General features: G+C 44.5%; 1 long non-coding RNA gene across 4 annotated transcripts; it reads left to right on the top strand.

Annotated features, from left to right (window-relative positions):
• Positions 1-63,526: 63,526 nt before the first annotated feature.
• LOC146821136 (uncharacterized) lies at positions 63,527-286,260 on the top strand. Of its 4 annotated transcripts, XR_014963120.1 has the most exons (4): positions 63,527-63,976; positions 70,577-70,933; positions 144,306-144,664; positions 150,357-152,335. It is a non-coding gene; the product is annotated as an uncharacterized LOC146821136 (long non-coding RNA). The 4 variants fall into 4 exon arrangements; XR_014963119.1 differs by lacking the exons at positions 144,306-144,664; positions 150,357-152,335 and adding an exon at positions 285,363-286,260; XR_014963122.1 differs by lacking the exon at positions 144,306-144,664.
• The last annotated feature ends 290,456 nt before the right edge of the window (positions 286,261-576,716 follow it).

Consider the following 576,716-nt stretch of genomic DNA (forward strand, 5'->3'; position numbering starts at 1 on the left):
CTGCACCTAAAAAAATATAGGCTTCACATAGGTGTACACGATAACTAACAAGGTACATGGATAAGCAACGCAGTTCTCCAGCAATTGAAATGGCATTTCCGTAACACGTTCATTTATCTGCACTAGGAAAAAGATAGCACTGTGGACTTCCTCTTTAGGCTGTGGGAAGACTGGGGTATCAATCATGGAAAATGGAAGCAGTGTTTTGGTCAGATTAATATAACAAACGTATGTAAAAAAAAAAAAAACACGTTAGTGGGCTAAACGAGAAGAGTAAGAATTTTTTTTCCTCAGAGGGTATTACACTCCTCCTCCGCCCTTCTGGGGTGTGGCCAATTATTTCAGAATAAGACATTTCCGCCCGATGACAATCATTTCTCATTTGGACTGCCATTTCCCTAACAACCACCGGTTGCCACGGCCGGTGTCACAATATGCACTCTGTTGAGAAATTAAAACAAGCATACCGTGAACTAGATGTAGATTCGCGGTCATCGGAGAAGATGGCAGTCCTGTGTACTGCAAAGCAAATAAAGAAATGGGGATCCGTGCATTTTGTCTGCGGGAGGAGCGGCACATGACATTTCCTACTTCAATATGGGGTGGGGTCCAAATGCTCTGAGGGCTATCTACACTTCCGACCTCACTTTCATGGGCGGATAGGAAAGTATGTTAAGCCCGTACTTCTCAAGTCAATGAATGACCTGTGGAACTGACTGAATGGGTTACACTTCTTGTGTGATATACGGAATCAAAGCAGCATGTGCGCCTCAGCTCAAATTGGGTGCGGACCGCAGTTCTTGAGGGGCAGTTCCTGCTCATGTTAGCTCAAAGAGGAGGCCTGGGGACTAAAAGGGATTCGTCTCCACTACCCACTTCGGTGTACGTTCTGAAGGGGGTGCGAGGGACTGACTTCACGATTTATACAACTGGCTACCTATTATACATAAGAGGCGCAGTGTGCTCCGAATTTAGCCCAGGGTGATCAGGCCATGGACATCAGCTCATTGAGCAGGGTGCCAGTCTACGAGTCAGAGGAAGGGTTGTCAGTATTATCTAACTTTATTGCAGCGGAAAACTATGGTCACCTAACATATATTCAAGCGAGAGTGTTAAAAGGTATCGTTAAAACAGGGGGCCGTCTCACATTCCCATCGCTCCTCACAGAGTGGAAGCAGTTCGCGATCAGTCAGTTTCTTATTAAAAACAGGAAGGAGTACCCCGTGACTTCAATGTAGAGGCCTGGCGCGCTTCAGACAACTTACCTGAAGGGGGTGTAGATGTATCTTCGAGATATCCTGTCCGGGTCTGGTCTCGTTACCTGACAGCCAAGCGCAGACACCGCCGCTGACTAACTAGTGTCAGAGAGAAAGGCGCGCGCACTTGACGGAAAAAAAATAGACCAAGAGGCTGCGCACGCGCATCCCCCTCCCTCTCGGTTGAACTAGGCGATGGTGAGTAAGACTGACGCGCGCGCCCCTGGAATGTTTTTTACGCTCTAAGTAGCGTGTGTGCGTCGTCAGGGTGAGTCCATGGTACAGTCAGGCAAAACATGCCCACATTGAATAATTTGGTGACGTCATGTCTGAACACGTTGAGCCTGGCCGTAACCATTCTTTGGATGGGGGTTAAATAGAAGGTAGAGGATACATTCAATGAGTAATCAAGAGATACAAGTGGTCGCTTTAAAAGGAAGGAGCGAGACATTCATCCCAAAGTTTGTGATAACTGAATATTAGAGAAGGCATTCAAGAAGTGTTTTACAGTTTCAATCCCGATAGCAAAACAAGGAGATCAGGTGAGGGAGCAACGCCGGGACACCACCGCCTTTCTCCGAGGCAGAGAAGAACTGCCTCGGAGAAACGCAGCCTCGGTTTCGGATTCGGGGGCGTGTTTCTTTTTCTCTCCTCTTGCCATTGGCTGGAGGAGAGAAAAACACGCCCTGCGAAAAGCAACGAAAAAACACGCCCCCCGATCCGAAAAGGACGGGGCTTCAACGGAGTGACTGGACCTCTTCTCCAGTGGCTGGCCAGCATTTAAGAGGCCAGCCAATGGAGAACAGGAGAGAAGAGGGGCGGGTGCAAGCCCCTCTTCTCAAAGTCACTCAAAGTCATTAAATCTCGGAGCGAGACTGCGCAAGCGCAGCCTTCGCAGCCGAGACCTAAAAAGGAGCGACCACTCACGGGGGGAGCGCCAGGGCTTCCCCCGTGGGTGGGTGTCATGACGATCTGGACTCGTCATGGGTACATCGCGACTGGGCTCCATGACGAGTCCAGCTCGTCATGGGCACAGAACGGGTTAAAAGCTGCGGAGACCCTGTGGAGTCTTTGCAATTAAAAGGGTGTCATCAGCAAAGAGAAGAGCCGGAATTCTCTTGTTACCATTTTTTGGGGCGTCACAGCCATCCCTATCTAAACAATTAATAACATCATTGATAAAAAGAATAAAAAGGGTGGGGGCGGGAACACACCCCTGCCTTAGACCACACTGGACAGGGAAGGTGTCCGTAAGTTGATTATTCCCACCCCATCTAATCTGAGCTGTGTTAAAAGAGTAAAGCCTAATTAAGACATCTTGAAGATTCTGTGGCATGCCCTGTTTCTTAAGAACCCTCCAGAGATTGTCACGTGGGACTAAGTCAAATGCAGACCGTAGGTCTACAAAAGCCACGTATAGCTCACCTCCTTTTATGTGTACTTCCTTCCAATATATGCATAATAGACGGAAGGTCTGGTCCAGGGTACTTATTTTGGCTCGAAAACTAGCCTGGAGGTTGCTCAAAACACCTGCCTCTGTAATCCAGTCCAGCAGCCTAACTAAGATCTGCTTACAAAATATCTTTTGCAATGAATCAATGAGGCTAATTGGTCTGTAGCTGGACGGGTTCGCTCTGTCCCCTTTTTTGTAGATTGGGACAATATCTGCATTTTTCCACGAAGTGGGAATAGAATTACCTCTAAGAATCGAATTAGATAGTAGGTTTATATATGAGCCCCAGAATGTTGCATCCTCCTTATAGAGGTCATTCGGAATTCGATCAGGTAAATTAAAATTATCGCGGCTGTTTCACTGTTTCCCCTTAAACATTTGAATCAAGTGTGTATTCCAATGATTGCTATAGAACAATTGTATCACAGTATGGGTGTTAAGAACAAGTGCATTAGAACATTTTGTACAGATGCTATGGCGTCAGTAGAGGACAATAAGAAGGGATATTGTTTATCGACATTGCCCACATTGTTGAATTTAAAGTCCAAAAAGATGCGGAGAACAAATACTGCAGACAGTTCATGGGTGAAAAGTATAAACAAGGTATTTTGGAAAAATAAAGAGTTGTGTTATCGTGCACAAAAGCTGCATAATGGCTGCAGGGCTCATGCTAAATTAGTGAAGTTGATAATATTTTCAGCGGCTAGGTGGCACCATCCCCTTGGCGACCTCATGAGTACCCAAGCAAATGCAACACAAAGAAAAGCAGAGCCAAAGCGAATGTGTGAAGCGGTATTCGGTGAAAAAGTGAGTATCTGAAAGTTTGCAACCAACGAAAAAAGAAAAGAGTTAAAGGGGAAATGAAGTGTTCTGAAGTGTAGAAATAACAGGCTATAAATTCAGTTTTTCATGCACAGTTATGGAGATCCATTGAAAGCCAAGAATTCAGAAGCACCGCAGGATGCAATCTGCTCCAAAAGGTCATCTGCACCTCTCCAAGCAAAGAGATTCCCCCTAAATTCACTAAGTGAAAAGAACAGATATGGTCATTATAATCTTGTGCAAGCAGGGGGAGGTCAGGGCAACCTGCGTGAAATTCAAGGACACTGTGCTCCAGCAGGTGGAGCGCATCAGCACAATTATTCCTGCTTCCCCTTTTTGTATGATTAAACACATCCAGCAAGCTTGTGTTTGCGGAACAGTGGTGGTTATGAGCCAGCAACATAGCCACTGACATTTCACAATCCACACTAGCACGTGAAGTAGTGGGGAGGCAGACATCCTGCTCACAGTCAAACGGGCAGCTGACACAGTAGAAAACAGGCTGCTCACACGTGAAATAGAGTTAGTGGAAGGTGAGCCTAAAGCTCATGCTAAGGCTCGCCAATGGCAAGCATCCAAACATTTGCAGCATTTGTTCACAGTACAGCTCCAATTGGCATGGATGGGGCTCAAGATGAGGAGAGGCAGATATTTAGTAGCAGGAGCACAAGGACGAGCACTGCGCGAACCAGCAGGAGCACGAGGGCAACCCTGCCAAATGTGCTTCGAAAATTAGAATGAATAAAGTTAGGCATTACTCCAAAAACAGTCAGAAAAGACAAAACGAGGCCGGAGTTGACTAGTTTAAAAAAAATGTGGTTGGCCTTCAGTTTTACGCGCATTAAATAATTGTTGTGTTAATTCGGCAAAATGTAGTGGGAGATTGGTATTCAGCACTGAGTCAATGTCACTTGGTGGTTTAGCCACCTGCTATTTGAAGGTCTCACAAGCTGTTGTGAGTGTCTCTTCTTGTTGAAACAATAGTGTATTCAGTCAGTGTATGTTATTGAAGTCTGTTTTCAAAGTGGGAAAGGAAGGCCATAAGAAACTATTTGCAATCTCATGCGGAGGAGGAAAAAAGACATTGCTGCAACATGTAACAGGTTGAGAAAGGGTTCCAATATAAAGGATACCTTTTCATACGCCTCAGCAGTTGTGGTTGCTTTGGATAAGATAAGTCGCATTCGAAACAACAATGAACGTGTGAATACTAACAGGCAGTGGAATTTGTTTAAAAAAACACTAGAAATTATGGGATGACAGTTAAAAATCCCAATGAACTTTAATTTATTTATAAAGTAAAGAATGTTGTACGGAACAATCTCTGTCTTTCACTGTGGGGAAAAACGTATTTATCTTCACCATCACAGTGAAATGCAAAAGCAAAGAATAAAAATCATAAATAAAAGTATTTTCAAGAGACTTGAATGTAGCAATAGGCTAATGTTTCCTGCAATGGAGCCTGCAGCATCTGTACACACATTTAAACAATCGCACATTATAATACAATCATGGAAACAGCTAGGTAGTACTGTTACAGTCAATTATTCACTCATCCATTATCCATTCACTTATTCATTTTCTCAGCTACTACCCATGCACGTATACAATGATGAGCATTGACTTGTAAAGTTATCTTTTTACTGAGGCAGTACCGAGGAGTTTCATTGGACCGGGCCTCGCTGGTGTTGAGCACCCACAGATTTTAAAGGGGGCCTCCAAACAGGTTTATATCGGTCTCTGTTTTCAGCCCTGATAGGTTTGATGCGTTTCTTCTGGAGTGCAGTGACTGCAGGGACGTTGATGTGCACATACTCACACTACTCACTTCTGACTAGCAGAGAAGTTAAAGCATGTTATCATGCCAGGTGAGTGTTGTACAGGAAAAGTAACCCTTTAACCAGAGTCATTTACTGTCTGATTTCCCTTTTGTTTTTAAGACTGAGTACCACCAACATCTCCTGCTGTTACCAGGGCTTTAAGTAATAGTTTCCTTAATATAAATTGAAAAATACATTGGTTTCAGGGAGGTTATAGTTATGAATTAGCATTTGAAAAACCATAGAAATTAACTGAAAAAACCATAGGTTTCAGGGACGTTATAGTTAGAAATTAGCATTTAAAAAACCTTTGAAATTCACTGAAAAAAATCACAGGTTTCAGGGACGTTATATTTAGTTGGACATTCACTCATACAAAACCAGAGAAATTCGGCTGTCATAGTTAGTTGAGCTAATTATAACTCGCAGCCCCACAATGCACTGCACTGCTGATGACATCACATATTACATCACTCATGACCTGGTCAGTGACATCACTGATGACATCACTGATGACATCTCGAATTACATTACTGATGACACTCAACTAACTATAACAGATGAATTTTTCTGGTTTTCTACAAGTGAAATGTCCAACTAACTATAACATCCCAGAAACCTGTGGTTTTTTTCAGTGAATAAAAATATATATATTCATATCCACAACTCTACCAGATAGAACAGAGACGCACTCCAATTCCAGGCATGCTATATTACACAATTTTTTGGCCCAACACGTTTCCAACTTTACAGTCCTTGATGACAGGCCAAATGGCTGACAATCTTTGCAAACCGCGTTTTCAAACGTCTTATTAGCATAATTACAATTGCACTCATGTGAGTGTCATAGTGACTCCTCCATCACTGATGCAAGTTCGCTGCTTGAAATGTTCATTGATTATCCTGTAATAGGTCAGTATATTGCCACCAAACATGTTATGCCACATTACCTTTGGTAGAATCATAGAGGTAATTGACAGAAGTAGCGGGGGAATTCAGTCACGTGAAGTTAGCTTAATAAAAGGGAGAGTGAACACAGTTGATAATCCGGATTAACAAGCGAGAGAAGGAAGTGGCAGTGTGTTAACGGAGCACAGAACAAGGGCTCAGAGTACTGACGGTGACTGATCTTTGAAAGGTAAAAAGTGGAATAAGGGGAAGGAGGGGTGTTGAGGAGGAGAGTGAAAGGGGAGTAGAGCAGGGGAGGACTCAAAAGTGAATTTTTTTTTTTTTGATGAAATGGGAGGCACAATGTTTTCTACACTTTCAGCTTATGAAGGGCAATCACAGTTGTGGGTGACAGGAGAATCACAGGGTAACAATCAGCATCATTTGGATTCTGTTTATTTTGGTCATGAATGTGTTACACTTGCCGTATTTAGATGCTGTGTTTTACATCCAAACATCATTTATAAATGTACTTACACTGTTCATTGTATTTCCAGTAACCCCTGATGAAGAGCCAAGTAGGCTTGAAATGCATTGGGTATTTGTAAAGCGAGTTAACTTCTAAAAGTGTATTACGTGGACGTACCTCTGTAAAAAGCCTGGATTGGCGTACAATTGGTATTTGAAGACGTTAATAAAGACCACAGATTCACTTACACTGTCTCCGTTGTGATGAAAAGATAAGAGTATACGGATTAAATACTTGATAATGAAACAGTCAAAACGAGTTTACATTGCAGACGCATGCATTTACCTATAAGTTTTGAATTTTGGAGTATCTTAAAGGGAAGGAGTGCAAGCTCTACCCACATATTTATTGCTACATTACCCAGATTTCCATTACAATAATTAGATGAATGTTCCATTAAAAGGGCAGTTACATTAAGCCACATGGACCCGCTTAGATTTGGGTGGTGCGTCTCCCAGCTGGTTACCGTTATATTTAGATCCACAAGTCTACCACGGAGAACAGAGGCGCACTCCCATTCCAGACATCCTATATTAGCCAATTTATTGGAAACGCAGGTACGAAATATATATGCAAAGGCCCAGCGCATTTCAATTTTTACAGTCCTTGATCACGGGCCAAATGGTTGACAATCTTGCAAGCCACATTTTCAAACCTCTCATTAGCATAATTCCAAATGAGCTCATTTACCCAGATTGCCATTACAATATTACTTTAGCCGAATTTTCCATAAAAAGGAGAGTTACATCAAGCCACATGGACCCACTTTAATCCACTGTGGTGCATCTCCGGGCTGGTTACCATTACATTCAGATCCACAACTCTACAACAATTAACCAAAGAGCCACTCACTCACCCATACTGCCACTTACAAATCCAGTCACTCGCTCCACAGTCATTCAGACACCACCTCACTCACCCATAAAGTCACTTACAGACCCACTCACTTACCAATAATGTCACTCACACAGCCACTCACTCACCCACACAGCTACTCACACTCTTGCTAATTTAACCATACAGTCATTTGCACACCCATACCGGCACTCAGACACCCAATCACCCACAGTCATACAGCCACTCACAGAATATATGTTAGAAATAGTATCAGTCAGTAGTAGTACAGAAAGTATTCTATTTTAACTTTTATATGTTTAACACTCATATTCTTTTAGAAAAGAGTCACACTCTCTAGATGATGTCACCTGTGATGCCACTGTCCATGTCATGAGTGGTGTAATATGTGAGGTCATAAGCAATACATTGTGGGGGCATAAGTTATAGGTAGCTCAGGTAACCACAACTGGCAAATTACACTGGTTTTGTACGAGTAAAATCTGAGCCTATATCTATCTATCTATCTATCTATCTATCTATCTATCTATCTATCTATCTATCTATCTATCTATCTATCTATCTATCTATCTATCTATCTATCTATCTATCTATCTATCTATCTATCTATCTATCTATCTATCTATCTATCTATCTATCTATCTATCTATCTATCTATCTATCTATCTATCTATCTATCTATCTATACCTATCGAACTATATATATATATATATATATATTAAATACAACAGCAGTCTCCCACCTCCAACCTGCCAGGAAGAAGCACACGGACACCAACTCGTATTTAACAGGTTTTTAATGACAATCAGCGCCCACACAGCACGCCATTACGCGTTTCGGCCACCAGATGGCCTTGATCACATGAAGTAACTGCCGATTCATTTAGCTTTTATATCTTGAGAGCACTCTATAGTCTCGTGATGCTTGTGACAATAGACATAGAAAAAATAAAATAAATTGGTCTACATCATAAACAAAATGATTTTTTGGTGATGAAGAACATATAACAAATACACATACATTAGTAATTGTAACAGCATGGGTCTGAGACATTTCATAGTTATATCATTAGATATATCTGATTCTAACTACCTTTCCTTTTTCACGGAAAAATCCCGACCTTGTGAATACATGGTGGTTTTCAAAGGTTTAAGGTGCAATAGTAGATTTGTGCAAATACGCAAATTGTAGGTGCAAATCCTGATATATAAAGTGCAAATAGTGGCATCAAGGTGCAACAATATGCAAATGTGCAAAATACGCAATAATAGTGCAAAGTGCAAATAAATGCATATGTATACATATGGTAATTGTGTTACAAACCATAATTGATGTCCTTAAATAGTGCACAATCAGAATTCATTGCAACATTTCAACAGATGTTAAAATAGTATCTAACGATAAAACCTATATGTAAGACCCGACATTGCTGTTAAAACCAATAGCCTATGTAAAAGATACTAAAGCTAATCAAGAAGTGAGAAAAGTGCAAATAGTAAAATAATGATAAAATACAGCGGGGGTTAAGCGAGGAAGAGGATAGGAGGAACACTCTAAAATGTTAATCACCTGTAAGGGGTTCCATATTAACAAATACATAAAGACAACCAAACACCTGATCTTTGGCGAAAGTAGGTCCAAAATTTTACATATATATATTCTTCATCCAAAATTCCGGAAGTACGGAGCTTCCTCACGGCGGTCCTGGGCGGGCTCCGGCCGTCCCATAAATCAAGAAATTTTTACTTCCTCGCACTCAGCGAAAGAAATCCAGGACTCCCACAGGTGATGCTTTAAAGATTTATTTCAGGCAAAGAGCGCCTTACCAACGCGTTTCGCTAACAGCTTAGTCACGGTGATGACAAAAACTTTATCAACTAATTCAGTTCAAATTCATGAAAACAAAGGTAGGACCATTTCATTCTTACAATCTGTTTTTGTACATAAGCGCCATCTTTGAATGGTTAATAAGCCATCAATAGGTAAATTAACTGAATATTGTTTAAACTTTACACAATAAACAGACTTCTTAACATATAAACAGTTTCTTTGAAATATACCAGTTGATTCTGAGATTATTAAAGTCCAAGTGGACAAACACTCCAATTCATTAGGCAAAAGCGATAGTTCGCATTGTCAAATGTTATTATACCTGAATCATATGCCTCGATGTATTTGTACATCTATAGCAGACTATAGGATTGTAGATTGACATCCAATATTCAAAACAGAAACAAATCTCGCCCAAGTGGGCAATACCCTCAATCCACATCATTTTGGGAAATATCAAAACAAATAACAACTATCAATTGGGCGTCTTCTGTACATTATCCTGGAAGTCCTCTTTGGATCATTAAACTCAAACTAAGGCCGAACAAACTAAAAAAGCAAAAGAAAAAACATCATATAGAATGTATATTCATTTCAAAAAAGTCCATTAGTACAATCTGATTTTTAAAATGATCTAACATATTTATCCCTGAAATATGCAGGTTAGAAGTGATAGTTATAAAAGCACATCCATCTCCTCACTTGAATTTAATCCTACAGGTGTCCAGGAATCAAAATCAATTATAAATCTTGACTCCATGCACCTCAATTGGCGCTGTCTGTCACCTCCTCTTTCCTGATGTGCAATGGCATAAATCACTACAAAGGATAGCAATTTTTCATCCTGTTTATGCATCATATAGAAATGACGTGCCACTGGGTACTGTTTGTCATTCCGTTTAATGGCACGTAAATGTTCTAAAACACGTTTTTTAGCACGATGGATTGTACTGTATATATATATATATATATATATATATATATATATATATATCCCCCAACCAATCGTGCTTCACTCGTGACAAAGGAGTTGTACTCCGAAACGCGTCGAGTGACTGGCCAAACTTTGATTAAATAAACACGCTGTGATAAGGAGCAAGTGGCTGTGGCATCGTTTTTCTGGAACGAGTGAAGCACGATTGGTTGGGAGATATGGGGTTCGCGTCCCCGCCACAGCCCACCGCTGCAAGAGGCTTGGGTTTCTTCGCGAAAACTGTTTGTGGATATATATATATATATATATATTACCTACTGGCGGTCGCCAGTAGGTAGTTATAGTTAGGACCACGTTTCCATAGGAAAACCTCAACATTCTATTTTGAATAACTTTGGCGCCGGTCGACGAATCCTCGCGAATTTCTCAAAATAGGTGGGGCGCTACGCTCCGCTCCTACCCTGAAAGTCTCAGGGGGAACCGTCAAGCGGGGGCTGAGATAAAAGGGGGGTCCCAAAACGCGTTTTTCCCATGCATTTTTCCATAGGACCTTTAGAACGAGCTACAGCCCGAACGGCTGAACAGAATTACTCAAAATTTGGCAGAGAGGTAGTCCCTAGGTCAAGGAAGTGCCTTTTGTAGGTTTGGTGTAAATCTGTTCAGTAGATTCTGAGAAAATAGCCTTTAAATCAATATATATATCTGAGCCCGCTTACGGTACGCTTACCGTACGCTTACGGTAAGCGTACGGTGGCGTGCGCGAGCGCGATTCTGATTGGCTCTTAGATCTTAGTAAACATTCGAATCGGCCGAAACCAGGAAGCGGCGGCCGCCATTTTCTGTGTTTCACTCTGAAAAAAAAAGAGTGAAAACAAGAAAAGGGGGCAATGAGGAGAGTTACAGACCCCCTTACATTTGTGAGGGGGTCAAAGAAGGACTGTAAAGTACAAAACAAACATTTATTGATTTTTAAAAAAAATCACGGGGTACGCGTACGGTAAGCTTACGGTAAGCGTACGGAAGAAACATGGCGTGCGCGAAGGAGATTCTGATTGGCCCATAGATCTTAGTAAACATTCGAATCGGCCGAAACCAGGAAGCGGCGGCCGCCATTTTGTGTGTTTCACTCTGAAAAAAAAGAGTGAAAACAAGGAAAGGGGGCAATGAGGAGAGTTACAGACCCCCTAACATTTGTAAGGGGGTCAAAGAAGGACAGAAAAGTACAAAAAAAACATTTATTGATTTTAAAAAAAATCACGGGGTACGCGTACGGTAAGCTTACGGTAAGCGTACGGTAAAAAAAAATAAAAAAAATAAATGAAAAGCAGATTTAAGAGTTTAGAAATTAGGGAGCTCTAAAAAGAGCTGTTGTGTTTATGAAGTCATTTTTTTAGTGGTACCTACAAGTAAGTACCGATGCAGAGTCTAAGGTTCAAGAGGAAGACTCTGTTCCCTTCATCATTGAAGTGCACACCATCTTCTCTATAAATGTCTTGCATGTCATAACGCAAGTTGTTGTGGTAAATGGCACCCATACCATAGTCACGGAGGAAAGCAGAAACAGATTTGTTGACGTGCTTTCTTGCTTTGTCAATCTGCGGACAGAAATGATTGGACCAGTTCCATTTTTGCCTTTGGCATATGTTGGAAAACACAAAGGCAGTTTTAGGGAAAAGTGTAAACAGTTGTGCAAAGGTGTCCTTCATAAGCATTTCCAGACCTACCCCAGTCAAAGTGCCTAGGTCATTGCCACCACAGTGCACTATTATGAGGTCAGGGTGTTGGATTTGCATGAAGGATTTCACCAATGGCATCAATTGGTGCCACTTTAACCCTCTCTGACCAATCCATTTAATGTCTACATTTGGCAAAGCAAGGTCTCTCACCATACCTGTTTTCTCTGCAAACTTTTCACTCCAGAAGACATAGCTGTGCCCTACAATCCACACTGTGAACATCTTCAAAGGAGAACTGGATGCACTCAGGAGGTGTCTTTCAGTAGAATGGCAATATGAAAAGAAAGACAGTTTGGAAATGGAGGCATACATATTTTTTTCAAAACAAACAGAACTGATTGGCTGTTTCATACCATTCTAGAATAAAAACTAGGCTGTATGTGTAAATTAATAGAAGCATGTTTTGTATTGGTACAAAAAAATGTGTAACCAAAGAACAGTACTATGGATTTGCTGTAAGGTTTGAAAAGTCAAGCACTCTTGCTCTGTGGAATTGAAACATTGTGTGTCGAACTTCTGACCTAACTCTACACAGCAGTGTTCCATGAGCTGTTGCTATGGTAGCAGGCAGAAGTCAAGTTGGGGGAAGGGTACTAGGCAGAAGTCAAGTTGGGGGAAGGGTACTTTTGGAAAAGGGTTGGTTTTCAACCAATAGAAATGTGTGATTACATTTGAAAAAAGGGGGAAGCACTGAGATTTGAAACTTACATGTATATGTGTGGAAAAATAGAGGGAAAGTTTGCCATTATCTGGTTCTGCTGAGAGGAGAGAGGTGAACACAACAGAGATCCTGGCTCTGATAATCTGCTGTTTGAGTGTCACATTTCTTTCACAACTAACTAATTTTAAAGGTGAGTTTACAGTTTGAGAGGGGATGTATGTGGTAACTTAAGAAATGAATAATAGAAATGGGAATTGTTTTTGTTGTAGTTACACATGGTGGTTTCATAATGTGTCAGTCTGTAAAAGTGATTTACACTTGCCCCGAAAAAAAAAAGAGCAGTAAGTGTGCTTTCAAATTGGCAAAGAAATTTCGTTTTGGGACTAATGTGAAAACATGACTCTGTGTGCATAGAAGAATTATAGGCAGAGATTTATTGCGTCTTGCTCTGGTGATTTTATAGTTGCATTAGATGGAAAGGGGGAGCGAATTTTTGGGGGAAGAAGCAGAGTCTTAGCACACACCCATGTGCTTGCCATGTATAGTCATGCACAGTATTTAGAAGCGAGTGGGGTTTTCAGGTTTAAGTCTGTAATGCAAATACATTCAGCATCACTAAGGCTGGTTGCCCTTGCTGGAGTGTAGGCAGTCACAGAGAATACACATGGTGGTGGTCTGAAAAAACAGCTTGGACATGTGCATTTAAATAAATCAAAAAAAGTGGTTTTATAATGTGTCAGTCTGTAAAAGTGATTTCCAATTGTAAAAAGTGATTTTCACTTGGCCCGAAAAAAAAAGAGCAGTAAGTGTGCTTTCAAAATGGCAAAGAAATTTCGTTTTGGGACTAATGTGAAAAAATGACTCTGTGTACATAGAGGAATTATAGGCAGAGATTCATTGCGTCTTGCTCTGGTGATTTCTCAGTTGCATTAGATGGAAAGGGGGAGTGAATTTTTGGGGGAAGAAGCAGAGTCTTAGCACACACCCATGTGCTTGCAATGTATAGTCATGCACAGTATTTAGAAGCGAGTGGGGTTTTCAGGTTTAAGTCTGTAATGCAAATACATTCAGCATCACTAAGGCTGGTTGCCCTTGCTGGAGTGTAGGCAGTCACCGCGAATACACATGGTGGTGGTCTGAAAAAAACAGCTTGGACAAGTGCAATTAAATAAATTTAAAAAAAAGGTTTCATAATGTGTCAGTCTGTAAAAGTGATTTTCACTTGCCCCGAAAAAAAAAAGAGCAGTAAGTGTGCTTTAAAAATGGCAAAGAAATTTCGTTTTGGGACTAATGTGAAAACATGACTCTGTGTGCATAGAGGAATTATAGGCAGAGATTTATTGCGTCTTGCTCTGGTGATTTCACAGTTGCATTAGATGGAAAGGGGGAGCGAATTTTTTGGGGAAGAAGCAGAGTCTTAGCACACACTCATGTGCTTGCCATGTAAAGTCATGCACAGTATTTAGAAGCGAGTGGGGTTTTCAGGTTTAAGTCTGTAATGCAAATACATTCAGCATCACTAAGGCTGGTTGCCCTTGCTGGAGTGTAGGCAGTCACAGAGAATACACATGGTGGTGGTCTGAAAAAACAGCTTGGACATGTGCATCTAAATAAATCAAAAAAAGTGGTTTCATAATGTGTCAGTCTGTAAAAGTGATTTCCAATTGTAAAAAGTGATTTTCACTTGGCCCGAAAAAAAAAGAGCAGTAAGTGTGCTTTCAAAATGGCAAAGAAATTTCGTTTTGGGACTAATGTGAAAACATGACTCTGTGTGCATAGAGGAATTATAGGCAGAGATTTATTGCGTCTTGCTCTGGTGATTTCACAGTTGCATTAGATGGAAAGGGGGGCGAATTTTTGGGGGAAGAAGCAGAGTCTTAGCACACACCCATGTGCTTGCCATGTATAGTCATGCACAGTATTTAGAAGCGAGTGGGGTTTTCAGGTTTAAGTCTGTAATGCAAATACATTCAGCATCACTAAGGCTGGTTGCCCTTGCTGGAGTGTAGGCAGTCACAGAGAATACACATGGTGGTGGTCTGAAAAAACAGCTTGGACATGTGCATTTAAATAAATCAAAAAAAGTGGTTTCATAATGTGTCAGTCTGTAAAAGTGATTTCCAATTGTAAAAAGTGATTTTCACTTGGCCCGAAAATAAAAGAGAAGTAAGTGTGCTTTAAAAATGGCAAAGAAATTTCGTTTTGGGACTAATGTGAAAACATGACTCTGTGTGCATAGAGGAATTATAGGCAGAGATTTATTGCGTCTTGCTCTGGTGATTTCACAGTTGCATTAGATGGAAAGGGGGAGCGAATTTTTGGGGGAAGAAGCAGAGTCTTAGCACACACCCATGTGCTTGCCATGTATAGTCATGCACAGTATTTAGAAGCGAGTGGGGTTTTCAGGTTTAAGTCTGTAATGCAAATACATTCAGCATCACTAAGGCTGGTTGCCCTTGCTGGAGTGTAGGCAGTCACAGAGAATACACATGGTGGTGGTCTGAAAAAACAGCTTGGACATGTGCATTTAAATAAATCAAAAAAAGTGGTTTCATAATGTGTCAGTCTGTAAAAGTGATTTCCAATTGTAAAAAGTGATTTTCACTTGGCCCGAAAATAAAAGAGCAGTAAGTGTGCTTTCAAAATGGCAAAGAAATTTCGTTTTGGGACTAATGTGAAAACATGACTCTGTGTGCATAGAGGAATTATAGGCAGAGATTTATTGCGTCTTGCTCTGGTGATTTCACAGTTGCATTAGATGGAAAGGGGGAGCGAATTTTTGGGGGAAGAAGCAGAGTCTTAGCACACACCCATGTGCTTGCCATGTATAGTCATGCACAGTATTTAGAAGCGAGTGGGGTTTTCAGGTTTCAGTCTGTAATGCAAATACATTGAGCTTCACTAAGGCTGGTTGCCCTTGCTGGAGTGTAGCACTCTGGACATGGGCTTTTTAAAAAATCTGAAAAGTGGTTTCATAATGTGACAGTTTGTAAAAGAGATTTTCACTTGCCCAAAAAAAAGAGCAGTTTGTGTGCATTCAAATTGGCAAAGAAATTTTGTTTTGTGACTATTGTGAAAAGAAATGTAGTAATATATTTAAATACAATAAAGGATTTTTTTTTAGTTTTTTTCAGGTATTGCTGAAGAACAGTGAACAAAATTTAAGATGCCTACAAAATCTCGAGTTCAAAAAACGCTAAAAAAAAAACTATATTTGAAGACAACTGGAGGACCAAAGTTAGTAGAAGATGCTCATGTTGGGAAAAAGAAAAAATCTTCTGGTAAGCAGAAAAAACAATTTCTTAAAAAAATATTCAAAACAAAGAAAAATGTACAAAATGTCTGTCCTGGGAAGAATGTAACAAAACGAAGAGAACAGCAAAAAATTGAGAATTTAGTTAATGCAAATATACCTTCTGCAACTGAAAAGTTTTACATAAACAGAAAAACAGCGTTTAAAGAGATACGTAGAAAAATGTTTCAGAGAAGAGTTATGTCCAATTTGATAAAGGATGTGAAGAAATATAAGCAAAAGGCAAAATATTACAAGAGAAAAAAAGAAATTGAAGCCATTGCAGCAAAAGCATTAGAATTAAAAAGGAAACTATTCATATTAATTTTGAATAGGATGCGTACATTAGATAAAATGGTTAATGTACTGAAATCACAAAGCAAAAGCAAAAGAGTAGTGAACAGAACAAACTTTTGTAAAGTGTTTTTAGGAAAGTGGATGCATAGTTCAAGTAGTGAACCTTTTTTTAATGAAGAGAGCTATTTTCAAAGTAATAGTTTGCTGCATGCAGTTGACACCAGAGGTCGTTCATACGAAGTAAAAAATGGTTGCATAATGGAGAAGGAGATAATGGTTCCACGAGATGAGGTACAAGTGATGGCAGATGAGGCAATGGGGAGACGTCCTAAAGCCCCAGTGTACACTTGGAATTGTAGTAGTATTTGCACTGTGCGTCAGGAATCTATTGACAAATTTCGAGAGTTTCTAAGAGAATATAGTAAAAAAAGTGTAAAACAGAAGATTAAGGTGCTTCAAAGTCTGGATCCATGCAGAGTGAGAGAGAATACTGGTTTGCAGGGTCATTCTCTGGCTTGTCTATCTAGAAAAGTGTGCAATAGTGTTTTCCATCATTTTAGGATGCTGGCTGTTCATCATACTGAAATGAGAAAGTTTGTGAGACGGTTGTATTTTGCCAAAAGTCCAGCAATAAAGTTAAATGAATTGAATAGGGCTCTGTTCCGAGGAACGGTATCAGATGTAGAGAAGGTTGTTGATGAAATTCAGTTTTGTTACTTTGGTCCTGAACAAAACAGTGCAGAGAAGGACACAGTAAATGAGGAAGAAGTGGAAGAGAATGTAGAACCTTCTGTAAGTAAGACATTTAATGATCACATAACAAAATTTGCAATAGTCTCTAATGAAAGACCAAATGTTACTTGTATTTGTTGCCGCAGAACTCATTATAGAAAACAAACTAGGAATGTTGATCTCTACAGAAAGAGTGAAAATGAAGATAATTATAAGTGGATGGATTTTGCCACATATATATTTCTTGAAAATTGTTTTGAATTGGGTGAAGATCAGCGTATTTGTAAATACTGTTACAACAAGTTAGAGGAAAATAGAATGCCGACCAGAGCTGTACATAATAATTTAGAATTGGATGCTATTCCTGCTGAACTTTCTGAATTAAATACATATGAGTCTATACTCATTCAATGTGTTCATCCGTTCCAGACCATAGTACGTATGGAGCCCAAAACTGGTAAATTACCTCCTTCAGATTTACTGAGAGGTTTAAAAGGTAGAGTGGTGTATTTGCCCTTGGATTTGAAAAAAAATATGGAAACTATTGATGCGGATACTTTGGAAACTGAACCATTAATTATTCTGGTTAATGGTGTACCTACAAAGAATAAGAAGATTTGGCAGGAGCTGGTAGATGTGCGGAAAGTACAAAGAGCAAATTTGTATTTGAAAAAAAATAACAAATGGTATGAATCAATTTATATAGAAGAAGAAGAAGAAGACGAAGATTTTCAAGAAGACACAGAAACACCAACTGGACAAATTGAAAAAGTGGACAAGACAAAGGAAGAAGAAATTTATGAACATTTTAGCATACATCCTCTTCATTCGAAAGAAGTTATGGGAGACAATATTGATCTCTTTCAGATGAAGAAAGCAAAAGGAACTCCCGTGAGTGTATGGGAGGAGAGCTTGGAAGCTCGATGTTTTCCCCAGCTGTTTCCTACGGGAAAAGGAGGACGATACGATGAACGTCCAGAACAGATTCCAGCTTCAGAGTATCGGACTACAAGACTATATGCTGAAGATCCCAGATTTCGACAAAGTATTCCTTATTTGTTCCATCTTTTATTTGAAAGCGACTTGTCTGCACTGTCTTATGCAGTAAATCACATTTTAAAAAGTGGAGTACATTTACAAAATGTGTCTGCTAAGGATTTTATGGAGAAAGTGCAGCACCGAGATGATCATTTGGAAACACAACTGATCAATCTGATGGCTTGTCAGCGTGGGACAAATGAATATTGGTACCGACGCCATGGTGAACTAAAATGCATGTTACGCAATTTAGGAACACCAACATGGTTCCTTACCCTAAGCTGTGCCGAGTACGCTTGGGATGATTTACTGGATTTTCTACGAGAGGCCAATTCAAACATTAAAAACATCGAATACAAGACAGCAGGAGAACTGTGCTCATTGGATCCGGTTAATGTTTGCAGATATTTCAATCATAGATTTGAGGCTATGATGTCCTTCATCTGCAATAAAAAAAATCCACCCCTTGGAGAAGTAGTGGATTTCTTTTGGAGAAAAGAGTACCAGGCAAGAGGTGCTCCTCATATTCATATGCTGTTGTGGATCAAGGAAGCCCCAAAGTTTGGAACAGATACTGATGAAGCAGTGTTATCTTACATTGAAGAATATGCAACATGTGGTATACCAAAAAGCACAGAAGAGAACAAGTTAAAGGAGCAAGTTTTACGTTTCCAAAGTCATCGGTGTGGAAAATACTGTCGACGGAAATACAAGAGCAAAGAAAAATACTACACTAAATGTCGATTTGGATTTCCTAGACCTGTTCTTTCAAATGGAAGAGTAAACAGTTTTATGTCAGCTGTGAGACATACTATCACAAGAAAATCACCTAAGAATACCTACAACCTTAAAAGAAAAGAAGAATCAAAAAATATAAATGACTACAACCCAGTCATTTTATCCATGTGGAACGCTAACATGGATATACAGTATGTAGCTGTCAATTCTATTGCTGTTGCACGATATGTAACGTCTTACATTACGAAATCAGAAAAAACAGAATTGAAGGAAATGTGGGAAGAGATTTCTCACGAGAAGACTGTTAGTAAGAAGCTGTACAGTTTCAGTTTGAAGATGTTATCGCATCGAGAAATTGGATCCTACGAATGTTCAGATAGGTTATCTTCTGCAAGTCTCTACTCAAAGTCAAGAAGAATAATTTGGGCAAGTTTAGGCCTTGCAGCAATGAGAAATCGGGTACTGAAATCTGTTGGAGAAATTGAATATTTGGCCGAGAATGACCCAGAAAGTACAGATATATTGAAAACAAACATGTTGGACACATATTATCCCAAGAGAAGTCATCATCTGGAGAACATGTGTCTCTATGAAGTGTTGCAGAACTACATTTATTCACGGAAAGCTGCAGAAGACATTAATAATGGAAAATATAAAGTTGTTGGTGAAGAAGGATGTTTGGTGAAGCAAACCAAAGGAAGTTTGATAAATCACCGGAAGCTGAGTTGCGACACTACCGACAAGAAAGAATTTTACTACTTGGCTCTTTTACAGTTGTTTAAACCATGGCGTACAGAGGATGAACTACTGGGAGAATTTCAAAGCTATGAGGATTCATTTAATGCTTGCAAAGACAGCATACAATGCAATACATTCACAACTTATCTGCAAATGTTAAATGAAGAAATTGAACAGGAAACTACAATTGCAGCAGAAATAGCTAGAGACAGTTCTCAGGACAGCCAAAGTTCAGGAACACACAGTCAAGATCCCCTAGGACAACCAATCGTTGAAAATGAAGCATCAATAGCCATGAATGAAGTGGAAACAGCTATGAATCAAGCTCAAGAAGAATTTATAGACTTAGAAAATTTGGAAAGACAACTGAATCAAGAGCAGCAACAAATTTATGAAGAGATCAAAAACAAAATTGATCACGGATTTCTACATGTAAAAAAAGAGTGCTCATGCACATCATTTCATCCAATCAGGATGTATGTAAGCGGACAAGCTGGCACTGGAAAAAGTTTCCTAATTAAAGTCATCAGAAGCTACCTAAAGCAAAAAACGGATTCTACGTTGTCTTGTGTGGTTACTGCTCCAACTGGGTTAGCAGCATATAACATAAAAGGAATCACCTTACATCGTTTGCTAATGTTACCAGTGGAGCATGAGAACAAAATACAATTCAACAAGCTAACTGGAGAAGCATCCTTGGAAGTTTCACGAGTATTGAAGAAGATGCAAGTTCTCATTATTGATGAGGTGAGCATGGTATCAAACTTAATGCTTGCCTTTTGCATTTAAGAATGCAGCAAATTTTGAAGACAGACTATGACGTGTTATTTGGTGGAAAACACGTCATAGTTTTTGGAGATCTTTTGCAACTTACTCCAGTTAAAGGACAACCAGTGTTTAATACTGTGACACATGAAGACACGAAGAAGTCATTGGGAAGCATCGGTAATACAAATATTTGGTCCTTCTTTGAGTACAAGGAACTTACAACTAATATGAGGCAAGCAAACGATGAAGAATATGGAAGTATTCTGAAAGATATCAGGATTGGACTACTCACAGAAGCTGGCAAAAAAGCATTACAGACTCGGCTGCTACATAATTTATTTCCAAAGGAAGAAATAGTTGCAGAGAAGATATACAAGAACATTGCAGAAAACAAAAGTGTCATCTGCTTAATGCCTACTCTACGTGAATGCTCAATATTCAATGAGGAGCTTTTGAAATTGGAAAAGGAAGAGATCAGGAAATTGGAAGCAGTGGACAAAATTGAGGATGGAAGAATTACTGTCACAGTAACAGGCAAACTGAAAAATAAATTGGACTCACTAGAGAAGAACATCTCCAAAACAGCTGGATTAGAAAAAAATCTATATGTTTGCATGAACTGTAGAGTGTTTTTAAGGAGAAATTTGGATGTTGAGAAAGGTTTAGTTAATGGAGCGATGGGAAGAGTTGTGGGTTTTATTAATTATCAGAAAAAAGAAGGAATTGAATGTTTAAAAATAAAATTTGATCAGATAGATGAAGTTAAAGATATTTGTCGTTGTACAGTTCGTTTTATGCTTGTGAAAGACTTATATGTACGTAGGAAGCAGTTTCCGTTTTCTCTAGCATATGCTGTAACTATTCACAAGTCTCAAGGATTGACTGTAGATTGTGCATTTGTGAACATTGGTTCAACTGTGTTCAAAGAAGGTATGGCATATGTTGCTTTGTCACGAGTCAAAACATTATCAGGTTTATTCATGATAGACTTTGAAGAATCAAAAGTTAGTGCTGATACAAATTGTGTAAAGGAGTATAATAGATTAAGAAGAAGCTATGCTCCTCATTTAGGTCAGTATCCTGTGTTGGAGAAACGTGTAGTTTCTCGTAAAAGAAAAAATGAGAATATCTGTAGTGAAGATGTAGAGAAGAGGAAAAAAAAGAGGAGTGATGTAATTGCAAGCAAAAAGAAAAAGGAAAATGAAGAACAGGTTGTAGGATGTCATTTTGAAAATAGCTCTGGTGTCAACTGCTACGCAAATGTAGTGCTGAATGTTGCATTTTATCTGGAAAGTTTGCAAGAGCAGATAATAGTAAATCAGGGAAAAAGATTCTGTTCAGAGCTGAGTCTCCTTTTTCAAAAGTTGAGTAAAGATAAAACTCAAATAGAAAGTGCTACTGACATTAGAAAACTTTTAGATGTATGTTCAGGACGAACACAGTTTTCTCAAAATGAACAGCAAGATGCACATGAATTTTTGATGTATTTTCTTCAGGTAGTGGAAGAAGAAGGAGTTCCCATTGACATTTTTTTTGGTCTCTCTTATAAATGGGAACATAGTTGTGATAATTGTTATAATATATGTGGGTCTATTGTTGATAATGAAAGGTTTATTTATTTGACATTGCCAGAGAGTAAAACAGTCACTTTTGCAAAATTAGTTAAAGATGCTAATCATAGCATGAAATGTGGTGACTGTAATTCTGACATGTTTTCAACATTAATTTTAAAGGAATACGGACAGTATGTAATTTTAATGATGCAACGATGTCGAGCTGATGGTTCAAAATTGGATACTTTAATAAAGAAGTTTACAGGACAGCAATTATCAATTTCAGGAAAAACTTTTGTAACTGTTGCAATAATTTTCCATGATGGACCTACTGTTACTTCTGGACATTACACAGTTTATCTAAAATGTGAAAAAGGCTGGACACTGTGTAATGATTCCCAATTGATTTTCAAACAACGTTTGCCTTTTGATTTAGCAAATTCCTATCTAATCTTCCTGAAACCTAAATTTTAGAGAGACTTGGCAAGATCTGGACAAAATAATTTTACCATTTTACTGGATTACCATTGCAATTTTGTAAAAAAAAGATTTTTAAAATTATCATTTGGCCTAATGGAAAGATAACCAATTGTAATGTGGACTTTTTTAATTTTTAATGCAATTTTGAAAAACCAATAATTTAGAGATTATCGGTAACTTCTGCACATTTTAAATTTTGGAATGTTATTGGACTGCCATTGGAAATTTTTTCAAAAATGATTTAAAAAATTACTATTTGGCCATGTGGAAAAGTAACCAATTCTATTGTGGACTAAATAAATTATTCAAAAATTTTTCGTGAACTAAAATGTTACAGAGAATCGGTGAGATCTGGACAAATTAAACTTTAGAATTTTATTGGATTTCCGTTGGAAATTTATTCCAAAAAAAAAATTAAAATTACTATTTGGCCTAAAGGAAATGAAATCAGATGTATTTTGGAGTTATTTGAGATATAATATTGTGATTATAGTTCTGAAACAAACATATCAGACGGTATTTTAAAGAAATAAGTATTGGAATTAGATGATATTTTTTTACAATATTATGCATTTCTATAATGTTAAGTTTAATTAAAAAAAGAATCAGGGCTTTTTTAATACAATCTTTGTGATTGGTATTTTTTTTTGCCCGCTGTAAAATGATGAATGCAATTGCTTTCACAATTTATAGTGAAATGCAATATATTCTGAAAACAGCAAAAATAAGGCAAAAAGATTTTTTGGTAAAAAATGTAAATATGTGTACTGTATTATAAAATGTTTAAAAAATATTAATACTTTTTTCTTTTTTTCCAGATAGATAAAGAAAATTTTCGAAAACTACAAACATTTTTAAAACTATTTTTAAAAAAAAGAAATGAATAAATATTTTTTCAGTGACTATGGTAAGTCAATAATAATAATTGAATTCTAAACTGCAACAGACGCGACCCAGGCTACGCACCAAACACCTACCAGAGTAGCAGAGCGGCGGATCCTCGGCGGGGCACCCACGCTGTTTGTCTCCTCCGCTGCCCTGACGACATCGAGGGCCGCGGTGGGGGGAGACTACAGCTCCCGTGAGCCCACACTGCCACGCCCCAACCCAGGTGATTGCGCGCCCGGAGGCGCTTTAAAATCTGCGGCTCCCTCGGTGGAGCGGGGGAATTCTAAACTGCAACAGACGCGACCCAGGCTACGCACCAAACACCTACCAGAGTAGCAGAGCGGCGGATCCTCGGCGGGGCACCCACGCTGTTTGTCTCCTCCGCTGCCCTGACGACATCGAGGGCCGCGGTGGGGGGAGACTACAGCTCCCATGAGCCCACACTGCCACGCCCCAACCCAGGTGATTGCGCGCCCGGAGGCGCTTTAAAATCTGCGGCTCCCTCCGCGACGCGGGACGCGCGCGGGCGTTGCCGGGCTGAGCCCGGGCAGAGGGCGGGCCGTCTGTGGCCGTCCGGGGTCGCTGGAGGTCGGGCCGGGCAACTCCTCTTGGCCTACTTCAAGTTGGTGTCCAATTGGAAGTCATCGCTAAGTCGTGAGTAAAGTATACGCTGTGCCTGGAATTTAACTATCTATTGTTGCTTAGTACACTCAAAATATTTATCGGAAAATGGGGAAAAAAGCCCCACCTGTGCTTAAACCTAGTCGCAAGCAACTATCATCTCCATCAACTGTTATTGCTCCCACCCAGTTGCCTAGTTTGACCGCAATTGATAAAATGCTGCAGAGGACGATCGGCGTTGTGGCTTCTGCCATTCAAAGCACCGAAAGACGCCTCTCGCTCCCACCAAGCACGCAATTACCTTTGCTGCAGGACAATACATTGGATTCCCTGGTGGCCACATCGGACATAACTTCCTATGCGGGGCTACCAGGCACCAACTCAAATGCGAACTGTATAATCCTGGACAGTGTATCCCCTAATCATCGCATAATGGATAATAGACTATCACAAACACCGTCCATGTCACGATTAAGTGTTAATAGAATCACTGATACTTCCCTAATTAATGAGCAGGAAGGGATAGAACTATGCTTAGACACGGACGTATCAACCACAGATAAAGAAAAAAGTGATAGTACACCAGCACGAACTAGGGGTCAAAAAGCAAGGAAACAAAAAGCAAAGCGGAAACAGAAACACTTAGAGTCACTAGCAGATAAACGTAGAGAGAATGGTGGACGCCCTCAATTGAGTAGGCCTTTTTCTCCTGTAGCACCAAACCATACCCAAAGTGAGGTGCACTCGGGCAAAAATAACGAACAAAGCTCATTAAATAATGCAATGCCGGGTAATGAAGATTTTTGGGGGAGACTGGAGACCTTAATAACTACTCTATTAGGACCTTTTAGTCAACAAATCCTCAATATTGACAAGAGGTTGAAGGCATTAGATGACCATGTGTTGAAATTAGGCACAGGGTGTAACTCTATAATCTCATCACACCATGTTGCATCTAACACTAATATACAAAAACCGCAACACACTATGGCCAATAAGAAAAGCGTAGTGGAGAACAATGCCTCTCCCTCTACATCTAAATTGAGTAGAAATAAAGGCCAACCAAATACAGAATCCTTAGCCAGACAGGCACTAGACACCAAAACAGCTACAACAGTTAGTTTGGGAGGAAGGGAGAAACCTACTGACACAAATAACAGGCCAGTAACGAGGCAAGTGCAGGATGCTAACCAAGATCACCTAGCAGATAAGCCCGATATAATTGAAGTGATTAATAAGAGAAAGATTCCGGCCCGCATTAGTTTGCCCCCAGATTGCGGACCATATGTTTTGATTTTAGCCAATGTCCCAAAATTGGAGGAAACCAAAGAGGAAAATTACACAAGCCTAAGAAATAGAACTCTCCACTGGCTTTCTGCAAACTGTAATTTCCCAATGGAAGGAGTAGGAGAAATCATTCATACACAGAGAGTAGGGTGGGTGGGCCCATTGAGGAAAAATTTTGAAGGAGATTGCATCATTATAAATTTTAGATCTCCCCAATGGGTGCAATCTACACTCTCAAAAGCCCCACTGCCCTCACCCTGGGAATTTAACACTACTCTGCTTCCCCTCGGGTACTTTTATAGACACTTAATTGACCTTCATTCTAATCCTGGGATTAACTTTTTAACTGATCAACCGGGCATGAATCGTAACATTGTTAATGGCTATGAACACCCTTACCAAGAGTTTAATACTAATTTTAGGAACGGTCGTCCATTAGGCCATCGGATTATACCCCCACCATATCAATTCCCATATTTACCTCTCCCCACCCCCTCCTATCCCAATCCAAGGGAGAGACCTTATGTAAGGCCTAAACAAAACTTTAACATGCCCCAGAACGAGCCAAGGTATATATACAATATACCAACGCATAATCGTTTTGAACATGCTCTCTCCAATTTGGAATGTCAAGATTGACTGGGGAAAAGAAATAGGGGGAGCGAGGATACACAAATTATTGTTAAGGAAAATCCCTCAGATGTACAATGCAATGAGACTGTGACAATGGTACCACGCACTGTTTTGACTATGTCCCCAGTTACACTTGAGATCATAACTATTCCATCAATTCAACCTAAGCAGTCTAGTGGCTATAATACCTCTTGTGCCCTAAAACGCCCCAAATTGTCCATCCTTAGTTGGAACGTTGCTGGGTTGGAATCAAGATTGCTCGACCCTCAATGGATCAAGCTATTGGATAACAAAGATATTGTTATGTTCCAGGAGACATGGGCTGTCAGCAACCTATTCATTGAGGGTTACCATTGTTTTAGTATAACCTCAAAGAAGCCCATTTTTGGCCGTGCAGTAGGAGGATTATTTATGGGTGTTAGTACATTGGTGGGAGGCACCATTAAGGACTTATCAGAAGGAAATCCGAACATTCAGGTCCTTGAGCTGAAGCTTAAACTTAAACCCAGGATTTTTATAATCAATTTTTATAATAATGATTTTTACTCCACACCCAACACAAACTATATAGCCCTCTCTAAGACTCTAAGGAAATTAGAAACAAACTTGGAATCAGAGGGGGGGATAGGGATCTTAATTGGCGGAGATTTTAATGCTAAATTATCAAAGAAGTCTTGGACCGAGGACACCAACAATATCACGGACCAAGCTGAAAAAAGGGGGCTTGAGATAGCAAAATTATTGAATGAACACACCCTTGAGAATGCCATGGAAGTATCTCTAACATCTGACATGGACTATGTCCCCACGTTTAGGGGGCGCGATTGTTGCTCTACTATTGATTTTATCTTTATGTCCCCCGATCTGTTGGACCGTGTATTGGAATCCAAGGTGATAAAAACATCTTTTGGTGATCATAACCCCCTCACAGTTTCTTTGCACTTAGGCTCCCGCCCTGTATATTTGAAATCCATCGGTGCAAGAGACATTACGCCATCAGGCGACGGTCTGCGGCTGAAATGGAGGGGGATTGATAGCGGAGCTATTTTAGAAAATGTGCAGAATGATCATGTTGAATTAATTAATTCTTGTCTATTTTTAAATGGAGATAATAATAGAATAATCTCTGACTTTGGCAAATTGTGTTTAGTGATCAAAAAATTGTTGTTAGTCCCACTACCAAAAATAGCGAAAGAACCGAGATGGTTTGACTCGACTTGTTCTAAGGCAAACAGGGATTTACGTAAAGCATTGTCTTCTAATCCAAGGTGCATATTGGAGGTACAGATGGCCAGGAAAAACTACAAGCTAAAAATTACTGAAAGGAAGGCTGCGCTGCTGGCAGAACAGTGGGAAGCATTGGTCGCGAGTGCAAATTTGAAGAGCAGCGGCCCCTTCTGGTCAGCCGTTAGGAAGACGCGAGATATGGGGAAACAACTGTCCCCAATTAGCTGCAACATTACTAGTAGTAGTTGGGAGGCCCATTTTGCCAAAATATATGCCACCCCCTCTAAGGAAGTAACTATTCCTTTTTTGAGGGTGACATGCAATCTCAAGATTGACCTCCCCGAGATAGTCACAGCCATTAAAGAAAGCCTTGGTAACAAGGCTCCTGGCCCCGATGGGCTTCCTATAGATATTATTAAGTATAACACGGATTTATGGGCACCAATTCTCCTCAATGTTTTCAACAGTCTACCTATGGTGCCAATGCCTGATACTTGGGCGACCAGCACCATAGTTCCCATTTTTAAGAAGGGAGATAGGTCAGATCCAGCCAACTATCGTCCAATCTCGCTATTGGACAATACCCTAAAAATCCTTGGACGAGTGATCTACAATAGGATGATAGAGTGGACTGAAGACACTGACCTATTGGATCCGTGCCAGTTGGGATTCAGGAGTGGCGTAGGCACGGTGGAGCAGTGCCTAAATTTGAAATTGATTATCGATAAGTACAATGTTGCCCGCTCTAGTCCAATTTACCTTGCATTTATGGACCTTTCATCTGCATTCGACCTAGTTAACAGATCCAAATTATGGCTTATGCTCTCTAACTATGGTCTGGACGCAAGTCTTGTCAATTTTCTGGCCTACCTCCACACGGACCTTAAAGCACAAGTTAGGATCGGGTCTGGTGGTGATGTGTCCGGACCCATAAAAATAGGTAGGGGGGTAAGGCAGGGGTGCGTTTTGGCACCCCTGCTATTTATTATTTATATTAATGGTCTTGCCAAAGCCTTGAGACAAGTGACGAGAGACGTACCAATCATCCAGGGGAATCAACTGCCGGTTTTATTATACGCAGATGATGCGGTCATTATGGGCCGCACCCCTAATGCTCTTCGTTTGCTTATTAGAGCATTCGTCCAACATATGGAGGCACTCGATCTGCGTGTGAATTTTAAAAAATCTTTTATCATGTCTAGCGGACCCGGGAAAAGGAAGCTCAATACGATAAATGTAGGTTCGGATAAATTAGAATCCGTAACCTCCTTCCCATACCTAGGATTGGTTTTCGCTGCGAACGGCTCATGGAGTGGGCATTCTGCCCACGCCATGGGCAAGTTCTCGAAAGCCACCAATTCTATATTGAGCCTCCAACGCCCGAAGAAAATAGGTGCCACTAGGGCCATTTTAAAATTTTTTAAATTACAGTGCATTCCTGTGGCAACATATGGGGCTGAGGTCTGGGGCTCAGGGAGAAATTCAGGGATCCAACGGGAGGAAAATCGTTTCTGTAGGAAAATATTGGGTGCTCCCTTTTCAGCCTCTGAATTCATTTGTCACAAAGAACTAAATCTCCCCTATGTATGCGATTTTATTAGAGCCAGACCAGCCCTATTTTGGATTAGGATTTGGACAAATAACTTTGCGACCTTAACCAAAAGTATTATATTGGATTGCCTAAACTGTGACCACCATATGTCCATACCCTGGTTAGCTGAGGTTTCTAAAACATTATGTGCAGTGGATAAAGGCAATCTTTTCTTAGAACCCACAGGAATTGAGATGAATGATAAGGTCATAGTCAAACAAGCACTTTATGCACTTTTTAACTCAGAAAGACTGGGGAAGGAGCTATCTAAATCTTCTGTTGCTACATACATGGGGTACGACTTGTGTAGACACCCACTACCATCTTACTTAACTCTCCCCATGTCCAATTGGGAACGATCGCTGCTCTTTCGTCTAAGGGCAGGTTCTGTAAAAACTTTGTTGGCCTTCCCTTTGGGGTATTATCACGCAGCAGAATACAATCCTTGCCCATGTGATGGAATTAGCAAACAGAATGACATCCACTTCTTATTCTTCTGCAAATTTTATCTAAAATATATTAATTGGTTTTTAACTCCCTATTTTAGGAAATTAAGACCTCTTACATTGGGGGAATCATGTTCACTATTATTTTCCCTGGATACAGATGAATTAATTTTTCGCACCAGCACTTTTCTGAGATTAATTGTACACGCACGTAAAACGATGGAAAATCCCTGAAAATTATTTATGTTAGTTGTATATTTGCAAATGAATTACTGTGATTGTGGTGTTTTTATGGATCGTATTATTGTACAAATATGCTGTTTTTCTTTGTTGTACTTTTATGAATTTTATGAAATTCGAATAAAGGTCTTTTGAATTGAATTGAATTGAATTGTAGTCTCTCAAGGACAATGTAATGTGATAAATGATTTTTAGTGTTTTTTTTAAAAAATAAAAAAAAAGTACGCGCACCGTACGCGTACGGTAAAAAAAAATAAAAAAATGTTTTTAAAAACATATGTAAAAAAAAGATGAAAGATAAGGTTGGCTCTTAAAAGAACCGTTGTGTTCATGCAGGGACAGAGGAAAGGAAGCATGGGAAAATTATTCAAAGCGACAAATGTGCTGATCTATTTTGTTGTTCACTAGGGAAACACTGGTCTCCCTATGGCAAATTAGATCTTTACAAAATGTGCAATGAATATCAACCTTCCGAAATCGAGGGTTCATTTCCAGAGGGCAGCAAAAGGAGATTCTCCCCCCACAGATGAAGGGCTCACCTGACCTGCAGAAGAAGGAGTAAGCCCTGCAGGTGATGGTCCAGGCTGAGCTGCTGTGGATGTACTGGCTCGTCTTTCTGAAGAGTTACCTCCAAAAAGATGACCATGTGTCCTTCTGTGTACCTCCTGGAGGTGTCTCTTCATGGTGTGATTCCCAAAGGAATACTTCCTGTTAGGATTACCTCTAGAAAGTACACGCTGACACAGCTTGCAAGTAACTAAGGGTGCATTCACCTTTTGCTGGCCTTCTGGAAAAGTAAAATAATCCCAAACATAAGAAGGCTTTTGTTTCCTCGATCTCTGCCTCAAGACAGTGCTGCTAGTGCTAGCCTCACTCTCAGAAGAGCTCTGCTGTTCTGCCATCGTATCCCAAAGACAAACCAGCTCCTTCTCCCAAGGGATCACAAGCAGAAATGAGGGGAATGGGTGTGGTGTAGGAGAGTTCTAGAACTGAAAGTAGTTTCAACCAATCAAAAGTTGTGTTCCAAGATCACATGACCTACCGTACGCTTACGGTACGCTTACGGTACGCTTACGGCAAAAAGTACGCGTGCGCGTAAAAAAGACACGCGCTTGCGCGCATGCGCATAACAGTCACTCCCCGGCACTTCCGCGTAACGTGCGCGTGTGGCGTAAGCGCGCACGCGTCCCACGCGCAGTACGCGCGGCTACGCAAAGTGCGTAATTATACGCAAGCAGCGTAGATATATTACTGACGTTGCGTAAACCGTACGCTTACCGTGAGCTTACGGTACGCGTACTAAAAAAAAATAAAAAAAAAAAAAAAGAACTGGAAATAAATTTTACATGTTTATTTTAAAAAATATATTAAAAAAAAATATTTAAGGATTTTAAAAATTAAAGCATAGTCTTTATAAAAGGTAAGAAAATTAAATTAAAAATATGTTTGAAAAAATTGAAGAATAAAAAAAAAATTAGCATTTAAAAAACCTTGCAAATTCACTGAAAAAACCATGGGTTTCACACACGTTATAGTTAGGAATTAGCATTTAAAAAACCTTTGAAATTCAGTGAAAAAACCATAGGTTTCACACACGTTATAGTTAGGAATTAGCATTTAAAAAACCTTAGAAATTCAGTGAAAAAACCATAGGTTTCACACATGTTATAGTTAGCTGGACATTTTACTCGTAAAAAACCAATGAAATTGCCCCGTTATAGTTAGTTCAGCTAACTATAACTCGCGCGCCCGCAATGCACTGCTGATGACGTCACATATTACATCACTCATGACATGGTCAGTGACATCACTCATGACATCACTGATGACATCTCAAATGACATCACTGATGACATCACTGATGACATCATCCTTGTGATAGAGTGGCAGACCTCCTCTCACCCTAATATAACCTTTGATACACACATTCAAAAATAGAGACTAAAATTTTCAAAACAATGGACATACCAATACCAGTTACATCAACCTCTTCAGTAATTCTAAGATCCACATACACATCCACTCATTCACCAACAGTCCAATACAGTCACTCATACATGTACTCACTTATCATATGTACTCATACACCTATACATCCTGTTACACAATGCCACTCATCCATAGAGTTACTCACACACATAGTCACTCATGCTAATAAAGAATCAAACATACATTTACTTGCATATACAGTTATACACACACCACCACACTTACTTCTACGGAAACTTACACATACTTAGTCTTTTAAACAATCACTTATAGAAACACATACTTATTCATACAGGAACTCTTTCAATCTCTCACTCTCACATATACTCACATATATACACCAATAGTCACATATACTAGTTTAAAACGTATGTAGTTACTCATAAAGACACTATTGAGACAGTCATTCACTCACTAACACACCCATACACACACTGATCCACCCATACAGTCCTGCACACATACTGTGTTCAACACATACAAACAGTGAGTCACTCATTCATGCACCTATGCACTACGTAATACCCCCACCGAACCATGCAGACACTCAGACTGATACTCAAAAAACCAACTAATAACCTATATAGACACCCATGTAGCTACTCACCAACCCATGCAGCCACTTATACACAAAGTGAGAGACTGATACAGATATTTTCATATTTAAACATTACTCACTAAGCCATGTATTCACTATGATACACTTAATCAGTCAGTTACACAATCAATTTTTCAAAAACAAATCATCCATTTAGACACTTATATACCCATTTATTCTTCCATCGACCTTGAGATATACATATATAAAACATATTTAATTTTCAGAAAAACACACATTCACAAGGATGATGTCATCAGTGATGTCATCAGTGATGTCATTTGAGATGTCATCAGTGATGTCATGAGTGATGTCACTGACCATGTCATGAGTGATGTAATATGTGACGTCATCAGCAGTGCATTGCGGGCGCGCGAGTTATAGTTAGCTGAACTAACTATAACGGGGCAATTTCATTGGTTTTTTACGAGTAAAATGTCCAGCTAACTATAACATGTGTGAAACCTATGGTTTTTTCACTGAATTTCTAAGGTTTTTTAAATGCTAATTCCTAACTATAACGTGTGTGAAACCTATGGTTTTTTCACTGAATATATATATATATGTATCCTTATATAGTAATACTTGGAAAATGAGTTATAGTTCGAAAACCTAAATGAGCTGGCTTTCAATGAGTGTCTGTATTTATAGGAAAATCAACTATGTACTTGAAATGTATAGTTGTGTTTAACATTTTCTAAATGTTCGTGGCAAAAGCAGGCACATCTCCTGTGGTACTTCACAGTCCCATTTCAACATAAAGATGAAACTTTGAAAGCAACGGTACATACCTCAACCATCTGGGCCACATGGGCATTTTACAGGATATACTCCTATACTGCCTACATCAGTCATGCTTAGTATGTTTTAAGAAATGTCCAACAGTTTATTCTCATTCTGTTTTTTATTCATCATTATTATTTATTGGTTTTAATCAAGAACACATTAGTAGCGAGGATCAATCATAGATTGATAGCATAAACCATGTCCAATGTTCTAGCATATTTTAAGAGGCAACTAGGCTATTTTCTTCCCAATCTAAATAAGATTGGTCACCCCCCCCACATTGTGTGGTAACTTTCAAATCAAAATAATCCATCTTTCTCCAAACATTGTGAAGGAGCATGAGCCTGCACGTAACCATAGCTCTCCCCATTACTCCCCCATGATCCCCACACACTGGGTACCCAAAGAAAGCTCGCTCAACGAAAGGAAAACACTCTAAAAAGGGAGAGGATCCCAGAGGGTGCGGGGACTTAACCTTGGGTTTGGACGCGGGAGAGACACGGAGCCAGGGTGGGTAGGGGTGGTGTTTGGGTAGGCTGGGGCAGGGGTTTTTCTTCCGGGAGGGTATGGTTTTTATTTATTTTGGGTTCTGGTTTGGGGGGGGCGGGTTTTGTTGTGGAGCAGTTATGTTCGGTTCAAGGACTCTTCAGCTGTGCATACGTGGCCTGCGAGCATCAGGCAGCTGAGCGGGACGAGGGTTCATTGCAGGCTTTCGTGTATATGTGTCCGATACATGTTCCTTGGTTGAATAATCAATAAACATATTTAAACCTAAAAAGGGAGAGGACTATGCAAAAGTGGATCATTTGAAGTAGGCCCAGTACAACCAGAAGAGGTGTTTTCAACATAGCGTGCCAAGTTTCAGCTAAATATATCATCAGTCCTTAAGAAAAGGTCCCCGGCTGTCCGCAAAAGTTAGCATTTTATCAATAAGCTTGTATATCAGACATTCAAATGATACTATTTGATACAAAATTCTCCAACCAGGACTGGAATGTCGGGTGTGGTTGGTTTTCCAAGGACACAAAATGCCCAATTTGGCCATACCAAGTGCAGTGGTGAGCCATCTATTGTCGTGTTTAGGCAGGGTAGGTAGCCCTGAAGTGTCAAGCCGAAAAACCAAACGAGCATTTTAAATGAACTGACGCATGCAATTTATTTTAAGAAAAATCCCAAACCTGGCGGATAAAAGTTATACCGATGTGCATTCCCACACTGCATGTACTACATCACAATCGAGTTCCCTGCACCTCCAAAATACAAGAGTGCATGCTGAGGCATTTTATGTAACATTGCCGGTGACCATTGTTGTCAGTGAGGATTTTAAAAAAATACACTTCAAATGTGATTCTTCTACGCAACTCCAGCAATGCATGGGGAGGCCTATACTTATTGTACTGCATCACTCCTTATGACTGCTTCAAGCAGGCGTAAGGTTTTGACGCAGTGGCATCATAGAAGTGGCGCAGTGAGATCTTGAAGATTTCACTGCTTCACTTCTACAAGGCTTTCCTTCGCGGGAACACCCACCCTGCATACATTATACCTGACGCAGGTATAATGTGATGCAAGGCTTCACAACGTGACGCATCTCATTAGATGCGTCAGGTTGTAAATGGGCCGCAATGTAGCTCATTGTTTACGCTGCTGTTGCGTCACAAAAAGTTACTCAACGGTGGTGCAAAAGTGTCACAAGGGGCATGTAAATCAGCGCCATAGTGTATAATCCAGAAATTACAGCTCTAAAGTCTTTCCATGTATGGATGTAGTGAGGGATGGTTGAGTGGCTCAAGTGTATGTGCGGTCATTCCTAGTTTATTCGATAGGGCACAGTATCTCCACTTCTGTGAGATGTGAAATCCAAATTCCAAATTCTTGTTGAAGGTTTTGAAACAATTTCAACGTACTCGTTGTTCCCTTAGCCGCTTTTGGTATTTGTAGTTTTGTCATCTATGATTTCTCATCAGCACCAAAAAAAGAGTAGGGCAAAAAAAGAAATTCGGTAATAAACATCTCCTTTGAAATTGACTTTTATATTTTGCCTTGGAGCATGATATGCCTGTCTAAAGGTGAAATATAAATGCCATTTATCTGAAAAATGATCAATTAAGAGTTAAAGCAATGACAATGTTCAATTAATATGAGTAACAACACAGCAGCCGTCTGAGCAGCCATGGAAACACAATCTGTGGGCATCGAAACAAGGCCTGGCTAATCATATTATCGGGCATCAAGCTGTTCCTAGCTCACAACAATTATAAACCATCGAAGTGTTTTCTATACTGCAACCGATATTTGAACGCATCTTTCACCAACTTCCGGTAGATTTAAGAACGCAATAGGAGTATCATGCAAAGACAGAAAAGCTGCCTGCATTCAAGTCTTTGGGCATGTGTAAGTGGGCTATAGCAGGAGCCCTATGGTGACTTTGTGCATCAATGAATTGCCTGGCTCAGACAGGAAGTGACTTACCAAATGTGCGGTGTCACAGTACAGTTTTCACCAGGATGCAAGTCCTTATTTAGAGTTAGGCATACAAGATAGTCGGTCACAGTTGGGTGGATGTCCCGCCTTTTCTATTACAAGTGCTTTATAGCCTATGGTACTTGTAATATAGCAGATGGGATCTCTGTCATGCTTTGATGGAATATCCCAGCCGCCAAACTCTAAATAAAGACTTTGGCTGCATGCTCTAAGAGCATGTCCCCTCCCAGGGCCAGATAGGGCTTTTTATTCCACCAGGCATTTTCCCAGTGGGCTGGAACCTTTGGAGTCTGGTATGAAAGCCAAGGGCCACTCCCAGTGCCTCTGTCGCTTTCCCCACCTCCCCTATGTTAATTGCAATAGGCACAGGGGTGCTTCAAGTGGGAGACAGAAACGGGGCGAGGGAAGCTAGAGAGAAGGGGAAAGAGCAGGAGAAGAGAAAGAGGAAAGAAGGAGAAAGAGAGCAGATGGATAGATAATAAAGAAAGTTTGGTGAGGCGACAAAGGGAGAGGGGCTGATTTTAGCATTTTTGCCATATCTGCCTCTGGGTCCCACGTCCGGATCTGCTTCCTCCTCCTTTCACCTTTGTAAACCATGGCTCCCAAATAGGTATTTATACAGATGATGATTTGATCCGGATTAGATGCTGCATTCAAATTTCCCCTTTTTTGGACACATTACATGGTGGTGATCCAAAATATTCCTGTGCTAGGTACCGTGGGTTTATTTTGAGGCCAAAAAAGCCTTAAAAGCTGTCCTTTTACAATGTGGCATTTTCTTAGTAAAATAGTCGCAGTTCTGCATCAAATTATAATATTCATAGCGAAGTACTACTCTATCATAATCTAGCAAGGCGTCTAAAATGCAATTACAGAGGACACAATTTACAAAAGTATTTGCAAATTTTCACCCAAATGTTTTAATCCTTTCATGAGTGAAGAAGGTTTTTGGATTTCAGGAATTTATAGACCTTTCAAAGAGTGCTCCAGGATACCTCTTGTCCATGCGAACGAGGATCCACATGCAAAATAAAGCACATGGTAGTGCTGCACATGTGAAAATGTATTTTTCTTGAGTGAAATAGTTGCAGATGGAAGTAATGCTTTTTGACCAGCAATGCAATAGCTTTATTGTGGGTGAAAATGAGAATAGGTGCACCTATCCCTTAGGAAACCCTTGGGAAGTGTATTTGCTTGTCTGCAGGCATTTTTATTTTTTTATGCTTTTTTTTTCTCCATTGGAAAACCGAAATTCAGGATTGAGAAACTGTTGCCCTTCTACCCACCAGTTTTAGGAGGAGTCTCTTCATATTCCCATTCTGGAAATATTTTACTACTACCCTTGACAGAGTAAATCTTAAATGGCTTCCAGGTTGGGAATGGATGGGGTGGGCTTTAGAATTTGTAAAAACTCATGATTTTCTGTCTGTTTACAAAATTTCCAAGGCATCCAACCCAGGACCAGCCACTCCCCACCGCTGGTAAGAGATTCATACATGGCAATCATTACTAACAGTGATAATATTATGCATGTGTATATTGATTTTCCAGAGTAACTTCACCTTTTTTTGTCCTCATAACTTTTTAGACCATGCACTACCATCTTGTGTGCGTATTGCACCAATTCTGCCAATTAGAGTACCCATCCTGAGCTAAGACCATCTTCGACACTTCCCCTTTGAACCAAGTTGTCCACGTATGTCGGCTAGTGGGTAAAATCATCGGATTTTCACGTACTTCATTTCTAACTTGGCAGCGTTCTCATTTTACCACTATCTATCCACCCTTTGCCACATATCCATTCACTTGACTGACAGACATCTCTAATCAAATCTACTGGAGAGCAGTAGGGATCATGTCAGTTCTGTGTAACTTGCAGGGACCGGAAGACGCACTTTTTACATATGTCCATTTCTGTCCAGCACACCAGGTAAACTAGTAGAGAGTTCTGTTTCTTCACTAACTTAGAATTTAGCACACTCTCATTTGAGACACTATAAAACACCATAAATATGCTTATCTTAATTTCTTGGTCCTTGATCTCAGATAAAGCCTACCCACTTTCTGCCAAAAAGACTGCATGTCGGTGCACTGTGCAAACATGTGGACGTCAGTCGCCTTCTCAAGTCTGCATTTATGATACTTCTTTACAACATGATTCCACAATTGAAAAAGGCTTTGTGGAGTCTAATATGCTCTGTCAAAGTAAACAGATGATCATTCCTTTGGGGAATAGATTTAACCATTTCATACAAAGTACACATAGATAGTTACTACTTATTCTCTAGCTCCAACGTTTGCAAGTCTTTCCTCCACAGCTCCTTATGCAGTGTAAATCTCCACCTGCTGCCTCCATTATCGACCAGTGCTATAATGCAATCTCTTTCTTGTTGGGAGAAGTGTCTTGTAGCTGACCCTCCAAAGATGTGCAACTAACATTCACCTGCCCCAGTGCTTGTGCCTAGCTAGACAGCTGATGATACTTATATCGGAACAGCTTATAAGCTTTAACATTGAAATAGCTTTCCAGGGAAGTCAGATCTTGACCTGAAGTAGTGACCCCAACGATCTGTCCCTGCATTCCTCAGGGGGACCACTGGTTGATCCCTTAAACATTCTGGAGTCTCTGGCGAATTCCAGATTCACTCCAGTATGGTATCTTAGCAACTATTCTAATTTGCACCAATGTCTGTAAACTGCTTGGAGAGATTTTAATTTAACCTTCTTGAAGAATTTGACATTGCCAAACATTTACAGAAAGTTTAATTCTACCTGATGAATATTTTCTATCACAGCCTGTCACATAATGCCTGCCTGTGATTGATCCTTCTATTTTTCCATTGAAAAGCCCAACAGTATTATTGGCAGTCTGAATGTACTAGGCCCGCCTTTTACATTCTTCTAAATAACTCCTTCCAAGCTGTTGTAAAACCTTTGGAGGCCCAAACGAAGCTGCTTATTCTCCTGTGCAACATACTAAACCACTCCCTTTTAGATGACAGTGGAATGTTATTAAAAGAAATGCAAACTTGAGTATGATTGACATCTTCATTATATTAGATCTGCCAAATACTACTGGAGGAAGATTCATCCAAGATCTTAGCAATCTTCCCATTTCTGACATGACATTATTATAAAAACAAGTGATCTGCACCAACTTATCTAGATGTTGCTCCACATAAATCCCAAGATATCTTATCCCATTCTTAATAAAGGACTATCACAAAAAGGGTTTCAAGCCATGATCTCTGTCTTAAATACCTTTAAGAGATGTCACAAGTCCCTCCCCAAACTCATCAATTATCTGCTGTATAATGGAGTAAAAATTCCCCAGTTGAGATGTATAAACCTTCAAGTCATTTGCATATAATACAGCATTCCTTTCCTAACCATTACAAGAATAGTGCCTAATTCCGGGTTCTTCCCTCAATCTTCTTGCCAGCAGCTCAATGTATAAATTAAAAGAGAAGGTAAAAGCTGGCAACCCTGTCTTGTGTATCTTCTTAATTTAATTTGTTGTGTAAGCCCCCAATTGCGAGCAATTATTGCTGCTGGTTCTCTGCATATTAACTGGACTGCCCAGCAAAAAACTTTTCGCCCAAATCATTATGCCTGGGTATTGAATTCATGACCAACTAACTCTGTTGAATTCTTTGGCAGCATCAAACATTTTAAGGGCTAGTGGGAGTTTCCATGAAGTTGTGATAGCAATTGCCCTAATAAGCCATGCTTTAACTCATACAACTGTCCCTCCTAGAAAACATTTCTAGTCTTTGTGAACTAAATACCCAATCACATTATTAACCTCTTTGCTAAAAATTGTGTAAAAGCTCTGTGATCTAGGGGCATATGTATCAACCGATTTTGTATTCTCAAACGCTGCGAATCGCAAAAAAACAGCCTTTGCGAATATAAAATCACAAAAGGAGATGTATGAGGCATTTCAGCCCCGCAATCTTAAGGAATCGCTAAATTTGCGATTTCTTAAGTTTGCGTAAGCATTTAAGAAATCGCAAATTGCGATTTCTTAAATACACTGTAACACGCATGTAAGTTGTGCGATTTCTCCTTAAGAAATCGCAAATTACCACCAACTTCAAGTTGGTGGTAAATTGCGATTTCTTTGAAATCTGCACTTTTTTGCATATTTCAAAGTGCCATGTGGTGCACATACATGCCCTTAGGGCATGTATGTGCGCCATATGTGCACAGATGCTGATTTCAGGGGTGCATCAGGGTGTCATCATGACACCCTTGCACCTTTGAAATTATTCTCAATTTGCGATTAGCAAATAGCGAATTGCAAATTGAGAAGGACTTCCCATTCATTGCTATGGGCCTCCTGGCCCATAGGAATGAATGGGAAGGTATTCCTTAATTGCGATTTTGCAATTTACTAATCGCAATTAAGGAATTTTAAGAAATTGCAAAAGTTTTGCAATTTTTTAAATACATCCCGTTTTGCAATTCTCAAATAGCGATTCTCAAAAAATCGCTATTTGAGAATCGCAAATGGAGATGTTGATACATATGCCCCCTAATCTCCTCGTTTAATGAGCCCAATAAACTATCAATACTGTCCTGCTCTTTGTCAGGGCCAGGAATTCCATTGCCCATGTATTTGTCTTGGGCCCTCACATTGATCGTCCTCTATGTTTTCCTCTGGTAGCACCCAGATTCTGTTCCTCCTTCCGATATCTCCTGAAGTGTCATTTGCACCACATATACAAATATGCAGTCCTTTTACCATCATTACTCAGCTGCATGCTGGCTTCTGCCCTTGCCCTCACCTCTGACACCTCCTGCTCTCGCTGGGGTCCCCCCTTACCATGCCTCTTCACAGACCGAACTCCAAAATACAAGCTCAACGATAATATCATTTTAAGTCAGTTTGGTAGTTTCTTCTGCCTCTGCTGCTCCTTTACCACTGAAATTGAGATCTTAGAGTTCAACCTACCACTAATACCGGTGGGGGGAGGGAAACCACACAAACCAGCAGCAAGATTGGATTCTTTGTACTCTCCCACCCTGCAGTGCCACACTGGACTTCCCTGCCCCCTGTACTTCTTGGGGACTACTTTGTGCTCTTTCCTACCTTGTAGCCTGAACTGACCACCTCTCCTTTTTTAGGTCTCGCCTGACCCAGCGCATGCGCTGGTCTGGCGAGACTTATTGAGAGGGCTCCAAAAAGTGCTACCAGGCCAGCACAGAGCTACAGTGCATGTGCGCGGGCGCGCGCGACGCGTTTTACCGCAATTACTTTCACTTTCGCGGCCGCAAGGCCGCTTTGATGTTGATCACGATCGCAATCACGATCACTTTCACTTTCTCGGCCGCAAAGCCGCTTGGCATAGCCAATAGGTCTCGCTTTTGGGACCTCATAAGTATTTAGTTTCGCAACTGTTGCATGGCTAAACACTTATAAGGTCCCAAAGGCGAGACCTATTGGCTATGCCAATGCTTGTTTCCTTTCCTTTTGTTGATGCTGGAGGGGTTCTTTCAGAGCGACCTCCTATATGGCCCTCGGTAGCTGAGAGCTCCTGCACTGAACATGACGCTGTGGACACCACCAGTTTGAGCTGACGCTGCCTTCAATGACCCAAAGTGAAATCCAAGCAGATGCCCGGCAGTCCTCACTGCCACCTACATCCACATGGCAATGCTGTTGAACACCAATGCAGAGTCTTTCTGGAGGCCCCTAATGAGCATAACCAGGATGTACTCTCACGGCTAGAGCTGCCGACCTCGGAGCTGGGAAACCAAAGTTCAAGCCTCGGGTCGACTCCGCATCCTGTGATTCTGGGCAAATCACTTAGGGGCATATCAACAAGGGCTTTATCTCTGCTTTTTCGGCTTTAAAAGCCAAAAAAGCAGAGATAAAACTAGCACCCTATCAACAACAGGGTGCTAACATGCAAATTGGCATGTTAGCACCCTTTTACTCTACGCTTCCCCTTGCATCTCTAATGAGATGCAAAGGGTGCGTTCCAGAGTAAAATAATAGGAGAAATGTCGCCAAGCGACATTTCTCCTATTATCAAGAATATCGCTAACCCCGTTAGAGACATAAAAAGCAGCGCTAACCTCGGTTAACGCTGCTTTTTTACGTCTGGTATTTTTCGGATTTAGCCATGATATCCTATGGAAGGTGGATATCATGGCTAATTATCGCCGGTTGTTGTTGATATGCCCCTTGATCTCCCCGTGCCTACCCCCCCAAAAAAAAGAATGTGTCCTTGTGTAACATAACAGGTGCTCATGTAAAGCACTCCAATACATTCGGGTCGAGTTCACGCTAAATGAATCTGCAACAAAAAAAAAACATTCTTTTTGATTTGATTTCAAAAGAATTTATTATTTTAAGGGAGTAAAAACAAGCATAGAATACAATCAAGAATGATACAAATGATATCAGCTAAAAGACATTCAACCTGGTAAAATGAAAGTTTAAACCTGGAAAAAACCTTACAAAGTTCATTAATTTGGAAGTATCAGAGGAATGCATTGAATAAGGAAGAATCAATGGATAATCAGGAGTCGTATTTATCAAAAGTATCATCATCATATATTAACTTAGGGATGAAGGGAAAGAAAGGAAAGAAAGCAAAGATAGAAAAAGAAAGAAGAAAGCAGAAAGACAAGATGAGAAAAGAGAGAAGGATTTCCAAAGGATTCACCCAACAACAACACCATCATTAACCAGGCACATCAAACGGGTATTGAGCCACCAAACCCTCTGAGGCTCTTTGCATATACGTATCTAGAGTCAGCCACACATCATTAGATATAGACGGAGAAAGGTGAGCATGATCAACTGACGTATGAGCACTACGCAGAAAAGAAACCCATGCCCACCAAGTATGATAAGAGACTGAAGAAAAAGATTTCCACTCCATGAGAATTACCTTGACTGCTATAGATAGTAAAAGATCCAATAATTGTAATTCCATGGCATCTAAGGGCAACGGGACCGAGGCAGCCAACGGACCAAGAAGAATTAGTGGAAAAGAGAGTTGAAACTGAATATCAAAGATAAGCATGAGATGTTTGTGAACTAGACCCCAAAATGGTTGGAGAAGAGAGCAGTCAAAGAACATATGTTGGAAATCACCAGGTGCTAGCCCACAACTCCAACATCGATCATCGTCCTTGAGATTTAGCGCGTGTAAACGAGTGGGAGTCCAGTGAAGAAGATTAATAGAGAAAAACTTAGATTGCATTAGTGAGGGGGCGATTTTGTTACGAAGAGAAAGCTTACCAATATCTTGCCATGTGTCTGAAGAGATATGATCGGTAACACTATGATCAAAATGATGTAGCCATTTTTGCTGTGCAACAGTTTGGGTAGGAAGTGACGAGGACGACAAAAATTTATAAATCTTAGATGCAACATGACCAGACTTAATCCATAAGTGAAAAAGCATAATCATAGGGGAAGAAGGCTGAAGCTGTAATCTAGCAAGTGCTACTTTTATCTTAAGAAAAGTGTAAAAATCTATATTAGATAAAGAAAATTGCTGGGCCAGGGTAGAGAAAGGAAGAGGTTCATTTTTGGAATCATACAAATGTTTAACAAGCGAGATACCTTTCCCCGACCAATAAGACATCAATTCCGGATCAATATTAATCTTAATTTTGGAATTGCGCCAAATGGATGACCATCTAGTTTTATGCAACGGAATCGCCACTCTCATATCAATTTTACGAATTGCAGCAACAGTATCCAAAATAATAGATCTAGAAAATGGAATGAAAAGAGTATTTGTGGTTAAGAAAGAGGCAGTTGGAAGAGGAGAGGCCAATTCCTGTTCTATTAGCAACCAAGCTGGAACATGCATAAGGGGAGGGGAAAACCAGAGCGCACCTTGAGAGGCTAGAAAAGCAGATTGATATTTCCCCCAATCAGGAAGATTACATCCCCCCAACTCATAAGGTTTCCTCAAAAATTTATAGGCAATTCTAGCCCTTTTATTATTCCATAAGAATTTGGAAGTAATTAAATCAAGATCATGAAAGAAGGCATCAGAGAGCTTGACTGGAAGCATAGAAGAGACAAAATTAATAATAGGTGTTATCATCATTTTAAGAGTTTGGAGCCGACCCCACCAGGAGATATGCTTCGGAGACCAATTTTCTAAAAGATGCCGCACTTTAAGAATAGTTTGAGATTCATTATAAGTAACCGTCGCATAGAGGGTGGAACAAAAATAAATACCCAGATACTTTAGTTGCTTAGATTGCCACTTAAAACCCGCCGAACCCATATGAGAGGAGAAGCAGTAAGCATTTAAGGGGAACATTTCTGTCTTATCTCTGTTCAGTGTATAACCTGAAACCTTTGAGAAGGTGGAAATGATCTCAGAAATAGCCGGGATGGCACGCACAACATCATCTGAAAAAATGAGAACGTCATCGGCATAGGCAGCTACTTTTAACTGATGGGAACCAAAAGAAAATCCCATAATGTCTGGATGTACGTCAATCAGTCGGAGAAGAGGATCAATGGACAACAAAAATAAAAGAGGAGACAAAGGACACCCTTGTCTAGTACCCTGGCAAAGGTGAAAAAAAGACGAGGTAGCCCCATTCACTCTTATATTAGCCCTAGGTCGGGAGTAAAGAGACATAACCATACGGATAAAGGAATCACCAAGATTATGTGCACATAAAACAGCTCGTAAGAAAGGCCAGGAAACCTTATCAAAGGCCTTTTCAGCATCAAGGGCCAAGGCCGCCGCCGGAAGATTGGATCGCTTAGCAGCACCAAGAATATGACAAAAAGTACGGATATTATCACGCGCAAGACGACCCTTTACAAAACCTGTCTGGGAAGGATGAACCAATTGAGGGATAAAGGATTCTAATCGTCTAGCTAAGATTTTAGCAAAAATCTTAGCCTCCATGTTAAGCAGGGAAATGGGACGAAAATTCTTGGGGTCTGAATGATCCTTTCCTTCTTTGGGGATTACTACAATAGTAGCATCAGCAGCAGAGCCAGACACAGAACCATCTTTGACAAACGCATCAAAGACCGATTGAAGTTTCGGAACAATCACAGATAAGAAGGTCTTATAAAACAAAATAGGGTACCCATCAGGGCCCGGAGCCTTACCGGAACGAGTGGCTTTTATTGCGGAAGTAATTTCATCAGAGGTAATCGGGGCATTTAATGAATTATTATCATCCTCCGGTATAGCTTTCAACGGTACTGTCTTCAAAAACTCCTGGCACTGTTCAAAAGACGCCTGCATAGAGGGGGTATATAAATTATTATAGAAATCGCGAAAGACCTCAAGAATTTCTTCAGTCTGAAATTTTCTCTTACCAAGATGGTCAGTAATAGAAGAGATTTGGGAGGATTTATTAGAAGATTCCTGAAACTTTAATGTAGCTGCAAGAGTCTTGCCCGCACGATTTTTTAACAGCAGCCTCTTAGATTTCTGAGCCTGAAAACCAATATGCGCTCTCTTAGTGACAATAGTATTATACGCATATTTTAAGTTCTTAATAGATTGTAAGCATGACCTATCCTTAGACTGTCGAAAAAGATCTTCCTGGCATTTAATCTCATCCGCTAAATCCGTGAGTTCTTTTTTAATGGCAGCGTTTCTCCTGGACATACACTTAATGACCTGACCACGAAAAGTGCATTTAAAAGAGTCCCAGAGAACAACAGGAGAGCTTACTGAACCAACATTCTCACGGAAAAACGTCTCAATATCATTAGAAAACTCTCGAACTTGGGAAACATCATGTAAAATTTCCGTGTTTAGTCTCCAAGATCTAGACCTTACCCGAGGGGCAAAAGACATAAGTGTGAAAGTTACCGCGGCATGATCTGAAACTAAAATGGGGTGAATAAGCGGAGATGAGGAAGCTTGAACAAGAGAAGAGTGAACCAGAAGGTAGTCAATACGTGAGAAGGACGAATGAGGGGAGGAAAAAAAGGAGAAATCACTGCCAGTGGGATTGTGAAGACGCCAAACATCCTGAAGATGGGTCAGAGAACACATATTAATCAATTGTTTATGTGCTTGAGGGGGACGAAAGTTAAAGGCAGAATTCCTATCCAAAATAGGGTCCATTGGTAAATTAAAGTCACCACCAACAATAAGATTGCCAGAATGAGGTGTGTCATTTAGCTTTTTGGTGATCGTTTTCCAAAAAGCCGGATCATCCTTGTTAGGGGCATAGATGTTCATGACAAAGAGAACAGCATTACCATCGGACACCTTAGATAGTAACCAGCGTCCCTCTGTATCCTGTTCAGAGGAAACGATAGACAGACCAGAATGTTTAGAAACTAAAGTGATTACTCCATTCCTTTTACCACTAGCATCCGAACAAGCAACATCAGAAACCCACTCTTTCTTCAGAAATAACGCCTCCCTAACAGAAACCTTTGTCTCCTGAAAAAGGACGAGATCCGAAGAAAGAGATTTGCAATAATCTAGAATCTTCGACCTTTTAACTGGATGATTTAGCCCTTTGACATTAAGGGAGAGTACATTCAGTCCAGACATAGATCTAATAGCAGAAGAAAAAGATATTGCACAAATGATATATGAACTACAGCCTCCAAGAGACCTCGCCTCCAGACACTAGCCATCAACACAACACCGGGAGAATCCCAGGAGGAAATCCAAAGAGAGAAGGAAAAAAGAGAGAAAGAAGAAAGGAAGAGGATAGACAGAAAGAGGGAGAGAAGGGCCAACAAGGAAGGTCTGAAAAAGACCGAATTCATACAAGGGGGGACATGGGAATGAGCAAAGAGCCCAACATGAGGAATAGAAACTATCAGCATAAATAGCCCAAAAACAGAACAGAACAGATTATGCGTTATTATAAAAGAAGAACTGTCTAAAGGATATGAACAAGAATCAATTATCGTTCTGGAAACAGTACATCATATAAATCTATACAGGCGACATGATAATCAAATTTGAGAGAGAGGAAACACCTAAACAGGATCATAAAAAGTGTAAAAAGCAAAAAGAGAGAAAAAACAGATGTAAACAGTAATAGCTGATACAAAAAAAAGAAAGAGCAATAATAAATAAAGTACTAAATAATACAGTCAGAAGAAAGTAAGTGAAACACAGGGGAGAGCGGCATATAGTAACAGACTAATGTATCAAACAATAAAGTCTTATGATAGATACATAATATAAATGAGATTATCCATAAAAATGCAAAATCTATAAATAAGCTAACAGATAACTGTCCACAAAAACATATTTCTCGTTGCACTCCATATAACTGAGAGAGGTGAGAATATCTTAAATATAGGAACATGGAAGAGAAGAAACATAGGCCTATCAATTACAAAACAGCTAAAAAATTCCGACCTATTCGAGAAAGACACTTAATAATAATAACGATACAAACCAATAAATGCTATAATAGTGACATAGAGCTAAACACAAAACTCTAACTATAGCAATTAATAAGCAACAAATACTCATCCATGAATCAAATATGTAATCAATACATTAATAAACACTAACGTACTCCACAAATATGAGACAACCACAGACGATGAAAATCATGCACATAACCAAAACAATAGAAAATAAGAACTCATACACTAGGATAAGAAACGGACCGGGAGCTAATATGCGGAAAGACAATTTGGGAAGGAAGAGAGTAAAAAGGATGGCACCCGCGCAAAAGTGACGTTAAACCAACACGAAACAATACCACAAAATCTTGAAAGGGTCATACAATAGAACTAACAACAAAAAAAGACCAATGCACCATACCGATATGGAGGGACCACCAACAGCCGACAAGAGCACAACAAAAACAATGGACACTAAGACCACCGTGCAGGACTAAGAGAGACTAAGCTCAATAATTCTGGCAAAGAAAAAACACATAGCAGAATGCATAAGCGCCTCAGGTGCCAGCAGAACCAGGATCAAGCGAGGCCTCCATTTGAAGTTCCATCTGAAGCTCCATCTGATTATCCAAAAACGAGACCAAGTCAGCAGGTTCATCGAAGATTCTAGAGCGACCTTTGAAAGTAATGCGGAATTTTGAGGGGCCAGCAAAAGAAAAGGGGATATTCATCTCCGTTAGACGCTTCCGCAAATTAAGAAAACCCTTCCTTCTTATGACCGTGTCTCTGGCAAAGTCCTGAGAGATTGAGATGCGATGACCATTCCACGAAACAACTCTAACCTTCCGCATATGAGCTAGAATTTGTTCTGTATGCTGATGACGCAGTGGCTTAAAAATTATCGCCCTAGGTTGCGTAGCAGACTTAGAACGAAAAGTGGGAACGCGATGTGCACGTTCCAGCTCAAAATCTCTTTGGAAGGAAATTTGCAATGTAGAAGGAATCCATTGATAGAGGAAATCAATCATAGAAGACGCATCCTTCTCAACATCTTCAGGAAGCCCAAAAATGCGCAGGTTAGATCTGCGGTTACGATCTTCTTGCTCAGTGAGATCCTTCCGCAAAGCAACCATTGATCGCTCAAGTTGTGAGAGAGATCTGGACTGCTTTTGCATGGAATCCTCTGCGCCACTAATACGTGCTTCCGTGTCCGAAACACGAAGAGACAAGGCCTTGAAATCATTCCTGATAGCTAACACTTCCACTTGCAATAAATCTGTGTTGGTCTTGGTAGACTGCGCAATTTCATAGACCTCATTAAGGCGCGTCAGGATAGTCTCAAGAGTGGGACTAAGGTCTTTTTGCGGAGATTCAGGTGTAGGAGATAGCTGTTTGGCCCTTTTAAGAGACGCTTTAGATTCCTTTGCGTCTTTAGCATTTGAAGACGGGCCCATATTCGCGGCCATAGAGCACACCACCTCAGCAGGAGTACAGAACACCACTCCAGACAAATTACGAGAAGGTAATGCCAAGTGAGGAAGGAAAACCTCAATATGTCAAAAGGGAACGAGCAAAAATGGATAGCGCACTCTTAGCAAGAGAGCAGAGAAATACTAAAGGCAGATTCCAGGGACAGGGAAGGGAGCCACCTCACAAAAATATCTCACCTTGCAGGTATCAAAAGGGGTCCTACCAGTCAGGGATGACCCAAAGGCCGGAAAGCATTAGTCAAAGAAACCCCACCAAATGTCCTTGACGGAGTTCCTGACAGACGATATCTTAGCAAAAAACGCAAAGATGAAACAAAAATAGGCAGTAAGGCAGCAGGCAGAGAAGAAAAAGCAATATGAGTTGAGGAAGTAAAAAAAAGAAAAAAAAAAATCACCAGAATCTGTTTAACTGCATTCCTGGCCCTTCTGTGGCAATGTCAACATCGCGCTGAGGAGAAAGCTCTCACCGCACCTGAAGAGACAAAATGGCGGCCGCTCGCGAAACCACCGAGCGCCGTCAAACAGGAACCAAAGTGCGAGTTCCAGCAGCCTCAGAAAGCAGGAAACCCTCTCCCAGACATCCGTGACATGTTCTTATCCATGCGGCCGATATCCGCGATGACCGGGGCCGCCGAAAACAACCGCTATTCCTCCGTGGGCTCCAGCTCAGCACGGAGCTCAAACGCAAACCGCCATATCGTCGCGGCGCGCAAGCCACGCCCCCCCCCAAAAAAAAAAAAACATTCTAAAAACAGTTGTCATCCTGGCGAGTGTGAGTGAGTACCTGAGGATAGGGTTCCCGACAGGCTGATCTAGCTGGCTGCCATGTTCTCCATCTCCCCAATAACTTCACCTCATGTGAATTATTTTCACTTGCCAATTAAAACTTGTTTACACTTAAGCTGCATGCACCTGTGCAAATGTCTTTGTGAATCAGGGCTGTTGTGAACCGACAATTGAACATGTTTCCAATGCGAGCAACGAGCACTTAAGTAGCGGAGTCTCCTTGTATATATGAGAGCAGCTCTGGGCCTCAAGAAGGGAAGTTCAATAAACAGAAAAGTAATGGCATACTAGGCATTCAGTTCACTGTACATATGTGTGACATTTGTGATGCTCATAGATACAGTCTGAATATATGGCTCATTTAGGGGCATATTAACAAGCCAGGCGATAAAATTATCGCCGCTTTAGCTGCAGAAAACTGCCGCTAAAACGGCGATAATGGGCTTGATAATATGCTCTATGGAATTCCAATTGAAACCCATGTTAGATGTGAAGGACGTCTAACATGGGCTTCAATTGGAATTCCTTAGAGCATATTATCAAGCCCATTATCGCCGTTTTAGCGGCAGATGTCTGCTGCTAAAGCGGCGATAATTTTATCGCCTGGCTTGTTAATATGCCCCTTGGAACTTTTGGGAAGCATGTGTGAAGCAAGAGTACTTCTTGTAAACAAACGCTGTACACTGGGTTACAACACGCCTTATAGTTGAAATGCAGAAAATGGAATTTAAATTACACACACTCGGCTGTTCCAGAGCAGTCTTTTCACCATATGTTGTTTTTCCTATCTCTGAATCTAATTTACTTTTCACTCTTGAACTCCAAATATTGGTTATTCTGCTGTGATCAACTTCTGAAAATGTGTTACATTTTCATGTTTAACTTTGCCACTATATTTTTACAAGATCACAGGTTCACAGTTTCAATGCTCCGGGTTTTAATTCGACTGTTTTCTCTGTAATTCATTGCTATAAATTAAGGACATCTATCTTGGGTAATTCAGGAAAAATTACAAAACCAGACTTTGTAAGGCTTTCACCCGTTATGTCTCTGGTGTAGAAATTTCCTATTTACAAAATTATTATGGGGCATATCAACAACAACCGGCGATAATTATCTCTAAGCGCACTTAGCGCTAGGATAATTATTGCCGGCTAGCGTGAATTTTTATCGCTGAGATAGCGTGCTATTAGCAACGCTTATCTCATCAGCGATAAAAATCCTCACGCTAACAGGCTAACGTGAGATTATCGCTGGAAACCCAGCGATAATCTCACGTTACCTTGTTGATAGGGACAGGCAAACTTAGCCATGATATCCTCCTTCCATAGGATATCATGGCTAAGTCCGCGTTAACCGCGGTTAGCGCTGCTTTTTTTGTCTCTAACAGGGTTAGCGACATTCTTGATAATAGGAGAAATGTCGCTTAGCGACATTTCTCCTATTATTTTACTCTGGAACGCCCCCTTTGCATCTCATTAGAGAAGCAAGGGGAAGCGTAGAGTAAAAGGGTGCTAACATGCAAATTTGCATGTTAGCACCCTGTTGTTGATAGGGCTCTAGTTTTATCTCTCCTTTTTTGGCTTTTAAAGCCAAAAAAGCAGAGATAAAGCCCTTGTTGATATGCCCCCAAGTTTTGTTTATAAAGCAAAAACCAAGCCCAAGGCTCTAAGGGGCATATTAACAAGCCAGGCGATAAAATTATCGCCGCTTTAGCGGCAGAAAACTGCCGCTAAAATGGCGATAATGGGCTTGATAATATGCTCTATGGAATTCCAATTGAAGCCCATGTTAGATGTGAAGGACATCTAACATGGGCTTCAATTGGAATTCCTTAGAGCATATTATCAAGACCATTATCGCCATTTTAGCGGCAGTTTTCTGCTGCTAAAGCGGCGATAATTTTATCACCTGGCTTGTTAATATGCCCCTAAGACTTTTTAGTAGGAGTAGAGAATATATTTCGTACTAACAGACAGACCACAGCAAGCGCCTGTGATACCCTTATTATGCTGTCCATTTCTCTGACGTATTTCCTGTGTCAGCCCTATCGCTATGCACATCACTCGATTGATCTCTAGATTTAAAAAGTATTAATATCGACAATTAATTTTCCTCGTTTCCGAAACCAGGGTACCACATTTTGCAGAGACTGAGTGATTCAAGGTCGTTCCATGTCTGTGGCTATGAGCGTGTCTAGTGCTGTTAATTTCATCTGCAGTTTGATATTTTTTGAATTTATATTGACAGAGAACGACATGTACCGGAGTTCATTGAAAAAAACATGAAAGATTGAATAGATTACCTGCATGCCATAGATCAACTTGAGATCTCCTGTTTATAATCCAGCATTGACAATGCCACATCAGACACGCAGTACCTTACTGCTGAATGAGTGAGCAGGAGATACTCAGGAAGTACTGTAAAATCTCCGGTCCAGTTCTCCCAGATTGGGGATGTGGTAGGGACCTAGTTGTTGTGTTGCCGGGCTGCTACCGCGGCGCGGGAGCCTACAACACAGGGTGATATTAGCCACAGAGCAAGGCATTAAAATGTCACTCGGAGCCAGTGCTGATATTTAACTCTGGTTGCGTGGTCGTAGCCCAGACTGGCGTACGCACGCACGCTGCCAGCTTTTATTTAGTTCCACAGGTCACCTGACCCTTACGCTACGCTATGGCGCCTGTTGCGTCACAGCCGCAAACACTACATTCCTCCCCAACAACAATGAAGCACAACGTGGAGGCTGACTAGAACCTCACAATTAGACTTTAAGCCCCAAACTAGTTTCCAATATTCAAAAATAAAACAGTCTTACATTAGGTAATCTCTCAGCCGGCATGAAGGTTCAGGATTGCCCCTTAGGCTGTATTGCGACAGTCCACGACCTATGGACTCATCGCTCTGGCTTTCCAGCCGCTGGGTAGGGCTGGCCCCACCTGCCGCCAGTTCAGGTTCTCGTTGGCGCGGGACAGGTATTTGGGTCTCCGGCCCTCCAGCGTCTTCGGCCTCTTCAGGATCAGGCCCCATTTCGGAGCCATCCGGTCTCACCTCCACTGCGAGTCTCGCATTGGTACGGCTCTCCTCCTGGTTGGATTGCTGTCCGGAATTTTCAGGATAGTATTTTTTAAAATGCGACACATTGCGTGTTACCCTCTCTCCCTCTCGAGTGGCCACAACACGGGTCCCCTTGACAAGTTGACATAGACCACTGTTCAGGGTTCTTTTTCGAAAGTCAAACGAAACTTTCCACTAGTGACCCTATTTCTGAGTAGCACTCTGTCCCCTTGGCGTAATTTAGGCACCGTGGACCGTCGTCGCAGGCTGACCTGCGCGTGTGTTCTACGGCGCTGTGCATCTATGAGGTTGTCATTGGGGGCCTCTGGTCGCCATTCCGGATGATGCAGGATAGAGTCACTGATTACTCGCCTTATCAACAAATGAGCTGGGGCAACCCCGGTGGTAGTGTGTGGTGTTTGACGATAGCTCCTAAGGAACGTGAAAATAGCGAGTTCCACTGATTGGGCCTTGTCATGCGCAATCCGTATCACCTTGTTGAGCGTGCGCATGAATCTTTTGGCTTCTCCATTGGCCTGGGGCCAGCGAGGTGTGATCTTCCAGTGGTGAACGCCAAGGGACTGCAAGTATGATGCAAATTCTTGACTTTGAAACGGGGGCCCATTGTCCGTTCGTAGTTCTTGCGGGATGCCATGGGCCGCCATGATTTTTTCAATCTTCGGAATGATTTCCCTGGCGCTGAAGGACGATACTATTTCCACTTCCGGGTACTTTGAGTGGTCATCAATTGCTACCAGTGTGTGTCACCCATCCGGTAGGCTACCAAAGTCAAGGCTCACTCGAGACCACGAGGCACTTGGTTGGGGTTCTACAAGGATCAGGGCAGGTCTGGGCGTCTCCCCAGTTACTTGACACGCCGTGCAGGCCCAGACTGTGGCTTCCACCAGGTCATCCTTCAGCGGGAACCATACTTTGGTGCGAAGCCGCTACTTGGTTTTGACCATGCCCTGATGCCCAATGTGCACAAGGTCCACCACCCTTCGAGTCAGCGACGTCGGAATTACTAATCTATGTCCTCTCAGCAGGCACCCGTTGTATCTTCGGTGAGCTCGTCTCGGACATGGTGTAAACTGTCCATCACCTTTTGTGCCGTGGCTGTTAGGCTCTTCCACTCTTCCTTGGCTCAGTGCCAGTTACTGTTCCAGATGGCGTCCTTGGCGCGTCGAAGACATTCATCTTGACTCGTGGCCTCTTGGAGGCTCTCCATGGAGAGGGGTATGGGGCACGACCTAGCTGTGATGCACCTGACGTATTCTTCCGTGTCAGCTGCATTCTCCAATTCCTGCGCCGTGGCCTTCCGCGGGTGGCGAGACAGATAGTCAGCCGAGTTTTTAGCCCCAAGTTGGTACTCTACTTTACAGTTATAGTTCTGTAGTTGTCGCATCCATTTTTCAATTCGTGGCGGCGGTTTAGTTGATGTTCCTGAGAAGAGGGCCACCAACGGCTTGTGGTCTGTGGCTACAACGAACGGTTTGCCATACAAGTATAAGTAAAAATGGTCACATCCCCAGTGGATAGCGATGGCTTCCTTTTCTATTTGCGAATATCTTTGCTCAGTTTCGGTGAGTGATCTGCTGGCGAATGCTATGGGGATCCACTCTTCTTAGGTATTCCTTCTTTGCATGAGAACCACTCCTAATCCCACAGGGCCAGCATCCACTGCGACTAGTGTCAGCTTCGTGGGGTCAAAGAATGCCAGTGTGGTAGCCTCAGAGAGGGCCTCCTTGATTTTCTCGAAGGTCTGGACCTGCTCGGGGCCCCACTTCCAGGAGGTGGATTCCTTAGTCAGCTCCCTTAGGGGGGACGTCAGATTAGCCAAATCTGGGATGAATCTCCCGCAGTAATTGACCATTCCCAGGAAGCTGCGGACTTCCGTGACGTTGGTGGGGGCAGTGGCCTCTTTGATGTCCCGCACCTTCTCTGGATCGGAGTTGACCCCTTCTGTAGAAAATGTGTAGCCAAAGAACTGTATCTTTTGGCGTATGAACTTGCACTTTTCTCGGTGAAGGGTGAGGCCAGCGTCCCGCACCCGGCGTAAGACTTGGAGTAAACGTTCATTGTGTTCCTTGATGGTTTTCACGTGTATCATGACGTCATCGCTGACATTGATAACACCTGGAATGTCGGTGATCAGTTCTTGTATCACGTTTTAGAACACTTCCGTGGCACTGGATACTCCAAAACTTAACCTCGTGTACCTCCGTAGTCCCACATGCGTAGAAAACGTGGTGATGGTGCGGGAAGCCTCGTCCAGCACAAGTTGATGGTATCCGGACCTCAGATCGAGTTTGGAAAACCAGCAGGCTCCCGCCATTTCTCCAATGAGGTCGTCTATCGTGGGAGTGATGTGACGTTCCCGCTTGATCGCGACATTGGGAAGTCTCATGTCGACGCAGATTCTCACCGCGCCTGGTTGCTTGGGTTTCCATGTGATGACAATCGGGGACACCCATGGCGTGGGCCCTGCCACCTTCTCAATTATCCCTGCTGCCTCCAGCTTTTTGAGCTCTTCTTCCACCAGGGGCCGCAGATGAAAAGCTATTCGCCGGTGTCGTAGGGCGACAGGCTGGACCGTGGGGTCTATGTGGAGGTGGATTTCTTTCCCTATGAACCTCCCGATTCCCTGGAATACTGCTGCGAATTCCGCGAGTAGGTGTTGGAGGGACTCTTGGTGCACTCCGAAGGCGAACGTTACGACTCCCAGGTCCTCTGCTGCTCGGCACCCCAGGAGCATTTCCTGGCCATCTTTAGTGACGTAGACATTGGTCGTGATGGTCCGAGACCCGTGTGCTATGGTCGTCCGGAATCGCCCCCGTACTCTCAGTGGAGCGTCTTGACCATACGCGAACACCGTGATAGTTGAGGGGTGAAGCACGGGCTTTGGATCCATGGTGCTGTGCAGGGCGGCAGCCATGATGTTGATGGTGGCTCCTGTGTCTACCACGGCGTGACCTCCTGGGGACCTACCCGGATGCTGCATTGTGGTAAGCATCTTGAGTGACGGGTGGCCGTGCCAATTATGTGGATTTTGTGCACCACTCTCTCCTCCTCCTCATCATCGTCCATGTCACTGGGCTCAGGGTCTTCTTCTTTGAGGGTGTTCACTGCCTGTCGAGGTTTGCGATACCTCTTTGACCGACACACTTTTTCGAAGTGGTTGAATCGCCCACATCCTGAACACCGTTTGCCTTTCGCAGGGCACTCAGCTGCCGAGTGCGGTGGTCCTCCGCAGTATCCGCAGGACTTGGCTTGCCCCGGGGCATGTGTCCCTTGTCCTTTCCTGTTCCATTTCGGTGGGGGTTTGGTCGTCACTGCATTTACAGGTTCTGATTTTACTGGTGTTTGGAGCGCTGCTTCCATATGCGCTGCGCGCACTTTTGACAGTTCTTTGGTCCGCCCCATGGTCAGTATTTCCGCTAGGGACTTGCCTGACTCTTCTAGTATGCGCTCTCGCAGCTTGGCCGATGCACACCCCTGTATTATCTGTCCCCTGATTTCTTCGGTTTCATCGTGAAACCCACACGTGGACACTAAGTTTTTTAGTTGTGCATGGTACGTGTCTAATGACTCTTCCGGAAGCTGTCGCGCTTGCTGGAATATGAACCTTTCATAGTCCTGATTGGCCATCGGTTCGAAGTGTTCATTGAGGGCATTTATTAGCGTGTGGTGGGTCTTGGGGGTTGCTTCGATTAACATTTTTACAATATTGTGTATATCTTTGCCTCCCAAATGAATGAGCATTGCCCGCTTCTGGTCCTTATGAACCATGGTGGCCTCGAAAAAGATGCGCAGGCGGTCTGCCCAGTCCTTCCACCTGGCCGCTAATGACGATGGCGGCTCTTCCACAATGAATGGCTCAATAGGGGGGACGGTTGACATCTTCCTGTTGTGCCCTGTCCTCCAGGTCTCACTTGGCATCTACAACGTTGCTCTGGTGTTCTTTATTTTATTATTACCGTTTTCCTTTTTTTTTGTTGTTTCCGGTACGACCATGCAGGTCGGATACACGTGAGCTGGCCTTCTTGTGGTGGGACCCTTGTTCTATCTACTACACTTTGCCCCTTCTGCTGGTTGGCCTCTTTGTGGTGCTGGGTGCTGCTGCCCTGGGCAATGTGGGCCTGCTGTTCTTCCCTCACTTGTGGGTGAACCCGCTTCAGATGCCTCACTCCCCTCCACCATGCAACTGGGGGATGTACTCACGGGCAGTTCCAGGCCCCACGCGCCACCTGCCAAGATGCTGCCGGGCCCTCCACGTGTCCACGATCCACCGGGCCTGAAAGGAACAGCTGAGAAGACCGGCAGCGGGGCCCTGACCACGTGGGCACCAACGCGGCACTCCGCTTGTGTCCTGCCTCACGTCGGAATCGGCTTCCTCGCATGTGCTGACAGCACCGGGAGAGCAGCACCTCACCGATGGGGCCCATGAGACCACGCACGCACCAGGGCACGAGCGCCGCGAGCCGATGGCAGCGCTCGCGGCCGCTGATGGAGCGGGTAAAATATTTTCCTTTTATGTACCCAATCCATTTATGTATGTTTGTATTAAAACGATTAATGATTAATCATATTATTTAACAGTTTGTTGTATGGAAACTAATCAACCTTATTAACCGAGAGAATACACGTGGGATTGCTTTGCATGGCTAAAATAATATGTAAAATAAGTTTGTATGCATATTAATAGGATAAACGTTGCTTATGTGATGTTATCGTGAATTATGCTTAAATAAACGAGTATTAATGGCTTTGAACGTTGCATATGGCTAGATAAATGCACACATATATGGGTATTAGCAAGGGAAATAACACTGTTTAACCATTTCAATGTATTAATTACGTTTTTGTGTTTCTTTGCTTAAGTTGACCATTTGGGCCTGCTATAAAATGGCCGCCGACTGAATCAGACATTTACGAAGTAATATCAATGAAAGGAAAGGAGAAATGCGCCTGCGCAAACTTCAGCAGCTGCGACCTGCCGATGAACTGTCATCACAGTGCCCATCAAGGCTGCTCTGGGCGAAAGGCCAACCCTTCAACAGAAATTGTTGCAACCTGAACTATGAATTGCTAATATTCCCATACATTCGTTTTGGAACTTTTAATATGTGGGAACGACATTGAATGTTTCCTAATGCATTAGCATGTATTTCAATTAACCAATGAGAATCTCTGAAAATGTCAATTGCAACATTTGGAATGTAAAATTTAGTATAAATAATGGTAGACTAGAGAGGTATTAGCGCGCGCCACTTCTTGAACGTCATTTCCAGTATCCTGATGTTATGCTGACGGAGAGGACGGTGACTTTGCATGATAGAACAAGAACTTTGACGATTTGACTGAGGACCAGATTCTGACTTAGAAAACGACAAATAGCCAGAATAGGTAAATATGCCAAAACATGAAATTTATTAACTAGGATTTAAACTGCATTTGATTTAGATACAGAAATATTAATTGAATTCATGTGTCGGGTTGTTCTTTTATTGAAATGTATTATTGAATAATTTTAGAGATTTAAGGAGTCATTAAGCTAATCCCAACTAAATGATTCATTGACCTATTTCTTGATGGGAAGAGAAGCGAGGGTTTGATACAGAGGGAAAGTGATAAAGGTCCCATCAAGGAAGCAGTGTGGTTCGGAACCAATGTCTCCCTTCTGAGTAGGTGCGGATAGATTGATAGAATGAATGTTGGTGTTATGGGCCCCACCAGCGTATGATGTGCATGTGTGTGTGTGACTGCGAAATCACTCTGTCCGTGATAATAGGGGAAAATTGAAGAACCCGAACTGCACCACCGCCACACCAGTTCGCAGGACGAGCGGGCACGCCCACCCTCATCGTCACTTTGTTGTGTTGCCGGGCTGCTACCGCTGCGCGGGAGCCTACAACACGGGGTGATATTAGCCACAGAGCAAGGCCTTAAAATGACACTCGGAGCCAGTGCTGATATTTAACTCTGGCCGCGTGGTCGTAGCCCAGACTGGCGTACGCACGCACGCTGCCAGCTTTTATTTAGTTCCACAGTTCACCTGACCCTTACGCTATGCTATGGTGCCTGTTGCGTCATAGCCGCAAACACTACACTAGTAAAGGCCTTGTGTGCCACTGGCACCAATGCGCCTTTGCTGGATAGCAGTGTCAGTTTTCATATATATTTGTGTGAATTCCTCTCATAATTAGGAAAGAAGCCAATGTCTTTTTTTAATTACTGGAAATCTGTCCCTAACACTTCTTGGGAGGAATGGATGCGAGAGATGTTATAAAATGTGGTATGTTGAGATAAGAGGAACTTGTAACTTTAAAATATAACAGAGTCCATTTTAAATATACATACATATACATACCATGGCAGGAAAAATAAATCTGGCCCAATAACCTGTTACAACTGTACTAATAAACATACATTTACACATTTATTACTACAGTGCAAAGGTTTGAGTTCAGGTTTACCACAGTACAGCAAAACTGACTTAGCATGGTTTGCTGTCTCATTCATTGCATATGACAATTACTTTACACAGGGGAAACAACTCTCCTAATACTCATGAATTCTATTGTATGTGATTTTACCTAACTGCACAAGCTTGACCCATTGCAGCCTGGCTTTAAGTGAATACATTTTTAAAAACAAGCATTTGCAATGCAATCGGTCTCGCCTTTGGGACCTTATAAGAATTTAGCCTTGGAGAAGAAAGTATGCCAATTTGGAGTTTAAAATAGTTACAGTTTGTCACAGATGGAACTCATTTTAAAGGTTATTCAAAAATCCCACAACCTGCCTGCCCAAAGTAATGTTATGAAAGATGTTAATGGAGTGTGAAATATGATGTCATTGATGATGTAACTTATGTCATCATGTGTGAGGCAATGAGCAGTGCCTTAGGGTAAAAAATAGTTGTGCATTTGCTTATGCTTATCTATTGATAGTGAAAAATGTGTAACACAATTAAGCATTGTAGTTACAGTTTAAGGACCATTTAGAGAAAAGTAACAGAGTTGTGCCCGGAATTATGTAACCATGAACGAATTCGTAAATACAAATGCAATTATCAGCATTCATCAGATTCTTCAAAGAAATCAGCACATGGGCTCATATTTACAAGTTCACAGTCCCTCCAGTAAAAAAAGCCTGGGTACTAAAATGATATGATTTGAAAAAAAAGGATGTTAAAAACAAAGTGAAAACCTAAGAAAGGAGAGCTCTAGCAAGGGAAGCTTGTGTTGCCTAAGCGCAGATCAAACAATACCCTCAGTGTTCTAGTAAAATAAATACATTATCTAGCAACAAATTCTCACATACCTGCATTTCACAACTACTTGAATGTTTTTGCCTTTGTCATCTTTTTTTGGGTTGATGAACGAGCTTGCAATAGACATGTCGAAGATCATCAAAATATTAACACATCAGATTCGTTTTATTTTAACCAATTAGGACAGAGTGAGTAAAGTCAAGACAACCATCACATAATAGCCAAGTACTGAAACATGATTTTTTTTTTAATTCTTTATTAGAAATTTGGGCAACTAAACTTAAGGAACAGACAGCCTGGATGATAACTATAGACAGAAGACCTCTTCCATTTTACAGTGTGACCTGTGCGGAATAAATCGAGCGTATACATTACATGGCTCTGTGCTTCAAATAGAATATCTGAAAAAGTGTTAATATCTGCCTACACATTCCAGGGTTCTTATATGATGAAGCAGTATTAATTTGTCAACAATGCCTGCATCTGATTTGTTAGAGTGGGGAAAGGGGTACAAAAACTGCATACAGCAATCCATGAGCCTTCTGTTATCTTATAAGCCTAACACATCAGCCTTGCGGGGGGGCTTGTTGCTACATCCGATAGCATAGGGATTAAAACAAAACCTGTAATACGTTTTATCTGCTTATCTGTCAAAGGAGCATGGTGGTAATCTGCCTTAGGAGCGCCATACCTTGGTTTTCCAGCTTACTCCCTACAGACAGCACCGGGCAGTCCCTGTACTGGCACAACCAGCAGCATCGCCAACTCCCAGCTAAAGAAACACGGACGATATGCTATGAAAAGGCACTCCAGGACACACTGCTCTACCCTTATGTCTGGGGAGGGGAAAACCCCACATTAATACCGTAGATGGACATTTCAAGCACTGGAGCTTACACCCAAGTTTAGGAACCTCTTTCCATTGTTCACGGAGTACTGCCTAATATGGCTGATTAAAGAGGGAATATATCACACACAAGGAGGTCTAAAGAAGGACTATGCTACAATATAGAAGGTTCTAACCTATATCACTTCCGTAATCATAATACCCACACAATATATAGAGTAGCAATTGTTTAAGCAGAATTGTGAGAGACAAAGAAAATGAGAAAAAAGGAGAAAAATGAAGCAGGGGCACAACAGAGTTGTGGACGAAAACCCTCACTCACCTGAGGGTGACATGCTTCATCATAGGGTTCCTCCAACACATGGGGACTGCAAGGTACCCCATGTGGGCTACAACTTACCCAAGGGGGAAGGAGCAGGAGTGCAAAGCACGTGTTGGATCTACCAACTCAATAGGGCAAGGAGGGGAAGAGTGCAAATAATAAGTGAAAAGTGTATTAAGTTTAACACTACCTTCGTAGGGGCAACAACTTTATTCTTCCATCCTACGTGATAGTGGATAAAAAACAAGTGAAAGTAGGGTTATGGATGTATACCCTATCTAGTGGTCAACATGTTTCTGCCATAACGACAATCCAGTTCAGGGCATTCGTCAGGACCTATATCTAGACAGTCACTCTTCTCATTCAAATTCAAGTGCATAAATAATAATATAAACATGTTACTTAAGCCTCTATTCTTGACCATCACCATATGTCAATCAATTTGATTGGTCAGGAGGCTCTAATGGATAGTATGTATATTCCCACTCAACCATCTATAGAGTCTCTCACCATGTCGGTTCTTCTCAAATTCCTACACGGCGCTCCTTGTAGACTCTGGAGGGAGCTACCCTATATATTGTGTGGGTATTATGATTAAAGAGTGAGCCATTAGGTCAGCCAGTCAATAGCTTAGCCTGTTTCAATGAATCCTTGTGGGACATTAAAAAGTATTCAACTTACCTCAGCGATCACTCCAACACACACCGCATTGTAACCCACTGCCTATCAGAAAACCCATCTCACTGGTCATGAGAAACAAAGAGCAATAAACATAGAAAGACGAGAAAGGAAGCGGTGGCTGTACAGGCTGTCACGGCAGCTAGTTTTAGAAGCAGCCATCATGGAAAAGGCCTATGTCCGATTCTTCGAGCGTGATCTGAATAAGGCAATGTATACTTTCTCTGGAAGGAATGTGAAAAACGTCAAATATTCTTAACAATTTTGTGCAATAAAGAACCACTATGAAACATTGCTTTTGTCCATTAATAAAAATGCTTTTCCTTCCCCAGCCACCTGCATGAGGGGTGAGCGCACAGTAGGAACAGTGTTCTACACACTCCTGCAACCCAGAAAAAGTGTGCATTTTGAGTAAGAAACATTTAGTTGAGTATAAACAATTTTACCTTGAATGAAGACTGTTGACTTGCAGGATAGAGTAAGAAAATAAGAGGGGAGATTAATTTTCCATTGATAGGCGACCTAGGTGAAGGCATGCACCAGACGCACTGTAGTGACGTGAAACAGGTTTTCACACAGCCTCAGGTTTAGGAAGACTATTTAAAAAAATGATTCAGAAGGGAGGGAGGAGAGAGGAGAGGCCATCACACGCTGTTCTGTGTTATGGCCAACCAAAACAATCTCTTAGTGAAATCGCCTGCGAGGGAGCTAAGCCCAGAAGGAGGGACATTTAAGGAAATGCACCAATAACAAACCAGCATCTGTAAATGACCCAGATAACAGCCAATGGCAAGTGGTTGGTGTGCCAAGCCACACAGAAAAGATAATAGCAGGTCGATCAAGCTCGACCCAACAAGTACAGATGGACGGAAATGCCATGGAATAAATCATATATGCAGATGAGGCGAGTGTTGTATGCTATGTATTATCATTGCTGAGGAAGTAGAGGGGAATTATTATGCATCTCAGTCAAGGCTTCACCTCTCGTGAGTCCCATGCACAACATTGGTAATACATACCATATTACACTCTGCACATCTCCAGGTATTTATATAAATATATATATATATAAATATTTTAAATGTAGTTCTTGCAGGGACTGCAAGTTCGGTGTTAATACTGCTGAATATAGTGGTGCTTTCACTGAAAATGTAAACAAGATCAATGGTGTGTTCACATGCAAAACAGATCATGCTGTTTATGTGCTCCAATGTACTTGCCATCTTCGTTACATTGGGAGCACCAAGCTTCAAGTTTTTAATCGAATCTTACAACACCTTAGAGCTATTATTAATTCCGACTCCAGTTATCCTGTGGCGCGTCATTTTAAATTGGTCCATCAGAATAATCTTAAAGATCTTAGTTATTTTGTTATTGACGCAGTCCCATCCTCTAAAAGAGGAGGAAACAGAGAGAGAAGACTTAGACAGTTGGAAAGCCACTATATTTTGCTTCTGGACACGAAGATTCCTAATGGACTGAATACTGGGGAAGACCTTTATAATTTTTTATAGGGTCTACTGTACTGTTCTTTTCTCAGCAAATGTTTCTGCACTGAAGAGCCCTTTTACTAATGAATTGTTGTTGATCGCTGCTACTGTTTTTTACATTTATTGGATTTTAAATCCTTTTTCTACTAGCGTGCATTTTTATCCTAGTCTTTTTATGCCTTTTTCTTTATCGTTTTTTTAGCTGGTCTTACTGTCTGGTTTTACCGGTTTTTAATTTCAGTAGAGATGAGGTGTGGGGACTGGATGATTATTTACATGGTAGAGATCAGATTTAATATATGGTATCGGATTGCTGAATTCATCTGTTTAACAGGATTTGTTATTATTCTCTTGATCCTGCTGCTCTTTTTTGATAATATTTTTTGATAATTTTTGACCTTGTGTGTTGTCTAAATTGATTGCATCGGTCCTTGTTATTAGTGACAAGAATATGTTATTACATTCTTAACAAGTGAAAATCATTGCTAATGTATTGGAATTGATTCCATTGAATTGTTTGCACATTGCCCTGCACTTGATAATTTTGCACTTGTTTGTATATAGGTGTCCATTTTTAATCGATTATGAATTATTATTCGATTATCTGTTGCATTTTTGCACATTATTTATTTACAGTGTTTTGTCTTGCTGGCTTAAGATGCTTGACCTGCATTTATTTTTAGGTTAATAATTAATTTTCCTTTGCTATTAAACCAGCGGCAGTCTATGGGCACTTGCCCATTACAGTAGTAATTTATTAGTTTTTAAAAATTGTTTCAGAATTTGCGTGATGATTAGATATATAATTATATATTTATACGCTGACATTTTTATGTAGTTACATTTCAACAATATTCCATTCTGTTCCAATGTATTAGATTGCCTTCCTTGTGATATTAGGATGCTCATTGCAGGCTTTGGCTATTCGTGCTAGTATTTTCTCCATTTCCACTACCTAGTGGGTGGTGTTTGATGCTTAACTTCACTGTATTTAAACTCTATGGTCTTTGCTCATGTCATGTGATCAAGACCGGGTTCCCCGGTCGAAACGCGTCATGCTGCTGTCATTTGAGGAATAAAAGCACTTATTTTTCGTCACGGAGTGGTCTGTTCCTATTTTATGCGATCCTCGCATGTTTCTTGGACTGTGGAAATTATTTAATTTCGGCGGACTGACTGTTTCCGCCTTCTACGGATCCTCTCTTCTGAAGCGGCTGGTTATTTACAGTCGACATTGTTTTTCGATTTATCTGTGACCCGGAAGGAGTTTCTTACAACAGCCCCCCACAGCCAGGAAAAGAAGGTATTGGCAGTTGCACCTTGGCAGCATCGGATAGTCTTAACCAGAGGATTGCGCGGTTTCGGAGGACACCTGCGACCCTTCGGATTTTGATTGAGGCGAGCCGGGTTATGCTTCTGCTACCTTGTGGATACTGGCAGATGAAGAGATTGTGACTTCGAAGATCTTGGAGCTGTTGGTATGTACAAGCCAACTCTGTTACTATTATTTTAGTGCATAACTTTTTTCCTTTTGAAATCTGCCGACATGGCGACAGCAGCGGACGTGCTCAAAGACCGCGAGCTAGTGGCAGACGCCTTGTTTTTGAATTTACCTGATGTTAATACTGTCAACAAGGGCAGCAGTGATGTGATTGACAAAAACGATGTTAAATCCAAACTTAAAAAACTTGAGAAGTTGCTCTGAACGGAGCTAACAAAGTGGTGGGAAAAGTAATCCCTAGAGAAGTAAAAGGAAGCCGGGAGGGTGCCACGGGGGTTGAGGGTTCTCATTGCTCCATCTTTTGAGAACCCCAACCCCCTTATGCTGAAGGAATGGGCATCTAATAATCTGGAAACCTCAATGAATATGTTCTGCATCCTTATTAAATATGCGGAGATAGACAGGATTGACATTGTTCGTCAAATTGATGCCTTAAATGTTGATTTAGATGCCAGTGATCAGCAGGAGTTTATAGTCAAGACAAAAGAGGAAATCAAAAAACGCCTTGACAAACATGAACAAACAATTAAAACGCGCAAAGTTTTCCAATTTGCACACGATAAAGCTGATTACGAAAATGGACGAATTTTCACTTTTTCTAAAAAGTTTGAATCTGTAAAGCGTCAGGCTATGACGAACAAAGCACCAGTCATCCAACCTCAGCAAATCAACAATCCAGAAACATCTGATACTGACCTCAGTTCATTGATAAGCAGCAATGAATCTGATGATGATATTCAAAGGGTAGATCTTCAGTCGGCACTCTGTGGCTTTACACCATCTGAAGAATTGGGGTTTATAATAGAGGACAGACGGCACACATTAAGGCCGAGAGGACCACCTCAGACGAAAGACGGCGGGTACGTAACAAAAGTCGAAAACAGAGGAAGAGGCAGAGGCGGTGCAATGAGGAAAGAGAGAGGGAGAGGGAATCTTCAGTCAAATTAGATAAGACTGCAACTACTAATGTGGCAAACACTGTTATCAATCTCACCGATTTAGATTTGAATGCTGCAGAAACCCAACTTTTGGCCTTGGGCTTATCATTTTGTCCTAAAAATGGCTTTAAATACGTGCAGTCCCGTATAGATGTGTTCAAATTTTTACGGAAACTCAAGTTAATGAAATTTTTCAAATTAAATAAAGTTAACAGTGTTGCCACTAGTATTATTTCCAATTCTCAACCAAGTAAAAATATCTGCATTTCTGATGTTTCCACCCTTAAAACATTACATCATCTATCTGATGCCAGTGATAACATTTCTCCCAATACTCAGGAAGAATTGCATCAAATGGGTATACATAGTAGTAGTGCAGCAACTAGTCCGTTCTGTCCCCGCTCCGCGTTTGTTCCCATGATGCCTTGAGATGCTATCGATGTCTTTAGCGACCGCATGTTTGAAGATTAGAAGGGATTAAACCGCTCTATTTCCCTAAATCGTAAGCGGCGTAGCTACACAGAGAACCAATATTCAAAACTTATTCGTAAAATTAATGACCATGGTAACATCATTGTTAACAAGGCAGATAAAGGTGGTAATGTGGTCTTATGGCCGCGTGATGTTTACATCACAGAAGCCGAAAGACAGCTCAATAAATCCCAATGCTATAGAAAGGCCTCCTTTAATGAGCTTAATCGAGTTAAGGATCAGGTTCATGGACAGTTATCCGAATGGAAAGGACAAGGCTTAATTAGCAAAAAGGAGTATTCTTTCTTGAAAATTGACCACCCCATTATCCCGACCCTTTATCTTCTGCCTAATGTACGTAAGTGTGTGTCTCCTATACCTGGGCACCTATCATTTCCGCTCACAATGGGTTACTTGAACCTATATCTAAATATGTCGATTTTTTTCTTCACAACTACATGGAGGCCTTCCCTACGTATATTAAAGATACTGGTCATCTTCTTACTAAATTGAATAACGTCCTCTGGAACTCTGATTATCACTTCATTGTTATGGACATCTGTTCCGTTTACACTTTCATTAACCATCAAGATGGATTACGTGCTATTCAACATTTTTTATCGGATAGAAACATTAGATATAATGAGCATAGTAAGATGTTAGTAAAAATGATTGAGATATGCCTATGTAATAACTATTTCCTCTTTAACAATGAGGTTTTCCAGCAGATGCGGGGCGTGGCTATGGGGGCTTGCTTCTCCCCCAGCTACGCGTGTTTACACGTGGGCTGGTGAGATGACCGTGTCCTCGGTCGCGTCCTTGCGAAGGCTGATTACCAAGGTAATGGCATTGTTCATATGTGGCGTTTCATAGATGATGTGTTTCTAATATGACATGGGGCTAGAGAAACCGCCGAAAAATGTGTTTCTGACATCAATACTAATGAGCTCAATTTGGAATTCACTGCTACTATAAGTAAGGAAAGAGTTGAATTCCTTGATGTTGAAATCTATGTCGTTGATAACGAAATTCGGACCAGATTACACAGGAAGTGTATAGCAGGTAATTCGATTCTACATGCTTCTAGCACCTACCCCGACACCTCATCAAAAGCATCCCCTAGGGGGAGTTTTTAAGGATTTATAGAATTTGTAGCAACAAAACTGATCTTAAGAATTGTTTAGATGAATCTTTTCATAGATTTTTAGCTCGTGGCTATAAAAGGACTGATCTACAATGTGCTATGAACAAATTGAGTATGACTTCTAAAGAATTCTCACAGGCCCCCAACACTAAGGTTGCTATTCCAGTGGATGATAGATTATCTTGTAATGAAGATATGGCCATTAGATTGATTACTACTTATAGTTGTTATGAGAAGAAAGTCAGAAATATTTTAAAGTCTAATTGGCCTATTCTTAAAACTGATATTACTCTTGCACCCTTACTCACTGATATTCCTGCCATAACCTTTAGAAGGGCTCCTTCTATGAGGGATGCCTTGGTTAAAGTGAGTCCAGAAATAACCAAATCTACTAATTGGCTTTCCAACCTGTCATGTTTTTTTAAATGTAGTTCTTGCAGGTCCTGCAAGTTCGGTGTTAATACTGCTGAATATAGTGATGCTTTCACTGAAAATGTAAACAAGATCAATGGTTTGTTCACATGCAAAACAGATCATGCTGTTTATGTGCTCCAATGTACTTGCCATCTTCGTTACATTGGGAGCACCAAGCTTCAAGTTTTTAATCGAATCTTATAACACCTTAGAGCTTTTATTAACTCCGATTCCAGTTATCCTGTGGCGCGTCACTTTAAATTGGTCCATCAGAATAATATTAAAGATCTTAGTTTTTTTGTTATTGACGCAGTCCCATCCTCTAAAAGAGGAGGAGACAGAGAGAGAAGACTTAGACAGTTGGAAAGCCACTATATTTTGCTTCTGGACACGAAGATTCCTAATGCACTGAATACTGGGGAAGACCTTTATAATTTTTTATAGGGTCTACTGTACTGTTCTTTTCTCAGCAAATGTTTCTGCACTGAAGAGCCCTTTTACTAATGAATTATTGTTGATCGCTGCTACTGTGTTTTATATTTATTGGATTTTAAATCCTTTTTCTACAAGCGTGTATTTTTATCCTAGTCTTTTTATGCCTTTTTCTTTATCGTTTTTTTAGCTGGTCTTACTGTCTGGTTTTACCGGTTTTTAATTTCAGTAGAGATGAGGTGTGGGGACTGGATGATTATTTACATGGTAGAGATCAGATTTAATATATGGTATCGGATTGCAGAATTCATCTGTTTAACAGGATTTGTTATTATTCTCTTGATCCTGCTGCTCTTTTTTGATAATATTTTTTGATAATTTTTGACCTTGTGTGTTGTCTAAATTGATTGCATCGGTCCTTGTTATTAGTGACAAGAATATGTTATTACATTCTTAACATATGAAAATCATTGCTAATGTATTGGAATTGATTCCATTGAATTGTTTGCACATTGTCCTGCACTTGATAATTTTGCACTTATTTGTTTATAGGTTTCCATTTTTAATCGATTATGAATTAATATTCGATTATCTGTTGCATTTTTGCACATTATTTATTTACAGTGTTTTGTCTTGCTGGCGTAAGATGCTTGACCTGCATTTATTTTTAGGTTAATAATTAATTTTTCTTGACTATTAAACCGGCGGCAGTCTATGGGCACTTGCCCATTACTATAGTAATTTATTACTTTTTTAAAATTGTTTCAGAATTAGCGTGATGATTAGATATATATTTATATATTTATACGCTGACATTTTTATGTAGTTACATTTTAACAATATTCAATTCTGTTCCGATGTATTAGATTGCCATCCTTGTGATATTAGGATTCTCATTCGAGGCTTTGGCTATTCGTGCTAGTATTTTCTCCATTTCCACTACCTAGTGGGTGGTGTTTTGATTGTTAACTTCACTGTATTTAAACTCTATGGTCTTTGCTCATGTCATGTGATCAAGACCGGGTTCCCCGGTCGAAACGCGTCATGCTGCTGTCATTTGATGAATAAAAGCACGTATTTTGTGTCACGGAGTGGTCTGTTTTATGAGATCCTCGCACATTTCTAGGACTGTGGAAATTATATATATATATCTGTGTATGTGTGTTTGTATATGTGTGTGTCTGTGGGTTTAATTCTATAGTAGGTTTAATCCTACAAGAGAAGGTTCAATCTATCTCAGCTCAGTCCTGTTTGTCACCCGTGGCATTATAGATTGGTTGTGTTTATTTTTGGTGTAGGGAACAATAGTTTGTTGTCATGCTTGCCTGTTAATTCAAGTCTTAACTAACAATATACTCTGTACAACAAATGCCATATGTATATGATTTTTCAATATCTTTAACATTCTTTAAAAGCAATGCTGGCATCAGAAGCAGTTATAATATATAAAATGTGCAATTGTTTGGTAAGTGCTCATTTAATGAATCATGAACAGTACCACCCCAGTAATGTCCAGATGCTCAAAAATTAGTTCTGTGCTGAGCCCTGCAAACACCTCCTAAAATGAAATGGTGGCAAAAATACAATACTTTTAATAGTTTGGTCCACATTCTGGTCCTCATGCGCGTTGATTAGCATGATGCAGTTTTCTTTATAATAAACTCATTGTGTATTCAAAAGTGCAATGTATAAGGAATACATAATCTGCATTTGACTTGTTGCACAATTTTCTAAGTATTTATTTGCAATCTTACATACATAACAGTTTGAACAGGCTACATTCAGGCTACATTCAATGCACAATCGTAGGCCAAGGCGCTATGCATTTTGAGAGAGTCTGTTGTTTTTGAAATGAGCACAATGATGACTCTTAATGGGACACTTGTATAAACACTTGGGGGCACATTTATCCAAACAATTCACACAGCACAGAAAGCCCCCTGGCGCACAATCAGGCACATGCATGAAGCTAAATTGCGCTCGCAAATTTTGCGATTCGCATAAATAAAGAATTGCTAAATTTGCGAACACCGATTTAGCGATTCCTTATTTGCGAACGACCAAATAGCGAATACCAAATTGCAAATCGCAATTAAGGATTCGCAAACACATGTATGAAAAATCGCAAATAGCGATTTTACCGAAATTCACAATTTTGCAAGTGCAATTTAAACAGGATCACAATCAGGTGGTAACCATTAGTAATAAAGCCCAACAGGTGCTAATCCTTAGAAAACTATTTAACCTCTTCAGTGCCCATGACGAGATAGTCTCGTCATGGTGCACGGTCGCGCTGTGCCCATGACGAGAGTATCTCGTCATGAACCCCACCCACTAATGTAACGCCCGGCACAGGAGGGGGAAAGGGTGTGGCACAGAAGGGGTTAAACCGACCAGGAAACATCAGAATCTTTCACAATGGCAGTACTCTACGTGATGGCAAGGAGGATGAGGCTCCATGCAGCAGCCCAGTGAAGAAGAAGACTACAGGAGCGCATTTTCAGAGTGCGCATCACATTGTTGGGACAAACACATGATGAAATATACGAGAAGTACAGGCTGAATTGTGCCATGATCCTGATCTAATTGCAGAATTGGAACCCCTAATGCAGTGCCAGACTCGTAGGACCAATGCCATCCCCACTCATGTGCAGGTCCTATATTGCCTGCACCTATTTGCATCAGGCAGTTTCCAGGGGGTAGTAGCTGTAGCTGGAGGGGTGTCACAAAGCTCCCTTTCACGTTTCTTTAAATCTTTCCTGAATGCCATGATGACAAGGATCCACAACCACATTACCTTCGCCACAACCCCAATTGAATAAGACCAAACTGGACTTCTACCAGGTAGCCCGGTTTCATAGGTTGCATAGATTGTACGCATGTTGCCATTTGTCCACCAGCAGTGGAAGAATACATTTTTAGGAACCGTAATCCTATCATTCACTCAATATGCAAGTAGTCTGTAATGTTAACTATATCATAACAGACATTGTGGCTCATTACCCTGGAAGCACACATGACTCCTATATATTTCGACACAGTGGCATACACACACGTCTGCTCAGGAGTGATTTTAGTGAAGGACATCTGCTTGGTAAACATATATAATGATTCCTCTCACACAATAGCCAAATGGAAGTGCATAACTATCACTAACCCTTTGCTCACTACCCTGTAGGTGACAGCGCATATGCCGTGCAAAACTACATATTGACACCATACCTCAACCCAGTCACCTCAAATGAGCAGAGGTATAATGCCATCGAGTGCACATTTGGGCTGAAGACAAGTCACTTTCGCTGCCGCCACAAGACTGATGAAGCGTTGCAGTACCGGCCCGAGACCCGCTGCAGAATTGTGGCTGCATGTGCCATGTTGCACAATATTGCTACCAGGAGAGGCATACCCATTGAACTGAGCGACAGTGAGCCTGAGGAGGACAACCAGCAAGGGCCACAACTATGACCAGCACATGGGGAAAGCTCAGCAGAAGGTCGAAGGAGACGTGCAGAAATTATACAACATTATTTCTGAGGTGAGTAATGATGAGACACGACACAGCATGTTTGAACTGTACTGTATTTACTTACATTAAAACATATTGTTGTTGTCAGAATTGGGAATCTCTGGTTGGCATAGGTATGCACTTGTGACAAGCAGGGACTCTTACTTCTATGTCAGAGTAAGGGGATCATCCTTTCAAATAACCCCTGCTCACCCTTTAGGTAGTGTGGCGCAAGCAGTCAAGACTATTCTCAGGGCATCATAGGTTAAGCATTTGTGAACACATACAGTAATACAATGACACACCACAAATGGACACCAGTCAAGGTTGTAGCAAAAATAGTTTACTTTATATAAGGCTTAGCACAAGACCAGAATAACGATTAGAAATGACCACAGTATTATTTCAAAGTTCAATGTTCTTGTAGAAAGGTTTAAGATACAAAAATAGGCTTCTTTCAGGCAATTACGCTTCTTTTCAGGCTCTGTACGGTTCGTACCTGGATGTGCGACTCTTTGGCATTAAAAACAAGGAAAGTACGAGTCAAACAATCGTTGCGGACTCCGGGGTCCGTAGCGTGCACGCTGCGGTGCGAACAGAACAAAGTACCTTAAGTTCGTGGGGTCCGGGACGGAGAGTGCGGGACAAGTCAATGAGTCTGGGTCGTAGCTCGGCAGCGTATTCAGATGCTGGTCGGGTCGCGGCGTCGGGACGCGGTGTTGATACGGGACCTTCAGGGATACGTGCGGATGGCCCTGATCGGCTTGCAGAGTCCGTGGCGTTCGGCGTTCGAGCCATACCTTCGGTGCGGATAGGCGGCAACACTTCTCGGCGCCGTACAGTGTACGGGGAGGATCGGTGCGATGCAGCGTCTCGGCTCTGAGCACAGCACAGTGCAGTACGTTAGCAGCGTACGGACCGTACCTGCGGGACAGCGAAGCTTGTGTTCAGCGTACAGGGTTCGGCAGCCAGGGCTGTACGACTCGAATCGGCGGGGAAGGTTAGGTGATATGCGGCCGGGAGGGATACGGTGCGTACTAACGCTTTTGGATCAGCGTAGACGCACGGTGCCAGGCGGCAAAGACACGGCTTCACAGCGGATGGAGTATGAGTCGTACTGGGGCCAAATCCAGCGGGACACAAGCAAGAATTGTCCAGGCAACTCAGTTTTGGAAGGCAGATGAGTCCAATGGTCCTGGGACTCGGTTCAGGGAGCAAGCTCTTCTTCCAAGCCCTTGGAGATTGTTGAAACAAAGTGCAAAGTCTCTTTCAGTCTTTTCCTCTCCTTTCTCAGCAAGGCACCAACTGCAGGCCAATTCCCCAGGTCAGGGAAAGTTACTCCTCCTTCAGCTTCTTCCAGGTCCTTCTAGTCAGGCAGAGTTTCTTCGTGGTTCAATCAGGATCCAGGGGCTGGGCAGGGCCCAGGGAGGCAAGCCTTCCCCTGGGCCCCAGCAGCAGCATGCCCCTGGTTGTTTCAAGTTAAGCACAAGAACAAGAACATTTTCATGGGGTCACAGCCCCTCTTTTATACACAGAATCCTTTGTCTCCAAAGGTGCAGGGAAGGGGCGAACCAGATGCAACTGGTTCCCGAGCACTTTGTTTTGCCCAGCCCCTCTCCCTATTCACAGAGCAGGCCAGGGTCATCAGCCGCACCACAGGGGGCGGAGCCAGCATTGTGTGGGGAAAGCCCAGCCCTATTCAGGTCCTAGGTGTACTCCTCCCACCCATCAACCTGCAGAGCTCTCTACCCACCACTGGGACAGACCCACCCTGACTCCTGGAGCCAGGCACACCAGCCAATCACACGTCAGACAGTCACTGCACATTTATGCCAGTGTCTAGAAGTGGCGCTTCGATACTAGCTACAGTAACGCCGCACACATCATTGCGCAGCATTCACTCTCACGAGTTTGCACATATCAAACTCGACCCTGCACTCCCCACGCATCAGGAACTAGCACGGTCACTCAGATCCCCCATTCATTCCTATGGGAGGGCAGGTCAGTCTCATTCAACCACACAGAGCGCACGCGCTTTCCACTGGGACACAGTGTGAAAGCGCCTAGAGGCCTAAAACCACTAGTACAACACAGGAAAAAGGCTAGGATACTGCAAAAAGTTCTAGGGGTGAACTTGCCAGAAGGGCCAAGTCCAACACAACCCCCTTCCAGCCAAAACGCAGGGCAGACCAATCACCACCGTAAGGGTCTTCCCTGCTTGGGGCGATAGAACACGGACGCAGGCCCGCACTGCAGGGACACTCTCTCCAGTTCTAAGCCATTCGGAATCAACGTGGTTCCATCTGAGAAAAAAAAACAACCGAAAAAAAAGCTCAGGCCCAACTAGGCTACTCCACTGGTACTACCTAGTTGTCCACGGCCAGGACCAGGCCCTAGGCCACCCAGATACCACTAGTCCTTGCCAAACCCAGAGTGGGGGGTAGTAACCCCTGGCATACAAGCCATTCTCCACTCTCCCTCTCAGTATAGTTCCCAACTACCACTGATCCTTCAACCTAGGGTCCGCACCCTCAGGCTGACCAGAGGTCACGGGCAAGAATGCCCCACCCTACCTCTACTTCTGGGGTTCTGCACCCTCCCAGGGAAGCACCCACCAGAACACAACTCTCCCACCAGTTCAGGACCTCTCTCCACCAACTGGTCTACCACCTGGGATCCACGGGGGTCAGAGGCGAGGACTCCCTCCCTCTGCACCCCCTTCCACTGTAGAGCAGGGTCTCTTCTCCCAAGATGAGCCTCCCCTGCCCTCAGGACTACAGCTGCCCTTACGTCCAGATCCGGAAACACCGACTACTGACTCCCCAACCGAGGGACGTACCCTTTGGTCAGATGCCTGGCGAACCAGGACTTAACGAGGGTGACACATAACTAATGGGTCGTGTGACAGTCTGCCTGGCGCTGATCTCACTACCTCCTGTCCATCTGACAGTGCGTGCAGACCCCCCCGGACTGAAGTGGCGACACCACGGTCACTCAGTGGCGACTCAGCCTTCCCGGCTGGTCCCTGACCTACTGGTGCCCACTGGGGAATCCCTCCCCCTCTCACCCCTCCCTCTGGACTTCCACACCCTCCCAACTGGAGCGGTACCGCCAGACACCAGGACTACTGTAGCTCTGATTACAGACACTCCACGTCCTCTAGACACTGAGAGATCCTCCTCAAATGACCTATTGGTACAGCCTAGGCCCCGACCTGATGTTCCCTCAAGAAACCATCCAGGCCCTGAGACTGGGTTTCGGGCACCTGGAGACACGCAGTCCCACCCACTCCTTCTCCGCAGAGACAGGACGTGAGCCCCTACACCGAGACCTAGCTGGGCTACTCTGAACCTCTTCCACCACGCTGGGCTGGAAGACACCTCAGCCACTCCTTTTGGAATCACTCCCCAATGCAAGTTCCCTATCCCAGAGAACTCACACCCAATCAACTAGCAAGCTCCTTATTTCAGAGAACTCACACCAAAGTATTCAGCAAGCTTCTTATTTCAGAGAACTCACACCATTCATCCACACACACACACCCCAGACTAGTAAGACAGTTTCTACCGCCCCTGATTTCTCAACCTGACCACCACGTGACACAGGTACTATTACTCCGGGAACTGGGAATGGGATGTTCACATTCATCCAGCACATTACACATTCATCCCCACCCCTTCCAAGACTGGTAAGACAGTTTCTACCGCCCCTGATTTCTCAACCTGACCACCACGTGACACAGGTACCATTACCCCGGGAACTGGGAATGGGAATACATGCACTGGACACACATCTGCTGCCACCACTGGATCCCACCCTTACTGGTGAATCCAGAAACACATTTCCGCAGAAATGACACTTAAAAACAAACTTAGAACAATAATCCCTTTCCATTTGAAGCTTTGCCATCTCCACTTCATGTGCTCTTGCAGCAATCCTGTCGGCCATCTCCTCTGGCGACAGGCCTCTGCCAGGCTCAGAAGCACCTTCTGGGGGTATCACCTCCAGCACATTCTCTGGGAACTTGGATTCGTACCAGGCCCTCAGCGCCTTTGTGTACTGCTCCTTGTTTTTCAATCCAGTTTGGTTAATTCTGTACTTGGAGAGGTATCCTTTCAAGACTTCACTTGTGCACCTCAGCAGTGCCCTCTCCTCCCAATCTATGTCATCAACCCCAGAGAATATAGAGGCCGTCCTGCCTCCATTGACTGAGCTAGGCATGGTTTCTTAAAGTGGAGATTCTTCAGCAAAAACTAAAATCAATACTGTGTGGCTGCGTTATCGGTCCGAACTCACTACGTGGTGTTCACTCAATCACTGTACATGAATCACAAATGCAAATTCACATCCTCACCACTGACCACCAATGTTAGAATTGGGAATCTCTGGTTGTCACCGGTATGCACTTGTGACAAGCAGGGACTCTTACTTCTAAGTCAGAGTAAGGGGATCACCCTTTCAAATAACCCCTGCTCACCCTTTAGGTAGTGTGGCGCAAGCAGTCAAGACTATTCTCAGGGCGTCATAGGTTAAGCATTTGTGAACACATACAGTAATACAATGACACACCACAAATGGACACCAGTCAAGGTTGTAGCAAAAGTAGTTTTCTTTATATAAGGCTTAGCACAAGACCAGAATAACGATTAGAAATGACCACAGTATTATTTCAAAGTTCAATGTTCTTGTAGAAAGGCTTAAAATACAAAAATAGGCTTCTTTCAGGCAATTACGGTTCTTTTCAGGCTCTGTACGGTTCGTACCTGGATGTGCAACTCGTTGGCATTAAAAACAAGGAAAGTACGAGTCAAACAATCGATGCGGACTCCGGGGTCCGTAGCGTGCATGCTGCGGTGCGAACAGAACAAAGTACCTTAAGTTCGTGGGGTCCGCGACGGACAGTGCGGGACAAGTCGATGAGTCTGGGTCGTAGCTCGGCAGCGTATTCAGATGCTGGTCGGGTCGTGGCGTCGGGACGTGGCGTTGGTACGGGACCTTCAGGGATACGTGCGGATGGCCCGGATCGGCTTGCAGAGTCCGTGGCGTTCGGCGTTCGAGCCGTACCTTCGGTGCGGATAGGCGGCGACACTTCTCGGCGCCGTACAGCGTACGGGGAGGATCGGTGCGATGGGGCGTCTCGGCTCTGAGCACGGCACAGTGCAGTACGTTAGCAGCATACGGACCGTACCTGCGGGACAGCGAAGCTTGTGTTCAGCGTACAGGGTTCGGCAGCCAGGGCTGTACGACTCGAATCGGCGGGGAAGGTTAGGTGCGATGCTGCCGGGAGGGATACGGCACATACTAACGCTTTTGGATCAGCGTAGACGCACATTGCCGGGCGGCAAAGACACGGCTTCGCGGCGGATGGAGTACGAGTCGTACTGGGGCCAAATCCAGTGGGACACAAGCAAGAATTGTCCAGGCAACTCAGTTTTGGAAGGCAGATGAGTCCAATGGTCCTGGGACTCAGTTCAGGGGGCAAGCTCTTCTTCCAAGCCCTTGGAGATTGTTGAAACAAAGTGCAAAGTCTCTTTCAGTCTTTTCCTCTCCTTTCTCAGCAAGGCACCAACTGAAGGCCAATCCCCCAGGTCAGGGAAAGTTACTCATCCTTCAGCTTCTTCCAGGTCCTTCTAGTCAGGCAGAGTTTCTTCATGGTTCAATCAGGATCCAGGGGCTGGGCAGGGCCCAGGGAGGCAAGCCTTCCCCTGGGCCCCAGCAGCAGCATGCCCCTGGTTGTTTCAAGTTAAGCACAAGAACACAAACATTTTCATGGGATCACAGCCCCTCTTTTATACACAGAATCCTTTGTCTCCAAAGGTGCAGGGAAGGGGCGAACCAGATGCAACTGGTCCCCGAGCACTTTGTTTTGCCCAGCCCCTCTCCCTATTCACAGAGCAGGCCAGGGTCATCAGCCGCACCACAGGTGGCGGAGCCAGCATTGTGTGGGGAAAGCCCAGTCCTATTCTCCGAACAGGCCAGGGTCATCAGTCGCAATACAGGGGGCGGAGCCAGCATTGTGTGGGGAAAACCCAGACCTATTCAGGTCCTAGGTGTACTCCTCCCACCCATCAACCTGCAGAGCTCTCCACCCACCACTGGGGCAGACCCACCCTGACTCCTGGAGCCAGGCACACCAGCCAATCACACGTCAGACAGTCACTGCACATTTATGTCAGTGTCTAGAAGTGGCGCTTCTATACTAGCTACAGTAACGCCGCACACATCATTGCGCAGCATTCACTCTCACGAGTTTGCACATATCAAACTCGACCCTGCACTCCCCACGCATCAGGAACTAGCACGGTCACTCAGATCCCCCATGCATTCCTATGGGAGGGCAGGTCAGTCTCATTCAACCACACAGACCGCACGCGCTTTCCACTGGAACACAGTGTGAAAGCGCCTAGAGGCCTAAAACCACTAGTACAACACAGGAAAAAGGCTAGGATACTGCAAAAAGTTCTAGGGGTGAACTCGTATGGTATTGTCAATGATTACCTCACCATGGTTGATTTGTTCTGCCAAAGTCAGTTTATCTCTTCCTACCAAGCACTCCCAAACACCTTTTGCCGGCATCATCTGCATCCCTTATGGAGGCTCCGGAAGCTGTTGTGCTCCGAGTGGTACGCCTCCTGCAATTAGCAATGCCTTCTTCTCTGTGTCACCTGGCCCTCCTGCCTCACCCTGCTCAGCATTTTCAATGGACTGCCTGTTGCCTTCCACCACAGTTGTTGTGAGTTCTCTCAAACAATCGCTTGTGACTGCAGTGTTGGTTGCCATTTTGCTGAGTTGTGCCTGCATGACCTCATGTGTTTTGCTTGCAGGCGCTGCACCCTCAGCATCTGGCTCTCCAGCCGACCTCAGACATTTGGACTTTGGTCGTTCTGCGATGTAATGCATGCCCTTGACCTGCACCTCCGGCTTTGGATTGTTTTGCGCCGGACCTGTGACTGGGGTGTCGTTGTGGGGGATTCCTCGAGGCTGGCTTGTCTCTGGAGTGGGTTCACACTCCTCCTCAAGTTCCATGAGCTGCAGTGGTGGAACTGGGGCCCTGCGTATAGTGGGGGCAGGGGCTATGATTTGTGGGGCCACTGGTGTTTCCACTTCTGCCTCAGCCAGAGTCTCCTGTGTGTCTCTGCATTCACTGTCCTCAGACTCACCTTCTGCTGCATCTGTGATGTTGAACAGTACAATGTTAAGTTATTGTAAGGGTAATGTCGTGTCACATTCAGCATACTTTGGGTCTCATTAAATTACTGTCACATAGTGTTCACGTGTTTTACTTTCTTATAGTATTTTTGCCTAACCTGCCTGTTACTCCCGTAATGCATTTGGGTGGTGCAGGAAAATGTGGACTGGAGTTAGTATCTGTACACTAGAGCTGAACTGAGGTGATGTTAACATTTTGATATGTCTCTTGTAATGGACACTTGCATGCATCTTACCTTGTGAAGTACTGGCAGCTCCGGAAGTATCCAACTGGGTCACTCCCACCACAGCTTCAGGCTGGAGTGTGGACTCAACTAGGTCCTCCAGGGGAGTATTTCCAGTAAGTGTTGCTGGTCGCCCCCAGTCTTCTTAACCTCCTTCAGCCTGTCTGCAATCCTCTCCTTAGCAAGGCCGTGCAGGTCGTACCACTTTTTTTTCAGGTCGTCTATTGTGTGGTGGGTGACCCCCAGTGCATTCACTTTATTCTGGATCTTGAGCCTGATTTTCCTCTTCTCTGCCTCCGGTACCTTGAGAGACAGTTTCCAAAGAGCATATCGAGGCTCACAACCTCCTCTATGAATTTTTCAATTTCTTTCTCACTGAATTTCAGTTTGCGTTTTCTGGTTGATGCACTCTCCCCTGGTGTTGGCGAATCCATTAATTGGCACTGGAAAGGTCTGCAAGCCAAGAAGTTTGTTGTCCTGCTCTGCTCCTGCACTCAGCCTCCTCTTTTCACTGTCTCTGGGCACTGAATGAAGCATGGGCTGGATGACTTCCTGGTTGTGATGTCATTAGCATGCATCAAATGCAACAAGCTATTTGCGATTTCGCTAATAGCAAAATCACTATTAGCTTGCACGCAAATAGGTATTTCTGTATTTGCAATTTTGCCCGTCGCTATTGTTTAATCGCTATTTGTGATTGCGATTTTTAGCGATTCGAAAATTAATCGCAAAAACAGTCATCCATTGGATGTCTCTATGCCACATATTTGTATGCAGATCCATTCATGGCTACCAAAACACACTTTAGTTAGCCTCTTTATGGATGATGCCTCTTGTAGTCCTCCATGAAAACAAACAAACATTCTGTGGTAGTCACATTCTTGTGTAATAGAGTTCTCATATCTCATTTAATGATTATCATCAACATCAATTTAAAGTGAAATGTGTGCATGTGGCCTAATCTCACACAACAGCAATTTAACAGAGAAACACTCCTACTGCACATATCCTTTTAAAATGTAAACGTCCTGGCAGGCTCCTTATTTTCAAATTGAAACAATTATGTTAGTGATACATATTAATTTTTAATATCTTCCTTCTGAAGAAGTGTACTACCAGAAGTGCATCATATGGAAGCTTAGACAGGCAATCGGCCATAACATTCTTTTTGAAAGGAGCATATTTTATTTTCAAACAATATTCGTGCAATATTTAACTTAACCTAGTGATATTTCCTTTAGAATTATCTCCCACACTTTGAGAAGGGATCTCCACTAATAACGTATACTTTATCTTTAGCTCAAACAGTCAAATTGAGTGATTTGGGAGCTGTTGGGACAGATTTGCACAGGTCCATAAGCACTTGCAAAACAGAAAATAAATAGTTTTCTTTCACAGAATGGTCTTATGAATTAAATCAGTTTTTGTTGTTGTATTTTTGAGTCCATATCATGTGGCTTTCACAAAAGGAGTTCAAGAGGGATATAGCGCAGGTCGCCTTCCACTCACAATATATCTAAAAAAAACAGACCTGCTCTAAACAGGGACGTATACTGTGAGCATACCCCAAGCCCTGTCTTGGCTATAATAATCAGATACCAGCTATTCAAATGCTGTACACAATGGGTGCTCCAATCCCTTTAAAACATTTTTGTAAAAAGTGTCTATCCCCATAGATGGACAAATACATCACTCACACTCCAAATATTTGCACAAAACAAAAAATGTGTGAGGGTAATGAAGGCACCTCATGGAAACACCCCATGGGAGCTACTGACAGGTTCTCATCAGTGTGCTCCAATTTTCATCATTGGCAGCCTTCACACACAAAAAAATTTAATGTGAAAAAATGTGCCCAAATAAATTAAAGGTGTGAAAAGGTAAAAAACGCACACACCAATCGTGACCCCTGTAAATTAAAAAGGAGCTAAACAATCACTGGCACAATCCTCAAACTTTAATCACTGCCGTGTGTTTGCTCAGTTTAAAAACAAGACATACTGTCGCATTCCCTTAGTTCTTACGGAAAGCCAACATGTTTCATTGCCTTCTAACAATTTAGTCAATTTCTTCAGGACTAGGGGTCAGTCCATGCCACACTGTAAGGTCAGTAATGTACCTGGGGATAATAGACATTAACAAAGACAACATGTAACACACAGGCACAGCACACAATAAAAGTCACTCCACGCAGCTCGTGGTTTTATATGTGACTTACTGCCTACACACACGGAATATTTACCCAGTGGTTGCCCCCACTTAGCATACCGGCAGCCACCTATGTTGGGGATGTGTACGCGTCCACACCACCTGTAGGTATTTATTGAGGTTCAGGTTGAGTCAACCTGAAAAAAAAATCAAAGTATTATTTACAGTGTACTACGGGAGTCACTCTGCTCATATCCTGATGTGATGTAATGTAATGTAATATGCATTTGTAAAGCGCAGACTGTCGCTCCGCAAGGAGCCTCCTGGCGCTAAGGAATAGTAAAGGAGAGAGTCAGTGGTCAGTGGGAATTAAGCCTGAGATCTGATTAGATTAACGTGAAACAGTGGGCATCTGGGATATTATATATCCATGTTTTTAATGCCTTCCTAAAAAGGGATTCCGATTCCTGTAGTCTAAGGTTGGTCGGAAGTGCATTCCAAGCCCTAGACCCCAGGACGGCAACAGTTTTACCTCCCTTTGTGGATCATTTGAAGGCAGGTGGTCTCAGAAGGTTGGCTGTGGATGACCTGAGAGTCCTGACGGTGGTATTCTGGGAAAAATGTGCTGAGAGGTATGTAGGTCCTGCCTTGTGCATGGCTCTATGAGTGGTTAAAAGAATCTTAAAAATGATTCTCTTATGGATAGGAAGCCAATGCAGGGTTTTTAGTGCTGCAGAAGCGGATGCTCCATGGGGGAGCTTCAGCACAAGGCGCGCCACAGCATTTTGGACCACTTGTAGTCTTTTTATTGTGGCTTTACTGGCCCCAGCAAAGAGGCTGTTGCAGTAGTCCAAACGCGAGAGGATCAGTGCAACTGCCACTGATTTCTTTGCTGGAAATGGGATCAAATAAAAACAAAATGTTAACGATCTAATTAGGCTAAAGCAAGTGCCTGCTGTGGAGAACGCGTGAGGAAGAAAAGACCGTGCAGAATTGAACTGAACCCCTAGGTTTTTTGCAACTTTGGCCATATCTGGGGGAGGGGTGGTTCCTTCTGGCCACCACCTATCCGGGATGAAGGTAACATTTGTTCCAATAGGCAGGATTTCGGTTTTATCCGTGTTACATTGCAAGTGGTTGACCCTCATCCACTGGAGGACTTGTGATAGGCAGGTTTTGAAGTTTACTTCGGCCTCTGTGTTATCGTTGTCCAGGGACACGATCATTTGGGTATCATCCGCGTAGGATGTTGCTTCGATTCCGAAAGAACTTATAAGGGAGATGAGAGGGGCCATATAAATGTTGAATAACAGAGGGCTTAAGGAGGAGCCCTGAGGGACTCCTGTTGTTATAATTTTCTCTGTGGAGATAAAGGGGCCTAGGGATACAGTTTGTCTACGGTTGGTTAAGAATGATTTAATCCATTCTAAGGCAGTACCTGCGATGCCGCCAGGTCAAGTCAGATCAGGACTGCTTTCCTTCCCTTGTCTGCTATAGTTTTCAATGCCTCTGTGACTTCCAGGAGGGCAGATTCTGTTGAGTACCTAGGCCGAAAGCCTGATTGTTGGGGATGAAGAATATTAGGAGATTCAATGAATCCTGAGAGTTCTTTATGTACAAATTTTTCCGTGATTTTACCCAGTACCGGAAGCAATGAAATGGGCCAGAGGTTAATGAGGACTGAGGGGTCAATGTTCTGTTTCTTTTTGAGGGTTTGACCCGGGCGAGCTTCCATTCGTCTGGAACAAAACCCGTGCCAAGTGATGAGTTAACGATTTGATTTATAACTGGATTGACTATGTCAATGAGTTTGTGTAGGATAATGGGGGGACAGGCGTCCATTGGGGAGCCTGATTTGCAGGTCAAGATGATCTCCGCAGTTGATTCTAATGGTATTGGTTTGAAGGTTGTGATACAGTGGGCCGCGTGGGGGGATATGATTCTGCGGCCTTTATGTTAGTAGGAGTGGTAAGAAAATTCTTTTTTATCTTAAGGATCTTGGCTTCAAAGTAGTTTGAAATGTCGTTACACAGGGTTTGTGAGGGGGGTAGTTCTTTCTGTAAACCTTTGGGATTAGTGAAGGACTTTATAATTTTAAAAATTGACTTTTGGTCTAGGTTAGCCTCCATTATTTCCTTTGAGTAGTATTCCCTTTTTACTCTTTTAATGTGGTCATGATAGAGTTTCCTGCTTTTTTTGTAAGCTGCTCTATCTTCACAATTATATGACCTTCTCCATTTGAGTTCTTGTAGCTTACAAAAATGGTGCTTTGAGGCTAAATCGGGTGTAAACCAGGGCGCCTTTTGAGCTTTTGGTTTCATTTTTTTTTTGTCAGGTTTCTCTAGAGGGGCTAGGTCATTACATACGGTTGAAAGCCAGGAATGGAGACAATGCAAGTTCGGTATACGAGCCTGTGCATGGGTAATCAGCTTCGGGTCCTCTAATAGTTTGGCCCAATGGCGTCTGGGTTGGGAGCTGAGGGGAAGCCGGCCCGAACAACCTATGTGTGAAGTCCCAATAGTGAATGGTATCAGGAAATGGTCTGACCAGATCAATGGGAGAGGGGGTTTTACCGTGAGTGCAGCAAAGTTAGAACAGACCCCATCAAGAATATGGCCCGCCCGATGGGTTGGGAGCTCCACCAATTGTTTTAAGGTAAGGAGCTCTATAGTTTGAAGGAAGTTATCAACTCCCGGTGAGCATCTGGATTCCAAATGAAGATTGAAATCGCCAAGCACCGTGAAGTTGGCATATTTGAGGAGGAGCTGGCTTGAGGAGTCACTCAGCGAGTCATAAAGGTGGAGCTTTGCCCTGGAGGTCGATATATCAAGATCCCTGAGAATGACATTGAAGCATTGAGTGAGATACAGAAACCTAAGCATTCAGCATCCTCAATGGAATCGAGGTCCAAGGTGGAGCAAAGCAGTGAATCGCGTAGAATGATGGCCAGGCCACCACCTCTGCCAGATAATCTATCCTTCATATAAATTTTGTAATTCGGTGGGAGTGCAATGGCTATATCCGGATTGCACCACTCTTTCAACCACGATTCAGTGATAAATAGGAAGTCAAGTTGCTGATCAAGTATTATGTCCCTGACATCTTGACAATGTTTGCTAAGTGATCTAGCATTGACTAGGCCTCCTTGTAATGTGGTTTTGAGTGTCATATTAGGTGGGTTCATTTTATTTATTAGTGTAGTTGGGCCTAGTAACAAATCCTGTCTACACTTATGGCAGGAGCAGGCTCCCCATAAATTTTCTGGGGTAACCTGACATTTACAACATCCCTTGACGTTAAACATTTTTAGTGTCTCAGAACTATATACTCGCTTTGGCCGTGTTCGTGCAGGGTTCCTGGCCCTTGTCACGTCCTTGGCACGGACGGGCTCAGACGGGCTTGCCTTTGGCGCGCCTTCGGCACGCAGATTTTTTGATCCCAACTCCCAGACTTTGGAAACCTGTGGATATGTGCCTTTACGATCAGACACGACTGAGAAAAAACGTCCCTGCTTCCATGGAACGTACCTCATTCATACTTCAATCCCCCACTGAAAGTCTGTTACCATCCCAGCTTACCACTATATACGTAGCGTCTGGCTTCAAACTCCGCGCTCACCGATTCTGGTGTAGCCACCTCTATTTAAAGAGATTGGTCCGGTGCATATCACCGCCCACCCACTTCCGTTATTGCGTGGGCATGTACCCATTTTCCATGGGCGCCATCTTTCAAAGGAGTAAAAAGCTACAGAATCTTCTGTTTGTAAAACATTAGGTATTAAAAAGTGAAAAATGTAAGGAAAAATGTGCAATGTAAGTAAAAATTCTGTGACTATGATTTAAAAGCCTTTATAACAAGATGACCGCAGATATTCACACTCCTGTAGTTAAACGGGCTATCTCGGCATTACTCTCCCATAAGTGCCATCTTTAAATGGAGAGTAACGCCCAAATTTATGTGACTGAAGATATTCACTCTTGTAATAAAACAGACTTTCTCAGCATTGCTCTCCATGGGTACCATATTACACACGGGAGTAGAGCAAACATTTCTTTTATCTATCAAACGTCAGGCATTCAAAAAATGTACAGAATAGTAGAAGAATGCTCAGCTGTAAATAAAGATAGTAAAGTTTTAGTAGTAATGTAACTACCAACCTTCCTATTATAAAACGGGCCCTACCAGCATTTGCCAGTCTGATAGGTACCCATCAATTTGGCTCATCTCATCATATGATGGCACTCAAAGGTTGACTCCACCATTGTGTCCCTTTATGTGTAATGCTCATGTATGTTCAAGACACACATTTACTCCACTGTACCCCACTGGCATACGGTCTTCCTGGATGATGCAACTCCCACCTATACATAATGTGTTACATCTAGGTGTGCACCACCACCTTGTTCCATTCAATAACATCATTAAGGCCCTGTTGGTCCGCCCGCTCCTGGTAGATTCAACGTGCCTCCTTGGTTATAAGTCGGTTCTCCATATTACATGTGTCCCCCACCATTCTCTCGACGAAAACCCACTTAATATCTACGTAGTGGTGCTTCTGTTCTAAGTAATGGATCACTAAACGAGTGGTCAGTTTGCCGGCCTGTCAGCCTGTAGATAACATTAGGCGTGTTGCAATTTGAAAATCTGTTCAGATACCAAATTCTGCCATTTATCAATTGCTCACTTTTTTTAGCCCACGTAAGTTCACACACAGAACAACCCCCACATGGGTAGTGTCCAGATGGAAGCCCCGAGGTAATTGACTCATGCATTGGGCAAGTGTGCACCAATTGGTCACGCAGATTTTTTGATCTTTTAAAGGCAAATCTTGGCGGTGGCATTACAAAATTACTTGTACTCAGCAAAGGCCAATGTTTTTTAATGATCTGCCGTATCTTAGTAGACAGGGGATCAAACGTCGTGACTACCGGTAGGCAATCCCCTTGCTCCTTGATATTCCTCTCCAATAGGGATGCTCTAGGTGTATTGAGCGCCCTTTTCCTAGCTCTGTTTACAACTCTCTTTGGATAAGCCCTACTCTCCAGTTTGACTGCCAATTCAGCCGACTGTTCAGCGAATTTCTGAGTAGAGGTACAGTTCCTGCGATAGCGCAGGAACTGTCCCACGGGCAAATTATCCCGAAGGGCTCGAGGTTGGAATGTTCTATAATGCAGGAGGGAGTTTTTGTCTGTGGGTTTCTGATGCACATTAGTGCATAGTCAATTGCCTACTGCACAGATGTCCAAATCCAACTACGTGGCTGTCTTCCTACTGATGTTTCATGTAAATTTAAGGCATTCATCAAGCCCATTCAGCCACTCCAGAAACTCCTTAAGGCTCAGCTCTGTGCCTGACGAAACGCAAAGAACATCATCTATAAATCTCTTCCAGAGACAGATGTTATTCTGAAAGGGGTTAGATGAATGATTGATATAGTTGCTTTCAAACTGGCCCCCATAGATACAAGCCAAACTGGGGGCAAAAGTAGCCCAATCGAAGTGCCCGACACTTGTAGGTACAGTTGATATTTGTATGAGAAGAAGTTTCTTGTTAGGGCTATCGCAATACATTGAAGTACAAAGGATTGTGGAGTATCATAAAACCACTCGCATTCACCCAGTACTCGCGCTGCTGCAATCAGCGTGGCGTCCTGAGGTATGCCAGCGTACAATAACTCAATGTCAATGGTGACCAGAAACTGTTGGTCTGAGTCATAATCTAATGTCTCCAAGATATTCAAAGCATCCGTAGTATCTTGTAGATACGATGGTTGGGTGACAACACATTCCCTCATAAAAAAGTCTGAGAACTGTGACAGCGGCTCCAACATCGACTGGATACCTGAAACAATCAGGCGTCCCGGTGGGGGCCACCGAGCTTTATGTATCTTTGGCAATGTATAAAATGCCAGTGTTCTAGGTTTCAAATTTATTAAGAACTCAGCCTCTTCAAACGTAACCCACTTCCTTTCTTTGGCCTCAGTCACTAATTTAATTATTAGTTCCTGCAATTTCCTCGTAGGATCACGTGTTAGGGGTTTGTAATTTTGACGTTCACCTAGTAGCCTTAGTATTTCTGCTTTGTAGTCACTGGTTTTCATCACTACCACCGCCCCGCCTTTGTCGGCTGGCTTGATGGTCAGCAATGCATTATTCTGCAGAGATTTTACTGCTCACCAATCAGTCCTGCTTATATTGTTAAAAGCTTGTTGATGCTCGGTTTGTTCTAAATTACCGATGTCATGCAATACTTTTTGCTCAAAAACCTGAACTTCAGGTCCCATTGAACTATTGGGGGGACAAAATTGGTAAGGACGGTGTAAATCCATAGAAAACACTGAAGGGGGACCACGTTCCTTACCTGCAAAAATCTTCCTCAATTTAATCTTTTTCATCTGCTCAAAAACCTCACTCCTGCAAATAAAACCATCATGCACGGGTGTGGGCACAAACCCTAGTCCTTTGTTGTGGACCCTCAACTCATCATCCATTAGTATATAGTCATATAAGTTCACCACTATGTCATTCATCTGAGCTCTTGCTTCAATATTCACAACGGTGTCCTGCCCCGACTGCGTGTAATTCTCGGGGAGTACGTCTGCCATGTTTGGTTCAAATTTTGGCAGGCCCTGCCCCTCGCCCTTGGGCCTCCCCCTCCTCCTCTCTGGCCAGCCTGGTGCTGTCCTGAAAAAATTCAGAAGAGCGCCCCCAAATCCTCGTTTAATCTCTCCTGGGGGTTGAACCTGACACGACCCTGGTTTGAAGTAGTGGGTTGGGCACTGATATCATCCTCCTCACTACTGGTGTTATCAAAGGTCCAGTTCAGGGGTGTCCTCCTACCCTGGCGACGACCACCCCTCTGACCTTGAGGTTGATATACCTGTTCAGTGGTGGACTGGTAGTATTTGTCCTCTGTGTATGGAAAGGCCCACTCGTGCGTGTAACGTTCCAAGTTTTGTTTAAGCCCCTTAATTTTTTGATTCACCATATATGCCTTATACTCTCCCAGATCACTCTGGATTCTAGCAAGTTGTTCTCTTGAATCAACAATGGTAGTGTCAACCTTGATGGCCTCCTCTAATTCCAGTATTTCTTTGAGAAGTTCCTTACTAAGCCTCTTGGCAGTATTTATAATGAGGATGAGCCAGTCCCGGGTACACTTATTAGCAATGTAGCTCCAGTCGACCCGGAACCTTTTATCCTCAAGAACGATTTTGGGCTCAAGACCTACTAATAAACTAGCCAGTGCTGCCCCGCCCGTAAATATTCAGTCATAACGCGCCATGAAGGGCAACCCTGATCTGGCGCTTCTTAAGATTGCTCAACTTGTCCCACTCCTCTCTGGCTGTTGTAGTACCAATCAGAGGAGCATCAGGTAGTAGCGATGGTCCTGATAAAATAGAGGCTATCTGATCTTCTGAAAATGCCAGACAATTCCTGTCCATGCTATCAGTTCCGTGTAATGCGGGCAGAACTAATATGCTGTGCCAAAAACCGTGTGTCTTACCAGGGACATGCCATGGTTTTATAAAAACTCTGTATAAAGCTCTCACAGCTGATCCACTGTTCTCAATATCTTTCACAAAAGGAGCTCAAGAGGGATATAGCGCAGGTCGCCCTCCACTCACAATAATATCTCAAAAACACAGACCTGCTCTAAACCGGGACGTATATTGTGAGCATACGCCAAGCCATGTCTTGGCTATAAAAACCAGATACTAGCTATTCAAATGCTGTACACAATGGGTACTCCAATCCCTTTAAAACATTTTTTTTTGTAAAGTGTCTATCCCCATAGATGGACAAATACATCACTCAAACTCTTGATTTTTACACAAAACAAAAAATGTATGAGGGTAATGAAGGTGCCTCACAGAAACGCCCTTATGGGAGCTACAGATAGGTTCTGATCAGTGTCCTCCGATTTTCATCATTGGCAGCCTTCACACCCGAAAAAAATAATGTGAAAAAATATGGCCAAATAAATTAAAAGTATGAAAAGGTAAAACACGCACTTCAAAGGACATTAGCGTGCCAACCAATCGTGACCCCTTAGTATTGAGGCAAAAACCTTTTTTACCTCTGTAAATTAAAAACGATCTAAACAATCCCTGGCACAACCCTCAAACTTTAATCACTGCCCCAGAAGAAGTGTCAGGGGTTGTGTTTACAGAGCCATCCATACCTGAAGCAGAACACCACCAAAGATGCTGAATGGGGCTCAGAACAACTCCAGTGGTCTCCGAAGATCAGAAAGCTGAGAACAGTGATCAGAATTGTACAAGTTTGCTTTTCCAATGGAGACCAAGAAAGAGGTCACGTTTCCTGTAATTATCAAAGATGACCCAGAGGCAAGCATGTCGCAAGGCCTCAGAGATGGTTTGCATAAACAAGGTCACCAAGCAGCGTCAGAAAGAACATTACTCTCCACATCAGTAAGTTTCACCATTGGTTACAATGCCGCTGCTTCCTGTAACCACCACAACTATTCCATACTGCCAAAAAGCTGAATATTGGCAACAGATGGACTGCTTGGATAGAGACATTTGATGATTTAATTGATGCTCCTGAAGAAACAGATAACAAAACGATTATCAAATACCTTGAGAATCGTGCTAGTGAAGGTGTGAGAGAAGTTGTAAAGAAAATGCTGCAAGTTGACAAAATTAGATACTGTCAAAACAAAAAAGCCTTGAAACCCAAATTCAATCCAATGCTGAATGTGGATTATGAAAGGTACATTTTCAGTCTAGAATGACACAAAGATGGTGAAAGCATTGACTAATTTGTTGAGAGACTGGATACATTCATCAAGCGCTGTAAGTTCAATGAACTCGATGATGAGGAAGCTATACACCTCAGAGTTATTGACAGATGCCTGTCAGATTCATTCAGATGATGAATGCTGAGATAAACTCCTAGTCTGGAACAAGTTCTCATGGCTGTCAGAGCTGAAGAGCGTGCTGATCGACAAGCTGTAACATGGAAGCTGGAGGTACCGAGAGAGAGTCAGACATGAACGTAAAAAGTAAGCCGAAGCACAAGACAGAGACATACAGAGTGACGTCTCCACATGAGAAGAATTTGTGCTTCAGGTGTGGATTTTCATTTCCATTTGATGGTAAATGTTCCGTCATTGCGTAGGTGTGCAAAGGCTATGAGAAGGAGAACTATTTTGCAATGGTTTGTAAGGCAAAGAAAAAAAGAAGTACATCATGGCGCAAAGACTAAGGTGCCAATTCCGATCCGGTAAAAACCGGGTACGAACCGTCGGACGGAGCCTTTTCTCCGTCCGACTCGTACCCGGTGCGAAATCCATCCGAAAATGCAAGTACGATTCATACGGAAACACCATTTCCGTACGAATCGAACAAAACACCGACCGAACAGAAACTAAACACAATTCCGATCCTGAAAGGCGCCGACGTGACGTCGGTACGCATCCAGCCTACGTTTCAAGAACCAGGAAGTACGATTCGAACCGACGTCATCCCGCACGGTAAATATTTACCGGCTGCCAAAAACTGCCGGGAAATCAGGACGAGACATGCAAGGAGCAGCTGGACGCGACGAACAGACATGGACCCGAACCTACGTGCCATCCCTGCCCTCCTAGCAGTCCACCTGGCGTACAGGAACCGACGCAGACGCCGCAGAAGGTCAGCACAACAACCAGGGGCAAAGGGGGGGGCAGGGGCAGGACACACAACACCAACACATGGTACCAAATCACACATGGCCTGGACATACCTGACCATCAGGGCCTGGACACTGCCAGGGTGTGGGGGCGAGGCCAGCAACGCAAGCGTCCGCCACAACGGAAGTGGATGGTCACGCGAACCGGTACGTACCCTACCCAGGCCGCAAGAGCGTGGGTACGGAACGTACCACGTGTCCCCCTACGTCACTCCAACAATGGCGGTACGACCCGTACCCACGTCAGAAAGGCCTTGGTACAGCTCGTACCAGCATTGCTGGGGTCATGTAGGGGTATGCGTGGTATGACCCGTAGCCACGCCCCCAAGGCCTGTGTACGGTGCGGACCCCACGGCACCGCAACAATGGGGGGACGCACCGTACCCACCCACCAAAGGCATGGGTACGGCCCGTACCCAGGCACGCAGAGCGTGGGCAGGGGTATGTACGGACCGTACCCCCACCCGTAGAAGTACGGCCCGTACCCCCACCCGTGCATGTACGCCCCGAACCCCCACCCGTGTATGTACGCACCCAAGCACCACCCGTGTATATACGCCCCGAACCCCCACCCGTGTATGTACGCCCCGAACCCCCACCCGTGTATGTACGCCCCGAACCCCCACCCGTGTATGTAACACCGAACCCCCAGCCGTGTATGTACGCACCGAACCCCCACCCGTGTATGTACGCACCGAAACCTCACCCGTGTATGTACGCACCGAACCCCCACCCGTGTATGTACGCACCCAAGCGCCACCCGTGTATGTGCGCACCCAAGCGCCACCCATGTATGTACGCACCGAAACCTCACCCGTGTATGTACGCACCGAACCCCCACCCGTGTATGTACGCCCCGAACCCCCACCCGTGTATGTACGCACCGAAACCTCACCCGTGTATGTACGCACCGAACCCCCACCCGTGTATGTACGCACCCAAGCGCCACCCGTGTATGTGCGCACCCAAGCGCCACCCGTGTATGTACGCACCAAACCCCCAGCCGTGTATGTACGCACCGAACCCCCAGCCGTGTATGTATGCCCCAAACCCCCACCCGTGTATGTACGCACCGAAACCTCACCCGTGTATGTACGCACCAAACCCCCAGCCGTGTATGTACGCACCCAAGCGCCACCCGTGTATGTACGCACCGAAACCTCACCCGTGTATGTACGCCCCGAACCCCCACCCGTGTATGTACGCACCGAAACCTCACCTGTGTATGTACGCACCAAACCCCCACCCGTGTATGTACGCACCGAAACCTCACCCGTGTATGTACGCACCGAACCCCCACCCGTGTATGTACGCACCAAACCCCCAGCCGTGTATGTACGCACCGAAACCTCACCCGTGTATGTACGCACCCAAGCGCCACCCGTGTATGTACGCACCGAAACTTCACCCGTGTATGTACGCACCCAAGCGCCACCCGGCCACCCGTGTATGTACGCAACGAAACCTCACCCGTGTATGTACGCACCAAACCCCCAGCCGTGTATGTATGCACCGAACCCCCAGCCGTGTATGTACGCCCCGAACCCCCACCCGTGTATGTACGCACCGAAACCTCACCCGTGTATGTACGCACCAAACCCCCAGCCGTGTATGTACGCACCCAAGCGCCACCCGTGTATGTACGCACCGAAACCTCACCCGTGTATGTACGCCCCGAACCCCCACCCGTGTATGTACGCACCGAAACCTCACCCGTGTATGTACGCACCGAACCCCCACCCGTGTATGTACGCACCGAAACCTCACCCGTGTATGTACGCACCGAACCCCCACCCGTGTATGTACGCACCCAAGCGCCACCCGTGTATGTACGCACCGAAACTTCACCCGTGTATGTACGCACCCAAGCGCCACCCGGCCACCCGTGTATGTACGCAACGAAACCTCACCCGTGTATGTACGCACCGAACCCCCACCCGTGTATGTACGCACCAAACCCCCACCCGTGTATGTACGCACCGAACCTGCAATAAGAACACCCCCAGCAGTGCCCAGACACAGGAGGGGTGGGTGCAGGGTCCTCCCAGCAGTGCCCAGACACAGGAGGGGTGGGTGCAGGGTCCTCCCAGCAGTGCCCAGACACAGGAGGGGTGGGTGCAGAGTCCTCCCAGCAGTGCCCAGACACAGGAGGGGTGGGTGCAGAGTCCCCCAGCAGTGCCCAGACACAGGAGGGGTGGGTGCAGGGTCCTCCCAGCAGTGCCCAGACATAGGACAATATACCCCATCAACAAGTTCAGTGACCTACAAGGGTGATACCCCAGATGCAGGCGGAGCCATCGCTGAGCCAGCATGGCTATATTGAACGGCAACCCTCACACATCCAGGAAATGTAGACACAGCACAGCACAGCATTTGGGAGACACCCTGCAGGGAAAATGGCCTGCTCCACAGAGGATGGAACACACCTTGGGACAATGTCACCATACAGTGAGAGCAAACATGACCAAATACCATTGGCAGAGACCTTTGTGATGGCACGCAGATGGCAGGGTACACCCCATGAGCAGCACACTCCAACATTTCACAGACCCCTAACACATTATCACCACCCCAACGCAGGGAGCACCAGCACCAACAGCAAGTCCAGGAAAGCATCAGTGTGCAAAACCAAAATAAAAGGCTTTATTCAGCAGGAAAATATATCTGAGAAAATGTCCACTATGTACAAGGGCCATGGGCCAGCCCAGCAGCAAAGTCCGGGGGGGGTACACATCGGGACGTGTGTCCCCTAGCTTGCCTGCACAGTTCACAAGTCCATTTCATCCACAGAAGAGGGGGCATCAGGGGGGAGGGTGGAAACAGGCACCGCAGGGACAGGAGGGGAAAGGGTAGGTGTTGTGGGTGCAGGGAGGGATGATTCTGCCACAGGGGGGGTGCCAGCGCCAAAGGTGGAGGACAGAATGGCGCTGCACACGTCGGCAAGTTCCCCCAGCGACTCCCCCGCACCCAATCCAACCACAGGCCCCAAGGAGGGGGGGGGGCAAAGGGATGGGTCGCAGCGCCACTGGGGGAGGGTGTGGACAGGGTGGGGGACTCAACTCCCCTGGCCGGGTCCCGCCTCCACCGCTTGCGGGGTGGTGTCATCCTGGGGCTGGGGGGCACACTCGCAGTGGATGATGCTGTCACTGACTGTTGGCCAGGAGAGCTAAGGGGAGTGGATTTGGAGGGAGTGGGTTGTGTGGAATGCGGACTCCCACTGTGGCTGCGTGTTCTACGTTTCCCCCCCGACCCAGTGGGTGTGCCTTCCTCACCCTGTGTGTGCGTGACAGGAGGTGTGCGCTTCGACTTCCCTGGTGGTGTGGTGCCTGTGTCTGTTGGGGTGCGTGCACGCTGACGTCTGGATGTGCGTGGGACAGGCACGGGAGTGGGAATTGTGGATGGGGCAGGGGTAGGGGGTGTTACGCAGCGCTGCAGGAGATCCAGTGCTGCAGTCAGTGTGGAGTCTATGGACCTCAGCAACTGCCGTTGGTCAGACTGCGCAGCCGACATGCCCTCCATGTATGCCTCCATCTGGGTCAGCACCTGGGTGTGGGCATGGAGGACATTTAGCATCGCAGTCTGACCAACCTGCAACTGCCTCAGGATGTCCACAGACTCCGCACTCACCGCAGCAGTGGTGACAGGGGCAGGGGGTGCGGTGCCTGGCAGGAAGGAGACATGTGGGGACCGAGCACGGAGGGAAGGGCCACGAGCATGTGGGAGGCCAGTGATGGAACCTGAGGTGGCGGGGGGATGTGGAGGGCTGCCATCAGCTGGGGGGGCAGACTCCGCCACCTCTGGGAGCTCAGCCTCGGACCCGTCTGCATCATAGTCTGTGTTGGCAGTCAACAGGTCCTCTGCCTCACTCCCTTCGGCCTCCGTGCCACTCCATGTGCCAGACAGGACAGCACTGCTGGCACTGGTGCTCAATCCCTCCTCCCGGTCCATGCTAGTGTCTCCTTCCGTGTCCCCCGGCGATGCTGTGGGCAAGGTGAAGAGACAGGAGAAAATCAGACACCTGTACACATATGTCACATGAGTCAAATATACATAGGTCACATTGCATAGCCTGAAAAGCAACAGGAGTAACACCTACAAAACAATGTACACATGTAGGCCATGGAACACACAGTTTTTCTACCCACCATGCCACTGAGACACAATGGAGATCATGACACAACAGCAAATCACTGCACCTGAAGTTTTAGAGAGGAGCCAGCCTCTGGGGACAAATGTGCACAGCACCTGCACCACACTGCGTCGTCAAAAAGGGATGAGCATGAATCATATCCATTTACTCTTGCCGCATGCTGCAAAGGCAATACATGAAACCAGGCCACACATGACAGGGTCACTGCACCTTGAGCGTATGTCCAGTCAAACATCACACACAGGCTAAACCCAGCAAGGAGGATGAAGCTTCTGACATGTAGGCCTTGTACGCACAAACCACCCACACCTGAGACAATCTCATTGAGACGGAGAAAGTATGTACACCTCTTACTCTGGGATGGAAACACATGGCCTCCACTAATTCATGACTGTACACACACAGCCCCTGGTGGCCATGTCCACACATCATTGACAGGCAAACATCATCAGATTGTCTCAACAACACACACAGGTAATGCCCACTGTGAGTATGCACAAGCAAAATGGGTCCCCCTGTACAGTGGACACATGTAGCAACCTGTAGGTCCTAACAGTTGAGCCCAGGGTACAATGCCACCCTACCCAACCCATGGTGAAGACACAGTGAATGGCCATATTGTTGGATGACGCACATGATACCTAGGAAGAGGTGCCCCAGGGCACAGTAGTGCCCACACTCCTCCATGGTCCAGGATGGACATGACTGCAAATTAAGCAACCGTCCCTGCACTTAGCAGGCCTCCCACTCAGGCACATCATGTCAGAGGGCACACAATTGGACATGCATGCTGGAAGGCTGTACATTTTGGAGACACACCCCTATGTCGTGATTCACAATCAGTGCCAAGTGACATGGACACCACAATGACTGAAATTGGCCATGGCACACGCAAGGTCCCCATACCTGTGGCACATCACCCCCACATATGATGCTGATAGCATAGGGCACCTGCATGAACTGCCTGCCTAAATAACCTTGTGCAAGAGTGGCTACAGACAGACCAGGGAACACATTGCAAGGAGGGGAAGGGAGGGAGTGAGAACAGCACTGTGCTACTTTGTGGAGAAGTTGACGCACTGCACAATCAAACCCTGGCAGTGTATCCATGCAACTGCACACTTACATTGGCTGGGGACACACAACTGACACACATGTACCTACCCCCTTCCTGCTGCTGCCTCTCCTGTAGGCGCCTGTCCATATCGGGGAAGACCACCGCCAGCACACGCTTCTGGATGTGGGTCAGACGACGGCGCCCACGGTTCTTACGGCTCTCAGGTGAGTCCCCCAGCAGGAGCCGTGCAATCCTCCTCGTCCAGCACCGGATGTCCTGCCAGCGTTTCCTCACCTGAGACAGGCTCCGCCTCCGACCCTCTGTACCCCTCACGGCACTGACGGCTTCCCTCCAGATCTCCCCCTTGGCAATGGCGCCTACCTGTGAGGATGCAAAAGAGAGAATACATTAATCCACATGAGCAAAGACACAGAGACACACATATAGAACAATCCTCATTATGAACAGGCCATGGTATGCATGCAACTAATTGCACCTTTGTCATAGGGACATTATCCACTGTGGAAGGCCAAATGCACTACGTGCCAGTGAAAGCACACGGGTGGCATGAGGGGTACCACACACTCAATGACCAGGGATCACACTGTGCCTCACAGGCTACACCAGGATTATGTACAGCACCTCACAGCAGTCACCTGCCCCAGCACACTGATGCTACCTCAGCAGAGTACACAGACACACACAGGTACAGGACAATCACATGGCATTGCCAACTGCGGGTACACACCTCACTCTGCCCATGTGCCAGTAGACGGGGGTGTCACAGGTGTGGGGCTGGCTCAGCACGGCATGCACACAGCACTGCTCCCTGCTCACATCGGATGGCCAGGCCATATCCATCCCTCATGCTGCTTGTGTGCAACACTCCCCATATGCACTCACCCACATGACAGGGGACTAACACACACACCAATGTGCAGGGGACGAACACGGCCTTTGGACACTCACAGCACAGGTACACTGAACAAACACACATCCATGGGTACTGACACCTGTCACACTGGGGGGAACACAGGATCACATCAGGACTGTGGAAACAACATCCCCAGGAGGAGTATGCAGGCAGAATGTGGCATGCACCTTGCATTCATTGTCACAGTAGGCACTATGCAAGTGAGGAGTGCACACAGGAAACACAGCATGCTCTGCATGGGTGACATGAGGCCTTCCACACCCTGGGACCCACTCCAAACAACAGTGCATGTCTGTCACACATGGACACAATGCCAGAAGTCACTGTCACACAAAAGGGGCACAGTCTAAGCTAGTGGAGTCTGCACTCACCTGAACCCCTGGTCGACCATACAGGCTCTGGAACTGTGGGAGGATCACATCTATCAGGGCAAGGTTCTCCTCCTGGGTGAATGGCTGTGACCTCTCCACAGTCCTGGACATGGTGCCAGAGGAATCACTATCAGCAGCAGTGGTCATGGATGAATGGATGTGCAGGCAAGTGCTCTCTCATGGGACCTGGCTGCCTTATATATGCCTGGCTGGCCTGTTCATGTATAGGAGTACAGATTGATTGGTCAGTCACATTAGCATCCTACGTTTCATCCAATCCCTTCAAACCTACCCCAGTGTGTGGCTTTGCATGGTTTCAGTTTTGATAATGATGTCAAGTCAACATCCACATTGCAACAATGTAGATTCTTTCAAACTGACTTCTGCTGTGCACCTGGTGCTCAAATTCAAAAATTTAACTCAGTCTCCATGGCAACCATCATGCATTTAGGCCCTTATACTTGTCCCTCATGTGTCCCCTATGTGTTTTCATACATTTACACACAGGTACGGTGCGTTCCACGCCCTAGGGCACCCCACAAGCAGTGATACCGACCGTACAAGCGCTTGTACGGTCCGGATCACAATATGGGCGCTGGCGTATGCGTACGCCACAGTAGTACGGACTGTACAAGCGCTTGTACGGTCCGGATCACAATATGGGCGCTGGCGTATGCGTACGCCACAGTAGTACGGACTGTACAAGCGCTTGTACGGTCCGGATCACAATATGGGCGCTGGCGTATGCGTACGCCACAGTAGTACGGACTGTACAAGCGCTTGTACGGTCCGGATCACAATATGGGCGCTGGCGTATGCGTACGCCACAGTAGTACGGACCGTACAAGCGCGTGTACAGTCCGTACTACTGTGGCGTACGCATACGCCAGCGCCCATATTGTGATCCGGACCATACAAGCGCTTGTACGGTCCGTACTACTGTGGCGTACGCATACGCCAGCGCCCATATTGTGATCCGGACCGTACAAGCGCTTGTACGGTCCGTACTACTGTGGCGTACGCATACGCCAGCGGCAATATTGGCCCAGGGACCCTATACACGCACTCCGAGCGTATGTACGGTGCGTTTCACAACTGTCAGTGGTGACAGGCGGCACACAGACAGGAATGGAGCGGACAGGTATTGCCAAGGGTGGACACCAATGCATTGTCTGTGCAATACCACATGTGTGTGACACAGGTGTGTCAGGATGTGATGTGGCACTTTACCCCTGAGGTGTGGGCAAAGCACATGTACGATGAGCTGTGTACACATGTCGTGTGTGATGGTGCGCATAGTACAACACATCCCCTGCACTCCTTTGACATGTGTGCATGTCGTACACACTAGTGGAGCCATGAGTCACTTGCATGTCCCAGTCACGGACACCCGCACCTGTCCCCTGATGCCAGGTACACGGAATATTACACATGACATGTGTATGGCTGCGTTGCACGCTGCAACCATGTCATGTGTGTGGCATGTCTTTCCATGATTTTGCTGTAGGTGTGTGGTTCAATGCATCAGCAGTTGCTGCTGCCAACATGTGTCTGTGTGTCGATGGGCATGGCTCACTGTTCCGCACACCAGCCCACATATGTGATTTGCCATGAGGTGTGTATGTATGCAACTACACGGAGTATCAACACAAGTACATATCCACATGCTCCCTATGTATGTTCTGTCTCGACATGTACTCCTCAAAGGCAATGTGTGTGGCCTGTCCTATTCCTATGACATGTGACCAGTGCATATCGCATCCAACTACCTGTCTGTACCATACGCATACTACTTCTGCACATGTGTGGATGTCTGTGAATCCTGTGATGCGTGTGCATGTTCACTCACACTGGCCCACAGCTAGTCTCATGCCATGTCATCGTGATCTTGCCCCCCTCCGTTAGTGGCTGTCCCTTGGTAGGAGTGTCACCTGACTGGCGTACGTGTCCAGGAAATGTGGCACAGACCTGACTCACAACGTGGCATATGTGTATTGGCTGTGTAACATGTGCTCAGTGCATTGACGATGTCGTTGTACAGTGCTCACTCTTCGGTGTTCCTTCCATTTCACTGCAGGGCTCCGCCTCTCCCTCGACGTATGCCAGACATGGCTGCCCTGCATGAACGGGACTGTATACGCCGCTACAGATTCAGCCAACGGTTGATTGATGAGTTGACTGGCCGGCTGGAAGCACAACTCCTCCCGCGCCACAGGTATCCCAGTGCACTGACACCCAAGTTGAAGGTGATGGCAGCCCTACATTTCCTTGCCACGGGTACGTTCCAACATACCATTGCTGATGTCGGGGGCATGTCCCAGACGATGTTCAGCCGTGTTCTGCATGATTTCTTAGAGGCCATGTTGGATCACCTGGATGAGTACATTAAATTCCCAATTCGTGAGCAGTTGACAGATGTCAAGCGTGAGTTCTATGCCCTGGGAGGGATGCCCCATGTCATTGGGTCCATAGATGGGACACATGTTGCGTTGGTACCACCACAGGCACAGGAGGTGGTGTATAGGAATCGCAAACATTATCACTCCATTAATGCCCTTGTGGTGTGTCTGTCCAACATGGTGATTTCACATGTCTGTGTTCGCTTTCCAGGATCAGCACACGATGCCTTCATCATGAGGCGTAGCAGGCTGCCTGTAATGATGCTGCAGCTGCGGAACGAGCGAGCATGTATTGTTGGTGGGTAGACTCTGGCAGTTCAGTGTTTGGCGTCATCTTCCAATCTCACTGCCTGTGCTGACACACTTCTGTCCATGATGTTTCCTTGTAGGGGACGCTGGCTATCCCAACATGCCATGGCTGATGACGCCTGTCCGCAACCCCAGCACGGCTGCCGAGCACCGCTACAACAACGCACATGGGCGGACCAGGAGAGTCATTGAGAGGACGTTTGGCCTTCTGAAGAGCCGATTCCGGTGCCTCCACAAGACCGGCGGAGCACTCCCATATGCCCCGGTGAAGGTGTGCAAGATCATCATCGTCTGCTGCATGCTGCACAACATGGCAGTGGAGGAAGCTGTTCCACTCATACTGGATCAAGATGACCAGGACCATCCACCCGTGGAGGATGAAGGCCTTGGTGACGGGGCAAGTGATGTGGAGGAGGAGGAGGCTGTGGAGGACATGCGGAGTCGGCTCATACGCAACTTCTTTGCTTAGTGGTGAGTTCCAGTGTCTGAGTGTGCACGCATTGGGCCGTGTGTGGCATGTGTTGCAATGTGTGTGTCCATCTGCATGTCTGCCAAGTGAGTCAGTGGTGTGTATTGAAGTGTCACTCAAGTGATGGCGCAATGGAAGGATGTTGTCTGAGGGTCATCATTGTCACCTGTCATGTTGACAACATGATACGTGTTGAGTACATGCTTGCGGATGTGCTCCTTTGTGCTGACTCCTTGTGTGTCTCTCTTCCACAGGTCCATGTGCATGCTGTCTGCTGGTGGCATTGTTGTGCTCCTGCTACTCCTCATGAACACAGCAACATGTGCTGATTCAGCGTCACATGCACGGGCAAGTGTTGAAATCTCCTTAGGGTAAGGGATGCCTCACGTCGTTTTTGGTGTGTGAATTGTTTGTAGTCTGTGTGCACTTCTCCGGTTCATGTGTGTTCCATTTGCATACATGGTGATCCTACATGGGGAACATGACATGGGGCAGGCTTCACCTGGAGCCATGGTCAGACTTGGTGACTGTCATGTGGCAGGGGATTGGGGATTGTGATGAGGCCATCATTGTGTGTAACACTGGCCTCGGAAACATACAGGTTGCACCGGGTTGACATGGTGTGTGATTGCCCCATCAGGGCCTCAATGGTGTATAGCGGCCTCTCCGTGGCAGCAGGGGGTGTTTAGCTGTTATCCGTCACTTGTGTGCCAGGTCAATGGGATACCAGCATCTGTGTTGCAATGGGGGGTGCCAGTGTTGCTCCCACATGTTCATCCACATGACCTGTGTATGTGTTGACAGAGTATCATTGTCATTCCAACACACATGACTAATAAATTTGTCCCTCTGTCTCCAAGGTGCCTCTTCCCTGTCAATGGTGGCCTGTTGCCACTGTGCGTGCGGCATGTCTGGCATAGTTTTCATAGGTGGTGCATATGTGTCTATGTGTAGAGTGACAAGATGCTAGGGGTTTGTCAGGGAGTGGGAACTGTATTATGCACAAGATGCACAGTTCCATCCACCTCAAGGCAAGAGAGACCATCCCCCAGGGCAACTACAACATCCGTGTCGAATCCTACCCTGCAGTCTACGGACATGTGCCTTACGACTCCCATGGTACTTGTCCATATCCGGAGTGCATCTGCACAGCTCTGCTACTGCGTCGGGCAACCAGGCCACATCAACGTCCAAACGGGATGGGGGGAATGTTTCACAGCCAGCTGCAGGATGACCTTCTCGATCCACGCCCACACTCATGATGCAGCCCACAACCCCAACACAACCATGTGGCACTGTGATCCTAAACTGCATTCTGGCATCTCCATGCATCCAACCTTGGCCTAGCCACCATTCTCAACATCCGCCTGACGCAAGCATGCTGCACATTGTAGGGACACATGTCTAGACATACCTGGGAGCGGCAAGCCAGGTCACTCCACATGATCCCTGACCTCTGCGCATGACTGTTGCTCCCCTGAATGTGTCTGTAGCCACAGTTGTGTGGGAACCACTCAGCTGGTTGGGCCCAGCACAGGTGAGTATGGTACTCCATGTCTGTATCAGATGATACATTGGGACCCATGTGTGTCCTGGGCAAGACTGCGACCCCACGGTTTGGATGGTTGGAGTTAATTCTGAGATCAGGCATGCTTTGACTTCACGACACACACATGTATTGTAATAATGCAGAATCACGGCATCATCTTGTAAGTGTGATTAATTTATTTGTGGTGGGGTACGGGTTTGTGGGGATGACAAGAGGTGCACAGCGGGAGTGTAGAATCCAAAGTTCACTGGGGGAGTTGGTATCCTTGCCGTAGCAAAATGTCAGAGTCCATGCCACAGTCTTCGTCAACATAGGTCAGACAGTGACCAGCAAGTCCATGTGGCAGAGAATGTCATGTGCTGCTATTGGGCCAGAGGGCCAGGTGCCAGGCCAGGTGACCTGGGAGATGGTGATGTTCTGCTGACTCTCACAGTCTTTTTCGTGGACGACCCACCTTCCTGCGGGGACCCTCGGAAGCAGTCCGTGACGATGTCTGTGACGCTCCGTCGGATGAATCCTCCTCCTCCTGATCCCTCCCTGTGTCTGGTAATGGCCTTCGCCTGGTGCCACAGGGAGGGTTGCCCATGTTGTCGGCAATCCGACGGAGTACACCGGTCATTTGGGTTTGCACCGCCACGAGCTCAGCCTGTCTATCCTCCATCCTTCCTTGGTGTTGCAGTTGACAGGCATGTTGCTGGGACTGCAGGGTCTTCATCTCCTGGAGGGTCCCCTTGATGTCATTGAGGGTGGACGCAATCTGGTCCATGCCCCTGGTGTCACGCCGGTATGTATCCAGGATGTTGCTGACCTGGGACACTACCGGGTCCTGAGCTGCCTGGTCAGGTTCACGCCTCCGCCGTCCTCCACTCCCGCCACCCCTGCCCACGTGCACCTGGCCTGCCGTTGTGGGTGCATCGGGTCTCCGGGACCCCTGAGGGATGGCATCTGCGTTGCCGCCTGCCTCCTCCTGGGTGCCCGGAGGACCGTGTCCCTCCTGGGCAGACTGGCTGGGTGGTCGTGTGCGGGCAGGGCTCCTGGACGTTTCCTGGGATGTGGCAGGAATGGGGGTGGTGGTTGGCACAGTTGTACCTGACGCAGGTGCTGCAGGTGGTTGGACACCAGAGGGGCCAGGTTGGTCTGGGTCATCCACGGAGTGGTGAGAGTCATCACTGGCGGTGGGGTCCTCATCCCGCGGAGCCTGGTCCTGTGAGACTTCTCCCCCAGTGTTGGGGGGTGTTCGTCGACGTTGACCTGTGTGTGAGAGAGACAATGTTAACAGTGTCAGATGTGGCATCCATGTTGCATGCATTTCTGATTTGGCACTCTTCCTCTGGGTAGTTGGATCTGTCCTGCATTCCTCTCACAGTGCACTTGTGCATGGCTATGTCCCTTGGCCACAGCTGTCAGGGCTTTACGCATGTGTGAGACACAATCTTAGTTGATGCATCTATTTGGGTACACAGTCAGCAGTGTGGTGTGCGGGCGTAGCGAGCCATGCAGAGGTGCCTTACGTGTTGCACTGTACGTGGCCAAATGGTGTTTTGCCAAGGCAATTTGATGTTGCAGGTAGGGGACTGAAGCATTTGTGACAGGGTTCTTACCGACACAGTGGGTGGGTATACTGGGTGTGTGGTTAGGTCTGTGCCTGCAGCACGGATGGACTCGTGCACAGATTGACACATGGACCGGTCTTCATCTACGGAAGGGGGGGTTGAGGCACTGCCAGACCTGGTCTGCATGCACACAGTCCACCGGCTGACGAGTGGACATGGCCACACCACCCAAGGGTGATTTGGTCTCCCTGTGTCTCCCTTCCTCCCTCCCTCTGTCACCCTCCTCCCTCCCTCTGTCGGTCTCCCTCTGTCACCCTACTCCCTCCCTCTGTCTGTCTCCCTGTCTCCCCCTCCGTCTCCTTCCCTCTCATTCCCCCTCTCCCTCCCTCTCTTTGTCACTCTCTGTCACCTCAGGCCAGCTTCCTGGGCACACACAGTTAGCCGGTCTTTGAATGGCCATTGGCTTGTTCATGTGAGTTAGTCCCTGTTCTCCGGGCACCCATTGGGCAGTGTGTCTGAGTGTAGGCTGCTGCTGTGGCGGTGTGTGCTGAGACTCTATCAGAGCGATGCATCTTCATTGTCTGCTGTTATGTGCAAATTGTGCCTTCAGACCCATGTCATCCTGCATGGCAGCCACCATTTGCAGGCAAGACAGTACTGTGTGGGTACACACAGTTTGTATGGCTGTGCCCTGGGCCATATGGGCTGAGGGCATTGTTGTGTGCTTGTGAGTTGCTCAATGTTAGTTTTGATGCCCCCACTCCCAGCATCGACCACATCCTGTGTTGTGTTGGTGTTTTGTGTGGCCTGTGACTTGGCATGGCCCTGATTGATGCATGGGGCATGGAGGCGCTAGTGGCATGTGTGTGTTTGTGGAGTGTTGTTGTGTCCGGTGGTGACTGGGGGGGGTGGCATGCATGATTGATTGTGTATGGCATCCCCCCCATGTGCGGTGAGTTGTTTGTGTACTCACCAGGGTCTGGGAGTCCTGGCAGTCCGTGTAGTCCCTCCACCGCCAGCGTGGACATCACCTTCTCCTCCCAGGGATGGTATTGTACCGGTCTGGGGGGCGGCCCTCCTCCAGTGATGTTCCCCTGGTTGTGATTGTCAGTCATCTTCCTCTTGACCGTCCTCCGCAGATCGTACCACCTGGATTGGCACTCGTGCCTGGTCCTTCTGGTGGTCCCAACAGCATTCACAGAATCGACGATCCTCTGCCACATGGCCGTTTTTTCGGATATGCTGGTCTGTCTGACCAATGTCCCAAAGAGCTGTGGCTCGACTCTGAGGATTTCGTCGACAAGGATCTCCAGCTCCTCCTTTGTGAACTTTGGATTCTTGGTGGTGGACATGGCGTGGGGTGTGGGTGTGGATGGTTGTGGGGGTGTGGGTGTGGATGGTTGTGGGGGTGTGGGTGTGGATGGTTGTGGGTGTGTGGGTGTGGTAGTGGAGGTGTGTGTGTGAATGTGATGAGGGGGTGTTTGTGTAGGTGGTTGTGTGAAGGTATGCAAGTGTGAGGTTCAAGTATGGTGGTGTGGGTCGTCTGTGGGCTCTGGCAGCAGTGGGTCTGTTGCAAAGGCTCATGGTTTGTGTGTGTGGTCCATTTTTATTGGTCCATTTGTGGGTGTGGCTGTGTTTGAAATTTGTGTGGGTGTGTTATGAGGAGTGATTGAGTTTTGGGCCTCTGTTTGGCAGTTTGGCAGTTGCAGGTGAGTGTATGTGATGTTTGTGGGGTTGTTGGGCATGTTTGGTGGTGTGGGGAAACTCTACTTGACTCTCCTTGTGTAAGTATGGTTTGTCCTGGTTCAGTACGTGTTTTTTTGGCGTCAGTACGGTCCGTACATGCACTGGTGGGGGTGCGGTGCGTACATACACAGCTGGGGGGGGTTCGGTGCGTACATACACGGCTGGGGTGGGGGTTTGGTGCGTACATACACGGGTGGTGGTTCGGTGCGTACATACACGGCTGGGGGGGTTTGGTGCGTACATACACGGCTGGGGGGGGTTCGGGGGCGTTCGGGGGCGTACATACACGGGTGGTGGTTCGGTGCGTACATACACGGCTGGGGGGGTTTGGTGCGTACATACACGGCTGGGGGGGGTTTGGTGCGTACATACACGGGTGGGGGTTCGGGGGCGTACATACACGGGTGGTGGTTTGGTGCGTACATACACGGCTGGGGGGGGTTCGGGGGCGTACATACACGGGTGGGGGTTCGGTGCGTACATACACGGCTGGGGGGGTTCGGTGCGTACATACACGGCTGGGGGGGGTTCGGTCCGTTCATACACGGGTGGGGGTTTGGTGCGTACATACACGGGTGGGGGTTCGGGGGCGTACATGCACGGGTGGGGGTTTGGTGCGTACATACACGGCTGGGGGGGGTTCGGTGCGTACATACATGGCTGGGGTGGGGGTTTGGTGCGTACATACACGGTTGGTGGTTCGGTGCGTACATACACGGCTGGGGGGGTTTGGTGCGTACATACACGGCTGGGGGGGGTTCGGGGGCGTTCGGGGGCGTACATACACGGGTGGTGGTTCGGTGCGTACATACACGGCTGGGGGGGGTTCGGGGGCGTACATACACGGGTGGGGGTTCGGTGCGTACATGCACGGGTGGGGGTTTGGTGCGTACATACACGGCTGGGGGGGGTTTGGTGCGTACATACACGGGTGGGGGTTCGGGGGCGTACATACACGGGTGGTGGTTCGGTGCGTACATACACGGCTGGGGGGGGGTTCGGGGGCGTACATACACGGGTGGGGGTTCGGTGCGTACATACACGGCTGGGGGGGGTTCGGTGCGTACATACACGGCTGGGGGGGGTTCGGTCCGTTCATACACGGGTGGGGGTTTGGTGCGTACATACACGGGTGGGGGTTCGGGGGCGTACATGCACGGGTGGGGGTTTGGTGCGTACATACACGGCTGGGGGGGGGTTCGGTGCGTACATACACGGCTGGGGTGGGGGTTTGGTGCGTACATACACGGTTGGTGGTTCGGTGCGTACATACACGGCTGGGGGGGTTTGGTGCGTACATACACGGCTGGGGGGGGGTTCGGGGGCGTTCGGGGGCGTACATACACGGGTGGTGGTTCGGTGTGTACATACACGGCTGGGGGGGGTTCGGGGGCGTACATACACGGGTGGGGGTTCGGTGCGTACATACACGGCTGGGGGGGGTTCGGTGCGTACATACACGGCTGGGGGGGGTTTGGTGCGTACATACACGGCTGGGGGGGGGTTTGGTGCGTACATACACGGGTGGGGGTTCGGGGGCGTACATACACGGGTGGTGGTTCGGTGCGTACATACACGGCTGGGGGGGGGTTCGGGGGCGTACATACACGGGTGGGGGTTCGGTGCATACATACACGGCTGGGGGGGTTCGGTCCGTTCATACACGGGTGGGGGTTTGGTGCGTACATACACGGGTGGGGGTTCGGGGGCGTACATGCACGGGTGGGGGTTTGGTGCGTACATACACGGCTGGGGGGGGTTTGGTGCGTACATACACGGGTGGGGGTTCGGGGGCGTACATACACGGGTGGTGGTTCGGTGCATACATACACGGCTGGGGGGGGTTCGGGGGTGTACATACACGGGTGGGGGTTCGGTGCGTACATACACGGCTGGGGGGGGTTCGGTGCGTACATACACGGCTGGGGGGTTCGGTCCGTTCATACACGGGTGGGGGTTTGGTGCGTACATACACGGGTGGGGGTTCGGGGGCGTACATGCACGGGTGGGGGTTTGGTGCGTACATACACGGCTGGGGGGGGTTTGGTGCGTACATACACGGGTGGGGGTTCGGGGGCGTACATACACGGGTGGTGGTTCGGTGCGTACATACACGGCTGGGGGGGGGTTCGGGGGCGTACATACACGGGTGGGGGTTCGGTGCGTACATACACGGCTGGGGGGGTTTGGTGCGTACATACACGGGTGGGGGTTTGGGGGCGTACATACACGGGTGGTGGTTCGGTGCGTACATACACGGCTGGGGGGGGTTCGGGGGCGTACATACACAGGTGGGGGTTCGGTGCGTACATACACGGGTGGGGGTTCGGGGGCGTACATACACGGGTGGGGGTTCGGTGCGTACATACACGGGGGGGGGTGGTGGGGTGTTCGGCGCGTATGCGGGCACATGTCTCCATGGTTGCTATGGGAGTTCGGTTCGGACGGTGTTTTTTGCGTACGGTTGTGAAATGGGGAGGACGGGAGGGATCGTACTTGCGCAGTCGGACTTTATTTTTCCGCACGGTGGGTTTTTCGACCGGGGACGTGTCGGTGACTTTTCCCGACACGAGGACGTGTGGGGAAATCTTCCCAATGCGATTCGTATGGACTTTTTTCCGTTCGAATCGTACTTGGCAGTTTGTACGCTACTTTGACGATTCGGACGGAAAAAAATCCGGATACGAGTCGGACGGGGAATTTTTTTACCGGATCGGAATTGGCACCTAAATGGGTCCCCAAACGCTTCAGAAGCAATGCTTGACGCATGCCCAGAAGGCCCAGTGACCAAAAGGATTGAGGCAGCATGACACCAAACGAAGGCGATCGTCATCTAAATCATCGTCAAAGAGTTCCTCAGTATCTACATTGATTGAAAGTGAAGATGATGCTTGTGCAATTTTGTTTACCGCAGAAAAATGTGCACATGTTGGACTGGCCGCTTGTGAAGAAAAATACAGGTCAAAGAAAATGACATGAAAAAGCACCAAAGTCATTCAAACATTGTCCGAAAATTACACTTTTGGTAAATGGTTGGTCAATGCATTTTATTGTTGACAGTGGTGCATCAATAAATATAATGCCTGTGGAGAAGTACAAGGAACTATCTCTATTGCTATGACTTAAGCCATCAAAAACTAAAGTGTGTACATGGGCTGCATTGACGCCATTAAAAAGTCAAGGTTCATTTGAAGCAACTATGAAACACAAGAAAAAGAAAGTACAAGGGCCCATTCATGTACTTCAAGGTATGGAGTCAGGTGCCTGTTTGCTCAGTTTCAGCACAGCTGCTGATATGGGACTGAGATCAGTGAGCTGTAACATTAATGCGCATCACAAAATAGTAAGTCATTGTTTCATGGATTAGGAAAACTCAAGACTCTGAAAGTACACTTTCACATTAATGAAGACATCTGTCTTATTACTCAGACACAAACAGTCTCCATTTCATTTAGTGGAAGCGAGTAAAAAAGTACTTGAAGAATTGCTCTAACTTGGTATAATTGAACATTCCATTGGTCCAATGCTCTGGGTTTCTCCCATAGTGGTGGTACACAAAAGGACTGTGAAAGAGCTGCACCCCAACTGCATTGAAATGCGTCAAGTAAACAGGGCAATTGAACAAGAACAACACCCCGTTCCTCACATTGCTGACATGATAACTAGGCCTTGGCAGAAATATATACATATATATTGATGTTTTAATAACGGGATGTTGGGTTTTTAGGGGGTTATGTACATTTTAGTAGGAGGATATTGGATCTTTAGGGGTTAGGGGGGAGATTTTTGAATGTGAATATTTTAATTTTAATTTAATGTGCTACGATTAATAAGTAAAATGTTTATATTTATTCTGTTACACTTATGTTTCTGGTACAGAACACTTTATAATTATTTTGAATCTTAAAATAAATTATATTAAATGTGAAAATAATCTTGTAACTATTAAAATTATTTTTAAAATTATAGAAGTTTTGGTAAAATTTTAAGAAAATAAAAAAAGTAGAAAAAATGTAAAATATGTGCAAAGTATTGTTTTTAAAAATGCAATATTTAATATGTTTAATGTAATAACTTCAAGTCATTTGTGATGCAGATGGGACATAGTTTAAAGAAGTCTTTTAACTTCAAGGTTGGGTCTACTTCAGTCCCTCATACAAGTGCTTTTCCTTACCTGGGGGTAATGCTGGATCCCAAGTTAAATTGGGGCCCACTAAAAAGTAGAAAGCAGGGGGTATTTTTACAGGCAAATGCTGCCATTTTTAACTTTGCATCTCGTTTGGGCAAAAACCCGATAGGCGCACTTCTGCAGATTTATAGAGCCATGTGTATAGCATAGGTGGTGCATGGAAGTGAAATCTAGGGCTACACCTCTCATGACAAGCTTCAAAGAGTTGAAAACAGGTTCCTGAGATGGCTCTTAAGTGTACCTCAGGGAACCTCTACCTTCATTGTGCATGAAGAAGTGGGTATGCCCTACTTGTCAGACCTGATGACTTTTAGTCCCATTTCCCATTTGCTCAAAGTATGGTAAAGTAATGGGAGTGCCTTAAATAAAGAGATCCTAAGGGACTGCCTGGCCCTTGACAATGTTCATCACATTCCCTGGTTTAAATACAAATGGGAAGGTTTTAGGAGTCGAAGAAGAGCATATCTCTTTAGCAACCTGGATTCAATCAGAATTAAGGACCTGTTATGGGCCAAGTAGTCTTTTTTTAGACAGCGGGTGGTGAACAGGTTACAATATGAGCTAAGTAAGTCCAATGTATGCAGATTTATAATCTTGCAAATTGTACAATCTATGGAACCATATCTTCTAGGGCTCCCTAGCTCACATGACCGCTTTTTATTGACTAGATTTTGCGTTGATTTATTCCATCTTCACTTCGCCCATCACGAGAGAGTAACAAAGGTGAGACCCTGTTGCCCTATGGCTGCGACAGTAAGTCTTCACAAGATATGCTACACTTCTTAATGTTCTGCAGTAACCATGATCTGCCTAGAAAACTTATTTAATTATTTTTTATTAATGCTCTCAGTGACCACGGTATGGTATGTTCTTAGTTTTTTAAAGGCCACTGTCATGCTCAAATCGAGCAGGCTTGGACACAAACTTACTTTGATTCCTTTTATTCTGTATTATTTGTTCTTTTCTCATGTGTATTTTTTGTATGTGTATTGTAATGAAGAAGTGTAAATGATGGATGATGACGGATGGGTGTACCTTGAATCGTTGTAATTTTGACTTTTATGTTTTTTTTTACAAAAACTGAATAGAGTATTGTTGATGATGATGAATATGCTTAGTAATTCAGTTTTTCAAATTATAAGATTTTTTAAGAATTTGCTTCAGTATTGAAAATCATCATATAATTATAAAGATATTGATGAAACAATTTTGTATTTTGATATTTATATATATATTTCTTTTTTTAGAAATGGTGTCTAATTAAATTGTGAAAATAGAATACATATGTATTATTTATGATGTATACATTTATTTTTTACTGTATATTTATAGGTTATAGGTTCATTTATGCGAAATGTATTTTATAAAATGTATATAATGGAATGTTTAATAAGTTTATTATTAAAACACGTTCCTTTGTTTGGAATATATTTATTAAAATGTTTTAATTTTTAAATTAAAAAAATGTTTAATTATTTAATTTGAAGGTTAGTTTCATATTTGTTTATTAACTTTCATGATTTTGGTTTCTCTAGTATGAATTGTTTTTTACTTTGTGTTCCAAATTTTAGGCATATCAGTCAATATATCAATACAAATATATTATCTATTAATAGTGCTAAATAAATTTGTATTTTAATGTTTAATTATAAATATTTATGTTTTTATTTCAGGTTATTGTAGATTAAAAACATGTGTGAGTTAGGAGTATTGTTTGTGTTTATAAAATCTTTAGTCTCCAGAACCTTAGTGTCTAGCACCTTCCATAAATGTGTTTAGATTGGAGTGGGAATAGTAAATGTCACCCCTTTAGTGTCCAGCACTTTCCCCAAATTGGTTTGAATTGTAGTCAGAATAGTAACTATTTTAGTGTGAATATGTAGTAGATTATGTCATTTAATTAGTATTGTGAGGGGTGAATTATGATTTTGGCAGTCCAAAGCCAACCACTATTGCGGCGGTCGGGTGTACACCGCCTAGCAGGCGGTCTCCTGACCGCCATATTATGATTTTACAGCCGGGCAGGTAGTGTTGTGGCGGCGATGCCATGGCAGCAGCATGTTTCAGCTCACAGAGAGCCTGCAGCACATGTCCCCACTATCGCACCGCCACTTGCAAGGCTATGCACTGTGTGCTATGCACCGTGTTGTGCATGGCACACAGTGCATGCACAACAGTGAGAGAGAGCAGAGAGGGGCACAACATGTGCCCCCATGCACACACCCCCATGGGCTAAAACGCGCTGTGTCCTGTTTGGTGCCCCTTCCCTGCCTTTCTGCTGACCTGTTCATGGTGGGGTCCCCCATGTGATCTGCACAGCGGTGCCAGCATCGGCACCTGCAGACCGCTGCTTTCCACACTTCCACCCCACTGGGATCCTGGCAGTAGTGTCGGTCTTGTGGCAGGCTTGTGGCAATTCAACTGCCTACCTCGTAACCAGGTGGTAGGACCGACGAGGATGTGGCAGTTGAACCGCCACCTCTGGTACGACAGTGTTGGACCACTATACTTGTAATCTGGCCTTTCATTATTTTTTACACTTCTAAAGGTACATTCTTTGACCTTGACAACCCTCTTGGTGTCTTGCCCTCTGCTCCATCACATTTGGCACCAAATCGCACCTTATGTTTTCTAGGTGTTTTTGCCTTAAAACCTGGATTCATAGTTCCCCTCCTTCAATTTTGATGATCTTGGTTTTTTTTGCTCTACAAATTATTATCTATTTATCTAAGTTGAGATATGAATTTTATTGTGTTGTTGTTTTGGCTTTAAATATATTGGCAACTACTTGAACTCAACACACATTCTGTGGGGAATTTCCTGGAGCTTGTGCTATAGCAGAGGTTAGGCAGAGAGTCTCTAATTAATGTGTTATGGTCTAATTAGATTGTGTTTATGAAGTTAGAATGGGCTACTCCCTTTTAAATTAATAACCCAATGTCTGACCTGTTTTGTCCTCATTGGAATAGGACTTTTTCCAGCAGTTACACATCAGTTTTAAAGGTCAAGAAAAAATTATTATATTCCAGATTTAGATGCAACAATTTGCCTATTTAAGTCACAGTCTTGATTCTTTCCCCCTGACCGCCCTGTAATTTTGTGTGACATATGTGGATAGTGTAAGGTCACACTGCAGCCCACTTGTGATATGTAGACCCTGTTCATAGGTGACAGGGAAGACATCTGTTACTGGTCTTCAACCACTGGAAAACTGAGGTCTGGCCTATTATAACCCTTTCTATATTTGACTGTCAAGGTAGCGATAGTTGTATATTTACACTATACTATTTATACTAAATTACTTGAGTATTTCTGTATTTTCATACAATAAAGACTTGTGGTACATTTATAAATTTTTATTAACTTACATTTATATACAAACGTTTTTCTATTTAAGATAAAACATTTATATTTTGATAAATAAAAACATTTTTAAAACATTTTTATTATTAACTAAACATTGTAAATTATAGTTAAATGAAATAAAATGAAATGAAAAATGGGTTTTTGTAGAGCGCGTGTTTGCCGTGGCGTCTTAGCGCTTGCTGCCATAGAGTGCAACCGGAAAATCAACATGCCGATTAGGTGCAAGTAAATAACCAAGTTTTAAGTTCCTTCCTGAACTGTAGTAGGTTGTTTTGGGTTCTGAGGTACAGGGGCATGGAATTTCATAACCTTGGGGCTAAGTATCGGAAACTTCTGCCACCCCATTTCAGCGTTTTTACCCTTGGAACTACAAGCAGAGACGCCGATGCTGAATGGAGGCATCTCTGTGGGGAGTAGCTCTTAATGTATTGGCTGATCTGCACGGGTCCCACCCTGTGCAGAGTCTTGTGTAGGATACACATAGATTTAAACTCGATCCTAGCCGAAATGGGCAACCAGTGCAGTTGTTCTCGAATGATTTGACTAATGGGACTAATTTTGGGTAGCTTTAGTAGTAGCCGGGCGGCCGCATTTTGCAAAGTCTGTAGTTTATGTATCACACTCTTTTTGGCTCCAAGGTAGAGTGAGTTAAAGTAGCCAATTTTTGAGAAAATCAGAGCCGTAACGACCATTTTACTAAGGGGCATGGGGATGAAAGGGAGGATTTTCCTAAGGATTTTCAATGTGTAGAAGCAGGATGAGGTAATGCTGTTGACATGGTCTGATAGAGAAAGATGATCATCGATCAGAACTCCAAAGTTTTTTACCTTCGTTACGGGCTGGGGGCAAGACCCTGCTGTCCCGGGCCACCAGTCGGAGTTCCAGAGTGAAATGTCCCTTCCAAACATGACCACTTCCGTCTTCCCGGTGTTCAATTTTAAGCAGTTGTTCTGCATCCAGCTAATAATATGGCTCATGCAAAGATTAAAACATTCTGCCACAATCTCTGGTTTGGCGGCTAGTGAGACAACAATTTGTGTGACGTCAGCGTAACAAAAGGCCATGAAGCCAGAAGAACGAATACGTTAAGCCAGTGGGGTAACATATATGTTAAACAGGGTAGGTGAAAGTGCTGATCCCTGAGGTACCCCACATGGCATGACGAAAGGGGGAGATTTGTGCTCATCTAGCATCACAGATTGTTGTCTGTTAGTTAAGTATGACCGAAGAATGTCTGCGGCCTTATCAATAGTCCCTATTTCTGCCAACCACTGAAGAAGTATGCGGTGGTCCACCGTATCAAACGCAGCGGATAAAGCAAGCATTATTAGTATGGCCTTCCCACCCTGATCTAATTGCGCACGTAAACTTTCGGTAGCTGCAATCAATGCAGATTCGGTGCTGTGCCATGGCCTGACGGTAGTTAACGGCTTCCGAGGGATCAAGGGTTGGCTTTTTTAGGATAGGTTTTATCAGGGAATTTTTCCAGTCCACCGGAAACTGTCCCAGGTTAAGAATGTTATTCAGAAGAGGTGTCAGGTTATTAGCGATAGTATTAGGGACCATGTGAAGGACCATGGCCGGGCAGGGATCCAGAGGAGACCCTGATTTAATCGACAAGATAATTTCTTCAACTCTATCCTTGTAAGGGGACTGAACTCTTGTAAAAAAGCTTATGTGTTAGATTTGTCCATCTCAAATTCATCTTGTCTAGTTCCATTAGTAGCAGTAGAGAATTCATCGTATATTTTGACCACCTTGTCATGGAAAAATTTAGCAAGTTTGTCACAGAACTGTTTTGTTATGTTAAACGGTTTGGTATTACCAACATTTAGAGACTGTCTTAAATATTTCTCGGGTGTTTTTGGAGGCCATGATTTTCTCAGTAAAATAAGTAGATTTTGCCTCATTTATGGTTTCTTTGTATATTCCTAACGCCTCTCCATAGTGTTTTTTTCCAGACTCTGAATATTTCTTCCTTCAAAGTCGTTCTTTGGCTCTACAGATTTTCTTTAGATTTTTTAACTTAGTGTTATACCATGGGGCTGATGAAAATCTATTGTTTGTTCGTATACAAGTTTCAGGGGCTAGCCTTGAGACTGTCTGTTCAATCCAGCGGTTGAAATGTACCGCTGCTTGATAAGGATCAGTGTCCATAAAAGGGCTCTGTGACCGCAGTGCAGTTTCAAGATCAGGACTGCCTATTTGTTTCCAAGGGCGTCATACCCCTATTCTGTTTGTACCAAGGGTTCTATTTGGGAATCCGTTGGTGTGAACTTCAAAAAAGACAGCACTGTGGTCTGTCCAAGGCAAGTGTAGTGTTTTAGTAAATTTTGTCTGTGGGTGATTGGTAAAAATGCCATCCAAGGTATGTTTACCCGTGTGTGTATACCTAGTAACAATTTGCTTTAATCCTAAACTGAGAAGCCGATCTATTAACTTCTTGGTATCAGCATTATCGGTGGTTTCTAAATGAAAATTAAAATCACCCAGCACGGAGAAATTAGAGTGTACCATATAGGATTCCATAACAGTTGTAATGGATTCAGTAAAAGTGTTCCTGGGCCCAGGTGGTCTATAAACTAAAAGTCCATTAAGGACATCGCTACTGGTAACTTTGAAGCTAAACAAGATGGCCTCCTCCTTGAACTGGGGAATATTAGAAAAAGTGGCTTTGATGTTTCAACGGTGAGAAATGGCCACCCCTCCTCCTCTTTGACCTTTCCTATCAATCCTAAAAAAGTCATAACCCAAAGGTATGGCCACGTTTAGGTCAGGTTCAGAGGCACTGTGAGTCCATGTCTCTGTGAGGAATAGTATGTCAGGCATATGAAGCTCAAGGAAATCAGCAAGATCGTGCCTATGCTTGGGAAGAGATCTAGTGTTCAGTAAGACACCAGTTAAGGCACGCTTATTACCGAAACGTGTGTCTGACCGAGCAGTGTCGGCCTTATTTGGAAGATGGAAGACAGAGTGACCGTTTCCCAAGACAAGGTTTCAAGTAGGACAGTGCAGGTCCTGAGAATCATTTCTCTGGAAGATAGGCTGATATTTATTACCCTTACCTTTGTGCTGAAGGTTCATCAAGGTTGATTTGGCATAAATAATTGCATAGTTTTGACCAGGGGGAGTGGCGCATGGAGCAGTCCGGCCGCAGACGGGCGCAGACGGGCTTGCCTTTGGCATGCATTTGGCGTGCCGCAGGGCACCCGCTGCGCGGACGTGAGAGCATGCCCTCTTATGGGATAGCGTGGATGGAAAGTGCTCATGTACTAGAATGCTAACCCCGCCGAAAGGCGGCCCACCCAAGATTGCAGGACCGTCAGGAAAACAAAACGTGCGTCCAAGACGAGAGGGTCTTAGAACGCGAACCCCAGGTAAAATAAAAAATTTCAGTTCGATCACAGTAATTCAAACAATGTTAAAACAGAGATAAAAAATGCTCAATAAACAAAGGTACATTAAATCAGGTTAAAAATATTGTTCCGTTTTAAAATAAATGTAAATCTAGAAGATAACAATGCCCCCCGAGCTGTGTTCAATTCCCAGTTACTAGAAACTTTAGGCAGTATTTTATGTTGTACATTTTCAAGGTTTTTTCTATTGTTTACATTTTTTTAACATTTCTTAAATTGAATCATAATCATATATTTTATACTTATATTTAATTTATAGTTTACAGTTTGTAAACACTATTCCCAAGACCTTTTGCATGTTTAACATGTTAAATCATTTGTTAAAGTTTTAATACATCTTTTCACATTTTTAACTTATTTTCCCTTTCATTTCTATGGGGAGATAGTATTTTTTTCTGTAATGTGGAAATATGGATTTTTCTGATCAGTTATGTCCCCTATCTTGGACCCCAACGGTTTCATGTATGAATCACAAGTACATGTATGTTCCCTCCAGTTCCAGTTATGAAGACGCAAACACATGTGCGTCCACCGTCAACATGTCCTCTGTCAGATCCGCCATGAATAGGTCGGATATTTCATTCCTAAATATGAAAGGCCACCGGCTTTATATGATTCACTTATGCCATTTTACAGTCCAGACAAGTAGGCCCTGATTCTGTCATCAAACTCTTCTTGCCTTCTGCCTCTGAAAACTCCAGTCTGAGCCTGCATCTGTGACCATGAACGTTGTCTCATTCTCTGCGCGGCCCACGAAGCCTGACATCAGCCTATTCTCTGCCAAGAACTGTATTTCACCTTCGAGTTATCTGCTTCGTTCCTCAGCCGATGCATTCCTGTCTAGTAGTTTAAGTAAACATTCTTCCAGCTACCGAGCAAAGGCTCGGCTTCTCTGTCTTTATGCAAGTAATTCATAGCCCTGTTACCATGGAAGGTTTCTGCCCCTTGCATCTCATATAGACACTTAGACGCTTGTACACGCACGCACAGGCAGTATAGAATAGATTCTGTCCGAGAGTCCTTCTTTTGTGGATAACATAGTTCTCTAAACATAGGATGTTAGATATGATTTGGGATTAGGTTGACTTGACCCCCCAGACTTTTTGTCTCCACATGTAGAGCTAAATGTCAAGTCCCCTTCACCCCCTAGTTGCACGTCAATCACACGTCATGCTGCTGCGCGCGCATCTATGCCAAGTATTATCTTATAGATCCACCTATATATGACATCATAACCAATTATGTTCCTTTTTACTCCTTATTACACCCATTTTCGGTTACGCATGTGAATCGTCATTTTCCTTATCAATTGTTACGCCTACGGCATTCGCTTCATTGTAATGTATGTTCTATAAAAGTCATTTCTTGTCAATAAAGTATGTACTTCACTTCCTGAACCTTCGTGGTGACGGAACTTGGAGCAACCGATTATAATCGATCATTGGAATAAAGCCCATTCCGAACCTCTAATACCACGGATTCTGCCTCTTATTTACTGAGCTATTTTATTATGTTTCTGTATCAAATTAAGTCCCGGTAATTAAATTATTTACCACATGAATGGCGCCCGAATAGGGACACTTTCTCATCTCACGCGCCGGCGGTGAGTTGCAGGCCCGGTCTCCTGCCACAGCTGGACGGACAATAACGCGTACCAGCAGGATTTCCTGTATCTCCCTCCGGTCAAGCGGGGGCGACTGAGGCTGCGATCAACACCCAGACGAGGCGGTGAGAAGTGCGAAGTATCCCGACCAGAGCCTAGCTGAGAGAGCAAGATCCGAGGTATACAGAGGCCCACCAGTTCCCGAAGTCCGAAGTCGAGTCCAGTTTCAGACGAGTCGAGTCGAGTCCAGTCCGGTTCAAGTTCAGTTCAAGTTTCTGAGGCCTTCCGTTTCCGAAGCTACCCGGTGAGTACCATTACTGGGGAGGCATTTCTGACGTGCACATAGGTTGTGCCGGTCAAGACGGGTTTGGGTACACAAATCCGGTCTGCACTGTTTCAGCAGTGTATCTGTACTGTTTAGCAGTATATCTAGTATATCAAGTATATGAATTCAGAATAAATCAGTTAAAGTCGAGTATTATGTTTTTGTGTTTAAGTTTTCTTTAGACCGTCATCATTATTGACTGTTCAGGTAAATGTTAAATGTTAAATGTTTTAAGTACGTTCTGCATATTGTGGTATGAATGACTGTTCATTATCGTGTTTACTGTATTAAGTTTGTTCAAAATCAAGTATCAGATCAGTTCTCAATATGCCGCTCTTTTCGAAACTAAGACAGATCACTACAAGAAAAGGGGTACTCGAAGAAGCCGTTCCTATTCCTCCTAGGGACACTCCAGGGTACTTCATGTATCATAAACATGGCTTAGACGCTATATTATTTCTTGATTTATGGGTAGACTACACCAAGGAATTACCAGAAAGTCAGAGGTGGCCCACAGCGGGAACCTGGGATGCAGAGTGCATCATGAAAATAGAGGAAGAGTTATGGAAAAGGAAAGTCAGACAGTCACAGAAAGACGCCGTTGAGTTATGGCGTAAAGAATCTCATAGACGTACAGAAAAAGCACTCCGACAGGAAGAAAAGAATAAAGAGAGTTCAAATAAAGTTCGAGAAAATTTATTAATTGAAGAAGGTATCCGAGTGAAATCAGAACAAGTAGACAGACAAAGAAATGCCCTTATGAATGGTATGTATCCCCTTCTGGCCGAAGGATTACCTAAGGCTACTCCGGAAATACCGAAAGACTTGCCACCCCCATTATTCCCAATAAAGGTACATCCTAAGGGGCATCCTAGAACCGCAGAAGATGTTTTTCTTTCCTCATATTTAGATGACGCAGCTCCCGAATATGCTAATTCCGTCCCACATAGACCGCATACCAGGGAGGTTCAACGCCAAGATCCAGTACCCGTATCCCTACAGCAACAGATCGTGTCACAAGTTCCGGCAAGCACATCTGTTTCTGCATCTGTTCCTACAGCTACTTCTACAGCTGTGTCCACACCTATAGTTGCTGTGTCGCGTTCAACGAATCCTTTCACACCCGACACCCCAGACGGGGCTACGGGAGGTGCTACCAATATTTTTTCTACGCCACCCAGAATAAATAAACTTACCTTTCAAGAGTCAGCACATTCACGTACCCCCAAACTCATAAATGCTCGTACGCTTAAAGAACTTCTTGTAGATTGTAGATATGACCCTGTGCCCGGCAAAGAGGACGAAATGACCCTGGCATCATTGCGTATCAGACGAGCCGCAGTGTATTTAGGGAAGTTACCAGGAATGACTGCGCATCTAGATAAAATATATCATTTTGTCCAAACAGGGCGAGATTCAGAATGTATTAACAGAGCTATGGAATACCAGAAAGTGGAGATACAGGGGGAACTGTTACGTTTCCTCATAAATTGTGTGATCAGAAATCAAGACCGACCGGGGGTAGACCCGGAAGCAATGCAAATTCTTACCAGATGGAGCCAGAATATATCAGAAGGTAGACATGATAAGCAAAATTGTATAATAGCCATGTGCCGAAAGATCCGTAAAGAAATAGAACGCCTACACGAAGAAAGATTAGCGGTAGACCAGTTCGAACAAAGCGAGGAGGAAGGGTCAGGACTGCCCGCAGGACAGTCAGACACCATAGCCTATGTAGGTAGAGGAAGATCTTGTAATAGTAATAGATGTCTTATTGACCCGATACGTCCGATATGTCCAGATAATAACAGGAATTTCCAAATACCTATAATTAATATAAGGTCTAACGAGCATTCGTTCCAAGCCGCCGACAAACTACTCCGAGAACGAAGGGGTTATCATTTTCTCGAGTCTATGGATGAACGAGATTTAGCTAGGTCAGCTGTCCATTGGGTGGACAGTCCCGGAAAATATAGTGATGATACAGTAGCACGCACATTTTTGAATCTCACCCCAGATGAACAGCGGTTAGCTGGGATTTATATGATTCAACAACTCCTTATACTATATCAGAGTCAGCATTCGGACCCTGGTCCCTTACCTGACATATTGACTGAATTGCTCATGAATAGATGGAGAGGTTCAGGTACTAAATTAATTAAAGAAATTCTAGAATCAAGAAAGCAGTATATTCTTTTTGTATGTTCAGAACGTGTCTCATTGCCCATAAAGGAAAGAACCACGTATTACATGGATAGACAGAACCCCTTACGAGAAGTGCATCCAATAAAAGGCGAGGACAATGAGTTTAAACGCGTATTTGTATATACGCCCATATCGAAAATAGAATTGTTAGAAATGAAGAAAGTGGTACCCAGTCATGACAAAGATCCAGCGGGTTTTCACCGAGAAATTAAAGACATGTTACTCATGGGAGAGTATACCTATCCCGACATTATGACAATATTAAAGGTATTGATGCCTGCCGGCATTTATGAGAAACTCAGGGAAAAAGAGTGGGAGGTAGGAGACCAAAAGATAGAATGGTCAGTATTAGAAGCAGAAGAAAAGGCCCGAACTGCAGGAGCAGGACTTGGGGATACAACTAAAGCACTACCAGGTTTATTAGTACAGGTACTGCCACGTTTATTAACTACGAAAAAGGAAGATTGGGGTACAATTTCAGCCTGTAAGCAGAAGCAAGATGAAGACACTAGTGATTACTATGCCCGATTTGAAAAATGTTTTGGTATAAATAGTGGCATAAAAGCAAGTAGCGAATCATACCCGCATCTGTTTGTAACAAAATTAGTAGAAAATGCCCTGCCCCAAGTAAAGAATAGAGTATTAAAATTCGAGAGTACCTGGCAAGGTAACACTCCATCACAAATGTTACAAATGTTACAGTACCATCACAATAGAATTAGAGAGGAACAAGAACATGAACACAGACGCATGAAAGACACGAAAATGAAAATGCTAGTTTCTCAGACAGTTCCAGCTGAAGGACATAAAAAGGGTACGGCACATTCCAGTGATTCAGCAGGACCTGTAAAAGGGACATGCAATTATTGTAAAAAGCCAGGTCATTACGTACACGATTGTCCAGTTTTGAGACATAATATCGCCATAGGTAATACAAAAGAAAGACCACGGCCACCTAGACAGGATCAGAATGAACAAGGAGCCCCGCAGCATGCACAGTCCATGCCAGCTCCACCACAGTCTGTACAGTTCGTGCCAGCTGCACCAGCGCTGCCTGTTGCTGCCACACAAACCACGACACGACAACTGTACCAGACCGCACAATACGACTATCCTGATTACCAACGATACGCATGAACAAGCCTAGAGAGGGAAGTTGACTTACCCCTTATCGAGATCCCTGTAGATCAAGAAGGACCTTATGTACATAGTGAATTATTGGGCCAAGACAGAAAATTTTTACTCGATACAGGGGCAAGTCGAACAACAATAAAACGTAGTGAAGTTCCAGGGGCACCCCTCTCAGGCTCACAGAATATTTCCCTTGGTTTTTCGGGAAAACCTATTGTTAATGAAGTGTCACAGCCTCTTCCACTTACGATAGGACCTTTGACCCGAACTACAGATTTATTGCTTACTAAATCATGTCCAGAAAATCTGTTAGGAATAAAAACACTGAAAGCTCTAGGAGCTATAATATGTTGTTCTCCGGAAGGAGTAAGATTGTTTTTACGTGATTTTAAAGGTCACTATGTATCTAGAGACATGGATCCCCGACTGCAGACTTTACCCACACATCTATGGGCACGAGGCCCTACTGATGTTGGTTGCATGAATATTACACCGTATCGAGTCACATTAAAGGCAGGAGTGGTACTACCACGAATGCGACAATACAAGCTACCACCAGATGCTGTAGTGGCTTTGCTGCAAATCGTTGACGAGCTCATTGCCCAAGGAGTAGTTGTGGAAACAGACTCCAATATATGTAATTCACCAATAATTCCGATTCTTAAACGAACAGATCCAAAGGCCCCGCCAGTATATCGATTGGTTATTGATCTGCGCGAATTAAACAAATGCATTGTGCCACAATTTCCTGTGGTCCCAGATATCTCGTCATTACTGACAGCTATTGATTCCGAAGCAACATTCTTTACTGTAATTGATCTCAAGAATGCCTTTTTCAGCGTCCCAATAGATCCGGAAAGCCAATATTTGTTCGGATTTAGTTTAAATGGGCGTAGCTTTAAATTCTCACGCGCACCTCAAGGATTTACAGAAAGCCCCAGCATCTATAGCCAAGCACTGAAACGAGAACTCGACAGTATCCACATGCCAGTTAACACTGCTCTGCTTCAATATGTCGATGATCTGCTGATCACCGCGAGAAGCGAACCCGAATGTGAGAAAGCATCACTGACAGTTTTACAATTTCTAGCCGAAAAGGGGCACAAGGTGTCCCCTTCTAAGCTGCAATTCTGTGTCCCGCGAGTTGTTTATCTTGGACACTCGCTGTCCAAGGAGGGAAGGCAGCTTACACCCGACCGCATTCAGTTAATAGATAACATGCCAATACCCAAGACTCAAAAGGAGGTACGGGCTTTCATAGGCCTCACTTCATATTGTAGGCAGTGGATCCCGCAGTATGCATTTTTAGCAAAACTACTCATTCAGTTGACAACACAGGAGGCAGCCACATCGACTGTTCTCCCTTGGACTCAGGAACATACACAAGCTTTTGAAAGCCTAAAGAAAGCTTTATGTCAAGCACCTGTTTTAGCAACACCATGTTACAGAAAACAGTTTACACTCTTTGTTACAGAACGCGAAGGTACTGCCTTGTCAGTACTCACACAGGAACAAGCAGGAGCACACAAACCATGTGCTTATTTTTCTAGTACATTAGATCCCGTAGCTCAGGCTTTGCCTGCGTGCCTGAAATCAGTGGCAGCGACAGCTTTAGCAATCAGACAAAGCGATGCCATAGTGTTAGGACATCCATTGACAGTTCAAGTACCACATGCAGTAGAGGTTCTTGTAAATAGAACGCAAACACAACACTTGACTATAGCGCGACTTACAGGGTACGAACTTACATTGTTTCAGCCACATATAGAAATCAGACGCTGTAACACATTGAATCCTGCCACACTTTTGCCAGTAACCGGAACAGACCCACTAGCCCATGACTGTATTGAAGTTATTACTATAACGACGAAACCCAGACAAGACTTAACCGATGTCCCATTTTCAGATCCAGACCTGACATTGTATGTAGATGGTTCATGTATGAGAACAAGTACAGGAGAGTTAGTGGCTGCTTACGCAGTCACAACAGATACTGAAGTCATTGAAACAAATCGTATAAATACTTTGTCAGCTCAAGCCGCAGAGCTCATCGCTCTGACACAAGCCTGTATTCAAGCCACGAATAAAAAAGTCAACATATACACTGATTCACGTTATGCATTTGGAGTTGTACATGACTTCGGCGTGCTGTGGCGAGAGAGAGGTTATTTAACTTCCCACGGTGCCCACATTCAGCACGGAACCCTCATTCATGCCTTATTAGATGCAATACATCTACCCACTGCAATATCAATTATGAAATGTAAGGCCCATACGAAGGTTACTGATATCATTTCTCAAGGCAATGATCTAGCCGACAGAACAGCTAAACAGACTGCTCAAACTCAAACCTCCGACATGACAAAGACAATAGTCCCGATGCCGACACATTGTATGACAGTTAAAGATCCTACTCTTGACGTAATTGACATACAGACACATGCTACACCAGACGAAATAAAGAAATGGACTGAATTAGGAGGGATCCAAACGGACCACGGATGGATGATGAAGGAAAAGTCTGTGTGGTTCCTTCCTGATTCAATGGTCCAAGTTATAATTAACACTATACATAGTCCAGCACATCTAGGAGAAAAAGCTATGCTAGATAGCATTCAACACATTTGGTTCAATAAACATTTACGAGCAGCAGCCAAACAAAAGGTCCGTACCTGTATGATCTGTTGCCAGTTCAACCCAGGAAAAAGCGTTCCCGTAGAACAGGGTGGATTTCATCCTCCTGATCACCCTTTTGAAGTCCTCCAGATGGATTATATCCAGATGGAACGATGTCGAGGATTCAAATACGTTCTCGTAGTTGTTTGTGCTCTTTCCCGTTGGACGGAGGCATACCCGGTTTCAGATTACACTGCCCCGACTACTGCCAAGCAATTGGTTCGAGAATTCTTCCCACGATACGGTTTACCACGTGTTGTTCACTCAGATAACGGCCAGCCGTTCTCATCCGAACTAATGAAACATGTTTCACTTCTGTTTGGATATCAGTGGAAATTCCACTGTGTCCGACACCCCGAGGCAGCAGGTCTCGTAGAAAGACATAATCAGATACTGAAAATCAGATTGTCCAAAATATGCAGAGAGAAAGGTGTCGACTGGGTAGTAGCGTTACCAGTTGCACTCTTTTACATGAGAATGGTAGCACACTCTCGAACAGGGCTATCCCCGTATGAGGTGATCTTCGGCAGACCACCAAATATGTGGGGGACGCCTATACCACGCAAAATAACTGATATTGACTGTAATATGCTGACAGATTACTTGGCTTCCTTGATGTCTGCACTACAATCTTGTCGTTCACAGGTAGCTGCAGCCTTTCCCGACAACACTGAGGTGAAACCTCATGACCTAGTTCCGGGGGACCTCGTTCTTGTGAGGAACTTCGACCGAAAGACTCAGCTGGAGCCCAGGTGGAAGTCACCCAAGTTGGTCCTGCTGACCACAAGAACAGCCGTGAAGATCGAGGGCAGAAAAGGATGGATTCATTCAAGTCATATCAAGAAATTTCATGGACTTCCTTCAGATGTAAATAGCCCACCTCGTGTGTCTTCACCCATTGACTCAAAACTACCTTTGGCTGAGGCCAACAGTCAGGAACTCTATAGACTAAAACTCAGGCCTAGACCGTCGGACGATTCGATTGTTTAAGTCCTCTCCAAGGTGAAGCGGTTGAATCTGTCTCCGACATGTATCCCTTAGACCTGAATCATGGAGAATCGCGAAAAATGTCGAAACGACAGGCGTATTGTAAATCACTGCGTAGTCATTGCATAGTGACATTATTAATCTTGTTTTTCTCAAGTCTTTTAATAATTACTGCAAGTATATTGTTGCACATATATTACCCTATTGCTAGAAATGTTTACAATATTACTGCTGAACATTCTTTTAGTGACCTACCCCCGCATGAATTGTCCTATAGACTTGCGCTGCGCAATAACACTTTCATTAGTATGTTACATCATTCCCATCAGACTAGTAATGCTACTAATTGTTGGGTGTGTGGCCGACTCCCTCCCTATCAGAATTATGAAGGAGTCCAGCCTTTCTTTCCACATCCGTTTACACATAATGGCTCCTGTGGAGCATGGTTTAGTTTAATCAATTCCATAGACTCAGACACAGCAGTTTATCAAGACCATTGGGTATCGGGAAATCTGAACCTAGTTTTATTCAAAGTCTGTTACCCTGACAAGGAGGGTCGCCCCAAAGGGACAGGAACTGATCTAGAAAATGAAGTATATGGATTAGGTAATTTTACACCTAATCTCATGATTCTAAATGTCGAATCCGAAGTTGAACTAGTTTTACCCACCATGTCAGTATTCCCAGCGAAGGGTGAATTGTGTGTAAGAAAAGTTGGTTCCATACATATGGGCCATAGTAAATGCACTACTATAGTAGAATTCAGTGATCAAGGCAAATCTTCATTTAGAGCTTATCGCCACTCCTACTTTATATGTGGTCAGACTGCATACATGCGTCTACCTCTAGATTGGGATGGTACCTGCTACATTGCATTTCTTTTGCCACCTGTTTTCCTAGCTCCTCCTGATTATTATAGAAATATTCATTTAGTACACAACAGAAAGCGGAGAGATCTCCCAATTGTCGATTATACTGAGACGGCATGGGACAAGTATGTAGATTTTAATAAAGGCATCTTTCCCTATATAGGTACTGTTACTAATAGTAAGCTGATACGTAGATTAACTAGAACCCTTGAAGCAGTAGTGAATGAAACTATTTCCGCTTTAGGCAATTTAACAGAAGAGCAGTCTGCTATGCGGATTGTTGTGCTTCAAAATCGTCTTGTACTTGACGTCATTCTGGCTGATAGGGGCGGATCTTGTAGGGTCATCGGATCAAGCTGCTGCGTATTCATACCAGAAAATTCGCCATCTGTATATAAAGCCATAACTCGCCTTCATAAGATTGTAAGCCAGATACACCAGAACCCAGGCACTTGGACTTGGTCCAGTTGGTTTTGGAGTGTGATATCAGCCTGGGGATGGAGAGTTCTATCCTTCCTAGGTATTGGCCTTCTCCTACTATTCAGTTGCTGTCTATGTCTACAATGTGGACCAGCGATCTGTGGTCTGTGTGCCACATCGTGTATTCCACCACCAAGATTTCATTCGTCACGGAAGAAGAAAGAAGAACAAATGATGTTATATGAACAGATCAATGGATTGATGAAGATTGATATCTCTTAACGGGCAAGTAGGGGACAAGGAGGGAATGTGGAAATATGGATTTTTCTGATCAGTTATGTCCCCTATCTTGGACCCCAACGGTTTCATGTATGAATCACAAGTACATGTATGTTCCCTCCAGTTCCAGTTATGAAGACGCAAACACATGTGCGTCCACCGTCAACATGTCCTCTGTCAGATCCGCCATGAATAGGTCGGATATTTCATTCCTAAATATGAAAGGCCACCGGCTTTATATGATTCACTTATGCCATTTTACAGTCCAGACAAGTAGGCCCTGATTCTGTCATCAAACTCTTCTTGCCTTCTGCCTCTGAAAACTCCAGTCTGAGCCTGCATCTGTGACCATGAACGTTGTCTCATTCTCTGCGCGGCCCACGAAGCCTGACATCAGCCTATTCTCTGCCAAGAACTGTATTTCACCTTCGAGTTATCTGCTTCGTTCCTCAGCCGATGCATTCCTGTCTAGTAGTTTAAGTAAACATTCTTCCAGCTACCGAGCAAAGGCTCGGCTTCTCTGTCTTTATGCAAGTAATTCATAGCCCTGTTACCATGGAAGGTTTCTGCCCCTTGCATCTCATATAGACACTTAGACGCTTGTACACGCACGCACAGGCAGTATAGAATAGATTCTGTCCGAGAGTCCTTCTTTTGTGGATAACATAGTTCTCTAAACATAGGATGTTAGATATGATTTGGGATTAGGTTGACTTGACCCCCCAGACTTTTTGTCTCCACATGTAGAGCTAAATGTCAAGTCCCCTTCACCCCCTAGTTGCACGTCAATCACACGTCATGCTGCTGCGCGCGCATCTATGCCAAGTATTATCTTATAGATCCACCTATATATGACATCATAACCAATTATGTTCCTTTTTACTCCTTATTACACCCATTTTCGGTTACGCATGTGAATCGTCATTTTCCTTATCAATTGTTACGCCTACGGCATTCGCTTCATTGTAATGTATGTTCTATAAAAGTCATTTCTTGTCAATAAAGTATGTACTTCACTTCCTGAACCTTCGTGGTGACGGAACTTGGAGCAACCGATTATAATCGATCATTGGAATAAAGCCCATTCCGAACCTCTAATACCACGGATTCTGCCTCTTATTTACTGAGCTATTTTATTATGTTTCTGTATCAAATTAAGTCCCGGTAATTAAATTATTTACCACAGTACCAAGGGTTCTATTTGGGAATCCGTTGGTGTGAACTTCAAAAAAGACAGCACTGTGGTCTGTCCAAGGCAAGTGTAGTGTTTTAGTAAATTTTGTCTGTGGGTGATTGGTAAAAATGCCATGCAAGGTATGTTTACCCGTGTGTGTATACCTAGTAACAATTTGCTTTAATCCTAAACTGAGAAGCCGATCTATTAACTTCTTGGTATCAGCATTATCGGTGGTTTCTAAATGAAAATTAAAATCACCCAGCACGGAGAAATTAGAGTGTACCATATAGGATTCCATAACAGTTGTAATGGATTCAGTAAAAGTGTTCCTGGGCCCAGGTGGTCTATAAACTAAAAGTCCATTAAGGACATCGCTACTGGTAACTTTGAAGCTAAACAAGATGGCCTCCTCCTTGAACTGGGGAATATTAGAAAAAGTGGCTTTGATGTTTCAACGGTGAGAAATGGCCACCCCTCCTCCTCTTTGACCTTTCCTATCAATCCTAAAAAAGTCATAACCCAAAGGTATGGCCACGTTTAGGTCAGGTTCAGAGGCACTGTGAGTCCATGTCTCTGTGAGGAATAGTATGTCAGGCATATGAAGCTCAAGGAAATCAGCAAGATCGTGCCTATGCTTGGGAAGAGATCTAGTGTTCAGTAAGACACCAGTTAAGGCACGCTTATTACCGAAACGTGTGTCTGACCGAGCAGTGTCGGCCTTATTTGGAAGATGGAAGACAGAGTGACCGTTTCCCAAGACAAGGTTTCAAGTAGGACAGTGCAGGTCCTGAGAATCATTTCTCTGGAAGATAGGCTGATATTTATTACCCTTACCTTTGTGCTGAAGGTTCATCAAGGTTGATTTGGCATAAATAATTGCATAGTTTTGACCAGGGGGAGTGGCGCATGGAGCAGTCCGGCCGCAGACGGGCGCAGACGGGCTTGCCTTTGGCATGCATTTGGCGTGCCGCAGGGCACCCGCTGCGCGGACGTGAGAGCATGCCCTCTTATGGGATAGCGTGGATGGAAAGTGCTCAAGTACTAGAATGCTAACCCCGCCGAAAGGCGGCCCACCCAAGATTGCAGGACCGTCAGGAAAACAAAACGTGCGTCCAAGACGAGAGGGTCTTAGAACGCGAACCCCAGGTAAAATAAAAATTTTCAGTTCGATCACAGTAATTCAAACAATGTTAAAACAGAGATAAAAAATGCTCAATAAACAAAGGTACATTAAATCAGGTTAAAAATATTGTTCCGTTTTAAAATAAATGTAAATCTAGAAGATAACAATGCCCCCCGAGCTGTGTTCAATTCCCAGTTACTAGAAACTTTAGGCAGTATTTTATGTTGTACATTTTCAAGGTTTTTTCTATTGTTTACATTTTTTTAACATTTCTTAAATTGAATCATAATCATATATTTTATACTTATATTTAATTTATAGTTTACAGTTTGTAAACACTATTCCCAAGACCTTTTGCATGTTTAACATGTTAAATCATTTGTTAAAGTTTTAATACATCTTTTCACATTTTTAACTTATTTTCCCTTTCATTTCTATGGGGAGATAGTATTTTTTTCTGTAATTTGGAAATGTGTATTTTATCTGTTGAAATCCTTCCATGTACCAGATTAAGTTTGTTGTTTGAGCTTTTGGGTGAGGTTTACATTTTTTATAATAATACATTTTTTATAAAAATATATTTTTTATAAATAATTTTTTTATAAAAAAGCACAGGAACACTAGTGGGTGAAGGCACTTAGCCTAGTGGTTGCTAATGGATTTGAAAACTACTGCAGCCAAAGGGACACTGTTGAGCAAGAACAGTGCTGCAGTCTAGGGACAACTGATGGGCATAGGCACATATGGTGGGTAGGGGTTACTATTGACTTTGGACATGGGAGCATAGTGGTCTGCTATTGGATGAGTATGCAGCTGTGTCCACCATGCTGACACTCCAGAGGTTCTGTTGATGCAGCATAGGGGTGCACTGATGCACGAGGTCACTGCAGCAGCTAGAGCACTGATGCCCTAGGGGACATGTGCCAGGTGAGAACACTACTGTAGCCTAATTGCTACTGTTCAGTGAGGGCACAAATGCACTTTGGGCACTGGAAGATTAGCTGGAGTTTGGTGTATGTATCACGCAGCACCTGTTTCAAAGATCACCAGCTATCAGTGCCTGGTGATTTTCTGCTTGTTAGTTTTTTGTAAAAGTGGGTAACTCAAGGCTCCTAATGACAGTAAACTGGTCAACCGAAGTTAGGAGAAGATCTGTATCTTCCTCCCCACCCAGATAAGCACCCCAATAGACATTGATAATGTCTGTTATTGGTAGCAAGGAGTGGAAGTGGTATCAGTTACATATGAAAGAATATTTTAGGCAATGTAGGCATCTTGAAAGCTTGAAAGCCAGCAGCAGGCCCAGGAACATCAGGAAACTCTTTTGTAAGTGGAATAGGTGAATACGAAGTGGTATAACTAGGTGTATGTTTGGTGTTCAGCCATTGAGGAGTTTTTCTCTCCCCACATGACTTCAGGCCCCACACGATACCCCCGTTCCTCCATCGTTGTAATAATAGTGTCACTCTGCTTCTTCCCCATCCATCACCAAGACCACATTTGTTCTCCACAGGTTCAGCACTAACCGCATTGTTTCAGGGATGAAGTTTTATTTTCTCGTGGAAAGAGCACTGAGGATTGTAACTATCACCAAACAAGATTCACCTTAACTGCTTAACCAAGGCGCGAATTCCGCTGCGGTGTGGCGGTTTGAAAAAGCGGGCGGGCGCGTCGGCCAACGGACGTGCGCAGCACTAGCCAGGTAGTGCTTGCGACAGCCGTTGGCCGACGGGAGCACGGAAGGGGTTAAAGATCCAGCACTTACCAGCCACCTCTATCATCTCCTCTCACCAGCCTAACTTCTGAGTGATGAACCTGTGAGAAAGTATTGTTACTCTCCCTTGCTTAAAATATGAGTCTGGCCGTCCATGGACTGCCAGATTCGCAGTGACGCGGTGGTGACAGTCTCCCGACCAGCCCTATTATAATTAGGGTGGTTGGATCACCATTGCCCAACCACAGCTGCTAGGCAACCGCTGTTCCCTGTTGGTGGGGGGGCAGTGTAGCAGCAGTAATATGCTTGGAGGGACTCCCACGGTCCCGCTAAGCATATTACAAGTTTCCTCTCCGCCACGGTTTTCATGGCAGTTTCACTGCAAAGAAAAGTGTGGTAAAGAGGAAACAAAAGGGGCCCTACAGGGCCCCCTGGTGCTTCACACCATGTGGATGCACACAGGGGGTGCGTACAAACCAGTTCATGTACGCCATTGACTTTAGAGTTGAGATTACAACTTCCCTTTCACACAGCCTTTTCATGGTGGGAACCCGCCATCAAAAGGATCGCAGAAATTGAAGGGCCCTCAGGCGATTTCACCCAGGGGGTGGTGCATGGGGCACATGTTGCGGTCCCCTCTCCATGCACTGCATGGACCTGCTGAAAGCACTGCACCGCAGCAGCATCTGCTGCGACCCTTCTCAATAGCTGAGTCATGCCGTTGCTGTGGGACTGCTGACTATGCACTGCAGGCCCAGCGGTCCGCTCAGAATACGGCAGTTTGAACACCGCAGTGTTTGCAGTGTTCTCGCCAGACCACTGATGTCGTAATCAGGCCCTAATTGCCTGGAAAACTAACATATCCCCTTCTTGGTGAGTGAAGATCGAGCTCTAAAAGAGCCACAGATATACACTTCGTCTAAGAAACCGAGCGACGCTCGACTTCAACCCCTGATCCCGAGTAACTTTCTAGGAACTTCTTAAATTTATCTGAGTTCAGCATCTGTGTACACCCCCGTGCATATCTCCATACCTCCCACCATCTAGGCCTAAGCTCCCATAGGCTTTAATATCTACTGGTGTTAGTGACACCCACCCCCACGCACCCCCTGAAGTCATCTACAGCTGCCAAGACCTCTTATGCTGGTAGCCCTATTTTCCAATACCCAAAGACACTGAGGCACCCACTATTTGACAAAGGTTAGAAAAGTGTCTACTTTATGATGTTTCCAGAGACTTTCATTCTCTGATGAGTACACAAGACTGATGAGGCACAAAATGAAGGCCAACTACATATTTTTCACGAATTTCCCAGAGTCATGATATAATTATTCTTTCCAGAAATTACTCATCATAACACATTGGTCAGAAATCCGAGCTGCAACAGACTTAATGCAGCAGATAGCTCCAGCACCAACTGCAAAACACATCAATCAAATAGTAATGATACAGGCAATTATAAAAATCTGTCAGTAGTCAAACAAATCTTCTATTAATGAAAAGGGCCAAATAAAATTAAGCTACATTTAGTAAAGTAAGCAAATTTGCTGTGCACTGCTCAAAATATATCACAGCTTCCTTCCTCTGTTGTAATGTTGCCAAGGCAGGCAATGGTCAGAAACAAAAGAGCTTATTCAACATTAACACCACCTTGCAAAAAAATAATTTTGTTATCATAAGATTTTGGAGAGCATTCTGGGAATCACAGAACTCTTCCCACACATCATTTCTCATCTTTCATACAAATAAGTCCTGCGAGAAAGTGGATTATTAGTTGTGATGGTTGCTAGTTGACCACAAGTAATAATATCACCATTCTTCCAAGGCCCAGTAAAACTAACCATAATTTGAACGTGAGCGTACCCACTGGTAGCTATTGGACAAAGCACACAGGTTTAACTTAAGAAAAGGAGTAAAACATTTAGAAGTAGCAAAGCAGTTGAAAAGTCAAAAACACAAAACAATAAACAATAAAAATCCCACTCCAATTTAAAAAAATAGATATGAAATTGTAAAGTTTTAAATAAAAATATTACATAAAAGTGCTAAGCACAAAATGCGGCCAACTGGTTTCACTAGACTGGGAAAAAGTAAGTTGTAAGGTAGACTGCGATGGTTAAATTCAATGATCAGGTTGTAAGTGGAAGCAGGCCCAGCAGTTAGGGTTCTTTTTGCAGGCCACAACAGCAGGTGCAGTCCTTCTGTCTTCCACAGGTCCAGCAGTGAAGGTGCCCAGGGTTGCCACATTTATGCCTGGCACTAGCCTGTCAGTTGGATGACTCCTAGCCCCTCCCTGACCACTAGAGAAAAAGTTCCCAGGAGTAACCCTATCCACTTTTGCAACAGTTCCTCAGTCAGGGGATGGTCTCCTTCTCCCCACACTCAAGCCAAATGTCCCATCTCTGTGAGCCAATTATCACCTATTCAATTAGTTATTCAGCTCTTGGGTGACAGTGGGAAGCTCAGGAAAATGGGCTTCCAGAGGCTTTTGGCCGTTTAAATGTAACTTTTTAAAAGTAACTTTTGTGAAATATGTTAGAAATCCAACTTTACCAATGAGTTGGACTTGTACATATTTTAAAAAGTAAAAGAAGTAACTTTTCATGTGGTTCCTAGGTGGAGATAACTTTATTAACTTTAATAAAGTATTTCAATGCTGTCCAATAGAAGAGCTAATCATGTTACAGTGAAAATAGCCTTTGGGGCATTGCCACTTTAAGAACGTGTTTAACATTACATTTTAGCACATGCTATTTGTAATTGTCAAACACCCTGCCTTAGGGGCACTTAAGGCTCACTTACGGGTGACATATTAATATTCAAAAGAAGCATGTAGGTGGTCAAAAGAGGTTATTTTGACATGGCGAATTTTCAGTTTAAACAAGCAATGCAAGGCGGTAAACATCCATTGGTATGCGACTTTTACTCTGCATACCATTACAACGCAAGCGTAAGAACACATGTGCTGTAACAACGTGTAGCCTCTACTATGCATGTTATTACATCGCATGCGCTGTTACAACGCAAGCGTTGTAATGCGATCCACATCGTTGTCAGGAAACTGAGGCTCTTCCGTTTCCTCACAACGACGTGCACTGAGCACCACCCCATGATGATGCTGGAAGGAGAAGGGAGGAACCACGAGGAGAGAGAGGTAAGAGGGGCTGTGTAGTTATAAAGGTTTTAGGGTAGGGGTGGGTCGTGCAGGGGGTAGTCTTTTAGGATTAAGGGTAGTGTTGTTGTGTTTGAGGAGTAGTGTTTTTGGGTTTAGGGCAGTGTCGTGCAGGGTAGGGTTTGTGTGTAGGGAGAGGAGTGGGGGCGGGGAAGGGTTGTGCAGGGGGTATTGTTTTAGTGTTTAGGGTAGTGTTGTGGTGTTTGTGTAGTGTAGGGTAGTGTTTTAGGGTTTAGGGTAGTGTCAGGTGGGTCGTGCAGGGTAGTGTTTGAGTGTAGGGATAGGACTGGGGGGTGGGGGAAGGTCATGCAGGGGGTAGTGTTTTAGTGTTTAGGGTAGTGTAGTGGTGTTTGAGTAGTGTAGGGTAGTGATTTAGGGATTAGGGTAGTGTTGGGGGGTTTGTGCATGGTAGTATTTGAGTGTAGGGAAAGAACTGGGGGAGGGGGAGTGTCGTGGTGGGGGTAGTGTTTTAAGGATTTGGGTAGTGTTGTGGTGTTTGTGTAGTGTAGGGTAGTGTTTTAGGGTTTAGGGTAGTGACGGGGGTGTCGTGCAGATAGTGTTAGAGTGTAGAGACAGGACTGGGGGTTGGGGGAAAGTCATGCAGGGGGTAGTGTTTTAGTGTTTAGGGTAGTGAAGTGGTGTTTGAGTAGTGTAGGGTAGTGATTTAGGGTTTATGGTAGTGTTGGGGGTTTGTGCAGGGTAGTGTTTGCTTGTAGGGACAGGTCTGGGGGAAGGGGTAGTGTCATGGTGGGGGTAGTGTTGGAGTGTAGGGAGCGGACTGGGAAAATGGGGAGGTTCATGCAGGGGTAGTGTTTTAGGGTTTAGGGTTGTGTTGTGGTGTTTGTGTAGTGTAGGGTAGTGTTTTAGGGTTTAGGGTAGTGTCAGGAGGGTTGTGCAGGTAGTGTTAGAGTGTAGAGACAGGACTGGGGGGTGGGGGAAGTTCATGCAGGGGGTAGTGTTTTAGTGTTTAGGGTAGTGTAGTGGTGTTTGAGTAGTGTAGGGTAGTGATTTAGGGTTTATGGTAGTGTCGGGGGTTCATGCATGGTAGTGTTTGCTTGTAGGGACAGGTCTGGCGGAAGGGGTAGTGTCATGGTGGGGGTAGTGTTTGAGGGATTAGCGTAGTGTTGCTGAGTTTGTGTTGTGTAGGGTAGTGTATTTGGATGTAGAATTTAGCGTAGTGTAGGTGTGTTTTATAATACAAACAATGTGTGGAAAAAGTATGTGGGGTAAAGGGATCCATTGTGATGACATTTTCAAAGCATTTCCAGGAACTTACTATCTAATGGTATGCGTAGAAGAAAATTGCGTTGTAAATGGTACTTGCGAACTAATAACTTTGTGGTAAAAGTATGCGTTGTTTTGCATTGCGGTGTATCAACATATATTCATGCAAGGCTACTTGTAGCAGGCCTGCTGTCATGTTTTTCATTGTCACTTTAGTGGTGGCACAATGTGTGCTGCAGTACACTAGTGACATTTAACTTACAGGCCTTCGGTAAACTTTGCCCCATATACCGGGGACTAACAGGTAAATTAAATATGCCAATTAGAGGTTACTAATTCAACATGTGTCTAGAGATCAAAGCACATATCCTGGGCACTGAACAGCAGCATGCCAGTGTGCAATCTAAAAACAATTAACAAACATTTCCTACATGTCCAACAATATAAATCACTAGGATGACCACAGATGAAGCCAGAATACCATTCCTGTCTCCCTAGGGCAATGAACCTGCAAATAAAACATTGGCTTTCTCAATCACCCTAGGGCTTGAACCTGCAAGATTGGTATCCAAACAGTAATAAGATGCTGGAACGAGTTCTGGCTCCTTGAGTAGACGTCCCATGCCAGGAGCAATCTCAAAGGCATAATGACGGCCCACTTCTACAATGTACATTGCTAGCCTATTTCAGCAGCACCGATAACTTCTGAACAGAATGTTGGAATAGTTAAGGTGCACCCCTGGATACATGAGCAGCTTCCAATTATATTTAATAACACAATAAAATCTGAGAAAAACAAATATATATTTGAAGTAACTTGTCATCTGGAAGCAGCAAACCTAACAATATTAGCGTACATTTTTTTTTTGTTTTATGTTCTAGTATAGAAATATAGATTGACTATAAACTGGTACATGAACAGTTATGGCCATCTCATAGCGTGTCCCTTATTTAACTCAGGCCTTAGTTCACCTCCAATCAAATATTACTTTAGTACGGGCATATTATCAAGCACGGCGATAAAACTGCCGCTAAAGCAGTGATAATGGGCTTGATAATATGCCGCAGAGAATTCCAATAGAAGCCCATGTTGACACCAGAACATGGGCTTCTAAGGGAATTCTCAAGGGCATATTATCAAGCCCATTATCGTCGCTTTAGCAGCAGTTTCCTGCTGCTAAAGCGGCGATAATTTTAAAGCAGTTTCTTGATAATACGCCCCTTAGTTTTTTATTTCGATAATGTTCATCGGATGTGAGCTGCCTCCCCACCAGAACAAATATTTCCCTGCTCTGCGTCCAGTTTTTACCATAAGGCACACTGTTTTCCTGCAGACAGGCACATGATTTTGATGTAATTAAATAATATTGCGAGTGCGTACTCTTGAAGCCCCTAAGTATTGGAGTTCTAAATTGGTTCACGGAGAACTTCCTCTAAAATATGGATGGAGCAATATGGATGGACCAACCTTAGGGGCGCTTGACTCACATAATTACTGAAATAATTAATTATTAAGTGTAACCACTGAAGGCTGATTCAAGAAAGGTTCGAAACGAAATTAAAAATGACCAGTTCAACTTGCCGTTTGTTGAAATTGGCTCGTGCATTGTCAAATCATAGGCAAATATTTTTTCGAATCAGATTTGTCCAGATCGAGCCATAGACACCCCTTGTTTTGAATCACCGGAAGTAGGTTTGGGCAAGCTCAAAGCCCCATAATGAATGACGTGTTTGCTGTTTCCTTAGGCTTTACATTTTTATTTTATTTAACTTTGTCGGACTATATAGTAACAGATAACACAGAGAAGCTTAAATTGGACAGCTCGATTCATTATTTAGATGGTTTGAGGCCTTTTTGGCTACTGCTTCGATGATTTAAATAATTTGATCGGATTCTTACCTCAATTGCTTTGATATGTTTGGTTCAGATTAAAAAGCTGCCCATCCAAATTGTAAAATAAAGGATGTTAATCTAGTTTATTTTCAAGTCTTTTGGAAAATACAGCTCATCCCAATTGACTCAAGGCTTTTCTTGTATGAAACAACTATGCGCCCCCCACACACTTCTTTTCCACTTTCAAGACACTCTGCTGCATATTTACAAGCACCTTGTGCCACGGGAGCATCATATTTTATTTTACACTCTCGGGGCTCAGTGTGCTGGCCCATATTTACAAGGCCACGCAAAGCTACCCAGCGTGACTTTTCATGGCCTTGCATGCATGGCCCCCTTTCATGCCTTGCTCTGCGTTAAAGTGGCATTCCAAGGGTGTTGCTGTGGGTGTTTGTGGCATCTTGAGATGTCACTCATGTTGCTAAGCACTCTAGAATGTTATCTTCTGCATGAGCCTTATGATGTAATGAGTACAGGGCAGTTGCTGCCCAGCTTTCATCCCCACAAGACCTGTTTATATGGATGGGATCTTTCTATGAATAAACCATATACTACAAGCAACCTTCCTGGAGTCTTCATTACATTTGGCGACTGAGGATGGGATCACCTGAAGACTTTCATCTTTACTCCATGAAGGACAATTTTTTTTAATGGAAAGATCTCAACATTTCTTCATCTAAGCTGTGGAACTGCTTGTTACATTGATTTTTTTTAAACTTTGCGCTTGGCATGATTGTCTCTATCTGCGCTGAGAACTGGATCTCTCTTCCTGGTTTGCCTGGGGGACCTGTTGTCGCTTCGTGACTCGACCTTTATTCACGACGAGGCTCGACTTTGTGTGCTTTCCCCACTGTTGACAGGCGTGTGACTTCCCCACTGCTGACTCCTTGTGAACTGTGCAGCCATTTACGACAGTGCCCCAGCGCGTATTTCATTTCTATTTCAACGTTGCTAGTTCACAGCCTCAACGGGAGAGTGTATTTATTTTTAAAAAAAAAGAGACACGGCACGCACTTACCTCGCGGAGCAGCGTTCCAGATCAGCGGTGTTCGACGCTCCAGATCAGCGGTGTTCGACGCTCCATGAGTTCCGTTCTCTCCGTGCAGGGAACTTCATCAGCAACCTCAGCGACGCTCCGTCATCCCGGCATCTGCTTCCAGAACTCTTCTACGACAAGCGCGCAGAGACGCAACGTCAAGTGCGCAGAGACGCAACATCGTCTCTACGTCTCTACGTGAAGCGTTTGGTTGCTTAGCAACTCCACACAACTTCTCCTCGCGTTAATCGCGCCGGCACAGATGAATACAAAAGGAAAAAAATAAGAAGACAAGCGCTCAGCGCTCACGTCAAGGGTGGTAAAGTGAACTTTAACCATTTGCTTCCCAGAACAGCAAAAGATACGAACAGCTCGAGGTAAATTCTAATGTGGGTCATAGACAGAGATACACACACAGTTTTTTTTTTGTTCTTTCAAATTTCAAAGTGGACAACAGTGATACACACACTTTTGTGTGTCGCATATTTTTTTTAAAAAAAAAAAGGGGGAAAGAAAATTGTTTATTTTACTTACTTAATTATTGTTGTTTCAAAGCTAGTATATAAAAGGCGGGGAGGACTATGCAGAACGTAACGGCACCACCGTTCTTTCTGTCATCGCCAGGTGATCCCCCCATTAGATGGAAAAAATGGCGAAAGGTTTTTGAAAGATATGCAAGAGTGTGCGGCTCGTCCCTAAGTGCAGAGAGGAAAACCGCTCTACTCTTACATTGTCTGGGATCTGAAGGACAGGAAGTTTTTGATCACCTTCCTGAACATCATGATAGTTCCCTTAATGAATATGAAACTTGTATTGCTATGCTTGATAAACACTATTTACCCAAAGTCAGTACTATTTTAGAGAGATACCATTTTGGCAGGAGGACTCAATTAGAAGATGAGAGTATAGAGAATTACGTTACGTCTCTTAGAAAATTGGCTTCGTCATGTAAATTTGAGGGAACACTTGATGAGAGAATAAGAGATCAGTTCATGCTGGGTTGCAGCATTGAACGTGTTAGGGAAGAATTGTGGCAGAAAGACGAGCCAAATTTAGAAGATGTAATTGTAATTGCAAAAAGAATAGAACATTCGCTGAAATGTGTAGATGTCATAAAGAAAAATGGTGAATCCAAAGAGAAAAATTCTATTCAAGCTGTTAGTGTTAAACCTAGAGGGACAACAGGTAATGTGTGTAATGAGAAGATTAACAATTCAAAAGAAATAGGAAAGAAATTTGATTTCTCAACTGTTAAATGTTTCCGCTGTGGGAAAACAGGTCACTTTGCAAATGACAGACAATGCCCAGGGTGGAGGGCCACGTGCAGTAAATGCAAAAAGAAGGGTCATTTCTCTGCCATGTGCAAAGGAAAGAACTACAGAGGTAAGATAAGTGAAGTCTACTATGATGTGGATGGTAGCTATGAGTCTCAAGAGGAAGTAGACTGTGGCCAAATTCAGGTTCAAGCCGTGCAGGGCGGGGAAGGAGGAAAATCCCCAATAGATGAAATTTTAGTGGAAGGGAGACCCACTAAAGTACTTTTTGATTCAGGTGCAAAGATTAGCATTATTTCGAAAGATTTCTTTAATAAAGAAGTGTGTGGAAAAGTCAAAGTTTATCGCCCTGACATAAAACCGTTTGCATACGGAGGTGAACCCATAAAATTGTTTGGGTACTTCTGGGGTTTAATTGACTACAAAGACAGGTTAGTAAGTGCAAAGATTTACATTTCACAAAAAGGAGACAGCATATTGAGCTGGTTCCACCAGAGGGATCTAGGCGTTAAGTTGGACCCGAATTCCGATCCACCTATCATACTTAGAAAAGATTTCAAACCAAATCTAACTTCAGTTAGTCAGAATACTGTAGATGAAGGATTTGCTGAGAGTTTAAAAAAAAGATTCCCAAATGTGTTCTCAGACAAGCTAGGGTGCCTCAAAGGGTATCTTCATCACATTCGCATGGTTGAAAATGCTAAACCCATTTGTTGCAAGGTTAGGAATGTCCCATTTACAGTAAGAGAAATGGTCAAATTAGAACTCGAACGCTTGAAGTCTGAGGGAGTGATTGAAGATGTAGAAGCTACACAATGGGTCGCTCCGGTGGTCGCCGCAAAGAAGGGGGATGGATCTCTTCGTTTGTGTGTCGACCTTAGAGAATTGAACAGGAGTGTGGTAGTTGACCGTTATCCGCTGCCTAAGATTAACGACATGTTAATGCTGTTGAAGGGGGCAAAGGTGTTCAGCACCATTGACCTAAGGTCGGCCTATCATCAAATTAGATTAGATGAGGTTTCGAAGGACCTAACAGCATTTGTCACTCCATTTGGCACTTTTCGTTTTTCAAGACTCCCTTTTGGCCTTGTATCAGCAGCCTCAGTCTTCCAGAGAGCTCTGGAAAAAGTTTTGAAAGGCCTCACTGGTGTTAGAATTTACCAAGATGACATTTTGATCTTTGGAGGTGATACCAAGGAGCATGATGAAAGGCTATACATGGTTTTGAACAGGTTACAAGAATTCAATTTAACAGTAAAAATGCAGAAATGTAAATTCAGAAGAAACTCCATTGAGTACTTAGGACACACTATATCCGAGGGTGGTGTTTCGCCAAAGGAAAGTTTAATTACTGCTATACAGGATTTAGCCACCCCAAAGAATAAAGAGGAACTAATGAGTTTCCTCGGTATGGCTGAATATTATAGTAAATTTGTAAGCGGTTACACACTTCTTTTCCACTTTCAAGACACTCTGCTGCATATTTACAAGCACCTTGTGCCACGGGAGCATCATATTTTATTTTACACTCTCGGGGCTCAGTGTGCTGGCCCATATTTACAAGGCCACGCAAAGCTACCCAGCGTGACTTTTCATGGCCTTGCATGCATGGCCCCCTTTCATGCCTTGCTCTGCGTTAAAGTGGCATTCCAAGGGTGTTGCTGTGGGTGTTCCCTAACAATACTCATGGATTCTGATGCATTCCCAGATTTACAAGGTTTCGTAAACCTGGGAATGCGTCAGTTTCTAAAGCCTCCCCAGGGTAGCCGTTAAAAGTGGTGCATCGAGTAGAAACGGCTTTATTTCTGCTTGTTTTTTCCTCTTTCTATGTGTGCCGAGTTCTGCAGGACATATAGAAGGAGGAACACACCTTCAATGATTGTTTTTGTGCAGGAAGGTGTCCCTTTCAATGCAATGTAATGTCTAAGCTACCGAGTTGCCTCTAGAATGGAATATTAGGCCAGTAGATATGTGAGGAAATTTGGTAGAAACTACCATTGTCTGTGATAAGAAGGATTGCTCTAGAGAAGATGGTGGCGCTACCACAACCATGTATTGCAACAAAGGTATGCAGTTCCTAAGAAAATATAGAAGGGTAGAGTAGGGGACTGGTCAGTATAGACTATATTCCAAAAGGGGAGGTTGGTCTCTCCCACTTTAGGACCTGGGGCCCTCACCCACCCTGCTGGGTGTCATGCTTCTTCATAGGGCATGCCCCTTGTCAGGCTGGTGCTGCAATGCCTGATTGGTACCCTATGAGGGGCTCTTTGTCGGAGATCTTTTATTCAAAAGCCTTAAGGGGCCATGTGGTGTACATGAGTATCAGGGGTATAGGTGCAAGGTGAGGGGGATTAAAATAAGGCCCAGTGGTACTCAAAATCAATTTTAATCAGTGAGTCCACTTGTCAAAATTAAAAACAAAGATGGCTCACCACTGATATAATGTTCACCTGTGGCTATAGTCTAAAGGTCAAAATGTTTCTTGCTTGAGTAGTCACAGGATCAACTGTCAATTCTTCAGGACAAACAAAATAAAATAACTATGTACACAGTGGTTGGTTTCCTAATTAGTATCCAGGGTAAACCAAATACACAACCAACCTATCAGTGAGGTACCTTGTTTTTGAACGAACCTTGAAAAACATAATGGTATATATCATTAAAGAGTCCTCTGAAAAGACAGCATGCAAGAAAATGTATTCAAGCTATTAGTGAAAGTTCAAAGGTGATAGGAGCAGTGAAAAGGAAGAGATAAGCGGCAGACAGGTGACACATCTAAGGGCTGAGGCAGGCAGGGTGGCTTAAACAACCACCATGGTACATAGGAGACTTCACGTAACTCACCCAGTTGGGGTGGCTCACCAGCTGCATCGACTGCTGGTAGAGGGATCATTAGGGATTTCTTAACATCCGGGTTTGTAAATAAAGATGAAGTCATATGAACATGGTGATCAAAAGGTAAAAAATATAAGCAGTATCGTCACGGAGGAGGCAAAGACTAACCCCTTGTTGACAGCAGCGATGGGATGCTCACGGTTGATCTGCGGCTCAGATGCCGTAGGAGCTACTCTCGCTGCACAGGCTCGGCAGGGTGTGGAGGGTTCTATTGGGTGAGGTACATGAGGTTGGATCAAAGTTTGGCCCCCAATGAAGTTCACGGGTCTCGATGAACTTGAAACACCGTATAGGTGCCATATACAGGAAGGGTGTGCACTGACATATGTTAGAGTATCCTTGTGACAAAAATTAAATCAAGAGTGTTGAGGATCATGTGGCTGTGACTATGAGGTGTATAACAGTGCACCCAAAATGACCACGATGGGCAAGAAGGGTGTTAGCCACAGCAGGTGCAAAATATCAAGGTTATTACAAGCCACGGAGGCAAAGTAGTTGGTAGGTGTTAAACTCCAACAAAGTCATTGCATATCAGGCAGCATTTGTTGCAATTTAATGTGCTATCGAACACCATGAGAATAAAAGAATCAGGGATGTAGTGCATAAATGTCAGATCCATATGTCCTGTCTAGGGCCATTGCATTAAAGTAGTCATGTTGCCGACATGTGGCGCTAAGTAACCAGCAAAACAAGTTCTTGTATTTGTGGAGATAAGACGGCACAGTATCTATGCTATTCTGGGGTAATACCATGCAAATGTATGTAGGGCTATCTGTTCGGTTTGCTCCAAGGGATGTCCTCATTCAGACCTTGTTTGTCAGCGGGAGAGGCAGAAAATCACATTTGCTCTCTCTTAAATAGGGCTTTCTTGCTCGTCTGGGGATGTGCCTCAATTACTGCCCATCATAGGCTATCAGGTGTATCTCACTTCTGTACGAAGTGCGTGCACATCTTGGTGGTGAGTTTATGGAAGCGAATGTTGCTGTGCTGTTGCATAATCCGAGTTTTAACCATCCTGGTAGTCGTACCTCAGTATCGTAAATTGCAAGGGCTTGTGAGGGTGTATATGCAGTTACTGATACTACAGTTGGTGTGTGTTTGCTATACCCATTTGAACTTGTTAGAAACTTTTATAACTAAAGTGATCTCAATAAAAGCACACATTGTGCAGAATCCTCATGGGTAGTGTACTCTCACTGGGGGGAGATCCCACAAGGATCTTTGCTCACAGTGAATAGAAGGTTGCGGTGTGATATGGACAAGTATTTCCTTTATGTTCCCCATGCATTTGAAGGCAAACCGAGGTGCGTTGGGGTAATGTAATTTCACCAGTTTCTAGAGTGCCCCATGTATTGTTACTGATCTTGCAAATCTGATTGGAGTCTGGTGTATATGTGGTGACACATGTCAATGCATCTGTGGTTTGTGTCTGATTTTGTTCCAACAGTGCCTCTATTATTGTTCCTGGCCCTTTTCTTAGCCATTTTTATACTGTGTGCGGAGTATTCCAGAGAGTTCAAGGTGTGTGCAAGTTGGTCAGCCTTAGTTTTGTAGTCTGAAATGGTACTATAATTATATCGCAGCCTTAAAAATGGTACAAATGGGAGGTTATCTTTCAGAGCTTTGGGATTGTCTCTGCTGTATAGAAGAAGTATGTTACAGTCTGTGGGTTATCTGTAGACTGTGGTACTTAATTGACAATCAGCCAGTGTGATCATGAGATCTAGGAAGGGGATATTCATGTGGGATATGACGTTGGTGAAGAGGAGGTAAGGATTGATGGTGTTAATCCAGCTACAGAAATCCTCACATAATGCATTTTCTCCCTTCCATAATATCAAGATATCATCGATGTATCTTCGCCAGAGTAGTATTTTGCTGTTGTAGGGATTCGAGTGCTCAAAGATCATCCTTTTTTCAAATGCTGCCATATAAAGGCATGCCAAACTTGGGGCAAAAGTACTAGTCATGGAAGTCCCCTGAGTTTGATGATATAGTTGTTTCTTGAATTGAAAAAGGTTTTCAGTTAGAGTTAGTGTGGCACATTCCAAAAAGAAGTTGTCTGGGGTAGGTGAATCCCAGTCATCAGCTTGGAGAGCTGCCTCTATTGTCGTAAATTGGCTGCGATTGGATTAGCATTAGCGGAATCCATCTCGTATTTAGAGGCTATCTTGTCCATTTTGTGGAATCCATCTGTATTTCTGGCAGCCATTTTGCCTGCCATGTGTTCACCAAGAGCTGTTTCCTTCTTCACTGTTGTTTTCCCTTGTGCTCTGTTTAAAGGACTGGCTATACTTAGACTCTGCTACTCTGCACATGCGCAGAAGAGTCTAACTGTCCATGCATCTGTTTTTAGTCTGTAGCTGTCAGGTTGTTTCTACCAGAGTCAGCAACTGCTAGCTCCTCCTTTACTGTTGACTGTGCATTTCTGTATGACCATCTATGTGCATAACTCTTCTCATGTATACTTGTACCGCCTTTTTCAGCCCCTGTGTGGGTATAAAAGGACCATGCTCTTTCTGTTCAGTGTGCTACTTCACTCAATACCGAAGGGTGCTGTTTGAATGTAGTTCCACCTCATGAGGTTTATTAAACTTTGTATTTTCTATTCCAGTTTCTGTGCCAACTTCTTCCTATTGGTCTGAGGACTCTGTGCAGAGAAGGGCGAACCCCTTGCACTGGTAGGCCTAACTGAGGTCCACTTCTACAAATTACCGCCCAACCAGTGGGGCTCATCGGTGACTCGGATGCCCAAAGGATTGGTCGCGACGAAGGATTGGAATCTCGCTCTGGACGCGATCGCTGCCCGATGAGACCCGAGTCTTGGCAACCACGGCGTTTTTCCTTTCTTTCTGATCTGACCATCCAGGTGGTGCCGGTCCTCAACTGAGATCTCTTCTGTTGACCCGCCGTGCAGTGACCATTTGGTCGATTTTAGAACTTGGCAGTTGGAACCTGGACACCAAGTGATTGGTAAGTGTCCTTCTGCGGCGCTTGCTGTTGGTTTTGATGCCTGGGATTGGTAAGGTAGTTTAGTAACACTTACTGTGGCTTTTGGATTGCGCATTTTGTGTTGGCCAACTTGGTTTGTAATGATTTATATATATATAAGTTGCAACCTATATAGGCAGGTAATGAGGAGAATTTTCTCTATCTGAATTGATTTGAACGGCACATCGTACTAAAGGTACCTTAAGTGCTACTTTGATTATAATACTGCATATTCTGCACTATTTTTGGCATGCCTGATTTTAGCACACTTCGTAGGATGTGTTGCTGTTGTAGTGGTACCAATTTGAGACTCGATGAAGCACAACCGGCCACCCCGGAGGGGATGCCTAATAGGGATATGTATATTAAGCATGGTCTTTCTTCAATAATGTATAGCACATTATGGAATAAATACACTCGTAAGGATCCTGAGTTGCGTTGGCCTATGTTTGGGTCATTTGGTTTACGAAAGATTGAGAATGTGGAACAATGTCTGTGTAAGCGAAAGACTAGGTAAGATATGTTTGATTGTGTACGAATGTGGGAGAAAGAAGTGCGTGAACGAATGAAGCGTGAGCAAGCTTTGATTGAAAAAGAACAGCGAAAGAACATTTATGAAGAACAAAGAAACAAAAGAGTTAAAAGAGAGAGAAGATAGGGAGCTCAATTTACAGGTAACTGGCCAATACGCTGTTCGGCGGCCCCTTTATCCTATACTTAATAAACCACAAGATGATTCCTTATTATTAGATCGCCCTCCACCTCCGTATACTGTTCCGTCTGCCACTCATGAGTCAGATAAGGACTCTAGTTCTGAGGAAAATAAGGCACGAGAAACTCGTTCCATGTTGACTACTGCGCGTTCGTCCCAGCTCCGATCTGCTGCTCGTAAAGCAGTTCATAGCACTGCCCCCGCCTTTGAACTTCTAGATAGTATGAGAGGGTGGTATGAAAGGGAGCAGCTGTATTTTACTGAGGTGTTTGCCGCAGAGGTCCTTGAGCTGTTTAGGAAATATTCTGAGGAGTTACAGCCTGACGATATAGCAGATAATTATAAACAAATGCGTGATGGTCTTTTTGTTTTCTCCCAGGTGGCTGATACAATCAGGCGTTTGGTTAAACTGCGTGTTGATGCAGTCCGTTTGTGAGAGGAGAAAAGGCTGCAGACGTAGCTGCACAGACATCACAGACCGGCATGGCACAAGCTTTTACCTCCGGAACAGATAAGACTATGATAGTTCATGCCAAACCTATGCGGGAGGCCGCGCCTTTGTATGTTCCTCCTAAAGGACTGGGTACAAGTGATGATAAGGCCTCTATTGATGGGAAGGGTTATTTTATTTATAATTGGGTTTAAACTCCTTGGAATAGGACTGATGTTATGGCACTTAAAACTGCATTGCCTGATCCGCGAAAAAATCCAGCCGCTTTTTATGAGGAAGTTGAGGGTGCTATTAGCTCTTACACTATGACTTTGCCTGATATTGATTTATTTTTCGGATTGATATTACCACCTGATATGTGGAGAACTGTTCGTAAAATTGATGATTGTGCAGCTTTTGGGGCATTTTGGAGAGACTTAGAACAAATGGATGTAGAAAGGGAACCCGCACAGAAGCCATGTCAGTTATTTTTAGATCTTCCCGCAGCTATATTAGTTAAGCTAAAAACGATTATTCCCCCTAAAAAGATAGATTGGACTGTTTTAGCATCTTGTAAGCAAAAGGCAGATGAATCGGTCTCGGATTTCTTTACACGCTTTGAAGAAGCATTCCACGATTTTAGTGGCCAGTCATTGACAGATGACACAGGCAGACATCTGTTTGACGATAAATATGTCGCAAACCTGTTGCCAGGAATAGCTAGTCGCCTAAAGGCCAGTGAGAGTTCATGGACTACCTCTTCCCCGTTTTCTCTCTTGACTATGGCTCAGTATTATGAACACCAGGAATTAGAAGCAAAGGGTAATGAGGATAAGAAGACTAAAGAATTAAAAATGATGGTTATGTTGGCTCAGGCTTATGGTCCGCCTTTTAGAGGTAGTGATAGAGGTGGACGTGGATCTTATGGTTCGTCTCTCCCTTCTTATACTCGTTTGAATTTGTCTGCTGACCAGTGCGCGTACTGTAAGAAATTCGGGCACTGGGTTTCCGATTGTCCAGCACGGCGTGCTCAGCAGTGTACACGTGGTAGGGGACAAATGAGAAATCGTCCAGGATATTCAGGGCCTAGAGGAAGCACAGGTGATTGTGCTAGGTTTGATGCTAATATACGTAGGCAGGATGGGTTCAACACTTTTGATAGAAGGAACCAATATCAAATGTCTGACTATGTGCCATCTCATTCTCAAGATTCTACTTATGCATAGGATTGCCTAGCATGGGGTAAGGAATCATTTGAAGTTCCAGAAGATCAGAGGGGTCCCTATGTTACAGCAAATGTTTTGGGCTCCACTGATCAGTTTCTGGTTGATACAGGAGCTACTCGTAGCGCCTTGTCTAAACAATTGGTTCCAAGGGCTCCCCTGTCTGGCTTAACCATTACATCGATAGGCTTCGGTGGAACCCCTTCCCTTAGCCCATTGTCGCAACCACTTGCATTCGATGTGGATAAATTTACTGCTCCATGTCCATTTTTGCTTTCCCCAAATACACCAGACAATATTGTAGGTCTTGATATGCTTAAGTATTTCAGGGCTACGATACGATGTTCTCCAGAAGGTGTACGTGTTATCTTGAATGACAACCATCCTGTGATGGAGAGAGCTTGTCTTGTTAAAGAGGATATTGCATTAGCTTCACTCCCTAGTACTTTGTGGGCAACTTCAGACACTGATGTAGGGCGAATGGTTATTCAACCGGTACACATTAGTGTCAAGGAGGGCGCTGTGCTGCCACGTTTGCCTCAATACAAAATTTCACAGGAAGGTGAAGAAGCACTCGTACGTATTGTCCATGATCTCATTGAAGTGGGGGTTGTTGAGGAAGTTCCTTACAATGTTTGTAACAGTCCGATTCTTCCTATTCTGAAAAAAGATACTGACACTAGGGTTTACAGATTTATTATTGATTTGCGAAAAGTTAATAAGATTGTAGTACCACAATACCCCGTGGTTTCTGATATAACGACACTTCTTACTTTGGTTTCCCCGACAGTGACTACATTTTCTGTGATAGACTTGAAGAATGCTTTCTTTTAGATCCCTATTCATCCTGATAGCCGATATTTGTTCGGTTTCACTTTGAATATTCGATCGTATAGATTCTGTAGAGTTCCTCAAGGCTATACTGAGAGTCCTAGTATTTACAGTCAAGCATTAAAAAGACAACTTGATTCTTTCATTTTGCCTGAAGGAGTGGCTCTCATACAATATGTCGATGACATCTTGTTGGCAGCCGACACCCCTGAGCAGTGTGAAAAATGTACTTTGTCCTTGCTGTCTTTTCTTGCTTCCCATCATCACAAAGTATCACGAAAGAAATTGCAATATTGTAGACCGAAGGTGACCTACTTAGGTCACCTTCTGTCTAAGGAGGGCCGTGAACTCACACCAGATCGCATTCAAGCTATTTTAGACACACCAGTGCCCCGTACTCAGAAAGATGTCCGTGCATTCATTGGTCTTACTTCTTTTTGTAGGCAATGGATATTAGGATTTTCACACATTGTTAAACCCTTGCTAGCACTTTTGACCAAAGATACTCCAATGCCCCTCCCATGGACAGATGAATGTGAGACTGCTTTCCGACAGTTACAACAAGCTCTTTGTTCAGCACCAGTGTTAGGTACTCCAGATTATACGAAGCCTTTTACATTATATGTACACGAGAAATATGGATGCGCATTGTCAGTTTTAGTACAGACACACGGTGACAAACAGCGTCCCTGTGCATATTTTTCAGCAGTACTTGATCCTGTTGCTCTTGCGTTACCTGGATGCTTCCGTTCAGTTGCAGCAACAGCTGTGTCAATACGTCAGAGTGAAGGGATAGTTTTGTCACATAAGCTGTTGGTGCTAGTACCCCATGCGGTTGATGCCCTTTTAAATCAGACGAAGACGCAGCATTTAACTAGTGCTCGTCTGACAGGATACGAATTGACATTATTGGCCCCTCACATTACACTAAAGAGATGTGCAATACTAAACCCAGCCACTTTGTTGCCATACCCGGCGACTCAGTCTCAGTCACAGGAATCTCATGATTGTATATTCCTTACTGAGGAACAGACAAAGGGTCGTGTCGATTTGCATGACACGCCCCTTTCAAGTGTTGATGGGGAACTATGGGTTGATGGGTCCTGTTTGAAGTTACCAGATGGTACAACGTCAGCTGCATATGCAATTACAACACTTCAGACGGTAGTTGAGACAGCTCGTATTCCACAGAAGTCAGCTCAGGCAGCTGAGCTAATAGCGTTGACACGAGCATGTGAACTTAGTACTGACTTATCTGTGAACATTTATACAGACAGCCGCTATGCTTTCGGAGTGGCTCATGATTTTGGGCTACTCTGGAAGGAGAGGGGCTTTCTTACATCCCACGGGGTGCAAATAATGCATGGAGAATTAGTACATAATCTCTTGACTGCTTTAACATACCTGAAGAGGATAGCAATTGTTAAATGTAGCGCACATAAGAAGATAATTGATTAGATAGGACAAGGCAATGCTTTTGCAGACCAAACAGCCCGTGGAACTGCCATGCAGCGAGGCACCACGTCTATGTACGTAGTGAAGTCACAGGCCGAACGCTGGCATGATACCAGACAGGAAGTGCTAGATATGCAGAGATTGGCTTCTGCAGAAGAAATTGAGCAATGGTCTAAGGAGGGAACATTGGATGATGAGGGCTGTTGGAGGAATAAAGAGATGAGCAAGTGGAGATTGACGACAGCTTATTTACAACCTATGATTCATATGGCGCATGGGCCGGCACATGTTGGAGCCTCCTCGATAACGAAATTGCTCACGCAAGTTTGGGAGCATCCAGAAATTGCCGGTACAGCTAAAAAAATGGTGCAGTCTTGTCTGATTTGTCTTCAGCACAATCCTGGTAAAGGGGCACGAACTCCTACAGGAGGGTTTGCTACGCCAACCGCACCTTTTGAAGTTTTGCAAATGGATTACATCCAGCTTGAGCGCTGTAATAACTTAAAGTATGTTTTGGTAGTGGTATGTGCCTTTAGCAAATGGATAAAGGCATACCCTACGAAGGACAATACAGCTCTCACTACCGCAAAGGTGCTTTTGAAGGAATTTTTCCCTAGATTTGGTGTTTGTAAACTTTTATGGAGTTATAACGGACCCCATTTTATTGGGCAAGTTGTCGAATATGTCCTGAAGGGGTTAGGGATAAAGCAGAAGTTCCACGCTGCTTTCCATCCATAATCAGCACGGTAAGTGGAAAGGTATAACGCCACACTTAAATTAAAACTGGCGAAAATACTGGCTTCCACATCCTTGAATTGGCCAGACGCATTACCTTTGGCACTGTTGGCCATTAGATCAGTGCCACCTTCGTGATCTGGTCTTACACCATATGAGGTGGTGTTTGGAAGGCCTATGAACATTTGGGGAATTCCTAAACCACGCCCCATACATGATGTACCATGTGTGTTGATGAGTGACTACCTATCACAATTGACTGACAGTTTGGTTTCTATTCATCAACAGGTTCGAGAAGCTCTTCCTGATAGGTCTGCAGGTGAAGGCCATGGACTTCGACCTGGAGATCAGATGATGATCCGATCGTTCCAGAGGTCGAGCAGCTTGGAACCGAGGTGGCGTGGCCCGGAGCAGGTGCTCCTTTCAACGAGATCTGCGGTCCGAGTGACGAATAGGAGGAACTGGGTGCACTCCACCCACTGCAAGAAAGTGCCGTCTACCTTGGTGGATCCTGTTGCTTTGATCGACCATCGGGACATCCTGGATACAGAGAACGGCCAAGCCATATTACCTGACGAACCTGAGGAAGTCTTCCCGGACCACACAATTCCTGGAGTATCCTGATACCAACTGAGACAACGGAAAGAGCCTGCATTGCTGAAATAGACTGGTTGAGCAACCTCCCTGGGTTAGTGAAACGGAATGCCGATGTGGCAAGGGGGGAGGATCAGTTCTGCATAGTGTAGCAACACCCGTCTCGTGAAGAAATCAACGGCTGCCCAGGGATAAGAGCTCCAACGATTGTTTTCAACAATAAGCTGATCATGTCCACAATGAGATCAACTGTTGCTAAGAGAAAGATCATTTGTGCTATAGGGTTTGTTGTTGCTATGGTGGCTGTAGCGGTTCGTTGAGAAAGTGGCTCCTGCTCGAGAACTTTTGATCGCCACTACTCCAGTATCAGTCGAACACCCTTACTTTACGCTTCCCTACCATGAGCAGAAGCATCGACAATCCTATTTAAATAACACCTTTATCCAGATGTTGCATCATACTCATAATGCCACAAATACTACCAACTGTTGGGTGTGTGGGATGATACCTGCACATCAAAAGAAAGGAGGAACACCTTTTATTCCTCTTCCCTTTTCTCATAATGGTTCTTGTCAAGCTTGGTATGTGCTTTTGTTTGCATCTGGAAGACGCACAGTAGGCGGGCTTCTTTTTCGCCTCAATAAGGTATGCTATCAAGATAAAGATGGTTATCCTCAAGCCAAAGGGACTAAATGGGAATGGGAAGAGTATCAACCAGACAATATTTCAACGCCATATATCTTCACAAATATGAGAACTTTTACCAGTAATAAACAATTTGTGATTTCTGTTACCAGAGCTAAAGCAGATTTATGTGTAAGCAGTATTGGAAGAATTCCAGTGGGGAAAAGCGAATGTACTGTAATTTTGTCTATTGAAGGTATAAACAATAGCACTTTCATAGCCTCACACAATACTTATTTTATCTGTGGTAGCAACGGATATTATCAACTACCTGCTGGGTGGTCAGGCGTGTGCTATGTGTCCTTTCTATTGCCCCCTGTGTTTCTGGCACCTGCATCCTACCACCGGGACCTTAAATTATTCGACGATATCTCTAGGAATAGATACAAAAGGACAATAAGTGTTGACGAAGTAGACCAAACTGATACCACTCTGCAACAATATGTCGATTTTAATTTAGGTTTGTTCTCCTTTGTGGGTGCTGCATTAAACAGTAGGAAAGTAAGACGATTAACTAGAGTTGTGGAAGCTGTTACCAATCAGACAGCTATGGCACTCGGGAACATTACGGAGGAGCTGCAAATTGCAAGGATTGTAGCTCTCCAGAACCGAATGGTCCTAGATGTGGTTCTGGCTGATCGAGGTGGTGCATGTCGCATCATCGGTAGCAGCTGTTGCGTATTCATACCGGGATCACTCACCTTCAGTATATGACGCAATATCGAAGCTGCATAAGATTGCTGCAGAAATTCATCCAGAGACTGGTACTTGGACTCTGGCTGGATGGTTTTGGACTCTCGTTTCTGCTTGGGGCTGGAAGTTACTAACTATCCTGTGTAGAATTATTTCAATACTTTTTACATGCTGTGTATGTATCCAATGTGGTCCAATGCTTTGCTCTATTTGCATTTCTGTCTGTATACCTGTCAAAAGGAATATTGCAGAGACAAAGGCCCAACAAATGTTGAATAAAGAAGTGGCCGAAATAATGCTAATAGATGTATGGGATGCATATTTAGATTACCCCAGAGGAACAGATGTCTTCAGCTAATGCTAAAAGGGCCGTCTGTCGTAAATTGGCTGCGATTGGATTAGCATTAGCGGAATCCATCTCGTATTTAGAGGCTATCTTGTCCATTTTGTGGAATCCATCTGTATTTCTGGCAGCCATTTTGCCTGCCATGTGCTCACCAAGAGCTGTTTCCTTCTTCACTGTTGTTTTCCCTTGTGCTCTGTTTAAAGGACTGGCTATACTTAGACTCTGCTACTCTGCACATGCGCAGAAGAGTCTAACTGTCCATGCATCTGTTTGTAGTCTGTAGCTGTCAGGTTGTTTCATCCAGAGTCAGCAACTGCTAGCTCCTCCTTTACTATTGACTGTGCATTTCTGTATGACCATCTATGTGCATAACATTTCTCATGTATACTTGTACCGCCTTTTTCAGCCCCTGTGTGGGTATAAAAGGACCATGCTCTTTCTGTTCAGTGTGCTAATTCACTCAATACCGAAGCGTGCTGTTTGAATGTAGTTCCACCTCATGAGGTTTATTAAACTTTGTATTTTCTATTCCAGTTTCTGTGCCAACTTTTTCCTATTGGTCTGAGGACTCTGTGCAGAGAAGGGTGAACCCCTTGCACTGGTAGGCCTAGCTGAGGTCCACTTCTACACTATTACTTCTAGTGTTTGGGGAATGTTTGTGTAGAGTACCTCCACGTCCAACATAACTAATAAGTCAATCTCATTAGTAGTGCCGACGTTTGCAATGAGATGGAATACATCCCTATTATCCTGTATAACTGATGTATTTTTCTATACCACATGGTGTAGAAAGTGGTCACAGAAACGTGGCAAGAAGGGAGTCAATCCCTGATACAATGGGTCATCCTGGTGGGGGGGTGAGGCTCTTGTGAATTTTGGGAAGGATATGGAAATAGGGCGTTCTGGGTTCCCTATTGATCAGAAAAGCAGCTTCATTCTTACTGATCCAACCCTGAGTTTCAGCTGTGGAGACCATTGCAGTGATAAGTTTGGTAAGGCGGCCAGTAGGATCACCAGAGGTTGGGGTGTAATATTGACGGTTGGCCACTTGGCAATTACATTCATTGTCATAGTACAAAGTGGACATTATCACGGTAGCCCCTCCTTTGTCTGCTTGTTTGATAGTTATCTTGTGGTCATTGGCCAAAGAACTCACCTCTAGAAACTTCTATGAGGATTGCTTGTTTGAATGTGAGGATCTCATTTGGTACCATGCTAGCATTGGGGGTAAACTTAGAGGGATTGCTTAATCCTGTGTCCAATTGAGTTTGGTTGGGTTTATCCTGAAAGAACACTTTTAGATATACCTTCCGGAAGAAATTGTGGAGTTCACAGTTATCACAGACCTTGTCAATCCTCAGAGTTGGCACGAGTCCCAGGCCCTTCTTGAGGACTCTGAATTAAATCCCAGTAAGCACCCTGCTATAATAATTTACAATCAATTTTTCTTCTTTGATTGGCTCCAGGTTTGCACTGATTGTTTAGGCGGTACCTGCCACTGAACTCACTTTTGATTTCCTCATCTGCTACCTCTTCCTCTGCCCCAGCCTCTGTCTAAAAAAGAGGGGTTGCAAGTGTGGGAGAAGAATTGTTGTGTGCCCTGTGGGTATATAAAATATGAGGGTATATAAAATGCCCCCATTCCAAGGACCCACCAGTAGGCGGGTCCTTGGAATTGGGGTATTTTATATACAAAGTAAGGAGGCCGTGGGCCCCTTCTGGTTCCATTGCTGCCCCAACTATCATTGCTGGAGTTATTGTTGGAGAAATTTAGCCTGTGTGAGTTCTGGCTTTCATCTGATGAGCTCTCAGTTCCCATGGGCATGTAATCCTCTTTAAGATAACGATACAGCTTTTCTTTGTCAAATTTATAAATATCTTTTTGCAATTTAGTAATCTTTTGTTTAATTAAGTATTCTTTGTGTCCTGCAATTTCACTGTTGATTTCAGATAGTTTGGTTTGTAGGCCGTTATCAGGATGACTGCTTTCAATGATCCTTCTGCTATTTGGATTCTGATCAATAGTGCATCTGCCAGATGTTTTACAGTATTGATAATTAAGATGAGCTAGTCCCTTGGGCATCTCCATGCAATTAGAGATCATTCCCTTCTAAAAGTGGGATCTTCCAGGAAGAGACACAGAACGTTGTTAACGATCAGGCCATTAGGCGCTATGTTGGCTTTTAAATATTCTGTGATGATTGCACCTTGGCGGGTGATCTTGACCTATTCTCTTTTCATTGTTGGGAGTGAATGCCACTCGTCTTTTGGTTGCCTGATAAGGTGCTGTTTTCAGCCACTAGTAGTGGAGTTCTTAAAATCTCCACAACCACCTCATCTCCAAACCTTAGGCCCTGGTTTTCTTCCATCTGTCACTAGGGGTGTCTGACCCTTCATTAGAGAAAAGGGAAAAGAGAAAGCAGACTACGTGGCAGGAGTAGCACAGAGTAGGAGGAGTGTCAAGAGGCTACTCCTAATCAAGTAAGTCCCACAGCGGAACATTGTGCTCAAGATCCATCAACCATATGGGGAGACTGGGGGTTCTTGTAGGTCCAGCATAAATGCCCCTATGGTATAAGTATTGCAACAAAGGTATGCAGTTTCTAAGAAAATATAGAAGGGTAGAGTAGACCCCCTCCCCTTTTGGACTGTATTCTATACCGATCAGCCCTCTACTCTACCCTTCTTTATTTTTTTAGGAACTCCATACCTTAGTTGCAATACAAGGACGCGCTGAAGACTGGTGAACAAGCCGATTGAAATCTAATTTGGAGCGCCTGGCAAAGGGCTCCCTCGACCTCTATCTTGCGCTCTCACGTTACGAAGGAATCTCCATTGCCACAAGATATTGTTTTTAAAAATTGCACATTACTGTTTTTAAGATTGCTTTAAAAATCGTTTTACATTCACTTTGCTCGCGCACTTCCCCAGTCCACCGCTGATTTGTGTCAGACTGAGTGGAGGGAAGCTGGACGCACACACCGGAAGAGAATACTACTTTCCGGTTTGAAACTCCACGCAGGTGATCAGTCTAGCTGTTCTCCTCTCCCACACCTTAAAAGCCGCATGCTGGTCGCTACACGCAGCGGATGCGCTGAGGACTGGTGAACACGCCTATTGAAATATAATTCGGAGTGCTGGCAAAGGGCAAAGGGCTCCCTCGACCTCTATCTTGCTCTCTCACGTTACGAAGTAATCGCCATTGCCTCAAATTAAATTCTGACAAGACGGAGGTGATGATCTTCAGTAACCTCTTCCCCCACCTGGTCCCCTTCTTGGTGGCCAGCCAAGTTGGGGTCACCCCATCCCCCTTCTCAAAGATAAGAAATCTAGGTGTTATGTTCGATGACAAGCTGTCATTCATACACCACGCCAACGCAGTCGTCTCGGCATCCTTCTACATTATCAAGATTAAACTTTTACCTTTCCTCCCAACCAGTGCTGCTAGGACGCTCATCAGCACACTAGTCATGCCCAAGGTCGATTATTGTAACGGCCTATTTATCAATGCCCAAGAAAGAGTCCTAAACAAGCTAGAACTAGTGCAGAATGCAGCTGCCAGACTTCTGACAGCCACCCCCAAATTCAAACCTATATCCAACGTGGTACGACAGCTCCACTGGCTGCCCATCAGGAGCAGATCCAAGTTCAAGGTGCTATGTATTGCCTACAAGGCACTCCACGACATCGGACCGGAGTTTCTAAGGAAAACTCATTTCCCCTACAACCCCACCAGACCTTTACGCTCATCAGCAGCAAACCTACTGATTGTTCCCCGAACCAAAAAAGCCTCCTGGGGTGACAGAACTTTTACGGTCGCCACCACCAAGCTATGGAACAAGCTCCCTCTCCACATGAAGACTAGTGCCATGCTGGTCACTTTTCGAAAACAACTAAAGACCTGGCTCTTTAATCAATAGCCATCTGTGCCAGCCTTCCTCTGACCGGTCTGCAGCGCTGAGACACCCAAGGGTATTTGCACGCTTTATAAGTTGCATAAATAAATAAATATACCCTAGGGGCATGAATCCTGGACCTTTAAGTGCCCCCAGTCCCCGACTCCATCTTTTTTCTACCTTACAATTCAAAGTACCTGAGAAAGTGTTCCAAGAGAATGATTTAATATTGCTAGACATAATATGTGGAACAGCAATTCAATATTGCTAAACATAATATGTGGAACAGCCAGGAGCAGAGTAGCATTGTCTAAGATGAGGCTGCCTATCTTGGCAGGAGGGATAGAAGATCCGTACCACATGCAGATACCCTATACTCCGGAACATCCACTAATGAGGGTTCTAACTCTCCCTAATCAGGAAAAATGGATAGGAATCTATAGTTGGCTAGAAAATGGAATAGAAAATATCTGGGGCCTCTTTGCGATTGGCGCGTATGTGACCTTTGAGGAGCTGCAAGATGTTTATGACATTCCTACGGGGCATTTTCTTATCTTTGAATCCATATAGAGGGTCTGCGCAAACTCTGGAGGTTGGTCCAAGCTAATCATCAGATGCAACAGGGGTTAAAAATTCTATGCACAATCCATAGTAAACAGGAAACCATTATACTGGTAGATCGAGCATTTGGAGAGCACACACGGTGTACATTGGTTGGAACCTCTTAGGGACAAATGAATAACTGACATAGACAAACATATTAGCAAGGAATGGGTGAGAATGTTGAGAAATGCTCACAAAATGCAGGGTTTAAAGTAATCCATTTTTATTAAATACACCAGGTGTATGCTATCCCAACAATTATTAATAAGATTTGTCCAGATATGTAAGTGAAGTGTCCTCGATGTGGGAAAATTGGTTCTGATTTCATACTGTCGGTGTAGGGATGAACGGACTTACACTCTTATTCACAGCAAGTGGCGGGCACTAGTACCACTGCCACAGATAGGATTCAAAGAGATCCTGAAACATGCTCAATAGGCTATACACAAGACTGAAAGCTACTAAAACCACAATTAGGTTTACTGACCTGGCTTCAGTCCTTGCTAAGTGTCACATTGCTCTGTGCTGGACGGCTAACAATGGTCCTTAAATTTGGAAATTGCATACGGAATTACTAAAGTTAGCAGACAGTGAGAGAAATTCTCTTCATGGAAAAGAAAATAGGGAGCTAGGACAAGAGGGCATAGCCAGTGATTAACGATACTATTACTGAAGTGATTCCCAATGTAGAGGGAGATCAGGGTCAACCCCAAGTGTAACTGCACTCTGATGCCTCTTCTTTAAAGTCAATTCACACCCCCAACTCATATTTGGTTGTGGTTACCAACACCCCTTCTGAACCTTTTCATTTGCTTACCCAACTTTCTATTCTCATAATGTTCCTGGCATACAAACTGTGACTCCTTTTTCTCTTTTCTTCTTGGATATAGTATTCAAATGGACCACTAGTTAAACATGCTGATTTATTTTAATACTTAGGGATGCATTTCTATTTTCTCAATTACATTGACTGCCCAGTGGATACATCCCTGGATCTTGCATGTATGATTTAGTATGGAAGACATGCACAGTCGTCTTCTATGTAAGTAATAAAAATACGAAATGGTTGTGATTATGCCACTTGGTTAGTCGTTTTAATAGAACAATACAATACGTTTTTAAAAAATCGGATTAGTCCTTCTTTATAAGAGCTCCTATGGAGCATTTCAAATGTTGAGGATTTGTATGAGCATTTGCAACGTGGTGTAGAGCATGGGTGCTTTAAGATTCTTAAAAGTTGGTCCCGGAGGTGCTGTCGCTGTCTCCAATGGCATCTATTCATGGGAGTCCAGAAAGTCTTCCAGTACACCTGGAGCTGAATATTGCAATATTTTGCCTCTGATCATGATAAGCATAACTGCACTGCAGTAAGAGGGCATTAGGGTTAATCTCAGTACAGGTTCTGAACCCATATGGGGAACATATATGCTGTCAATATAGTTATGAGGTTTCCTTTGACTCTTGCTTATGCATACACTGTGCTGTGTTGACTTCCTAAAACACAGGCATGTTTGTTACCTCTGCACGCTTTCAGGAAGTGCTGCAGGTACAGTAGTCCATGCAGGTCCTTCCATGGTTCTGTCATGCATTTAATAGAGAACCCACCAATGCCCCTTCCCGTTATGCAGTGTTTGTACACACAGCGGGTGCTCTCTTGCCACATCATCTATCATGAACTCAGACAGCCCCGACAGGTTGATAAGCAGCCATAGTGGGTGCCAGGTAAGGGTCTAGCAAGGAGCAGCCATTTTTGTCCGTGGGTAGGCTCTGCCTCACTTGCCCCAGTCCTTGCTACACGAGTGTATCAACACTGTGGAGACAGACATTGCTGCCTGCCTAAAAGGAAAACAAAATAAACTCCTTCCTGCTTAGTGTTCCTATAGAAGATCTTCTCTATCCCAAAAACCTTTAACATACTCTTTCAAAGCAGCCCAGTAGAATGCAATCAAAGCTGTGTATACATCAGAGATGGGCCAAGGGCCTAAAAGACAGGGATGAGGAACTAAAATCAGAGTAGAATCAGAGTGATGGGATTGCGGTTTGAAATTGAAATAATATTTCCGCACGACTTCCTCTTCCCAGTTCTTAAGTCATTAGGATTTATGAAAGTAAGCAGAAACAGCATTGCTTGACCACCAAGGTAGTCCGTCAGAAAGAGCAAAGTCCAGACACATGGACCAAATATTGCAGATCAACAAAGCCCCAAGTCTCAATGTTAAAGGAATCTGACAATAACTGGAAACCCAAAATGGGCACAGGTTGTCCTCCCAGATGATCAGTGCCCAAAATTAGGGTACACCCACAATAGTGGCCCACAAGAGGCAATCAAAAAGGCAAATAATCAAAAATCTGTGATGTACAAACAAATCTGAAGGTTCCAACATTTCCCAGCTCAAGTCCAAACAAAAGACAGACACAAATGAATGTCACCAGACTAAACCACTGCGGTGGGGGGGAGGCAGGAAATGTAATGTCAAATGAGAATGCCCAGATCTGTTACAGGAGACAGATTTCCAAAGCAATACCAACCCCAAACACCTTTTAATTTACAATGGAAATGCCACAAAGAGGTACTATGCCACAACCAGAACATGGCAAAAAAAGGTCAGTCTAAGCAAGTTGCCAAAGGGAAGCAAAAGAGAATGCAAGAAGCCGAGCCAACAGTCACCAACAAGGCAGCAGGTCAGTGTCAAGCAAACAGAATGGTAAGTACCAGCCCAAAAGATCAGGCACATTGATATTAAAAAAACAAGAAGGAAACAGGGAGCAAAATGTGTGACCAGACCCCACTCCCAAAAAGGGAGAGAGTGTCTTAGGCCCCAACAAAAAAGCACACACCAGCAGGCCTCAAAAAGATCACCCTCCCACCCCAAAATAGAGCTTAAAAAATGAACCACCATAATCTGGCACAAGCCAAGAGCAATAAAAAAGGACACAACAAACAAATTAAGCACTTCCAAGGCATTCCATGCACTAATCTCAAAGGTGTAACAGTCAGCCATGCCACATAATTCCCGAAGAATAATAGAGGCCCAAAAAAGGGCCCATCTGATTGAGTGTAGTGAATCAGCAAAGGAAGAGACCCCTTTCCGAAAAGACCAAGCAACAACTGTACAACTGTAGGGATAGAACTATCAAAGAAGGGGCAAAATATCACAAGCTCAGGGTCCTGAAGGAACAGGGGTCCGCCCACAAAGGCCACAAGCCCCAGTTGAAGAACAAGCCAAACCCACACATCCATTTTGAAAGACTCCCCAGCACACGAGGAGTGAGGGCGCTGAATTAACAAGAAGTAAAAGGCTGAGACAAGGCAAGCTACATTCTCCTATGAAGCCAGATATAGGCAGAAGCAATAGAAAGAGAAAGTCCTACAGGGACTCCCAAAAAGACAAAGACCCAAACTTCAGGACCAGCATTGTATCCTACAAACAAAGGATACATGTGATTAATCACAGGAACACAGACACCAGATCACATCCCAGTAAGGAGAAACACCAGACACAAACCACACAGCCGAGACCTAGATAGTGTCATATAAGAAAGTTATGGCCACAGAAGAAGGCCCCAACAGCCCATGGGGGCCCTTAACGCCAGAGAAAAAAACCTGCCAAAGGGAACACAAGGTCAGCTTGCCCACGAGAGTGAAGGGAGATCACCCAAATAAGACAAAAGCATCCACCACAGAAAAGGTCAACAAGACCACAAAACCACTGGTAAAGAAACAGAGAAAATCACCCTTCAAACTCAACCAAAAGCACACCTTTCACCACTCTCACCCACTGCAAATTACACTTAGGCACATTATACACAGCAGTGGCTAGATAAAAGAGTATACCTAGGTTAAAACTACATTGAACATTCTGATACGGGTCCCTACAAATATACAATATGAAGCTTTATCACGATGCTCAAAAAATACAGAAAATTTCAGTTACCACACTTTTGCAACTTCTTTCTGTGGAACACCACCCATGGGTGGATGTTCACTACTGATTACAAGATCTTAATACTGGGGGAGTTTGCTGAAAGACACACCAATTTCACCCCAAAAGTTGCATACCACATTCAGTGAAAACAGTTCTGTATTGAATTGAAACATATCAAAAGATATCAAAACACACCAGCATCGACCCAAAGAGTACCCTTGCACGTCTAATACAAATGCTTCATAACCCTAAGTAGATGTGTGAGCTGTACAAGAGTAGTGTCGGGGGAAGGTGGCACTGCACCTTGCCATCATTCAATCACAGAAAAAGTGCAAAAGTCCTGTATTTCATAGCATATTGAAATAGCACACAGAAGACAGAATGGAATAGAAGCTGTGTAATGTATGGACAGGTGTATGCTCACAGACTCTCAGCCCTTGCTAAAACACAATACTACTATTCCTTGAATCTCAAGAACTCTTTGGAACCTTTCAATGTTTCCCTTCCTGAACCCTAAAAACCCTGTGCAATATATTATTAGTAGTACCTTCCAAAGCCAACACTACCACCAATACCACCACCACCAACATCACCAACACCACCACCACCAAAACCAACAATACCACCAATACCACTACAACCAATACCACACTACCACCAATACCGCCAATGCAACCAATACCACAACCACCACTATCACCAACACCACCACCACCAATACCACCACCAACACCACCACCACCAACACCATCACCAATACCACCAATGCCATTACCACCAATACTACCATAACTACCAGTAATACCACCAACACCAATACCACCACCACCAACAATACCAACACCACCATTAATACCATCACCAATACGCCCACCAATACCACCACCACCACCAATACCACCACCACCAATACCACCACCACCACCAATCCAATGCCACCACCACCAATACCAATGCCGCAGCCAATATCAATACCATCACCAATACCACTACCACCAATACCACCACCAGCAATACCAATACAACCACCACCAATACTACCAATAATACCACCACCAATACCACCACCACCAATACCACCACCACCATAAATACCTCCACGATCACCAATACCACCACCACCAATACCACCACAAATTCCACAACCACCACCAATACCAACACCAATACAACTAGTACCTCTAATACCACCACCAATACCACCACTAATACCACCACCAATACAATCACCAACACCAATACCATTACCACCAATATCACCACCACCAATACATCACCACACCAATATCACCATCACAAATACCACCACCACCAATACAACCACCACCACCACCAATACCACCACTACCACCAATACCACTACAACCAATACCAAATAAAGCTACTCTGACTAACAACAAACGCAGAATTAAATGGGCGAAACTAGCTAGCAAACAAAGAGAACTCTCCCAAGTCTATCTGAAGGCTGGAAACGCACTGCTGGATGTAATAGACCTCATGGATCATTCCTCTTCCCTTGAATATTCTGGAAAATTGGCTTTGGTCAATAAAGAATTATTTTCCTCTCTAGCTGATATTTTCAATCCACCAGCCCGCTGTACTAAAAGGATCAGTAGACAGTTCCAATGGTACAACAGGGCGTGTAGATCAGCTAAAAGTGAGTTGCTGGACGCAATAAAAAAGAAAGCCAATAGGGAGGAAATACAACACAAGAGATGCACCTATAAGATTCTAATTCACCACGCTAAACTCGAGTGGGCATCAGAAAACTGGGATAAATTAGTATCTGCCCTACAGTGCAGAGATTCGCGGAGATTTTGGATGATTGTTTCCACCGGTTCAACAGAACCTGTCGTAGCAGTGAATCCAAACATTGCCCCTGAAGTTTGGGAGGAACATTTCAGTGCCCTATATAGGGGACTTCAATCTTTATCACCATCAATTCCCTATGTTCCGGCACATGTCTACTTTACCCTGAGCGAGGTCCAACTTGCCATATCGATGCTCCCTGCGGGCAAAGCTCCAGGATTGGATGGGGTCCCTGGTGATTTGTATAAACACGAACCAAGAGTGTGGGCACCATATCTTACTGCACTATTTAACGCAATTCTTGGGGGTATGCCAGTTCCTCCTACCTGTTTGGGTGCGGAAGTTGTCCCTATCTTCAAAAAGGGGTCCCCGTTGCTCCCTGTAAATTATAGGCCCATCAGTTTGATAGATGTGGCTCAGAAACTCTTCTCAAGGCTGATTTTAAACCACCTCTTGGATTGGATGGAAGAGTTTGAGATTCTGAGCCCCTATCAGGCTGGATTCAGAAAGAGCGTCTCAACAACTGACCAGATCTTTAGATTATGCATGCTCTTCTGGAAGACAGTCATGGTGGAGGGGGGCTCCCTATATACTATCTTTGTTGATCTACATGCGGCTTTTGATTTAGTCCCACGTACGAAACTCTGGTCCGTGCTGAGGGATTTGGGCCTTCCACTACCTCTTTTGCAGATTATAGTGCGCCTCCACACTAATAACTTTGCAAGGGTCAGATGTGGGAGAGAGGGAGGCTTATCAGCTAGCTTCCCAGTGGAAAGAGAGGTAAGGCAGGGCTGTGTCTTGGCACCAACCCTGTTTTGCCTCTATGTAAATGGTCTCATTTCTCATCTGAATGAAGTTCCAAATAGAGACGCCCCACGACTCGATGGTATAGGTGTCTCAGCTATTATGTTTGCTGATGACACCTTGCTACTTGCTAAGACCCCAATGGGTGCCCAGCGAGTCCTGGATGGCTTTGTCTCTTTCTGTGCTGACCGGGGGTTGGAGATCAATACTGATAAAACAAAATTCATGATCTTCAACCCTCCTAGGTCATCTCGCCCAAACCCTGTCATTCATGGTATCACCCTAGAAAGAGTTCATACGTTTGAGTACCTGGGACTAACCTTGAATGAGAAGATGACTTGGACTCATCATCAAATAAAATCAAACCTAAAGCTGACTCAAAAGGCGGGGGGTATTTTGAAATTATGGAAAGAATCTATGATACACCCTATTGGCCCGCCACTAGAAATTTATAAAATGCAGGCACGGGGGGCAGTAACATATGGCGGTGAACTGTGGGGCAACAATTGTTCCCCTGATCTTGTCAAAACGGAAAACAAGTTCCTTCGGAACTTGGCCGCTCTTCCACCGGACACACCACTTCTCCCACTCAGGCTTGATATGGGATTAAGATCAATAAAGGAAGAATTAGGTGTGAAGCCTCTAATTTTTTGGAGACGACTCTGGACAACCCCTGAACTCTCAAGCTATCGCTGTGAATTTAGGGAGATACATCAACACCCAGCTCTACGTAATATCCCTTGGCTTAAGTATATTAAGGAGGAGCTTTCGGTGATGGGTCTACTCCCTCTTTGGACAAATCCTCAAGAGGCATGTAGTACTATATCCCGAAAAACTTTGGTTGCCTTGTACTACGACCGTAATATGACTCTTTTATCAACAATGACCACTTTGGGGCCCCTGTCTATCTCCTTCCTAATAGTGAAGGATTATTATATGTTGGAGACAGTTTTGGACGATATTAACCCCATTGGTCTTAGGAAACTATTCCTGCAATGGCGACACAATGCATTACCTATTAGAGCCCTTACTAGACGCTGGCACCCACCCACTTCTAAAAATTGTCCAGCTTGTTTAAATGAGCTGGAAAATGATATTCATTTAATGTGTTTTTGTCCATTTTTTATGAAACCCAGGAAAAAGTGGATTATTCCTAATTGTAAAAATTGGGGTTTTAGGAATCATTTGGATGCTTATCGCTTGCTGAAATCTGACCTATCCCCTCCCACTGTTTTTGCTGTTACCAAGTATTTAGCCGCTGTATGGAACATTAGAAGAACTCTTTTGACATTATGAAATATAATTGTATCTATGAAGTCTATGTTCCTGACCTATTATATTATTTGCAGTCGATGTAACTTTTCCTTTACCCTGGGTGCTTGTTTTCTGCTATTATTTGACTGTATATTTTTCTTTTGTTCTTTTATGACTCTATGGAGTCGAAATAAAGATTAAAGTAAGTAAGTAATACCACACTACCACCAATACTGCCACTACAATCAATACCACCACCACGACTACTACCAATGCCACTAACACCAATACTACTACCAATACCACAACTACAATCAATACCACCACCTCCACCACCAACACCACCACCAACACCACCATCAATACCACCACCAATACTACCACCAATACCACCACCACCACCACCAATACCACATGCATTGAGAGGTTGGAGTGGATCTGGGAGGTTAGTTACTTTACTGCTATTTAAGCACAGTACCAGCCCAGTGTCTTTTAAAAATAAAAATTTTGTGTAAATTTTCGGTTGGTAAGTTGACTTAGGCAAGTTAAGGTCACTGCTTAAGCTGCTTACCATGCCACTTGACAAGGGTTCAGGGCTGGTAAGGAGCGGGGAAATTAAGTTGTGGGCTTTGTCTTTTGACCTCACGTGTGCTTCGGCGCTACTCTTGTTTGTTGACTTCTTGTTTGCTCTCCTGGTTCTTTTGGCAGGGTTTACAAGTTCCTGTTGCCTTATCTTTCCAGATCGCATTATTACGTGCAGGATGCTATAGGCTGGTTTAGGTTGAAGTTACTGCCTCGGCTGTCTACTGAGGCCACGATTTTTCCTAGTATCGCATCTTTCAGGATTGATATCTGGTTCCTGCACTCAGATGGAGGGGGGGGAAAGCGTATCCGGAATGTGGTGGAATCTGGCTGTTCAGATAGCGGTGACAGAAAAAGAACAGGAGGTAAGGAGGTGGGCAGAGCTCGAGATCCGAGGTTATAGGCTTGTAAGCTTGCACAACAAACCAGCGGATCAATAATCACTAATTCAGTAAAGTCAGTAAGGCAGTAAGTCAAGATGCCTCACCATACAGCCCGCTGTGTCTTGTGCACTGTCCTCCGTTCTCTTCTTCCACCGACGCCTCCTTTGTTGACCTCTGTGGTCCTCAGGTCCCAAGTATCCAAGTCCCCGGGGGCCGCCACAGTCTCTCAGCCTCTTGCCACTCCCCTCGCAGATGCCCTCGCGCCCTTTCCACTGCTCCAGTCCTCCACATCCTCCACATCTGTTTGTGGCGGTATGCCGTATGGTGTGCAGATCGCGGTTTCTCGCCGCATCAAACGCCTCCGCTCCGCTCACAAGTTCTCAGCGGCGGATGTAGGTATGCAGGTTGCAGGTTGCGGTTGCGGACTGTAGAACTCCTGCCCTCCTGCAAACCGCCACGCCGCCTCTGCCTCTGCTGCTCTGCTCTCTCACGCCTGGTCACCGTTTGTCTACCGCTCCCGATGCCTGCTACTGCCTCCACTGCTGGTTAGTGTCACTGTCTGCGCACCGCAGCTGACGTGTAGGTGTGCTCCTGCCGGGGGGCTCTTCACAGGGCTCAGCACAGGGCCACTCTCCACTCTCCCTGAGCCCCTTAGACCCACCGCTCCCCACCAGTGGGAGTGCCACGGGAGCCGCTCTGAGCCGCTCCGCTCCGGACCGTTGATCAGCACGGCTGGAAGGGGGCTGATGGGTGGACGGGAGCGAGCGAGTGAGCAAAAGCGATAGCCACAGCAGTGATTAATCCTGCTCAAACTCAAGCTCCGGTCAGGTCCCCCGATTTCCGTGCGTTGTGCCCCAGGCTCCAGCTCCCTGAGCTCCGTAAATGGACTCCTCCTCTTTCCAGCGACTTCCGGCTCTGTCACCAGGTCAGGCAACCTCTCCACACGCTACTGGTTCCACAAATTCAATGTCACCACCACCAATACCAATACCGCAGCCAAAATCAATACCACCACGAATACCACTACCACCTATACCCCCACCAATACCGCCACCACCAACAATACCACCAATACCACCAACACCACCAACACCACCACCACCAATACCACCACTAATAACACCACCACCAGAAATACCACCACCACCAATTCAACCACCAATACCACCACCATCAACACCACCACCACCACCAATACCAAAACCATCAAAACCACCTCCTTCACAAATGCCACCAGTACCACCACTACTGAAAATATCACCACCACCGCCAATACCACCACCACCGATACCACCACCAGCAATAACACCACCTATACTACCACCACCACCAATACCACCACCACCAATACCACCACTACAAATACCACCACCACCAATATCACTACCACCACCAAAAATAACACCACCACCAATATCACTACCACCAATACCACCACCAATACCACCACCACTGCCATCACTAATACTGCCACCACCACCAATACCACCAACACCACCAATTCCACCACCACCACAATCAATAACAACAACCCCACCACCACCACACCACCACCAATACTGCCACCAATACCAACCCCACCACCAATGCCACCACCACCATCAACACCAATAATACCACCACCAATAACACTAACTCCAACATCACCACTAATACCACCACCACCACCAGTACCACCACCACCAGTATCACCACTACCACCAATACAACCACCACCAACACCACTACCACCAATACCAACACCAATATCACTAATACCACCACTAATACCTCCACAAATACCTCCACCACCATCATCAATACAACTACTTCTACCAACAACAATACCACTACTACCGATACCACCACCACCACCACCCATAGCACCATCACCAACATCAATACCACCACCACCAATACCACCACCACCATCAATACCTATACCGCCAATACCACCACCATCAATATCAATACCACCACTAAAACCACCTACACCACCACCACCACCACCAATACAACCACCAATTCCACAACCACCACCAATACAACTAATACCACTAATACCACCATCAATACCACCACTAATATCACCACCAATAAAACCACCAGCACCAATACCATCACCAATACCATCACCACCAATATCACCACCACCAATACCACCATCACACCAATATCACCATCACGAATACCACCACCACCAATACAACCAACACCACCACCAATACCACCAACACTACCACCACCGAAACCAACAATACCACCAATACAACCACCACCAATACAACTACAACCAATACCACACTACCACCAATGCCGCCACTGCAACCAATACCACCACCACCACCACCAAAACCACCACCACCAATACCACCACCAAAACCACGACCACCAACACCATCACCAATACCACCAATGCCATTACCACCTATACTACCACCAATACTACCAGTAATACCACCAACACCACCACCAATACCACCACCACCAACAAAAGCACAACCAATACCACCATCAATACCACCTCCAATACTACCACCAATACAACCACCAATACCACCACCACCAATACCACCGCCACCAATCCAATACCACCACCACCACCAATCCAATGCCACCTCTACCAGTACCAATGCTGCAGCCAATATCAATACCACCACCAATACCGCTACCACCAATACCACCAGCAGCAATACCAATACAACCACCAGCAATACCACCAAAACTACCACCAATACCACCACCACCAATACCACCACCACCGTCAATACCTCCACGATCACCAATACCACCACCACCAATACCACCACAAATTCCACAACCACTACTAATACCACTAATACCACCACCAATACCACCACTAATACAACCACCAATACAATCATCAACACCAATACCATCACCAATACCATTACTACCAATATCACCACCACTAATACCATCACCACACCAATATCACCATCATGAATACCTCCACCATCAATACCACCACCTCCACCACCAACAATACCACCACCACCAGTAATACCACCAACACCACCACCAATACCACCACCAACAATAGTACCATCAACACCAACATCATTACCACCTCCAATACTACCATCATCAATACCACCACCACCAATTACATACCACCACCACCATTCCAATGCCACCACCACCAATACCAATACCGCAGCCAATATCAATACCACCTCCAATACCACCAATACCACCACCAGCAATACCAATGCAACCACCACCAATACCCCCAATACTACCACCAATACCACCGACCACCAATACCACCACCACTGATACCACTACCAACATCAATACCTCCATGATCACTGTTAGACCTGGCACCATTGGCGTGGGTCACCCTTCCATTTTTGTCTGTGCCTCAATGTGTTTTTGTGTTGATGTTAGCTGCTCAGGGCACTGTGCCACTGCCATCCAGTGCCACAGTGCAAGTGCTCTCTATGGTAAAATGTATTATGTGAATTGACTTCCACGTTTGGTTTATTTGGTTTACTATCAGTCCCTAGTAGAGTGCACCAGGGGTGCCAAGGGCTTGTATATCCAAATGCTGCTAGTGGGCTTGCAGCACTGGTTGTGCCACCCACCGAAGCAGCGGGGTAAAATGTGTCTAGGGTCTGCCACTGCAGACCCTGCGCGCGGTCTGGTACCGTCGCGCTGACTGAGCAAGTGTCCCCACTTACCAGTCCCTAAACCTTCCCTTAACTACATGTTAGTCACCCCTCTGGTAGGCCTGAGCGCAGGGTGCATTGTAGGTATAAGGTAGGACATGCCCTGATGGTGTGGCATGTCTTAATAGTGAATTACAGCCATTGTCGTTTTTCACTATTGAAGGCTACCTGCTCTCCATAGGCCAGAATGGGCTGCTGGGATCGCTACACGCTGTGACCCCAGTGGACTCAGAGAGCATGGTAGAAAGTCATGTTTAGTATGCCTGAACTCAGGATAATAAAATACGTCTTTTAGTAAAGGTTATTTTAATATCCTGGGTTTGCAAATGCTACTTTTAGAAAGTTAGCCTTTGCGTGCCTAACCATCTCAGTCTGCCTCTGCTGTGTGTGTGTGTTCTGCCTAGCAACGGTACAGGAGCAGGGCTGGGGGATTCCAGGAGACAGGTTGGCTGCCAGGTGGTGGGTAGGGAGATTACCCCAGGATGGGTGGGAGGAGTGCACCCTGACTCTTGAATAGACCTGTGCTCTGCCACCACAAAGCCGGCGCCGCCCCCTGTGGAGCGGCTGATGTCTCTGCCCTGCTGCTGAAAGGAACAAGCCAAGTCACCACAACAGAGTGCTCCAAAACTGGACTGAGCCAGGCCCAGGCCCCCTGGCGCTAAAGAACAAAAGAATCCCTGTATAAAAGTAGGAGCCTGGCTCCTAAGAAATCAGATCCAGATTGAACCACGAAGGAACTCTGCCCGACTAGAAGGACCTGGAAGAAGCTGAAGGAGGAGTAACTTTCCCTGACCTGAGGGACTGGCCTGCAGTAGGTGCCTTGCTAAGGGAGGAGAGGAAAAAGACTGAAAGAGACTTTTGCACTTTGTTCTTCAACTATCTCCAAGGGCTTGGAAGAAGAGCTTGCCCCCTGAACTGAACCCCAGGACCAGTGGGTTCACCGTGTCTCCGCTCGTCTGAGAATTCGAGCCGTGTGCTTTCTCCCGCCGGAGTGCCCTGCGCACCTTCGCATCCCTCCTAGGGCCGTGACACCCAGAAGCCTGGCCGCCTCCACTCGCCGAGAGCCCCGCTCTACCTGAGTCGCTCTGGACCCACGAGTCTGGCCGTCCCGCTTCCCTGTCACCTGCCTGCTACTGGAGCGCGCTTGGTGCCCTTTCGCCCTCCCGCCGGATTTCTAGTGGGGAAGTGAAATCCAGCCTCGGACGGCCGCCCGTACGTCGTAACGTATCCGGCCGCCCCGCTTCACCTCCCAGCCTGAGTCTGACCGTGCCGCCCTCCGCAGTGACCTCCCGCACAGTCCGTGTCGGAGGCCCTGGGCCGCACCTGTCTACCGAAAGCCGCCCGCTGAATTCTTGATCCGGAAGACCCACGAGGTGCAGAACCTGCATCTCTCCTGAAGACTCGTCCAAGCACATCGCACGTTCCCAGGTACAGTGAACTCTCTATCGGACTCGGGGTCCGCAACGTTCTGATTTCCCCGTATCACTGTACCCTGGGTGCCCTGCGCATCATCGTGACTGGACCGACTCAACCGAGCCCTGTGAAGCGCTCGTGATCGAATAAGTTACCAAAGACAAGAACAGTGCCTAATTATCATCTTGTGGCTTCCATTTCGTAACCGTTATTGATGGTCTTGTACATGCCTGCGTAACAAAGAATCTTTTATATAAAGCATCCGTATTTTTGATACAACTTACGCCTGGTGTCCGTTTGTGGGGGATCATTGTGGTTTACTGTGTGTGATCATAAATGCTTAACTGACTAGCGCCCTGAAGTTTAGCCCTGACTGCTCGCGCCACACTACCTATAGGGTGAGCAGGGGTTGTTCTGAAGGGGTAATTCCCTCGCCCTGAATAGAAGAAGGGACCGCTGCTTGTCACAAGTACCTACCTGTGCCAACCAGAGGTTCCCCATTCTAACATTGGTGGCAGCGGTGGGATTTCGAATTTGCATTTATGATTTACATACAGTGAATTATTGATCACCACGTAGAGCAGACCTATAACGCAGCCACAGATTGAGTGACAGTGGTTGCTAAAGAAAAATCTCCACCTTAAGAAACCATGCCTAGCTCAGTCAACGGAGGCGGAGCGCCCTCTGTATTCTCTGGAGTAGATGACATCGATTGGGAGCCCGAGGCACTGAGGAAGTGCACAAATGATGTCCTGAAGGGATATCTCTCCAAGTACAGAATCAAGCAAAGTGGACTAAGCAACAAGGATCAGTACGTGACAGCACTGAGAGCCTGGCACGAATCAAAGTTCCCAGAGAATGCCCGGGAGGTGATACCCCCCGAAGGTGTGTTTGAGCCTAGCAGAGGCCTGTCGCCAGAGGAGTTGGCCGACAGGAGTGCCGCCCGAGCACACGAGGTGGAGATGGCAAAACTGCAAATGGAGAGAGAAAGGCAGAAACTGGCCATGGAGCATGAGGTAAAAATGAGGGAGTTGGATCTCAAGGCCAGGAGTTTAGACAACTCACCCTCTGGTGGCAGCAATTCAACCGAGTCAAGGGTGCACATTCCTAAAGATGTAGTCAAAGAATATTATAAGCAGGATGATATTGGGCAGTGGTTTAGGGCCTATGAAGTAGCCATGTCCTCCCACCGGGTCCCTGAGAAGGATTGGGGAGCGGGGTTGTGGGGAAGGTTCCTGAGTGAGGGGCGGGACACACTGCTAGACCTCCCCTCTGATGTCCACACATCCTATCCACACATGAAGGAGGCTCTTATGACAAGGTATGGGTTGACTCCTGAATTGTACAGACAGAGATTTAGGGATTGCACCAAGAAACCTGGTACCACTTATGTAGAATATGTGACCTTTTTTTGCAGAGCGCTGGATGGTTGGGTGAAGGGTAGCAAGGTGGGTGATTACCAAGGGCTGTTTGATTTAATCGCATGGGAGCACTTGTCGGATAATTGTTTTCCTGAGCTACGCCAACACCTGATCGATAGCAAGCTGTCCAACCCGAGGAAGCTTGCTGAGGAGGCGGACCGCTGGATCAGCACCAGGGTCCACAAGGGTCCCGTGGGAGGCCCCGCCAAGGGTGTTCAGGGTCCCCAGCAGAAGAGTGGGGGGGACAAGGGTAAACAGAGGGAGTTCTACCAAGGGCCCCAACGTAATTCCCAAGGGAACCAAGGGAAAGGTTCTCAGCCACCCCCACCCCCGAAGCAGACCGGGGCCCCGACAGGTAACCCTGTTCAAAGAGGGCCCCTCAGATGTTACAAGTGTAACAACCTGGGGCACATTTCCGTGGATCCCAAGTGCCCCCTGTATGGTAAACCAGCACCCTCTGGTGCTCCACCCCCCAAGCAGGTGAATAGTGTAGCCTTGGGGAGGGAGATAGACGTCCAAGGGGCGGGGGATCCCGTACAGATGACCCTAGTCTCATTAGGAGACCGTGAGATGGTCGCTGAGGCCCAGCTGCCCCCCAATACTCAAAAGTATGGGCAGTGGGTGACCATAAATGGCAAGAGGGTGGGGGCTCTTAGAGATACTGGAGCCAGTGTGACTGCTGTCAAGCAACACCTGGTGTCTCAAGAGCAGGTTGTCCCGCACGCATTCTGCCGTGTTGTCAACGCTGACAACACAGAGAGTCAGTGTCCAATGGCTCAGGTTCCCTTTGAGTGGGGGGGGGTCTCTGGTACTCTGCAAGTGGCTGTGAGAGAGGCCATGCCTGTTGATTGTCTCCTAGGTAACGATTTGGAGAGCTCCCCTTGGGAAAAGGTGGAGAAGACGACTCACCTGCGGATGGTGGGCTTGCCTGATTGGGCGTGTGTGACCACCCGGTCGATGGCAGCCGGTAGGGGTGTTGAAGGAACCCTGGAGCCTGAGGGAGAGGCCCAGGAACCGGCCTTAGAGAGAGGGCAAGGGAGGCACGGGAATCCGGCTCCTGACGTTCCCACGGCCCAGGAGGAAGCAGACCTTGAGGGGGATGCCCTGGAGCCTACCGGGGAACAGATAGCCGAACTGGGGGACCTGCCTGAGCTGACCCATTGGCAGCAAGAAGGAGGCCCCACCAGGGAGGAATTCTGCAGGGAGCAGAAAGAGTGCCCCTCTCTAGAGGGTATGCGGCAGCAGGCTGCAGCCCAGGCCAATGGTGATCAGTCCGGAACTCACTTGATCTACTGGGAGAACGACCTCCTATACTCCGAGCCTAAGGTTGCTGAACCTGGGTCAGCCCGTGCGCTGGTGGTACCCCAGAGGTTCAGAGCCTTCCTACTGGGGCTGGCTCACGACGTACCGTTAGCAGGACATTTGGGGCAGGACAAGACCTTTGAAAGGCTTGTCACCCACTTTTATTGGCCCCAAATGCGCAGGAGTTCTGACACTCACTGCAGGACATGCCAGACTTGCCAGGCAAGTGGCAAGAGTGGAAGGAAGCTGAGAGCTCCACTCCAACCTTTCCCTGTGGTCAGTACCCCATTCCAGCGGGTGGGGATTGACATTGTGGGGCCACTGGACCCCAAGACAGCCATGGGCAACAGGTTTATCCTGGTCTTGGTGGACCATGCCACCCGGTACCCTGAAGCCATCCCTCTGAGGACAGTGACGGCCCCCGTGGTGGGACGGGCACTGATGGGAATTTTCTCACGAGTAGGATTCCCTCTAGAGGTGGTGTCTGACAGGGGGACCAACTTCATATCGAAATATATGAAGTCCCTTTGGCAAGAGTGTGGTGTAACCTACAAGTTCACCACACCTTACCATCCCCAAGGAAACGGGTTGGTTGAGCGCTTCAACCGAACCCTGAAGGGCATGATTATGGGTCTCGAGGAACCCATGAGGCGTAAGTGGGACGTCCTCTTACCATGCCTTCTCTTTGCGTACCGCGAGGTGCCACAAAAGTCTCTAGGGTTCAGTCCCTTTGAGCTTTTGTATGGCCACCCAGTACGAGGACCTCTTAGTCTGGTCAAGGAAGGCTGGGAGCAATCTCCCAGGAAACCTCCCCAGAATGTATACAGCTACATGCTGGCTTTCCGGAACCAGACTAGGCGTTTCAGGCAACTTGCTGAGGCAAACCTGGAAGCCAGCCAGGAGGAAATGAAGCGGTGGTACGACCAGAATGCCACTCTGGTTGAGCTTCAACCTGGCCAAAAAGTGTGGGTCCTGGCCCCTGTGGAGCCTTGTGCACTCCAGGACAAGTGGACAGGACCCTTTGAGATTGTGGAGCGCAAGAGTTCTGTCACCTACTTGGTGGACTTGCGGTCTCCGAGGAACCCCTTAAGGGTCCTACATGTCAATCGACTGAAGCCCCACTTGGAGAGGTCCGAAGTGGGCATGCTCTTGGCCACCGATGATGGGATGGAAGAGGAGTCCGAGCCTCTTCCTGACCTCTTGGTAGCCTCAGAGCGAGACGGGTCAGTGGATGGAGTTAACCTCTCACCCACCCTGACCCCTGAGCAACAGGGTGACTGCCGCCAGCTGCTGGGGCAGTTTCCCGACCTGTTCTCCCTGGTTCCCGGTATCACAAATTGGTGCGTCCATGACGTGGATACGGGAGACAGCTTACCTGTGAAGCACAAGGCCTACCGGGTAACTGACAGGGTCAGGGCCTGCATCAAAGAGGAGGTCTCGAAGATGCTTGCCCTAGGGGTGGTTGAGTCCTCCAGCAGTCCTTGGGCCAGCCCAGTGGTCTTGGTCCCAAAGGCTGCAGCGCCGGGTGCCACGCCCGAACTCCGGTTCTGTGTGGACTACCGAGGACTCAACTCAGTCACGAGGACTGACGCGCACCCCATCCCCAGAGCTGATGAGCTCATCGATCGGTTAGGGGCTGCACGGTACCTCAGCACGTTTGACTTAACGTCTGGGTACTGGCAGATCGCCTTGACTGATGGGGCCAAAGAGAGGTCCGCATTCTCTACGCCAGATGGGCATTACCAGTTCCGGGTGATGCCCTTTGGGATGAAGAATGCCCCTGCCACCTTCCAGAGGTTGGTCAACCAGGTGTTGGCTGGGCTGACCGAGTTCAGCGCCGCCTACCTGGACGACATCGCAGTGTTCAGCGGCACATGGGAAGAACACCTGCAACATCTCTGGGAAGTGTTGATGGCGCTGCGCAAAGCAGGCCTCACGATCAAGGCAAGCAAGTGTCAGATCGGGCAGGGGTCAGTGGTGTACTTGGGACACCAAGTGGGGAGCGGCCAGGTGGCGCCCCTCCAACCCAAAGTTGAAACCATCCTGGCTTGGGAGCCCCCAAAGACCCAGACGGAGGTGAGGGCCTTTTTAGGACTCACCGGGTACTACAGGAGGTTTGTCAAGGGGTATGGCAGCATCGTTGCCCCCTTGACAGAGCTGACTTCGAAGAAGCAGCCCAGAAAAGTGATATGGACTGACACCTGTCAGAAAGCCTTCGACACCCTGAAAACTGCCATGTGCACGGCGCCCGTGCTCTTGGCTCCTGACTTCTCCAAAGAGTTCCTGGTGCAGACGGATGCATCAGAGCATGGTGTAGGGGCTGTTCTCTCACAGATCACGGAGGAGGGCTTTGACCAACCCGTAGCCTTTATTAGCAGGAGGCTACTTCCCCGGGAACAAAGGTGGAGTGCGATAGAACGAGAAGCATTTGCTGTGGTCTGGGCGCTGAAGAAGCTAAGACCCTACTTGTTTGGGTCTCACTTCCGGGTTCAGACCGACCACAGGCCCCTCAGATGGTTGATGCAAATGAGGGGTGAGAACCCAAAACTGTTGAGGTGGTCCATCTCCCTACAGGGTATGGACTTTACGGTGGAGCATCGCCCTGGCACAGATCACGCCAATGCTGACGGTCTGTCCAGGTTTTTCCGCCTTAGTGATGCAGAACTCCCTGGGGTAGGGTAGTTCTCCCCACTTTTCAGCTGGAGGGGACACGTGTTAGACCTGGCACCATTGGCGTGGGTCACCCTTCCATTTTTGTCTGTGCCTCAATGTGTTTTTGTGTTGATGTTAGCTGCTCAGGGCACTGTGCCACTGCCATCCAGTGCCACAGTGCAAGTGCTCTCTATGGTAAAATGTATTATGTGAATTGACTTCCACGTTTGGTTTATTTGGTTTACTATCAGTCCCTAGTAGAGTGCACCAGGGGTGCCAAGGGCTTGTATATCCAAATGCTGCTAGTGGGCTTGCAGCACTGGTTGTGCCACCCACCGAAGCAGCGGGGTAAAATGTGTCTAGGGTCTGCCACTGCAGACCCTGCGCGCGGTCTGGTACCGTCGCGCTGACTGAGCAAGTGTCCCCACTTACCAGTCCCTAAACCTTCCCTTAACTACATGTTAGTCACCCCTCTGGTAGGCCTGAGCGCAGGGTGCATTGTAGGTATAAGGTAGGACATGCCCTGATGGTGTGGCATGTCTTAATAGTGAATTACAGCCATTGTCGTTTTTCACTATTGAAGGCTACCTGCTCTCCATAGGCCAGAATGGGCTGCTGGGATCGCTACACGCTGTGACCCCAGTGGACTCAGAGAGCATGGTAGAAAGTCATGTTTAGTATGCCTGAACTCAGGATAATAAAATACGTCTTTTAGTAAAGGTTATTTTAATATCCTGGGTTTGCAAATGCTACTTTTAGAAAGTTAGCCTTTGCGTGCCTAACCATCTCAGTCTGCCTCTGCTGTGTGTGTGTGTTCTGCCTAGCAACGGTACAGGAGCAGGGCTGGGGGATTCCAGGAGACAGGTTGGCTGCCAGGTGGTGGGTAGGGAGATTACCCCAGGATGGGTGGGAGGAGTGCACCCTGACTCTTGAATAGACCTGTGCTCTGCCACCACAAAGCCGGCGCCGCCCCCTGTGGAGCGGCTGATGTCTCTGCCCTGCTGCTGAAAGGAACAAGCCAAGTCACCACAACAGAGTGCTCCAAAACTGGACTGAGCCAGGCCCAGGCCCCCTGGCGCTAAAGAACAAAAGAATCCCTGTATAAAAGTAGGAGCCTGGCTCCTAAGAAATCAGATCCAGATTGAACCACGAAGGAACTCTGCCCGACTAGAAGGACCTGGAAGAAGCTGAAGGAGGAGTAACTTTCCCTGACCTGAGGGACTGGCCTGCAGTAGGTGCCTTGCTAAGGGAGGAGAGGAAAAAGACTGAAAGAGACTTTTGCACTTTGTTCTTCAACTATCTCCAAGGGCTTGGAAGAAGAGCTTGCCCCCTGAACTGAACCCCAGGACCAGTGGGTTCACCGTGTCTCCGCTCGTCTGAGAATTCGAGCCGTGTGCTTTCTCCCGCCGGAGTGCCCTGCGCACCTTCGCATCCCTCCTAGGGCCGTGACACCCAGAAGCCTGGCCGCCTCCACTCGCCGAGAGCCCCGCTCTACCTGAGTCGCTCTGGACCCACGAGTCTGGCCGTCCCGCTTCCATGTCACCTGCCTGCTACTGGAGCGCGCTTGGTGCCCTTTCGCCCTCCCGCCGGATTTCTAGTGGGGAAGTGAAATCCAGCCTCGGACGGCCGCCCGTACGTCGTAACGTATCCGGCCGCCCCGCTTCACCTCCCAGCCTGAGTCTGACCGTGCCGCCCTCCGCAGTGACCTCCCGCACAGTCCGTGTCGGAGGCCCTGGGCCGCACCTGTCTACCGAAAGCCGCCCGCTGAATTCTTGATCCGGAAGACCCACGAGGTGCAGAACCTGCATCTCTCCTGAAGACTCGTCCAAGCACATCGCACGTTCCCAGGTACAGTGAACTCTCTATCGGACTCGGGGTCCGCAACGTTCTGATTTCCCCGTATCACTGTACCCTGGGTGCCCTGCGCATCATCGTGACTGGACCGACTCAACCGAGCCCTGTGAAGCGCTCGTGATCGAATAAGTTACCAAAGACAAGAACAGTGCCTAATTATCATCTTGTGGCTTCCATTTCGTAACCGTTATTGATGGTCTTGTACATGCCTGCGTAACAAAGAATCTTTTATATAAAGCATCCGTATTTTTGATACAACTTACGCCTGGTGTCCGTTTGTGGGGGATCATTGTGGTTTACTGTGTGTGATCATAAATGCTTAACTGACTAGCGCCCTGAAGTTTAGCCCTGACTGCTCGCGCCACACTACCTATAGGGTGAGCAGGGGTTGTTCTGAAGGGGTAATTCCCTCGCCCTGAATAGAAGAAGGGACCGCTGCTTGTCACAAGTACCTACCTGTGCCAACCAGAGGTTCCCCATTCTAACAATCACCAATACCACCACCACCAATACCATGGTCAATAACACCACCACTACCATCACCAATACCACCACCACCACCACCACCACCAATACCACTACCGCCACCAATATGAACACCTCCAATACCACTACCAATACCACTACAACCACCAACACCACAACCAACAATACCACCACCAATACCACCACCACCATCAATAACAATACCACCAGCTCAATACCACCTCCACCCCACCACAAATGCCACCACCACCAACACTACTGCCACCAATACCACCAAAAATAGCACCAATACCACCACCACCACCATCAATACCACCACCTCCACCAACACCAATACCACCACCACAGATACCACCAATACCACCACCACTAATACAATCATCTCCAAAACCACCACCATCAATACCACTACCACCAATACCCCCACCACCAAATCCACAACACCACCCGTACCTCCACCACCACCAATAGTAATACCACAGCCCACATCAATACCATCACCAATACCACCACCACCAATACCACCAATACTACTACCACTACCAAAACCACCACCACCAATACCACCAGCACAACCAATACTACCAATACCACCAATACCACCACCTATACCACCATCACCACTACCACCACCAATACCACCAACTCCACCACCACCAATGCCACCGCCACTAATACCACCACCACCACCAATACCTCAAACACCAATACCACTACCAACACCAATACCACCACCACCAATATCACTACCACCAATACCACCACTACCACCAATATCACCACCACCACTACCACCAATACCACCACCAATAACACCAATACTTCCACCACCAATACCACCACCACCACCAATACTTCCAACACCACTAATACCACCAATACCAATACCATCACCAGCAATACCACCACCATCAATACCAATACCACTACCAATACCACCACCAATACCACCACCACCAATACCACTAATACCACCACCACAATACCAATACCACCACCAATACCAATACCACCACCAATTCCACCTCCACCAATACCATCACCACACTATTATCACCATCACAAATACCACCACCATCAATACAACCACCACCACCGCCAATACCACCACTACCACCAATACCACCACCACCAATACCACCAACACCACCACCACCAAAACCAACAATTCCACCAATACCACTACAATCAATACCACAATACCACCAATACTGCCAATGCAACCAATACCACCATCACCACTACCACCAATACCACCACCACCAATACCACCACCAATACCACCCCCACCGATACCATCACCAATACCACCAATGCCATTACCACCAATACTACCACAACCATCAATACCACCACCTCCACCACCAACAACACCACCACCATTACCACCAGTAATATCACCACCACCAACAATACCACTACCAACACCACCATTAATACCACCACCAATACTTCCACCAATACCACCACCACCAATAATACCACCACCACCAACACCACCACCACCACCAATCCATTGCCACCACCACCAATACCAATGCCGCAGCCAATATCAATACCACCAGCAATACCACAACCACCAATACCAACACCGGCGATACCAATTCAACCACCACCAATAGCACCAATACTACCACCACCAATACCACCACCACCAATACCACCACCACCACCATCAATACCTCCACGATCACCAATACCACCACCACCAATACCACCACAAATTCCACAACCACCACCAATACCACCACAAATACAACTAATACCACTAATACCACCACCAGTACCACCACTAATACCACCACCAATACAATCACCAACACCAATACCATTACCACCAATATCACCACCACCAATATCACCACCACCCCAATATCAGCATCACAAATACCACCACCACCAGTACAACCACCACCACCAATTGCACCACTACAACCAGTACCACACTACCACCATGACCGCCACTACAATCAATACCTCCACCACGACTACCACCAATGCCACTAACACCAATACTACTATCAATACTACCACCACCATCAATACCAACAACTCCACCAGCAACAATACCACCAATATTACCACCAGTAATACCACCTACACCACCACAAATACCACCACCAACAATACCACCACCAACACCACCATCAATACCACCACCAATACTACCACCAATAACACCACCACCACCACCACCACCTATACCACCACCACCAATACCACCACCACCAATCCAATACCACCACCACCAATTCAATGCCAAAATCACCAATACCAATACCGCAGCCAATATCAATACCACCACCAATACCACTGCCACCAATACCACCAGCAATACCAATACAACCACCACCAATACCACCAATACTACCACCAATACCACCACCACCAATACCACCACCACCGATACCACTACCACCATCAATACCTCAACGATCACCAATACCACCACCACCAATAACTCCACCACCACAAATACCACCACCAACAATACCACCACCAACAATACCACCACCAACAAAACCATCAATACCACCACCAATACTACCACCAATACCACCACCACCACCACCACCTATACCACAACCACCAATCCAATACCACCACCACCACAAATTCAATGCCACCACCACCAATACCAATACCGCAGCCAATATCAATACCACCACCAATACCACTGCCACCAATACCACCACCAGCAATACCAATACAACCACCACCAATACCACCAATACTACTACCACCACCAATACCCCCACCACCGATACCACTACCACCATCAATACCTCCACGATCACCAATACCACCACCACCAATACCTCCACCACCAATAACATGGCCAATATCACCACCACTACCACCACCAATACCACCACCACCACTACCATAGATACCTCCACCACCAATACCACCACCACCACCAATAGGAGCACCACCATCAACACCACCAATACCACTACCAATACCCCTACAACCACCAGCATCACAACCAGCAATACCACCACCAATACCACCACCACCAATAACAATACCACCGCCCCAATACCACCACCACCCCACCACAAATGCCTCCACCACCAATACTACTACCACCAATTCCACCACAAATACCACCAATACCACCACCACCACCACCAATACCACCACCATCAATACCACCACCTCCACCAACACCAATACCACCACCACCGATACCACCTCCACTAATACCACCACCACCTCCAATACCACCACCTCTAATACCACCACCATCAATACCACCACCACCAATACCACCACCATCAAATCCACCACACCACCTATACCACCACCACCACCACCACCAATACTAATACCACAGCCAATATCAATACCACCACCAATACCACCAATACCACCACCACCAATACCACCACCACCAGCACCAATACCACCACCACCACCACCAATACCACCAGCACAACCAATACTACCAATACCACCACCACCACCAATACCACCAACAATACCACCAACAATACCACCAACACCACCACCACTACCACCTCCAATACCACCACCACCAATACTACCACCACCACCAATAGGAGCACCACCATTAACACCACCAATACCACTACCAATACCACTACAACCACCAGCACCACAACCAGCAATACCACCACCACCAATAACAATACCACCACCACAAATGCCTCCACCACCAATACTACAACCACCAATTCCACCACAAATACCACCAATACCACCTCCACCACCACCAATACCACCACCATCAATACCACCACCTCAATCAACACCAATACCACCACCACCAATACCTCAACCACCAATTCCACTACCAACACCAATAACACCACCACCAATACCACTACCACCAATACCACCACTACAACCAATACCACCACCAACAATACCACCACCACCAATACCACCACCTCCAATACTTCCACCAATACCACCAATGCTACTACCACCAATACCACCAGCACCACCAATAACACCACCAATTCCACCAAGAATACCACCACCAGTACCACCAAGAATTCCAGTCAGTCAAGTAATCTTTATTTCGGTCAAAAACCATCAAAGATACAAAATTACAGACGAGTAAATGACCAATACACAAGGATAAAAAACTAAATTTTAAAAATTTCAGTTATGCAAATTATTTACAGTTAAAAAGAAGAAAGAAAAAAAAATTAAAACAAGAGGAGAAGTATGAATTTTCCTAAATTGTCAATATAAAAAAGGGGATCTCTTTATAAGAAGAATTTTCTCCTGCGCCACATGGCATTGGGGACAAGCCCGCGATATCGCATTAGCCTGTACCCAGTACAGAAAAAAAAACATGGGTGACAGACTCTTCTTTTCCCTGGCAAGCCGGACAAACCGAAGATTTGTCGTTTGACCATTTGCATGTGAAAGCTCTTAGTGGGAGTGTGCAGTATCTGAATTGGAGATACAGTTTCATCGCAGAGAGCGGCACTACCTCATCGAGAAATGGCTCTACTCTATAAACAGTTTTTTGATTGAGATAGTCAAGTGTAAGTGAACCCAGCCCGGGATTGCAGAGAATAGTCGAGATGTAGTGGGTGCCATGTAGATCGATCAGGTCGGCACGAGAAATCTCAGCACAAAATGAGGCTGGGTTCGACCATAAACCTGGGATGCCCAGTTTCACACTTGCGTTCTTTATGAACGCAAACCAGGTCAATTTGTGGGTTCCCGCAAGTGACAGCAGCTTTTGGGTTTCGAGTCTGAAGGACAACAATTCTGGGGTAACCCAAAGTCTACGCCAGTATAATAAAGGGCGTAGAGTAACTACTTCTTCAATGGATCTGATGCCCAGATCCATTCTGATGGGAATGAGAGGGGTACTAGAAGGAAGAGCCAACAATGATCTAAAAAATGTGATTTCCGCCCTGGAGATGTTAAGAATCAAAGAATGGCCCCAAAGTTAAGCGCCATACAAAATGGCGCCACTTGCTTGACTTCTATATATTTCCACGACAGGAGCGACTGGCTTGATGGAAGACTCTCTATGGAGCCTTAGTATACCCCCTGTGGTTTGTGCCAATCTTAATTTGGCTTTGGCCAGTTGGGGACCCCACTCCATTCTGTCAGTCAGAGTGATGCCCAGATATTCAAACACGGTGACCCTGTCGAGTACTATGCCATTCAAAGAGGGATTGGGACATCTGGTCTTTGGTGGATTACAGACCATAAATTTGGTTTCTTGCGTATTGATCTCCAAACCCCTTATGTGGCAGAAGTTGGCAAAACTGTCCAGGGCACGCTGAATGCCCATAGGCGATTTAGAAAGCAGAAGGGTGTCGTCTGCAAACATTAATGCAACCACCTGGTCATTAAGTAGTTTTGGGGCATCAATGTCTTTAACCTCTTGAAGGTGGGTGATGAGTGAGTTCACAAAAAGACAGAATAGAGTGGGGGCCAAGACACAGCCCTGTCGTACTCCTCTCGATACTGGAAACCTAGGTGTTAGAGCACCCTGTTTGCCACTTCTAACTTGGGCGAAGTTGTCCAGGTGGAGCCTCCTGATGATGTTAAGGAGATTAACGGGAACCCCCATATCCTCCAGCACTGCCCATAGAATGTGGTGTGGAACCAGGTCAAAAGCAGATTTGAGATCTACAAAAATTAGGTAGAGAGTACCCTCCTCTACTTTGACAGTTTTCCAGTATAAGAGTATAAGCCTGTGTAACTGGTCTACCGTGGATATCTTATCCCTGAAGCCTGCTTGGTAGCAGCTGAGAATCGAATGGTCAGCCATCCAGACCTGGAGCCGATCGAGTAGTATACGTGAGAAGAGTTTCTGACTAACATCGATCAGGCTGATCAGGCGGTAGTTGACCGGGAGTAAGGGAGAACCCTTTTTAAAGATTGGAATGATCTCGGCTCCTAACCAGGTATCCGGAAGTTTGGCACCCATAATTATGGCATTACATAGATAGCAGAGGTAAGGAACCCAGATCGCCGCTTGATCCTTATGGAGGTCACCGGGGATGTTATCGAGCTCGGGGGCCTTGCGGGCAGGAAGCCTCTTTATGGCGGATTCAACCTCTGCTAGAGTGACTCTAAAATAGGAGGCTTCAGTAGGTAAGGGAGTAGGGCTAGGTAGGGAACATACTAATATATTCTCCACATTCTGGGACGGAGACTGAGAGAAAGAATTGGTAGTTGGAAGGGAAACAATTAGGGGAGAATACAGAAGTTGGTAGTGTCCAATGCCACAACCACCAATACCACCACCACAAATGACACCACCACTTATACCACTACCACCACCAATACCACAAACCATCACTACCACCAATACCACCACCAGCAATACCACTACCTCCAATACTACCACCAATACCACCACCACGAATCCAATACCACCACCACCAATCCAGTGCCACCAATTCCACATCCAATACCATAAGCCCTGCCAATACCATCACCACCAATACCACCACCACCAATACTTCCACTGCCAATACCACAACCAATACCACCACCACCAATACTACCCCCACTAATACCACCACTAAAACCAACACCACCTACATCCCCACCTCAACCAATACCACCACCAATACCAACACCAATACCACACTGATGCCACCACCACCAATACCAACGACAATACCAACACCACCAATACACCACCATCACCAATACCACAACTACCAACACCAACATCACTATCAACAATACCACCACCAATACCCCCATCACCACCAATAGCACAACCAATACCACCAGTAATACCACCACCAATACCACCACCACTAATACCACTACTACCACCAGCAATGCCTCCACCACCACCACCAATAACACCACCACTAATACCACCACCACCACCAATACCACCACCACCAATACCACCATCACCAATACCACCAATACCACCACCATCATTACCAATACCACCACCAATACCAATACCACCACCAATACATCCAATACCACTAATACCACTACCACCAATACCAATACCACCACCAATACCAACAATACCACCACCAATACCACGACCACCAATACCACCAAAACCACCACCACCAATACCACATATACTACCACCACCAATTCCAATACCACCACAAATACCATTACAACCACCAACAATACCAATACCACCAATAAAATACCACCACCATCAATACCACGATCACCACTAGTTGCACCACCACCAAAACCAATGCCACCACCAATACCAATACCACCACCAATATCAATACCAATACCACCATCCATCTACCACCAATTCCACCAATGCCTCCAATACCACCACCAGCAATACCACCACCAATACCACCACCACCACCACCAATACCACTAATACTACCACCACCAATACCACTACCACCAATAACACAACCACCAATACCCCACCACCAAAACCACCACCACCAACACCACCAATACCACTAATACCACCACCACCAATACCAATACCAACACCAATACCACCACCACCTATACCACTACCACCACCACCATTACCAATACCTCCAATACAATACCACCACCACCAATACCACCACCACCATCAATACTACCAATACCACCAATACCACCAATACCACCACCACTAATACCACCAATACTAATACCACCACCACCAATACCATGACCATCAATACCACCAATACCACTAATACCACCACTAACAATACCACCACCAATACCAATCCCACCACCAATACCAATACCGCCACCAATACCACCTCCACCACCAATACCACCACCACCAATACCACCACCACCACTACCCCACCACCAAAACCACCATGACCAATACCACCAATTACACTAATACCACCACCACCAATACCAATACCACCACCAATACCACCACAACCAATAACATTACCACCACCACCAATACTACCAATACAATACCACCAATAACACCACCACCACCACAAATACCAATACCACCACCAATACTACTACCACCAATTGCACCACAAATACCACCAATACAATCACCACTAATACCACCACCATCAATACCACCACCTCCACCAACACCAACACCACCACCAGCAATACCTCAACCACAAATACCACTACCAACACCAATACCACCACCACCAATACCACTACCACCAATAGCACCACTATAACCAATACCACCACCACCACTACCACCAATACCACCACCACCAATACCACCATCACCAATACCACCACTTCCAATACTTCCACCAATATCACCAATGCTACTACCAAAGATACCACCACCACCAGCAATGCCACCACCAATTCCACCAAAACCACCACCACCACCACCAATACCACCAGCACAACCAATACTACCAATACCACCACCACCACCAATACCACTACCACCAATACCACCAACACTAATAACACCAATACCAATACCACCACCACCAATATCACCAACATCAATACCAATACCACCACCAATACCACCACCAATACTACCACCACTACCAATACCACTAATACCACCAACACTAATACCAATACCACCACCGATACCACCACCACCAATAGCACCACCACCGCCAATACCACCACCACCAATACCACTAAAACCACCTCCCCAATACCACTTATACCATCACCACTAGTTCCACCACCACCAATACCAATACCTCCAGCAATACCAATACCACCACCAATACCAATACTAAAACCACCATCCACCACCAATACCACCAATATCTCCAATACCACCACCGCCAATACCACTACAAATACCAGCACAATACCACCACCACCAATACCACCACCACCACCAATACCACCACCACCACCAATACCACTACCACCAATACCACCACCTCCAATACCCCACCACCACAAATACCTCCAATACCACTAATACCACCACCACCAATAGCAATACCACCACCAATACCACCACCACCAATACCATTACCACCACCACCATTACCAATACCACCAAACAATGCCACCAATACCACCACCAGTTCCACCACCAGCAATATCACGATGACCACCAATACCACCACTACCAACACCACTAATACCAATTCCACCACTTCCAATACCACTTCCACCAATACCGCCACCACCAATATCGTTACCATCAATACCACCACCACCAATACCAATACCACCACCACCAATACCACCACTCCAATATTATGACCACAAATAACAATACTACCACCACCAATACCACCACTACCAATACCACCACCAATACCACCATCATCACCAATAGCACAACTAATACCACCAGTAATACCACCACCAATACCACCACCACCACCAATAGCACAGCCAATACCAACAGTAATACCACCACCAATACCACCATAACCACCAATACCACCACCACCACCAATACCACCACCACCAATACCACCACCACTAATACCACTACTACCACAACCAATGTCTCCACCACTACCACCAATACCACCACCACCAATACTGCCACCACCACCAATACCACCACCACCAATACCACCACCACCACCAATACCACCACCACTAATACCACCAATACCAATACCACCACCACCAATACCACCAATACCACCAATACCACTAATACCACCACCACTAATACCAATACCACCACCGATACCACCACCACCAATATCACCATCAACACCAATACCACCAATACCACCACCAATACAACCAACACCACCACCAATACCACCAATACCACAAACACCAATACCACCAACACCAAAACCAACAATACCACCAATAACAGCACCACCAATACCACTAACACCAATACTACTACCAATACTACCACCACCATCAATACCACCAACTCCACCAGTAACAATACCACCACCATTACCACCAGTAATACCACCAACACCACCAAAAATACCACCACCAACAATACCACCACCAACAATACAACCACCAACAAAACCATCAATACCACCACCAATATTACCACCAATACCACCACCACCACCTATACCACCACCACCAATACCACAACCACCAATCCAATACCACCACCACCACCACAAATTCAATGCCACCACCACCAATACCAATATTGCAGCCAATATCAATACCACCACCAACACCACTGCCACCAATACCACCACCAGCAATACCAATACACCCACCACCAATACCACCAATACTACCACCACCACCAATACCCCCACCACCGATACCACTACCACCATCAATACCTCCACGATCACCAATACCACCACCACCAATACCTCCACCACCAATAACATGGCCAATATCACCACCACTACCACCGCCTATACCACCACCACCACTACCATAGATACCACCACCACCAATACCACCACCACCACCAATAGGAGCACCACCATCAACACCACCAATACCACTACAACCACCAGCACCACAACGAATAATATCACCACCAATACCACCACAACCATTAACAATACCAACACCCCAATACCACCACCACCCCACCACAAATGCCTCCACCACCAATACTACTACCACAAATACCACCAATACCACCACCACCATCACCAATACCACCACCATCAATACCACCACCTCCACCAACACCAATACCACCACCACCGATACCACCACCAATAATACCACCACCACCTCCAATACCACCTCAATCAATACCACCACCACCAATACCACCACCACCGAATCCATCACACCACCTATACCACCACCACCAATACTAATACCACAGCCAATATCAATACCACCACCAATACCACCACCACCAATACCAAAACCACCACCACCAATACCACCAGCACAACCACCACCAAATCCATCACACCACCTATACCACCACCACCACCAATACTAATACCACAGCCAATATCAATACCACCACCAATGCCACCACCACCAATACCACCACCACCACCACCAATACCACCACCACCACCACCAATACCACCACCAATACCACCAACAATAACACCAACAATACCACCAACACCACCACCAATAACACTACCACCACCAATAGGAGCACCATCATCAACACCACCAATACCACTACCAATACCACTATGACCACCAACACCACAACCAGCAATACCACCACCAATACCACCACCACCAATAACAACACCACCACCCCAATACCACCACCACCCCACCACAAATGCCTCCACCACCAATACTACTACCACCAATTCCACCACAAATACCACCAATACAACCCCCACCACCACCAATACCACCACCATCAATACCACCACCTCCACCAACACCAATACCACCACCACCAATACCTCAATCACAAATACCACTACCAACACCAATACCACCCCCACCAATACCACTACGCCCAATAGCACCACTACAACCAATACCACCACCACCACTACCACCAATACAACCACCACCAATACCACCACCACCAATACCACCTCTTTCAATACTTCCACCAATACCACCAATGGTACTACCACCAATACCACCACCACCAGCAATACCACCACCAATTCCACCAAGAATACCACCACCAATACAACCAAGAATACCACCACCAATGCCACAACCACCAATGCCACAACCACCAATACCACCACCACCAATACCACCACCATTAATACCACCAATACCAATACCACCACCGCCAATACCACCAATACCACTAATACCACCACCACTAATACCAATTCCAATTCCAATTCCAAAAATTCTTTATTTCGGTCATATAGACCATAAAAGACACAATAAAAACATTACAGACAATAAAACATTATTAAAATACATTTGAATAAAAACGAGTCTCCCAGCGAGAAATGAGTTAAAATTACATTTAGAAGATTCTTTTAAAAAAAAATCAAGGAGCTTCAAACGATTTTTTTCCTTCTAATCAACCAAATGGCCATAAGAAATTTGGAAACAGCAAACACAATGTGGCCCAGGGTACTAGTTTTCAAAATCCTGTATGCTTGTGCATACTCTCTGAATCCCAGGTTCTTACAGATTGGCGCTATCCAATATTTTCTGGGCCTTTGGTATGCAGGGCACACGAACAAAATATGGGGGTCATCTTCCACATGGTTGTTACAGCAGGGACATATTTTGTCGCCCCCATTTGACCACTTCGAAGTGTATGAATTAATAGGTAGTGTGCTATACCTCCACTGAACATACAATTTCCTTGCCAGGATGGGAAAGATAAAATCCATAAAAGGTTCGAAAACGTAAGAATTTTTGGATTCTAAAAATTGCAAGGTTAAGGTGCCACTATTTTGAGCAGCCGTCAAATGTGCAAGGGACCTGGCTTTATAGATTTGTGCCAGAACCTTGCGCGAGATTGCACGGCAGCCTCGTGCAGGGTCCTCCCACAGGACACGGAGATTAATGGCAGACAGTTCGTTTTCCACAAAGGTGAGCCAGGGGATTTTACCGCTAGAGTTTAAGCTCATGACATGGGTAAGATCCTCCCTATAATGATGGAGTTCGTCCGTAGACCAGAGCCTGTGCCAGAACTTCACTGGCTTTGACACAAGCTCCTCTGCGATAGGGGGGAGACCCATGTCCATTCTCAAAGGCTGGAGTGGCGTGGCACTTGGAAGGGCTAGAAGGCGCCTTAGAAAGCTATTTTCCACTATTGATAGGCCCTTCACCGTTTTATGTCCCCATAGCTCACTGCCATACATGGCCGCTGCCTTGGCCTGGGTCTTATAGGTTTCAAGGGCCGGGCTTATGGGCTTGAAGGAAGAAGTGTTAGCCACTTTCAGGATTGCACCCGAGAGTTGGGATAGTTTAGCCTTGGATCGTACTATCTGTCGGTCCCATGCCAAGTTTTCCTGCAATGTAACCCCCAGATATATGAAGGTGGACACCCTCTCAAGGCTAGCGGTCCCCAGGGTAGGATTAGGCCTAGTTTTAGTTGGTGGGTTAAAGATCATAAACTTGGTCTTTTCTGTATTCACCTCCAACCCATGCTGATGGCAGAAGAGACCAAAACCATCCAGGATCCTCTGGATCCCCATTGGCGATTTTGAAAGGAGGAGGGTATCATCGGCAAACATGATTGCCGGTACCCTCCTACCTGCCAAACAGGGGGCGTCGTTGTCCTTGACGTTTTCCAGATGTGAGATGACATTATTGATGAATAAACAAAACAGGGTCGGTGCCAAGACACAACCCTGCCTCACACCTCGGCACACAGGAAACCTGGATGAGAGTCTACCATCCTTCCCACACCTAACTTGCGCATAGTTGTTCTCATGCAGCCTGACCAAGATGTTAAGTAGCTGGGGGGGAATACCTAACTTTTCCAATACCTCCCAGAGTTTCCTGCGCGGGACTAGGTCAAAGGCTGACCTCAGATCCACGAAGACCATGTACAATCTCCCGCCCTCGATCCTCACCGTCTTCCAGTAGAGGAGAACTAGGCGGAAGATCTGGTCCATGGTCGATGTGTTTCTCCTGAAGCCAGCCTGCAAGGGACTCAAGATGTCATTTTCCTCGACCCAGTCTAATAGGTGGTTCAGAATGAGGCGCGCAAAAAGCTTTTGGGGCACATCTATCAGGCTGATAGGCCTGTAATTTGCAGGACTCAAGGGGGACCCTTTCTTATAAATCGGAACTATTTCAGCCCCTAACCAGGAGAAAGGGATCGCCATACCTCCCAAAATGGCATTGAAAAGGACTAGAAAGTACGGGGCCCAAATGTCAGGGTGATATCTGAACAAATCACCGGGTAACTTGTCCAGCCCTGGTGCCTTCCCCAGCGCTAAGCCCTCCAGTGCCAGCTTCACCTCCCCCAAAGAAAATTCCAAGGGCACATCTGGCAGGCAGGGGGACTCTACCATCATCCCTTCCGGCCAGAGAGTGGATTCTTGATATAGAGACCCAAAATGAGCCTCCCAAACAGAGGGGGCAATATTGGGTTCTACTGCAGACAACAAATCCCCTGTTCCATTGTTTACAAGAGCCCAAAATTTTCTAAAATCTTTAGATTTGAGGGCTCCAGACAGGTCATGCCAGTGATTCCAATCCCACTCTGCCCTTGCGTTGGCCAGTGCTACCTTGTACTCCCTCCTAAGGGCAGCAATCTTCACCTTATCACTACCATCTTTAATTGCAGAAAGAAGCTCAGACTTAGTTTTCCTACAAATGGAGGTATACCAAGTCGGAGCACGAGTCTTTTTCCTTCTAATAGGCAGGGCCGGGTTGAAGACATCTGCGAGGTCCCTTACTAGGGCCTGGTGAATGCCAGATAGTCTCTCATTATAATCTGCGGGTCTAGGTTGGTTGATGAGGGCGTCCACCTCCTGGAACCTAGGGAGTGCTATACCATAGAGGTTTGTTAAAGCATCTTCTTTCTCAACTAGCTTCCCCCATTTCACTCGACGCCTGCTTGTGGTGAGTAATATGTCTCCCTGATCGGTTACAAGATCGGTAGTTGGCGTCCCTAAGGCAGGGGCTGGGTGCTGGATCTCCAAGGAAAGGGCATTATGGTCACTGTCTATCCTCGGGATCACTCTAAAATCTAGAACTTTAGGCCACAGGGAAATATCTATGAAAATGTAGTCCAGCCTTGATTCATGGCCCTTTTTGTTGAAGGTGCACACCGAAGGAGTGTCAGAAGGGGTGCGCCCATTACACGCCCTTAGTGCAAAATTCAGGGTGAGAGAAGTAAGTTGTACTGCCAACGGGGACCAAGCTTTGGGGTGAGGTGATGAAGAAGGAGGGACTCCCCAATGGTCATCCTCGGCAGTAAAAGCACCCTCCATTAGGCCCTCCAGGGGTTCAAAGTGGCAATTGAAATCTCCTCCCATCACTATTTTCAGGTTGCCTGTCAATTGCCCTAGAAAAGATGAGAGTTCAGCCAGAGTGGGAGATTCTTTGCCCACAGCGACAGGTCGAGAGTAGACATTAACAATAGCCCACGTGCTTTTGTCAGGCCAACTGAGGAGCACACACTGAATGTCCGGTGAAAGTGTATCCATACCAACCACCTGACACCCAATGTGGCTCGCCACCCAGATTGCCAAACCTCCCGAGGGTCTCCCTCTCCCATTCGATCTTGCCGGGATTTCATAAATGTCATATCCCCTCCTAACCTGAGGCGCCCTGGCCCATGTCTCTTGAAAGAGGAGTATGTCACCTTTGCTAACCAAATTTTCCCACTCTGGGGTATTCACCTTACTAGAGATGCCAGCTACATTCCAGGACAGGATGGTCAAACCTGGGCCTTGAAATTGTGGACCGACTTCACTAAGTGCAGACGGGATGTCAAATGCAGAATTACCCAAGTCACCCAAGCCAATGGTAATGGGCGGCCGAATGGGTAATTCAACAGGCTCCTCCAATTGCGTTGCAGCAGCAGATAATGTATTTGGTGGATCCTCATCTAACACTTGAGTGCTTCCCAATGTGGTCCCTCCATCTTTTGCAGGGGCCAGGGACCTTTTTTTATTTACGGGAACGGATGTACCTTCCCCCCTGAATGAAGACCCATAGGCAGAAATTATCGGGTGTTGCGGAATGACCCCCCTTATTGGTCAATCTACTAGGTCCAGACAGGAGAATCTATTCTGAAGGACAAGATTACCATGGACAGGCAGTGAATTATACTTGGGTCTGTACCGTGAACCGTCTACGGCAAAGCCCACTCTAGTCCAGCTCTGTTCCCTCCCCACTCCTAAATTGGAAACATTTGGATAGAAATGCGAGAGAGACACTACGTCTATGTTGGATTTATCCGGCCTTACCAGCCAGTTGCAAATGTAAGGAGCAACTAGTGGGCTTTTAAAGCTAATTATGATACAGTCTCCTGCCCTATTTTTGGGGGTAGTTCCAATCCATGGGATCCTTCTGACCATCAGCACATCACCTTTGATATTAGAAGGGAGGGGCCTGTTAATATTCAGCCAGCTAATTACTTTATTACGAAGTGAGTCCTGTGGCTCTCTGATATCACCAGTGAGCTCAGGAACTCCCACCATAATCGCTGTGTAAGGCACAGCCTCGGGGGGCAAATTAACCGCCCTACGTCTACTATTAGGACTCATGGGGCGATCAGTATAATCATTATTGGCTCGCCCCCCACTCGTTGGGAGGGATGGTGTTGGTTGTTTAGATCTTCTAGGTGCCGGAACAGGGGGCCTAGACAGTTGTAAAGGGAGCAATGGGGGAGCATGGCTACCTGTAACACTATCTTGTGCCCCAACCGGGACCTGTATGCTTGTTCCAGCAGTAGACGGTCCAAACCCTGCAGAATCCAGGGGAGCCGTCTGTGCACCTGGACCCAACCCCCTGCTAGGACTGATCCTATTATGTGCATCTTCTAAAGCCTTAAGTCTATCGACTATGGAATCCAATTTTGCAGACAGAGGCTCCAACATGCTCCTAAGGATATCCCTAAAAGAGCCAATCAGAGCCTCCGCTGCATTTGGAGGATTTCCTCCAAATACAAACGGGCCAGAACACCCAGGTACCACTTTGGCTAATGGCGGATCTGAATGATCACAGCCAATTCCTGGGGAGATAACCACGGGAGAAGCCGGAATGGCAGAGCTAGCATCTAATATTGGGTTGATTTTATCTACTTTGGCCCTTTTTGCCCCTCTTAGTTTCCTTAACCTTTTCCTTTTCGAAGGGTGGTAGACTCTCCTGCCTACGGGATCAGTTGGCGCTGCAACCTGCCCTTCATCCTGCACTTTAGACATTTCCGCACAATTAATATACGGAGTGAACTCCACCACCCCCGAGGGACACAGAGACTCACTATCCCTCAATAGATTAGAAGGGGTCCTAAGTTGTTGGAGGACTGTCTCGATTGTCTGGTCAATACTATCCATGAGAGATAGATGAGTGGCATCAAATGGTGTTGGAGTACTAATATCAATGGATGAAGAGTCCGAGGGGACCATTGAGACTGACACATTTTCCACACTTGCCTCAGGGAGAGTGACTGGTGGTGTGCGGCCTTTACTAGCCGCAGCACTAGTCTTAGGAAAGAATTTGTCCAATGTGGTAGAGCACTGTTGGGCAGCCTTACTCCTGGATACTCTAGTGGCCATGGCGGGCGGGACAGTTAAAGCCACAGGCTAATGGAGTATAAAAATGAGGGGCTGCCGGAAGAGGACCAGGTGAGCTGGATGAACGGAGCGCAATGCTCCCAGGTCCTCGCAGTCCCGGTGAGTTAGGCAGTTCAAGGGCAGTTCAAGGGCCCCACAAGCAGCGTAGCGTCCTGGGCACAGAGAGCAAAAGGAAGACCCAACCTTCAGCGCGCCAGCCGAGCCTTTAAGTAGTGGTGGTGGTGAAGCCTGCGAGCGGCACCCGCGCAGCGGGGGCCGCGAGGCGTGGCGTCGGACTGATCAGCGGGAAGAGGAACAGGTGAGCTGGATGAACGGAGCGCAATGCTCCCAGGTCCTCGCAGTCCCGGTGAGTTAGGCAGTTCAAGGGCCCCACAAGCAGCGTAGCGTCCCTTGAATATATGTTTATCGTCAGATCACAAAAGGGGAGTGAGCAAGATGGCGGCCGCGCGGCCGTGTGAGTGAGCAGCTCCGTGCTTTTGCAGAGGAGAACGCCAGGGCTACAGTGTTTGAAGGACGAGCTGTCGCCGCCTGGAGGGGAACGGTGCCGCCTGCCTTTCTGGTGCCTTTTTGGTGTATTCGGAGAATCTTTCTTGACCATACCGGCCGCAACCCCGAAGAATGGTGAAAGGCGGGAGAAGGCAGTAACCGAAGCGGTAGACGGAGGCAACGGACTCGGACAACGGACTCGGTCCTGAGAGGGAGGCAGAGGCGCATGCGGGAGAAGACTTAGAGAAGACTTAGTCTAGCACCGGATCACAGGCACCTGGCGAGCTGAAGTTGGAGCAGTGGCGAAAACCAAGCGGATGAGCCGTTTACTTCGGAGGCAGAGAAAAACGAACGTGAAATTAGCATAAACAAATGCGTACGGAGTAACGGGAAACTGCAACTGTTGCAACAGAGGCCCTATCCCATTGGACTGTGAGGTTCTTCTGAGCTATAGTGTTACAGAGGTACAGCGCTACATGTTTGCAGCGAGACTCCTGTTGACAAGTTCTAATCTGGGTTTAAGAGGCTGGAGACGTGAGAACGAGTACGAGAGCCTGAGGGGGAGATAGAAAAGCGCCTGGAGCCCCAGAACCTCCAGAAAAATCTAATACCAATACCACCACCGAAACCACCACCACCAATACCACCATCACCACCAATACCATCAATACCACCACCACCAATACAACCAACACCACCACCAATACCACCACTACCACCAATACCACAAACACCAATACCACCAACACCAAAACCAACAATACCACCAATAACACCACCACCAATACCACTATAACCAATACCACACTACCACCAATACTGCCACTACAATCAATACCTCCACCACGACTACCACCAATGCCACTAACACCAATACTACTACCATCAATACCACCAACTCCACCAGTAACAATACCACCACCATTACCACCAGTAATACCACCAACACCACCACAAATACCACCACCAACAATACCACCACCAACAAAACCATCAATACCACCACCAATACTACCACCAATACCACCACCACCACCACCACCTATACCACCACCACCAATACCACAACCACCAATCCAATACCACCACCACCAAAAATTCAATGCCACCACCACCAATACCAATACCGCAGCCAATATCAATACCACCACCAATACCACTGCCACCAATACCACCACCAGCAATACCAATACAACCACCACCAATACCACCAATACTACTACCACCACCAATACCCCCACCACCGATACCACTACCACCATCAATACCTCCATGATCACCAATACCACCACCACCAATACCTCCACCACCAATAACATGGCCAATATCACCACCACTACCACCACCAATACCACCACCACCACTACCATAGATACCACCACCACCAATACCACCACCACCACCAATTGGAGCACCACCATCAACACCACCAATACCACCACCAATACCACCACAACCAATAACAATACCAACACCCCAATACCACCACCACCCCACCACAAATGCCTCCACCACCAATACTACTACCACAAATACCACCAATACCACCACCACCATCACCAATACCACCACCATCAATACCACCACCTCCACCAACACCAATACCACCACCACCGATAGCACCACCACTAATACCACCACCACCTCCAATACCACCTCAATCAATACCACCACCACCAATACCACCACCACCGAATCCATCACACCACCTATACCACCACCACCAATACTAATACCACAGCCAATATCAATACCACCACCAATACCACCAAGAATACCACCACCACCAATACCACAACCACCACCACCAATACCACCAGCACAACCACCACGAAATCCATCACACCACCTATACCACATCACCACCAATACTAATACCACAGCCAATATTAATACCACCACCAATACCACCACCACCAATACCACCACCACCACCAATACCACCACCACCAATACCACCAGCACAACCAATACTACCAATACCACCAACACCAATACCACCAACAATACCACCAACAATACCACCAACACCACCACCAATACCACCACCACCACCAATATGAGCACCATCATCAACACCACCAATACCACTACCAATACCACTACAACCACCAGCACCACAACCAGCAATACCACCACCAATACCACCACCACCAATAACAATACCACCACCACCCCACCACAAATGCCTCCACCACCAATACTACTACCACCATTTCCACCACAAATACCACCAATACAACTCCCACCACCACCAATACCACCACCATCAATACCACCACCACCACCAATACCACCACCACCAATAACTCAACCACAAATACCACTACCAACACCAATACCACCACCACCAATACCACTACCACCAATAGCACCACTACAACCAATACCACCACCACCACTACCACCAATACCACCACCACCAATACCACCACCACCAATACCACCACTTCCAATACTTCCACCAATACCACCAATGCTTCTACCACCAATACCACCACCACCAGCAATACCACCACCAATTCCACCAAGAATACCACCACCAATACAACCAAGAATACCACCACCAATGCCACAACCACCAATGCCACAACCACCAATACCACCACCACCAATACCACCACCACTAATACCACCAATACCATTACCACCACCACCAATACCACCAATGCCACTAAAACCACCACCACTAATACCAATACCACCACCGATACCACCACCACCAATACCACCATCACCACCAATACCACCAATACCACCACCACCAATACAACCAACACCACCACCAATACCACCACTACCACCAATACCACAAACACCAATACCACCAACACCAAAACCAACAATACCACCAATAACACCACCACCAATACCACTATAACCAATACCACACTACCATCAATCCTGCCACTACAATCAATACCTCCACCACGACTACCACCAATGCCACTAACACCAATACTACTACCAATACTACCGCCACCATCAATATCACCAACTCCACCAGTAACAATACCACCACCATTACCACCAGTAATACCACCAACACCACCACAAATACCACCACCAACAATACCACCACCAACAAAACCATCAATACCACCACCAATACGACCACCAATACCACCACCACCACCACCACCTATACCACCACCACCAATACCACAACCACCAATCCAATGCCACCACCACCACCACAAATTCAATGCCACCACCACCAATACCAATACCACAGCCAATATCAATACCACCACCAATACCACTGCCACCAATACCACCACCAGCAATACCAATACAACCACCACCAATACCACCAATACTACCACCAATACCACCACCACCAATACCACCACCACCGATACCACTACCACCATCAATACCTCCACGATCACCAATACCACCACCACCAATGCCTCCACCACCAATACCATGGCCAATAACACCACCACCACCACCATTACTACCATAGATACCACCACCACCAATACCACCACCACCACCAATGGGAGCACCACCATCAACACCACCAATACCACTACTGTTAGAATGGGGAACCCCTGGTTGGCACAGGTAGGTACTTGTGACAAGCAGCGGTCCCTTCTTCTATTCAGGGTAAGAGAATTACCCCTTCAGAACAACCCTTGCTCACCCTATAGGTAGTGTGGCGCGAGCAGTCAGGGCTAAACTTCAGGGCGTTAAGCATTTATGACGACACACAGTAAATCACAACGATCCCCCACAAATGGACGCCAGGCATGAGTTGTATCAAAAATACGTATACTTTATATAAAAGTTTCTCTACTATGCAGGCTTAGTACAAGACCATAAATAACGGTTGCGAACTGGGAGCCACAAGATGGTAATTAGGCACTTGGTCTTTTCTTTGATCGCTTTGTGGTGGTCTTTCGAGTTTGTCCGGTCACGGTGATGCGCAGGGCACCCTAGGCACAGTGAGGCGGGGAAATCAGAACGTTGTGGACCCCGAGTCCGAGAGAGTGTTCACCGTACCTGGGAGCGTGCGATGTGTGGGACGAGTCTTCGGTGGTGGGGTGCAGGTTCTGCACCTCGAGGGTCTCCGGATCGAGAAGCAGCGGGCGGCTTTTCGTAGACAGGCGCGGCCCCGGGCTTCCAACACAGGCTGTGCGGGAGGTCACTACAGGGGGGCGGCGCGGTCAGAATCTTCCTGGGAGGCGAAGCGGGGCGGCCGGGTACACTACGACGTATGGGCGGCCGTCCGAGGCTTGAACTCGCGTCCTGAGTAGAAATCCGGCTGGAGGGCGAGGGGGCACCAAGCGCGCTCCAGTACCAGGCAGGTGACAGGGAAGCGGGGCGGCCAGACCCGATGGACCAAGAGCGACTCAGGTAGAGCGGGGCTCTCGACGAGTGGAGGCGGCCAAGCTTCTGGGTGTCACGGCCCTTGGAGGGAGCGAAGGTGCGCAGAGCACTCCGGTGGGAGAAAGCACACGGCTCGGTTCTCAGACGAGCGGAGACACGGTGAACCCACTGGTCCTGGGGTTCAGTTCAGGGGGCAAGCTCGATCAAGCCCTTGGAGATTGCTGTGAACACAAGTCTTTGAGTCAATAAATAAAGCAAGTCTTTTGCAGGTTTCTTCTCTCCGTTGGCAGCAAGGCAACCACTGCAGGCTAGTCCTCCAGACTTAGGAACAGCGTTTCCTCCTTCAGCTTCAGGTTCCTCCTCCTCAGGCAGAGCGTTCTTCTTGGTCACAAGCAGGATCTGATTTCTTAGGAGCAGGGCTCCTACATTTATACTCAGTTTCTTTTGTCTTTACAGGCCAGGGGGGCCTTTGCATAATCCTAGTCCAGTTCTTTTCAGTGAGGAGCACTTTGTTATTGAGACTCTGGCTTCTTCTTTCAGCAGGCAGGGCAGAGACATCAGACGCTCCCCAGGGGGTGGAGCCAGCATTGTGGAGGCAGAGCACTGTCCCATTCAGAGTCAAGGTGCACTCCTCCCACCCATCCTGGTGTAATCTTCCTATTCACCACCTGGCAGCCCCAGCCTGTCTCCTGGAACTTCCCAGCCCTGTCACTCAAGCTACACACAAAGAAGATAGCCCTCCCCTCCAGAGGCGGACTGAAATGGTTAAGCAAGCAAATGCTAACTTTCTAAAAGTAGCATTTGCAAACACAGGATATTAAAATAAACTTTACTAAAAGATGTATTTTATTATTCCGAGTTCAGGCATACTAAACACGAATTTCTACCACGCTTCCTGAGCCTGCAAGGATTATAGAGTGTTATGATCTAGCAGCCCATTCTGGCCTATGGAGAGCAGGTAGCCTTACAATAGTGAAAAATGAAAATGGCTGTAATTCACTATTAGGACATGCCACACACCTCAGGGCATGTCCTACCTTATCCTTACAATGCACCCTGCCCTAGGGCCTACCATAGGGGTGACTAACATGAAGGTAAGGGAAGGTTTAGGGACTGGCGAGTGGGGACACTTGCCCAGTCAGCATGACAGTACCAGACTGCATGCAGGTTCTGCAATGGCAGACCTTAGACATATTTTACCCTGCTGCTTCTGTGGGGGGCACAACCAGTGCTGCAAGCCCACTAGCAGCATTTGGATATACAAGCCCTTGGCACCACTGATGCACTCTACTAGGGACTGATAGTAAACCAAATAAGCCAAACAGGGAAGTCAATTCACATAATACATTTTACCATAGGGAACACTTACCCCGTGGCACTGGATGGCAGTGTCACAGGGCCCTGAGCAGCTAACACCAGCACAAAAATACATTGAGGCACAAACAAAAATGGAAGGGCGACCCCCGCCAATGGTGCCAGGTCTAACAACTACCAATACCACTACAACCACCAGCACCACAACAAGCAATACCACCACCAATACCACCACAACCAATAACAATACCATCACTCCACCATAAATGCACCCACCACCTATACTACTACCACAAATACCACCAATACCACCACCACCATCACCAATACCACAATCCATCAATACCACCACCTCCACCAACACCAATACCACCACCACCGATACCACCACCAATAATACAACCACCACCTCCAATACCACCTCAATCAATACCACCACCACAAATACCACCACCACCGAATCCATCACACCACCTATACCACCACCACCAATACTAATACCACAGCCAATATCAATACCACCACCAATACCACCACCACCAATACCACCACCACCACGACCAATACCACAACCACCACCACCAATACCACCAGCACAACCAATACTACCAATACCACCACCACCACCAATACCACCAACAATACCACCAACAATACCACCAACACCACCACCACTACCACCACCAATGCCACCACCACCAATAACACCACCACCACCAATAGGAGCACCACGATCAACACCACCAATACCACTACCAATACCACTACAACCACCAGCACCACAACCAGCAATACCACCACCAATACCACCACCACCAATAACAATACCACCACCCCAATACCACCACCACCACCCCACCACAAATGCCTCCACCACCAATACTACTACCACCAATTCCACCACAAATACCACCAAACCAATACAACCGCCACCACCACCAATACCACCACCATCAATACCACCACCTCCACCAACACCAATACCACCACCACCAATACCTCAACCACAAATACCACTACCAACACCAATACCACCACCACCAATACCACTACCACCAATACCACCACCACCAATACCACCCCTTCCAATACTTCCACCAATACCACCAATGCTACTACCACCAATACCACCACCACCAGCAATACCACCACCAATTCCACCAAAAATACCACCACCAATACCACCAAGAATACCACCACCAATGCCACAACCGCAAATACCACTACCAACACCAATACCACCACCACCAATACCAATACCACCAATAGCACCACTACAACCAATACCACCACCACCACTACCACCAATACCACCACCACCAAAACCAACACTTCCAATACTTCCACCAATACCACCAATGCTACTACCACCAATACCACCACCACCAGCAATACCACCACCAATTCCACCAAGAATACCACCACCAATACCACCAAGAATACCACCACCAATGCCACAACCACCAATACCACCACCACAAATAACACCACCGCTTATACCACTACCACCACCAATACCACAAACCATCACTACCACCAATACCACCAAAACCAATACCACCACCTCCAATACTACCACCAATACCACCAATGCCACTACCATCAATACCACCACCACCATGAATACCACCAAGAATACGACCACCAATGCCACCGCCACCAACACCAGCACCAATACCACCACCACCAATACCACCACCAACACCACCACCACCACCAATTCAATACCACCACCAATACCACCACCACAAATCCAATACCACCACCACCAATCCAGTGCCACCAATACCACATCCAATACCATAAGCCCCACCAATACCATCACCACCAATACCACCACCACCAATACCTCCACCGCCAATGCCACCACCAATACCACCACCACCAATACTACCACCAATAATACCACCACTAAAACCAACACCACCTACATCCCCACCGCCCCAATACCACCACCAATACCACCCTAATGCCACCACCACCAATACTAACAACAATACCAACACCACCATCACCAATACCACCACTACCAACACCAACACCATCATCACCTATACCACCACCAATAGCCCCATCACCACTAATAGCACAACCAATACCACCAGTAATACCACAACCAATACCACCACCACCAATACCACTACTACCACCAACAATGCCTCCACCACCACCATCAATAACACCACCACTAATACCACCACCACCACCAATACCACCACCACCAATAACAATACCACCACCCCAATACCACCACCACCCCACTACAAATGCCTCCACCACCAATACTACTACCACCAATTCCACCACAAATACCACCAATACCACCACCACCAACAACAATACAACCACCAATCCAATACTACCACCACCACCACAAATTCAATGCCACCACCACCAATACCAATACCGCAGCCAATATCAATACCACCACCAATACCACTGCCACCAATACCACCACCAGCAATACCAATACAACCACCACCAATACCACCAATACTACCACCAATACCGCCACCACCAATACCACCACCACCGATACCACTATCACCCTCAATACCCCCACGATCACCAATACCACCACCACCAATACCTCCACCACCAATACCATGGCCAATAACACCACCACCACCACCACTACCATAGATACCACCACCACCAATACCACCACCACCACCAATAGGAGCACCACCATCAACAGCACCAATACCACTACCAATACCACTACAACCACCAGCACCACAAAAAGCAATACCACCACAACCAATAACAATACCACCACCCCAATACCACCACCACTCCACCACAAATGCCTCCACCACCAATACTACTACCACAAATACCACCAATACCACCACCACCATCACCAATACCACCACCATCAATACCACCACCTCCACCAACACCAATACCACCACCACCGATACCACCACCACTAATACAACTACCACCTCCAATACCACCTCAATCAATACCACCACCACAAATACCACCACCAACGAATCCATCACACCACCTATACCACCAACACCAATACTAATACCACAGGCAATATCAATACCATCACCAATACCACCAGCACCAATACCACCACCACCACCACCACCACCAATACCACCACCACCACCACCACCAATACCACCAGCACAACCAATACTAACAATACCACCACCACCACCAATACCACCAACAATACCACCAACACCACCACCACTACCACCACCAATACCACCACCACCACCAATAGGAGCACCACCATCAACACCACCAATACCACTACCAATACCACTACAACCATCAGCACCACAACCAGCAATACCACTACCAATACCACCACTACCAATAACAATACCACCACCCCAATACCACCACCACCCCACCACACATGCCTCCACCACCAATACTACTACCACCAATTCCACCACAAATACCACCAATACAACCACCACCAATACCACCACCATCAATACCACCACCTCCACCAACACTAATACCACCACCACCAATACCTCAACCACAAATACCACTACCAACACCAATACCACCCCCACCAATACCACTACCACCAATAGCACCACTACAACCAATACCACCAACACCACTACCACCAATACCACCACCACCAATACCACCACCACCAATACCACCCCTTCCAATACTTCCACCAATACCACCAATGCTACTACCACCAATACCACCACCACCAGCAATACCACCACCAATTCCACCAAGAATACCACCACTAATACCACCAAGAATACCACTACCAATGTCACAACCACAAATACCACTACCAACACCAATACCACCACCACCAATACCACTACCACCAATAGCACCACTACAACCAATACCACCACTACCACCAATACCACCACCACCAATACCACCACTTCCAATACTTCCACCAATACCACCAATGCTACTACCACCAATACCACCACCACCAGCAATACCCCCACCAATTCCACCAAGAATACCACCACCAATACCACCAAGAATACCACCACCAATGCCAAAACCACCAATACCACCACCACAAATAACACCACCGCTTATACCACTACCACCACCAATACCACAAACCATCACTGCCACCAATACCACCAAAACCAATGCCACCACCTCCAATACTACCACCAATACCATCAATGCCACTACCATCAATACCACCACCACCACGAATACCACCAAGAATATGACCACCAATGCCACCGCCACCAACAACAGCACCAATACCACCACCACCAATACCACCACCAATACCACCACCACCACCAATCCAATACCACCACCACCAATCCAGTGCCACCAATACCACATCCAATACCATAAGCCCCAACAATACCATCACCACCAATACCACCACCACCAATACCTCCACCGCCAATGCCACCACCAATACCACCACCACCAATACTACCACCAATAATACCACCACTAAAACCAACACCACCTATATCCCCACCGCCACCAATACCACCACCAATACCACCCTAATGGCACCACCACCAATACTAAAAACAATACCAACACCACCAATACACCACCATCACCAATACCACCACTACCAACACCAACACCACCATCACCAATACCACCACCAATAGCCCCATCACCACTAATAGCACAACCAATACCACCAGTATTACCACCACCAATACCACCACCACCAATACCACTACTACCACCACCAATGCCTCCACCACCACCATCAATAACACCACCACTAATACCACCACCACCACCAATACCACCACTGCCAATACCACTACCACCAATACCACCACCCCAATACCACCACCACCCCACTACAAATGCCTCCACCACCAATACTACTACCACCAATTCCACCACAAATACCACCAATACCACCGCCAATACAACCACCAATCCAATACCACCACCACCACCACAAATTCAATGCCACCACCACCAATACCAATACCGCAGCCAATATCAAGACCACCACCAATACCACTGCCACCAATACCACCACCAGCAATACCAATACAACCACCACCAATACCACCAATACTACCATCAATACTACCACCAATACCACCACCACCAATACCACCACCACCGATACCACTACCACCATCAATATCTCCACGATCACCAATACCACCACCACCAATACCTCCACCACCATTACCATGGCCAATAACACCACCACCACCACTACCATAGATACCACCACCACCAATACCACCACCACCACCAATAGGAGCACCACCATCAACACCACCAATACCACTACCAATACCACTACAACCACCAGCACCACAACAAGCGTTACCACCACCAATACCACCACAACCAATAACAATACCACCACTCCAATACCACCACCACTCCACCACAAATGCCTCCACAACCAATACTACTACCACAAATACCACCAATACCACCACCACCATCACCAATACCACCACCATCAATACCACCACCTCCACCAATACCACCACCACCACCGATACCACCACCACTAATACAACCACCACCTCCAATACCACCTCAATCAATACCACCACCACAAATACCACCACCACCGAATCCATCACACCACCTATACCACCACCACCAATACTAATACCACAGCCAATATCAATACCACCACCAATACCACCACCACCAATACCACCACCACCAATACCACCACCACCACCACCAATACCACCAGCACAACCAATACTACCAATACCACCACCACCAATACCACCAACAATACCACCAACAATACCACCAACACCACCACCACTACCACCACCAATACCACCACCACCAATAACACCACCACCACCAATAGGAGCACCACCATCAACACCACCAATACCACTACCAATACCACTACAACCACCAGCACCACAACCAACGATACCAACATCAATACCACCACCACCAATAACAATACCACCACCCCAATACCACCACCACCCCACCACAAATGCCTCCACCACCAATAGTACTACCACCAATTCCACCACAAATACCACCAATACAACCACCATCACCACCAATACCACCACCATCAATACCACCACCTCCACCAACACCAATAGCACCACCACCAATACCTCAACCACAAATACCACTACCAACACCAATACCACCACCACCAATACCACTACCACCAATAGTACCACTACAACCAATACCACCAACACCACTACCACCAATACCACCACCAATACCACCATCACCAATACCACCCCTTCCAATACTTCCACCAATACCACCAATGCTACTACCACCAATACCACCACCACCAGCAATACCACCACCAATTCCACCAAGAATACCACCACCAATACCACCAAAAATACCACCACCAATGCCACAACCACAAATACCACTACCAACACCAATACCACCACCACCAATACCACTATCACCAATAGCACCACTACAACCAATACCACCACCACCACTACCACCAATACCACCACCACCAATACCACCACCACCAATACCACCGCTTCCAATACTTCCACCAATACCACCAATGCTACTACCAACAATACCACCACCACCAGCAATACCACCACCAATTCCACCAAGAATACCACCACCAATACCACAAAGAATACCACCACCAATGCCACAACCACCAATACCACCACCACAAATAACACCACTGCTTATACCAGTACCACCACCAATACCACAAACCATCACTACCACCAATACCACCAAAACCAATACCACCACCTCTAATACTACCACCAATACCATCAATGCCACTACCATCAATACCACCACCACCACGAATACCACCAAAAATACGACCACCAATGCCACCGCCACCAACACCAGCACCAATACCACCACCACCAATACCACAACCAATGCCACCACCACCACCAATTCAATACAACCACCACCACCAATACCACCACCACAAATCCAATACCACCACCACCAATCCAGTGCCACCAATACCACATCCAATACCATAAGCCCCACCAATACCATCACAACCAATACCACCACCACCAATACCTCCACCGCCAATGCCACCACCAATACCACCACCACCAATACTACCACCAATAATACCACCACTAAAACCAACACCACCTATATCCCCACCGCCACCAATACCACCAACAATACCACCCTAATGCCACCACCACCAATACTAACAACAATACCAACACCACCAATACACCACCATCACCAATACCACCACTATCAACACCAACACCACCATCACCAATACCACCACCAATACCACCACCACCGATACCACTACTACCGCCACCAATGCCTCCACCACCACCATCAATAACACCACCACTAATACCACCATCACCACCAATACCACCACCACCAATACCACCACCACCAATAACAATGCCACCATCCCAATATCCTCACCACCCCACTACAAATGCCTCCACCACCAATACTACTACCACCAATTCCACCACAAATACCACCAATACCACCACCACCACCAATACCACCACCATCAATACCAACACCTCCACCAATACCACCACCACCAATACCTCAACCACCAATACCACTACCAACACCAATACCACCACCACCAATACCACTACCACCAATACAACCACTACAACCAGTACCACCACCACCACTGCTCCAATACCACCACCACCAATACCACCACTTCCAATACTTCCTCCAATACCACCAATGCTACTACCACCAATACCACCACCACCACCAATACCACCACCAATTCCACCAGCAATACCACCACCAATTCCACCAAGAATACCACCACCAATACCACAAAGAATACCACCACCAATGCCACAACCACCAATACCACCACCACAAATAACACCACAGCTTATACCACTACCACCACCAATACCACAAACCATCACTACCACCAATACCACCACCACCAATACCACCACCTCCAATACTACCACCAATACCATCAATGCCACTACCATCAATACCACCAACACCAAGAATACGACCACCAATGCCACCACCACCAACGCCAGCACCAATACCACCACCACCAATACCACCACCACCAATTCAATACCACCACCACCACCAATACCACCACCACAAATCCAATACCACCACCACAAATCCAGTGCCACCAATACCACATCCAATACCATAAGCCCCACCAATACCATCACCACCAATACCACCACCACCAATACCTCCACCGCCAATACCACCACCAATACCACCACCACCAATACTACCACCACTAATACCACCACTAAAACCAACACCACCTACATCCCACCACCACCAATACCACCACCACTAATACCACCACTAAAACCAACACCACCTACATCCCACCACCACCAATACCACCACCAATACCAACACCACCAATACACCACCATCACCAATACCACCACTACCAACACCAACACCACCATCACCAATACCACCACCAATACCCCCATCACCACCAATAGTACAACCAATACCACCAGTAATACCACCACCAATACCACCACTACCAATACCACTACAACCACCACCAACGCCTCCTCCACCACCACCAATAACACCACCACTAATACCACCACCACCACCAATACCACCACCACCAATACCACCATCACCAATACCACCAATACCAATACCACTAACACCAATACCACCACCATCAATACCAATACCACCACCAATACCACCACCAATACATCCAATACCACTAATACCACTACCACCAATACCAATACCTCCACCAATACCACCACCAATACCACCACCACCAATACCACCAAACCCACCACCACCAATACCACATATACTACCACCACCAATTCCAATACCACCACCAATACCATTACCACCACCAACAATACCAATTCCACCAATTCAATACTACCACCATCAATACCACAATCACCACTAGTTGCAACACCACCAATACCAATACCACCACCAATACCACCAATACCAATACCACCATCCATCCACCACCAATACCACCAATGCCTCCAATACCACCACCAGCAATACCACCACCAATATCACCACCACCAATACCACCAAAAATACCACCAATACTACCACCACCAATACCACTACCACCAATAACACCACCACCAATATCCCACCACCAAAACCACCACCACCAATACCACCAATACCACTAATACCACCACCACCAATACCAATACCACCACCCCCTATACCATTACCACCACCACCATTACCACCACCATCATTACCAATACCTCCAATACAATACCACCACCATCAATACCACTATCACCATCAATACTACCAATACCACCAATACCACCACCACCAATACCACCACTAATACCACCAATACCAATACCTCCACCACCAATACCATGACCATCAATACCAGCAATACCACTAATACCACCAATAACAATACCACCACCAATACCAATTCCACTACCCATACCAATACCGCCACCAATACCACCACCAATACCACCACCACTATCCCACCACCAAAACAACCATGACCAATACCACCAATTCCACTAATACCACCACCACCAATACCAATACCTCCACCAATACCACCACCAATACCACCACCACCAATACCACCAAACCCACCACCACCAATACCACATATACTACCACCACCAATTCCAATACCACCACCAATACCATTACCACAACCAACAATACCAATTCCACCAATTCAATACTACCACCATCAATACCACGATCACCACTAGTTGCAACACCACCAATACCAATACCACCATCAATACCAATACCACCAATACCAATACCACCATCCATCCACCACCAATACCACCAATGCCTCCAATACCACCACCAGCAATACCACCACCAATACCACCACCAATACCACCAACAATACCACCAATACTACCACCACCAATACCACTACCACCAATAACACCACCACCAATATCCCACCACCAAAACCACCACCACCAATACCACCAATACCACTAATACCACCACCACCAATACCAATACCACCACCACCTATACCATTACCACCACCACCATTACCACCACCATCATTACCAATACCTCCAATACAATACCACCACCACCAATACCACTATCACCATCAATACTACCAATACCACCAATACCACCACCACCAATACCACCACTAATACCACCAATACCAATACCTCCACCACTAATACCATGACCATCAATACCACCAATACCACTAATACCACCAATAACAATACCACCACCAATTCCAATTCCACTACCCATACCAATACCACCACCAATACCACCACCACCACTATCCCACCACCAAAACAACCATGACCAATACCACCAATTCCACTAATACCACCACCACCAATACCAATACCACCACCAATACAACCACTACCAATAACATTACCACCACCACCAATACCAATACCACCAACACAATACCACCAATAACACCACCACCACCACCAATACCAATACCACCACCAATACTACCACCACCAATACCACCACCACCACCAATACCACCACTACCAATACCACCAACAATACCACCCCACCACCAATAGCACAACCAATACCACCAGTAATACCACCACCAATACCACCACAACCACCATTACCACTACCACCACCAATACCACCACCACCAATACAACCTTCACCAATACCACTACGACCACGACCAATGCCTCCACCACCACCACCAATACCACCACGACCATCAATACCACCACCAATACCACCATCACCACCAATAGCACAATCAATACCACCCCCAATATAACCAGTAATACCACCTCCAGTACCACCAATACCACCACCAATACCACCACCACCAATACCACTACTACCATCACCACCACCAATACCACCACCAATACCACCACCACCACAAATACCACCACCACCAATCCCACCACCACCACTACCCCACCACCAATACCACCACCACCAATACCACCACCACTAATAGCACCAATACCACACCACAAATACCACCACCATCAATACCACCAATACCACTTATACCACCACCACCAATAACAATACCACCACCAATACCATTACCACCACCAATACCAATACTGCCACCAATATCACCACCACCAATACTACCACCACCACCACTACCCCACCACCACAACCACCACAACCAATACCACCAATTCCACTAATACCACCACCACCAACACCAATACCACCACCACCAATACCATTACCAACACCACCAATACCAACAATACAATACCTCCAGTACCACCACCACCACCACCAATACCAATACCACCACCAATACTATCACAACCAATACCACCACCACCACCAATACCACCACTACCAATACCACCACCAATATCACCACCAATAGCACAACTAATACCACCAGTAATACCACCACCAGTACCACCACCACCACCAATAGCACAACCAATACCACCAGTAATACCACCACCAATACCACCACAACCACCAATACCACCTTCACCACCACCAATACCACCATCACCAGTAATACCACCATCACCAATACCACCACCACCAATACCACCACCACCACCAATACCACCAATACCACCACCAACACTACTACCACCACCACCACTAATAACACCAATACCAATACCACCACCACCAATACCACCAACATCAATACCAATACCACCACCAATACTATCACCACCACCAATACCACTAATACCAATACCACTAATACCAATACCACCACCGAAAACACCACCACCAATACCACCACCACCACCAATACCACCACCACCAATACCACCAAAACCACAACCACCAATACCACTTATACCACCACCACCAATTCCAATACCACCACCAATACCGTTACCACCCTCATCAATACCAATACCACCAATAGTATACCACCACCAGTTCCACCACCAGCAATATCACGAGGACCACCAATACCACCACTACCAACACCACCAATACCAATACCAATTCCACCACTACCAATACCACTTCCACCAATACCACCACCACAATATCGTTACCATCAATACCACCACCATCAATACCAATACCACCACCACCAATACCACCACTTCAATATTGCGACCACAAATAACAATACTACCACCACCAATACCACCACCACTACCAATACCACCACCACCAATACCACCATCACCAACAATAGCACAACCAATACCACCAGTAATACCACCACCAATACCACCACCACCACCAATAGCACAACCAATACCACCAGTAAAAGCACCACCAATACCACAACAACCACCAATACCACCACCACCAATACCACCACCACCAATACCACCACCACCAATACCACTACTACCATGACCAATGTCTCCACCCTCACCACCAACACCATCAATACTACCACCACCACCACCAATACCACCACCACCACCTATACCACCACCACTAATACCACCAATACCAATACCACCACCACCAATACCACCAACATCAATACCAATACCACCACCAACACCACCACCAATACTACCACCACCACCACCACCACCAAGACCACTAATACCACCGACCATTAATACCAATACCACCACCAATACCACCACCACCAATACCACCACCACCACCAATACCACCACCACCAATACCACCTAAACCACCACCACCAATACCATTTATACCACCACCACCAATTCCAATACCACCACCAATACCATTACCACCAATACAATACCAACACTCTCAATACCACCATCACCACTATTTCCACCACCACCAATACAAACACCACCACCAATACCAATACCAATACCACCATCCACCACCAATACCACCAATATCTCCAATACCACCACCACCAATACCAGCAACAATACAAATGCCACCACCAATACCACCAATACTACCACCACCAATACCACTACCACCAATACCACCACCACCAATACCCCACCACCACCAATACCTCCAATGCCAATAATACCACCACCACCAATAGCAATACCACCACCAATACCACCACCACCAATACCATTACCACCACCACCATTACAATACCACCAATACAATACCACCACCACCAATACCACCACCAGCTCTACCACCATCAATATCACCATGACCACCAATACCACCACTACCAACACCACCATTACCAATACCAATTCCACCACTTACAATACCAACACCACTTCCACCAATACCACCACCACCAATATCGTTACCACCAATACCACCACCACCAATACCAATACCACCACCACCAATACCACCACTACAATATTATGACCACAAAAACCAATACCACCATTACTACCACCACCAATACTAACACCAATACCACCACTAATACCAATACCACCATCACCACCAATAGCACAACCAATACCACCCCCAATACAACCAGCAATGCCACCTCCAGTACCACCAATACTACCACCACCACCAATTCCACCACAACCAATATCACCACCACCAATACCACCTCCACCAATACCACCACCACCAATACCACTACTACCACCACCAATGCCACCACCACCACCACCAATACCACCATCAACAATACCACCACCAATACTACCACCAATACCACCACCACCAATACCACCACCAATACTACCACCACCAATACCACTGCCACCAATAACACCACCACCAATATCCCACCACCAAAACCACCACCACCAACACCACCAATACCACTAATACCACCACCACCAATACCAATACCACCAATACCAATACCACCACCACCAATACCATTACCACCACCACCATTACCACCACCATCATTACCAATACCTCCAATACAATACCACCACCACCACCAATACCACTATCACCATCAATACTACCAATACCACCAATACCACCACCACCAATACCACCACCACTAATACCACCAATACCAATACCTCCACCACCAATACCATGACCATCAATAACACCAATACCACTAATACCACCAATAACAATACCACCACCAATAACAATTCCACTACCCATACCAATACCACCACCAATACCACCACCACCACTACCCCACCACCAAAACAACCATGACCAATACCACCAATTCCACTAATACCACCACCACCAATACCAATACCACCACCAATACAACCACTACCAATAACATTACCACCACCACCAATACCAATACCACCAACACAATACCGCCAATAACACCAACACCACCACCAATACCAATACCACCACCAATACTACCACCACCAATACCACCACCACCACCAATACCACCACTACCAATACCACCAACAATACCACCCCCACCACCAATAGCACAACCAATACTACCAGTAATACCACCACCAATACCACCACCACCACCAATAGCACAACCAATACCACCAGTAATACCACCACCAATACCACCACAACCACCATTACCACTACCACCACCAATACCACCACCACCAATACCACCTCCACCAATACCACTACGACCACGACCAATGCCTCCACCACCACCACCAATACCACCACGACCATCAATACCACCACCAATACCACCATCACCACCAATAGCACAATCAATACCACCCCCAATACAACCAGTAATACCACCTCCAGTACCACCAATACCACCACCAATACCACCACCACCAATACCACTACTACCACCACCACCACCACCAATACCACCACCAATACCACCACCACCAATACCACCACCACCAATCCCACCACCACCACTACCCCACCACCAATACCACCACCACCAATACCACCACCACTAATAGCACCAATACCAATACCACACCACAAATACCACCACTATCAATACCACCAATACCACTAATACCACCACCACCAATAACAATACTACCACCAATACCATTACCACCACCAATACCAATACTGCCACCAATATCACCACCACCAATACTACTACCACCACCACCACCACTACCCCACCACCAAAACCACCACAACCAATACCACCATTTCCACTAATACCACCACCACCAACACCAATACCACCACCACTAATACCATTACCAACACCACCAATACCAATGCCAACAATACAATACCTCCAATACCACCACCACCACCACCGATACCAATACCACCACCAATACTACCACCACCAATACCACCACCACCACCACCAATACCACCACTACCAATACCACCACCAATATCACCTCCACCACCAATAGCACAACTAATACCACCAGTAATACCACCACCAGTACCACCACCACCACCAATAGCACAACCAATACCACCAGTAATACCACCACCAATACCACCACAACCACCATTACCACTACCACCACCAATACCACCACCACCAATACCACCTCCACCAATACCACTACGACCACGACCAATGCCTCCACCACCACCACCAATACCACCACGACCATCAATACCACCACCAATACCACCATCACCACCAATAGCACAATCAATACCACCCACAATACAACCAGTAATACCACCTCCAGTACCACCAATACCACCACCAATACCACCACCACCAATACCACTACTACCACCACCACCACCACCAATACCACCACCAATACCACCACCACCACCAATACCACCACCACCAATCCCACCACCACCACTACCCCACCACCAATACCACCACCACCAATACCACCACCACTAATAGCACCAATACCAATACCACACCACAAATACCACCACTATCAATACCACCAATACCACTAATACCACCACCACCAATAACAATACTACCACCAATACCATTACCACCACCAATACCAATACTGCCACCAATATCACCACCACCAATACTACTACCACCACCACCACCACTACCCCACCACCAAAACCACCACAACCAATACCACCATTTCCACTAATACCACCACCACCAACACCAATACCACCACCACCAATACCATTACCAACACCACCAATACCAATACCAACAATACAATACCTCCAATACCACCACCACCACCACCGATACCAATACCACCACCAATACTACCACCACCAATACCACCACCACCACCAATACCACCACTACCAATACCACCACCAATATCACCTCCACTACCAATAGCACAACTAATACCACCAGTAATACCACCACCAGTACCACCACCACCACCAATAGCACAACCAATACCACCAGTAATACCACCACCAATACCACCACAACCACCAATACCACCACCACCAATACCACCATCACCAGTAATACCACCATCACCAATACCACCACCACCAATACCACCACCACCACCACCAATACCACCAATACCACCACCAACACTACCACCACCACCACCACTAATAACACCAATACCAATACCACCACCACCAATACCACCAACATCAATACCAATACCACCACCAATACCACCACCAATACTACCACCACCACCAATACCACTAATACCAATACCACTAATACCAATACCACCACCGAAAATACCACCACCAATACCACCACCACCACCAATACCACCACCACCAATACCACCAAAACCACCACCACCAATACCACTTATACCACCACCACAAATTCCAATACCACCACCAATACCGTTACCACCACCATCAATACCAATACCACCAATAGAATACCACCACCAGTTCCACCACCAGCAATATCACGACGACAACCAATACCACTACTACCAACACCACCAATACCAATACCAATTCCACCACTATCAATACCACTTCCACCAATACCGCCACCACCAATATCGTTACCATCAATACCACCACCACCAATACCAATACAACCACCACCAATACCACCACTCCAATATTACAACCACAAATAACAATACTACCACCACCAATACCACCACCACCACCAATACCACCACTACCAATACCACCACCAATACCACCATCGCCATCAATAGCAAAACCAATACAACCAGTAATACCACCACCAATACCACCACAACCACCATTACCACTACCACCACCAATACCACCACCACCAATACCACCTTCACCAATACCACTACGACCACGACCAATGCCTCCACCACCACCACCAATACCACCACGACCATCAATACCACCACCAATACCACCATCACCACCAATAGCACAATCAATACCACCCCCAATACAACCAGTAATACCACCTCCAGTACCACCAATACCACCACCAATACCACCACCACCAATACCACTACTACCACCACCACCACCAATACCACCACCAATACCACCACCACCACAAATACCACCACCACCAATCCCACCAATACCACTACCCCACCACCAATACCACCACCACCAATACCACTACCACTAATAGCACCAATACCAATACCACACCACAAATACCACCACCATCAATACCACCAATACCACTTATACCACCACCACCAATAACAATACCACCACCAATACCATTACTACCACCAATACCAATACTGCCACCAATATCACCACCACCAATACTACCACCACCACCACTACCCCACCACCACAACCACCACAACCAATACCACCAATTCCACTAATACCACCACCACCAACACCAATACCACCACCACCAATACCATTACCAACACCACCAATACCAACAATACAATACCTCCAGTACCACCACCACCACCACCAATACCAATACCACCACCAATACTACCACAACCAATACCACCACCACCACCAATACCACCACTACCAATACCACCACCAATTTCACCACCTATAGCACAACTAATACCACCAGTAATACCACCACCAGTACCACCACCACCACCAATAGCACAACCAATACCACCAGTAATACCACCACCAATACCACCACAACCACCAATACCACCACCACCACCACCAATACCACCATCACCAGTAATACCACCATCACCAATACCACCACCACCACCAATACCACCAATACCACCACCAACACTACCACCACCACCACCACTAATAACACGAATACCAATACCACCACCACCAATACCACCAACATCAATACCAATACCACCACCAATACTATCACCACCACCAATACCACTAATACCAATACCACTAATACCAATACCACCACCGAAAACACCACCACCAATACCACCACCACCACCAATACCACCACCACCAATACCACCAAAACCACAACCATCAATACCACTTATACCACCACCACCAATTCCAATACCACCACCAATACCGTTACCACCCCCATCAATACCAATACCACCAATAGTATACCACCACCAGTTCTACCACCAGAAATATCACGACGACCACCAATACCACCACTACCAACACCACCAATACCAATACCAATTCCACCACTACCAATACCACTTCCACCAATACCACCACCACAATATCGTTACCATCAATACCACCACCATCAATACCAATACCACCACCACCAATACCACCACTTCAATATTGCGACCACAAATAACAATACTACCACCACCAATACCACCACCACTAGCAATACCACCACCACCAATACCACCATCACCAACAATAGCACAACCAATACCACCAGTAATACCACCACCAATACCACCACCACCACCAATAGCACAACCAATACAACCAGTAAAAGCACCACCAATACCACAACAACCACCAATACCACCACCACCAATACCACCACCACCAATACCACCACCACCAATACCACTACTACCATGACCAATGTCTCCACCCTCACCACCAACACCATCAATACTACCACCACCACCACCAATACCACCACCACCACCTATACCACCACCACTAATACCACCAATACCAATACCACCACCACCAATACCACCAACATCAATACCAATACCACCACCAACACCACCACCAATCCTACCACCACCACCACCACCACCAATACCACTAATACCACCGACCACTAATACCAATACCACCACCAATACCACCACCACCAATACCACCACCACCACCAATACCACCAATACCACCACCACCAATACCACCTATACCACCACCACCAATACCATTTATACCACCACCACTTATTCCAATACCACCACCAATACCATTACCACCAATACAATACCAACACTCTCAATACCACCATCACCACTAGTTCCACCACCACCAATACCAACACCACCACCAATACCAATACCAATACCACCATCCACCACCAATACCACCAATATCTCCAATACCACCACCACCAATACCAGCAACAATACAAATGCCACCACCAATACCACCACCAATACCACTACCACCAATACTACCACCACCAATACCACTACCACCAATACCACCACCACCAATACCCCACCACCACCAATACCTCCAATGCCAATAATACCACCACCACCAATAGCAATACCACCACCAACACCACCACCACCAATACCGTTACCACCACCACCATTACAATACCACCAATACAATACCACCACCACCAATACCACCACCAGCTCTACCACCATCAATATCACCATGACCACCAATACCACCACTACCAACACCACCATTACCAATACCAATTCCACCACTTTCAATACCAACACCACTTCCACCAATACCGCCACCACCAATATCATTACCACCAATACCACCACCACCAATACCAATACCACCACCACCAATACCACCACTCCAATATTATGACCACAAAAACCAATACCACCATTACTACCACCACCAATACTAACACCAATACCACCACTAATACCAATACCACCATCACCACCAATAGCACAACCAATACCACCCCCAATACAACCAGCAATGCCACCTCCAGTACCACCAATACTACCACCACCACCAATTCCACCACAACCAATATCACCACCACCAATACCACCTCCACCAATACCACCACCACCAATACCACTACTACCACCACCAATGCCACCACCACCACCACCAATACCACCATCACCAATACCACCACCATCAATGCCACTAATACTACAAATACCACCAATACCACCACTAATACCACCAATACCACCACCAGCAATACCACCACCAATACTACCACCAATACCACCACCACCAATACTACCACCACCAATACCACTACCACCAATAACACCACCACCAATATCCCACCACCAAAACCACCACCACCAACACCACCAATACCACTAATACCACCACCACCAATACCAATACCACCACCACCAATACCAATACCACCACCACCTATACCATTACCACCACCACCATTACCACCACCATCATTACCAATACCTCCAATACAATACCACCACCACCAATACCACAATCACCATCAATACTACCAATACCACCAATACCACCACCACCAATACCACCACCACTAATACCACCAATACCAATACCTCCACCACCAATACCATGACCATCAATAACACCAATACCACTAATACCACCAATAACAATACCACCACCAATAACAATTCCACTACCCATACCAATACCACCACCAATACCACCACCACCACTACCCCACCACCAAAACAACCATGACCAATACCACCAATTCCACTAATACCACCACCACCAATACCAATACCACCACCAGTACAACCACTACCAATAACATTACCACCACCACCAATACCAATACCACCAACACAATACCACCAATAACACCAACACCACCACCAATACCAATACCACCATCAATACTACCACCACCAATACCACCACCACCACCAATACCACCACTACCAATACCACCAACAATACCACCCCCACCACCAATAGCACAACCAATACTACCAGTAATACCACCACCAATACCACCACCACCACCAATAGCACAACCAATACCACCAGTAATACCACCACCAATACCACCACAACCACCATTACCACTACCACCACCAATACCACCACCACCAATACCACCTCCACCAATACCACTACGACCACGACCAATGCCTCCACCACCACCACCAATACCACCACGACCATCAATACCACCACCAATACCACCATCACCACCAATAGCACAATCAATACCACCCCCAATACAACCAGTAATACCACCTCCAGTACCACCAATACCACCACCAATACCACCACCACCAATACCACTACTACCACCACCACCACCACCACCAATACCACCACCAATACCACCACCACCAATACCACCACCACCAATCCCACCACCACCACTGCCCCACCACCAATACCACCACCACCAATACCACCACCACTAATAGCACCAATACCAATACCACACCACAAATACCACACTATCAATACCACCAATACCACTAATACCACCACCACCAATAACAATACTACCACCAATACCATTACCACCACCAATACCAATACTGCCACCAATATCACCACCACCAATACTACTACCACCACCACCACCACTACCCCACCACCAAAACCACCACAACCAATACCACCATTTCCACTAATACCACCACCACCAACACCAATACCACCACCACTAATACCATTACCAACACCACCAATACCAATACCAACAATACAATACCTCCAATACCACCACCACCGATACCAATACCACCACCAATACTACAACCACCAATACCACCACCACCACCACCAATACCACCACTACCAATACCACCACCAATATCACCTCCACCACCAATAGCACAACTAATACCACCAGTAATACCACCACCAGTACCACCACCACCACCAATAGCACAACCAATACCACCAGTAATACCACCACCAATACCACCACAACCACCAATACCACCACCACCACCACCAATACCACCATCACCAGTAATACCACCATCACTAATACCACCACCACCAATACCACCACCACCACCACCAATACCACCAATACCACCACCAACACAACCACCACCACCACCACTAATAACACCAATACCAATACCACCACCACCAATACCACCAACATCAATACCAATACCACCACCAATACCACCACCAATACTACCACCACCACCAATACCACTAATACCAATACCACTAATACCAATACCACCACCGAAAATACCACCACCAATACCACCACCACCACCAATACCACCACCACCAATACCACCAAAACCACCACCACCAATACCACTTATACCACCACCACCACCAATTCCAATACCACCACCAATACCGTTACCACCACCATCAATACCAATACCACCAATAGAATACCACCACCAGTTCCACCACCAGCAATATCACGACGACAACCAATACCACTACTACCAACACCACCAATACCAATACCAATTCCACCACTATCAATACCACTTCCACCAATACCGCCACCACCAATATTGTTACCATCAATACCACCACCACCAATACCAATACAACCACCACCAATACCACCACTCCAATATTACAACCACAAATAACAATACTACCACCACCAATACCACCACCACCACCAATACCACCACTACCAATACCACCACCAATACCACCATCACCATCAATAGCAAAACCAATACCACCAGTAATACCACCACCAATACCACCACCACCACCAATAGCACAACCAATACCACCAGTAATACCACCACCAATACCACCACAACCACCAATACCACCACCACAACCAATACCACCAATACCACCACCACCACCAATACCACCAATACCACCACCACCAATACCACCTAAACCACCACCACCAATACCATTTATACCACCACCACCAATTCCAATACCACCACCAATACCATTACCACCAATACAATACCAACACTCTCAATACCACCATCACCACTAGTTCCACCACCACCAATACCAACACCACCACCAATACCAATACCAATACCACCATCCACCACCAATACCACCAATATCTCCAATACCACCACCACCAATACCAGCAACAATACAAATGCCACCACCAATACCACCACCAATACCACTACCACCAATACTACCACCACCAATACCACTACCACCAATACCACCACCACCAATACCCCACCACCACCAATACCTCCAATGCCAATAATAACACCACCACCAATAGCAATACCACCACCAATACCACCACCACCAATACCATTACCACCACCACCATTACAATACCACCAATACAATACCACCACCACCAATACCACCACCAGCTCTACCACCATCAATATCACCATGACCACCAATACCACCACTACCAACACCACCATTACCAATACCAATTCCACCACTTCCAATACCAACACCACTTCCACCAATACCGCCACCACCAATATCGTTACCACCAATACCACCACCACCAATACCAATACCACCACCACCAATACCACCACTCCAATATTATGACCACAAAAACCAATACCACCATTACTACCACCACCAATACTAACACCAATACCACCACTAATACCAATACCACCATCACCACCAATAGCACAACCAATACCACCCCCAATACAACCAGCAATGCCACCTCCAGTACCACCAATACTACCACCACCACCAATTCCACCACAACCAATATCACCACCACCAATACCACCTCCACCAATACCACCACCACCAATACCACTACTACCACCACCACCACCACCAATACCACCATCACCAATACCACCACCATCAATGCCACTAATACTACCAATACCACCAATACCACCACCACCACCACTAATACCACCAATACCACCACCAGCAATACCACCACCAATACTACCACCAATACCACCACCACCAATACCACCACCAATACCACTAATACTACCACCACCAATACCACTACCACCAATAACACCACCACCAATATCCCACCACCAAAACCACCACCACCTACACCACCAATACCACTAATACCACCACCACCAATACCAATACCACCACCACCAATACCAATACCACCACCACCTATACCATTACCACCACCACCATTACCACCACCATCATTACCAATACCTCCAATACAATACCACCACCACCAATACCACTATCACCATCAATACTACCAATACCACCAATACCACCACCACCAATACCACCACCACTAATACCACCAATACCAATACCTCCACCACCAATACCATGACCATCAATAACACCAATACCACTAATACCACCAATAACAATACCACCACCAATAACAATTCCACTACCCATACCAATACCACCACCAATACCACCACCACCACTACCCCACCACCAAAACAACCATGACCAATACCACCAATTCCACTAATACCACCACCACCAATACCAATACCACCACCAGTACAACCACTACCAATAACATTACCACCACCACCAATACCAATACCACCAACACAATACCACCAATAACACCAACACCACCACCAATACCAATACCACCACCAATACTACCACCACCAATACCACCACCACCACCAATACCACCACTACCAAAACCACCAACAATACCACCCCCACCACCAATAGCACAACCAATACTACCAGTAATACCACCACCAATACCACCACCACCACCAATAGCACAACCAATACCACCAGTAATACCACCACCAATACCACCACAACCACCATTACCACTACCACCAACAATACCACCACCACCAATACCACCTCCACCAATACCACTACGACCACGACCAATGCCTCCACCACCACCACCAATACCACCACGACCATCAATACCACCACCAATACCACCATCACCACCAATAGCACAATCAATACCACCCCCAATACAACCAGTAATACCACCTCCAGTACCACCAATACCACCACCAATACCACCACCACCAATACCACTACTACCACCACCACCACCACCAATACCACCACCAATACCACCACCACCAATACCACCACCACCAATCCCACCACCACCACTACCCCACCACCAATACCACCACCACCAATACCACCACCACTAATAGCACCAATACCAATACCACACCACAAATACCACCACTATCAATACCACCAATACCACTAATACCACCACCACCAATAACAATACTACCACCAATACCATTACCACCACCAATACCAATACTGCCACCAATATCACCACCACCAATACTACTACCACCACCACCACCACTACCCCACCACCAAAACCACCACAACCAATACCACCATTTCCACTAATACCACCACCACCAACACCAATACCACCACCACTAATACCATTACCAACACCACCAATACCAATACCAACAATACAATACCTCCAATACCACCACCACCACCACCGATACCAATACCACCACCAACACTACCACCACCAATACCACCACCACCACCAATACCACCACTACCAATACCACCACCAATATCACCTCCACCACCAATAGCACAACTAATACCACCAGTAATACCACCACCAGTACCACCACCACCACCAATAGCACAACCAATACCACCAGTAATACCACCACCAATACCACCACAACCACCAATACCACCACCACCACCACCAATACCACCATCACCAGTAATACCACCATCACCAATACCACCACCACCAATACCACCACCACCACCACCAATACCACCAATACCACCACCAACACGACCACCACCACCACCACTAATAACACCAATACCAATACCACCACCACCAATACCACCAACATCAATACCAATACCACCACCAATACCACCACCAATACTACCACCACCACCAATACCACTAATACCAATACCACTAATACCAATACCACCACCGAAAATACCACCACCAATACCACCACCACCACCAATACCACCACCACCAATACCACCAAAACCACCACCACCAATACCACTTATACCACCACCACCAATTCCAATACCACCACCAATACCGTTACCACCACCATCAATACCAATACCACCAATAGAATACCACCACCAGTTCCACCACCAGCAATATCACGACGACAACCAATACCACTACTACCAACACCACCAATACCAATACCAATTCCACCACTATCAATACCACTTCCACCAATACCGCCACCACCAATATTGTTACCATCAATACCACCACCACCAATACCAATACAACCACCACCAATACCACCACTCCAATATTACAACCACAAATAACAATACTACCACCACCAATACCACCACCACCACCAATACCACCACTACCAATACCACCACCAATACCACCATCACCATCAATAGCAAAACCAATACCACCAGTAATACCACCACCAATACCACCACCACCACCAATAGCACAACCAATACCACCAGTAATACCACCACCAATACCACCACAACCACCAATACCACCACCACAACCAATACCACCAATACCACCACCACCAATACCACTACTACATTGACCAATGTCTCCACCACCACCACCAATACCATCAATACTACCACCACCAATACCACCACCACCACCAATACCACCACTACCAATACCACCACCAATACCACCATCACCACCAATAGCACAACCAATACCACCAGTAATACCACCACCACCACCAATAGCACAACCAATACCACCAGTAATACCACCACCAATACCACCACAACCACCAATACCACCACCACCACCAATACCACCACCACCAATACCACCACCACCAATACCACTACTACCATGACCAATGTCTCCACCACCACCACCAATACCATCAATACTACCACCACCACCAATACCACCACCACCACCACCACTAATACCACCAATACCAATACCACCAATACCACCAACATCAATACCAATACCACCACCAATACCACCACCAATACTACCACCACCACCACCATCAATACCACCAATACCACTAATACAACCAACACTAATACCAATACCACCACCGATACCACCATCACCAATACCACCACCTATACCACCACCACCAATACCACCTAAACCACCACCACCAATACCACTTATACCACCACCACCAATTACAATACCACCACCAGTACTATTACCACCAGTACAATACCACCACTCTCAATACCACCATCACGACTATTTCCACCACCACTAATACCAATACCACCACCAATACCACCACCAATACCAATACCAATACCACCATCCACCACCAATACCACCAATATCTCCAATACCACCACCACCAATACAAATACCACCACCAATACCACCACCACCAATACCACCACCACCACCAATACCACCAATCAGCTGTGGCCCGTGAAGGGAGTTCCGTGGGGCAGTAAGGCGGGTGGGGGAGTGGCAGGGTGGGGGGTTCTTAAAACCGGAATATGGATAATTGCAGGTAAATAAACAAATAAATAAATAAAACGAATTTCGTAGCGCACGCTACATTGCAAAATTCGATGCAGCGCGCACTACGAAATTCGTTTCACTTATGAAGTAAGATCCTTTATTCGATAAAAGTTCATCATAAAAGGAGACAAATACAATACAATACAATGTTTAAGCAAAAGCACATCATAACAAAGATAAAAAAGAGGATATCAACGCAAAAAACATCCTATCCAAAGCCCTATTGCTGTTATGTGGCAATAGAGAGAGCCTTGACACGCCTCATGCGTAACCGCCAAGCACTACCGAGGAATTTAGCAACTCCGCAGACCATAGCAATGGAAGACGTATCAGTACAGAGTATCCGCAGAGCCATTTTGTGGCATCTAAGGCCCAGCCCCTTACATAGCGGTTTTAACCAAATCCTCCTGGGAACCCTATATGCTGGGCAGGCAAAGAAAAGATGTGCCACAGACTCAGTGGGTGCTGCGCAACCAGGGCATGGGTTCAGTAGGCCGACCTGCTTTTTCCACCCCGAAGTGAAATCATGAACTGGGAGGATCCCGAACCTAACCTTAAGGTACAGTGCTCTATCCAAGGGGATCTCAATATAATCCAAAAATGGTTCTAAGCACCTAATCCATTTGAACGACAAAAATCGCTCAGTTAGGGATCCCCCTGAACATCTGGTGATGGTCTCCGTCTGAACTAGGTCCCAGTACAGCTGTTTGATCACTATCTTGGACGGTGGGGTTTGGCTTTCCCAAGAGTCATCCAGACCCAAATGAACAACCATCTGTCTCAGGTTGCACAACCACTTGATTCTATTATTAGAGTTGAGCAAAATTAGTTCGTCCAAGGCAGCGGCGTACTTTTGGAGCTCCCTGGTTCTTCGCAAGCGAGCCCAAAACAGCACCGGGTGCAGGCGCACTAAATCCATGAGCGGGCGCCTGCCCAAATCAGCCCTTAAGGGGATTAGCGGGGTAGAGGCAGAAAGGGCAACCATGTCTCTCAAAAACTTATTTTCGCACCTAACTAGCTCAGAAGTGTTTTCGAACCCCCAAAGTTCAGAGCCATAAAGAGCAGACGGGAGGACTTGGCCCTCGTAGATAGCTAGAAGTGGTGCTACAGGCTTACTCCTGGACTCCCGGTGTTCTCTCATAACCGCCCCTGAAACTCTTTTATAGTTTAGCAACATCTTGGCTAAGTGATCCTTCCAGCTCATCCGATTGTTGACCCTAATACCAAGGTAATCGAAGGAATCCACCAATTCCAAAGGCTCACCATAGTGTTAATAGTAAGGCCTCTATCAATACAAAATGTGCTAAACCGATTAAGGAGCTTTTGGAGGCCTGACGGGTCTTGGAGATCAGGATGGTGTCATCCGCGAAGAGGAGTGTGGTATTTTTTCCCCAGCCAGGGATGGATCATCAGCCGGATCCTCTCTCAGATGGTCCACCACACCATTCACATAGAGAGAGAACAGCGTTGGTGCCATTATACATCCCTGGCGTACACCCCTCCTCACGGGAATCCTATTGGTCAGTTGGCCTTGAGTACCCCATCTGATCATCGCATAGTTCCCCTCATGAAGCCGCACAATAAGGCCCAAGAGGTAACCCGGGAAGCCCATCGTCTCTAAAACGTCCCACAGCCTTTCACGAGGGACCAGGTCGAACGCCATCCTGAGATCTATGAAAGCTAGGTATAAACTACCTTTGTTGATGGTAACTGACTTCCAATAGATCGCAAAGAAGCGGAAGACCTGGTCCATCGTGCCCACCTTGTGACGAAACCCTGCTTGTAGATGGGACAACACTTGCCTTTCCTCCATCCAAGTGCCAGTCCTCATGAGGATGACCCTGCCAACCACCTTCTGTAACACATCGATCAAACTAATCGGTCTGTAGTTGGCAGGATCATCTCTGGCCCCCTTCTTGAAGACGGTTATTACCTCCGCACCCTTCCATGATTCAGGGACAGGGAACCCCTTTGAAATCATGTTCATTATTTGGGCGATAAATTTAGCCCAGGTTTCCGGGTCTTCCAATAGGAGGTCTCCTTGAATCCCATCTTGGCCAGCGGCTTTCTTCGGGGACAAATGCTTGATGGCCATCATCACCTCGGAGGCCAAAAAGGGATCCTCGACCGGCTGTAAAGGGGGGACCCTGGCAACAGGAACATGGGAGGGGAGATCCACCTCCGTCCCACTATACAACGCAGAAAAGTGAGAATGCCATTGCTGGCTAGTTATATGGTTGACTAGTGTGGGAGAACTACTTGACCTATTTTTATTGATCAGGTCCCAAAACAGGAGTGGGTTCTTCCTTTTAGAAGCTGCTTTGAGATCCTGCCAATGTTGTTCCTCCCACTCATGCTTGGCCTGCTCCAAAGCCTTTGCGTATTCTTTCCTTGCTAAACTAACTAATGGTTGGCTCTTTTTACGCAGGGCTACACTGATCTCTTTTCTTTTTGGCTTGCAATGGGCCGAGTACCAAGGGTTACTTGGTTTTGTCATGATGTTTTTATTGAATTCCCCTCTGCCCTTTTTGTTATGGATTAAGAAAAAATTCCCAACTTCCTCTACTGTGTTCTCATACGCCTTTGCAAGGGACATACTTTGGGTGAACCCCAAACCCTGGTCATGGGCCTCCAATTCTACAGTCAGATCTATTACTAACGCCCTAATCCTATCCAAAATCTCGACCTGTGTTTTAACCTTATCCCATTTGAACCTGCGGTTACCCTGGAATGGGACCACCTCATTGGTGGACCGCTGGTGGGATAACCTCCTAACGTCAGTTTGCGTTCCCCATTTTAATATCATACATAACGGATTGTTATCACTGTCCTGTGAGGGAGTCACCACCATATCTATTAAATCAACCCACAGTGTCACATCTATTAGAATATAATCAATTCTCGACGGGCTGCTGAGCCTATTAAAGGTCATCTCACCGTCGGGGTCTGAGGGGGTTCTGCCGTTAAGAGCTCTAAGGTTGTGTTCCACGGTTAAGGCGTTGATCTGTATTGCCTTTGAAGACCATTTTTTTATTGGGGATAGGGACAAAGCCGGAATGGACCATCTAGAATCTACCTCCTCAATACCCAAGGGATCGTCACCACCAAGGGGCTCAAAGGTGCAATTAAAATCCCCCCCACGATAATTTTGGAGGAGGGTAAGCAATTGGCTAAAGCCTGGTCTAGAATAGAAACTGTGCTTGAAGTGTTGTCTCCCGTGGTCCCTCTTGCATAGATATTAAATAGATCTATCCTGTTACCCTTGGATGGTCCCTCGAATTAAATATGTTGGATGTCCCAGCTCTCCGAGACATAATTAGTCACAACCCAATTCAAAGAAGTTTTTATCCAGATATGTAGACCCCCGGCTGGTCTACCCCTGCCACAACTTTGAGCAGGTGAAAAAAAAAGTGGTATATCCAGATTTATGAATTGGGACTATGCTCCAGGTCTCCTGGAACATACAAACATCGAACTGCTCGATAAGAGAGTTCCACTCAGGGAGAGCCAACTTTCTTTGCAACCCCGCCACATTCCATGACATTATGTGAATAACCTTGTTATCTACTACGTGCAGACCAGAAGCGACCCCCACGATCTCATCTAAACTGTGTAGAGTAGGGGTTTTTATGCAATCTGATAGGTGTATTGGGCTTTGCGGAGAGAGATCTACAGTACTGAAGCACCAAGAGATGGATGTGGTGGGGGGCGCGTTCCTACCAGAATCCTGGCCAGTAGGTAGAGTTAAGCCCATAGAACCGGGGTCCCACCCTGGGCTCTCAATAAGCGACTCGCGAGTACTGGTCTCAGGGTTAGCCATGTCAGCTCGTCCCATCAAACCCTGAGAGACCTGTAGTCTTCAGTCGCAGTCTTCCAAGCTGTTCAAGACCTCAAACCGATTCCCTACCTCCAGAGGAGTGAATGGCCTCGGGTAAGCCCAGTTCCTCATATGGTTCCTGTTGAGTCTGGGGGGAACAAGGTTCCACCTTGAGGAGTCGGCTACCATTGTTGTATAAGGGTCTTGTGTCGAATGGCTAGATGTAAAAGCTCCCATAATATTGGGGTAAGATAGAGCCTGCTTAGTTGAGGAGGAAGAGGGGAACACCAAGGATCTCGGATAGAAATATGTTAAAGCACGTGGAATAATGCTGTTATTCTCATTTCCTGGGTACCAATCCAGGATGTGATTAACCGCTCGTGGGTCTCTAAAGTTTACTAAAACAATATAGCCTTCAATGTTTTTGGTTCTGCCACCCAACCAAGGAAGGCGCCTAACGTGCAATATCTCCCCATTGATGTTCTCCTCAATTGGTCTATGGGTACTGAGCCAATGCGTTGTTTTATTTTACAACTGACTATACCCTTCACTTTTGTTGTTAGCCAAAGGTGGCACCCCCGTCAGTACAACCACCAGTGGCGCTGCTTCAGGGGGCAAGTCGACTTGCGGCGTTATTTTTGGTAGGGGCCTATTAATATATGATCTTTCCCTCTCTTCCCACGTGAGTCCTATAGGTGTAGTTTCATGTCCCTCCCCTAAAACGCTGGGAACAGACTCAGCCGGGATACTTACGGACGTAGGAAGAAGTACCCTACGTTGGTTAGAAGCTAGCTGATTAGTGGGCTGGACTATAACCTTAGTAGGAGGGGGATTGGGGTTAGGTACCACCGGGATGGGTATTGGAGCACTGGAAAGGGTCATGTTCATATGGCCTGTAGTCGAGTCTGTTATTCTACTTATGGCAGTATCTATGGCCGCGAGTCTTTTCTCAACTCTTAGTAAACTTTCAATTATGGGTGAGATGAGAGACTTTATCAAGTGACCCAATACGTCAGTTTGAACAGCAAGGGGAGCAGTTGCCAGTGCAGGTTCAGCAGGGGAAGCAGCAAGGGAAGGAGGTAACACCATAGGGAGCGCCTGAGAGTCTAGGGTAGCGGTAGAAGGGCGGACGGACGTGTTACGCATGGAGGGCGCTACCGCTCCTTCCCCAGGATCAGGTCTAGCAACCTTCAGAGCTTGTATGCCGAAATCCGAGTGGCTAAACTTGTGTTGAGGTGGTTCTCTCCCTTTCCTACGTCTTCTTTTACTTGGTGGAGGACCTTGCGGCTTAGCCGCTTTAGTGAGTTTTGGACACTTCTTAGCCTGCTTGCCATGTGAGGAAATGGGATTGTTTAAGGTATGGGGAGTACTCGGGGGACAGTAAGGGAAGTTTTCACGACTATCCTGTGACGTAGGGGCACTGGAAGTAGGGGCGCACTCCCCTGGCGGGAAAAAATCGCTCTCCAGAGGGGAAGGATCATTCTGACTATTGGGACTAGCGCTGATACAGTGGGAATCCAAACAGGTGGAGCCTTCAGGAGCCCTCAGCTTTAGATTTTCAATGGAGCGTCGACGCTCTGACCTTCGTTTGGCTAACATATTGTCCTTTTCCTCAACATGAAGTACCCTTTTAAAATAAGAGTCCAGTGGACCAACTGAAATACCCCCCGGCATGTCATTAACAGAATCAATAGAACATTGGGACATGATGACAATATTGGCCTCAACGTGATGTGCTAATGTCGATAAATAGAGATAACGCGTTAGTAACCTGGCCCAGCCCGGCCTCACTCGGCCTCTGAGGGCCTAAGAGGGCCCACCCTTTGCCCAGGCTTAGCCCCGGCCTGCGCCCCGCTCGCGTCCCGCTCGCGCTGGGAGGGGGCGTGGTTTAAATAGGTGGGGGGGTGGACAGGAAGAGGTCTCCAGCTGCGGGCAATCACGATGGAGCAGTGCGCCCTGGGCCTCGCAGTCCTGGCCAATATCCCCGAAGTCCGTAGTCCGTGGCTGCAAGAACACCTCAGCAGGGCAGAACAGAGCAGAACACACGCGAAGATGCAGGAACCAACAATGCTGAAGCCTACGAGCGGCCCCCGCGAAGCGGGGGCCGCGAGGCAAGAAATAATCTCAAGGGGAGGGGTCAGGAAGAGGTCTCCAGCTGCGGGCGATCACGATGGAGCAGTGCGCCCTGGGCCTCGCAGTCCTGGCCAATATCCCCGAAGTCCGTAGTCCGTGGCTGCAAGAACACCTCAGCAGGGCAGAACAGGGCAGAACACACGCGTAGATGCAGGAACCAACAATGCTGAAGCCTACATCACTTATTTAATTGTTTACTTACCTGTAATTATCCATATTCCGGTTTTTAGAACCCCCCACCCTGCCCCTCCCCTGCCCCGCCTTACCACTCCACAGAACTCCCTCCACGGGCCGCGGCTGCCACCAATACTACCACCACCAATACCACTACCACCGATACCACCACCACCAATACCCCACCACCACCAATACCTCCAATACCACTAATACCACCACCCCCAATAACAATACCACCACCAATACCACCACCACCAATACCATTACTACCACCACCATTACCAATACCACCAATACAATACCACCACCACCAATACCACCACCAGTTCCACCACCAGCAATATCACCATGATCACCAATACCACCACTACCAACACCACCAATACCAATACCAATTCCACCACTTCCAATACCAACACCACTTCCACCAATACCGCCACCACCAATATCGCTACCACCAATACCACCATCACCAATACCAATACCACCACCACCAATACCACCACTCCAATATTACGACCACAAATAACAATACCACCATTACCACCACCACTAATACCACCACCACCAATACTACCACCACCAACACTACCACCAATACCACCACTAATACCAACACCACCAATATCACCACCACCACCAATACCACCACCAATACCACCACCACCACCAATACCACCATCACCACCAATACCACCCCCAATACAACCAGTAATACCCCCTCCAGTACCACCAATACTACCATCACCACCAATTCCACCACCACCAATATCACCACCACCAATACCACCACCACCAATACCACTACTACCACCACCAATGCCACCACCACCACCACCAATACCACCATCACCAATACCACCATTACCACCACCATCAATGCCACTATTACTACAAATACCACCAATACCACCACCACCACCACTAATACCACCAATACCACCACCACCAATACCACCACCATCAATACCACCAATACCAATAATACCACCACCACCAATAACAATACCACCACTAATCCCAATACCACCACCAATACCACCACCACCACCACCAATACCTGCACCAATACCACCACCACCAATACCACCACCACCAATACCCCACCACCAAAACCACCTCCACCAATACCACCACCAATACCACCACCACCAATACCACTACCACCACCAATACCACCCCCACCAATACCATTACCACCACCACCAATACCAACACCACCAATAAAATACCACCAATACCACCACCACCACCACCACCACCAATACCAATACCACCACCACCACCACCAATGCCAATACCACCACCATTACCAATACCACCACCAATACCACCAATACCCCTAATACCACCAACACCAATACCAATACCACCACCAATACCAATACCACCACCAATGCTAATGCCACCACCAATACCAGCAATGCCACTGCCACCACCAATACCACCAATAATACCACCACCAATACCACCACCACCACCAATACCCCACCACCACTAATACCACTAATACCACCACCACCAATACGAATACCACCGCCAATACCATTACCACCACCAATACCATTACCACCACCACCAATACCACCAATACAATACTACCACCACCACCGGTTCCATCACCACCATCACCAATACCACCACCAATACCTTTAATACCACCACTACCAACACCACTAATACCAATAACACCACCACCACCACCAATACAAATACCACCTCCGCCAATACTGCCACCACCAATACCATTACCACCTCCACCAATACTACCACTACCACTACCGCCACCACCAATACCACCACTCCAATGTTACGTCACAAATAACAATATCACCACCACCAATACCACCACCACCAATACCACCACCTCCACCAATAACACCACCACCAAAGCCACGACCACCACCAATACCACCAATGCCAGCACCACTAAAACCACCTCCACCAATACCAATACCACCTCCTCAGCGCCTCTCGCTCACTAGTTCTAGCAGGGGCACTGTACAAGGCCATAGATGAAGCCCAAACCATCCCTTCCTCCATGCCTGCCATAAAGCACAGCCCGCCCTGCACCAGGAGGTGAAGTCAGGGCCCTCTTACAGCTGAAGTCTTTTTTATAAGGCCAAAGATAGCAATGACATTACGCAATGCCACACTGCACACTCATATCACGGAGAGGGCAGGAAATTGCCCCCTCGCTCTTCCTCCTGAGCCACGGCAGTGTAATCACAGAGCAAAAGGTGTTAAAGCACTTTCTTAGTGTTTATAGCTCGGATTATATGTAATTCTCACTTCACACTTTGTGTCTGTGTAATTTACTAAAATGAACCATTTAAAAAACAAGAAAAACATTAACCCTGGGCGTAGTTCGCGTAGTCGCGCTTCGCGAAGCTTCGCGAAGCTTCGCGAAGATGTCATTGCACTACGCGACCTTCGCGAAGCTTCGCGAGCTTGCGTAGTTGCTTGTGGCAACCTGTTCGCGATGGCTTTTTCTTGTTCGCGAGCGCGGTAAGCATGTTCGGGGAACTGTTTGCATGCTCAGGGGATATATCTCGCGATCTTACCCATGCGGTCGCCAATGGGCGCGGCCATCTTGTTTTTCTATAGTCCCGCCCGCTCGCGATGCCTTATTTCCTGTTCCGGGTCGCGGATAGCGTGTTCGCGATGTGCATTGACGTGTTCGGGAGCGCATTTTACTTGTTCGCGATAAATAGTACATGTTCGCGAGAAATATCGCGCGAACTTACCCACGCGGTCGCGAATGGGCGCGGCCATCTTGTTTTTCACTCTATGCCATGTTTCTGGGCCTACTTTTGTATCCTCCCTTTATCATAGCAATCCTTTGTCTTTAAAGCCTTTTTCCTGACTTTTTTTAGTTATTATCTATCTCTCTGTTTGCCTCAGTTTATATTTTGCATTTTATTTCTACTTTTACTGTGTTTTTGTTACTTTTATAAAGTTCTTTCTATCTTCTTCCCCCTAACTTTTTTTCCCCTTCGGACTTTTCTTTTCCGCCTCCCACCCACCCCAGAACCATGGCCAAGGGCACACCAAGTCCCAAGGGCAAGGGACCTGCAGGCGCAGATAAGCGCCGCCTGCCTTGCGGCAGAATGCGTCCTGCAGGGGTGCAGGCCCGGCAACTGTTTGGGGAGGAGGAGGTGGCGGCTCTTGTTTTCTTCATCCAGCACCTCCTCCCCTTGACCTTGGCAGCAGGCGGCAGGCCCGGCTCCGGGTACGCTACCCAGGAGCGGCACAGTCGGTGGGCGAAGGTGCGCCGGGCCGTGTTCCGGTGCACTGGGATCCGGCGCACCCACAACCAGCTAGCTCACCGGTGGTCCGACATCCTGGACCGGGAGCAGGACCTGTTGGACCTGCTAGGTGTCGAGGTCATCGGGCTTGGTGAGTAACTGATTGTGTATATTAAATTAGATGAACAACAAGATTACTGCTGCGTGCCAAGCGTTGCTGGTAAATTACGTTCCAAAAAGCAAAATGTTCTTTGATTTAAGGACCCAGGTGCACGGTGGTACTCTTACTTGTTTGCAACGTAGTTTGCGCTAGCTTGTGCTGATGCTGATTATGTAAGAGTTTACTTTACAGAACTGAAGTTAGGTAATGCGATTTGCTAGAGAGACTCTAGTCCTTCCATTGTCCTACTGTGAAATAGTGGTGGATGGATATTGGATACTAGGTTAAGTTTGTTAGTAGTAGTTACTAATTGTTTTATGCGGTCTGCGTGACGCATCCTCTGTCACTGAGTGCTGCTTACCCCAGTCCTCCGTCGAACCTTTTGTACTTTGTTTAGTGAGTGGTAGGCTTAGCATGGTCAGTCAGTAGCAGAACTAGATCAGCATTATGCAACCAACCCACAATTTGTTGTATGTATGCACTAATGTATGCAACTATGCATGTGTCTTCCATCTCATCTATGCATTTGATGGCTGAAAAAAATTGAAGTGCAGACTTAGTGAACAATTGGCCCATCTGGAATAGGTGGTGTAGGTCAGGTGGTACTTACTAGGCTTTGTTAGTATTTGGAATCAGAATGATCAAGGAACACTGGAGTGTTCATAAATAAGTAGATGATCCGTAAATGCACTAGGAAGCAGCCAGTAGTCGATCCATCTGATTAGATAGGTCAATTTTATTGCACTTGTTGTTTCCTAAAATGTTCTTTGACTTATTGTTTTTCCAAATGATTTATTATTTTTCTCACAGCACTCCTTAATGTTGGTCTCTTTCTTTATTATATTTTACATGATCATCAGCACCACCCAGGGGCAAGAAGACGGGGTCGGAGTCGGCGGGGGAACCCCAGGACCTCTCCTCTACTGAGGCTCCTGCAGCTGGCCCCAGTACGTCCTCCATTGGTTAGATTGACATTTATATTTCCCTAAATGTTATGTTACTGCATCTTTTTTTTCCCAAACTCTAAATTATGGTTCCACTTTCTGAATCTCTTTTTTACAAAAGCTTACTTCTTTGACCTTGACTCTCTGTTTACTAATTCTGTTTATCCCTGCCTCGAAGTTGCTTCTAACTCCCTCTGCTATGACTCTCTGTGCTACTAATACTACTACTTATCCTATTACTATTATTACTCTGTGTGTAGCGAAGCTTGCACAGTTGCCCACTCTTTAATAGAAGGTTTTCTTTGCAACAATAAAACTCTGATTGACCAATAGCTCTAGCCACTGGGTCCTGTCCTTTGGGTTGTCCTCTTCAAGTCTTCTCAATGTTGAGGCTTTGACAATTACCACAAACAAAATGCCCAACCAGATATTTGACTAGTATTTTTGATCGGATAGTACATGATACTACTATTGTCTAGGATTCTGCAGAGCCACATACAGAACTATGCACAACAAAATAGGATGTTGCTGATGGGAGGTTGGATCTTACTGATCACACCTCAGTCCGAAGAACCCAGGATCCCCTAACCGACTAGCTATAGTGTCTCACATTAGGGTCCCACTCCCGACCCCCCCACGAAGACGATACACAATGTTGATGATGACTGAGACAGAGACAACCCAGAACATAATAACAAACACCATTTTGCTCACACACTTGTGTAAGTCCACTCCACCACACCAAATACCACAGAGTCTATGTGTAAGTTCAAAAGGTTTATTTGAAACAAGTATCAAACTCTGTACATCGTTAATATGAAATTTAATTTACGACAGCCATAGTCAATAAGCCAGCAAAAAGCCTAACATTAAAACAGTAAACATTTACAAGTGCATGATTGACAACAAGAACAAGAGCCAAGATCTTTTTAATTCTGGAAGATCCCTCACCGTAGAACGTAGAAATACTGGTTACATCATCTTGCATCCAATATGCTCTGTAAATCTCTGGTTTGTAGAAGGGAATCTTCCGCCTATGATATATGAGAAAAACGCTGCGAGTTAGCCGTTAGATAGTATACTGGTGAATGCTAGCATTTTGCAGTCATGCCAAAAAGTGTAACATGTATGTGTGATGGCTAAGCAATATAAACTAAACAAAGTCAATAAGTTGGTTTTTTTTCGACCTCTTCACTTGTACGCAACAGTCAAGCGGCCTTAAAGGCATCTACTGCACATGTCAATAAGCTGGCAGGTATAATATGCACCAAAAGAGTAGTAGTCGACATGATGAATCTAAAAGGGTTACTCATGGCTCAGGCTAACTTTCAAAAGAGTAGAGTAGGACTAGATGACCCTAGGAAGTGGAACCATATCCTACTAGTGTCTGTCTACTGACTGTACTTACTGTCTAGTGCTGATGTATGTTGCATCGCATTAACTTTTTTTTCAATGTTCCAAGTGAACACTTAAAATAGGGGGAGGTTTACAGGCATCTAAAAAATTAGTGATGCTTTTCTCTAGGCACACTACCATCCACCAGTGCCGTCGGGGCCAGCGATGCGGCCATTCCGGAGGGGGCAGGCGAACTGGCGGCACCTGCAGGAGACACAGGGCCCAGGGGGGATCCAGCAGCAGTGGCCGGCGGCGGTAAGTTATATTCATTACTTCTTGACATTACAGCTAGATGGAACTGTGTTCACTATTTCACTGTACTGTGCGACTTATTATACAACGGTTGAAGAAGACACCCTTTATGTAGCATTACCAGCGTGAGTAGAGTAACCAATGGCCTCTTCTATTTGACTCCAAAATCAGCTGTGAATGTTTTATGGAGAAGACAAACTCAGATCAGATGACCTTCATGGATGTGTTGAACATAGAGGGAAAGCACTAAGGGTGGAAGGACGGGCGAGATAAACAATATGACTGACCGGCAGAGAAGGATATGTTGTTGGAAGCATGCATAGGTGGCTGATAGTAATAAGATCAGATGCATGGGTTGTTGAAGGATGGGTGGAAGGTGAAAGAATGCCTGCCTGGGTGGGCGACACAGTATGGGTGGATAGTACTAGATAGCAAGAATCAGCGGTGTTTTTTGGTTCAAACTCAAAGCCAAGGCAAGGAAGGAAGGAGCAGAAGCATGGGTGTTTGTTGGTGAAACCAACTAAGGTTTGTTAAGAGATATATACAAAAGGATGGACGTTTACTTTAATGGATGTATGCCTGGATGTACTATCACCAAGAGACAGTATAGGTGGAAAGTGTCACTGGAGATTCTTACTTTGAAGAAAATGTAAAAGAAACTGCGCGACAGTAGCAAAGATTAGAGGAATTAAGGTAGTATTATGAGCATACAGTACACTTGCAGTAGTTTGCAAGCACGTCATATATTATCAAGCGGAAACCCCTTCCTCCCACTCTGGGGACCACTCCCTACCTATTATTATTAATGTATTTTCGATTGGGGCAGCCAGCCTGCAAAGGGTGGCCTATCTGTTGTTTAATGTTTATGTATATTGGTTACACAATCAATGAAAGCAAAGTACCCTCTGCAGTAGCGGTTGGTGGTGGGATTGTTGGCGGGCGGTGACATGGGGAGGGGACGGGTGGGTGGCACTGGCGAGTAAACTGTGTATTACTGTTACGGCCAAATACAGGTAATCAACATAAAAATAAATAAAACTATTTTCAAGGTGCGCACTGCACCGCCGAATGCGATGCAGTGTGTGCTACTGTGTGCAGCAATGTTTTTTTTTTTATGTATTCTTTAATTACCTGTGAATGTCCTTAATCCATCGTTTACTATCCCCACCCTGCACCTTCCCACGTCACCGACCGGCAGCACTCCCACCACCGACCGCTACCGACCTGATGTCGTATATCGTATTAGCACTAGCAGCATCTATAATATGGATATAAGCAATGATCGTTGGATCCGATAAATAATCAGCCTTTTTGTAGTACCCATTGCAGGGTGTAAGTGAAATTGTGCATGCCATTTGCCCTCATGTAACAGAGTATGACCAGTGCCAACGGCCGTAAGGCGTCAGACAAAAAGATGAGCTTCCCCACCTGCAGACAGTAGTAGTAAATAAAACTAACGTGAGTCTGCATCATGTGGCTCATATCTGTTTCTCTTGGGTGCAAGCTTAGCTGATGGACCTGGCATGCCGCCTACAACAAGGTTATGTAATTGGGCTAAACTACAGATAAGAACAGCACGACTGGTGTACCGGAGTACATACATAGTACGATTATATTTATAAATAATGTCTGAAACGGTCACAAATGTTAGAGTCCAAGGAAGTAGGATTAGAGATACTTACCCCAGCACCAAATCCCAAATGTTATGAACTGTGCTTGCTAGTGATACTGTGACACTATGTGTTGAATGATTTTAGTGTTCCTGTTTTGCTAAGAGTATTGGCTCCAACATGTTCTTTTTCTTTCTTGATATAGATGATACTCCTTCCACTAAACCATCAAGGAAGGAGTTGGCCGCTAGGGCCCGGCGCCGGAAACTGGAGGCCATCTGGGAGCATTATCGCCAGCTGGTGGCTCAGGAGGAGGAGGAGGAGGAGGCGGCTGCAGCTGCAGCCTCCTCCAATGCCCCGGGCCCCAGTCAGGCCCGGCCTCCACTTTCACGGCGCCATGGTCTGGCATCCGCCCGCCGCCGCGCCTCTATTTCCAGCACTGCTGCCCCCCACCCTGGATGTAACTGTAGGGCATTTCGCCGCCAGCTGCTCCGCCGGATGGCCGGCTTGGAGGAGAACATGGAGGAGCGGGTAAAGATCCTGGTGGACAAACACCTTAAGGCCCGCCGACAATAGAGGACCTCGTCGTTTGCCCCTTTTTTAATTCCTTTTGTTGGTGGGTGGGTTTGTGGGCGTTGGGGATTTCTACGGACATTGGGACTTTGGACTTTCGTTTCGTTTCGTTGGGGTTAGGGAGGGGGGTGGGTTAGGTCAGAGCGGGATAGTTTATTTTTGTTAGGGGACATTAAAAATATACTTACTATTTATTTATACGATGTTAATGTTTTTTGTGGTGGGTTACAGTTTTCCGAATTCAATGTAAGTTACATGGTTGTTTACTTTGTTTCCGTGCTGCTGCATGCCCACAGCCAGTGTTTGATTTAAAAGATCTGACGATTTTGTAACACACAAACCGATAGATGCAGTACCCCTCACTGAGTTATTTTTAATTGTCATAATAGTACTGTCAGTCTCTCCTCCTAGTCCATACCTCCCACCAAACTTATCTTACCTGTGATTGATGATGAAGTTCGGCACACTGATGGCTGCATGGTTGGTTTCCCAAATTGACGGAGTAGATGCCATTTTTGTGGTGGTAGTAGTAGACACTGGCAATAGCGTTTGAAAAAAGAAAGAGAAAGTCACTTGACTGAGACTCTGGGAGGAGGAGTGGAACAGAACACAAAGTAAACTACAGCATGGGTGGTCAAGCAGAAGAAGATCCTTGGCCTTCCTTAGTTGAAATTCAATTAGTGTTGCTTTCACCACATCTGCCCCAGCAAGCGAGTGATCAATTGGTGTACATAGTCATCACATCACACCTCAATATAAATCACACAGCCCGGGGGAAGAGGGTTAGGGATTGATGATTGGATGGGAAGTGGGGTTTTGGGAAAGGTTTGAGAAAGAAAAACAGACAGTATGCATGGACACAACAAAAGTAAAACACAATCTTGTAAGACGACCATGATCCATTATCAAAGAAATCAAAGTATGAAGTGAGAGAAAGCAAATGGATGCATGCTGAGGAGGATAACTTGATGGTTAATGATAATGAGTTGTACTATAACTACTATGACCCAATGAGACAGTACAGTCAGGGACGAAATTGAAATTTGCCTTGCCTGTCTGACGCCCTCAGAGCTCAGACCGAACCCAATTACATGCTGTACCGGGCTTACTTTTATTTTTCAAGCTAGCTAAGGAAAGTAAAAAAAAGTTGGATCAATTAACAAACAAACCACAACACACAGTCGTAATGATTAAAGAGATAAAAGCAAGCAAATAAATGTAAAGACGAATGATGATACTAAAGTTACTGTATTATCCTGGTCCAAATGTGGAGTTGCATCATTCTCGTCATTCTTCTTGGTCCTCCCTTCCATGGACACTCCGCACATCAATCTTGGGTACCACTGCCTGCCTGATGCGGATTGGTAAGGTACGTGTGAGTCGTTTCTCCCACTGTAGCACAGGGTAAAGGCCAGCCTGTAAGTCTAGATGGAAAAACAAACGGGGTATTGAAAAATTACAGCCTTTACAACAATAAACTCAACTACAGTGGAGTGCAAGACAACACTCTGGAGAGAACACTTTCAGACTGAGGCAGCTTGGATAGGCTACATAGTGTGTCTACTCTACAGCATTAAGGTACAACAACAACGGGACAGGATTCAGGAGCCAGCACAGCCACAGAACAGGAGAACCGCGGCACAGGCCAGACACCCTACCCCTTACTTACATTTTGACCGATCCAGAGAAATGTCATATGCACTGCAGCAACCTAGAATTTTCCCAATTAAGTGACTAAATCAATGTGCCACTGTCCGTCATACCACTACACTCTACTCCAGTCCACACCACTACACGGACATCTAGCCCTTTTTACCTTTTATGTCAGCCCATGAAATGCCTGATGCGGATTGGTAAGGTACGTGTGAGTCGTTTCTCCCACTATAGCACAGGGTAAAGGCCGGCCTGTAAGTGTGGATTGGAAAAACAAACGGGGTATTGAAAAATTACAGCATTTACAACAATAAACTCAATTACAGTGGAGTGCAAGACAACACTCTGGAGAGAACACTTTCAGACTGAGGCAGCTTGGATAGGCTACATAGTGTGTCTACTCTACAGCATTAAGGTACAAAAACAACGGGACAGGATTCAGGAGCCAGCACAGCCACAGAACAGGAGAACCGCGGCACAGGCCAGGCACCCTACCCCTTACTTACATTTTGACCGAGCCAGAGAAATGTCATATGCACTGCAGCAACCTAGAATTTTCCCAATGAAGTGACTAAATCAATGTGCCACTGTCCGTCATACCACTACACTCTACTCCAGTCCACACCACTACACGGACATCTAGCCCTTTTTACCTTTTATGTCAGCCCATGAAACGCCTGATGCGGATTGGTAAGGTACGTGTGAGTCGTTTCTCCCACTGTAGCACAGGGTAAAGGCCGGCCTGTAAGTGTAGATGGAAAAACAAATGGGGTATTGAAAAATTACAGCATTTACAACAATAAACTCAATTACAGTGGAGTGCAAGACAACACTCTGGAGTGAACACTTTCAGACTGAGGCAGCTTGGATAGGCTACATAGTGTGTCTACTCTACAGCATTAAGGTACAACAACAACGGGACAGGATTCAGGAGCCAGCACAGCCACAGAACAGGAGAACCGCGGCACAGGCCAGCCACCCTACCCCTTACTTACATTTTGACCGAGCCAGAGAAATGTCATATGCACTGCAGCAACCTAGAATTTTCCCAATGAAGTGACTAAATCAATGTGCCACTGTCCGTCATACCACTACACTCTACTCCAGTCCACACCACTACACGGACATCTAGCCCTTTTTACCTTTTATGTCAGCCCATGAAACGCCTGATGCGGATTGGTAAGGTACGTGTGAGTCGTTTCTCCCACTGTAGCACAGGGTAAAGGCCGGCCTGTAAGTGTAGATGGAAAAACAAATGGGGTATTGAAAAATTACAGCATTTACAACAATAAACTCAATTACAGTGGAGTGCAAGACAACACTCTGGAGAGAACACTTTCAGACTGAGGCAGCTTGGATAGGCTACATAGTGTGTCTACTCTACAGCATTAAGGTACAACAACAACGGGACAGGATTCAGGAGCCAGCACAGCCACAGAACAGGAGAACCGCGGCACAGGCCAGGCACCCTACCCCTTACTTACATTTTGACCGAGCCAGAGAAATGTCATATGCACTGCAGCAACCTAGAATTTTCCCAATGAAGTGACTAAATCAATGCGCCACTGTCCGTCATACCACTACACTCTACTCCAGTCCACACCACTACACGGACATCTAGCCTAGGTCTGCTGTGGTTCTTGTTCAAACTTTTTACCTTTTAAGTCAGCCCATGAAACACAGTTATTCCATCAATTTTCTCCAATCCAACTGACTGTGTGCAAAGATAGTATGCTCAGCATCCTCAATGATGGTGACCGTGTGGTACGTATTCTCCAACACCAACTCAGTCTGTAGTGACTGATTAAGTTTATAATATATTCCATATTACCAAATTGCAACGGATATTGGCCGGCACCTGCAGTGGTAGGAGTACAATGTGGTCATTATTAAACAACAAGGAAACATTAACTGTCACCACACCTGAGTCACTTTTACTTTGTCGATAAACTAGTATAGTTCTACTTCATGGCATGCACAATTCTTCGTAGTCAGCCAGCATCCAATGCAATGCATGCCACCATCATTCACAATAATCACTCATTACCTGTCTTGGTGTTCTCTTTGGCTGTCTGATCTGATGCCTGCCTAGCCTTCTGCCAGTCAGTGATGAGTTTCTTTCGGATTGGAAACAAAATGGAATATAGGTGGAGTCACGTTTCACTTCTTATGGAGGGACTGTTAGAGGCAACCTGTATTGTACTATTCTTCATCTCCATCCAATGTCTGACTTGCTTGAAATGTACTTAGGGAGAGTAAGGAACATGGAGCAGGACCCTGAGGAGTGGAGTGGACAGTTATGCACAGACGTGCAACTCCAATAGGGAAATAAAAAGAGGAGACTGTTGATGGCTTTGTTGTGAATGTAGATTTTGAACCAGAAAAACAGATACACACAGTCACACACAAATAAAGGAAGGGAGAACAATTTGAAAGCCTAGTTGTCAGGGAAGAGGAGCTCGTCCTCAAACTCTGGTGGTTCGGACAGCAGTACGTCTAACAATCCACTACTTAGGTCATCAAAGTCGCTCTCCTCTTCCTCCTGTGATTCACGTATTTTGAACTCTGGTGGTATAAAGTGTTGATTCATTTTGATCATGGTTAACCTCTCAACACTTTTGGGCGAGAGACTGGTCCTTTTGACAGTAACAATGGCACCAGCAGCACTGAAAACACGCTCTGAAGAGACACTTGCAACAGGGCAAGCCACATACTTTATCGCCAGCCTGCTGAGCACTGGCCATTGGCTTCTTTTCCCATACCAATACACCAATGGGCTTTGCTCCATGTAGACCTCTGTTGTGTCATCTAGATAGGCCTGAACCATCCGCTCAATGTTCAGGGGTGCTCCGATTTCCTGGGCCTCTTTTGCCTTTGCATCAGTCATGGATGTGCAATACCCTTTCCGTAGAAACCAATCACCTGCCGTTTTTGTAAATGTGCCTGATGATCCTGTTGGTGCTGTTGATGTTATTGCTGCTGGCAGTGTTGACTGCTGGGAGGCAAACGCACTGCTCTTGGCTTCTGAAGTAGAACTTCGTTCTGGGTGCCCTGCAGTACTTTTTCTGCCCTGGAGGGGCGGGCCTTTAATGAAGATCCTTTCATTTTCAAACTCAGTGGCTTCCTCAGCTATCAAAGTTTTGTACTGGGCAACATTCACTTCTGAAAAAGGAATGACTTTATTACTGCGCAGCAATAATTTGTAACGTGGATCCAAAATTGAGGCAGTAATGTAATGTGGATCTGACAGAATGTTATTTTGAATCCTTGTATTGTGAGATAAGCGAGCGGATAAGGTGTCTGCCAAAGAATGTGCGTCTACTTTGTCATCCACACCTGCGTACATTTCTGCCACCTCCTTCAGCTCTTGCTCTAGCATGTACAACAATGGGATAGCTTGGCCCATAGTACAGTCCTCCCGGCTCACTTCACGGGTGAAGACCTCAAAAGGAAGTAGCATCTCTGTCAGGCTTTTGACAAGGTCCCATTGGGCCATCTCAACTCTCATGCCTTTCACTGTAGGATCCCCTGACCTTTTCATGACATAAGCATTAAGTGGTATGTACTGCTCAAACAGACGCTCAAGCATGTAATACGTTGAGTTCCAACGTGTTGGCACCTCTTGGATGAGTGTTTTGACTGGCATTTTATGCTCACGTTGAATCACCCTCAGCTCCTTCCGGGCTTTAAAAGAATGGTTGAAATGTGTGCATATTCTTCTGCAGGTGGTCAGTAAGCTGCTGACTTTGCTTTCATTTTTCAGAAAGTCTTGCACAACAATGTTTATGCAGTGTGCCAAACATGGCACCCTGAAATAGCCACCATCTTTCATGGCCCGAACTACATTACTGCCATTGTCCGTGGCAACAAAACCAATGGTAAGACCTCTTGGTCGCAGCCACTCAAACACCTTGCTGTTAAACTCATCCAAAATGTTAGCAGCAGTATGAGATTTCTCCATTGCAAACATGGCTACAGTTGCATGTTTGCGAGTTTCTTTAAAAATCTCAGCGGTGTCAACAACGCCGTCAGATATCTTATCTTTAACACCCGAAAAAGAGACCCAGTGTGCAGTGATGCACATGTAATCAGTGGCTTGGCAACTGGTCCACATGTCTGTTGTCAGGTGTATACTCTGAACAGCACTCTTTTTTAAGGCTTTTCCAAGCAATTCCAGCACGTCGTGATGTAGTGCTGGAACAGCAACTCTTGCAAAATAGTAGCGGCTGGGAACTTTCCATTTTGGGCAGATGGTGGTCACAAACTCAAGAAAACCCACCCCTTCAACAAAAGAAAAAGGGAGAAGGTCCAGTGCTAACATTTTTGCCAGCTTAGCATTGTACAAACGTGCTATTGGGTGATTGCGTTCGTACTGCCCCTCCGGCCTACTAAACATGCTAAGAATGGTAGGCTGCATGGTATTCCTTCCTGTGGTCGACATCGCACTTTTTGGGCCAGCAGTACTCCTTGGTGTCTCAGGCTGGCTCTTACTCTTGTGCCAATGAGATGTGGCTGAGGATGTGGGCGTTACCACTGCAGTGCTGGGGACAGGGCTACTTTGTGTACCACTAGCACAGAGAATGTCTCCCTCTTCTTCCTGTTCCACCGTGAGCGGACTTTCTACTCGTTTAAGCCCAACAGCAATGGTTCCAGTTTTGATGAGCCTAAGGTGCTCCTCCCACTGGATTGCGTGGTGTTTTTTCAGATGGGTCATTTGGCCTCCGGTACCATAGTTTGTACCAAGCTTTCCACGGCTAACACAGGAACGACAAACGGAGCATACAGCAATGTTCTCCTCCTTTCGGCTAACCGTAAAGAAGTCCCACACTGGGGAGCTTAACTTTTGTCTCCTGCTGGAGGTGCCACTCCCACTTCCAATGCCGGATGAACTGGAGGGTGTGTGTTGAATTTGACTCTGTGCAGGACCACTACCTACTTCTGCTGAGGTGGTGCTTGTTGTGCTGGATGTAGGACGCTGCCGGCCCTTTGCTGATGTAAATATGGAAGCTGGAGGCCGTGTTGGTGTTACCTGTGTTGGAGGTATGCGTGCTACATCCCTCGCATCCATTTTGGATAATGTAAAAATGTTGCTCTCCATCTCCTAAGGCCCGGGAGTGATGTTTGTGATGACTGGCTCATCATCATCATCATCATCAACCTGCTCTTCTACATCAACATCCATAAGTGTAAGGCTTTCTGGAACCTTCCTTTTCCCATGCCTGCTCTTGTGATGTGTTTCCCTCTCAGACTCAGTTTGTGGCTTTCAAGTGACATCTAGATCATCAGAAGGGGGGCTTGGTGAAGAACTTGATGTACTAACCCTCCTTTTCCTTGCTGGGGATTTAAAAGCCAATGCAACTTCTAAAGGAGTGGCTTTCTCTTCTTCCTCTGCATGAGGCTCAATTTCCTGAACTGCCCCTACTTCGGGAGGAACAACAGCTACTATTGCGGGCGGTGGCTGCGGCTGTTGACCACTTATCTGCTGTGTTGATGATGTTCCCTCCTGCGTTGATTGTGTACTACTTTGAGATAGCGATAAGTTTAGTTCAGGCTCAGCATCACTGCTTTCAACCATAAGACTGGCTACCTCTTCCACACTCATCTGCTTGGGCATGGGTTGGTGGGTTGGGCCCACTGATGTGGAGGTGCTGCCCCCAGCTTGCCCCCCCGACACCGCTGCTGCAGGCCTCATTTTTGGTGAACCAAAAAAGGTTTTGGGAGGCACACCAGACTTAAGTGACACTTCCTTCTTCTTCTGTTCCTTCTTCTCCATGGCAACTTTCTTGGTACCGGAGGACCTGCTACCTGCTTTCTTTGGGGGCATCTTCAACAGATGTCAAAACAGCACTCAGTTGCACAATTTGCAGAGATGCCTGGTCAGGTCACTGACACATCACGTTGTGTACCCTACAGCAGCAGGACGTCGGTCTGGCACCACAACAGTGGATGATGATGACACACCTCTGTCTTTTGTGCACCTAAAAGCAAAAAAGCCAGAAGAACATCAGTCAAAAGATCCATAATATAATATATAACTTATTAGTGTCTCGTGGGTGGTCATCACAATTATTAAATTTCATGAAGTCAGTGAACAACATCAACAGTATAGCCAGCCATTAAGAGACTGACAAGGCCAGGGATCCTGTTGTATTTGTTCTGTGTACACTTAGGAAGAAGAATAGCAAGGAACAAAAACCCGCCGTGATGATTGCTGAGTTGTACCCCTGGGCCTACTGTACGACTAGGCCACAAGTTTGGACGCCTATGGCAAAGGCACAATGCATGCCTTCCTAAAATGGCCGCCACACACATGCTCAGCCCACCCACCACAATAACAAACAAAAAGTGATTGCAAAGGACAGGAAGAGGAAGTTGTAGTGTCTGTGGAACTTAATCCCTCTCATAAAAATGTTTTCCAGACAAATAACAGCTTCTCCCTGCTCCAAACCTACAGCTCAATGACAGCCTGAGGAGTTTTTTGTGCAGAAATGCACAAAAAAGCGTTTTCGAGAAGGGTCTATGTTGCTCGCGAGATATTGTTTGCCAGATTGCAAAAGCTGCGTGTTCGGGATCGCGAACTGTGCAAAAAGGCTTTCTCGCGTTCGCGAACACGCATATTGCGAGCGCAAAAATGACGAAAACTGTAAGTCCGCGTTGTCGCGCTGTGCAGAGTTACCGAAAGTTCGCGAGCTGAATCCCTTGCCATCCATGCTGGCCAAAAAAGCCCCATTTGTTTGGCACACACCCAAAAAATGCTATTCCACCCCAAACACACCTTTTACAATAAAATCCAAAGCCATCCATGGAGTAAAGAGAAATCACCAGACAACACCAACTGTACATTTAAGTCACGCACCACAGATTGGAGGCTGACTACCTCTGGGCCTACTGGAAGACTACTAGGCCACAAGCTTGGAACCGGATGGCAAAAGCAAGCACACTGCTTGGATGGATCCACAAAATGGCCGCCACACACCCACAACAACCACAAGAAATGGGAGACAGTCAATGTACGCCTATGGCAAAGGCACAATGCATGCCTTCCTAAAATGGCCGCCACACACATGCTCAGCCCACCCACCACAATAACAAACAAAAAGTGAATGCAAAGGACAGGAAGAGGAAGTTGTAGTGTCTGTGGAACTTAATACCTCTCATAAAAATGTTTTCCAGACAAATAACAGCTTCTCCCTGCTCCAAACCTACAGCTCAATGACAGCCTGAGGAGTTTTTTGTGCAGAAATGCACAAAAAAGCGTTTTCGAGAAGGGTCTATGTTGCTCGCGAGATATTGTTTGCCAGATTGCAAAAGCTGCGTGTTCGGGATCGCGAACTGTACAAAAAGGCTTTCTCGCGTTCGCAAACACGCATATTGCGAGCGCAAAAATGACGAAAACTGTAAGTCCGCGTTGTCGCGCTGTGCAGAGTTACCGAAAGGTCGCGAGCTGAATCCCTTGCCTTCCATGCTGGCCAAAAAAGCCCCATTTGTTTGGCACACACCCAAAAAATGCTATTCCACCCCAAACACACCTTTTGCAATAAAATCCAAAGCCATCCATGGAGTAAAGGGAAATCACCAGACAACACCAGCTGTACATTTAAGTCACTCACCACAGATTGGAGGCTGACTACCTCTGGGCCTACTGGAAGACTACTAGGCCACAAGCACTAGCACACACATCCAACAAAGGTAAATCACACACACACACACCAACAGTGAAATACACCACAGCCACGTTTAGCATTTCAATCCTATGCCATCCATGCCCTACATGATGTAGAAATTCTACAGACACCACAAAACATGGACCCATGGGTACCCTACTGGCTGAAATTGCAGAGAAAAACAACTAGGCCCCTATTGAAAGTAGTACAGGCCACCCACCAAAACAATAATTTTTAAAAACAATAAAAATCCCAGAAAAATGTAGGTACAAACGATCCCCAATGAAACAAACACACCAATTCTCCAACTTACTTGTAGTAAATTAAATCTCAAATTAAAAATTCCTCAAATAAATCCAATCCAATGGTATGATGCAGCAGACAGACAGAAAAAGTGATCCTTCCAGCTCCAAATCCAAATGAAAGCGAACAACACATGCACAAAGCACGTGGGAGGAGCCTGCTGGACAGGAACAGGAAGTTGTAGACTCAGGGGCACTTCCTTCCTCTTGAAAAAAAAGAGTTAAAAAAATTAAAGGACTCTTTCTTACACAAAAGACTACAGCAAGATCACAATCTGAGGAGTTTTCTGAGCAAAATGATCATTTTAGAGAAGGTTTTATGAAGCTCGCGAGATATTCTTTGCCAGATTGCAGTTTTTCCATATTCGGGATCGCGATCTTACCAAAACAGCCGCCGGAAGTCAGCTCGCGCGCACCAATGACGTGTTCGGGGTCGCACACTCTCGCGGGCTTGGGCAGCCATAGTACAAATCTCGTGGCGCTCGCGAACAGACAGAAAAGCAATTTGGCGATCACAGAATCAAGGTAAGACGTTACCGCGCGCGCGAGAATGAATATTGAGCGCGCGAGGAAGCAAATTTACTACGCTACGCGCTAGATTGCGTAGCAATCTGCAACTTCGCGCTCTACGTGAATCGAGAAGTTACCTAAACTTTGCAAGCTCCGCGAACGGAGCGTAGTTCAACGCCCAGGCTTAAAAAACATACAACGAGATAGAAATTACATATACCTGTTCATTTTACAGAAACGTGAAATGCAGGATCATAACGACATCGCTTAGTCACATAGAGTAAAGTAAATTTTTTTACTGATGAATTTCGAAAATAGAAAATAAAATAGGGTTAAAATGAGATTTAAATTTAGAGTCTTGTGCAAAGTACCTTTTACATACTATGCATTTGTAGTAACAGAGAACATGGCAACACTGGTACAGCAGAAATGGCTTTGTTATTTTTTTAACATAATTACAGTAAATTAAGCCAAATATTGTTAAAATCATTTTTTTTTAGTTTTTTGAAGCTTTACTGTAATTGGATGCAGAGACGTCACCCAGAACATTGATGTAAGATTTGCATAACCCTTGTATCTGAGTACAACTCTGACAGGCGAGTAGGTGTATGAGTTCAATTTTCTTACTGTTAGTGCTGCACTGAGATCTCATTAGATTTTTCTAGGTAACATAATTCTTCATTAACCTTATTTCCTCCTACACCTTCAAAGGTAAGAATAAGTATCTTGAAAGCAAAGGTTGTAGTCTGGTATGAAGAGATAATTAAAAGTGTTATTCTAATACATTATCAAAGGAAATGTATTTTAAAAGTGTGTCTTGAAGTTAAAACACCATTTTTAGCTATTTACTATTGAAAGTGGGTTTTATAGAAGCTCTGTTTTTTTAATGATTGACTTCTGTAAAAATATATGTATTGTGCATCATTACATTACTAACAAGGTATTCAGTATACTGAAGAAATGAAATTCCATTTTGTATTTTTGATTAAGATTGCTGTTGGGGGATAGTAGTTACTTTAATTTTCACTACAGCAACATTAATTAACCTGGCACTGTACGTCTGAAGTCATGAAAGTCGCAGTGTTCTATTATTACTATGTATTATGACAGGAGGTCAAGTTGGAGGGCATGACTAAGATGCCAGTCGGGATGGATGTGTGATGCTCAGCTTCGTCCCTGGACCTGCCAAAATCCTGCACAATATGGTTCACCAGAGCCAGAAACACAAAAATTGGCTGTGGAGAGACTCCCCCTCTTTCTTGGGCTCCTGGTCGACGTTGCGGTTAAGAGTGCAGAGTGCGGTGAGGCCTGATGACTTGAGGTGGGCTGTGACTGCCTTGGAGGTGCATGTGAGGGAAAATTAGCTGCACACTTGGATGGTGAGGGGGCCACAGCAAAGGAGCAAAGGTGGTGGCAGGCCCTTCACGGGTCCAAGCGAGACAAGAGAGACCTGTTACCCCCAAACAGAAGGAGAGATTGGAACATCGTTATTACACAATGCTCGGCGAGGTGAGGTGAAGCGAAGAGGACATGGCAGCACTCCTTGGAGATCAGAGGAGCGGTGCCCAAGGCTTGTGCCATGATTTGATCGAGGAGATGGTGGGGTTCCACGTGGAGACAGCAGATGCCGATAAAGTGGCCTGGCGGTGCAGCTAGAATGTAAGTGTGGACGGGGCCTACAGCCTGGCCTGCTGTACGTGAGGTTGAAGCTCTGCAGCATCTGAGGGGAGGAAGGGAGGCCCAGTGATGGATTATGTGCATGAACCTTCCCACCTGAGCGGAGTTCCAGTGATGACTTGGTAGACGATGACTTGGAGGTTGGAGCCACAGGTGCACCTGAAAACCCCCCTGAGAAACATCCACACAGATCCTCGAAACTGGTGCTACTCCATCCAGCAACCACATGGAGTCCTGACTCAAGCTGAACTTTGGTGTTCAGCACACCCCCAGGCACCCGGTGTTCTGAGTTTGTGGAGAGGGTCCTCCGCTGTGCCCTTGTGTGAAAAAAGGCAGCGGCTGCATGGCTGATTCTTGAGGATCTAGCCCTTGGTGGAGTCCTGGCCTTGGAGTGTCACTGAATTTGCTTCTGCAAACGTCCTCAAATGAGGTCATGCTGGTGGATGGAGCACTGAAACTTTTCAGACACTCACCCCCAGTCACAGTTCTGGGTTGAATCCATCATCGTTAGTTCCCTCACTTTGCCACCTCAGTTCAGACCCAGCCAAATGCAAATCAACCTTGACCCTGTTCCTTATTGGGACAGTCCAGCCCGAACTGCCAAGCTAGGTCTTCCCTGGATCAGAAACCAGCATCCTGGGAGCGTTTTCTGTGTAACACCACTCATCAGCCAGGCTAGCTTGAATCCAGTGGCAAAGTGACCAAGGAACCCGTGTCTGGCCATACCCTGCCAACTTAGGGAATACAAAGAAAACACAAGGAGATAATGAACAGAGTGCTGAAACTTTCCAAACACTCACCACTAGTCACAGATCTGGGTTGAATCCATCATCGTTCTTTAGCTCACTTCGTTACCCCAGTTCAGACCCAGCCGTATGCAAATCAGTCTTGACCCTGTGCCTCATGGGAACAGTCCAGCCCAAACTGCCAAGCCAGGTCTTACCTTGATCATAAACAAGCATCCTGGGACTGGTTTCAGGGTAACATGCCTCATCAGCCAGGCTAGCTTAAATCCAGTGGGATAGCGAGTAAGGGCCCTATTCATGGCATACCCTGTGTTGGACTTGGCCCTTTTTGCAGGGTCATCCCTAAACTTTTTGCCTTCCTCCTGTATTTTTTCTGAGCTGGTGTTGGCTGTTTTATGACTCTGGGCACCTTACCACTGCTGACCAGTGCTAAGGTGCATATGCTCTCCCTTATGAAAAATGTATTATGTGAATGGACTTCCATGTTTGGCTTATTTGGTTTACTATCAGTCCCTAGTAGAGTGCACCAGGGGTGCCAAGGGCTTGTATATCCAAATGCTGCTAGTGGGCTTGCAGCACTGGTTGTGCCACCCACAGAAGCAGCCTGGTATAATGTGTCTAAGGTCTGCCATTGCAGAACCTGCATGCAGTCTGGTACTGTCATGCTGACTGGGCAAGTGCCCCCACTTGCCAGTCCCTAAACCTTCCCTTACCTTCATATTAGTCACCCCTAGGGTAGGCCCTAGGGCAGGGTGCATTGTAAGGATAAGGTAGGACATGCCCTGAGGTGTGTGGCATGTCCTAATAGTGAATTACAGCCAATTTTGTTTTTCACTATTGTAAGGCTACCTGCTCTCCATAGGCCAGAATGGGCTGCTAGATTATAACACTCTATAATCCTAGCAGGCTCAGGAAGTATGGTAGAAATTCGTGTTTAGTATGCCTGAACTCAGAATAATAAAATACATCTTTTAGCAAAGGTTATTTTAATATCCTGGGTTTGCAAATGCTACTTTTAGAAAGTTAGCCTTTGCACGCCTAACCATCTCAGTCCGCCTCTGGAGGGGAGGGCTATCTTCTTTGTGTGTAGCTTGAGTGACAGGGCTGGGAAGTTCCAGGAGACAGGCTGGGGCTGCCAGGTGTTGAATAGAAATATTACACCAGGATGGGTGGGAGGAGTGCACCTTGACTCTGAATAGGGCAGTGCTCTGCCACCACAATGCTGTCTCCACCCCCTGGGGAGCGTCTGATGTCTCTGCCCTGCCTGCTGAAAGAAGAAGCCAGAGTCCCAACAACAAAGTGCTCCTCACTGAAAAGAACTGGACTGGGATTATGCAAAGGCCCCCCTGGCCTGTAAAGACAAAAGAAACTTGGTATAAATGTAGGAGCCCTGCTCCTAAGAAATCAGATCCTGATTGAACCACGAAGGAACTCTGCCTGACCAGAAGGACCTGGAAGAAGCTGAAGGAGGAGTAACTTTCCCTGACCTGGGGGATTGGCCTGCAGTTGGTGCCTTGCTGAGAAAGGAGAGGAAAAGACTGAAAGAGACTTTGTACTTTGTTTTTCAACTATCTCCAAGGGCTTGGAAGAAGAGCTTGCCTCCTGAACTGAGTCCCAGGACCATTGGACTCATCTGCCTTCTACAAATTGAGTTGCCTGGACGATCTGTGCTTGTTTCCCGCTGGATTTGGCCCCAGTACGCCTCGTACTACATCCGCCGCGAACCCGTGTCTTAGCCGCCCGGCACCGTACATCTACGCTGATCCAAAAGCATCAGTACGCACCATGTCCCTCCCGGCTGCATTGCACCTAACCTTCCCCGCCGATTCGAGACGTACACCCCTGGCTGCTGAACCCTGTTCGCCGGACCCAAGCTCCATCGTCCCGCAGGTACGGTCTGTACGCTGCTAACGTACTGCACCGTGCCGTACTCAGAGCCGAGAAGCCGCAGTACGCTGATCCTCCCCGTACGCTGTACGGCGCCGAGAAGTGTCGCTGCCTATCCGCACCGAAGGTACCGCTCGAACACCGACGCCACGGACTCTGCAAGCTGATCCGGGCCATCCGCACGTACCCCTGAAGGTCCCGTACCAACGCCGCGTCCCGACGCCACGACCGGACCAGCATCTGAATACGCTGCTGAACTACGACCCGGACCCATCAACTTGTCCCGCACTGTCCGTCGCGGACCCCACGAACTTAAGGTACTTTGTTCTGTTCGCACCGCAGTGTGCACGTCCCGGACCCTGGAGTCCGCACCGATTGTTTGACTCGTACTTTCTTTGTTTTTAATGCGGACGAGTCGTACACCCAGGTATGAACCGTACAAAGCCTGAAAAGAAGCAGAATTGAGTAAAAGAAGACTATTTTTGCATTTTAAGCCTTTTTACAAGAACATTGAACTTTAAAATAATACTGTGGTCATTTTAATCGTTATTCTGGTCTTGTGCTAAGCCTTATATAAAGAGAACTATTTTTGATATAACCTTGACTGGTGTCCATTTGTGGTGTGTCATTGTATTACTGTATGTGTTCACAAATGCTTAACCTATGACGCCCTGAGAATAGTCTTGACTGCTTGCGCCACACTACCTAAAGGGTGAGCAGGGGTTATTTAAAAGGGTGATCCCCTTATGCTGACTTAGAATTGAGAGTCCCTGCTTGTCGCAAGTGCATACCTGTGCCAACTAGAGATTCCCATTTCTAACACCCTGCCAACTTAGGATGAACAAAGCAAACACAAGTAGATAATGGATGGAGTGTTGAAGCTTTTCAGACACTCACCCCAGTCACAGATCTGGGTTGAATCCATCATCGTTCTTTAGCTCACTTTGCCACCCCAGTTCAGACCCTGCCATATGCAAATCAGTCAACCCTGTGCCTCATGAGAACAGTCCAGCTTGAACTGCCAAACGAGATCTTCCCTGGACTGGAAACAAGCATCCTGGGACTGCTTTTGGGATAACACCCTTCATCAGCCAGACTAGCTTGAATCCAGTGGCAAAGTGAGCAAGGGACCTACGTCTGGGCATACCCTGTCAACTTAGGGTGAACAAAGCCAACACAAGGAGATGATGGATGGAGCCGAGATACATTTCATACACTCACCCCCAGTCACAGATCTGGATGGAATCCATCATCTTTATTTAGCTCAGTCATTTCGCCACGCCAGTTCAGACTCAGCCATATGAAAATCAGTCTTGACCCTGTTCCTTATGGGAACAGGCCAGCCCGAACCGCCACGCCAGGTCTTCCCTGGACAGCATCATTGGACAGGTTTCAGGGTCACACCCCTCATCAGCCAGGCTAGCCTGAATTCAGTGGCAAAGTGAGAAAGGCACTCCGCGCTCTGTGGTAAATGCAGAGATAGAGAAAAGTATGCCACCGTGGCGGAGCGGAGTTACCCTCTCCCTCCCTACTTGAAAATACTTTAAAAATAATAAAAAGAAGGCACTTACCTGGACGCAATGTGGCAAGGAGCAGGAAGGAGAGCACAGAGGTGGACTTAATTGAGGGAAACCTGGCCCAGCACTTCTGTCAATTAAACAATCCATGAGTATTTGGAGGTCCCTACCATTGTCTCCAGTAGTCAGCGTTGCAATAGCCAAAATACTAATTTTGCCCCATCTACTGTATTTTTTTCCATTCTGCTGGTGCTCCTCCCTTCCTCGTTCTTTGGGGCTCCTAATGGAGCACTCTCGGAGTTGATATCGGGTCGTGACAAAAGACTGGTTGCCCCTTGAGAGAGGGGGAAATGGGCACTTATGATTATGAGCAGTACTGTGCAGCTGCACAGCTTCAGTGGCCAGTGGGGTAGCTGGGAGCAGGTCCATGCATAGAGAGAAATGATGTATAGGCAGTCATTAGTGACAGATCAGTCCCTGCCTGGCTTCTGTGCCCGACCATGCGAAAGGACACCAACACCGCATGTATGTCCACTGCTAAGCAATGTTGGACTAAATATATAAATAAGCATGGATCCCCACTGCCATATGCATGGGAGGTGGAGATATGGACCTTCCCTGTGCTGCAAGAGCCTCAACAGGTACACAAGTTGAGACCCTTGGAGGAAGCAGGAATCACACTGGTTGGAGAGTTGTACGAGGAACAAACATATCAGGAGCTGCAAGAAACACACAAATTGAATGCAGGCCACTTTCTTACATATTTCACTGTCAGAACCCCGATCAGAGGGCCAAAGGGCATGCAGGAGTAAAGTGGCACAACGAGGTGGTTGTGGCCTTTAAATCCTGATGTCTCAGGTCCACCATACTATAGATCCCACTCAACTGGGTCAAGCATCTCCTTCTGCACCTGACTCTCAGTTGGTAGTGTAGCATGAGCAGTCAAGGCTCCCTCGGAGGGGAGTGTAGATACAGACTAGTGAACACGACTCATAACACAAATTGCATGCAGCACACACAATAAATCAATGTCCAGTCAAATATTTTTTTGTATAAAAGTAATTCTAAACCTGCAAAGGTAAACAACATTCAATAAGCAATAACACAGTCCTCCTTCAGGTAGGCACTGAGTAATTGTCAGGCCACCCCTCGGGCTACTAAGTTTCCATGTAATGGGTTTGCTGTTATTCCCCACTCACATGGGACAGCATCCAGGAAATGTAAACTAATAGGTCATGTTCACAGGGTTTCCCCCTCTTAGACACAGTCAATAAGGTGTAGTACATCAGAGACAAGTAGGTTTGCAAAAACCAAAGGATATATATACCCCGGGGACTAGTAGGCCCAGTTCTCAGCTTACCCGCTTCAACAGTATGAACCCTGGCAGTGGTGTATGGCGGTCCTGACCCGCATCAGCAGGTCGGGCTTCACTCACTTACATGAGCAGATCCTGACAGGCACCAGCTCTCTCTCCTGAGCCGCGCTTACCAGTGTCTTGACCTCTGAACTTGCTTCAGCTCTAATCACACACAAATATTCTTATCCTTCCTTGCTCAGCGATGGGGGCAGTCTCCTCGTGGAGAGGTGTGGTGCAGCGGCCAGGGCGGCTGAATTCCGAGCACAGGGTTCACTGTTCGATCCCCGGCTCCGGCGGCAGCTCAGCTCAGCACCATGTGACTCTGGGCAATAGCTCACCTATTTCCCACAACGCCCCCCAGCGCCTTGAGACCCATAAGGGTGAGCAGTTCACGCTTTACAAATACGGATTTATTTATTTATTTCCGGTGGGACTCCGACAGCGTCTCCTCTGTCATCAGACCTCCTTGGATAAAAAGCCTACCTAGTCTCGGTTTTAGCAGCAATTTGGGTCACGGGCAACGACCCGGAGCCTGTAGCCACAGCTCTTCTAGTGATATGGGGTCACTCTAACGAACCTCACTGTCTCGTCATGCTGGCCTCAGGTTGCCTGTTTTTGCGTCCCCTCCTGGCATACGGGGTCGCAACAACTTCCCACACATGGGGGAGAGCCTGATCAATGCAACACTGTTTTTTGTCAAACGGCAGCCCCTCCAGGCAAAAGGGGTTGCTAAGTTCCACAACGCTACACACAGGCAACGGTCTGATTAATGCGCACTGTCCTTGGTGCACGGCGGCCCCTCCTGGCATACATGACTGCCAAACTTCACAATGCTGCACAAGGGCGATGACCCGATTGGTGCGGCACAGCTCCTCACGCCTTGCTAAAGAGCCCCTCACATCTGGCCTCCTCTCTGGATCTTGCTCCCTCCAACACACTCCTCTCCCTCACAAGCAAATCGGTCTTGATGAACAGGGAGGTACTGGTACTTCAAACTCCAGGGCAGGTGATCTTGGTTTCCCTGGCTGATGTTCCCTCACCCAGCAGGAAGACTAGCAGGCTAGGCCCCTAGTCTGGGTCACAAGCAAACGTCTTGCAGAGCCTCCCCTCCTCATGCAGTCCGGCTGGCTGCTCTGAAGATGACAATGTACGAAGTCTCAGACTCTCATACTTATAGTTTATTTCCAGACACAAAATGTGATTTAGCGTCTGGACCTTTGAAGTTTTGTGTTGGGTTTCTGCTTCTCTGAAATGGACATCTCTCCCCCTTCGTCTTCCTCCTGAAGGATGTCTGTTCCAGCAGGTAGTGCTCACAGAACAAGATTCAGTGGAGTGACCAAACTTCATACCTGGATGTCAGCCACAGTGATTTGTACATTAAAGGGTAATCCTGGGCACTTAGCCTTACCCTCCCTTTATGATTCGCTTATCAGCCCCATCGCTCTGAGTTGTGTTCAGGCCCATTCCTTGTGATCTGTCAATGAATTAAGGAGCCTGGCTCCCCATCACACAGTGCTTGTCCCACCCAGCTTACAAGAATGCAGCAATATACAATTCTGTCTGAGGGAGATTCTTCTGCTCCTCATGTCTTCACCAGACAGGCCTGGGCATCCCAAAATGGCACCCAAGGTCCTCCTTGTAATGTACCAGCACAGGCTCTTTTGCACGAAAGAATACACTCACAGGACACTTCATTGTCTAGTAATGTTGTGCCCATGTATCCTGCTACCACCAGCATTTCTACATGCAGCACATGCACTCAGTCTGTGCACACTGTTCAAACCTACAGACTCTCTGTACTGCACCAGAGTGTGTCACTTTGAAAACCCTCCGCCAGTGCTCACGTGTTTGTCACGTGCACACTGTTCCACACTGCACCCTATGTGTAGTGTATGTCATGCATGCTCACATGTGTTCAGCACATTTTCACCAAGCATGCACTTTGACATCAACCTGATATAGGCCAAGGGTGAGTTAAACACACAGTAGCAAGAAATTTAAAAAAGTGAGTGAACCTGTAGGCCTTACCCCAATGACCAGGGATGGATTCTCCATTTGGGCTGTGGGACTGCACCCCCCTGAAATTTAGTCCCTCATATTCCTGTGGAAAAAGTAAATAGATTGATTTATTTAAGTCCGGGCTGTGTGCCCTAGGCTGCCTGCTCCACCTTGCGCTGAATCAGGAGACGGAAGCCAGGCAGTAAATCAACTTTCTGGGCTAGGACGCACGACACAGGGCTTACTGTTCTAAAGACCTTAATTATGAATCATTGCTGTTAGACCTGGCACCTTGGCGTGAGTCTCCCTCCCACTTTTTGTCGCTGTGCCTCATGTGTTTTTATGGTGTTGGCCGCTCAGCGCACTGTGCCACTGCCAACCAGTGCCACAGTGCAAGTGCTCCCTATGTAAAATGTATATGTTGGTTGGATTCCATGATTGGCTTATTTGGTTTACTGTCAGACCCCAGTAAAGTGCACCAGGAGTGCCAGGGCGTGTAAATACAAATACCGCTGGTGGGCTTGCAGCACTGGTTGTGCCACCCACAGAAGCGGCCTGGTAAAATGTGTCTAGGGTCTGCCATTGCCGAACCTGCGTGCAGTCTGGTACTGACATGCTGACTTTCAAGTGCACACACTTGCCAGTCCCTAAACCTTCCCTTAACTTCATGTTAGTCACCCCTATGGTAGGCCCAAGGGCAGGGTGCGTTGTAAGCATAAGGTAGGACAAGCCCTGATGTGTGGCATGTCCTAATGGTGAATTACGTTGTTCACTATTGCAAGGCTACCCTGTTCTCATAGGCCAGAATGGGCGGTTAAGATTGTTACATCCTATGATCCTAACCGACCTAGGGAACATGGTAGAAGATCGAGTTTAGTATGCCTGAATTCGGAATAATAAGGTACATCTTTTCGTAAGGTTTATTTTAATATTCTGCGTTTGCAAATGCCACTTTTAGAAAGTTGGCCTTTGCTTGCCTAACCATTTCAGCCCGCCTCTGCATGATGTGTATCTGCTGTCTGGCTTGCATGAGTGACAGGGCTGGGGAAACCCAGATGGGCAGGGCTAGGTAGCCTGGTGGTGAATAGAAAGATTGACAGGTAGATGGGTGGGAGGAGTACACCTGGACTCTGAATAGGACTGTGCTCTGCCACCACAATGCCGGCTCTGCCCCCTGTGGAGCGTCTGATGGCTCTGCCCTGCACTCTGAAAGAAGAAGCCTGCATCGCGTCAACAAAGTGCCCCAGAACTGGACTGAACTAGGCAAGGGCCCCCCTGGCCTGGGAGAACAAAAGAAATGCAGTATAAATGTAGGAGCCCTGCTCCTAAGAAATAGATCCGCTTTTGACCCAAGAAGAATCTCTGCCTGAGGAGGAGGCACCGGGAAAGCTGTAAGGAGGTAGACTGTCCCTATCCGGGGGACTGGCCTGCAGTGGTGACCTTGCTGCCAAAGGAGAGAAGAGGAACCTTTTGCTAGAGACTTTGCTTTATATTTATTTTCAAGAAACTTGTGCTTTTCAAAACGATCTCCAAGGGCTTGGAACCGAGATTGCCCCCTGAACTGAGCCCCAGGACCATAGGGCTCAACCTGACCTTCACTCGCCCACTGCTGGACTGTGGTGTTCCTTCCCTCGCCGGAGTCGTGACTCTTGTGCCCCAAGCCCCTACTTGAGCCGTGACCGGACTGCTTAGCCGCCCCTTCCTTGGGAAGAGCCTCGATCGATCTGAGCCACACTCCCTACGCCGTGCTGGGCTGCCCCTGTCACCTCGCTCGCCGGAGGCTCGTGTCAAGAACAAGCGAAAGAAGGTACCACGCACCTGAAATTCCCTTCCACCACGGGAACAGCTGGACTGAAGATCTGGACTCAATTGAGGATAATTTCCCAGCTCCCCTGCCTCGCTACAGCGAATAACATTCACTTCCAGCAAGAAGGGGGAAAGGGGAATGGGATAATAGAGAGACTCCACTGTGATGCCTGCTTCTCCTGGACTAGTGTGGTTACTCTGGCATCTGTAAATGAAGTTAACAGAGGATTAGTGGAAGTCCCCTTATAGGCCCTCACTACCCACTCCCTACGCCCTGACTTTTACCTGATTTCTACTGTGGATTAGCCTCTCTCTTTTCAGTTGCTTTTTCTATGCTCCGCGCTAAGCAAGCGCAACTATGCTTGATGGCTGCTGCTGCGCTTGATGGTACTGCTGCGCTTGATAGTTCTGCTGCGCTTGACGGTTGCTGCTGCACTTGATGATTACTGCTGCGCTTGATAGTTCTGCTGCGCTTGACGGTTGCTGCTGCACTTGATGATTACTGCTGCGCCTGATGGTTATGCTGCGGCAATTGGTGGTAAGCAATATATATATATATATATTTAACATACAACGAGAAGAAGTAGATTCTTTTCTGGTTATCAGCACTGCAGAAGAAAGTTCCTCAGGGAAACTAGAAGCCTGTAGCCTGAACTGTTCTCTCTTGAGATTTCTGTCAGTCACCCCAAACAATGATTAAGGAAGTCTATGGGGACTGCTTCTTGTTCAACAACTCGGAACGTTGTAAGGGAATATTAGCAGCTTGACAGTCTTAAGTTGATTAACGCTTCAAAACGCTACACTGCTCATATACCAGCGCGTTATACAATTGGCCACTCACCGAGGAATGACTGTTGACCTTTTCTCTGAGATAGTTCCTGCCTTGAAAGTCCTTCCACAAGACACCACTGGTAGAGACTCTGGAGAATTTCCACTCACTGGAAATAACAGGAAAGTTCTAGTGACAAGAGATGAGATAGAGGACTACTATCTCCACCTCCGGAATCTGTTAGGCAGCAAAGAATAACTTTCTCAACCCCCAACGAATACTTTCAGGAAGTTCTGTGAGAGACTCGAACGGCACAGCCTCCTCACAAATTTCTACAGTTGAAGTGCGCCGCGGTCAGGGAACGCGCGCACGTTCAAACCAACTGCCTGTCCAACACTAGACCGCTAACCCACAGACCGCCCTGAGAACGGGCGCCCTGTTGGTAATGGTCTTTAACAGACTAGTCTTCTTTTGGGAACGTCTGAAGGAAGGGAAGTGAAACAGCCGACTCCAAGGGTAATTGAAAAGTTTTCTTTTGCGATCAGAACCAGGGGAAACCGTGCAGGAACACGTCTTGCCGTTCTTGACAGTACCCCCCACCAAGAACTCCCCTCCGCTCTCCTTTGGTTTATTGGGATATGTCCTATGAAATTCACGAACCAATCTAGGGGCATGGATATTTGAACTGGGCTCCCAGGAACGATCCTCCGGACCAAACCCTTTCCAGTCAACTAAATAGAAAACTTCTCCTTTCTTCAGTTTTGAGTCTAGAATCCTCTTGACTTCAAATTCTTCTCCAGCCTGTCTGTGAACTGGAGCTGGAGGCAAACCCATTCTCATACCCACGGGGTTTTTCTTTACTAACGATACATGGAACACTGGGTGAATCTTTAGACTAATGGGAAGCTTGAGTTTCACTGTAACTGAGTTCATCATCCTTTCTACCTCATATGGACCTACAAATCTAGGCTGGAATTTCCGATTCCCCTTGAGGCGCATGTATCGAGTAGATAGCCAAACCTCGTCCCCTGGCTCAAAAACGGGATTCTTCCTTCTTTTCTTGTCTGCCTGCACCTTCTGTGTTGCCTTTGCCTTAATCAAGTTCCGAGTTGCTACCTTATAAGTCTCTTGTAATTTACGCACCTTCTCTTCTACAGCTGGTACAAGACTTTCAGACCTATTCACTAAGGTATTGGGGTGTCGACCTGAATTCAAAAAGAACGGGGAAAATCCGGTAGAAGAGTGAACTGCGTTATTATATGCAAATTCAGCTGCCCAAATTAACTCTGGCCAATCTCCCTCCTGATCCATCAAGTACAAGCGCAAATATTGCTCCAGCTCTTGATTTACTCTCTCCGTTTGCCCATCAGTCTGTGGGTGAAAACTGGTGGACAAACGAGAATCCACCCCTAATTTGTCTAGGAAGGCTCTCCAGAATCGTGAAATGAATTGAGGACCCCTATCGGATATGACCACCTTTGGAATCCCATGTGCCTTGACTATGTGTTGAGTAAACAGAGTGGAAAGCTGAGTTGAAGTTGGGAGGGATTTCAATGGAACAAAATGAGCCATCTTGGTGAAATGATCTACCACCACCCATATAACGGACAACCCCTGACTAGAAGGAAGATCCACAATAAAATCCATTGAGATGGTGTGCCAAGGAGCTGGTGCTATGGGCAAAGGTTGAAGTAACCCTTGTGGGGCTTGTCTTACGGCCTTCCCCTTGACACAACTAGCACAAGATGCCACATACTGTCTCACCTGAGCTTCCAGACCGGGCCACCAAAAGTCTCGTTTGATCAATTCAATGGTCTTCGTGACCCCTTTGTGGCCGGCCAAAGGATCATCATGACAATGCTGTATGACTCTTCCTTGTAGATCAGCCTGTGGAACGAACAATACTCAGTGATGATAGGGTTTCCCATCTCTGCTTTCTCTCTCTGGGTCCTCTTTCAACCATTTTGCCAGATCTTCTTGCGACATTGAATCTCTGATCTTCTCTTCCAATTCTGAATAAAGTATTGCCCCAATTATCTTTTCCTCAGGAATTATGGGAACTTCTCGGGAAGTTTCTCTTTGCTCACTTGAATTTAGCCGGGACAAGGCATCTGCCTTTCCATTGTCTGCTCCTGGTTTGTATGTCAAAACGAAGTTGTAATCTGCGAAAAACAATGACCATCGCAATTGTCGTGGCGAGAGTGTTCGCGCAGACTTCAGGAACTGCAGATTTCTATGGTCTGTAGAGACTGTTACTTCATGCTTGGCCCCTAATAAGTAATGCCGCCAGTCCTGAAAAGCATCTTTCACTGCCAATAGTTCCTTGTCTGCAATGGAATAATTGACTTCAGCCGCTGTTAACTTCCGTGACCTGTAAGCAACTGGATGAAGTTGGCCAGTCTCTCGATGTCTCTGCGACAGAATTCCTCCAATCGCCTGATCAGAAGCATCCGCCTCCACATAGAATGGTTCCTCTATGTTTGGATGCTGCAGAATTGGAGCGGAAGTGAAGGCCCTTTTTAAAGACTGAAAGGCTTCCTCCGTCACTGGTCCCCACACAAAAGGTTCTTTTTTCCTCAAAAGGAGAGTGATTGGACGAACTTTCTCCGAAAAATTTGAAATGAATCGCCTGTAGAAATTAGCAAATCCAACGAATCTTTGTATTTCCTTGACATTTTGTGGAGGGGGCCAGTCTCTTATTGCTTTTACCTTGGAATCGTCCATGGCCACTCCTTCAGGAGACAAAATGAATCCCAGAAATTCAACCTCTGTGGCGTGAAAAACGCATTTTTCCAACTTGACAAAAAGCTGATGATCTAGCAACTTCTTCAAAATGGCGCGCACATGTTGTACATGTTCTTCCATATTAGCAGAGAAAACAAGGATGTCATCAATATATACCACTGCAAAGCGGTCAAGGAATTCTCGAAGGATATCATTTACAAAATGCTGAAAGGCAGCTGGGGCATTGCACAGGCCGAATGGCATTACCTGGTACTCAAAAAGGCCGAACCGCGTCCGGAAAGCTGTCTTCCACTCATGCCCCTCAGCCATTCTAACCAAATGGTAGGCTCCGCGAAGGTCCAACTTAGTATAGATGCAAGCATCCTTCACCTGATCTAAAAGTTCCGAAATCAGTGGTAGCGGGTATCGGTTCTTCTTTGTCACCTGGTTCAAGGCACGATAATCTATGCATGTGCGAAGCTTCCCATCCTTCTTAGGAATGAAAAATAAAGGAGAAGATGCCGGAGACTGAGAGGGCCGGATGAATCCATTAGCTAGATATCGATCCAGATACTCCTTCAGATGTACATTCTCAGCTTCAGAGAGGGCATAGATTCTACTGCACGGCAAGAGTGCCCCTGGTTCCAATTCTATGGTACAATCATACTCCCTATGTGGGGGCAATTTATTGGCCTCCTGTTCATCAAATACATCTCTCAAATCCAGATATTCGCTTGGAATTGCTGGAACCTCCAAAGCACAGACCACCAAGGACGGCTCCGCCAATAACGTTGCTTGGGAGGGCTGGAGATGGGTTTCCTCTCCTTGAAAGCAATGTTCCTTGCAATAATCCGAGCTCATTTCCACCGATCTTCTTGCCCAGTCAATCCTTGGGTTGTGTTCCGTGAGCCAGGGCAACCCCAAAATCAGCTGAAACTGAGGGGCATCAATCAAAGCAAACTTTAAAATGCTTCTATGGCTCCCTGGACCTTCCAAGATGATTTCTTCAGTATCCCAAGTGATGGGGCCAGAAGAGAGATTTGTGCCGTCGACAGCCCGCACCGGTTCTGGCTTGATTTTGCGGACAAACTGGATTCCTAGGGATTTGGCAAATTTTATGTCGCAGAAATTCCCCGTTGCCCCAGAATCAATCATAACAGAGATGTTCTCCATAGCTTTTATTCCAAATTTTATCCAACAGGGGATAATCAAATGAGGGGCCGCGGACTGAAGGGTATTAGCAAGCATTTGCGGATCTGGAGTTGACTTCTCTTCTGCGCCCACCAGAGCAACTCCTCCTACTGGTGGGGCTTGTCTTTTGGCACTGTGTTGATCTTTGGCTTTCGTGGACATTCCTTGACAAAATGCCCGGCAGTTCCACAATACATACACAACTTTCCATTACGTCGCCTCTCCCTTTCCTCCTTAGTTAATGGGCCCCTAACTGACCCAATTTGCATTGGTTCTTCCCCCGAAGTTGTCTCAGATGACTTACCCGGATCAGACCTGGCTCTGTCGAAACGCGGAAGGAAAGGCCGTACCTCCTTGCGACGCTCACTCCGCCTCTCATTTTGCCTCGAGTCAATCTGAAGTACAAGGTCCATTAATTCTGACACGTCTGTGGGCCTCCTAGGGATTTGTGCCAACCCATCTTTTATTTCATCTTTCAGTCCTCGATAAAAAATGGCCGCCCTCTTTTCCTTTGGCCACTTGGTTTCCACTATTAGTTTATTAAACTGGGCAATATAGGCTACTAACTCCCGACTCCCTTGTCTGAGATCCAAAAGTTCATTGTCTGTCGTTTGTGACACTGTGCGACGATCAAAAATGCGAAGAAATTCTTCCTTGAATTCCTCAAAGTTATACAGGATTGAGTCATTGCAACTCACAAGCGGCATAGACCAGGCTGCCGCATCTCCGCTCAGGTAAGACAGTACAAAGGCCACCTTGGATTGGTCCTCTTTAAAAACTATTGGCTTGCAAAGGAAATGCAAAGAGCATTGGGTGAGGAAAATTTGCGCCTTATGAGGGTCACCTGTAAATCTTTCTGGGGCTGCCAAAGGTATAGTGGGAGACATGGCATGGATAACCTGAGTGGTCAGTTCAGACGTAGATGACGTGGGCGAGAAATGGAAAGATTTTGGGGCCTTAAACTCAGCACTATCTCCGGAAACCAATTCTTCCACCCTCTGTCTAAGGAAATTCGCTTCCTGACTAGACTTCCTGACCTCTTCACTGAGAGTCTTATTTGCCTCCATGGTGACATTTAACTGTTCCTGAATTCTTTCTAGCACTGCTGCCAATGTCTTAACATCCAGACCCTCAGCCATACTGCTCAGGTGGGATTTAGTTGAATGGCACTTCAATCTGTCAAGAACAAGCGAAAGAAGGTACCACGCACCTGAAATTCCCTTCCACCACGGGAACAGCTGGACTGAAGATCTGGACTCAATTGAGGATAATTTCCCAGCTCCCCTGCCTCGCTACAGCGAATAACATTCACTTCCAGCAAGAAGGGGGAAAGGGGAATGGGATAATAGAGAGACTCCACTGTGATGCCTGCTTCTCCTGGACTAGTGTGGTTACTCTGGCATCTGTAAATGAAGTTAACAGAGGATTAGTGGAAGACCCTTATAGGCCCTCACTACCCACTCCCTACGCCCTGACTTTTACCTGATTTCTACTGTGGATTAGCCTCTCTCTTTTCAGTTGCTTTTTCTATGCTCCGCGCTAAGCAAGCGCAACTATGCTTGATGGCTGCTGCTGCGCTTGATGGTACTGCTGCGCTTGATAGTTCTGCTGCGCTTGACGGTTGCTGCTGCACTTGATGATTACTGCTGCGCTTGATAGTTCTGCTGCGCTTGACGGTTGCTGCTGCACTTGATGATTACTGCTGCGCCTGATGGTTATGCTGCGGCAATTGGTGGTAAGCAATATATATATATATATATTTAACATACAACGAGAAGAAGTAGATTCTTTTCTGGTTATCAGCACTGCAGAAGAAAGTTCCTCAGGGAAACTAGAAGCCTGTAGCCTGAACTGTTCTCTCTTGAGATTTCTGTCAGTCACCCCAAACAATGATTAAGGAAGTCTATGGGGACTGCTTCTTGTTCAACAACTCGGAACGTTGTAAGGGAATATTAGCAGCTTGACAGTCTTAAGTTGATTAACGCTTCAAAACGCTACACTGCTCATATACCAGCGCGTTATACAATTGGCCACTCACCGAGGAATGACTGTTGACCTTTTCTCTGAGATAGTTCCTGCCTTGAAAGTCCTTCCACAAGACACCACTGGTAGAGACTCTGGAGAATTTCCACTCACTGGAAATAACAGGAAAGTTCTAGTGACAAGAGATGAGATAGAGGACTACTATCTCCACCTCCGGAATCTGTTAGGCAGCAAAGAATAACTTTCTCAACCCCCAACGAATACTTTCAGGAAGTTCTGTGAGAGGCTCGAACGGCACAGCCTCCTCACAAATTTCTACAGTTGAAGTGCGCCGCGGTCAGGGAACGCGCGCACGTTCAAACCAACTGCCTGTCAAACACTAGACCGCTAACCCACAGACCGCCCTGAGAACGGGCGCCCTGTTGGTAATGGTCTTTAACAGACTAGTCTTCTTTTGGGAACGTCTGAAGGAAGGGAAGTGAAACAGCCGACTCCAAGGGTAATTGAAAAGTTTTCTTTTGCGATCAGAACCAGGGGAAACCGTGCAGGAACACGTCTTGCCGTTCTTGACAGCTCGCTGCGCACCTTCACCCCTCCCGCCGTAATCGGTGTTGTGAGCATCTTCAAGCCTCGGACGACCCGGACATAAACAGCGTGCCTGGCTGCCCCGCTTTGTTCACTTGCCACCTGTAACACCCCGCTCTTGCTGTGAGCCTGAAGGACCAGATCCCCCTCATGAAGTGTGGGAGCCCCGGACGCCGCCTTGCCCTTCTAAAGAAAGCCGCTGAAGTCACCCGCCTTCACGAAAAGAGACAAGGTACTGTACTAACGAACTCGACCGCGAGCTCGCATCGGATCCAGGGTCCGCAACGTTCTGTTTCCCCAGTCGTCTGGCGCGTGCCTCCCAGTTGCCGCTTCAGCACGAAGTGCGCTGAGGCCCGCAATTCACCTTGTTGCCCGCATAAGAATTTTCCGTATAAAGAGAACTTTCCGTATTCATAGAGATTGTGGCCCCACCACCGTTTTCACCGTTACTGGGCCTTGTACTAATTCTGCTGAAAATATATAAAAGCCTTATTTTTGTATACAACCTGATTGGTGTCCGTTTGTCGTGCATGCAAGGGGTCTACTGTGTGTGTAATTGCAAGTGCTTAACCGTGTACGCCCTGAAGATTAGCCTGGACTGCTCGCGCCACGCACCTAGAGGGTGAGCAGGGGTTATTCTAAGGAGTTATCCTTCGCCCTTACTAGAAGTAAATCAATCAATCAATCAATCAATCAAGAAATTTGTAGAGCGCGCTACTCACCCGGAGGGTCTCAAGGCGCTAGGGGGAGGGAGGACCGCTACTGCTTGAACAGTCAGGTCTTGAGTTGCTTCCTGAAGGAGAGGTGGTCTTGGGTCAGACAGAGGTGGATGGGGAGGGAGTTCCAAGTCTTGGCTGCCAGGTAGGAGAAGGATCTTCCTCCCATGGTGGCTCTTCGAATGCGTGGAACGGCGGTGAGGGCGTGGCTGGTCGATCGTAGCTGGCGGGTGGGAGTGTAGAAGGTCAGGTGGTTGTTGAGGTACCTGGGGCCCAGGTCGTGGAGCGCCTTGTGTGCGTGGTTGAGGAGTCGGAACGTGATTCTCTTGCTGACAGGGAGCCAGTGCAGGTCTCTCAGGTGTCCGGAGATGTGGCTGTGTCGGGGGATGTCAAGGATGAGTCGTGCGGAGGCGTTCTGGGTGCGTTGGAGTTTTTTCTGTAGTTTGGCTGTGGTTCCGGTGTAGAGGGTGTTTCCGTAGTCCAGTCGGCTGGTGACGAGTGCCTGGGTGACCGTCTTCCTGGTTTCGGTGGGGATCCATCGGAAGATCTTTCGGAGCATGCGTAGGATGTTGAAGCATGATGATGAGACGGCTTTGACTTGTCTGGTCATCGAGAGGGAGGAGTCTGGGATGAAGCCCAGGTTGCGTGCGTGGTCCGTTGGTTTGGGTGCGCTGCCCAGGGCAGGGGGCCACCAGGAGTCGTCCCAGGCAGAGGGTGATGATCCAAGGATGAGGACTTCCATCTTGTCTGAGTTCAGTTTCAGGCAGCTGTTCATCATCCACTCGGCTACATCTTTCATTCCTTCGTGTAGGTTGGTTCTGGCGGTGGCTGGGTTGTTGGTGAGGGAGAGGATCAGCTGGGTGTTGTCAGCGTAGGAGATGATGTTCAGGTTGTGTTGGCGTGCGATGGCTGCGAGGGGGCTCATGTAGATGTTGAAAAGGGTGAGGCTGAGTGATGATCCTTGTGGTACGCCGCAGATGACTTCGGTGGTCTCGGATCTGAACGGGGGGAGGCGGACTCTCTGTGTTCTTCCGGCGAGGAACGAGATGATCCACTCTAGTGCCTTCTCTTGGATTCCGATGTTGCTGAGGCGCTGCACTAGGGTGCGGTGGCAGACAGTATCGAACGCTGCGGAGAGGTCCAGGAGGATGAGGGCCGCTGTTTTTCCCCCCGTTGTCGAGCAGGGCTCGGATGTCATCAGTGGCTGCGATGAGGGCGGTCTCGGTGCTGTGGTTGGCTCGGAAGCCGGACTGCGAGTGGACGAGGGATCCGTTCGTCTCGAGGAAGGTGGCTAGCTGTCTGTTGACGGTCTTCTCGATGACTTTGGCAGGAAATGGGAGGAGCGAGATGAGGCGGTAGTGTCTAGTCGTTCTTTGAATGCTGTCTTCTTGGTGGTGTGGATCAGCTGGTGGTGTTTGCGGGAGGCGTGCTTGAGGGCGGTCATGTTGTCTGTAGTCGGGTTTTTTCGCCAGGCTTTCTCGAGGGTGTGGCAGTTCTTCTTGGAGTTCTTGAGGTCGTTGTTGAACCAGGAGGCTTTCTTGCTGTTGGGCCTGATGGGATGGTATTTCAGAGGTGCAAGGTCATCAGCACAGTTGGTGATCCACTGTGTGAGGTTGTTGGCTGCTTGGTTGGGGTCCACTGAGCTGGCGGGAGGGTTCTGGCTCAGTGATGTGGAGAGCTGGTCGGTGGTGATCTTGTTCCAGCTCCTGCGGGGAGCCTGTTGCGGGTGGTGGTGAGTCGTGGTTCTTCTGAAGCTGAAGTGGACGCAGCTGTGGTCTGTCCAGTGGAGTCCGGTGGATTGGCTGAAGGAGATGTACTTGCTGGAGGAGAAGACTGGATCAAGCGTGTGTCCGGCGTTGTGGGTGGGGGTGTTCACCAGTTGCTTGAGTCCGAGGTTGGCGAGGTTGTCCAGCAGGGTGGTGGTGTTGTTGTCGTTGTTGTTCTCCAGGTGGAAGTTGAGGTCCCCTAGGAGGATGTAGTCAGCGGAGGGGAGGGCGTGTGGGCTGATGAAGTCTGCGATGTCTTCGCTGAATTGTGTGCGGGGTCCTGGGGGTCTGTAGATGAGGGTGCCTCTGAGTGTGGTCTTGGGCTCGGTGTGTATCTGGAAGTGAAGATGTTCGGCGGCTGTGAGGGTGTCGTCGGAGTTGGTCGTGATCCAGATGGTGTTCTTGTGGACGATGGCGATGCCTCTTCCTGTCTGGTTGACTCGGTCCCTCCGGGTGATCTTGTATCCGTCCAGGATGGCGATGTCGATGTCGGGCGCTGAGGAGGCGTTCATCCAGGTTTCTGTGAGGAAGGCGACATCTGGAGATGTGGTGTCGAGCAGGTTTCAGAGTTCCACGGCGTGTCTGTGGACGGAGCGGATGTTGAGCAGGATGCACTTCAGGTGGTTGCTGCTGGTGCTTGGCTTGGCGGGTGCGGTACGGGTCCGGATGCAGGAGAACGTGCAGGATTGGCAGGAGAAGGGTCTGTGGGTGCGTATTGGGGAGGCTCAGCAGCAACCGGGGATCCGGCTGGTGTTGAGTGCGAGGAGGGTAGCGGCGTCGTAGGTCCGGCGGGTGGGCTGGCAACTGCGGGGGCCAGGGGGTCTGGCGCTTGGCGCGGTCCAGACGCGGACAGCAGGCACAGGCAGTCAGCGAGAAGCGGTCACACTGGGGGCTGCGTGGCGGTGAGGGGAGCGACCTGCCTGGGAACCAGGGTCAGAGGTCGCTCTCTCTACCGCTGTGCCGCCCCCATATGAGGGGAAGAGGGAGGGAGGAGCAGCTGGGAGGTGGGAGCGGGGTGGCCAATGTGGTGCAAGGGGGCGGAGCTACCGGGACGCGGCAGCGGAAAAACGGGCGGCGAGGGGGTGACGCGGCGAGACGAGGGAAACAAAAAGTAAAAGGGAGCACAATCAGGGCAACAAAAGTAAAGGGAGCACAAATCAGGGCAACAATACCAAGGACACAGGCACTCGGGCACAGAATGAAAAAGCGGACACAGGCACTCGGGGCACAAAATCAGAGAAGAAGACACTGGCACTCGGTCACAGAAGGCAGGCACAGGCAGTCAGGGCACGGCAGCGAGAAGCGGTCACACTGGGGGCTGCGTGGCGGTGAGGGGAGCGACCTGCCTGGGTCCCTGCTTGTTGTTGGTACTTGCCTGCGCCAACCAGAGTCCCCTCATTTCTAACATTGGAGGCAACGGTGAGGATTTTCGGATTTGCACTTGTAGTTGTATGCAGTGAATCATTGATCGCCACATAGAGAGTGCAGACCAGTAACGCAGCCACAATACTATTGACTTTTTGCTTTGCCAAGAATCTCCATTGTTTGAGAAACCATGCCTGGTTCACTCCCTGCAGGAAGGGCAGCCTCTATAGTCTCTGGAATGGACGATGTAGATTGGGGAGAAGGTGCACTTGAGAGCTACACAAATGAGGATTTGAAAGGTTTTTGCTCCAAGTTCAGAATTTCCCAAACTGGATTGAAAAACAAGGCCCAACTTGTAAAGGCGCTGAGGGCCTGGTATGAGTCAAGGGCACCAGAGAATATGGTGGAAGTGGTTCCACCAGAAAGCGTCCATGAGTTTTCCAGAGGCCTGTCGCCAGAAGAGTTGGCAGACAGGGCAGCAACCAGGGCACATGAAGTGGAGATGGCAAAGCTTAATGGGCAGATGGATATGGACAAACAAAGATTAGCCATGGAAGAAAGAAAAATCCAAATGGAATATGAGATGAAGCTGAGGGAGCTGGAGCTGAAAGCGAAAAGTTTGAAGCTTAATCCCTCTGGTGGCAGCACACCGCCAGTGCCGACGGAATCAAGGATATATATTCCTAAACATGTGGTTAAGGAGTTTTTTAAGAATGATGACATAGGGCAGTGGTTCAAAGCCTACAAAGTAGCCATGTTCTCCCACCGGGTCCCTGAGAAGGATTGGGGAGAGGGATTGTGGGGGTGGTTCTTGAGTGAAGGGCTGGACACACTGCTAGATTTGCCCTTAGATGTGTATAACTCTTACCCCCATATCAAGGATGCTTTAATGGCTAGGTATGGGTTAACTCCTGAAATGTATAGACAGAGGTTCAGGGGTTGCACTAAGATTCCCAATAGTACATATGTGGAGTTTGTGACTTTTTTTTGCAGAGCACTGGATGGTTGGGTAAAGGGTAGCAAGGTTGATGATTTAATGGCATGGGAGCACTTGTCCAGTAATTGTTTTCCTGAGCTACGCCAGCACCTGATTGATAGTAGGCTGACTAACCCTAGAAATCTTGCTGAGGAGTCGGACCGCTGGGTCAGTACCAGGGTCCACAAGGGTCACATGGGAGATTCCGCCAAAGGTGGGCAGGGTCCCCAGCAGAAGAGTGGGGGGGACAGGGGTAACCAGAGGGAGTTCCCAAAAAGGCCCCAAAGTAATCCCCAAGGGAACCAAGGGAAAGGTTCTCAGCCTCCCCCACCCCTGAGACCGACCGGGCCCCGACAGGTCCTCCTGTTCAGAAGGGGCCCCTAAAATGTTACAGGTGTGGTAACATGGGGCATTTTGCCTCTGATGTAAAGTGTCTGCTGTATGGTAAACCAGCACCCACTGGTGCTCCACCCCGGCAGGTGACTAGTGTAGCCTTGGGGGCGGAGATGGGTGTCCAAGGTGGGTGGGGTCCCACAGAGATGTCCCTTGTCTCATTAGGAGACTGTGAAGTGGTCCCCCAAACCCAGCTGCCTGATAACACTAAGAAGTACAGGCAGTGGGTGACCATAAATGGCCGTAGAGTGGAAGCTCTGAGAGATACAGGAGCCAGTGTGACAGCTGTCAAGTGTCACCTGGTATCTCAAGAGCAGGTGGTCCCAGGAGCATTCTTTCCAGTTGTTGCCGCTGACAACACAGAGAGTCACTGCAAGGTGGCTCAGGTTCCCTTTGAGTGGGGGGGGGTCTCTGGTACTCTTCAGGTTGCTGTGAGGCCCGCCATGCCTGTAGACTTTTTGTTAGGGAACGATTTGGAGAGCTCACCTTGGGCTAAGGTGGAGCGGAGTGCTCACCTGGAGATGTTGGGTATGCCGGATTGGGCGTGTGTCACCAAACAGTCCATGGCAGCAAGTAGAGGTACTCAAGAGGTCCTGGAGCCTGGGAGGGAGGCCCAGGAACCGGCCTTAGAGAGAAGGAGCAGGGGGCGCGGGAAACCAGCCCCTGAAGTTCCCACGGTCCAGGAGGAAGCAGACCTTGAGGGGGATGCCCTGGAGCTTACAGGGGAACAGATAGCTGAACTGGGGGACCTGTCGGAGCTGACCCATTGGCAGCAGGAAGGAGGCCCCACCAGGGAGGACTTTTGTAAGGCGCAACAAGACTGCCCTTCTCTCATGGGGATGCAGCAGCAGGCTGCAGACCAGGCTGCAGGTGATCAGTCTGGGTCACATTTCATTTACTGGGAGAACGACCTCCTATATACAGAGCCTAAGGTTGCTGAGCCTGGGTCAGCCCGTGTGCTGGTGGTACCCCAGGACTTCAGAGCCTTCCTACTGGGGCTGGCTCACGATGTGCCATTGGCAGGGCATTTGGGGCAGGACAAGACCTTTGAAAGGATTGTCACCCACTTTTATTGGCCTCAAATGCGCAGGAGTTCAGACACTCACTGCAGGACATGCCAGACTTGCCAGGCAAGTGGAAAGAGTGGAAGGAAGCAGAAGGCTCCACTCCAGCCATTCCTGGTGGTCGGTACCCCATTCCAGCGAGTGGGGATTGACATTGTAGGGCCACTGGACCCCAGGACAGCGATGGGCAATAGATTCATCCTGCACCCGGAACCCGAAAGCCATCCCTCTAAGGACAGTGACGGCCCCCGTGGTGGGACGTGCACTGATGGGAATTTTCTCCCGAGTGGGATTCCCTCTAGAGGTGGTGTCTGACCGGGGTACCAATTTCATGTCCAAATACATGAAATCCCTTTGGCAAGAGTGTGGTGCTACCTACAAGATCACCACACCTTACCACCCCCAAGGAAATGGGTTGGTTGAGAGATTCAACCGTACCCTCAAAGGCATGATAATTGGCCTGGAAGGAGCCATGAGGCGTAAGTGGGACGTCCTCTTACCATGCCTTCTCTTTGCTTACCGTGAGGTGCCACAGAAGTCTCTAGGGTTCAGCCCCTTTGAGCTCCTGTACGGCCACCCAGTGCGAGGACCTCTAAGTCTGGTCATGGAAGGCTGGGAGCAATCTCCCAGGAAACCTCCGCAGAATGTATATAGTTACATGCTGGCCTTCAGGAATCAGACTAGGCGATTCAGGCAACTTGCTGAGGCAAATCTGGAAGCCAGCCAGGAGGAGATGAAGCGGTGGTACGACCAGAATGACACTCTGGTAGAGCTTCAGCCTGGACAAAAGGTATGGGTCTTGTCCCCAGTGGAGCCCTGTGCGCTCCAGGATAAGTGGACCGGTCCCTTTGAGGTGGTGGAGCGCAAGAGTCCTGTTCCCTATTTGGTGGACTTGCGGTCTCCAAGGAACCCCTTAAGGGTCCTTCATGTCAACCGCCTCAAGCCCCACTTGGAGAGGTCCCAAGTGGGCATGCTCTTGGCAACAGATGCTGGGATGGAAGAGGACACCGAGCCTCTTCCAGACCACATGTCAGCCCAGGAGCAAGATGGGTCAGTGGATGGTGTCATCCTCTCTTCCGCCCTGACCCCTGAGCAACAGAATGATTGTCGCCAATTGTTGGGGCAATTTTCTGATCTGTTTTCCCTGGTCCCCGGTGTCACTGATTGGTGCGTCCATGTTGTGGACACTGGGGATAGTCCACCCGTGAGGCACAAGGCCTACAGGGTGACTGACAGGGTGAGGGCATGCATCAAGGAGGAGGTCTCCAAGATGTTTGCACTCAGGGTAATTGAACCCTCCAACAGTCCTTGGGCCAGCCCAGTGGTCTTGGTCCCAAAGGCTGCAGCTCCGGGAGCCACACCAGAACTCCGGTTCTGTGTGGACTACAGAGGACTCAATTCGGTCACCAGGACTGACGCACACCCCATCCCCAGAGCTGATGAGCTCATAGATCGGCTAGGGGCTGCCAACTACCTCAGCACGTTTGATTTAACGTCTGGGTACTGGCAGATCGCCTTGACCGATGGGGCCAAAGAGAGGTCAGCATTTTCCACCCCAGATGGGCACTACGAGTTCCGGGTTATGCCCTTTGGGATGAAGAATGCCCCTGCCACCTTCCAGAGGTTGGTCAACCAGGTGTTGGCTGGACTGGATTCGTTCAGTGCTGCCTACCTGGATGACATTGCGGTGTTCAGCTCCACTTGGGAAGAACACCTGCGCCACCTCTGGGAAGTGTTGATGGCGCTGCGGAGGACAGGCCTCATGATCAAGGCGAGTAAGTGCCAGATCGGGCAGGGTTCCGTGGTGTACTTGGGGGACCAGGTTGGGAGCGGCGAGGTGGCGCCCCTTCAACCCAATATAGAAACCATCCTGAATTGGGAGTCGCCCAAAACCCAGACAGAGGTGAGAGCCTTCCTAGGTCTCACCGGGTACTACAGGATGTTTGTCAAAGGGTATGGCAACATTGTTGCCCCCTTGACAGCGCTGACTTCCAGGAAGCAGCCCAGGAAAGTGATTTAGACTGACACCTGTCAGAAAGCTTTTGAGGTCCTGAAAGCTGCTATGTGCACGGCGCTTGTGCTCTTGGCTCCCAACTTCTCCAAAGAGTTTATTGTTCAGACAGACGCTTCAGAGCATGGTGTGGGGGCTGTTCTTTCACAGATTAATGAAGAGGGCCTAGATCAACCTGTAGCCTTCCTTAGCAGGAGGTTACTTCCACGGGAACAGAGGTGGAGTGCATTTGAGCGTGAGGCATTTGCTGTGGTCTGGGCGCTGAAGAAGCTAAGACACTACCTGTTTGGGTCTCACTTCCGGGTTCAAACAGACCACAGGCCCCTCAGATGTTTAATGCATATGAGGGGTGATAATCCAAAGCTGTTGAGGTGGTCCATTTCCCTACAGGGTATGGATTTCACGGTGGAACATCGCCCTGGTACAGATCACGCCAATGCTGACGGTCTGTCCAGATTTTTCCGCCCTAGTTATGAGGAACTCCCTGGGGTAGGGTAGTTCTCCCCACTTTTCAGCTGGAGGGGACACGTGTTAGACCTGGCACCTTGGCGTGAGTCTCCCTCCCACTTTTTGTCACTGTGCCTCATGTGTATTTATGGTGTTGGCCGCTCAGCGCACTGTGCCACTGCCAACCAGTGCCACAGTGCAAGTGCTCCCTATGTAAAATGTATATGTTGGTTGGATTCCATGATTGGCTTATTTGGTTTACTGTCAGACCCCAGTAAAGTGCACCAGGAGTGCCAGGGCGTGTAAATACAAATACCGCTGGTGGGCTTGCAGCACTGGTTGTGCCACCCACAGAAGCGGCCTGGTAAAATGTGTCTAGGGTCTGCCATTGCCGAACCTGCATGCAGTCTGGTACTGACATGCTGACTGGCAAGTGCACACACTTGCCAGTCCCTAAATCTTCCCTTAACTTCATGTTAGTCACCCCTATGGTAGGCCCAAGGGCAGGGTGCGTTGTAAGCATAAGGTAGGGCAAGCCCTGATGTGTGGCATGTCCTAATAGTGAATTACCGCCATTTTCGTTGTTCACTATTGCAAGGCTACCCTGTTCTCATAGGCCAGAATGGGCGGTTAAGATTGTTACATCCTATGATCCTTTACCGACCCAGGGAACATGGTAGAAGATCGAGTTTAGTATGCCTGAACTCGGAATAATAAGTAGGCCTGGGCGGTAAATTCCGTTCCGCTCGCGGAATTTGCGTAATTTGCGTAATTTCGCGTTCCGCGGAGAACGCGAAATTGCTAAAAAGTCTGCTTTCCGCGATTTCGCGAAATTTTTGCTTGTTCGCGATCTCAAAATGCGTGTTCGCGAGATATTTCTCCCCGAGCACGCAAACAGCAATTGTGAACAGGAAAAAAGCATCGCGAACAAGCAATTCCGCGTGTTCGCGGAATTTCTGCGTGTTCGCGGAGATTTTTTACCGTTTCGCGGAGATTTGCGTAACGCAATTCCGCAAATTCCGCCCACCCCTAATAATAAGGTACATCTTTTCGTAAGGTTTATTTTAATATTCTGTGTTTGCAAATGCCACTTTTAGAAAGTTGGCCTTTGCTTGCCTAACCATTTCAGCCCGCCTCTGCGTGATGTGTATCTGCTGTCTGGCTTGCGTGTGTGACAGGGCGGGGGAAACCCAGATGGGCAGGGTTAGGTAGCCTGGTGGTGAATAGAAAGATTGACAGGTAGATGGGTGGGAGGAGTACACCTGGACTCTGAATAGGACTGTGCTCTACCACCACAATGCCGGCTCCACCCCCTGTGGAGTGTCTGATGACTCTGCCCTGCACTCTGAAAGAAGAAGCCTGCATCACGTCAACAAAGTGCTCCAGAACTGGACTGAACTAGGCAAGGGCCCCCTTGGCCTGGGAGAACAAAATAAATGCAGCATAAATGTAGGAGCCCTGCTCCTAAGAAATCAGATCTGCTTTTGACCCAAGAAGAATCTCTGCCTGAGGAGGAGGCACCGGGAAAGCTGTAAGGAGGAAGACTGTCCCTCTCCTGGGGGACTGGCCTGCAGTGGTGACCTTGCTGCCAAAGGAGAGAAGAGGAACCTTTTGCTAGAGACTTTGATTTATTTTTATTGTCAAGAAACTTGCTCGATCTGAGCCGCTCTCCCTACGCTGTGCTGGGCTGCCCCCGTCACCTCGCTCGCCGGAGGCTTGCTGCGCACCTTCACCCCTCCCGCCGGAATCGGTGTTGTGAGCATCTTCAAGCCTCGGACGACCCAGACGTAAACTGCGTGCCCGGCTGCCCCGCTTTGTTCACTTGCCACCTGTAACAACCCGCTCTTGCTGTGAGCCTGAAGGACCAGATCCCCCTCGTGAAGTGTGGGAGCCCCGGACGCCGCCTTGCCCTTCTAAAGAGAACCGCTGAAGTCTCGCACCCGCCTTCACGAAAAGAGACAAGGTACTGTACTTACGAACTCGACCGCAAGCTCGCATCGGATCCAGGGTCCGCAACGTTCTGTTTTCCCTGTCGTCTGACGCGTGCCTCCCGGTTGCCGCTTCAGCACGAAGTGCGCCGAGGCCCGCATTTCACCTTGTTACCCTCATAAGAATTTTTGGTATAAAGAGAACTTTCCGTATTCATAGAGATTGTGGCCCCACCGTTTTCACCGTTACTGGGCCTTGTACTAATTCTGCTGAAAATATATAAAAGCCTTATTTTTGTATACAACCTGATTGGTGTCCGTTTGTGGTGCATGCAAGGGGTTAACTGTGTGTTTAATTGCAAGTGCTTAACCGTGTACGCCCTGAAGTTTAGCCTGGACTGCTCGCACCACGCACCTAGAGGGTGAGCAAGGGTTATTCTAAGGAGTCATCCTTCGCCCTGACTAGAAGTAAAGGGTCCCTGCTTGTCACTGGTACTTGCCTGCACCAACCAGTGTCCCCTCATTTCTAACAATTGCCATTGTAGTCTATGGCATTATTATTTTCTATTGGCCAATGTGGTTTGGGGCCTTGGAGTCTGCCTCCCTGCATGAGAGTAGCCTTTCCCATTCATCACACGTAGGAGTGGATGCAAGCACCGCTGCATGTGTGTTTTTGTGCCCTGTCCTCTCTATTAGTAAGTGTTTAAATGTAATCTTCTATTATGTATTTTGTTCTGAGGCCCCTTGCCACCCTAACCTCCCCCACTGTGACACCCCAGGCCATGGCTGCATGTCACTTCCTACATTAGAATTGGAGCTGCAGCATTTGTTCCTCCACGAAAATGATGCAAAAGACAAGCAGGTCAGTGTTCTTTCCCTTGTGAAGTTGATGCAAATAACCAATTCAAGGGTAAAGGGGAGATATGTGCTTACAATAGACAGTTATCTGCTGTATGATATTAAAACTGGCTTGATCTTCAAGTCCTCAACAATACTAATGCCAAAAACATCCATTGATTAATGAACAATAAGTGTTAAAAACGTTAGGGCAATGCAAGCCAGCGATTTAGTTCCTCTCTTATTTCAAGTTTTACTTAATTTTGTCTCCCTCTTGTGTTTCTTTCTGTATGTTTTCCTTTGCATACTTTGAGCTATGTAGTTGTTTATGAGGAGCTGTGTTTGAGAACTCTGACGCTGACCCTAAAGACAAAGCAAAGTGTCTGTCAGTGGGTTGGCCTCTCTCCAGAGCACACAGTATATGCCAGTTGTAAATGCAATTTTGTGAAAATGTGTGTGAAGGGGGTGCACATATAGCAAAATATTTACAGAGCAAAAGTAAAATACATTTCTTAAATGTGAGTGAGTACAGTGTATGTTTTGACGTGGTGAAGTGAGGGAGATGCAAGGAAGTGCATTTGGGGAGGACTGAAAAGAGGGTGCTGAAGAGGAAAGAGAGGCGGTTGAAGAAGTGCAAATCTTTTTTTCAATGTTTTCTTCTAGGGGAGGATGCTGCCTGGACTCCATGTTTATCTATTAAGCTTACCCACGTCACTCACTACATAAAAGTCATAACAAACATTTACGCCACACCACTTTCAAATATCACCATCTGCCACTACCAATGACATGGTACAAAGGGCCTGTCACTAGTACTGATCATCACATGGTATGCTGCCATCACTGCGTTTGTGCTGTTTAACTCCTGGTGAAGGCAGTAGCCTTTCACCACTACAAGGGTAGCACTTTGGGTGTCCCTCTCGATCCAACAAGACTGCAATTCATGAGACAAGCTTATGTCATTGCACACCCACATGATCCATATTCGCCGATGACAAGAACAATCAGCATTAGGGACCCAGACAATGATACAGTTGGGCACTTAGGGCAGGGGTACACGTCTTTACCCTGCAGGGGAATTTTCTTTCCCAACAAATGCCATAGTGTATGCAATTGACACCTGGTGGGGCCAGAAGAGAAAGCAGTGTGCTCTTACACACAGCACAGCCCGTAGGGCTGTAACAGCCTTTTATAACCTCTTTATGGCTCAGGTATCCTTGGATCACCCACTGTTAAGGACTTCAGGGGAAGAGGACCCAGGACAGATCATCACAGATGACCAAAGGCAAAAGATTAGAAAGCAGGTCAAGCGTGTGTCGAGAAATTTGATATTTCAATACATACAATGTATTACCTCTATAGAAATGTGTCTTACCCCGATCACTTGCATCACATGTTTAGGGGAACCTCTTCAGCCTTCCCAAGATGCCGTCCATCAGAGGCAGGCTTTAATCATATGGTGTGGGGATGCCCAGTGCTGCATCTGACATGGGAGGGGGTTATGTGGATGCTATTAAACATAGTCGGATAGATAATACTGAACACTCCTGATGTATGTCTGCTGGGAATGATGCCACAACTGCCTAAAGGTAAATAAGTTCATAGGATTGTTGACTTAGCCATGCTGTTATTTAGGAGACAGGTAGTGATGGCATGGGATGCTAGCCAGCCCCCTGCAATGCAGGACTATCTGCGGGACCTCAATAAATGGGTCACGGCAGAGGCAGACACCATGATTCAGAACTGGCAGGGGGGAAGAAGTCCAGATTACGCAATGGGGTGATTACCTTGTCAAAGCGGAAGCAAAAAATGAAACAGGCCACCTTGAGTGGGTATGGAGTGAAGAACTGATAGCTGTGGGAGAACACATGAAGGTTATAAGATGTAGAAGCAATACACCCAAATGGGAGTTTTTGATCCAGAGAGCATAACCTCCCCCGATTTGCGACTACAAACTATACTGTAGTACTCCACAGGACTGTGCCAGTGGTGTGTCTGCCCTGTAGACCACCCCCCACGTTAACTGGGAGTACTACAGGTGGCACTTCCTCATACGCAAACAAGAAAACAAAAATGAGACATATGCTGAATATCGAGGACTGGCGAGCCAGTAATGCTGAATAACAATTTATATGTGATGTATCATGAAAATATTTTGTTTTTGATGTAAATATTATGGAGCTATAAAGGCTCCAAGCCATTGCACTCTAATATATTATTACTGAAAATATTTTTTTTTTTTTTTTTTAAATGATAGGAGGGCAATTATGAGGTAGGCGCTTCTCACTACTGGTACAGGACATGGGTGGGAAAAAAATGGTGTGTTTAATGAAAATAGTTGTTTTCATGACATTTTGAGCCAGGGCTATAACCCCAAACTTTATTATGGTGCCATGGCACAAGTAACAGTTACAATGGAAATGTGCTATTTGAATCGTGTGCATTTATTACTCTGTACTTTATTTAGTTACAATATTAATTGTAATATGAAATGTTTCTGAATAGCTTACCATGTCTTGTATTGTTATCTAATGAGTGACTTATGTATTTTCCGATTTATAGATGGCGACACTTGCTGTATTAGACACTAATGGGTAGTCTGAAAGACACTTCCAGCCCGATCTAAGTGTTGAGGCATACTGCGGCATGTCTCGCCACATTGCACTTAGGTCCCAACAGCGAGTCCACACATTCCTGTTATTTGGACCCCTGACGAAGGGCATCTGTCTGCCCGAAATGCATCAGGATGGATTCTATCATACTTTGAATGACCTTAAATAGGACATTGGTGGATGCCTGTTTCATATGAATGGAATATCAAAAGACATGAATAAATGTGGTATTGCTTTATCCAAAAGAAGATTGAACTAAACTGGAGTATGATTAACTGTTTAAATACCCGCTCCACGGGTCTTTCATGCTGTGCTCAGGGGGATGCTTCCTAATCAGGAGACGCAACTTATTGTTAGTCTGAAAGATATGAAATTAGGAATGGTGTAATATGTGTCTAAAACATTGTAAAGTATGAATTCTTGTAGTAATACACATATACTCTTAATATATCTAGGAACATGACTATAAAGGGTGTACAGTGTATGTTCACAGTATTGCTAATCATGATTATTAAACATATGCAAAATAGTACAGTCATCAGTATGCACACTAAAATGCTGTCAAAAATATACTAAGGCAGAAGGTGTCCAATGTAGATCCAGGTTTATTCTCAAGACACTCCTAGACATGTTATTGCTTATTACACTTTACAACTACTCATTGAAATTCAATAACCCTTTATTATCTTTTAATCATGCCCTTTCATGAAACAAAACCACCCTATACTTAATAAACTCACTTGACCTTTGCTTTGCTTCCCTTCCCTTTCCCTTTAACTTCCTTCTTCTCTATTTCCTTCCCTTCCCTTCCCTTGCCTTCACTTCCCTTCCCTTCCCTTCCATTCCCTGACCCAAAACCACCCTATACTTGCTAAATTGACTTTTCCTTTGCATTGCATCCCTTCCCTTCCCATCCCTTCCCTTCCATGCCATTCCATTCCCTTCCCTTTCCTTCCCTTCCCTTACCTCCCCTTATCTTCCCTTCACTTCCCCTCCCTTTCTATCAATCAATCAATCAATCAATCAATAAATAAAACAAGACTTGTAAAGTGCAGCTAATCCCCTGTGAGGGTATCCAGGTGCTAAGAAGGCTCTATCAACAGCCAGGTCTTGAGTCCTTTACTGAATTTCAGCAGCAAGGGTGAGGTCCGGAGGTGGAGAGAGAGGTGGTTTCAAGCCCTGGCTGTGAGGTACAAGGAGTGCTGATGCTGAAGTGAGGGCACAGGAGGGGTTACAAACTGGTGCAGGGGGATGCAGGTCTTCTCAGCTACCAGGAGACATCAGAGACGATAGAGAGAGGGCCCTTGTCACTGGTGCTATGGACTACTGTCTCTCTATTTCAGTGAAGCTAGCCAACACCTTCATCCACTGCTTTGCCAAGGTTTTGTTGCAGAAGCTTACATATTTTACCAGGAGAAGAGCAGTTCCTTTCGCCAGCACCCACCTTTCAATGTCTGACTTCTATGCACTGTCTAATGGGCTATCTGAAGCATTACAGTGCAATGCACTGTGTCTGCAAGCCACAGTTCTATATTAAGGAATATATTACCAGCTTTCCTCTAGGCTCATCTTCTATAGAGGCCAAACAAGCAAATCTCAACTGTGTAGAGCATTTGCCTATTCAGAGTTCGATCAACTTCTGATGTGACCTGGAGCCAAAAGCGTGTTCACACTGTGCAACTCTACACCGTATGGGTACAGCCTGCATTGACAAGAACACATCAGGGGCGGCTCAAGTCATCAACGTGTAGCATAGCGTTTAACCACTTAACTGCTGAGGCTTTTTCACCCCAGTGCTGAGCCTATTTTGAATATTTGGGGTACTTTGAGCTTAGGCCTCCATAAAAAACTTTCAACATAAGGTATCTATGCTAAATTTGCGCCTTTTTTTACCAACATCATCAGGAATCTAAAGGTACCCTGGGTTTGTTGGCTCCTCTGGAGGGGACAGAAGAAATAGGAAACGTATAGGTACATTTTGAGTATTTGGGAAAAAAGGAAATAAGTGCTCTGCAAAATGCTGTCTGCTTTTTCTCTAAAAATGGCTCAATGAAAGGTTTGCTGTGCTGTATTCATCATCTTCCCAGCTTTCAGGAACATGCAGAGCTGAATAAAAAACATTTTTACCACAATTGTGTCATTTGTCTAACAGTTAACTTATTTCTCCCAATGTTTGTAATTTCCACCTACTTCTAGTTTGTGGTAGAAATTGATGGTCCAGGGACAGTATAGATTTCTGAAAAATAGACAGCTTTCCGAATTCAGCAAGGGTCAGTTGTGTAGTTTCCTTAAGGTGTTTCCAAATAAACTAAGTGTTGAAATAAAATATATATAAAAAATGAGTAGGGTGAGAGATATGGAAGAGTTGTCAAGCAACTCAGATCTACAGCTGGAAAGAACAAGGAGAAGAATGACTGCCCAACTGGAACCCTGATCCCCACCCAAAGAAATACACTCAGAAGGACTGCACCTGTTGCATAATCTGGTACTACAGCCCTAAGGACTATGCCTGAATCACAAGGATTAAGGTTAACAGAGTCCACTTGTATCATCTCCAAAAAGAAGTCCCCCTCCTGGAGAATTTCCAGAGGACGTTTAAGGAATTGGTCAGGTGCATTGTGGGAGTTGTAGCCCCAGCATCCCAGGGACTATATCAGAGCCGCTAGATCCTTGGATTGGTGTTTTTAATATTTTTAACACATAAAAGGAACTTCAGGAAGAAATTCCAGAAGCTTGGAGAAGTTTGGAGCAACTTTTGGAAAAGACTCTAAAAGGTGACCGACCTGAAGTTGAGAGTCAAGCCGACTACGTCAATCTGTGACCTAGCCTGAATTTTAGGTTTGTTCAACTGAAATTTCTGGTGAAAACCTCCGGAAGTTGACTGAGGGTTCACGCGGCACTAAGCTGATGACGTTGATGCAAATCCGGCCTGAAAAGGAGCCTCACTATACATTGAAAGAAAATCCTCCAGAAAAGGTTCTAAGTGCACAGTTAACATATTGACCGAGGCCTCCTGATGAGTGTATCTGACAAAGGCTTCCTCGTGGCCGGGCTAATATCTTGACTTTGTCCCGGTCAAGAGTAACCAGATGTCCCAAGTTGGCTCTAGTGTTTTTTAAGCACTAGGAAGTGCTCATTCCTAAAGAAATCATATCTCTGGTTCCCTACATTGGATTTTTGCCATTTTAGTGTCTATTTGTAAACACCAATATAACCTCTTTTTATAAATTGGTGCTGGATTTTATTGTGTATTGTGTGTTACTTATGTAATGTATTGGTGTTTTTAAATGATTTACACACCTGTCTCCTAAGTTAAGTCTGCCTGCTTATTGCCAGCTACCAAGGGTTGAGCAAGGGAATCATTTATTGAGACCTTGACTGAAACTTTCATTGTGTTTGTGGCTTATTATAAGTGGTAGATCCCTACTTATAACTACTAATGAATCACTTAATATAAAACTAAGCAATAACCTATTACGTCCACCAGACACCTTTGTTTGCTGTGATATATAGTGTGTAGGTTGTTGAAGAACCAGAGGCATCCAGAGCTAACAACTGAGCTGCAGCTTACAATGGTTTTTTATGGTGTACCAAGCAATTCATATGGTAAAGTATGTAGTGTGAAAATGGGCATCAAGGAAATCTCTGAGTTTGTGCGGACCTATACTTCAATTTGATTCAGAGGGCATTTTTCAAAATGCCTTCTTTCTTACACATTTGCTTACATTTGGAAAGCACAAAAGCTGAGAAATGTAATGGGTAATTACAAATGTTCTACTATTCTGTGTTCCCACTGTTCTCCTTTTAAGCACAACATGGATACATCACATTTTTCCTCTAAGAAATTGGCCCTTATTTTGCACTATGGGTAGTTGTGGATTTTGGGCATTAGCTCAGCTGCCACCTAGGGAAACCTAGAAAACCTACACACTTTATCATTCCAGGATGGAGTGACTTGCACGGCTTTCATCAGGTCTTCCTACCCAGAAGCCCTTGCAAACCTCAAACTTTGACAAAAAACACACATTTTTCCCACAGTTTTATGAGGAAATTACTTAAATCAGTGGTTAGACAGACATTTTCTACCACCTAGAATTCCTCCATGCCTCCCAATACAAATTGCACTTCACTTGTGTTTGTAGACTTAGTGCTCATGACAGGAAAGGGCCTAAAACACAACAGGGACACATCAATTTTTTCCACTGAAAACGTACAATTTTTTGTAATGTAGGTAACTGTGGATATTGGGGCATAGCTAAGCTAGCCCCTGGAGAAACCTAGCAAACCTGCACCATTGTTAAAACTAGACCCAAGAGGGAATTCAGGGTGGGTTAACTTGTGTGGCTCTCACCAGGTTTTCTTACCCGGAAGTTCTTGCAAGCCTCGAAATATACCTAAAAACACACATTTAACTCACATGTCTGTGCTAGAAAGAACAAGAATCTATGGAAATCCCAAAATTTTGTACCAATCAGAGATTCCACATGTCTACCGCTAAAGGTATACCACTTTTGTGTATGTCACAAGAGATGGCAAAACAAAAGGCCCTTAAGCTCAACATGGAGATGTCAGCAATAGGATTAGTTGTTGTATTTGGGGCTGTTCTAGTCCACCACCATTGAAAACCTACAAACCACAGGCATTATTAAAAAGGGTGGTGTACCAAGTGTGGATGTCACAAGTTTTCTGTGATGAAAAATTCTGAAATTCACAGGAATCCACTAAACTCCTACCACCCAGCTATACCCCACTTGTCCCAATAAAAATGGTGCCCACATGTGTGGCTGGGCCTTGTGGCTGAAACCAAGGTTAATAGGAGTCTATTGCTAAGTCTACTATTGATGCTGGGTGGATCCATTCTTGTTGCGGGCACTAGGCCCACCCAAATAATTATGGCAGCTTTTTTATTCGGACAAGTGTGGAAATGCGGGTGCTAGGAGTATTATGGTTCTCCATGTAACAGAAATGCAAGGAAAACATGTGATTTTAGACAGGGTTTGAGGTTTGCAGAGCATTGTGGGTACAGAAATGTTGTGAGGTCCACATGAATCACTCCACCCTGCATCCCACCAGGTGTCTAGTTTTCATAAATGTCTGTTTCTTGTAGGTTTCCCCAGGTGGCGGCCTACCCAATCCCAAAAAGTGTAGCGATTCACAATGGCAAGTGGGACTCTATTGGGATTCATCCCCTCTCTCCTGGCCCAAAGGTCAAAACAGCATCCAAAATATACAAATATCCTCTCCCTTGCCATTGGATGGGATGTTTTACTCCTTAGGAGAGTAGAAACAGTGACCAGGCTTTAGGGGTGTAGGTGGGGCCTTATTATCAGGATGGGACAGGCCCGCCACAGTATTTTCTATAAAAAATATTCCTGCTAAACAGTGGGCTTTCTGCCCCTCATACGCAAACTGGGGGCAAGCCACCTGTCTGCCATCGAGAGGAACAAAAAGACTTGTTTGTCTTTTTTGGGGCAAGGTTATGGGCAGTGCTAGAATACAATGCTGGGGCTCCTTTCTTTTGCCCCAAATGCAAAATCCCTGCTGTCTATTGTGCTTCACCCCAAGGGTAGATTTGGGGCATCCTCCCTAATTGGGTCAAACCTCCTATGAGCCCGCCGACCGAAAGAAAGACACTACTGCACCTTCTGGGGTGGAGGTATGTCACAATGCAAGGGATAGGCTGCCTCCTCATTATATTTGAGTGGCACCATTTTGAATTCCCTGGTGTTTAGTTGGCTTTCTGCCCACCCAAGGGCAAATTTGGGGCAAACACCCTTTCGCTCCTAGGGGCAGAATGCTGATTTGTCCTTTTTGTAGGTGTGGCCCGTGCCAGAGTGCAATGCCTGCACCTCTTTCTTTTGCAACAAATGCAAAATCCATTGTTTCTTTTGGGCTTTTGACCCCCCGGACTGATTTTGGACAATATCTCCTAAGGGGAGAAACCTCTTATCTGCCGCCAGGGGAGCAGAAAGATACTATTTCCCCTTTTGGGACAGGGATCTGGCTCCATGACAGGGTAGGTCACCCCCTCCTTTTGTTTGATTTAACATCATTAGGAATTCCCTAGAGTTCACCCCTGCTGAACATCTCCTGGTATTCCTTTGCTCCTAATGGGCAGGTCACCCCCTCCTGCCACCTGCATGGCTTGAAATCTCTGTGTCCTCAGTTGCTCTTTCCAGCAGCTAGCAGGCACCATTTTGTCTGGCCACAATTCCCAGAAGCAGCTCCTCCATTCTAGTCGGGCCACATACCCCAACAAACCCCTGTTGCGAAGTACACTGCTTACCACAGACAGGCTCGGGTCCACGCAGCTAATTTCTTCTAGTAGCTACAGTCTAGCCTATGAACAGAAAATGGAGAAATTGTTGGCAGGCTCAAAAAAGCACTGCATCTTGTCAGTCAGTCAAAGCATAAAGGTATTCAGACCATGGTCTTTTAAACATTTGTGCAGTAACGCTCTTTATATCAATTTTTCATACATTGCAAAAATCATTTCAAACTAAAATCAAACAGAATTCATGATGAGTAAAATCCAGTATATACAAGAAAATTCTCAAATATTCACTAAAATATTGTTCGCAGATAATAAAAATCACCCTAAAAGTCTACATCAAATATTGCATATTAAAAAATAAGTTAAGAGCTTGCTCCCTTTCCTCAGTACCATAATTTTTTTGTAAAATTAGCTTCAGTGACATCTTCCATTGGATTAAGAACCACAGACAGTCTACTAGAAAATGTACTAAACCCACTTTTCCATTAAGACCCTATTTACAAATTCTATCCTTCTCTAAAAGTGAGTGTTGTGTTTGAGAGGATTTAAAACCTGATTATTACCCCCACTAATTTTCAAAAGACATCTTCTTAAACATATGTTTGGTATGTTTTCAAGGTAGGGCAATATTTTTCCCTCAAGCCAAACGCTCATCAAACGGGATACAGATTTTTTTATTTCTGAGATATGCCAGGTTATCTCAGGTCATTTTCCCTGGCTATCTGTTTTGTCACCATATGGTACTCGGCTTTGCAAACGTTTGCTAGATTTGTCATTCTGCCTTGTAATACTAATTTCTTACTTAGGTCATGGATGTTTTCACTGCCAGATCTAGCCCTGTGTAATTCACTATTTATAATTTCCTTTTACACAGAGTGTATATTTTGACACAGTTATTGCTCAATTCTTGTCTAGAATTTCAAAGTCTCCACAAAAGCTAAATAGCTCCATGCATTCAGTCCAGTGTCTGTCCTAATAGCCTGTACCATGATGGTGGAGAGAATAATCTTTTTAAGCACCTACCCTGTATTGCATTTGCCATTTTACACGTTACACGTGCTAAACTGCATATTGACCTCGATTCCATGTGATGCTCTGGTCTTCCATTTTGTTGTATTGCATTTCCATTTTATGCTGCTTTGACCTGTAGTTACACTTCAGCAGTAACTTTCACGTAAACCAGTACGAGCTGGTGCAAGACATACCTCGTGAGGTTATTTTGTGCCTCGAGCTTGTTTTTGTGCATTCTATGCTTATCTCTAGGACATAGGGAGGATGCGCTGTGCAAGGCTCTCCAAGGCCGGAGATAGGGAAAGGAATGTCTTTTGCCTCGGCGTACCCAAGCAGAATCTGGCCACGTCTGTATGGGTGGGTCTGATGCAGAGATGCGGCCAGCACCTATGATGGATAGATGGGCAAAAACGCCTGCTAGAGGGTTCTCGAACGTGTTGATTTAACTATAAAAAGCGGTGCCCATGAGGTGGAGCTCAGGAACTCAGTCTTGGAGTTGACGCACTCGCGGGACGACTTTGGTGCCCGGAGAGATTACTTCCTGTGCCCCAGTCTCTACAGGGTTCCCGACTTGGTGTTTTCGGTGCTTGGCCAGGGATGTTGAAGACTCCGGTGCAGACGCATCTGGTGAGGTGCTTTGTACATTAACTTTTTATATATCTACATTCCAGATCTCATATTTGTGTATATATATAGTGTGGTGTATTCATCTTTTCACTTGGTGCCTAAGAACTTACTAGCTTCAGTGACTTATTGCCTTTGTCTACAATACTAATAAAGCTCATTTTACCTCCAGAGGAGTGTTGGAGTTTCTGTGTAAGTAAGTGGTGTGCATAAATTTAGATTACGCAAGTGGGCAAGGCAATACATTTTGGCGTATTCGTCAGCAGGATTTGTAAATTACGCGGTTAGGAACATGTTTAAAAAGACGAAAGGTGGTTTTGGTTCCTTGGCACCAAGTGAAATTCCTTTTGCCCCCATGCAAATTCCTTGATGGGAGGCGACGCCGTACTCCGCGCTGGCACGTGAGTATTCTAAAAGCACAGGATTAAGTGAGAGCTGGTTTGACTGTTTGGGCGAAGCAACGCCAGAAGATGTTTTAAATTGTTTACAGAAGGTTCCCGTGTAAAAAGGTAAAGAATTATATACAGTGAGCCGCCGAGGTTGGGCTCTGTTGCATGCCTACCGTCAAGTTTTTGACAAATACTTATCTCTGCAGCAGGAACATTTAAGCTTAGAAAAACAACTTGTTGAAGCTAAGAATATGTCTACGATGCTTTCCTGTCAGAATAAGCTATTACAAGACAAATTAGAAACATATCAGACTATAGCAGAACGGGCTGCAGTCCGTGTCGCTGAATACAGATACAAGAAAAGGAGGGGTAGAGTGAGTAAGCGAAAAGACCATTTAGCGATTGCCAAAGCAGGCTTAGATTTTGATCCATCCACCTGGGACTCTAACATCTGGGAATCATCAGAGTTCCCCTCGGAAGGAGAGCAGCCTTTACAAAGAGAAAAGGAGGAGGAGGTAAATAATAGTAAGAGAGTGGAAGTGCAGCTCATCCTAAAACGGAAACTTCAATCCGGTCCACATAACCCGCAGGGAATTATGGTAAATAGTCTGGAGGATTTTACTCAGCAGGAGATCAGTGATGTTTTAGAGAGATTTAGACAGAAGCCTGGCAAGGCACTATTAAATTGGATGGTGCACCTCTATGATCAAGGCGCTTCTGGGATCATGTTAGACAGTGGAGATGCTGCCAAATGTTGCACTCTCAGTACTGATCCTACTGTGCAGGGACATTTTCGGAATTACAATAGTGATGACCAAATTACCCTGTTGCAGCTAGCCGCACAGGGATGTAGTCATAAGTACCCCACAGATTCAGATTGGCCTGGGAATGAAAAGCCATGGTTTACCCTATGAGATGCCTCACAGAGAATTAAGGAGGAGGGAATGAAGCTGGCAATCCTTATAGATGAGGCGCATGATTTGATGGGCCAGAGAATGACTGTGTCCGTGCGGAACAAAATCATTTGTTTGGCACCCCCTGCATACAAAGCGGTAATAATGACTCTGTTAATCAATCAAACTGGTAATACTGTAGGAGAAGTGGTTGAGGCAGTCCATGAGCTGGGAGAGCTTGGGGAATGGAACAAGCCAGACAGGGCTTTGCGCTCAGAGCCCCGCACTGATAATAACCGAGTAACCCGACGTGATATGTTTTTGGCGCTGTTAAAGGATGGGGTGTCGAGGAGTGAAATTGATGGTATCGAGACCAAAAGCATGTGGGAAATGTACCGTAAGTGAGGACTGGATAAAAAGGAGGGGAGAAGGCATGTGAATAGAAAAGATAACAAGAAAGTAAGTCACAGGGAAGCAGAGCTTGAGGAAAAGCATGACAAGGCAGGTGTGGAGAGAGAGAGGGAATCTCATGTGAGGGTGACAAAAGAGAAAGATTGGGACCGAGATTGCACAGATTCAGATGGGGACCGGGAAGAGGAGGAGTTGTTCCCTAAGGATTACCCGACATTGTATTCAGATCTGCGCCATGACCTGCGCCGGGCAGATGCAGAGCTGCGCAGGCGAAAGTTAGATTAGAAAATGGGCCAAGCTCCGGTGCAGGGATGGGCTCGCAAAGATATTAGACCACATGTGAGGGTTGAGATCTATTGGAAAAATAGAAACGTTCAGGAGGTGCGAGCTTTAGTAGACACCGGAGCGGAGGTCACCTTGATACATGGCACTCCACGAAAATTTAAAGGACAGTATTTTACTATCACGGGTTTGGGTGGACAGGAGACACCAGCAGTGCAAACGGTAATTCAGATAAAAATAGGCAGACTTCCCAAGAGAGCATACACTGTCTTGATCGTGCCCATTCCAGAGTACATTATTGGTATTGACATTTTGAAAGGTATGACCCTACTTTTAGATGACGGATGTTATCAGTTTGGGTCAAATCAGTACCTCTCTGTGGCTGGTGTGAGGGTGGGGCGCTTGAACATTCCCCCAGTGAAGGTGCCCCAAGCAACGAAAGGGGTTCACATGAAGCAGTACAGGATCCCAGGGGGACATGATGAGATTACCGCAACCATACGGGACTTTGTGGAGGCGGGGGTGGTGAGACCGGTTACCACGGCGTGGAATAACCCTGTGTGGCCCGTGCGCAAACCTGACGGAAGCTGGCGTATGACTGTTGATTACCGTGAGCTGAATAAGCATACGCCCCCATTGACAGCCGCGGTCCCCGACACCATCACTTTGATTGAGAAAATTCAGAAACACAATGGGACATGGTATGCGGCACTTGATATTGCCAATGCTTTTTTCACGATTCCAATTGCCCCCGAGTCCCAGGAGCAATTCTCCTTCTCGTGGAGTGGTAGACAATTTACATTTCAATCTTTGCCCCAAGGGTACTTACATAGCCCTACAATCTGTCACCGGTTGGTGGCAGAGCATTTGGATGAGGTGTCAGTTATTCCTGAAATACAGCTTTGTCATTATATTGATGACGTGTTGATTCAAGGAGAGTCCCAAGAACAGGTGCAGGCTCAGCTAGACAGAATTGTAGAGCATTTGCAGAGCAAAGGGTGGGTGATTAACCCAGAGAAGGTGCAGGGACCCTCCCAGAGTGTGAAGTTTTTGGGTATTCAGTGGCATAAGGGGCATAGAGAGGTGCTGCCACAAGTAAGGCAAAAGATCGAGGAGTTTGCAGTGCCGCGAAACAGGAAGGAGGCGCAGCGCTTCATTGGATTGTTTGGTTTTTGGAGACAGCACATTCCCCATTTGAGTCAAAGCTTGGCCCCTCTGTACAAGGTTACATGGAAGAAGCATGAGTTTGAGTGGGGGGAGGCCCAGAAACAGGCATTTGAGTCAGCGAAGTAGGCTATACAGCGTGCCCTGGATCTATGGCCCATACGAGAGGGAAGCATTGATTTGAATGTAACAGTCCAGGATCAGTATGTGACCTGGAGCCTGTGGCAAAAACAGGGGAGACAGAAGGTGCCCCTAGGGTTTTGGACAAAGAAACTACCTGATGCTGGAGAGCGGTACACTCCTTTCGAAAAGCAGTTGTTGGCATGTTATTGGGCTCTAGTGGATACCGAGCAATTAACCCTGGGGCACAATGTATTTTTGAGACCTGAAATTCCTATCATGCAATGGGTGATGAGCTCACCCAAGACACACAGGATTGGGCATGCACAGGAGGCTAGCGTCATAAAGTGGAAATGGTACATACAAGACAGGGCACGAGTGGGTCCTAAAGGTACCGCAGTGCTGCATGAGCAAGTGGCGCAAACTCTAGTAGCAGATGTAGAAATGTTGCAAGATGTACCCAAAGTGCGAGAGTCCCCAGTGAAATGGGGCGGGCCATTCTCAGAGTTGTCCACGGAGGACAAAAAGCATGTGTGGTTTACAGATGGCTCAGCCAGATATGTGGGGACCAAGAGACATTGGAAGGCGGTGTCATACAATCCTGTGACCAAAAAGTTGCTGTCGACTACTGGAGAGGGAAGAAGTAGTCAGTTTGCAGAATTGTACGCAGTTTACCAGGCTTTAAAGCAAGAGCTCCCTGGTACATGTCACATTTATACTGATTCATGGTCTACGGCCAATGGGTTAGCCACTTGGCTTCCCACATGACATGCTCATAATTGGATGATTCACAATAGGGAGGTTTGGGGAAAGGAGTTGTGGCAGGAGATTTGGGAATTGTTATCCCAGAGTACAGTCACAGTTTATCATGTTGATGCTCATTGCCCGACTGACTCACTAGAGCGTTGGTGCAATTCCTTTGCAGACCAAGAAGCGAAGATTCGTGAAGCTGAGGTGGCGACGCAGGATTCTGACTTGGTGGGCATGGCTAAATGGGCGCATCAGAAAAGCGGACATTTGGGCGAGCGAGCACTAGCAGGTGGGCAGAAAGTAGAGGGATGCATATTCCCCTAGATTTGATTAAAACTGCGATCATTCACTGTCCCGTTTGTCAGCATACCCAACACAGACCGGTTCTACAGGTAGTGAGAGGCCAGCTAGGCAGAGGGAAGTTGCCAGGGCAAATATGGCAAATTGATTTCATCGGGCCAATGCCAATGAGTCGAGGATGTCAGTATGCCTGCACGGTGGTGGATACCTATTCTGGCTATCTCATCGCCTTTCCATGCAAGAGAGCAACCCAGTCTAACACTCTGAAAACTTTGAATTTGTTGATTTTGTATCACGGAATTCCTTTGCAGGTCCAGAGTGACAATGGGTCACACTTTAAAGGAAAGATGGTGCAAGATTTTTGTGTGCAGCATAACATTGAGTGGATCTATCACATACCCTACTACCCACAGGCAGCGGGTTTGATTGAGAGAATGAATGGTTTGTTGAAAGAGCAGTTAAAAAAGTTGTCTGATGGGTAATTGAAGAGGTGGAGGGATCACTTGTCTGATGCATTGCAAATTTTGAACAACCGACCCCTTGCTAATGCAGAAACTCCTTTGATGCGCATGTTGACCCCAGCTTTGCAGATCAAGCCCCATTTGGCCACAAACACGATTCTGTACTGGGAGACAGCTCCCGGAGCTTTAGCTCCATATCGTGCCACACCAGAGGCTGCTGGTCTTGATTTACATTTCCTGAAATTCTATCGACTGCAACCACGAGACATTACCTTGATTGAGACAGGAGTTGGAGTTCAAATTCCCCCAGAGCATTTGGGACTGATCGCTCCTCGATCTGGGCTTGCCCTTAAAGGCATCCAGGTTTTGGGAGGGGTGGTCGATGCCGATTACCAGGGGGAGATCAAAGTTATTCTATTGAACAGTGGAGACAATGATCTGATTGTGCAACCCAGTGACCGAGTTTCCCAAATGGCCATCATGCCGGTTTATGGAGGAAATGTCATGAAGGGGACGCCCCCAGCCCTTCTAACTGTGCGAGGAAATGGCGGGTTCGGATCTACTGACAAGAACCCAGGGGCGAAAGTATGGGTAGACTCCCCAAACAAACCTCCTGAACCTGCAGAATTAATCGCTAAAGGAAAGGATAATATCCTTGTCATCATGAGACCCGGACAGGAAAAGTGGGAAAATGTACCTGCTGAAAAATGTTATTTACAAGAGTGATTATACCAGTTTGTTTTCTGTTTCTAGATCACAGTATGGCTTGCCGCTGCGATGCTTGCGCTGTGTGGTCTGTGTTTGGGCGTGTCCGGAGGGGTCCGGGAGGGCCCGGGGATGCCGAAGGGGATCAACCGCCCGAGTCAGATGACAGCATTGTTGCAGCAACCAGATAACATCTGGACCTACTTGGCCGAGAATGTGCTGAACACTTCTCACTTCTGTATGAGAAATCTTCAGAGTACAGCTGATATGATATCCACTTGTCTTGTTGCCGTACCTACCCCTGCATGTGTGCTTCTGCACATCTTCAACCAAACTAACTTTGATGGGGTAGTGGAGGAAACTGATGTTCAAACACATCTGAGTCTTTAGGAGTACTGTCGTTTTTGCCCGGAGGTTACAGATAATCTCTGGAGGAACATGACAAGTATTGTTACCTACAACATTACTACTGGAGACGTTTGCTATCAACTAACTTGTGACCCTGCCAAAATTGCCAAGTGTGGCCAATTGAAACTAGAGAAAAGCACACAATTGACCACTGATCAACAAACATTATGTCAGTCACGACATGACAGCTTTTGAAGTAATGTTACCAATCATATGGTTTGTAATCATACAGTATTAACCGCTGTGATAAGTTGGCCTGATGTATGATGTCACTAGTTCTAGTGTACACCTTATATCAGTCCAAACAACCCTTATGGTGATTGGTTGTAAAGTCAACCTTATAGACCAGCTATCCTAGTGGTAGCATGGACAAGAGTAGTCTTAGGCTAAACTCTGAATGGCATGTGAAGCCAGCTGTTATACCATATGTAATCCCTTGAATACCAAATGAAAGGACACCACAACAGATATATATATAAAATAACGTGTATTTATTCTAGTCAAACCCTCAGCACTCTTTATGAGATTCGAGGTAAGTACAACACAGTCTTATTTAAGCATACATTAAGTCACACAGGTAAGTAATACAGTTAGGCCCTAGGGGCCACGCAAACCATATACTAAAGAAGTGGTATAAGGACCACTGTCACGGAAATAGAATAGGCCTAGGCCTAGGGAATCGCTGGGGCTACACTATACTACCAACAGTTAGGAAGTGGGAGGCCCACAGGATTCAGGTGCAGAGTGGAAACACTCACGCGTAATGCGTAAAAGTCGATAGAATCACTAGCAGTTAGAAATAAGCAGTTTTAGGACACTTCTGGTATAGCTAGAAAGTCGAGACTCGGAAACTAGACCCTAGGATAGTCACTACCCTTGTGAGCACCGGAGTACCCAAGTTACCTAGCCCACGGGCTGCGGGTGCATAGGTGTGAACTTGCGTGGGGTTTCGTCGTGGACTTCTATGGATGCCTGAAGGAAAGTTGCTGACAGGCAGTCAGTGAAGAGTGTCCGGTGGATCCCAAGGCTGGGATCAAGAAGGAAGGAGACCTGCAAGCAGAAGGGACAGAGTCTGGGTCACTAGCCAGTGACCACGTGGAACCAGGAAGGAACCAGGCGATGTCGTGAAGATGCAGGTGAAGAGGTGAAGCTTGTTGCAGCAGCCACGGGTACCAGGAGATGTCGAGGACGACCAGGACCAGGAGGCGAGCTGTCCCACAAAGGCTCTTGCTGTCGGCGGCGTCGAAGTCGAACTAGGACTCACCAAGCCTTGGCAAGCGGAACCCACGAAGAATGGAGGACTTGCTTCTGGTGCAGACCAGGAAGGTCTGTGGTGCTTTTCTTTTGCAGAGGAGCAGGATCCAGTCTGGAGGAGCCAAACCAGCAGTGGAAATTCAAAGGTGTGTCGTCGCAAAGGCCGCTAGCCAACGGGCAAGCAACCGGACAGACGCGGCAAGCAGGAAAATGCAGAAGGGCCCCACGCAGGACTCGTGGAGTGTGGGGGGCTGATCTTTGGTGCAGATGGTGCTTGGGGTTGGGGCTTCTCAGTCCCCGGTGCACAACTTCGAGGGTACCTCAGAAGCTGCGCTGGAAGATACTTGCCACTTTTCCCAGGTAGCCGGTCCCACGTCTCTCGTCGCCTCCACGGATCTCAGCTCGGCTGTGGATGTGGATCAGGGTCGGAGAAGTCTGGAAGTCAAGGCTCTGGTCGAGCTCTGCAGTCGGTCCCTCGTAGAACTTCAGCAAAGCAAAGGGTAAGTCTCTTGATGGTGCCTGTTTGCACAGGGTAGCCACTCCTTGGCCACAAGGGAGATTCTTCAGTCTTCTTCTTTCGTCGAATGTCGAAGGTCCAGAGTTTCAGTTCAAGTTGCAGGTTTAGGATAATCTAATCTCCTGGGGCCCAGCTACCACACTTATACTAATCTGGGGGGCTGGGGTGCCTGCTAGGTCACGCCTTATGGGTGGGACCTGGGAGGGGGGTGGTTACACCCTCTTCCCTTTGTCCAGTTTCGCGCCAGGACTGGGGCTGGAGTGCCCCAGCACCGGTTTGAACTGGACTATGCATGGGACACCTTGTGTGCCCCAGGCAGTGTCTGGTTTCTCTCATCCCTCCCTGCCCCAATACACTAAGGCCTGTCTGGGGTGGTGCTCGCACCTCCCAAGGCAGGAAACCTATTGTCCAAGCCTCCCGTGCCGGGATCACTCCCAGCAGCAGGAGGTCAGACTTGTGTCGTGGCAGCAGCATCCATTTTGGGATGCTGGGGCTCTGGTTAACTTTAACCGGGTAAGTAGGTTTCAACATGTCTTCTCCCTCTAGAAGGGAGGGATAATATCCTCATCACCAGAAATGGGATGGGGGTATTATTCCAAAGTGTTAGACACCTTACACGACATGTTTTGATAAAGCCAAACCATAGTTACCATAACCGTTTAAGATTATAAGGCACTTTAAGAGTATATGGTAGGCTATATCATAGAACAGCTATAAGGACATGGTTCCGAAAGCTGCAGACAGGCTCAGCTCATGCTAGAGCACCATCTCACATGTTACCAAGCAATCTGCCTCCAGGATTGTTAAGGCCTGCATTAGGAGTGGCTGATAGGTACACATGTGTCTATATATAAGGTAGGTATAGGAATACTACACCTAAGCAAGGGGTGATTACACGACCTTGCCCCAGCTGAATGATCAGCCAGTTGTGTCATAATGGAAGGCCAGGCCAGGGGTGGCATAATACATGCTGCAGCCCCTGGTAGGCCTAGGGTACACCTATGCCCTGGGTACCTAAGGAACACTGTACAGGGGCCAATAAAGTGATCCTATCCAATTGGGTTATGCACCTAAAGTACATAGTATTAATTTAGAGAGAGAACAGCAGGGCTATGGGTCTGATTAGCAGGCCCACAGCCACATCTAAGTCGAAAACCAGTAAAGCAAAAGCAAAAAGTGGGGGTGAACATAGAAAGCAGACTCTACTCTCCTACACAACCCCCCCCCCAAACTTAGGGACATTAAACTAACCTTGACCAGTTGAGTCTTCATGTTCTAAGTGGAAATATCTGGAGAGTCCATCTGCATTGGCATGGTCAGTCCCAGGTTTATGTTCCACTGTGAAGTCCATCCCCTGTAGGGAAATGGATGACCTAAGAAGTTTGGGATTTTCACCCTTCATCTGATTTAGCCACAAGAGGGGCTTATGGTCTGTCTGAATCTTGAAGTGAGTGCCAAACAAGTACGGCCTCAGCTTCTTCAGGGCCCAAACCACAGCAAAGGCCTCCCGCACAATAGCTGACCAACGTTTCTCTCTAGGGGTCAGCCTTCTACTTATAAAAGCAATGGGCTGGTCTTGACCATCTATATTAAGTTGTGAAAGAACAGCTCCCACACCCAACTCAGAAGCATCTGTCTGGACAATAAACTGTTTGGAGTAGTCTGGACTTTTCAGAATAGGTGCACTGCACATGGCCTGCTTCAGGTCATCAAATGCTTTTTGACAGCTCACTGTCCACTGAACTTTCTTGGGCATTTTCTTAGAGGTCAAGTCATTAAGTGGTGTCACAATGGACCCATAGTTCTTAACAAACTTTCTGTAGTACCCAGTCAGGCCCAAGAAAGCTCTGACCTGAGTCTGGGTAGTTGGAGAAGTCCAGTCCTTTATGGTCTGGATCTTGCTCTCCAGTGGTTGAACCTGACCCCCACCAACTAGGCGGCCCAGGTACACAACCTTGCTCTGCCCTATCTGGCACTTAGTGGCCTTGATAGTGAGGCCTGCCTTTTGCAGGGCCTCTAAAACATTCCTCAGGTGGACCAGGTGATCTTCCCAGGTGGAGCTAAAGACAGCAATATCATCAAGATAAGCTGCACAGTAGTCATGCAACCCAGTAAGGACTTGATTCACCAACCTTTGGAAAGTGGCAGGTGCATTCTTCAAACCAAATGGCATTACCACAAATTGATAATGTCCTCCTGGGGTTGAGAAAGCAGTTTTGACCTTTGCATTCTCAGCTAGTCTGATTTGCCAGTAGCTTGCTGTCAGGTCAAATGTGCTCAAAAACTTAGCAGCTGCTAGTCTGTCAATGAGCTCATCTGCCCTAGGTATTGGGTGGGCATCTGTCCTAGTGACAGCATTGAGACCTCTGTAATCCACGCAAAACCTCATCTCTCTCTTACAATCTTGGGTGTGAGGTTTTGGCACAAGGACTACCGGACTAGCCCAAGGGCTCTCTCAAGGTTCAATGACTCCCAGCTCCAACATCTTTTGTACCTCAACTTTTATGCAGTCCCTGACATGGTCAGGTTGCCTGTAGATTTTACTCTTCACAGGCAGACTGTCACCAGTGTCCACCTCATGGGTGCACCAGTTTGTCTGACTTGGGGTCAGAGAGAACATATGTCTGTAGGATTGCAGAACTTGCCTGCAGTCCTGTTGCTGATGGACAGTGAGGCTGTCAGAAAAGCCCACACCATCAACTGAGCCATCATCAGGGTTCTGAGTCAACAGGTCTGGGAGAGGGTCATTCTCTTCCTCCTGCCCCTCATCTGTAGCCATGAGTAAGCCCTTGTCTGCCCTGTCAACATATGCCTTCAATCTGTTGACATGAAGCACCCTGTGGGGGCTTCTGGAAGTCCCAAGGTCCACCAAGTAGGTGACTTCTCCCTTTTTCTCAACAATAGTGTGGGGTCCAGACCATTTGTCTTGGAGTGCTGCTGGGGCCACTGGCTCCAACACCCACATGTTCTGCCCTGGCTGGTAAACAGTCAGCACAGCCTTTTGGTCATGCCAAGCTTTTTGGAGTTCTTGGCTTGCCTCAAGGTTTTTAGAAGCCTTCTTCATATACTCTGCCATCCTGGAGCAGAGACCAAGTACATAATCCACTATATCAAGTTTGGGTTGTCTGAGAGGTCTCTCCCATCCTTCCCTTACTAAACATAGGGGTCCTCTTACAGGATGCCCAAACAAAAGCTCAAAAGGGCTGTAGCCAACCCCCTTTTGTGGGACCTCTCGGTAAGCAAACAGAAGGCAGGGTAAAAGGATGTCCCATCTTCACCTAAGCTTGTCTGGTAAACCTTTTATCATTCCCTTTAGGGTCTTGTTGAATCTCTCAACAAGCCCATTGCACTGTGGGTAATAGGGTGTGGTGAACTTGTAGTTCACACCACACTCCTTCCACATTGCAGTCAAATATCCTGACATGAAGTTGGCACCTCTGTCAGAAATGACCTCCTTTGGAAAGCCCACTCTGAAGAATACTCCAAGTAGGGCCCTTGGCACAACAGGAGCTGTTGTGGTCCTCAGGGGAATAGCTTCTGGATACCTGGTGGCATGGTCCACTATCACCAGTATGAATCTGTGCCCAGATGCTGTTTGTGGGTCCATTGGTCCTACAATATCTATGCCCACTCTTTCAAAGGGAACCCCCACCACAGGTAGTGGTATGAGGGGGGCCTTTGTGGTGCCACCTGATTTGCCACTGGCTTGGCAGGTGACACAGGAGCGACAAAACTCCTTGGTATCTTCTGACATATGGGGCCAGTGAAAGTGACGGACAAGCCTGTCCCAAGTCTTGTTCTGGCCTAAGTGTCCTGCATGGGGAATATCATGGGCCAAGGTAAGAAGGAAGCCTCTGACCAACCTCCTGGATGCACCAGGCTTGGGGTTTCTAGCCTCTGAATATAGCAGCCCTTCATCCCAATACACTCTATGGGTACCTTGAGCATTCCCTGCAGCCTCAGCAGCAGCCTGCTGTCTGAGGGGTTCAAGAGAGGGGCAGTCTAATTGTGCCTGCCTCAGATCTGTCCTTGAACGTCCCCCTGTCCCAAGAAACTCAACCTGATCAGGTTCCAGTTCTTCTAGGACAGTTCCTTCAGGGATCTCAGAATCATCCTCCTGTGAGGGCTGATCCAGTACCTGAGGCAGGGGGGAAGGCACAGCCTTTACCCTACTGCTCTTTCTCTTGGGTTGTGACTGGTCCATGGTTCCAGGATCCAGCACTTGTTCAGTGGTGCACTTTTTGGCCTGTGACCTGGTCACAGCAAGGACAGGTGCATCTATCGCCAGCATTTCTGCATGGGTCCTATACTCCACTTCAGACCAAACTGAAGTTCCAAGATCATTGCCCAGTAAACACTCCACAGGAAGGTCTGAACTAACAACAACTTTCTTGAGGCCAGTTACCCCTCCCCAGGAGAAGTTAACAATTGCCACACTATGGGAGGTAGTGGCATTGCTAGCGTTGGTCACTAGGTAGTTCTCACCTAGTATGATCTGTCCAGGGTCCACAAAGGCAGGTGTCACCATTGTGACACTAGCCCCAGTGTCCCTGTAAGCCTGAGCCATCCTATCATTGATAAAAGGAGTCTGTCTGTACTTGCCCAGGTTACTGGGGCCTATAGTAGAGGACAAAGCTATGTCCCCATCACAGATCAGAACAGCCTGAGTAGGTATCCTGACTAGGCCAGAATCCTCCTCAGTTCCCAGGGTTAACCCTACTACACCCTTTTGCTGGGAACCACCACTTACAGCTGAACTAGGGGGTACAGTTGCCTTAGGGGCAATGGTGGCTGGGGGCTTATCCTTTTTGGTGCACTCACTAAACCAATGTGAGTTGGACTTACAATAGTTGCACCATGCTTTCTTTTGGCCATCTTTCTTTTTATCCTTTTTGGGACCACCCTCCCCCTGAACCTTTTGGGGGCCTGGTGAAGACTTCTGGTCTTTTTGTTTTTGATCATTACCCTTCTGGTCTGCCTTTTTCTGATCACCGCCCTGGTTCTGGTTTTTCTGCTTAACTCTAGTCCTGACCCATCTATCTGCCTTCTCTCCCAATTCTTGAGGAGAAGTCAGATCAGAATCAATCAGGTGTTGATGCAGTAGCTGGTTTTGACAGTTGTTAAGGATTTGTTCTCTCATGATCAAATTATACAATCCTGTATAGTCCTTAACCTTACTTCCCACTAGCCAGCCTTAGTGACACAATCTACAAAGTCAGTCCAGTCCTGAGTCTGTGTCTTCTGGGTATCCCTGAACAACAACCTGTATTGTTCAGTGGTTAGGCCAAACCCATCAATTAGAGCACTCTTCAGGACAGTGTAATTGTCAGCATCCTCATCACTAACTGTGAGGAGCTTGTCTCTACCTTTCTCAGAGAAGGAGAGCCACAAGATAGCTGCCCACTGACTTTGGGGTACCTGCTGTACGTTGCAAGCTCTCTCCAAAGCAGTTATCCATTTGTGGATGTCATCCCCACACTTGTAGGGAGGGACAATCTTGCTCAGGTTTCTATTATCATAGGTCCTGTCTCTATCCTTAGGGATATTGCTGCCACCAGTGGGTTCTAACCCACTTAACTTTTGCTCTCTAGCCAGAGCAAGCTTCTCCTTGGCAAGGGCAAGTTCTTCCCTCTCAATCCTTAGATTAGCTTCCCTCATTCTGGCTTCATGCTCTTTTCTCTGGGGGGAAGTCATTCCCCTGTGAGAAGAGGCATTAGAGATGCTAGAGACATGGGGGTGGATGGATTCCCTTGAAGGGGATCTGTCTCTCCTGCTTCTCTGGTTAAGTCCACTTGGGGGTCTGAATGGGGGAAGCCCATGCAGACTCCCATGTAAGCTTAAGTTTGCCTGGCTAAGTCTTCCTACTTGGCCCTGGCTGTCTACCTCCTCATCTGAAGTCCCATCTGACTCATCTGTAGTGGGTAGACCCTCCCCTGTACCTAGGGTACCAGCCTGGGAGGCCCTAAGAGCATCATATTCCTCTAGGATCTCTACTAGCTGAAGGAGGGTAGGGTTTGCACCCTGTTTTAACTTTCTGGAGGTACACAATTGTCTCATCTCCTGAAAAGTTAGGGTATCATATCTAGAGGGGATCTTTCTCAGACCTACCCCTCCTGAGAGAGAATCTACTTGATCTCCTCCCAGAGACATGATCTAGTGAGGGTCTGGTGTGTGCACCTACCTACACTAGTTGTATCTACTAAACCTCTCTAGTAGTTGTAGTCAGGGTGTGTTAGGCCCTTCAACCTACAACAACTAAGTCCAGTAGGACTTAAGTATTATAATCTATGTTATATGTACCTAAACAATATCTGTGTGATCTTTCAATTTAGTATCTCAAGATTACAATGGTATTACAACAGCAAGCTCAGATCCCACCGCTGCCACCAATGTGAGAAGTTGGCCTGATGTATGATGTCACTAGTTCTAGTGAACACCTTATATCAGTCCAAACAATCCTTATGGTGATTGGTTGTAAAGTCAACCTTATAGACCAGCTATCCTAGTGGTAGCATGGACAAGAGCAGTCTTAGGCTAAACTCTGAATGGCATGTGAAGCCAGCTGTGATACCATATGTAATCCCTTGAATACCAAATGAAAGGACACCACAACAGATGTATATATAAAATAAAGTGTATTTATTCTAGTCAAACCCTCAGCACTCTTTATGAGATTCGAGGTAAGTACAACCCAGTCTTATTTAAGCATACATTAAGTCACACAGGTAAGTAATACAGTTAGGCCCTAGGGGCCACGCAAACCATATACTAAAGAAGTGGTATAAGGACCACTGTCACGGAAATAGAATAGGCCTAGGCCTAGGGAATCGCTGGGGCTACACTATACTACCAACAGTTAGGAAGTGGGAGGCCCACGGGATTCAGGTGCAGAGTGGAAACACTCACGCGTAATGCGTAAAAGTCGATAGAATCACTAGCAGTTAGAAATAAGCAGTTTTAGGGCACTTCTGGTATAGCTAGAAAGTCGAGACTCGGAAACTAGACCCTAGGATAGTCACTACCCTTGTGAGCACCGGAGTACCCAAGTTACCTAGCCCACGGGCTGCGGGTGCATAGGTGTGAACTTGCGTCGGGTTTCGTCGTGGACTTCTATGGATGCCTGAAGGAAAGTTGCTGACAGGCAGTCAGTGAAGAGTGTCCGGTGGATCCCAAGGCTGGGATCAAGAAGGAAGAAGACCTGCAAGCAGAAGGGACAGAGTCTGGGTCACTAGCCAGTGACCACGTGGAACCAGGAAGGAACCAGGCGATGTCGTGAAGATGCAGGTGAAGAGGTTAAGCTTGTCGCAGCAGCCACGGGTACCAGGAGACGTCGAGGATGACCAGGACCAGGAGGCGAGCTGTCCCACAAAGGCTCTTGCTGTCGGCGGCGTCGAAGTCGAACTAGGACTCACCAAGCCTTGGCAAGCGGAACCCACGAAGAATGGAGGACTTGCTTCTGGTGCAGACCCGGAAGGTCTGCGGTGCTTCTCTTTTGCAGAGGAGCAGGATCCAGTCTGGAGGAGCCAAACCAGCAGTGGAAATTCAAAGGTGTGTCATCGCAAAGGCCGCTAGCCAACGGCAAGCAACCGGACAGACGCGGCAAGCAGGAAAATGCAGAAGGGCCCCACGCAGGACTCATGGAGTGTGGGGGGCTGATCTTCAGTGCGGATGGTGCTTGGGGTTGGGGCTTCTCAATCCCCGGTGCACAACTTCGAGGGTACCTCAGAAGCTGCGCTGGAAGATACTCGCCACTTTCCCCAGGTAGCCGGTCCCACGTCTCTCGTCCACTCCACGGATCTCAACTCGGCTGTGGATGTGGATCAGGGTAGGAGAAGTCTGGAAGTCAAGGCTCTGGTCGGGCTCTGCAGTCGGTCTCTCGTAGAACTTCAGCAAAGCAGAGGGTAAGTCTCTTGATGGTGCCTGTTTGCACAGGGTAGCCACTCCTTGGCCACAAGGGAGATTCTTCAGTCTTCTTCTTTCGTCGAATGTCGAAGGTCCAGCGTTTCTGTTCAAGTTGCAGGTTCAGGATAATCTAATCTCCTGGGGCCCAGCTACCACACTTATACTAATCTGGGGGGCTGGGTTGCCTGCTAGGTCACGCCTTATGGGTGGGACCTGGGAGGGGGGTGGTTACACCCCCTTCCCTTTGTCCAGTTTCGCGCCAGGACTGGGGCTGGAGTGCCCCAGCACCGGTTTGAACTGGACTATGCATGGGACACCTTGTGTGCCCCAGGCAGTGTCTAGTTTCTTTCATCCCTCCCTGCCCCAATACTCTAATGCCTGTCTGTGGTGGTGCTCGCACCTCCCAAGGCAGGAAACCTATTGTCCAAGCCTCCCGTGCCGGGATCACTCCCAGCAGCAGGTGGTCAGACTTGTGTCGTGGCAGCAGCATCCATTTTGTGATGCTGGGGCTCTGGTTAACTTTAACCGGGTAAGTAGGTTTCAACATGTCTTCTCCCTCTAGCAGGGAGGGATAATATCCTCATCACCAGAAATGGGATGGGGGTATTATTCCAAAGTGTTAGACACCTTACACGACATGCTTTGATAAAGCCAAACCATAGTTACCATAACCGTTTAAGATTATAAGGCACTTTAAGAGTATATGGTAGGCTATATCATAGAACAGCTATAAGGACATGGTTCCGAAAGCTGCAGACAGGCTCAGCTCATGCTAGAGCACCATCTCACATGTTACCAAGCACTCTGCCTCCAGGATTGTTAAGGCCTGCCATAGGAGTGGCTGATAGGTACACATGTGTCTATATATAAGGTAGGTATAGGAATACTACACCTAAGCAAGTTGTGATTACACGACCTTGCCCCAGCTGAATGATCAGCCAGTTGTGTCATAATGGAAGGCCAGGCCAGGGGTGGCATAATACATTCTGCAGCCCCTGGTAGGCCTAGGGTACACCTATGCCCTGGGTACCTAAGGTACACTGTACAGGGGCCAATAAGGTGATCCTATCCAATTGGGTTATGCACCTAAAGTACATAGTATTAATTTAGAGAGAGAACAGCAGGGCTGTGGGTCTGATTAGCAGGCCCACAGCCACATCTAAGTCGAAAACCAGTAAAGCAAAAGCAAAAAGTGGGGGTGAACATAGAAAGCAGACCCTACTCTCCTACAACCGCTAGCCATGTTAACCATGTGAAATTATCTAAGGGATGGCTGTTTTCGTGCGGCAATATTTCATACACTTACATACCAGCTAATATAACTGGAGGACCTTGTGCCTTATCACGTTTAAGTCTTATGCTTTTTCCCAAGCAGTCTATCACACATATTCGCTCCCCTAGAGCTGCTGTTCAATTACATGAGGATTGTGATTCCAATATTTACTTGCTTTCTAGGGCAGAGTATACTAGTTTGGCTATTTCCATTGTAGGAGTGCCAGGACTGTCCGTTTATAATGCAAGAACTATTTTAAGCTTGCCTGTTTAATTGCGAAGAATCTCAATCATACTTCTGCCGCTTTAGCTGATTTGCTATTAGATGTTCAAGGAACGAGAAAAGCTATTTTGCAAAATAGGGCAGCTGTGGATTATTTGTTGTTGAAACACAACCACGGTTGTGAGGACTTTGATGGACTCTGTTGTTTCAATTTATCTGATCATTCTACATCTATCCATGCACACATTAATGCTTTAAAAGGTGTAGTGAAAGGGGTTACCCAAAATGTTGATCAAGGATGGTGGGATTGGTTGTTTGTGTGGCTACCTAATTTTGGACAGCTTTGTTATATCCTAGGTGTTATCGTAGTAATTATTTGTGTTTCTATTTCATTATGTTGTGGTATTCAATGTATTCCTAATCTTCTCTCCCTTCTTCGTCCCAGATCCATAGTATTTAGGCCAATGGGATATGATGGGTGAATCGAGGGTCAAGGGGTGGAATGTATTGCATTTGCCATTTTACACGTTACACAAGCTAAACTGCATATTGACCTCGATTCCATGTGATGCTCTTGTCTTCCATTTTGTTGTATTGCATTTCCATTTTGTGCTGCTTTGACCTGTAGTTACACTTCAGCAGTAACTTTCACGTAAACCAGTACGGGCTGGTGCAAGACATACCTCGTGAGGTTATTTTGTGCCTTGAGCTTGTTTTTGTGCATTCTATGCTTATCTCTAGGACATAGGGAGGATGCACTGTGCAAGGCTCTCCAAGGCCGGAGATAGGGAAAGGAATGTCTTTTGCCTCGTCGCACCCAAGCAGAATCTGGCCAGGTCTGTATGGGTGGGTCTGACGCAGAGATGCGGCCAGCACCTATGATGGATAGATGGGCGAGAACGCCTGCTAGAGGGTTCTTGAACGTGTTGATTTAATTATAAAAAGCAGTGTCCGTGAGGTGGAGCTCAGGAACTCAGTCTTGGAGTGGACGCACTCGCGGGACGACTTTGGTGCCCGGAGAGATTACTTCCTGTGCCCCAGTCTCTACAGGGTTCCCGACTTGGTGTTTTCGGTGCTTGGCCAGGGATGTTGAAGACTCCGGTGCAGACGCATCTGGTGAGGTGCTTTGTACATTAACTGTTTATATATCTACATTCCAGATCTCAAATTTGTGTATATATATAGTGTGGTGTATTCATTATTTCACTTGGTGCCTAAGAACTTACTAGCTTCAGTGACTTATTGCCTTTGTCTACGATACTAATAAAGCTCATTTTACCTGCAGAGGAGTGTTGGAGTTTCTGTGTAAGTAAGTGGTGTGCGTAAGTTTAGATTACGCAAGTGGGCAAGGCAATACATACCCTCTTCAAGATCCCATCATGTTTTACCACTATACTAAGCACCTCCACACCATTTGGATATTTGGATATTTGGATATTTGGAGGTGTATTTATAGAGCGCAACGTTCACTCCGGAAGGAGCATCATGGCGCTACAAGACCTTGATACCAGATCACAGAGTGGTGTGGGGGGGGCTAGATTGAAGCTTTGGTCCAGTCATCAGGAAGATTAAAAATCCAAGTTTTGAGGAGTTTCCTAAAAGGTTTCTCGAGCGTCTGAAGTCTGAGATGTCTTGGCATGCTGTTCCAGGCTCTAATAGCCAAGGCACTGAGAGTTTTACCGCCTTTAGATTTCAGGTTGAATTTGGTAGAGGTCATGAAGTTTTCTTGTGAGGATCGGAGGGAACGACTAGGGTTGTAGTGAGGAAAGCGTCTGGTAAGGTAAGAGGGACCTGATTTGTTAAATGCTCGGAATGCGACAGTGAGAATCTTGAAAAGTATTCTCTTGTGCAGGGGGAGCCAATGTAGGGTTTTCAGGGCTGCGGAAATAGAAGATTTACGTGGAAGTTTTAGAACAAGGCGGGCAGCGGTGTGTAAGACACTTTGGAGTTTTGACAGAGTAGATTTCTTGGTCCCTGCCAGAAGGCCATTACAATAGTCTACTCGTGAGAGGATGAGGGCCACTGTGACTGTCTTTCTGGAGTCAAGGGGGAGAAAGTCAAAGAATTTTCGCAAGGATTTGATTATGCCGAAGCATTTACCTGCTACGCAAGTGGCGTGGAGATCGAATGAGAGGTCAGAATCAAATAGGACTCCGAGGTTTCTGGCCGAGGTAACCGTCTGAGGAGGAGCTACAGAGTTGTCAGGCCACCACAAGGCAGGGCAAAAAGAGACATTTTTTCCAATGGGGAGGATCTCGGTTTTATTTGAGTTACAGCGGAGGTGGTTGGCGTCCATCCATTGGAAAACTGCCGTTAGGCAGTGTTTGAGATTGAGCTCTGCCTTGTTGGAGTTGTCATCAAGGGGGATGATAAGTTGGGTATCATCGGCATAGGAAGTTACGGTTATGCCGAAAGATTCTATCAGGGTGAGAAGAGGGATAAGATAAATGTTGAAGAGGAGGGGGCTTAAAATAGACCCCTGGGGGAATCCAGAGGATACCTTTTTCTCGCTTGATTGGAAGGAACCAAGGGTGATGGTTTGGGACCTATCGCTGAGAAAAGATTTAATCCATGATAGGACTGAGTTGGAGATACCGATATCAATAAGTCTGTTGATCAGGATGAAGTGGGAAATGGTATCGAAAGCTGCCGTGAGGTCAAGAAGGATCAAGATCGCCTTCTTCCTTTGATCTTGTACGGTTTTAATGGAGTCGGTCAGCTCGATTAGGGCGGTTTCCTTAGAATGTTTGGACCGGAAACCAGATTGCTGGGGATGGAGTAAGTTGTGGGTTTCCAGAAAGGTCTTCAGCTCTTTGTGGACTAGCTGTTCTGTTATTTTACCCAAAGCGGGTAGCAGGGTGATAGGGCGGAGGTTGGTCAAGTCCGTTGGGGATTTGTTCGCCTTTTTCATAATAGGCTTAACCACGCCTTTCTTCCATGAGAGAGGAACAGAGCCGGTACTAAGGGATAAGTTAATTATTTCGTTGACAATAGGGTTGACTTCGTTGATGATAAGGTGGAGAATCTTTGGGGGACAGGGGTCAGCGGGGGAGCCCGATTTGCAGGAAAGGATCGCTTCTCTGGTCTGCGCCAGGGTCACTGGAGTGAAATTTTTTAGGCTGTTAGCGGCCAGGCATGGTTGGTCTGGTTCGAGGGTGTTGTGTATTGGAGGGGGAGGGGGAAAGTTTTTTTGAATGGAGGTAATTTTATCGTCAAAATAATCCGAGATCTTGTCACATAGCTCTTGTGATGGGGGGATTTCTGGTTGAAGAGCTTTGGGATTGGTGAAGGTTCTTACTATTGAAAACAAAGTTTTTTGTTTTTGGCTGGCCTCTTTAATGGCATTTACGTAATAGGTTCTTTTGGCCGATTTGATGGTGGAGAGGTAGCTTTTCCTCTGCAGTATATAGGAGCATCGGTCGCTATTATCGTAGGTTCTTCGCCATTTCCGTTCTGCTTTCCTGCAGAGCAGATGTGCGGAGGCTAAGTCGGGGGTGTACCAGGGAGCTTTGATTTTAGTTTTCTTCAAAGTACTGACCTGGTGATTGGATGGGCATCGTTTGGCAATTTCTAGTGCGAGCCAGTTGTCAAGGCGGACTGCATCTCTGTCGATGTTGCCGGATAGAGATGGTGCACTGGTTGGGGAAAAGGGATGGAGGGTTAGATTTTTCTGGACCGTTTTCCAATTGGTAGAGTGAGAATGGGGAAGAGTGCGTTTATGATTGGTAGAAGGGAGGCAGCTGGAGATATGGAAGGGGATCAGGCAATGATCAGTCCAGATCTGGGGTAGGGGGGATAGGGTAGTGATGGAGGGGAAATTGGAACATACACCGTCCCAGGTGTGACCAAGGGAGTGAGTAGGTAGCTGGACGCTTTGTTGTAAGTTGAAAATTTCAAGAGTCTGCAGGAAATTGCTAGTTTGGGAGTCGGCGTCAGTCTCGAGGTGCAGGTTGAAATCTCCCAGTAGGGTAAAGTGGGGGTAGCGAAGTAGGAAGTGTCCTAAAGCGTCGTTAAGAGAGTCTAGAAACTTAGCTGCATTACCTGGTGGGCGGTAGATCAGGCCACCGGAGAGGGAGAGGGATTGGCTGAGTTTGATGGAAAAACCTAGTCCCTCTGCATCCATGAGAGGGTCCAGGCAGAAGGTGTGGCAGTTAAAGGTGTTCTTCAGAATAATTGCTACGCCTCCTCCTCTGCCTTTCTGTCTGTCCTGTCTATGGAAGGAGTAACCCTGAGGGAGGGCTACGGCTATATCGGGGTTACTGTCATCAGTGAGCCAGGTTTCAGTGATCATGAGGCAATCAAGATCATGGTCAATGATAAGGTCGTGGATGTCCTGACTGTGCTTGCACATCGACCGTGCGTTTATCAGGCCACCTTTGAAGGGGGGTCGTTGGTTTTTTGTGGGGGTAAGCAGGTTGGAGTCGAAGTTGAGTGACCAGCGACATTTAGTGCAGCTGGTGGAGCCGACTACTTTTGACAGATCGAACTTACAGGAACAATCGAACCTGCCTCGGAGACTACGGAGGTCGTTGGAAGCGTACCTGATATTGTGGGGGGATTGGGCAGAGGTTCCTGCGCCTGGCGCGGTCTTGGCGCGGACGGGCGCAGACGGGCTTGCCTTAAGCGCGCCTTCGGCGCGCAAACGGCGCTCCCGCTGCACTCGTCCGCTGCGCGTCCTATGTAAGCACATTTGTAGAAAAAGGAAGGGGGCGTGGCCTCTAAGTGGGCGGAGTCAGCGCGCACGCCGCAGGTGATGGCGGCTGCAGGCAAGGAGATAGGAACAGCGAGCAGCTTTTAGGATCAGCTGAGCGCTTTAAGGTGAGAGCGAGCGAGCGCTGAAATTTATGCAACATTTTCTTTAAAACACAGATACAATGGTGACACCACACATGAAACAGAGTGCAGTGGGAAGTACAAAGTGATTTAAAACAATGGAGTACCTCCAGCCCCGGCTTCCGCCTCAAGACTGGGTCAAGGTTTGCTAACAACCGCTAGTAATCAGCGGGTTAAGTAGGGCGAGCAGGGGGCGTGGCCTCTAAGTGGGCGGAGTCAGCGCGCACGCCGCAGGTGATGGCGGCTGCAGGCAAGGAGATAGGAACAGCGAGCAGCTTTTAGGATCAGCTGAGCGCTTTAAGGTGAGAGCGAGCGAGCGCTGAAATTTATGCAACGTTTTCTTTAAAACACAGATACAATGGTGACACCACACATGAAACAGAGTGCAGTGGGAAGTACAAAGTGATTTAAAACAATGGAGTACCTCCAGCCCCGGCTTCCGCCTCAAGACTGGGTCAAGGTTTGCTAACAACCGCTAGTAATCAGCGGGTTAAGTAGGGCGAGCAGGGGGCGTGGCCTCTAAGTGGGCGGAGTCAGCGCGCACGCCGCAGGTGATGGCGGCTGCAGGCAAGGAGATAGGAACAGCGAGCAGCTTTTAGGATCAGCTGAGCGCTTTAAGGTGAGAGCGAGCGAGCGCTGAAATTTATGCAACGTTTTCTTTAAAACACAGATACAATGGTGACACCACACATGAAACAGAGTGCAGTGGGAAGTACAAAGTGATTTAAAACAATGGAGTACCTCCAGCCCCGGCTTCCGCCTCAAGACTGGGTCAAGGTTTGCTAACAACCGCTAGTAATCAGCGGGTTAAGTAGGGCGAGCAGGGGGCGTGGCCTCTAAGTGGGCGGAGTCAGCGCGCACGCCGCAGGTGATGGCGGCTGCAGGCAAGGAGATAGGAACAGCGAGCAGCTTTTAGAATCAGCTGAGCGCTTTAAGGTGAGAGCGAGCGAGCGCTGAAATTTATCGGACACCACGGGTCCGATTGCAATGTTGTTTGGAAACTCTTCGGACCAAATCGGTTTCGAAATCGTTTCCGACCGACTCAGATTCTGCAAGTGTGACCGACCAAATGTGATGCCTCCGAACATTGTTTGGTCGAACTCGCATTGACTTCTATGGGGGCCTGTGTTCTGAACGAGTACACAGGCTCCCATTGAAAAAAGGGGTGGTTGGGGAAAACCATGTACCCTGTGACAGGCACTCCATGGTGCCTGCCACACTGTGCATGGTTTAACAGGGGGGTCCATTGGGTACCCCCACAGACCCCAACCTGAGACCTCAGGGTGAAGGGGGGCTTGCTACGGGCCCTCAAAGTCAGATTCCAACAGCCGATCCTAGTCAGAACAACCGATTTGGAGAGGCTGTCTGAATCTGACATCGTAATCGCTCGGTCCTAAACCGTGTCTATAGAGCTGTACGAGTCGGCTCTCAACAGTTCAGGCTGTCCGAATGCCATTTGGAAATGATTCGGACAGCCCGAATGGTTTCCTTGCATCGTAATTGGTCGTCTGGAAAGGTGTCTGATTCCATTGTAAACATGGGTTCCGAATCAGATTCGTCAAATACGATTCTTGTTCGGAGCCTTTCTGGATGGCTTCGTTATCGGCCCCTACATTGGAATTGAGGCCATATCATTCACTGATATGCTGCCAAAACCGGTCTTGAGGAAAGACCTCCATACATTCTGTCAAATTTTTCAGCCCCACTATTAAAGAAATGGCTTTGCCTGAAGTGATTCAAGGTGCTCTTTCCATGTCAGGTTCTTCACACACCACAGCCTCAAATATTTATAGCTGTATTTCGGATCAAGTTGAACTTTATCTTCTTATTCCCAAGTATTAGCACTTTAAGTTTTTTCATATTTATCATCAGTTTTTCTTATTGCAATAACATCTGACTTCCCCTACTGGCCAATTTCTATCTGATCCATGATCACTAGGCCATCTGCATAAAACAGACATCTTACATTACGCCATTCATTTTAGGGCTAAAGCTATTGGGTAAGTCTAATATGTTTGGTAGGTCCGCCAACAACATGGAAAACAGAATGGGCATCAAAACAAAAACTGTTCTATGGCCATATTTAATGTCTATTCTCCTTGAAAAAGACCTGTCAACATCTAATTGCACTTGAGACCAATTGTTTCTGTTTAATTCTTGTAGGAGTGAAAGCAAGCCATTTGAGATATCATAACTTTTTAAAGCTTCCCATTGCAATGCCTGATCAACAGTTACAATTGCAGAGCAGAAATCGACAAAGCAGCAGTATAACCCTTTGTGTTGCTCTATCGAATTTTAAGATATAGCACATACACTAAAGCAGTGATCTGCCATCGAGTGTCCCACTTAAAACCACCTTGCTCAATAGGGATTATATCATTTGTTTCTGTCCATTCATTTAATACATTTAATATCCCCAAGAGTATTTTGGAGAACACTTTCCACTAACATCCAACAAGATTATTTGCCTGTAGATACTGGTAGAAGCAGTATCACCTTTTGTATATATAGGTTTGCTCACAGCTCCTTTCCAGCTATCTTGGAAGCTCCCTGTTGACAGAAGAGTTAGGAGCAATGGATGAAAGAGACTGGACTACAGATTTATATTTGTTTTTATTATTATTGCCAGATTATCAGAGCCAGCTGCTCTTGTAAGCTTTGGTTACTCAATTGTTTTCTTGATTATCCTCATGAAAAACTGCCATTTTATTTCCTCTAATAAAGAGAAAAATTGAAAAGGAGTGTGAAATGTATCATAGATATTGCTCAGTTAGGGTATTGTGCAAAAGTTCCATAAGTTGCAATGTCCATGTTTATCCAAAAGTATGGTTAAAATAAATGCAATTCCTCTGGAGGCTTGTTCGTCCACTTTTTTATTGAATTTTTTGTAGCAAAACCAAAATTGCAGTCAGGCCAGACTGAGTGTTCTGTCCCTTAGGACTTCATCAGGGCGGAAAATCAAAAAATCACTTATAACCATGTTGTATGCCTTGTTGTCACATGCCAAGTGTCCTCATAAAGTCAGATCAATTATGTTGGGTGGTATAGTAGCCCCATTTTCATCTTTTTCCAGGTATTTGACCCATGCTTCTTCTCCTACCAACAAGCATTTCAACATCCCTTCATTCTCCCCTAGGCTATGTTGTACCAGTTCAGTGAATTTTTTCATGTAATTCATTTCTATGGTTTCTAGCATGATCTTCCAGTTATTTTCATAGTGAGCCCGGTTCTTACTTACTAATAATCTTTTAAGCACCTTTAGTCAAAATCTAACGGTTTTTGCCCTCATTATTCCGTGAGTGCCTGAGTATCTTTCTAGTTTTCGAGATCTGCATTCACTATAAAACCAGATGCTCCTTTTTTTATTTTTTCCTAACATATTCATGCCTAATTTCTTATTGAATGCCTTTACCTCAACCATTAAACATACTACTGCTTGATTGATTTTCTCCTCGTACCAATGCAAAAAATTACTGGGGGTATATCTTCTGCTCCAATCTCCATATAATTATATTGAAGGATCTTTAGCTGATTTTGATATTTCTCTGAGATCCTTGTGCGTAAACGTCTCGTGTGGCAAATTTTCAGTGGGAGCACTGACTTCCTCTTGAAAGTGGTACCTAGTTTTACTGTTGTGCTTGTCAATCAACAATATCAGTATCAATAAATACTTTATTTTGGTTCATTTACAAACCATAAAAGTACATATACATTATAAAATACATTTCACACAAGAAACACAAATAAACACATTTCAGGTAAAGTGCCGAAAATAAATAACTATAAATTCTTCCCCAAAATAAAGACATTACTGAAAATGAAGACATAAATAGTGCAAAATACGCAGTGAATCGTTATAGGTCCAGACAATTTCTCAATTTAACAGTTAATTTTAAAAATTCCTTCATTTGGAGGATACTGTCACTATGCAAAAGTTGTAAGTACAATAGTGCCGGTCTGATTTATTTAAAATCAAGTTTTTTTAAAAGAGTTACCAGATAGCGCTTACGTGGGAATTCATAAAACTTGCATAAAAATATAAAATGCCGCAAATCCTGCTGAGACTTTCCGTCGCAGCCGCAGGGTGCTGCCAATTTGTTAAAAATATCTGTTTTTGGTCTGATCAACAGGTGATGGAAAAGATTTAACCTAAACCTCGTTAATAAGAATTTTTCATGGGAGGTCAATGAACCAGTCAGGTACGGTTCTATAGTTTCACAAGTTTTCAGCATGGCAAATTTCCTCACGCTTTGTTTCTGGAGCTCCACACCTTCCCTCTGGGTCCTCCTGTCCATAAGGAAGGCCCGTTTAATGAGCTCCAAATCCACTTTTACAATTTTACTCGGGTATTCAAACAGTTCTGGACGGCCCAACCTAGCAAAGTTGGATTTCAGATATTTTATCCAGGGAGAACACGTTACCTTGTCCTGACCCAGAAAATCCCTCACAATCAAATGCGTTAGTGGTATATCCTGATTTAGCCATAATTTGATCCAGCAGGTCAAGGGACGTAAAGAGAACATGTCACTTAAATATTGCATCCCTAACTCTTCGTGTACGACAAGATTTGACGTGCCTACAGGGACACATAAAAGATTGCTCACCACCAACATACCCCCAAATTTCGCTACCATAAATTGCAGATGCCACAGACTTTGCGTTATACAGTTTTAACATGGCACAAATGGGTTTTTTCCCAAATTTGGCAGCAAAATTATAGATGGAAGCATTAACCCTCACGAGTTCTCCTTTCTTTTTAGCGAGATGAGGGGCCCAGGTAAGTTTGGTGTCGAAGAGAACTCCAAGATAGGAGAACGTTTTTGTTAAGGGGATTATAGCTTCATCGATTTTAAATGTGAAAGACCTCCTTTGTTGCTGACCTACTTGCATGACAAATGATTTGGAATTATTAACCAAAAGATCTCTATCTGTCATGAACAATTTAAAAGCATCAAAGAGAGATTGAAGTCCCTTCTCAGTTCTCGAGATTAAGACCGCATCATCTGCGTACAGAAGTATAGGAATTCCCCGCCTACCGACTCTTGGACAGTCAGACGGAACATTCTGTAGCACGCTATCTAGTTCATTGATATAAAAATTAAAAAGAAAGGGGGCCAGGATACATCCCTGGCGAACCCCCTTTCTAATACTAAAATTATTCGTTACACTCAGATCTTGAGAGTATCTCACGTTAGCTCTTGTGTTGTTATGTAAACCAGCCATAAAATCAACCACACCACCATCTACCCCCTTCTACCTCATGGACTGCCACAGCTTTCCCCTGTTTACACAGTCGAAAGCTGAAGACAGATCCATGAAGGCGAGATGGATGGTGCCCCTTTGTTCAACGGTATACTTGCTTAATATTAAAAAGAGGTTAAGGCACTGAGTTATTGTAGAGCGACCTCTGCAAAATCCATACTGAGAGATAGACATGATGTTTTTTTCCTCTGCCCAGTCAGAGAGTCGCTGCAATAGAATTCTTCCTACAATTTTAACCATAGAGTCTATTAGTGAAATGGGTCTGTAACAGTGTGGACTACCTTTGTCCCCCTTCTTAAAAACCGGGACAATTGTAGAGACAACTCATGATTGCGGGCACCCATCTTTCACAGCAGCATTAAAAACAGATTCTAATATGGGTGCCCAGAAGTTAGGCTCGGATTTGTACAAGTCCGGAGGGATCCCATCAGGCCCTGGTGCTTTACCAGCTGTTAGACCCACAATGCCCTCGATAACTTCACCTCTATTGAAACTAATTGTTTCACCACTAACAGAAAGCGCAGAGCTAGGAGACTCATCCACCGAGCAACAAAACAATTTCTTATAGTGTGCTTCCCAGTCCTCCTTAGATATATAGCACTCTAAGCCGTCACCCGGCTCCTGGACCAAAAAAGGTTTCCTTAACACTGCCCAGAATCTAGTGCTGCACTGCAGAGTAGAGGGATCAAGAATCTCACTCCATGCCTCTTCCCTAAGGAATTCCTTGTGTCGGGCAATAGAAGTTTTATATGTCTTACGACATAACTGAACTTCTGCCTTTATCCATGGTTTGGCTGCCAGTACTATTCTTAAGTTTCTAGCGGCTTTTGAGCATTCATGATTAAACCATTTAGGTCCCTTAATCTCCAGCTTCTTTGCTGGAGCTGACAGAATCTTGGAAACCTTACCCGCTAAACTTTGAAAAGCGTTAAGTACATTATGTGGCTGTGCACCATCTTGCATACAAACCATAATCTTATCTGCACACGCAATTTTAATCTCTTTATATAACAAATCTGGGGTGATCTTGGACCATCTTAAATGACGTCTCCCATCTGTCGTACTTGCCCTACCTGAGGAGGAGTTCATTCCTTATTTAACTAACCACGGACCCCTCATGTGTACAGTGAGTGGATTGTGATCACTGAACTCGCTGGCTTCAATAGTAAAGGAACCCACAAACAGCTGCATTGATGATGTCAGTAACACATAATCAATGAAGGTTCCCCTCCCGTGACCCTTAAAGGTCGGTATCTCAAAACACATAGTGGGGCAGTCAATGCCATTGTCGCCGTTAAGTCCTGATCATTAAGCATATCATTTAAGTATTCCCCCTCCGATGTATGTTCAAAATGAAAATCTGCGGATCGTGGACAGTTCAGATCTATAGTACTTTTAAAAAGAAGATTCCCGCAGGGATGGACATTAAAGTCCCCCATGATCAGAAGATTAAGGGCACAGTCCCTCAAGGAACTACTAATGAAATCATTCAATGCTACTATCTGACTGGGAGCTGAACTGAGATTAATAGCATTATAAAAATTAATCACACCGGCCATACAGTTTTCCCCCGTTAAAACTACACCAATAATTCCAGTACAGATTGTTAAGACTCTGCGTACTTTACAAGTTAATGCGACCGAGATAAATGTAACCATTCCCCCTTTGGGCCTGACCCTAATAGTAGCTATTGCAGGGACATAATAAGCCTTGTACCCTTCGAGGAAGTGGTTACAGTCAATGGACCAAGTCTCCTGCAGGCAGATGATTTGATACTGCTTAATGTACCTGATCCAGTTACAATCCTCCATCTTGGTGCCCAAACCCGCAATATTCCATGAAATCACATTATTCTGACTCGTTTTTGCCCAGAATAACTTGTCGCATCCCACTTCCTCCAAACTCCCATTTTCCTGTCCCACAAGTTCCTCACGTCAATCGCATGACTCCAGACCTGAGAGGATATCAAATCTATTCTGCGTTACAATGTTGAACCCTTTCCCACACTGATTACCAACATTGTACAAGTATGCTCCGTTAGGGGTCAGTGGCTGAATAGGAGTAGGTGGTCGAAGTGACCTAGAGTTCGGTGGGACTTTAATCAAGTGGGAATAGAAGTAACCAAGAGGGCGTACACATATACTGTTCACATTATAGACTAAAGATGCCGCTCTTAATAAAACTGTGGCAACATGTTGGGGATGCTTAAAATTAACAATAATACAGTCTCCATTTGTTGATTTCCTGGATGTTCCAATCCAGCTCACCCTCCTTGTTGACAATATTTGGTCAGCAAATGTGACTGGAAACCCACAGTTTTTATTCAGCCATGATACTGTTCTATTTTTTAGTGAGTCATGTGATTCCTCATAAGCCTGATGAGGATGACGCTCAATGGGGGGAACATTTATAAGAACAACCACATAAGGAGCGCACTCAGGAGGGAGGTTAAAATGGCGATTATTCTTTACATACGTAAGAGCTGGCGTTCCTTCAGGGGCTACTGTGGCCTTTTTATTCTGAGTGATTGGAGGGATAGGCTCAAGTGGGGCTGGCACAAATACGGATGGTGGTTGGATAGTTTGCTGTGAATTTACTCTACCAGTTCCCTGCCCCTCAGCAACTGATCTCTTATCCACCACCATAGATCTTCCTGCCGCTGCTGATGCCAGGTGTGTTGCCAGCAGCCCACCCAATCTCTCGACTTCTAGGAGCCACTGTATCTATTTTGGATATCAGGGGTTTCAACAGCTCAGTAATTTTTGCCTCTATCTTTGCTTCAAAAGAGTGAATTAAAAGGGCAAGTTGGTCCATATTTGTGTCTAAGTTTGTACCAACCACATTTATATCATCGTTACAACCAGTTATAGACACAGCGTTATTCAAGACAGAATGGCTTTTTTCTGCTTTTTTTTGCTGGTCTTCCCCCCATGTTTAATTTGTGCCTTTCTACATAGTCTCACTGGCCTAGGGGAAGGTAATAGCTCTTCTTCAGCTATTTCATTAATTGTTACAGGTAGGACTTCATTCAAAACGGCATGAACCTGTGCTTCAGCCGTGATAATTCCCCTATTACCCCCCTCCAGAATATCAGTTACAGCCTGGACCAGCGGTTGGTAAAGCACCTCTTCATGTGCAGCAGGGTTATCTCCTCGACCTAATGAGGCCCTACACTCATTATTAATTTGGTTCACCTTTTCAACCAAGTAGTTGTCCATGGCTCCTAGCCCGGATACAACTTTATCGGTCTTAAACTTAGACATGTTCCAACTTGCCTATATGTCACAAATCACTACAAATAACAAATATAAATAAGCACAGGCACTTTACTCTGATGACAACTATGCGAAACTAACATTGATTTTACAGTCTTTAAGACGGAGCCAAGGTCCGTGGCCCAGCCCAGCCTCCTCTGGCCTCTGAGGGCCACAGGGGGCCCGCCCTTTGCCCGGGCTTAGCCCGGCGCTGCGCGTGCGCGTCCCGCGTCGCGGAGACAGCCGTTCGTATTTGGCGCCTCCGGGTGCGGAAGTGGGAGTGTGAGGGGGCGGTGTCACAGGCGGTAGTTCTGGGAACCGTAGTCCTTCCCTCCGCTCGGCAACCGCAGCAACCACCAACAGCAGCGGCAGCGGGAGGGAAGGCGTCCAGGACACAGGACCGATCAGCAGCAGCCCGGCCCCTCAAGCAAATGCCCCCAGGTAGGCACGCTCCGTGATTCTGGCCACAAGAAAGTCTCCCGCTCCACCGAGGGAGCCGTTCGTATTTGGCGCCTCCAGGCGCGGAAGTGGGAGTGTGAGGGGGCGGTGTCACAGGCGGTAGTTCTGGGAACTGTAGTCCTTCCCTCCGCTCGGCAACCGCAGCAACCACCAACAGCAGCGGCAGCGGGAGGGAAGGCGTCCAGGACACATTACCGATCAGCAGCAGCCCGGCCCCTCAAGCAAATGCCCCCAGGTAGGCACGCTCCGTGATTCTGGCCACAAGAAAGTCTCCCCTGTTGTGCTTGTCAGTTGGTGGTCACTCCCTATAACCTGCAATACCTCAAACTTCTCAATGTTGCTAAAGGTCCATGCTAGAACAAACAGATAGAACCTGATGTAGATTTCGGCGAAATGATTAGTCAATCACAACGGGGATGGATACCCCGTCCGCCGAAATATAAATCCCATAGGGTATAAAGGGATTTATATTTCAACGGATGGGATATCCGTTACTGTTGTGAAAGAGTAACCCATCCGCCGAAATCTAAATCAGACCCATAGTTAATTGGATAGCTCTGGTTACCATAGAGGAAAGTTGTTTTCTGTGCCAGAGTATCTGCAGGTACATGGCCATTAACACTAACAAAGCTGTTTGATGCATTAAAGTATAGTAAAGATATATCTCTCGGTGTTACAACATTTTCCGGGAAGCTAGAAAAGTTTATGTTAAGTACAGACAACAATTCATCATATCATTGATCAATAGTGCACATGATTAATTTGTGATTAAAATCATCCATCAATACAATCAAATATTGTGGATACATTGAACATATCTCAACCACGCCATTCCTGAACAACTCCATATCCCCATCGTAGGCAGATTGGTTCTTTACTTGCTGGCAGATATTAAGAATGACAATGCAATCTAACCCTGACTCAACATTGGGGAGCTGTATTCCACAAGCTAGGACTCAGTTACTTCTAGTGTTGAGTTCCCACACCTTCAAGGCACTTTTTGTGGATATTAGTGTTAACATACTGCCTCAGCGGGCCCCAAGGGATTATTTAGGGCACCCTGTACGACTTGCAGCAAGCCATCTATCTGTGGGGGCTCCATGCACAGACATTTTTCCTGGAAACACAAAATCTCATTCTGAACAGTTATTTGTTTAAAAATGTGTTGCCTCAGTACAATTGTAAGCCCATGCATTTTCCAGGTAAACAATGTAATGCTGCGCATAACCCCAGACCCTAGTCTATATCACTCAAGTCACTGCAGACATCCTTATCATCCTCTTCCCATTTTAGGCTGGCATAGTAAGGGGCCTATTAGGATGGCGGGCGGACCTTATTCTGCCTGCCACCCTTGTGGTGTTGGGACCGGCCGCCACGTATGTGTCGGTCCCGCACTACAAATTAGGATGCGACCGCCACCATGGCGGTCGCATTCCGCATTTTAACATTGCGGCAGGTGGTGCTTACAGCAGCACCCGCAGCGATGTCAAAATTGCATGCCTGGCATTTCCCTGTACCACGTGGCAGACACCACGCGGTGCCTGCCACATGGTGCAGGGAACTGCAGAGGGGGGTACCATGGGTACCCCCCAATGGCAGCCCCCCCACCCACCTGGGGTCCGCAACGGTCCCCCAAAGCCAAACACCGCCACCCTTTCCATGGTGGCATCGCCACCATGGAAAGGCCTTACACCACACACATTCTAATATGACTGGCGGTGCCTGCTAAGCACTGCCATCATATTAGTGGCCCACATCTGCCCGGACGGCAATCAGAACGATTGCCGACCGGTGGAAAAGCGGCGGACGGATGTTGCGTCCGCCGTGATACCCCCCGCCATTGTAATATAGCGGGGTATTTCACGTTACGATGGCGTAACGGTCACCACCGCCGGCTCGGCGGTGGATATCACTACGCCATTGTAATGGGCCCCTTATTTCAGCCTAATTGATGCGGACTCTCCATACTGCCCTCCTCCTGAGGCAAGGTAATTTTCAGGCCACATTCTAAATCTTTTAATAGATGCCTCAATCTATTCTATGCACCCTAAGTGTCCAGTCTAACTTTATTTCATTTTAGTCCACCTTGGCATTGTAGTAAGCCCAACCTGGGGCTTTCAATAGATTCCAGCTCCATATCTGATTTAAATTTTACTCCTTGATTCTCTTATTATTTTTCTGCATTCAGCAAGACATCTCTAACCAACACAGAGAATAGTAGGATTTTTTTCATGTCTTTGCAAATTTTGTTCTTCAAGAATCCTACTGCTTCAAATCATTGGATGATATTAAGCAAAGACTAGAGCAGTTTGAAATTATCTGGAGCAGTCTAGACCTGTTTAGGGGGTTTAGCTTGCTGTGTCTTTTACTATTTTTGTTTCAAGAGTCAGATTCCATAAATATGCATACATTATTTTCAGCCTTTCCTTGAGCCTCTATATTCCTTTTGAGTGCTGTATTTCCCATAGCCTAATTTCGAACAATCTTACTGCACCCACCCATATTGATAATATTGCGGTTGCCTAATGATTTTTGGATGCCTGGGCCAAATTCATTTTCCCTGATGCCATCCCTTCTTGGCCCCATGTCATTGCTATTTCTGACTTTCAGCTGTATACCTCTTTGCCTGCCATGCACCTTTCTTGACACTGCCCACAAGCTGTAACAGGAAAACCTTCTGGTCATTAAAATCGTGTCTATCCCAGTATATACATGTACACCCAAGTAATAATGGACTTTCCTTCTGTCTTTGCTGATTTTCTAACTTCCCTCTCATCTTGACCCTCAGTCATCCTAGTCTGATTTGTGTGCTTCTTGGCGACTTCTTAGTTTTCCCAGTGCTTTTATTCAACGCCAATTTCTCTTTCTTTATTCCGTGATTCCATCTTAAACACCTTAAGGTGGAGGGGAACTGTATGTGGTAGTCTCCCCATTTTTTTAATTATCATTAGGTGTTTAAATATATAGAAAGAGGGTAATACCTCAAAAGAAACTATTGGATCTGATGTCGTCGCTACTTCTGTTACACCACCCTTTCCCCATATTGAATCGTTGCCTCTGCACATTTCACAGGTATTAACAAACTCTCAATCCAGCTATATATTTGCTTTAGTTCTGTAGCCATGGTGTGTAAAAGAGACTTGTGGGATTTCAAGGTATCTGTGTTTGTGGCTTTGGCCTCGAAGATCCCCTGCAATGCTTACTGCATCAGCACCATTATATCCAGCATGGAGGAGGATGAGCTCGCTCCTAAGTCCAGATCAATAGTCGACTTGGGAGGGAGGTCATGCTGGAAGGTGTTCGTGGACTTAGTGGAGACCCATTGGATTCAGCTCCTTGATTTGTAGTAGTAGCACTTTGGGCCTTTAATAATGATCCAGAGTCACCAATTGGCCTGTACAGTCTCTGCTGCCTTCTCCCTACTACTCTGTAGCTCTTAGTGTTACCCATCTTGCTTCGTTAAATCCTGCATCCCGACCATATCTAATGAGGGTAAGAATGTATAAATGAGCTTTTGGAAGGAAGAATATAGATTCACTACCTCCTTATTGATCTGATCTTAAAATGTTTTCCCATAAAGTATTTTATGGAGTTTACCAGGGAAATTCTCCGATTTTAGGGTTGTGGGATTGCTTGGGCCTTCTATGACAGTTCTTTCTAGCTCATCCCCTGAGGAGTCTTTGAGCTGAGATGGACCAGTATTTCTCTGCTGAACTCTAGATTTATTTGCTTTCTGGGCTATAGTAGCTCTGCCTTTTTTACTCAATGGCATTGTCCCACCATTACAGTACGCATGCCAAGGTGCATAAAGCTCTCATCCATGCACACACACAGATACTAGATCACTTTCTTCTTGTAGTATCTATCAGTCAAATAATTAGTCTGCTCAAGGTTGGGCTGTCATTAGTCTTGTAGTCTTTGTCCAAACCACTGACATCATGGTTTGTGGCTAGCCACACTCTAATGTCAGCAATTTGTATTCACAACGCTGTTGCTTTCCATACGGGTAGAGTGCAGTTCACTTCAAACTCAAAAGAGCATGCTTAAAATCTGGTATGGTTCTAATAAAATTATTATGAAAAATAAATATTCAGATTGATGATTACTTTGGAATCAGCCACAAGTAGGAACATAAATGTGTGAGTTGTCACAGTTGTTGCACTATTTCTTCAGAGTGATTTATATATTTAATTACATCTGTAGGTGGGAGTATGAGAAAATGTCATTAATATCGACATTTTTGAAGTTCTGAAGACCTACAGTTAATTACAAGGTGTAATAAAATGCACATAGTTGAATGCCCATTATTCAGAACAAAAATAATCTTTATTAATGTATTTGTTACTGTAATTTGATATTGTTTCATTAACCAACATAAATCGTGTTTTTAATAGTACTTGATATTTTTCAGAAATGTCGCATGTGAAATAAATTCTATTACATCTGAAGATACTAATATATTTAACAGAATTGTGCATTTTGTGTAAATACGAGTAAATGAGCATAAATCTGTCGTAGTTTGCCAAGATTAAGTTAAAGCAAATAAATAGGCCTGGGTGGTGAACTCCGCTCCGTTTGCGGAGTTTGCAGAGTTTTCTGCACTCCGTGGAGCTCGTGGAGAGCAGAAAACTTCACTTTGCGTAGTGGAGTTTTCTTCCCACTCGTGAACTGTAAGTTCGCGAGCTGCCACTTGAAAAGAATTTCTACCCGAGTGGCAGGAAGACCAGCATAAACAGCAGTTCGCCCTGCACTCCGCCACTTGCGGAACTTCGCAGATTTGTTTTGTCACTTTGCGGAGTTCCGGGAAGCAAAACTCCACAAACTACGCCCAGGCCTGCAAATAATGCAAGTTTCACTCACTACAATATATATTTATGAGCATTGAAAAGCAGGCACCAAAACTAGGCTTTTGAAATTATTTATTTCTCTAACCTTTTATTTTAAAAACAGTAAAATTAAACAGACAACCAGATATGAGAACAAGATCTGTGAGATGACTACTCTGTGTTTACTATCAGGTGGTCTATAATTAATGGAAGAAAATAAGTCAGTAACCTGTGAAATACAGTAAAGAATGCTTATTAGTTCTCAGAGGTCGAGTGGTTGGTAGTGTGCTGTTGAAATATGCAAGCTACATTGTTTTCCTCATTCGAGCAATCTGTCTCATTTTTTCTAAGCAGTAACACCAATAGGCAAATATATATCATACAAAAATTATGTTAACTAGTGATTAAGGACTTAATTGGAAATGTTTGTTAAAGACTAGTGGAGACCTGCCTGCAATTCACATTTTGAGAAGACCATCAATTTGTAACAAGTGTAGGGATGCCTGTGAATGTTTTCTTTCCTTACAAACAAGGATCAAAAGGGCTTCTTTATAAGCACCTTGATCCGCCGCTGTGTCCCTTTTTGCGACGCTCTGGTGGCGCAGGAGCCTGCTCCATATCTACCAGGCAGCACAAGATTAATTTCAGTGCCGTATGAAGGTAATCCAATAGAGTATTTATTACGCGGCAGCCCTTACAGCTGTTCAACGATCCCACATATTCTAGAACATTCCACCTGTCATGGAATGCAGGGGATCACCAAGAGGGGAAGAAAAATAGGAGAAAAAGGACAAGGGAAGGAGCGGGGTAAACCATTGTAAACATAGCATAATATGGACAACATTAAGTTCAAAAATACATCCTAAAATACAGCACAGCAGCTTCTCAGCCACTTGTTTTCGCTTAATGCTGCCTTGTAAATATCGTTCCCTTTAACGCAGTTTTCCGCGTTAAAGGGGTGTGCCATGGCTGTTGCTGGGGGCGTTTCCACCAACATCCATGGCTTTTTGACACTGCCTCAGATTCAAGAGAAATCGTAAGTCTGAGGTAGTGCCAAAAGGTTACGCCTCCCCAGGGGAGGTGTAAGGGGGGCAAAGCGAGGAGATATATCTCTATTTCTCCTTGTTTTGTTGTTTTCTGTGTGCTTCATTCCACAGTGCACATAGAAGGAGGAAAAAGCCTCTTGTGATTGTTTTTGTGTGGGAAGGTTTCCCTTCCTGCACAACAATAATCATTCCCGCAACTCAGGCACCCTTGCACCATGGTGCAAAGGTGCCTGTGTTGGCGCACGACAGCCCATTATTCAGATCTGACAGATAAGGGGCATTCCTGACCTCTTCTTTTGCCATAGGGCAGTGCAGCAGGTGGGCCTGCGATGCTGCTCTATGGTAATATCTTATAAATGAGGCCCAAAAGGTGTGGAAACCCTATACACAATATCAATAGTATCTAATATTGTCATTATATAATGTGTAATTTAAACAAAAGAAAGTCCCTCTCATATTCAATGTTTTAATAATCAATTAGGGAATTGTTAGCGTGCTACTCACCTGTGAGGGTCTCAAGGCACTGAGGGTGGGTCCGCGGATCTGTTTAGCTGAAGAGCCAGGTCTTGAGGGTCTTCCTGAAGGAGTTCAGGGTGGGGGCGCGTCTGATGTCTGCTGGTAGCTCATTCCAGGTCTTGACTGCAATTTGAGAGAAGGATCTAACGCCTGCTCTGGCTCTGTGAATGCGCGGGGTTTCGGCCAGTGCGAGGTTGGAAGATCGAAGGTTTCTTTTGGGTATGTGGAAGTTGATTCTGTCATTAAGGTATTTGGGTCCATTGTTGTGTAGGCATTTGTAGGTGTGAGTGAGTCTTTTGAAGGTGACTTTTTTCTCCATGGGGAGCCAGTAGAGACTTTGTAGGTGTTGGCTGATGTGTTTGTGTTGGGGGATGCCGAGGATGAGTCTGGCAGTGGTGTTCTCTATTGTCCGGAGTTTGCGGAGTAGGGACTTGTTGATGCCAGCGTATAGAGAGTTTCCATAGTCCAGTCTGCTGGTGATGAGTGCGTGGGTGACTGTCTTCCTTGACTCAGGGGGGATCCACTTGAAGGTCTTGTGGAGGATACGTAGGGCGTTGAAGCAGCTGGAGATGACGGCGTTGGTGGTGAGTGATGAGTCGAGTCTGATGCCGAGGTTCTTGGAGTGGTCTGAGGGGGTAAGTGGGCTTCCAAGGGCGGTCAGCCACCAGGTGCTGACCCATGCAGAAGGGGTGGTACCGAGGACAAATAATGTAATTAACACTCTTATGAGCATACTTCATTCACTCCAATATCCACACACTGAACTTTATCATATGAAAAATGTCTCATTTATTATAATTTGAAAAGTGTATTCATTATAATAATATACTAAAATACCATATATATAGCTTTTTACTTTTTAAAAACAAAATTATTTCATGTAAAGCTCTACGCTATATTCCATCAGCATTAGCAACACAGTTGATACAATTTCATATGTCATATCACTAATAAAAACACAAAATGTCACATTCAATATGTACAATTAGCTACATTATTTCACCATCATAGTACACAGAGAAATTACAAGAAAATTCTATAGTTGCCGGCGCAGCATTTCGGTGGATGAGGCTTGATAGACACCACCTTCTTCAGGACAAGGACTTTTTTTTACAACTGAAATCTCTCTGCAATCCGTTGTTCACTGATCACTTCCTATTATTTACACTGGTTGGAGAGGATTTCAGGATGTGATGCGTTCTTCTATTTATACCCTTGTTACACCCTTCAGGAAAATTTCATTTATTAAATTCACTTCATCTCTTGCACTTGTATGATAAATGACTCTATATATTGTTCTTACTTGTGTATCTCAGATGTTCCAAAGGAATATTTCTTTCTGATGGTTCAACTGAGCTGCCTTTTGCACAGCCTTTTCTTCTGCATTTGGAATGGAGAAAAACATGCACACAATGGACTCAGGAATAGATCTGATGTGTTCCTTCTCATCCTGATGCTTTTGAGCTTGTGTCTGGTTTCCATATGATGCTATGTTCAGATACATTTTGTGAGAAATCCCCTAAAAGACCCAAAAATGTTCAAAAGTAGTGTACACTGCTAAAAATGTTTACAAAGTAAAATGTGGATCCTTAATGAAAGTTATAAGGCAGGAACTACTTAAAAGTGTACTAAAAGAGAGATAGGAACCAGTGATGTGTGATTTCAGTGGAAGGCATCGGTATCAAAGTACTTTTTTTTAGCACAGAGGTACAACCAAAACTTTAAAACACACAAATGTTAATATCCGGCATAGAAGGTCCTAGTTTTCAGTTGCTGTTAGAAAATCCATAAGTGCATACTTTAAAAAGAAGGTTTCTCTGGGTCCAACAGTTCTTGTTATTATACTGTGGGACAAGGAAAAGGAGGTAAATGTCTCACAATTGTCCAGTAACAGTCTATCATTGACTCTGTGGTTTCTGTGAATGTATAACACTTCCAATAGGTCATCAAAAGCAGGAGAAGTGTGTGAATGACAAACTGCACTGGAAAGGAATAGGAGTGTTTTTTTCAAGAGCCATGAAAAATAATCTGGAAGAAAGACATATGGATGTATCACCCCTCATCAGCCTGGATAGCTTTACCCCTCATCAGCCTGGATAGCTTGACTTCGGTGCCATACTGATCACAGGACCCAGATCTCTGTACTGGGTGTGAGTGTTTGACATTGTTCAGTATTCTGTCCATCATTTGTTCTTTTTGCAATTGTCACTCTAATTGGGATGGGCATGCCCAGGTGTAGGTCCTGTACTCACCATGCCACCAGAGTCAAGCTATCCTGGCTGATGAGGAGTGATACCCAGAAACCAGTCCTAGGATGTTTTTCCCGGTCCAGGGGGACCTGGCCTGGCATTTCAGGCTGGACTGTTCCCATGGGAAGCAGTTTCAAGATAGATTTGCATATGGCTAGGTCCAAACTGTTATGGTGTGGTGAGCAAAAATAAGATGGATTTAGGCCCAGATCTTTGTGCTGGTGGTGAGTGTTTGACATTGTCCAGCATTACGTCTATCATTTGTTCTTTTTGTTTTTTCGAAGTAGGCACTAAAAAAATGTTACAATAGGATGTGAAACAGGAGTGACAGATACTAATAAATATCAGAGTTGGACAACTCTTTGTAAAATATAAATAAAAATCAAACAAAACGTACATGGGATGACCACTGAATGGATACAAATATTTACGTGACTTGGATCAAATAATTTTCCTTCTAGCAATTTACTGAAGATGACTGATGATGTATGAGGTAATACAATGACCGCACCTTTGCCACTATAAAACTTCTCTTTCACAATATGCAGAAGAGGGACAACGAGCTGTACCTGCAGACTCAATGCCCGGCTCTGGTGGGCTATATAGATAGGCAACTAAAGATGAGGTTTACAGAAGAGAATATGGCCTCTGCTGTTGAGCCCCGCCCCCCCCCCCCAGGTTCTAGAATCCACCACTTTAACAGGCAATGAAAACGTATTGAGTATCACTTCATTCACAGTTATTTGGAGGCAGTTGACTCTCTTTGACTCCTGTGAAAAGTGAAAGAAGGCTCTATGGTGTCAAAGCTGCCTCCCTAATGAGAAATAATCTACATGGGTATGATGCAAACCATGAAGTCAAGCCAGGCTGGCCATAATCCCAACCACTAGGCACTACATGGCCACCGGATTGCCCCACCATTGAACATTTTTAATCAAGGGTAAACTTCAGCAGAGCTTCACCAATGATCAGGACCAATGTAAAGAGTTGCACAGAAATCTGGCCACACCTGGGAAGTAGTGCAGGAGCCCCGTTCAGTCAGACTCACACAAACCTTTGCCACTCCAGCTACTAGGCATTACACAATGTGGAACAAATGCCATGCACACTGTGGCCACTGGGAACAGCCCCATCATCACCACAAAACTGCAGCCAAGGAGAGAAGTACAAATGCATACCCTGCAAACTAGAGAATCCCTTCAAACCCACAATACCGGCACCCAGGAACCGGATGCACCAATAAGACATTAAGGCATCTAAACCCTTGGCAGGCGTCAGAGAAGACAGCCAGCTAGACCCTGGAGTACAGAACAATAATGTAGGAATCATGTTCACCACCAAATCCTCCCAACACGAAGCCTCTTCATAAAGCAAATATATTGAAAGCAGAAAAATAGGCCTCGGGACGTTGGCATATCAACTATAGTAAAGAAATCAAAGCAACTATAGAAAGCTGGCAGATTATTTCTGAAACTCGAATAGTTGCAATATATTCAAGTTCAAATGATGTCATTTGACAGAGACGCTGAAGGGCCTTTTTGTTAAGGTCATTTTGGATATACATTTAGGAAAGGTACAAAAAAGCACCCAGAATTGGCACATTGGCTCTCTGAGCTGACGTCCTGTAGTAAGGCTGTTTGCACAACATATCCACAGTCAGAATTCAGACGCATAACGCAGTTTGTGTGTCACCAGGTTTTAGATAGTACACCAAACGTTTTTCATGGCAACTAGCCCAGAGCAACTCAGTATGAAATATGCAATAGATAAAAAATAAATACTTCCTTTATATAATGAATGGGCTGCACACAGGGAGTAAGGTAGATGGTGACTCTTTTTATCTGTGAAGATTCTTATGAGGGTAATAAGGACCACAGTTAGATATTTAAAATGGAGCTAAGTTATTGTACCACCCATTTGGCTAGAAATATGAGAGATACACGAATGTCACTTGTAATTGTGTACATTTACGGCTTTGGAGGGATCCTAAACTGGTCTGTTTTTCGAGATATCTCAAATTTAAATTCATGATTTTAGTTTATATTCAAGCTTCTATTCAATATTCATGTTGGATAACCTTCTGACCGTCTGGAAAGTTTTAGCCCGCAAGGACCAAAATAAATCAAGTTGCCGTCTGTTAAAGCTTGCAAACTTTTATATTGTTCTAGCAACGCTCAATTTTCTGTTGAATGACTAATGCGCAGGGCAGGTTTTAACTTTCTTTTCATGACTTTATTCCCAAACCCGATGAACGCATGAAAGTACAAAATCAACAATACAATCGAAATATGAATCCAATTATAATAGTTTAACAGAGCTAATTAACAAAACTTTAAAATCAACAGCACATCATTTTCAAAAATACAAAACTGAACTAAAATTCAATACCAATCAACAGATCATAGGTCAAAAAGTATACTATTACATCAAGTTAAAATAAATTGACACAGCGGGCTACAAATCGCAATGAATAATCTATTAGGACATTGCACAGGGAATGTATAACTATATATAAAATATCAGACGGTAAATAAAAAGGTTCAATTTAACACAGTTTTTATCCTCGAATAGGAAAAGGAACCAATTCTGTAGAAAACATCCTCATCGCTCAGCTAATGTAAAACCCGGTAGGCCAACCTGCATTGGTCCCACCTATACACCTTAAATACATGTATAAGGAACTTTTTTGTAAAGATCACATGAATAAAAAAAATTAAAAAAAGGGAAGCGGGGATTGCTCAGAAAATTTGTCACTAGTGCAGGGTCCTAATTAGGGGTGGGTGGGATTTGCGAAATCCACTTCCACAAATTATCGCGAAAATGTTAAAAATTATCGCAAACACGCGGAAATATCGCGAAGATGCGGAAGTTTTTTTCCCGCATGTTCGCGAGATTATCTGCATGGTTGCGGCTCGCCAACTTACCCATGTGGTTGCTCGCGGGCGCGGCCATCTTGTTTTCAGTTGTCTCGCGGTGCATGATCGCGAGAAGAAAGACGTGATCGCGCGATGCATGACGTCACTGCGGGCGCGAACTGTCGCGAGACAGCGCAAATGGCTAAAAACAATAAAACATCTCATAGAGAACGCGACCGGATCAAGAAAACTTGTCGGCGAACGCAGGGATTCAGGTAAGGCGATCGCGCGCGCGCGAGAATGTATTATTTTACAGTGCGAGCAAGAACCAAATTATCGCCAAGCTGCGGAATGCGGAAATTTTGACATTTTCGCACTTTCCGCGGAATGCGAAAATGACAAATTATCGCAATTTCCGCGAACGGAAAGAAATTTTAGCCCAGGCCTAGTCCTAATGTGGTAATATTACCAAAGTCCACAAATAATGTACCATTCCCGCCCGAAAGCGGGAGAGTAAAGACCTTTCCCACCTCCATATGGTCCATGTCAGATTGGGCTCCTTTCCAGCGGATTCCTAAATCCTAAAATAGAGTTTCACTGGGTTTTATGGTACTCTCATCGCACTCCATTTTGGCGCGCTGTTTCTCAGTAAAAGGGCTTTTGGTGGCTGTTTATCATCTTTACTGAAGAAGGAAAGGTCCGAAAAAGCTCGGGCTGCCCCAAATCCTTTAAGGAGGCAGCAACATAAGCAATCCAAGGGACGGTATATCCGTTGTCTTGAGAGACATCCTCTATGACAGCCCGATTCAAAGCGATCTACCGGTTGCTCCATAGAGATATCCATAATAAGACTGGGACTAGTTTTATAGCATCTTCCAAACAGGGAAGTCCCAGATCTTTGTAGTAGACATAATGTGAACTAGAGAGAGGGAATTGCAACAGATACCTACAATAATGTTTTCCTCCATTTGCAGAGCATGACTGTTCGAATGACCCCAGACACCTTCTCTGTAGCTTGCTACGGAAGCACTTTGGGACTGATAGTCAAAACGGAAGTCATTGACCAAGGCAGATTAAAAAGCGTACCGATAGCCTTAAACATTTTAAGTGATGCAAACGAAATTTGGAAGCCCCATGTACCTGCCAAGTTAACCATGAATCCCAGGTAAGTAAAATTATGCACACCTATCAGGCGCTCACACCTAAAGGCTAAAAAATTATGCTTGCTCCTAATTGGGCCGTAAACCATAATCCTTGACTTACTGAAATGTGTCTTTAAGTCCATGTTTGCCACAAATTCGGCAAAAGAATCTACTAACTTGTGCAGGGCAAATGGCATTCGTGGAATTAGAACTACATCATCTGCGTATAATAATGCAGGAGTAGGCAAGCATTTGATGTGAGGGGGAAGTACTTACTAGATGTAAGTAAATATCGACTTAACTTATTAATATAAAGAATGAAAAGCATGGTGGCAGTGCACAACCTTGCTGCATCCCTCTAGCAAGGACTAAAGGTTCAGTCATCTCTCCCTTCAAACCAAAACGACCCCTGGCCAATAGAATTTCATGCAGAATAAAGACAATGGGCCAACGGTTCATCCAAACCCATGGCTAACAACAGTCTCCAGAGTTCTCCATGATTTGCGCAGTCAAAATCAGTGGATAGGTCCATGAAGGCCAGGTACTGCGGGCCAATTAACACTATAAGATGCAAATTTGTGTATTGTTCTACCGTACCTGGAGCGACGGCCGATTGCAGGTAAGATACGAAAAAAATAAAGAAAACAAATTTTGTTGCGCGCGCTGCCACGCAACGAAATTCGGGTTTTTTTCGTAACTTACCTGCAATCGGCCGTATGCCGCATTTTGCAACCCCCCACCCTGCCCCTCCTCTGCCCCACGTCACCGCCCCGGTAACACGCCCTATACGGGCCGTCGCTGCGTACCTGGTCGCCCATATTGCCTCAGGTGGAAATGCTATTGACCCATTCACACATCCTATTAACAATGAATCTTCTGATGATCTTGACTGATGTGTTGATCAGGGAAATCGGGTGATATTGCTGGAGCGGGTTCTGCAAAATTTCGTATACCCACCCCATTTTGCATGTTGTTTTATTAATTAGATTAATTAATTAATTATAATCGAACTAATGGATTGAAGTGATGTGGAAAATATTTACCAACCTTACTAATGTACGAATTACACGTGGGATTTGCATCTGCATGGCTTAAACAATATGTGAACTAAATTTTGTACGCATACTAATTATAGACAATTAGAATATTGCATGATATATGTCGCTTTTGTGAGGTAATTGTGATTCGTGCTTTATATAGTAAGTATAAACCGCATTGAGTGCTGCTTTTGGCTAGATAAATACACAGACATATGGGTATTAGCAAGGGAATAACATTTGATTAGTCATTTTTATGTATTAATTATATGTATTAATTACGTTTTTGTGTTTCTTTGCTTAAGTTGACCATTTTGGCCTATCGAAAGATGGCTGCCTTTGGTGCCTAACCCGACTGCCAACGCTGAACAAGGCTTGAGTGAAGTGCGCCTGCGCTAAGATGAGCAACAATGGCCTCGTGCTGACCCCAGGCAAGCTGTACTTATCAAGGTCGCACTGGGAATAGTGCCAACAGTACAGACAAAAGACTTTCTTTAAAAACTGGAACCAGCAAGTATGCTGACACCATGGACTAAACCTTATGATAACTTTGTAGGACCACCCCTGACCAGCCAATCAGAACAGTTTAAAACTCATTTTTGTTACATTTTGTTATTGAAATTATTATAAAAACCCATAGAATAGAGAGGTTGTGGGTCGCTCTTTCGATTTCCTGATGTTATGCTGACGGAGAGGACGGTGACACTGCAGGACAGCTGTTTGCCTGAATCTTTGATGGACTGAATTAATGCCCAAACTCCTGATGAACTGAACCTACTAAAATTGATGGGCATAAATTTGCGAGACTGTCAGATTTGACATAGAGGACGACTTTAGCCAGAATAGGTAAATATGAATGGCAACTTGATCAAATGAATGATTTAATTTGCAATATTAATATAAATTTGAATTTGAATATCTACAGAAATGAGTCGAGTTGTTTATTCATTGAAATGTGTTAATGAAAATGTTAATTAGAGAATTAGAAAGTCACTTAAACCTACAACTAACTGATCCGTCCCGTTTATGAGAGGAATACCAAAGGTGAAATTACGGGCCTAATGAGTATTAGAAGGTTGTGTAGATTTGTTGCTCATTAGGGTAGAAGTGGTATTTTTTCCCCCTCATTTCCAGCGCTTGAAAGGATAATCGCCTCTCGCACGGACTGATGGTGAATGAATGTTGGTGTTATGGGCCCCACCAGCGAATATATGGATAGTGTGTGTATGTGAGATCTTTTGGTCCGTGACGGTAGGGAGGGATTTTGCACTCCGCACTGGATCAGTTTTTCTGGTAGCAAGATGATGGTTGTTATTGTTTTGGTTTAGTGATTATTGTTTGTACATTGCTTATTGATTTTGGTCATTTATTGGTATTGATTTATGTACTAATACTCTATGTTGAGTTACGTTGAGTTATACGTTGTATGCACGGCTTCTGGGATGTAGGAAGTCGGAAGTTTGTAACAGTTCCGTTGTAGAGCAGAGGTAAGCGCTGCTCTCGGGAAATACGGAATTGTTGTTGCCCTGTAGGTACACAGGGGAATCGTGTGACAATTGAAGTTGCATGGCGCATTGTTTGGGTTCGATCCGGTAGCATCGTCGTGTGTTGCCATTAGAGACATTTTCTGTGTGAGAGAAGTGTGTATGATAGCGAAGGTTACCTGTGAAGTTCTGGTCTTAGGTATCAGGGATCCAACTGACATTCCGATAACGCTTATCACTGGAAAGGTTATAGGTACTCTCTGAGTCCTTTGTCGAGACACCTACACGCGGATTGGCATTTTTGCTTTACTCCCGTTGCCTTGGTGGCATTTTACTATATTTGCACTTAGGAATCCCAACAACAAATACGCTGGAAGCCGTATTTTGGTGCTACGTATACGATTTGTTTTGCTCAGGGGATAGGTGGCACTTTATTATATTTGCACCTAGAAACTTGGAAATTATCTGGAAGTCTAATTTTGGCGCCACATTTATGATGTGTGTGTTGATGTGAGAGTGCTATATCTGCTACTCAGGACCCATTTTTCCAGTGGATTCACTTAGCCTCATAAATTTTAATGGGCAAAGGTCACTAGTACCGTTGGATATTTACTCGCATATGTTAATGGCCTTGAGAAAGTCTTTGGACAAGACGAAAACACGTGTTGGCAATATTGTGCTGAGAATATTTTATGAAAAATAATGAATAATCTTCATGGACGAGAACAAAAGAAAGAATAAAGATTTACAGTTCCATATTGAATTGGATGGTGTCAAATCAATGTTCTGAATCTTTGTCATTAGATTATGTTGAGTAGGAAAAAAAAGATGAGGGAAAATTGTACCCCATATTGCTCATAAACTTGATCTTTACATGTGTAAGATCTATTTAATATATGTAGGTGAGCCATAAGAACCCTAATATTGCTATTATAAATTGTTGCTCGGAAATTTCCTTTTTTTTCGTGCTATCAGAGCCGTTTGGTGGTAGGCTCTCTTAGGGTTGGGCACCCGTTGTTGCAAAATTTTTCACGCTTTAAATGAATAATTATTGAATTTCACACTGAAGGTGCGGATATTTCCCTTGTGGAACGCCACTACCTGTGCTTTATCTTTTACTCTATGTTGAGTTACGTTGAGTTATAAGTTGTATGCACGGCATCTGGGATGTAGGAAGTCGGAAGTTTGTAACAGTTCCGTAGTAGAGCAGAGGTAAGCACTGCTCTCGGGAAAGACGGAATTGTTGTTGCCCTGTAGGTACACAGGGGAAACGTGTGACAATTGAAGCTGCATGGCGCATTGTTTGGGTTCGATCCGGTAGCATCGTCGTGTGTTGCCATTAGAGACATTTTCTGTGTGAGAGAAGTGTGTATGATAGCGAAGGTTACCTGTGAAGTTCTGGTCTTAGGTATCAGGGATCCAACTGGCATTCCGATAACGCTTATCACTGGAAAGGTAATAGGTACTCTCTGAGCTTGTTAGAAGGACAAAGGAGAGGTAAGCGCTGCTTTGTTAACTCGGGAAAGACAGGATTCTGTGTGAATGTACTACATTTTTCTTGTGTGAACGAGTGTGCATGCAAAGGCATTTAGGTTGATTGCGAAACTCTAGGTTTATTTCTCAGGAGTATTGGGTCTCCAACTACGTGTCTTAAATGCTAGAGAAACAATTAGCTAATGCTTGTTAGAAGGGTGAAGTAGAGGGATGTGCTACTTTATCAACGGAAGTAATGATTCCGTAGTAGGGCAGAGGTAAGCGCTGTTCTTGGGAAAGACGGAATTCTCGTGAGAAAGGTCTTTTTGCTGTTCTTTGGTTAGCGAAGCGGACAATGGAGATGTTTCTATGTTGTTACTAACAGAAGTGTAGAAATTGAAACAAAAACTTACTGAGCGGATTTGAAAAAGAGGGGTAGACAGCAGCAGGAGCAGGAGCTGCCACAGCGGCTGCTGACGTCAGAACGACCGCGCTGGGATTGGACAGTCGATAAGAACTGTGAAACGCCCCGGATTGGTGCGTTAGTGAACGCCGCGCTAGGAGTGGAGCAAAAACAGGGTGACGTAGACGCTCCTTATTGGTGCGTTAGTGTGAGTCGCGCTAGGATTTGAGGACTGTGACAGTGACGTGGAAGCTCTGGATTGGTGCGTTAGTGTGAAGTCGCGCTGTGATTGGATAGATTAGCGGTATAGTTGTCAAGAAGGACTAGCATTGCGCGAAAGGCAAGAAAATTTATTACGACCTACCAGAAAAGGAGAAGAAAACTTGGTTAGGGAGAATCAAGAAGTGGTTTAAGAAGGATAAACCAGTTAATACTAGGGAAGGACAGTTACTTCCTCCACCGAAAACCCCTGCATCCTTTATGATTGTGAAATATGGGTATCACACTTGTATTTGGTTAGATAACTGGGTGAGATACACCAAGGACGATGGAGTGTTAGCTTTTCCAGAGCATGGTTCATTTAATTTGGCAGTTTTAAGAAATTTGAGCGAAAGGATGATGAATTTGGAACCAAGACCTAGACCGACACAGTTTGAGGCTTTGACGGAATGGGAAGACGAAATGCATGAACGAGAGAGACAAAGGAGTGGTAGAGGATATGGGTACTGGTTTGGAAGGCCATATGGACATGAAACGCATAGCGACCGAATGAAAAGATGGCGAGATACGAGTATGACTGAGGGTGTGTTCCCTGTAAGAACTGTGGGAGAGAATGAAGGACGAAAGTGTGTAGAAAAGAGGCATAATTTGGAGTCGAGAGGGTATGGAGCGAATGAGTCTGAGGATGATGTTCATGATGATATGTTCTATAAAAATCCACCACCGTACCGATCAGAACCAGAAATGTTAACTCCAAGTGCTCCAATGAGAGAAACGATGCGAATTAAAAAATCGGAATCAGAATCCCTAAGTTTGAGTAAAAACAGTGGTACCAGGGAAGTAGAAAAGAGATCAGAAGGAAGAACAGATGGAGAAATTCTGTAGGATTAGCGAAAACAACTCTGGAATTAACTGAGAAAATAAGGGAATTAACTAAGAATCTAGATGCAGTAACCGTTCCAGTAACAATAGGTCCAGTAATGCCTATTTTTGAAAAACAGAAGGACAGTGAGCATTGTTTGACAGTCCCTTACAGAAGTGATAAACCTGTAGAACAACCAAAAGTGAGTCAGAATGAGAATCCATGGAGGCAGACTATTAGTGTAATGGAAACAATTTTACAAATAATCCATTTGTAGATCAGAATTGTGCAGAGAGACGTATGACAATGATAGAAACAGTGTCAGAAACGCAAAAAGATTTTGGACACAGAAGTATAGAAAAACCAATAGGACCATCAACAGACGAGTTAAGTGAATGGTTGAGAAGCTTGCAGAGGAAAGATAAAGAATCCCAATCAATTGATGTGGCCAAGTTACGAATGGTATTGGAAGAATTGATCGTAGGGACTATCCCGACAGAAAAATTGAAAACCTATCAGGATGAAGCACTCTTATTCTTGTGCAAAAGTGTGACCTGGAGAGTGAAAAACTTGCATGAGACGTTAGAAGTAGCAAATGAAATGGGTATTGATATTGAAAAGGTAAAAGCCTCACAGAAACCATATTGAGTAGAATTTACTGAAAAGGACATTGAGAATATGAACACCACAGGACGAATAGGTGAAATTAAGGACATAATCATTTTGTTGAGAAAATGGGGAGACGTGGATAAATGGAGAAGCAGGTGGTATAAAAAATGCGATGATGCCTCACATAAGACATTTTCAGCCTTTCCTGTAAGAGAAAAGGAGAAGGTAGTGACAGAGTGCCCTATGAGAGAGATTCCAGGAGGAGGACATGTACATGTCCCATGGACGGGACAGGATATTTTGTCTTTTACAAATGATTTCCCTCGACTACGCGAAAAGCCTGTCGAGTGGTACAGACAGGTAGACAGATTTGTGAAATTGTCTAAAGTACTATGGAGTGATTTAAATAGTCTATTTGACATAATAGTACCAGCAGATCTATGGTCAGAATGTAAGCTAATGATAAATTGGCCAGCCAAGGAATATCCTAGGGATCCTAAAACAGGAGCACCAGACCCCGAGGTAATGAAGAAATATGAGCAGGTTATGGTATTTCTGAAAAATAAAGTGCCCCCTAAAGAAACAGACTGGCTAAAAATTGATCGAACACACCAGGAAAGTAAAGAGTCAGTACATGCATATTACGAAAGGCTAATACAAGCTTTTAAGCAGTTTAGCGGAGATGAGAATCTGAGTGAAAAGGATTTGAGCCATTTTGTATACAGATTTGTATATGGTCTATGACCAGAAATTGGTGAGATGATTAAACAGCATACGGTAGATTGGCAAAACAAGAAGATAGATGAAGTATTGAGGCATGCTAAATAATTCAGCGATGAAATTGAAGCAAAACAGCGGAAGTTAAAGGAAAAGGCAAAGTGGGCACAGGTAAAGGTAGCTGAGAGACAGGAAGCACAATTGGTGGGACAAGCAGGGACCAAGCCAAAATTTAATAATGGGAAGTACAAAGGGAACATTGAAGAAGCTAAAAAGAAATTTCCGTATCATCATTTCGGTAGGATAGGGCATTGGAAATCCGAGTGTAAGTTTCCCCGAGTTCTAACAATGAATATCAATCATTGAACCCACAGGTGCAGCATGAGGTGAGTGGTCAACTGCAGCAACAACAGCAAGTTGTTCCCCCACAGAATCAGGTGCCAAAACCGCCATTTCCACAGAGCAGAAACACACAGAAATATAGTAGTGAATCGGGATCCTACAATGAAGAACAGGTAAATAAGCTGCCACGCGCTAGCGCTGTCTCGCAGTATTGGCTGCAACCCGTTGAGAGTGACGCAGAAGAGAGCTATTGACGGTGCCGAAGGGAGGAAGAAGAGTGCGTACTTGGCGCAACTCTAGAAGTAGACCAGACAGGACCTTTTGTAGATGGGAGGGTTAATGATGAAAATATTACTTTCCTAGTGGATACTGGTGCTACTCGATCAACTGTTAGATCAGCTGATGTTAAGAATCTTCCTCTCTCGGATGAAACAATCCAAGTAGTTGGTGTATCCAACAGACAGATTAAGACATACCTTACAGGACCAGTGAAAGTTAGCATAGGGAAATTTTCAGAAATGCACCGTTTTGTGGTGTGTGACTCCAGTCCTGTGAATTTATTAGGTAGGGACCTGTTGTGCAAAATGAATTGCACTATATTCTGTACTCCGGATGGAATAGCTTTTGAAACACCAGATGATGATGTATTGTACAAGATGACCATAGCTAATAGAGAAAGTGAAGTTACTGAAACATATGCTGTATTCAACCCTGATGAATTACCAAAAGAACTGAGAAAATCTGTAAAGGCAGAAGTTTGGGATTTCACTAGAGAAGATGTAGGACTAATGAGAAATGTAGATCCAGTTAAAATAACTGTAAAAGAAGGACTAATATATCCAAATGTTCCACAGTATAGATTGAAACCTGAAATAATTGAAGGTGTAACTCCTGTGATAGAGAAAATGATCAGGCAAGGAATTCTGAGAGAAATAATGAGTAGTCCATGTAATTCACCGATAATGGGACTGAAAAAGCCTAATGGGAAATTCAGGATAGTGCAAGATCTGATCTGAGAAAGGTGAACAAAATTGTGGTATCATGTTGTCCCATTGTACCAAATCCATCAGTGATTTTATATCAGATTCCCCATGATGCAGAATGGTACACAGTAATTGATCAGTGTCATGCTTTCTTTTCCATTCCATTGCACCATGACAGTCAGCAAATTTTTGCATTTCGGTTTGGTGAGTGTATTTTGGCATGGTGCCGAATCCCGCAGGGGTATACAGAAAGCCCCTCAATATTCAATCAGTTATTAAAGAAGTCTTTGGAGAGTCTAGAAATGCCCGAAAGCTCTGTATTGGTCCAGTATATTGATGACCTTTTGGTAGCGTCAAAAACACGTGAAGCGTGTGAGGTAGATACAATAGCCTTGCTGAATCATTTTTGCAAAAAGGAAGTACAGTATGTGGGACACAACATTGAAAAAGGACTAAGGAAAATAACAATAGACAGAATTACAATAATAAAAGGAATGAGAGCTCCCATGACTCAAAGAGAAGTGAGAATGTTTTTGGGAATGGTTGGGTAGTGTCGTCAGTGGATAGGTAACTTTTCCTTGATCGCAAAGCCTTTGGTGCGATTAACGAGAAGTGATGTAAAAGATCCCCTTGAATTAATCAAAGAAGAATTGGCAGCATTTAGACAATTTAGAGATGGTTTGTGTGAAGCACCTGCATTAGGGAAGCCTGACTATGAAAAAGAATTTGAATTGTATTGAAGTGAGATAAATGGATGTGCACTTTCTGTGTTGACCCAGAAACATGGAAAAATGAGAAGACCAATTGCATATTTTTCACCAATGCTAGATCCAGTAGCTGTAGGTTTACCTGGATGTTTGAAAGCGGTGGCTGCAACATGTCGAAGTTTGGAGCAGAGTGAAGGAATTGTGATGGGATATCCATTGAAAGTGTTTGTACCCCATGATGTAGCAATTCTGTTGACAAGGAGTCGTACACAGTATATGACACATAGTCGGCTGACTGAGTGTGAACAGGTCATATTGGGTGCCACTAACGTGAGTCTTGCGAGATGTGTGAATGTGAATCCTGCAACTTTGTTGCCGAGATTGTGGAAGTAAGAGATGAAGTGGATCATGATTGTCTGGATGTACTTGATTTTTGTACAAAACCACGACCAGACATAAAAGATGTACCTTTGCCAGAAAGTGATTTTGTGATGTTCGTTGATGGGTCATGTTTGAGAACAGATGAAGGAGTGCTGAGTGCAGCATATGCAGTATGCACAGTCGCAGCAGTAATAGAAGCATCATATCTGAAAGGAGTGAAATCAGCCCAAGTAGCAGAACTTGTGGCTTTGACTAGAGCCTGCAAGATTGGGAAGAGTGTGAGAGTGACTGTGATAACTGACAGCCAGTATGGCTTTGGAGTCGTACACAACTTCGGCCAACTATGGCTACAAAGAGGTTTCCTGACCTCAAGTGGAACTCCCATTAAGAATGCAGAAGTGGTTGGAAAGTTGCTTGAGGCGATTCAGCTGCCTAAATAATTGGCTGTTGTAAAATGTGCTGCACATAGTCAGGGTGGTGATTATATTGCCACCGGGAACAGGTACGCCAATGACATGGCACAGTATTGTGCACGAAATCAGAATTCAGTCAATCGGGCTAAGGAAAGAGAAATGTCTTCTTGCTCATTGATGTTCACTAACATTGTGGGAACCTGGGAAGAGGTAAGACAATTGCAGGATGAGGCAGGAGATGAGGAAATGAGACAGTGGGTAAAAGCAGGATGTGCCCCAAGGGAAAAGGGTCATGTGTGGGTCTATCGAGATGGAAGACCAGTTATGCCTGATAGCATGATGTCTACCATGGCACGGATGTATCATGGCCAGGGACATATTGGGAGACATGCCATGATCAGGTCATTTAAGCAGACCTGGTACAATGCAAAATTCAGACTTGTAGCAGAAAGTCTTTGTCAAAGGTGCCTAATATGTCAGCAGTACAATCCTGGAAGGAAGACAGTAGTGAGTCTGGGAACAATAGGTCGAGAAGGAGGGCCTTTCACCAGAATGCAAGTAGATTTCATTGAAATGCCTCCCTGTAACAGACTGAGGTATGTTTTGGTTGTGGTCTGCCTATTCTCCAGGTGGGTGGAAGCATTTCCAACAAGAAGAAATGATGGGTTGACAGTAGCTAAGCTACTGCTGAGAGAGTTCATCCCCAGGTTCGGGTTCCCAGTAACAATTGAGTCAGACCGAGGAGGACATTTTCATAATGAGATTGTAGGATTAATTTGTGAAGCATTGAATGTACAACAAAAACTACATTGTGCCTACCGACCAGAGGCTTCTGGTGTGGTTGAACAGATGAATGGTACTATCAAAAATAGAACAGGGAAAATGTGTTTGGACACAGGTATGAAATGGCCTGATGTCTTGCCTCTAGTACTCATGACGATGAGGTCAATTCCAGACAGAACTGCAGGATTGAGTCCTCATGAAATAATCATGGGACGTGCTATGAGACATGTGTTTATACCAGTCAACAAGCTGATGACAATAACTGATGACATGGTGTTGGAATACTGTAAAGGCCTGGCTGACGCAGTTCATTCTGTGTTTCATCAGGTTGGACCAGATGCCACCACACTTGAAAAGAAGCCAGCCCATGATCTGAGCCCAGGTGATTGGGTAAGGATAAAGGTCCACAGAAGAAGAAATTGTTTGGTTCCAAGGTGGGGAAAACCACAACAAGTAATTTTGATCACGACCACAGCTGTGAAGTGTGCTGGACTGAAGAACTGGATCCATGCCAGTCATACATTGAGAATTCCAAATCCAGTGGACAGCACAGGAAAAGAATACTTTGATGAATCAGAATCAAGTACTGAGTCAGATGACGAAGGGTCAAAGACACTAGAAAACTCTGAAAGGGGAGAAACAGAACAAAGTTCAGCTTTGGTTCTCAGAAGTAGCTCTCTGAGAAGAAGATTGCGGATTTCTGGATCCAGCGATTCTGGAAATGAGCAAGAACCGCAGGGTTCTAAAAGAGAACACAGAAAGAAAAGAGGGAAGAGTACTGAAGACACAATAAGAGAAATTTGTGAAAAGGAAGTACCAGATGAGAGACTGAGAGAAATTCCACCTGAAGTAACAAATTTAAGTGAACAAGGGACAGGTACAGAGAGAGAGGGACAGATTTCTGCGGAAGACCCCCGAGGAGGTGTAGGGAACTGCAACATCCAGTTGGGTGAAGGGACAAGTAGCCAGCAGGAAGATTGCGTGTCGGAGATCCGAGGTGAGACAGAAGTAGGGAAAACAAAACAAGCGGTGGAAAAAGAAGTAGCTGAAAAGACAAAGCAAGTTGAGACAAAGTCTGAAGAGAGTGAAAATTAAATACCTGAAGGTCGAGTTCTAAGAAAGAGAGCTTGGAGGAATGAAAAGAATGACAAAGGGAGCAAAGTAAAAAGAATTGCAAGAGATGATGTTTGGCCCAATAAAATAAGGAAACTGAGATATCGATTGACAAGACTTACGTTTTTAATTCACGTTTATTTGGACCGTAGATCCATAAACCAAACACACAATATATAAAATTACATCTTAAAAAGTTCATTTCTTTTAAAACATTAAAATACATCTTAAAAACTCATTTAAACACCTTTATAACCTAAGTTGCACGTGATCTATTTGCTACAGCTCAATAAAAGTATTCAAAAATACTTTCACTTTTTGCAAAAACTTCCCCATAGCAACAGCAATATCTAAATTAGTCATTTCGGTTAACAGTGCGACAGCCTGTATCCTTGTTTTGATCTCATATAACTTAAATAATGGTTTTAAAAACATGCATCGTAATTCTAAAAGCCTGTGGCAATCTAATAATATATGTAACAAATCGCACTGTGTGTTCAAAGTGCAAGTAGATCTTCCCATCTTGTCGACCATGGCGCTTTTTACCATGTGGTTTGTATAACATGGGTTTACCCCAATTCTTACCCTAAGGACCTCCCTCCTTAACCCACAATCTGGTAGCCTATCAATATAAGGGAAGCATTGATTATCTTCCCAAGCAATATTCATGAAATGTACTGATGGTTTGTTCCCAAGATACTTTAGATCCTCTACAATAGATATTTCCTTCCCCAACGATTTGAGGATCTTTTTATCAATATTTGCCACAGAATCGTTAGGGCCCAGGGTAACCTCCATCCTACGGTATAACTTCTTCATGGTGGCCCTGATCTCTTTTGCCCATCTTAACTCACTTTTCTCTACTTCATTTTTACACCATTGGGATACTTTTATATTTCCATCAGCCCCTAATCGTTGCCAAAAGCGAAACAGGGCCATACCAGCTAACATACCCCATGAAGTCAGTCCTAGCTCCAATCTTACGGCCTGAACCATTGATGATTGAGGCAGCATAAATACGTTTTTTTAATTTTTGCCTTCCTCAATTGAATTCACCGAGAGCTGAACAGGTGAATGAGGTGACAAGTCAAGAAAAATCAAAAGAAGACGAATTAACTGAAGACAAAGAGAGTAGAAGAACAAGGAAACCTAACCAGAAGTATAAGTCACCAGAATGAAAGTACATGGCTCTGCCTGAAGAGGGAGAAGAGGCAGATAGTCAAGGAGATCCAGAGGAGACTGTACTGATAGTGGTTAAGGATGAAATAGAATCAGAATCCTGAGATTTCTCTTGTCTGACATTGGAGAAGAAGAAACGGAAGTTCAGGAAAACCATATTTGGATGACGAGAGGAGAGTGAAGAACGATGAGATGCCAAACTGAATAAGTTAAGAAAAATATTGATGAAGAAAACAAGATATTGAATCAAGAGATAGAGACTGGTAGAACCAAACAGGTGTTAGAACCTTAGGTTAGAAAAACTAGTTGTGAAGTAAAAGACAAGGTCCATTTTAACAAAGATGGCTAACATAGAAAGTAGTAAAGGTAGATGTACCATCATGAAAAGATGGTGTAAAATGTGTTGTTGTTGTACAGATTTTTTAATGCTTTTATGGAGCATCCTTGCTCTTGTCATTTCCTTTAAGGCCACTATAGATGCATTAGAAGGACATAATGAGAACAAAACTAATATAGGGAAAATTTCAAAGGTAGTTCCAACTAGAATAGATAATAATTATTTGCATAAAGACAAGTCAATAACAGATTTTTCTAATAATGTGTTTTCAAAATTATTGTATGAATATGTAAAGACAATGGACATACGGGACTGCTACGTATGTATGCAGTTACCTGCATCTGTTTCTGAGGGACATATGGAATAACATGTAGTGTAATAGCTAGTTTATTTTATGAGACAGGGAAATTAGAATATTATTTTTCAGATGTAGATAACATTTTTGCGCAAGTGCATTCTTATAATAAATTAAACAAAGTAAAACCTGCTAAGGTATTAGGTGAATTCTTCTTAGAAACTAAGGAACTAACATTAGAGTATATTTTTAGAAATAATCTAACATGCAGTTTGGAGAAGGAGGAAAAGACATTCTTAGACATGGTTGAAGAAAGGAGATTGAAAATGCAAAGAAAGGCAGCAGAAGGAAAAGTGGAGAGAACAGTCTGGGATATAGAGAAAGAAAAACATTTGAAAGGAGAAGCTAGTCCAACTATAGCTTTAGATTGGCCTCAGAAAGGGAAATTTTGCATTCAAAGGAATACAACTGTGTATGATAATTATTTTCTAGGTAATAGTGAGTGCCATGATACATATCGAATCATGGGTGGATGGGGATTCAAAGGTGGAAGAGATCCAGTCTTTCCTGGATTATATTTTATTTGTGGGAACAGGGCATATTATCGTTTGCCAGACCATTGGTACGGCACATGTTACGTAGGCCTGGTCTTTCCAAAAATCTTTCATATGGATAGAGGAGAAGATGGTGTACATAGCTTAAGTAATCATTTAGCCAGGACTAAGAGAGAATCGTGGGCAGAAAATGTAGGTGACATTTTTCAGGCATTGATTCCAGCAGTGGGAATAACTCTGAATGCAAACAAAATTAGAAAATTGTCAACAGTAGTGGATCGCTTGTCAACAAGCACCGCTGGAGGATTTTTATTGGTTAACACTGACCAACATGGTGGAAATTTTATTGGGAGCAATGCTTAGTAAAAGCTCTAAGTCCTATGATTTTTTTTAAATAACATCATCTTTTTCATCCAAATAGTAAACTAAGATTCATAATGGAACATCACCATCCCCTAGGCAATAACGGATAGTGGCCTGTGGTGTTTCAAGAGTTGCAGGTCTTTTGCTTTGGTAATTCCATCCAGAAGGATCTACACCCTCTTCCGTCCCAAGATATGAAGTGCAAAGTGCAATTCTTCCATCACATTATAGTTCTCATAATCAGTATTTTCCTTTAGGTTCTATTATATGTTTCACTTTTGGAGCAAGGACATGTAAAATATAGAGTGAATCACCCAACCAGAATATAGCTTCCATAATCAATAATTCCTTTAGGCTTCCTTTCCATACTTCACACTTGATGCAAGGCGGCACAGAAACATTTTGTATTGCACTATTTGAACCAATTTGAGCCATGTTATACCTCTAACCAAGACCATAAGCAATGAAATATAATCACAGCCAATAGTCTTGTGGACCATTCACAAAGGGGAATATTTGTACACCTTCTTTGAGCTTTTGGTAAATTTTCAATGTTTTATGATTAGATTGTAGTCACTAAATATTATTTCTTGAGATACCGAATTAGCATTTGTAAGGGATGCCTACAACACACCCTTTCGAGATACGAATCTCATTTCAGCCAAGACTCAGAGCATTTGTGACCATTAAAATGTTTAATACATGTGATCCAAACGTTTTACCTGCAATTTTTTGCTCAGAAGGCAGATCCACCCCAAAAATATACCATTGTGTCTATTAGACATTTCCGGTCGTAGACCTGTATAGTGTTTCTAGTGTGTTATGATAGAAAGAGTGAGAAATCAAGCTGTTGATTATATGTTTTTTCACTGTGTGCTGATCGGAAATCACTTTGATAATTAAAACTTTCATGAATACAAATCCAGGGGCTGATACAAATGATGTATTTTATTAAATGGCCCCAGAAATCTGAGTGTAGAAATTGGGCATCGTTTGAACTACTCCTAACTCTGGATTACTAATAGTGCTGGGTAATTCTCATGAACGTTTTTGAAAAATTGCTTTTGTGGACATCGACTTACAAAACAAATACACAAATACAAATAAATTCAATATAGAACAGCAAATCCCTTACGACCTGTATACACATGCCTTCCGATTACAATGGTAAAAGTGTGGGTTGGCCTATCATTAAAGAAAAGAAAGGGACAATAACACAACCATGGAAGAGTCATGGAAGAAGCTTAAAATTAGGATGAATTTTGGGGTGTAGGTTTTGCAATACCTCAGCCTAGGTTTGGAAGGAACCTAAGGAAACCTACGATCCCAAGACATTTCTCAGAATCTACACATCCATGTCAGTCCACGGTGTTGTGGTTGCCTGAATGCCACCACACAATATCAAACTTTGGTTGAAAAACACATAATTCCCTCACATTTCTGTGACAGAAGCTTTTGTAATTTGTGAAGAACAGAAAAATTCTATTCACCCAATAGCATGCTGGTCCTAGATATTTGTGCCCTGCTACTGACCCACAAGATCGAAATACAAGTTTCATGAGAAATAATGAAGTCTCATAGGTGGCTGCATTTTAAGGCTTCCTAAATAAAATAGAGATGGACCCAAGCTAAATGTCTGACTGAGACATCTACGAGTGCTGTGGTTCTTCAAAGTTTCTTGCAGAGCTTTTAGATGTTTCATTGTATGTGTAGATCGCCTCAGCATGTGTGGGCTTCCGCAGCAGTTTTAAATGTATGTTTTTGCAGATCCAAATGTACTGATGAATTTTAATATTTTTAGAGTGCACATAATTTTAGAATTGATGCCCACATAACTTAGATAATCATACACTGACATGGGATTAGTTAGCTAGTTTGCTGGAGATAGGGCATGGAATGTTGTTTTTGATGGTTCTCTAGTGTGATATACTTTGGTATATGTGTAGGCTTCAGATCCTTCCCTACATTACATGTAATGACTCTTTACTATTGATTCTCTACTAGCTATGGTCCTTTAAAAACTAGCTTACAAAAGTAACACAGGATTCAAGCTTACCAAGGGGGTCCTCCAAAATGTAGTCAGGATTCCATTCTGCTTCTCATTGAGTCATTTTAAGAGATGTTAGTTGTCTCCAGAATTATTCTGGGAGAAACTTACAGGGGTAATAAAAGGTAGGAAAAACACTTTGAATGTGCCTATTTTAATAATAATCTCACTGATGAGGTCTTTCGGATTGATATCTGCTTTTTCCTTTGCAATGTTTTATTATTCTCATTTTTACCCTTGTCCTGCCACCATTGTATATTTGTGGCAATTCCTCTGTCTGTGTTAAATGTCTGTGTACTTCTGTAACAGATCCTAGACCACAATAGTGACTTTGAAGGCCATAGTTTCAGATCTCTTTCCCCAAAGTGGTATCCCTAATAACACATCTAATCATTTGACCAATACAAACTTATGCCCCTGTAACAATGCAGGGTTGATGCCTACATAATTGGGCATCTAGGAGCATGTTGTTCCCAAGGAATATGGGGACATATCAACAACAACCGGCGATAACTATCTTTAAGCGCACTTAGCGCTAGGATAATTATCGCCGGCTAGCGTGAATTTTTATCGCTGAGATAGCGTGCTATTAGCAACGCTTATCTCAATAGCGATACAAATCCTCACGCTAACAGGCTAACGTGAGATTATCGCTGGAAACCCAGCGATAATCTCACGTTACCTTGTTGATAGGGACAGGCAAACTTAGCCATGATATCCTCCTTCCACAGGATATCATGGCTAAGTCAGAAAAATACCAGATGTAAAAAAGCAGCGTTAACCGCTGTTAGCGCTGCTTTTTTTGTCGCTAACAGGGTTAGCGACATTCTTGATAATAGGAGAAATGTCGCTTTTATTAATTAATTTATTTATTTATTAATGTCCTATTATTTTACTCTGGACCGCCCCCTTTCCATCTCATTAGAGATGCAAGGGGAAGCGTAGAGTAAAAGGGTGCTAACATGCAAATTTGCATGTTAGCACCCTGTTGTTGATAGGGCGCTAGTTTTATCTCTGCTTTTTTGGCTTTTAAAGCCAAAAAAGCAGAGATAAAGCCCTTGTTGATATGCCCCATGGTGTCTGACAGACTATTAAGGAAACAAGTGAATTCCCTATCGAGGGACACTTTCCAAATAGTGACAATATAGGGTTTGTGCATAATGATGGGAAGCTTGCAACAAGATCATGCAATTTAAGAAGCAGAAACTAGGGTTTTACATGACGGCATATCTCAGTTGCAATCCCTACTCCTGTCGTGCAGTTCCTATATATCCCATACAGGATCTGCATGTTCGGATAACATAAACTGCTGGTTTGGTAACAGACTGGCTCCGAGCACCCCCACCGGATATATTAACCTATTTGCATTAGCTAGCTCAAAGTGCCACCAGACTATCCTCTTATCGGGGAGAGAATAGTTTTTGGTAACCTCAGAACATGACAACCCTGATCCCCCAGGAGAGTGGAAACAATATTCTACTTTTTGCTCAGTCACTCGTGCGCACTTAGTTTGTCTCAGAGATACACAGAATAAACAGTCTGGGCGTTTCAATAAGGATTTATTGAACATTGTTATTATTGTGTAAAATAGATGGGCTGTAGCAACCATCAGACAGTAGCAGATATATATGGTTAGCAGTACTATGAAAGTAAAGTACAGATCTACCATTTTGTTCTAATCATGAATATATACAAGTACATAAAACACATGATAAGAAAGTGTGTACTCCTATGATGTCTCCCTAACTAGTTGTACCTAAATATACCTAGCATCGGTGTAGGTGTTATGCTAAGAATCCCACTAAGGTCTAGTCAACCCTCTTACCTAAGTAAGTAGAGAATATGGGACCCTGTCCTGGTCTCCAGTTGGACACCCCACGAGGGATGTTAGACCACTGCTAGCTGGAGAAACTGCATGCAGGAACCTCAGCGTCTCTGGTCAGTGTGTCAGCCGGGAAGTCACGGTCTCCTCTGTCTGTCTAAGCAAAACATGATGAATATATACCCACAGGTCTCCCCAGCGGTCCTACCTGGCTGTGTTACTGTGTCGGCCTAAAGTATGACGTCAGGCTTGAACTTTAACATAACGTCAGGTTTGAACTTTAACATAGATAGTATACAGGAGATGTTCATCCTGCTGTGAGTCCTGCTGTGCTTCCAAGAAGCCTCATGGATAATGTAATGAACCAGGGAAAAACCCACTTTCTGAATGCCGTGTTGTATCTAGGTAAAAGATCAGTCCCTATGCACTGTTATGTATGTAATGTAGGGAAGGATATAGGTGAAAGGTTGCAGCGTTACCTGTGCCTATATAGGGTACCTATATGGAATATAACATCCAGTCCTCTTCCCACTGGACGACATATGTAACCTATAAGTGCACTACCATTCTAACTAAACATTGGTACACACTAAAGTAAAAACATTTCTTCGGTAAAAAATGTTAGAAAACGTAAAAAAAATTCTAAAAAGACAAAAACATTTAAAAAGAAAATAAATTGCAGGCCCTAGCTCTTAAAGGTGTTCGTTGATATTGTTCGAACAACTATAAGTATTAGAAAGCCATTTATGCCCAATAAATGAAAAGGAATGTCAATTTAGTCACTGAGGGCCATATGTAGGAAGCCTAATTGCGATCGCAAATGCTGAAATTCGCAGAATTTCAGCGTTTGCGATCGCATTTTGGGCAGTGTGCTATGTAGCACACAAAAGCCCACACGCAAAATAAGGAATAGCAAAATTTGCGATTCCTTATTTTGCGAATGCATTTAAGGAATCCCAAATTGCGATTCCTTAAATGCAATGTAGGAAGCACCCAAGTTGTGCGATTTTGGCTTAAGGAATCGCAAATTACCACCAACTTCAGGTTGGTGGTAATTTGCGATCTCTTTGAAAAATGCACTTTTTTGCATTTTTCAAAGTGCCATGTGGCGCACATACATGCCCTTAGCGCATGTATGTGCGCCACATGTGCACACATGTTTATTTCAGGGGTGCAAAAGGGTGTCCTATTGACACCCTTGCAACCTTGAAATTGCATTCTCAATTTGCGATTCTCTAATTGAGAATCGCAAATTGAGAATGTCTTTCTATTCATTCCTATGGGCCTTCTAGCCCATAGGAATGAATGGCAAGGTATTCCTTATTTGCGAATCTCAATTTGCGATTCGCAAATAAGGAATAGGTGGGATTCGCAAAATATTTTGCTAATCCTACCTACATTGCATTTTGCGATTCTCTAATTGCGATTCCCTAAAAATCGCAATTTGAGAATCGCAAAACACGTTTTACCTACATATGGCCCTGAGTTCTGAATTGAGCTTGTCATTGAAAAAGCTGAAAATTAGTCAATTGTTTATGTGTCCTGGCTGGTAGACGCAACATTTTTGTTGCTTCTTCCGCAGTAGAGTGCCCCTGTAACACCTCTCATAGTACGTCGATTGAGCACAGATGATCTTCCACGCTGTCCTCAGCCGGTGCCGGGGCAGCCTGTGCACCATGCAAAGTCTGGGTGTCAGTGGAGGACAGGTGTAGTCACAACCTGAGGTGGCTCAAGGAATGCCACCAACAACATTTGAATGCGCTGAGGACACTGCAGAACATGGGCTGTTATTAGGTCCAGTAGAGCATTCATGTCTAGTTGCGTACATGATGGGAGTGTCATACAAAGGTCTAACACGCATTCTTCTCCACAAAACAAGCATCGGAGGACAGGTAAGATGTGGTCCATCCAGACTGGTCAAAATGACAGGAACCAAGATGCACGTAGTTCTCTCAGGCGAGACGTGCCTAGGTATTGTACCATTCAGTCAAGGTGGTTCTGGTCCAGGAGTGCTCTTTCCATCTCCTTGGTGACTGGGAGGGCCATTGCATAGCAGATAGAAGACAATCAGAATACCTGCTATTAGAAACAGGATCAGCGGAACACCTACAAAGATGCTTCCAAATAGGGAGAGTATGAAGTTTGGTATAACTCAAAGTACCGTCTGAAAGGTGCTTAGAAGTCCAGAACCTATAGTCTTAAATAGTTGGACAATGCCAGTCGTATCAGACATGTTAAAGATACGATTTACCATGTCTATGAAATGGAAAGGGCAGTTTGTATTAATAAGCACCTGTATCTCAGCTGAAGACCTTGCGATCTCGAGTTCAAAAGTCTCTTGAGCGGAGGATAAGGGCACAGACTTCTGTAAAAGCATGGCTTTCATTCTGCCTAGAGCATCAAACCGTATTAAAGAAACATTCAGTGAAGGCCATAACAGCGCCTTCCTGACTGTGTGTGTCGGTGGAAAAAATACTTGCATACAACAAGTAACCCTGGAGCTCACGGTTACCAGATATGCAATGCCCAGGAGCATTCCACAGCAGCCTTGACTGTTCAGCATCAAGTAACTCCCATTCGAAAGTATCCCGAACGCAGGAGTAATTAAAGCAGCTGGGGCACCCCTCATATGACAGGACAGGCTTGCCACAGAACCATTACAAGCCCGTGCGGTAGAATGTCCTGACATATGAGCGATCCATTTAAAGCGCTCTCACAGTTTGTACCACTGAGAATCACTTCTCGATCCCCACTCCGCCATTGAAATCCGTATGGTAATTCCCAAGATTCCTTAATGTATTCCTTACCCACTTTTTCATATTTGCCTGCCTGCGTTTGTTCAAGGCAATATTGAAACTGAAAAGTAGGGACCAGTAGAGTTATATGGGCATGGATTAGCCATTCTGTGTGCGGTGATTCTGCCAGTGTGAATGGTAATCTATCCAGTTTTTCAATACACAACATTGTATATTTTGCTCCCCGTTGTGCCATTTCTATCTGTTTATCTGTCAGATTGTATTCAGAAAACAGAGACCTACTGTTGATTAAACGACAAGGCACGTAGCCTGCACACAAAGATTGCAGCGTCAAGCATAACATTATAATAGAACGTAATTGAGATTGGCCGTGTTGTAATATGGCTGAATCTTGTTCCAGAATGTCTATTGCAGAAGATACAATGTTGCCTAAGGAATATATCCTGGAGGTCAGTGTTGTTAACCCAATGTTCCCACTGATGGTATGTGAACACATTTCTAGGATTAGCAGATTTATGCAAAAAATGATGACCATCATGTAGATAATAATACATTGATTAATATTCTGCTGAGCTTTCCAATGTTTCACTAGTAGAAAATGCAGCAGATTTTTCTAAATCAAACAACATATTATTTACAGTTTCAAAATCCCACTCATCGGAAAATGTACTTGAGGTAATGATATCATTCAATAATATTTGGAATAAATGTGGAATTTTTAACATTTCTGTCAGGCAAAATATATTGAAATCAACCTTGACCCAAACTATACAATCCGGTACAGGAACTGCTGTAATGTTCACTGATGACAAGTCACTTTGCTCTCGATGAGATGATTGGTGTGGTTTTAAAATTATATTCACCTTTTGGGCTGCAGAGATTTGTCGAATGTATTGTCCACTAATAGGCATGTTAAAAACTATCACTAAACCTAACCAGAAAAGAAAAAAAGCACCCCGGAAGTTACCCATGGTGTTACCAGGTACGTTTTCCTGAGAAAGTTCAGAAAGTCTTTAACTTGTTGCTTGCGTGATTTTTGGGCTGGCGTCGGTTCAGGTTCACTTGGATCATATCTGAGTTTATGAAGTAGCCAGGAGGAGTTCAAGCAACTGTTGGAATTACATCAGGATTTGTTGAAATCGTTCTTTCCTCTTGTCGAGGCATGTTGACGTAGACGTCTGTATTTGGTCGATGAGCAACTTGTGCATTATTTTGAGTTCCATTTTGAAGATGAATTTCAGGTTCAAGGTGAACGAGTTCCAAAGCATTTTTGCATAGTTCTTCATTCCGGGTAGGTGACTCTTCGAACGATATGAGTCTTTCAGTTTGAACTTCTTGAATTGTAGCGAGAGGAGGGCGTCTGCTAATTTGGAGTCCACGTGGCCTACTGCTTAGTATCGGCCACATAGTGTGATTTGATTAGGTCAATTGAGACACATTTTTTCTCGTTTTTTCCGGCAAGAGGCGGTAGAAGTACAGTTCTTCTTCCTTCAATGGTTAGGACCAGTGCAGGTTTTCAGTAGGGTGGCCAAAATTCTTTTTTGTCCTCTATTTTATCTCTGACCAGATCCCCGACTATTGGGATCCAGACAGGTCTTGCCGTGACTGATTTGACTTCCCCATTGGCGGTCTGCTTCAGGTGAACGTTACTTTGTTTTGTCCTAATTCATTTAGATCGTGTAAAACAGCCAAACGATCATGGATGTCAAAAGGTTTTTCATCCGCCACTGCCCCTTCACAATCAAGATCAGGTACCCACATTCTGGTCCCAAATAGGACCTCATATGGAGTGACCCCCCTAGAGTACTTCTTGGCATATTGTTAAGGATCCCCTGGACTCCATAAAGATGTTTTACCCAACTTTCACCCGTGCCTAATACTCTAGCTCTTAAAGATTGCTTTAAGTCTGGGTTTTGTCTCTCCACTACTGAATTTCCCTCGGGATGGTACAGAGATGAGTACCGCAATGCTAAGCCCAAACTTGCCATGGCCTCTGTGTAAGCCGCCCTAGAGCTAAACGCAGGGCCCTGGTCAGAATGTAATATGCCCATTGCGTATGTCCCTATGAAGACCGCAGATCTTTTCTAACAGTTCGAGCATCAGCCGAGAGCTGGGACCACACCCATAGGAACCTCGAGCAGGAATCCACTGCTACCCTTAGTTTGTAAGGGGCCGCAGTGGTTCAGTTAAATGCAGGTGAATGGACAGTCTGATGCTGTCTAACAATGGGATCTGCGCTGGAGGTATTACAATGGACCCTCTTTTCTGTTGACAGATATCGCACTTTAAGACAAAGTCTTTGGTCTGCTTTGTTAACCGTGGCCACCAATAGCATTGTTTCAATAAAGAAACAGTTGCCAAAACTCCAGCATGTGCAGAACCTATCCCTTCATGTGCTGCTAGGATTAAACCTAACCTATGATCCATGTTTGGAATTATCTATCCCCCACTCCAGGAATCTGAGCAAATGGAATGTTATTTGCATCTAACTTGTAGGTGTACTTGAGTGGAAATCTTTTTGGTACTGCACCATTGTTTATGCGTGAAGCGATAACAGCCACCATAATGTCACCGTCTATTTTCATTTTAGAACGAGTGATTGCAGCTGCGGAAGCGGTATGTACAGCCCCCTTTGCAGCTTCATCAGCAATTGAATTCCCTTCAATTGAACGCCATCACGCTGATGACTCAGTGTGTGTATCACGTGAGTCCTTGGTAGTTCGGATTTCAACTTCACAACCTGTTCCCATAGCATTTTATGCTTAATTGTGCCACCTTTTGCGTCTTTGAACTCATTTTGAACCCAGTATTGCAAGTATTTATTATAAGACTGTACACAGTAAAGTGAATCGCACACAGTTAGTGTGGGGAATTCTCAATCTGTGTTTACCAGTGCCAGTATCAGTGCTTTTAACTCTGCAAACTGAGCCGTGCAGTCTCCTAGAGATTCCGTTTTGGTGAAACTTGGATGGAACTTTCCATCCCGCATGCGACCTTTAACAATTGCACACGCTGTGCTATATTGTTGCTTTGTCCCTATGGCCGGTTGAGCAGATCCCTCAGTGTAAACAATATATTCATATTGATCTAGAGGTATTGTTTCATTGGGTACAGGAGATTCTTGTTCGTATTGCAGGAATGCTTGTGTCTTTAAATGTGTGTTGAACCTGTATTCTACGTCTGTTGCAGTGAGAGAATTAGCCCATTGTATCCATCTCGGTTGTAATGCTTTAGCGTTAAGAACGCTTGCCTTTGTCGCAGCCTTTAAGGCTGGCACCGGAGTCACTACTATTATTCGTTTTCCCTGAGCCAGTGCTATTTCTCTCACTACAGCAGTCTCTACCACTGTTAGAATCTCTTCTGTAGATGCAAAGCGCTTCTCAGCATTAGTATACAAATATGACTCGTATGCAATTGGTACTGTTTCACCTTCATTATATGTCAGATAGGTGTACCCTGATTGACCTGCAATTATACAGATCACCAGGTTGCGTACGTTTACGCGTATCTGTAAGTGTCTTGCAGCTATCATATCAGCTTGTAAGGAACATAGGGGCACATGCATCAACAATGCCATTTGCGATTCCTTATTAGCGAAAAATAAGGAATCGCTAATAAGGAATAGCAAAAGGCTATGCATGTAGGAATCGCTATTCAAATAGTGATTCCTTAACTTTCCTTAATTGCTACTAGCAAATTGCGAGTAGCAATTAAGGAATGCCATCCCAATCATTCCTATGGGCCTCCAGGCCCATAGGAATGAATTGGAGATTGCATGAGCAAATAGCGAGTACCAGTAGGTTCTCGCAAATTGCTCATGCAATTTCAAGAGTGCAAGGGTGTCAAAATGACACCCTATTGCACCCCTGAAATTGATATGTGCACATATGTTGCACACACACATGCTCTAAGGGCATGTGTGTGTGCAACATGAAACTTTGAAAAATGCATAAAAGTGCATTTTTCAAACTTTTAGCAAATTACCATGCAGTTCATCTTCATGGTAATTTGCTCCCCGTATTAGCGAATTCGCTAATTTTTTAACTTTCTTGCATTGCATTTAAGGAATCCCAAATTGAGATTCCTTAAATTAAGGAATCTCAATTTGGGATTCCTTAAATGCTATCGCTATTTAAGGAATCACTATTTAAGGATTCCTTAAATAGCGATTTTTGCTTTTGGGCTGATGCATTGGGATTGGGTATTTTTAACTCAATACCGGGAGCTATTAGCGAATCGGTATTTTACCGACTGGATTTTGGCTTGATGCATGATGCTGATAGTGTATCTGTGTGTCCTGTGTCCAATTTCTGGATGAGAAATCAGGTTTAATTAAGTTGTAGAAAGGTTTTACTCTTTCTGCATAATCCAAAATGTATGTTCTACCAAAATTTAGGAATCCCGGTATTGATTGTAGATTTGTAAATGATTTTAGAGGTTGAAGCAGCACGCATTTTTCAAAAAAATTGACTGCAGGGCTTTTTCCTTTACTTGAAAGCTCATATTCTAAAAAGAGGACACTACTTTGGCCGATTTTAGATTTTTGAACTTGAATTTGTAGCCCTCAGACGCAAATCCCCAAATTATTCTATTCACTCTGTTCAAGTGTTCCTCTAAGTCATCGTCCATCAGATAAATATCAAACACATAGGACAATGTCTCTCATCCAATTTGTGTAGTAACTCTGTTACTCTGGCCGAAAACAACCCTGGGCTGTTCTTATACCATTAGGGAAGTTGACAAAATTGCCGCTGGGACCCTAGCGCTGAGAATGCTGGTAGATACCTGCTTTCAGGCGCTATATTTTGGCAAAAAAATCAATTTGAGATATCAAGTGTTTTTTTCAGCACAATGTTATTCATGAATGCAGCACTGTGTGCATTCTGAACTGCAAATGTTTCAGTGCAAGTGTTTAAATGTCTGTAATCTAAAACTAGATGATATGTATTGTCAGGTTTCATGACAGGAAACAAAGGATTGTTCATTTGAGAGTTGTAAGTTTCAATCACCCCTTGGTATTCAAGTTGATCTAAGATCTTCCTGACCTGTCTTTTAGCTTCTTGCTTTATTGGATACTGCCTCTGTGCAGTTGGAGTTTTTTATTAAAGGAATTATTTGGTGGGTTGAATCCTCATCCCATCCAACATGGTTCTTGTATAATACTGGAGCCTGGGCTACCGCCCAATCCTGCACATTTGTGTGTTGCAAATGCCAGGGAATGTGTTCTGGGAAGGCTGGTGGAATTACTGTTTCTCCTTTAGGGCAATCCATGACGAATGCTGGCGGCCAATCTTGTTCAGCTAACAAAATGTCATAGCCAAACGTTAGGTTCTCCCGAAAGAGACCTCCTACTTTCCTCCACTCATCCACCTCCATTTGGAGCATTATATCATATACTTTATGTGGGACACTCACTCTAGTATTAGGTGTTTCGACCGTGATATAATCATTCAAGTCCGCTGTCACCAGAAATTTCATCAGGTTATGGAGAGCTATTGTTACTTCTGCCGCACTGTCTAGCATCGTCAGAGCCCATTCCACATTCAGTAGTTGAGTCTTTAGACCTGCAACCTTCTTCTTTTCGAACTGTGGCTTTGCTTTGGCTTCTCTTCTTTTTTTGAAAGTGTAATCTTGAGCGTGCTGCTTGTCTCTGGACTTCTTGTCTTTCTGACCGTCCTTCCCACTCAGAGTTTTTCGATAAACCCTATAAGGAATGAGAGGAACGTTTATCAGTATCCTGATACATGTCAGGATTCCTAATATTATCCCTATTCATGAGATTATACCTCTTTTCGGAGGGCTTCTGTGGAAGAGATCCACCTCGGGACTGAGATCTGTTTCCTCTAATATTTTTTTGTTTTTTATTGTCCCGCTTCTTATTAGAAGCAGGTGTCTGCTTGAAAGTGTCCTTTTCAGGACTGCCCATCAGTTGTGGTTTCAATGCTTTCCCACCCAAACGGTCTCTGCCTAATTCTAAAAATTCTGTTTCTATTATTTAGGGTAGTTCTTGTTGTTGATCTAAAGGACTGAACTTCCTTAGGTGCTGCCAGATTGCCACTGAAGCTGCTTTCCCTTTTAGCTAGTATTATTGCTGATACCTGGTCATAGTTATCTAGTAACTTCATCCCTAAGTTTAGAGCAGGCTCTGCTCCGTACTCGTTTTGTATTTGTCTTAATACATCTGGTACCACCGCTAATGAAGGAATATCATGTGTTCTGGTATAAATAGCAGCAAAGACTGTACCCCAAGTGATACAATCTTCTACTTGTGGTGTTATCCCCATGGGCAAGCATATTGTTGGCATTTTGTGTTTTTCATACGGGGTAGTATTCGGGAATACTGCCTCTAACTGAGTTATTTTCTGAGCTACCCAGAACTGCATATTTTTAAATTTTGTGGACATTTTACCCATTACTGCATGTAATGTTTGTGGTGTGATTTTAGTTGCTATACCCTGAGATTGAGTTCCATTTGTTGCAATTGTCTCTGGTTGGACTGTGAAAGTCCTTAAAATGAATTGTGTCATGTTCCTATAGATTTTAATGAATTCTTGGTGTTGTATGAGTAAGTCTCCTAGTGGCATTGTGCCAATGTCAGGATGTGGTGTGTAGGCAGCTAATATCGTCCATGTTGCCCCTTCTCCTCTGAGTGGGCCTAATCATACTCTTCTTCTTATGTGGGGTAGGGCATCTTTAAACCAGTATATGTGTTCCTTGTATGTGATTGGAATCTCTATGTCCTCAAATGGACCATATTCCACTGGTGCATCTCCTTCTGTGTAAGAGTGAAATGCCTGTGTTCTCGCATCTGCTGCTGGGAATGTAACCCATGAATAAAATACCTCTGGTTTGTTTGATTCGTGTGCCTCGATCACGAAAACTGCTAAGCCATCCCTGGCTGATAAACCATTTTCTAACAGTTTCAGGGTGACAGTATGTCTGAATTTTAGTGCAATCTTTATTGCGTTTGCATCTTCATCCTCGTCTGTGAGGGGAAGTGCTTGCTGTAGTGGGTCAATCAATCAATCAATCCACTTTATTCGATTAATTAAAATCATAAAAGTACAAAACAACAACTACAGTCACAAACAGATACAGCAATAAGAAACAATATTAAAATCAGTCAAAAATATATCATTTAAAAAAGATTATTTCATAACCAAAAGGCCAAAGATACCTAGAAATGCAGGATTACTATTATGTCTCAGCAAATCATATACTAACATATTTTTAAAAAAATACTATTCTAGGAAATCAATTATACCAGTAAAATTATCTAATTTATAAGGGTACATAAGGTAAAAAAAAAGGACATTTATTATATCTAGTATGAATGTTAAATATTATATTTCTATAATTTTCCCCCTAATCCTGACGGCGGCAACTAAGAAGGACGCAATGTTACAAATATCCCATGTGTCAGTTAACATTTGCAAATAAAGTAAAGCAGGTTTGGCCTGTTTGAAACCCTTCCTAAGCAGTAAAGGAACCAAAAACTTCTTCCGGATATCAGTATAATATTTGCAGAATAATAGAAAATGTAAAGTGTCTTGGATAGAATAATTATCACAAGTACACAATCCTGCTTCCTCAGGTTTAGACCACCCCACATAGTCCCCAAGGTCAGATGGATCAAATTAAAATGGAATCTGGTGTAGTGGGTCTAAGACAGGGCTAGTCATTGTGTATAGGACACATAATAATTTTCCAAGTAAAGTATGATAAGGTGTTTTGCACAATTTAGGAACATTGTATCCTTCAAGCTTGATTTAACCAACAGCCAATAAATAGGATTTTTCGCCTACTCAAGCTGTGGTGAAGTTTTGTGCCCACCCACTCCAGACGTCTCTGGTATTATGTGAGTAGGGGTCTCTAAGAATAGCACAACTGAACTACTCAGATTCTACTGTTAAGTCAGTACCCAACCAACGTTGGCAGCGCCATGTCGTGTAGTTCCTAAATATCCCATACAGGATCTGCTTGTTCTGATAACATAAACTGTGGGTTTGGTGGCATACTGGTTCGGAGCACCCCCACCGGATATGTTAACCTATTTGCATTAGCTAGCTCACAGTGCCACTAGAATCTCCTCTTATCAGGGAGAGAATAGTTTCTGGCAACCTCAGAACTTGACAGCCCTGATCCCCCAGGAGCGTGGAAACAATATAGTACTTTTCGCTCAGTCACTCGTGCTCACTTAGGGGCTGATTTGCATGGTAGGTGGACTTTGTCCTCCCGCCATAGCCCCGGGAAATGGGACCGCCCGCTATGCATGAGGCGGGCCCGCATGTGAAATTAGGATGCACACTGGCAGGCGCATCCCGCATTTTTAACATTGCGGCGGGCAGCGCTTTCAGCAGCACCCGCTGCAATGTCAAAAATGCATGTTGTGCATTTGCATGCACAACATGGCAGGCACCGCGCAGTGCCTGCCATTTGTGCATGCAAAGGCAGGGGGGTACCATAGGTACCCCCCATGTGCCCCACCCCCAACATCCTGGGGGCCTGCAACGGGCCCCCAACTTTGAACTCCGCATGCATTTCCATGGCGGCAAAAGGCTGCTTACCGCCTGCATATTAATATGGATGGCAGTGTCTAGCAGACACTGCCACCATTTTCAACCCATTTACGCCCGGTCGACGGAAAATTGGTGGACGGTCTTCCTGTCCACCACGGTACCCTCGCCATACTGATATGTCGGGGGGTAATTTATATGCGGGTGGTGTTTTATGGTGGGTGGATTGCCACCGCCATTTGGGCGGTGGCGATCTGCCTACCATACTAATGGACCCCTAGGTTTGTCTCAGAGATACACAGAATAAACAGTCTGGGCGGTTCAATAAAGATTTATTAAACAGTTGTTATTCTCATGTAAAATAGATGTGCTGTAGCTACCATCAGACAGTAGCAGAGCTATATGGTTAGCAGTACTTCGAAAGTAAAGGGATGGTAGAGTTCTACCATTTTCTACCAATCATGAATGTATACAAGTACATAAAACACATGACAAGAAAGTGCGTACTCCTATGATGTCTCCCTAACTAGTTGTACCTAGATGTACCTAGCATCAGTGTAGGTATTATGCCAAGATTCCCTCTAAGGTCTAGTCAACCCCATTACCTGAGTAAGGAGAAAATATGGGACCCCGTCCTGGTCTCGAGTTGGACACCCCGCAAGGGATGTTAGACCACTGCTAGCTGGAGCGCCTACATGCAGGAACCTCAGCGTTTCTGGTCAGTGTGTCAGCCGGAAAATCACAGTCTCCTCTGTCTAAGCAAGATATTATGTATATATACCCACAGGTCTCCCCAGGGGTCCTTCCTTGCTGTGTAACTGTGTCGGCCTAAAGGATGACGTTGGGCTTGAACTCTAACATAGATATTATACATGAGATGTTCATCCCTCTGTGAGTCCTGCTGTGCTTCCAAGAAGCCTCATGCATAATTGAACAAGGGAAAAACCCACATTCTGAATGCAGTGTCATATCTAGGTAAAAGGTCTGTCATTATGAACCGTTATGTATGTAATATAGGCAGGAATATAAGGGATAGGTTGCAGCGTTACCTGTGCCTATATAAGTACCTATATGGAATATAACACTCCCAACAGTCCTTCACATGCCTTTGAGGACCCAATTCACTGCTTCTTCTGGATCATTTCTAATTTGAGTTTCGAGTTTTGCTCTCTGCAGTCGTGCTTCCCCCGTCTACGAGGGGCTGGTTTCTCCGCTGCATTCTGATGGGCTGTTTGAGGCATCGTGATTTCTCCGGCGATCGGGAAGTAATTCAGCACAGCGGTCTTTCTCTATTCGCTTCCTCCGCCACTATTGCAGAAGGATATTTCTGGCGGATCCCGAAACTCCACAGCAGACGGAAAATGGGCTATCTTTGCCCATTATAATATGGTGGATGCGAGGACTGCCGATGGAGTGCAGAAAAAGACATTTTCTGCCACCGCCAGCACCGCGGATTTGCCTATGACCGCCATCCTAATGATCCCCATATTTTGGTTACGGTTAACTCCTTATTTGAATAAGGTTGCAAAGTGAAAAAGCCCTTCGTAATAGCTCTGAAAACTTTGAACCTCCATGAAGTGTTTTCTCTCTGCCGTCTTTTTTCAATCACTATGTTTATCTCCTAGATATTTCAAACATTTAAGTTATTTTATATTATCATGCAATGTTAATAGTCCTTCAGTTGTCCCCTTTACAATTTATTTTATTTCTCTTCCTATCCTCTTGGCGCACTGCTGTTGGGGCGCTGAGGTCCTCTTGTGTCCTGAGGACCTTAGGACACACGTGGACTTCATCCTCTGAGCAGAAGAATGCCAGGAGCCGTATTTGCAGAGTGATGAAAAAGGGGCATGGCCTCGGACCACCTCTCTGCAATCCAGCTGTGTGGTGCTTACTGTAGGTACCTGGTGGGCTAGTTGGACCCCATGGACCCTCAGTATTCAAGGGGAATTAATTCCCAAACTTAAAACGCACAATGGGGCGCATTTTACAGAGTGGTGCAGGGAGGGGGTGGGGCCTGCTATGAGAAGTTAGGAATCCTGCTGTGTGGGACTTACTTGAGGTAATAGGAGGGGTAGTTGTCCCCCAAGGTTGAGGCTAACTACAACTCCTGTTACCTCCAGTTAATCCCACACAGTGGGATTGCTAAGATGTGTTCAAAGGCCACGCTCACCTTTCTCCACCACTGTGCAAACTCGACTGCTATGTTATAGTTAGAAATTAGCATTTAAAAAACATTAGAAATTCACTGAAAAATCATAGATTTCAGGGATGTTATAGTTAGAAATTGGCATTTAAAAAACCTTAGAAATTCACTGAAAAAAACATAGGTTTCAGGAGCGTTATGGTTCATTAGACATTTCACTCACAAAACCAGAGAAATTTGGCCGTTATGGTTAGTAGAGCTAACTATAACTCATGCCCCTGCAATGCACTGCTGATGACGTCACATATTACATCACTCATGACATGCTCAGTGACATCACTGATGACATCTCAAATGACATCATATATGACATCACTGATGACATCATCCACATGATCATCTCATGCACCTCCTCACACCCAAAAAAAAACTTTCATACACCCACTCTAAAATGCAGACTACCAATATCAAAACCATAGACAGACCAATAGCAGTTAGTACATACCTGCTGCGTGATTCATACATATACACACACATCCACCCACTAACCCATACAGTCACTTATACAAGCAGTCATTCATCAATACAGCCACTGATATATCCACTCAAACACCCATATAGACACTTACACACTACCACTCACCCATAGAAATACTCAAAAACCTAGTCAGTCACACAAAGAATTCTTTACACTGCCTCTTTCTCACCTATACAGTTATACACACAAATCAGAAGTTTTATTGCATGACAAAAAGCCGTGTTTCGACCACGTCCGTGGTCTTGGTCATATACATATACCAATAACATAAAATCTATTTTAAAAAAAGCATTATAATATAAATTAAAACTTTAAACTATTTAAAAATATTTCAACTTAAATTTCCCATCCAGTCAATGCAACAGTAGGGAAAAGAATTACTATTCCCACTCCAGTGATTGCAAAAGTAGGGAAAGTGTTGGATAGCAGAGGGTTAAAACATACTACTCCCACTCCAGTCAGTGCAACAGTAGGAAAAGTGTTGGATAGCAGATGGGTAAAAATTACTATTCCCACTCCAATTAGTGCAACAGTAGGGAAAGTGTTGGATATCGGAGGGGTAAAAATTACTATTCCCACTCCAGTGAGTACAACAGTAGGGAAAGTGTTGGATAGCGAAGGGGTAAAGATTACTATTCCCACTCCAGTGAGTGCAGCAGTAGGAAAAGTGTTGGATAGCGCAGGGGTAAAAATTACTATCCCCACTACAATGAGTGTAACAGTTGGGAAAGTGTTGCATAGTGGAGGGGTAAAAATTACGATTCCCACTCCAATGAGTGCAACAGTAGGAAAAGTGTTGGATAGCGAAGGGGTAAAAATTAATATGGCCACTCCAGTCAGTTCTCAATTAAAAACAAATTATCAACAACAACAAAAATATTTAAAAAACAAAATAAATAAAAATAAAAATATAAACATTTTAAAAATAAAAATACAAATATATTTATTATTAAACATTAAAAAAGTAAAAACATATTATAATCTTAAATCCATATGAAAAATACATACAAATATTATATTAAATAAAATAAATATTTTTCAAACAAATAAATATTTTTAATTAGAACTTATTTAAAAACAAAACATTACATACATTTCGTTTTTTTATTTCCTACCCTATAACACCACACCACACAATTCACAACCCACATCTAAATTAAAAGAAAAATGTACTTCCATAGTTAATATAATTAATTAAAATTTACAAAAATATTCTTAATTAAAAAACAAATTAAAATACATAAACAATATTTAAAATCCCAACCTTTGCCCTATAATCCCCACAACCCCCATCTAAAATTAAACTTTCAATTAAAAAAATAATAGTATTTAGCAACTAATTATAAAGAAAACTAAATGAATTACCCCTTAAATTCTTTTTCTCTATAAAACCAAAACCCACACAAAATAAATAAACAATTACCCTAATTGATTAACAATTAATTAATTAATTAATATAACGAATCAACTAATTATTAATTAATGAAACATAAATTACTTCCCACCCTTCACCCACTATAAACTCCACAAACCACACCTAAAATTACTTACAAAATGTCCATATTTAATTTTCAATTAATTAATATTAATTAATGAGTAATTATTAATTAACAAAAAATAAATTACTTCCCACCCTTTACCCCTATAAATACCACAACCAGCACCTTAAGAAATTACAAAGTTACCATATTTCATCACCAAAAAATGTATTAATTAATTCATGTTAATTAACAACCATTTAATAATTAATTAATAATACATTACTTCCCACAATTAACAGCATACAATCTCAATCAAAGATAAATATTAATAAATAAAAGATGATCATTAATTTATTATATTTAATTACTTCCCACCCTATTCCCCTATAACCAACCCACAACCCGCTAAGGAACAAAAAAACTCAAATCTTAATTGAAATAATATTGATAACTACTAAAAATGGAACACATATATTAAAAAACATAAACAGTACATCACATGCATTTAAAATATACACTCAAATACATAAAAGTAATAAAAAGTCAATATTTTAAACAACTATATTTTTGCAAATGACAATAATGACTTTTATATTTAAAAAAAATGATATTTCTTACTTTAAAGTCGATATTCTTGACCAAAAAATTCTTGCTGTCAATATTTCTGAGTCACGATATTTGTGTAAGTCGACATTTCTAACTCGATATTTTGTCTAAATACCATACAAAACAAGCGTAATAACACAAAGCAACATAACAAAACAACTAAAACTTAAACACACAGCACAGAAAAACGGTTAAAATAGAACAAAAATCCTCAGTACAAAAAAACACCACAATAAAATAATTAGGCACAAAACCACAACACCACATAAACATAAAATCACCAAAAACAACAAAAAGCAATACAACAAATAAGTATAAATGTACTTATTACATATTGGCAGCTCTAGAATGTGTTTTAATAAAACAGTTATAAAAGGTATTTGCACCAATCACTGTCTTACTGACCACGAAGGAAATGGAAACATGAAAAGCTATTCTATTCCTTTTATAATGAACTAAAGCCTGGAAAAAATAACATATTGTCATTAAAATCCACTTCCTGCTTTTCAATTTTCATCTTGAAAAACAGAGCAGAAGAAGGAAAAGTCGAGTTTCCTTCTCGATTTTGAAGTGCAGCTTAACTGTGACCTACCTTTGCACTCGGCTGCTGGCAGTCAGCATTGTGACGTCAGAACTCAATTGATACAAATAGTTACAGTTGGACAGTTACTCATTTATTTAATGAATGCTGCTATGTGTGCTACATGTCGCCGTCATAAGGAAATTAGAGACATGCTTTTACTCAGGGATTGCGGACCCCCCGTGTATTATATTTAAGGCTCCTGGTTTTCCATTTTTACCGATTTTAACCCCTTCTGTGCCACGCCCTTTCCCCCTCCTGTGCCGGGCGTTACATTAGTGGGTGGGGTTCATGACGAGATAGTCTCGTCATGGGCACAGCGCGACCGTGCTCCATGACGAGACTATCTCGTCATGGGCACAGAAGAGGTTAACAGATAAATGCAGACAGAAAATAATGTGGTTTCTGTCTGCATTTATTTTTAAAAGTGGATAAATACCAAAATTGGGCTTCTTTTAAGTGACTCTGCTGTCTTTTATGAATTATAGGCAAACAGCTAAGCAGATCGACAGCATGGTAAAATAAAAAACACAGGATGGAATTTCATTAAATATTGCCATGTGTCAACATACATTTGTGGTATAATGCTAATATTTACTTGGGGATGTTTTGTTATATAATATTTGGCAGCTGAAATAGCTAAAGCAGACAGACACCAAAGTATGAATGCATAACTGTCAGTTAGATAAAAATGTAAATGTACAATTTTACAACTTCATTTATCCGAAAAACACAAAATAAATATGGATAAATACAGATGGAAATGCTAAAAAAATAAATACCATAGAACCAGGAGCCCTAATTATATTCAATATATCACTGCTCACATAATTGCTGGAAATACATACAGGTGCCAATTACGATCCGGCAAAAACCGGGTACGAACCGTCGGACGGAGGCTTTCTTCCGTCCGACTCGTACCCGGTCGTAAAACTTTACAAACATGCAAGTACGATTCGCACGGAAACACCATTTCCGTACGAGTCGTACAAAACACCGACCGACGAAATGGGATCCGGGGAAAGAGCCGACGTGACGTCGGGACGCTCTCAGGCCGCGTTTCACGACCCAGGAATTACGATTCGAACCGACAGCAGTCCGGACGGCAATATTTTTACGGCACCCAAAAAGTGCCGGAAAAGCGAAGTACGGCGCGAAACGACCAGAGTAGGTGGCCCGGTAAGCGCCGTACCCCCCCCAGCCCCCGCATGTACGCGCCGTACCCCCCCATGTATGTACACCCGAGTAAGTGTCGAACTGTATGTGTCGAACCCCCCGTGTATGTACACCCGAGTACGTGTCGAACTGTACGTGTCGAACCCCCCGTGTATGTACACCCGTGTACGTTCGAGTCGTACCCCCACCCGTGTATGTACAGTGCGTACCCCCAGTACACCGTACATACACGGGTGGGGGTACGACTCGAACGTACGCGGGTGTACATACACGGGGGGGTTCGACACGTACAGTTCGACACGTACTTGGGTGTACATACACGGGGGGGTTCGACACGTACTCGGGTGTACATACACGGGGGGTTCGACACGTACAGTTCGACATGTACTCGGGTGTACATACACGGGGGTACGGCGCGTACATGCGGGGGCTGGGGGGGTACGGCGCGTACATGCAGGGGTGGGGGGGGTACGGCGCGTACCAGGCATCTGTTTGGACGTCTCCATGGTTGCTATTGGAGTTCGGTGCGGACGGTCTTTTAACCATACGGTTGTACAATCAGACGCCCGGGACGGATCGTGATTCCCCGGTCGGACTTCGCTTTTCACGTTTGTACGGTAAATCGTCCGAGGACGTGTCGGACACTTTTTCCGACCCGAGGACGTGTGGGGAATTATTCCCAATGCGACTCGTATGGGCTTTTTACCATGCGAATCGTGATTGCCAGTTTGTACGGCACTTGTACGATTCGTACGGTAAAAAGACCGGATACGAGTCGTACGGGCATTTTTTTTACCGGATCGTAATTGGCACCACAATGTGGGAAACAGAGCTTGGGTGTCTCTCTCTTACACTATCTGCCAAGGAATCACTACTGAGTCAATTTGAACAGAGGCATTCACACTACAGGAAATACACTTTTTTCATGAACTTAAAAGATTAGGATCGCAGGTATTTGCAAGAGGACTGCTGTCCAGGTTTAAGCTCTCACCTCACCCCATTCAAACGAGTTTATGGCTGCATAGTACATGACATAGCAACCAAAGTGAGGGCTGCCCCAGCAACATGGGCCCCTCCCACCTGTGGGGACAGAAATGTTTTTGGAAACCTTTATTCCTGGCAATGGCTGGAAGGAGCAGGGTCTGGTGGCTCAGTGGACTAATGCATACTCTGCAGGGGCTTATGTTCGACCTCATGGTCACAGGTTCAAATCCCAGCAGATCCACTCAGTCTTTCATCCATCTCAGGTTGATAAAATGAGTACTGTTGGGTAACAGGAAACACCTGTTTTTCAGTGCCAAGATACCCTGTTTGGTGTGAACGTGTGATTTTTACAAATACACATGGTATGTTATGACGGCTTACCAGGGAGTATGGATGCCCTACTATCTGGTGGAGTATAGGTGCCTTTGTTTTGGGCACCTTCTTTTCATGTACTGACCAGAGCAAGGGCTACCCAGGCAACAAGCATGCTCTTATGATCTGCGTGGAGAAGACACTTCATAACAAATAATGTGTTGACAATGTTTTAGAGTGTGGAGTGAAAACAAACACCAATTTTTGTATGGGAAATGGATTGAGAAATGTCATATTTATTGCCCTTAAATTTGTTGGCATGCTTTAACTCTAACCCCGTTAAAATATCTTGCAGACTGGAACAAATCAGATTTGGCAAATACTCAATTCACCCTTGCTACATGTATGCACTACAACAAAAATACACTTTATCCATCGGTCAGTTTAGATTTCTCAGTAGCTGACTACTACAGGTTTTTAGGTCTAGGTTTTATCAGTACAGAACTATTGCTAGCAGCATACTTAGAGAGGGCTGTCGGTCCACCCCTTACAACCACTGTCTTTCTTCAACCAATCTCTTTCAGCCATTGGTTTGAAACTTTGTTATTCACGTCTTGGCTCAGCCCAATAGAGTATTCATCTTTAACCAAATGCTACTGGTTGTTTAGTTATAGCCTTCTGCCTCCACTCATGTGCTTTTGTTGAATTGTGTGTTGGACTACTTTACAATTGTAGCCCTCTCTGTCTGCTCACGGTTGCTTTCTCCTGAGTGTCTCCCACTAATATGCTAGTGATACTTATTTTAGCTCTTTAAACACAAACCTATTGTTTTTGCCACTCTTTGATTAATCAGATGCATGCAAAGTTGAGAATTTCCAAGTCTTCTCTGAGGTCAATCTGCAACCACTGGGCAAAACACATCAATTACATTGGTGTTACATATTTTGCACAAGGTCTGACAATTTTACCCTCCATCTTGGCAATTTTGCTCTAGTGCTTGGCAGTTTTGTTGTGCCATTTTCACAATTTAGCCAATCCAAAATCAATATTTTACACTAACTAGTGCACAGGTCAGTTCATGTCCAGTTTAAAATTGCCTGGTACTGGAGTAGTATTATGTGAACTGAACCCTATTTCTGTGAGATAAAGATTTTGAATCCAAGTCAGTGACAAGAAGTACGAAAGCAAATACTCTGTGAGCTCTAAAAGAGCCACTATAAAGTCCCATAGTTTAGGCACTAAGCCGAGAAAGGCTAAATAAACTGTTGCTAAAACTTTTGACGTTTAGTGAATAGGAAGGAATTGGGATTCAAGTAGTGTTTCGATTGTGTTATGCTTTGGTGGATTTTTAAATTTTTATAACTTTCTCTGGAATTATCAATGCAAAAGCGGATATGCAGACTAGATGGTTTGTTGTGAAATTTTGTCCTTGACTGGCTGAGGTTTTAACCTGATTTTCAGTTGATCCAAGTAAATATTTAAGGGTATTTTGACGATTAAATTGTAATGAATTCTAATTTTCCAAGAAATTATTGATAACATGTTCTCTTGTGCTGTACCTGACTGTTAAATTGGAGCGGGGTTTATCTGGCTCAGTGCCCTCTAAAAAATATTTTTTTTCGCATTTAAGTGCCACTTTGATCCATAAAGATGCCCAAAAATACATTTCTATTACAATAGCAAGGGTCTAAAATGAGAGAGAGTGTATTTAATGATCAGTATAGCACAGAGTAGAAGGGCTATACTGCTATTAGAATAGTCCACTTGTTTAGGACAGAATATTTAATTAAAATGAGAAGACAAGGAAAGAGAACATTCTAGAGTATCAGGGTAAAAAGCCTCTTCCAGCCACTTTCCAGCATCTGCTACATTATTGTCTATGGATTTCCTTGAGGTTTGACAGTGGAAAAATGTATGACCCCGCCACAACATAAGTATTCTGGACTAACTACAACCACTTTGCTGCACATAAAGAATTTGGGTGTGATCTTGGGGAGCAACCTCTTACTTTACCAAATTCAAGAATGTGGTTTTAAAACCACAAGAATATTATGAAATACTTTTCCTTACTTTATATTCCAACGCAAGATCCAGGAACCTAATCCTGTGCCGGACCTTGATACTGCTTTGGTTTAAAAATTACACACATAAATTACTTTACCATCAAACTTTAACAAATTCAGAATGCTGCAGCTCATCAAATACTAAGTCTAAACCGATGTAAATCCCCATTAAATGCACTGCACTATTTTCCATTAGTAAAAATAAGCTCTTTTTGAGCGCTTTATATTGCCCATCAGGACTTCATGGTTTAGGTTCTAATTTTCTACAGTCCTAACTCTGACTCTACATCCTAAGAAGGAACCTTAGAACTATATAACCTCTGATGTGGGCTATTCCTTATTCTAGAAAAGCCCAGATAGGTGGAAGATCCTTTTATGTCCAGATATGTAACCAACGAGACATCCTGATGAGGAAAATAAGGAAAATATGCAAAGATCTAAAATTCAACTAATTTAAAGAGCTACCTATTTTCTAAAATGAGATTTCTCCTGTCTTCCATCTTTTAAGAAGTATTGGTTTGTATGTGCATGCTCTAATCATGTATCTCACACCCTTTGCTCCTCCTCTCTTGCAAAAAAGTACGGCAACGTGTGTTTGAACATCTTTGAAGCACATTGTTGCCTGTTGTGGAGTTGGACTCCATATAATACGCACCAACTGATTAGTACTCCCTGTAGCAGTTTGAACCGTCTCAGTCCTGGAAGGACTTCATCAATTATATATCCAGGAAGAACCCATTGATGCAAATTATGATGCAGTCCACTCCTGAAAGTGCTGTGTATCTGCGTCCTTGAGTGTCTCAAAACTCACAGTCTCTTCAACACTCCATGCTTATGAATTGAAATGTTCACTGCATCCCTCCTTATATTACATCTTCACAACTCATACACCTTATCCAACATTTCCTATATAGGCCATGGTACAACATACACAATTTTTGAGATGCACTCAAAAGGAGACTCACAATTCTCATGCATATTGGAGCGCTCCCCAATCTTGACAGGGGAAGTGCTAAAAATGAAAAAACTGTAATACCTACTTACCTAACCACCCTGAAAATGCTTTGGGCCTCATAAGGGACATGAAAGTGCTCTACAAATATGTGGTATTCCTTACAGTGGATTTCTTGGCAATCACAGCTGGGCCCTGTTCTGGCACCTGATGTGATTGCCACTATGATGTCATGTGCTGTGGGGTTACCATGGGAATGGAATGTTGACTTGAATGTATTGAGTCAGTTGGGAGCTGCCCTGCTGATGGATGGCTGGGATCTTCTGTGAATAAAGAAACGTTATCTTCATCACATCTCTGGCTCCTTTACTTCATTTGCCTGTGAGGAAGACGACACCTTCAATTATTACACTGGCGTAGTCGACAGCCTCAGAGGATCCCAACACCAGGAATCCTTCATGGGTGAGACTGCTTCAATCTAAATACAAATTAACACACTGCAATACTCTGCTGTATCTGGCATTGCAATGTTCCTCTACAACGTATATATGCTTATAGCCTGTAAAAATGCTATCTAAATCTATGCACATTGGTTCCCCAGTAGGGCATACTTTATGCTAGAGCATGTCTCATCCAGGGCAGGAGGAACTATGACCACTGGCTTCCATTGCTAGTCCACACCAAAACTAGGCATATCATTTACATCCTGACCCGCACCACCACATATCCGTTTGAAAACTCACCATCTCCAGTTGTGCTTGGCCCACCCACAAGCAGGAACCCATCAGACTGGAAGCATAAAAAGTACAAAATAGAAAGAAAACAAGCCAATAGACCTTTGCCATCTATGCACCCGGGATACTAGATATTTATGTATCCATCAGAACTGCAAAAACACTGCTTTGACTCAGAGAAGTGCAAAAAGAACAATTTAGGGACAGAATGCTGAAACAATGTCAAACATTCACCCCCAGTACAGAGATCTGGGCCTAAGTCCATTTTCTTGTTTGCACACCATGCTATTCTAGTTTAGACTCAGCCATACGCAAATCTGTCTTGACCCCAGCATACTGGGTCCAGTTTCAGGGTATCACCCCAAATCAGCCACGCTAGCTGTTGTTTTTGCATTTGTCACCCCGAGTGGGACGGGTATGCCCAGACATGGGTCCCGTGCTCTCCATGCCACTGCAATCAAGCTATCCTGGCTGAAGAGGGGTGAAACCCCAAAACCGGTCCTAGGATGCTTGTTTCCAGTCCAGGGAGGACCTGGCTTGGCAGTTCAGGCTGGACTGTTCCCATGAGGCACAAGCTCAAGACTGATTTGCATATGGCTGGGTTCAAACTGGAATGCAGACGCACTTTGGCGGCCATGGAGAATAGAGCCGGAGTGAGGGATTGTCGGCTGATTTATTGAGCTGATATACTAACCGTTTAAATCAGGATTTATGTGTTTGTAGAAACACATGAGGATGGAGATTCATTAAAGGGATACACGGAGTGGGTGTCCCACCCTATTGATAGGGAGGTACTGTACCCGGGGTGCTGTAATATATTTAGCACGGTAGATCCCTCTATCCCGGCCTTTAGGATCATTATTGTATAACCCCTGTCCTGAAGAGGCCTAAGAAGAAAAGGTTGAAACGTGGTCACGTCAACACTTTTAAGGAGGAGTCATTGGAATTATAGTGATCTTTGGAATTGTGTCGTGTTACACTAGAGCTAGGCCAACTAGTATACAAGCCTTAAAGTGTTTCACTTCGACTACCTCTCAGAGGTACGCCCAGAAGTATAGGGGGGACAGTAGTGTGAATAATTTCTTTAGGGTTATTGTTATATGTTTTTTGTTTGCTTTTCATTTTGATGTACAATATATTGTGATATATGCCATTTGTTTGTCTTTCTCTTTGAATAGGCGCCATTGCTTGTGTGTGTTGCAAACAGATTTTGATATATTTGTTGTGAATAATAATAATTTTGGAGAGGGTTATTAAATGTGCTCTACTCAAAAATTGCTTAGTATTGATTCCTTTATACCATTTTCCATTGTATAGGACTGTTCCCATGAGGCACAGGGTCAAGACTGATTTGCATATGGCTGGGTTCAAACTGGAATGGCATGGTGAGCAAAATAACGATGGATTTAGGCCCAGATCTCTGTACTGGGGTGAATGTACGACATTGTTCTGCATTCTGTCCATCAACTGTTGTATTTGCATTTGTCACCCCGAGTGGGACGGGTATGCCCACACGTAGGTCCCGTGCTCTCCATACCACTGGAATCAAGCTATCCTGGCTGAAGAGGGGTGAAACCCTTAAACCGGTCCTAGGATGCTTGTTTCCAGTCCAGGGAGGACCTGGCTTGACAGTTCAGGCTGGACTGTTCCCATGAGGCACAGGGTTAAGACTGATTTGCATATGGCTAGGTTCAAACTTGAATGGCATGGTGAGCAAAAAAACGATGGATTTAGGCCCAGATCTCTGTACTGGGGCGAATGTATGGCATTGTTCTGCATTCTGTCCATCAACTGTTGTTTTTGCATTTGTCACCCCGAGTGGGACGGGTATGCCCAAACGTGGGTCCCGTGCTCTCCATGCCACTGGAATCAAGCTATTCTGGCTGAAGAGGGGTGAAACCGTAACCGGTCCTATGATGCTTGTTTCCAGTCCAGGGAGGACCTGGCTTGGCAGTTCAGGCTGGACTGTTCCATGAGGCACAGGGTCAAGACTGATTTGCATATGGCTGGGTTCAAACTGGAATGGCATGGTGAGCAAAAAAACGATGGATTTAGGACCAGATCTCTGAACAGGGGTGAATGTATGACATTGTTCTGCATTCTGTCCATCAACTGTTGTTTTTGCATTTGTCCCCCCGAGTGGGACGGGTATGTCCAGACGTGGGTCCCGTGCTCTCCATGCCACTGGAATCAAGCTATCCTGGCTGAAGAGGGGTGAAACCCCGAAACCGGTCCTAGGATGCTTGTTTCCAGTCCAGGGAGGACCTGGCTTGGCAGTTCAGGCTGGACTGTTCCCATGAGGCATAGGGTGAAGACTGATTTGCATATGGTTGGGTTCAAACTGGAATGGCATGGTGAGCAACAAAATGATGGATTTGGGCCCAGATCACTGTACTGGGGTGAATGTATGACATTGTTCTGCATTCTGTCCATCAACTGTTGTTTTTGCATTTGTCACCCCAAGTGGGACGGGTATGCCCAGACGTGGGCACCGTGCTCTCCATGCCACTGGAATCAAGCTATTCTGGCTGAAGAGGGGTGAAACCGTAACCGGTCCTATGATGCTTGTTTCCACTCCAGGGAGGACCTGGCTTGGCAGTTCAGGCTGGACTATTCCCATGAGGCACAGGGTCATGACTGATTTGTATATGGCTGGGTTCAAACTGGAGTGGCATGGTGAGCAAAAAAACGATGGATTTAGGCCCAGATCTCTGTACTGGGATGAATGTATGACATTGTTCTGCATTCTGTCCATGAACTGTTGTTTTTGCAGCTTGACTCTAGTGGCATGGTGAGCACGGGATCCATGTCTGGACATACCCTTACCACTTAGGGCAACAAATGCAAAAACTACAATTGATGGACGGAATGCTGAAACAATGTCAAACATTCACCCCCACTACAGTGATCTGGGCCTGGTTTCTGGGCTCACTGTGCCACTGGATTCAAGCTTGCATGGCTGATGAGGGGTGATACCCCGAAACCAGTCCCAGGATGCTTGTTTCTGGTCCAGGGAGGACCTGCCTTGGCACTTCGGGGTGGACTGTTCCAATGAGGCGCAGGGTCAAGACTGATTTGCATATGGTTGGGTATGAACTTGGGTGGTGAAGTGAGCTAAAGAATGATGATGGATTCAACCCAGACCTGTGAGTGTCTGAAAAGTTTCAGCACTCCTTCCATCACCTCTTGTGCTTGCTTAGCACTTCAACACAGCACCGACCATCAAGTCAGCATCCTACCCGCTAAGCCTATACCAGTTCATACTTAAGTCCTGTCTGAGGTACAGCTGAAATCCTAGACCAGTCCTACATGGAGCCCAGCCCAGTCAAACGTAGAGCTTCAGTTGTCAGAGCTGTCCAGTCTAGAACCCAATATGGCTCGGCTCATTTGATGTGAGTCCTTGCCCAGCAGAACAACCAAAGCCCAGCCCAATACTGACCCTAAAAAAATAACTCTGTCTCCCAGCTTCAAAGTTCCTAAATCTGCCACCAAAATTGGGAGACCTATACTATATACAGAATATGACATATGAGGTGCGTAGCTCTCAAAGATGCAGCAAGTGCAGTGACACTGAGGTCCTTTCATGTGAGGGGTTTGAACCTCAAATATCACTGTCTTTTATTACCAGACCAAGGGCTAGAGGGTATTTTACTTTTTTGGTACTAGGTTCCATAAACTCTTGCTTTGCCACTGGCCAATAAAGAGCATCATAAGAAGAACTAGGGGCCTGATGTATGAAAATTCCACTCTCAAAAAGTGGTCACAGATTTTGCGAGAGGAAATGTTATGAACCAACAGATGTGCTAAATGGTTGCTTCACAATATTCTGAATCATAGTGGATTGCAATCAGACCAACTCATCACTACTAATGAGGTAGTTGGCAAATTGTGACCCACTACGTTTGCAACCCATCACCAGGATGGTGGTTTGCTGGTGTCAATAGACCACCTTGTCTGTGATCACATATCAAATAAAGTCTACATTTAAATGAAATGGGGCTGGATTTTTAAAAAAAGTGTTTTTTAATTTTTTTGAGGGTTGGCAGTAGTCCCACGAACTACTGCCTTCTCTCAACAAACATTCACAAAGGGGCAGATGTCACCTTAGGATCACTTCACCTTTGCGCAAAAAGGAACCACCTCCTTTGAGGTTCCAGTAAATTGTCAATGTTTTTTCGCCTGGATTTCAGTAGCACAGCATTGAGACACACCTTAACAAATCATTAATTGGAAGGGACTCTCTAAAAATGCCCCATCCAAACAGCGATCCGTTCTAGTTTTCTAAACCCATTTTTCAATTCAGTAACCTGTTATCAAATTATAAAATGAGTTTAGTACATAGCAAAAAGACATTTTGCTGCTGCAAACTCTGTTTTGTGAATCAAGGCACATGCACCCATAACATTGCTTTGTATATCAGAATGTGAGTATTTTCTTTGACATCCTTGCCTTTGTTTCTAATGTTGTTTAAACCATTTTGATGCTGGCAGTGAGTAATAATGAAGATGCTGAATGCCATAATTATATATAACCCCAGTGAGATTAGAACATGAAAGTCTTGCCCAAACACTGCTTGGCATGCCTGTAAGCTAAGAAATTAGGGTGTTTATGCTTCATTACATATAGTTTGCTAGATTTATGCAGCGGTTTTTCTTATTTGGAGATAGTTTCAAAGTGCAACACTTTTCAAAATGTGACCTTAGACGTTCCTCCAGGTACCCTACGTGGAGTTCACCAGAGAGCGAATTTAACACATTTCCTCCTCCAAGCAATGTTTAAATATTGTCATGCAGGACATTTTGAGGTAGTTTAATGTATTGCATTTTTTAAGTTTCACACTTTCCTACACAATATCTTTGTTTTAAAAATAGTATGAGCAGAAGCTTGGGATAGGCAATCCCGGAGCTGAAGTGTTAAAACTGATGCAGATCACAAACCGAAACATACTTTGAAAGATTGAAAAGTGGAAATGTATGAAATGTTAAGTGTAAGACAGCCAACAGTAATAATGGCTTCACATGGAATCCGTAACTGCAACACTTTGGACAATATCCCGTCTTACATGTTGAGTCCAATGGCTCAGTGAACTAATGCATCCACTATAGAGACCTGTGTTTCACCTCATGGCCACAGACTCAGATCCAGGTGGGTTTACTGTGTCTTTCATCCTACTGAGCTTGATAAAATGAAAGTCATTGGGTTGCAAAAAATACCTGTTATTCAAAGCTAAGTTTCCCAAAGGGTTGAATGTGTATTTTACAAACACTCATGTTCTATTACAAGATAACAGTATACTGGCTCATGAGTTATTATATATAGGTAATATAATCTTTGTTTAGCACGCTGTTCATAAAGTTCTGTCACAAAGCTATGGGTCTCCAGCGGCGCCTCCCCATTAGGGCAGAAGACTGTCGACTCCCTTGTTGCCAGTGCAGCAAAAATTAAAAATGTAAAGGTGATAAAATGAATTACTGTTTTACTTTTCACAGCACCCAGCCTGAGCAGTGTTTGGGGGCGGGACTGGAGCTGACTGACAACAGGAGAGTGGTGTTCACTCCACCAGTTTACACTGCGCAAGTCACTTTGGCAGGCGTCCTGCGATGGCCAGCCTGACTTGCTCAGTGTAAACCTTTTCTACCTAGCTACAGCTGGGTGGAGAGCAGGCAGAGGCCTCCTGTGCCTGCTGGAGCGTGGAGGCAGCCTCTCTAACCAATCCTGGCTCTGCTGTCATGCTACTCATCTGCAACATGAGAGCAGCATCGGGATTTTCAGAAGGGGGTGACCTGAGGCTCCGTGAGGTGCCTTCAAGTAAACTCCAGACGAAAGAAGAAAATACAGAGCAAAACGAAGGTAAGTACATTTGCTTTAAAATTATCTCTTTGCCCCTCGGATTTCTCTGTCGCCTCCCCCTGATGTCCCTCCTGTGTTGAGGGTCACAGCCCACCACTGATAGGGGGGGAACAACCTTTACAACGCAACTTTTACAACGCACTACCATTACAACGAAACTGTTACAACGCGAGTGCATTGACAACGCAGGACATTACAACGCAAGTCTTTACATCGACTTGCACTAGATGGCGTGCTAACATTAAAAATAGTGTAGTTTACTATCCCAACACCTTCCCTACTGTTACGTGGACTGGAGTTGGAATAGTAAATTACACTTTTTTAATGTTAGCACGCCATCTAGTGCAAGTCGATGTAATGTCCTGCGTTGTCAATGCACTCGCGTTGTAAAACTTTCGTTGTAACAGCATGCGTTGTAACAGCATGCGTTGTAACGTCATACATCCCTGATAGGGACACTTTTGCAGTGGTTGATCAACATTCCATCTTACGTCGCTTTAAATTATATTATTACATTCCTGCTTGCTCATACCCCCACCGCCATTCCATCCGTTGGTGTAGTCGCCCGTCTGTGGGGCTATTTCTCATTTTAGCACCGCGCTGGTATTTATCAATTTTCAGTTATGATCATACACAGAAGCATCCATTCAGACATTCCATGAACCAGTACTAAGGTGTATGAGATGAAAAAAAATGCATGACTCTAAGGTAACGTTAAAATAACTACCTGCAGAAATGCTCAGTACCAGAGAGGTTGAGGGATAAATGTGAATCAGTAATAAGCAATGAGGCATGGCCTATTAGAAGAGCGGTGGCATCCCAACTGTAGATAAACTGTCTCTAAAGCCTGGGGTCATTTGCATAAACACTTCCTTATTTATTGCTGTTGTATTCCTGATTTATGTTGTCTAAGCAATAAACTTCAACCAATAAGGATGTGAACATAGGGCAGTCCTCTCATAAGATATCTGTTTTATTAATTAGGCACAAGGGAACTTTTTACACAAATGTTTTGCTTCAGCTTTTAACATAGTTTCCTGGCAAGTGATTTATGGAGATACATTTCCTGAAGACATATTGGACTAAGTCACCAAGCAAACAAAACTAATTTGTTAGTCAAAGCCTTTAGGAATATCAGACAAGGCTGTCCTTTTTGAAAATGTGCACTGCCAGAGAAAATGTTTTGACTATTTATTTTTCTCAGTCGAAAACTAAACCCCAGAGTATCCAACAAAGCACACGGTATAATATCCATTTAAGATTTGAAGCAGATGGAATAAATTATGATTACATGGGTTGTTTTAAATTCCAGTTGTATATGGTTGGTAGTTTAGCTGAATATTTCTCGACCAATTGAATACACGTTTGAGGCTTTTTTTTTTTACAATTCAATGTTCCTCATACCATTTGGGGCTGTTTCACAATTATTTGTCCCATAAGCAGGACATTTTGGAATTTCTTGTGTATATTTTGTACTTCATTCAGTGACTAACTAGTCAGCAAGGAAGCGTAATCAAACGAAATACAAACGCTACAAAGTCATAATTAGTATGCTTTTTGTCTACACTATCTATGTATGTGTCGACTAGAAAATCAGACTGACTAAAAGGCAGATTAGAAACAATGAGCTTCATTGAATTACTGGGAAAATTGCGATAAGCAATCAGTAATATTTTTTCAATTGAATTTTCATAATGATTAGTGGGATTCATGTTCGAAAGTTAAGGTTTGGTTATTCTTTGATATGCCTATTTTTAGTGGTACATCAAGTATAATGGGGGGACCCAGGGGCTTTTCAGTCTCAGCGCTGCCCGACCAAGCTTTTGATTAATGAGCTAACTGTCCTCTCATGTGATCCATTTACATCACCCTTAAGAATTCAAGCCTTGGTGGATTATACCTTGAAGATTTCTACTGGTACCATCCTTAATGGCTGTCCCCCTGTATCCTGCTGAAGACCCGTCATGACTCCATCTCCAATCACGCCTTCTCTGGGTCGAAACTTCAATGTGCCTGTACAATCCACACTCTACCCTCTCCAGTCAACGTGAAAGGCAGATTAAGCCCTAGACGGACTGGAGATTCATGTGCTTAGGGATGGATGTCCACTGAATTGAGTATTTTTTAGATACCTCTTGTACAGCACTGTATATATTTCACTCACTTACAGTACCTTGTCACTTCTAGATCACCAAATCACCTATAAGTTATCGCTTGAGTCGTTTTTCAATAATTTCTGTTTGCTTGGGACAGCCACACTTTGCTATAACCACAAAAACTGAAAAATGAAAAAAGAAAAAGTCATTAAGCTGGTAATATATTGACTTTTGATTAATTCAAAACAGGTGTGTTCTCCTTACTTTAAGTACAATTATTGATGAAATGTTAAAACAATTACTGTACCCGACAGAACCAACATTTCTCACACGCTCTATTTTTAGTGGTACCTCAACATTGCATAAAATCTAAGAACCAATAGAACACAAATGTGTGCTTAAACCCACTTTTAGAAATGCATTTCGAGAATCCATGAACACATGCTTTTCAGTGGCGGCTCCTTCACTGTGGTGGAGTAAAATTGCCCCTCCCCCCTCCAGCACCCTCCCGAAAACCTGAAAAATAAACATAATAAAACAGGTTTTAAACCTGTTTTATTATTGTTTTATTTTTCTTCAGGGTACCAAGTCTTGGGGGCCGGGCCTAGGGGGATGATGGGCACTGAGGGGGAGTACTAGGTGCACTACCTTCAGTGCGCATGACTGTTTGGCTGGCCGTCTTAACCCGAGCTGAGTTGCCGAGTTGGAGACAGCAGGTACTGGCTTCCAATCTTCCTGGGACCACAAATTATTGGTGCTCAAGCCAATCCTGTAAGAGCAGCGTCAGGATTGGCCACAGGGTATTCTGGGAGCCTATCTTCAGAGGACCAGGAGAGCATGATGCAACTGGCTGAAAGTAAGGAAAGTTCTTATTTTTTATTCCTTTTTTTGTGTAGTCCATTGTCATTGTGCTTTCCCCGCCTCCCCGCCACTCTGCCCTGATGCTAGCTGCTGGTGATGCTTCTAACTCTTGCTACAGATAGTTTCAACTGTCTGTTGGCAAGACATTAGGTTTGTGTTCCAAAACGCACACATAAAGTGGGCTTTCGGAAACTGACACAAGACCGCATGAGCCCTTCCCTCAAAAATCCGCCAGCCATTAATTAAGATAATCACTATGGAAGGGGAAGCTCCACAGGTCCATGCTGTTGGCTTCTACCCCTCCACAGCTTAACCACCCTGTATAGAGCCCTCTCCCTCCTCCTGCAGACATATGGAGGTCTCTCAACCTGTCTAATATCCTGACATCACCATTAGTGCATGATGGTGCCTGCATCCCACCCATAGAGTAACTACAAGGACTGCCGCTATCCATGGGTCAGTAACATCACAGTGCAATTACAGATGTGCCCCTCTGCACACTTGAGTCCTGGCCAGGCACCCACTGCAAATAGGGGAGGGGGCCCCAATAGTCGGGTCAAGGGCAGGAGCCTCTCTGAGGAGTTGCTTATCGGTGTTGCGGAAGAAGGGTGTGATGTCATGCGAGAGCATTTAAGGTGATGGGAGGAGAGGGATCAGCCTCTTTACTCCCCATCGTACACCAGCACACCAGAGGGCTAAACAGGGTTCAGAGTCAGCCGGAGGATTCAGCGAGTCCCAGAGTCTTCCGGCACATGTCACGATGCTTCCTTGGTCCAAATTTACAAAAAGTGTGTCTGGTAGTTGGGTGTGGCGGGGTGACTGCAATCGACGTAGCTGTGGATGCTCTGCAACTATTGGAGTGGTTGCTTGGATTCCTAGCGAGGGGTTAGGTGCACCGTGGGTCGGGGATTGTTTAACCCTGGGGCAGATGCTGGCACCCAGTTATGAGAGTTTCATGGATTGGAAATGTGGTTGGTTTAGTCAATTCTAGGGTACTAGGGGATTTTGTGGAATGCCCCCCAAAATGTTTCAGCAGTGGTTGATCCAGGGCGTAGTCATGTTCCGAGGTTGTCGATTATGGCCGTAGCTCCTGAGTTAAAACAAGGAAACCAGGCATGAGTCAACGCATCGGCTGAGCTTCCTCTAGTCCAGGTAAATCACTGATTATCCCCGTGCATAAGTATGCACATTATAAAGGTTCATGACCTAGCGGGTCAGGGTGCTATCCTAACAGGGCACTGTAATTCAAAGGTTTGAATGTTTGCCGCAGGGATCTTCTTTTTTCACACGTATCATGTGCGGCATCTGAGCAACCCTCACAAGCATACAGGGCAAGTTGTGCCGCATACGGCTAACAGAGGGAGCTGGGAGATGAGACACCAGCTGGCCATTACGATAATGAACACGAACCTTGGCGTAGATTGTGGCATGATTGTTTGCAGCGCACTTAGGCGTAGATTGTTGCACGATTGTTTTGCTGAGCTGCATTAATAATATGCTTTATGTAGTACATGCTGCCCTTAGTGAATGTTTAGAATTTCACCAGGTGAGGACTGTATGTTATTTGAGTTTGAGTGTGAATCCAAGGTGGTTGGTGCCTTCAGGACATTTGTCTTCCCCAAGCCCTTTATGACAGTGGTATGTCCACTGTTCGGCACCATCACATATGAGAGTCCCTTCAATCATGGTTGCTCACAATTCCAGGTTCTTAAACCTATGTGGGTGGAGGTTAGGTGAGCAAGAGGGTCTGTGAGGGAGAGGAAGCAGTGCGTGGGTCAAGTACATCAGTTGAGGGAAGCAATGTGCTTGCTTGTGCACCATGTTGACTCTAATCATATTTTACTTTGTCTTTTCTATACCTAGTGTCACTAATTGAGTTACTATTACTGGTGACGGCACCCTAGGTTTTCATAAGATTTTAGCAGTACCTTCCCTTGCCTGACACCTAAAAGAGTGCCTCCAGCTGTAGATGGTCCAGCCACTCAGGATGAACTATGATCATTCAGCAAGATATGGAAAGCGCCATTAACCCATGTCATTGACTAGGCCCTAAGGTTGGTATTGAAAGGCCCGGTTAAAGACCAGCAGCCACCAGCCCCACTGCTCAAGCAGCAGAGGAATGTGCCAGCATGCTATGAAGATGCTGTCCCAACTTGGAGAACTGGTCGTGGGCCAGGCCCATTTCAGAGGGTGAGTCTACTGGGCAGGCACTGATGTCCCGCCCAAGTGGTCAGGTATCCGCAGGGCCAATTTATAACACTAAAACAGGGGTAGTTGGGCCAAAGAAGTGTTATGATATTTCCAACCCCCAAGGGGAAAGTAACCCATAAGCAGGTCCATCCCCCTCCCCTGCGCAGGCAGCAGTGGTATCTCTCATTTCAGGACACTGACTCGACTACAATATCTGCAGCGTGAACACCTATGGAGATATCAGTACCAATAGTGGGTGCAAGCTCAGCACCTGAAGAAGGTGAGTTAGTGGTGGGTGGGGGGCTTAGCAGCTTGGCCACACAAGTTTGGGCTCCGCCAGCGGCACCTCCTCCTACCATTAGTGGTGCCATGGGGCAAACTGCACTCACCTTCAGTCCCATACTTTTCAGGCCAGCCTTATCAACTCTTGCCCCATCAGAAATAGCATGGTACATACCGGCTGAGACAGAGAAAAAGATTCACAAAGGAGAGTTTCATCACGTGTTGGAACTTATAAATGTGGGTGTGGTCCACGGGAAAAGTAATGCAGGAAAAGAGGGCAAGCAAAAACCAAAGAAAGTCTGGGTGGAGTGGTCTTTGAAGAACTGGGTAACAGGGTTCTCCATATATTTAGTAATCCTGAGAGAAAAGTTCCCTGCTTAGCACCCCAGTTATTTGAGTATATGTCATTGTACACAATGCTGTCTCTGAGTTACAAGGAACACCTTGGCAACAGCACAACACAACACAAAATTTAAGCAGATAAAAGTGATCAGCCTTATGTAGCAAGGGAAAAGTAATATTTGGCACTCCAAATTCAACAAGCCCCCCCCCCCCCGGAAGATAAAACCAGTCCTTTCCGGCAGAGAAGGGGTCAGCAGATAGAAAGTCTGCATGCTGGCCTTACAATAAGAAGGAATATCTTAGAGGCTCTGCATGTAAGTTCAAGCTCCTGTTCTCATTAGCGGGAACCCAAGACCTCCCGGAAAACTAGTGCTTCTAAAAGCATGAAAGCCCCAAAGAGCAGCCCGCCCCATGGGTCAGTAATACTTTCCCGCCCTTAACCAGGTCCCCTTCTCCTGTCCTCTTGCATGTTCTGGAAAACCTGCTTGGAAAGTACAAACATATTCATGACTCACAACTACTGTACTACGGTTTTAGGGATGGTTTCCACATCCCATAAAATGCCTTATCAGCCCAAGCCCCACCTAGGAATCAACGGTCAGTGGCATGGCAACATGAGATTCTAAGGGAAAAGAGTTTAGCAGGTCCTTTTGATACTCTGCTTTGTCAAGCCTTGGTCTGCTCCCCATTAGGTCTGGTACAGAAGAAGCAGCTGGGCGAGATCTGCCTCATTTTTGATCTGGGTTATCTGTTAATGATGGATTGAGCAAGAATGGTGTACTGTGAGGTACACTAAATTCGACAAAGCTATTGGCAAGCTGCAGAAGCTGGGATAGGGTACTTTGATAGCCAAACCTGACACTGAGGTTGCCATTCGCCTTTTACCGGTACACCCAGAGGACACCCATTTCCTTTGATTCACTTTTAGAGGAAAATACTATGTAGATTTGTGTATGCACATGGGGTTCTTGATAGCATGTTCCCTAAATGGGTCCCTGGAGTAAGTGATGAGGGATTTGATGTCATCATATAACATTGTGCACTATTTGGATGATTGTGTGCATGTGGGCCCTGGGCTCCCGAGCTTGCAGGAGAGCCCTGCCAGACTTCCACAAGCTAATACAAGCCTTAGGGGTCCCATTAGTGGAGGACAAGATGGAATGTCTAACAACCACTGTCTCCTTCCTGGGGATAGAGATCGACTCAGTGCTGGGGAGTTTAGTCTACCTCAGGGCAACTCATTTGCTTTTCAGGCATCAATCAATGTATGCTTGACTGCCCAAAACGTTATGCTGCACCGGTTGCAGGTCATGGTGGGACAGCTGAATTTCGTACTCAGGGTCATTCCTATCGGGAAGGCTTTCCCTAAAAATATATCAAGAGCCATGTCCAGCCTCTGGGCCAAACATCACCATACCATGCTATCCCCTGAGGTCAGGGAGGAGTTGTCCATCTGGAGAGAATCCCTAGTGAACTTTAACGGAATACTCTTGTACCACTAGCCAGCTCAATCCAAAACAGACCTGGCTCTCTAAACAGTCGCAACAGGGAGGCTCAGCTTTAGAACAGTTTTCAGCCACAAATGTTTCATGCAGTACTGGCTGGCAGACTAGGTAGCATCTGGGCTTACCAGAAATAGCACTTTCGCCAAGATGTTCCCAATAGTAGTTGCTCTGTTTGGGGGCTCTTTGGCCAACATAAGGATCATCTTCTGGTCTAATACCAGGTAAGCGGGCATTTACAATCAGACTGCAAAATATCCCATTGTCTTGAGGTTACTTAAGGTCTGTATCTGTAGTTAATGTGTATTTCTCTGCCAAGAACATCCTTGGAGTGCAAAATATAGTAGCTGATGCCATTTCCCATTTTAAGTTGGTGGAATTCAGGGACAGGTGGCCGCAAGAGGAAGAGGTAATGGCGGACTCCCCGAAGGCATCGTGGAAGCTTGGTGCCCCATTTTTCCTGGAGCTAATTTCAGCATCCCTAGCTCCCAGGATGAAGCATGCATACGAGGCAGCCTGAAGTGTTTATGATTTATCTTTTGCTTCACATAATGACAATGATCGATTCACCCCTGAGAGGGTCTTGCAGTTCTTAGCAAAGCACAGGGGTCGGGGCAGATCCGTGACCCTTGCCAGGAGGCAACTTTCAGCAATCACCTTCTTTGTTGGCCTGAGGGGAGTAGGGGATCACAGTAAGGACATTAGGGTTAGGAGGGCGATCAAGGGGTGGGAGTGTCTCACCCTTTTAACTCAGGATGGCATGAGAACTATTTATGTAGCCAAGTTGTAGTGTATCATTGGTGTGCTGCCTGGCATCTGGTGATCCTATTATGAATTACAGAAATTTTCCCTGGCTTATTCCCTTGCATTCTTTGGGGCACTCAGTACCTCTGAGCAGGTGGCGGCCTCCAAGGAGAGTCAGAGTGCAGGGATTGGTATCTCTGACGTATTGTTGTCCAGTGGCTCTATCTCTGAGGATAAAGAGGTCAAAAACCATTGTATTGGGAAAGGAAGTGTGGGTGCATTGATCCATGGCCCGGGGCAGCGCTTACTGTCCGGTAGCCCTAAAGCAGAAAAATCTCCATTGCCGCCCCCAAAGCAGGCACCCTAAGCTGTTGGTACATGTGGATGGTGCCCTTATTATGTGATTCTAGTTTACTCAGATATGCAAATGCACACTGGCCCTTTTTGGAGAAGATACAGCCCACTTCAGTTCTTAATAATTCAGTATTGGTGCAGCTACTACAGCAGCAGCATTTGGTTTCCCTCCTGAGGCAATGAAAGGTAGATTTGAGTGGTAAATCAGGCAGCATTTGGCCTAAAGGAGGGTCCGTGCATATCAAAAAAATTACAAAGATTGCACCAGTGACAGTTGTCTCATGTTGAGGGCTAGTGAATGTTTGCTGGTGTGGTCACTCCTTTATCTGCAGCGCAGGTGAGCAGCTTTGCGGTTCGGGGCTGGAGGGTGTTAAGCTAGCGGCAGGAATCATGATTCCCTGGGTGGGTATTTGGGTTTTCAAGTTGGAGAATGTTCTTGGGCACCTGCCAGGGGCACTCAAAAAGGGTGGTGTTCCCTCCCCCAACATCTTGGTCATCCTTGTTAGGTGCAATGACATCGTGCCCTTGGGGAGGAAGGGCATACAGGAAGCTTTGCCCTTGGCCCTGTTCAAGGTGAGGTATGAGCTCCCAGAAAACATGATTCTGTGGTCAGATGTTATACCTAGGGTGGTTTAGCCTGGGGGCGGGCACCCTCAGGGGCAATGAATGTCTCTGTGAAGAAACTCAACCACTCGGTACAGAAGATCCTGGCAGGCTTCTCTATGGACACAATTTGTTACAACTTAATTCAACTCTCCAAGGCAGACCTGTTGCATAGGGATGGGGTGTATTTGTCACCCAGGGGCCACAAGTTGTTCATTCACACTATGTTGGGGGCCATTACTGAAGCCCTTGAGCGGTGGCAGGGGGGAGGTTGAGATTACCAATGACCTCTTCACCCTGTGGTGGAATTGTTATCAGCAGAAAAAGGGGGCTACCCCAAGATTTGAACTAAGTTACTGGACTGACCCCTAGATGTGTGTGGGCACTGGGCTGGCAGAAAAGGGGACTGACCTACTGGTGCTCCTGGATCTTTCTGCCCTAACACCTGATGCCTGGAGTTAAACATTGTGGGGGCTTCGCCTGGTGAAATGAGCCCTAGCAGGGGTGGAGCACTAGACGGTGCCCTGGAGTATGTGTGAGTTAGCAACTGAGGATATTGCCTGAACCCTCTGTGAGATGTGGGGGAAGCTATCACCATCTATGCTTACCAATAACCTCTCCGATGCCCTTGGTGGAGGGCATGGGTGATGTGTTTGGAAAGGGGCCTACTGGCACAATTCACTCACTCAGGAGATTTTATGCTGCAATGTAAAATAGAGATAATTTTTTTTGTACCATCCGTTAACTGTTTACTGATCTGGTGCCCTGCTTTGTCATAACCAATGACTACTAAACTATGATTCTATTTCTCACTGATACAGTATGAATAAAAGGCTACACTAGGCTTCTCCAACAAGTATCTCATGAGCTACTGGTAGCTTGCCAGCTATCTGTAATTAGCTTCCCTGTGTGCAGACCAGCCTGCTAAAATAGAAGCTTTTGCTTCGTTGGAATAAAATATGTATAGCAAAATTGGAAAATGTGCCTCCAAGATACAAATTTATGCATTTATTACAGTACTCATATGCTCATTTTTGGAGCAAATTGTTGAGTTTCCAAACTACATTTCAAGCTGAGATTTGAGTGATAAATGATGTGGCATGTAGGGAAACATTAATAACATTATTAATAGTATTACCTTGGTGCCAGGTACAGTGCAGCTTTGGCTATTATGTATTACTCGTACAGATGCATTCCACATTGACAAAGCCTTTTTTACAATACTGTAAGCAACCCTTCAAAATGCACTGATGTGTTCACTGCTGGTAATCTTGACTTGGGTGGCCACCTATAAAACTTTGGTTGATGTGGTCATTATTATGGGAAGCAGTGTTTACAACGCTGCCATTACATTGTGTTCCTTTACAAAGCGGTTGTTAAAACAACCGCGTTGTTAGAATGCGATACCTTTACAACGCAAGTCATTAGATCGACTTGCTGTAGGGGATGCTCTGACATCAGGAATAGTGTAATATACTATTCCAACACCTTCCCTACTGTTGCGCAGGCTTGAGTTGGAATAGTAAATAATATTATTCCTAAGTCCAGCACGCCCCCTACAGCAAGTCAACCTAATGACATGCGTTATAAAGGTATTGCATTCTAACAACACAGTCGTTGTAACGACCGCGTTGTAAAGGAACGCGATGTAATCGCATGTGATGCAACACGCTATATGCCACTACTACAGCAGTAATACAAGTGGCTCAGGAATATTTAACTTGAAAATAAGTAGCTCTTACTTAGAAGGAGAGGGCTGGTCTACAACTGGGTTGATCCACTAGAATTGAAGTTGTCTTTCTCTGTGGGAGGTTTCCTGTGGAGATGGCAGTGAATTGCATGTTGTGAGCTCTCTCTGCCCAGGTGTCCCCTGCAAAAAGGGGAAGGGGCGCCATTAGTAACACAATAGGCAAGACCCTCCCTGAGAAGTCCATTGTCAGTGTTGCTTAAGAAGGTCATGATGTCATCAGGTGGGGCCCGACGTGCAGGAGCATTTAAGGTGACAGGGGGAGGGATCGACCTCTTTTCTTCCCATCATGCACCAGCACATCAAACGCCTAATCACCCACCCACTCATGGAGAAATGTGGTATTTATAACAGCAGAAAAAGGAGCACACTCCAAGATTTGGACTTAGCTCCTTGACTGACCCCTTGGCGGGTGTTGGTTCATGTGGGCACTGGGCTGGCAGAAGGTGGAACTGACGTGCTGATGGTCCTGAACATTTCTACTCCAACTCCTGATGCCTGGAGTTCAACATTGTGGGGGCTTCGCTTGGTGACAGGTACCTGTGCAGGGACGGAGTGCTATGTAGTGCCCTGGAGTACGTGTGAGTTTGGAACTGAGGATATTGCCAAAAACCTTTCTGGGGGAAGCTGTTAATATGTATGCTTGGCAAAAATCTCTCTAGTGCCCTTATAGCAGGGCAAGGGTGATGAATATAGAAAGGTGCCTTCTGGCACAATCCACCTAGAAGATTTTATGTTGCAATATAAAATGGAGACAATTGTTATTTTGCTTGTACACCAGTGAACTGTTTGCTAATCTGGTGTCCTGCTTTATCATGACCAATGGCTACTTAACTATGATTCCGTTTCCAACAAAACCCCAATCTGTGGGCACCCCTCCTCACAAATGTTTTTAATGCCGTGGTGTTCGGCCCCATCCCAACAACCTGGAAGGAGGCCATTGTGGTTCCAGTGTATAAAAAGGGCAACAGGAGTGACCCCGCCTGTTACAGGCCAATCCACTTATTTACGCCACTGCAATGGTATTGGAGAGGGTCGTCCATGCATGCCCTGAGATCTGGGTGAGCAGTATTGGGATCTTGTCAAAATTACAATATGGTTTCAGAAGGGGGATAGGCACTACGGAACAGTGCCTCAATTTGTCTCTGATTATGGGCAAGTACATGAAGGCCAGGTGGATGGAGCCCCTTGTCCAGTGCTTTTGACACCGTTGATCGGGAGAAATTGGGGGGACTAATGGGGAAAATGGGTGTTGAAGAGGCTCTCATCTCCCTTCTGCGTAGGCTTCATACTTCCACTACGGTTGCCATAAGATACGGCCCTTGGGGGGAAAAGACTAGGCCCATTCTCTTCACATAAGGTATTCGGAAGCGGTGCATTTTAGCTCCATTTCTCTTTTTATTGAACACTAATGGCTTAGACGCATTTTTAATAGAGAAGGAATTAGATTTTCCTAGAATTGGAGACAATCCGGTCCCATTGTTATCTTATGCGGATGTCACCGTGCTAATGGCTTTGACTGCTAATAGCCTCCAAAAAGCACTCAATACTTTTACAGATTTTATGTCAGTACTGGACCTAAAAGCCAATTTTACTAAATCATATATTATGGTGTGTGGCCCCAAATCAACTAAAACAAGACAATTTGCTGTAAGGGGTAAGACCATTGATAAGTTGTCCAAGTTTACATATTTAGGGAACATTTTTAATAATGCTATGAATTGGGATTCCCTTAACACTGCAAGGGTTCAACATACTAGTCGGGTAGTGGAGGGTTATTCCGCTTTGCCTGCAAGCTAGGCCATAAGCCGGTGACAAACATGGTCACCCTCTATAAAGCTAAATGCTTATTTGTTGCATCCTTTGGGGCAGGAGTTTGGGGTTACCACAAAAGCCGACACCTACAGGTCTTGGAAAACAATTTTATAAAAGGGCAACTGATGGCCCCAAATAGTGCCCCCACACTTTTTTGTCATCATGAGCTGGGGCTGAGCTATCTTGAGGATCGAATAGATATTGGCCCTTTGCTCCTTTGGGCAAAAATCTGGCTATCTGAGGACAAGATTGTCAAGGGAAGTCATTAAGGATTGTATCAACTTAGATAGCACATTGGTGATCCCTTGGCTCTCTTAAGTGAAAGACAAATTCAATGAGATCGGCCTGGGGCAATACTATGACAACCCTGTAGCATCTACACAAATGCGAAAGCCTTATAAAAGAGGTGAAGTATTCCAGGGCAAATGTGCGCCTCTTACAACTGGTAGTGACAGGTCCCTCATGTTTGTTCCCTGCTCAACAGCAATTTTATCTAACTTTTACTACCAACGCACAGGTACGATTTTTTTTGACAAGATTTTGTCTAAGTACCTTGCACTTTCTCGTGACATTCCCCAAACCACAGGATGGATTGATAAACTAACGCCTTGCCCGTGTGACTATTTGGCAGCTCAGAGTACTTTTCACTCTATATTGTTCTGCCATCTTTATAACGAGCTGAGAGGAAAATTCTGAGCCCCACATTTGAGGGAAACCCGTCCCTGTACTTATATTGACGGTTTCAATATTTTGCACTCTTTGTCTACTTTACCTAAATGCATTGCAGTCTGTGATTACATTAAAATTGGAATGTCTATAAGAAAACGCTATGAGTCACAATAGATGAACAGAATGTTTGTAAGCTTTTAAACAATAATTATTCTTCTTTATGAAATTTTACGGTTGATAATACATACTGTTGCATTGGGTACCTGGTGTTGGTGTTAGGGATTGTATATCCTATTTAATTGGTTGAATGCTATCTATTGTTCATTTTTACTGATTTTATGTATGCCTCTGCACATATACGATATGAACATTTTAAAGTGTAATGTAAGTCTGTGAAACTTGTATGGTCTTTGGAAACGAAAAAAGTTATGGTGATTGATTGATTCAATTTCTCATTGATACTGTGTGAATAATAGACTTTGCCTTGGATGATGCACTAGAACTGAAGTTGTTTCTCTCCTTGACAGGTTTTCAGTGGGGAGGGCAGTGAACTGCACATTGTGAGCACACTATGCTGCTCTGTAGCTTCTGCTCTGCTAGCCTTAAGCAGTACTCCAAAGACACGCTGTACTGTTAGTGGTACACTTGTTTTTCAGCATTAAGTCTGTCCCTGCAATGCAGCTGTTCTTTTCTCCGTGTATGGTACACAGTAATATTTGCTGACTTTTGTGATGAAGCACAGGTTAGAAATTCATTTTGGGAAAATCAGTTAACTTAGCTGTGTAAAGGCATACGTTCTCTAAATACACAACCTCAAAAAATTCATGAAAATATAAATCAAATTGTGGCATCATTAAGAGAATAAGCATTTAACTGTGACTCTGATAATGTCATGGACCAAATGATAAAGGGTCAGTTTATTGTGCAATATGAGAATAAAAAAATGTAAGACATGTTCTGGCCGCATGGAGTACCACCATGCTACAGGAATAGCAATAATAAAGGAAGACATGAACATTTGCATTGAGAGAAATGGAGAAGGTGGTTTTGAAACATCTTAGTGATTTGAACATAAATGAAAAAAAGTTGGTAGCAAAAAAGATTTAAAGGGGAGAAGGGATATCTGGTGTTGACAAGGTGTGATGCACTAGTAGGTTAGGCACCTCCCAGGCATAATAACTATTTGAGGATTCAAATGTGGTAGCACAATGCATGCAGCGGATTACAATGTATGTTTTGCACAGGAGAAGCAATGCTACAAATGTGGAAACATGGGCCATTTAGCTAGTGTATGCAGGGATAAGAGTAGAGCATGTATTGGCAATGTAGAGGAAGTGGCAGAAATTTTGGACATGTACTATGCATAGAAAAAAAGCGTGATTCAATAAAGAGTGAACCCAAAGCTACGTTTGTGATAGATGACAAAGAAGTGAAATTTATGGTAGACTTGGGGTGGGCGGAACTCACGGAATTTCACTCCTTGGAATTCTGAGGAGTTACATGAAAAATCCACAAGATTCCACCAAGTTCTACCAACGGGCACAAAATATGTATGTCATTTTGCTTGATCTGCAATTTAGCACCAGTAGTGTGAGCAGCGCTAAAAAACAGTACAACTGGCGCATGGGGTGTGCTAGATTGGGTGCCAATCCGAGTTAATTTTGCAGCCATTTGAGTACAAAATCTACTCTACCAGCAGCAAATATACTCGAAAAGCAGCCCTCTGACTGTAACCACTTGTGATTGCCTGAGTTAGAAAATGGAGCTAGGGCTCAAGAAATCTTGCTTGTATATCAGGAGCCTACATGGGAAAAATTCTCTCACACAGTAATAGGTGGAATTTTGCTGGAACTCTGGGTTAGAAGCGTAATGCAGAGTCATCAAATTCTACCGATTCCTTGGGCGGAATTAAAAATTCTGCCCACCCCTACGGTATATTCAAGGCTATGTACACAAATAAACCTCCAAAAATGTTTGAGAATGTGTAGCCAGGAACTGTTCTACAACCTAATGATATACTCCCAAGAGGTTAAAGAAGAAAATAAGCATGTTAGGCTATCATTGTTGAGAATTTAAATCAAAGAAAGGAAAGCAGAAGGAAAGATGTGCAGAGCCCTATTTAGTCCAGCAACTCTGAGATGGATCAACAGTATGATCTTCATATTGCTTGAGACCGTGGACTAAAATATTAGGTGTTGCTAGTACAAGGGAGGGGATTATTGGATATTATCATGAATTGCCATGGAGATGTTTCAAGTAAATATTGGGACATTGATCAGTTATGTCCATGAGATTAAATGCAAAGCAGGTTCACTGCCCTTGAGACATGTGAAGACTTATATTGGTAGCATGCAAAGAGATTGAAACAATGTTATTAGAAATTAAAAAATAAGTGATTCTGTAAAGTGGAAGAAGCCTCCGAATGGCTTTGCTTTCCCAGTAGTCATCACCAGAAAGGTCGACGGTTGTTTGAGGTTATGTGTCGTCCTCAGGAGCCTCAGCCAGAATATTGTAAGGGAACAGCTTCCCTCTTGCAATCAATGATAACATTATTTTATTGCTAAGCAATGCAAAGTTATATTCTAGTTTTCACTTAAAGTCAGTATCTCATAAGATAAAGCTACACCATTGATCCAAATCTCTTATGGGATTCATAATGATTGAAGGAGGCTATAAGTTTAATAGACCTCCATTGGGGTTATCATTGGTGGCCAAAATCTTTCAAAGCATGATAAACCTTTGTTTAACAGCAAAGCTAATATCAGTTTCTTTCAGGATGAGATTCTGATCTTTGGAGAGATGGTGGTATAACACAATGTGTTTTTTGAAGAACTGTTGAAAATTGTGGAAGATCCTGGTTTAATGCTGAGAAAATACAAATGACAATTTCCACTGAAAGAGATTAAATACTTGGGATACACTATTTCTAGTTCAGTAAAAAACCCAAGGATGATCTTGTAGAATCAGTTACATTGGCACCATCACCCGAAGGAATAGACCAGCTTCGATCCAGTACGTGACTTATCGAGTATTACTTGATAATGATGGAAAATGGTTCAGGAAAATGTGAATACTTAATTGAATTATTGTGAAAAGGGTAAAAGTCTTTAAAAGAATCAAACAGTAAGATTATAATGCTACGATATTGTGCCCCTTTAATATTACATCAAAAGAGTGTCCTAACAGTTTATGCAATTGCCCATGTGGTTGGACCTCTACATTCTCAAGTGAGATGAGGGTATGATAGCCTGTGCCTCATGATCATTGAATAATGTAGATGGAGAAAGAGTCAATAGATGCAGCTTGAGGAGCAGAACATTTCTGCACCTTGGTGCAGTTCAGAACCCAAAATCTCCTCCTGCTTCCACAGACGGAATGATTCCACAGTCACACGCACATACACACATTACACGCTGGTGGGGCCCATAACACCAACATTCATTCTCATCAATCTATCCGTGCCTACAGAGGAGAGATCTTCAACTTATCTTCCGAACTACAGCTCTATTTCCTTTAGATGGAGGAAACCACATCTATTTAATTTGCCCTAACAACCATGAAGGATGCAGGGGTCTTTGCCGGAGGGAGTAACTGTCCTTCCCTAGTCACAATTTTCTTGTCTTTTACAAATAAATTTTTCAATTTACTGAACACTGACTTTTTCTTTCTCTCGGGTGAATGATAATACATTTTTCCTGTCTTTTGTGAACTCTTTAGTTTTTTCTACCACTGTACGATCTCTAATCCAACAGTAGCGCGACTCTTACTCATGCACCAATCCTGGCGCGTCTACGTCACTGTCACAACTTCCAATCCCTGCGCGACTCACACTAACACACCATCCCTGAAGCGTCTACGTCTTTGTCACAACTTCCAATCCCTGCGCGACTCACACTAACGCACCAATCCTGGAGCGTCTACGTCACTGACTAGCTGTCCAATCGCAGCGCGGTCCTTCTGACGTCTACAGTCGCTGCAGCGGCTTCTACTCCTGATTCCTGTCCTCAGTCTACCCCTCCTTTGCAAACTACTCGGTAGACTTTGTTTCAAATTTACAATACTGGTTAGTTACAACGTACAAACATCTCCATTGTCTGCTCCGCTAACCACAGAATAGTAAAAGACCTTTCCCACGAGAATTATTACGTCCGTTGACAAAGTAGCGCATCCCTCTACTTCACCCTTCTATCAAGCATCAATTAACTGTTTCCCCTGGCATTAAAACACATAGTTGGAAACGCAATGCTCCTGAGAAATAAAACCAGAGTTTCGCAATTAACCCGAATGCTATTTCATTCACGCACTTTCACACAAAGAAGTACCATTCATTCACACAGAATCCTGCTTTCCCAAGAACAGCGAACAGTCTGTCCTACTACAGAATTATAACATTCGTTAAAAAAGCAGCGCTTACCTCTACCTTGTCCTTCTAACAAGCTCAGAGAACACCTGCTACCTTTTCAGTAAAAGCGTTATCGGCATACCTATTGGTTTCCTGGTACTTTAGACTGAAATTTCACAAATAACTCTTTGCTATCATATACACTTCTCTCACACAGAAATGATCTCTAATGGCGACACACAGCGATGTCACCGAATCGAACCCAGACAATGCGACGCGCAACTCCAAATTTACGCATTTCCCCGTATACTTACGGGCAACCACAATCCCGTCTTTCCCGAGAACAGCGCTTACCTCTGCTCTACTACGGAATTGTCACCGACTTCTTACATCCCAGAAGCCGTACAGACTACATAGAATTCAATATGACTTCAACATATAGTGTTAATACATATATCAATATCAATCAATAATCAATAAGCTATATATACATGCCAAATCATCAGACTAAAACAATAAAACCCATCTCTAGCTACCCAGAATACTGGTAGCTATATATATATATACCCAACTCATCAAACCTAGACAATAAAAACCATCATCTTGCTACCTTGGAAAACTGGTGCAGTTCAGAACCCAAAATCTCCTCCTGCTTCCACGGACGGAATGATTCCACAGTCACACGCACATACACACATTACACGCTGGTGGGGCCCATAACACCAACATTCATTCTCATCAATCTATCCGTGCCTACAGAGGAGAGATCTTCAACTTATCTTCCGAACTGCAGCTCTATTTCCTTTAGATGGAGGAAACCACATCTATTTAATTTACCCTAACAATTCCTCCATCCGGAGGTCAATAGGATCATTTAGTTGAACTAGAGATTTGATGACAAACACTTTAATTCTTATACTAATAAAATAAACATTTTCAAGAAATAACCACCCAACACACTTCTTCAAACAATAATTTTCTTTATCTAATTAAATTGCAGGTTAAAATCCTAACAAATGCAATAGTATCTTGTGTCATAATTACCTATTCTGGCTAATTGTCGTTCTCTAAGTCAGAATCGGGTCCTCAAAAATTCATCAAAGAGTCTACAGTCCCGTCCTCTGCTGTCAGCGTAGTTAATAGCATCGATCAGGGTGCGTCTCAAGCTCGTTGGGTGGTAACATATTTTTCCCTCTCTGGACTACTAATATTTATACTGAAAATTTACATATAATAGAAGCATTTCATAATTTCTAGGTTTTTCATTGGCTGAATTCAGCCCCGTCCCAAGATTTTAAGCAACAATTTAATAGTTCACATACGGATGATGTATTTAACTAGGCGTATGGGAAAATCGTTCCCAGGTCTGGAAAGTATCAGTCTATTGTGGAAAGGTGGCTTTTGGTTCCCACTTCGCAACATTTTCATCCGTGTTCAGGGACATTGGCATCTTGCCCAGAGTAGTCTTCATGGACCTGGTTCAGGGGTTCAAGGAGAGGTTGCTACGTAGTCAGTGCAGACGCCTTCCTCTGCTGTCAATTGCATGAAGTCATGTACTTTAGTGTGGTTTCAGTTGGCGGCCATCTTTTAGCAGGCCAAAATAGTCAACTTAAGGTAAAGAAACACAAAACGTAATTAATACATGGAAATGAATAAAACAATGTTATTCCCTTGCTAATACCCTTATGTGTATGCATTTATCTAGCCCTATGCGACATTTAAAGCCGTTAATGCTGGTTTATTTAAGCGCAAAACACATTAACATTGCTTAAACTAAACATATAATTTAAATATGCAAACAAACTTAGTTCACTTATTATTTTAGCCATGCCAATGCATTCCCACGTGTATTCTCTTGGTTAATAAGGTTGATTAGTTCAATTACCATACATTATTATTCATTAGAATTAGTTTCTTAGTCGGTTTAATAAACTTATGTAAATGGATTGGGTATACCAGAATAATTTTATTTTACCCGCTCCAGCAAAGAGTGTCCTAACAGTTTATGCAATTGCCCATGTGGTTGGACCTCTACATTCTCAAGTGAGATGAGGGTATGATAGCCTGTGCCTCATGATCATTGAATAATGTAGATGGAGAAAGAGTCAATAGATGCAGCTTGAGGAGCAGAACATTTCTGCACCTAACCATGGGTGCGAACTATAAACCGAAAACAAACCATAAACCACTGGTGAAAGTATTACAACCTGGAAGGGCTGGAAAAGGGCCTAAAAGGTTACTGAGGTCTGCTTTGAGGTTACAGGAATTTCGGCATGTGGTAGAACATGTTGCTGGGTTGAAGAAAAATATGCAAACTGTTTGTCAAGAACGTCTCTGAGGATGGAGAATGGTGAAGCGCAAATGGTAAAGGAAGATTTGACAGAGTCTGTTTTTCCCAGTATTAAGGATTCATTGGAAACAGGGGGATGGGGGAACAATCTCATGGGAGGAATGGGACAATGCCTTATCAAGAGACATATTATTGCCAGAAATGATTAAATGTATGTAGATGGGATGGAGAAGACAGTGGAGATTTGAGCCCAAATTTATATATAATTTCTGGAAGTTAAGAGTAGAGCTACATTTGGGAGCCTCTGAGGATCTTCATCTTAGGATTCAATGTTATATTCCACAGGAAGGAGAGAAGAGGAGATACATTGAATTGTCACATAAGGGCATTGGGCCTGAATATTTACCCAAAACGTTCTGGTTGTCAGGTTTGGACAAGGATTTCAAAGAATGGTTAGTAAGGTGTAATGAGTGCAAGAAAAGTGAAAATAAAATGAATGTATGACGAGCATCAACAGGAAGCCTTGGTGGATCAGAACGGATCCTGGCAGCAGATCTGTTTGTATTTTATTTGTCCAATCGACTATTTGAAGAAGTCAAAACGCTTTGCACTGGTTGTGGTGGATGTTTCTCTAGGTGGTTAGAGTTTGTCTATAAGGAATATTAACACAGATTCTACCATCAAAATCTTTAAAAAAATCTTCCAAAGAGAAGGTTGCCAAACATTTTTGGTTACCGACAATGGAACACAATTTATCATGAAGAAGACAATCCACAAAGAGGAAAATATATGTGAGAACCTCTATACATATAGGGTTACTCTTATACATTTGTGTAACTTTACTACTTTTGGCTAGTCACCATTTATGAGTGTAAAGTTACTGAAAGTTTAGACTTATATGCCCCCACCCTCCTAATTAAGGGGCTAAAGCATAATTTACGAGTGTTTAGGTACTGGCTGTAACTATTTACACATCGGCAAAGAGCTCTGCCATTGGGGCAGAGATGACCATATGGTGAAGCATTGGGAAAAGTTTATTAAACTTAGAATTTTGTATTTTAATCTTAAATATTAATGTAAAATATTTAAACTATATATTTTAAATGTAGATGAGAATTAAAGAAATGCTACAACATTATTAACTTAATTTTTAGTGAAATATTGAGTTACTTGTAATACATTAAATTACATTAAGATTAATTGTCTAAAGGTTTAAATAAAAAATCCCAGCCTACAGTATTAAATTTGCGTTCATGTATTGTAAAATTATTTAAATTTATGTATAGAATAAATGTAATTAATTTAACTGTTTTGTAAAAACAAATAAAATTACATTCATGTGTATATTAACAAAAAAGTTTTGTATCATATTTTATAGTTAGCTAATATTTATGTTTAATTTGTATGTAATTTTGTACAACAAATTAGTTTTTCTTTATTTTTACATTATCATCATTTAATTGTTAGCATTCTCTTCTTAGCTTGTGCTTGGGCTTGCAATTAAATTATGTTCATTTTTTACAAATATAAATAACCTTTAATTTAATGTCAAAAATGTGGCAGCTCTGATCCCCTGTGAGCTCTGGCTCACTTATGCTTGGCTTTGGAATGCAGGATTCGCAGGGAATGGCAGTGCTCTTAGGGCCCATTTTTCCTTCCGTCTGTTTGTACAACTTGAACTTATACCACACAAATGCGAGTCTCTCCCTGCTTCTAGGCATCTCTGCAACACAACACGCAGGTTTAGTTTTCAGGGCGTACGGTGATCCTAAAATTGTGTTCTTGGCTCATATTATAGCAGTGAAATTCTTGAAACAGAAATTATTCACAAACGTTTGTTTGGTTTATAGTTATATAATATTATCCAATCTAAAAGGGTCGAACTACTTCCTGGATTACGTTCTGTCCTGTTTTGCACTATATTAGTGTGTGCCAGTTGATGCCAGTTGACTCTTGTGCTTGATCGATTGCTTGCTCTTTAGACTGATTTCTCTTTGCTTCCTGTCTTGCCGCTTGGCCTGGGGAGTTGGAAGGTTTTTCCATCATTCAGTTTTTTCCTTCCTGCTGTACCCATAACGTTTTTAACTCTAAACAATCAATGTAAACAAAAAATGGGAAGTACAAACAATGTTCAAAAGTTATACACCCTGTTTGAGGCAATTGCGTATCGATTCAGTAAGATATCATAGAAGAGTAAGAAAGGGAAGGTGTCTGTAACCCCCTCTAAAAGGAAAGTCCATGGTGAAAAAGGCCCAAGAATTGTAAAGGAAAAGCGAAAATAAATACTTTTTAGTAGAAAGAAAGAAGCCTGCTCTTTGTAAATGTCCAAAGAGTAGTGCAAGTAGTCCTAAAACGTTAGATACAATTGTACTTAGGCATGAGAGAAAGGTCATGAGGGTGGGAATTAGAGATCAAAATGTACGCAATTCGCCCCATCAAGGCCCCAGGCTGAGGAGGATAGGGTAGATAAAATGGAGGTGGAAAGAAATGCTCTGAATGTTGGTGAAGTAGGTCAGAGAAACCTTAGAGACTACAGAGAGGATAGCTTATGGATTTACCTAGAGCAACAGCAAAAGTTGAGGGCTGCCAAAAGAATTAGAAGGATATGAAGCAAGTGGGGTTTGTTGCTGATAAAGTAGGGAAAGAGGTCACAAAGGTTTTACTTTTTTAAGAAATTGTAAAGTTAGCCTTTTAAGACACAGGGAAAGAGACCCTTAATGAAGGTATGAAATTTGTTTGTACCCGAGTACAAAACAGCAAAGTTAGAAATATTTGCACACTACAATAACATGATGGGCTCATTAAGAACCAAAGTAAAATTATTAGTCCTCAAAAGACAGAATAGAAGGCATGTAGATAACGGAAATAAGGGCTTCCTGAGTGTAACGGTCCCAGTAGATAATGTTGACAGAGGTTGCGCACTTGAAGGGAATTGAGATGCTGATTTGTGATCCAGAGAGGAAACAGAACTGGGGTGCTTAAGAGACATAGATTAGGATAACATTTCATTACACAGCATGCTTGTTCAGTCATTGAATATAACAAGTTTCATGAAAATAATTTGTCCTGAAGTTCTTAAAGAAAGTTTGGATTTATGTGAGCTCATGTGTTTTCAGGAAATTTTGCTGTGTGAAGACCCAATGCTAATTGATGGATTCCTATAGGGTAACAAATAAGGAAAGAAATTAGGCACAGGACAGCCTTTGAGGGTGTTGATAACCTTCATTTCTAGCAAACAGGCAAACTGACATAAAAAGTGCTTTAAGCTATGGGCACTAGTGCGAAAGCCGGGGGAACAAAGGGGCAACCTGTTCTGTTGCTTCGTAGATTTTTTAACTGCATTCAACTTGTTGGATTGTAAAGTGCTGTGGGAAGCATTGACAGAATTAGAAATACCAAAAGGTCTTCCTCCAAGAACAACACAGGCTGAATTAGGAACGGGTGGTTATAGTTGCAGAAGGGAACATTAAAATAACAATCAAGAATTGTGCAAAACAAGGGTGTGAGTTACCACACTTGTTATTTTCTATCCTTTTACTTTATTTCCCATCCACCCTATCAACATCAAAGGGCTAAAGCTAAAAAATGAATGGCGCCCATTTCCCATGTCTCTTATATGAGGTCAATCTAGTGATCATGCGCATGACAGAATTAGGCCTCCAAAGGAAATTAGTAACGTTTAATGCTTATTGCAGCAAGAAGAAACTGATAATAAATATGGATAAGACCAAAGTTCTTTCATAAGAATACTGACACTTAGTAAATATAAATATCTTGTAAAGTAGTCCGAGGAAACACTGCAGTGGACAGACCGCATTGATCTTTTAAAGGTAAGAGCATTATCTTCAGTATGTTTCCTTTAAAAAATCAATAAAGAATTGTGGGGCCCATCCATATGGCCTGTTGTATCAGCTTACCTCACGGTAATCCATCCACATCTCCAGTGTGGCGCGGAAGTGTTGTGCTTAAGTGGCAAATTTGACTGGGATCATAAAGATTGAAATTGCTGACGTCAACAATTATCCAGGCCATAAGAATGGATTTGAATATAATTGCCTGGAGTTATTTGGCATATGCAAAGGTAGTGAGCTTTTGGTTATGATTGGAAAAGGGAGGAAGTATAAAAGTTGCCACCTCTGTAAAAATGATATCCTACACAGTGAGCTACATAGATTAGGAATATGCTCAATAACTTATGTAAGAGGCTAAATTTAAATTTAAGGAACCAGAACCTGCAAATAAATATCACTACGGCCAAATTGTGCATGTTAGCTAAACACTGACCTAGAGAGCAAGATTTAAAGTTCTTAGGTGGAAAAAGATCCGATCAGTTTCTTAGTCATTCATTACAAAGCAGCAAGGGGTTCCAGTATATTGAGGCCTTACTAAATCACACCCTCTGACTCGCTGTGCAAAAATTTAGGGTTGGGCAAACCCATATTATACCAGCCAGTCAGTAAAGTATGCAATGGTAGATGCATTGGAAAGTGCAGATGCAGTTTAGATGTCAATTGTGACTGCCTGCATGATCTACCACACTGTCAGAGGTTACTGTTTGCATGCAAAGCATGTTTAAAGCCAGTCTTCCTGAAATATGGAATATCAGTGTGTAAGCAGGCCACATATTTCATAATAGATGACTTTTTACTTGGATGTAACCTGTGCCCAACAACGGTTCTTGTTCGATGTGAAGGAATTTCTATGAGTGTTTTACATTTTTGGTTTTGCTGGTATTTACAAGATGATTGCAACTATTTATTGGTCCTTTATGTATGGTTCTGTAATATGTAAATGCGTTTATAGCATGCTTTAGGTTTTTATGTAGTTGTTTTAGGCTTTTTTAAAGACTACAGTCTAAATAAACGTAATTTTTAACTGACTTGACTGAATTTAGGGCAAGGAGAATGTAAGTGGAAGAGGAGATGGAGAAGTGAGACAATTGTTGGGAAGAGAAGAAGAAGGTGAACGATAGAGTGAGTGGCACGGATAGCCACTTATACCTGTCAGGTTCCATAATTAAGTTTAGAAATATATTCTCTCTTTCTATACTGCTGTAGTCAGCAGATGTGTAACAGAGGACAGAGATGATTCCAGGCTGATGAATATTGTAGAACCTCATTGTGTCATGAGCTTGGTGCATCCGTATGAAGCCATTTTTCTCATTATATTATTTTCCCAAGTTTTCCCTTTTGATTTGTTGGTAAAGACAGGAGCCTTGATATAGTATTGTAATTGGCATATGTGTGAAAAGATTGGTTCCAGGCTACAGTATATTGCAGAACCACAAAAAGCCATCAGCATGGTGCGGCTATGTGAGGCCATTGTGTTCTATGGGAATTTCTAGTTCTAGTGAACAGGTGCGAATGGCACTCCTGGAACTCAAAAAAATAACTTATTTTCAGTACTTTTGTGGAAAGACAGCTTCACTTAATATTACTCTATTATAATAACACAAATGTGGTCATTTATTCTAAAGGATGTACACGATAATAAGAAAAGCAGTAAATATTCCAAAGGGAAAACCACCTCAAAATAGAGGCAACATGCTAAAAAGCGGCACTTAACAAGATGACACAAAAATATACTACTCTTATTTCAACAAAAATAGACAATCTAGATAACTGATCTTCCACAAAATTATTTAGACACAACAAAAATGCACATTTCTGACCACCCCCACCTTCACCACCACACTCACTCCTGTTGGCAGTGATAGGGACCTAATTTACTTAGAGGCCTATTACAACTGGACTGATATTTGGTCCATCATTTCTTCCCCACATTTACTTATATTGTGTGTATCAGTACTTCTGGGGGCATTTCTCTTGATTACTGGATAATGAGGAATAACATGCATAAATTGTTGTTTTCAGGCTAATCCTTGCATGTTTTCCCCATTCCCATGCTAATTTTTATCCAAAGTGTCGGAGAAGTGTTTGGACGAAAACTTCCAACCCATTGTATATCTGTGTTGTAATCACGATGGTATAGGACTGGCAGTTCCAGTTACCGACCTCAGCAAGGTCACGTGAGTATTCATAATGAGGCTCTTATTCAGCAAATGTAAACTCATCTATCCTCTCTGGCGTAACTTATGGCTAGAAATAACAAATATATTTATCTCAAAATAAGATCACCTTGCCTTCTAGTTACACCATTACAAAGAGTGACCACTTTGCTAAAATCAAATTCTACATACCTCTTAAATGTGCCCCTTTTGCTTCTAGTGAAACCAGTAATCTCTAACAGAAGACAGTCATAGTTTTGGACATATTTTACAAAAGGGAGCTGATGAGCAGTACATAGGTTCTATGGGATGGATCTGATGTATTCCTGCAAAAACCAAAAAACTCATGACTCACAACAACTTTCAAGAACCCATTGATTTCCACGTTACCAATCTAAGCCTAATATCTAATTTTATTTTCATCTGTCTGAAAATGTCATATGATAATTTTAAATGGCACTATTAAGTATCAATCCAGTGTATCTATTTGAGTCTGTCTGGAGACAGATTTAAATGTCTGCCAGAACCTATTCCATCAACACAAAAACACGGGTCAGCCCCTAAAGCCATTAATTGAAAAAAGCGTTGTTAATATATTGGACCAAGCCAGAGGAGAGAAACTTTTTATTCTTCAGATTGATGATGGAAACACAGGATGTGTTTTAGAGTTTCAGATGTGAGTTTGCTATTTTCTACTCCTGCTCCTTGCAATGAAGTTGCTTATTATCAGCAACCTTAGGAGACTTTTATTGCATCTACTTTACATGCTGAGGTCTCTATTTTTTCTCAGACTGCCTCTGGTTACTTTGTCAATATTTTTGATTTTTCTTCAGACTCTTCACATACCTCCTTGTGTGGTGTGCATAGACAATTCCATTGGCTGAAACAGATATATCTTAGTCCCCCTTGGTCATGTTGTTGGATTTTTCTTTCTCTATTTTTACCCCTCTTTTGGATTAAATTTGTTACAGTTTTACTTCTGTTTTTGAATGGACATGACTTCCCTGACAGTTCTCCTGAACTGGAAGCTGAGGTCCTTATACCTCATTCTTCATCACATAAGCTTTGAAGAGACTTGACCTATGTTAGCATTACTGCATTCCCTTCCTGTGATGGTATTGTTAGGGAAAACATCCCCTTTTGATATTTTTGGTCCCACTGAAATGTTGCAAATTCCATATGCATTTGAATTTTCTATGGATGACGTTATTGCCCCAGGTTCCTTTTCTGATGAATGGAATGTTATGACTGTTACTAATATGCTGTCTGAATTAGAATCATAAACAGTATTTGAAAATAGTATTTGTGTTTGCATTATGGAAAGTATGGTGAAATGTTGTGTTACTATCATTATGTCCATTATTATTGATGCAGAGCTAATACTCTGCATGCTCTTTTTAATTATGCACAGTGGGAACATTATTTGACACCACCTTTATGTAGGTCTAATACATATTTGAAAAAATTCCCTTATGTTACCAGTCTTGTTACAACAGACCTGGTTTCATATTATTATCAGCTTACAGCTTCCCCAATGAAGAAGAACATGCAGCCTGGATAATTCTGACTAATTGTTTACACAACTTTCACTTGAGTGTTTTGAGTGTTGAGAAAATAATATTGACCTTAAATCTGTTTGGGTAACATGTAATTGGCAGGTCCAGGGCACTGATGCTTTATATAGGGCATGTCTAATCGCTCGACAAAGGATATCTTTAAACAAAACAGTACAGCAGTCTACATGTCTTTGATTTTGCAGTGTTAAAAATTTGAATACGCCAAGTATTCCCCCTGTGGCATGTTTTCATAACTGGCAACAGTTGGTCAATTGCACAGAAGAACAAGTTAATGAAATGGTGCAGAATGGATCGTACAACTCTTCACTTTCTGGTTTAGATGGGTGGTTATTTTGGCCAGCGGGTACCAATATCTGTAATACACATTTTTTTAAGTCTTACACAGGGTTTAAAGCAAAAAGGTCAGACCCCCAGTAATATTCAGTCATTACATTTGGGGTTGTCACATACAGTGTGGGTAAACTATGCAAGCAATGGTTATAACATAGGACATTCTCAGAAGTAGAAAATCATGTATCCCTCCTTTCAGATAATATGGATGTACAGGATTTTTTTCTAAAGTCTCATATCTCCTTGTTCTAAATGTTGTATATATGCCAGTGATAATGAAATTTGGAAAATTTCTCAACAGGAAGAAAATTGATTAGGAACATTTGGAACAAGCTTTGACTGTTGTCGATAATGCCATGAAATCTTTGTCAACTCGTATTTATTTATTGAATAATATTGTTTCATCTGCATTCAATATCATACAAAATGGCCAGAGTCAGATGAGTCCTGTGAATTTATTTGAATGCTACTGGGTTATTTTTGCCTTTTAATTTGACAGGTATGCAAAAGATAGTGGCTTAAAAAGGAGACATCTACACTTTACTTAATATTGAACATTTAAAAAAAGTTATCTTTTCTGTTGTTGAAATTCCCTATGCAGTTTGGTTATTCCATGGTTTTGTTTCTCTTCTGCTTTTCATATTTCATTTCACATCATGTCTTCAGCATTTTCTAGTAGTCCGATACTAGAGGATGGGTATACATTTTTTACACAAAGCTTGGTTTCTCCCTTTTCAGTACAGATGAATGAATGAAAAACAAAGTGGTTATTGTTAGTCTCCATCATTGTGGTGCTTCCTTAGGTCACTCCTCGGTTTGCAAAGAGATTACAGGTTTTTGTAATGCTTCTATGGATAACTTAGCATGTTATCTGAAGGGTGTTCCAGTACAATTGATCAATAATGAATTTATGTTGCTTTCTAATGGAAGCTTTATAAATGTAAGTGATCAAAGTTGTTGCTGGATGCAGCCAAGTAACTTTGTGACCCAATGTCTCTGTTGTCGAAATTGATAAATTGAGGCACCTCAAAGCCTTATTGTTTCAAACTGATGTAGCTCTCACATCTGCCCGAGAAACTTTTAATCTCCAAGTAGCATGTTCCTCATCAGAGTTGCAATAACTGACATGGACTCAATTGCCACAGCATTACGGTGAGCTTGTGCATCGTATTTTGAATGCTTCTAATACAGCTGGAGTGGCACATTTTATAAAGGTGATTGGGTCTGCCCTGGTTTCCATATTCCTGTCTGTACTTTTATTTAGTCCGTTCTTTCTGCATTCTGTATTTACGATTGTTCTTGGAGGCATTCCACATGTCTTATTGCTCCTTTGTTGCTATTTTGATTTTATTTTTTATTTCACGATGGATGTCCCACAATAAGCCTAATGGGAATATATCTACCATACGTCCTTCTGTATGTCATGAATGCATGACACAGTATTTTGGAGAGTTAATGTTGTTGGAATTGAACAGCAACCAGTCTCTGTCTTTTCAGCTCAAATGGTTTCAGAGAGTACAGCCTGTGTTTCGTTGTTTAAGGTGCTCATTCGATTGTGAGCTCGACTTGTGTCTGGCAGCACAATTGTCACAGTTTCCTAATATAGATCTGGTTGTGAGTCCTTTGTGGTCGCATCAGCTGTGTTGTTAAGCAATGCTGCTGAAATTCATAGCAATAGCAGTAGTGGGCCTTTCAAACTGCACTTGTCAAAATCCCAAAATGGCCACGTACCTTGTGCCTGCTCCTAGAGTTTTGACTGCCACAAAACTAAATAATAAATCAAAACTATTCTTGTTAGGAGGACACCATAATCCCTTGTTCATATATGAATGTTTTTTGTTGATAGCTGTAATTACTTTAGATACGAATTTGCTTCTGTTGGGAATTCATCATTGTAATCCAGTTTTCAATAATTATTTGGGCAGACCCAGCCAATGTGTTACATTGCTTCTAGGGACTTCATCAGGACAAAAAAGCTTTTTTACAACTAATTTCAGTAGTATCATCATTTTGATTATCAGCAATTTCAATCAATTACAAACACATCCATAGGTTCACATGTCGGCAGTAATGCTGCTGCCTTTGCTGCAAGAAGCCTATTGTGAGGTGCTTTCGCTATTGGTGGATGCTGTTTCACCTTCAGATTTCATGGCATCTGGGAATTCTTCTTATGCTGCAGTTGATGCTTAGGTATGAATTTACCTTAAAGAAATAACAGACAAGAGGTGTTTGTCAAAACAGAACAAGTTGGTTTAATTAAACACTGCAGGTGGGAGAGTCTCGACAGAATGCATCAGTGAAAAAGTCTCCGGGGCATATGTATGAAAATTGCATTTTGCGATTCTCAAAATGCGAATTTTAGCTAATTGCATTTTGAGAATCACAAAATGCGATGTAAATAAAAAGTCGCTAAGGATTAGTGATTTCCAAACATTTGCAGAATTTTACTGCGACTCCGCTAATAGCGATTCCTTAATTGCGAATTCGCAATTGAAGAATCGCAAAAAATAGAGACTCTGCAATTGAGGTGCCGCTTAATGACATCACACTCAGGAAGTGTGACTGCCCATGCTGTTCCTGATTGCCTGAGGCTGTGTCGGAGGCTGGGAGGAGAGGCAAACAACTGAGTACTGCAACTCCAACTATTCCTAATGGATCTCCAGGAGAAAGAAAAGGGCAAGGAGGAGACTGAGAGGAAAAGAAAGCAGAAGTTCAGCGAGAGGGAGCAGGAGGTGCTTATAGAAGAAATGGTACTCAGCCATGAGTTGCTCTTTGGGAAAAAATCACTCCGTGTGCCAGAGTCAAAAAAAAGAAAAATATGGCTGGACATCCAGGCACAGGTCAATGCCATCGGTGTGACCCAGCGCTTTGTGGAGGACCTGCGCAAGCGATGGTATGATATGCGCTCCAGGTCCAAGGACTAGGTGGCAACCAGGCTGGCAGAGGCAAAGAAGACTGGTGGGGGAATTTCCACTGAAACAGAGTCTACACCCCTCGAGGAGTTGGTGGAGTCCACCCTTCAGCCAGAGAGCGTCAGTGGTGTGGCTGACATCGACAGCTCCAACCCTCCCAACACCAGACAAGGCAAGACGCATATCAAATCATGCCTCACACATCACCATCTCAATCACAAACTCAGGAATGCGCCAACTACACAGTAAATGTGCTACTCCAGTACACTTTCCTCAGCACACCCAGCAATGCTTAATGGGAAATGTAGTCACATGCCTCATACATTGGAGCAATGAGAGACAGCAATGTAGAATCAGTATAAGTAAATCAGTAAAGGCAAAAAACGCTAGAGAGTACTTAGCTAATGCAAAATCAGATAACTTTATTCAGTGAACAATGTTGAGCAGAACACACAACTAAAATGTACCTTTTCATTCACAGTACCACCTGAAATACAGGATGACAGTGCAGGAGCTGAGGAGGCAGCATATACAGAGGAGCCTGCAGGGCAAGAGGACACCGAGGAAACTACACTGAAAATACCTGACCCACGGAGACAGCGTAATATTGTCCCTCCTCTGCCACTGTTAGAGGAAGAACCACAGTCCATAGGGGATGATGCCCAGCCGGACTAGGGCCAGCGTGCAGCACAGGTTCAAAAACAACCCACTCTGCACCGTAGGGAGGAAACATGTGTGAGATGCAGGGCAAGGGTGAGCACCAGCGCTGCTGCTGATGAGGAACACACGGTGTTTGCCAGACTGGAAGGCAGCATGGTCAAGATACAGTGCCTGTAAACAAGCTCAATACATTCAATACACCGGCAGCTGGTCTCAGTCAACCACAACCTAAGTGACATGAGGGAGGGTATCAGGGAAATGACGGGCGCTATCAAAGAACTGTGTGCCATGATGAAGCAAGACCAGGCAGCCAGACGCTGGGTAGACAATGTCTCTACAGCCGTCTGGACACCAACAGCAAGGCGGTCAACCGCTTGTGTACTGCCACGTCCCTGCTGTCATGCCGCTCAGTGAGCATGCAAGTTGAAATGGCCCACTGCAGCCAGGAGGTGACCAAAGGCCTGTTGCAGGTGACGACTCCCACGGAACAGCTGCAGACAGCTACCACAGGTGGCACAGGACTCCTGGGCTCAGGGGATAGCAAGGAGCTGTCAAGCAGGAGCAGCATCACCCCACCAGTTAACGAAACCAGACGGCGCAGTGGGAGGCAGGGTACAACACCTGATGAGTCAAGGGAGAGCATTCGTCACCCTGAGCGTGCGCCAGCAGGCTGTTCCCATAAAAAATAAACAGACACCACTGAGGAAAGCCAATGGGTGAAGCAACCCATTGCATGTGGACTTGTGTTTGGCCATCATACATGCACAGTGGGCATAACATGTGCAAAATCTTGTGACACACAAAGTGTCTCTCAGACTGTGTGACTGAAATCATCCTGCTGCTAAAGGATTGATTAAACACAGTCGTGCACAAAACATCTTTTGATTGTGTCATCATTACTCACCTAGAAATAGTTTTGTGTTATCTCATCACGTCTCTGTCGAATGTCTGACAGAATATCGACGGATATAAAATCGACCTATAAAAATATCGACACAAAAACATCGATGTCAAAAATATCGAAGTCCTATCTACATAATGGTAAGTACAAAAATATGGGGAAAAAATGACGTCAAAAATATCGATGTTAAAAATATCGTTTTTTAAAATGTTTTAATAATAATGTAAAATTAAGTACATAAAATATATAAATAAAAGAAACATAGTCAAAAATATTATAACATGTTTAAAAAATAATAACTAATACATATAATTTTAATATAAATTAAACATATACGTATAAATTAATATATATATATATACTTACTCCACATAGGTGCCGATTCCGATACTGTAAAACCCGGGTACGAACCGTTGTACAGAGCGTTTTCTCCATCCGACTCGTACCCGGGAAAACCACCTTACAAACCCGCAAGTACGATTCCTACAGAAATACCATTTCTGTACCAATCGTACAAAACACCGACCGGCTAAAATATACCCACAATTTCGATCTGGGACACCGCGTACGTGACGTCCGGACGGAGTCAGGCAGCGTTTTACGAACCAGCAAGTACGATTCGTGCCTATGTCACTCCGCATGTAGCATTTTTTACAGGAGCCAAAAACTGCCGGGAAATTGAGGAGGAAGCGAGGAAGGAGCACCTGTACGCGACGGACAGCCATGGACCCCATCCTACGTGTCATCCCGGCCCTCATAGCCTACGACCTGGTGCACAGGAACCGACACAGATGCCGCAGAAGGTCAGAACAACACCCAGGGGCAAAGGTGGGGGGCAGGGGCAGGAAATATAACCCCCCACCCAAGGCAAAATGTATACATGCCCTGTACATACCGTTCCTCCAGGGACTGGTCACTCGGGGGGGGGGTGTCCACCAAGGCCTGCGTCCCACCACAACGGAAGTGGACGTGGACGCGTCCCGTCACCACAACAATTGTGGTGCGCACCGTACCCACGCCTAAAGAGCATGGGTACGGGTCGTACCACGCCTACCCCTACGTCACCCCAACATAGGGGGTACGGCCCGTACCAAGGCCTTAAGAGCGTGGGTACGGGTCGTACCACGCCTACCCCTACGTCACCCCAGCAATGGTGGTACGGCCCGTACCCACGTTCTGTAGGCCTGGGTATGGGCCGTACCACCATTGTTGGGGTGATGCAGGGGTACCCGTGGTGCGACCGTACCCACGCTCTGAAGGCCTGGGTACGGGCCGTACCCCTACATCACCACAATAATGGTGGTACGGCCCGTACCCAGGCCTGAAGAGCGTGGGTAAGGGTCACACCACGCGTACCCCTACGTCATCCCAACAATGGTGGTACGGCCCGTACCCAGGCCTGAAGAGCGTGGGTATGGGCCGTACCACCATTGTTGGGGTGACGTAGGGGTAGGCGTGGTACGACCCGTACCCACGCTCTTAGGGCCTGGGTACAGGCCGTACCCCTACGTCACCCCAACAATGGTGGTACGGCCCGTACCCATGTTCTGTAGGCCTGGGTATGGGCCGTACCCCTACGGCATCCCAACATTTGGGGTACGGCCCGTACCCAGGCCTGAAGAGCGTGTGGGTGGGTGGGTGTCGTGCTACGATCCACATCAGTGGACAGAGGCATAGGGGTGGGTGCCTATCACTCCCAGCAGTGCCCAGACATATGAGGGGTGGGTGCCTATCACTCCCAGCAGTGCCCAGACATATGAGGGGTGGGTGCAGAGGACCCCCAGCAGTGCCCAGACATATGAGAGGTGGGTGCAGAGGACTCCCAGCAGTGCCCAGACATATGAGGGGTGGGTGCAGAGGACCCCCAGCAGTGCCCAGACATATATGGGGTGGGTGCCTATCACTCCCAGCAGTGCCCAGACATATGAGGGGTGGGTGCCTATCACTCCCAGCAGTGCCCAGACATATGAGGGGTGGGTGCAGAGGACTCCCAGCAGTGCCCAGACATATGAGGGGTGGGTGCCTATCACTCCCAGCAGTGCCCAGACATATGAGGGGTGGGTGCAGAGGACCCCCAGCAGTGCCCAGACATATGAGGGGTGGGTGCAGAGGACCCCCAGCAGTGCCCAGACATATGAGGGGTGGGTGCAGAGGCCTCCCAGCAGTGGAAAGAGACATGGGGGTGTGTACATCATCCTCCCATTAGCAAAACTCCATGGGTGCATGAAGACATCCACAATGTGAGACTATGTTGATAGTGCCATGACAACACATCACTGACAGCAGTGTCCCACTCCCATGAGGATGGATGTCCTTCCCCCACTGCATGACACACCACATGTGGGTGTGATGACAAATTACACATGCATACCCACCCCTAGCGGTGGCAGCACAATACACACACTGAGATCATGCAACAAGACTGTATCCTCATGTTAAACCCCACTCAACTAAGAGAGCCTAAGGGAACACACACGGTCACCCACATTCCAGGACTGATAGGAATGTACAGGTGCTGGGGCTGCCAACAAGTTGTTGCCTCCCATGGAGGGAAAAGGGTGGAGTACCCACAGATACAATGCCCACAATTGTCAGTCAAGTGCCCAAATGCCCTGCAGAACAAGTAACACATGTGTGCTAGGCTGGGAGTACACACATGCATAGTGCGGAAAAGGGACCACGTCCACATTAAGCCATGGCAACATACTCCATACACAAGTACAGTGACTACCAAGGATGGCACAGACGATGCAGGCGGAGACATTGCTGAGCAGGCATGGGCCAAGTTGAAGGGATCCCTCACACAGCAAGGAAATGTAGACACAGGTCAGCACAACAAATGGGAAACACCCTGCAGGGAAGAAATCAGGTGCCACAGAGGAAGCAACACTCCTTGGGACAATGTCACCATACAGTAAGAGCTTACATGACCAAAGATTATTTGCAGAGACATTGTGATGGCAAGCAGATACCAGGGTCCTCCCCATGAGCAGCACACTACAACATTTCCCAGACACCTAACACATTATCACCACCCCAACTCAGGGAGCAGCAGCACCAACAGCAATACCAGAAAAGCATTCGTGTGCAAATGAAAAACAAAATGCTTTATTCAGCATAAAAAAAGATTGGATTTGAAATGTACACTATATACAAGGCCCATAGGCCAGTCCATATGCGAATTGCGGGGGGTGGGCACATTGGGACGCGTCACCCCTAGCTTGCCTGCACAGTTCAGAGTTCCTTTTCATCCACAGGGGGCGGCATCATGTGGGGGGAAGGACCAGGCACCGCAGGGACAGGAGGGGCAAGGGTAGGTGTTGTGGGTGCAGGGACGGATGACTCCACCACAGGGGGTGGGGCAGCGCCAAAGGTGGTGGTTAGGATGGCGCTGCACACTGTTGCAAGGTCTCCCAGCATCTCCCCTGCACCCGAAGGAACCACAGGCCCCAAGGAGGGGGGGGGGGTCGGAGGGATGGGTTGCAGTGCTACTGGGGGAGGGTGTGGACAGGGGGGGACTCAACTCCCCTGCCTCGGGACTTCCTCGACCGCTTGCGGGGTGGTGTTAAACTGGGGCTGAGGGACTGACTGGCCATGAAGGACTCTTTGTCCGACTGTTGGGCAGGGGAGCTAAGGGGAGTGGTTTTGGAGGAAGTGGGTCGTGAGGACTGCAGACTCCCACTGTGGCTGCATGGCTGCCATTTGCCCCTGACCCAGTGGGTGTGCCTACTTCCCCCTGTGTGTGCGTGACTGGAGGTGTGCGCTTGGCCTTCCCTGTTGGTGTGCTGCCTGTGTCTGGTGGGGTGCGTGCATGGGGATGTCTGGGTGTGCTTGGGACAGGCATGGGAGTGGGAAGTGTGGATGGTGCAGGGGTAGGGGGGGATGGAGCGCTGCAGGAGACCCACTGCTGCCATCAGTGACGAGTCCATGGACCTCAGCAACATCCGTTGGTCAGACATCGCTGCTGACATGCCCTCCATGTACGACACCATCTGTGTCAGCAGTCTGGTGTGGCCATGGAGGACATTAAGCAGCGATGTCTGACCAACCTGCAACTGCCGCAGGATGTCCACAGACTCGGCATTGACGGCAGCAGGGGAGACAGGGGCAGGGGGTGCAGTGCCTGGCACGAAGGAGACATGTGGTCGCCTAGCACGGACAGAAGGGACCCGAGCACGTGGGAGGGCGGTGATGGGAATGGAGGGGGTGGCGAGAGATGTACTGCTGCTTTCAGCTGTGGGAGCAGCCTCCGCCCCCTCTGGGAGCTCAGCCTCGGACCCGTCAGCGTCATAGTCGGTGTTGGGACTGGACAGGTCCTCCGCCTGACTCCCCTCGCCCTCCGTGCCACTTGCTGCGCCAGACTCCCCAGCACTGGTGGCACCGGTGCTTGATCCCTCCTCCACGTCCGTGCCGGTGTCTCCCTCGGTGTCCCCCGACGATGCTGTGGGCAAGGTGAAGAGACAGGAAATAATCAGACACCTGTATACATATGACACATGAGTCCAAACTACATAGGTCACAGTGCATAGCATGGAAAGCATCATGAATAACATCTACAATACTACGCACATATGTAGGCCCTGCACTACACAGTTGGTTGACCCACCATGCCACTTTGAAACAATGGAGAGCATGACACAGCAGCAAAGAACTTGATATCGAATTATACAGAGAAGCTAGTGTCTGTGGACGGTCGAGCACAGCATCTGGACCACACACCGTTACCAAAAATGGATGAGCAGGAAACATGTCTTTTAACTTTTGACACATGCTGCAAAGCACAAACATTAAACCCTGCACAACATGACTGGGTCAATACTTGGTGAGTGTCTGTTCCGACTATCATCACACACAGGCCAGACCTGGCAAGGAGAAATAAGCTTTTGACATGTAGGCCTTGCCCGCACAAACCCCTCCCTACCTGAGACAATGTGATTGAGACAGAGGAAGGACTTACACCTCTTAATCAGGGATCACAAAAATGAGCTCCATTAAATCCTAATTGCACTCTAACTACCCCTCGTGGGGCTGACCACACATATTATTGACAAACAACCATCATCATATAGTTGTGCACAGACACACAGGCACTGGCAAGTGTGAGGATGCACAAGCCACAATGGTTCACCCTGTACAGTGTACACATGTAGCACACTTTATGTAAATACAAATGAGGCCAGGGTACAATGCCACAGAGGCCAACCTATGCTGAAGACACAAAGAATGTCCACAGTGTTGGATGACACACATGATTCCTAGGAAAAGGTGTCTCAGGGGACTGTAGTGGCCACACTGCTCCATGGTCCTGGATAGATCTGACTGCAACAGGAGCAACCGTCCCCGCACTACGCATATCTCCCCCTCATGCACATCATGTCTGAGGCCACAGCATCGGTCATGCATGCTGTAAGGCAGTTCATTGTAAGCCTCACACTCCTACGTTGAGACTCTGCATCAGTGCCAACATTCATGGACCCTCAAATGACTGAACTGGACAGGGCACAGGCAAGGTCCCAACACATGTCACAGACCACCCCCACACATGATGCTGCAAGCATTGGGCACTTGGATTAACTGGCAGCCAAGATTTTCTTGTGCAAGAGTGACTACACACAGACCAGGGAACACATGTCAAGGAGGGGAAGGGAGGAAGAACAGGACCGGTTGACTTTGGGGAACAGGATATGCACTGCACATATAAACCCTGGCAGTGTATCCAGGCGACTAAGCACTTCCAAAAGCTGGTGACACACAACAAAAACACATGTACCTACCCCCTTCCTGCTGCTGCTTCTCCTGTAACCGCCTATCCATGTCAGGGAAGACCACCGCCAGGACACGCTTCATTTGGTGGGTCAGGCGCCGGCGCCTGCCGTGTTTGCGTGGAGGTGAGTCCCCCAGCAGGACCCGGGCGATCCTCCTGGTCCAGCACCGGATATCCTGCCAGCATTTCCTCACCTGGGCCAGGCGCCGTCTGCGACCCTCCACCGACCTCACGGCCCTGACGGCCCGCTTACATATCTCCCCCTTGGCGTAGGCGGCTACCTGTGAGGATGACAAAGTGAGACAACATTAATACACCTGCTCCATGTCACAGAGACACACATTAGAACAATTGGGCTTGTTTGAACAGGGCATAGTATGCAGCCAACTCATTGCACCTTTGTCATAGGGACATTATCCTCTGGGGAATGCCAAATGCACTACGTGGCATTTAAAGTACACAGGTGGCATGAGGGGTGTGACAGAATTAATGATCATGGCTCACACGGTGCATCACAAGCAACACCAGGATTATGGACAGCACCTCAAAGCAGTCACATGCCCCAGGCCACTGACGCAACCTCAGCGGAGTACATAGACACACACAGGCAAAGGACAATCACCTGCCATTGGCAACTGCAGGTACAAACATCACTCTTCACATGTGCCACTTGACTGGGGGGAGTCACAGGTGTGGGGCTAGCTCAGCACGTCAGACACACAGCACGGCTCCCTGCTCACATCAGATGGGTAGGGCATATGCATCCTCCATACAGCTGGGGTGCAACACTCCACATAGACACCCACCCACATGACAGGGGACTTACACACACACCAATGTCCAGGGGCCGTACACATCATTTGGACACTATCACCACAGGTACACTCAACTCACACACATCTGTGGGTACAGTCACCTGTCACACTGGGTGGACCACAGAATCACATCAGGACTATAGAAACAAAATTCCCAAGAGGATTAGCCAGGCTGAATGTGGCATGCACCATGCAGTGATTGTCCCAGTAAGCACAATGCAAGTGAGGAGTGCAGATATGAACCACATCAGGCTCTGCATGGGAGGCATAAGGCATTCCCTCCCCTGGGACCCACCATGAACAACATTGCATGTCTGTCACACCTGGACACAATGCCAGAAGTGACAGACACAAAAAAGGGGCACAGTCACAGCTAGTGGAGTCAGCACTCACCTGCTCCCCTGGTCTCCCATACAGGCAGGGGTACTGTGGGAGGATGACGTCCAGTAACGCCTCATTCTCCTCTTGGGTGAAAGGCTGGGCCCTCTCCACAGACCTGGACATGGTGCCAGAGGAATCACAAGCAGCAGCAGTGGTGTGGAATGAAAGGTTGTGTAGGCAAGTGCTCTCTCATGGGTCCTGGCTGCCTTATATCTCCCTTGCTGGGCTGTTTCATTTACAGGAGTACAGAGTGATTGGTCAATCTCATTTGCATCCTAAATTTCCTCCAATCCCTTTAAACCGACCCCAGTGAGGGCCTTTGCATGGTTCAAAATTTGAGCATGATGTCAAGTCAACAACCACTTTGCAACATAGTATATTGTCTCCAACCGACTTTTGCTGGCCACCTGATGCAAAATTTTGAACTGGAAACTCGGTCTCCATGACAACCAGCATGCATTTAGGCCCTTATACTTGTCCCTCATGTGTCCCCTATGTAATTTCACCATCCACACAGAGGTACGGTGCGTTCCACACGTACCCCTAGGGCACCACTACTCCAGTGATACGGCCCGTACACGCGTGTGTAGGGCCCGTATCACTTTGGTAGTGTTGCCGTAGGCGTACGCCATTGTGATACAGGCCGTACACGCATGTGTAGGGCCCGAAGCACTATGGCGTACGCCTACGGCACCACTACCATAGTGCTAAGGGCCCTACACACGCGGGTACGGCCTGTAGCACTAGGGTAGTGTTGGCATAGGCGTACGCCATAGTGCTACGGGCCGTACATACGCAGGTACGAGCCGTATCTCTATGGCGTACGCCTACGCCAACACTACCCTAGTGCTAAGTGCCGTACCCGCGTGTGTAGGGCCCGTAGCACTATGGTAGTGTTGCCGTAGGCGTACGCCATAGTGCTATGGGCCGTACATACGCGGGTACGAGCCGTATCTCTATGGCGTATGCCTACACCAACACTACCCTAGTGTTACGGGCCGTACCCATGTGTGTAGGGCCCGTAGCTCTATGGTAGTGTGGCCGTAGGCGTACGCCATAGTGCTACGGGCCGTACATACGCGGGTACGAACCGTATCTCTATGGTGTATGCCTACGCCAACACTACCCTAGTGCTATGGGCCGTACCCGTGTGTGTAGGGCCCGTAGCACTATGGTAGTGTTGCCGTAGGCGTACGCCATAGTGCTACGGGCCGTACATACGCGGGTATGAGCCGTATCTCTATGGCGTACGCCTACGCCAACACTACCCTAGTGCTACGGGCCGTACCCGCGTGTGTAGGGCCCGTAGCACTATGGTAGTGTTGCCGTAGGCATACGCCATAGATATACGGGCCGTACATACGCGGGTACGAGCCGTATCTCTATGGCGTACGCCTATGCCAACACTACCATGGGGATAGGACCAGTGTGTACACGTACGTGTGTACGGTCCTTGCACACACGCGTACTCCTACGTAAACCCCATATTGTGATACGACCGTACACACGCCCTCAGAGTGTGTGTACGGTGCGTTTCACAGCTTACACTGGTGATAGGAGGCGCACAGGAAAGGAATGAAGGTGTATGACTCGCACAAGGATGGACATCAAGTCATTGTCAGTGCAGTGCATCATGTGTAGGGCCTAGGTGTGTCAGGCAGTTAGCTGGCACATGTCTCCTCATGTTTTAACCCACTAGTTGTGTGATGACCTGTGTACACATGTCATGTGTGATGGGGCACCATGTGGCGCACTTCCCCTTCACACCTTTTACATGGGTGCATGTAGTTCAAACTTGTCAAGCACTGCATCACTGGCATGGCACAGTCCACAACACCCGCAACTGTCCCCTGATGCCAGGTACACGGATGATGACACCTGACATCTCACTACCAGCGTGCCACGATGTGACTATGTCATGTGTGTGTCATGTATTCCCATGATTTTGCTGTTGGTGTTCCGTCAACGGCATCTGCTGTAGCTCCATCCAACATGTGTCTGTGTGTAGATGCCCATGTCACACTATTACGCACACCAGGACACATGTGGAATAACACGTGACGTGTGTCTGTATGCATCTAACAGGGACTTGTGAGCTTAGGACATATCTGCGTAGTCTCAATGTATGTGTGATCATATTTGACATTTACCCTTCATGGCAAGGTGTGTGGTCTGTCCTTTTTCCATGACATGTGACCTGTGCGTCTAGCTTGCCGGCAGCTGTCTGTATGATATGACATCCTTCAAATGAACATATGTGGATGTATGTCACTCCTGTAATGTGTCTGGCTGTTCACTCACACTGGCCCACAGCTACTTTCATGGCATGTCATGTAGACCTTGACAATCCATGTTTGTAGCTGGCTCTTGGTAGGAGTATCAACTGGCTGGCATACGTGTGCAGGATGTATTGCACAGACCAGACTCTGTATGTGGCATATGTGTATTAGCTGTTGAACATATGCTCAGTTCATTGACATTGGTGTAGTAATGTACTCAATCTTCGTTATTCCTTCCAATTTTCTGCAGGGCACCGCCTCTCCCCCGACCAATGCCAGACTTGGCTGCCATGAGGGAACGTGACTGCATACGCCGCTACAGATTCCCCCAACGGTTAATTGTAGACCTGACAAACAGGCTGGCACCACACCTCCAACCGCGACACAGTTATTCGACTGCGCTGACCCCCAAGATGAAGGTGATGTCAGCCCTCCATTTCTTTGCCACCGGTACGTTTCAATTGACCATAGCTAATGTGGGTGGCATGTCTCAGACCATGTTCAGCCGTGTCCTGCATGATGTTTTAGAAGCCATGTTGGAGCACCTGGATGAATTCATCTATTTTCCAACTCGTGAGCAGTTGACAGGTATCAAGGGTGAGTTCTATGCCCTGGGAGGGATGCCCCATGTAATTGGGTCCATTGATGGGGCACATGTGGCTTTGGTACCACCACAGGCACAAGAGGTAGCCTTCCGTAACCATAAACATTACCACTCCATTAATGCCCTTGTGGTGTGTCTTGCTAACATGGTGATTTCCCATGTCTGTGCACGTTTTCCAGGGTCAGCACACGATGCCTACATCATGAGGCGTAGCAGGGTGCCAGAAATGATGCTGCAGCTGCACAACGAACGAGCATGTCTTGTTGGTGAGTAGACTCTGTTTGTCCAGTATTCAGCGGTATCTTAGTATGTGACGGCATCTCCTGACCCACTTCTTTACATGATGTTTCCATGTAGGGAACTCTGGCTATCCCAACATGCCATGGCTGGTGACGCCTCTCCGCAACCCGAGAACAGCTGCAGATCACCGTTACAACAACGCCCATGGGCAGACCAGGTGAGTGATTGAGAGGACGTTTGCCTCCTGAAGAGCCGATTACGGTGCCTCCACAAGACCGGCGGGTCCCTCCCATATGCACCGGTGAAGGTCTGCAAAATCTTCCTCGTGTGCTGCATGTTGCACAACATGGCAGTGGAGAAAGCTGTGCCACTCATCCTGGATCCCGATGAGCAGGAACATCCACCCGTGGAGGATGACGGCCTTGGTCATGAGGCAAGTGAGGAGGAGGAGGAGGAGGAGGACATCCGGAGTCAGCTCATACGCAACTTCTTCTCATAATGGTGAGTCCCTGGGTCTGAGTGTGCACGCTTGGAGCCTTGTGTGGCATGTGTTGCAATGTGTCCAGCTGACTGTATGCTAAGTGACTTTGAGGTGTGTGCTGATGTGTCACTCGAGTGCTGATGTCATTCCACACATTTTAGCTGACACACTCAATTGACAACTAGCATGGTGTCAACCTTATTCATGTAGAGTACATGACCATGCATGCTGATGATTATGTTTTTCCTGACTCCTTGTGTGTCTCTCATCCCCAGGTAGTTGCGCATGCTGTCTGCTCGTGGCATCGTTGTGCTCCTGCTATTCCTCATGAGTAATGCAACGTGTGCTGAATCTAGGGGTGGGCGGAATTTGCGTAATTGCGTTACGCAAATCTCCGCGAAACGGTAAAAAATCTCCGCGAACACGCAGAAATTCCGCGAACACACGGAATTGCTTGTTCGCGATGCTTTTTTCCTGTTCACAATTGCTGTTTGCGTGCTCGGGGAGAAATATCTCGCGAACATGCATTTTGAGAACGCGAACAAGCAAAAATTTCGCGGAAAGCAGACTTTTGAGCAATTTCGCGTTCTCCGCGGAAAGCGAAATTACGCAAATTACGCAAATTCCGCGAGCGGAACGGAATTTACCGCCCAGGCCTAGCTGAATCAGCGTTACATGCACGGACATGGTGAAAATTCTCCTTTGAGTAAGGATTGCAGCAGGGCTTTTTGGGTGTGGTAGTTGTTTGTAATGTGTGGGAACTGCTCCTGTGCAGGTTTTGTTACTATGCATACATGTCGACTCACCATGGGGCACATGACATGTGGCATGACTCACATGAATTGATAGTTACACTTTGTGACAGTCATCTGTTATGGGATTGGGGTTTGTGATGAAGGCATCAATGTGTGTACAACTTCCCTTGGAAACATATGGGAGGCTATGGGTGGACATATTGCGGGACATCCCCATATGATGCTCAATTGGGAATTGGAGCCTCTCCGTGTGCAGCAGGGGATGTTTGGCTCAACCCCTTCACTTGTGTGCCAGTACAATGGATTTACAGCATCTGTGGTGCAATGGGGGTGTCCGGTGTAGGTCCCACATGTTAATCCAATAGACCTGTGAGTCTGTTAATGTTGATGCTTTTGCATAGGTGTGAGCCTGAGTAATAAAGGTGTTCCTCAGCCTCCAAGGTGCCTCATCTCTGTCAATGCAGGTCTCTTGCCACTGTGCATGTGGCATCTCTGGCATGGTTGTCAAGGATTGTGCATATGAGTCTATGTGTAGATTAGCAACCTGCATGCTGTTCTTCATGTATTTGATTCTCTATTGTGCATGATGTCCATGGCTGTGTATGTGTTTTGGCATGTTAGTCCCCCCCACGGGCCGTCAACACCTTCTGGGGTGTGTTTCCTGTGCGCAGCTCTGCCTTCAGTTTCATGATCCGGTGTCAGTCATCTTTGGTGATTGTGCATCCTTTGTCTCTGGGTGTGCCATTGCAAACCGGTAACTCCTTCCTTGACATACACCTGTTGCAGTAGTCCTTTCTGACATCCTAGTCTTTGTGTGGATATTGTGGCATAATTCCCAGGACATGCCACCTGCTGTTGCAGCCACTGCAGCAAGGGCACACGTAGTTTCCAGATTTGGCAACACACACACATCAAAGGTGCTCCTCCCTTCCTCCCTCAACACATTCATTTGGCTGTCTTCAGCTTGTCTGTGCCACAGTTGCGGCCACGCGGTACCAAAGGCTGGACCGTCAGCACATGCAACGTGCACATTGCATGACCCTCAGGTCCTTGCATGACCCACATCAAAAAACAGTGTGATGTTGCAGCCACCCTCCAAGCAAGGTCCATCCACACATCTCCCGCCTGGTCTCAGGCATGCACTGAGCGCACACACAACACCTTTGCATGATGAGTGTGCAACTCCGACTGCCTACACAGCGCTGCCATACCTTCCAGGACCTGTCACACCCACCAGGTCATGTCCCTCCTACTCCCCACCGGATCTGTACCCCTGCAAGGCCATGGGAGTGGGACTCAAGGCTTCGGCATGTAGTATGCTTTCGTCGTGAGGCACATGGCACAGGTATCATCTTTCAGCGTGTCAATCTACAATGTATCCAGGACCCCCCTATCCACCATCACATGCGCACACATCCTCATCATCAACTCGTATGCCATTGACAGCCAGGCGCTCCTCACCCTCACCAAGGACGCAGACATTTCCAGTTCCAATATTCAAGATTGCATGGGATCCATAGATGAATGGCAGAACAGCAGCCACCTGAGGCTGGACTTGTACAGGACTGAGGTCAACATCTGAGGATTGTCCCCTTACAGCTGGCTCAACTGCTTGTGTCCCACCCACAGAAGCCCCGCACAGGCACCCAGTGTCCACGCACACAAGATGTTGTGCATCATGGAATATCTTGCTCTGATTTGCCATGGTAATCACCAGCATCTGTACCTCACACTGCAACACCCTCAGCATTATGCACATGATCCCCAGATAGATCCACTCCAAGGTAAGACGGACCACCCCCCAGGTCCACGACAACATCCGTGTCAAATACTGCCCTGCCCTCTACGGAGCATCCACATCCAAAATCCAGGGACACTTGTCCACATCCAGGCTGCATCTGCACACCTCAGCGTCAACATCCCGCGCCCCAGCCACATCACCGTCCAGCAGAGATAGCTGCAATGGATCACTGTGTGCTGTAGGATGACCTTCAGACTCCTCACTCACACTCAGGTGGCAGGCCACAACCCTGACCCAAAACCAACCTTGTACCACTGTCATCCGATACCCCGTAGTGCCATTTCCGTGCATCCAACCTTGACCTGGCCACCATTCTTCTGATCCACCGTACTCCTGCATGCAGGACATAGTTCTCCCACCTGGGAACACATACCTCGGACTCCCTCCCCGGGAACCTCCAAATGAAGCATGACCTCTATGCCTTAATGTTACTCTTCCAAATAGGTGTGTCCTCACAGTTTTCCTAGCACCCCCTCAGCAGCTTGGGGCCATCACAGGTGAGTATTGTGCAAAATGTCTGCATTGAATGATACATTGTGACCCATGTGTGTCCTGTACCAGACTCCGATCCCAGGGTATGGATGTGTGGAGTTAGTTCAACACTCAGGCATAGTTTGACATTTACACACACATATGTTGGTGAATAATGCCAAATGACAGCAACATCTCATGACAAAATAAATTATTTATTTTTGGTGGGGTAAGTCTTTTGGTGGATGAAGTAAGGTGCTCTACCGGGTGCATTGAATCCAAAGTTCACAGGGGGAGATGGCATCCTTGTCAGTTGGAGTTATCATTGTCCAGACCACAGTGTTGGTCATCATTGGTCAGACTGTGACCAGCAAGTCTATGTGGCAGAGAATGTCATTGGGTGAGGTGGTGCTGTTGCGCCAGAGGGCCAGGTGCCAGGCCAGGTGACATGGGAGATGTGGATGGTCTGCTGACTCTCACGGTCTTTTCCGTGGACGACCCACCTTCCTGGGGGGACCCTCAGATGCAGGCCTTGACGATGCTTGTGATGCTCCGTCGGACGAATCCTCCTCCTCCTCCCTCCCTGTGGCTGGTGGTGGTCTTCGCCTGGTGGCACAGGGAGGGTTGCCCATGTTGTCGGCGATCCGACGGAGTGAACGGCTCATGTCCGTTTGCACCGCCTGGAGCTCAGCCAGTCTTGCCTCCATCTGTCCTTGGTGTTGTTGACTGGCATGTTGCTCGGCCTGCAGGTTCTTCATCTCGCCGAGGGTCCCCTTGATGTCTGTGAGGCTCGACACAACCTGGCTGATGCCCCTGGTGTCACGCCGGTATGTGTCCAGGATGTGGCGCATGTGTGCCATACCGGTTCCCTCAGCTGGCTGGTCAGGTTCTCGCCTCTGCCTGCCTCCACTCCCACCACCCCTGCCCACACGAGACTGGCCTGCCGTTGTGGGCACATCAGGTCTACGGGACCCCTGAGGGATGGCATTAGCATGGTCGTCTGCCTCCTCCTGGGTGCCCGGAGAACCTTGTCCCTCCTGGTCAGACTGGCTGTGTTGTTCAGTGCGAGCAGGGCTCCTGGGTGTCTCCTGGGATGTGGCAGGAATGGGGGTGGGGGTTGGCACAGATGTACCTGACACAGGTGCTGCAGGGGCTTGGGCACCAGAGGGGCCAGGTTGTTCGGGGTCATCCACGGAGTGGTGAGAGTCGTCACTGCCGTTGGGATCATCTTCACGCTGAGCCTGGGACTGTGATTGTTCCTGCCCATTGTTGGGGGGAGGTCGATGACGTTGCCCTGTGTGTGAGAGAGAGACAATGTTAATGCTGTTTCATGCCACATCCATTTTTCATACATATTCAAGTAGTCACAGTTCCTCCAGGTGGTTGGATGTGTCTAGCATTCCTCTCAATGTACACTTGGGGGTGGGTATGTTGCGGGGGACAGATTGGTATGTGCTCCTGAGTGTTTGCCAGTAGATTTTTGACTGGGATGCTTATTTGGCTATGGATTGGTCTTGTTGTGTCACATGTCCATTGTGAGAGTGGGTAAATACGATGCCTGCCCCGGGGGTGTGTGCTTGTGTGAGGGGGGTGTGTGACCAGTCCTGCTGTTGTGTGTAGTGTGATGTGTCATTGGGTCTCCCAGGTGATGTGTCTGTCCCCTCATGCTGCATGCTGGCATGACAGTGTGTGTGTGTTCCTGTGCTGGGTATGTGAGCTAGTGGAGTTGTTGTTTGAGTGTACAGTGGTCACAGGAGGGCCTTGTGCTGCAGCAGGGCCAAGTGTCAGCTACCTTGTCATTACTTTGCCAGTCCCTGTGCATTGGTCATGGTGCATGGGTATGCACCTAGGCCATATGGGCTAGGGGGAATTGGTGTCTGGTTCTGAGTTGCACAATGTGTTGTGTGAGCCCCACCCTCCCAGCATCCCGGACATCCAGTCTTGGGTTTGTGGTTGGTGTGGCCTGGGACATGGCATTGCCTTTATTTGTGAATGGGGCATGGAGACGTTAGTGGCATGAGCGTGGTTTTTGGGTGTGGTTGTGTGCGGTGAGGGCTTGGGGTAGTTGCGTGCATTTGGTGTATTTGTGGTGTGGATGCCATTCCCCCCATGTTATGTGAGTTGTTTGTGTACACACCAGGCTCTGCGACTCCTTCGACTCTATGTACTCCCACCGGCGGAAGCGTGGCCATCACCTTCTCCTCCCAGGGATGGAAATGTACGGGTCTGCGGGGCAGCCCACCTCCAGTGATGTTACTCTGGGCGTATTCCTCGTTCATTTTCCTCTTGACTGCCCTGCGCAGATCGTACCACCTGGCTTGGCATTCATGCCTGGTCCTTCAGATGGGCGCAACAGCATTCACCTTATCGACGATCCTCTACCACAGGCTGGTTTTTTGGGCTATGCTGGTCTGTCTGACCAATGTTCCAAACAGCTGTGGCTCGACTCTGATGACTTCGTTGACAAGGAGCTCCAGCTCCGCTGTTGTGAACTTTGGATTCTTGTCTGTGGGCATGGTTTGGGGTGTGGGTGTGGATGGTTGTGGGTGTGTGGGTGTGAATTTGACGGTGTGTGTGTGTGAAGGTGAAGAGGGGGTGTTTGTGAAGGAGGTTGTGTGAAGGTGTGTAAGTTAAGGTGTAGTTAAGGTGTGAGTAAGGTGCAGTTGTTTGTCTGTGGTGTCTGTGAGCAGTGGGTCTGTTGCAATGGCTCATGGGTTGTGTGTGTGGGCCCTTTTTATTGGTCCGTTTGTGGGTGTGGCTGTGTTTGAATTTGTGGTGGGTGTGTTATAAGAGGTGGTTGTGATTTGGTCCTCTGTTTGCCTGTTTGGATGTGCCAGGTCAGTCATAGAGATGTATTTTGTCATATTGACGTGTTGTGGGGTGTTGTGCGAGTCGAATTGACCCTCCTTGTGCTGTTGTACAGTGTCCTGGTTCTGTACGAGGCTTTTTCGCGTAGGTACGGTCCGTACATACGCGATGCTGGGTGAGTGTGCTGGGGTACGGTTATTACAGGTGCGGGGCTGTGCTACGGTGTTGGGGTGTGGCACGTGCAGGTGCGGGCTGTGCTACGGTGTTGGGGTGCGGCGCGTACAGGTGCGGGCTGTGCTACAGTGTTGGGGTACGGTGCGTACAGGTGCGGGGCTGTGCTACGGTGTTGGGGTACGGCACGTACAGGTGCGGGCTGTGCTACGGGGTTGGGGTGCAGCGCGTACAGGTGCGGGCTGTGCTACGGTGTTGGGGTATGGTGCGTACAGGTACGGGACTGGGCTACGGTGTTGGGGTACAGTGCGTACAGGTACGGGGCTGGGCTACGATGTTGGGATACGGTGCGTACAGGTATGGGGCTGGGCAACGGTGTTGGGGTACGGTGCTTACAGGTACGGGGCCGGGCTACGATGTTGGGGTACGGTGCGTACAGGTACAGGGCTGGGCTACGATGTTGGGGTATGGTGCGTACACGTACGGGGCTGGGGTACGATGTTGGGGTACGGTGCGTACAGGTACGGGGCTGGGGTACGGTGTTGGGGTACGGTGCATACAGGTACGGGGCTGGGAGATGGGCCTGGGGTGCGGCGCATACAGGTGGGGGGCTGGGGTACGGTCCTGGGGTACGTGGCATACAGGTGCGGGGCTGGGAGATGGGCCTGGGATGTGGCCCGTACAGGTGCGGGGCTGTGCTACGGTGTTGGGGTACGGTGCGGAGGGGGGGTACGGTGCTGACATATGGGGGTACGGTGCTGACATGTGCGGGGTGGGGGGGCTGTACAACTCGTATTCGGGCACAAGTTTACCCGTGTACATGTAGGCTACAGCGTTCGCTCCGTACGGAGCCTTTTACATGCGGTTGTGTATTCGGACGGGCGGTACGGATCGTACTTGCACGCTCGGACTTCTGTTTTACGATTTGCACGTAAAAATGTCCGGCTCCCTATTGGACACTTTTCCCGACGTTATTCGGACGTAAATATTTACGGCTCCCTCTCGGACCATTTTCCTTGACGCAATTCGTATGTATTTTTCACGTACGAATCGTACTTCGCAGTTTGTACGGTCCTTGTACGATTCGTACGTGAAAATATACGGATACGATTCGTACGCTATTTTTTTTCCCGGATCGGAATCGGCACCATAGTGTAACAGTAGGGATAAAAATTACTATTCCCACTCCAGGGAGTGCACAGTAGGGAAAGCGTTAGATAGCGTGGGGGTTAAAATTACTATTCCCTTTCAAGTGAGTGCAACAGTAGGGAAAGCGTTGTATAGCGTCGGGGTAAAAATTACTATACCCACTCCAGTGAGTGCAACAGAAGGGAAAGCGTTGGAGAGTGTAAGGGTTAAAATTACTATTCCCACTCCAGTGAGTGCAACAGTAGGGAAAGCGTCGGATAGCGTAGGGGTAAAATTAACATACTCATTAATTAAATAAATTGTGTAAAATAAATAACATATCTATAATTAATTAACAAAAAACTAATAATAAATACCAATAAAGTAAAATTAATGTTTACTTAAATACCATTAAATTACTTCCCACCCTAATCCCCCATTAACACACAACCTACTACACATAAAAAATAACACAATTAATTTAATTATCAATTGATGAATTAATAAAAAGTAATTACCAATCAATAATAAATTAAAAATAAATTAATTAACAATAACAGTAAATACAAAATAAAAAAATTAATTAGAATGAATATAATTAGAAATTAATCAATAATAAAAAGTAATTACCAATGAATAATTAATTAACAATAAATTATTCATCAATAGCAATAACTACAAAATAAAAATACATTAATTACAACTAATATCATTATAAGCTAATCAATTAATAATTAATTAACAATACATTAATAATCAATAACAATACCCTATTCCCCTATAAACACACAACCCGCTACACATAAAAATTAACATAATTATTTTAAATATCAATTAATCAATTAATAAAAATGTATTACCAATTAATAATTAATTAACAATACATTAACCCCTTCAGCGCGACGCGGATTACCGCGCTGTGCTGAAGGGTTCGTGTGTGGGCGGGGCCGTGACGGAGCGGTTCCGTCATCCGCACAGCGCGACCAACACGCATGACGGAACCGCTCCGTTACACGCATCGAAGGGGTTAATTAACAATAACAATAAATAAATAAAAAAATTACATTAATTATAATTAATATAATGATAAATTAATCAATTAGTACAAGATAATTACCAAATAATAATTAATGAACAATACATTATTAATCACTAACAAATAAAAACATGTTAATTCTTTAATTATAATTAAATTACTTCCCAACCTGTTCCCCTATAAACCCACAAACCGCTCTGATACTAAAACGCAAAATGTACTTGAAAAAAATTACTAATTTCTAAACATTTATTGCATATATTTAAAAATAATAAAAATATATTACAAAAAATTTTAAACATACATATAAAATATATACTAAAATACATAACACTAATAAAAATATCGATATTATTAACAACAATATTTTTGCTAACAATATTACTTACTTCGATAATACTTACACGGACCTGGGCCCTCATCCTCAGATGCATCTGTATCAGTAAGTTCAACTGGAATGCCTTTTTTTGTAGCTATGTTGTGGAGCATGGCACAAGTAGCCACAATGTTGCAGCAGGTCTCTGGGCTGTATTGTAGTGCTTCTCCGCTCTTATGTAGGCAGCGGAACCGGCTCTTCAGTATCCCAAATGACCGCTCAATTACACAGTGCATTGATTTGTGTGTGTAATTATATCTCTGCTCCCTTGCATTGACTGGATTAAGGTATGGTGTTAGGATGAAGTCTCACACTGCATATGCACTGTCTCCTACAGGATGAAAGACATGATGTCAATGACTGTCCTCCCACCGCAGACCTTAACTGTATGTTAGAATGTTAGACATGCATTTACCTAGCAGGTAGCCCTCACCAAAATCGCCACCGGTGAGACGTCTGTATATCCCACTATGTTTAAATGTAAATGAGATTTGTTTACTGCCAGGATATTTTGCAACAATATCGTTGATGATATATTTGGCATTGCAGATGACCTGTGTGTTTAGTGAATTATAAGATTTGCGGTTCCTGAATACATACTCATTGTTTGATGGGGTTGAGAGGGCTACATGGTTTCCATCTATGCAGCCAATTACTTGGGGAAATTGGGAATTCTGGTAGATGTCCTGTTTTGGGATGCATGGAAGAAGCGCGACAGACAACTCTGGGAGACCCCACCTGCTGCTGCTATCACCCCTTGGAAACTACCTGATGCCAGTAAGTGCAGTGAACACAGGACTTGCACATGGGTTGGAATGGTTTGGGTCCTGCCTGTTGGGTGTTCCAGCAAGGGATTTAGCTCATCTATCAAGTCCATAATGGTGGTTGAGTCCAGCCTAAACTTTTCATGGATCTCCTCGTCAGTCTGCTGAAACAGAGTGATGTGCACTCTGAAGATATGTTCCTGTCGCCTCCTTCGCTGTGCTGCAGCTTGAATTCGCATCCTCCTGGCTATCACTTACATACCTGCCATTGTGAAAGTCCCTGTTGCATTGTGGGCTTGTTTAAATAGGTTGCACCTGGTTACCACCTGCTTTGAGTTGGTGGTAAAAGTGCAAATTGCAAATTTGCGAATAACACGAAATCGCAATTTGCGATTTTCTTCATACATCTGTTTGCGAATTCGCAATTTGCGTTTAAGCTGTTTGCAATTTTCGCAAAATGTGTGCCGCAGATTGTGAGGTCGCAATGATTATTCGCAGATTTGAGGCCTCACAGAATTGGTATTCACAATTTTTGCGAATACCTATTTTGCGATGCGAACCTATGTCCTACATAGGACAAGTCTATTTTGCGATCGCAAACACTGTTTTTTTGTGAATCGCAGTGTTTGCGACCGCAAATTAGCTTGATACATATGCCCCTTAATGTACAAAAGTTCTAACTGGTTTTATATGGCAGTAACTTGTGTCATTTTTATCTACATTCTCAGTAGGTTGTACACAGTTGTTATAGCGTAGAGTGGTATTGTCTTTATGATATTGACATGCTTTTGCATTGCGAGATCATGACATACATTGACATCACTTTTACTTATATCATTGCTGTTGTGCAGTCATAGATTATGACTAGGGCTTCCGGTCTTATTTTTTTTCACATTTCCGTCTGTATTAATCCATATTTATTTTTTGTCAACTTTATCTGTATTTATCCATATTTATTATGGGTTTTATGAAAAAAATAAAGCTGAAACTGGTACATTTCCACATTTATTTAACCAATAAATATGCAGTCATGCTTAAATGCCTGCCAGGTTTTACTGATATGAACACGTGCAGAAGATAAACCTATGCACTTCTATGAAAATGTGAAAATTTAAGTATCAGCCTTTTGCATGTCTACTGCTGTTTTAAGACTCTTCACTAAAATTCCTTTTTTTAACCCCCTTACCTATCAATCCACACAGTTGTTGGCCTGGGAAAGTGTATTTAAAATCACTCAAGGAGCACCCAATGTCCCTTTTTATCCAGATTTAAAAATAAATACAGACAAGGAAATAAATGGTTTTCTGTCTGTATTTATCTGTGAAAATCCATAAAAACGGAAAACAGAGAGCTTTAATTATGACATACGTTGACATTGTATTTATGAACACTGACATTGTCATATGGACACAGGTTATTGCATACATTCGTATTACATTTATCAGTATTGTCGTTTTCAGTCCTGCACATATCACTCTACTCACTGACATCGTATTTGCCCATTCCAACACAGTCCGGGTACTGTCGCCCTCGGGCACCTGCTGAATGGGCTAGTACTGGCTATCATTGTGACTTAGATCTTGCTCTTCAGCCCTCTTCCGATGTAATATCTGCAGATTTGTCCTCTTTCCTGCGCTCTACTGATGCTGTGAACATGGATATTGTTAACGTTTCTGAACTTCTGTCCTCTTATTCTGATGCCTCATAATGTCTTGCATTGGCTTTTTAGAAAATGCCCCCTTTTTGTATAGTTTTTATTTGACAGTTTTTATGGGCTTTGAGTTTACTTATGCTATTTAGGTATTCTTCTGTAACACAATACTTTTTACACAGATTTAATGCTATAAATATATTTTTATATAGTCATATCCCCTGACAACACGGAGGGTGTTGTAGGGCTCATATGTATACATGGTCTCCATTTTAGTTTTACTTCTTAGCTTAGCATTTTTGAAATGATGGTTTGCATATGTTTTTTCATTAACAGGAGAAAATGTCATGACAACATTTATGTTTAGTAGACTTTGCCGTTTGGCAGTCTGCACTGTTAGTTCCAAGAATACACATACCAGAACATGATGTTCTTGGTTTATTATGTATTTGCAAGAGACAACTTTAACCCTTTTGATGAAGTAAGATTGTTATTCTGCATCTCTAGCAGAATGCAATAAGGCTGGTGTATTATTATTTAAACAGCCTCTTTGTTGAAGTCGGTAAGAGGTATTCACCTTAGAGTTACCATGAATGTTGCAGAGAGCTGTGAATGAGACTCAGCCCTGCGGGTCCTGACATTCATCCTAAGAATGAAGACAGCTGCGTAATCAGAGAATTGTGCAGGCTTGCACTTTCAGACTGCATGCATCCGTTAATGAACTGAGACTGGCTTCCCGGTACATTACACCGAGGTAATGGGTTAGATCAATAAAACAGGCTCTGGCAGAAGGGTATCCCCAAATCGCTCTCATTAGTATATGGCTAAAAATTATAGATAGGAGTCATATTAGTAACAAATACTATGGTTGAATTGTTCATGTTTTTCACCATTCTAATAATGATGTGTTCATTCTGTCTAATAATCTCAGTAAATCTCTTATTTGCAAAAATTAGATCTTTTCAATCAACATTTTAAAATGCACTATTGTATCTTTTCTTTGTAACACCTTTGGGTATACAAAGGTGACAAATTAAATGGTTAGATCTGTTGCGACAAATTCCTTGGAAATCAGATTGATCATGCTCAAGGCTACCGACAGCATAGAAAACTTTGGAAGTTTGGATGCGGTACTGTAAGCTGGGTGGGCAAACATTTACTACTTATATGAGCAGGCTCAGGCTCTAATTGTGAAGTTTTGTAGACCTAATGCACAGGCCATTTAAATTCATAGGAACCGGATAACATTATCAGAAATCAGAATTTATGACATCAGTTTGACACATATTATGCTATCAAGGTATGCTTTCCAGTTGAACAAATAAGGAAAAAGCACATCAATACAGACTACAGTACTCTGATTATATGTCCATGTGTGCTCTTAATAACCTTGGCATGGTAAGAAGGAGAGATTTGGCACAGATGAGTGTCGCCTCAGATGTTGTGTCTATGTCATAATTCGAAAAACATGACAATATCACAGTTCCTAGAAAGATAAGGTGTGGGACATCTCAATTAAAAGGTAGACATGACAATGTTTCTGCATACATCAGAGAACATGGCAGTTTCCAAGAACTAAGATGAATTCGGGGCCTACAAAGAATGGAGTCGGACCTTAAGACTTTAAGTCAAAGTTACACAAAGTTAATCTAAAACAGGCTGATCTATTGGTCAGCATCATTATGATTAAAGTATTTGATAAAACCATTGTTATCTCGAAAACGAGAAAGGCAGCTGTGCAGGTTGCCCAAAAGCTGAAGTATAGCTAATGCTAAAAAGAAGTTTTACTGAACCTCTAAAAGAAGCAACTATCATTTAAGCGGGTAACTCTCAGAGTTACTTAGAAGAGGTCACAATCGAGATCAGTCCTTTCAATAAATTGAAAATAGCTCTCTTTTCTAAGTGACCTACCTGTCAGTTTACATCGGGAGTTGTTTGCAATCCTAAACAAAGCTCTGAAGTTTAGAGGAATGAAAGGAAACAACTTTACCAGTGACCCACGATCGTTTCACCTTTTTGCGACCCACTGAACAGCAGGGTTCTCAAAAGAGAATGGAATTTGAGCCTCGTCCACCATTTAAAAAATTGAGGTATGTTGTTTCTCTATAATTGGTTGGTGCCTCCAAGGGAGGATTCTTTGGTAGTCCTGGGAAGTTCTGCATGGAACTGGTGCTAAATTAAGGCCACTGTATGCAACTGCATTACCACAGAACCACAAAGGCCACAAGAGGGAGCCAGATTACAATTAATGACTCAAAAAATGGGACGCGCTCATCAGTTCGCTGCTACAGCCATGAGGAGAACAGCTTTTTCCTCAACACTCCTGCTGCTATCCTAGCCGTGAGGGGAACAGCTCACTGGTCCACCTGCCATCGGGCCACACCGTAAGGGGAACGGTTTTCAAGGACTACAGTTCCCAGCAGGCGCTGGGCGTTGCCTGCAGATCACGTCACCGCAGCGCCGGGGCCAACTAAATTAGAAGCAGCCCTCCCACACCGCGGGATGCGCGCGGGCCAAGGGCGGGCCCATCTGCGCCCATCCGAGACCGGATGAGACCGGGCTGGGCCACCTCCCATTCATCTATCCTTGGAAGTGTGTGGCGTAACTGACCATAACTACAGAAGGCACTGTGTTATTGTTCACGATTACTCTAAGGCTCCTACTTGTACCCAGAAGATTCGGAAACACCATAAGTGAAGGCGTTATCATTTTTATATAACCCTGTGGCAAAGTGTAGACTTGGTGTTGAAAATGGGGAAAAGAAAATTACCCTGCGCCAAGTCTGACAAACAGTCTAGCAACCCTAAAGATGCGAAAAAATGACCTTGTTAAATTATCTTACGGGTGCAGTGGGTGTTATAGAAAAGCAGATCTCATCAGTAGAGGAGTCATTAAGTGTGGAAGTGCATGGGCTAACAGGGAATAGCCAGGAAAAACCTCAGGAAAAAAGTACATCATGCAAAGGTGCTGTGGAGAGATGCCCTTTAAAGACCTTGAGCATAGGGCTGAATACAATTGGTTGCACCAAAGTGATAAATAATGCCATAGAGGAAGTTTCAGCTAGTGATCAGGATATTGACACTCCACCCCCCCTAAAAAAGGCAGTGTAACTCAAAGCTGCCAAAGACTACAGCCAATATGCAGGTAGACCTTCATAGGGTTCCCACTGACAACAGCCTCCCTAAAAGCATTTTGACTAAAAAACAGGGGGAAAAATGTCACTTTCAGAAACAAAAGGGAAAATACAGTACCTTAGGCTCAAAAAATAGAAATAGCACACAACCTTTAAGTGATAGCAATAAAATGGAAAATTTACTTATAGAGCTAACAAGTTATGTTAAATCATACATAGGTACCCTGGAAGATAGATTAGACCAAATTGAAAAAGGCCTAGAGAAGATTACGAAAAATCAGAAATCAATTATATTGAATAAGAGTCCGCACAGACAGAGTACCTCTAGCAATGAAGCCATTATAACTGGTTGTCAAAGCCTAAATTCAACTAACAAACCCCCAGAAAAGGTTAATAAACCCGTGGATAGGGATGGCGTACAAAAGAAAATTGTGGTAGGCACCGATAATATGGTTGCAAGAGATGAAGGAGATGTACGCACATCAGGGAAGAGAACATTAGAGAGACAACAGGGGGGCACAATAGCAAATGATTTACAATCTGGACCAAGCCCAGCCACCTTTATGCCCCATGAAAGTTCATGTCAGGTACACAACCTCGATCTTCCGCCGGCAGCAGCCCCATATACAGTAATCCTGACAAATGTTCCAGTTCTTAAGCCAGGAGAACCTGAAACATGGGTTACATTGAGAAATAAGACTATCCATTGCTTGGGGAAGAGAGTGGGACTGACTGCTGGAATGTTTGGGGCATTCAAGATGGTTAGGCGGGTACCCTGAGTAGGAAAAAACAATAAAGACTTTAGAGGTGATTGTGTCATCCTCTCCCTAGGATTACAATCCCTGGTTAGGGAAATGCTGAATAGAGTAGAGGATATAGACATCACTGAAGCAGGCATAAATATCTTCCCATTAGGTTTCTTTTATCGACCCAGCTGGACTAAGAGCCAACATGAATCCTTCCGCAGACCACAGCCAATTTATCAAAGGAACTATAATCTGGAGGTGTCAAAAAGATTTGAAACCCTGCAATCGTTAGATGAGAATGATTGACTGTTGGCTAAGCAAGGTCGGAGGACCGTTTATAGTGAGAACGATAACCCGAAGGATTATGAGGCTGGCAGGCCACATATAAATATAAGTTTGAACTTTGGCAGGACGGAGTATATGGACATAAAGGAAGCGGTTGTTGGGCCGGGGATTAGACCTAGTGGCCCATTAAAGTCTAGCAACCCCAATGTCCCTAGTTGTGATGAGTGTATGGTGCCCGAACTGGCTTGTCACATTGAAATATCCAGAAGGCTATAAGCGTGCTATTCTGGAATATGGCTGGCTTCCAGAGTAAAGAAAATAACCTAACCTGGTTTGATTTTGTCGATAGTTTTGACATCTTGAGTTTTCAAGAGACCTGGTTGGCAGAGGAATTTCACATTGAAGGTTATAAGACATTCCATACGTCGGCAATTCAATCAAACCATGGCAGACATAAGGGGGGTCTCTGTATCTACATTTCCAATTTACTGGAGGTGCAAAAAATGTCCCTGATAAAATTTACGAATTACTATCAGATAGGACTGATTCATGTGGGCTCGAACTGTCTCTTAACTGTGATGCATTTTTATAACAACATAGAGAAGAATCATCTGGGGGATATCTTGAGACAGCTTAGTGATGATATTGGTAAATTGAGAACTTTGAATGACACAGATATGATTACTATTTGGGGGGCGATTTTAATGTCAACCTATGCTCTAAATCAAGACTAGGCGCCTGTGGTTTAAAGACTGAAGAGGACGATCCAATAATACACTTTGAACACACGGAGAGGGGAGAAAAGTTTAATGAACTCTTGTTTTCCCACGATTTCGGTTTAGCAAAACGACTGTGTACCCTAAGAGCGGATTTCGATTACACCTTCATAGGTAGAGGCTGTCAGTCCATGATAGACTTTATTATTGTCCCAAATTGCTATGCAAATTGGATAGCAAATTTTAAAACACACTTAAACGTTATGAGTGATCACCTGCCTCTAAGCATTGATTTAGTATTGCCAGACGCACCAACTCAGCGATTAAATAATAAACTGGTCGGGACCCAGGGTGTTCATCTCTCTACCCAAAATGGATATACTTTGCGTTGGGAGAGCGGTAATCCGGTTGAGTTGAATAAGCATATTATCCTTAAGGTCTATGATTTAATTTTAGCCTGCCTGTGGAAAGATTCCTCCTATGATACCACCTTGAATGCTTTTTTACAGATTACCTCAATTGTTCAAAATACGCTCAAACTTGAAAATAGAATTAATCGAGACCGTAAAAATGGGTGGTTTGATACAAATTGTACAAAGTCATACTCACGTTTAAAAGAGGCTTCACACAGGACTGTGAGAGACCAAGATGAGATCAGGAAGTGTAGAAAGTTCTATAACACAGCGTGAACAATTTGTGAGAAGGAATTAAAAAATCAAGCTTGGACGGCACTTCATGACGCTTCACTGAGTAAAGATTGTTCCCTGTTCTGGCGGGTAGTAAATGCGCCATTTTTTAAAACTAAGGATGTTGCGAAAATTGCGGTCGCAATAGACGAAAAGACATGGATAGATTTCTTTTCAAAGGTCTACAGCACTGAGGGACACGAGGAAATCAATCCTGATCTATCAGCTCCCTTGGTGGAAAATTCCACTACTTTTATTCCCATTGAATTACAAATTCCCCTTGATGAAGTGACTGAGGCGTTAAATGCAAGTAGAGGTTGTAAGGCCCCTGGACCTGATGGGCTTCCCATTGATTTATTCAAATCCACCCCATTACTCTGGTCACCTTTGATAACTAGGATCTTACAAGCCAGTTGTGCAAGGGGCTTCATGAAAACACGGTCGGAGTCAGTAATTGTTCCATTTTCAAAAAAGGAGACCGTGAAAACCTGGCATGTTATCGCTCAATATCCCTTCTCGATTCTTTAATGAAGGTCATGGGAAGAGTTGTTTTGAATAAATTACAATCCTGGTCTGATGAAAATAACATAATAAGTGATGTGCAATATGGCTTTAGACAAGGGCTGGGGACAAATGAGCAAGTTTTGAACTTAAACATTTTAATTGGAAAGTACACACAGGCAAAGGGTTGTAGACTTAACGGCCGCATTTGACTATGTGAAACATAATAAACTGTGGAGTATTCTATCTAATCTTAAGGTTGATCCGGTTTTGATCCGGTTTTTTAAAGAATTATATTCCGGGGCTACCGCCAAGGTGCGCTACGTCTCTAACGGAGAATGTACTGCACCATTCACCGTAGATAGGGGGGTGCGACAAGGCTGCATGCTTGCGCCGTTCCTCTTTACTCTATTTACTAACGCATTAGAGCAGGAGCTTGAAGGAACGGCGCAGGACCCCCCCGTATGTCAACAAAAGGCCAATAGTTTCCCTCCTCTATGCTGATGATGCAGTACTTATGGCCCGCATGTTTTATGGATAAGCTAGGACTGAAATTAAATGCTAAAAAAACATTTATAATGACTTGTGGGAGAGGGAGAAGAAAATGTAATAGCCTCCATATTGGGGATAAAAGGGTAGACTCCACTAATACTTTTTCTTATCTGGGTGTTTTATTTGCAAATACGGGCTCCTGGGGCCCAGCGGTGAAAAGTAGGAGTCTATTATTTATGAAGTCAACTGCTGCTCTTGTTAATTTTACCAAGAAAATGGGAAAAAGGACTCCTGGTATTCTTCTTAAAATTTTTAAAGCTAAATGCATAAGCATTGCGATTTATGGGGCGGGAGTTCGGGGCTTTTATGATGTCTTTGTTATCCAATGTGTAGAAAATGCCTTTTTGTAGTTTATTTAGCTGTACCACCAAGCTACCCGGTTTTTAACTGCCACAGTGAGCTGGGTATCCCTTATGTCTCGGATATTATAAAAATGCAACCTGTCCTGCTGTGGCATCGCATATGGACCACTAGCAGCACAGGTTTAAATAGACAGATAATAAGGGATTCTATGAATTTGGACCATGCTAATAAGGTCACGTGGCTGAATTATGTAAAATGAATTCTGAGTGACATAGGGCATCCAGATTAATATTTTACCCCAGAGAAAATGAGTTCTATTCCGAGGAAGGAGCTCAAGTTAACTTGCTTGTCGCATTTAGAGTCACTCAGAGCCACCCAGGAGATGAATAAGGAGACAGTAGTACAACACTATTTGACTTTGACTACGTATGACATCCAACCGTATCTCATATGCTGTACCGAGAGATATCATAGATATCTTTTAACTCGTTTTAGGTTTAACACTTTTCATCATCTGGTTAGTTACCCAGGAATAAACGTTTGGACTAGAGAGCTTTCTCCTTGCCCCTGTGATAACGTGTCACCACAATCTACTATCCATGTGACACTGTTCTGTAAATGTTATGCAAGTGAAAGAACAAGATGGATTCTCCCCTTGTTAAAAGAGGCAGGTTGGAGACAATGTAAACTAGCATTTTTATATTTACAATTTTTAGACAGTGTACTATCTGTATGTGTCATGACTGGTTTTCTGAAAAACGCACTGAGAGCAAGAAAAAGTGTAAATGCATAACGCTTGGAATGCATTGCTCTGCAGGCTAACTCACCTATACTTGAAAGCACCTTTTTCACTTTATGACAGATAATTGTATTTTAATTAATGTATTTTATCAAATGTATTTATTTATCTTGTTTTTATGAATATGTATGCTTTTGAGATTTTAAATGACTAAAATCGAATAAAGCTAAATTTGATTTGAAGTTGACACAAAAAATGCCCATCTTGCCAGCAAAGGGGAGTGCTACGTATCAAATGACAAAGTGTTATATTTCATAGGGCTCTGAAAGTCACTGAACCGGAGCTGGGACTGAAGATTAATTACAATACAGATATACCTCAACCAATGTAAATTCAAAAGACATATGTAACTCTTTCAGAAAAATTAAGACATTGACATATGTGATTTTTACATTTCATGAAGATCAGTTGTCTCATGTATCACAGCTATTTCCAACTGAATGGGAATTTTTACTTACAACTTAGAGGTACATCGATGGGATGCGCCGGGGCCCTGGCATACGCCAATATCTTTATGGCCAGATTTGAACCAGAGAGCATACTTTAGAAGCAAATATGGAAAGAAAATCTGGTGATGTATTGTCGTTATGTCGACGACATCTTCCTAATTTGGAAGGGATCTTATGAGACTTTGAGTTAACAGATCCTGACATTAAATCAAATTGACTACGGAATACAATTTACAAGCAGCATGAGTAACACAGAGACAACATTTTTGGATGTTATATACTGAGAAAAGTAAAACAAGACTGAGCACCAGGGTGTATACTAAACCCACGGATAGGAAAAACATATTACTTTAACAAAGTTTTCATCCTGTGAATCTGTTGAAGATCCTTCCATTTTCACAATTTATAAGAATAAAAAGAATATGTTCAGAATGAGAGATAGGTCTGAGAATAATCAAAGAACACAAAGAGGAGTATTTACAAAGGAAATATCCTCCTAAACTTCTGGATAGAACAAAAAGTAATGTTGAGGATGGACAGGAATTGTTGAAGAAGAGCCCCAAGAAAGCTTGAGGCGTCTGGTATTTGTGTCAAAATATTCCACACAATCAAGATCTATTAAAAGAATCATAAACCGGAGATGGGATTTGAATCAACATGAACCTGATTTCAAGTGTTTCTTTGCACAAAAACCTATATTTGCCTACACCAGGACAAAGAGTTTGAAAGAAAGATTAAAATTCTGTAAAATAGTACAAAGACAAAATATGACAGATACACAACAGTGCTACAATTGTATACATTGTAACAATGTGATAGCAGGAGACAGTATCACACATCCTAGATCAGGAGAAATGATAAAGTTACAACACTCTACCACATGCAACACACAGAACGGGATATAAAACATAAAGTGCCCGTGCAATCTGTTATAAATTGGGAAAACAAGGCCCAAAGTAAAAATCTATATCACGGAACATAAGAGCATGATACGAAATCAGAATGTCAAATCTAACCTTTTGGTCCATAGATTGAATCTAAAACATACTATTTCACAGGTAAGATTTCAGATCATAAAAGAAGTTGACATACACACAGGATATAATAACTCCCAGTTGTTATCCCAGAGGGAGAGCTACTGGATTAGACAATTGGAAACCAGAGAGCACAAAGGGCTCAATGAGAAGCTAGACATGAGTTGTTTTCTATAAAGCACATTCATTCACGTTTATGGAGTATCTCTTTTGGGATTCATTTTTTTCCGTTCCTTTTTATTTTTTATGGACTCACCAATTTTTATTAACTCAATTCTTTTAATCATTTTTCACTATATTGAAGATCGTTCTTCACATAGGTAGTGATTGTTTCATAATGTGAGGTGACTTGGACTATTGGCTGGTTAATTGAGGTGTCGGTTCTTTTATTAAGAGAGCGGGAGATGAAAGAGAACCATAGTGATATTTGAGAACATTTTTTCAGTACAGTTAAGGCTCATATTTATTTAGCTCTAGAAGTCACAAGGTCGAAATTGAGATATATTGGAACCCCCATCAACCGTTTCAACTGAGGTGGATACATGTTGCCGTATTAGGTAGGTGAAGCATTGGTTATATTGATTTTGTCAGTTAGCTACTGTTGGTACAAAACATATGAATATACATATCTGGACTGTTTTTACAAAACAAAAATTGTTTAATACTCTTTTTAGGCTATGACAGTAGTATATAGAGTTAATCACCAGATATCATTTTTGCACATTTAAAGATGGTGCCTTTTTGTTGAGCGTCATGGTCCTATGTCAAATTTCATGCTATTTTCAATAAAGTCGGACAGGCGAGTCTGTGGTTGTAACTCATTGCATTGATTTGTTGGTGCGCAAGGAAGAGATTGAGTGAAAGAAGGTATGGATTTAACGGGTGTCGTTCTTTCGGCATAGTGTTGAAGACACACGTTCTATGCGTGCTGAGGTCCCATTGAGAATTATTTTCATTTGTTTCTTTTTTTTTCTGTTTGAAAATGCTTTATTAGAGAAAAAATAGAAGGAACAGCGAAATACAGATCATTCAAATAAACATAGTCCATGCTACATTCAAAAGAAAAACAGTAGATCAATATTCGCAGCAAACGAAACCCAAAAAGCATTTTATAAAAAGTTTTTATAGAGAAAAAGAGGGGGGGGAAGAGGGAAAAGAAGGGAAAAAGGAGGGAAGGAAAGGAAGAAGAATAGGTAAAAGGCACTATAAAGAGAATAGAAAGGAAATCAGGCAAAAGGATAGGTAGAATAGGAAAAGCAAAAAATCCTAGGATAGGGGATGCTTAAATACAGTGAGAAGAGTAGATGTAAATGGAAAAATATAAGAAAGATAGAAGAAGAAGGACAGAGAAAAAGCTGTTCATGGAGGTTTAAAATTCTCAGAGGATAAAGGAGAGATACGCTTCAGAGCCATGCGGTCCAGATAAGTTGTGAGAGGCAACCAGAATAAATCTCTATTTAGGGTAGGGGTGGAAGCAGCAGCAAAGCGCACATCAAGCCTATGATGATGACAGAGAGAATTCCACCAACATTGTATAGAGAGTTTATTAAGATATTTCCAGTTAAAGGATATGTGTTGAAAAGCTAGAGCCAGCATGAGATCTAATAGACCAGAGGAGTGTGAGGGTATATCTAAGGTGTCAGAAAGACTACCTAAACAGAGAAGGGGGATAGAATAGGGAGTAGAGATCGAGAATAGGCGAGAAACATAAGACCATACCTGACCCCAGAGAATGACAACAGAAGGGCAAAGAAAGAGAAGGTGGAAAAGATCAGCATTAGGGGAGGCACAAGTCCAACAGTTAGAATCCTTATCAGGAGAGAAGCGAGAAATAGAGACTGGAGAAAGGTACAATCTGTGGTAAAGAAAAAACATAGATTGGGTCAAGGAGGCAGAGCGAGAAATTTTTAAGGACTTGGACCAAACTTTATCCCAAAGAGCTATAGACCAGTCACAGCCCAGATCCGACTCCCAAGCACATTCCAGCTTAGATTTCAGACGATTAGGATTGGGGGAGGAGAAGAACTTATAAATAAGAGAAGCTTTGGGAAGAGTAGATAAAATCTGAAGTAGGGGGGATTGAGATATAGGAGATGATGATGAAGGGAGGGAATAGTAAACATCAAGAATAAGGGCCATGAGGACAGTGAATCTGTGGAAAAAGGATTGCGGGCAGTTAAACAAAAGTCGGAATCGAGGAAATGAGCATGGAAGAAGACCATCAAAGAGTTGGTTAACCCACTCCAGACCTCTTGACCTCCAGGCACTCCAGCAGATAGGGCGATTGTGCAGGAGAATAAGCGAGTTATACCAAATAGGGGAGGCTAAAAAGGATTCACGAGAAATTAGATCAGGACAGACCAATGGACGTAAAAGAGAGGAAGTATGCTTGAACAAGGGGAGAGGAGTGGTCAAGTTCTTAGCAGAAAAGTGCACAACCTCAGATGAAGAGAACGGAGAAAGCAAAGAACGCTCAATAGAAAGCCAAAGAGGGGCCAGAGGGGAAGGCGTCAGAGATAGCCAGTTAGAGGCTTGACGGAGAGAAAATGACTTGTGATAGAGACGAAAGTCCGGAAAGTTGACTCCGCCATTCGATTTTGGTTTCCGAAGAGCAACTAAAGCAACCCTTGATTTTTTATGGTTCCATAAAAACTTAGAAAGACAGGAGTCGATGCGTTTGAAATAAATATCAGGAATATGGATAGGGAGCATGGAGAAAACGTATATAAGAATGGGGGATATCATCATTTTAATCGAGTCCAGTCGACCCCACCATGAAAGAAAGAGAGGATTCCAGGAGGATAACAGTTTATCAATACGGGATAGTACAATAGACATATTCAATCGAATAGATGAAGAGATGGAGTTAGAAAACCATATTCCGAGGTATTTGATTTTAGAAGAATTCCATGCAAAACCAGTGGCAGAAAACTGATGAGGAAAACAAAATTTGGTGAGAGGAAGAATCTCAGTTTTATCCGAGTTGATCTTGTAACCAGAAACTTGCGAAAAGGAATAAAACTCATTCAATAAGGCAGGAATGGATTTGTCAGGATCGGAAATAAATACGAGAATGTCATTTGCGTACGCAGAGAGCTTCAAATGGGACTTGTCATAAGGAAAACCAGAAATAGATATGTTATTCCTAATAGATGTAAGAAAAGGGTCTAGAGCCAGAACAAAAAGTAATGGGGACAAAGGACAGCCTTGACGGACTCCACGTTGGAGGGGAAAATAAGGAGATAAATGACCATTCACTAAAACAGATGCCTTAGGGGCAGAATAAAGTAGAGAAATAAGAGAGATAAAATTAGGGCCAAAGCCATGCCACCTCAAGGCAGCAAACAGAAAGGACCAATCAACTCCATCAAACGCCTTCTCAGCGTCTACCGAGATGGCAGCTAAAGGAATAGTAAGAGAAGGTACTTTGTTTAGGACATTAAGAAAAAGGCGAGAATTGTCCGAGGTAAGTCTGCCCTTCACGAAACCGCACTGTTCCTTGCCAATGAGATGAGGGAGAAGAGGATCTAAGCGTAAAGCGAGAAGTTTGGCGAATAATTTGTAGTCCACATTAACTAAGGATATTGGTCGGTAGTTTTTACAGAATTGGGGGTCACGACCATCCTTGGGTATGAGGCAGATCGTGGCCTCGTGAAAAGTACCAGCAGCTGAACCAGAGCTAAAGAAAGACTGGAAAAGTGAGAGAAGTTTAGGGAGTAGAAGGTCTGAAAAATGAAGATAGAATTCTACAGAGAAACCATCAGGACCCGGGGATTTACCTTTAGTTAAAGTCTTTAAAGCACTGCCAAGTTCGGTAATAGAAAGATCATTATCAAGAGCAGGGAGATTGAGATGAGAGGTGGAAGGGGAAGGAATGTTATCGAAATAGGACTGGATAAGAGAAGCAGAAGGGGGCGATTCAGGGGTATAGAGAGACTGGTAGAAAAGTTGGAATTGGGCGAGGATATCCTGTTCTTTGTGTAGAAGGAGATTATCGGAAGAGTAGATCGACTCTATAAAGTTACGCTCTCTACGGGATTTAAGATAATTGGCCAAAAGTTTACCTGATTTGTTGCGACCACCATAGTAACGAGCACTACTCCGTAATAGAATTGAAGAAGCATTATCGGTAGTGGATTTGTTGAAGTCAAGCTTGGCACGTATAAGATCAGGTAAAACAGTTTTGCTAGAAGAAGTATAGAATTTATGCTCTAGGGACTTAATATGTGCGAGCAATTCTTTCTGCTTATTGAGAAAGCGCTTCTTTTTCTTCGAAACAAAATCTATTACAAAGCCACGATCGGTAGCCTTGAAAGAATCCCAGATAACATGGGGGGCTAAAGAGGGATCAGAGTTGAGTAAAAAGAATTCTGTAGCAAAGGAGAGAAAAGAAGAGGAAAAAAGAGGATCCATGAGAAGAGAGTTATTGAAGCGCCAACGAGAAGACTTGGGATGTGGAGGGAGAAGATCAAGAACTGTGACAATGGGAGCATGGTCTGAGATAACTATTGGTTCTATAGACGAAGATAGGAGATTTTGAGAGAGAGATTGAGAAAGGAAAATGTAATCAATCCGAGAAAAAGAGGCATGGGGAGGTGAAAAGAAGGAATAATCTAAAGTGTCAGGATGGGAAAGTCTCCATGAATCAATAAGGTGTGAATTAGATACAGTGTCCTGAAATTGTGTATGTGATTTGTGAGGTATAAAGCGGGCAGAGGATTTACAATCAAGGAAAGGATCAACAATTTGATTACAATCCCCTCCCAATATGAACATGGAGTCACTGTGCTGAACACATTTTGAAGTGATTAAAGGCCAAAAATTACAATCAGGGTGGGTAGGACCATAAACATTAAACACAGTCAAAGAAACAGAATTGATTAACAATTTAACTAAAACCCATCGACCTTCAACATCATTGTCTTGAGAGAGAACTTTACATTTAAGCTTCTTGTGACACAAAATGGCCACACCATTCTTTTTGTTAGATGTAGGAGAAAATAAGACCGTTCCCACCCAGCCTCTTTTCAGTTTAAGAGATTCAGCCTCAGAGAGATGAGTCTCTTGTAAAAGGACTAAATCAGGGTTGTAAGAAGCTAAATGGGAAAGCAATCTCTGTCGTTTAATAGGGTTAACAAAACCTTTCACATTCCATGAAATAACTTTGAATTAAAAAGACTAAAATTGTAAGAAACAAAGAAAAGCCATAAGTACAAAAAGATTATAAACAGTGCCAACCGATACATGAGAAAAAAGGGCGAGACAAGGAAAGAGTCAAAAGATACAGAAAGATAAAGGGAAAGGAAAGAGGGAAGGAGGCAAGAAAGAAAAAGTACAAGAAGAGACAGTACATATCCAAATAGGACGACTGAGGAAGACATACCTGAAGGGGGGGAAGGAGATGACATAACAGTGGGGTACGGGAGGATTCGACAAGAATGACCTCCTAAGCCAGGAAAGCCACATACTGCACCAGGACGGGGAATGAATAAGACGAACCGTATGGGATGAAGGAGGACACATCAGCAATCTAGGAAAGGAAGAGAGAAACAAATTATACAAAAATAATGCTAAACAAAAGCCACAGGAAGGCCAACAACATAGGAAAAAAGGAATCCAATCCGGAAACACAAAGGGACCACATCAAAAGGAGAAGAACATGTGTCAGGATAAAAACATAACCACAAAACCTGTGAGAAAAACGGGAAAGCAAATAATAATCAACCATTAGCAGAATTGGAAGTATCCATGCCAGCATTAGTTTGAATATGAATGAAATTCTTGAGTTCAGCTGGATCTTGAAAGGACCAAGTATTGTTTTGGTGAGTCACTTTGAAGGTACAAGGGTGAAATAGACCATATCTAGCCCCAAGAGAACGTAGAGGAGCTCGAAGAGACAGGAACTCTTTCCTTCTGGCAGCTGTAGCATTAGAGACATCTTGAGAGAGAAAAACTCTCTGGCCCATCCAGGATACTTGACGCTTTGCACGAGCAGCAGAGAGGACCAAAAGAAGATCAGTAAATTTTAGGAAGAGGATGATGACCCCTCGTGGCTTAGTTGAGGAGGAGGAACGAGGGCCGAGCCTATGGGCTCTTTGGATGCTTAGAGAAGTAGTAGCAGGAATGTCCAAGAGTTTGAGAAGAAAAGAGGAGAAAAACGCCACAGGATCATCTCCTTCCAAGGACTCCGGCAGACCATAAATGCGCAGGTTGTTTCTCCTGTTCCTGTTTTCCAAATCCTCAGTATGCTGTTGGAGGGTGAGAAGAGACTTCTCCAGAGAGGAAATACGCTGAGAATTAGTCTGAATCTCTGTGGCCTGCTGCTCCACAGATGACATACGAGTCTCCATATTTGACCATTTGGCTTCAAAGAGTTGCATCTTCGTGTTGGTCTCCTCCACAAATGGGCGCAAAGCGCGTATTTCCTCCAGCAACATTTCCAACGAAATAGGCGATGAAGGCGTCTCAGATGGAGGAGGAGGAGAATCTTGTTTCAAGCGCTTAGACAAAGAAGCAGAGGGAGAAGACTTGTTCAAGGCAGATTGCGATGGAGAAGCGCGACTAGAAGATGCTGCCGCCATTTGCTCTGTGGGCGAAGAGTGACTTGTCAATGAAGAAGAGTCAGTTGAAGGAGAGCTCTTCGAGGGCACAAAGACAAACTTTGGGTTGCGTAGCTTGCCCATAGAAGCTTGAGCTTGCCAATGACTGGCTGAACAGTAAGCAATCCGCCAATGTACCTTGTACGTGAAGAGCAAAAAATTCACTATGCTTAAGTGGAGAGCACAGAGGTCAGCAGGAACAGCAAAAAACCACAGCAAAAACCATGGAAAAATCAAAAACAAAATCAGTTCCAACCAGTAGTTAACTTCCAATGGTAACGAAGAGAACACCAGCCAGTGCAGATGACTTATGCGCAGAGGAACAGTGAAAACAGCTGCAGAGAGATCCCAGGATGTGGCGAGATTTCACCCTAAACATGAAATCCTCAAGGAAGAAAAAGGACGAATTCCTGAAGAAATCCTCAGAGAGAGCATCTCAAGAAACATTTGGTGAGAGAAGTATGAAGGCAGGGGTCCTCCGTGAGGCGAGATTCATGAGAGGAAAGAGAGCGTTTCGCTTTTTTAAACTACCATGAGGTGATCCTTCTTTCCAGACAAAGCAGTGCTGAATAGAGAGAATGTGGGAGACTGAAAGATTGGCGAAGCAGGAGCATGATAGGAGCGTAAGGATAAAACCATTAGGCCATAGTATCAGAGTCCAGGCACTCAAAGGGTAATATGAGGAACATACCAGCGTTCTCCTCAGCTTCGCGCTCATGACGTGCTGATGACAAAATGGCGGTCGCGCTGAGGGAGATACATGAAGGAGCGATAGCGGGGCAAAAACTGCACAAAAAAGAAATCCGGCGCTCACATCTTAAGCGCGAGGCTATCCGCTCCAAGCTGACACAAGAAGCAGACGAAAACGGCCACAGGTACTGAATCGGGAAGGAAAAGTCCGCCGCGGTGCAGGAGAGCTCCGAGCTCAGGCGGCCATCTTGTTCGGCATCCAAGCCACGCCCCTATTTTCATTTGTTTCTAAACAGGAGATATGTTAGAATCTCAACGCAGTTTGCAAATATTGGCTCCCCGAGCATACAGCAGCCTCAAGTTGTTATTGGAGCAGAACACATGGGTAGGCACTTTTCTGATACAGTGTGTATGTAGTATTGGAATGCTTTATGAAAGGAAGTAGTTGTTTTTAACAAACAGTTATTTGTCATTATTTATACAGACTCTATGTGAACAGTTGGAAAGTTCAATCGAATAGAGTCAGTAAGTTGATAAGAGGGATTTAGTTCTTGGCACTGAGACCGATTACACGCTTGTTACGGCAGCATTTTGATTTATAATCACCTTTATTATTTTTTCACGTTTATTTGTTATGCAAAGAAGCACTGGGACAAGGAAATCAATGAAGGTTCTCAGTCTAATTTTAACTTCTCTTCTGATTAGATTCCTCTCAACTCTTTCGGTTTCAACCTTTGCTTACAAAATATTTTCACAAATGTGCTGATTTTTTCACAGGGTTTAGGTTTATGGCTGTAGACACTTAGGGGGTCATTAGCATGGGGGCGGATCGCCACCACCCGACTGGCGGTGGCGATCCGCCCACCAAAACACACCATTGGACGTCCTGTTATCCCTGCCACATTAGCATGGCGGGGGTTACCGCGGTGGACAGATAGACCAGCCATTCCTTTTCCACCGGTAGGCAATCGTCACGATTGCCTACTTGGCAGAAAAGGCCCACAATATGGTGGCGGTGCCTATGATGTTGGTGGTTTCATGCCTTTCCAAGGCAGAGACTCCACCGTGGAAAGGCATGCGGGAATCGCTTTGGGGGCCCATTGTGGGCCCCCGGGAGGGTGGGGGGTGGGGGCTGCACCTGGGGGGTACCCATGGAACCCCCCTACATTGGCATACACAAGGTGGCAGGCACCGCGCAGTGCCTGTCACGTTATGCATACCAATGCACAACATGCATTTACAACATTGTGGCGGTTGAGTGATGGTACCTCTTGAGCTTTGGGGTAGTCATTTTAATGTCTTATGAAGCATGCAGAGGATGAAAATGCAGGAGAGGGAAACAGAGTTGACCTGAGTTATCATTGTTAGCTTGATATCCAGAATGATGCCTAGTTTCCTAGCGTGGTCAGTGGGGGTAGGAATAGTCCAGAGTTCTGGGGGACAGCAGGATGCGTCTCATTGGGGGCTTTTGTTTCTGAAAATCAGTACCTGTGTCTTTTCTGTGTTGAGCTTCAGGTAGTTACCCTTCATCCAGTTGGCAATGTCTGTAATGCAGCTGTGGAAGTTGGTCTTGGTGGTATCTTCGGAAAGGGAGAGAATGAGATATGTGTCATCGGATCATATGATGTTGAGCACGTGGGTTTTGGTGATTCTGGACAGAGATGTCATATAAGTATTGAGGAAGGTGGGGCTGACCGAGGATCCTTTGGGTAATCCACAGATGGTTTCCTTGGGTTCGGAGGTGAAGACAGACATTTTGCTTTCTTCCGGTAAGGAAAAAGGCAATTCATCTGAGAGCGGACCCTTGATGCCTATGTTGTGCAGCCTTGTGATAAGTGTCTGGTGTGAGACCTTCTGCTGAGAGGTCTAAAAAAATCAGAACCCCATTCTCTCTTCAGTTGAGTGGGGCTCTGCTGTGATCAGTAGCCGCAAAGAGGTTCCGTTCCACAAGTGAGGAGAGTTGTTGGTTGATGGCTTTTTCTAATACCTTAACAGGGAACAGGAGCAGGGAGATCAGTCAGTAGTTGTTGAGTTTACTGGGGTCTTCCGGTGGCTTCATTAGTAGGGATTTGACTTCTGCATGTTTCCAGCCCTCAGGGAAGAATGAAGATATGGTGAGGCATGGGTCAGTTGGGGCTCCTTAATGGACTGAGTTCCTTATGGAGATGGTGTTGTGTTGGGAAAGCTGGCTCCATTCGTTTATCAGATGTTTGTAATGGTAGCGGGGTCATTGTGTTGCTTTGAGGAAGTCAGTGGCCTTTGACTGTGGCTTTAAGTTATGGACATGCTGTCTATCTTGTTGTGGAAAAGGTTTGTAAGGTTGTCACAGAGTTCCTGTGAGGGAGTAATGTTGTATGTTGCAGCTGAGGGGTTGGCAAAGTATTTGATGATGCTGAAGAGCACTTTGCTGTTATTGGAATTTGATTCAATGCTTGAGGCTAAGACCTTTTTTCTTCGATTCTCTCAACTGTCTGTGGTAGAGGTTTAGGGCTGTCATGATGGTGGTCTTCTTTGTCATGTCCTTTCTGTTTTGACATTTCCTTTCCAGTTGTTTACAGTGGTGTTGAGCAGTTCTGAGGTCTTCAGTATACCAGATTGCCTGCTTGATGGACCTTGTGTGGGTATTATTGGCAATTGGAGCGTCTCTGTTGGCACAGCTGGTGATACAATTTTTATGTTTCTGACATTCTGATCCAGGTGGTTGGAGGAGATAGGATGGGTAGTGGGTGTTGAGGGCATTGATCCATGTGTCCTTTGAGTCTTTCCTCTAGGTTTGGTGGGGGTGTTTGGCAGAATAGAAGTAGAGATCCATGAGATGGTGATGATGAAGTGGACGATGGAGTAGTCGGTCCTGGGGAGTTCCGCGTTGTGGCTGTACCTGATGCAGTCGCTGGAGGTGAAGATGGTGTCTAGTCTGTGGCCTGCAGAATGTATGGGGTAGTGGATGAGTTGGGTGACACCGATATTATTCATACTATTGAGGTGGTTGATAGTGTTGATGTCATTGTGGTCATTGAGATGGAAGTTGAGGTCGCTAAGGAAAATGTATTTGTTTGGGTCTATGGTGAGGAGGGATGTGAAGTTGGAAATCAAGTTGCAGAAGGCTGGACGTGGTCCTGGAGGACAGTAGTCGAGGGTGCCCCTGATAGTGGTTTTGTGTCTGTTTGGAGTCAGAAGTTGAGGTGTTCCATGCCTGGGGTGGTGTTGTTATTTGTGGCAGTGCATTGGATGGATTCCTTGTGTATGATGGCATCCCTCCACCATGCTTGTCGATGCGGTCGTGGTGGGTCATCTTCTTTCCTTCGGGTATTGCTGTGGCGATGTTGGGCACAGAAGTGGGGTTGAGCCAGCACTCAGTGAGGAAGAGGACATTGGGTGTGAGGGTGAAGATTAGGTCCTAAATCTCATAGTTGTGTGTGAAAAGTGAGTGTGTGTTGAGAAGGGTGCATGTGAGTTGGTGTTTTTGTTTTAGGCGGTGTCTGTGAGTTGTTCGACATGGGGCTGGTTGGTGGGCTGGTGCATGTAATATAGCCGGTGAAGTGGCGTTAGTGCAGATAAAGTTTCTACCATGAAGTGCTGGTTGGCGCACCAGCAGTGTTTTTTGCAGAGTCCAGGGTCACAGGAGTAGAGATCAACTATGGTGTTTAACCGGGGGCAAGAGAGCCAGGGGTTGTGTTGCTGGGCACAGTCCAGGTGTCAATGGACACAGACGGGCACCTTTGACATGCCAGTGGTGCTCCTGCTGTATGCCTTTGCTGTGGCCTGCATTAAATAGGTCCTAAGGTGGGAGGGGCTTCTTTTGGAAAGAACGGTGTGCAGGAATACCTGAGTGGGAAAAGCCGGGCAGTGTCACTTGGTCAAACTGTGGGAACTGGATCAGGATGGAAGAAGCAGGAACTGGAGGCCACAGACAAGTTGCAGGCTAGGTGCCCAGGTGATTTAGCTCCTAAAGAAATGATTGTGCATCTGCTGTCTGCAAAAAGACATGAAAATGTCCTTTAAACCAAACTTTAAGACAGACTGATGTTACACCTAAGGTCGTCCAGAGGATTGATTCTTTGTCTGAAGCTGGGAAATTAGGCAGTCTAACTGCTCCCTGAGAACACTGCATTTTGATTGGTTTGTTTGGTGGAAAATGATAAGGAGTAGCCTTCTAGAATCTTCTATCATGTTTTAATTGTGTGCTCCTTAGAATAGCAGACCAGACTGAATGATCACTTGATTACACCTTATGATATTTTGCCTTCAATGTTGCTGATCGTTTTAATCTGTAATACAAATTAAATTAATAATAAAACCTTAAGGCGTGGATGACATACTCTTGTGTAATTTGTGTTTAGCCACATTGGCTTCACTGTACATGAAATGCACTGCAGATGTTAACTCCTTTCTTACAGTTCAAGTTGATAAAGGGATATTCTGTTTGATGACAAGAGATTGAGATAAAAAAATGCTCTATTTATTTACTTATTTATTTATAAAGTTTTGTATAGCGCGAATAAGACCCAGATCAATATCAGAGCGCTTAACAGATTTGGAGTGTCATAAATAATAAAGGGAGTCAAACCAACGTCCTTTGAGAATGCATGCAAGGAACAGTGACAGAGGGGGTATCAAAGAACATCATATTTAAATGATACAAACATGCTGGGAGAAGAACACACCTAACTTATGAGAGTATAACCGAACAACTCTGGGCATCAACAAGTGATAGTCTACTATAGTATTTAATCCAAGGGCGGTGAGTGAGACAGACGAGCCATGGTCATTTAAGGCAAACAATTGTTCATAAGTATTATTTTCACTTCCTTTTTGAAAGAAGCCGTTGATGAGATTCTGCGGATGTCCAGTGGGAGAGAGCTCCAGATCTTCGGGCCGAGACTGAGAAAGCTCTGTGCCTCATTCTCTTTTTGAGGTAAATTTGTGGTTTCAAGAGAAGATAGCTTCCGCTTCTTGATGGTCTACCCCCTCTTGATCATTCTAGTTATTGCGCCAAGTATTGGGGGGTATTGAAATGGAGGGCTTTGTGAGTTATGCAGGCGATCTTTAGTTGTATTCTTGCTTCAAATGGCAGCCAATTTAGGGATTTAAGGGATGGGGAAATGTGAGCATTCTATTTGTACCCCTAATCAATCTGACTGCTGCATTTAGGGAAGCCCTTAGTGGGGCCAAGGTATATTTGGGGAGGCCACAGAGTGTAGCACTGCCATTGTTTAGCCTCGACAAAACAAGCACTTGAACCACCTGCTTCAAGTCATCTTGTGGGAGGAATGGTTTGAGATTTCTAAGTATCCTCAACTGATGGTTAGCACCCTTAAAGGCCTTACTAATATGATTCTTCATGTTCAGGTGCATGTCCAGGGTGATTCCGAAAAATTTGGCTGAGACAATAATGTGAGCAGTTGGTGGCTGCGAGGAGTTTCATCCAGTGGTCTATCTTGGGGGTGCGATTAGGCAGAGATATGAGAAGGAATTCTGTTTTAGAGGTGATGAGCAGGAGGTGGTTCTCCGTTGGCCAGTTTTGAGTATTTGTCAGGGTAGAATTAAGTGCAGTGAAATCTTCAAAAGAGGTGATTTTCAGGTAAAGTTGCGTGTCACCTGCATACATGTGAAAAAGAGTGTTCATGGAATTTAGTGCATTTGCTAATGGCTCCACGAATATGTTAATCAGTATGGGAGATAAGGCAGACCCTCGTGGGACACCCATGGAAACTGTAGAGGGCTGGAATAAGGAGTGATTCACCTTGACTCTTTGGGATCTGTTGGCAGGAAGAACGAGAACCATCACAATACCAGACCGGACAGGCCCATCCTGTTCTCAAGAATGGATAAGAGGATGTTGTGATTAACAGTGTGAAATGCAAAAGAAAGGTCTTGGTGGATTAGGAGGCAGGAATTGTTTTTGTCTAGCATTTTTAAAATGTTATGCATAATGTGAGTGAGCGCCGTTTACATGCTGTGGCCACTCCGAAAACCAGATTGATGCTCATCCAGGAGTTGGAAATTCTCTAAGTGAGTGCAGATTTGAGGTTGCACACATTTTGTGAGGATGTTGGAGATAGGGCATATGTTGTTGAGATCAGTTCCATCTGCATTAGGTGTTTTTAGAATGGGTGTAACCTGAGCTGCTTTTAGGCATTCGGGTATCATGCCTTGTGATAATGAAGCGTTGACAATCTTTCTCACGGGGGATGAAGGCAAACTTAATTTCTTTGAATACCTTCGGTGGCAGCAGATTGCTGAAGTGATTAGAAGGGTTGATACTATGAAGGGTTTTGTTGATGTCCCTTTCCCTGAGGGAAGTAAAAGTACCCCATGAGGCATTGTTCTTGATGCTAACATTGAGTGGTTCGAGCCTGTCAGAGTGAGCCAGAGGAGACACAATCTCGTTGGCTGAGAGAAGAGCCTTCTTAGTTTCAAGGTCAGTACTGATGAGATTTGTTTTCACCTTAAAAAAAGCAGCCAATTCGTCACATAAAGGCGAGGCATCTCCTGGGACAGGGTGGTTGGGTGCTTTCACCAATTGTTTTTTAAATATGTTAAAAGGTTTCTTGGGCAATTTGAGGCTGGGTTAAGTTGGGATCTGAAGTAGTCAGCCTTAGCACTCTTGATTTTTTTATTATAGGAACTCCTTACTGATTTGAGGACTTTTGAATGATCCGAGAACGGTTTGGATCTCCAGGATCGTTCCACTGCCCTTAAGTTGCTGCAGTCTGAGTTTATAATGTTGTTGAACCAGGGTTTGGATATTTTGCAAGATATTTTTGTTGTTGTAGTGGAGCAATGGAATCCATGATATTAGAGATAGTAGAGTTATAGAAGTCAGTGAGTTCAAGAACATCTGTTGTGTCGATTTGTGAAGACAAGGCGAATTTACAGTGGATTGTTAGATCTTCAGTTTTGATATTCCTGAGGTTCCTTTTCCATTGCTTAATTTTCTTCGGTTGATCCCTCTTCAGTGCCACATCCCTGTTAATAAGGAAGGAGATGATGTGATGGTGGTACCAGTCACATGGGGTAATGTAATCTAATGTGACAGAGTTTCCTTTTGATATGATGAGGTTGAGTATTCCTCCTTTGTTGTGAGTTAGGGTGTCACAGAATTGGGTCAACTCGTGATCAAATAAGAATGATTTTAGGCAGGTTACCACATGGTCATTACGGTTAGACCAGTGAAGGTTGAAATCACAGAGAAAGATTTGTGACACTGAGGAGTCGTCATTGCATGAGATAATTTCCAGTATTTGTTCAATGAAAGAGAGATTGTCTCCCGGGGGTGGTAGAATGTATAAAGTTTGCAAAGCGGTAGGTGCTTACTTGAAATGTTTAGGCAAAGGTTTTCACTGGAGGCTGGTGTGGTAGTCTCGGTGTGGGAAACCAAGAGTGTGTTCCGGTGTATATGAGCTAGTCCACTGCTCTGCTTCTTATATTTGTCAAGACGGATTACATCATGACTCAAAGGAGCTAGGATGTCTAGGATAGGGGTGGAAGTGGGATTTAGCCAGGTTTCCGTGAGGATGATAATACCTAGATCATTGAATTGGATGAGGTCATAGATATCGGAGGCATGTTTACTGGCTGATCTGCAACTGAGTAGTACACATTTCCGCTGTAAAGGCGTGTGTAAAGTAAGAGTCTGCATGGTTTTCACTTACTTGAGGTTGTCAACATTTATAACTCTGAGGTTGTGTAAGGGTTCCTTGTGTGGGTTGGTGTGAATGGCTTGAATGTGATCCAGAGGAGTCTTGACGGTGTCTTAAGTGATAAAGTAAGAGAGGAGTAGATCCACGATATCACTGGTTGCAAGATCGGCCTACATTCTTCTAAGGTGGGATGGGGCATTAGGGAGAGGTAAGGTTTTAGAGACAAGGTGCAAGCAGTGGTGGACAAGGCAAGGGAATGCGCTAATGGGTACTTTGGACAGCTTTTCTAAGGAAGTGAGAGAACTGAGCCGGGGTAGGTGCTCTATTGAGAGGGCTTTCAGATCATGTAGTTAATAGAAGAGGAAGTGCAAGTGGAGAGATATCTCATCCAAACGCGCAGCCAGGTCTGAGTGTTGGTTAACAAGTGTAGGTTGAGTGGTGAGATCCAGCAGAGAAGAGGGGCCTTGAGGAGTGCCTAAATGGTCTAGGGCAGTGATGCAGTGTTCCAAGGGAGAGAGAGAGTTGTTAGTCGCTTACAGAATCCATGTTCAATTGGATAGGGTGGCTGGTGAAGGTGGTAGAGTAGTTGGACAATTAAATTGTGTGTTGGAGGTGGTCAAGTGGTGGTTGAGTGGGTTAGGAAGAGTAGAGTCCATGGAAGACAGTCACCTGTGCCCCGACAGAGAGAATGACGAGGACTGTGGGATTGAGGTAGGGGAATAGCCATGTAGCTGACTTGAGATTGGCGAGATGGGTGTACCAGTACGCCCGCATGCCATCTGAGTCGACAGTCGATAGGATTGAGAGACTGAAACAGGGGACTGAATGTCTCTAAAATCCGCTATAGAATGAGAGGAGTTATGAGAAATTGCAGTGTTCCCGGAAGTGTTAAGGGTGAGCTGGTTAAAACCTGTGAACTAAAAGGGTGTGGCTAGGTAACAGTACATCTAGCGGTCACCATTTTCTTGAGTGTAGGGAAAACATAAACCATCTTAGCTAGATCGACATTAGAGGCTTGGAATAGAATGATACCAGTATTATAAAGGGTGATGGTAGCATTTGCTTTTAAAAAAGGCGAGGACGAAGCTGTTAATTTGAGACCATGTGGGGTTTTCCTCATGCCCGTTGTTCGAAGCATGAAGTAGAAGACATTCCGCCAACATGCCAGCTTTCTGGAATAGAAGATGAGGTCATTGGATGTGGTGGTGGTGGTAGGCAAGTGAGTATAAATAGGATTACGCACCACAGCTTATCTTTGTCAAGCTTGGGGTATTGTTTCAATATTATTTGTCTTGCCTTGTAGAGATGCTTCTGGTATGATTGTGTGAATTCATATGTGCTGCTTCTTCCAGCCTGATCCAGTTGCTTAATGTAAAGCAGTTGATGTTGTTATCAGGCTCATCACAAACAAAGATCCTAGGATAGAAAAGAAGTATATTGATGTTTAACTTGCCTGCTAGTGTGTGTGCTTTTAGCTCATGAAGTGCCATCCTTTTTTACAGCGGAAAAATCACATTAGCTAAGGTGACCTCTCACTAACCGAGATTTCACTTGTGTATGTGCTAACGTTGGAAAGTGTTATTCCCTGTATAACTCTTTTCAGTGATTTATAACTTTGCATCTGGAGATTAGCTTGAATATTCAACAGAATGGGATTTGTTGGCAAAGTGAGCCTTTTGACGAGATACCTCAGTATGCAAAGTATTGTAGCCATGAGCAGGAAATGAAACAGAAAAGATTAAAGGAAACATTTATATTGGCCCAGACTAAACTGGCCCAGAATGGATTACAGAACAGCGCATATTTGGAAAAAGTTAGTGGAATACAATCTGTTGTATACCAAGTTGGAAGACAGATGATGCAGGATGGAAATGGGGTCCCCTAAGCTAGAGGACGTGGCGGACCATTTGATCCAAATACACTAGAAGTCTCCAACCAGTCGATCGCGGGCTACCAGTAGCTTGCAGGCACCTTTAGTGTAGCTTGAAGACTTGAGTTAATTTTTAAGTAAACACAGAGTCACATTTTATTTTTAAAGTTAAGGGAAGGCTGTATTTATTTGATGTTATTATCATCAGGCTGCAGATAGCAGGGCCTGATAATAAGCAGTGCTCTGTCAGATGTACGGCCCAGTCTGGGGCACAAAGGGGAAGAACTGAAGCACTGACATATTTAATTTTAAATACAAGTCCTTGTCAGCTCAATATTAGGGTGTAAGATCAAAAATATGATTCTGAATGCTTTTAAATGAGTGAAAATTAAAATGAAATGTTACCTTAATCATTAAGTGAACTCCTCTTTTTAATTTTCTCCCATTTAAAAGTGTTGCATTTACAAACAGCAGGCCTATTGATCCCTGTGAGCGTTAGACACTTTGCCATGTAAATAACTGAGAAATGTAAAGTGAAGAAAAATATTTCCATAAAACATCAAGTCTTAATGTCTTTAACCACTTTCCATTAAGCCAATTACTTATTAATATTTTATGAAGCATGTTTCCTCACTTTAAATTTCTTCTATGTAAACAAATGACTTATTTAGATTCTATAACTATGGCACCATGTCTACAAGCCACTGGGAGGAAGATGCCTGGTGTTTGTAAATGTGAAAGTTCGAAATAGGAGAATATTTAAATGATGAGCTTTATGGAATCAAAATGAAAATAAAGTTTACTAGTCAGTATAATTTTCTCCCATTTCAAAGTGAATAGTGATTGAACGAAAGAGAGTGAAGAAAAAAAAGGGATGACGTGAAGTTAGAAGAGAAACAGTGTAAGGCCTATGACAAGATAAAGGAGTTGAAAAAGTCAAGATAGACGTAAGGTATTGTAAATAACAAGATTTTAAAATGGTCTTAAAAGGTTCATTTGATTTGTGTGATGGATATTCTAACCATCAGAGGGGGAATGGAGCAGTGAAATTTGGTGCCATTCTCTTTTGTATGCAACATATACTCAGCATGTGTTTAACTGTCTTACAACTAGGGCAGTCGGGCCGCCCAGGGACCACCAAAACCGCTGCAACTGACAGGGAACCACTGGCAGTTCCGTTGTGGTCCTGAGGCTACACTATGCTTGGCGGGACCGCCGCAGTCTGGCCAATCATATTACGAGTTTCTTCTCTGCCACGGTTTTCATTGCAGTGAGCTCACCTTGAAAACCATGGTGGAGAGGAAACAAAGAAGGCCCTACAGGGACTCCTGGTGCCTCACGTCAATTGGATGCATGCAGGGGAGAACAAGTTGTGCCCCCCCTGTGTGCATGCACCTCAGTACCTGCATGGCATAGACTGCAGCAGTCCATGCCATGCAGGTACTGCCTTTGATGTTCCCATTGTGGTGCCTGCACTAGAAACGCAAAAAAAACCCAAGAGAAATCCCCTGATCTGGCGTGTAGTTCCTACATGGGTAAGGCCCTAAATCTGTGTGCATTTTATGAATCACCAGTACTAAGGGCTATGTATCTATGTTAATGAGAGCTGCCAGTATAATTAGATGAGGTATATTAACTGTGCTAACCATTAAAGTAAATGTAAGCCTTTCTTAAATTGCATTTGACATAATCATTTATGTTAACTGTATTCATTTAGGATCTTTTTTACATCTAATGTTGCCCTGTCCTGTAACCAGGACTTTGTGCACAAGTTACATGCTGTACAATGTCTTGCAAGTGTCCTACTTTCTCTCTTCGGCAGGTGCCTTATCAATGTGTTTCTTCAGTTAGAATTGAACTATTATTCAGGTTGTTATAGCGATGAAGTGATCTTTTTAGTTAAAGTTTGACCTCCGGTATGATGACTGAGATGGTGGGAGAAAACATCTTGTACCATGCAGAGTAGAGTGATGTTATGTCCCAGGTCATCCTTCCTGTTGGAAGCTGAGAAACTTGGGATACTAACTGCTCTCTGAGGACAAAATCTTTTGATTGGTTTGTTATGTAAAAAATGGTAAGGAGAAGTCTTCTAGAATCTTCTTTCATGCTTTAATTGTGTTCTCCTTAGAATAGCAGACAAGACCCTGCCCTGACTACTGCTGAGAGAACATGTCTTCTCAATTATGTTGATTTCCAATGCCCGGAGTGCCAAGCTTCATGCTTGAATACTCAAACTCTTTCCATTGAACCTTAAATCTGGTTCACCTGATGCTAACACTGTCCACATAGAATTTCTCCTTGGCACTGTATTTAAAGTAGGGGAATCTATTTCTTATAAACTATAAATGCAGACGCAATGCTAATTTGAATATGCACATTCTTTTGATATGTTTTCTTCAATTCTGATGACTGATATAAACTGTTATCTAAATTAAATTGATAATATTACCCTCACTGTTTGGATATCATCTTCTCTGTCATTTCTGTGAAGAGTAAGACACATTGATTTTACTGTACATGAAATTCATTGCTGATGTTAGCTCCTTTCTTACACTTCAAGTTGACAATCAAAGGTCCATTTGAACAGTGGCAGATTCCTTTTGATTACTTCACCAAGAGATTGAGATTCAAGAAACCCCTCTCCATTATCTGCATAATTTATAAGGAAATGCCCCCAGTGTATAGAACTTACTCCCAACAGATCTCTGCTGCAACCCATACTTTTCTTGCTTTAAACGAGACCTTAGATCTATGCTTCATAACAACTGCTTCAACACGCATACAAGTTGTTCCACACTTCCCAAAGACCTTACCCCTCTCTATAGACTCTCTTGTTGGGGTCTCCTGACCCAGTCAGTCCCTACTTTTGGTGAACTTCAGCAGTGACACTCGGCAGTGTCCTCTGAAGAGTCAGGTGAAGCCACACAGTAGAAAATGGAGCTGCTGCTTCAAGCATCTGCTTCACGTGTCACTAATGCGCTGCCCACAGTGTAGCACATGTTCCCATCTCTCCTGAGGGCAGTGCATCAATCACAATATGGCACACTGTGACTGTTTGCACCTGCCGCATCTGTTTAAAGGTACGCTGTGACGCAAACAGGGACAGTGTATATGTTACATGATGTGGGGCAAGATTAATAAAGATTACCAGTAAGCAATCAGTAGATATTTCTACAGCTACCAGCAACAGATAGAAACAGATGCATATAGTTCACAGAAGATGGTGATGCCACTTGTATGATGATGAGAACGGTTTTCATAGATCCCTTTCTGGCTCACCTCTGTCATCCCCTCACAGTTCAAGGTTTACTTTTTTCTCCATTTTAACCTTTATCATAAAAACTATGAGGTACTACATTGTCCTTTGTATGAATTGTTTGATCTAATTGGATATTTTGTACACAGCAACACCAAATAAGCAACAAAAAAGCTATTATTGTACACAAATTCACATTAAAATAAAAGACAGTTTAGTAAGGGACAGGTGAACTTAGTAATTTGTAAGTATCGAGTTAACACTTTCTTTCAGACCGAGATCTAAAAGACACAGGAGCATATTTATAATGGGATTGTGCCACCGGAACATCACTTTTACTGACGTTCCTCTGGCCAATGCCCTTCTCCATATTTACAAAGTGAGGTTAAGCCACTTTGCATGGCTTTATCGCCGCTTTGTAAATATGCTGCCCTTTCACGCAGATATTTGGTTGAAAGCCGTGTGCAGTGGGTGTTGCTGAGGGCGTTCCACCGTAATACCCATTGCTTTTTGACGCTTCCCGAGATAAACAAGGATCTTTAAATCTGAGGCAGCACCCAAAAATAAAGCCATTCAAAAGTATGCGTTAGATTGGCGCAAAGAGGAGACATTATTTTAGATCTCCTGTTTTTTGCTCTATGTGTGCTGCATTCTACAGTGCACATAGAAAGAGCTAAAGGCCTTTAAAGATTTCTAAGGTGTCCCTTTCTGCACATAAACAATCATTGCCCCATGTGAAAGGACACATTGCTGGAGTTGCGTCACTTTTGTGACACACTCCAGCAATGCATCACTTTTGCGCCTACAGATACGTCAGAAATACTGACGTATCTGTGACTCCTTGCGACATGATGCGTCATACTGTAAATATGACGCATCATTGGAGTCGCAGGGAGGGCGCAGTGAAAAGTGACGCATCACTGTTTTCACGCAGTGATGCGTCACTTTTCATAAATGAGGCCCTCAGATTCTAACAGGCATCATCACCAGTGTGAAACAGTTGATTTCCTATTTATACCCGTTTTTAAACTAATAGATGGGTCTATTTCACCTTGTCTGAAAGGGGATTTTAGAAAAAGAAGGTACACCATACGTAGAGAATTGGGAATATGTAGTGAACATGTTCCTGTATGAAACCGAATTCAATATTTAATGTAGCACTTAATGCTTTTTAGGCCTGTGCAGAGACAGTTTAGCATTTTTCAAAGCTCATGCCACAGCAAATAAAGTGAAAAATTAGACTATGCAGAATAGTTTGGACGTTGATTAATCTCTTTTTAGCATTTGATTGGCCATCGTTTGCGTTAGTCCTCTTAAGAACCCACTTAATTGTGGAGCATGAAGAATGGACAGGAATTATGTATGGACAAGTTCCCAGTGTTCTGCCCTGTTGTTGAAGGGCACCCTCGTGTTGGTCGTCTTGTGCAATGTAGGTGTGTGCTTTTAGCTCACTTTACCATGCCCACTTCCCACCATATAATGCAACGGTGATTGTCAGTTTTGTTACCCAGCCACGAGTTTTCTCAGTGGGCCTTTAGCTGTTCCTGTGGTGTCCGCCATATGGGTGAGGGCAGCTGGTGGTGAGTTTAAGCTGTAATGAAGATCGATTGTTATTTAGAGATTTTTCAATTAATCTCCTTAACAGTGGTTGATGAGATATTCACATCCTCCGCTGTACTTTCCCAGTCAAGACGACGTGACCGTCTCTTCCTCCATGTCGAAAAAGAAAATACTTATGTTGCTTTCACCCAGGGCCGGCTTTAGGGCAGTGCGACCTGTTCCGCCTCACTGGGTGCTGATCTGGAGGGGGGCACTGACTTGGGGGAGGTGGGGCGCTGTTTTAGCAATAACTTACGATTGAAAACCCCCTGCTGCAGAGTTCATTGTGCGTCCAGCTTTCATGCAGCAATAAACATCTAAAGATAACTCTTGTGATTAATGTACCTGCTAGAGAGAGAGATCAGAGTTTTGCTTTGAGGCAGTTTTCACTCGCCATAAAGTAGCACAGTGGGTTAACATGCTTGCTGCAAAGAACAGATCCCTATGTTAAGTGATAGCTGAGTGGATTGGTGAAGCCTACCTTTATCAGAGCTTTAAAACAAATGAAATGTATGTAAGAGAGATAAAGGACACCTTTGCAGGGTCACAGTGAGGGAATCAGAGGAGGAGGTCACTGCGGGAGGGGGACCTAAAACAGATTGTCGCACTGGGCCCCACCAGCGTTAAAGCTGGCCCTGCTTGCACCCAAAGTATTTTCTTTTTGACAAAAATGCCTCAGGATGTGAGGGAGGAGTATCCCTCCTGCCAAAGAATATTATTTGTTATTTAATCAGTGTGAGCATACACTTTAAGTTAACATCACAGTGACTAAAAGTGAAAGCCCTCTGCACCCTCAGGTGTTGGCTGCTTTTACTTTGGTGGTCTGGAAGCATATGTCAGCCCCGAGCACCAATCAAGACAGGAGACGTACTAATGGTAAGGGGGTAATGTCCTATTTTAAATGGAAACTCTCCCTAGTAGATCCCTGCTTGGGGATCACAACAAACTGGCCATCCGCAACAAGGACCCACCCACTAAACAACACGAATAATGGACCAAAAGCTGTGGACTACTGCCCCCTAAAAAAGCAGTTGGGTGTGAGTTAGCCCATCCAGTCTTTGGATATGCCCTCACCCCTAAAGACCCCAAATAGTTCCCTGACACTAGGAGGACAAATTAGGACATTTACTCTGAATATGACCCCTGGGGCTAGGCAGAAAGTCCACTGGAATCCATGGATAGATTTGTTTCCGAATGTTTAGGAGGCTAACCGTCCTGTCACCGGAATATACCCCTCATACTAAACGTCACAAAAGTTTGTCTACTTTACTTTCACAATGGCAGATGAAACCAGAAATCAGACATTGCAAACATTGTAGGCTCTGCTGCACTGATCTGCAATTGAAAAATCAAAGGATGGGACCTAAAAATTGAATTCTATGTACTGTATAAAAATACCATTTACTCAAATCTGCCTTAGTGGGGAGAGAAAGGCCACTCAAAGAGGGGAATACATTTGTTTGTAGAAAAAAGAATGGGTTGGGTGGCAGCCCATTCTAGCATCATTACACACCCATTCTGAAAGACCTATCAGCCTCTGTCTCCTTGGGGCCTAGAGCATTTATAGCGTCACTGCAATCTAGCGGAAAATTGGATTCTTTTGGGTGTAAGTTTGACATGTCCAACAGAGAGGGGATTCACCCCCCTCATTCTGATTACCACAGGTGGCAGAAAGCATCTCTGTTATCTGGAGGGTGGGGGATGCAATGCAGAGCCAGGATAGACAAATCCCGCTCTGTTGCCCACTTTTTTCCCTGATGGTCCTGTGGACTTTCTGACTTCACTTTGCGAATAGGTGGTAAACACCCCAAACTCCCAACCCAGGGTGCTGAAATTACACCAGACTACCAGGGAAAAATAGGAAAAGGAAGTGGGTAGTGTACTCAACAATCTTGGTATGGATCCCCACCTATGGCATTAGGATGTATTTCTGCCTTCAGGTGGTGGCAGACTAGGGGGTTCCCAAACCTCTGATCCAAGCTGTAGTAGAGCATGCAAACAGATGTGGGCATAGTACATGGAAATTCTGGTAATGGTCCAGGGAATTTACAAGAGTTACCAATTTACCAATTAGCTAAAAAGTTACATACAGTACAAGTACCTTAAAATATTCACACATTTGATAATCAGCTACAATCCATTCTATAATTAATCTAGTAAAACTTTATAAGACTTTAAAAAAGAACAACATTTTAAAACAATTTCCACTCCTGAAAAAAGATAGGTTTGCCGATTATTACAGTCCTTAATTTCCAATAGCAAACCCTCCAAAAATGTCATTTTAATGTACTGGAATAGAGTTCAGTTAAAGCCGACCTGAGTAAAAGTCCCTGGGACATTATAACATATACAGAATTTGTTATGCTGGAGCTTTCATGCATACCTCTTCTATGGTGAAATATCCTAATGTGGAACTAAGAATTGTTCCTGGAGATCAGATTGCCTGTGCAGAGCCCCAAAAGCATTGCCTGCATCTAAGGAGTGGGGCACCAACATTGTGGGGTCCTCAACACCCATAAGCATTTTTTGGTTGTGAGCAGATTCAGCAGTTGTGGGATCCAGCATGGCCTGCTTCGTCTATCGTGCCGCATCTCTCTCATGCGGCACGCTGACTGCATGCTGTGGTGTCCAATTCACAGGTTGTGACCCTTATATGTGAGGGCGTACTCTTAGTAATGTTCCATTTCCCCTCGCATGGCACTGCTGAATTTGCACATGTGCATGTGACTGGAATTGCCTGGTGAGACCATTATCAATACACACCTGGTAGTGTTCCTTATTTCCAGGGAGGTACGGAATTAGCAACTCTTTGTTGTGTGTGACTGGAACTGTCTGGTGCCACTCGGAGCAATGTGCAGAAGACGTTGTGCCTGGATTGCCTGGGTGCTACTCTGTTCAACGTGGCCCTGGCGAAAGGCTCCCGTGCTTCATTCCCCATTCATTGATTATTCCTATTCACCCTTAGTGCGGCAGACCAGCTGCCCTCTGGTCACCCAAGCCCCGAAAACATCCTTCTATCAGGTATTATGGCCAGGATTGTGTCTGGGTATTGGGAGTGACTGATGGGGTTGAAGCAACGCCGCTGAAAACGATCCTGTGGGTGAGCAAACTGTGGTGGCCTGACCCCCATTTGCTCACTGACTCCTAATTAGATCTGCTACCAACTCCCACCTTCTTCCCTGGGACCGTGACTAAGTGTGACTTTAGCTACATGAGGCCCGGTATCACGGGTGGGCTGGTTGTCTCCAATCTGTGGGTGTAGGGTAGTCAGGGGAGTTGGAGGGAGGTTTGTTCCAGGGGGTCTGCAGTGGGCTATCAGCTGACTGGTCAGATATCAGTTGTACATTATTGCAGTGCTGTGTGCATTCCATACAGACCTGCCTGATACCTGTTGCACCGCGTATCAGTGCTGAGTGAGTTTATGCGTGTGTGGGAGTGACAGTCTGCAGACCGTCTTTCCCAAGTGTGCATACTACTGATGTCATGATGTCATTTTAACATGGTTGGGCCTAGTACTGGTAGTAATATTTCCAAGTCTGCTTTATTCACAGAAATACATAATGTTCATGTTGTGTTAATTATTGTATGTGTTGAATACAAACGTTATTTACATACATTATGTGTGAAGTCTTTTTTGTGATGCTCAGTGTATTTAGTGTGAGTGAGTGCTGTGCTAATGCTTTACCCATTGCCTCTGTAATAAGCCTGGCTGCTCAGTGCCAAGCTACCCAAGGGTGAGCTCAAGTTATACAGTGAGTGTAATCACCCACCCCTGGGTATACACTGAGTGGTAGGTTCTGCCTGGCAAGGGCATCGCCTCAGCTAACCAAAGAGTGGCAGTTCCAACACCAAGATAGGTATCCTAGTTCTAGAAAAAATCCACCCATTTGTTCTTATGACGTTCTCTAATCAAGATTAACAAAATGGTCTACCTTGTCTAGAACTTGGATATCTAGTGTTTTTATGTAATTCTTTCACATGTATTTTGCTCTTTCCTGAGTGTAGGAAGGTGGAATCTGACTGCATGGTTGCGCCCACTTTTTTCTGGTGTTTTGATGGTTTTTGACTAGTCTGGCTGGGACCCTGCTATTCAGTATTATGCCACCCCTCGGAAGCAGACTAAATCTGACACCACAGGCCTGCTACTGCAGCCTGGGTGAGGTGGTGTTAGCACTCCTGACTGAGGTATAGGTTCCCAATATCTCACCTTACACACACATATAAACCTATCAGTCACCCCTAAGGCAGGCACTATCAATCCTGAGGGCAGGGTGCTTGGTTTCAATGTGAGGGGGTGCCTCTGCCTGAGCAGGGCCCCTCTGCAGCTCTCAGAGTCTATTCTCTGTAGCTGTTTGTGGATGCGGTTAAACCATATACTCTTAAGTGCATTAGAACCTAGCGGTAAATGCTAACTTTGGGATGGCTGCATCAAAACATGTCGTGTTTGGTGTCAAAGGTTTTGGAATCATACCCCCACACCAGTAACTGGTGTGGAAGTATGATCCCACCCTTCTAGAGGGATAGACATGTACCCACTGTGGAAACACTGTAGAATCCTGAAGAGCCCTTGCATCACAAAATGGATGTCACCAGCACAGACACTGGGCTGCCCTCCTGCTGCTGACTGAAACTCACAGTGGAGGAGGCCCAACAATAGGCATCCTGTCACAGGGAGGTGTAACCACCTTCCAGACAGGATTTAGAGTATTGGGGCTGGGTGGGTGCACTCCTAGAGTGCTTTGAAGTCCTGCACTGGGGGAGCGTTAGGCTCCTCTGTGCATATGCCAGCTCAGACCGGTTTAGGGGCTACCAGCCCCTGCTCTGGCGTGAAACTGGACAAAGAGAAGTGGATGTAGCCACCCACTACCCCGGCCCTCCCATAGGAGTGGTCATAGAGCTAGTCCCTCCCTTCCTTGTAGTATAAGTTAGGGAACCCTTGCCATTGCAAACTAGATATCCCTGGACGACGCTCTGAAGAAGAATCCTGGACCTTCGACATTCCACTACCTTTGGAAGACTGAAGTATCTCCCTTGGAGTCAAGGAGTGACCCCCCTGCTTGGCAGGCACCAAAACTTTGCATCAACGGTTGCAAACTTTCCCACTCCCACCGGAGTCCCAAGTCCCTGCAGCCCCAGATGTGGATTTCCTGACTTCACCAAAGCCATTGTGAGTCCCCAGTGAAGCTGAGGCAAGTGGACCCCACGAGTGACGAGGAACAGCAATACCCAGGTACCATGCACTATTGTCAAGTGCAACCCTTTCTCGACATTCTATGAACTTGTGCTTTGGAACACGTGGGGCCCAACCTTCCAGCAGGATTTTCTCCAAAGATCAGTGGCCTATCTTATCCCGAGTGACCATGGGCTCCTGGTGAGTGAATCCTCCCGAAGCGTCATTGTGATCCCTTGCCAGTTGGCTTGTGGGTCCCCAGAAGATTTTTCTACAGAACCAAAGGGCTCTCCTGGTTGCTCCAGGCCTGCCCTGACTTACCATTGCTAGGTGAGTCCCTCAGACCTTGCTGGTCTGCACCGCTGACTTTCTTCACTTCCCATGAGACTTGCTGTTGCCAAGGCTTGTTGGCTCTGATCTGGTTGCCGATACCTCAGTATGCTGCAGACTTTGTAGGGCACATAGAATACAGCTCCTGGTTGTCGTTGACACCTCCTGGATCTCGTGGCTGAAGAGTCAAGACATCCATGGTCACCTGAAATCACCCGACTACTGTGGGCATCCAGCTTCCTGGCCCCGGGTCACTGGCAAGTGACTTTGAACACTGACTCATCTGCTTTCAGGTCTTCTTTCTTCTCAAACCAGCCTTGGATTCCACCGGACACTTCTCCTGTCTTCACAAGCAGCAAGTCTTCTTTGGCTCCCATTGAAAACAACGCTGCGACCCGACACCAAAAGACACCTATGCACCCGGCATCCCTGGGTGAGGTAGCTCCAGCACTACGGTGCTCCTGTGGGTGTTGGCTCTAGAACTACTTACCCTGTAAGTGAATTGCTTGTAGACTCTCCCGAAGTATCCTAAAACTTTAAAATTCCAACCGCGACTTGCTCCATTGAAGTCTATTGGGATCCGCGGCTGTGTTCTCACACTGCATGCGTCTCCCGTGGGTCTTTTACTTACCTGCCTTGGGTAGATTAGTGAGGCCCCAGCGCTTCTGATGGCCCTAGGCCTTGTCTCTTCCCAAGTCGATACTCCTAAACCTCTTTTTTAGTATATGGTCTCGTACGCCCCTAGGGCCCCAGCCATATTTGTGCTTAACTTGTTGTGAAATGTTGATTTGTGCATATGTCCTTGACTTCTAATCTCATAAAGAGATTAGTAGAGTGTGTTAGAAATAAATACATATATATTTTATATATATATACCTGTGTGGTGTCCTTTCATTTAGTGATTCAAGAGATTATAAGGTAAAACAAGCTTCTTTACATTCCTCTAAAGACTTAGCTTGAAGGCTGCTCTCCACAGCTACCACTAGGATAGCTTTCTTAAAAAGGTTGTCTTTTTTTTTTTATAAATTTTTTTATTGAAGTTCTTGTATCATAATTTCAATGTGACAATAACATAAATTGGCAGCCAAAAATAAAAGTACATAAGAAAAATTATTCACAGGATACAAGAGTCCAACATTACTCAAAGTAAGAACTCCAAATTTTGTCAAACTTCTTCGTCCCACCAATTCGCTGTGCATATCGCAATTCACTCTTTCTGACATTCCTCATTTTTTGAAGCAAGACATTAAACAAGGGTATTTGAAATGACTTCCAGTTCTGGAGCACCAGAGACCTTGCCACTGCCATTGCAATAAACAATAGTTTAACCATCTGTTCTGTCAGACCGGAATCAGAATCATATCCATACAGTACTAATTTAATGTTGTAAGTAATTTGGATCCCACAATACTTCTGCAAATATTCGAAAATCTCATTCCAAAAAGACACAATTTTAAAACAATAAGCTGTAATATGAGACCAGTTAGCAGGAGAATATTGCTGACATCTAAAACAGGTGGCACTAGTACTAGCGTACATTTTCGTAATGGTAGCAGGAGTACGATACAGGAGCCATTTACTAAAGAATACCATTCTTCTCCAATTAGATCCTCGAAGAACACTAAAATTCAACTTATTTAAGATTTTCCAGGTATTTATAGTGAGTACGTGATTCTCCTGTTCTTGCCATTTTTTAATGGCTTTCTGACTCAGATCTACTTCATTATGTTGGGCTAAGCAACGTTTCCATGCCCCTGGCTTCCTCATCTGAGGAATCAAAAACATATCATCCCATAACTGACTAGAGGAATCAATAAGTCTTGGCTCCACTTGTTCCAGCATCTTAAATATCGAAGCATAGGAACCTAATAGCAAGAAATTTCCAAGGATTAATAACTGCATCTCTCCTGTCTTAAACCTATCTACCATAAGAGTCGAATTGTACTGGTGCAAGGTGGCCACTTTAACTAGTGACCAGCATATACCAGGCCAACTTCTCACACTGAGCATTGTGTTGTCTGCACTAATTTGATTTTAGATTGCACCTGTGTATTTTGAAATATTGGCCTCTGATGTAACAGAAGGAGAGGTATTGACTATTTATTTAATGACTTTATGTACTGGGAGTCAGAAGGTGGAATTACTGACACAGGGTATCCAGTGACACTGAAGGTGATGCTATCAAATCACATCGGAATCAGGCCTCAGACAGATGCAGGAGGAATCAGCACAGGTTGTGCCATTTGTTTTTGTGTCCACCACCACTGCTATGATCATCAGCACCCTGACTCTAGTCTCCCAGTAACAAGACAAAACCCAGTCTGTAAATGGGCTGGGATCTCCTTCACTCCTGGCACCTCTCCTCATAGTACCATTTTGTCAGCACTAGTGACAGTGGAAGCATTAGAGGTTCTCAAAACCTCTCTGAGAGGCAGACAGCATTGTGTCATGCAATGTTTCATGCCGTCCAGGGTACAGTCCAGATGCTTACATTGGCACATCACTTTTTGTGGCTTCTGGTATTGAATATTTGGGTGTTATCATCAACCAGGCTAAATGAATAACCCATCCTATGGGTCAGTCGGTGCAGCCTGAGTGGCAAGGGGGGAATCAGGGGGCAGGTGTGGAGATTGACAGTGGGTGTCATATGCAGCCATATCCTGCTATCAGTGAAGCTGACAGCTGTAGATGTTTTCTAGGGCAGAGCTGGCAGCAGATGGATCTTGGTGATGGAAAGCAGCAACATATTTCGTTATTGAAGCAGACAATTCTTACGGTCATCCTGCACCAACCCAGAATGAAAAGTGTGGACACTAGTTGGACACCTGGCCCAGATCTTCTTCCTGACACGTAGCTGGACCCATCATGACCCAGGTGTTAACCTCGATGGTCACACCCTGAGTATCCACCCTTGCAGCAGGTCCTATCCCAGCCCTTTGCAAACCTTTTTGTGTCCTTGAGTGGGTGGGACATGTGTAGTTTGTCTTGGCTGCACAGCAGAATTTATGTTTGTCATTATCATAGGCACTAGGACAGAGGTGGCCATAGTTGTCATTAGTGTGGTGCCACAGGTGGACTGTGGGTGGGGGTAATATTCTGCCACATACAGTGGGGACAGGACTCTTGTAGATGTTGGAGATCTTGCATCCTGAGGGGGAGGGAAGGCGTTGGTTGCCAGACACACAACCTGAAGGATGAGGCTAGTTTTTAAGATCATCCTCATTGGCAGGAGTATGGCTGCCAGTGAAGGCATATAATATTTTTTCTGGCAGAGTGAATAACAAACTGGTGGTTGATGCATAAGATTTTGCTCCGTGACATTGTAAAAAATGTATATATATATATTTTTGTAATTTTGTACACAATGATAGCAGATAGTATTTTAAAGCAATATATCAACTAGAAGAAAGGAAGCCTTTATAAATATGTATAATATCAAAGTACTCTTCAATAAATTCTGACAACACTGGTTGAATTGAGGGTCCATAGAGTTTAATGTCTTTATATTGAAGTTCAAAATGTTGAAAAACATTTGTACTGAGTGAAGTAGGATTATTTATGGTTTCACAGTTCAGGGCTGCAATCGAGTGTGTGAGCTGCCAAATCTAAGGTTGTTACACTCTCTTGTCCCAGCTTCCATTGAATGTAAAGTCCATTTAAAAAATAAACATTTGCAATGAGTCATTTTTGAATAATAGAACAAATAACATAAATAGAAAACAAATATCCGTTAGGCAATATGCAGGTGTGATTTAAAGATGTTAGGATGTGCTGGTTACATAGCAGGGCTTGGATGTACTGAACTTTAATGCAATGCAATGCAGCAAGGGAACTTATATGTTATGTGTAAGGGAGAGAGCCGAAATGTGCCATATTTACAAAGATATGGCACACATCTGCTCTCTTCTTGCACTTGCCCTCTTGTGGCAGCTATGGGTCAAATCAAGGGTGTGTGCGTTTTGGTCAGAATAGTTTTTGTGCAGGGAGGGATACCTTCCTGGACAAAAACTATTCTTAGAGGCATATTCGTCTATGTATGTGTGTTTCAGATTGCCCAAACCAAAGAGGAAAAATTAGAAATAAAGACATTATTCCTTGTTATGCCTGCCTTGGGTAGGAGCACCATTTCGGTTCAAACCAAGATTTAAAGACTTTAGTAATTCTGGGTTTCATCAAAATCCATGGGTGTATGCACGAGCATACATATACAATACCCATGAAATGCTTCGCTGCAAATCAAGTAAATCAGGTTTTTGCATGGCTTAATAAATTCTGACACACATGTTGCATAGGGGCTCCAGCAAAGTGACACAACCTTGACACAAATAGTTAGTAAATCTGGACCTGGATGTGTAGCACTGCCCCACTTGTATTACATACTAACCATAAAAGTTTTTTTTCTTAAAGTGAGAGTTGAATGAGAAAGCTAAAACATTCTTGTCAGCAGAAGCAAGCCACTTTGCAGGGCTATTGATTCACTCTAGTTCAAACTCTATGCAGATGAAGTCAAGGTTGGATGTTTGTTGTTTTTATAAAAATGGCCAGTCCTTTCATTTTACCAGAGCTACTGGCCCATTGTTATGTGTGATAATAATGTGTGTAAAATTAGAGTGCTATTTATTATATAAAATGGATGAACTACATTATGACTTTGCCATTCCTCTAATTTTAACTATAAATATATATTAACTATAAATTAAAATGTATTTGTTTGTAAAATAATTTAGCAGAATTAATAAAAATAAAATTCCAGAATGTAGTGATATGTTATTTCTAAAAACAGACTTAGAACATTTTGGTCCTGATGATATGGATTCATCTGTTCAAATTTCTACATTCACCAACTATTTCTTTTAATTTGCATGAGATCAAAAAAGTATGTATTATGTGAATTTGATAACCATGGGTAGAGCTTACATTGCTATTAGAAAGTTGTTAGCAGTTGTCTGTTATATGCCGCTCGCTGATTCCAACTTGTGCTGTGCTGCTGGGAGAGTGTTGGGAGCCCACCGTTGATGACAAGAACTCTACCTATATTCCGGGAGCCTGTGTGTGCGCTCTTTCTGCCGGCGGGACTGCGAGGACCAGGGTGCTCAGCGTGGCAACCACCGCTGCACCTGAGGCCTCTTCCCGCCAGCTCCTCCCTTAATTAGCACTATTTAAGACTCGCGGCCCCCGCTTCGTGGGGGCCGCTCGCTGATTCCAACTTGTGCTGTGCTGCTGGGAGATTGTTGGGAGCCCACCGTTGATGACAAGAACTCTACCTATATTCCGGGAGCCTGTGTGTGCGCTCTTTCTGCCGGCGGGACTGCGAGGACCAGGGTGCTCAGCGCGGCAACCACCGCTGCACCTGAGGCCTCTTCCCGCCAGCTCCTCCTCTTAGCCCTCACCTTATTTATCCACGCCCCCTCCTCACACGCTAGCGGGACGCGCGCGGGGCGGAGCTCGGGGCGAAGACCGGGCAAAGAGCGGGCCGTTTGAGGCCGTTAGAGGACGGGAGAGGCTGGGCCTGGGCTTCCCCTCCTGGACCCCCGGAAACCCTGGAGGAGTGTGAGGGCTATTGTCTAGTTACGCGACCCTCAGCATTTGTGCCCACACCCTGAAATGGCAACAAGAGAAACAAGGAGCAAAAGTGCCAAGGCTCTTGAACCTACACCAAAGGGAACATTGGACAACTACTTTGTAAAAGCTGGGTCCTTGCTAATTGAGGATATAACACTCCTGGAGAGACGAATATCCCAAGAACTGGACTGGGTGCGGAGATCGTCCATGGGACCTTTGGCTCTGGCAAAATCACCTGTGGTAAGCACAGAGCTCCTTACATTGGACACAGGGGTGGATGGCACATTTAATCTCTCTGGGACATTGGACATATCAAATTGTACCTCCCAGTTAAGCAGAAAGGAACCCAATGATCTTGTTGATTTTAGTATGTTAACCCTCCCTCCTGCTCAACCCCACCCCATATCTGTTACAAACCCCGCGTCAGATTCTGACAATGTCAACTCCATATGCCCAAAAATGACAAAGCGGAAGGGAATTAGGGAAGGAGCTATCCCGAAAAACAGAGGAGGAAGTAAGAACAAGAATGTGCGAAAGCCAAATATCCCAAAACCCTCCCTGAACCCGTTGTCAAAAAGCCCCAGCCTAAATACTAGGGAAAAAATGCAAAAAGATAGAGTTGAGACCTCGCGTCTCAAGCCATTGGAGGAGACAAGCAATCAAGTTGAATTAAACTTGCTTGAGATTATTGAGGAGGATGTCACCCTGGCAGATATAGGCGCCCTCATGAGAAACCTTTTAAGCCCATTGGAAGAAAGACTAATAAAAATAGAAGCTAGGCTTGTGATCATAGAAAAATCTACAGTTCAACTAGCTGATAGTCTGAAAACAATAAATATTGGTAGGACTAAGGCTCCAGCTAGGGCAACCAAAAGGGGACCCCCTCAGCCTACAAATGAGACCAAAAACGCTACATGCATAGTGCACTCGGCACCACCTGCACCGTCCCTAAGTATTAACACTCACCCGAAGGCAAATGTTCCAAAAAATCATGTAGTTCAGCTGAATCATCCCTCTTCCTCTCAAAATAGGGTAAACCAAGTGGGGCTAAGTGATTGCGCTCCAGACAAAGCACCGAACAATGGGGAGCTACTAACGGGGGGTGTGAGCAAGAGGCTAGACCCGGGGCCAATACACCTTCCACCAGTGGCAGCCCCATATACTGTTGTTCTGGCGGGGGTACCAGAACTGAATCCTGCCTCCAAAGAATCCACTATTTCCCTCAAAAATAAGGTGATAGACAGGCTTCGTACACATAGACCGCTCCCTGAAGGTATACTGAGCCCTGTTCTTATGGTACGAAGGGTCTCATGGTTGGGCAGTTCAGTCAAATCTATAAATGGTGACTGTGTTATAGTCAACTTTAAAGACCATAGGACCGTTCTGCATATATGTGGATGGACCCCAGAGGAAGAAGGGACTACTGTTCAATCATTACCCCTCTCTTTTTTCTATCCCCCTCCAGCACAAGAAAGAGAAGAAGAGACTTGGGTGGGTTGGAAACAAAGATCGACAGGGTGGGGAGATCCCAAAAGAAGGGAAGTTTACCATCACCCTAGAACCCAATATCAAGGGCACCCTGAAATCCATGCACATTATACACACTCCGAGAGGCCGAGTGGAGGGCTGTTAAGAGGATGGAAAGAACCACCCAACTCTCGAAGACAGGAGCTAGCCCACTATACCTCCAACATGGATGACGAGGGATGGGAAATTTGCCATAGGAAGGGCAGTAATTGGGGTGCAGGCGGGCACAATTACTATCCCCGGAGACCCCTCCAGCAATGCCAGCAATTCTACCTTCCAACCTATAATAGGTACAGCCAACTAGACATGGTAGATTGACTGCCTACATACATGGGCAGGAAGTCTAACTTTGTAGTGTGGGAGGCTGTGGAAGAAACTAGTTTAGAAATAGAGCCGCCCAATATCTTCAAACATCATGGGGCTCTGAGTAATTCCATTGGCAATCTAGACTGTAATACAACAGGGGAGGCTGGGGATCGAACCAGTTTTGGATCAGAGCCGCCCAATACCCCAGAATGTCAAGGGGCCTCGGGCGATTCCATTAGTAGGGCAGGTCATGGTGAGGGGGAGGAATTAACCACTCTCCTAATACCACCAGAGATCACGACCAGCAGTAAAGGGATTGACCACACATATACCACCTCTTTGAATGATAGGCTCCCCATACTAAAAATACTATCATGGAATGTGGCGGGCCTGGGTAACAAGTCTGATTATCAGGAATGGATAGAATACATCGACTCCAAAGACTTATGCATGTTCCAGGAAACTTGGGAGAGAGAGGAACATGCAAGGCAGGGATTTGCAGTATTCTCCATTCCTGCGAAATGGGGAGGAAGGGGGCGCCCATCGGGTGGACTTGAAACCTGGGTAGCAGTGCACCTGGAATGCAAAGCCACGCGCTTTCCAGTGGCATCAGAAGACATACTTGTGGTTCTATTGGAATGGTCTCATCGCTGTAGATTAGCGGTGGTAAATGTATATTCGAGACCGGTAACCATTTCCCAGGAGTCACCCACCATCGATGAGCTAGCGGATCTTTTGACAAAACTTCCCAAGGGTTTCCCTTTCATAGTGGGCGGGGATTTGAACTCACACTATGAGCCCCTGCCAGGTCTCCTAGATGGGGACCTTCTAGAGGAAGAGATAAGATGGCGAGCACCATCGCTAGTATCTATCCCGCCCAAAGCTTGGAGCCCATTGGCAGTGCAGATTACTGCTTTAACTCTAAGACATGGGGTTAGGGCTTGTAATGGGCGAGCTAAATCTGATACCCCGAGTAAACCCACATTTAATCGGAAAGGTAGTGAATCAAGATTAGACTACATTTTAGTCCAACTATCCTTGTGGTGGCACGTCATTGATTTTAGGGTCACTGATAGAGAAGACAGCGACCATAATGCCCTGGAATTGGACTTACTCCTTCCCGGACGGGACCCTGGGGAAGCAGAACTACCAAAGGCAAACCCTGATTTAGTCCTTGAAAGCAATAGGAGAAGAATCAAGTGGGAAAAAATTGCAGCAAGTACAACTAAGCTCCCACAGTTTTATAAAAATTGTATTCCTATTTTAGAGAATATGGCGTTTTTAAGTGATGAACCAAACACAGGGGATATTAACAAACAAATCTGGCTGAACCACGAAGAAGTCACAAAGACTTTGTCCGTAGATCTATTTAATAATGGTCCAAAGAGGGGGGGTGGAAGGAACCAGCGTACTTGGTACAATGCGGTATGCCGCAGAGCAAAGAGAGATCTTTTGCTGAGTATTAAGAATCGCCAAAGTAGGCCGGAAATTCATGCTAGGAGACGCGAATATAAAAAGCTGATTGTCAATGCAAAGATTGACTGGGAGCAGAACAAATGGGAAGAACTTGCTCGCTCCCTAGCGTCTATGGCTTCACGGAAGTTTTGGCGAATTGTCAACTCAGGTTCTGGGGAACTTGCCCCGGCAATAGAGCCAAACATTTCCTCTAAGGCCTGGCAGGAGCACTTTCAGTCTCTGTATACAGAGGAACCAGGCCATGGGGGTTGCACCACTATTTCGCCGCTCCTTAATTTTGTGGAAGGGGACCCATTTTCACTTAGAGAGGTCCGGGTTGCCATAACGGGCTTGTCAACTGGGAAGGCGCCTGGCTTGGATGGCCTTCCGGGCGATCTTTACAAACAAGAGCCGGATATATGGGCCCCTTATTTTTTTATGCTATTTAACGCGATTCTAGGGGGCATGGAGGTGCCCTGTACTTGGCTGGGCGCAGAGGTGGTCCCGATCTTCAAGAAAGGCTCGCCCCTGCTCCCATCCAACTACAGGCCCATCAGCCTGATAGATGTGGCCCAAAAACTCTTCGGGAGGCTTATCTTGGACCGCTTACAGAATTGGATAGAGGAGGCAGCCATTATGAGCCCTTACCAGGCCGGGTTCAGGAAAGGGGTTTCTACTATGGACCAAATCTTTCGCCTCAACCTCATTTACTGGAGGACGGCACTTATCGAGGGCGGCAGCTTGTACACGGTATTTGTGGACTTGCGGGCCGCCTTCGACCTGGTCCCCAGATCCAAGCTCTGGAGTGTCCTGGGTGAGCTGGGAGTCCCGCCAGATATCTTGGCTATTTTGATTAAATTGCATCAGGATAACTTCGCGCGGGTCAGGTGTGGCATGATGGGGGGCTTAACCGAAAGATTCCCCGTCGACAGGGGGGTGAGACAGGGATGTGTGCTTGCACCCACCCTGTTCTGCCTCTTTATCAACGGGGTAATCGCCCATCTGTCCAGGCTGAAAGACATTGATGCTCCCAAATTGAATGGCAGTAGGGTGCCTGCCATAATGTTTGCAGATGACACCCTGCTGCTGCCAAATCCCCCATGGGAATCCAACGGATAGTGGACGGGTTCTTGAAATTTTGTACTGAGAGGGGCTTAGAAATCAATGCCTCCAAGACAAAGTTTATGATCCTTAACCCTACCCCCTCAAAACGTCCAAAACCTTTGTTGGGTGTGGTGCGATTGGAGAGGGTTTCCACATTTGAATATCTGGGGGTAACCCTGAATGAGAAGATGACATGGAGGACACAGACGACTAAGGCAAATTTGAAATTATTGCAGAAGTCGGGGGGCATTTTGAGAATGATGGGCAAATCTATATATCGCCCACTGGGCCCTATGATACAGATTTATAAATCTCAAGCCCGGGGCTCAGTTGTATATGGGGCGGAACTTTGGGGCCATGTTCCTGTAAAAAACCTAATAACTACAGAGAATAAATTCCTCAGACAACTAGTGGCCCTCCCCTCCAGCACGCCATTGCTCCCCTTGAGACTGGATTTGGGTCTAAGGTCAATTGCCGAGGAGCTAGGTATAAAGCCCCTAGCCTTTTGGCGACGAATATGGAGTAGCCAGGATCTCAGTGATTACAGAAGTGAGCTCCAGGAGTTCCTGGCTTTACCAAATATTTATAACATCCCCTGGCTAAAATACATAAGGAGCACATGGGAAAGTTTAGGTCTCCCGGAATTATGGACTGACCCTGCTAATTCAAGTAGGAGGATTTCCAGAAAGGCACTTACACAACTCTACTATCAGTCAAAGTTGACTATGGATTTAGGTAATACATGTGCGGGATCTTTGACACACACATTTATCCAATTTAAAGATTCCTATCAATTGGAAACCGTATTAGATGGTATGGGTCCTGTCTTGACAAGAAAACTCTACCTACAGTGGAGGTATGGCTCTCTACCTTTGAGGGCCTTTACCAGTTCTTGGTCCCGCCCTCCATCAATAGAGCAGTGCCCAGCCTGTACATATCCCCAGGAGAGTGATCTACATGTGGCTCTCTTCTGCAAAGCCTACCAAAGAGCAAGGAAGTATTGGCTTTTACCTATCCTCAAAAACATGGGCTTTAGGAAATGCCTCCCCGCATTTAGAATCCTTAAAACTGACCTGTCACCTCCGATTGTTTTTGCTGTGGCAAAGTATCTAACGGCCATGTGGCACGTTCGATCTCGTATTCTAAAGGAGGGGGGCAATGTGTGAAGCTATAAGAAATTGGTGTATTTTTTTACGATTCTTAATGTTTGACCTATGGGTATTTTCTTTTTGAATTCCATTTGCAAATGAAAATGTTCAAAGTACTGTAAATTTTAAAATTTTAAACAACTGTATGCATTGATATCTTTGATGATCTAAATGATCGAAAATAAAGATTATAAATTAAATTGAAGTTATATGGGTTGTGTGGTTTGACGTGGGAATAGGTTGTCAATCTAGTATAGAGGCTTATGTTATGCATTATGGGTGTGAGAGTGTGGAGAGGGTGTATTAGTTAGTGTGTGTGAGGTAGTGCTGAGAATTACCACTCCCTACTCTGCCTGGAATTACCACAATCCCTTTAGTGGGAAGTATTGACAGTACATTCTCTTCCCAGGGCATAGGTTGAAGGGCCTGGAATAACCTCCACCCGTTCGCAGGGTGTCTTGGACGTGCGAGACAGATTTTCCTTTGCAGGTCATTTAATCTTTTGTGTATGTCCTCCTGTGAGCTTCTGTTGTTGAAGACAACATTCACCTTATCACAATTCTGGTCCATATTTCCCTTCTCTGGCTCATGGTTGTTGTCTAAGCCAGCACTTCAAACAACTGTCTCTCAACCCTAATTATCTCATCATTTGAACCTGGGTTTTACAGATGTTTTGAAAAAAGGAAGACATAGGTCTTCTGCTGGTTCATTCTGTAGTGAGTGGTATATGGTTTGCGTGGTTTGAGGCGTGTTTTTTGTAGTGTGAGCTGCCGGTGATGTTTCTGTGGGAGCTGAACCCCAATAATCACCTAACCCCAATATTTACCAATTTGCTAAAATAGTAACGCAATTTAACAGGATTTAAATAGAATAATATATTTCACACATAACGGAATGAGTTCTAGATAAAAATAGCAAAGAGGGTATTTATTACAGAATAAAAAAATGTGGTACGGAGAAATAAGCGCATGAATCACCATGAAGGTCCTAGCATAACTAGAGATAAATGCAAAATCACAAAGTTTTATAATTCCTAGTTAGGTATAATCTAAGCAAAAATTCTATCTGTCAGACTCATATAGAGCACCAACACCATGATGAGTTGTCTACTAGGAAAATTGCAAAAGCAATCCCCCATAACATAGAATCACAGAGGTTTCAAAGAAATTCACACAATCTATTAATGGATTCTACAAATTATGCATGGTATGATCATGGTTAGGGTTGCATTTGACAAATCAGAAACAACAATGTAATCATTAAAACTATTATTTACTACTAACCCATTTCTTAATGTAAGAGAAATCTTCTACTTGCCTCCTCAGCAAATGCATTCCAGATATGTATAATACATATTAAACATTTCTTAAGCAACGGTTCATTAAACTAACACCAACATGTCTCCAGTTAAACTTCCAGCGGAAGTCCTTGAACATTATACTTTGTGTACATCATAAAAACCTCATTCATGAAATGTTTTCTAACAAATGTTGTAAAACACGAATATTTTGGCATCATTAACTTAATGCCCCACTGAAACAAGAGGAGAAATGACTTTGCAGCAGGACACTGATTGGGAGGTGGAAATGAGCAAGAGAAACTGAGAAAAACACAGGAAAATGCACCCATTTTATAAAACTGTCCTTCCACATAAAAATGTGGCATAAGTTTTTATTGCATCATTTGCACTTCTAAGTGGCCTGAATAACTCATATCAGGTGCAACCACATCAATTGACTTGTTACAACTTTAAGCATTATGAAAACTCAAATTATCTAAAAATAATTTTCACACAATATTTGCACATTTTGCATATTTCGAAAATTGCTTTAAATGTTGTGAGTAGACTTTGATCTGGTGTTTGTTGATGGATCTATCCGTCAACTTTTGCTGAATCGTTCACTGCCACGAACCCCATCTACCATTGCTGTCCTCCATCATGAGGGTCCCTCTGTCACACTCTGATGGCTGGCAACTCTAAATTTGTGGGGTGTGTCTATCAATGGTGGACAGATGATGGAGAACTGAGGTTACACACATGAACTGTGCTCCAGCATGGTGCATGGTGGTCCTGTCAAGCCAAATTACAGGGGCACAGTTATCTATCTGCTTGGTTGATAGATCAATCCCTCAGTGATGGATGAATGGTGATCTGTTCCAATTTCAAGCCCTTACAGAGTTGTTATAATACGATGTTTGAATGTGAGGGATTGGAGATATAAAACCTAAGAGAAGAGGGTGGGAAGAGTTGAAAAATGAAGAGGAAAGGAACGAGAGGTTGACAGGTTTGCAATATTGAAAGTTGAGAACAGCGTGATGAAGGGTGTGGCAAAAAGAGAGGAGGAAGGAATCATATAAAGTAGGAGTAAGTCAGAGAGAGGATGTGAAAAAACAGATGGGAATAAAGAAAATGGAAGGAGTAGGTTGGAATAATTCAGGGAAAAGATACTTCAAAGAAGAAATGACAGAGAAGGTGTAGTGTGTGTAGTATCTTGTGAGTAAGTGATGACAGGACCTTTTTGGTTCCTGATGGGCTTCTCAGAATAGTGGTGTTAGTTCTTGCGGTGTAAGTAATAGAATTCATGATGTAGAATTCTCAGTTAATGGTTATACACTGAGGGATAAAGAAGTCTAATACCAAGCTCCATGTGTAGCATGATCATTTGCATGTACGCGGGCTGGTGAGGATGCCACAAACTGGTGATGAGATAGGGTATTACATAAACGCCGTGCCCCAATGAACCAAGAGGATTCTCCTGGAGAGTATGGCGTGGTTTAGCAAACTGTGTGTGCATGCCACTTATGCCTCAGTTGAAGTGAAAATCTATGGTTGACATATGTGGAGTCAAAGGGCAAATCCAGCCAGTGCAAGGACAGTGAAGAAAGTGAAGGCCTTACAGAAGCCTGTTGTCGTCGGCTAGAAATTTGTCAATAAGGTCGAGCAAAAGATACTGCGCCATAGCATAACACTGAGTTGACATTCATACAGTGAGACAACGCTAAAGGCAGAGACAACTTGGTACAGATAAGCACCAAAGGCAGTGATTGCTAAATGCAAGGAAGTACTAAAAGTGGAAAACTTAATACAAAGAAATTATAAAATCAAAAAAATACAAATACAATTCAAAGTGGCAGGAAGGGTGAAGAACCTGAACAAGAAACAAAGGCGCCAGTCACTGCCAAAGAAGAAGACAGTTCCTCACAGCCAGAGAGTGGGCTTGATGACCCGGGTGGTAGCATGCAGATAGTGCTTGATGAAGGTGCCAGTACAAGCAGGCAGTAGACGCTGCCAGAGCAAGCTCCACTCTCAACAGCAGTAAGTTCCACAGGGTATGATGTTGCTGCATTCCTAAAATCACTGCATCCCTCTGATACTGCCAAAAAGCAAAATCTTGGTTACAGATGCACTGCCTGGATGAAACCTTTGATAATTCCGTTGATGCACTGGAAGAAGTAAATGAAGAAAAGATCATTACATTTCTGAAGAATTTGGCAGGCAAAGGAGTAAAAGAAGTGATAAAGAAGATACTAGGCCAAGGCAGAGGTTGTGGAGTTGCCCTCCGTGGAATTCTGTGGAGTTGCTGAAATACTCCACAAAATTCCACAGAGTTCTGCATGCGGCCAGAGAGGCAACCTGATATAGTTCACAGGCCCCCTCGGGCGCTGAGTGCTAGTGGTGCTGTGGTAAGCTTTCCTTACAGGAAAAAAGGCCTCTTCCAGAGCCCTGCACTATAGATTGCTTAAAGGCGGTTAGACAGCCAGGTTCACTCTCAAGCGGCGGCTCTTTGCCTAGCTTGCTCTTAATCTTAGGCCATCTTACTTTAGATGCCTTTGCCATATGCAGCAACACGAAGGTGTGTGCATAGGCCTGGGCATAACATTCCGCTTGCAGTTTATGCAGAGTTTTTCACACTTCGTGCTCCACCTAGAGCGCAGAGTTCCGAAAAAACTCCACGTAGAGGAGCAGAGTTTTTTCCTTGCTCCAGCTTGCCAATGATAAGTTGGCAAGCAAGGAAAATCCTACTTCAGACCTCCTCCTGGCAAGATTTCTTAATGCGTGCGGTTGAGGATGGATGTTACTGCTCACGTTGAGAAATCTCCAATTCGCGTTGAGGGAGCTGCTCATTGAGTAGAATAGCTACTCGAGTGGCAGAAAGAAGCAGCACCCTCTTGCTGGTGTGTGGTGCCATTCATGCTAATTTTACATCGCAAAAAAAACACCTGGTGCTAAAAATCTGCATGTAGAGCATAATGTGGAGTTCCGCAAACTTCACCCAGGCCAAATGTAGATCCCAGCTGCTGTAGGTGGATTTCCACTACCTCTCTGCCTTCTGGGCAGACCTGCATTCATAGATCTGACATTGCCATTACAAAAATACAATCTGACCCCCTAAAGTCTTGTGAATATCTCGGTATGTCCTTAAGATCCTTCACACATTTTACCATCCCCCGGTAAAAATACCTGGTTTATAGACCAGTTGACAGAAATCACCACAGCAAACTTTACTCCTCATTCCAATGATATTTTCTTAGGAGACTTCAATCTTCATTGGGAAGATCACACTGATAATCAGATCATACTACTCAAAGCCTTCCTTGAAGATCAATCGCTGGTCCAAGAATGTCATCTACCAACCCACTCCAAAGGATCTACCTTAGACTGGATCATAGCTAAAGAAAAAGCTATAGATAAAATTGAAATCATCCCCTGCGATTGGTCTGATCATCACATCATTACCTTCCAAATACCTTCATAAAAACAAAACCTTCTTCACAACCAATAAAACCCAGAAAATGGATTTGTGACACTAGAGGGCTCAATATGGATAATGTCGCAGCACGCTATGAAACATATTAGTAACCTCCTAGTAATATGGTTGACGTCAGTGACCTCACGGAGAATTATAACAATACAATGTTGCATATTATTGAGGACATAGTCCCGTTAAAATTCAAAAGGATTCCTGAGAAAGATAAAAACCCTAGTTTTAACGGCGCCCTCAATGAAGAAAGACGTACACTCATATTCACAGAGCGGAAATGGCGACAACACCCTTCCTCATCCCATCTAATCCAACAAAGACAGGCCAGAAAAGCCTACAAACTCAAAAAAAGACTTCTTCAGGAAAGAACTGGATAATGCAAAAAACAGACCGAGGAAACTTTTCGATTTGCTAAAAGTTCAATTCTAGAAAACTGCCAAATCTTCACCAAGTAAAACAAAATCAAATATAAGCAGTGAAGATTCCTCCTCCTTCTTCACAGCCAATTGCAAATGGATGGAAGTGGAGCTGAAAAAAGCAGCTGGATGCCTTTGGATCCCTAAGAGCACCCCAGATGAGCATCAATTTCAACCAGATAGGGAAACGCCTAAAAATAATCCTGGAGGGTCAGAATTCAAACCTATCAGTGATCTAGACATTGTAAAGACCATCTTCTGGTGTGAACATGGGCTTCTATTGGAATTCTCCACGGCATATTATCAATCCCATTATCGCCGCTTTAGCGGCAGTTTTCTGCCGCTAAACGGGCGATAATTTTAGCGCCATCCTTGATAATATGCCCCTTCTTTCTTTCTATTTTATGCCAGCACAGCTTGACAAACTCAGTTTGCCATTCTGTAAGCCCCGCCCCACTCCAGCATAAGGTGCAGTTCGTCAAACTCTAGTTTTTGCTTAAAGCATAGCATTTTCAAAAACTAGAGTTTGGCGAGCTGCGCCTTTCTTTACTTTGGGGCCGCTCCAAATTCTGTTTATTCACCTCGCAACATCCCAATTATCCCCAGAACACAGTGCAGCCCATTGTCTGTGTCTCCTTTGCTCCCTCTCCCCTCTCGTTGTCTATGTTGACCGCCTACCTCCTCCTTCCCCTTTTCTAAGTCAGTGGTGTTTTATTATTTTTTGGATACTAAATGATACTTGTTAGTGGAAAGGCTGTATGTGATCGGGCATCCACTTAGATAGATAAGCTTGTTTCGCGACACCTTCAGTAAGGTGCTTTTTAAACTAAGCAAGACTGGACGGCTACAGTATATTTATTTATAGGCAGAAGCCATCATACTTGCTGGTGCAAGACTATAGAGACTAAAAGCCGAAGTGTTGAGGCTGCGGAGGGTGCTCCGACCTAGCAGTTCCAATGCAGGAGACCACAGGGACAAAGATCCAAGTGTTGAGGTTCTGCAGGGTGCTGTGGTCTCTCCCCCTCCCTGATGCTTGTAACATTTGCCTGGATTGAACAAAAGTCTAGAAAGTGACCAACATCTTCTCAGTGTCTCCGAGCACAGCATCGCTACTCAAGGATAAAAAAAACTGATGTTACCTAAGTCTGTGTGTTCATCCAAGTGGTGCATGGCTCACTGAGATACCATCCTGGTGAGGTCTTGCATTGGTCTTTGCATACACAGTTACAGATTAAAATGTGCTAGTGTGGCATGGCATAATTTGAAGTCGCATTCATTTTTGGTAAGGCTGGCAGTGATACGACTCAACTTGTACAACTTCACATTTACCGGAAGCCATGTGACTTCATGCTAATAGCCTTATTTATTGCGCTAAACTGTAGAAGCACAAACGTCCTCTAGAGGACACTCTGAAAAGAAATGCTGGCGTGAACTGTTACTCACATTGTGAGACCTCTCAGATGCAGTTTGTTTTTCTGTGCCTTGTCTCCCTGTAGGAATGTGGCATGTTTAGTAGCAGTAACCTGGGGGCCTTTGAGCACCCACATCCCATTGCTTTTTCCTCCATTGTTTCACTTGTGCCATTTTTTCAACTCTCCGATCTCTGCCTTTGGGTTTTGTTTTTTGTTCCCAGAAGCAGAACTGTACTCTGGACTGCAGGGCAGGCACCAACATCAACAGTGGCAGGCTGCAGGCTGGGGTGATTACCGGTGCACCTCTGCCCCTCGGGAAGCCCGGGACTTCTCCTGGCCCCAATCTGCATTCAATTAATGCATGCGCCTCTCCAGCAGAAGGACCTGTTGATGCGCTGTACCTTATATATGGCGTCGTGCTGCAGTCATAATGTGGATCTGAAGGCTGTGCAATAAAAACTTAATAAATAATTTAATAACTTTTGAGCATGTCACACGCTCTTCTGCCGTTTCTAAGTGCTTGTTATTTATCCAATTTATGATACTCCGTTTACGACTTTAGGAAAAATTAAAGACTGAGTCAATGTTGGTTAAATACAAATCCTAACTAAATTCAATAGATTCCATCTAAGACGCAACTGGTCAACCAGAATTTAAGACACAGATTCAAACTAGGAGATTTCAAACAACTTTTTTTTTATGAAGCAACCTTTGTATAAATGTGCATGACACAGTCTTTATTATGTAATCATGAAACAAACGACAGCATTTAAAACACACAGCGTTAACAACAGACCACACAATACTAAAACCATGCTATCGCTTCTTACAAACATTTTTTAGTGACACTGGGTTTTAATTGACCCGCACTGATGGAAAACGTGCTTCTCCCCCTCTGGCTCTACATTGCTCTCTAGCTCTTTGCTGCTGCTCTCCACCCTCTCCTCTGTGTTGCCTACCCCAACCCACACCCTCTTTCTGTTGTCCGTACAATCTCTTTCCCCACTTCCCTTTATGTTGCTGGATGATGACTCCACCACCATATTACTTTTATAATACTCTGGCCCTCCATGTTGCTCGCCCCCACGATCCTGCAATTTGAAAGAAAAAAAACTTTTACACCTAATTTTGAAGGTAAACGTTTGAAAAATATTACTGACACCCTGACACAGTGGCTTTTTTCCCTCTTAATCAAAGGTACACAGCATCGTGGATGCTGTGCTGCATGGCTGTTAACCATCCTGAAGGAGTGACCAGTTGGCTTTGCCACTACTTTTTTTTTACTTTTTAGGCCACATCACTTTTCATTCTGGGACTTGCAGGCACGGGATTAGAGTGATAAAATAGAAACTGCTTGTCCCAGGTTGCAAAGGCAAAATGGCTATGAAGTCAATACATAATAAAGGCATTCCATGTAAGATGGCTGCATTTGGTAATTCTGGTTGTGGGATTTGTTTATGTTGGGAAGTTTCCTACCCCATCCCAAATGCGGCTCCCACTACTCCCTCTCTCTCTCTCTTGCTCTCTCTCTCTCTCTCTTGCTCTCCTTTGCTCTCTCTCTCTCATACACTTCCTCACACAATAATTCTGCATTTCTAACATTCATTCACTTCAGGTCTTTCAGTACAGTTTAATTTCCCTAACTTTTTTTAAAATATAAAACACAAACCTACACTCTGCTCCTTTTCTTTCGGTGGCTTTTGCATACACAAGCACAGCCTTTTTAAATAGCTATAATCTTCTCTCCCCTTATTTCCCTCTTTGTCACACACTATTTCTGGCACTCTGTCTAAACTTCATGGACCACTTCAAACGGAAAGTGCTTATCCCTCTCAATCTTACTTTCGATCTATTTTATACATCTCTTCACCATACTACATAAGTCCACTACACAAATACACTACACACCACACACTTTCATCCCACACATTTCTACAACTAACAATTCCAATTCAAACCACGTAATTCTTTTACAAACAACATACATCCACTCCACTACAAACAAATACAATTAAAAAACAATATAATTTACAACACCAATAGCTCCCATCTTTTTTAAATCCAAAACTGATTGCATTGCAAATGCTTGTTTTTATTGCAATCAAGAATATTGTAGCCTCTTTCAAATAAACTACTCACTTGTTTATGTCAGTATGTCTGGCCCAGAGTATGTAAGATTGGTAGTGAGGATAGCTCAACTTTGTGATTTGGGAATAAGGAGGTCTGATCCTTTTACCTTGAAGCAGAATTCTATCCCTGACTATTAGTGAAATAAGATGCACTTTCTTTGTGAAAGATATACTGTGCTAACTTTAAAATATTTATATGGCTTGTGAGATGCTGGAATAGCACAGGTAGTGGAGTCAAGTTGCTCTAATAATTGTGCATTACCAATATGATGTTTTTAGAATGAATGTGTACCAGGTTATTGCACCGAAACACATCGGGGGCTGTGACCTTGGACAAAACAATGTTTAGTAATAAGTTACTAGAGTCTGGAGATCACACAGTTCTTTTTTTATACCACAGTAGTAATGATTAGCTATGCATAGGCTTAAAAATAACATGCCTATGTAAATATATACTCAAATAAAAACACACACATATATCTATATTCACTGAAAAAACCATAGGTTTCACACATGTTATAGTTAGCGGAAATTTTACTGATAAAAAACCAATGAAATTCCCCCGTTATAGTTAGTGCAGGAAACTATAACTCACGCGACCGCAATCCTCTGCTGATGCTAATACTGTATTTAGACACTTATTTGCCCATGTCTTCTTCGATAAATTTTTAGCTATACATATATTACAAATATTTTTTTTTCATAAAGACACATATGTCATCAGCAGAAGATTGCGGTCGCGTGAGTTATAGTTTCCTGCACTAACTATAATGGGGGAATTTCATTGGTTTTTTATCAGTAAAATTTCCGCTAACTATAACATGTGTGAAACCTATGGTTTTTTCAGTGAATTTGCAAGGTTTTTTAAATGCTAATTCCTAACTATAACGTGTGTGAAACCTATGGTTTTTTCAGTGAATTTGTACGGGTTTTTTAAATGCTAAGTTACTTTACGCCATTCGTGGCGTGCGCGCCCACTTAACGCAGTTCGTTCCGTGCGCACACGGTGCGCTTCGCGCACCGTGCGCGCACAGTGAGCACGCGGTGCGCTTCGCGCACCGCGCGCCCACTTTACGCAGTTAGTGCCGTGCACGGACGGTGGGCACGCGGTGCGCGTGCCCACGTTACGCTAGATGGGCCATGTACGCACGATGCGCTTCGCGCACCGTGCGCACATGGAGGACATATGATGCGCTTCGTTGTGAAAGGTTATATATATTTTTTTTTTTAAATATACAAATAAGCCATGCACAAATGGTGCCCTTCGGGCACAATTTGCACACGGGGTGGGGAGGGTGTGGATAATTTTTTTTTAAAAAATTTTTTTACCGTACGCGTACGGTAAGCGTAATCGGCGAAATTAGCGAAAAAATTAAAATTCCGATTTTGGCCTTGGGGGATCTTTGGGGACTCCCTCAACATGGCTAGGTGCTTTGGAGCTGGCTAAACAGCTCCTTTACATGTTTTTGTCCTTTGTTTTTTAATCCACACTCTGAGTGCGAGAGAGAAAATGGCGGCCGCCGCTTCCTGGTTTCGACCGATTCGAATGTTTACTAAGATCTAACAGCCAATCAGAATCGCGCTCGCGCACGTCACCGTACGCGTACGGTAAGCGCACCGTAAGCGCACCGTAAGCTGGCTCAGATATATATATTGATTTAAAGGCTATTTTCTCAGAATCTACTGAACAGATTTACACCAAACCTACAAAAGGCACTTCCTTGACCTGAGGACTACCTCTCTGCCAAATTTCAAGTAATTCTGTTCAGCCGTTCGGCCTGTAGCTGTGTCTAAAGGTCCTATGGAAAAATGCATGGGAAAAACGCGTTTTGGGACCCCCCTTTTATCTCAGCCCCCGCTTGACGAATCCCCCCGAGACTTTCAGGGTAGGAGCGGAGCGTAGCGCCCCACCTATTTTGAAAAATTCGCAAGGATTCGTCGACCGGCGCAAAAGTTATTCAAAATAGAATGTTGCAGATTTCCTATGGAAACGTGGTCCTAACTATAACTACCTACTGGCGACCGCCAGTAGGTAATGTTTAGATATACATACATATAATGTAAAACTATTATTAAAAATATTAATTTTAATGTATATTATATTTTAATAATTTGTTAATATATTTATATATATAGTATCAACATTAATCATAAAAAAAATTAAAATGCAAGAATAAAACATTGAAATATACCATGTATATTAAATAGAAAATTTAGAGTGTCGCTGGTGTTGTGGGAGATCTATACAGGAGCTGCTTTCCACCTAAACTTGAGAATTACCCAGAGTTCCCTGCCTCTTTTTTGCATATTTATTTGTTACTCAAAGCATCAAAGGGTATAGTTTTGACTTATACTGGGTGCTCCCGTGTGCCTGGTCAAAGCAATACCTCTCTGGAGAGCTGTAATGAGGAGTGAAACACGTAACAGGGGTTGCTTTCATCCATTTGATGTTGGCTTGGTTGATATTTTACCAATTCAAAGCTGCAATATTATGCCTGGAGTGGTAAAAAACTTTTGTCATTTTACAGCTTGTCATGGATAGCACTCTGCTAGTCCTATGCTTAAAACCCTTGCTGTAGACATGGCAAAATACTTTGTGCCTTTCTATCTCACCAGGGATATGGATGGTACTGAGCTAATCCTATCCTTAAAGACTTTGATAGAAAAGCATACATTTGAGGTGAGCAAATTTAGAGTGCCACTAGTGTTGAGGGTGCTGCTTCTTTTTTGCATATATATAGATATATACATACATACATATATATATTTATATGTCCAACTCCGATTTGCCTCGGAAGAGCCCGACCTTCAAAGGGCAGCCAGTGCATCAGGACGAGGCAGCCTGAAAATGTCCCACCAAATCTCCTCTTGACTTCAAAAGAAGTGCACCGGCACAGGTCGTGTCGTGAATAAATTTGTTTATTCCATGGAACCCCACAGCATGAGGAACGCACACTATCCCAACGTTTCTGCTCTCACAGGAGCCTTGATCACGGGACTAATCTCTGCATTTTAAATCGCCCCACGTGGTCCTTTTAAACACGCAGGCACATTTTCAAACAGAGTGCATGATGGGAATAATGAAAACCTGGCATGGAGCGAAGAGCGCTTTTTCGAAAAGTCCATGCGCTAAGTAGCAAAAACATAGACATAGCGCTGCATAACTTTCCTCCACTTACAGTTTTTCCCATGCATGCATGAATAAGGTGTGTCCCAACAGTCCATAGTGTTTTAAAGTTCCAGGTACTCCTTGAATCACAACACAGCCAGCAGTGAAACCTTCAACAGCTTCCCTTACTTTCCACACATGAAAGACTTCACCTTTCAGGGGCAAGCAGGTCCGGCTCCCACTTAAACTGTCCAACTCCGATTTGCCTCGGAAGAGCCCGGCCTTCACAGGGCAGCCAGTGCATCAGGACGAGGCAGCCTGAAAATGTCCCACCAAACCTCCTCTTGACTTCAAAAGAAGTGCACCGGCACAGGTCGTGTCGTGAATAAATTTGTTTATTCCATGGAACCCCACAGCATGAGGAACGCACACTATCCCAACGTTTCTGCTCTCACAGGAGCCTTGATCACAGGACTAATCTCTGCATTTTAAATCGCCCCACGTGGTCCTTTTAAACACGTAGGCACATTTTCAAACAGAGTGCATGATGGGAATAATGAAAACCTGGCATGGAGCGAAGAGCGCTTTTTCGAAAAGTCCATGCGCTAAGTAGCAAAAACATAGACATAGCGCTTCATAACTTTCCTCCACTTACCGTTTTTCCCATGCATGCATGAATAAGGTGTGTCCCAACAGTCCATAGTGTTTTAAAGTTCCAGGTACTCCTTGAAACACAACACAGCCAGCAGTGAAACCTTCAAAAGCTTCCCTTACTTTCCACACATGAAAGACTTCACCTTTCAGGGGCAAGCAGGTCCGGCTCCCACTTAAACTGTCCAACTCCGATTTGCCTCGGAAGAGCCCGACCTTCACAGGGCAGCCAGTGCATTAGGACGAGGCAGCCTGAAAATGTCCCACCAAATCTCCTCTTGACTTCAAAAGAAGTGCACCGGCACAGGTCGTGTCGTCAATAAATTTGTTTATTCCATGGAACCCCACAGCATGAGGAACGCACACTATCCCAACGTTTCTGCTCTCACAGGAGCCTTGATCATGGGACTAATCTCTGCATTTTAAATCGCCCCACGTGGTCCTTTTAAACACGCAGGCACATTTTCAAACAGAGTGCATGATGGGATGCTGGAATAGCACAGGTAGTGGAGTCAAGTTGCTCTAATAATTGTGCATTACTAATATGATGTTTTTAGAATGAATGTGTACCAGGTTATTGCACCGAAACACATCGGGGGCTGTGACCTTGGACAAAACAAGGTTTAGTAATAAGTTACTAGAGTCTGGAGATAACACAGTTCTTTTTTATACCACAGTAGTAATGATTAGCTATGCATAGGCTTAAAAATAACATGCCTATGTAAATATATACTCAAATAAAAACACACACATATATCTATATGTTTAGATATACATACATATAATGTAAAACTATTATTAAAAATATTTATATTTTAATAATTTATTAATATATTTATATATATATAGTATCAACATTAATCAAAAAAAAATAAAATGCAAGAATAAAACATTGAAATATACTATGTATATTAAATAGAAAACTTAGAGTGTCTCTGGTGTTGTGGGAGATCTATACAGGAGCTGCTTTCTACCTAAACTTGAGAATTACCCAGAGTTCCCTGCCTCTTTTTTGCATATTTATTTGTTACTCAAAGCATCAAAGGGTATAGTTTTGACTTATACTGGGTGCTCCCGTGTGCCTGGTCAAAGCAATACCTCTCTGGAGAGCTGTAATGAGGAGTGAAACACGTAACAGGGGTTGCTTTCATCCATTTGATGTTGGCTTGGTTGATATTTTACCAATTCAAAGCTGCAATATTATGCCTGGAGTGGTAAAAAACTTTTGTCATTTTACAGTTCGTCATGGATAGCACTCTGCTAGTCCTCTGCTTAAAACCCTTGCTGTAGACATGGCAAAATACTTTGTGCCTTTCTATCTCACCAGGGATATGGATGGTACTGAGCTAATCCTATGCTTAAAGACTTTGATAGAAAAGCAGACATTTGAGGTGAGCAAATTTAGAGTGCCACTAGTGTTGAGGGTGCTGCTTCTTTTTTGCATATATATAGATATATACATACATACATATATATATTTATATATACATATATATAATATTTGTATATATTTACTGAAAAAAACACAGGTTTTAGGGATGTTATAGTTAGTTGGACATTTTACTCGTACAAACCAGAGAAATTTGGTCGTTATAGTTAGTTGAGCTAACTATAACTCACGCCCCAACAATGCACTGCTCATGAAATCACATATTGCATAATTCTTGACATGGTCCGTGACATCACTGATGACATCACTGATGACATCTCAAATGACATCACTGATGACATCAGTGATGACATCATCCCGTGAATGTGTGTTTTTCTGAAAATTACATATGTTTTATATATGTATATCTCAAGGTCGATGGAAGAATAAATGGATGATTTGTTTTTTAAAAATTGATTGTATAACTGACGATTAAGTGTATCTTAGTGAATACATGGCTTAGTGAGTAATGTTTAAATATGTAAATATCTGTATCAGTCTCTCACTTTGTGTATAAGTGGCTGCATGGGTTGGTGAGTAGCTACATGAGTGTCTATATAGGTTATTAGTTGGTTTTTTGAGTATCAGTATGAGTGTCTGAGTGTCTGTATGGTTCGGTGGGGGGTATTACGTAGTGCATAGGTGCATGAATGAGTGACTTACTGTTTGCATGTGTTGAAGACAGCATGTGTGCAGGACTGTGTGGGTGGATGAGTGTGTGCATGGGTGTGTTAGTGAGTGAATGACTGTCTCAATAGTGTCTTTATGAGTAACTACATATGTTTTAAACTAGTATATGTGACTATTGGTGTATATAAGTGAGTATATGTGAGAGTGAGAGATTGAAAGAGTTCCTGTATGAATAAGTCTGTGTTTCTATAAGTGATTGTTTAAAAGACTAAGTATGTGTAAGTTTCTGTAGAAGTAAGTGTGGTGGTTTGTGTATAACTGTATATGCAAGTAAATGGATGTTTGATTCTTTATTAGCATGAGTGACTATGTGTGTGAGTAACTCTATGGATGAGTGGCGTTGTGTAACAGGATGTATAGGTGTATGAGTACATGTGATGAGTGAGTACATGTATGAGTGACTTTATAGGACTGTTGGTGAATGAGTGGATGTGTATGTGGATCTTAGAATTACTGAATAGGTTATTGTAACTGATATTGGTATGTCCATTGTTTTGAAAATTTTTGTTTCTATTTTTGAATGTGTGTATCAAAGGTTATATTAGGGGGAGAGGAGGTCTGCCACTCTATCACAAGGATGATGTCATCAGTGATGTCATTTGAGATGTCATCAGTGATGTCATGAGTGATGTCACTGATCATGTCATGAGTGATGTAATATGTGATGTCATCAGCAGTGCATTGCGGGCGCGCAAGTTATAGTTAGCTGAACTAACTATAACTATAACGGGGGAATTTCAATGGTTTTGTACGAGTGAAAAGTCCAGCTAACTATAACGCCCCTGAAACCTGTGGTTTTTTCAGTGAATATCTAAGGTTTTTTAAATGCTAATTCCTAACTATAACATACCTGAAACCTATGGTTTTTTCAGTGTATTTCAAAGGTTTTTTAAATGCTAATTTCTAACTATGCCTACAGAGATAGGACATGTGAAGAAAGAAGAAAAAACGCACAGAAAGAAAAAGAAGAAATGCAGAAAGAAGCAACAGAAGTCCTCAAAGACGAACAAAAGTGCAGGGAGAAGGATGACGTGCAGAAAGAACAAACAGAAGCGCAGAAAGAAGCCTTGTTGCAAAATCATCCTGTACCCTCAATGTTTTCAGACGGATACTGGTGGTAACTGAGTCAGACTAACCAGTCCTAGAGCCAGTGCTATGTTAAAAGACACTCAGAATACAGTGAAAACACCTACATACACTAGGGAACTGCGTTGGGGTCCCTCTGTGATCAGCATGACCTCCTCTGTAAGCCCCTAGTATGTAATAGGGCAGTGGATTAAAACTACCTCATAAAACGCGCCACAGAGCGTGTTTGCACATGTCACCTCAGGCCCCGTCCCCTCACCTCCCCACTGTGTAAACACGCCTTGTGGCCGTTTTAAGTTGGGAGATTAAGTCCCCTTGAATCCTGAGGGTCCCTAGGGTCAAACTAGCCCACTAGGTACCTCCAGTAAGCGCCACAGAGCTCCGTTGCATAGAGGTGTAAAAAGGGGCGTGGCCTCAGAACACCTGTCTGCAACGAAGCTCCCTGGCGCATACTGGAGATACCTGTTGGGCTAGTTGGCCCTCAGGGTCCCTCAGTATTGAAGGGGAATTAATTCCCCAACTTACAACTGGCCAAGGGGCGTGTTTGCAGAGTGCTGCAAGGAGGGGGTGTGGCCTCCGGCGCGATGCCAGTCTTTTATTTATTTTATTTTTTTAAGAAGGAGGACTGTGTGGCCCCCCTTCTTTTTCTAATTTACTGGTCCTGGGGACCCCATCCCCCAGGGCCTGCACCCTAATTTTTATTGTTGAAAAAAATAAATTTGGCCCTCTCAAGGCCTTAATCGGCCCCGGGGACCCCAACCCCCGGGTCATGACCTTTTTTAAAAAACAATTCTTTAGGAGGGGGCTGCGTTGCCCCCCTCCTCAGGCCACTTATGGCCTCGGGGACCCCATCCCCCGGGGCCGGCTTTTGTTTTTTATTATTTAAAAAAAAAAGTATATTTATAGAAACACCTAGGACATGCTGGACAAACCGTATGTACCTATCACCATGACGATTTGTGTGATATTCATTAAAAGGCAACTATGCATAGAATGAATCCACATGGAATGTATTTACACTGCTAGTGAAGCTCTGCCGTGTCTGACGCCCTACCGTGCCTAATCTCGGCACCCACGCCGGTGGGTACTCTCCAAATAGACACCCTTGTCGTTTATTTATACAAACTAGGTAGCTATTGACAGGCACATTTAATATACATGCACACCAAGCCATTCAAAGGGAAATAGACAAAAATTCGACCAAACTATGCAAGAAATCCCCCTCACGGTTAATAAAACACACATCCACCGCCGGATGTGTAATACTTTTTATTTTACTCTCTGGAAAGGAGACGAACCTCACTTGAGAGTCACAGCGTGCTCCTGGCTGAGCCCAATGATATGTTACACCCACCAGTGCCGGCCGAGTGCCTCACACCTCTGTGTTGTATTCCACCAGCTAGTGCGTATGCTATGACACTCTCTAGCCCATGTGCACTGTAACACCACCCCGTGAATATGTCATGCCACACTTGCCTTCGCACAGGTTATATTGCCCCATCTAACGTGCCTTCCTCGATGCCTATGTTATAACGCACAGCGCTATGCCATGCATATTACAATCTGGGATCCATATCTTTGTCACAGTGCATATGCAACATTACACTCCCCAGCACATATTTTATATTACAACTTTAGAGACTAGTTAGGTTACACAACACTGCCCTGTGCATATTACACTCCAAGGCGCATATCGCACAGCACGCGCTAGTGCCTGTGCTATCTCGCGCTCTCCAATGAATCTGTCATTGCGCACAATGTATTGCATATTATATTTCAATCCCCGGTTCATCTTATATCACACTTTTTGGTGCATAGTTTATACCATATACTATATCTAGTTTTCATTTTCAATCGTGCTCTCAGGACTATGTTCTATATAACACTGCGTCCACCTACCCTTTTCACAGGCATTACATTTTGCGATGGGGTGAAGGGTCAGGGGGTGTTTCTGCCCATTGAGCCCGGAGTCACAGTCACAAACGTCCTCTTCTTCCTGAATAAAAGTGAGATTATGCTGCATACTTGTTCATATTTTAAGTAGTTTGCACAGACACACATTTTAAAAACAATAAAGTTCCTAATACCCACCTTCTCTGAACAGTTAGCTTGCTGCCCCATCCACCTCCTCCCTATCCTCTGTTGTCTGAATCCATGGACTAGCCTCCTCCCTCCTGCCATGCATGGTCTGATGTTTTGCTGCTGGAGCGGGTTATGCAAAGTTTTTGAATACCCATCCCATTTTGCATGTCGTTTTATTAATTAGATTAATTAATTAATCATAATCGTAGTCATGGTTTGGAGTGATGTGGAAACAACTAATCAACCTTATTAATGACTGAAATACACGTGGGATTTGCATCTGCATGGCCTAATTAATGACGTGAACTAAATTTCGTACGCATATTAATGATAGATAATTAGAACATTGCATGATATATGTCGCTTTGGTGATGAAATTGTGATTCGTGCTTTATTTAGTAAGAATAAACCGCATTGAGTGTTGCTTTTGGCTAGATAAATACACACACATATGGGTATTAGCGAGGGAATAACATTTAATTAGTCATTTCTATGTATTAATTACGTTTTTGTGTTTCTTTGCTTAAGTTGACTATTCTGGCCTATCAAATGATGGCTGCTTTTGGTGCCTAACCCAACTGCCGACGCTGAACCAGGCTTGGGAGAAGTGTGCCTGCGCTAAAAGATGAGCAACAATGGCCCTGTCTTGACCCCAGGCAAGCTGTACTCATCAAGGCCACTGGGAAAGGTGCCAGCGCTAAAGACAAAAGGCTTTATTAAAGAACTGGAACCAGCAAGTATGCTGACAACATGGACAAAACCTTATGGGAACGGAGAGGTTGACCCCTGTTCAGCCAATTAGAACAGTTTAAAACTCAATATTGTTACATTTTGCTATTGAAATTATGATAAAACCCATAGAATAGAGAGGTTGGAGGGTCGCTCCTTCGATTTCCTGATGATATGCTGACGAAGAGGACGGTGACACTGCAGGACAGCTGTAAGCCTGAATCTTTGACGGACTGAATTAATGCCCAAAATCCTGATGAACTTAACCTGCTAAATTGATGGGCATAGATTTGCGAGATTGCCAGATTTGACATAGAGGACAACTTTAGCCAGAATAGGTAAATATGAATGGCAACTTGATCAAATGAATGATTTAATCTGCAATATTAATATAAATTTGGATTTGAACATCTACAGAAATGAGTTGGGTTGTTTATTCATTGAAATGTGTTAATGAAAAGGTTAATTAGGGTATTAGAAATTCACTTAAATCTACAACTAACAGATCCATCCCGGTCATGAGGGGAATACCAAATGTAGAATCTAGGGCCTAATGAGTATAAGAAGGGTTTGTAGGTTTGTTGCTCATTAGGGTAAAGTGGTATCTTCCTCCCTCATTATCCAGCACTTGGAAGGATAATTGCCTCTCGTACGGACTGATGGTGAGTGTGTGTTGGTGTTATGGGCCCCACCAGCAAATGTATGGATAGTGTGCGTGTGTGAGATCTTTTGGTCCGCAACGGTAGGGAGGGATTTTGCACTCCGCGCTGGAGCACTGCCACTGCCCTCCATTTAGCATGATGTACCAGTCCACTCCTCCTGCCCTCCATTGCCCAATTCTATGGCCCATCATTGACCTCCTGATTAGCCTCTGTGCTTAGCTTGCTGCCCCTATTCTACTCCCCCCTGCCCTCCGATGTCTTTGTGCATGCCCCTGCTCCATCATTTTTGCCCACCATGTTCCATGGACCTGCCACTCCTATCTACTCCCCTCCCACCTGCCTAGCATTGTCAGATGACTGTAACCTGTCCCTGCCACCTCCACCCTGCCTGTCCACATGCCATGCCCCTATCCCCTTCCTCCTGTCCTCCATGGTCCATTTTACTACCACACCCTTCTGCCCTCCCTGGTCTGTTGTGCTGCAACTGCTCCTCCTGCCTGCCCGCGCGGTCTGTTGTGAGGCCCCTTCCCCTGAACTCTCTTGTCTGTGCCCAGGTCCTGACCCTCCCTTCTATCCTCCATGGTCCTTTGTGCATGCCCCTGCACCCTCCTTCTTGCCCATCATAGCCATTGTGCTGCCACTAACCCTCCCGCTTGCCATGCATGGTCTTCTGTGCTGCCATGGCCCCTCCCACCTTCCCTCTGTGGTCAGCTAGCTGCCCCTGACCCCCTCCCACCTTCCCTCCATGGTCTGTGTGTATGCCATCATAGTCCCATTGTTGCTCTCCATGGTGTGTTTTGTTTGTAGTGCCCGACCTGCCTGACCTCCATGGTCATCTGCTCCTGCCTTGCCCCCTTGCCCCCAGTCCTCTGTTTCCATGTGCAGACCCCTATTCCCTCCCTCCTGGCTTGTCTGTTCCATTGTAATGCCCCTGATCCGTCCCTCCTGCCCTTTATGGTCTGTTATTCTGCAGCTTTCTCTCCTGTCTGTCCATTATGGTCAGCTAGCTACCATTGCCTCTTTCCCCTCTGTTCTCTGTTGTCCATGTGCATGGTCCTGTTCCCTCCCTATTGCTTTCTATGGATTGTTGTGCTGCACTCCCGTCCCGCATGCGCTGTGTGGTGTATTGTGCTGCTGCAAACCCTGATTCCTGCCCTGTAGGGTCAGTTTGGTGCACCTCTCCATGACCCTCCTGTCCTCTGTTATCCGAGTCCATGTCCCTACCCCAATTCCTCCTGCCTACCATGATCCAATGTACCATATTTGCGAACATTTTGAACTTGGTAAGAGGGAGATTTTGAAAAAAAACTGGGGTATTGAATTTCCCCTTTGAGTTACATTGAAAAAGAGGAGATTGTAGACAGAAGAGAGAGCAAATAAAGCCCAGTTGAGCTCAAAAACATAGGACGTTTCCTGGCTGAAACGGGTCTGTTGGCATGTACGGTTGTACTACCACTGCCTCTTCCTTCTGCTCACAATGGTGTATTATATTGCCACTAGGCCTGGGCTAAATTTCCGTTCCGCTCGCGGAAATTGCGATAATTTGACATTTTCGCGTTCCGCGGAGAGCGCGAAAATGTCAACATTTCCGCATTCCGCAGCTTAGCGATAATTTGTTTCTTGCTCGCGCTGTAAAATAATACATTCTCACGCGCGTGATCGCCTTACCTCAATCCCCGCGTTCGCCGACAAGTTTTCCCGATCCCATCGCGTTCTCCACAAGATGTTGGATTGTTGGTAGCCATTTGCGCTGTCTCGCGAAAGTTCGCGCCCGCAGTAATATCATTGGTCACGCGATCACGTCTTTCTTCTCGCGATCATGCACCGCGAGAAGAGTGAAACCAAGATGGCCACGCCCGCAAGCAACCGCATGGGTAAGTTGGCGAGCCGCGACCATGCAGAAAATACCGCGAATGGGCGGGAAAAAAACTTCCGCATCTTCACGATATTTCTGCGTGTTTGCGGAGATTTGTATGATTTTTCCGATAATTTGCGAAAGTCACTTTCGCAAATTCCGCCCACCCCTAATTGCCACAGCCTCTCTTGCCAGTCCTGTATTGTTGGTTTGTTGCCCCTGCCCCCCTTTCCACTGCCCTCCATAGTCTGTTGTTCTGCCACTGCCCTTCCTGCCTGGACAGTGTGGTCAAATTGTTGCATCTGCACTCTCCTACCTGCCTTCAATTTTCAGAGTCCGTGCCCCTGGCCTCTGCCTCTCAACAGTATCCCAATGAACAACTAGATTGCTAACATTCTATATTTATTACAAAAGTGTGGAACGCCTGACGTCATCTTGATGTAATCAAAACTGTAATACCCAGAGTATTTCCTTTAGAAATTACATATATGAGAGGGTCTTATTTGCATCAAAATTATGGTTAGTGCTCTAAAAAACTAAAATGAGGACATATTTTCTGAGTTTTCAAATAGCGACAAAGAACTTTTACATTATTTGTATTCTTTATGTTTTTTTATCCAGTTGACCACTTGATTAAATGTTGCACCTAGGGGAGAGGATGTGGTGTTACTTCCAGAGCTGCAGACTTTGCAACTGGGGAACCAGGTTGGAGTTTCTGCTTCAGCTCAACATTCTGTGATTCTGGTCAAATCACTTAATCTCCCCATGTCTACAACCAAAATGAATTTGGTCTTGTGTGATGTAACCAATGCTCATGTAAAGCACTCCAATACCTGACAAGTCTGCACTATATAAACCTGCAAATACTCAAAAAATGAGCGTTTTCCACACTTCTGTCATTGGGCTACATGTGGGCTACATCTGGGTGATATTTGTGCTGCATTTGGGCTCTTTTGTCTCTGGTGGCCTTCTTGGGAGATTTATTTGTTATGAAGTTTCCTAATTTCCTCATTTACTGCAGTCTCCTCGGTAGGAAATGCTTTCAGTTTTTTACTTTGATTCCATCAAGAAGGTATTCAGATATGTCACACATTTGCCATAAATTCTGAATGTTAGCACTCTAGTTGCTCATTCGATCACTGCTGGGTCCACATGGTATCGCTTGTCCTGGAGTGCTCCCCAATCCGGTGGGCAACCTGTAGCTTTAATCTAATCGCGGCCGGCCCGGTCGCGGGGGAAGCACCACTGCAAGAATCAAAGCGGACCGTTGAGCTAGGAATATGCCTGGCTTACTGCGGGAGGACTTGCACCGAAACTAGACACACAGGTTCACGAGGCCCATCTACGGGCATGCATGAGAGATCTTCTGATGTCTGGCACCTATTCAAGGTTTAAACAGCGCAATATAGACACTGCAAGTACCACAATGCTGTGAGAAAATAAAGAGCCTATCAGGAGGCGGCATATACAATTTAAGTGATTGCGCAATTAGCTGGGTAAAAGAAGTGATCGACCTTCGAAAAAGCAAGAAGCGAAACGCGTCAGGTCGCACTACGTGTACTGCTGGGTCCACATGGTATCGCTTGTCCTGGAGTGCTCCCCAATCCGGTGGGCAACCTGTAGCTTTAATCTAATCGCGGCCGGCCCGGTCGCGCGGGAAGCACCACTGCAAGAATCAAAGCGGACCGTTGAGCTAGGAATATGCCTGGCTTACTGCGGGAGGACTTGCACCGAAACTAGACTCACAGGTTCACGAGGCCCATCTACGGGCATGCATGAGAGATCTTCTGATGTCTGGCACCTATTCAAGGTTTAAACAGCGCAATATAGACACTGCAAGTACCACAATGCTGTGAGAAAATAAAGAGCCTATCAGGAGGCGGCATATACAATTTAAGTGATTGCGCAATTTGCTGGGTAAAAGAAGTGATCGACCTTCGAAAAAGCAAGAAGCGAAACGCGTCAGATCGCACTACGTGTACTGCTGGGTCCACATGGTATCGCTTGTCCTGGAGTGCTCCCCAATCCGGTGGGCAACCTGTAGCTTTAATCTAATCGCGGCCGGCCCGGTCGCGGGGGAAGCACCACTGCAAGAATCAAAGCGGACCGTTGAGCTAGGAATATGCCTGGCTTACTGTGGGAGGACTTGCACCGAAACTAGACTCACAGGTTCACGAGGCCCATCTACGGGCATGCATGAGAGATCTTCTGAAGTCTGGCACCTATTCAAGGTTTAAACAGCGCAATATAGACACTGCAAGTACCACAATGCTGTGAGAAAATAAAGAGCCTATCAGGAGGCGGCATATACAATTTAAGTGATTGCGCAATTTGCTGGGTAAAAGAAGTGATCGACCTTCGAAAAAGCAAGAAGCGAAACGCGTCAGGTCGCACTACGTGTACTGCTGGGTCCACATGGTATCGCTTGTCCTGGAGTGCTCCCCAATCCGGAGGGCAACCTGTAGCTTTAATCTAATCGCGGCCGGCCCGGTCGCGGGGGAAGCACCACTGCAAGAATCAAAGCGGACCGTTGAGCTAGGAATATGCCTGGCTTACTGCGGGAGGACTTGCACCGAAACTAGACTCACAGGTTCACGAGGCCCATCTACGGGCATGCATGAGAGATCTTCTGATGTCTGGCACCTATTCAAGGTTTAAACAGCGCAATATAGACACTGCAAGTACCACAATGCTGTGAGAAAATAAAGAGTCTATCAGGAGGCGGCATATACAATTTAAGTGATTGCGCAATTTGCTGGGTAAAAGAAGTGATCGACCTTCGAAAAAGCAAGAAGCGAAACGCGTCAGGTCGCACTACGTGTACTGCTGGGTCCACATGGTATCGCTTGTCCTGGAGTGCTCCCCAATCCGGTGGGCAACCTGTAGCTTTAATCTAATCGCGGCCGGCCCGGTCGCGGGGGAAGCACCACTGCAAGAATCAAAGCGGACCGTTGAGCTAGGAATATGCCTGGCTTACTGCGGGAGGACTTGCACCGAAACTAGACTCACAGGTTCACGAGGCCCATCTACGGGCATGCATGAGAGATCTTCTGATGTCTGGCACCTATTCAAGGTTTAAACAGCGCAATATAGACACTGCAAGTACCACAATGCTGTGAGAAAATAAAGAGCCTATTAGGAGGCGGCATATACAATTTAAGTGATTGCGCAATTTGCTGGGTAAAAGAAGTGATCGACCTTCGAAAAAGCAAGAAGCGAAACGCGTCAGGTCGCACTACGTGTACTGCTGGGTCCACATGGTATCGCTTGTCCTGGAGTGCTCCCCAATCCGGTGGGCAACCTGTAGCTTTAATATATATATATATATATATATATATATATATATATATATATATATATATATATATATTACCTACTGGCGGTCGCCAGTAGGTAGTTATAGTTAGGACCACGTTTCCATAGGAAATCCGCAACATTCTATTTTGAATAACTTTGGCGCCGGTTGACGAATCCTCGCGAATTTTTCAAAATAAGTGGGGCGCTACGCTCCGCTCCCACCCTGAAAGTCTCGGGGGGATTCGTCAAGCGGGGGCTGAGATAAAAGGGGGGTCCCAAACGCGTTTTTCCCATGCATTTTTCCATAGGACCTTTAGACACAGCTACAGCCCGAACGGCTGAACAGAATTACTTGAAATTTGGCAGAGAGGTAGTCCTTAGGTCAAGGAAGTGCCTTTTGTAGGTTTGGTGTAAATCTGTTCAGTAGATTCTGAGAAAATAGCCTTTAAATCAATATATATATCTGAGCCAGCTTACGGTGCGCTTACAGTGCGCTTTCCGTACGCGTACGGTGACGTGCGCGAGCGCGATTCTGATTGGCTCTTAGATCTTAGTAAACATTCGAATCGGTCGAAACCAGGAAGCGGCGGCCGCCATTTTGTGTGTTTCACTCAGAAAAAAAAGGGTGATATCTTGAAAAGGAGGCAAGGAAGAGAGTTACAGACCCCCTAACATTTGTAAGGGGGTCAAAGAAGGACAGAAAAGTACAAAGAAAACATTTATTGATTTAAAAAAAAATCGCGGGGTACGCGTACGGTAAGCTCTCCGTACGCGTACGGTAAAAAAAAAAGAAAAAAAAGAAATGAAATGCAGATTTAAGTGTTTAGATATTAGGGGGCTCTAAAAAGAGCCGTTGTGTTTATGAAGTGATTTTTTATTGGTACCTACAAGTAAGTACCGATGCAGAGTCTAAGGTTCAAGAGGAAGACTCTGTTCCCTTCATCAGTGAAGTGTACTCCATCTCCTCTATAAATGTCTTGCATGTTGTAACGCAAGTTGTTGTGGTAAATGGTACCCATACCATAGTCACGGAGGAAAGCAGAAACAGATTTGTTGACGTGCTTTCTTGCTTTGTCAATCTGCGGACAAAAATGATTGGACCAGTTCCATTTTTGCCTTTGGCATATGTTAGAAAACACAAAGGCAGTTTTAGGGAAAAGTGAAAACAGTTGTGCAAAGGTGTCCTTCATAAGCATTTCCAGACCTACCCCAGTCAAAGTGCCTAGGTCATTGCCACCACAGTGCACTATTATGAGGTCAGGGTGTTGGATTTGCATGAAGGATTTCACCAATGGCATCAATTGGTGCCATTTTAACCCTCTCTGACCAATCCATTTAATGTCTACATTTGGCAAAGCAAGGTCTCTCCCCATATCTGTTTTCTCTGCATACTTTTCACTCCAGAAGACATAGCTGTGCCCTACAATCAACACTGTGAACATCTTCCAAGGAGATCTGGATGCACTCAGGAGGTGTATTTCAGTAGAATGGGAAAAAGAAATGAAAGACAGTTTGGAAATGGAGGCATACATTTTTTTTTTAAATAAAAAGGACTGATTGGCTGTTTCATACCATTATACACTAAAAACTAGGCTGTATGTGTAAATTTATAGAAGCATGTTTTGTATTGGTACAGAAAAATGTGTTACTAAAGAACAGTACTATGGATTTGCTGTTAGGTTTGAAAAGTCAAGCACTCCTGCTCTTTGGAAATGAAACATTGTGTGGCGAACTTCTGACCTAACTCCACACAGCAGTGTTCCATGAGCTGTTGCTATGGTAGCAGGCAGAAGTCAAGTTGGGGGAAGGGTACTAGGTAGAAGTCAAGTTGGGGGAAGGGTACTTTTGGAAAAGGGTTGGTTTTCAACCAATAGAAATGTGTGATTACATTTGAAAAAAAGGGGGAAGCACTGAGATTTGAAATTAACATGTATATGTGTGGAAAAAGAGAGGGAAAGTTTGCCATTATCTGGTTCTGCTGAGAGGAGAGAGGTGAACAGAACAGCGATCCTGGCTCTGATAATCTGCTGTTTGAGTGCCACATTATTTTCACAACTAACTAATTTAAAAGGTGAGTTTAGAGTTTGAGAGGGGATGTATATGGTAAATTAAGAATTGAATAATAGAATTGGAATTGCTTTTGTTGAAGTTGTGTTTATTATTTTCTGTTTTGGGAGAAATTTAAATGTGAGGAACATGTAAAATAATATGGAATATGTTTTCACGATAAATTAAGGTGTACTGGTAAAAATAAGGAATACTTTAAGGGTTTGAGGTTGCACTCAGTAATGCAAATACATACAGCATCAGTAAGGCTGGTTGCCCTTGCTGGAGTGTAGTCAGTCACCCAGGTTACACATGTTGCTGGTCTGAAAAAGCAGTTTGGACATGTGCTGTTTTCAGAATCTGAAAAGTGGATTCAAAATGTGTCAGTCTGTAAAAGTGTTTATCACTTGCCAAAAAAAAGAGTAGTAAGTGTGCTTTCAAATTGGCATAGAAATTTCGTTTTGTGACTAATATGAAAACATGACTCTGTGTGCAAATAGGAATTACAGGCAGAGATTTATTGCGTATTGCTCTGGTGATTTTACATTTGCATTAGATGGAAAGGGGGAGCCATTTTTTTGTGCAGAAGCAGACTCTTAGCACACACCCAGCTGCTTATCCTGTGGAATCATGCACAGTATTCACAACCGAGTGGGGTTTGAGGTTTCAGTCAGTAATGCAAATACATTCAGCATCACTAAGGCTGGTTGCCCTTGCTGGTGTGTAGTCAGTCACCCAGGTTACACATGGTGCTGGTCTGAAAAAGCAGTTTAGACATGTGCTTTTATCAGAATCTGAAAAGTGGATTCATAATGTGTCAGTCTGTAAAAGTGTTTATCACTTGCCAAAAAAAAGGAGTAGTAAGTGTGCTTTCAAATTGGCAAAGAAATTTCGTTTTGTGACTAATATGAAAACATGACTCTGTGTGCAAATAGGAATTACAGGCAGAGATTTATTGCGTATTGCTCTGGTGATTTTACATTTGCATTAGATGGAAAGGGGAAGCCATTGTTTTGTGCAGAAGCAGACTCTTAGCACACACCCAGCTGCTTATCCTGTGGAATCATGCACAGTATTCACAACCGAGTGGGGTTTGAGGTTTCAGTCAGTAATGGAAATACATTCAGCATCAATAAGGCTGGTTGCCCTTGCTGGAGTGTAGTCAGTCACCCAGGTTACACATGGTGCTGGTCTGAAAAAGCAGTTTAGACATGTGCTTTTATCAGAATATGAAAAGTGGATTCATAATGTGTCAGTCTGTAAAAGTGTTTATCACTTGCCAAAAAAAAGAGTAGTAAGTGTGCTTTCAAATTGGCAAAGAAATTTCGTTTTGTGACTAATGTGAAAACATGACTCTGTGTGTAAATAGGAATTACAGGCATAGATTTATTGCGTATTGCTCTGGTGATTTCACATTTGCATTAGATGGAAAGGGGGAGCCATTTTTTTGTGCAGAAGCAGACTCTTAGCACACACCCAGCTGCTTATCCTGTGGAATCATGCACAGTATTCACAACCGAGTGGGGTTTGAGGTTTCAGTCAGTAATGCAAATACATTCAGCATCACTAAGGCTGGTTGCCCTTGCTGGAGTGTAGTCAGTCACCCAGGTTACACATGGTGCTGGTCTGAAAAAGCAGTTTGGACATGTGCTTTTATCAGAATCTGAAAAGTGGATTCAAAATGTGTCAGTCTGTAAAAGTGTTTATCACTTGCAAAAAAAAAGAGTAGTAAGTGTGCTTTCAAATTGGCAAAGAAATTTCGTTTTGTGACTAATATGAAAACATGACTCTGTGTGCAAATAGGAATTACAGGCAGAGATTTATTGCGTATTGCTCTGGTGATTTTACATTTGCATTAGATGGAAAGGGGGAGCCATTTTTTTGTGCAGAAGCAGACTCTTAGCACACACCCAGCTGCTTATCCTGTGGAATCATGCACAGTATTCACAACCGAGTGGGGTTTGAGGTTTCAGTCAGTAATGCAAATACATACAGCATCAATAAGGCTGGTTGCCCTTGCTGGAGTGTAGTCAGTCACCCAGGTTACACATGGTGCTGGTCTGAAAAAGCAGTTTAGACATGTGCTTTTATCAGAATCTGAAAAGTGGATTCATAATGTGTCAGTCTGTAAAAGTGTTTATCACTTGCCAAAAAAAAGAGTAGTAAGTGTGCTTTCAAATTGGCAAAGAAATTTCGTTTTGTGACTAATGTGAAAACATGACTCTGTGTGTAAATAGGAATTACAGGCATAGATTTATTGCGTATTGCTCTGGTGATTTCACATTTGCATTAGATGGAAAGGGGGAGCCATTTTTTTTGTGCAGAAGCAAACTCTTAGCACACACCAGCTGTTTATCCTGTGGAAACATGCACAGTATTCACAACCGAGTGGGGTTTGAGGTTTTAATCAATAATGCAAATACATACAGCATCAATAAGGCTGGTTGCCCTTGCTGGAGTGTAGTCAGTCACCCAGGTTACACATGGTGCTGGTCTGAAAAAGCAGTTTAGACATGTGCTTTTATCAGAATCTGAAAAGTGGATTCATAATGTGTCAGTCTGTAAAAGTGTTTATCACTTGCCAAAAAAAAGAGTAGTAAGTGTGCTTTCAAATTGGCAAAGAAATTTCGTTTTGTGACTAATGTGAAAACCTGACTCTGTGTGTAAATAGGAATTACAGGCATAGATTTATTGCGTATTGCTCTGGTGATTTTACATTTGCATTAGATGGAAAGGGGGAGCCATTTTTTTGTGCAGAAGCAGACTCTTAGCACACACCCAGCTGCTTATCCTGTGGAATCATGCACAGTATTCACAACCGAGTGGGGTTTGAGGTTTCAGTCAGTAATGCAAATACATACAGCATCAATAAGGCTGGTTGCCCTTGCTGGAGTGTAGTCAGTCACCCAGGTTACACATGGTGCTGGTCTGAAAAAGCAGTTTAGACATGTGCTTTTATCAGAATCTGAAAAGTGGATTCATAATGTGTCAGTCTGTAAAAGTGTTTATCACTTGCCAAAAAAAAGAGTAGTAAGTGTGCTTTCAAATTGGCAAAGAAATTTCGTTTTGTGACTAATGTGAAAACATGACTCTGTGTGCAAATAGGAATTACAGGCAGAGATTTATTGCGTATTGCTCTGGTGATTTTACATTTGCATTAGATGGAAAGGGGGAGCCATTTTTTAGTGCAGAAGCAGACTCTTAGCACACACCCAGCTGCTTATCCTGTGGAATCATGCACAGTATTCACAACCGAGTGGGGTTTGAGGTTTCAGTCAGTAATGCAAATACATACAGCATCAATAAGGCTGGTTGCCCTTGCTGGAGTGTAGTCAGTCACCCAGGTTACACATGGTGCTGGTCTGAAAAAGCAGTTTAGACATGTGCTTTTATCAGAATCTGAAAAGTGGATTCATAATGTGTCAGTCTGTAAAAGTGTTTATCACTTGCCAATAAAGAGTAGTAAGTGTGCTTTCAAATTGGCAAAGAAATTTCGTTTTGTGACTAATGTGAAAACATGACTCTGTGTGTAAATAGGAATTACAGGCATAGATTTATTGCGTATTGCTCTGGTGATTTCACATTTGCATTAGATGGAAAGGGGGAGCCATTTTTTTGTGCAGAAGCAGACTCTTAGCACACACCCAGCTGCTTATCTTCTGGAATCATGCACAGTATTCACAACCGAGTGGGGTTTGAGGTTTCAGTCAGTAATGCAAATACATTCAGCATCACTAAGGCTGGTTGCCCTTGCTGGAGTGTAGTCAGTCACCCAGGTTACACATGGTGCTGGTCTGAAAAAGCAGTTTGGACATGTGCTTTTTTAAGAATCTGAAAAGTGGATTCAAAATGTGTCAGTCTGTAAAAGTGTTTATCACTTACCAAAAAAAAGAGTAGTAAGTGTGCTTTCAAATTGGCAAAGAAATTTCGTTTTGTGACTAATATGAAAACATGACTCTGTGTGCAAATAGGAATTACAGGCAGAGTTTTAATGCGTATTGCTCTGGTGATTTTACATTTGCATTATATGGAAAGGGGGACCTATTTTTTTGTGCAGAAGCAAACTCTTAGCACACACCAGCTGTTTATCCTGTGGAAACATGCACAGTATTCACAACCGGTTGGGGTTTGAGGTTTTAATCAATAATGCAAATACATTCAGCATCACTTATGCTGGTTGCCCTTGCTGAAGTGTAGTCAGTCACCCAGGTTACACATGTTGCTGGTCTGAAAAAGCTGTTTGGACATGTGCTGTTTTCAGAATCTGAAAAGTGGATTCAAAATGTTTCAGACTGTAAAAGTACTTATCACTTGCCAAAAAAGTAGTAGAAAGTATGCTTTGCAATTGGCAAACAAATTTCGTTTTCTGCCTAATTTCAAAGCATGACTCTGTGTGCACACAGGAATTGTTTTTAGATATTTAATTTGTGAAGGTGTTATTGTGATTTTCATTTATAGGAAAGGGGTTTATAGTATTTTAAGATTTCAAAAGATCATAAAAAATGTAGTAATATATTTAAATAAAATAAAGGAATTTGTTTTTAGTTTTTTTCAGGTATTGCTGAAGAGCAGTGAACAAAATTTAAGATGCCTACAAAATCCAGACTAAAGAAAGACCACAAAAAAAACCTATATTTGAAGACAACTGGAGGACCTAAGTTAGTTGGAGATGCTCATGTTGGGAAAAAGAAAAAATCTTCTGGTAAGCAGACAAAAGATTTTTTAAAGAACATATTCAAAAAAAGAAAAAATGTACAAAATGTCTGCACTGGAAAGAATGTTTTCAATAGAAAAAAACAGGAAAAAATTGAGAATTTAGTTAATGCAAATATACCTTCTGCAACATTAAAGATTAACTTAAACAGAAAAACAGCGTTTAAAGAGATACGTAGAAAAATGTTTCAGAGAAGAGTTATGTCCAATTTGATAAAGGATGTGAAGAAATATAAGCAAAAGGCAAAATATTACAAGAGAAAAAAAGAAATTGAAGCCATTGCAGCAAAAGCATTAGAATTAAAAAGGAAACTATTTATTTTAATTTTGAATAGGATGCGTACATTAGATAAAATGGTTAATGTACTGAAATCACAAAGCAAAAGGAAAAGAGTAGTGAACAGAACAAACTTTTGTAAAGTGTTTTTAGGAAAATGGATGCATAGTTCAAGTAGTGAACCTTTTTTTAATGAAGAGAGCTATTTTCAAAGTAATAGTTTGCTGCATGCAGTTGACACCAGAGGTCGTGCTTATGAAGTGAAAAATGGTTGCATAATGGAGAAGGAGATAATGGTTCCAAGAGATGAGGTACAAGTGATGGCGGATGAGGCTATGGGGAGACGTCCTAAAGCCCCAGTGTACACTTGGAATTGTAGTAGTATTTGCACTGTGCGTCAGGAATCTATTGATAAATTTCGTGAGTTTCTAAGAGAATATAGTAAAAAAAGTGTAAAACAGAAGATTAAGGTGCTTCAAAGTCTAGATCCGTGCAGAGTGAGAGAGAATACTGGTTTGCAGGGTCATTCTCTGGCTTGTCTATCTAGAAAAGTGTGTAATAGTGTTTTCCATCATTTTAGGATGCTGGCTGTTCATCATACTGAAATGAGAAAGTTTGTGAGACGGTTGTATTTTGCTAAAAGTCCAGCAATAAAGTTAGATGAATTGAATAGGGCTCTGTTCCGTGGATCGGTATCAGATGTAGAGAAGGTTGTTGATGAAATTCAGTTTTGTTACTTTGGTCCTGAACAAGACAGTGCAGAAAAGGACACAGTAAATGAGGAAGAAGTGGAAGAGAATGTAGAACCCTCTGTAAGTAAGACATTTAATGATCACATAACAAAATTTGCAATAATCTCTAATGAAAGACCAAATATTACTTGTATTTGTTGCCGCAGAACTCATTACAGAAAACAAACCAGGAATGTTGATCTCTACAGAAAAAGTGAAAATGAAGATAATTATAAGTGGAAGGATTTTGCCACATATATATTTCTTGAAAATTGTTTTGAATTGGGTGAAGATCAGCGTATTTGTAAATACTGTTACAACAAGTTAGAGGAAAATAGAATGCCGACCAGAGCTGTACATAATAATTTAGAATTGGATGCTATTCCTGCTGAACTTTCTGAATTAAATACATATGAGTCTATACTTATTCAATGTGTTCATCCGTTCCAGACCATAGTACGTATGGAGCCCAAAACTGGTAAATTACCTCCTTCAGATTTACTGAGAGGTTTAAAAGGTAGAGTGGTGTATTTGCCCTTGGATTTGAAAAAAAATATGGAAACTATTGATGCAGATACTTTGGAAACTGAACCATTAGTTATTCTGGTTAATGGTGTACCTACAAAGAATAAGAAGATTTGGCAGGAGCTGGTAGATGTACGGAAAGTACAAAGAGCAAATTTGTATTTGAAAAGGAATAACAAATTGTATGAAACAATTAATATAGAAGAAGAAGAAGAAGATTTACAAGAAGACACAGAAACACCAACTGGACAAATTGAAAAAGTGGACAAGTCAAAGGAAGAAGAAATTTATGAACATTTTAGCATACATCCTCTTCATTCAAAAGAAGTTATGGGAGACACTATTGATCTGTTTCAGATGAAGAAAGCAAAAGGAACTCCCGTGAGTGTATGGGAGGAGAGCTTGGAAGCTCGATGTTTTCCCCAGCTGTTTCCTAAAGGAAAAGGAGGACGATACGACGAACGCCCAGAACAGATTCCAGCTTCTGAGTATCGGACTACAAGACTATATGCTGAAGATTCAAGATTTCGTCAAAGTATTCCTTATTTGTTTCATCTTTTATTTGAAAGCGACTTGTCTGCATTATCATATGCAGTAAATCACATTTTAAAAAGTGGAGTACATCTACATAATGTGTCTGCTAAGGATTTTATGGAGAAAGTGCAGCACCGAGATGATCATTTGGAAACACAACTGATCAATCTGATGGCTTGTCAGCGTGGGACAAATGAATATTGGTACCGACGCCATGGTGAATTAAAATGCATGTTACGGAATTTAGGAACACCAACATGGTTCCTTACCCTAAGCTGTGCTGAGTACGCTTGGGATGATTTACTGGATTGGAGGCAAATTCAAACATTAAAAACATCGAATACAAGACAGCAGGAGAACTGTGCTCATTGGATCCGGTTAATGTTTGCAGATATTTCAATCATAGATTTGAGGCTATGATGTCCTTCATCTGCAATAAAAAAAATCCACCTCTAGGAGAAGTAGTGGATTTCTTTTGGAGAAAAGAGTACCAGGCAAGAGGTGCTCCTCATATTCATATGCTGTTGTGGATCAAGGATGCCCCAAAGTTTGGAACAGATGCTGATGAAGCAGTGTTATCTTACATTGAAGAATATGCAACATGTGCTATACCAAAAAGCACAGAAGAGAAAAAGTTAAAGGAGCAAGTTTTACGTTTCCAAAGTCATTGGTGTGGAAAATACTGTCGACGGAAATACAAGAGCAAAGATAAATACTACACTAAATGTCGATTTGGATTTCCTAGACCTGTTCTTTCAAATGGAAGAGTAAACAGTTTTATGTCATCTGTGAGTCATACTATCACAAGAAAATCACCTAAGAATACCTACAACATAAAAAGAAAAGAAGAATCAAAAAATATAAATGACTACAACCCAGTCATTTTATCCATGTGGAATGCTAACATGGATATATAGTATGTAGCTGACAATTCCATTGCTGTTGCTCGATATGTAACGTCTTACATTACTAAATCTGAAAAAACTGAATTGAAAGAAATGTGGGAAGAGATTTCTCACGAGAAGACTGTCAGTAAGAATCTGTACAGTTTCAGTTTAAAGATGTTATCGCATCGAGAAATTGGATCCTACGAATGTTCAAATAGGTTATCTTCTGCAAGTCTCTACTCGAAATCAAGAAGAATAATTTGGGCAAGTTTAGGCCTTGCAGCAATGAGAAATCGGGTACTGAAATCTGTTGGAGAAATTGAATATTTGGCCGAGAATGACCCAGAAAGTACAGATATTTTGAAATCAAACATGTTGGACACATATTATCCCAAGAGAAGTCAACATCTGGAGAACATGTGTCTCTATGAAGTGCTGCAGAACTACATTAATTCACGGAAAGCCGCAGAAGACATCAAAAATGGAAAATATAAAGTCATTGGTGAGGAAGGATGTTTGGTGAAGCAAACAAAAGGAAGTTTGATAAATCACCGGAAGCTGAGTTGCGACACTACTGACAAAAAGGAATTTTACTACTTGGCTCTTTTACAGCTGTTTAAACCATGGCGTTCAGAGGATGAACTACTGGGAGAATTTCAAAGCTATGAAGATTCATTTAATGCTTGCAAAGACAGCATACAATGCAGTACATTCACAACTTATCTGCAAATGTCAAATGAAGAAATTGAACAGGAAACTACAATTGCAGCAGAAGTAGCTAGAGACAGTTCTCAGGACAGCCAAAGTTCAGGAACACTCAGTCAAGATCCCCTAGGACAACCAATCATTGAAAATGAAGCATCAATAGCTATGAATGAAGTGGAAACGGCTATGAATCAAGCTCAAGAAGAATTTATAGACTTACAAAATTTGGAAAGACAACTGAACGAAGAGCAGCAACAAATTTATGAAGAGATCAGAAACAAAATTGATCACGGATTTCTACATGAAAAAAAAGAGTGCTCATGCACATCATTTCATCCAATCAGGATGTATGTAAGCGGACAAGCTGGAACTGGAAAAAGTTTCCTAATAAAAGTCATCAGAAGCTACCTACAGCAAAAAACGGATTCTACTTTGTCTTGTGTGGTTACTGCTCCAACTGGGTTAGCAGCATATAACATAAAAGGAATCACCTTACATCGTTTGCTAATGTTACCAGTGGAGCATGAGAACAAAATACAATACAACAAGCTAACTGGAGAAGCATGCTTGGAAGTTTCAAGAGTATTGAAGAAGATGCAAGTTCTCATTATTGATGAGGTGAGCATGGTATCAAACTTAATGCTTGCCTTTGTGCATTTAAGAATGCAGCAAATTCTAAGGACAGACTATGACGTGTTATTTGGTGGAAAACATGTCATAGTTTTTGGGGATCTTCTACAATTTACTCCTGTTAAAGGACAACCAGTGTTTAATACTGTGACACATGAAGACACAAAGAAGTCATTGGGAAGCATCGGTAATGCAAATATTTGGTCCTTCTTTGAGTACAAGGAACTTACTACTAATATGAGGCAAGCAAACGATGAAGAATATGGAAGTATTCTGAAAGATATCAGGATTGGACTACTCACAGAAGTTGGCAAAAAAGCATTACAGAGTCGGCTGCTACATAATTTATTTCCAAAGGAAGAAATAGTTGCAGAGAAGATATACAAGAACATTGCAGAAAAGAAAAGTGTCATCTGCTTAATGCCAACTCTACGTGAATGCTCAATATTCAATGAGGAGCTTTTAAAATTGGAAAAGGAAGATATCAGGAAATTGGAAGCAGTGGACAAAATTGAGGATGGAAGAATTACTATCACATTAACAGGCAAACTGAAAAATAAATTGGATTCACTAGAGAAGAACATTTCAAAAACAGCTGGATTAGAAAAAATCTATATGTTTGCATGAACTGTAGAGTATTTTTAAGGAGAAATTTGGATGTTGAAAAAGGTTTAGTTAATGGAGCTATGGGAAGAGTTGTGGGTTTTATTAATTATCAGAAAATAGATGGAATTGAATGTTTAAAAATAAAATTTGATCAGATAGAAGAAGTTAAAGATATTTGTCGTTGTTCAGTTCGTTTCATGCTTGTGAAAGACTTATATGTACGTAGGAAGCAGTTTCCGTTTTCTCTAGCATATGCTGTAACTATTCACAAGTCTCAAGGATTGACTGTAGATTGTGCTTTTGTGAACGTTGGTTCAACTGTGTTCAAAGAAGGTATGGCTTATGTAGCTTTGTCACGAGTGAAAACATTATCTGGTTTATTCATGATAGACTTTGATGACTCAAAAGTTAGTGCTGATACAAATTGTGTAAAGGAGTATAATAGATTAAGAAGAACCTATGCTCCTCATTTAGGTCAGTATCCTGTGTTGGAGAAACGTGTAGTTTCTCATAAAAGGAGAAATGAGAATATCTGTAATGAAGATGTAGAGAGGAGGAAAAAAAAGACGAGTGATGTAATTGCAAGCAAAAAGAAAAAGGAAAATGAAGAAGAGGTTGTAGGATGTCATTTTGAAAATAGCTCTGGTGTCAACTGCTACGCTAATGTAGTGCTGAATGTTGCATTTTATCTGGAAAGTGTGCAAGAGCAGATAATAGTAAATCAGGGAAAAAGATTCTGTTCTGAGTTGAGTCTCCTTTTTCAAAAGGTGAGTAATGATAAAACTCAAATAGAAAGTGCTACTGAAATTAGAAAACGTTTAGATGTATGTTCAGGACGAACACAGTTTTCTCAAAATGTACAGCAAGACGCACAGGAATTCTTGATGTTTTTTCTTCAGGTACTGGAAGAAGAAGGGGTTCCCATTGAAAATTTGTTTGGTCTCTCTTATAAATGGGAACATAGTTGTGAAAACTGTTACAATATATGTGGCTCTAATGTTGATTCTGAAAGGTTTATTTATTTAATATTGCCAGAAAGTAAAACAGTCACTTTTGCTAAATTAGTTAAAGATGCTAATCATAGCATGGAATGCGGTGAGTGTAAATCTGAAATGTTTTCAACGTTAATTTTAAAGGAATACGGACAGTATATAATTTTAATGATGCAACGATGTAAAGCTGATGGTTCAAAATTAGATACTTTAATAAAGAAGTTTACAGGACAGCAATTATCAATTTCTGGAAAAACTTTTGTAACAGTTGCAATAATTTTCCATGAAGGACCTACTGTTACTTCTGGACATTACACAGTTTATCTTAAATGTGAAAAAGGCTGGACACTGTGTAATGATTCAAAATTGATTTTCAAGCAACGTTTGCCTTTTGATTTAGCAAATTGCTATCTAATCTTCCTGAAACCAAAATTTTAGAAAGACTTGGCAAGATCTGTACAAAATAATTTTACCATTTTATTGGATTACCATTGGAATTTTCAAAAAAAATGATTTTACAAATTATCATTTGGCCTAATGGAAAGGTAACCAATTGTAATGTGGACTTTTTAAATTTTTTATGAAACTTTGGAAAACCAAAAATTGAGACAAAATCGGTAACATCTGCACAATTTAAATTTTGGAATGTTATTGGATTGCCATTGGAAATTTATTCAAAAAAGATTTTTAAAATTACTATTTGGCCATGAGGAAAGGTAAACAATTGTATTGTGGACTTATTTAATTATTAATGAATCGTTCGGAAACCAAAATGTTACAGAGAATCGGTGAGATCTGTACAATTTAAATTTTGGAATTTTATTGGATTAACATTGGAAATTTAATCAAAAAAGAATTTTAAAATTACTATTTGGCCTAAAGGAAATGGAACCAGATGTATTGTGGAGTTATTTGAGACATAATAATTTTGTGATTATACTTTTGAAACAAAATTGTCAGACGGTATTTTAAAGAAATAAGTATTGATATTAGATGATATTTTTTAAGAATATTATGCATTTCTATAATGTTATGTTTAAGCAAAAAGAGATTCTGGGCTTTTTTAAAACAATCTTTGAGATTTTTTTTTTTTTTTTTGCCCGCTGTTAAATGATGAATGCAATTGCTTTACCAATTTATAGTGAAATGCAATATATTCTGAAAACAGCAAAAAAAAGGCAAAACTTTTTGGGGGAAAATATGTAAATATGTGTACTGTATTATAAAATGTTTTATTAAATATTAATACTTTTTTCTTTTTTTTCAGATTGAGATAGAAAATTTTCGAAAACTTGAACCATTTTTAAAGCAATTAAAATAAAATTTAAATTAATAAATAATTTTTGGAGTGGGTATGGTAAGTCAAAAATTTCATAGTCCCTTTTTTCCACTTCTCCACAATCACATTTTCAGTTTTTCATTGTAGTCTCTCAAGGACCTTGTAATGTGATAATTGATTTTTAGTGTTTTTTAAAAAATTACGCGTACCGTACGGTAAAAAAATAAATAAAAAAAAGTTAAAAAAAAATATATTAAAAAAAGTTGAAAGGTAAGGTTGGCTCTTAAAAGAGCCGTTGTGTTCATGCAGGGACAGAGGAAAGAAAGAGTGGGAATATTAGTCGTTACGACAAATGTGCTGATCTATTAAATTGTTCACTAGGGCAACACTGGTCTCCCTATGACAAATTAGATCATGACAAGTGGCGCACCGAACTAAAACCCTCGAAAACCGATGGTTGATTTCCAGAGGACGAGGAAAAGGAGATGCTCCCCCCACAGATGAAGGGCTCAGCTGACCTGCCGAAGATGGACTCGGCCCTGCAGATGATGGACCAGGCTGAGCTGCTGTGGATGTGCTTGGTTGACTTACTGAAGGGTTACCTTCAGTATGTCGAGCAAATGTCCTACCGTGTACATCTTGAAGGTATCTCAACATGGTGTGATTCCCGAAGGAATACTTCTTGTTGGGATTCCCTCTTGAAAGTACACGGCCACAAAGCTTACAAGTCACTAAGGGTGCATTTACCTTTTTCTTGCCCTCTGGAAAAGAAAAATACTCCCATATGAAAGAGCTCTTTTGTTTCCTCCTTCTCTGCCTCAAGGTAGTGCTGCTAGCCTCACTCTCAGAAGAGTTCTGCTGTTCTGCCATCGTATCACAAAGACAACTCAGCTCCTTCTCCTAAGGGATCACAAGCAGAAATGAGGGGAATGGGTGTGGTGTAGGAGAGTTCTAGAACTGAAAGTAGTTTCAACCAATCAAAAGTTGTGTTTCATGATCACATGACCCACCGTGCGCGTACGTTACGCTTACGGAGCGCTTACGGAGCGCTTACGGTAAAAGTACGCATGCGCGTAAAAAAGACACGTGCACGAGCGCATGCGCAAAACAGGCACGCCCTTCACTTCCGCGTAACATGCGCGTGCAGCGTACGCGTTACGCGCCGCGTGCGCGTGACGCGCGTCTACGCAAATTGAGTAACTGAACGCAAACAGCGTAGAAAACTAACGTACTAAAAGCAAGACGTGCGCTTACCGTACGCGCACGTTAAAAAAATACTAAAAAAAGGGAAAAAAAGATTCACTATGTTATACTACTATATCTTACCGGTTTAGTTTAAAAAAAAGGTAAAATTAAAAAATATATTGTACATTTTTTAAAATTCAACCATAGTCTTTAAAAAAGGATAGAAAATTAAAATAAAAATATGTTAAAATAATTGAAAATAAAAAAATAAAAAAATAAAAAATAAGAATTAGCATTTAAAAAACCTTGCAAATTCACTGAAAAAACCATGGGTTTCACACACGTTATAGTTAGGAATTAGCATTTAAAAAACCTTGCAAATTCACTGAAAAAACCATGGGTTTCACACACGTTATAGTTAGGAATTAGCATTTAAAAAACCTTAGAAATTCAATGAAAAAACCAAAGGTTTCACACATGTTATAGTTAGCTGGACATTTCACTCGTAAAAAACCAATGAAATTCCCCCGTTATAGTTAGTTCAGCTAACTATAACTCGCGCGCCCGCAATGCACTACTGATGACGTCACATATTACATCACTCATGACATGGTCACTGACATCACTCATGACATCACTGATGACATCTCAAATGACATCACTGATGACATCACTGATGACATCATCCTTGTGATAGAGTGGCAGACCTCCTCTTCCCCTAATATAACCTTTGATACACACATTCAAAAATAGAAACTAAAATTTTCAAAACAATGGACATACCAATATCAGTTACAACAACCTATTCAGTAATTCTTAGAACCACATACACATCCACTCATTCACCAACAGTCCTATACAGTCACTCATACATGCACTCACTCATCATTTGTACTCATACACCTATACATCCTGTTACACAATGCCACTCATCCATAGAGTAACTTACACATACTCACTCATGCTAATAAAGAAACAAACATACATTTATTAGCTTATACAGTTATACACACACCACCACACTTACTTCTACGGAAACTTACACATACTTAGTCTTATAAACAATCACTTATAGAAACAGATACTTATTCATACAGGAACTCTTTCAAACTCTCACTCTCACATATACTCACTTATAGACACCAATAGTCACATATACTAGTTTAATAGATATATAGTTACTTATATAGACACTATTGAGACAGTCATTCACTCACTAACACACCCATACACACACTCATCCACCCATACAGTCCTGCACACATGCTGTCTTCAACACATACAAAGAGTGAATTACTCATTCATGCACCTATGCACTACATAATACCCCCCACCGAACCATACAGACACTCAGACTGATACTCAAAAAAACAACTAATAACCTATATAGACACCCATGAAGCTACTCACCAACCCATGCAGCCACTTATACACAAAGTGAGAGACTGATACAGATATTTTCATATTTAAACATTAATCACTAAGCCATATATTCACTAAGATACACTTAATCAGTCAGTTATACAATCAATTTTTCAAAAACAAATCATCCATTTAGACACTTATATACCCATTTATTCTTCCATCGACCTTGAGATATACATATATAAAACATATTTAATTTTCAGAAAAACACACATTCACTGGATGATGTCATCAGTGATGTCATCAGTGATGTCATTTGAGATGTCATCAGTGATGTCATGAGTGATGTCAGTGACCATGTCATGAGTGATGTAATATGTGACGTCATCAGTAGTGCATTGCGGGCGCGCGAGTTATAGTTAGCTGAACTAACTATTACGGGGGAATTTCATTGGTTTTTTACGAGTGAAATGTCCAGCTAACTATAACATGTGTGAAACCTTTGGTTTTTTCATTGAATATATATATATATATATATATATATATATATATATATATATATTATCTACTGGCAGTCGCCAGTAGATAGTTATAGTTAGGACCGTGTTTCCATAGGGAAATCTGAAAGTTCTATTTTGAATAATTTTGGCGCCGGTTGACGAATCCTCGCAAAATTTTCAAAACTAATGCGGCGCTCCGCTCAGCTCTACCCTGAGAGTCTCGGGGTGATTGGTCAAGCGGGGGCTGAGAAAAAATGGGGGTCCCAAAACGCGTTTTCCCCATGCATTTTCCCTTAGGACCTTTAGTCGAAGGTACAGCCCGAACGGCTGAACAGAATTACTTGAAATTTGGCAAAGAGGTAGTCCTCAGGTCAGGCATGTGCCTTTTGCATATATGGTGTCAATCTGTTCAGTAGTTCCTGAGAAAATTGCAGTTAAAAGCACATAAATATCTATAGCCGCGCACCGTGCGCGCACCGTGCGAACACGGTACGTGCACGGTGCCGTGCGCGAGCGTAATTCTGATTGGTGGATTCATGTCAGCCAACATTCGAATCGGTTGAAATCAGGAAGTGTCGACCGCCATTTTGTGTGTGACAGTGAAAAAGAAAGGTGGAGAATGTGAAAAGGGGGCAGGGTACAGAGTTCCTGACCCCCTAGCTTTTGTCAGGGGGTCTCCAAAGGACCATGAAGGGGAAAAAATGTATTTTTTTTTTTTAAATCGCGGGGTGCGCATACGGTGCGCGCACCGTACGCGCACCATCGCGAGGTGCGCGCACGGCGGAGTCATAAAAAAAATAGAATTAAAAATCAAAATTAAGTGTTTAGATGTTAGGTGGCTCTAAAAAGAGCCGTTGTGTTAATTGAGGGACAGAGGAAAAAAAAGACATGGCAAAAATTATAGGGTGCCGCACGTGTGCTGCTGTATCTTGCTCTCTATTAGCGGAATGCTGGTGTCTGCATAAGAGAGAAGAGCATTGCACGCATGGCACCGTATATGCACCCTCTTAAACAGAGGGTGTATTTCCAGAGGAACCGAAGAAGGTGAAGCTGCCGCCGCAGATGAAGTGCTCGGCTGAGCTGCCGATGATGTGCTCGGCTGAGCTGCTGCGGATGTACTCGGCTGAGCTGCGTGAGGGTTTTCTCTAGCAGCTTGAGCATAAGCCACAGGATATACATCTCTAACGTGCCTGATCATAGTGAAGATACTAAAAGAGTATTTCTTTTTAGGATCTCCTCTTGATAAGACACGATCACAAAGAGTGCAGGTGACTTTTGGAGCATTCACCTTCTTCTGCCCCTGTGGAAATGTAAAAAATTGCCATATAAAAGAGTCTTTCTGTTTCCTCTGTCTCTGTCTCACAAGGGTCTCCTGCTCACTCCCAGAAGATGACTGCTGCTTTGCCATTCTCAAGTACTGGATTACTGGAAAAGCTGCTCAGCTCCTTCTCCCAGGGAATCAGAAGTAATTATGAGGGGAGTGGGTGTGGTGTTGGAAGTTTCTGGAACTGAAACTACTATAAACCAAGGAAAAGTGTTGTTTCTAAATCAAATGACTTGCTGTGCGCGCACGGTGCGTGCACAGAGCATGCATGCATGCGCGTACGGAGCATGCACGCATACGCGTTCTCGCACGGAGCACACGCGCATGCGCGTACGCGTACGGTGCACGCACGCATGCGTGTACGGAGCACACGCGCATGCGCGTACGGAGCACGTGCGTACGGAGCACGCACTATGTACGCATGCGCACGTGGAGCACGTATGCATGCGCACATGGAGTACGTACGCATGCGTGCACCCTGCGCGCACCGTGCGCATCACTCATGACATGTCATTTGAGATGTCATCAGTGATGTCATCAGTGATGTCACTGACCATGTCATGAGTGGTGTAATATGTGACGTCATCAGCAGTGCATCGCGGGGGCGCGAGTTATAGTTAGCTGAACTAACTATAACAGGGGAATTTCTAGGGTTTTGTACGAGGGAAATGTCCAGCTAACTATAACGCCCCTGAAACCTATGGTTTTTTCAGTGAATTTCAAAGGTTTTTTAAATGCCAATTCCTAACTATAACACCCCTGAAACCTTTGGTTTTTCCAGTGAATTTCAAAGGTTTTTTAAATGCCAATTCCTAACTATAATGTGCATGAAACCTATGGTTTTTTCAGTGAATTTCAAAGGTTTTTTAAATGCTAATTCGTATCTATAAATTATCTCTGAAGATATCATGAAAAGCATTCTTTTTTAAAAGTAGGGTGCACATTAGTTTTGTGGAAAAGCATATTTGTGATTGGTTAAGAAAAAGCAGTTTCAACGTGGAGTACATATCAAAGGATAAAATTTGCTCAGATCAACCACACCTGCTACTTGCATTTGGAAGGCACTGTTCGAACTTAAGACAATCGTCAACTTTTAACCTGCACGTGTCGTTAAATATTCAAGAAAATGTTACAAAAAAATATCATTAAGTTTTAAACAATTGATGAACTTTTAACCTGCACGTGTTGTAGAATGTTCTAGAAAGTGTGTTGATAGAATACGTTGCACTTCTGACTTCTATGTGTTGTTGAATATTAAAAAAACGGTTCATATGGAAAATTAAAAAGAAACCAATAGAGATGTTTTGAAACCTAAAAGAATCAAGGAACTATTCTAATTTATTCTTTACATGTATTTATGTGTGCAGCAACAAAATTATAGACACAACAGCACTAGGAAGAGGAAGAAGCAGGGAGTGGGGGGGAGGGGGGGAGATGGGCAGAATGGCACACATGCACAATTAAGTACAACACACATATAGACTAACAATGGCCAAAATGAAACCAACAAGCAGCACAAGTCACACAACCCGCCAACATCACACCACTGAACGAGCATAGAAGTGAAAACCACGCTGGATTCATACAGGATGTGTACAAAGGCCAGTCGTTGGTGTTGTGGGATGTCTGCGACCGTGGTCATCATGGATGAGATGCCCAGCATGTGGCACATGGTCGAGTTCACTGTGTGTTATGTTGCCAAACGGCTGCACCTCCCTTCCACGCACCCCCACACTTTTGTACGGTGCGTTGTTGTATCTCGTGCACTCGTACGGCACACCATTGTAATGCCTATTTGCGCATGTCCTGCTACATTCCAACTACAACATCACAGTGCCGTTTGGAGGTGGTGCATGCCAGTTTACAACATCAACTGCTGTGGCTCTTGTAGTAGGCCACACCAGAACACAGAGACACACTTACCGCACTTCCTGTACACGGACATGTCCGAGACACCCCGTTCCTCTTGCCTGATAGGCACACCCCTGCACTGACCTGTGAACGACAGACCAGCACACGCCAGTTGTGCATGCAGGAGGATGCGTACGTAGCTACACATCCAGGCTCACTGCCAACGCTGAGGTGACAGCACACTGTGATGTTGCAGGGCCCGTGCCCATCATGCTAAGACAATGACCACAGGGACACACTTACTAAGATATGGGTTTGGGGGGCATTGGCGGTCCTGGAGTTGTTGAGATGAGTCTTCTGGCCCTCATGGGTATCCCTGTATTATGCTCATTGACTCTATGGTACCTGTGGGTGTTCTGGTGTGGCTCTCGGCTGTGTTCCCTTTCATGGTGCAGGTAGTTGTCCTGCTTAACACCAGGAGAAATCAGGTGTAAAATCCCTGGTGCTAACGTGTCTTATCGCCGGAATTTGTTTCGCATTGCAATTGGTGTGAAAGTTGTGATGTGATTTTTATCGTGTGCAGAACAATATACAAACTGAGCAGTGTATCTCATCAAGATCCAGCACCTGACGCACTATTCCCAATCAATATAAATACAATGAGATTTCTTAATAGATTTTGTGTGCACACTGTAAGTGCAGCCAATACCTCAGTGCAATTCAATACAGGATTTTAGTATTTAGAATAAATCGGAAAGGTGCACCTCGTGTCTTTTTGCACGGGAACGGCTACTCTCCATTTCATTATCAGCACTTTAACGGAAGTAAAGTTGAAATAAATCTAACACACTATTCAGAAGTTGGTGCAAACTGAAGATTTCACCAGTATTCCAGCGATAAGTGCCCCAAAATGTAACACCATGGTGGACTCCATCAAATACCAGTAATAAGAACAAGAAAGAGTCACACAGCAGTTAAGAGAACAACCAAAAACGTTATTAATTTTTTTTTCAAACTTTATTTTTTATAATAATATATATATAAACGAAAAACTATTTTCAAACTTTATTTTTTTATTAACATATATATGAACAAGAAACTAATAAACAAAATGTAACAACAATAATAAAAAACAACAAGGCGGAACACTACTGTGGGGACAATGGATGTCGACGACAGACCTGGAAAATAGGAAAGATTGTTAAAAAAAAAACAACATGGTATTCTCAACAAAATACCACAAGAAACAAATCACAGATATATAAAATGCATACAGATAACAATATTTTATAAGTTTAACTTACAAAAACTGTAAATGTTGCCGCTTTAAAATATTTACCGAATCTGAAGAAAATGTTTTACAGAAGGCACCACACCAACAATGAGGAAATGATTTACTTTTTCCAAGGAGCAAACAAAGACCAATGCCACCTTCGTCACTCGCAAGATGTGCCAAAGAGTAGATCCTAACAAAAAATACTCATGCGGCACAGCAAGTATGATGAAACACCTAAGGACCCTTCATCCAAACAATCTTGCACGAGAAGAGTGCAAACAGATGAGAAACACTCCTGTTCTGTATTGGTAAAAAAGAATCACAAATAAATGTATATTAATAACTTTCAAATTCATACTATTCCATTACTGTACAAACACATTTTATATAAAAATTGACTATGAATTTATAGCCCTGAACCACAAGTGTGACGATCATTAAAACACTACATGCATAGTGCATACTACTTTGAAGCATTTCATGCCCTAAAGCCTACCTCACTAAAAGACTACATGCTAACTGACTAAATGATTACAGTACTAAAAGGAGACACACTGGGTGACTCACAGGGTGTTTGCTAGAAGAGTATGAATACTAACTAGGGAATAGAAGGTGTGAAACACAACTGTGTAGGTGATTAGAGGACTGCATCCATACTGCATAGGCATTTAAAGCAGTCCATGTGCTAAGGCCTGGCTCACTGCATGACTACTTGGGTACTGACTGAATGATTATCGTACAGCAAGGAGAGTGCCTAGGTGAATTTATAAGTGCTAGGCTTTTCGCACAGGGAATAGATTAGTACTTGGTACTGAATGGGTCACTAGAGGAGTGCAAAGGCAGTGACAAGTGCTGAACTGTATGGATACTGACTAGGAAATTGAAAGTGTGAAAGACAAGTGTCTAGGTGGTTAGAAGACTGCATGCATAGAGCATTGGGGTTTGAAGCAGTCCATGTACTAAGGCCTGGCTCAGTGTATGAATACTTAGGCACTGACTGCATGATTAGAGTACTGCAAAGATAGTATCTTGGTGAATTTATAAGTGTTTGGGTTTTAGCACAGTGAATGGATTAGTACATGGTGCTGAATGGGTCACTAGAGGACTGCAAAGAGAGTGACAGGGTATTTCCTGGAAGTGTATGGATTCTGACTAGGGAATTTAAGGTGTGAAAGACAATTGTGTAGGTGGTTAGAGGACTGCATACATAGAGGATAAGGGTTTGAAGCAGTCCATATACTAAGGCCTGGGTCACTGTATGAGTACTTGGGTACTGACTGGATGATTAGAGTACTGCAAGGAGAGTGCCTGGGTGAATTTATTGGGGTTTGGCGCTGTGAATGGATTAGTACATGATGCTGAATGGAGTGCAACGGCAGTGACAGGGTGTTTGCTGGAAGTGAACGGATATTGACTGGGGAATTGAAGGTGTGAAAGACAAGTGTGTAGGTGGTTAGAGGACTGCATGCATAGTGGATATGGGTTTGACGTAGTCCATGTGCCAAGACCTGGCTCAGTGCATGAATACTTAGGCAGTGACTGAATCATTAGAGTACTGGAAAGAGAGTGTCTAGGTGAATTTATAAGTGTTTGAGTTTTGGCACAGTCAATGGATTAGTACATGCTGTTGAATGGGTCTCTAGAGGACTGCAAAGGAAGTGACAGGATGTTTCCTGGAAGTGTATGGATACTGACTAGGGAATTGAAGGTGTAAAAGACAAGTGTATAGTATGTCAGAACACTTTTATTTGGTACTTTGAAACTGACTAAATAATCAGACTACTTCTAGGACAGTGCTTAGGTAAAACTTTTACATTTTCAGTTCTGCCACAATGAACAGAATAGTACATGGTACCGCACCTTAGTGTCAAACCCTGACTCATTTTATCAATGCATAAGCAAAGACTAGCTTCTAATGCTACTGAAACTTGACAACATGAGAGGTTTTAAATTAGTTATCTGTCAGCAAATACACGATGTTACCAAATGCTTCTCTCACAGTGGTTCTCAAATGCACACAGACTCACAGTGTAATTCTAGACAACAACCACTATACCTAGGAGTTTACCAAAAATCATTCACTACTGTGGAAGTGGTAAGCAAACTGCACACAATCTTCAAATTTCAGGACTGCACTTTTGTGTCAAAGCCTGACTCATTTAATCAAAGCATAAGCAAAGACTGGCTTCTATTGCTACTAAAACTTCACAACATGACCGGTTTTAAAACAGGTATATGTCAGCAAATACACGATGTTACCAAATGCTTCTCTCACAATCCTTACCCAAATGCACACAGACTCACAGTGTGATTTTAGACAAGCAACACTATCCTAGGAGTTTACCAACACTCATTCACTACTCTGGAAGAGTTAATGGTACTGCACACAATCTTCATATTTAAGTACACCACATCAGTGTCAAAGCATGACTCATTTAATCAACGCATAAGCAAAGACTGGATTCTAATCCTACTAAAACTTCACAACATGACAGGTTTTAAAAAATGTATCTGTCAGCAAATACATGATGTTACCAAATGCTTCTCTCACAGAGATCCCAAATACACACTAACTCACAGTGTGATTCTAGACAAGCACCACTATCCCTATGAGTTTACCAAAACTCATTCACTACAGTGCAAGTGGTAAGGGAACTGCACACAATCTACATATTTCACAACTGCAATTTACTGTCAATGCCTGACTCATATAATGAAAGCATAAGCCATAACTGTCTTCTAATGCTACTAAAACTTGACAACATGACATGTTTTACAACACTTATCTGTCAACAAATACACGATGTTACCAAACACTTCTCTCACAGTGGTTCCCAAATACACACAGACTCACAGTGTGATTCTAGACAAACAACACTATCCCTAGCAGCTTACCAAAACTCATTCACTACAGTGGAAGTGGTAAGGGAACTGCACACAATCTACATATTTCACGACTGCACTTTAGTGTCAATGCCTGACTCATTTAATCAACACATAAGCAAAGACTGCCTTCTAATGCTACTAAAACTTGACAACATGACAAGTTTTAAAACAGTTTTCTGTCAGCAAATACACGATGTTACCAAACGCTTCTTTCACAGTGGTTCCCAAATGCACAAAGACTCACAGTGTGATTCTAGACAAGCACCAGTATCCTAGGAGTTTACCAAAACTCATTCACTACACTGGAAGTGATAAGGGGACTGCACACAATCTACATATTTCACGACTGCAATTTACTGTCAATGCCTGACTCATATAATGAAAGCATAAGCCATAACTGTCTTCTAATGCTACTAAAACTTGACAACATGACAGGTTTTAAAACAGTTATCTGTCAGCAAATACAGGATGTTACCAAATGCTTCTCTCACCATCCTTACCCAAATGCACACAGACTCAGAGTGTGATTTTAGACAAGCAACACTATCCTAGGAGTTTACCAAAACTCATTCACTAGTTTGGAAGAGTTAATGGTACTGCACACAATCTACATATTTAAGTACAGCACATCAGTGTCAAAGCATGACTCATTTAATCAACATATAAGCAAAGACTGGATTCTAATGCTACTTCACATGACAGATTTTAAAACAGTTATCTGTCAGCAAATACATGATGTTACCAAATGATTCTCTCACACTGATCCCAAATACACACTAACTCACAGTGTGATTCTAGACAAGCACCACTATCCCTATGAGCTTACCAAAACTCATTCACTACAGTGCAAGTGGTAAGGGAACTGCACACAATCTACATATTTCACGACTGCAATTTACTGTCAATGCCTCACTCATTTAATGAAAGCATAAGCCATAACTGTCTTCTAATGCCACTAAAACTTGACAACCTGACTGGTTTTAAAACAGTTTTCTGTCAGCAAATACACAATATTACCAAATGCTTCTCTCACAGTGGTTCCAAAATGCACACAGACTCACTGTGTGATTCTAGACAAACAACACTATCCCTTGCACTATATCAAAACACATCTAGAAGTAGTACTACATTTTAGTATAGAAACATAACATAACTCATTTCACAAATTCATAAACAATCACTGGTTTCTAATTCTACCAAAATATAAAAACTGCACAGTTATCTGTCTACAAACACATGAAAAACACAAATGCCTATCACAGAATGGTTTCTACATGTGCACACACATTGTAGAGAAAAAAAGTACTCCCTACACTTTAGCAGGAAAAATACATTAGTCTGATTAAAATCAAAATAGTCTACATACATCCCCTCACAATTAAATAACTCATCTTTCAAGTTATTTTGTAGATTAAGGAGTATATCAATCACTCACCATATTTATTTTTACAGAATCTCTGCACTGTGCACCTCTCAGCAAAAGCAAAGAATGGAAAAGTTTCCCTTTCATTTTCCACACATATAAATGTAAACATCAAATCACAATCCTTCGCACATAAACTCAAAAGCAAACACACATTTCTATTGGTTAAACATTTCAACCCTTTCCAACTGAAATACATTTCAACCCTTCCCCCAATCTGCCTTCTGCCTGTTACCATAGAGACAGGTCATGGAACACTGCACGGAGCTCACAGGTCACAATTTCAGCACACAATGTTCCTACACAAGACAGGAAGTGTGCTTGACTTTTCAACATATCAGCTTATCATATATAATGTTCCTTACAATCTGTTTTTGTTAACCAATAATAATCATACCTATAAAAAACAAAAATATACACCCTACCTTTCAGTGTAGAAAGTTGTTATACAACCAATGATTTCTTGTCGTTTTTCAAAAAATGTTGCCGTGGATCCCCGCACCCACCGCGAGAGAATCCGTGCATCCAACGCGATAGGATGCGCGCACCGTGCGCGCATTTCGCTGCTTTTTTTTAAAAAAAAAAGGGGGGCCACAGGGTTCCTTCTGGGACCCCCTAAGCAGATCTAGAGGGTCAGAGTATTCCCACTCTGCCCCCTTTATATCTATAACACACTTATTCCCCTTCCAACTTCAGCCTCCCTTCTACCGAGGCAGAAAATGGCCGCCAACAGTTCCTGGTTTCGAATGTAGAGAGACGCTCGACAGCCAATTAGCATTCAGCGCGCGATCGGGAGGGTGCGCGCTCTGTTCAGGGAGGGTGCGCTTACAGTGCGGGTACAGTCCGCGGATCCTGCGCGGCCATAGCTGTCACTAACTTTTTTACCCTAATTTTCTCAGGAACTACTGAACAGATTCACACCAAATATGCAAAAGACACGAGTCCGAACTGAGGACTACCTCTTTGCCAAATTTGGTGTAATTCCGTTCAGCGGTTCGGGCTGTAGCTGAGACAACAGATCCTATGGGAAATTGCATGGGGAAAACGCATTTTGGGACCCCCTTTTTTCTCGGCCCCCGCTTCAGGGATCACCGCAAAACTTTCAGGGTAGGAGCGTAGCGAAGCTGGCCAAAAGTTTGGAGAATTTCGCGAAGATTTGTCAATCGGCGCCAAAGATATTCCCAATAGAATGTTGCAGATTTCCTATGGAAAATAGGTCCTAACTATAACTATTCTACTCGCGACCGCCAGTTTATAATATATATATATATATATATATATATATATATATATATATATATATATATATATATATATATATATATATATATATATATTTTTTTTTCATCAAAGTGCTCTTGCGCTCTTGAGAGGGCGCTCACGGCATCCCAGCAATTCAGCTATCTCGCTTCTCTCAGCTCTCATGCCCTTTCTCCAAGCATATATCCCAATTCCCGACACGTTTCGAGGCCATTCCGCCTCTTCATCTAGGGGACAACCACAGAAGCAGACAGGAAACTCGCCTCTTGTTTCCATTACTTTTTATTGGAAATCACCGCCCTGAGTGGGCGTGGCTCGCCATGTTCACCATCAAGCATGATGGTATACGTAGTCCCTGAGGTGAGTTGTAAGTCTCCCTATAGTAGGTTGTATGCTTCTGTGTTCAATTTCAGTCCATTTTGAAACCTTTAGTAGGAAAGGAAAAACGGGGCAGTTGAGCTGTTTATTACAAATGGAACGTCGTATCTGAGGGTGATGAACAGTTCTCCACCACGGTCTCTCTGCTAGCAGTATCGTCTTCTGCAAACAGAGAGGTGCACCTCTCCACGGCCACGGCCAGCCGTGTAAATATTTTTCATCATATTGCTCTTGCGCTCTTGAGAGGGCACTCACGGCATCCCAGCAATTCAGCTATCTCGCCTCTCTCAGCTCTCATGCCCTTTCTCCAAGCATATATCCCAATTCCCGACGTGTTTCGAGGCCATTCCGCCTCTTTATCTAGGGGACAACCACAGAAGCAGACAGGAAACTCGCCTCTTGTTTCCATTACTTTTTATTGGAAATCACCGCCCTGAGTGGGCGTGGCTCGCCATGTTCACCATCAAGCTTGATGGTATACGTAGTCCCTGAGGTGAGTTGTAAGTCTCCCTATAGTAGGTTGTATGCTTCTGTGTTCAATTTCAGTCCATTTTGAAACCTTTAGTAGGAAAGGAAAAACGGGGCAGTTGAGCTGTTTATTACAAATGGAACGTCGTATCCGAGGGTGATGAACAGTTCTCCACCACGGTCTCTCTACTAGCAGTATCGTCTTCTGCAAACAGAGCGGTGCACCTCTCCACGGCCAAGGGCAGCCGTGTAAATATTTTTCATCAAAGTGCTCTTGCGCTCTTGAGAGGGCACTCACGGCATCCCAGCAATTCAGCTATCTCGCCTCTCTCAGCTCTCATGCCCTTTCTCCAAGCATATATCCCATTTCCCGACGTGTTTCAAGGCCATTCCGCCTCTTCATCTAGGGGACAACCACAGAAGCAGACAGGAAACTCGCCTCTTGTTTCCATTACTTTTTATTGGAAATCACCGCCCTGAGTGGGCGTGGCTCGCCATCAAGCATGATGGTATACGTAGTCCCTGAGGTGAGTTGTAAGTCTCCCACCGCCCTGAGTGGAACGAGCCACGCCCACTCAGGGCGGTGATTTCCAATAAAAAGTAATGGAAACAAGAGGCGAGTTTCATGTCTGCTCCTGTGGTTGTCCCCTAGATGAAGAGGCGGAATGGCCGTGTAATATGAACTATGACAACACTAGAAATGACATCTATAAGGCAGTAAGAAAACTTAAACTGCAGAAATATTTTACCATAAAGGGTAATATGGGTAAATCATCTCCAAATGCACAGCCGCCCCTGACTAAGGACTCATCAGAAATGTCGTTGACAGCTGAGCTCCTTGAATTATGGGAAACTGATGGAACAGGCTATGAACAGCGAGAAGGATGCACATTCACAAGAGCCAAGACGCCTTTTAAACCTCCTTCTTTATTCAACCCTATTATGCCACGGGATGTAATCGACATTTTCCATGAAAATACGACCTTGCAAATAAAAAAACTTTACAAAAAAACGGTGCCTCAAAAAAAGAAGTATAACAAGCAAACATCAGACTACGAAGCACTTATGAAAAAACTTAGCTCAGACAAAAATATTGTCATCCGTCAGACCGACAAAGGTGGAAATGTGGTTCTAATGATGCGAACAGACTATGACAAAGAGGCCTACTCACTACTAAATCAACGTCAATGCTATGAGAGGAGCAATACCAGTGAACTCAAGACTACACAGCAAGAATATCACTTAAAATTAATCAAATGGAAAAACAAGAATCTGATCACTGAGGCTAAGTACAAGTTTCTCAAAGTTGACTATCCGGTAACCCCAGTAATTAATTTTATTCCAAAGGTACACAAAAATGAGAATAAACCCCCAGGCAGGCCGATTATATCTGCTAGGGGAGGGTTACTAGAGAAAACGTCAGTGTACATTGACTACTTTTTACAGCCACCTGTCAAAAAACTTCTGTCCTATATACAGGATACTGGGGATTTCCTTTGTAAGCTTCAACAAGTCAAGTGGATTGATGGTTTTTGGATGCTAGCTCTTGATGTCACCGCATTGTATACAAGCATAAGGCACGAAGATGGTTTAATGGCAGTAGCACATTATTTGAACCAGAGGGAAAGCCTGGACATTGAACATAACAGTATGCTGCTCCAAATGCTCAATTTTTGTTTAACCAACAATGTCTTTATGTTCAATAATCTACTGTACCGTCAACTACAGGGAGTGGCTATGGGGGCCAGTTTCTCTCCAAGTTTTGCCTGTTTACATATGGGCGCTTGGGAGGAACTGGTCCTCAGAGTCAAACACAAGGAAGCAGTAGATAAATATGTGGTAGTATGGTATTGATTTATTGACGATCTATTTGTTGTATGGAGGGGAAATGAGGAACAAGCTAAGGATTTTATTACCAACATTAATGCAAATGATCTCAATCTTACCTTTACAGCCGCTATGAGTCAGACATCTGTAACATTTCTAGACACTGTCTATATAAAAAATAATTCCATTGAGACTAGATTGTTCCGCAAGAGAACAGCTGGCAATACTTTATTACATTCGGGTAGTGCACATCCAGCACATTTAATAGCGAGCATCCTGTATGGGGAAATGCTCCGAATCAGACGAGTCTGCAGCAATACATCAGATCTGGAGAAGGCACAGTTGTCAAGTAAGATGAGATTCATCCAAAGAGGATACTCTAGACACAGCATTGATAGTGCCCTTTCAAAATCTATGCAGTATACAAGACAGGAACTATTGAGTGTCTATACCACTACGGCCCTAACTGAAGAGGTAACGCAGGGTGCTAATACTACTGGTAATTCTTTAGATTCGGAGAACACTTTCAGACTCATAACTTGCAAATCCTGCACACATGGGGTAAATACTAAAACATATCAGGATGGGTTCAGCACTACCGAACATCAGATCAAGAAACTGCTGACCTGTAAAACAGAATTTGCTGTATACATACTCGAATGTCCTTGTCCTCTTAGGTATGTGGGCAGTACGAAATTGGCCGTACACAAACGGATTTTGCAACACTTAAGAGCCATATCAAATCAGGACAATACCTACCCTGTTGTTAGACATTTCAAAGATGTACACCAGAGTGATAATCGTCAGACGGGGGGGGTAATAGAGAGACCAAACTCCGCAAATTACGGAGGATTTATATACCTGCTTACCGTAACTATTCAGTATCTAGTAATCATCATTATATGTGCCCTTAGACAGATGCTTAGACAGATGCTACTTTTATCTAACTGAGCAAATTAGTTGGTCTCGGATCTGTGATTCTTTAACATTGTTTGCCAGCTGACCATCTTTATGTTGCATCTTTAATTTGCAAGTGGGATGTACGATTGTTTTCTATCTAGCCCGATAGACACATTATTGCACAATGTTTATACCTAACTGAGATTCCAACATTAGAATATCAGACAGGTCCTTCAACCATATTTCCCCTTTTTTTAGTTCTCATGTATTGTAGAACTGAGTGATATATTCTGTGTTGGTTTGTTTATCACAACATCTGAAATGGAGTTTTTATGAATTCATCTATGATCGCCTAGATTTCATTTATCTATTTTTTGTAATTAGTTAGTACTATTTTATATTATTATTTATTATATCCAATTGGGAAGTATTGCAAATTTGAGTATTCACATTCCAGTGCAGAAACAAAAAAACAAATAAATAATTTTTCACTATAATAATTTTTTAGGCACAGGGTGTAAGTCATCTTTATATATCTTTATTCATTTCCTGCACTTCATTCTGCTTCACATAGGGTTTTCTGATTTATTGGGCATTTTCTAGTGTGATGATAATCTTCATAAGATTATTGTATCATCTCTCATAAAACTGTACGAGTTTATGCTTTATATTCTTGTACCATCAGTGATTGATAGTAATAAGCAGAACAAACCATAGGACATGTGCATAGCTATAAGGAATTCTGTCCAAGTTTACAAATATGTGCTTTTACTGATTTTTATAACTGTACTTTTACTGTATACAAACTGGACGACATCAGTTATAGGCATTTATGCCGATAGTATAAGTCTTTGCAAGTGCCAATATGTTTCAGGAAATTAAGTAAACGTATTTTGTCCATTGGGGATAAAGTAGTATAGGCAAAATTATTGCGTTTATATTTTATCTCCTCTTGGTTTGCGCAATCCATAAATGCCATGGCATTTATGCCATTTAGTGTTTTACATAATTTTATGTTTAAAATGTAAATATGGATTTTTAACTGACTTATTTATATATTTATATATTGTCAAGTATTTCAATAGCATATTTTGCACATATCTATGCACCACAACAATTTAGGTGTGTTTTCCATTTATATTGTATTTAGACTAGCATTTGCTTATTTTGCACAATCAACTTTGATGCCACATTGAAGTGGCTTGTCTGTGTCTATGGTTAAAACGATCACATGATCTCATGCTGAACTTTGAACTTTTTACCATCACTATTTATTGGGTCACTAACATTACTCACGTTGTCATGTGATCAAGGCTCAGGGGAGCCGAAACGTCGAGACAACACTGCAAATGAAATAAAAGCAGCACTTAATTGAAGGTCCGTGTCCGCTTGGTTTTTGGAGTCGAGGCATCAGCTGTCAGCTTCAATCTTCTTGGCGGTATTTGGATATATATATATATATATATATATATATATATATATATATATATATATATATTACCTACTGGCAGTCACCAGTAGGTAGTTATAGCTAGGACCTATTTTCCGTAGGAAATCCGCATCATTCTATTTGGAATACCGTTGGCGTCGATTGATGAATCTTCGCGAAATTTTCTAAACTTTTGGCCAGCTCCGGTCCGCTCCTATCCTGAAAATTTCACGGTGATTCTTCAAGTGGGAGCCGAGAAAAAAGGGGGGTCCCAAAACGCGTTTTCCCCATCCATTTTCCCATAGGACCTGTTGACGCAGCTACAGCCCAAAGTGCTGAACGGAATTACACCAAATTTGGCAAAGAGGTAGTCCTCAGTTCAGGCTCGTGCCTTTTGCTTAAATGGTGTAAATCCGTTCAGTAGTTCCTGAGAAAATCAAAAGTAAAATCACATATATATCTGGGCGGAGCCTAACCACACATCTCATCGTGAGATCTGATTGGCTGTCAGCACTTCATCCAAGAAGTGTTGGCAGCCATCTTGGGACCAATATACATGATAGCACCTCATTAAAAAGCATTGCAGTTAATAGAATGTTTTAAGACTTTAGGTACATTATAAATCATTTGTTGATGGTACCATACTCATTTTAGGAATTGTGGTGTGTTCTAAGGTGATTTTACCATGTGAAAAAGCCTTCTGCTGTGATATCATGAATCATGTTTGAGAGAAAACTATTTTCTCATGCTTTTCCACAGAGGTTTGGAAGGTGATCTATAAGCTAAACTGAGAGCATATTTTCTGAAAATTCACATTATCTTTCTCAGTCATGTGATAATGAAGTCTGACATTCTCAGTAAAACATGTACATCCAACAAGGGCAGAGACTGTCAGTTGATTCCTTTGTGTTCTACTGCAGCTTCCCAGAGTGTTCTAAAGAACAACTAGAGCGCTAACAGTCCTATTTATGACAAAAGTATGGCACACCTGAAGCCATCTTGATTGGAATAAAGTGGTAACACTTAAAAATTTAATTTATAAAGGAACAAAATGAGGGGGTTCATTTTGCCATAGAAATTATGATTAATTCTGCAGAAAGAAAAATTAGGGCACATTTTAACTTCTCAAATCCTCTTCTATTTCATAAAAAAATTGTGCTAACATTCAGAATTTATGGCAAATGTGTGACACATCTGAATGCCTTCTTGATGGAACCAAAATAAAAAACTGAAAGTATTCCCCCTGAGGAGACTGCAGTAAATGAGGAAATTAGGAAACTTCATAACAAATAAATCTCCCGAGATGGCCACCAGAGACAAAAGAGTCCAAATGTAGCCCAAATATCACCCAGATGTAGCCCACATGTAGCCCAATGACAGAAGTGTGAAAAACACTTATTTTTGTGTGTATTTGCAGTTTTATATAGTGCCGACTTGTCAGGTATTGGAGTGCTTTACTTGAGAATTGGTTACATCACACAAGATCAAATTCATTTTGGTTGTAGACATGGGGAGATTAAGTGATTTGACCAGAATCACAGACTGTTGAGCTGAAGCAGAAACTCCAACCTGGTTTGCAACTCTGGAAGTAACACCACATCCTCTCCCCTAGGTGCAACATTTAATCAAGTGGTCAACTGGATAAAAAAAACATAAAGATTACAAATAATTTAAAAGTTCTTTGTCGCTATTTGAAAACTCAGAAAATATTTCCTCATTTTAGTTTTTTAGAGCACTAACCATAATTTTGATACAATATGTAATCTCTAAAGGAAACACTCTAGGTATTACAGTTTTTATTACATCAAGATGACGTCAGGAGTTCCACACTTTTGTAATAAATATAGAATGTTAGCAATCTAGCTGTTCATTGGGATACTTTTGAGAGGCAGAGGCCAGGGGCACGGACTCTGAACATTGAAGGCAGGTAGGAGAGTGCAGATGCAACAATTTGACCACACTGGGCAGGCAGGAAGGGAAGGGAAGTGGCAGCACAACAGACTATGGAGGGCAGTGGAAAGGGGGTCAGGGGAAACAAACCAACAATACAGGACTGGCAAGAGAGGCTGTGGCAACATAATAGACCATTGTGGGCAGAAGGAAGAAGCAGTGGTAGTACAACCATACATGCTAACAGACCCGTTTCAGTCAGGAAACAACCAATGTTTTTAAGCTCAAATGGGCTTTATTTGATCTGTCTCCTATCTACAATCTCCTCTTTTTCAATGTAACTCAAAGGGGAAAATCAATACCCCAGTTGTTTTTCAAAATCTCCCTCTTACCAAGTTCAAAATGTTCGCAAGTATGGTACATTGGATCATGGTAGGCAGGAGGAATTGGGGTAGGGACATGGACTCGGATAACAGAGGACAGGAGGGACATGGAGAGGTGCACCAAACTGACCCTACAGGGCAGGCATCAGGGTTTGCAGCAGCACAAGACACCACACAGGGCATACGGGACTGGAGTGCAGCACAACAATCTATAGAAAGCAATAGGGAGGGGACAGGACCATGCACATGGACAACAGAGAACAGAGGGGAAAGAGGCAATGGTAGCTAGCTTACCATAATAGACAGACAGGAGAGAAAGCTGCAGCATAACAGACCATAAAGGGCAGGAGGGATGGATCAGGGGCCTTACAATGGAACAGACAAGCCAGGAGGGAGGGATTAGTGGTCTGCACATGGAAACAGAGGGCTGGGGGTAAGGGGGCAGGGCAGGAGCAGCAAGATGACCATGGAGGTCAGGCAGGAGGGGCACTAGAAGCAAGACACACCATGGAGAGCAACAGTGAGACTATGATGGCATACACACAGACCATGGAGGGAAGGTGGGAGGGGGTCAGGGGCTGCTAGCTGACCACACAGGGAAGGTGGGAGGGGCTGTGGCAGCACATAAGGCCATGCATGGCAAGCGGAAGGATTAGTGACAGCACAATGGCTATGATGGGCAAGAAGGAGGGACTGGGGCATGCACAAAGGACCATGGAGGACAGAAGGGAGGGTCAGGACCTGGGCACAGACAAGATACTTCAGGGGAAGGGGCCTCACAACAGACCACGCGGGGCATGCAGGAGGAGCAGTTGCAGCACAACAGACCAGGGAGGGCAGAAGGGTGTGGCAGGAGGAAGGGGATAGGGGCATGGCATGTGGACAGGCAGGGTGGAGGTGGCAGGGACAGGTTACAGTTATATGACAATGCTAGGCAGGTGGAAGGGGAGTGGCAGCTCAACAGAACACTCAGAGTAGATAGGAGTGGCAGGTCCATGGAACATGGTGGGCAAAAAGGATGGAGCAGGGGCATGCACAAAGACATCGGAGGGCAGGGGGAAGGAGAATAGGGGCAGCAAGCTAAGCACCGAGGCTAAGCAGGAGGTCAATGATGGGCCATAGAATTGGGCAATGGAGGGCAGGAGGAGTGGACTGGTACATCATGCTAAATGGAGGGCAGTGGCAGCACATCAGACCATTCATGGCGGGTGGGAGGAGGCTAGTCCATGGATTCAGACAACAGAGGATAGGGAGGTGGTGGATGGGGCAGCAAGCTAACTGTTCAGAGAAGGCGGGAAGGCCAGTGGCAGAACAACGGCCACACAGGGCTGTAATAAGGGAGCAGGGACATGGACTTGGACAATGGATGGCTAGGAGGAGGGAAGGCAGGAGCAGCAAGCTTGGGTGGGGGCAGCACAATGCCAGGCCCTGCTTCCAACCCCCCACCATCCATTGTGATATGCATCTTACTTAACATTTTTTTAAAAACTAGAAATTTGCTGAAAAAAACAAAGATTACAGGGACGGTATAGTTAGACTCTGATTTCGCCTCATACACAACCAGTGAAATTCAGCAGTTATAGTTACCAGAGCTAACTATAACTTACGCCCCCGCAATGTACTGCTAATGACCTCCGACATTACATCATTCATGACATGGTCAGTTACATCACTCATGACATCACTCATGACATCTCAAATGAGCTGTGAATTGAATGGAACTATAATTGCTAGAACTTTATTTAGGGATAGTGTGTGTATATTAACACCTCATTTTTTCTTTGGTGTAAGAACCATTATAATACACAACGTGCCCAGATTAATATGGCTGATAGCCTTTCACATTAAAGTAATGTGTAGTCCATTGGTTATGTTGATGTTTCAATTCTAAGTATGTTTATTATGAATAAGTCACGTTGACGAACATTCAGGTATTGCGGTCACGGGGCAAGATATGCTGAAATGACATTGTGTGCATATTAACACTTGTTTTCTTTTCTTTATTGTATCAATTCCTGAATTTTCACAATTTGACCAGGCCAACATGGCTGCCAGCTTTTTGGATTAAAGTAATGCACTGCTGAGGACGTCACATATGACATCACTCATGGCATGGTCAGTGACATCACTCATGACACCACTGATGACATCTCAAATGATAAGTACTGATGACATCCTCTACGTGATCATCTGATGCACCTCCTCACACCCTAAAATACAGACTACCATTCTCGAAACCATAGACACACCAATACTAGTACAGCTACAATATTCTGTGCACTATGCATGCAGACCTCTAATCAGCTACATTGCTTTGATACAGTGTTTTCAATACTCAGTTAGTACCTATGCAGTCTAGGAATCATTCTGTCTGTCCCATGCACTTCTCCATTCAACCATCTAGCACTATCTATGTATCCTATCACTCTGCCAATACCAAAGAACTAATACATTTAGCATGCACTCTCTTTGCAGCACTGAAATTACTCCAATTATTAGTCATATACTTAAGGAATGGCCTAGCCCAGGGGTTCCCAATCTGTGCGCCGCGGCACCCCAGTGCGCCATCAAAACAAGCCTGGGGCGCCGCGCACCAAGCACACAGTTTGTGAACCACTGCATGGAGCTCGATGCAAAAAATAAACTTTGAACAAAGCGCAGGCAGCTTCGAGTTCACTTCAGACACTTGCTGAACCAGGAAGCGTTTACAAACAATCTTCCAGCGTGATGTGGAGAACCAGCGCCAAGTCCACTACACTCCTCACTGCAGTATGCATTATGTTTATCCTCTGTCTGCCAGAGCTGTTTAAGACGCACAAAGGTAGGATTGACGGTGTAATGCCACAGTCTGTCTTTCGAGCCAAATATGTCATACATGGCAAATAAATAAACAATTTCCCAATCCTCGTGCCGAGGTGTGCTATGGGGGGCAGGGTAAAGGGTCATGCAGGTTTTGGACTCTGCTAAAACCGCTAGCTTTTTAGAAAAGGCCTGCTTTTATTTGGTATCTTCCATTTCTTTTCCACTGAACAGCAGGTGGAACCGCTGGTTAATCTGACAATAAAATTCACGTCCATACATGCCAATATCTGGGAAGAGATAAGAGGGAGCTGTATATAAAATCTAGGGAAGGTATTGTCTCTGTTGGGCTTTTATTGAACAGGGGGATCTTTTTGGCCGGTGGTAATGTAAAACAGTGAGATTGTTGGGTTAAGCAGTGTGCCACCATAATCGGGAGTGCTGGAATGAACGGTGATTCCGTTATTTTACTTCTGGCCTTTAACATTAAAATAAATGTTTAAATTGGCTACATATGCTCAGTGGGTGTATAATATTTGTTGCTAAGGATTGGCAGGGATTTGCATTCAATTTCATTCTGTGATATGCAGAGGATGATGCAAGATGCTGCCATTGAAGAAGATGCTTTCATAGCGTAAAAACGCATGGGTGAAGGCTTCAAGGTCTGCAGTTTAAAAGTAGAAGAGGTTAAGTGAGTATTTGTTGCTGATAAAGGAAGTGCTTGATTACGGCACCTGTATGGTAACACAATAAATGCTACACAGGGCATTTAAAGGTATTTGGCATTTATATTTTTTGTGGCTGGCCTTCCTACATATCATGGTAAATAAGTAGCATGTTAAAACACATTGGCTGCAAGATATTTCCTTAGCTGTTGTATTGGCATCTAATGGGATGAAAGTGACAGGGACTCTGCATGGTTGAGTTTTCTGAGTGTATTGCACAGTGACAGAATAAGCCATGAGAGGGGCTTGGGGAGGAGTGAAAAGGAAATCTTTAAAGGAGATCCACTCCTATGGAAAGGCAGACTCGCCAATTTCACTCAAAAACATTTGCATAAACCTCCTTCCATGATTCCAGCATCTGGCACACAAAACAGTTTACCAGCAGCCATAACATATAGCACCCATGCATATACCTTTTAGAATTAAGTATTGTTAGGGGTGGGGCCTAGCATCAAGCATTCCTTCACAGTTCCCTCATCTGAAAACCCGGTATCCCTCCAATAAGCCATTGACACTCCATGGGGCTCTGCAGTGGATAGGATAGGATTACATCTATGATTAGAGTGGCAGCATCCCAATTATTTTCAGGAAGAAAAACTAAAGTACTCCGAGGCCAGGCGTACATTCCCCCACACGCCAAGAAAAGTGACTTAATGGGGAGCCGCAGCTAACAGCCAATAGGTCAAGGGAGCCCTGGGTCGAAAAAGTTTGGGAACCACTGGCCTAGCCACTAACACAAATGCAGGTACAACATTTTGTACACTATGCATGCAGACCTCTAACCAGCTACATACTATTGATACGCTCTTCTAAATAGGCAGTTCGTACCTATGCAGTCTAGGAATCCATCTGTCTGTCCCATGCACTTCTCCATTCACCCATCCAGCACTATCTATGTAGCCTATCACTCCACCAATACCTAAGCACTTATAAATTCAGCACGCACTTTCTTTGCAACACTGAAAATACTACAGTTATTAGTCGAATACTTAAGAAATGGCGTAGTCAAAAACACAAGTGCAGGTACAATATTTTGTTCACTATGCATGCACACTTCTAACCAGCTACAAACTATTGATACGCTCTTCTAAATACCCAGTTAGTACCTATGCAGTGTAGGAATCCTCTTGTCTGTCCCATGCATTTCTCCAATCACCCATCCAGCACTATCTACTTATTCTATTACTCCACCAATACCTAAGCACTTATAAATTCACTATACACTCTGTTTGTCATACTGTATTTATTCTAGTTGCTAGTCATGAACTTATGGAATGGCCTAGCTACTAACACAAGTACATCTATAATATTTTGTGCACTATCCAAGCAGACCTCTAACTAGCTACATACTATTGATTCACACTTATAAATACCCAGTTAGTGCTCGTGCAGTGTAGGAATCGTCCAGTCTGTCCCATGCACTTCTTTAATCACTTATCTACCATAAGTGTTCACTCTGTTAGCAGCACTGTCATCATTCCAGTTACTAGTGGTATTCTTATAAAATGACCTAAGCACCAACACAAGTACACATAAAATATTCTGTGCATAATCCCTACAAATCTCTAAGCAGATACATACTATTGGTCCACTCCATTAAATACTGGACAACCTTTGGAGCAGAATGTAATACGCGGCTGTCCTGCTGCGGAGTGTGCACCACCCCGTAATGTTATGGGGGCCACCCGACATAGTCATTATCATGTTGGCAATGTGGGCCAGCAGTGGCAAACAGGATTGAGGACGAGTCCACTTGCAGGGTCCATACAGGACAAGATTTGTGTGCTATCCTGACCACATTTCCCACAATGCACAGTCTCATTCGAGCCTCCCATTGGTGGGTGTGCAATATGAAAATGTTGAAGTAGGTTAAGCGTTTGCACACACTGTCTCCGTTCATGGCTCTGAAGAGAAGCATATGGAGCTTCAAAACGCGTCAGGCAATTCCATTATGGAGCGGCTTCTACAAGCTGATCCTCGTCCCTGCCGATCATAAATAAAGCTGCTGCTCGAGTGCTACAGTACTCACCAGGTGGACTTATATATATGTATATATATATATATTATCTACTGGCGGTCGCCAGTAGATAGTTATAGTTAGGATCGTGTTTCCATAGGAAATCCGCAACATTCTATTTGGAATAACTTTGGCGCCGATTGACGAATCCTCGCGAATTTGTCAAAATAGGTGGGGCGCTCCGCTCCGCTCCTCCCTGAAAGTCTCGGGGGGATTAGTCAAGCGGGGGCTGAGAAAAAGGCGATCGCGATTCTGATTGGTTGTTAGATCTTAGTAAACATTCTAATCGGTCGAAACCAGGAAGTGTCGGCCGCCATTTTGTCTCTCGCAGTCTGAGGGGTGAAAAATAAAGGTGGAGAACGTGAAAAGGGGGCAGGGTGGACAGTTCCTGACCCCCTAGCCTTAGTCAGCCAAGGGCCAAAATTTGCTTTAATTTTTTTGCGAAAAATCGCGGAGTACGCGTAGCGCGCGCGTACGGTGGAGACGAAAAAATTCCGCGAACTGCGCAACGTGGGTGCGCGGTGCGCGAAGCGCACCGTGCGCCCACAGCGCGCGCACGGTGCGCGAAGCGGACCTTGCGCGTACGGTACGCGCACGGTGAAAAACCTTAAAAAAAAAAACAAAATAAATACATAACTTAGCATTTAAAAAACCGTACAAATTCACTGAAAAAACCATAGGTTTCACACACGTTATAGTTAGGAATTAGCATTTAAAAAACCTTGCTAATTCACTTAAAAAACCATAGGTTTCACACATGTTATAGTTAGCTGGACATTTCACTCGTGAAAAACCATTGAAATTCCCCCGTTATAGTTAGTGCAGGCAACTATAACTCACGCGACCGCAATCCTCTGCTGATGATGTCAGATATTACATCACTGATGACATATGTGTCTTTCTGAAAAAAAAATATTTGTAATATATGTATAGCTAAAAATTAATGGAAGAAGACATGGGTAAATAAGTGTCTAAATACAGTGATGTAATATCTGACGTCATCAGCAGAGGATTGCGGTCGCGTGAGTTATAGTTGCCTGCACTAACTATAACGGGGGAATTTCAATGGTTTTTCACGAGTGAAATGTCCAGCTAACTATAACATGTGTGAAACCTATGGTTTTTTATTTGAAAATATATATATATTTATATATATATATATATATATATATATATATATATATATATATATATATATATATATATATATATATATATATATATATTATCTACTGGCAGTCGCCAGTAGATAGTTATAGTTAGGACCCTGTTTCCATAGGAAATCCGCAACATTCTATTTGGAATACCTTTGGCACCGGTCGACGAATCCTCGCGAAATTTTCAAAATAGGTGGGGCGCTACGCTCCGCTCCTACCCTGAAAGTCTCGGGGGGATTTGTCAAGCGGGGGCTGAGATAAAAGGGGGGTCCCAAAACGCGTTTTTCCCATGCATTTTTCCATAGGACCTTTAGACACAGCTACAGCCCGAACGGCTGAACAGAGTTACTAGAAATTTGGCAGAGAGGTAGTCCTCAGGTCAAGGAAGTGCCTTTTGTAGGTCTGGTGTAAATCTGTTCAGTAGTTCCTGAGAAAATAGCATTTAAATCAATATATATATCTGTGGCAGCGCTCCGTGCGCTTACGGTAAGCTTACCGTACGCGTAAGGTGCTGTGCGCGAGCTCGATTCTGATTGGCTGTTAGATCTTAGTAAACATTCGAATCGTTCGAAACCAGGAAGCGGCGGCCGCCATTTTCTCTCTCGCACTCTGAGGGGGGAGGAAAAACAAAGGCAAAAAACATGTAAAGGGACTGTTTAGACAGCTCCTAACCACCTAGCCTTGATGAATGTGTCCCCAAAGAACCCCCAAGGCACCGCGTGCTCACTGTGCGCGCACGGTGCGCTTCGCGCACCGTGCGCGCACAGAACGAACTGCGTTAAGTTGGCGCTCACGCCACGAATGGCGTAAAGTAACTTAGCATTTAAAAAAACGTACAAATTCACTGAAAAAACCATAGGTTTCACACACGTTATAGTTAGGAATTAGCATTTAAAAAACCTTGCAAATTCAGTGAAAAAACCATAGGTTTCACACATGTTATAGTTAGCTGGACATTTTACTGATAAAAAACCAATGAAATTCCCCCGTTATAGTTAGTGCAGGCAACTATAACTCACGCGACCGCAATCCTCTGCTGATGACATATGTGTCTTTATGAAAAAAAAATATTTGTAATATATGTATAGCTAAAATTTAATGGAAGAAGACATGGGCAAATAATTGTCTAAATACAGTATTAGCATCAGCAGAGGATTGCGGTCGCGTGAGTTATAGTTGCCTGCACTAACTATAACGGGGGGAATTTCATTGGTTTTTTATCAGTAAAATGTCCAGCTAACTATAACATGTGTGAAACCTATGGTTTTTTCACTGAATATATATATATATATATATGCCAAGGTGTATTGAAGAATGAGTGGGTGTATAAGTGTCTGAATGGATGATTTAGTGGGTGTGTGACTGTATAAGTGAATGATTTAACATGTCTTACTGAATGCATTGCTTAGTGACTAAACTGTGTGAATGTCTCTATCAGTCTGTCAGTTGGTGTGTAAGCGGCTGCATGGGTTGGTGAGTAGCTACACGAGTGTCTATATTTCATTTCATTTATCTTTATTTCGGTCACTCAGACCATAAAAGAGTACACAAGTAAAATATAATCATAACAATAATAAAACCATTTTTCAGGAAAAATTTGAACTTTTGCAAAATTAAGATAAAACATCACATTAGTTCGTTTCCTGTAACAGTTTGAGGTGGCGCATGCGAGTAAACCACATAGAAGTCAGAAATTTAGATACAGCAAAGGCGGTTGAAGCCGTAAGATCTGTCTTCAATATTCTAAATGCAGGGAGGTACTGTCTAAGAGAAGAGGGCGGAGCCAATAAATCCTTGCTCTTCGGTACATTGGACAGAAAAATATGAGATGCAAATCCGTCTCCTGAGTATGTTTGCAGAAAGGGCATAAGGCTGTATGGTCCGAGTGTGCCCAGAGTGCTGTGTACGCCCTGAGAGTGAGGGTATTATAGCACCATTGCAGATAGAGCTTCCTTGTGAGCGGCGGGTCCATATCATTTAAAGTCAGTTCTAGATGGTAAAAATCTTTAAAAGCCAGAAATTTTGCGGTTTGAGACCCCTCCCGCACGTTCATTGTGGCCTTTCGTAGGCAGTACTCATAATAAGCCTTTGAAATGAGTTTGCGTGAGACCCCGGGGCATGCATTCTCGGGGTCATGCCACAAATCAGGTCTATCTAATAGCTCACAAGTGTGTTTTATGTAGCTTAGCCATGGTATTTCTATATTCTTATAAAGACGAAGAATGTCTATCAACTCCGCTCTGTATTTGATAGTTCCGGTGAAGACCAAATTTTACACCAGAATGTTAAGGGTTTTAGACCCAGCTCCTCTGAGATTGGTCTTAGGCCCAAATCTAGTCTAAGAGGCAAAAGAGGTGTGCTTACAGGCAGAGCTGCCAACTGCCTGAGAAAAGTATTCTCCGTTATCTGAAGCTTTTGCATTGGCGTGTGTCCCCAAATTTCTGCTCCATAGGTGACAGCCCCCCTGGCCTGCACTTTATATATGTGTATACGTGGGCCTAAGGGCCTATAGGTCAATCCTTTGGTCATCCTGGCAATTCCGCCCACCAGCTGGGTCAGTTTCATATTTGCCCTTGTTTTGTGTGGTCCCCAGGTCATGGTCTGGTTAATGACTATCCCCAGATATTCAAAGGTATAGACCCTCTCTAGTCTGGAAGACCCTATGGTAGGGCTCGCGTGCATAGTGGGGCCGGGTTGAAGATCATGTATTTGGTTTTAGCAGCATTGATCTCCAAACCGTGATCCACGCAAAAGCACGCGAACCCATCCAGGACCCGTTGTAGACCCATGGGGGATTTGGAGAGCAGCAGGGTATCATCCGCAAACATGATTGCGGGAACCCTACTGCCGTCCAGTTTTGGGGCATCGATGTTGTTCAGGGAGCTAAGGTGATTTATGACCCCATTGACAAATAAACAAAAAAGGGTCGGAGCAAGGACGCATCCTTGTCTAACCCCCCTGTCGACGGGGAAAGCGTCCGATAATGTCCCTCCTCTTCCACATCTTACCCTGGCAAAATTTCCCCGATGCAATCTTCTCAGAATTGAGAGAATGCCATTGGGGACCCCCAGGTCCATTAACACTGCCCATAATTTATCCCTGGGCACCAGGTCAAAGGCGGCACGAAGGTCCACAAAGACTGTGTAAAGACTGCCGCCCTCGATCAGCACCGTCTTCCAGTATAGAAGATTTAAGCGGAAAATTTGGTCGGTGGTGGAAATACCTTTTCGGAAGCCCGCTTGGTAGGGACTCATAATCGCCTTGTCATCAATCCATTCCTGGAGGCGATTTAAGACTAATCTGCCAAAGATCTTCTGTTGCACATCTATAAGACTAATAGGTCTGTAGTTGGCTGGGAGCAGAGGCGAACCCTTTTTAAAAATCGGGACAATCTCTGCGCCCAGCCAAGTACCTGGCATAGCCATGCCTCCCAGAATGGCATTAAAGAGGATCATAAGAAAGGGGGACCACACATCTGGTTCCTGCTTGAACAGATCACCCGGCAGGCCATCTAGGCCTGGGGCCTTTCCTGATGCGAGTCCCAAAACAGCAGCACGTACCTCCTTAAGTGTAAATGGTTCACCAGTCTCAGCAGGGCGGTTAGATTGAATAGTATTTACCCTAGCTTTCTCAGGTAGTTTGTAAAGGGATTGGAAATCATCCTGCCATGCCTTAGCTGAAATATTTGGTTCTATGGCAGACATCAATTCCTCTGACCCTGTGTTGACACAGCGCCAAAATTTGCGTGAGTCCGCACAGGCCAAGAAGTTGGTGAGTTTGGTCCATTTATCGAATTCCCACTCACTTTTGGCATTAGAGGTCAGATACTTATAATCTGATCGCCTTGCCCTAATGTCTGCGCTGCCCTTTCCTTCTTTTATTGATCTCAAAAGATCAGTTTTTGCCTTACGGCAAGCACCATTGTACCAGGGAGGGCCGGGTGTTTTTCCGTTGTGTCTGATCATTTTTTTGGTTAGAAATTCGGAAAGGGTTTTAACAAGGGCCACATGTAACTGCCCCAGTTGTAAATAGGTGTCCGGAGTATAGCCTTTTGTCATAAGCGCATCAACCTTTTCAAATACGGGCACTACCTGTGCATATATGCTGGTTAGCTTATCCGGGTGGGAAGATATTTGCTCCCACTTCACTCTACGCCGGTTATTCTCAAGGACCAAGTTCTCCTGAGCTGTCTTCCTTAGTTTCTCCCTATCCACAAGACCATGATGACCTTAATTTAATTCAAGGGCGTTATGATTACTATCGTCCCTGTTAGTGACCCAAAAATCTTTGATGTATGTCCAGGAAGACAAAGGGACCATAACATAGTCCAACCTTGACTCACTGCCAATCCTGTTGAAAGTGTATCTTGCCGGAATGTCAGAATTAAACCTACCATTGCAGGCCTGCAGGCCATATTTCAAAGTTAAGGAGGTAATTTGTAGGGCCAGGGGGGTCCAGATTTTTTGGGCTGGAGCCTGTGGAGGTGGTATATGCCACAAAAGGTCCTCCTCTGTAGCCAAGCCTTCCATGGTGCCTATGAGAGGCTCATAGTGGCAATTAAAGTCACCTCCTATGAGATAGGGGGTGCTCTCTGGTATGGCATTCAAAACCACAGCGAGCTCCGCGATAGTAGGTGACTCCTGGGTAATATTAGTTGGCCTGGAATAAATATTAATCAACAGAAGGCTTTGGGCATTAGGCCATTCCAGCAATACAGCAAGAATGTCTGCCGTGTTAGTAGGAAATACATCAGCGCTGCAGCCCAGGTCGGTAGCTACCCATATTGAAAGGCCGCCCGAAGGGCGCCCTCTTCCCTTCCAGGATGCATGTGATGAAAATGTTGCAAAACCCGTGTGGGTAATGTCTTCTCTTGCCCACGTCTCTTGAAGCAGACAGATGTCTTTCTGCTCAATAAAAGAACTCCACATCGGGTCATTCAATTTGTTAGCGAAACCCGCCACATTCCAGGATAAAATCCTGAGGGGGGAAGTATTTTTTTCTGTGGCGGGTGGACTGGAGTGTATCACCTCTTTCAAGTCCATCCTCCGAAAATGGGTTAAACCATGATCGGTGGTATGAATAGTCCGCTCAGATGGTATAGAAGAGGTAAGATGAGTAATCCCTAAGCCCCCCACTCGACTAGTTTGGCTCTGCAGAGAGTGCTCCTTCTGTTTGGGAGGTGCTAATTGGCTGGTAGGTACTTTATTCTTTTTTTTGGTCATCGCACCACCACCCTCTGGCACCATCAGTCAATCCACCATGTCTAGAATACTATAACGGTTGTGGGTTAAAGGGTAGTCTTGCCAGGGGTAACCTGTAGACAGGTATTCTCTACTTGTCCCTTGACCCCTACTCCCATTTCTTCTCGGTACAAAATCCCACCCTTCCTCGACATGATCATTAGTTTTAGGGGGATAAAAGAAAGGAAGGGGAAGGAGTTGAATAGAAGACCCTGGTGTGGTGTGCGGCCAGCTGCATATATGCAAAACTGTGCGGGGGTCTCTGAAATTTATCAATACACAGTCACCCTTTATTGTTTTTTTGGTTTTTCCAAGCAACGGAGTCTCCTCACCATGAGCACCTCGCTATTAATACCCAAAGAGAGAGGCCTATTTTTTGAGAGCCAGTAAATTACTTTGTTTTTCACGGTCACTGCTGGCTCACTATTGGGTATTTTTAGTTCAGGAACACCTGCTAGAATAACTGTGTATGGAGCTGACTCGGGGTGGCAGATTAACTGGCCTGTGTCTGGTATCTTGGCCCTGCAACCGTGTTGGGGACAGTGCTAGCATGTCACGAGGGCTGGAGATGGAATTGCAGGATGGATTCATGGGCCTAGATGTTTGGGAAGAGGGTAGTCTGGGAAGGTGAGGATGAACAGACTTTTGTAAACCGCAGCCTTCCCTGGGTAAGGGTACTGACTTAGAATTCATATTTGCACTAGCAACTTTGGGAGCATCCACTAGCTGGTCAATTCCCATTTGGAGATGTATTATGCATGATTCCAATTTTGCTAGGCGATCTATTAAAGGGGAGAGCATTTCATTCATGAGAGATTTTATGTCAAAGAGCGATAAACCCTCCACCCGTGGTGTAGTATTTAGACTAGACGATTTAATGGTCTGAGTTGGAGGTATATCCCGCCCCATAGAAGCCGCGCCCTGATGGATTGTTCCCCCCCTGGGGTTGAGCTTTGGAATCTTTGGCCTGCGCCCTCCTAAAGTTTGAGCCCTTCTTTTACCTTTTGGGATTGCTCCCTCCCGGTCCCCTTGCGACGGCTGTGTGATAGGATCGGTACTATCAATAGTAAGTGCCTCCCTTGCAACAACTGGTTTACGAGTGGCTTGGGCAGTGGGGAGCCTGGGAAGTGGGAGGGGTAATATGCTAGAGTCTACTGGGATCAAAATATCGCAGTCTACAATGGATAAAGTCGAAGTGTTTGAATCCACATACGCCAAAGTTCCAGATTTCCCCCCCATATCGGGAATATCAGAATCAAGGAGTTGTGCTGGAGAGGTAGCATTTTTAAGGGGTCCCAATGACGATCTTCTGACCCCGTCTATTTTCAAAGAAATACGCCTCTCTAGCATTGTAATATCATCAATCAGCAGGGAGCCAGCCTTTGCAAAATATAAATCCAAAGTACCTGTAGGCTTTGCAGCGCACTGCGCCGTTTTGCTCCGGGTTTCTCTGACGGACATGGTGGATAGTCTATTCAGCAATCCTTGCCTGGTGACTCTCGGGAGGACAGAAGGTTGGCCCAGTCCCTGCCTCTTCCGTACTCGAACGGCCTCAAACGGCCCGCTCTTTGCCCGGTCTTCACCCCGGGCAATGTCCCGCGCGCGTCCCGCTGGCGCGTAGAGGCGGGACTGCACTATTAAGAGAGGGCGCCGGATGAGGAGTAGTCGGCAAGAGGAAACAGCTGAGATCACCACCGAGCAGCCTGGTCCTCGCAGTCCCGATTTGGTATAGTCCAGGTAAAAACAGCGTCCCCCCCTAAGCAGCATAGGGTCCTCTGCCACAGCCCAAAAGGATCCAAGGAATAGCCCAGGCGAGTGAGAAGCAGTGACAAGCCTGCGAGCGGCTCCCGCGAAGCGGGGGCCGCGAGGCGTCAAGTACCTGCTGGGGGAGGAGTCGGGAAGAGGAAACAGCTGAGATCACCACCGAGCAGCCTGGTCCTCGCAGTCCCGATTTGGTATAGTCCAGGTAAAAACAGCGTCCCCCCCCTAAGCAGCGTAGCGTCCTCTGCCACAGCCCAAAAGGATCCAAGGAAATAGCCCAGGCGAGTGAGAAGCAGTGACAAGCCTGCGAGCGGCACCATTTTGTCTCTCGCAGTCTAAGGGGGTGAAAAACAAAGGTGGAGAACGTGAAAAGGTGGCAGGGTGGACAGTTCCTGACCCCCTAGCCTTAGTCAGGGGGTCCCAGAAGGACCCCCAAGGGCCAAAATTTGCTTTAATTTTTTTGCGAAAATTCACGGAGTACGCATAGTGTGCGCCTACGGTGGAGATGAAAAAATTCCACGAACTGCGCAACGTGGGTGCGCGGTGCGCGAAGCGCACCGTGCGCCCACAGCGAGCGCGCGGTACGCGAAGCGGACCGTGCACGTACGGTACGCGCACGGTGAAAAACCTTAAAAAACCCCCAAAATAAATACATAACTTAGCATTTAAAAAAACGTACAAATTCACTGAAAAAACATAGGTTTCACACACGTTATAGTTAGGAATTAGCATTTAAAAAACCTTGCAAATTCACTTAAAAAACCATAGGTTTCACACATGTTATAGTTAGCTGGACATTTCACTCATGAAAAACCATTGAAATTCCCCCGTTATAGTTAGTGCAGGCAACTATAACTCACGCGACCGCAATCCTCTGCTGATGACGTCAGATATTACATCACTAATGCCATATGTGTCTTTCTGAAAAAAAAATATTTGTAATATATGTATAGCTAAAAATTAATGGAAGAAGACATGGGTAAATAAGTGTCTAAATACAGTGATGTAATATCTGACGTCATCAGCAGAGGATTGCGGTCGCGTGACTTATAGTTGCCTGCACTAACTATAACGGGGGAATTTCAATGGTTTTTCACGAGTGAAATGTCCAGCTAACTATAACATGTGTGAAACCTATGGTTTTTTAATTGGAAAAATATATATATATATATTTATATATATATATATATATATATATATATATATATATATATATATATATATATATATATATATATACATATATATATATATATATATATATGCCAAGGTGTATTGAAGAATGAGTGGGTGTATAAGTGTCTGAATGGATGATTTAGTGGGTGTGTGACTGTATAAGTGAATGATTTAACATGTCTTACTGAATGCATTGGTTAGTGACTAAACTGTGTGAATGTCTCTATCAGTCTGTCAGTTGGTGTGTAAGCGGCTGCATGGGTTGGTGAGTAGCTACACGAGTGTCTATATGGGTCATTGATTGGTTGTCTGAGCATCTCTATGGGTGCCTGAGTATCTGTGTGGGTGAGTGGGGGGTGTGTGACTGTGCATAGATGTGTGAGTGGGTGATTCACTGAGTGTATGGGTTCAAGAGTGCATCTGTGAAGGGCTGTATGGATGGGTGAGTTTGTGTATGGGTGTGTTGGGGAGCGAATGGATGTCTCAGTGGTAAATGTGCGAATAACTACATGTGTGAAAGGCAGTATATGTGAGTATAGGAGCATATAAATGACTATATGTGAGAGTGAGTGATTGTAAGAGTTGCTGTAAGGAACAGTGTGTGCTTGTATCAGTGATTGTACAAGAGAGTAAGTATGTGTTAGTATCTGTATGAATAAGTGAGGTGGTGTGTGTATAACTGTATAGGTGAGTAAATGGGAGTGTGATTGATTCTTTGCATGACTGACTACCTGTGTGACTAACTCTATTGGTAAATGGCGGTGTGTAAGTGTGTGTATAGGTGTATGAGTGCATATGATAGTGCTATATTGATGAGTGACTGCATGTAAGAGTGACTGTATGGGTGAATCAGTGGATGTGTGTGTGTAGATCTAGAGTGAGTATGTAGTAAATGGTATGGGTGTGTCTATGGTTTCGAAAATGGTAGTCTGTATTTTGGAGTGGGTGTATCAAAGGTTAAATTAGGGTGTGATGAGGTGCATCAGATTAGCACATGGATGATGTCATCAGTGATGTCATTGACCATCTCATGAATTATGTAATATGTGATGTCATCAGCAGTGCATTGTGGGGGCGTGAGTTATAGTTAGCTCAACTAACTATAACAGCCAAATTTCTCTGGTTTTCTACGAGTGAAATGTCCAACTAATTATAACGTCCCTGAAACCTGTGTTTTTTTCAGTGAATTTCTAAGGTTTTTTAAATACTAATTTCTAACTATAACGTCCCTGAAACCTATGGTTTATCAGTGAATTTCTAAGGTTTTTTAAATGCTCATTTCTAAGTATAACATCCCTGAAACATATGGTGTGTGTTACTAATTGAAGGAGTGCATGCATAATGGCTGACTGATTGTATAACTGCAATGGTAGTGTCTGGGTGATTGGAGTAGTGCATGGGTAGTTCCTGGCTGATTTTGCAAGTGCTTGGTTACTGCCTGGGTGATTGCATGAGTGCACAAGTAATGTATGGGTAAGTGAAGAGTGCATGGGTAATGCGTGACTGATTTTATTAGTTTATGGGTAATACCTAGATGATTGCTTGAGTGCATCGGTAGTACCTGGGTGACTGTAAGAGTCCAAGGATGGTGCATTGTAATTTTAAAGGTGCTTGGGTATTGGTGGAGTGACTGGATAAGTGCATAGGTACTGGCTGGGTTATTGGAGGAGTGCATGGGTAGTGCACAGGTGATTGGAGCAGTGCATGGGTAGTGCCAGGGTTATTGCATGAGTGGGTGAGTAGTGCCAGGATGATTGTAGAAGTGCATAGGTAATGCCTGGGTGATTGCATGAGTGTATGGTTACTGCTTGGGTGATTCTGTCAGTGGAAGAGTAATGTCTGGATGATTGAAGGAGTGCATCAAATTTAATCTTCAAAAATTCAATTCTATCCCTGTTCTGAAAATTTACGCAATCAACAACGTCTTCCATTGCTCCATTAACTAAACTATTTTCAGCATCTAAATTATGTTGTAATATTACCCGACAGTTTACACATACATATAAAGTCTTTTCCAAACCAGCAGTCTTAGATACAGATTTTTCCAAATAATCTAATTTTGACTGTAATTTCTCTGACAGAAGAATAGTAACTCCTTCCTGTTCCACTCTATCAATGGCTTCCATTTTCACTATTGGTTGTTTTACCTGGTTTCAAAAGCTCTTGATTGAATGTAGCACTCTTGCAGTGTCGGCACTAGACAATCCATAGACTTCTTTTCTCCAATTTTTTGTACATTATTTCAGGTGCAATATGTTCATTTGGAAACAAGTTTGTTAGTAGTCGACTTTGTAAAGCTTCTTTACCATCTTTTGTCAAGACACCGATTCTAATATCTTGAAGAATGTTTCCATAATGTTCATCGCTTGCTCGTCGCCTACTCTTAATAAGTTCTTTATATTCAAAAAGAGACCAAATGTTCACATTCCCAATACGTTCTAAAGATTTCCTAGTTTCTTCCTGTACAAGTGTTTTAAAAGCTGGTTGCCCTTTCACAGGAGTAAGTTGTAATAGATCGCCAAATACAATTGCATGTTTTCCTCCAAATAAAACATAATAATCTATTTTTTAAATCTGTTGCATGCTTAAATGAACAAAGGCAAGCATTACGTTTGAGACCATGCTCACCTCATTAATTATCAGAAGTTTCATTTTTTTTCATACTCTTGAAACTTCATAACAAGCTTCTCCAGATAGCTTGTGATAGTCCAACTTATTTTTATGTTCAACTGGTAGCATCAGTAAACGATGTAATGTAATCCCTTTAGTGTTGTGTGCTGCTAATCCAGTTGGAGCAGTTACAACACAAGATAAATGTGATTCAGTGGTTTTCTGTAGATAATTGGTAAAAACTTTAATTAAGAAACTTTTTTCTGTACCAGCTTGGTCACTGATATACATTTGAATAGGTTTAAATGATGTGCAGTTGCATTCTTTCTTGCATGAAGTAAACCATGCTCTATCTGTTGTGTAACTTGCTAATGTATTTCTTTCTGTTCAATATTTAGTTGTTCTTCCAAGTTTCCCAACTCCATAATATGCAGTTGTGCTTGTTGCATTGCCGTTTCTACTTCACTCATGGCTATTGCTGCTTCATTTTCAAGAATTGGTTGTCCTTGTGGATCTTGACTTAGTGGAGCAGTACTTTGACTATCTTGAGAACTGTTTCTAGCAATTTCAGCTGCAATACTAGTTTCTCGTTCAATCTCTTCATTCAACATTGGTATATAATTTGGAAAAACTGTACATTCAATGGTAAATTTACATGCATTAAAAGAATCCTCATAGCACTCAAAATCTCCAAGTAATTCCATTTCAGTATGCCAAGACTTGAAGTGTTAGAGAAGTGCTCAATATAAAAATTCCCTTTTATCTACAGCATTACAACCATGTTTCCTGTGTATTAAGATTTCCTTTGGTATGTTTTACAAAACATCCATCACATCCAATTACTGCATGTTTTTCTCCATTTATTTTTTCTGTAACATTTCTCATAAAGTTGTAATATTGTAGTACTTCATAGAGACATATGTTTCCAGATGTGGAATTCTTTTAGGATAGTACGTATTCAACAAGTTTGTTATAACAATATCTGTACTTTCCGGTTCATTTAATGCTAAGTATTCAATTTCTTGTACAGATTTCAATACTCAATTTCGTGTTGCAGCAAGACCTAGACTTACCCAAATGATTTCTCTTAACTTTAAATATAAACTTGCAGATGTTAACTGATCCAAACATTCGTCCGATCCAATCTCTTGATGGGAAAGCATCTTCAAACTAAAGCTGTACAATTTGTTACTGAGGGGTCCATTACAATGGCGGGTGGACAAAGTCCGCCCGCCACCGTAAGGGAGCCAGGGACCTACCGCCGAAGTTGCGGCGATCCCGCCATGTAAATTAGGATGCGCCCACCACACTGGCGGGCGCATCCTGGCCCCTTTACATTGCGGGTGGATCTGCTGGCTGCAGACCCACTCGCAGTGTATATGGACTGTGCACAGCATTGCCATGCACTACATGGATGGCTGTGTCTCACAGACACCACATCCTTGTTATGGCCTTTTTCCACCCGGTCGACGAGTCGACCGGCGGAAAACAGGCGGACGGTCTTTCCATCCGCCGGGGTCCCCCCGCCATACTAATATGGCGGGGGAAATGGGTGGCGGGCGGGGAAGGATGTAGGGTGGATCGCCACCGCCATGCGGGTGGTGGCGATCTGCCCTACATCCTAATTGACCCATTAGAGTCTTCTCCTGTGAAATGTCTTCCCACATTTCTTTCAACTCTGTCTTTTCAGATATTGTTATATATGATGTAACATAGCGAGCAACAGTAATTGAATTATCTGCAACATACTGGATATCCATATTTACATTCCACAAAATATTATACTTTGAATCTTCACTTCTACTTATATTAAAAGCTTTCTTTAGAGATTTTTGAGGTATAGTATGCCTCACTGCTGAAATCAAAATGTTGACTCTTCCTTTGGAAATTACTGGACGTGGGAATCCAAAACAACATTTTGTATAAAATCTTTCCTTTGACTTGTATTTTCGTCGACAATATTTCCCACATCGATGACTTTGAATCCGTAAAACGTTTTGTTTTAAGGTATTTTATCCTTCTGTTTTTAGAATGGCTCAGGTAACATAGTCTTTAATGAAAGATAAAACAGTCTCATCAGAATCGGTTCCAAATGTAGGTGCATCCTTGATCCATAATAGCATATGTATATGAGGAGAACCTCTGTCTTGGTACTCCTTTCTCCAAAACAAATCAATACCTTCTCCAAGAGGTGGGTTAATTTTATTGCAAATAAAAGACATCATAGCTTAAAAGCTATGATTAAAATATCTGCACACATTTACAGGATCCAAGGAACACAGTTCTCCAGCTGTCTTCAATTCATTGTTTTTAATATTTGAATTTGCTTCTCAGAGAATTTTAAGTAAATCATCCCATGCGTATTCAGCACAGCTTAGTGTAACAAACCACGGAAGGGTTCCTAATCCTAAGTTCCTTAACATTCATTTAAGGAATCCGTGACAACGATGCCAATACTCATTAGTACCATGTTGACACGCCATCAAATTAATCAACTGAGATTCTAAATGATCGTCTCTTTGTTGTACTTTGTACATGAATTCCTTCGCAGAAACATGTGTAAGATGAACTTATGTTTTTAATATGTGGTTCACTGCATATGAAAGTCCAGACAAGTCACTTTCAAACAGAAGATGAAATATATATGGAATACATTATCGAAATCTTGGATCTTCTGAGTACAATCTTGTTGTACGATATTCTGAAGCTGGAATCTACACAGGTCGCTCATCATATCGTCCACCTTTTCCAGTGGGGAGGAGCTGTGGAAAACAATGGGCTTCTAAACTTCTTTCCCAAACACTCATAGGAGTTCCCTTTGCTTTCTTCATTTGGAATAATTCAATAGTATTTCCAATCACTTCTTCTGAATGTAAAGGATGTGTACTATAATGTTCATAAATTTCTTTACTCCTGGAGACATCCACTTTTTCGATTTGGCCACTTGAATTTTCTCTATCTTGCCATAATCCATCTTTATTAAAAATAAAGGTGAGTATCTGAAAAGAAAGAAAAGTTTAAATACTTTCATTAAATAATGTAATATTTATAAAATAATTATAAACACAAATTTGCATATATTGCATATATAAATAAAAACATATTTTAATTGCATTCCTAACTATGTCAGACACTGCAGACAAAGGTCCAGAAAGGCAAGAGGGGTGCAGAAAGACCAAAGACGGTGTGACCCCTTTATGTGGGGTGTGAAAAGAAGTAACAGAGGTGTACAAAGATGCAAGAGGAATGCAGAAAGAAGCAACAGAGGTGTAGAAAGGGTGTGCAGTCAAAATATCTTTTTTTTTCTATCGACCTACACTAATATCGAGTTTTTAATATCGCAGGGACACAAAATCAATGTCAAGAATATCGGTGACCAGAATATCAACCTTACGGTAAGTAATATCATTTTTCCCTACCGTTGCACTCACTGGAGTGGGAATACTAATTTTTACCCCTACGCTATCCAACGCTTTCCCTTCTGTTGCACTCATTGGAGTGGGAATAGTCATTTTTACCCCTACACTATCCAAGGCTTTCCCTACTGTTGCACTCCCTGGAGTGGGAATAGTAATTTTTACCCCTAGGCTATCCAACGCTTTCCCTACTGTAGCACTCTCTAGAGTGGGAATAGTACATTTTACCCCTACGCTATCCAATGCTTTCCCTACTGTTGCACTCTCTGGAGTGGGAATAGTACATTTTACCCCTAGGCTATCCAACGCTTTCCCTACTGTTGCACTCTGTGGAGTGGGAATAGTACATTTCACCCCTACGCTATCCAATGCTTTCCCTACTGTTGCACTCTCTGGAGTGGGAATAATACATTTTACCCCTACGCTATCCAACGCTTTCCCTACTGTTGCACTATGTGGAGTAAGTATATATTAATTTAAATGTATATGTTTAATTCATATTAACATTATATGTACTAGTTATTATTTTCTGAACATGTTTTAATATTTTTTAACTATGTTTCTTTTATTTATATGTATTATTTACTTAATTTTACATTATTATTAAAATGTTTAAAAAAACGATATTTTTGACATCGATATTTTTGACAACGATATTCTTTTTCGATATTTTTGTACTTACCATTATGTAGATAGGACGTCGATATTTTTCACATCGATATTTTTGTGTCGATATTTTTGTAGGTCGATTTTCTGTCCGGCGATATTCTGTCAGACAAGAAGGGCGCAAAATGAGAGGAGAGGTGCAGAAAGAGGCATAAAAGGCACAGAAAGAAGGAAGACATACAGAAAAAACAAAAAAAGTGCAGAAAGAATGAACAGAGGTGTAGAAAGAGGTAACATGGATGCAGAAAGAGGAAACAGGGCTGCAGAAAGACCTAAAAGGATTACAGAAAGAAGCAACGCAAGCAGAAAGACACAAAAGAAGTGTAGAAAGAAAGAGTAGAGGTACAGAGTCCATGTGTTCTGTCTAAGTAATTGAAATAGTGCAAGGGTAATGCCAGGGTGATTGCATAAGTGAAGGGGTAATGTCTAGGATATTGGCGGAGTGCATAAGTAAAGAATAGTTATTGCAGGAGTAATGTGTGTGAGGTTGTATGAGTGTAGTAGTAGTGCCCCGGTGATTTAAGAAGTGCAGAGATAGTGCATGGGTGATTTTATAAGTCAGCCTATTTATTCTGGGACAGGGCTAGAACCAAAGGACTGGTCTGCAACAAATCCACAGGAGGCCAAGGGGTTAGCAGGGCCACTTGATTTCCACTGACCCATCGCTCCCATATTTCCTGCTTTTCCAATATTAATATATGTAGGGTAAATCAACCTACCTCCATTCCACCAGAGAGCTCCTCAAACCTTAACGCTCACCCCCTTGATACCCCTAATGAAATGCCCTATACAGGGAACAAGCTGAAGGTCCTGTCATGGAAGGTTGCAGGCCTCAAAAGCAAACTGTTTTGCCCTGAATGGGGGATTTTTGTCGACCGATATGACATCTGCATGTTCCAGGGAACATGGGCACAGGATGACTTTACTAGGGTGGGGTTTGCACCATTCAATATCCCAGCTACCATAAGAGATAGGGCTAGACCATCTGGGGGTTTACGGATTTGGGTTGGCTCTCACTTGGGTTGTACAGCTAGCCAGCTGAACTATTCGTCTAGCGATATCCAATGTGTAACACTCAGTTTCCCAACTAAGCTGAAGTTTGCTCTCATTAACGTCTATTCCAGACCTGTAAGTCTGAGCAAAGAATACCCAACCCTTGACCTACTGAACTCTTTTATTTCTATTGTCCCCCCGAATATGAGGTTGATCGTTGGGGGTGACTTTAACTGTCAATTTGAGCCCCTTCTTGGCATTTCTGATCCAATCTCCAATGAGGAGGATTCTCAATGGTCTATCCCTGATCCACAAATTTCTCAATCAAGGCCTGGTCACCACTGGCACTTCAAATCAATGCAATCACATTGACTCACTCCTTGAGAGCCTGTAATGGCCACACAATATCGGATACATCAGGGAACCCAACATTTAATTGAATTGGCCATACTTCCCTCCTGGATTACATCCTAGTGGAGACTAGATCATGGTTCAGGGTTCTCGATTTCGCTGTGGTTTTGCGGCATGATAGCGACCACAATGCCCTGGCTCTGGTATTGAAGGTGCCGGACCACCTGGATGTTGCCCTGACAAGCAGTCCCGCCCCCGAAAATAGATTCATTCTCTCCAATAATAGGAGAAGAATAAAATGGGGGGTTATAAAGTAATCACTTGATAAGTTGAGTGCACTCTATGCGGTTGTAGTTCCAGTCCTCCTAGAAATCAGCGGCAATGCTGCTGTTGTGAGCAACCAAGCTCATATCAATAAAATTGCGGAATTACACGCAGCCATGGCAGCCAAACCGGTTGATATATTTTACCCAAAAATGCACCTCAAGAATAAAAAACTGGTCACTCATTAATAGTTCAATGATAATTGCCGAAAGGCGAAACGGGCCTGGCTAGCAGCCATTAAAGCCAAAGACACGTTATTAACTAAATGCAAGTGGGTGATGTATAAAGAGACATCTACCTAGCAAAGCAGTCCTAGGAATTAAACAAATTGGACGACATAAAAGCTGCCATACTGAATAAAGACATGAGGGGAATTCTGGGCTACAGACAGAACCGGCAGTAGAGAAAGCAATTCAGCCATAGAGCTGAATATAGCAGCAGAAAAGTGGGTAGACCATTTCCAGGCACTATATACTATGAAGGTATTATTCGGCTCCTAAATAGATACACGCACAATTTCCCCAAGGATCACATGTGCCGACGCCGGTTCGGCAGATGAGACAACTACTAACCTATCAAGGACCATCCATAAAGAAGTCGCTGTGATCACCCTTCTCGAAGTCTCAAATGCAATAAATAAACTTCCCGCCGTCAAAGCACCGGGATTGGATAAGCTTCCAGGGGATCTTTTTCGGGAAGAACCAATAATATGGGGCCCTTACCTGTGGGTATTATTCAATGGCATAATGAAAGGTATGTTGATCCCTGAAACCTGGGCGGGGGCAGAAATTGTCCCCGTTTTCAAAAAGGGCTCTCCAACGATGTCACACAAAAATTGTTTGCACGGGTACTCCTTGACTGCCTCCACGGTTGGATGGAAGACAATGTAATTCTGAGCCCATATCAAGCCGGTTTCAGGAAGAACATCTCCACTGTCGACCAAATATATAAACTTCAACTTATAATTTGGAAATCTGTGAGAATGGGGGGTGGCAGCCTCTTCCTAATTTTTGTGGATCTGAAAACGGCCTTTGATCTAGTGCCCGGAGTTAACTTATGGGGGGTACTTAGAGAAAAGGGGATCCCCTCTTACCTCCTAAGCATGCTTATGAGGTTGCATGAAGCCAACTTTGCCCAAGTAAGATGTGGGAAAGGAGGAGAATTAACTTCACGATTCCCAGTTGACAGAGGAGTGAGGCAAGGGTGCATGCTTGCACCTACCCTGTTCTGCCTCTTTGTCTATTCTTTGATTGCCCAACTCATTGAGGTTAAGGATAATGATACCCCAAAGCTAGCAAATTCAAAGGTCCCTGCATTGATGTATGCAGATGACACCCTCTTAATGTCCAAGTTGCCGATGGGAATACAGAGGGTCCTGGACAGTTTTGTCATCTTTTGTAACAACAGGGGGCTGGAGATAAATACCTTGAAGACCAAGTTTATGGTCTTTAACCCAGCCAAGACAACACACCCTAATCCTCATTTAGATGACATTATGCTGGAAAGGGTCTCGGTATTTGACTACTTGGGTGTCACCCTGACTGAAAATATGGAGTGGGGGCCACAAATCGCCAAAGACAAGCTTAAGTTAGCCCAGACCACCAGAGTAATTGCAAAATTACTTAGAGACTCCTCTAAACCTGCTGGGCTGATAGCAGAGATCTATAAGGCACAAGCGAGGGGTGCAACAATGTACAGGAAGAACTTTGGGGTCTTTGCTCCTGCAGTCAAGTGAATAAAGTAGAGAACAGCTTCCTAAGACAGATTTTGGGTCTCCCTTCTAGCAACCCCTTAATCCCTATGAGACTGGACTTAGGTATTAGACCAATTGGAGATGAGATTGGTCTAAGACCCCTAACCTGTTGCACAGATTGTGGGTGACCCCGGAACTGACAGAATATCGGTCAGAAAGAAAAGAGGTATTGGGTTTCCAGGGGGTATAAAACATTCCTTGGTTTGCACACATAAGGGAAGAGTGTAGTAGGCTAGGTACACAGAGTCTCTGGAGTAATCCCAAGGAAGCATGCTCTGCAATCTCACGTGCTGAGCTGGTGAACATTTATCAAACACACAAACTGGCAGCCACCGTTGGGAACTTGGCTTCAGGTCATCTGACAGCCGAATTCCTCATATTAAAAGATGAGTACAATTTTGAGCACTTCCTGGATGACATTCTACCTTTTTCAGTAAGAAAACTATGGCGCATATGTATGAAAATTTGTGTTTGCGATTCTCAAAATGCGATTTTTAGCGAATCGCATTTTGAGAATTACAAACCGCGTTGTAAATTAAAAATCGCAAATAATTTGCGACTCTCAAAAATTCATAGAATGAAACTGCGAACCCGCAATTAGCGATTCCTTATTTGCGAAATCGCAAATAAAGAATCGCAAAAATAGGGAATCCGCAATTCAGGTGCAGCTTGATGGCATCACACCCAGGAAGTGGGAGTGCCCATGCTGCACCTGATTGCCTGAGGCTGAGTCAGCGGCTGTGAGGAGAGGCAGAGGACTGAGCACTGCATTTTCAAACATTCACAATGGATCCCCAGGAGAAAGAGAAGGACAAGGAGGAGGCTGGAATAAAGAGAAAGCAGAAGTTCAGCAAGAGGGAGCAGGAGGTGCTGATAGAGGAGATGGAATAAAGTCATGAATTATTATTTGGGAAAAAATCACTCCGTGTCCCTGAAATCAGAAAGAGGACAATATAGCTGGAAATCCAGGCAAAGGTAAATGCTATTGGTGTGACCCAGCGCTCTGTGGAGGACCTGAGAAAGAGATGGTATGACATGCGCTCCAGGTCCAAGGAGACGGTGAGAATGGTGAGGGAATGCCAACTGCAATAGAGTCAACACCCCTGGAGGAGTTGGTGGAGTCCACCCTTCAGCCCGAGATCGTCAGTGGTGTGGCTGACATAGACAGCTCTGACCCTACAAACACCAGCCAAGGTAAGATGCATGCCAAATCCAGCCTCACACATCTCCATCCCGTTCACACACTCAGGAATGCACCAACTACCAAGTACATATGCTACTTTTTCCAGCACACATAGCAATGCTTCATGGGAGATGTAGTCAGATGCATCATACAGTGGGGCAATGAGACACAGCAATATGATAAATCCAGTAAAGGCTGAAAGTGTTAGAAAGCAGTTAGCTAACGAAAACAGAGAAAACTTTATACATTGAGAAATGTGGATCATGTCACAAAATCAAAATGTGCCTTTTCATTCACAGCACTACCTGAAACACAGGATGACAGTGCAGGAGCTGAGGAGGCCGGCAGAGCAGGAGGACACCAATGATACTACACAGGCCACACCTGTCCCACCGAGAAACCATACCATTGTGCCCCCACTTCAATGTCTAGAGGCAGAAACACAGTCCGTAGGGGAGGATGTTACCCAGGCTGAGACAGGCCAGTGTGCAGCACCAGTCCAGTAACAGCACACACTGCAACTTAGTGACGAAAGATCTGTGATACGCAGGCTAAGGGCGAGCACCAGCGCTGCCGCAGATGATGAGAACACGGTGTTTGCTGGACGGGAAGGCAGCATGCTGAGGATACAGCGCCTGCAACAAAGATCGATGCAGTCAATTCACCGGCAGATGGTCTCAGTAAATAATAACCTACGTGACATGAGGGAGGGCATCAGGGACATGACAGGTGTAATCAGCGAACTGTGCGTCACAATGAAGCAGGAGCAGGCAGCCAGCCACATGGGGAAACAACTTCTCTGCAGAATTTGGACCCTTCCAGCAAGGCAGTGAACCACCTGTGCACTGCCACGACTCTGCTATCACGTCGCTCCGTGATCATGCAAGTGGAGATGGCCCACTGCAGCCGGGATGTGGCCAAAGACCTGGTGCAGGTCACGACTGCCGTCGAACAGCTAAAGACAGCCACCACAGGTGGCACAGGATTCCTGGGCTCAGGGGAGAGCGATGAGCTGTCCAGCAGGAGCAGCATAACCCCGTCAGTGCCCGAAACATGACGGCGCAGTGGGAGACAGGGTAGTACATCTGAGGAGTCAAGGGAGGGCAGTCAGCACCCTGACCGTGTACCAGCAGGCTGTTCCCGGAAGAGATGAACTGCCATCACTGAGTGTAGCAAATGGGTGAAGCAACCCATTACAACTGGACTTCTGACTCACCTACATACCTGCACTGTGGCCATAACATGTGAAACATCTAGTGACACCCATGATGTGCCTGTCAGGCTGTGTGACTAAAATTATCCTGCAGCTTAAGGATTGATTAAACACAGCCCTGCACCAAAACGTCTTTTGCATTGTGTCATTATTTCGCATCTAGAAATTGTTCTGTGTGCTCTCATCTTGTCTCTGTCGTTCGGCAGCTGCCCCAACTCCAACTGCTGGTCTGCAAGGCGGACCTGGGCCCTAATCTTCAGAAGTATCTGTATCAGTTAGTTGTACTGGAATGCCTTTTTGTAGCTACGTTGTGGAGCATTGCACAGGTAGCCACAATCTTGCAGCAGGTCTCTGGGCTGTATTGTAGTACTCCTCCGTTTTTATGCAGGCAGCGGAACCGGCTATTCAGTATCCCAAATATCCTCTCAATTACACAGCGTGTAGATTTGTGTGCGCGATTAAATCTCCTCTCCCTTGCATTGGCTAGATTGAGGTATGGTGTCAGGATGAAGTCCCGCACTGCATATGCACTGTCACCTACAGGATTGAAAACAAGAGGTAAGTTACTGTCCTCCCTCCCCAGGCATTTACTGTATGTTGGAATGTTTGAAATGCATTTACCTAGCAGGTAGCCCTCACCAAACTCGCCAGCATTGAGATGTCTATATGTCTAAAGATAAATGAGTCATAAGTACTGCCTGGTTATTTCACTACAGTATCTGTTCCTGAATACATATTTATTGTCCGATGGGGGTGAGAGGGCCACATGGGTTCCATCTATGCAGCCAATTGCGTGGGGTAATAGTGCAAGTCCTGTTTTGTTTGCTGTAATGCCTGCTGTGTGCTGGGGAATTGTATGTGATGCTGTAGCCTCCGTACCATTGCATCTAGGAATGCATAGAAGAAGCGCAACAGGCAACTCTGGGAGACCACACCTGCTGCTGCTATCACCCCTTGAAAACTCCCAGTAAGTGCAGTAAGCACAGGACCTGCACATGGGTTGGAATTGTTTGGGTCCTGCCTGTTGCGTGTTCCAGCAGGGGTTTCAGCTCCTCTATCAGGTCCATAATGGTGGCTGAGTCCAACCTATCTCTGTGCTGCAGCCCGAATTCGCAGCCTCCTGGCTATCACATACAGTGCTGCCATTGTGGAAGTCCCTGTTGCATTCTGGGCTTGTTAAAATAGGTTGCGCCTGGTTACCACCTGATTTGAGTTTTGAGTTGGTGGTAAAATCAATGTGCAAAATAGCGAATTTCACGGATTCGCAATTTGCGATTTTTTCATACATTGATTTGCGAATTCGCATTTTGCAATTTCTCTATTTGCGATATTCGCTGGTTGCGTGTTGCAGCTTGCGAATTCGCAATGGAAATTCACAGATTTCGGGGCTTGCAAAATAGGTATTCACAAATTTTGATATAATCTATTTTGCAATGCAAACATATGTCATACATAGCAGAAGTCTATTTTGCGATCGCAAACACTGTTTTTCTGTGATTCGCAGTGTTTGTGATCGCAAAATAGCTTGATACATATGCCCCTATATGTCCAGTTTAGATTTGGTACCCTTCCCCTCCGTGCCTTTACCTGTAAATATTCTAAAACTGCCTCACGAGGGTGCCCAGCCTGGAACTATCAGGAGGAGTCAGAGCTTCATGTTTTATGTTTTTGTCCAGCCTATGAACCTGCAAGACAGCGCTGGCTCAAACAGTTGCGCAGGAACCTAGGGTTTGTGCGTTGCCAACAGGCATTTAGATTTCTGAAGTTTGACACCTCCAATCCCATTGTTTTCGCTGTTTCTCGATTTTTAAATTCAATTTGGCGCAGGCGCTGGACTTTTTTAACTTTTTTACTGTTTTAAATTCCAATTATGTATATGAAATATGTTTTAATTTCCATACTGTATGTATAACTTTTTATTTACAATGCGAGTATTAGTGATTTAATTGGATTCATTAATTTTCTGACCTCTGTTAAGCACTTTATGGTCCTTCAAAACTAACTAGACTCCGACTGGACTCATGTTCTGTTTTCCTTTTTATGTTATTTCCTTATTAATGTATATGCACTTTCTAGAGGTTATTGACCTTGCTCATATTTCACTATAGATTGTCGTTGTGGTACTTAAAGATGATTCACATGTATATTTGAATGTTAGATGGATTACTTTTTTAAATTAATTTTAACTTGTCAAGATATCTATTGTACTGTACACATACTGTTATGGTCTAATTGACCTAAATAAAGGTTTTTGAACTGGAACTGGATTTTATAAGTGCATAGATACTGGTTGGGTGACTCAAAGAGTACATGCCTAGTGCCTGGGTGATTTGAAGAGTGTACGGTAGTGCCTGGGTCATTACGTAAGTGCATATGTACTAGCTGGATTATTTAAGAAGTGCTTTGATAATGGCTGTGTAATTGTATTCTACAGCAATAATGCCTAGGTGATTCCATGACTACAGGGATAATGCCAGGGTAATTACATGAGTGCAACGGTAGTGGCTGGGTGATTATATCAATGCATGAGTAGTGGCTACATGATTAAAAGACTGCATAGTTAATACCTTAGTGATTGCACGAGTGCAGCAGTAATACAGGAGTTCATATGTTGTGCCTCCATCATTGGAAGACTGCATGGATAGTAGTTGGGCATTTTCATAAGTGCACAAGTACTGGCTGAATGATTACATAAGTAAAAGAGTAGTGCCTGCTTGATTGAAAGAGTGGAAAGATATTAGCTGGCTGATTGAAGCACTGTATACCTAATGCATTGGTGATTGCATGAGTACAGGGGTAACATCTGGGGGATTAAAGAAGTACATAGGTAACACATGGGTGATTGCATGACTACAGGAGTAATATCTGGGTATTTACATGAATACAGTGAGTGGGTGATTTATAACTGCATGGGTACTTCTTGGATGATTGCAGGACTACTCAGGCAGTTCCCGAGTGAATAAAGGAGAACAAAGGTAGTGTCTGAGTGATTTCTTAGCAGCATGGCTACTGGATGCGTGATTACATAAGTTCAAGGGTAGTACCTCTGTGATTGAATTAGTGCAAAAGTAGTGGTTGGTGATTATATAAGTGCATAAGTAGTCGTTACATGATTGAAAGAGTACATGGGTAATACCTTGGTAATTGTATGTTTGTATAGGTATTGACTGGATGATTCCATGAGTGTAGCAATAATGCCTGAGAGATTACAATAGTGCATATGTATTGCCTGGATTATTAGAAGATTGCATGGGTAGTACTTGAGTGTTTTTATAACTGAATAACTGTTGGGCCTAGCAAAATATAAAGTAGTAGACTATTACATCACTCAAATATAAGTCTCTCCATATTCTATGAAGCATGCATACATTTGTCTCTACATTTTCAAACCAACATCATATCTAAAATATGTATACACTATTTTATAACTCTATGAGTACTGCCTGGGTGATTAAAGAAGTACTAAAGTACTAGCTGCGTGATTACAGGAGTACAAAGGTAGTGCCTGGTTGATTTTATAAGGGCATGAGTACTTCTTGGCTGATTGCATGACTACTGAGTTAGTGCCTGAGTGAATAAAGGAGTGATAACATACTGCCTGGGTGAATTCTTATCAACATAGGTACAGCCTGCATGATTGCATGATTGGATGACTGCAGGGATAGTACATAAGTAGTGCCTGGGTGATTGCATAATTGCAGGGGTAATATATGAGGGATTACTGGAATACATAGAAAGTGAATGGGTGTATACATCCATGAGTGCTGCCTGGGTGATAACAAAAGTACTAAGGTACTACATTAGTGAATAAAGGAGAACAAAGGTAGTGTCTGAGTGATTTCTTAACTGCATGACTACTGGCTCAGTAATTACATAAGTACAAGGGTAGTACCTCTGTGATTGAAATAGAGCACCGGTAGTGGCTGTATGATTATATAAGTGCATGAGTAGTGGCTACATGATTGAAAGAGTGCATGGGTAATACCTTGGCAATTGCATGAGTGCATAGGTAGTGCATAAGTAGTGCCTAGATTATTTCTTGAGTGTAGCAGTAATGCCTGAGTGATTACAACAGTGCATATGTGTATTGCCTGGATCATTAGAAGACTGCATGGCTAGTACTTGGCTGTTTTTATAACTGCATAAGTGTTGGGCCTAGCAAAATATAAAGCAGCAGACTATTACATCACTGAAAGACAAGACTCTCCATATTCTTAGAAGCATGATTACATATGTCTCTACTAAAGTACAACCTGAGTAATTACAGGAGTGCAAATGTAGTGCCTGAGTGATTTTAAAAGGGCATGAGTACTTCTTGGCTGATTGCATGACTACTGAGTAATGCCTGAGTGACTAAAGGAGTGTTAACATACTGCCTGGATGAATGAATTCTTATCAACATAAGTACATCCTGCATGATTGCATGACTGCAGAGATAGAACATAAGTAGTATCTGGGTGATTGCATAACTGCAGGGGTAATATCTGAGGGATTACTGGAATACATAGAAAGTTAATGGGAGACTTTATAAATCCATGAGTACTGCCTGAGTGATTACAAAAGTACTAACTTGCCAACCGATTGATAACAAAAGTGCAAAGATAATGCCTGGGTGATTTTATAAGTGCATGAGTACTGGCTGAGTGATTACATAAGTACAAGAGATGTGCCTGCATGATTGAAAGAGTGGAAATATAGTGGCTGGCTGAATAAAGCACTGTATAGTTAATGCATTGGTGATTGCATGAGTACAGAAGTAACGTCTAGGGGATTAAAGTAGTACATAGGTAACGCTTCGGTGATTGCATGCCTACAGGGGTAATATCTGAGGATTTACATGACTACATAGGAAGTGACTGGGTGATTTTATATATGCAAGGTACATCTTAGATGATAGCAGAACTACTCAGGTAGTGCCTGAGAGAATAAAGGAGTGAAAAGGAAGTGCTAGAGTGATTTCTTAACAGCATGACTACTGGCTGAGTGATTACATAAGTAGAAGGGTAGTACCTTTGTAATTGAAATAGAGCAACAGTAGTGGCAGGATGAATATATAAGTGCATGAGTAGTGGCAACATGATTGATAGAGTGCATGGGTAATATCTTAGCAATTGCATGAGTGCATAGGTAGTGCCTATGCGTGAGTGTAGCAGTAATGCCTGAGTGATTACAACAGTGAATATTTACTGCCTGGATCATTAGAAGACTGCATGGGTAGTACTTAGCTGTTTTTATAACTTCATAAGTGTTGGGCCCAGAAAACTATATAGCAGTAGACTATTACATCACTGAAATACAAATCACTGCATATTGTTTGAAGCATGCATACATATGTCTATACCATTTCTACCAACATCATCTCTAAAAGAAATATGTATACAATATTTCTGGAATATAGTGAAACTTAGAAACTAAAACATATAATAGAACTGCCCGGGTGATTACGAAACTACTAAGATACTACCTGAGTGGTTACAGGAGTGCAAAGATAGTGACTAGGTAATATTAAAAGTAATCAATCAATCAATCAAGAAATCTGTATAGCGCGCTACTCACCCGGAGGGTCTCAAGGCGCTGGGGGGGGGTCCGCTACTGCTCGAACAGCCAGGTCTTGAGTTGCTTCCTGAAGGAGAGGTGGTCTTGGGTGAGTCGGAGGTGGCTGGGGAGGGAATTCCAGGTATTGGCTGCCAGGTAAGAGAAGGATCTTCCTCCCATGGTGGCTCTTCGGATGCGTGGAACGGCGGCGAGGGCGTGGTTGGTCGATCGTAGTTGGAGGGTGGGAGTGTAGAAGGTCAGGCGGTTGTTGAGGTACCTGGGGCCTAGGTCATGGAGGGCTTTGTGTGCGTGGGTGAGGAGGTGGAACTTGATTCTTTTGCTGACGGGGAGCCAGTGCAGGTCTCTCAGGTGTCCGG

Source organism: Triturus cristatus, chromosome 6 (genome assembly GCF_964204655.1).
Source record: "Triturus cristatus chromosome 6, aTriCri1.1, whole genome shotgun sequence".
In the NCBI taxonomy this organism is placed as follows: domain Eukaryota; kingdom Metazoa; phylum Chordata; class Amphibia; order Caudata; family Salamandridae; genus Triturus; species Triturus cristatus.